Source organism: Schistocerca gregaria, chromosome 7 (genome assembly GCF_023897955.1).
Source record: "Schistocerca gregaria isolate iqSchGreg1 chromosome 7, iqSchGreg1.2, whole genome shotgun sequence".
Lineage (NCBI taxonomy): Eukaryota > Metazoa > Arthropoda > Insecta > Orthoptera > Acrididae > Schistocerca > Schistocerca gregaria.
In genome coordinates, this window is record NC_064926.1 from 413,631,020 (window position 1) to 414,207,735 (window position 576,716).

The window sequence follows — 576,716 nt, forward strand, 5'->3', positions numbered from 1 at the left end:
TGGTAACTGCTGTCGACTGACACGTCTTTTAGAGGGCTGAAATTCGCGGTGGTCACCACATGATCACGAAGAAACTGATCTTCAAATTTTTTTGAGGCTTGCGTGCTTCTCCACGTAGATATCTAATTTATTTCAATTTTGTGTCTAAGGACGTATAGTTACAGTTACAATATTTCGCTATTGATGGCCACAACAAGTTATAGACTGTTGTATTGCCTATGAATTCATTTGATTCAACAAGTTGTGCTTCATTTTTTACAAGCATTTAGTACTATGGGTTACATGACTCCATCTGAAAACAGTTCTGCCATGACGGTCCGAAATAATGATACATATGACGCCATAAAACCAATTGATATCGTGTTTAACATACTACGACAGTGATTGCTGCGAGGACGTGGGTTCCGTTATTAGAACTCTTGTTGAAATATTGTTGGGAAATGTGTCCTGGAGAATACGTAATTTTTTGTACAATATTTCATATTGTTTCGCTGATACTTAAGGAGACATACACTCGCCACTTGCTGACAACTGTGAGCAAAACCGTGAAAAAGGGATATTTTAAATATGGGACTCAGTGTCCCTCAGAGGTTATAGGTTAGGCCAATAGGCAGTTTCAGCTGTGGCCACACTGAAGATTCTCTTTTGAATGAAGTGTTTGTGGCTGAGCTTCCGGAACAGTGGTTCCAACTCTTCCACCGCAATCGTTATGTATTCCTTTATTTAACAACCAGTCTTAAGTCCACAGTAAAATTTCAGGGTAATTCTAATCTTTTAATGATTTTATACCTTCATACTTCGACTGCAGTTTTGCTGATTCTGTAGAAAGATGTTGGGAAAGGCAACTCGCACATGTAATTGACGTACTGTGTCGAAATGCAAATACGGGGTCACACTTACAAGGTGGTCCTAATCTGTTGTGGTAACTTTGCTATTCCTTGTTTCCTGCACTTCAGAAAGTAACTTGTTTATAACACATGTATGCAGAATAACCGCCTGCATAGTGTAGGCCACTGTAACCCAATAGTGCTCCAGCGTTTTACTGACTCTCACCAGAGAGTACGCCATTGCTATAGCGTATATCGACAACCTCTTCAGGGTGAATCTCATCATGAGGTCATCCGATATAATAGGTTTTAAAGCTTTCACGTACGATCAGTTCCTACGTAACAGTTCGGCTAACCAGTAAATTATTTTTTTCGGAGAGTAATTAACCAACATGTTCTAGACAGCTTATGTGGAAAGATGGAAATTTAAATATTGAAGCTGCATTCGACCACAAGCCCCCATCCAATTACATTTCTTCTCACTCAGAATCATTAGATCGTACGACCCACAACCGAGATCTACTGTTCAGGACGACCCGTTCAGCTGATACAGACATTAATATCCCAGGACTTATTGGAGAGCCTGTGTTGGAAAACGCGTTTGTACCTTCACACTCATCAAGACAACAAAAAAATAAGGAAAATGTAATAGTATTTATCACCGTCATTGACATTTAAAAATTTCTTTAAACTGTAACTTCAGTGTAACCCATTAGAAGGGCTCATTACACTATATTTCAGTCGAACGACTGTTTATAGGCATAATTACCATAGTCATTTACTACAGTAGTCAACGTTCAACAACTATTTTAGAAATCATAGTTAAGGTGGGCCATTCTTTGATAACACCCTTGATCATGAAGTAATATATTATGCAGCTGCACCACATCTCGTTGGTCATGACCTGTACCTCATAGTGAAACACCCCCATAAAACATGACGTTTTAATTTATTACTTCTTTACTGCTAACTGCAATCGTGGCACATTCTGCAGAAGGAATTGACATATACCATAGAATATGCCAGCAAAATTAGATCACTGTACAACATATTATGACGCAAAATACTGAGATGCTTAAAAAAATTTGGCATCATGGATGACGTTTTCATTTATTACTCATTTACTAATGACTCTATTTTGAACATATTTCGGAGACTGTCCACATACGCTGCTGAATGTGTCTACAAAAATAAACATTATGCAAAACATTGCTCAGGAGATATGACGTAATGAAATATGAGAATCGTGAAAAACTGCTCCACTATGCGTAACGTCTAAATTTATTATGTCCTCACTATTTATTCTGTTCGCAAACCATTCCGTCGTCACTAACCTCATATAGCACAGGATGGACGTGCAAAATCATATAATTGTATGGCACATATTAAAGGACATAAGACGTCATAAACATTGAACTGGGTGAAAATGAAACCACAGGACGAAATTCGCTGCAAATACAAGTGAAATATATGTACAAAGACGTGTGAAAAATGTTAAATATATATATAATGGTTATTTCAAATGTGCGTGTGCGGGCAAATCCATGGGTGAAAAGCTCATTCTAAACCCCTGGAACGATTTCCCGCGAATCTGGAATCTAATGTAATGGGGGGGGTTAATAACCATCAGCCTCTTAAATTTGACTGAGGGCGAAAACATGGAGAAAAAATGGGGAAGAAGTAGTGGGCACAGATAACAGGAAAGACGAGGACAGGAAGAGGGGAGGGGCCAGAGGAAGGAAAGACGAGGGAACAGACTGAGGCAGGTAGACAGGTCAAGGAGGGGCGGTGGAGGACAGGGACAGAGAGAGGAGGGAGAAGGAGATGGACAGACAAAGAAAGAGAATAAGATTGAGTGATTGAGGGAAAGAGGAGATGGACAATGAGCAGGTGCAATGTAATCAGACGGGAATGCAGGCGATGGACAGATGGAGAATGAGCCGTGGACACAAGATAGTGCAGCACATGGAGAGTAAGAGGAGGGAGAAGCAAATGAACAGGGAGAAGGAAATGAGGAGATTCACAAAGTGAGAGGTGGGAGGTGATGGAAAGAGAGTGGGAGTGGAGGCGTTGGGCAAGGGGTAGAGGAGACGACAGTGAGGGGGTGGGGTAGGAGATGGAGAGAGAGAGAGTGGGAATGAGGAGGTGTAGTAACAGAAGACAGGAATGCGTACAATTACATGCCAAGACAACGCCAGCTACTCAGCTACTGCAGAAAATGCACACTCCATTAATCTGCACAACAACTGCATTTCCCATAATTTTTCGAGACAAGATTAATATTCACTAATTACAGTTTGTGGACTGTCGTAGACTATGTATCAATCGTGTCTAATCACACTGTATCTTATTTATTAATGTGAAACTGTTCTTGAGTGTGCATTAATGTGTGTGAACCCTCTTTTTATCTCGAAATATGCCCTCAAACATTGAGCATGAATCATTAATAGGACGGTCTCACTTGAGTATTTTAAGATTCAGATATGTCAGGATTTAAGCAAGGCGAAAGCAAGAGAGGGCACGTTCCTCAGATGTAATGAAAATGAGTTCCGAACTTCGGCTGCGTACATCACACTATACTGCATCAAAATGGAAAAGCTAGGTCTTATTGTCTCAGTTTATGTAGGACGAAAGTGTTTGTCATCCGTGCACTTCATTACCAGATAATCAGACAACGGAGAATTTTTCGGTGAAATGACGCTGTCTCTATAGACCTATACAGGAAAATACTGTATGTACTACGCCGTACCTTAATTGCTGAAAAGTTCTTAGTGAAGGTAAGTGCCCCTAGAATAAAAATAAATGCAGCACGTCTTCCATGAAGCAACTCATAAATAATCACATATGGAGATAAATGGAGATAAATGTACATATGATAGAATTTGTGAACAAAGAAAAAGGTGTAAGATGATGGATCTGTAAAGGACAAACATATCATAAAGCCTGTATAATGTGTGAGTAATGTACATAAATTAACCGTCATAAACAAACACAAACATCTGGCTGAAGATGCCCTTCGAATGCCATAGACCAATAATCCATAAAATTAGAATTTATAGATGGTCAAATCAGAAACGGATACCGGTCACCACATTTTGCAATGAGATTAAAAGTGAGAACAAAGGTACACTATATTCCACGAGAGCTCCGAATGGCAATTCAGCGAGACAATAGCACAATTTTACTAAATTTAAACACTCCCATGATTTCTAATCATGCGAATAAAACGTGAATAGTCACAGCTTGCTCACCATTGTGCTGAATTTCTCTGGACGAATATATCCATATCAAAACAAGAAGACAAGAGTGTAATTCACATCCGCTCGATGTGCTGACAAGAAAAAGGGCACTCTTGGTTAAAAATGCACAGGCCTCCAACAGACTTTAATTTACTAGCACTCGTCGAAGATTTGGCATTTACACTAGTGAAATGTGCTCTTTCCTACTAGCAAAGATGTAATACTCTGACGGACAATTCTGGTTAGTGAGAGATCAGCTTGACTGTGAGTTCGTTTATTTTGTTTTAGGGCGCCAAAACAGCTAGGGTCACACGCCCCCAAGTCAAAGCTATAGAATGGAAAAAGGGCTACAAAAGACCCCATACAGGAACGGAGGTCCAAAACTAAAATTTAAGTGGCATTCGCCATATTGCTTTGAAGGATAATAAGTAACACACGGTCGACAACCAACGTGTCATTTGCTAAAACGGCCGATTATTCAGACGGAAAATCTAAACGGAAAAGTAAACGGTAAAAAAATTAGTATTCCGGCAGTAAGTGGTGGACAGTTAAAACTAGGGCCCAATGCGTACAAAGTGGCGCAGGAGGGCCACTTAAAACGAATGATGATGGCTAAGAACGCAGTGCCCAGTGCGCAACATCGTTAAAATGACCTCCTCCTGGCGGTAGGGCTGAGAGGGTGTCGTCCAAGCTGCTGGGAGAGGCTTAGTAATCCTGAACTTATTCCAACTAAGGGAGGACCAATGGCGACCCCAAAAGGGCACCACGTTCTGACAGAAGGCAACACAGAGATCATCGGAGGGAATAGAAGAACTAGTGGGCTGAGGTATGAGGCCTGCAGCCTCCATTATCGATGCTCCAGGAATAAAGACGATCAAGACGTCACTGAAGACGCCGCTTAGGGAGACAGGTCCATGAAGAACAGCAATAGGTGGCAGAATCTTCAACAGGAAGGGAGCCAGAGATGCCAAGAGGAAGACAGGCCACTATAGGGTAGGCGACGGTAGCATAGAGAACGATGCTCACGACAGAATTCTGAGCACATCGGTATACTGGATAAAGGTGTCCGAGAAGACAGAACCCACACGCACCATGAAAACTCGGTCTTTTAAAAGTTACTGAAGGAAACTAGGCAGGTGGCCACAGAAGCCCCACGTCTAAAGAGTAAAGAGGATACCAATTTTCCAGCAGGTGTCGTAGGCCTTCTCCAAAGGGAAAAATATGGCCACAGTCTAGGATATCCGCTGGAAACCACTGACATGGGTGGTAATCGTCACAAGATGGTTAAAGGCACAACGGCGCGCTCCAAATTCGCACTGTGCAGTCGTTAGTAAATTGCGAGTCACTATACCAGCCGGGCCTGAACCATATGCTCCATCAGGTTGCGAAGACAGTGGGTGAGAGAGATGGGGCGTTAGCTAAAAGGAAGATTTTTGTTCTTACCGGACTTAGGTATGGGTATGACGGTGGCTTCATGCCAATGTCCAGGAAATGTGCCCCCTGCCCAGGTGTGATTATACATATTAAACAGAAAGTGCTTGCCCGCAAGAGAAAGTGGCTGTATCATCTGAATGTGGACAGCATCTGGTCAGGGAGCGGAGGATCGTGATGAACTGAGAGAATGATCGAGCTTCTCATAGTACAGTCGGCATTGTAGCACTCACATTCTGAGAAGAGAAGGGTATCGCCCAAGGCTCCTCCGCTCTCTGCCGATGGAGGAAGGCAGGGTGATAGTGCAAAGACCTCGAAGTATCTACAAAATGCCGGCCCAAGGTGTTTGAGATAGGAATAGTATCCACGATCACATCATCTGCTATTGTCAGGCCGGAAATTAGTGAATGGATCTAGGTCCCAGAGAGCCTTCGCAGACTGGCCCAAACGATAGATGAAGGAGGATGGAACTTAAAAAAGAAAACTACTTAATGAAATGTATCCAGATTTTTTGCTATACCGAAGAACGCGACGACGCTTTGCACGCATCTGTTTATAATGAAAGAAGTTTGCCATTGTAGGATGACCGTTCAACAAGCAGAAAGCACGTGTCGACGCACGCCTCAGTCTATCAAGGGACAGGGACATGGCATGGCAAAGAGGAAGTGCGAGGTATGGAACGGTCTGCAACAGTAAGGATTTGTGAGAAACCCCTCCTGGTGATCACAACTAAGGAAATATTGTTTCTCGAAGGCCGCCGTGGAGGTTTAAAGCTGCCAGTCAGTCTTAGTAAACTGCCATTTGGATGTGCATGAAGGTAGGGGTAGGATCAGAAAACGGATAGCACGTGGGAAATGGAAGCTCGAGTAGGAGTCAGAAAGAATGGACAACTCAAAGCAATGGGCAAGCTGAGCAGCGCAGAAGGATAGGTCCAGATGGGAATAGCTGCGCGAGGGATCGGAAAGGAATGTGGGTGCTACAGTGTTAAGGCAGAAATTGTTGAAATGATTAAGAAAATCAGCCAAGAGGGCACCTCTCTGACAGGTTCTGTGAGAACCCCAAAGGGCTTTGACGCACATTAAAGTCACCAAGTAGCAGAAATTGTGGAGGTACCTGCCCAGTAAGCTGAAGGAGAGCTGCCCTGGTGGCATCGAATGACAGAGGGACATAAATGGTACAGAGGGAATAAGTCAGGTGAGGAAGGAAAAGACGAATTGCAACTACATGAAGATGGGTAGTCAGGGAGATGGGTACTCAGAGTATGTTTACTATGAACATCATACCGTATAAGCTTCATGACACCCCCATGAGATGGAATGCCGTCCTCAGGGGGAAGGTCAAAACGAACTGCGAAGAAATGCAGAAGCTCAAAGCGGCCGTGAGGACGCAATTTTGTTTGCTGAAGGCACAGAGCAGGGGGCACTGCATTGCTAAAAGGAGCCATAAATCCTCTTGGTGGGACCAAAGGCCACGAACGTACCATTGCAGGAGAGTCATGACGAGGAAGAAACGAAGGGGTGTCTCATCGAATTCGGCCTGCTACAGGGCACAGAAACAGGACGACCTGCTCCATGAGATTCACAGAAACATCAATTTGCTTATTCTGTCAGTCTCTGGAGTCCAACGCAGAAAATCGGTTGGTGGTGCGCACAGACAACATGGAGACTGGCTGGGCTAAGGTATTACGTGGCAACACCGTCGAAGAGGATCTTCTAGTCGGCGAAGAAGAGGACCGTTCACCTTTTCTGGACTCCGTCCAGCCTTTCTGGTTAGCAGAGGAAGACTCAGGCGTTGTTTCGCTGGAGGGACGTAAGAAGTATTCACAGGAGTTCTCCTTCCGTCCTTTCCGGCCTACCAGTTGTGTGGCTGGTGACTTGCCCCTTGAGGTGAGGGTTTTATGGCTTGTTGCAAAGCTGGATTGGGAAATGGCGATAAAGTCATTACACTGGGCGATTTCACAATCGCAGAGCTGAATTTGAGGTCGCATTTCTGCGTGGCCATATCCTTCACGGAGCGAGATGTAACAAGAAATGAACTATAAGTGCCAAATGGGAGACTGGGTGAGGCACTTTCTCCATTACCCATATCTCCTGGACAGCCTGCTCATCAAGATACACGGGACAATCTCGAGAGGAACCGACATGACCGCCGTTGCTGTTTATACAGTGGAGTGAAAGAGGCGGACAATCGTCCTCATGCACATCCCTACCACAGGTCGTACATTTGGCTGGGTGTCGACATGACGTTCTAGTGGGGTTGAAACAATAACACTGGTAGCGCGTATCAGGTTAGGTACGAATGGTCGGACTGTGGTAATTTCATAGCCTGCTTTGATCTTGGACGGAAGCACCACTCTGTCAAAGGTGAGGAAAAAAAGTGCATGTGGGCTCTAAGGAGGAATTTTCCTTTTTCATAGCATGATGGGCGTCAATGGCACGCTGATCAGGGGGATAAGATTGGATCTCGGCCTCGGTCAGAACGTCGGGCAGCCTAGTGTAAATAACACCACGGGAAGAATTAAGAGTTCTGTGGGCTGCGACACGAACAGGATACCTATGCAGAAGCGAGGCGGCAAGTAGTTGTGCTTGAGAATCAGGAGTAGTCTCAGAAAGCAAAGTGCCATTCCGTAAACGAGGGCACGATTTCACAGGGCCGGCAATGGGATCAACTACTTTCTGAATGATAAACGGATGTACCGTTGTGAAGGTCTTCATTATGTGAAACCATGAGGAACTGTAATGCATTGGAAGGGTATTTGAACCATTAGCCTCATGCCGTTTTCGTTTCGTAGACGCTGATTGTGAATATGATTGGCTCATTGCGAGAAAATCGCCCAAGATTGACAGTGTCTCTGATGGCGTGCTCCTTCCAACTGGTGGCCCCTCTTCAAAATGAGATGCACCCCCCTTAGGTGATTGTTCTCACCTCAGGTCACGCCTTCCGAACTCTTGACAGAGGGACCAATTGGGGAAGGTAGCAGTTCAGATAATCACCCCTCCCTGGGCCTGGCCTGTACCAGAAGGGCTCATGCAAAGACTACCTGTCGACCCGGCATTGGGAATTACGCGTTACGAAGTCACCTGTTACGCGTCAGACTCGGGGGCCGGCCGTCAGGAGCGTACAGGAAGGAACCCCAAACGCCGAAGCGAAGGAACGAGAGGAGAAGGGAAACCAAGGAAGGAAAATGGAACAAAAACAATGGTGAGACTGTTCTTATGTCAGCGATCAGACAATGCGAAACATTCCCAATAACACCCCAGATGTGTTCTCCAAGGGAGGGAAGAAGAATAGTAAGAAGACAGACATGAAGCACGGAAGAGAAAATATGCTGAAAAGGCTGGGGTTCCGTGCTAGCCAAGTACGAAACCGTTAGAGTGGCGGGGGATAGATCGTCTTGAGTTCAGAAATGACTTTTGCATCGAACATGGCTTGCAATTTACACAAAGACGCTTTTCGTACAGTGGCCGTCTCTCGTTTTCCACTGAGCCTGGCTATGATTCCAAATCCTATCCGGTAAATAACATCAAAGCTTATAAAGACCTTAACAGAGGTAGACTCATCAAAGATAAATATGTACAATGAGTTATAGAAATTTCCATAATCAATAACTAAACGTTGAAAACTGTTCACCATTTGCATTTATTTTATTTGGTTAAGACATCCGCGCTTTTCCAAAATATACAAGTACGAAATTTTAATGTATTAGGAAAATTTAAATATAATCGTTTTTTGAAGTGAAATTGTTTTGTTAATGGATCTTCTGGTTTCTAATTCAGTGCCGAGTAGGCCTATTTCTATATGTGGTGCCTCTTCCTTCGGACATGTCTGAAAGAGAAGATATCATTCTTGAATCTGCAACCGTACATATACGTGTTGAAATGAAAAAAAATCTGACATCACCCGCATCTGAGCACTGAAATGAATTTGGTGGCGACAAGTAAAACTTAATGCCGGAGCCGGCTCAAAACGAAATTTAACCCTCTGCACGAGTGGTTAACTTAACCGCTTCGGCTATTCATGCATGTTTTCTGTCTGACTCAAGTTCGCAACTTGTCACACACTGCTTCCGTAAAGCCCCTGTCCGTAATATTCATTGCTCGCCGTGTCACGCTGGATAGCCACAACAATTCAGGAGAGAGAGTGCACCTGCACTGAAATAATTTTGATGGCTGTCAAGACTTGTCTCACCTAACTCTGCCACCTCAAATATCTTTGGAACAACTATAGACATTCAAAAACGGTTTTCACCAACTAGAACGTACGGCAGGGGCCCAGGAAACCAAATACTATTCGAAATTTTAAAACGTAAACAAATACCATTTTCATCACAAACTTGTGTATTTTTAAATGGACACCCCCTATTATTTCGCTTGCAATCTATAGGATGAAAAATCACAAATACAATGGTTTGGTAGCATCACAATACGTCAGTTTAATCCAGAGAAACAGCGAAGCGAAGTCGACGCTTCAAATAAATGAAGCGCACGGCTAGCTCTCGTCCTGAGGCTCAAGCGTGAACCTCACGCTATGTCAGGGACTCACACATTGGGAAAGAATGCACAATCCACAAAAATAAACAAGTAACACGTCCAACGCAAAGCTACGTTTTTCAAATTGTAAATGTATGTTTATTCTAGCGAAATGACAACTAGAGCTACAATTAGAGAGAACACAATTAAATTCACTTTGCTAAACGCATTTAATAGTGCCCTGTTGCCTACACCTAGCATAGAAAATACACCCACAATTGACGAAAGAAAGTGTATCGCTTCAACATATGTTCGAAATGCCCTCCGTTTCTGTCAATAAACGTTCGCCGACTGGTAACGAGAGAGTGTTGCACAGACTGTAGGGCTTCTACAGATATAGCTGCACACTCCGCAGTAATACGATACTGCATATCCTCTACTGTCGTTGGGGGTTCTTGATACACTCTGCCCTTGAGGAGGAAGTCTGATGGCGTCAAGTCAGGGGACCGTGCTGGCCATCGCACAGTACCTTCCCGCCCCACCTACCTATTTGGAAATGTCGCATCTAGAACGTATCTGGCAACTTTTGCATTATGTGTAGGAAATCCATCATGTTAGAACTACGTTGATAGTCGAGTTTACAATCCTAGATCCTCCATGAGGAGCGCTATTGTGTGTTGAAGAAATGATGCATATCGCTGTCCATTCAATGTTCCACGGCAAAAATAGAGACGTACAATACAATTGTCAATGATACCGCGCCTAAAAATGACACTTCACTGACGTTGATGAGCAACTTGGCGAATCCAGTGGCGACTTTGCACGGGCCAATAGTGAATGTTCCGCAGATTCACATTACCATTATTTGAACCATTTGAAGCCTCGTCCGTAAACGTATTGTTAAGGAATACTGGATTACCTTGCAACTGCTGAAGTGCAAAACGGTAGAATGCAAATCGGGACTCAGAGTCATTCCCGTACAGTAATTGGTGCAGTGAAATATGGAACAGATGAAACAGATGCCGATGAAAGATTCTGCACATGCTACTGTGGCTTATTTCTGCGCCTCGTACAATTTCTCATACACGTACCTGAGGACTGTGCTCTACAGCAGCCAAAACAGCAATTTCGTTTCCATTGCCAATCGCTGGATTGTACGTCGACGTTTCGTGGGAGCTCAGCTTTACAATTTCTCGTACACGTACCTGAGGACTGTGTTCTACAGCAGCCAAAACAGCAATTTCGTTTCCATTGCCAATCGCTGGGTTGTACGTCGACGTTTCGTGGGAGCTCAGCTTTCTGTTTCCGTGTCTTGCAGATATGGCCAATGGTTCGATGCGACGGACTCCGCCGATCTGGGTAGCGTTCAGCATACAGTGTCACGACTGCGGTTACATTTCTGTGACATTCGCCATAAATTAAAATAATGTCTAATTTACCTTCTCACTGAAGGCCAGCTTATCGACTAGATGACGACAAACGTAACAAGCCACAAGAAAACAGTTTTAACGTGCCAACGTATGTGAATTACGTTACAGTGTGACAGCAGTTCAGCAGAAGAGATCAGGTGACACTTGTACAGTGAAGGTAGAGCTTTCCGTGGTGATACTGATATGTTTATGGAGGAATACATGCGCCAGTGCATGCAACCCCTGCTTTGAGTACAGTACTACGTGCGATGCATTACGTTAGAAACTGTGACGCCGTTGCTGTCCTTTACAAACCACATATTTCTGAACTTATGAGGTTTAGAACGTAAAAAAAGTGTGTTACCACTAATTGTACCTCTAGTTGTCATTTCGCAACAGTAAGCATTATGCCCAGGACATCCATCATTCTGATACCGCATTATTGGACACAAAACAAGAGGTGGACCGATTCAAGTAAGGTAGAGCTCAAGAAGAGGCAAAACTCTCCCCCTTTAGGAGTGCAATCAGTGAAATATGGGCCAATGAAGTTTTGTCATACATTAATACTCCACTGACGTACTACGTCAATCACATCACGATTACCAGCAGCGTGAGGTACACACCTGTGTCTCAGGACGTGAGCTAGCTGTGCCTTTATTTATTTCAAGTATGAGCTTCGCTTCGCAATTTATCGTATGTAATTGACGTATTTCGATGCAACCAACGTCATTATTTTTGTGGTTTTTCATGCTGTTGAGTGCATACGATATAAAAAGGGGTTCCTTTTAAAAATACATAAATTTGTGTTGAAAATAGTATTACTTTACGTTATAAAATTTCAAATAGCATTTGGTTTCCTAAGCCCCTGCCGTACATACACGCTGGTGAAAACAGTTTTTTAATAACTATTGTTGTTTCATAGATATTTGAAATGGCAGAGTTAGGTTAAACATTAGGGTATCCAATTTATCTTGACCACCCTAAATATCTCTATGTCCAGATGCAAATTACAAAATGTTTCAATTACAAAATGTTCTTCAGCCATCAGGGGGACACCAGTCAGCATGATTGCCTTCGTTGCAGCTTTTTTTTTTTACGAAGATATAAATTGTGATATGACTTTTTTTAAATGGCATCCTCTATTTTTTACTCTGTAATTCATTTTCTCTTATAAAGTCCTATTCTAAAATCTATCACAGTGAACCATTAACTGAAACGCAACGTTATTAACTACATAACACAACACTGACGTTGACGCTCCCAGTGCTTAGCGCAGGTACTCAGGATAATGGAACACATCGACGTGCTGACGTTGACAGAGGACAAACGTAAACATAAGAAGAATTTATACCCGTCAATCCGTCACCCATCGTCAGTTGAAGACGTGTGAGTAGAATGTACAGCAACGCAGAGAATGCCGAAATGCAACTCATCTGTCGGGAATATAAGTTAACAGAACAGTAACTGCAATACTGTTTTCTTATGCACGGGTACATTTAATAGAGTAGTTTATTCCTTTTAAATACTGTTGAGTATAGTAGGCATCGACATAACGATTGTTGTATTGTTGTTGTTGAAGGTAGTCGAAATGATCGCAGGCAGCGTAACTGTACATAGAGCGATATCCTGACAAGAACCCACCTTCCCGGCGGATGTTTTGTTGCGGCGCTTCAGGAAACGGGAAGTTTCAACCCACTGCAACGCAATCGTGGTAGCACTCGCACAGACGAAGCTACTGTTCTCGCTTCCGTTGCTATGAATCCACATGTGAGCTCCCGACAGCTTGAACACGAGATTGGCATCCCTAAAACCAGCGTACATCGTATTACACGTCACCGGTTCCATTCTTACCATGTACACCTACATCAAGAATTGCAGTGGTCTGATTTCCAGAATCGTGTACACTTCTGTCAGTGGGCACAGCAGCAAACCCTTGCCAACCCAAGCTTCTTCTCCTGTGTTACGTTTACCGATGAATGTTCCTTCTCAAACAAAGGACAGGTAAATGCAAGGAGAATGCATTACTGGTCCAGCGACAACCCACCATGGTTTAGACAGGTGGAACATCAGAGGCAATGGAAAGTTAACGTCTGGTGTGGGATGCTTGGTACTACAATTATTGGCCCTTATTTCATCAGTGGTTGTCTAAATGGCACACCGAATGACAACTTCCCAGACGAATTCTTCCTCCTTTTCTGGATTAAGTGCGGGCCTAGAACGAGAGTGCTTATGTGGTATCAACACGATGGATGGCCAGCACATCAAGCCTTTCGTGCACGTCGTGTTCTGACTCGAAGGTAGCCTGCCAGATAGATTGGTCGAGGAGGAATAGGCACTTGGCTTGCTATGTTTAATGATTTAAATTTTCTGGACTTTTTTCTTTGGGGATGCATTAAAGACGTTGTCCATCGCGATATTCCAATAACTCCAGAGGACATGCAGGTACGTCTCCTACTTGCTTATAATCCTCTTCAGCAGACAACACTGGAAGCAGAAGATAACTATTTCATTCAACGAGTGCACAAGTGTACAGCTGTCTAGGGTCACCACTTTTTCATTTGTTTTCTGAGAGCTCCAGCAAGTGGGCGAGTTTGCATTGCCAGGCTCAAAGTCAGTGTTGTGTTAATAATTAACAGCTTTGTGTATCAGTGAATGGTATACAGTGATATATATTTGAATAGGCCTTTAGGAGAGGAAATGAATTACCGAATAAGAAATACAGAGAGACATTTAAAAAAGTCAACCCTTGTTCATATCAATGTAGAAAACAATTATTTCAAGTGGTATATATATATATATATATATATATATATATGTGTGTGTGTGTGTGTGTGTGTGTGTGTGTGTGTGTACTGAAATATACTTCCAGATAATAAACATGATCCATTCTTAACGCTCCCTGAAATCAAAATGCCAAAACTAGCATTAACCACAATCAAAGGGGGAGAAGGAGGTACACGTAAGAATCCTAGCTGCATTTTGAAGAAGGACCTAAAATGCAAACATTGTACTGTACAGCGTTAAGTGTGTTAAAAATGTGCTTATAGACTCAGTGTGTCCAGGAAGACTTTGTGTGTCATCAGGCCCCACTCTTCCTAATAATCACAAAACTGAGAGCTTGTTTGTTGGAAGCAACAATGTACGAGGACACTGTGTCTGCTGCTATGTATTTTGAGGTGCTGAATTGCTGGAAGATAAGTGGAAAGCTGGAATATAAGTGCTTTAAGCACATTTTGCATGAAGCAAATTTTAAATACTGATGCGTGGAGACAAGGGGAAGGTGGTGGAGTTTTCAAACAAAGGATGAAGTTTAACATAGCGTATTCTTCAACTTGTAATGAGTGCAAATGTAAAATGTGTGAATAATTAATAATATACCAAATTAACAGTAATGAGTAAAAACAGACAGTGGTACCTTTAACATCCCCTCTTAACTACATACCAAAAGAATGTGTGAAGATAAATTAAAAAATTTTTGGAAAACTAGACTTCGAATGAGAAAATCACTTCGTCACTTGAATTAGGAACTTTTACCTCATAAACGGATACCGATCACCACATATTTTGACGATATCAAAAATGAGAACAAAGACATAACACATTTCAACAGAAACCCGGAAAGGACATGATTTAAATTTGATTTTAACTTTAGACTCGTGAACAATCTCCAAACGGTCGCACTTTATAGCAGACCACTCATAATGCTGAAAGTTGCTAATCGAATGTGCTGGACTCGAGCAGAATGCTTTTGCTTGAAGCTTCAAGAGGAGCCAAACCAAAATAAAATACATGAAAATTACCAAATTGAAGATATAATGTCTTGATGCGAGCGACACATCCCTCAAACCACCTAACAACAAACAGGAAGAGGGCAGAACAACAACAGTATGGTGAACGGAGACCGATAGAGAAGCAGCACGACACAAACATGCACAAGAAGTGAACCAGTCAGAATTATCATGCCCACAGAGGGAAGCAAGATCCATCTTGGCACCACATGGTCTTGCCACTTGAAAAGACACAAATTACGAGTCACCAGTCTGTACTGCATGCATCTCGTCACCTACGATTAAACTTGTGTGTTGTTTGGACAACTGAAAAGGAATAGATTCACGTGCAACTATGATTAAGAAGCTTTTTGTAAAGTATATGACTCCTGACACTCATTCTCTGCATTTCCCAATGATCATAGCGAAATTGGACACAAATGCATTCACTGACAGCACAAAACGATTGTCATTGACAAGGCAAGATATTCTTCTTTGTACAGGATCTGGAACTACAGTTCTCACGTCTTTGAACATGGCTATTATTGGTGACATGTTGGACATTCCACACTGATACATCAGTACGTCAGCTAACTGCATGAACGGGGTTGTCACAACCACTTTAAATGGCGACATGTAGTATATCCTTATTTCTAGATACGTAACACGATCTGCACTGATATTCCATTAAATCTGTAACTGCAATGACACTGTTGTCATAACTGCGCATAAACCCACTGGTTCGTCCCTGCAATTCTGTAGCATCTCCATGTATATCAATCTTACGCTGCTGATGTAATTCAAGTGACTGGCATATACATACCGTCTCACTCCCACGACTTATTCCCAAGTGGGTGGTCATAGGAGTGCCTCGTATCGCATCTACAATTCTGGAATATGACCAGTCTGCTCATTTAAGAAGGGAAAAGTAAAGGTAGGCTGACCCTGGACCTGTTGGTCGCGGTCAGCTGACTGCTGTGTCTTTGGCCAATGCCGCCATTTGATGTGGTACGGAGGGTCATGTGGTCAAGAGATCGTTCTCCCAGTTATTGTAGGGTTTCTTGACCTTGCAGTCACATTCATCGGTCGATCTACTCCTGAGTTGGCCTCATGCCGGTAAGTGTACCCAATAAAGTCCTACCACCAAGAAAAAACAGCTGGCAATATTGGGAAATTGTGAGTCGAACACAGATCCCTATGCACATGACAGCACATACATAAATACATACATTAATACTTGTTCCATAGATCAGGAATACGACATTTCATAATGATGTGGAACATTTCACTTTAACTTACGTTTTCTTTACACAAATTAATTAATTAACTAATTCTTTTAATTTGCTTTAAAATGTTGGTTGGCTATCTGTCAGGCTTTCAATACGATTTTGCAAATGACCTAAGATTTTTGTGGCAGCATAATAATTTGTGCTCCAATGTGAGATTTCATCCAGAATAGTGAATATCACCTTTTCTTCTAGTGTTGCACTTCGCTGTTAGTTTTGAATTGGCATGGGTTATTAATGACAAATTTCGTAAGTGAATATATGTATTTCGAAGGTACTGTGAATAACAGGAGTTCCTTAAATTAATGTCTGCACGGTGACCTTCGGTGAACTCCGGCTATTATTTTGATTACACGCTTTTGTACAATGTATACTTCCTCCCTTAACGAATAATTGCCCCAAAATGTGATCCACAGAAAGCAGTGAATGAAAATAGACATAGTCAGCTGATATGTTGATCACCAAAATTTGTAGTAACCCTAATAGCAAAAATAGCTGAACTTAACCGTTTCAGCATATCATGGATGTGTTTCTTCCAATTCAATTTCTCATCAACGCACACACCCAGACATTTTGAGCATTCTACCTTAGCAACAGACTTCGGTCCACAGACTATATTTATCAACGGTGTTATGCCTTTTACTGTACGGAGTTGCATAAACTGTGTTTTTTCAAAATTTAGTAAGAGTCCATTTGCTGAGAACTACTTAATAATTTTCAGAAAGGCATTATTTCAATTTCCTGAGCTGAATCTTGCTTCTTGGGTGTGATTACTATACTTGTATCATCAGCAAAAGAAGTAACTTTGCATCTTCATGAATATAGAGTGGCAAGTTATTAATATACACTCCTGGAAATGGAAAAAAGAACACATTGACACCGGTGTGTCAGACCCACCGCACTTGCTCCGGACACTGCGAGAGGGCTGTACAAGCAATGATCACATGCACGGCACAGCGGACACACCAGGAACCGCCGTGTTGGCCGTCGAATGGCGCTAGCTGCGCAGCATTTGTGCACCGCCGCCGTCACTGTCAGCCAGTTTACCGTGGCTTACGGAGCTCCATCGCAGTCTTTAACACTGGTAGCATGCCGCGACAGCGTGGACGTGAACCGTATGTGCAGTTGACGGACTTTGAGCAAGGGCATATAGTGGGCATGTGGGAGGCCGGGTGGACGTACCGCCGAATTGCTCAAGACGTGGGGCGTGAGGTCTCCACAGTACATCGATGTTGTCGCCAGTGGTCGGCGGAAGGTGCACGTGCCCGTCGACCTGGGACCGCACCACAGCGACGCATGGATGCACGCCAAGACCGTAGGATCCTACGCAGTGCCGTAGGGGACCGCACCGCCACTTCCCAGCAAATTAGGGACACTGTTGCTCCTGGGGTATCGGCGAGGACCATTCGCAACCGTCTCCATGAAGCTGGGCTACGGTCCCGCACACCGTTAGGCCGTCTTCCGCTCACGCCCCAACATCGTGCAGACCGCCTCCAGTGGTGTCGCGACAGGAGTGAATGGAGGGACGAATGGAGACGTATCGTCTTCAGCGATGAGAGTCCCTTCTGCCTTGGTGCCAATGATGGTCGTATGCGTGTTTGGCGCCGTGCAGGTGAGCGCCACAATCAGGACTGCATACGAACGAGGCACACAGGGCCAACACCCGGCATCATGGTGTGGGGAGCGATCTCCTACACTGGCCGTACACCTCTGGTGATCGTCGAGGGGGACACTGAATAGTGCATGGTACATCCAAACCATCATCGAACCCATCGTTCTACCATTCCTAGACCGGCAAGGGAGCTTGCTGTTCCAACAGGACAATGCACGTCCGCATGTATCCCGTGCCACCCAACGTGCTCTAGAAGGTGTAAGTCAACTACCCTGGCCAGCAAGATCTCCGGATCTGTCCCCCATTGAGCATGTTTGGGACTGGATGAAGCGTCGTCTCACGCGGTCTGCACGTCCAGCACGAACGCTGGTCCAACTGAGGCGCCAGGTGGAAATGGCATGGCAAGCCGTTCCACAGGACTACATCCAGCATCTCTACGATCGTCTCCATGGGAGAATAGCAGCCTGCATTGCTGCGAAAGGTGGATATACACTGTACTAGTGCCGACATTGTGCATGCTCTGTTGCCTGTGTCTATGTGCCTGTGGTTCTGTCAGTGTGATCATGTGATGTATCTGACCCCAGGAATGTGTCAATAAAGTTTCCCCTTCCTGGGACAATGAATTCACGGTGTTCTTATTTCAATTTCCAGGAGTGTATATTAAGAACAAGAAAGGACCCAACACTGAAACCTGTGGAACACCATACTTGATACCTCTCCTGTTAGAGGACTCGCTGGTTTTTGCAGACTATCTGTACTGTTAATTTCAACCTTCTGCATTCTTCCAGTGAAGTATGAATTAAACCATTTGAGCACTGTCCCATTCATACCACAATTCTGAAGCTTGTTTCGAAGAATTTGATGTTCACACAATCAAAACCCTTTGAGAGATCACAAAATATCTCAATGGGTGATGTTTGGTGATTCATATCATGTAATATTTGATCAGTGACAGTATTATAGTTTTTCCTGTTGAAAAGCCTTCCTGAAAACCAGCAATCCTATTCTTGTGTACGTTACTTGTTGAAGAATTTTGGATAAAGCTGTCAGAAGTGCGATTGGGCGGTAGTTGTTAGCATCAGATCTATCGCCTTTTTAATATAATGGTTTAACATTACCATCTGTCAGTCTATTTGGAAAAATTACCTGTTTCAGTGAGCTACTACATATGTGGCTGACAATCCTACTTATCCGAGGGAAATAAGCTTTTAGTACTCTATTGGAAATGCCATCAATTGCATGTGAGCTTGTACTTTTGAGTGAATTTATTATTTTCCTAATTTCATTAGGAGAGTTGGGTTGAATTTCAATTTTATCAAATAGCTTAGGTACTCCTTCTTCTGTGTACTGCCTTGCCTTTTCTAATGAACAGCTGGAACCTATTTCCTCTGCAACACTTAATAAATGTTGATGGTATTGGGACAGAAACCAGCCACAAATTTACTTTCGGTTCCTTTATTCAAAAGGCATCGTTACTGGTTTCCAGTCGTTGTGATTCATCTTCAGACGGTTTACACGCTTTCCTTATGACATGTGGTGTGTTTTTTATTGATTAATTGTCGTGAATGTCTTGAAATGTCGGTTTAGAGTGTTTGTTTTCATAACATTCGTCCAACAGAGGTGAATACATTCCCACTGCATTATTATGGGTGACCACATAAATTTTTCTCACTGAACACTTTAGATTTGTCACTGAGAATATTTCTACCACGCACCACATGTTTTGATACATTCACTGCTGTCCCAACACCATAAACATTTGTCTTCAAATAACAGCCACGGTCTCCTCATGTCATCATATGACAAAACTGCATTTGACTTAAAAATGATTATTAAAAGTGTTTTCTACTTATGACTTCTTGTTAACTAATTTTTCATTACGTCTGATAGAAATACAGTCTTCCTGTGCTCTCGATTGCCCTGCTTCCCTTTTCACAATATTCCAAATTGTTTTAATTGTATTATCAGATAAGCAAATCTCAGACCTAATGCACATACTTCTGGGCTTTTTAATAACTTATCTTAATACAGTGCAGCAGTTTTTATAATATTTCATTGTCCCAGGATCATTACTCCTCCTAGCTACAAGATACATTTCCCTTTTCTGTTTACAAGATGTTTTTATTACTTTAGTAAGCCATGTCTTTTTACATGGTTTCTTACAATTATATTTAACTGTTTTCTTGGGGAAACTGTCTTCAAATGCATTCACAAACGTATCAATTAATAGGTTAAACTTTAAATTAGCATCATGTTCCCTGTACATCTCATTCCAGTCTAACTGTTGCATGCTTTCCCTAATATTTGTAAGTGTAGAATCATTAATGGAACGCACTATTTTCGACGACTGTTTTGCGTTACTGTTTGGAGCTATATCATATACTTTAAGGAGCTGTGCATCAGACCACTCATAACAGGAAATGTTTTTATTTGATTAAATTTAACTTGGTCTATGAAAACGTTATCTATCAGTGTGCTGCTTTCCTGTACCACCTGGGTAGGAAAACCAATAACTGACATCAAGTTGAAAGAACAAAGTATTAGTTAAGTGGCAAGCTTTCTATCTGACTCTTTCAGAAAATCTACGTTGTAATCTCGGCAGACAATAATTTGCTTTCCTTTGTCTGACATTTAGCACAACAGAGAGTGTAAAGTTTTCAAAAATAGTTGAAAATTTCACAATCGGGACCTATACATGGCTACAATTATAAAGGTACCTTCATTTAGTTTAAGCTCACAAGCACATGCTTCTACGTGTTGCTCTAAGCAAAATTTTGTATTTTCCAAATTTTTCATACTATGACGGATTTTAACATATATGGCAATTCCTCTCTCTCAACAGTGTCTCTGCCTACAATGCTGAAAGCTTATATCCACCTACATTTGCCATTTCCATACCTGCGACTATATGATGTTAAGGCAGGCATAGTACATCTCTTCCACCCTCAGTTTCTGAATCTTCTATACAAACAAGAAGCTCATCTACTTTATTTTTTAATCCCCTGATATTGTGATGCGATATATTAACATTACTTTTTAGTGTGCTTTTATATGAACCTTGTGACATACTAATATTATTTTTCGCTGTACTGTTATGAGGATCTTGTTATATTTTCACATCTCTAGTTCCTGCCTGTCTGAACATTTCATTAAGCTTAATTTTAATCAATGTAGGATGATTGGATACTGATATTAGCTTAAAAAAGTACTCCCATGAGTTTCAGTGCCCCCCTTAAATATTTTGGTATCATCCCAGCCAGATTCCTTCCTTTTCCTATTGAGATGTGGGCCATGTCTTGTGAAGCCCCACCTACCAATACCATCAACTGGAACCAAACCTATACCTGACAAAGCAGCTCATCTAGCTCCATATTGACCCTCCTCACAGAGCTGTTCAATTAGGGCCGGTCACACTGCATGAAAGCAGGAACCAAGCTAACATTTGTATGGTTCGTTGCAGATACTATTTTTAGCAAATCACACTCAATATTGTAGCCCTGATCCCTATCAACACTGTTTCCCGCCTCACCCACTACCACAACATGATCCCGCTTTGTAAATCCTTTACTCAATGACCTACATCCTATATCACTTGGCTAAGACATGCACTGGGCTTGGAAATACTTGTGACGTGGTACCTGTTACCTAATTTTTCCTGCAAAATGTGGCCCCACCTCTTTCATGGCTATTACCTAACAACAGAACTTTCCTCCTACTTTCTACTTTTTTTGCAACAGTTGCTTTCCTAGTGAAAGTCTGTTGAGTGCTGACTACACTTACATCTACTAGTGCAGTCAGAAGTGCTGACTGTACAGCAAGAAAGTTGGGCACTTAAAAGAGTGGGAAAAGTAATATTCTGTTTAGTCTGTGACACATACTGTCAGGTATATGTTTTCTTGACAGTGAACTGTAGAATCTCTAACAATTACAAATAAAAAAATTCATGCAGATGTATTTCATCTTTGTAGCTACACACTAGGTGAAAGGTTCGTTTTTTCCATACACATTTCGCTCTCTCTATTTGCGGAGTGTCTTCAGTGGCCTTTAATACTTATTTCTTGTTTAAATATAATTACGTAGTAGTCAGAAATGTGTTATTGCATAACATTTTTCTCTGATTTTTATTGTTAGAAACAACTTTTACAAGACAGGGTTCGTGAGTATACCTATCGTTTGGTGTCATTAACGATTTATGATGTAATGAATACATGTGTGTAGGCCTGAAATTATATTTACGTGCTCAGCGTACTAAAAATGCACGATTTTCAGCGTTTTTCGACCACATCCACTTGAACATTTAACTTCCACCTTTAACTCTTTACTGAGTGTATGTGTTTACTTCATGCAGTGCTGCCAACTGTCGTTGTGTGTTTATTTCTCATCGTTTGTTCACGTTATGGTGAGTATGGGTGCTTTGGTATTTATTCATTTGTTATTTGTGTGCATGTGTTGCTATGCCTGAGTATGTTACCCTTTGTCACAATATTTGAATATCGTATATTTAGAACCAGCAAGAGACAAACCAGGTAAATGTTATGAAGCAGGAATACCTCAGTTAGAATAATGTGAATGCAAGTCAGTGTATTATGGAATGATAGGCAGAAACTTAAAAACTAGTCTTAATAAACGCATACGAAGTTTGGAAGGTGGGAGGCGAGGTACTGGCGGACGTCAGGCTATGAGAACAGGTCGTCGGTCGTGCTTGGGTTGATCAGTTGGTAGAGCACTTGCCGGCAAAAGGTAAGGGTCTCGAGTTCGAGTCTCCGTCAGCACACAGTTATAAACTGTTGGGAAGATTCAGCACATAGAAAGTTGGAAGTACCAATGTAGCCAATCTACGTTCACTGAATACCTCATAAAACACGGAAATGAACCGTCTAACATGGAAAAGGATATGCAAATTATTAGAATGAACAAACGTCTCGTGCAGTGAACCAGAAAAACGTTAATGGCTAAGTCATTACAAACAATAGTGAGTTACAAAAAGGTAAGTCCAAGCTTTCAGGAAACTTTCCTCACACACAAAAAAAGAAAATATGTTATGTGGACGCTTGCTTTCCATGTCAGAGCTCATTTTATTGCTTCTCTTCAAATCACATTAATCATGAAATGGAAACACACAGCAACAGAACGTACCAGCGTGACTTCAAACACTTTGTTACAGGAAATGTTCAGAATTTTCTCTGTTAGCGAGGATACATGCATCCACCCTCCGTCGCACGGACTCTCTGATGCGCCGATGCAGCCCTGGAGAATGGCGTATTGTATGGCAGCCATCCACAATACCAGCACGAAGAGTCTCTACATTTGGTACTGGGGTTGCGTGGACAAGAGCTTTCAAATGCCCCCATAAATGAAAGTCAAGAGGGTTGAGGTCAGGAGAGCGTGGAGGCCATGGAATTGTTCCGCCTCTATCAATCCATCGGTCACCGAATCTGTTGTTGAGAGGTGTACGAACACTTCGACTGAAATGTACAGAGCTCAATCGGGCATGAACCACATGTGTCGTACTTGTAAAGGCACATGTTTTAGCAAAATGGGTCAAATGGCTCTGAGCACTATGGGACTTAACATCTATGGTCATCTGTCCCCTAGAACTTAGAACTACTTAAATCTAACTAGCCTACAGACATCACACAACACCCAGCCATCACGAGGCAGAGAAAATCCATGACTCCGCCGGGAATCGAACCCGGGAACCCGGGCGTGGGAAGCAATAACGCTACCGCACGACCACGAGATGAGGGCATTCCATGTTCTAGCAGCACAGGTAGAGTATACAGTATGAAATCATGATAACGTGCTCCATTGAGCGTAGGTGGAAGAACATGGGGCCCAACCAAGACATCACCAACAATGCGTGCCCAAACGTTCACAGAAAATCTGTGTTGATGACATGATTGCACAATTGCGTGTGGATTCTCGTCAGCCCACACATGTTGATTGTGAAAATCTACTATTTGATCAAGTTGGAATGAAGCCTCATTCGTAAAGAGAACGTTTGCAGGATTGACACATTGTTGGATGAACCCTTCGCAGAAGTGTACCCCTAGAGGCCAATCAGCTGCTGATAACGCCTGCACACGCGGTACATGGTACGGAGACAACTGGTTCTCCTGTAGCACTCTTCATACAGTGACGTGGTCAACGTTACCTTGTACAGCAGCAACTTCTCTGACGCTGACATTAGGGTTATTGTAAACTGCACGATGAATTGCCTCGTCCATTGCACGTGTCCTCGTCTTTCTAGGTCTTCCCCAGTCGCTAGTCATAGGCTGGAAATGTTCTGTGCTCCCTAAGACGTCAATCAATTGCTTCGAACGTCTTCCTGTAGGGACAGCTTCGTTCTGGAAATCGGTCTCGATACAAACGGACCGCGCCACGGCTATTGGCTCTTGCTAATCCATACATCAAATGGGCATCTGCCAACTCCGCATTTGTAAACATTGCACTGACTGCAAAACCACGTTCGTGATGAGCACTAACCTGCTGATTCTGCGTACTGATGTGCTTGATGCTAGTACTGTAGAGCAATTAATCGCATGTCAACACAAGCACCGAAGTCAACATTACCTTCCTTCAATTGGGCCAACTGGCGGTGAATCGAAGAAGTACAGCACATACTGACGAAATTAAAATGAGCTCTAACATGGAAATTTAGCGTTTCCGGACATATATCCACATAACATCTTTTCTTAATTTGTGTGTGAGGAATATATCCTGAGAGTTTGGCCATTCCTTTTTGTAACACAATTTTGTATGACTTGTCCAAAGCATTTTACTGTGTTAACCACAAGTTTAAAAACGATAGCGATATTCATGATTATAATACCAGAAAAAGAATGACTTACACTATCCTTTGCTCAACCTATCTTTGGAACCGAAAGGGGTAAAGTATACTGCTATAAAATTTTTCGACAAATTACCACATGGAATAAGGTGTCTGACAGACAGCAGTAATAGTTTCACAAGTAACCTGAAACACACTCCTGGAAATGGAAAAAAGAACACATTGACAGCGGTGTGTCAGGCCCACCATACTTGCTCCGGACACTGCGAGAGGGCTGTACAAGCAATGATCACAGGAACCGCGGTGTTGGCTGTCGAATGGCGCTAGCTGCGCAGCATTTGTGCACCGCTGCCGTCAGTGTCAGCCAGTTTGCCGTGGCATACGGAGCTCCATCGCAGTCTTTAACACTGGTAGCATGCCGCGACAGCGTGGACATGAACCGTATGTGCAGTTGACGGACTTTCAGCGAGGGCGTATAGTGGGCATGCGGGAGGCCGGGTGGGCGTACCGCCGAATTGCTCAACACGTGGGGCGTGAGGTCTCCACAGTACATCGATGTTGTCGCCAGTGGTCGGCGGAACGTGCACGTGCCCGTCGACCTGGGACCGGACCGCAGCGACGCACGGATGCACGCCAAGACCGTAGGATCCTACGCAGTGCCGTAGGGGACCGCACAGCCACTTCCCAGCAAATTAGGGACACTGTTGCTCCTGGGGTCTCCATCAAGCTGGGCTAAGGTCCCGCACACCGTTAGGCCGTCTTCCACTCACGCCCCAACAAGGTGTAGCCCGCCTCCAGTGGTGTCGCGACAGGCGTGAATGGAGTCACGAATGGAGACGTGTCGTATTCAGCGATGAGAGTCGCTTCTGCCTTGGTGCCAATGACGGTCGTATGCGTGTTTGGCGCCATGCAGGTGAGCGCCACAATCAGGACTGCATACGACCGAGGCACACAGGGCCAACACCCAGCATCATGGTGTGGGGAGCAATCTCCTACACTGGCCGTACACCTCTGGTGATCGTCGAGGGGACACTGAATAGTGCACGGTACATCCAAACCGTCATCGAACCCATCGTTCTACCATTCCTAGACCGGCAAGGGAACTTGCTGTTCCAACAGGACAATGCACGTCCGCATGTACCCCGTGCCACCCAACGTGCTCTAGAAGGTGTAAGTCAACTACCCTGGCCAGCAAGATCTCCGGATCTGTCCCCCATTGAGCACGTTTGGGACTGGATGAAGCGTCGTCTCACGCGGTCTGCACGTCCAGCACGAACGCTGGTCCAACTGAGGTGCCAGGTGGAAATGGCATGGCAAGCCGTTCCACAGGACTACATCCAGCATCTCTACAATCGTCTCTATGGGAGAATAGCAGCCTGCATTGCTGCGAAAGGTGGATATACACTGTACTAGTGCCGACATTGTGCATGCTCTGTTGCCTGTATCTATGTGCCTGTGGTTCTGTCAGTGTGATCATGTGATGTATCTGACCTCAGGAATGTGTCAATAAAGTTTCCCCTTCCTGGGACAATGAATTCACGGTGTTCTTATTTCAATTTCCAGGAGTGTATATCTCCTTGCCATTTAAAGGAATGGGGTAAATGATAGAAATATTAAACTTTAACTCTGTAATGTAATATATATATATGTATGTATATATTTTTAAAAAAGTTGTTTCATATGTGCATTTGTTGTGCACTTGAAATGTTCCACATCACATTCGTCTACCATACTGTATGTTTGATTAATGGCACAAATGCAAAGAAATAACTGACTAACTATTGCATTTAAAAATGTATTTTTTAATAGAGAAATTGCATATTTCCATTTTTGACTGTGAAATTATTCAGTCCACGTAACATTTCTCATTGTGTTGCTAATTTTTAATTTTGTGATTGTTTTAACCCTACATGTGTCATGTTGTGATTTGCTGTTGACTTACTGTCGATGTCAGAATGTGCTTATTGGTGTCTCACTGTGTGGTCTTTTTCTTGGTGAATTTAATATATTTTGGTATACTATTTATATCTCTAGGGACGTTATCTATTTTCGCTGTTGTCTCATCTACCATATAGATTGTATCATCCCCAAATTTGTGTCAGTAAATAATTTTCTATTTTCCCTTTGCTGTAATTGAAACAAATATTGTAATTTCTATTTGGATGATGAATATGTTTGCCATCGTTCCTTTTATTGCTGGTGCCATTTGTAGGCCATCTTTTTTAAGTAACGTTTCTTATCAAATTGGAGGTAATTTTGGTATTTGATTATTTTAAAAGTTTGATTATTACTCTGATATTATCTGCAGGTGTTTCATTGTACCTAAGTGGATTTTATTTAGTTGGTTTCATTGCCTATGTTGCGATTATTGAGTTCTACATCTTCTCTGTGCCAAAAGAAAAGATCGATCCTGTTTGTGGAATGAGTAAGTCCTTTACTTGTATTATAAGTTAATTTATGATTTTGACTGTTCTACAGCTCTTCATATCACAGTGTAACGTTATGATTTTATTTCAGTATTTTGCTACATGGTATTGTGGTTCATTCTACAATTAATAACCCTCATCACTGGAATATGTGATTTGTGAATTTTCGTTTGGTTTTGGAGTGTTCATGCTTTTCTTTTCTTCTGTGTGAGTTGTTCTTTTTGTCATCTGTGAATATATGTTTGAGTCTTTGAGGTAGTTCCTGATATGCAACTGGAAACATGGTACTAGATCAGATTTCAGTTTTTTGATAGTGTTAAGGTGACGAATTCTTTGGTATTTTTCGGTATATTGATCTCTACTAATCACCCTTGTGTTGATCCATTTATCATATCTGGTGACTATGATGTTATTACGGTGAATGATTTCCTTTTAATTTCTTAACGGTAGTGTTATCTGATTGTGATACCTTGTTTTGCTCTTTTTGACAATGTGACTACGTTCTTTATTCGCTTATTAACTAGTTCCGTCAATAGCCCAAAATTTGAAGTGTTATTTTCTCCTTTCTCTTCTTCTATAAGAATGCTTTTTGTTTTTACAGTTCGATTTTCTATGTAGTGGTTATGTATCTCTGTGCTAATGTTGCGTTTGAGCCAGTTTTTAATTGCTATGTTTGTTTTTCTGCTACTTTGGCATGTGGAAGATTTAGTAGTTTTAAGTTGAATTAGTGGTGATGGATCTAGTTTCAGATGTTGTGCTTTTCTTTCTAGCTGTACATTTAGTAAGTGTTTAAATATTTTGCATTAGTTTGTTTGAAATGTACTGGAGTCTTCTTGCTGTGGTGTGTTGAATTTTCTGAATTATGTTACTTATCACCTTTTGGTTGTTGATAAACTCATGTAAAGTGAAAGGTACACGCTATAACTCTTTATTAGTCATGAATTTCTTGTAGAAAATCAGTTTGATTTCACTTTCTAAGCAAGCTTTTTCTGTAAATTATTTCATTTTTTTGTGCTACCAACATAACATAACATTACATTATTTCTTTTGCACACTTGATTGAATCTGATGTGTTGGGTGGTGCTTTGGAGTCTGATATGAATGTTCTTAAAACATTTGTATAACGTTAAGAGAAATGCCTCATATAGATGTACATTGTCATTTGATATATTTCTCGTCGTTTCTCAGCTGAAACGTTATATATAGAGCTGTGTTCGTTCTATGGCACCAAGTGAAACGCAATTTGTTTTCCTCATATGTGTTTTAAAACCATAAAATGGCTGTGGGGCAGCAACGGTGTAAATCTGCAGAAACTGAAAAATCAGCCAGCCAGTTGCAAATAAAGGTTTATTAGCCTTTGACCATGGTTTCGATTTATGTAAAAATATATTCTTCAAAAGTGATGTAATAAGGTCACCACTTCTGAAGAACATATTTTTACAAGTACCATAATCATGGTGAAGGGCTAATAAACCCTTATTTGCAGCTGGTTGGCTGATTTTCCAATCTCTTCATAAGTGTTTACTTTTTTTTTATTTGTGAGTCATCTTGTCTGGCTTTACTGTATTTCTGTAGTTTGTATGTAATAAAGAAATTATGTAGTATTTATTGCTACCATTTCACATTTTGTATTTTTTTATCTTGTTTTTAATGTTGGAAACAATGTTTGCAACACACACTTTGTGAGGTTAAATTACAGTATTCATCAAAACCACTCAGTTCACCATATAAGAAAATACCCGAAAGAAGTATAGTTGTTTAATATACAATAAAGAGAGGCACCAATAAGCACATATTTGACATCTTCAAAAAGCTAACGGCAACAGACCAATTTACACAAGCCATGTCGAAGCAATTACAAATTCCAAAAGATGTGGCCCTTGACAAATCTCACACAGACTAAATGATGTCCCACTCAGTGATGGAAACTATGAAAAATGCTTACAAAAATATAATTATGATCCAAAAACAATGATTTAACACCCATATAGTACAAAGACTCAGCCACAAATTCACAACACAATTAAAACAATTAGAGAATACAAAAATCATTATACAGTACCCATAGAAACATAAAACAGTAACACTATTGACATGCCAGAAAGACAGACAAATGGTGTCCTTTAGCAAATTAACACACAGAATACTAAATATACTGAAGAAACAAGGACTACACATACCTTACACAAAAGAAAATACACTGCAATCACACATACAACCAGAGTAGACAAACAAGATAAATATCAAGGAGCAGGCAAACCGCTGTCAGATAGTGGAGATTGAGAGTCGGGGATAAAATTCTGAACTAGGTGCAGACCATATAAGAAGCTGGATGTATGAAAATAACATGATGAAACGTGAACCTCAACTATCCAACACGGAATGGGGCATGGAATTACTAGTGTGAACAATGATAGTAAAAATCTACAGACATTACACTAAAACGTACATGTACAAAGAGCCATTGCAATGAGCAACAAAATAATTAATGATCAAATTGATATATAAATACTCAACACCACTAAAAATCTGATAAACAGAGATGTAGATTTAATGAGACAAAATAATAAATTTTCATTCTCTCCCTCTCTCTCAGGCACACACATACACACACACACACACACACAAACACACACACACACACACAAAATCAGTCCATTCACACGATGAATAACAGACTCACATATCATATCAAATAGACACAGACATATACACAACAACAAATGTCAAACCAAATATAAATAGCACAACACCAAATCAAAAGCTGGAAAGTAAATGCACTACGACTGTTGGCAACACTGCAGGCTGTAATCACATACATTCAGTACACATTGGAAGGTGGAAGTGAAGTGTTAAAGTATATGTGCTCCAGAAAACGCCGAAAATGGGCCGTTGAGAACTTGCAGAGTAATTATATACATCTTCAGGACAGCATACATACAGTGACATCTGAAGTCGTAGGTAACAACAAATGACAATTTAACCTCACTATACTTGTGCTGAAAAAGTTGTTTCTAATCTAAAAATGAGGAAAATACCTAGAGAACATATAGTATACTATCACAGTGGTAATAACTGTATTAAGTATTTGTGATGTATATAAAGCAAATATACGTCTTGGGCCAATGAAATGCTTTACAAATAAAAGAAGCGAAAGGCGTATGGCCAATAACCAACTGTCATTCATTTAGATGCAAGGAAGGAATTCAACGAATTGTGAAGCAGCTGATGAGCAACGGAAAATCGATAAAGTTGCGAAACTACTAAATTTTTTGTGAAGAACACGTTTCGTGTAAAAAAATTGCAAATCCCTATAATGATTCAATATTTTCAGCCATGTGTAGATTAACTATCTGCTAGATAATGACTGTAGGTGACCTATTACATGATTAAAGAACCTGACGTTTGATAAAAGTTTATGTAGTAGCTTTGGCATTTAGTCGACGCCATTCAGGAAATTATACGCTCGTAACATCTCCCAAGAAATAAACGTCCGTAGCTCATTTCATTGTTCGTTGCACATCAGACGTAAATGTGGATATCCCCCTCCACAGTTCTGCCTTTAATTAAATGAGAGAGTGCTACTGGCTATTCTGATTAACCACATCCACACACACTCTCTGCAGAGCACGGGGCAGGGCAGGAAAGAGGGGCCGCTTGCGACACCATGTTGCTCCAGTGGACACTTTTGCAGCTGGCCTCGCTGGTATGTTGAAGTGTAGAAGTGATTTAGCAGCACAATCCTTTATAATAACATGTCTTTTTAATTTCTACAGATAAAGAAAGAAATACGTCTTTGGCACACACCGTTTCATTGTCTCTCTTAATTATACTCGTAAGCCGTTAAAATTTATTCACTCTTGCCGTTGCTCGAAACATCTCTGGAACATTTATTTCCACTCATGTTACGTTGGTAAGAGGGTCACTCCAAAAGAAATGCACGCTATTATTTTTAAATTCATCTTTTATTCTACATGTTTTAAAGTTTTACAGTCTGTAGATACATCTCTTAGGAACAATATTTTCATTTCTCCACACAATTGCCATCCCTATCAATTTCCTTACGCCATCTTGGAACCAGCGCCTGTATACCCGCACGGTAAAATCCTGGACCAACATCATGGAGCCACTGTTTGGCAGCGTGCACAAGGGAGTCATCATCTTCAAACCGTGTTCCACGAAGAGAGTCTTCCAGTTTCCCAAAGAGATGGTAGTCACATTGAGCCAGGTCAGGAATGAAAGGCGGGTGTTCCAGTGTAGTCTATCAGAGTTTTGTGATAGCTTCCATGGGTTTTTGACTGACATGGGGCCGTGCATTGTCGTGCAACAGCAAAACATCCTGCTTTTGCCGACGTAGTCGAACACGACACAGTCGAGCTTGATGTTTCTCCAGTGTCGTCACATATGGATTATAATTTATGGTGGTTCCACTTGGCATGATGCCCACAAGCAAGAGTCCTTCGGAATCGAAAAACACCGTAGCCATAAGTTTTCCAGCAGAAGGTGAGGTTTTGAATTTTTTTTTCTTGGGTGAATTTGCATGATGCCACTCCACTGATTGCCACTTCGTCTCTGGTGAAAAATGATGGACTCATGTTTCATCACCTGTCACAATTCATTCAAGAAATTCATCTCCACCATTCTCGAACTCTAGCAAAAGTTCGCTGCATGCCATTTTTCTTGTTTCTTTGTACGCCACTGTCAACATCCTGGGAACCAACCTGGCACAGACCTTTTGTAATGCCAACACTGTCTGTATTGTGCAAACACTTCGTTCCTGTATCCCAAAGTAGCGTGACAATTCGTTCACTGTGATGCGTCTGTCTGCAATCACCAATTCGTTAACTCTCTGCCCATTGTCTGGAGTGTGTGCAGTACGTGGCCTGCTGCTGCGAGGGCACTCATCAATATTGCTGTGCCCGCTTTCATCAAGTAACCTGCTTGCCCTCCGAGTACCTGTACTGCGATCAACATCTTTTTCAATTTCTTATGGATGTTTCCCACTGTCTCGTTCTCACAGCACAGGAATTTTATGACAGCACGTTGCTTATGACGTACGTCAAGTGTAGCAGTCATCTTGGGGACATGCCGTGACGACACCAATCACGGGAAAAGGTTGAAATGAGATAGGAAACAAGCGGGAAAGATTTATCTACACACTGTAAAACTTTCACACATGCAGAATGAAAACTGTATTTTTGCAAAAATAGTGTGTTTTCTTTACGAGTGTCTCTCTAAGTTCGAACTTCACTTACTTTTATCACGGGTATCAAAAAATCCGTCTTTTGGAACTCTTTGTTTATTTTGTTTCACACAATCGTTTCCGATTATTCGTAATAGGTTGAAAATGCCGGTTGGAATGGTTATCTGAATCGTGTGTGCGTATGTGCAATGCCGCACAGATCCACTCAGGTTGAACGTCTGATAAAGCCGTGCAGGCAACTGAAAAACAACATCTAAAGGAATTATTTGACCCTGTGACAGTTAAGGCCTGGTGTTTGACACAAACTACTCTTGCTCCTGTCTGTAATCTCATGTGACTTATGTCACTTGAAATTGTTTCCTCCTTCAACTGCATTCATAACATACAGACGTCAGGAATTAATGGTGGTGCTTCTTGAAACAAAATGTTGCGTTAAATGAATACCGTTTATACTCACTACATAAAAATGGACACTGAACATTACTTCAACAACTGTTGATCACGCTCTACACGAAGCGTAAGCTAGATTAGAAAAATAAGAATCAATTTAGAGGCATTAGCTGACTTGTGTTTGGACTAGGAAGAAGGGGAGGAGTATAAACGAATAAAAATGTTCAAATCTTATGGAACTTAACTGCTCAGGTCATCAGTCCCTAAGCTTACACGCTACTTAACCTAAATTATCCTAAGGACAAACAACAAACACACACACCCATGCCCGAGGGAGGACTCGAACCTCCGCCGGGAGGAAACCAATAGATTTCATACCTCTCGTTCACGAGATTAATTGTCAATCATGAATAACAAGGAATGTGCATTACAGACGTTAATGAAGTGGTTCGTGCATTGAAGTGAAAAGAAAACTATTTACCGGGGAGAAATTTTCAAGAATATTTTTTCATGAATTCTCTACCATGCCGGAGTTGAGCGGTACTTTATCGCAGCGAGAGGCTGCACAGCGGCGTCATGGCCGCGACGACTGGCTATTCATATCGGTCTAGGCTTACAGATTCGTCTGGCGGTGTCTGAACCACGGTTATACCTGCCCTGCTCTTGAAAAAATTTCCAAAAAGAAAAAAATCCTATGTCAACATAAGTTCAAGAGAACAACGGTGAACTTGTACAAAAGTCAACAGAAAATGAAGAATAATTTCTAACGGAAGAGTAAAACATAGGTACCTGAGTTAAGTTCTTGAATAAAAACGCATTTAAAGCCAAAGCTCACCTAACATGGATCAGTAAATGACCGTTTTCCCGAGGTCTCTTCACTTCCCGCGATCACGACCAGGCGGCTGTCAAATCTTGCACTTATGAACAGAGCTTTTTTTTGTATTGAAACGAGGACCTAGAAACGACGGAACAAGCTGCGTCCCGCCATAGCCCTCTGTGGTTCACAACCCCACAACAGTCCACAGCAGTCTACCCACGCCACCGCCACCCCACGCTGAACCCATGGTGGTAGACTACGCTTACGTGAAGACAGTGTTTGTGCAGCAATCGCGGACATAGTATAACTGAGGCGGAATAAGGGTAACCAGTTACATTCAACGAGGTTGATGGGATACCGCTTTAAAAACCATCCACAGGATGGACCAAGACACCAGTATGCCGGGCGGATTTGTGCCGGGGACAGGCACCCCTTCCCGCTCCGGAAGCAGGGCGTTAGATTACATAGCAAGCCGGGAGGGGTTGACAGAGCTTAGTCTGCCACAATTCAAGTTTAAACAGAGAACTATCTGCTTAGCTGTGTACTGAGGCAGATGGCCGGCCTTTACTTGCTAATTTCCAAGCAAAAGTACGTCTTGTACTTTACCAGGGCAGCCAGACAAAGAGATGCCTATTAATCTCGTAAAGCAGGGTGGCCGGGCGCGGTGGCCGAGGGGTTCTAGGCACTACAGTCTGGAACCGCGCTACCGCAGGTTCGAATCCTGCCTCGGGCATGGATGTTTGTGATGCCTGTAGGTTAGTTAGGTTTACGTAGTTCTATGTTCTAGGGAACTGATGACCTCATAAGTTAAGTCCCATAGCGCTCAGATCCATTTGAACCATTTTTGAAAGCAGTGTGTCTGACTCAGAAAATAGGAGACGGCTGAATGGTGTAAAAGGAAGGAAATGAGTAAAGGACACTAAACACATTTGTGTCCATTACTGAGTGTTGTTACATTATATGCTTGCCAAGGAAGCGTCTCCTACCGCCCTTTTGACGTCGCTGCGTTCAGGACAATGGACATTTCTCTTTCTACACGTTAATGTAGTCACAGCGTTCTCACGCCCCATTCTGAATTTCTCTGTAAGTAAAGTAAAACAAAACAGCACTGGTCGTGGGGAGGAATTCCTCTGTCCCTATGCCGAAAATTTTAAGGTTTGACTTTCAACAGAACCCCCTCCCCAGCGTGGGTTGCGTAAAGCCGTCGGCACACGGACCGTGCATTCGAACGTTGAGCGTTCACCGAGTTTCTGACGTCACAGCGGGGGTAGCACGTTGTAAAGTCTTTCCTGACGTGCAGAGCTATATCCACCATGTCAGATATTCCGAACGTGCGATTGAACGTTGTTCAATGAGATGGGAGAACGCCAATTACGTCACTTGCACGCCATCTCACTTCGGCGCAGTGTTGTGAGGCGCCATATTGGCTTCCAGTTAAAGCCCGTATGAATACATGCCGTTTCTGAATACCAGTAAACTGGGGAGCTCTTGTAAACCCGCCGTTAACTGTTCGATTCATGTTCATGAAAAAAAATTATTGTAACTTACGTATTATGAGAGTAGGCCACTTATTAAAAACGCATTGTTCTTGGTAAAACTTGTTGTATTTGTCTTTCAATTAGTGATATAGCTGCAGTTAAGGCTTCCAGGTCATGTAACAAGATAGATACATTGTTAACATATGTAATAGAGCGTTAGCGTATTTAATAATGTTCCTATTTGATGGTGAAAATTTGAAGGTTTGGTGATTCGCATACTACTTATCTCAAATATTCTTTCTTCTAACCTTCGCTTTTTTAATAGGTTCTAATACTTTCTTATTGGTGTAATATAATTATATATTATAATATTCGATTTTATGCAAGTATAAGGGCCCTCTTTTTCAGGGGTCAGTTTGTTCTAAAGGTTTAATGTACGTGGCATTTTGCTCTACTTGCAGTAAGATATTTTGCCCTTTTTTCTTTTAAGTATTGTAATTCACATTTAGAAATTCTGCTACTGAGTAGGAACAGTGATCAAATATGAATGATCTGAGGGTTTTACTAAAATGTGAGAACGATTAAGTACATTTTACCTGATGTGGAGAAGTACTGTAAATTTGTATCGAACTATTTGTAATGCAACTTGTATAAATTGATGTCCTTACTGACTGAACGTGGTACTGTTCTTTTGACTTATAATATTTTCACGGATTGTGAAGTTTTATTTATGTATGCTGCAGACAGTACAACCTGACTAGCATACGGGCAAGGGAGGAAAGTACGTTTTGACAAGGTTACTATAAGAATTTTACGCCCCCAATTCGTAAACAGTGTGATTTACTAGCCAGATACAGGTGACGACTGCCGCTCGGGCGCTGTGCCATCGCGCATACCTCGTTCAGGCACACGTATCGTATGCACAAGTCGCATCTTTCCTGAGCGTTCAGCGGCACGTTGAACTCGGTACGCTTAACGTCGACGTTCGACAGCATGGTCCTTGCGCCAACAGCTTAACACTCTGTCCCCTTGTAGTGAAGTGAAACGGCGACGACAGTACTTCTTCAGAGTCTTCCCCGTACCTGGAGCTTGAGGGCAAAAACTGCCCTCAGTACGCTACCGACCACGATCCGCGTGGCCTCTTGTGGAACGGCACCCTTTGTCTCTTCAGGGAGTCTCTCCCTCACAGTCCTCTCTCAAACCTGCTTTCTTGCTCAGTCCTCTCATAGTCTGCTCTGCTACGATCTAACTCATTGTACTATAAGCTGAACTACAACTGTCATAAGAAGTACAAAGAAGGTTATTGGCTTAAAGGTGGAGAAGAGTCAGAAGGAGAAAATGTGTGCAAACTCATCGACTACTATTACCATAAAAAATTTGCACATCCTCCCGTTTTCCTTCTCGGCAAGGCACTAAAAAAATGTAGATTTAAATGAATAACTAGGTGAAAAACATTGCCGATATATGCGCCGTTTTTCATAGGCAGAAAGTGTGGTCTATAATATAAAGATAATTCTTCAACTACACGTATTTTGTTAGGTGATCCATAGTAATTCCTGTCAGCAATTTTAACTGTCAAATTATGTACTAATATATGATAATGATTTATCACTTACTCACTCTTTAATGAAAGTAAAGAACGACCTTTTTTTTAAATAACTAGATATTTTAAAAGGGCTGCCAAGTAACACTACAGATTGCTGAAGAAAATAAATATACATAAATAATGTTCTTTGTATTATAGACCACCAACAATGACTAGTGGGAATATGCAAAACGTGATCGGTTCAAAAAAATCAGTTGCAAACGACAGAATTTGAAAACAAAGAATAACTTGTATCCGTATCATAAATATAATTATGCCAAAATGTGTTTGTAAAAGAAATCAACGTTCCTTACACCTGTATCTTTTTTGCTTCACGTAAAGAAAAAGAAAAATAAATCATTAGGCAGTTAACAGGGAAAATACGACATAAATTAAATGTTTATCATCACCAGATAATTATCTGTGTGGAATGCAGTGTTACACCTGGCATTGTTATCTTGAAGAATGATTCTAAGTCTTCAGTTATTTTTTCTAATATCATCGACGATTTTAAGATAACTAATAGTTCTCAACCAGTCAGCAAACTCCATCCCTCACGCGCCTAAAGCATTTGCCAAATAGCCAATACTAACATAGTGGGGTGGCATCTCAGGCCGCATACGTACCCATCTTATTATTAATAGGTAATCTACATAAATTAACATGTTACGAGCCCGGAATAGACTAACTATAGTAATTCGACATAAGCCGGAACACTTGTTGTAGAGTATTCTCTGTTTTGTAATTCTGCCACCCTCTGCGACCACAAAGCTGTGTTTGTCGTTGAGTGACAAAGTGTCTGAGCCTTGCGCCGAGTTCGATAGCTCACGCCCCACCAGCTGAGCACGTTCTATGCGGGCAAGACGGTCTTTGGTTGTCTCCCTGGTGGCTCACCTTAAAACAAAATCTAATATTAAATTTGAGGTTTCACTCTTATGAAAAGCCATAAGACGTGAAATTCCAGAAGCGACCTCCAAGAACCATGGACCTTGCCGTTGGTGGGAGGCTTCCGTGCCTCAGCGATTCAGATAACCGTACCTTAGGTGCAACAGGTTCCTGAAGAGGGGCGGCAGCGTTTTCAGTAGTGTCAGAGGCAACACTCTGGATGGTTGACTGACCTAGCCTTACTGTCCTGGTTTTGCGAACGGCTGGGAACAAGGGGAAACTACAGACGTAATTTTTTCCAAGGACTTACAGCTTTACTGTACGGTTAAATGATGATGGCGTGCTCTTGGCTAAAATAACCCAGAGGTGAAATAGTCCCCCTTTCGGATCTCCGGGCAAGAATTACTCAAGAGTACGTCGTAATCAGAAGAAAGAAACATGGTGTTCTGTGGATCGGAGCGTGGAATGTCAGATCCCTTAATCGGGCAAGGAGGTTAGAAAATTTGAAAACGGAATTCTATAGATTAAAGTTAGATTTAGTGGAAATTTGTGTAATTCAGTGCCACGAGGAACAAGACTTCTGGTCAGGTAAATACAGGGCTATTAATTCAAAATCAAACAGGGGTAGGTATAATAATGAATAAGAAAACAGGTACGCAGGTGAGCTACTACGAAAAGCATAGTGAAAGCATTATTCTAGCCAAGATAGACATACAGACCAGGCCTACTATAATAGTACAAGTTTCAAGTTTATATGCCAACCAACTCCACAGATGGTGAAGTGATTGAAGAAATGTATGATTTGATAAAAGAAGTTATTCAGATGGTGAAGGGAGACGAAAATTTAATATTCATGATGGACTGGAATTCTATAGTAAGAAATCGAAGAGAAGAAAAAGTAGTAGGTGAATGTGGAATGCGATGCATAACTTAATTATAGCTAACACCTGGTTTAAGAATCGTGAAAGAAGGTTGTATATGTGGAACAGGCCTTCAGACACTGGGATATTTCAGACAGATTATGTAATGATAAGACAGAGATTTAGGAACCATGTTTTTAATTGTAAGCCGTCTCCAGGCCCGTATGTGGACTCTGTCCACAATTTATTGGTTATTAACTATAGACGCAAACTGATGAAAATGCAAAAGGTGGGATTTAATGTGATGGGACCTGGATAAACCCAAAACTCTAGAGGTTGTAGAGAGTTTTAGAGAGAGCAATAGGGAACGATTGAGAAGAACGGGGGAAAGACATGCAGTAGAAGAAGAATAGGTAGCTTTCAGATATGAAATAATGAAGGCAGCAGAGGACCAAGTAGATAAAAAGACGATGGTTAGTACAATTCCTTGGGTAACAGAAGAGATATAAAATTTAATCGCTGTAAGAATAATATACAAAAATTAAATAAATGAAGCAGGCGAAAAGGAATACAATCCTCTCAAAAATTCGATCGACAGGAAGCACAAGATGGGTAAGCAGGGATGGATAGAGGACAAATGTAAGGATGTAGACGCATATATCACTAAGAGTAAGATAGATACCACCTACAGGAAAATTAAAGATACCTTTGGAGAAAAGAGTATGAATTTCAAGAGCTCAGATGAAAAAGCAGTTCTAAGGAAAAAGGGGAAATCAGTAGGTGGGAGGAGTATACAAAGCGATGTGCTTGAGGGCAATATTATGGAAATGGAAGAGGACGTAGATGAAGATGATATGGGAGATATGGTACTGCGTGAAGAACTTGACAGAGCTCTGAAAGACCTAAATCGAAACAAGGCCCGGGGAGTATACAACATTCCATTAGAAGTGCTGGTAGCCTTGGGTGAGTCAGCCATGACAAAACGGTACCATCTGGTGAGCGAGAGGTATGAGACAGGTGAAATAACCTCAGTCTTCAAGAACAATATACTAATTCCAATCTCAAATAAAGCAGGTGTTCACAGGTGTGAAAATTACCCAACTATTAGTTGAATAAGTCACGGCTGCAAAACAGTAACACTGATTCTTTGCAGACGAATGGAAAAACAGGTAGAAGCCGATATCCGGGAAGATTAGCCTTGATGCTGTAGAAATGTTCGAACACGCTAAGCAACACTGACCCTACGACGTACCTGAGACGATAGATTAAGGAAACGCAAACCTACGTTTCTAGCATTTGTAGACTTAGAGAAAGCTTTTTACATTGTGGCTGGAACACTCCCCTTCAAATTCTGAAGGTGACAGGGGTCAAATACAGGGGGCGAATGGCTACTTACAATTTTTACAGAAATCGGATGGCAGCTCTTATAGAGCCTAGGGGCATGAAAGGGAGGCTGTAGTTGAGAAGGGAGTGAGACAGAGGTGTAGCCTATCCCCAACGCTGTTCTATCTTATATTGAGCAAGTAGTAAAGGAGACAAAAGAAAGATGTCGAGTTGGAATTAAGACTCATGGAGAAGATATACAAGCTTTGAGGTTTGCGGATAATATTGTAATTGTGTCAGAGACAATGAAGGACCTCTGAAGTGCAACTGTACGGAACGGACGATGGTGTGAAAGGAGGATATAAGATGAACGTCTACAAAACCAAAACCAGGATTATGGAATGCAGACGTATTAAATCAGGTGATGCTGAGCGAATTAGATTAGGAAATGAGACACTTAAAGTAGCACACGAGTTTTGCTAAGTAGTAGACGAGTTTTGATATTTGACGACCAAAATAACTGATGATGGTTGAAGACGAGAGGATATAAAATGTTGACTGGCACTGGATATGAAAGCGTTTCTGAAGAAGAGAAATTTGTTAACACCGAGTATAGATTTGTCAGAAAGTCCTTTCTGAAAGTATTTGTATGGAGTGTAGCCCTGTACGGAAGTGAAACATGGATAATAGATAGTTTAGACAAGAAGAGAATAGAAGTTTTCGGAATGTACTGCCACATGACAACAAGCCGCGAAATAACTAATATTAAATTAAGTTTTAAGCGCATTAGAATCTGGCTTTTCTTGCGGCGCTACTTAAAGTTAATAGTTCAAGCGAGGTACACACTTAAACCCGGAATTGCTGCCGGCCGAGGATCTACATTATTAGTATCTTAAGTGCGGAACTAATATGACCACAAACTTTATAAATGCGGAATCCACCTTCAAACTATTTTCCACCACCCAGGGTATACAAAGGGCCTCTTAGCTTGCTGATAAAATCAAAGGTTCTCAAGAACCTCAGTTGTCTTCATGGAGTTGTTTTCGTACAGTCTTAGATATAATTTAACAGCGGCAAGCGTTCTGGTATCCAAGGCGGAAAAGAACTTATTGGCTGCAAGAAACAAGTCATTTCCACTGATTTAAGAGGATCACTTTTCTTAAGACCAACATTGAGACAAAATGTGATTTGTAATCCGGCACAGGTCTTTAGGCCTCAAAATTAAATAACCAAAACAATAGGATGTACTTTAGTTAAAATTGGCAGCCCAAAAATCTTTTCGAAAATATTTACTCTAGACGTAACCCACAATTCATCACAAGAGAGAGTTGAGCAGATGTCACAAACCCTTTCAAAATACATTAAATGGAAATCATTTGAACATGACGCAATCAAAAAGATTGTAAAACCAAGTGGGACGCCGGCACCAAGCTTCTTCAAACACTAACAACAGCAGGGAAAGGAGGCAAGTCTCTGGAGAACATGGAAATAATGTCCAGCATCAACATAAGGAAGCGGAACGGGGCTCTCGTCGACCAAGGAACCCGAAGAAGGCGCATACTTGGTGCCCGGCAACATCCTGTGGTGAAGGCGTTCCGTCAGTGCAGAAGGGGTAAGACTAGGGGGCTTTGCCGAATTGCACCAAATTCTCCGAGAGGACTGCGCGCACGGCGCGATCGAGTACAGCCAGGGCAGGACTAGGCTGGCGCAGCACGGCACGCCAGCAGTGTCACCGCCCTGAACGGAGAACGCCGACCGCCAACGCTCACACACACAAAAAAAAAATGGTGTGCCAGCCACGATCGCCATAGCCGCTCAGGCCCGATTACCCTCCCGCCTTTCTCCTCTTCCATCAGGGACAACACAAAAGACTCTCTAACCGGCAAAAACTTGTCCAGCTCACCGGACGCAAGCTATCAAACTACGTACATGGCTTAGAGCGGGTTGTGTTGTATGTGTGAGCAGATGGTTATGTTTTAAATGTCATTTTTCCTCTACTCGTTGCACTTTATTGCAACACCCTTAATTCAGTTTCATATTCCTTGCTACCAATATTTACCGCATTTGACGATGACTGCCTCTAAATTGCGTTTTCACGAAGCGGCGTTTGCTTCCACAAAAAAAATTTACACCGTATTGGCTGATCGGTACTTATGGCGCATGCCTGTGAATTGTCAGTATTGGAAGACAAACAATAAAACTTTCCCCTTCTTAGATCCTCTAATCCCCACAGTGGCCGAGCTACTTTCTCCTGTTCCCCTGTGGTAAGCCGTCAACTGTACTTAGCTCACGGTCCAGTCCAGAAATGTCATTTAAAATGAAGCACATCTTAAAATATTAATATTCGGCGACCCTTGCCCTAAAGCAATGGTCGCGGTCGAAGGAATAAATCTTCATTTTATAGAAATAGGTTCGGGAACGATCCACTTTTATTGCTTTCCTTTTACCTTCTGAAAATCAAAACAGTTAACTACAGATAGGCTTCCGCCTCGTATGAATATACCCAAGATTCTGTTGATGTTAAGGTGTTATAGGAGAACTTAACATTTCCACAGTAGAATGTTTTGACCAATAGCTTACATCGCTTGAGACGAGCCTCTTCTCGAGCTCCGGTGCAGTTGTATGAAATCTATAGCGAACAGATATTTCTCATAGATAAATAAGTAAAATCAAAAGTAGCGTTGTTGGTTCCAACTTGTCTCAGGATACATCGCGGTGAACCACCCCCTAATGCTTTTAACCCGTTACTCCCTGTCTCCTCCTGCGCCCTCCAATCACGCCACTGACCAGTCCTAGATTTTTTTGAGCGTCCATCTCTCATATGCAGAGCAGCTTTAAATGCCTGATTACTTCACGAATGGATAAAAAAATTAGAACTATTAGCATTTTTTCCTGGAAGTCTTGCATTCCCTCTAATCTGTGTGTCGAGCATTGATATATTATTGCAAGTATGTTAAGTGTCTTCACAATGGGAGACGAATAGAGTTAATAGTCATGCTTGATGCTGAAGGTTCACCGCAGTATCAACTAACATTTAGTAACCGATAAGCTGTTTCTCTTTCAAATGATTGTTTAGCTCTAAGGGAGAAAAAGCTTAGTAAGGTTTCCACCTTTTGTTCGGAGTTTGCTAGAAGTCGTAATGTACTGTCTTTATCAAACACCGGATCAGTTTAGTCCTACAAATTTGAAAGCTCATTTTTATGGTGTCGTATTTCCTGAACTGTGAGTCGTGCAGTGATACAGTTTTACAGGTGCATACAGTAGTTTATATTGGTGCCTTCTGCAAAATGTGATGTGAATAGAGCTGGTATTAATGAACTAATAAATTAGGTCATTACTGTTTCTGAAGTTTTACTGTGTTGTTGTTGTTGTGGTCTTTAGTCCTGAGACTGGTTTGGTGCAGGTCTCCATACCAGTCTATCCTGTGCAAGCTTCCGGAATATTTTAGCCAAGAGGACGCCATCATCATTAACCATATAGTAAAGCTGTATGCCCACGGGAAAAATAACGGCCGTAGTTTCCTTTTGCATTCAGCCGTTCGCAGTACCAGCACAGCAAGGCCGTTTGGGTTAGTGTTACAAGGTCAGAAGAGTCAATCATCCAGACTGCTGCACCTGCAACTACTGAAAAGGCTGCTGCCCCTCTTCAGGAACGACAAGTTTGTCTGGCGTCTCAACAGATACCCCTCCGCTATAGTTGCACCTACGGTTCGGCTATCTGTATCGCTGAGGCACGCAAGCCTCCCCACCAACGGCAAGGTCCATGGTTCATGGTGTGTGTGTGTGTGGGGGGGATGGGGGCGGTTGAGGGGGGGGGGGAGAATTTTACTGTATGAACAGCAAGAAATTAGTAGGCGATATTTTTTTTCGGCCATTACACTGTGGGGGCTGTCAGCGAAAACGAAGTTTGAAATTTTTTTAAAATTATATATAAACTTTGTTTCAGGACTCTGATCACCTGAGTACAAATGACTGCTCCGCCAATGCACTAGCCCTTATAAATTATGTACGGGATACTACCGCCATTTGTACAAGTGCGTATCGCTATCCAATGTGTTTTGTCACCTGAGCGTAGTCTGGGTAATATGAGCTCCCTACCGCAAAGAATCGAAGTTTATCCCTCAAATGAGAAGATCAAGACTTTTTTCAATTTTTAAAACTAGGTCTACAATTATATGAAATACTGAAAATAAAATTTTTTTCGCTTCTGGAAGCTGTTACGTAGGCAACCTCTTCAGCTGTCTATTATTAACTCTAACTTTGCGTGCAGCAACGATGTCTTTCGGGACAATAACCAACTTTTCTCCACGTTGATAAAATTCCTCGATGACACAATGACGATCATGAAAGAATTGTGCAGACAAATCTCATGAAGGTAACTGATCAACATATTTTTTACCGTGCTAGAGTCATTGGTGTCGAGATATCCCTTTACGGAAGATTAAAGACATTTAGTTAAAACCCTCACTGGAAATTTTCAGTTTCGTCGCAATGTAGTTCGGTTAGCTTAGAAGGGATTGTGAAAGCACCGTAAGAGTATTACACATGTTAGCGTATTCCCTACCACCACATTCAAGTTACCTCACTTGATAATCTCCCGCTCTATGAATATTTATGTCACCAGGATTTTATTTTCGTCTTGCAGCGATTGAGATTGGCTGTTACAGTTAACTGATTTTTGTAGGGAAGAGGGGGAGACTACAGGTGAATAAGAGTCAGGCTCAAGAAATAACGATACGAGGTCCAGTCCCAAAAAAGAATACTGATGCGATAAATTAGAGACGGAACTCCGGGAACAGAATTAAAAACTAAGATAATGAGCCATGAGTAAAGACGTGCTCCGAGCACGCAGACGGAGACAGAGAGGCAAAAATAACCGCTCTAGCATTGCAGATGCAGCGAAGCTAATTCATAGCTTTCCAAATCGCGTATTTGCAGCTTAAATACGGACGTAAGTTCTACGAGCTTTGTGCCTCAAACGACTCAGCTAAAGGTGAACGTAACAGTACACTGATGTATCCAACGAGACGGACACAAGCACATCTACCATGAATACGGCATCGGATGTCAGCTGGCCACAAGGTAAAGAACTGCCACGTACCGAGGCTGAGAGGGCGCCTCTCGGCATTTCTGTTACTTCACATCCACGCACACTGTGTGTTTCCTCCGACAGCAGGAAATCCTCCGCTGCCAAGTTAGTTGGAAGCGGGCATGTCGACAGCCACTCAGTCTTTTCTCTGAGGGTTAGTTCTCCCCGCAGGTGCGCAGGTTGGCGTTCGTGCAAGCGGCGCCAACACTGCCTGGGGGACAGGTTTCTGTCCCTCCACCCAATCATCGTCTCGGCTTGAATTTGAACTAACGGTCACTGAATCTTCTGCAGACTTATGCCACCTTCAGTGATTTAAAATGACTGGTAATCACGAAAATATGCTATGCAAACTTAGAACGCTATTGATGGCTTTAGTTGGCTTGGGAAAATTACACTTAATGTACGAGATAAACAAGCAAATTAGGTTCACCGTCCTTTTTATTGAAGTGCTTACAACACCGTGATTCCTACCATGAATTCGTAACGGCATAGGTATCTCGATTTCGTAATTGGGAACGCAGTTTTAATTTTCTTTTACTCTCACTCTCTCTCCTTTTCTTACTGCGTAATGATTTTAGGCTGCACAGTTAGGGACCACAGTCTTCGCTAGATGTTCTAAATGTCTCCGAAATTCTCTGTGTCACAACAACTCTGTTTTAAATAAATTACTAGCCCATTACTGAGCTGCTATTATTTGAACTGTACCAAAAATAAATAAAATATTTGGGATGACACACTTCTGTAGCGACATATAAGAGGCTGTTTGTCAACAACTCTTCTCATATTCATCCCTTCCCAGTTTCAATCATATTAAAGTTCTTACAAGTGATTCAAACCCGTCCACCAAAAGAATCTATATCTTTAGCTGTTGACATTTTTGGGTGCTACAATCCCACTCCATTCACCGTCGCCCTATACAATCATGATATGAAGTTATGAAGATGGTAAAAACTGACCGAATCCGGTTACCGTCGGAATAAATTTTTTGCGACAAGAACTGTTTGTGTCCATTTATAGAGTAGTTTAAACCAAACCGTGGTTTCACCACGAGGTATGTTCTTAAAAATTACCTTTATAACAACTGGGAAGAAAAGTATTTCTCATTATTACCTTCTACAGACGTATGTGTAGACTAGAATAAAATTAGTTCATAATTACCTCTCCTTACCCTGAATGACGCTTGCTTCACGCTTGTCCAGATATTAACATTCAAGCCCATTCCGATCTATACAAGTTAAACACAAAACTTGTATCAAATGATTGTTTGTTTCTTTTTCCTTGCTATTGACGTTTGCAATCCTGAAGCCTCTACAGTCGAAATTCACAGAAGTCATTCGGACGACAACCACCTTATTACCATTTACAATGACGTTTTCAGTGGTTTCTGTCTATTGGCCCCTTACTTTTTTCCATGACCATCAGAGTATTATCGGCGTAACTGTATCAGTTTAAAATTTTAGAATGTAAATATCCCAGCAATTTTGAAGAGTAAACTATTGCACACGTGCATTGAGTGTTGAACCTATTATCAATATTATCATTTCGTATGGATTCTTAGTTCATGAAAAACGGATATCGTCTTACAGATTCCGAGAACTCGCTTTACTCTCCCTGCAAATTGCAGTCATCTAGAAATTACTTCATTTATCTGCCGAAAGGTACGAGAGTGATCTGAAAAGTAATGCCTCAGATTCTTTATGTGAAAGCTCTTAATACTTTTTAAATAACACATCTATATCTTGAAGAATAAAGATGTTTACATATTTGCGACTCTCAGCCGCTAGAGGGCGCCGAATTGTAGCGGGTAACATACGGGTGTGTAAGGCAAATACTCCGATACGGGGAAAGCACTGTTCTCTAATTTAATTTCGAAATCAAAGAGTTTGTGGATACATGGAACACCATCTCCTTCATCATGGCAATGTCATACCACACACCAGCGCTGCGACATCTGAAACAGTCTTACGCCTTCTTGGGTTCACTGTCATCGATCATCCTCCATACAGTCCCGACTTCGCCCCAGCCGATTAACATTTGTTTTCAGTCCTCAAATAACAGCTTTGAGGGTCTTACTTTGATAGTGATGAAGCGGCCCAAGCCGATGTGATTTTGTGACCGCGCCAACAAAGTCAAACATTCCACTGTGACGGTGTGAACAAACTGGTATCTCGTTGCCAGAAATGTGTTAATCACCAGGTTAACTATGTTGAGCAATAAATATGCAGACATCAAGAACAAATATGCAGAAAATTAATAAATTTGTTGAGAAATAAATATGTAGACATCAAGAATAAATACGCAGAATGTTAACAACGTTTGCTTTATTTAAAAAAAAATTAGAAAGTTTTCACACATAATATCGAAGTCATTACATTTCAGCACGGCCTCACATTTTTCATCAAAGTTTAGCGTGTGTGCTCATTCTTTATGTTATTAGAATACAGTTTTGCATGCTTAGATTTGGTACTGCACTTCTATTTCGATCGTCGTGTATCTGATACAATAGATCGTATGGTGTTCCTTGCATAAACCTTATTTCGCGTTGTCGTTCAAAAATGGCTCTGAGCACTATGGAACGTAACAGCTATGGCCATCAGTCCCCTAGAACTTAGAACTACTTAAACCTAACTAACCTAAGGACATCATACAACGCCCAGTCATCACGAGGCAGAAAAAATCCCTGACCCCGCCGGGAATCGCGTTGTCGTATCACATCAATTCAAGTCCTTCCATTATATATCTGAAATCATTCGCACAGTTCATACTTAATTTAAAGTCTAATCAAAATAAAGCTTAAACTTTATCGGTGTACAGTATATTTGTTCACTGTTCAGTGTTGTGATTAAGAGTTTCTTCTCATGTTTCAAGTTTCATGATGCGAGTTGTAAGCATGATTTTGTTTACAGTTTGATATTAATAAAGAGAGTTATACGTTTATAATCCTGAACAACTGAGTTCACCCAGTTTTGACGTTATACCTCTTGTTTATGACAAAAAATTCTCATCAAAATCAATGAAGAAAAGACAGATGTCAAGTATACGCAATATTAATTTCGCAATTTTCGAAGAACCCTACGTTTTTCTACTGTACCCATTCAACTATCATGTGCTAATATGTCGTAATTAACACCAAATTTTTATAGTCTCCTACGTTTTTATTTCTTTTTAATAACGACAAGAACACCGCAAACTACATAATATGTATCTGTGCAATGATTGTTTAAGCATATGACAGTTTTCCTAACAATTAAATTTCTATTGGACTTCATGAAACAAGTATAATCTGACAGGTGTGGTTTTCTGTTTCAGGGGATCGACGACAGCAAGTTAAATAAGAACGGCACAGGTAAATACTAAAATACTGCTTACGATGACACTATGAATTATTGTAAAAGCTTTACTCACGACTGAGTAGAGGTATAGTAGTATCTTGGAATGGTTAGCATCGTACCAAGGGCTTAAAGTGATCCAGGAAGTATTGAATTCGTTTCTTTAATGCCAGTCGTTGAACTCTATATGCTGTCGATTTCGGTCCATAATGAGCATCTTCAGATGTGATTAATTGGGCGCGAACCTTACATTATCCTAATCTGCTTAAACCAAATTTTAATCACCGAAGATGAAAAGTTAATTAATTTCGTTTACATGTTTTGATGACGTCACTGTGTCTATATTATATCAGAAAAATATACAGCTTCTGCTGTTTTGATCTGATCATGAAATCGGCTATAATGCACGGAAATAGGTAGTCTGGCGACAATTTATTGGGGACACTGGCTGGAATGAAAGAAACAAATCTGCACCAAACACTGCAAGAAAGAGATTTTCTTCAAACCATATCAGTAACTTCTTACTTTCTCGTTAATGGCGCCATGAAAAAACGTATTGGCACGCATGTGACAGCCTAAGCTACCTAATACGTTCCCAAACGCTACGCATATAAATGTTTTCCCTGGGCTCATATGCCGGGTTCTGTTGGTTATATAATAATGGGTTGAAGTATTCTGGTAACCCTTGGGCTATAGATCCTTTGTATACATAACAGAATGTGCGTTCTACCGTAACTATCCTACAGTACAGGAGTAAAGCTAAATTATTGCACCCTTCTTCCAGCGTATGCAAATGGTGTAAGTCGATTGGTCTCTTTCCATTACATGTGGTGCACAGTGAGCTTTAATGAGCTTATCAAGGCACCATTTAGTTCATGGGCGATTTCTGAGAAACCTATTTTTTGGTTACCAAAACCGAGCCTTGGATTCCAACACCGTTATGAATTCCCAATGGCTAATTTTTCACGATATGTACCTAATATCCCCATCTCGAACAACCTTGAAGGTTTCCTTGATATCTGTATCCGTTTTCTAGTTACAGGGGTTCAAAGTTACCATGCTTCTAAACGTAAAGAACGCACTGAAAATCTGGTTCAGGCGAAATCTACACAATAAATAACAGTGGAAAACTGCTCAAAATTTAACCATTCTCTGTGCATTTCTATAGAAGCACCGTCTTCTTGCTTTCAAAAATCGTTATCCATTGTCGAGAAACACCCAAAAAAGAGGATTTTTGAGTCCAAAATCGAGTGCTGATTCTAAGAGGACAATGCACAGAAAAAGGCTGTAATTTTTATCATATATTTCCAACATCACAATCACAAAGAAGGTTGAAAAATTTCTTCCTGTTCCTATACGTTCCCGAGTTACAGAGGTTGACAATTACCCTACTTACACGCGCAAATGTGTCCGGCGTTTTGTAACACACTAGTAGCGAATGCTGTTGCATACGTATCTATACCTTCTCTTACAATGGTAAACGTTGTTTGTGAGGTGATGTAGCACGGAGGAATGTGATGCAAAGATTTTCCATTATCACCAATAGCGGTTTTGGGAATCCCAACTTGTTGCCCTACTCAAGGACACGAAAACGTTTTGTGGACAGGAAACCTGATCTCAGATGTAAAATTATATAGTTTTACGTTATTTAAATTTCACATACACAAAGTACCAAAATTTTTCTGATTAATGAAGATCTTTTCGTATGAGTGACATACCTCGCTGTAGCAGGGGACAGGAAGGAAACCGGAGGAAAAAACGTTCCTATAGAAACATAGAAACAGCGAATATGCTTCTGTTTATTAAAAGACTCTGACTGAAAAGTGGAGCATAAGATGCATCATTCGAAGTGCCTCAACACCTTCAATAATTTTCCCAAAGCTTTGTCATGCCAACGTATTCGCACATATTAATGCCGAGAGAGAAAGAGGCAGTGGCAGTAGGAAAGTGACGGAAGAGTTATAAAAAATGGCAGATGCTACAAAAAGGCTGCCGTATAGAAAGAGCAAAGAAGACAAAGGCAGCAAAACAGAAAGGATTGGGGAGGGGGGGTGGCAGTAGAAGTAGACAAAAGAACAGAGTTGACAGTGACAGAGCGGTGTTAAGAAAAGGCTGAAGAAAGTAGTGCCATTTGGAGAGGAATAAAGAGAACGAGACAGTGGAACTGGGTGAGAGCCTGTGATAATGAGAGACCGATTCTATGCCGGTAACAGCGAGGAAGAGGGAGATAGTGACACTGAGAAGACACCAGCTGTGAGAAGGTCTAAATGAGACAGAGCAAGAGGGAGGCAGTAACAGCGAGAGGAGACAATAGTAGTAGGACAGTACGAAGAAGACTGTGGCCATGAGGTGTGAGAGAGGGTTATAAGATATAATGACAGTGAGATCAGGTGAATGAGTGAGTGAGGATGGGAAAGTCACAGTGGGTGGGTATGAGAGACTTACACCATTGACCCAGTTATTGTGGGCGGGTAACAGTTAGCGGAGCTTGTGGGAGTGAGAGGTGAGTTGAAGGGTAGAAAGAGTGCATATGAAGGCTTTTTGTAAATTTTTAAAGCAGCTCAGAAAGGCAAAAAGAAGCAGCTGATGCCACATTTTCAGTCAGATACTTTTAACGAAAAGGAATATATCCCTCTCAGACATGGTACCCATATATATGCCGGCTGTTGTGACCCAGAGGTTCCGGAACCACACGGCTGCTATGGTCACATAGTCCTCAGAGCCATTTGAAATATTCTTGGAGGAAGGAAAAGTTTTATTGATGTGGTAATGCTCATACAGTCAGTTCCACAACAAACTATATGATGATATCTATATGAAATAAAAGACACTATTATAAATATATCGTTACATGAAAGTACATGTTATTCCTAATTCCACAATCACCTAACAGTTGATCCAATAGCCGCCATTTTCGGTTGGCACCTTAGCCCTCTTCCGATCCCCCCCTGCCTGGGAGCAGCTTAGTATGCTGCTCTGAAGCCTACAGAATTTTGAAAATATAAGAAGACGAAACAATAAAAGCAGGCGATAAAACGGTGACTAGAATTGTAAAAATTGCGGAAAGTTAAAATATAAAACAAACGGTTGGCGATGGTAATAAAATACACAGGAAGCAGACAGGTAAAATAGTAGACAGACAATTAAAAAACACGGAGACAGTCTAGTTTCTGTTCACAAGAGATATAAAATCACACCCAGCGACAGTATGATTTCCGTTCACAACACTTCGGAAAAGTCGCACAACACTTAACACTCACTGGAAACACTGCACTAAAAAGTCGGCATGAAGATGACAGACAACAGCCAAGGGCAGGCTGGGGAGGGGGGGAGGTCTGGACAGATGAGGGGAGAAGGGGGTGGAAATGAAAAACGAAGGGGTGGGGCAGGGCAGATGCAAGAGGGAATGGTGAAAGGTAGAGGAGGGAAATGCAAAAGGACTCGGGGGAGAGAAGGGAGGCAAAGAGAGGATAGCCTGAAAAAAAAACAGGAGGTGGGTGAGGGAGCTCACGAAAAGGACAGAGGAAGGAAGGGGGAGGTAAGGATCAGAGTTGATAGGAGGGATAAATGGAGGGAGAGACGGCATCATCTGGGTGGGGGAGTCGACGGAAGTCACCTTGGGAAAGGAGACGAAGGGTGTCGAGACAGACGGTAGGAGAGACACAATGGTGAAGGCGCGGCAGAGGGCGGGGGTTAGGGAAATTATCCGCGTTTTAACCTCTAAATATGTCCTCGACTTTCTAAGAATTTTAGCAGCAGTTCCATTAGAAAACTTTGGTCACCTTGGAAGATTTACATGGAACACTGCGCATCAGATATTTCGCACTCATTTTAAACTGCAACCAACAACACAAGAGCTTCAGCACTCGCTCTCTTTATATTTACACTGTGCAAAAGAGCATTGGTTACGGATTTGAGACCACTACAAGAGATGTCACTGCGAACGTCAGATTTAAAATTGCCGGCCGGAGTGGCAGATTTGTTCGAGGCGCTACAGTCTGGAACTGCATGATCGCTTCGGTGGCAGGTTAGAATCCTGCCTCGGGCATGGTTGTCTGTGATGTCCTTAGGTAGGTTGGGTTTAAGTAGTTCTAAGTTCTAGGGGACTGATGACGTCAGATGTTAAGTCTCACAGTGCTCAGAGCCATTTGAACCATTTTCTACATATTGACATGTACTTGGAGACTGAAATCTGCTTCGTCTGGCCACAGAATGTCCCATGCGGTTTCATTGTCATCTTTCATTAAAGCAAGAAAGTGTAGTGCCGACGTTTGCCGTGCAGGCAGGTCACAAAATATCAACTCCTGAACATGGCGATTTTATATCGAAATAATCAGCAACGAGTTGCAGAAAAGAAATGTAATTCTTAATAGTCGTCAGGTATTTAGTGCCATTGTCCAGAACGTTATATCTGTAGTACTATTTACGAGTGTCAACAATAAGATGCATTGTGATCATGTGGTTACAGTGCCTGTACAACAATCGTGTAAGAAGCAAAACAACCATAGCAGATATCACACCTGAATTGGAACTAAACAGCTAATGGCTGATTTTGTATGGATAGGAATTCAGGATGTTTCGTAGTATATTATGCACCGTGCTCACAGCCGTGTCCTACATTCGGGCAATTTCCCGTGCACTGCACGCGTGTACGTTAGCTCGACCCCTCCTGCAATGCTGTCACTACCTCTTCAACAGGCATCCGATCAAATGCTTTTCTCCTGTGCCACGTTTCACTTCAAAAGAACCTGTCTTTTAGAATTTTGTAATCATTTCCTTCAGATCTTAAGCAAACATGTGATCAATGGCTTTCTTCATACCCTTGGGTGCCCGGACTTCTGCAGGAATGACCAGCAGTCAGCGTTCTTGTATGACAGTTTTACGAGTAGCGCGCGGTCCCTGAATGAGACAACGTGCTGAGGATCCTGAACACAAACTTAGGAATAGCCGTATGACGCACATCTGTTGGAGGCCATATACTGACATTTAAAGCGCCATCTATTGGTGAAATTTTCTTTAATCTTTATGCCAAGACGTTTCTCCCTGCGTAGAAATGTGCTGTTCAAATGTTACGTCATTCTCAGCAGTGGACCTCTTTCTATAGCGTTCTTAAACTGGAACTTTAGCTGAAGCCTGTGTTTTACTCCAGTATTTACCATGTTGTTCATTTATGCAATAATGCCTTCACTGCAGTTCCATATTTCAGCCGACTGGTAACATGTGATTTTATGTTCAGATGTGTCTTCATGCTTGCTGTCTTGACACATTTTAGGAGCGGATAAGATAATGGCTTTCATAAAACCCATCAAATTTCAGTTGTATTCGCATCCTATAAGTCACGACCTTTCTGTACATTTTTTGTTTTCCTTTTCCTTTTTAAGTATACTCGGTAAAGGACATCATATAGATCTGAAATTGGTAACTGACATTGTTCACATGAATAGTGGGGGTCTCATTAATTAGGAATTTAGTGTTTTTATAACCTAGGTCATCATATTCCTAGGAGGTTTCCTTTATTTTTTGGTTAAGTTTCAAGTTTTCATTTCGTATTCGTATATCGCATTTCTTTCGTGGAAGTTTCAACGTAATTAACGTGTCCTTAAAGTTTGTCTTTTCCTGAGGAATGCTACGTTTGCCGTGTTAATATCCCTACTGATGTCAAAGGCTAATGACGTACGGTGAAGTAATAAAGTTTCCTTAATTATGTATGTTCATAAACGTAGTTTCCTGCACGACGTCCAAACTTCTGTTACGGTGTCTCTGTGTTCTTCTATCGTATTCTGTAGAGCTGGACGTTCTCTCTTCGAATCCCTATGGATATTTCCGCTTCCTTCGGTCCAGTCTGTCAACTACATCGAACATTTTGCATTCAGTTAGTTTTATTTTCGTTGCAATGTATTTGGAAAGAAAAGATCTGCAATCTCTATTTCCTCGATTCTGTGAGCATGACCTCTACGTCACCGAGGCTATTTCTGTAGACAATCCTCGGTGGCCTAATATTGATCACCTAAACGTCGAGATTAAATCATCATAATTTTACCCCACTCCAACGGGGGTTCGCCCATGTGACTACGGAATTTGGAGATGTTAGTGGCAGAGGGTGGTCAGATGCCCCTTCTGACATCGGCCCGAACCCCAGAGATGAAACTACTGTACCCCAACTGTCTGCGTCTAGGGTAAGCCATGAAATACTGCGAACGTTTTCAAATGTCTGCGTGTCGTGTAACTGAGGCAGGACGTGGAGACCAACCAGATACTCACCTAGGGGTATGTGGAAAACCGCCTAGAAAATAAGCGTTAAAATTAAATAAAAACCAAACTAAGACTTGTAGCTGCATTCGTAAGAGGCAGTCATATGTTGCACTTGTGCATCTGTATTACCTTTTCGTGTTAATGTAACAGTACTAACCGTTTTTCAGAAAATATGGAAAAATTCTTCTGTATAGCGTTTGTTTATTATTGTTGTCAAAATATAACTGCGTTTTGCTGAAAGGAATGCACTTTCTAGATCCTAAACTGTTAATTATTTTTATAAGCCTTTGTTTGCAATACTGATGTCCCATGCAATGCATGATTCTAATGGGTTTCTAGCACATTCATTTGCAGATTCTTCTGGTTAATTTGTAGGAGGTAGCACTGAGGAGTGAGAAAGTTCTCATACTGATTAACTTAAGTCTTATAGTTTAATCACCCCTTCCTCTGGCCAGGTCTTCCGTTTGCATACTTCAAGGTTCTCAGCAATGCACAAACCAAGAGGAAGGTACGCCTACGTGCAACCGATTTGGCATAGTGGTGAAACATCTGGGTTCGCGTTTGGCATAACGGCCCTTCAAATGCCAGTCCGATCGTCTAGAATTAGGATTCTCGTAGTTTCCAAAAATTGCCTAGCTCTACTTGTTAAACGGTTTCAACGGAAACGACACATCGTTATCAACAGGGCATTAAATGACAACCTTCCCCGCTTTGTAAACAGTTGCCTTTAGGTTTTCCAAGTGGCTTAGCTGCGTAGTTCAGGCGAATGAGCCACTCTCCGAGGAAGATAACACTCCATATTCGAGTCTCAGTCTGGCACTCAATTGCAATCTGTAAGAGAGTTTTAAATTTCTGTTAGAAATCGCAACACACATAGTAGCTATCTGTTGTTTGTTGGTATTTAATTGGAAAGTGCGTCAAACATAGTATATAAATCACGTACATTCACATGAACTCTATAAACATACAGCGAGGAAAGAGGAAGTTAATTGGAAACAAGAACCCACACAGTACGGCTCCTACTTGGAGTATTATATACGATGGTGTGAAAAACTTAAGAACGCTGTTAATTTTTCATGTGTGTCACTACCAAGTAACATAGCTCAGTTAATCTGGGACCACACCCAGAGAGAATTACAACACTATAGTACTGAAAGTAACAGAAATAAATATGGAATGAGACGAACAAAAACCACACTTCTATTCAAAGGCAATAATTACCCTGAACTCACGGCGGTTTTTAACGGTGTCCTTGACAATGCAGCTGCCAAGAAACGGTTGTTAAAAGTGTATATGATCAGTAGGGTCGACAATACGTGTTCTGTCTGAAATGTGCATCAATACTGGCCTCGAGTTTAAAAAATTCTTGTGACAGACCTTTCTACTCCCCCATAAGCTCCACTGACAGCTGCCGGATGGCCTTTAATCCATACATATTATAAAAACCGATAGATATATGTATTTGTGTATGTATTTTCCACATCTCCTCCTGAATCCCAGGATCGATTTCAACCAGACTGGTCGCACTTATCCCTTACTGTCAGACAATAATGGCTGTGAGGATACGAATCCTCTATCTTTCATAGTTCGAGAAACAAGATCTTATAAACACGGAGCTGTTTGAAGGACTGCAGCATTGTGGGTGACGTTTAAATGTATTACTTCTTTTCTGTTATCTCTATTCGTCACAAATTTTGCTGACAGTATTTACGTATGGCACTGAACGTAAGTACAAAATTCTATCGTATGATACGTAGATCGGGATATATGACGTTATAAGCACTGAGACGCGTGATAAACGCCATGTTATGCATGAAGTCTTTAATGTACTTGTTCTTCAGTGGTAAGACACTCGTACAGTCGAATCAACTTAAGGAAATCTCGGAAACCTGACAGTGTTTTTGACTATTTTCAGCTGCAAAGCGCAAACGGCTGTCGGCGAAAGCGATAGCCATCGATAGAGCTATGAAGAGACGCTACTATAGAGACGATTACAAAACTGGACTAAAGACAGTAACACGTTTATACGATATACATATTTCTTTGTACGACTGTTTCATAATTTCAAATGTATTTTCGCGGATACATAGGATTGACATTTTTTCAATACTTCAGTGCAAACACAGTTAATTTTTGCTTTCATTTCTACTTATAAAATTTGGAAAATAGATACGCGGCCAATGCCAACTTAAAAAATTTTGAAAAAAACAGTCTTCATCTTGAAAATATATTTGTTTACAAATGGTGACCTCTTCCAATCTATTTCAGAACAACATCGGGCCGTGTACTGCAATGAGAGTAAATTTAGGGACTTACAGGGATGTCCAAACGCGAACTGAATTTAAGACTAAATGAACGGCAATAATTAATTGTTGATATACCAAAATCGAGCAGGCTGAGACGTTGACAAGGAGCAGGAATCGTATGTGTGAAACATGGATGTTAGCTTCTGGACAACGTGAAGAAGCTACGGGCTAAGCAGGGCTAACCAGAGGAGGCTCCGGCTCCGTCTACCGTCTGACGTCAGCAGTAGCCAATCAGGTGCAACGTGAAGTGTAGCGTGACAAAAGAGCAGCACATACCTCTTTGCAGTATGGAATATGAGTGCAAGACGTATAAAGCTTAGTATAATTACAATGGAATTTACTGCTGTATAAAGTAGCTCATCAAAAACGTTATGAATAACAATATAAACAGCTAAATAATGGCAACAGGTTCCACAAACACTAGCTGCTGTCTATGGGAACTTGATGTTATTGAGTCAGAAGACCAGGAAACATAGTCGAGAAGGTTTGTCGATAACCGGCACAACATGGGCACTCAATACCTATCATTCTGTGTCAACGAAATGCAGCTCTTAGTCAATGCTCTACAAGCCGTCGCCTTATCTAAAGTCAGCGTCTCCTCGTGTATCTTTGGTGGTCTCACAACACATGTAACAACATCAAGGACCTATGGAGGGGAGCTATTGATGGTACAATCTGTTGCCATTGGTTCACTTTAAATAATGTCAGTCATAACCTTTTCAGCAAACTCCTTTATACTGCAGTACATTCTATTGTAATTTTACTAGCAGTTATATTTTTGTTCTACAATCTTTTGTCATGCTTCTCTTCACATTGTACCTGACTGGCTACTGTCTTACTGTCTCCAACATGTGGAAGATTGTGGCACGGGGGAGGGAGTTGCGGAACTCCCTCTACTTCTTAACCCGTAGCTATCTCACGCTATCCAGCAGTTGACATCCATGCGTCGTGTATACAATTCCTGCTCCGTGTCACCGTCTTCGTCTGCTATCTTTGGGTATGTCACCAGTTAATTACTGTTAATACACTACTGGACATTACAACTGCCACACAGCGAAGATGACGTGCTACAGACGCGAAATTTAACCGACAGGAAGAAGATGCTCTGATATGCAAATGATTAGCTTTTCAGAGCATTCAAACAAGGTTGGCGCCGGTGGCGACACCTACAACGTGCTGACATGAGGAAAGTTTCCAACCGATTTCTCATAACCAAACAGCAGTTGAGAGGCGTTGCCTGGTGAAACGTTGTTGTGATGCCTCGTGCAAGGAGGCGAAACGCGTACCATCACGTTCCCGACTTTGATAAAGGTCGGATTATAGCCTATTGCGATTGCGGTTTATCGTATCGCGACATTTCTGCTCGCGTTGGTCGAGATCCAATGACTGTTAGCAGCATAGGGAATCGGTGTTCAGGAGGGTAATATGGAACGCCGTACTCGATATCAACTGCCTCATAACACCAGCAGTCAGGATGACAGGCATCTTATCCGCATGGCGCTAACGGATTGTGCAATCACGTCTCGATCCCTGAGTCAACAGAAGGGGACGTTTGCAAGACAACAACCATCTGCACGAACAGTTCGACAACGTTTGCAGCAGCATGGACTATCAGCTCGGAGACCGTGGCTGCGGTTACCCTTGACGCTGCATCACAGACAGGAGCACCTCCGATGGTCTACTCAATGACGAACCAGGGTGCACGAATGGCAAAACGTCATTTTTTCGGATGAATCCAGGTTCTGTTTACAGCATCATGGTCGTCGCATCCGTGTTTGGCGACATCGCGCTGAACGCACATTGAAGTGTGTATTCGTCATCGCCATACTGGCGTATCACCCGGCGTGATGGTACGGGGTGACACTGGTTACAGTTCTCGGTCACCTCTTGTTCGCATTGACGGCACTTTCAGATGAGTAACGACACATGGCTCCACCCTACATTTGATCCCTGCGATCCCTACATTTCAGCAGGATAAAGCACGACCGCATGTTGCAGGTCCTGTACGGGCCTTTCTGGATGCAGAAAATGTTCGACTGCTGCCCTGGCCAGCACATTCTCCAGATCTCTCTCCAAGTGAAAACGTCTGGTCAGTGGTGGCCAAGCAACTAGCTTGTCACAATACGCCAGTCACTACTCTTCATGAACTGTGATATCGTGTTGAAGCTTCATGGGCAACTGTACCTGTACACACCACCCAAGCTCTGTTTGACTTAATGACCAGGCGTATCAAGGCCGTTATTACAGCCAGAGTTGGTTGTTCTGGGTACTGATTTCTCAGGATCTATGCACCAAAACTGCATGAAAATGTAATCACATGTCAGCTCTAGTATAATATATTTGTCCAATGAATACCCTTTTATCATCTGTATTTCTTCTTGGTGTAGCAATTTTAATGGTCAGTAGTGTATTTTTAGACTTGCAGTTCTTGTTTAGACGTCGGTAAACTGCTTTATACTGCAGTACACTCCATTGTAATTGGTCTAGTAATTATACTTTTGTTCCACAATCGCATAGGTGTAGATCTTTTGTGATGCTTCTCTTCACCTTGTACCTGATTGGCTGCTGTCTACATCGTGTGGAAAATGGTGGAGCGGTGTAGAGGGGGGGGCGGGAAGTGGGGAAGGGGGGGGCGAGCTGCCTCTTCTTCACCCGTAGCTGCCTCATGCTATCCAGCAGTTGACATACATGCCTCGTACTTACTTTCATGCTGCGTTTCACCTTTGGGTAAGTCACCAGAGAGTTGCAGTTCTGGTTTTGACTTCCTACAGTGATCCTGCTATGTCTCTAAATATACTCTTACTGCAGAATATGATCTTAAAATTTTCTTAACGTATAGAAACGCATAGCCAGTTTTAAATAAATGGGTTTACCCAATTAAGATTGCTTTTTAATTTTTATTAAAGAATATCCAACAGCTGTCAACCATGCCGTGGAGGATAGGAAAATTCTATCATAAGAACCCCTTACCAACGGTGTGGCCAGGATGGGAGAAAGCTGCATTTCGTAAAGCGCAGAGAACCCTCATAAACCCTAGGCACTTCATTATAATTGTTGCCTTTGAATAAAAGTGTCATTTGTGTTTCGTCTCACCACGTATTTTCTTTGAGCTAGCTTCTCTATTCTGCGGTGACAGTTCTTTCTATGTTCAAGTCTCAATGAGGTATGTTACTTCGCAATGACACATCACGCGAAAATTACTTTTTTCCTTAGGTTTTGCAGGACAGTATAATTTATAACTAAATGATGAATGTGAGCCCATTTAAAACAGGTCAACTCTAAAAAGTTAATTTTGTAAATTTGATGGAAGAAAGTGATGTTTAAGAACCACCAAGAGCTACTGCCTCCTAATGACGACACTTTCTAATAATTTTATCATACCCCATGTAGGTAGGTACTGAGAGTGAGGTTCTTCCGTGAGCAGTTTTCTTGATTGTTTTTAATTATGGCTTTCTCCAAATATTTATGAACTTTGCGGCACCGTATGCGCTAAGTGTATTGAAACCGTAACTCTAACTTTTCTATGTACTTTCATTTGCCTCATTAACATTTATTTATACCTCCAGGTGTTCTCCCAAATCTGAGACCATTGATTGGAGCCAGTCCAATAATAAATCCGCCAGCATTACTGAGTCAACTGCTGTTACCTAATGCGCCTGCAGAGATATCACCGCCAGCACAAGCGGGATGTCCGAACCGCACGTCAGAAGCAACTGCAGCACCAGAACCACCGCCCACAACGTCCTCAGGTACTTCATTCACAAGTCTGTACCATATTCACCAACGACGCTCTTCTAATGTGTGATATTAAAGACATCAGTTTAGTAATGTCAAGCCTGAAACTTCCTGGCAGACTAAATATGTGGGATGCACATTGTAAATCACTCACTGGACAAATATATGTCGAAAAAGAGGGTTACGGCCGGAAAAGGCTCACCGTCATTTAACAGCGCAATTCGGAGAATGCTCAGGAAGCAAAGACAGTTGCACTCGCGGTTCAAGAAAGATCGGGAGAATGAGGACAGGCAGATGTTAGTAGGGATTCGTGCTGCAGTAAAAAGAGCGATGCGCCAATGATACAACCACCACCACCGTCATACCTTAGCAAAAGATCTTACTGAAAACCCAAGGAAATACTGGTCTTACGTAAAATCGGTAACCGGGTCGAACGCTTCCATCCTGTCACTGATCAGTCTGACCTGGCAACGGAAGACAGCAAAACGAAAGCTGAAATATTAAATTTAGCATTTAAGAAATATTTCATGCAGGAGGATCGTAGAAACATGCCGCGGTTTAAATCTCGTACAGATTCCCGTATGGAGGACACAGTGATAGACATCCCTGGGATTGTGAAGCAGCTGAATGGGTTGAAAATAAATAAATCGCCAGCTCCTGATGGGACTCCAATTCGGTTTTACAGAGAGTACTCTACTGCATTGATTCCTTACTTAGATTGCATTTATCGCGAATTTCTTGTCCAACGTAAAGTCCCGAGAAACTGGAAAAAAGCGCAGGTGACGCCTGTATATAGGAAGGGTAGAAGAACGGATCCTCAAAATTACAGGCCACTGTCCTTAACATCAGATCGTTGAAGGATTCTCGAACATATTCTCAGTTCGAATATAATGAATTTCCTTGAGACAGGGAAGTTGCTGTCCATACATCAGCACGGTTTTAGAAAGCATCGCTACTGCGAAATGCAACTCGCCCTTTTTTCACATGATATCTTGCGAACCATGGATGAAGGGTATCAGAAGGGTGCGAAGTTCCTTGACTTCCGGAAAGCGTATGACTCGGTGCCCCACTGCAGACTCCTCACTAAGATACGAGCATATGGGATTGGTTCCCAAACATGTGAGTGGCTCGAAGAATGTTTAAGTAATAGAACCCAGTACATTGTCCTCGATGGTGAGTGTTCATTGGAAGTGAGGGTATCATCTGGAGTGCCCCAGGGAAATGTGGTATGTCCGCTGCTGTTTTCTATCTACATAAATGATCTTTTGGATAGGGTGGATAGCAATGTGCGGCTGTTTGCTGATTATACTGTGGTGCACGGGAAGATGTCGTCTTTGAGTGACTGTAGGAGGATACAAGCTGACTTGGACAGGATGTGTGAGTGGTGTAAAGAATGGCAGCTAACTCTAAATATAGATAAATGTAAATCAATGCAGATGAATAGGAGAAAGAATCTCGTAATGTTTGAATACTACATTAGTAGTGTAGCGCTTGACACAGTCACGTCGATTAAATATTTGGACGTAACATTGCAGAGCCATATGAAGTGAGACAAGCATGTAATGGCAGTTGTGGCGAAGGCAGATAGTCGTCTTCGGTTCATGGGCAGAATTCAGGGAAGATGTGGTTCATCTGTAAAGGAGACCGCTTATTAAACACTAATACGACCAATTCTAGAGTACCGCTCGACCGTTTGGGATCCCTATCAGGTCGGATTGAATGAGGACATAGAAGCAATTCAGAGGCGGGCTGCTATGTTTGTTACTGGTAGGTTTGATCATCACGCAAGTGTTACGGAAATGCTTCAGGAACTTGGGCGGGAGTCTCTAGAGGAGAGGAGGCGTTCTTTTCGTGAATCGCTACTAAGGAATTTGGAGAATCAGCGTCTGAGGCTGACTGCATTACAATTTTACTGCCGCCAACTTATATTTCGTGAGAAGACCACAAAGATAATATAAGAGAGATTAGGGCTCGTACAGAGGTATATAGGCAGTCATTTTTCCCTCGTTCTCTTGGGAGTGGAACAGGAAGGGAAAATGCTAGTTGTGGTACGAGATATCTCCTCCACTCACCGTATGGTGGATTGCGGAGTATGTATGTAGATGTAGATGTAGATGTAAATATGTGTACGGATCAGTTTCTAGAGTCGCGGGGCTCCTGCCTCTCCGGAGCGGAAATTCATTCTGTAAAGCCAAGAATAGTCTACAGGCAGTCCAGACATACAAAAAGGAACCGGTTTAATGGTGACCGTATCTTTTTATCTTGTGGATTCTACGAATAAGTGACGACTGGCTAATAATTTATTACACGCACCTGAGAACGCTAAGTGAAGTTAATTACATATAAAGAATGCTGTATAACAGTTGCCATAGATAATGCACAGACAGTTCCACAAGAAAATGTACCACGTTATTTGTATGAAATAAAACACACAATTATAAGTAAAAGTTTACTTGAAAATACATGTTATTACCAATTGCACAATTACCTAATAGTTAATCCAACAGCCGCCAATTTCGAATGTAGCTTGGGACCTTAGCCCTGTCTCCGGTAAACCATCCACGTTTCCAACCTCTAAATATCGTTTGACCCAATTCACAAAGATTGTATTTGACTTTCTAAGAAATTTTAGCAGCAGCTCGATATGAAAGCTTTGGTTCATTTGGATGATCTACATGGAACACTGCCTCGTGACGCTTCGGATATTTTGCTCCCATTTTAAACTGCACCTGACAAAACAAAACAGTCAACTCTCACATTGTTTGTCTGTACACTGTGCAAAAGCGCATTGATTATAGATTTGTCCCCACTACCAGAGATGTCGCTTCGTTACATTTATAATTACGGCTTACACTCTCTTGTGGAACTGACTGCATATGCACTGCAGTAGCTATTCCCTTATATGTTTTATGGCTCTCAGAAACAGATTGTACAAATTTTCAAATATCTTCCTATCCAAAGTCTGCTCTAAGACTAGAGAAGCACGATGATACAAAATGTGGAACCCATTTCTATCACTCACTGCTTTTTACATGTAGCTTCCCTCAGTACTATTTCACTATAACAGTTGTTGTTACATGTGGTACCATTGAACACGGCATTAGCTAAGCAAATCGTAAGACTGAGTTACATCACACACATCTATTAAAAGATAAAATCCACAGACACGGTAGAAATTTCCTTAAGCTGGGATACTTTTCGTTTGAATTTATTTGCTGTGGTCTTGAGTTTGTGCGCAGCATTTGGCATGTCACTCAGAACTGTGCAGCAGAAGTCAGCTAACATTGGTACACTCCATCAACCGTCCGCACCCGGTAGCTGAGTGGGCAGTCTGCCGCCGGCAGCGCTGCGAGGCGGTCACGCGCCAGAGCGCTGCGGGCGAACCGCGCACGGTGTGTTTGTGTTTACTTCGGCCGCTGTAAGTGCCGTTTTCCCCTCTAGACCATCATGGCGCACAATTTTCGGAAGAAAACATTACGTTTCTACTTTTGTTCCGACTTCGCCCGACCCAAGGTCCTGGAGGTACAACGATTTATTCGCGATGAAGTTAAAATACCGCCAACGGATCTAATTGGTTATCCACTTGTCGATAGTTAGCAGTACCGTCTACTTCAAAATGATCAACGATGCGGCGTGCGACAAGGTGCTTCGAGAGGCAAAACGTGGACTGCGCTTCTGTCATTCCGACGGCAACGTCGGACCCGTTACCGTCGATCACGCAGGTCTCGGCACACGGACGATAAGGATCTTCAAACTGCCGTTCGAACTACCTGCAGACGTCGTCATCGAGGCGCTCCGTCCCTATGGCAACGTTCTGGAACATGTTGCCGAACGATGGGTACAATTTCAAACCTATCCCGTTTTAAACGGTGTTAGACAGGTCCGCATCGAGTTGCAGAAACACGTGCCTTCCTATCTACGTATCGGAGGCTGCCGTGCCATTATAGTGTACGACGGTCAACCTCGAACCTGTCCCGGTTCCGGGAAAGAAGGTCACCTACGGTCTGAATGCATTCAACGACGTGTCGCGCAGCTCCCGTTGTCGGAAGCGTCCGTCACGCCCACGATGACCGCCCTACCGGTCACTTACGCTGCGGCTCTTGCCACGTCTACAGTTTCGTCCAGTCCGTTGCTCGGTCCTTCCGATCGGCACGTCCCACCGTCCCAGTCACCTATGGACGGTGCGGACGTCCCACTTGACGACCTTGCCGCCGAACAGGCTCCCGCACCGGACGCTGAGGAGAACAGCACTTCTTCACAACATCTGTTTGACAATTTCATTGTACCCACCGACGCCTTCGAACCAGGTCGACGCTCTTCCTTGCCGTCGTCCGACACTGAGGAACACGTGCGCAAACAACGCTCGCCACGTAGGCGCAAACGCCGTCGCCGTTCACCCACGGGCTCTCAAAGCGTCGCCACCCGCGACGACGAAGACGACACCCAACCAGCCGACATTTCCACGCAGAGGTCGGCGGACAACTTTCACGATGAACAAGACGTTTCGCAGGACGGGACCACTATGGAGGTCGCCACGCACAATGTAACGATCGGTGCGCCGGTTGAGACGCTTGTCTCCACGCCGACAACTCCAGATCTCACTCACCACGACGCAAGTCCTATGGACACTGGACAGACCCACGGCACAGGAGCACGGGCCGACGAGATTGAGGAAGATACGCGCCCTCCTCCGGATGAGTTGCCTCCACCGGACAAGGCTGCCTGTTAACATCAAAAGCAGGGAACTGCAGCTGATGGGACGGGACTTCCTGTCGGTGCCCTCCTCTTACTTTCCTTGGTGATGGTAGATGCGCGTCCACCACTGCTGAAACAAACGAACCGGTTAGCAACACTGAACATCAACATGATCGGAACTGCACCCAAGCTGCTACTCCTATGTAACTAGCTTCGGGCCTCTGACGTCGACGTCGCCCTTCTTCAGGAAGTACGCGTTGCCACACTACCACCAGTCTACGGCTACGACTCACACACGTCCACATGTGATCAATCAGGGCGTGGAGTGGCTTTCTACATACGCGAAGGAATCCCACTCAAGGACACGACAACCCTTCCCTGTGGAAGAGGCATGGCTGTTACCATCTTCGACACGCGCGTCATCAATATCTACGCTCCGTCTGGCTCCTCGAACGGTCGGCAGCGGTCCACTTTCTTCGGACATGACGTGGCGCCCCTGTTTTCTGGACGCTATGATCGCCTTATCACGGAAGGCGATTTCAACTGTGTTCTCCACCCGCAGGATCAAATGCCTGGTTATTCGCCACGTCTAGTGGACGTTTCGGGAAAAATTCATGGCAATACCCCCGGTTTTACCCATTATATAGCACATTCTGCGAGCAGACTGGACCGGTTTTATGTCTCTGCCCACCTTGGCAATGACGTCGCCCAAGCTGAACGGTGGCCCCTTGCATTTTCGGACCACTGTGCCGTCATTTGCTCCCTGGCTCTGCCACCTCAGTCAGTGTGGCGCAGCAGAGGTTACTGGAAGCTTAATACCTCCCTCCTTAATGATCCACAATGCCGACAATGTATTGCCACTACATGGGCGTCTTGCGAAAGACGCCTTCCGCAGTACACATCCACGTTCCATTGGTGGCTCAACTGTGCCAAACCTGCGATCAGAAAGGCCTTCATACAATGTGGCAAGCAAGCAGCAGCATGGCATTGAGACACCACAAATTTTCACTACGCCGTCCTCCGTGAGCTCGTTGCGCTCCCTCCATCACCTGACACCCATAGGGAACGACAACGTACCAAAGCTCGTCTCCTCTCTCTTCAACGTGCACGACTGCATGGTGTCGTGGTGCGTTCCCGACGACAAGACCTCCTCCACGACGAAACCCCATCCACAATCCATGCCGCATCCAACCATAGTCGTCGACGTCGATTTTTCGTCCCCAACATCACGACCTCCGATGGTGTTCACGACACAACACAGGCGGCGGTGGTATCTGCCTTTGCTGAACATTATCGCCAATTTTATGATGACGAACCGATGGCGACGCCCGTTCCTGATGATCTCCGTATTTCCCCTGATCGGACCCTCACTGTAGCGGAGGCAACGTCCATGATGTCTGCAATCACCGCAGAAGTGGTAGATGCGATCAACAAAGGGGCCAAGAACAAATCACCCGGACCAGATGGTCTCCCAGTGGAGTTTTGCCGGGCGTTCGCCACGTTAATGCTTCCTCGCTGGACGGAAATGATTCAGGAACTCTTTACTCCATCCTTCCCAATTCCACCTGATTTCGTCACTGGCATTCTTCTACCTGTGCCTAAACCGAAGGGAGGGTCTCATGTCTCTGCATATCGCCCCCTTACACTTCTGAATGCAGACTATAAAATCTATGCACGCCTCTTAGCAGCGAGCATACGCACCGTCTTACCTACGGTCCTTTCACCTGAGCAGACTGCACGTGGTTGTGGGGCCACCTTACAAACAGCCCTAGGAGAATGCCGTGACCTCATTGCACTGGTGTCGGTTTGTCGCCTTCGTGCAGCACTGGTATCCGTCGATTTCACGAGTGCCTTTGATCGCATTCGACACCCATTCCTCCTCATGGTGGCGACACGTGTGAGGTTCTCATTACATTTTGTCGATGCCATTCGCTGGTTACTACTTCCCGCGGTCTCGATGGTACAAGTCAATGGGAGGCTTGTAGGACCGATTCCTATACGCCGCTCTGTACGTCAAGGATGCCCTATGTCTACTTTACTATATACCATTGCACTTGCGCCCCTCATCACTGGCCTTACCTCTAGACTGCAGGGTCTCACTTTGCGTGACTACACCTTTCACTGTCGGGCTTATGCGGACGATCTCCTCTTTCTCACCTGCTCCTCCACGGAACTCAATGGCACCATCCAATGGATCCACCAGTATGGACGTCTTTCTGGTAGCATTCTTAATGTCCGTAAATCGACTATGATGCACATTGGGCGCAGCATCCCGGCTATGGTGCCGTACCCACTCCCAGTCAGTACCACCCTTCGTTACTTGGGTATCGAATTTACGAGCTCCACACACCGCACAGTGGCCCTGGCATACCGGCGGCTGTTGCAGTCGATTCGGCACTATGTCCGCGGTCAAGTGCAACGTAACTTAAACCAACTCCAACGTGTGTCCCGTGTCAACAAGTATGTAGCCCCTAAACTGGTACACGTCGCCCAGATCCTCCCAATGCCGTTACTCCTTGGCCGCCGCATCCAATCAGCCTTAGGACATTTCGTGTAAGCAGGGGAACTTTTCAAAGTCCGCTACAATACTCTAACATTGCCTCCTGCAAAAGGTGGCCTCGGACTCATCAACGTGCGGGCACGATCTTCTGCACTCTTTGTCCACACCCTGTTGCGGCACTGGCAGGAGAGGATTCCGTCCTTAACACGCAGTCTCTTAGATATCCTCCGACCAGCTACTCTCGATCCACCGATCAATATTGCACCTATTTCTCCATTATTGTACCACGTCGCCAATTGTTTCATAGAACTCAGCTATGTTCGGGCCGATCTTCCAGTCGCCCGTCCTCCCCGTACAAAAGATTATTATCGTTTGTTTAAGCTGTCCAACCCCTGCGACCCCATGTTGCTACAGCATCCTGACATTAACTGGCGCACGGTTTGGGGGTGAGTGCATGCACCCTTTTTACCGTCGTCTGTGTCTGCACTCTGGTATGTTTTAGTCTATGGAAACTTGCCGACTAATAGTAGACTTTATCGCATAGGACTGGCCACCTCCCCACTCTGCCCTGACTGTCAGCTCGAAGACACCGACGAGCACCGTCTTACGTGCCCCCTGAAACAAAACGTCTGGCTCCTCATCGTGGGCTTTTACCTCCGTGCCCCGCCAACGACGGTAACCCCAGATTTCCTGTTGCTGCCCCAGACATTTCACTACCCTCTTGCTAAGCACCATACCCTCATCTGGTTTCGAGGACAGGCTTTAGAATACCCCTTTCAAAGTGGTCCGCATACAGTCCTTGACTTCTGGTACAAAGTTGTGACCGCGCATAGCACCCTCATCCGAAAACCATCTTACCGACAAACTTTTGCCGGTTATCTCCGCAGCGTCTTCCTTGAACCCCCTCAACGTTGGGGTATACCATGACTACCTGTCACATGATGCAACACCCTTACCCACGTTCCCATGCATCAACCCAAAAAGAGGAAGAAGACTGAATATGTTATATTTTGTTGTATTTAATGTTTTTCTCTTTAATTGATTAGCCGTCCGCTGTGGTCTCGCGGTTCTAGGCGCGCAATCCGGAACCGTGAGACTGCTACGGTCGCAGGGTCGAATCCGGCCTCGGGCATGGATGTGTGTGATGTCCTTAGGTTAGTTAGGTTTAAGTAGTTGTAAGATCTAGGGGCCTGATGACCACAGCAGTTGAGTCCCATAGTGCTCAGAGCCATTTTTAATTAATTAATTTTTTTTGCTTACCTAACAGTCATTTGTATATGTTTAAATGGTATTGTACCTTGAAGAACTCTTGCATAGTGAATATATGTGTACTTTTAGTTTGTTCAGTACAAATTATTAAAAAAAATGATATGTTATATTTTGTTGTATTTAATGTTATTCTAATAAATTGTTTACCTAACACTCATTTGTATATGTTTAACTGGTACCTTGAAGAACTGTTGCTTTGTGTATATATACATATGTACTATCCGGGTGATCAATAAAAAAATTAAAAATTTGGGAGAGCACTCGCCCGTGAGGAAAAAAAAAGTGGTCAGTGCGACAGAATGTCAATCCTAAATAGCCGTCTTCGATTCCCGACTGGTTCGGAAATTTTCTCCGTTCAGTGACTGGGCGTTGTGTTGTCCTAACCATCATCATTTCATCCCCATCGACGCGCAAGTCACCGAAGTAGCGTCACGAAAGACTTGCACCCTGCGAACGGTCTACCCGACGGGAGGCCCTAGTCACACGACATTTACATTTACTCCATCGACATTTGAAACGTAACTCTATTACCGAGAAGTCCTCGTGAAAACGTCCATTATCTTCGTCAGTGACTGAACCTACATTTTCGGGGTGGACTTGTGAACGAGGAGATGAATTTTAGATACAGCTTAATGTGAAGCGGTGGCATGATAACTTTGTCATAATCGATCAACCACACACGAAGGATATTATCTTTCCTGGGTGCCTTGTGCTTTAGATTGACCAATTAATTCACTAGCACATAAGCAACTAGAAGTGTTTATGAATATTTCTTGAATGTCAATTTACTTCTCTTATTTGTAAGGAAATTGACAAAGCATTTTTTTTCTTGATAAAATATACACGAAAATTCTTGCGGAATTACTTTGTGATGGCGATAAGGACGAATCTGTGGGATGTTTGAGCTTAAACATGATAAAATTTTCAAGAGTGAATGCGATATTTATACAGATATTACTACCACTACTCATGTCGAAACGGTCACTGTGGATAAAATATAAAATAATTGTAGCAGATATTACGTCTTTTAGCATTGACCATGAACTGCCTTACTCTAGCTCGCACACACACACACACACACACACACACACACACACATACACACACACTGGGGCCTTTGTCCCACATGTCGCAGGGACGGCTGTGTTACAATTGATTTGACAGTTATAGTTGCAGAGGGTGGCCGGATGCCCCCCACCCCACCCCCGGGACGGAATCTGGGTACCCCAGCTTTCTGTGGCTACTGGAAGCCATGGGAGAGTGTGAACATATTCGCATGTCTACGAGTCGTGTAACTGAGGCGGAACGTGGGGAACAGACCAGTATTCGTCTAGGGCGATGTGGAAAGCCACCTAAAAACCATATCCATGCAGGCCGGCATACGGGTCCTCATTGTTAATCCACCAGGCGGATTCGATCTGTGACAGGCGCGCCTGCCTAGGTCCAGGAAGCAGTGCATTAGCGCTCTCGGCTACCCTGGCGAGTATACAGGGTGGTCCATTGTTCGTGACTGGGCCCAATATCTCACGAAATAAGGTTCAAACGAAAAAACTAGAAAGACCGAAACTCGTATTGCTTGAAGGGGGAAACCAGATGGCGCTATGGCTGGCCCGCTAGATGGCGCTGCCATAGGTCAAACAGATATCAATTGTGGTTTTTTTTTAATAGGAACCCACATTTTTTATTACATATTCGTGTAGTACGTCAAGAAATATGAATGTTTTAGTCGGACCACTTTTATCGCTTTGTGATAGATGACGCTGTAATAGTCACAATTATATGGCTCATAATTTCAGATGAGCAGTTGGTAATAGCTAGTTTTTTAAATTAGAATGCAGAACGTAGGTACGTTTGAACATTTTATTTCAGTTGTTCCAATGTGACACATAAACCTTGGTGACCTCATAATTTCTTAGAACGCATGCTGTTACAGCGTGATTACCTGTAAATACCACATTAATGCAATAAACGCTCAAAATGATGATTTCCGCATAACTCTGCAAGTGCTGCTCACTTCCCTACATCTCTGTACCGCTTTTTCCTACCAAAGTGGACATTAGTGTTTCTAATTTGAATTCTATTATGATTCTTTTGATAATTGTTGCCCTTTGACCCAAACACTCCGAAATCCATTCACACCTCCTCTGAATTTTTTTCTATTATTTTTATCATTAGGTGGGTTTTTGCCTTCAACAGTCTAGATCGCAGCCGATGTTAAGTTCTGGCCAGTTTCGGGCTTTCAATTACATAGCTTAACAGAAGGCACGAATTCCGCAACGTAATCTGAACGTCACGCGTCAGATATTTCGATATATTGTGGAACATGCTGATTCTCGATTTCAACTTGTGGCAGAAAACAGTAGACAGCGCATTGAAAATGTCTTCCGAGAGCTAAGACAGGAAATTGAAATAAGAGCACCGTGAATTCATTGTCCCAGGAAGGGAAAACTTTATTGACACATTCCTGAGGTCAGATACATCACATGATCACACTGACAGAACCACAGGCACATAGACACAGGCAACAAAGCATGCACAATGTCGGCACTAGTACAGTGTATATCCACCTTTCGCAGCAATGCAGGCTGCTATTCTCCCATGGAGACGATCGTAGAGATGCTGGATGTAGTCCTGTGGAACAGCTTGCCATGCCATTTCCACCTGGTGCCTCAGATGGACCAGCGTTCGTGCTGGACGTGCAGACCGCGTGAGACGACGCTTCATCCAGTCCCAAACATGCTCAATGGGGGACAGATACGGAGATCGTGCTGGCCAGGGTAGTTGACTTACACCTTCTAGAGCACGTTGGGTGGCATGGGATACATGCGGACGTGCATTGTCCTGTTGGAACAGCAAGTTCCCTTGCCGGTCTAGGAATGGTACAACGATGGGTTTGATGACGGTTTGGATGTACCGTGCACTATTCAGTGTCCCCTCGACGATCACCAGAGGTGTACGGCCAGTGTATGAGATCGCTCCCCGCACCATGATGCCGGGTGTTGGCCCTGTGTGCCTCGGTCGTATGCTGTCCTTATTGTGGCGCTCACCTGCACGGCGCCAAACACGCATACGACCATCATTGGCACCAAGGCAGAAGCGACCCTCATCGCTGAAGACGACACGTCTCCATTCGTCCCTCCATTCACGCCTGTCGCGACACCACTGGAGGTGGGCTGCACGATGTTGGGGCGTGAGCGGAAAACGGCGAAACGGTGTGCGGGACCGTAGCCCAGCTTCATGGAGACGGTTGCGAATGGTCCTCGCCGATACCCCAGGAGCAACAGTGTCCCTAATTTTCTGGGAAGTGGCGGTGCAGTCCCCTACGGCACTGCGTAGGATCCTACGGTCTTAGCGTGCATCCGTGCGTCGCTGCGATCCGGTCCCAGGTCGACGGGCACGTGCACCTTCCGCCGACCACTGGCGACAACATCGATGTACTGTGGAGACCTCACGCCCCAAGTGTTGAGCAATTCGGCGGTACGTCCACCCGGCCTCCCACATGCCTACTATACGCCCTCGCTCAAAGTCCGTCAACTGCACATACGGTTCACGTCCACGCTGTCGCGGCATGCTACCACTGTTAAAGACTGCGATGGAGCTCCGTATGCCACGGCAAACTGGCTGACACTGACGGCGACGGTGCACAAATGCTGCGCAGCTAGCGCCATTCGACAGCCAACACCGCGGTTCCTGGTTTGTCCGCTGTGCCGTGCGTGTAATCATTGCTTGTACAGCCCTCTCGCAGTGTCCGGAGCAAGTATGGTGGGTCTGACACACCGGTGTCAATGTGTTCTTTTTTCCATTTCCAGGAGTGTATATCAATTTCATAGCGGTTTTTTATTGGTTTTAGCATGTGGGACAGTTAAAACTGTTTCTTTCCATCTGATGTAGTACGACATTGATGCGGTGTATGGGTTTACCTACCAAACAGTGCCGCAGCTGCTGAATCTGAAACTTGGGTGGTTATGCACCTTCCACAGACGAATGGTGTAATGTGCAGCTCACACCGTATTCGTCGTACTGGTATGCAACTGCCATTTGTAGCGGAACCCATTTAAGTTATGGCGCTTACGATGAATTTGTTTTGCTTACATTACGTTTCTCTCTTCTTCCACAAATTCCAGTCACATTAGGCGTCATACTGAACGGCGGTTCTTTATTTACATCGTTTTGAAGCTGCTACTTATGGATCTATGCAGATCTGACGACTTACAAGGAACGATTCCAAAGTGTCAATAAACGATCGTTATGAAACGTGCTCCCCCCCCCCCCCCCCCCCCCAACCTTACCGAACCATGAACCTTGCCGTTGGTGTGAGGCTTGCGTGCCTCAGCGATACAGATAGCCGTACTGTAGGTGCAAGCACAACGGAGAGGTATCTATTGTGAGACCAGACAAAGGCGTGGTTCCTGATGAGGGGCAGCAGCTTTTTCAGTAGTTGCAGGGGCAACAGTCTGGATGACTGACAGATCTGGCCTTGAGACACTAACCAAAACGGCCTTCTTGTTCTGGTACTGCGAACGGCTGTAAGCAAGGGGAAACTACAGACGTAATTTTTCCCGAGGGCATGCAGCTTTACTGTATGATTAAATGATGATGGGATCCTGTTGGATAAAATATTCCGGGGGTAAAATATTCCCCCATTCAGATCTCCGGGAGGAGACTACTCAAGAGGACGTCGTTACCAGGAGAAAGAAAACTGGCGTTCTGCGGATCGAAGAGTGGAATGTCAGATCTCTTAATCGGCCAGGTATGTTAGAAAATTTAAAAAGGGGAATGGATAGGTTAAGGTTAGATATTGTGGGAATTAGTGAAATTCGGTGGCAGGAGGAACAAGTCTTTTGGCCAGGCGAATACAGGATTATAAATACAAAATCAAATAGGGGCTGTGCAGAAGTAGCTTTAATAAGTAATAAAAAGTAGCAGTGCGGGTAAGCTACTACAAACAGCATAGTGAACGCATTATTGTGGCCAAGGTAGACCCGAGCCCACCCCTACTACAGTAGTGCAAGTTTATATGCTAACTAGCTCTGCAGATGAAGAATAAATTGAAGAAATGTATGATGAAATAAAAAAAAATTATTATTCAGATAGGGAAAGGAAAATTTAATAGTCATGCGTGACAGGAATTCGGTAGTAGGAAAAGGGAGAGAAGGTAACGTAGTAGGCGAATATGGAATGGGGTTAAGGAATGAAAGAGAAAGCCCCCTGGCAGAATTTTGCAGAGAGCACAGCTTAATCATAGCTAACACTTGGTTCAAGAATCATGAAAGCAGGCTGTATACATGGGAGAAGCCAGGAGATACTGACAGGTTTCAGATAGATTATACAATGGTAAGACAGAGATTTAAGAACCAGGTTGTAAATTGTAAGACATTTCCAAGGTCAGATGTGGACTCTGACCACAATCTATTAATTATGAACTGTTGGTTAAAACAGAAGAAACTGCAAAAAGGTGGGAGTTTAAGAAGATGGGACTTGGATAAACTGAGTAAACCAGAGATTGTACAGAGTTTCAGAGAGAGCATAAGGGAACAATTAACAGGAATTGGGGAAAGAAATACAGTGTCAGTAGAATGGGTAGCTTCGAGGGATGAAGTAGTGAAGGCAGCAGAGGATCAAGTAGGTAAAAAGACGAGGGCTGGTAGAAATCCTTGGGTAGCAGTAGAAATATTGAATTTAATTGATGAAAGGAGAAAACATAAAATTGCAGTAAATGAAGCAGGCAGAAAGGAATACACACGTCTCAAAAATGATATCGATAGGAAGTGCAAAATGGCAAAGCAAGGATGGGTAGAGGTCAAATGTAAGGATGTGGAGGCTCATCTCACTAGGGGTAAGATACACTCCTGGAAATTGAAATAAGAACACAGTGAATTCATTGTCCCAGGAAGGGGAAACTTTATTGACACATTCCTGGGGTCAGATACATAACATGATCACACTGACAGAACCACAGGCACATAGACACAGGCAACAGAGCATGCACAATGTCGGCACTAGTAAAGTGTATATCCACCTTTCGCAGCAATGCAGGCTGCTATTCTCCCATGGAGACGATCGTAGAGATGCTGGATGTAGTTCTGTGGAACGGCTTGCCATGCCATTTCCACCTGGCGCCTCAGTTGGACCAGCGTTCGTGCTGGACGAGCAGACCGCGTGAGACGACGCTTCATCCAGTCCCAAACATGCTCAATGGGGGACAGATCCGGAGATCTTGCTGGCCAGGGTAGTTGACTTACACCTTCTAGAGCACGTTGGGTGGCACGGGATACATGCGGACGTGCATTGTCCTGTTGGAACAGCAAGTTCCCTTGCCGGTCTAGGAATGGTAGAACGATGGGTTCGATGACGGTTTGAATGTACCGTGCACTATTCAGTGTCCCCTCGACGATCACCAGAGGTGTACGGCCAGTGTAGGAGATCGCTCCCCACACCATGATGCCGGGTGTTGGCCCTGTGTGCCTCGGTCGTATGCAGTCCTGATTGTGGCGCTCACCTGCACGGCGCCAAACACGCATACGACCATCATTGGCACCAAGGCAGAAGCGACTCTCATCGCTGAAGACGACACGTCTCCATTCGTCCCTCCATTCACGTCTGTCGCGACACCACTGGAGGCGGGCTGCACGATGTTGGGGCGTGAGCGGAAGACGGCCTAACGGTGTGCGGGACCGTAACCCAGCTTCATGGAGACGGTTGAGAATGGTCCTCGCCGATACCCCAGGAGCAACAGTGTCCATAATTTGCTGGGAAGTGGCGGTGCGGCCCCGTACGGCACTGCGTAGGATCCTAGGGTCTTGGCGTGCATCCGTACGTCGCTGCGCTCCGGTCCCAGGTCGACGGGCACGTGCACCTTCCGCCGACCACTGGCGACAACATCAATGTACTGCGGAGACCTCACGCCCCACGTGTTGAGCAATTCGGCGGTACGTCCACCCGGCCTCGTGCATGCCCAGTATACGCCCTCGCTCAAAGTCCGTCAACTGCACATACGGTTCACGTCCACGCTGTCGCGGCATGCTACCACTGTTAAAGACTGCGATGGAGCTCCGTATGCCACGGCAAACTGGCTGACACTGACGGCGGCGGTGCACAAATGCTGCGCAGCTAGCGCCATTCGACGGCCAACACCGCGGTTCCTGGTGTGTCCGCTGTGCCGTGCGTGTGATCATTGCTTGTACAGCCCTCTCGCAGTGTCCGGAGCAAGTATGGTGAGTCTGACACACCGGTGTCAATGTGTTCTTTTTTCCATTTCCAGGAGTGTATATACAGCCTAGAGGAATATTAAAGAGATCTTTGGAGAAAAGAGAGCCACTTGTATGAATATATAGAGATCAGATGGAAACCCGGTTCTAAGCAAAGAGGGAAAAGCAGTAAGGTGAAAGGAGTATATAGAGGGTCTATACAAGGGCGATGTGGTTGAGGACAATATTATGGAAGTTGAAGAGGATATAGATGAAGATGAACTGGGAGATACGATACTGCGTGATGAGTTTGACAGAGCACTGAAATACCTGAGTCGAAACAAGGCCCCGGGAGTAGACAACATTCCATTAGAGCTACTGATGGCCTTGGGAGAGCCACTCCTGACAAAACTCTACAATCTGTTGAGCAAGATGTATAAGACAGGAGAAATTCTCTCAGACTTCAAGAAGAATATAATAATTCCAATACCAAGGAAAGCAGATGTTGACAGATGTGAAAATTACCGAACAATGAGTTTAATAAGCCACAGCTGCAAAATACTAACGCGAATTCTTTACAGAAGAATGGAAAAACTAGTTGAAGCCGACCTCGGGGAAGATGAGTTTGGATTCCGTAGAAATGTTGGAACTCGTGAGGCAATACTGACCCTACGACTTACCTTAGAAAAAAAAAGGTTGAGGAAAGGCAAACCCACGTTTCTAGCATTTGTAGACTTCGAGAAAGCTTTTCACAATGTTGAGTGGAATACTCTCATTCAAGTTCTGAAGGTGGCAGGGGTAAAATACAGGGAGCGAAAGGCTATTTACAATTTGTACAGAAACCAGATGGCAGTTATAAGAGTCGAGGGACATGAAAGGGAAGCAGTGGTTGGGAAGGGATTGAGACAGGGTTGTAGCCTGTCCCCGATGCTATTCGATCTGTATGTTGAGCAAGTAGTGAAGGAAACAGAGGAAAAGTTCGGAGTAGGCATTAAAATCCAGGGAGAAGAAATAAAATCTTTGAGGATAAATTCTTCTCGGGTTGAGTGAAGAGTCAATGCGTTGTTCTCCAGCAACGTTTCAGCAAGTTTCTTACTTGCCATCTTCAGGCGAAGTGTCTGGTTCACGTCTCGTCCGTGTCTTGAGACGTGAACCCGACATACCGCCTGAAGATGGCAAGTAAGAAACTTGCTGAAACGTTGCTGGAAAACAACGCATTGACTCGGCTGTCAACCCGAGAAGAATTTATCTTCAAGATTCCCCGAGAAAGCCTGCATTCTCAAAAAATCTTTGAGGTTTGTCGATGACATTATAATACTGTCACAGACAGCAAAGGACTTCGAAGAGCGGTTGAACGTAATGGATAGTGTCTTGAAAGGTGGATATAAGATGAACATCAACAAAAGCGAAACGAGGATAATGGAATGTAGTCGAATTATGTCGGGTGATGCTGAGGGATTTAGTTTCAGAAGTGAGACCCTTAAAGTAGTAAAGGAGTTTTGCTATTTGGGGAGGAAAATAACTGATGATGGTCGAAGTAGAGAGGATATAAAATAGAGATATAAATTAGAGAGGATATAAAATGTAGACTGGCAATGGTAAGGAAAGCGTTTCTGAAGTAGAGAAATATGTTAGCATCGAGTATAGATTTAAGTGCCAGGAAGTTGTTTCTGAAAGTATTTGTATGGAGTGTAGCCATGTTTGTAAGTGAAACATGAATGATAAATAGTTTGGACAAGATGAGAATAGAAGCTTTCGAAATGTGGTGCCTCAGAAGAATGCTGATGATTCGATGGGTAGATCACATAACTAATGAGGTTGTATTGAATAGGATTGGGGAGAACAGAAATTTGTGGCACTACTTGACTATAAGAAGGGATCGGCTGGTAGGACATGTTCTCAGGCATCAAGGCATCACCAATTTAGAATTGGAGGGCTGCGTTGAGGGTAAAAATCGTAGAGGGACACCAAGAGATGGATACACTGTGCAGTTTCAAAAGCATGTAGGTTGCAGTAGGTACTGGGAGATGATGAAGCTTGCACAGGATAGAGTGGCATGGAGAGAGCTGCATCAAAACAATCCCATTACTGAAGACCACAACAACAACAATGAAACGTGGCGAATATGTAGAGGGGTCAAAATATTGAGAAATGTATATTTTTTTACTCAGTTTAACATTTATGGGGAAAAATATATCCCAAAAGCCGATTTGTCATTTTGTGTTTAGAGAGAATATCTTCCAAACGATGATACCTAAAAAAATGTTTGTTTTGAAAACCGTTTATGAACCGTTTTGAGAGTCGTATCCGAAGAGAAGAAACATTAAGTGATCCCAAAGGGCGCGATGGCACAGGTATAGTTGTGGTGTGTAAATGCCTTTCGATGTTGGAAGTACTTTGTGAGAATTTTTTCAGATCTGGTTCTGCTGAATGATAATGAAGTCAAACTCCACTTGAGGAACAATATAATGAAGGTGCAGTCACTGGCTCATAATCAGTTCTCTTTGAGAAGGCTTACCATTATATCGAAGTACGCCAAATACAAATGAGGATATTTAGAGAACCACCTGTCACAGTTTAAAATCCTATTGAATTTCGATTTATGTTTTCTATGTCGTGTATATTACGTGAAGAAGTTAGTTCATTTTTCTTGTATGGTATAAAACATAATGTTATGTTTTAAGCATTTCCTTACAGATTATTATTGTTGTTATTATTATCGTAACAGTAACTTACTGAACCTTTCCAACTAACAAAATTCATATATGTGAAACGGTAAAACATTTTCTCTCCTATGTCAACCACTTCATCTCAGAGTAGCAACTTTCGTCCTCAATTATTTACTGAGTATATCCTAATCACTGTTTCCCTCTCCAGATTTTACACTCTGTAGCTCCCTCTAGTTCCATGAAAGTTATACCCAGATGTCTTAACAGATCTCCTACCATAGTGTCCCTCTTTGTTGTCAGTGTTTTCCATTTATTCCTTTTTTCGCTAATTCTGCGGAGAACTACCTCATACCTTGCCCTATCAGTTCACCTAACTTCATTTCTGTGGCACCTCATCTTAAATACTTTGATTTTCTTCTTTTCCATTTTTTCCAAATTCCACATTTCACTATCATAGAATGCTGAGCATATTTTAATAAATTTCTTACCCAGATTAAGGTCTACGTTTGATACTAATTGACTTCTTTTGCTAGGAATGCCCTTGTCGCTAGTGCTAGTGTGTTTTTTTTATGTTCTTATTCTATCCATTACGGAATATTTTGCTACCTAGGTTTGATGTTGAGATTCTTGCTGTTCTCACTTCTGGTACTTCTCATTACTTTCGCCTTTCTTTGATTTAGTCCCACATCATATTCGATGCCTAATAGACTGTTCTATCGGTTCAACGTATTCTTTAATACCTCTTGACTTTCACTAATAATAGCTAGATTATGAGTGAATCTTATCATTGATATCCTTACATACTGGATTTTAACTCCACTTTTCAATCATTGGTTGTTCAATGTATAGATTAGACCGTAAGTGGGAAAGATTACGACCCTGTCCTACACCCTTTTTAATCTAAGCGTTTCGATCTTGGTCTTCCTGCCTTATTGTTATTTCTTGGCTCTTGTACATTTATTACACTCGTCTTCACCTTTACATTAAACCTATTTACCTCATAATTTCGAACATCTCCCATCGTTTTATGTGGTCGAACGTTTCTCCAGGTCGACAAATGATACTAACATGTCTTGATTTTTCTTTAGTCTTGCTTCCATCATCAACTGTAGTCTCAAAACTGGCTCTCTGGTGCCCTTACCTTTCCTCTCTACAACTTGAATGCATGAGCTGTTAAGGTGATTATGCGATAATTCTTGGAACTTGTCAGGTCTTGCAATCTTCGGAAATGTGTCGATGATATAGTACCAAAAGCTGGATAGTATATCGCCGGACACATAATTCTACACACCATGGTGAATAACTGTTTTGTTGCTAATTCAACCAATGATATTTTTAGAAATTGTGAGGGACTGTTATCTATTCTTGCTGTCTCACTTGATTTTAAGTGCTGCTTTATTTGATTCTAATTCTTCCTTACCTTTTTTAATTGTGATTCTAATCCTGTATCCCCAATGTCTTCTATAATGTCTCCTATCTCTTTTTCTATCATCTCGTCTGAGTAGTCTTCTCTCTCATAGAGTCCTTCCGCACACTCATTCCACCTATACACCCTCTCCGCTGAATCAAACATTGGAATTTGCCATTACACTCATAATTTTATCATCTTTGATTTTAATTTCACGAAATATTATTTTGACTTTTATGTATATTGAGTTAGTCTTTCTGCCAATTATTTCTTTCTCGATTTCTTCACATTTTTTGTTCGGCCATTTTGCCTTACCTTCCCTGCACTTCCGGTTTATTTCATTCCTAAGTGATTTGTACATCTGTGTCCCTTAATCTCCCTAAACTTCCTTCTTTCATTGATAAGCTGTTACCCTTGTTTTCTTTTCAGTTAAATGCTTTTTACCTATATTTTTCTATCCAGCAAGCATGATTGCCCGTTTTATACTTGGCAATTTCTATTCAACTGCACTGCCTTGTGAGCTATTCCTTATTGTGTAACTGTATCCTCAGAGAACTTCAAGCGTATCTCTTCGTTCCTTAGTACTTCCGTATCTCGCTTCTTTGCGTACTAGTTCTTCTTGACTAGTCTCTTAAACTTCAGCCTGCTCTTCATCACTATTAAATTAGGAGCCGAGTGTGTATCTACTCCTCGGTACGCCTTACAATCCAGTATCTGGTAAGCAATCTCTGCTTGACCAATATGTAATCTCACAGAAATCTTCCTGTACTTCACGGGATTTTCCAATTATCCCTCCTCGTCTCTCGATTCCTGAATAGCGGATTCGCTATTACTAGCTGAAATTTATTGCGGTATTCAGTTTCTCTTTCTCCTCACTTATTCCCAGTATCAATCCCACATTCTCCTGTAACTATTTCTTCTACTCCTTTTCCCACAACCAAATTCCAGTCCCCCATGACTATAAGATTTTTATCTCCCTTTACGTGATGCATTATCCGTCCAGTATCATCATAAACTTTCTATATGTGATAACTTCTCCTTCCGCTGTCGGTATGTATACCTAAACTTGCATTGTTGGTATTGGTTTGCTATGGATTCTGATTTGAACTGAACTGTTCACAGTAACTCTCTGCCCTGCTTTCCTACTCCTAATGAATCCTACTCCCGTTATAGCATTTTCTGCCGCTGTTGATATTACCCTATACCCATCTGAACAGAAATCTTCGCCTTCTTTCCTTTTCACTTTACTGACCACAACTACATCTAGACTAAGATTCAGCATTACTCTTTTCTAATATTCTAGCTTCCCTACCACATTCAAATTTCCGAAATTTCACACCCCAACTCGTAGAACACTATTCTTTCGTTGGTTATTCAGTCTCTTTTTCATGACCATCACCTCCTTGGCAGTCGATTCCGAGAGATTTGAATGGTGGACTAGTCCTGATTCCTTTCCAACGGAGAGATCCTCATGACACTTTTAGAATTGCAGGCAACATGTCCTGTGGACACACATTATGTTTCTTTAATTCCGTGGTTTCCATTGCATTTTGCAAGCTAGAAAGAAAACGTGAATGTAAAATGCAAAATTAAATTTTAAAAGTAATACAAATGTTAGTAAAACAAATAATTGGGTTAGTAATGAATGTTCAGATAATTTTATTAGATATCTCGAAAATACTCCCACATCACATGGTTTATGCCTATTCTACAAAAATAGTATTTCAGGATTCAGCTTAATTACTCAGAGATTTACGTGGCTTGAAATTTTGTTTAACTAACGTTAAAACATAAGTCCCATTTCTCAAAATTAAAAATTTTGGTGGAATACTTTGGAAAACTTAAAATTATTACAGAAGTTGATTTTACAGTTTTCCAGAACATTAATAATATATGAAATCCTGTATAAAAAACATTTTTTGGGTATCACTGTTTCAAAGATATTCCCTGTAAACGTAAAATGCCAAATTACATTTTGCGGAGTATTTCACCTCTTTAAAAAAATCGTTTGAAACGAAGAGATACTTATTGCACAATTTCGTTAGCTCTGTATACCTGACAGTTCAATTAGGGCTTCTCCTCTCTTATTCCTAGAACGAAACCCATCTCCTCTTGCAATCCTTTCTTCTCCTCCTTCCCCTACGACAGTCCCGTCCCCCGTGACTATTAGGTTTTCATGCTGAATCATCCCTTTAGTATTTTCGCTTACTTTCTGTATCTCGTTATTCTTTATTGGCGCTTCGGACTGCCCCCTTGTTAGTGGCCTCATAAGGCCACTGACAACGGTCAGTACTATGTTTTGCACCAAAATATATAGTTTCAACTTGGAACTTCCTGGCAGATTAAAACTGTGTGCCGGACCCAGAATCGAACTCGGGACCTTTGGCTTTCGCGGGCAGGTGCTCTACCATCTGAGCTATATACGCACGACTCACACCCCATCCTCATAGCCGTACCTCTTCCAGTATGTCGTCTCTTACCTTCAAACTTTACAGAAGCTCTCCTGCGAAATCAGGGTGAAAATTTCTTTCTGCTAACATCCCCTAGGCCGTGGCAGAGTCATGTCTCCCCAATGTCCTTTCTTCCAGGAGTGCTACTTCTGCTAGGTTCACAGAAGAGCTTTTGTGAAGTTTTGAAGGTAGGAGACGAGGTACTGGCAGAAGTAGAGCTGTGAGGACGGGGCGTGAGTCATACTTTGGTAGCTCAGTTGGTAGAGCACTTGCCAGCGAAAGGCAAAGGTCCAGAGTTCGAGTCTCGGTCTGGCACACAGGTTTAATCTGCCAGGAAGTTTCATATCAGCGCACACTCCGCTGCAGAGTGAAAATCTGATTCGAGATTTTCAATTTGTCTGTTACTTGATTTGCTTCATTGTTTAGTGCTGTCGTCGTCCTCATATTTAATGTAGTAGTAACTGGATATTGCACAGGTTTTGCTAAATAAATCATCCAAATAGATAAATATGTTATTTAAGAAACTTTGGAAATCTCAACTTACACTTTCGGCTAACAAATTTTGGAACAACGTGTAAAGCAGTTGTTTTACTACACGACGATCAAACACATTTCACATCCGTATCTTTGTTTCCTACAGCTCTGCTCAGGACAGGAAGTTAAACCATAATGATTTTTTTTCGATTCCTTGGCTGTACCTGATATGATATCCCCAATGGCATGTTGCATACTTTCCACACTACATCTCCACGTACATGTGCAGTTGGTTCCTGTGTACAGAACATATAACGTAAAGGGTGCTGTGTGTTTCTCATTTGTTCCCTGCTTCTTTAAAGCTGTTCAAGGTTTGTGTTTATAGACTGTTTGTTGGTCAGTAATTGAGACTATTATTACACTGATTTACAAGTGCTAAGCCCTGAATTCAGGCATCCTTTAAACTGAAAATATACTATATGCGTTAAAGTTCGTTATTCTGTATAGAAAACACAGCAACTATGTAACAACAAAGCATACCTAAATTATTGATGATAACTATTTACAAATCATTGGATTCCTTCAACAGAACATCTGATTTCTTACTCCACCTGTAACATGTCTATGCAACTCTGCATTACATAAGAAACACATTTACACACGTAATTGCTCAGACATATGTATATAAAACATTATTGGAACATTTTTAACGATCCTGGTGAGGGTACAGACCACTGATTCCACTAGTTTCAGGATAGATTAGTAAATAAGCCCGTATTTCATTTATTCTTATTATGCATTAAGATCTTAGAATGGTCCCTGACTAAGACCATCTCTTCTACATTGTATTTCTGTACTCTTAGAAACTTTCTGTCAAAATAATTTTCTTTGAATAGCTTTGTCTATCAGCATTACCATCACTCGTCTTACCTTTCCTTTCAAGGAAATGATATTTTCAGGAAGTCTTGGCAATAGATCAAACAATCCATTCCCATGTCGCCTGTGGAGTAGCAATTCATCCTGTGTACAGTTATTAGTGTATACTGTTTTTCTCATTTCTCTAGTGACTGCAGATATTGTGACCACGGGACTGGATTAAGCCGAATGACAGAATGTGTCATAACAGATGACACTGAGGTGACATTTACAACTTCGGATTATAACGGATCTTTCTTGAAACATTCCTTGACATCTTAGCAAAAGTCTTGCTAAGTCGGAGCCCTAATAACTGCTTCGACTTGTTAATTTATTTATATTGTTAAACGTTTGTTCCTTAAAACATGTAACATTAGTTATCTAAGTTAGTCTCACTATTTTTTGGCGTTATTTTAAGATCTTGGCTATATTTTCCATGTCAGACAAGTGATTTCCTTGATTATGCATTCACTTTTACACCACCAAATAATAAACTACTAAGAATGTGCAGGGAGTTACAACACGTCCCAGATTAGTAAGTACAAGTATGTGGACCCACCATTATACGCGCAGTAGCTTGCAGCTTCTTCATACACTCAAACACGCGTTTAAAGAAACCAATGGACAATACATTAACTACAGCACCTGTATCTACCATTATACTTCTCGGAATGTTGTCTACATATGCACTGATTGTTGACTTTGGCACGCTAATGTGCTACTCATTACATAAGAGATGAGGACAGGTGATTGTCATTACACACTACATTTCTGTTAGGAGCCTGATTGTAAAAGACTTGATCAATTTGATGATCTCGGTGTTGGGTATGTCGCTGAATGTGACTGTTACCATTCACATAGTTTAGACTGTACCTATGGTCATGGGGTATTTACTAGTATTTGCTTGAGTAAATATTGTGATTGTGATTGTTACTATTAATGTCACTGCACTATTCTTCGTTCCATTATGCTGCACAGTATGATTTACACAATAATTTCGATTCGTAACTATAATCGTCGCATCGTCGCCATTGCTGTTAGTAAATCGTACGTGTTTTGTTGCTGTTTTTGCATCTTAAGAAATCATATCAATGGATTCAAGAATTCATGAAGCCATCAGATTACATTCTGATGATTTTCTCTTATGTAGATAGGCAAAACCTCCTTCAGTATTTTTAACACATCATCGCGGGGAAGGGGGTTATCCAGTACGTTGTTTTATCGATGAACTTTTTCAAATACTTTCTCAATCTTCCCAAATGCTCATGCAATTACTCTTGATTGAAACCTCATTGCAGAGTGTTCCTAGATTTGCGTAAACGAGTATTCGCCTAAGCAAGACTCAAGCCTGTATGAAGCTCCTCACAAGGTTTATGTTCTGAGCCTCTGACCACGAATGTGGCAGTGTTCTGTGATGTGCCCTAATTATTTAGCTGGGCGGGTTTTTCTTTTGTCAGGTATAAACACTGGAAACTGGGTGCTTCTCACCAAATTCTCCTCAAGTAACACAGAAGTGAAAATAGTGCAGCCTTCATATTATACAACGAATCGTGCAATTTCTGAACGAACGGCTCACACTGTGGTCACTACTACATTGGTTCAGATGCCTAATTGTCTTCTGGACTTCTTTCAACTGATTGGCTGTCATATTCTACGGTTCTTACCTCGGCTAACTCTTCCTTCACATTTTGTATTTGCTAACTGTGAGGAGTGCAAGACGGTGAGAAATCATGCTCAGACTTTTGCGTTAAATTTCAAAATTCTGTTTCTACCCGACTGTTAGAAATATCGATTGTGATTCTGTCGATACCTTCTTGAAATTTTGTGTGTGTTACACTAAAGGTCTGTGTGAGGCTGCCTGACATCCTAGTAGCTAATTCATCTGTAAACACTTTTAGTTGTAATTCAAATTGTTGAGCAGCAACCCTATTCACCCTGTCTGATAACGGTTGAGTTATTCCAGTAAGTGTAGACTGGGCTTGTTTGGTTCCGATGACTTCGTCCATTAATTCCTGCGTAGCCTCTCGTAGATCTCCCTGTGAAGAATTCAATGCTAAAATTTCAGCAGGTAATTCTTTCGATAGGGCATCTTCTTTCGTTGAAATTTCGGAAAACATAGCATCTTGCTTTTTAGAGACCGAAGGCTACAGATTTCTGACGACATACCATCTTTTATTGTGAAATTTCAGCAGACAGCACATCATCCTCGTCTGAAATTTCCGAAGTCACAACTCCCTGTCTTTCAAAATTTGTGTAGACTAAGTATTCTGTTTTTGTCGGATTTTAATGTGGGCTGCTGACATAGCCACGTGTGCTTCTGAAATTTCATAATAACCCTTTAACAGACGTTAATTGTAATTTCTTAAAAAGTTCAATTAATTGACCAGCCGATTGGCTTCCACGAGCTGTTAATTTTACCACTGCATAGTACAGTGTGATTGCGACTTTTCTGATCTCAGTGGGACACATCTTTGGCATTTTCGCAATTTTCACTATAACATCAAATCAGACAAAATCATACTACTACGCCGAATGACTACCAGCAGTGGTAGCAGCACCGTAATAACCTTGTAAGAACAAATCTAGCAGCGCCAGGCGCTATTGTTGACACAGCACACATATTTACAAGTGTAAATACATGAAAATACAAAATATAGCATCTGAAAGGCCAACTTGTTATCAAGAAAGGCAGTACAATAATCCCCTAAAAAGTTTCGCACTTCCAGTATAGCACCTCCGACGAAAATTCTTTTCTCGGTGTTCCAACAAATTTTACCTTTTATGATTCTCCCACTACAGAAATTAATAATGAAATCACGAAACAGACAAATTCACTCTCATTTACTTACAAAATAAATCTAAAACCCACAACATTTATAATATCCTAAAATTAGTGCTATCAGTCTGGCGACAGTTAAAATGTTCGATTCACATAAAGGCAGAATATGTGTTTGAATATTTGTTTTTTCCATCTTCCAACTTGGCACTGAAATATGTACTGAAGTTATAAGTCATAATGAATTAAAAAATGGTTCCAATGGCTCTGAGCACTAAGGGACTTAACATCTATGGTCATCAGTCCCCTAGAACTTAGAACTACTTACACCTAACTAACCTAAGGACATCACAAAACACCCAGCCATCACGAGGCAGAGAAAATCCCTGATCCCGCCGGGAATCGAAACCGGGAGCCCGGGCGTGGGAAGCGAGAACGCTACCGCACGACCACGGGATGCGGGCCATAATGAATTAATCTCTGAAACAAATCATGAAGTTGCAGCATGGAAATTATGCCAAAATAAATTGAGCGGAATGCATCTCAGTTAACTAATAGCCAGACAAAAGAATGAACACATCAGACCTTAAATGTTATCACTTATCGTACTAATTTCAATGAATGCACAGATTGCTCATATCTGTTCATTGAAGTATTGTTAATAAGTTTCCTTTTCAAATAAAGACGAGCAAAGGTCACTGATACCGCAGATCCCAAATTTTATATATGACGTACTGCCGAGATGGCAAAATTCTTCTGTAGTAACACTACGTATCGTACAAGTATACCACTCGGTCCCATTGAGTTTTATGTTGTGTGATCACTTATCTCAATATTTGTCAAATGGACATTCATGCTGTTATTGTAACAAGAACCATACTACATTCTACCGTAAGTAAAATTTTTTTGGGACACAGAATTCAATACTTCGTTATTCTCTCTCGCATCACATGGATGATATTAAACAGTTTACTTAGTTTCCGTAAGGTTTTATTTAGATGTTATCACTGACATCTCCATCGTAAACCCGAAATATTTTTGCAGAATAGCATATTTGTTTTTCCTTCTGGCTTATCATACAATCATTGTGTTCTTTGTGAAAGCAAATGTGGATAAATAATTAGAAATCCCTCTGGTCAGCAATATTTTTGGTGGATGGAGGCTTATTTTCATTTACAATGTGAGAGGTGTCATACCAGGTGCTGAAAGGCCATGCCTCCAAATTACTTGTGTGAAGACTCTTACACCTTTAGAAATTAAACCGTTAGTGTTAACAGTTTACATCTTTACGTTTTTTGCAATTTTTTTCTCAGTACAGTCGCCTTAGTGACAAACAAATTTCTCCCAATGAGAGACCAGCTTGTTGAGACGGACACTTTAGAAAGTTTGAGTATTTTCTGCGGAGCCATAACCGTATTTCAGCTTGTACCAACTCAACATTATCAAAATGTAATCTTCGAAAGTGTTCTTAATGCATTGGAAGCAGATGAAAACCGGATGCTGACAAGTCGGGTCGCTATGTATAACGATCTATGACAGTGGACACATGGCGTCGAATTGTTGAAGACGTCACAGCACTGTCATACTGAAGGGCAGGGTCCGCCATGTGTGGATGAACTCTTCCAATTCGTGATCAGCAAGATATAAATACTTGTGGCTCAAAGTGAATCAAATTTGCCACCATTATTTAAACCACAAATTAACCCCCATGATTATGGCATTGTGAACCAACAAAGCAGTCCAGGTTTCTGAGCCTGTTTAAGTCAGAAATGACTATCTGAGTCTACTTAGTCACTGATGATGTTTTAAGAATTATGAGACAGAACAATATTCACTGAAACAAGGTGTGCATAATGGCATAAAGTTCCTTAAACAAAATATCTGAGTATACTTTTGTGTATTGCAGCTATGGCCTACCGATCAGTTATCTCTACTCTGCACTACTCGAAGTGTGTATTCCATGGTTAACTAACCTGGTGCCGAATAATTCTATATCGCATAATATCAGATCCTCAAACATTAGTGCTACGATCCTTAGCAAGCTGTCTGTCGCTTGAAGGCTTTAATTTACTCTTTGTGATATGATACTTAATTATCCTGGCTTATTAAAAATATGACCGTGAACATCGGACTACTTCAACGCTGTGTTGCAACGAAGTATCACGTACATGTGGTAATCATACACGTTCCACTCACATTAATGTTTCCACTGCTACGTACGGCGTCAGTATTCAGTAGCCACTTACAGGCGGAAGGTGGCATCGCTACTAGCGAAAGTGGGTACATAAACTCTTTTGGCAGAAGTAGTAAACAGTGCCGTCGTCGTTGTAATGCGGAAACGGAGCAGTTTTTCTATCGACCAAAAGGGCAGAATCGTTGGTTTCAGGCCAACAATGGAAACACTTCCAAAGTGGGTAAGTTCTTAAACTGTTATCGTGCCGCCTTGGTTAAAGTAGGTTGTGCATCGCAAAATGGCGATATCAGAAACTGCAGCCGAGGCAACTGTGGTTTACCACGGGCCTTAGATGGCAGGGCTGAACGACGGCTGCAGAGATGTGTTAAGCGTCAATAGACATGCAAGTGTTGAGCCAGAGTCAGACAAGGGCTAGCAACAGTGTCTTTTTCAGAACCTTTCAGGAAACGTTGCTGCGTGTAGCCCTCCATATTAAATGCTTGGATCAAGTACCCATGCTGACTACTGTTCATCGCCGACCATGCTGGAATTCGCACACCAAAGACGCCTTTGGACGTCCACTGAGTGGCGACAGGTGCCCTTTTGAGCTGGATCACGCTATATGCTACATCAGTCAGACGACCGTTAATGTGTATAGTCTAGAAAACGCGAAAAAGTGATCGGAATATTATAACGGATAACATAGCTTTATGGTAAGGATAATGTTTTCATGACATTTCTTGGGTGATCTCGTACTTCTAGAAGGCACATTGCGTTAACACAAGTAAGTATATATCCTTGGGGACTATATTCAGCCCTCTGACAGGTGATCACATTTTTGTGACTGGAAATTGTATTTCACTTTTTTTTACTTGTACACTAACTTATAAACTGAAATTAGAGATAAAGTAAATACTTACGATAGTTGGAGGCTGGTGTAAGTTTGCTAATGATAATTGTAGGTCGAAATGATATGGTAACGTAGAGTCTTATCGAATATCGTAATCAATCAAACAACCGTACATGCAAAATATACAACTAATCCTGAATCTCAGTAGTTGCACACACACGGTAACCTTCACATTTTTGGGTCTGAGGAAGAGAGACTGTATATATTCCTATTTAATCCAATGTGACCAATTAACACAAACATTTAAACAGATGGTACTGTGCGGTTAGTAAATTTGCTCATTTACTGCCATGGTGAAACAGTATTTTCATACATTAACTTTGTACTTCATTGCCGAATTTTTATTGTGTCGGATATGGTGCTTATGGGTGCTGGTGTGCAACAGAAAGCCACCTCTTCCCCCGTCGATGTAGTTGGAGGAGGGGGATCCTGGACGGTATGGACTACTTTAGGTGCTGGGTACAAATGTTACAACAAATGAAGCGTACTTAGAGAATCAGGACAGATAAGAAATTTAGTACTGGAAGAACGAATCATCTGCTCCAATGCGCGCAACATCGCAGGTATTTCTGCATCAAAGACAGTAAGCGCTTGAGGCAGTCAGACCTTGAGGACACAACAGAACCACCAAAAGAATCCCACTGTTTCTGTCACCTGTAAAACAGCAACATAGTAGTGGTGCTCAGATAAAATTTCAGAAAACGTCGCTTTAAAAACGGAAGTAGGAGTGCTACCAATCCTGTGCAGCAACAAATCTAAGATCACTCTGCTCCTCTTCAGTAACTAGGATCGCAGACGTTTAAAACCCTGGACTTGGGGCCATACTGTCTCCATACCAAGGGATTCCTGCACACTCTGAATGCGGATCCCAAACAGAATTGTGGTTCGTGGGCAGTTGGCAAAAAAGGAACCCGACCGGCAACGTATGCTGCGCGAGTAAAGGCGGACCTGCGAGGAACTTACACCCCTGATGCACCGTGGGAAGGGGAGAGGGGGCGGGTGCTCCGCGGGAAACGGCGGTTCGCCGATTGCAGCACAGGGCTAGGTATGGGACTGCTCTTATAAGCACCTGTGGCCAACTTTTTCATGGTGGATAGCGTCAATGATCTTCAAGTACGAAGACGTCCATGATCCATACATCATGCACCCTAGTACAGCCGTCAACGCACGTAAGCCCTATAAAACTGACGGTGACGTGTCCGCTCCCCAACACCTGTAGCTAACGGACTTCAAGATATCCAGCGGTTTCCCGGTTTCTGGCATTTTAACCATTTGAACCATATTTCCACTATTTTTTCCCTCCTTTGTTTCACTCAATACCAGGAGGCCTGCTCTCTTTAATGTCAAGGGGACAGAACCCCATTAATATTAGCAATGTCTCCCGCCCCCCCCCCCCCCCCCGTTCCTCCAAGGAGATGTTCTGTATGCCCCTACCGAGCGCAGAAGTATGTTTTACTGTAACTTTCTCACGGCCATGGCAGGCATGACCCTCGTGAGCCTGTGTACCCAGACCCCTGACCCGTATCTTACGATTGATGTTAGGACGCTGTTATGGTATAGTTTAATTAGGTCGAGTAGGAGATGGAAACGTTTGTAACCATTTCCAGTTAGGTTGTTTAACGTTTCCTGTGATCTTTGTGTCAATGTGCGATGCATAGTTCTACCTCTTGTTGACGACTACACCTAGATAACGGGTGTCCCGGTGCCGAAGAGCTGGTGAGCCGTTAATTCTGACAGTTGGATTCCCAACAAGTTGTCCTTTTAGCAACAAATATGTGGGCTTGAATGGTGCTATTGTCATTTTAACTTTGTGGCACCATGTAGTCAAAATAGATATACACTACTGGATATTAAAATTGCTACACCACGAAGATGACGTGCAACAGTCGCGAAATTTAACCGGCAGGATGAAGACGCTGTGATATGCAAATGATTAGCTTTTCAGAACATTCACACAAAGTTGGCGCCGGTGGCGACACGTACAACGTCCTACTATGAGGAAAGTTTCCAACCGATTTCTCATACACAAACAGCGTTGCCTGCTGAAACGTTGTTGTGCACTATGGGACTTACCATCTGAGGTCATCAGTCCCCTAGAACTTAGAACTACTTAAACCTGCCATGCTCAAGGCAGGAATCGAACCTACGAGAGTAGCGGTCGTGCGGTTCCAGACTGAAGCGCCTAGAACCGCTCGGTTACACGGGCGGGCGGAAATAACGGTGCTTTAGCTCAGGGATAAGTCTGGAATTAAAATAAGAGGAGAATAATTATGGCAAGAGCAATGGAACAATTAGAATTTTTTGGACTGTTTGGGGGAAGAGACCAAACAGCGAAGTCATCGGTCTCATTGGATTAGGCAAGGACAGGGAACAAAGTCGGCAGTGCCCTTTCAAAGGAACCATACCGGGATTTGCCTGGAGTGATTTAGCGAAATCACGGAAAACCTAAATGAGCATGGCCGGACGCGAGATTGAGCCATCACCCTCCTGAATGCGAGTCCAGTGTGCTAATCACCGCGCCACCTCGCTCGGTGCAATGGAACAATGATGAAACAGGGCGAAGAGCCATAAAACTGGTGGATATGTGTCCTGTCCGCTGCTCAACACCTGTGGCTAATGGTCTTTAGTGGTTTCAGGTTTCTGGCATACAGGACTCTTAGTTGTGGCAATGACGTCACTCTCCATCCAGTCGATAATTCTCCATCCAAAATGAAGCTCAGCGTCATCCCTATCAAGAGATTCTCAGTCTAATCACCTATTTCTCGAATTCATTTCTGCGCTTCGGAATGCTCCTGTGTTTCAGAAACTATATAGCACACGATACGTCAAATGATACTAGTACTGACAGTAGTCACTTCCATTAAGTTCCTCATTATGGAAGCCATAACTGCCCACAACGTTTGTGGATTAAAGTAAATTTATGTAGGAGATCCTTCGAGTGGCTTGATTTCGAAACAGTTTATAATGTTCTTGTAATTGTCTTGTAGTTCCTACGCCGTTGATTACCTTTTGTTTGATAACTGCACTCTTTATCCTCTGTTGCAGAACCAACAACACCAACACCACCAGTAGTTACCACAGATTCATCCACGAATGGATCAGAATTGAAACCTGAAGTGACGACAGCTGCAGCAGCACCGACAACTCCCGCACCAGGTACACATTTTGTTTTCTTTTGCCACTTTTACTGTTGCAGCAACAACTCCAATTTACATACCTTGCATATCTCAACAGATGATACCCCATCAGTTATAAAAAACATTAAATAACTACAGTTGTCAGGAAAATAACAATACCTTACTTGTCGTCTTGTATGACATATCAGTTAACCATTTATACAAATAGTTTACTTCATTTTGCAAATATCACATCCGAGTTAACATTAAAATATGAATCCACTGTGAGTGTGAATCGACGTTTTAAACGGTCAATTGTAACATCGTATGAAGATATCCTGCAACTTCGTTTCTGTCCCTATTAGTTTAACCAGTGACAAACGTTGATAATTTCGCTCCACCTATTCGTGGCTAGTATTTTGTGTAGTTCTGTGATAACTCATGCGATTTTAAAGTAATATGTGCATGAGAAGGTAACTTACAACGTATCTCGCATTAGCCAACATGGAGTTCCCATTAATAGAGGTGGTGCATCCTGGGGAACACAACGTACCCTGAAAAAATGTGCTCTCATTGACTATACATGGGAGTGGATAATCGTTATGCACCTTCTTTCCAAATAATTGACTTTCTCAAACACTTTTCGGTGCATATACCGGGTGATTCCGTAATGATGTTACAAACTCTCATGGGTGATGGAGTAGGGTATATGTATCAGTTTGAGGCAGTGCTTCCCCAACCATGCGACTACCGAGTCGTAAATTTATGACGATAATTGTTCTGATACCTCTGACAGTAGAATACAAGACGAATTGGTATTGTTTTAGCTAAGATTGTAGGGTAGACAATTTTCAGAAATGACTGTACGGATGACGATAAGGAAAAATGTTTAGAAAATGTGGGTTCTACAACGCATACCTAAAGATCAATGTTCACTTGTACATCTTCGGTACGGTAAAACATATTTCATCTATTCAATAAGTGCTCGTCACCCTTGTTGTGTACGTTTTACAGCCAATGTTTAGGAGATAAATTTTTTCTTGCTTTGTCTATATTATATTCTCCCAAAACACGGAGAGCAAAGAGCTTGTAGCTTAAGAGAGCTGAAGGTGGACAAGTGCTCAAAACTCACGTTTACCAGTCATTTCTTTATGTTCTGGTACATACTAACATCTTTAGAAGTTGACAATCCGAAAACTGTATAAACAATAGTACCAGTATAAGTTTCCCACTATCAGAGGTAGCACTGATTGTTTTTTGTAACTTTCGACTGGTTTGTTTCCTGACAAGATTCCCTTACCTCACATAGGTACTTTCACCCCTATCCTCCGCCCCTGAGAGCTAGTAACAATATCACGGAAATATTTAGTGTAAGTACTGTACTGCACTTTGTACCTTACACGTGACGTCACAAGCCACATCCCCTTCTATGACCTCACCATGTACCTCGCCGCTCCTTGCTTCAAAATGACCAATAGGAGAGCTTTTAAGGAAAAAGCAACACTCATATTTAGAGGATCGTTCGCAGTGTACTCTCCTATCACGAGGAAAATTTTATCTCAGTAATATTGTGGACATAAATAAGAGCAGCCCTCCGCTTTGGAATTTCTCTCTTTAGTGCACCTATAGCCACGTTTCCCTTTCCTGGCTGTGTAGGTTAATTACAGAAAAGATGAATGTGGGTGAGAGGGCTGGCGGTAGCGTCTAAGCCTAGTAATCGAAACTTTCAGGGTCCGGGTTAGAACCCAGCCACTGGTCTAGTTTTGAATAAAAACCATCAACAATGGTTTCTGTAGGCACTGGACATAAGATGTCTCCATCATCAGTCAACGGCCTTGTCAAAGATGGTGGATGAGCGGACAGAGATTCAGGGATCTCTTGCCCCTGGTGCATAAAGATGCGCCTAAAAGACGGAACAGGCAGCAGTGATTAACACAATGACGATGCAAAAAATGGGAACAACCGTTTTAAAGCCACATAATGTATATCTATAAGACAAGTGGCTTTAGCAGCAAAAATATCATGATGATCTCTCCATAGGTGAAAGAATCCTGATTAGGCCCCAGTTTGCATATCCAGGAGGGAACTGACAAAATGGAAGTGAGCATGAGAAAAAAGCAAAGGCTCAGTCTACATACAATAGGGATCAGTAAAGTGAAATGGAGAGAATGTAAGGCTTGCTGCTGAGATGAATGCAGGTTAATGTCAACAGCAGCTGAAAATAACATAACGTAAGGGTAGGACAAGCAGGAGCTACAGTGAGCTACAGTGAGCTGCTCATTGATGGGGTTGGTCTCATCAGATTCGACACCAACAAATGAAAGCCACACAAATGAAAGTCGTGCAAGCTGCATATGAAGATATAGTGGAAGTACATGAGGATATTATACGGATATCGCAGTACGTAAACAGAAATGAAAATATAATGATGAAATGCGGATGCAGAGAATGCATCAGACGAAAAAGTTAAGGAAAAATATACGATTAACACTAGCAATGACAGAGGAGGAAATTTTGCACTAAATTTCAAATTGTAATAGTGAATAATAGTGGTTCATCTGTAAAGGACACCGCTTATAAAATTCTAAAACGACCTATTCTTGAGTACTGCTCGAGCGTTTGGGATCCCTATCAGGTCGGATTGAGGGAAGACATAGAAGCAATTCCGAGGCGGGCTGCTAGATTTGTTACTGGTAGGTTTGGTCATCACGTGAGTGTTACAGAAATGTTTCAGGGACTCGGGTGGGAGTCTCTAGAGGAAAGGAGGCGTTCTTTTCGTGAATCGCTACTGAGGAGATTTAGAGAACCAGCATTTGAGGCTGACTGCAGTACAATTTTACTGCCGCCAACTTTCGTTTCGCGGAAAGACCACAAAGATAAGATAAGAGAGATTAGGACGCGTACAGAGGCATATAGGCAGTCATATTTCCCTCGTTCTGTTTGACAGTGGAAAAGGGAGACGAGATGATTGTTGTGGTACGAGGTACCTTCCGCCGCGCACCGTATGGTGGATTGCGGAGTATGTATGTAGATGTAGATGAATCAGTTCGAGAATCAGAGGGAGTATCAGCTAAACCACAAGTTAGCCCCCATTATAATGGCACTGAGAACTAACTAAACAGTTCAGGTTTCTGAACCAGTTCAAGTCACAAATGACTATCTCAGTCTACATAGTGGCTGAAGACGTTTCAAGCATACGGAGACAGATGAATATTCACAAAAAAACATGCTGTGCATCATGGCCTAATGCTTCTTAAACAAAATATCCGAGCATGCCATTGCGTATTGTTTTCAATTTATAATTAGATAGGCAGCTAGGACTTTGAGATCAGTTATCTCTACTGTGCATTCTTCGATGTGTGTATTACATGGTTAACTAAAATGGCACCGATTAATTCTATATCGCATTATGTCGATGTTTTAATTTTAGTGCTACCGTAGTTAGGAAGATTTCTGTAACTTGAAGGGTTCAACGCAGTGTTTGGGTTTATTAAAAATGTGACAGTGAACATCGGACAAATCAACGCTGTGTTGCAACTAAGTTTCAAGTACATACAGTAATAATACACGTTCCACTCACGGCGAGAGAAAGCCAGTCCAAGAGATCCTTCCAGTGGCTTGATTTCGAAACAGTTTATAATGTACTTGAAATTACCTTATACTCTCAATGCAGTTCAATATCTTTCGTTTGCTAAGTACACACTTTATCCCCTGTTGCAGAACCAACAACACCAACACCAACAGTAGTCACCACAGTTTCATCCACGAATGGGTCAGAATTGAAACCTTCTGCCCCAGAAGTAACGACGGCTGCAGCAGCCACGACAACTTCCGCACCAGGTACACATTTTGTTTTCTTTTGCCACTTTTACTGATGCAGCAGTAACTCCAATTTACGTACCTTACATATGTTAACAGATGATACCAAGTCAGTTCTAATAAACATTAAAAGGACTACAATGGTAACGAAAATAACGACCACAACTGTTGTTAATGTTTTACGCAAATGGTTCACTTCCTGGTGTAAATATCAAATCAGTGATAATATTAAATTATGAATCCATCTTGAGTGTGACACGACGTTTTAACTGGTCAAATGCAGCACCGTATTAAGATATCCTGCAACTTCATTTCTGTCCGTATTAATTTAACCAGCGGTAGAGGTTGATAATGTCGCTCCACCTATTCATGGAGTTGTGCAGCTCTGAGCTAACTCATGCGATTTTACAGTAATATGTGGTTGAGAAGTTAATTTACAACCTTTCTCCTATTAGTCAACATCGCGTTCGCTCCTACCAGTCCTATTCATAGAGGTGATGTATCCTGGGGAACAAAGAGTATCTTGAAGAAGGTACTGTCTTTGAATATACATGAGAGTGGATACACGGTAGACATATGCATTTGAAGTAATTCAGATTCTAATACAGAATTCGGCGCCTTTACCGGGTGATTCCTTGATGATGTCACAAACTTTCATGTGTGATGGAGTAGGGTATATGTATCAGTTTCCCGGCGGTTGTGACCGAGTGGTTGTTCTAGGCGCTTCGGGCTGGAACCACGCGACCGCTACGGTCGCTGTTTTGAATCCTGCCTCGGGTATGGTTGTGTGTGGTGTCCTTAAGTTAGTTAGGTTAAACTAGTTCTAAGATCTTAGGTTTTCCCACCTTTTTCCAGTTTCTTCAGTTTTACAAGGTGGGAATTTAAGGAGATGGGACCTTGATAAACTGAAAGAACCAGAGGTCGTACAGAGTTTCAGGGAGAGCATAAGGTAACAACTGACAGGAATGGGGGAACGAAATACAGTAAAAGAGGAATGGGTAGCTTTTAGGGATGAAGTAGTGAAGGCAGCAGAGGATCGGGTAGGTAAAAAGACGAGGGCTAATAGAAATCCTTGGGTAACAGAAGAAATATTGAATGTAACTGATGAAAGGAGAAAATACAAAAATGCAGCAAATGAAGCTGGCAAAAAGGAATACAAACGTCTCGAAAATGAGATCGACAGGAAGTACAAAATGACTAAGCAGGGATGGCTAGAGGACAAATGTAAGGATGTAGAGGCTTATCTCACTAGGGGCAAGATAGATATTGCCTACAGGAAATTTAAAGAGACCTTTGGAGAAAAGAGAGCCACTTGTATGAATATCAAGAGCGTTGATGGAAACCAAGTTCTAAGCAACGAGGGGATAGCAGAGAGGTGGAAGGAGTATATAGAGGTTCTATACAAGGGCGATGTACTTGAGGACAATATTATGGAAATGGAAGAGGATGTAGATGAAGATAGAATGGGAGATACGATAGTGCGTAAAGAGTTTGACAAAGCACTGAAAGTCCTGAGTCGAAACAAGGCCCCAGGAGTAGACAACATTCCATTAGAACTACTGACGGCCTTGGGAGAGCCAGTTCTGACAAAACTCTACCATCTGGTGAGTAAGATGTATGAGAGAGGCGAAATACCCTCAGACTTCCAGAAGAATACAATAACTCCAATCCCAAAGAAAGCAGGTGTTGACAGATATGAAAATTACCGAACTATCAGTTTAATAAGTCACACCTGCAAAATACCAACGCGAATTCTTTACAGACGAGTCGAAAAACTGATAGAAGCCGATGTCGGGGAAGATCAGTTTGGCTTCCGTAGAAATATTGGAACACGTTGGGCAATACTCACCCGACGACTTACCTTAGAAAAAAGATTAAGGCAAGGCAAACCTACATTTCTAGTATTTGTAGACTTACAGAAATCATTTGACAGTGTTTACTGGAATACTCTATTACAAATTCTAAAGATAGCAGGGGTAAAATACAGGGAGCGAAAGTGCTATTTACAATTTGTACAGAAACTAGATGGCAGTTATAAGATTCGAGGGACATGAAAGGGAAGCAGCGGTTGGGAAGGGGGTGAGACAGGGCTGTAGCCTCTCCTCGATGTTATTCAATCTGTATATTGAGCAAGCAGTAAAGGAAACAAAAGAAAAATTCGGAGTAGGTATTAAAATCCATGGAGAAGAAATAAAAACTTTGAGGTTCGCCGATGACATTATAAATCTGTCAGAGACAGCAAAGGACTTGGAAGAGCAGTTGAACGGAATGGACAGTGTCTTGAAAGGAGGATATAAGATGAACATCAACAAAAGCAAAATGAGGATAATGGAATGTAGTCGAAATAAGTCGGGTGATGTTGAGGGTATTAGATTATGAAATAAAACACTTAAAGTAGTAAAGCTGTTTTGCTATTTGGGGAGCAAAATAACTGATGATGGTCGAAGTAGAGAGGATATTAAATGTAGACTGGCAATGGGAAGGAAAGCGTTTCTGGAGAAGAGAAATTTGTTAACATCGAGTATAGATTTAAGTATCAGGAAGACATTTCCGAAAGTATTTGTACGGAGTGTAGCCATGTATGGAAGTGAAACATGGACAATAAATAGTTTGGACAAGAAGAGAATAGAAGCTTTGGAAATGTGGTGCTACAGAAGAATGCTGAAGATTAGATGGGTAGATCACATAACTAATGAGGAAGTGTAGAATAGGATTGGGGAGAAGAGAAGTTTGTGGCACAACTTGACCAGAAGAAGGGATCGGTTGGTAGGACATGTTCTGAGGCATCAAGGGATCATTAATTTAGCATTGGAGGGAAGCGTGGAGGGTAAAAATCTTAGAGTGAGACCAAGAGATGAATACAACTAAGCAGATTCAGAAGGATGTAGGTTGCAGTAAGTACTGGGAGATGAAGAACCTTGCACAGGATAGAGTAGCATGGAGAGCTGCATCAAACCAGTCTCAGATCTGAAGACAACAACAACAACAGTTTGAAGTTCTAGGGTACTGATGACCTCAGAAGTCTAGTCCCATAGTGCTCTGAGCCATTTGAACCCTTTTTATGATTCAGTGTGAGGTAAGGAATTCCCGTCGAAGAACGACAATGTCGAAAATTATCGGCGACAGTTGATCTGATACCCTTGACAGTGGAGTGCAAGGCCTGTTGGTACTACTATAACTACGACCCTTGAGTAGAAAACTTTCAGAGGTCTGACTTGGCCCACATTTGGAAATCCGTCATAGTACTGACAAAAGGGAAGTGAGCATGAGAAAAAGGCAAAGGCTCAGTGAACATATGGCGCGGATCATTAAAGTGAAATGGAAAGAACGTAAAGATTTAGGGTAATATCAACACCCGCCGAAAAGTAAACGAGAGAGTAGGACAAGAGGGAAATACTGTGAGCTCTTGAGTGATACGGTTGTTTGGACAACAAACCAGAACCACAGTCCAGGTAAGAATGACAGCAGTGCGAGCTGTATGTGAATAGATAGTGGCAGTACATCAGGATATTGAACGGATATTCGAGTACATAAAGAGAAATGAAAAAGTAATAACCATAGTCGATTGGAATGTGGTAGCAGGTAACAGAATAGATGAGAAGGTTTTTAAAAAAAATATTCGCTTAACAGTAGTAATGACAGAGGAAATTCTGCAGTAAATTTCAAATTATAATTGCAAATAATCAGTTAAAGAGTCAGAGGTGGTAGTATACGGGAAGACTACAGCTGGAACACACCAGAGCGAAAGTAAACGCGGTATTGTAAGGCGAAACCATGCACAGATGTAGACTCAGAAAAGTATTAAATTCCGATTAATAGTAGACTTAAGTTTAAGAGAATCGTCCAAAAATATCTGTTTGGAAGCATGTGGGACACTGAAGTGCTCAGGTGCAATAAGATGCGTTTGAATTTTGCTAAAGGCGTGCATATAAAGATGAGAAATTCCACTGCAGGCTCTTGAATTGAAGAGGAGTCCACATTTCTGAAGTGGGCAGTCACAGACTTTGGAAAGTCGTAGGTACAAGGAAAGATAATGCGAAGAAACCTTGGGCAACAGAAGAAAAATTTTAATTCACCGAAATAAGACGGAGGTACAATAGTGTTCAGGGAAATACAAGTATAAATCAATGCAAACACATTAACAATAGCTGCAGGGGCGAAGTAATGAGATTAGAAACGATATCATCGTCGGGAGAATTGTCTCAGCATATAGAGAAGTCAAATCAAACTTCATAAAAAGTAAGAGCAATGTTGACAACATTAAGTACGCAATGGGACTCCTATCGTTAAATGTAGAGGAGCGAGAAGATAGATGGAAAGAGTCCAATGGAGCCCTTTACGACGGGAGGAGTTGTGTGAAGATGTGATAGAGGTAGAAATTGTCGTCTGTGTGGAGGACAAAAGCGATCCTGTATTACAGTGAGAACTTAACTCTTCTCTGTCACCCCTGAATGTCGGTATCATCCTCACAGACACACTCTGTGTAAGTACTGTACTGCGCTTTGTACCTTACACATGATGTCACAAGCCAACCCCTTTCTATGACGTCATCACTTACCTTCAGTCTCGTAATCAGTATCCCTTTCATGAAGATGACCAATCAGAGGGCTTTTAAGGAAAACGCTGCACACATATTTAAAGTGTCGATCTCAGTGTACTCTCCTACTATGAGGAAAAGTTTCTCATCTCAGTAATATTGTGGACATAAATAAGAGGAATTCATCGCTTTCCAGTGTTTCTCTATAGTGCACATATAGACCCCTTTCCCTTTTCTGATTGTATTGGTTAATTTTGGATAAGATGATAGTGGGCTGCAGTTCTGGCAGTAGGGTGTTTGCCTAGTAATGGAAACATCCAGAGTCCGAGTTAAAACCCAGCCACAGCTTCAGTTAATAAAATTCATCACCAATGGTGGCCGTAGACACTGGACATAAGATGTCTCCATCGCCTGTTAACGGTCTTGTCAAAGATGGCGGACGAGCGGACAGACATTCAGGGAAATTTCTTGCCACTGGGACATGAAATTTCTCCTAAAAGACGGAAGTCAGCAGCGATCGACACCATGACAATTCAGAAACCAATGCGACTAACTCTATTAGAGCCACATAATGTGTATCTATATAACGTGTGACCTTTAACAGAGAAAATATCCTGTAATACAGGCAGAATTTAACCGTCGTAAGATGTTGATACTATTTTGACTTACAAGTATCCTTGCTCGTTAACCACGTTTAAAATGTAGTGTTTTAATAAAGACTATCTGCAGCCTGTTGCAATATATTGGTAGAGAAACAGAATTACAGTAAGGAAGGTGTAAAGAAATGCTGTCAACATTGTTTTGAACAATAGAGTGTCTATTACCGTAGAAAGAAGGGATGGAGTACGGCAGTCACTTTGTTTTTGCTGTAACCACATCACTTTAAAATGTCATTCACTTCTACTCAGGCCCCCTCCTCCCTCCCTTTCGAATTCATATATTTTACGCTTTTTCTCAACATAATAGCCTCTTCGCAAGATCATGAAACCTCTGACACACTACTGGCATATCTGATATTCATGAAGTAGTTCTGGAGAATTAACATCATGTTTCGCATTGTAACACCATATCTTCACCAGAAGACGCAGTTGATACTCCTAAACAGCAAATACCTACTCAAACGGTAGCGGTATACAGAACTTACAAGGAAGTGGTGAAAAGGCCTCAGCGTTTCTTATGTGAAAGCCTTGCAGGTTTTTACATATAATTAGTGTTATTAACAATTTATATCTTCATTCTTCGTGTTTGCATATTTGCACTCCCCTTGCATCTATAGGATACCGAATTGTAGCGTGTAACATGGTGGTGGGTGACGTAAGTGTGTGGGTGCGTGAGAAACACCATGCTGCCATCTAGTTTGGAATTCGAAGAATTCATCCACACCTAGAACAGAGTCTCCTTCAGCATGACAGTGTCAGGCAACACAGCAGCGCTATGACGTTTGCAAGAATCCAGAGCCATAGCTTCAGTGTCATTGATTACTCTCCTTAGAGAGCACACTTGGCTCCATCTTTCTTTCATCTATTTCCAAACCTTCAGGAACACCTTCGAGAAATTCGCATTCATACTGTAGAATCGGTTTTAGTAAGTAAGTGGTTATGGGACGGTATCAACAAACTGGTCTCTCGTTGGTAGAAGAGTATTCGTCGCCACGGTGACAAGAATAAAGAAGTAAAACGTTAATACTGATTCTTCTGTTTACCAAACAGCACAAGTGTTCCCTTTCAGCAGCCGGAATCATACTTCCCTCATTTAAAATGAAAAGAACCCTTACATCACTCTAAAATAAACGCTTATCAACAATTGCTTTCACTACTGGCACAATGCTTGAAACATACCTCAGAAAGGTAAAAAATATGTTATTCTGTATAGCACTTTGCTTTCAGTGGAAAATGTCAGTGATAACACCAAATGTGAGCTTAAATTAACACTGCAATGCTACGAAAGGAGTTACCGACACACTAGATAAATGGTGTTCCCAGATATCATCAATGTATTTGCATATAACTCTTTCTTGCTACTCAAGGCTACTTACGCCCCGTCCCTTGCCCACCAGCCTTCAACGAAAAGCAAACAAGCCAAAGCGAAGAAAACTGTTCCCAGAAAATCTTGGCGAGCAACAGATTTATTGGGCAATGAGGAGTCCAGGACCTTTTCCCAGAGCAAATGTTGGTAAACTCACTGCAGAAATAAGAAATTGATGCTACGAGTAAGAAGTCTAGTGACATTTTATCCGCTTTTTTTTAAGTAAAATTATTTTGCATTTATTTCTGATGGATTTGGAAGAAACTGTATTGAACCTAGCTACAACGACCTTGTGATCACTAATCCCTGTATCAGTCATGATGCTCTCTATCAGCTCTGGATTGTTTGTGGCTAAGAGGTCAAGTGTGTTTTCGCAACCATTTACAAGCTACATGGGGCTAAATTGTTAGTGTAGGATGTAAGTTTTTACGTAGATAACTTAACATGGCAGATTTTATTTCATAACATCGGAGACGCATGATGGAGGTTCGAGCTCATAATGCACTAAGTCGTCTTACTTTGTTTCTGTGATCACTGTTAGCTCACCTCCATCATGCGTCTCCGATGTTATGAAATAAAATCTGCCATGTTAAGTTATTTACGTAAAAAACTTACATCCTACAGCAACAATTTAGCCCCATGTAACTTTTCGTGCAGACAACCGCTAGACTCAGTACATATATTTCAACTGTGCATAAAATTCTTCAACATTCTTTAATGTAGTCTTCTTGTTGTTGTTGAAAGAAACCCCAAGGGACGATCCCTACTAACAGTTTTATCTTGTGTTGGTGCTGAGGCCTCGACATCACCGCATTCCTTTAACCCTGCAAGGGGAATAATCCTTTACTTCGTCATGGAAGCTTTTATATTACATAACGCAAGGGTTCATGGCCAATATTGGCGACCTTGGGGACATTTGCTGTATCAGCAGTAGACCCTAGTGAAAACCATGTCTCTGTTCCTAAGGTTGTGTTACCTAACTTTTGACCATCATTAGTGGCTTTAAAACAACAAGGGGGGCGTTAGTACTGGAAAACTGCAAGGGAATTAATAAGTGTCTCAAACAGAAAATATGATATCCCATGTATATAATGATTAAGTGCAACTTGTATCGACAAAAACATCAAACATACAGAACAACGCATAACAGTTGCCCACTGAGCAATGCGAATAAATCAACAGACATAGCAGTCTACGCTTTGGGACCAGGCAACCGCCAAAATCGTGTCTAAAATATACAGGTTTCACCAAGGTAAAGACATTAGTATGCGAGGACGTACAAAAAGATCATAGAAGTAGAAATTTTCATAACAATTGTATCAGAGAAATTTTGGGCTATACCAGTAAATGAAGCAAAAAAAAAAAACCTCACCCTCTACAAGCTCCGTAACAAAAATTCGGCGGGTCCGTCTAATTTTAAACAGCTGTCTATAGATGTCATGACCCTGGAATATCAGTAATACCTCTCGTATTAAAAATTAATTAGAATAAGCATTACTTGGTTCACATGGGTCTGAGCAGTATGGGACTTAACATGTGATGTCGTCAGTCCCCTAGAACATAGAACTACTTAAACCTAACTAACCAAAGGACATCACACACATCCATGCCCGAGGCACGATTCAAACCTGCGATCGTAGAGGTCACATGGTTCCAGACTGAAGCGCCTAGAAAAAGCTCGGCCACGACGGTAGGATTAGCACTACTCGGAAAAATATACATTGCCTTGCTTCGAAAAATGTTAACTGCCCAAATCCCATTCAGTACAGCAGTATGGGAGATACTACCTTTACCTTGAAGAATAAGTCTAACAGGGCTGCATGACTCACGTGCAAGGCAGATTTGTGTGTTGGTACTGCATCTTCTAAGTCCATCCATATATCCTCGACCTGTTATACTTACTTGCCCTAACCCGCAGTGCTGCTGCAGTACGCTGCACTGTAACGTATTAGCTCCGCCGATAAATTATCCTAAGACAACAATACTCTGGCACCTGTTAATGAATAGGAAATAAATATGGTGATATATTATCGCCGGCCGCGGTGGTCTCGCGATTCTAGGCGCGCAGTCCGGAACCGTGCGACTGCTACGGTCGCAGGTTCGAATCCTGCCTCGGGCATGGATGTGTGTGATGTCCTTAGGTTAGTTAGGTTTAAGTAGTTCTAAGTTCTAGGGGACTAATGACCGCAGCAGTTGAGTCCCATAGTGCTCAGAGCCATTTGACCCATATATTATCAAACTGTTGAGGTCCAGAGTTATTTAATTTTTTTGCGTGATTCATTCGTTACATCAATTACAAAAGTTACTAATGTGTAGAATTTGTAGTTCACACATGTGCAAAACGAAGTTCCAATCAACACAGCGCAACCACAACATCTATGTATTCTTGTATTTATAATTATTAGCTGCCACAACACTTCTGTATTCTTTGAAGTATCATCTGCGCACTCTTTCATGTGGGACTTTAACACCAAAACACCAGGAAAGTTTAGGATGCAAGGAATAAGTAACATGAAATTCTTCAGAAAACAAAGAAGAACTTAATCTGCCGTTATCACCAAGGCTATCCATGACAACACATTCGCTACACTGAGGTATTAAGAAACCAGTCTACATAGTCTTTGTGGAAAAAATAACTGAAAATTAAAGTTCAGTGAAGTCAAATAAGTGCAAAAAATATATGACTTTCAAGGAACGTCTTAGGTACCCGTGTAAAAACTCTTGGTAAAAGGAATAATGAAGAAAAACAGAAACGCAAATCATTGTAGTGTACGGTTATGACACTGTACTATTCTATTATACGGTTTGAAGAAGTAATACACTAAACTATCTACGTAAGAACTTAATTTATGATTTGAATACACAAATGTGTAGAAGCGCATCTATCTGAAAATAAGTGGGGCCTGATTGCATGTACATAATAAACACCGTAGTAGGGTTAGAAGAGCTCTTCATAACTTGAGATCAAATGAGGCACAATAGAAAGTTAACATTCAATCAGAATTTCTAACACTGTTTTCAGAAATATCAAACAATCATCTACTCAAGTTGCTGAGTAGATTTTATGATTCTGGCGTTTTACCATGAGACTTTAGGAAAAAGTATCATACACACAATTACTGGCAGGAAAGTGCAAAAGTATTGTAGAATCAGCTGAACAGCTCACACATCCCAGCTGCTGCCAAGTGTAGTATTCAGAATAGTGAAAAAGAAAACAGACATCAGTTAAGTGACGATAAATTCGGCTTTAGGAAAGGTAAGGGCACCAAGGTGACTATTCACACATTCTGTTTGATAACCGAAGCAACGCTGAAGAAAAATTAAGAGACGCTCATTTTATGTATCGAAGTAGAAAAAGCATTCACCAAAGTAAATTGGTGTTAGATATTCTAAATTGCAAGAGAGTATAAATAGGACGTAAGGTTTAAACGATACTCTGAGAAGAATAGTTTAGCGGTGGAGAAGTATTCGTGATGGGCCACATCAAACTAGACGGTGACAGATAACATATAAACTAAAAAAGCAATATATCTATAAAAATTCCAATGGTTCTTAGTAACTCGCGTTCACCTACAGAAAATTGTAGGATACTGTCTGTGGAACATAGGGTTGCAGGTTCATCTACATCTACATCTACATGACTACTCTGCAATTCACATTTAAGTGCTTGGCAGAGGGTTCATCGAACCACAATCATACTATCTCTCTACTATTCCACTCCCGAACAGCGAGCGGGAAAAACCAACTCCTAAACCTTTCTGTTCGAGCTCTGATTTCTCTTATTTTATTTTGATGATCATTCCTACCTATGTAGGTTGGGCTCAACAAAATATTTTCGCATTCGGAAGAGAAAGTTGGTGACTGAAATTTTCGTAAAAAGGCCTCGCCGCGACGAAAAACGTCTTTGCTGTAATGACTTCCATCCCAACTTGTGTATCATATCTGCCACACTCTCCCCCCTATTACGTGATAATACAAAACGAGCTGCCCTTTTTTGTACCCTTTCGATGTCCTCCGTCAATCCCACCTGGTAAGGGTCCCACACCGCGCAGCAATATTCTAACAGAGGACGAACGAGTGTAGTGTAAGCTGTCTCTTTAGTGGACTTGTTGCATCTTCTAAGTGTCCTGCCAATGAAACGCAACCTTTGGCTCGCCTTCCCCACAATATTGTCTATGTGGTCCTTCCAACTGAAGTTGTTCGTAATTTTAACACCCAGGTACTTAGTTGAATTGACAGCCTTGAGAATTGTACTATTTATCGAGTAATTGAATTCCAACGGATTTATTTTCGAACTCATGTGGATCATCTCACACTTTTCGTTATTTAGCGTCAACTGCCACCTGACACACCGAACAGCAATCTTTTCTAAATCGCTTTGCAACTGATACTGGTCTTTGGATGATCTTACTAGACGGTAACTTACAGCATCATCTGCGAACTATCTAAGAGAACTGCTCAGACTGTCACCCAGGTCATTTATATAGATCAGGAACAGCAGAGGTCCCAGAACGCTTCCCTGGGGAACACCTGATATCACTTCCGTTTTACTCGATGATTTGCCGTCTATTACTACGAACTGTTACCTTCCTGGCAGGAAATCACGAATCCAGTCGCACGACTGAGACGATACCCCATAGGTCCGCAGCTTGATTAGAAGTCGCTTGTGAGGAACGGTGTCAAAAGCTTTCCGGAAATCTAGAAATACGGAATGAACTTGAGATCCCCTGTCGATAGCGGCCATTACTTCATGCGAATAAAGACCTAGCTGCGTTGCACAAGAGCGATGTTTTCTGAAGCCATGCTGATTACGTGTCAATAGATCGTTCCCTTTGAGGTGATTCATAATGTTTCAATACAGTATATGCTCCAAAACCCCACTGCAAACCGACGTCAATGATATAGGTCTGTAGTTAAATGGATTATTCCTACTACCCTTCTTAAACACTGGTGCGACCTGCGCAATTTTCCAGTCTGTAGGTACAGATCTATCGGTGAGCGAGCGGTTGTATATGAGTGCTAAGTAGGGAGCTGTAGTATCAGCGTAATCTGAAAGGAACCTAATCGGTATACAATCTGGACCTGAAGACTTGCCCGTATCAAGCGATTTCAGTTGCTTCGCAACCACTACGGTATCTACTTCTAAGAAACTCTTGCTAGCAGATGTTTGTGTTTCAAATTCTGGAATATTCCATTCGTCTTCCCTGGTGAAGGAATTTCGGAAAACTGCGTTCAATAACTCCGCTTTAGCGGCACAGTCGTCGATAACAGTACCATCGGCACTGCGCAGCGATGGTATTTACTGCGTCTTGCCGCTTGTGTACTTTACATACGACCAGAATTTCTTCGGATTTTCTATCAGATTTCGAGACAATGTTTCGTTGTGGAACCTATTAAAGGCATCTCGCATCGAAGTCCGTGCCAAATTTCGAGCGTCTGTAAATTTTTGCCCATCTTCGGGATTTCGCGCTCTTCTGAACTTCGCATGCTCTTTCCGTTGCCTCTGCAACAGCGTTCGGAACTTTTTTGTGTACCACGGAGGATCCGTTCCATCTCTTACCAATTTTTGAAGTATGAATCTCTCAATTGCTGTTGCTACTATATCTTTGAATTTGAGCTACATCTCATCTACATTTGCATAGTCAGTTCGGAAGGAATGGAAATTGTCTTTTAGGAAGCCTTCTAGTGACACTTTATCCGCTTTTTTTTTAAGTAAAATTATTTTGCGTTTGTTTCTGATGGATTTGGAAGAAACTGTATTGAACCTAGCTACAACGACCTTGTGATCACTAATCCCTGTATCAGTCATGATGCTCTCTATCAGCTCTGGATTGTTTGTGGCTAAGAGGTCAAGTGTGTTTTCGCAACCATTTACAAGCTACATGGGGCTAAATTGTTAGTGTAGGATGTAAGTTTTTACGTAGATAACTTAACATGGCAGATTTTATTTCATAACATCGGAGACGCATGATGGAGGTTCGAGCTCATAATGCAGTAAGTCGTCTTACTTTGTTTCTGTGATCACTGTTAGCTCACCTCCATCATTCGACTCCGATGTTATGAAATAAAATCTGCCATGTTAAGTTATTTACGTAAAAACTTACATCCTACAGTAACAACTTAGCCCCATGTAACTTTTCGTGCAGACAACCGCTAGACTCAGTACATATATTTCAACTGTGCATAAAATTCTTCCATATTCTTTAATGTAGTCTTCTTGTTGTTGTTGAAAGAAACCCCAAGGGACGATCCCTACTAACAGTTTTATCTTGTATTGCTGCTGAGGCCTCGACATCAGCGCATTCCTTTAACCCTGCAAGGGGAATAATCCTTTACTTCGTCATGGAAGCTTTTATATTACATAACGCAAGGGTTCATGGCCAATATTGGCGTCCTTGGGGACATTTGCTGTATCAGCAGTAGACCCTAGTGCAAACCATGTCTCTGTTCCTAAGGTTGTGTTACCTAACTTTTGACCATCATTAGTGGCTTTAAAACAACAAGGGGGGCGTTAGTACTGGAAAACTGCAAGGGAATTAATAAGTGTCTCAAACAGAAAATATGATATCCCATGTATATAGTGATTAAGTGCAACTTGTATCGACAAAAACATCAAACTTACAGAACAACGCATAACAGTTGGCCACTGAGCAATGCGAATAAATCAACAGACATAGCAGTTTACGCTTTGGGACGGGGCAACCGCCAAAATCGTGTCTAAAATATATAGGTTTCACCAAGGTAAAGACATTAGTATGCGAGGACGTACAAAAAGATCATGGAAGTAGAAATTTTCATAACAATTTTATCAGAGAAATTTTGGGGTATACCAGTAAATGAAGCAAAAAAAAAAAAAAAAAAAAAAAACCTCACCCTCTACAAGCTCCGTAACAAAAATTCTGCGGGTCCGTCTAATTTTAAACAGCTGTCTATAGATGTCATGACCCTGGAATATCAGTAATACCTCTCGTATTAAAAATTAATTAGAATAAGCATTTCTTGGTTCAAATGGCTCTGAGCAGTATGGGACTTAACATGTGATGTCGTCAGTTCCCTAGAACTTAGAACTACTTAAACCTAACTAACCAAAGGACATCACACACATCCATGCCCGAGGCACGATTCAAACCTGCGATCGTAGAGGTCACATGGTTCCAGACTGAAGCGCCTAGAAAACGCTCGGCCACGACGGTAGGATTAGCACTACTCGGAAAAATATACATTGCCTTGCTTCGAAAAATGTTAACTGCCCAAATCCCAATCAATACAGAAGTATGGGAGATACTATCTTTACCTTGAAGAATAAGTCTAACAGGGCTGCATGACTCACGTGCAAGGCAGATTTGTGTGTTGGTACTGCATCTTCTAAGTCCACCCTTATATCCTCGACCTGTTATACTTACTTGCCCTAACCCGCAGTGCTGCTGCACTACGCTGCACTGTAACGTATTAGCTCCGCCGATAAATTATCCTAAGACAACAATACTCTGTCACCTGTTAATGAATAGGAAATAAATATGGTGATATATTATCAAATTGTTGAGATCCAGAGTTATTTAATTTTTTTGCGTGATTCATTCGTTACATCAATTACAAAAGTTACTAATGTGTAGAATTTGTAGTTCACACATGTGCAAAACGAAGTTCCAATCAACACAGCGCAACCACAACATCTATGTATTCTTGTACTTATAATTATTAGCTGCCACAACACTTCTGCATTCTTTGAAGTATCAGTTGCGCACTCTTTCATGTGGGACTTTAACACCAAAACACCAGGAAAGTTTAGGATGCAAGGAATAAGTAACATGAAATTCTTCAGAAGACGAAGAAGAACTTAATCTGCCGTTATCACCAAGGCTATCCATGACAACACATTCGCAACACTGAGGCATTAAGAAACCAGTCTACATAGTCTCACTTATACACAGGAGCTGGAATGATGGAACATCAAACGATCCAAAAGATTCATATGGCTCTGAGCACTTTGAGACTTAACATCTGAGGTCATCAGTCCCCTACAACTTAGAACTACTTAGACCTAACTAACCCAATGACATCACACACATCCTTGCCCAAGGCAGGATTCGAGCCTGCGACCGTAGTGGTCTCGCAGTTCCAGACTGTAGCGCCTAGAACCGATCGGCCACACCGGCCTGAAACTTCAGTCTACTCTTCATCCTTATATAATACTGTTCTGAGTCCTCATCTGTGCATGGGTCCGTCAAAAATATAGTACCTCTGGGACTCAAACTTGGATTGCGATGCAATTTTCACCATCCTCACTTTAATAAAGATTCAAAACTTCTTATGTAGGTAGTTTTGAATCTTTATGTAGTCTCAACTCTACCATAGGTGATACACCCGTCTTCTTACTACGTCCTAATGGATCTTTCGAGCTGGAGAGCGCCAGACGAGGGGGGGTGGGGGGGGGGGGGGGCGTTTGGTGACTTTGGAACCAAGAATCTCTGTGTACTTAATCCCAAAACATGGTTCAGATTCAAGGAGAATGGTGCAGAGGAAGGAATGAAATCCACTACAGTTAAGTATTACTGATGTTACACATGGTTTCACTTTCCAACAGCTATGGCACACACAGATACTGTATTGTTACACTGCTAATGTCGAGAGCAGCAGGATATAAATACTTCTAGCAGAAAGTGAATCAAATTTTGCCACCAGTGGCTGAAGCACAAGTTAGCCCCCACGTTTATGGCATTGTGAACTGACTAAACAGTTCAGGTTTCTTAACCTGTTTAAGTCCGAAATGACTATTGAAACGTCCCCTTAGAACAATTATACAAGAAGAACAATCGTACAAGACTGTGCTTAAACTGGCACACAATATTTTTTTAGCGCAACGCAATCTGACTTTCAGTAATCCCTACAAGAGAAAGGCCCTGACTAACATTAACCTATACGTTTCACAAATCACTTACCTCATAAAAATTTTCGTTACTCAAGCTACTGCAATACAGCGAGCGCCACTACTGCCAGCTAAATAAAAGATTCAAACTACGGAACTCACTAACTACTGATAGGCACAGTTAGCAAATGAAAGATTTTAATAGAGAACAAACAATGTATTTACCTTAGTTGTCATAATATATATATATATATATATATATATATATATATATATATATATATATATATATATATATATCACATCATGACACCAATTCTTACAAATTTCAAAACTCCGCCATCTCTCTACCCATGTCCACCACTGCTGGCGGCTCACCTCCAAGTGCGCAACGCTACGCGCTGTTAGCATCCAGCTGCCGCTGCTCAACACTACAATGGCAGATAACAATGCAAACTAACCACAGACTGTGCACAGCACAGCCAGTGATTTTTCATACCGAGCGCTATGTCGCGTTACCAATAAGAAAACCTAAACAGCCTACTTACATAGCCCCCATGCTCCCCACAAAAAATTTTTACAAATTGTTTTGGGCAGTGGCCAATAATGATTTGATAAAATTGTTCATAATTACTATAACAAAGATATCAAATGCACACACTTATTGATACAATGTTGGCCAGAAGCTACAATTTTCTCACAGTCTATAAAGACAGTCCTGATCGTTCATCACAGTAAAATTGCAGTGTTTTTTTTTTTCAAAGTCTGAGCAATAAAAGAAATTGCACTTGGAAGTAGTGGATTTCTAAGCAGTCTTGAAGAAGTAGAGTTGTCCTTCCAACGAAAGACAGTGCTGACTCTAGAGATGCAGACAGGTAATGGGACACAGCAGTCAGTCGACATTGAAGACTATCGATAGGTAGGTAATCACAGAGCAGACCCACTGTAGTCCTTGTAGAGATTACTATTGGTGGGCCACCAGAGGTGCAGACCCACTGCAGTCCTTGTAGAAATAATGGTATTGGTGGGTCATCAAAAGTGTAGACCCACTGTAGTCCTTCTAGAGATGGCCAGCAGCCATCTGTTTGACTGTGCAGGCGCACAATCACTATTGAAGAGTTTTGCGGATAATATAGCAAGTCTATAACCACCGCTTGTGCCCTCACAAAAATTGTTTTTGAAATGTCCTTAGAACCAGCAATGCTGTTATCCAGTCCCTTACTGAATTATTAACACACGTGCAAACACTATCAGTCCCTACTTCTCACATATTTTCCATATACTATGACCAACAGAAATGTGTGCAGTGAAATGTAACTTACAAGTTACTTAATTTGATGAACAGGTGTCAATTACAATTTTATAACATGAGAATACAATAACAAAGGTACAAAATATATCATTAAGGAACAAAATAGTACAGATAACATTTGCAGTAATACAGGCTTTACAAAAGAATTGAAATAACAAATACATCAGTGTTACAGGAGTTATGACATAAGTAAATATATAAAAGATCAGAATAACTTTTGACACATCAACTTCACACATGAGCATTAAAACAAAACACAATAAATAATGTTTGAACATATTTACAAAGAAAATAACATAGTATTAGAAAAAGTCTACAACATAAATCTTATTAGCTAAACACTTAAAGACAGGAAAAAGACAAATACACAAGGGTACATAAACACATAGAGGGATAATACGAAAGGAAAGGACAGGGTTTGTTTTACTGCAGTATTTTGCACAGAGATCTCCCGTAATTCATCATTAATCCCAAAAAGTCCTATCTAAACCAGCTTTCTGTATTCTGTTCACATCCTCTTTCAAAAATAGTTTTTCTCCACTGTACGCAACTTTTATGGCCAAACCATTTTCTTAAAGCTTCTCAATGATTTTCTTCCAATTCATCATAGTTAGTTTCTTATATAGTCTACCCCCTCTTAAGCTAACTTAAATCTACTGAGCTCAGATGCTAAACTAAGGGACGAGGCAATGCAGCAGCACAAAACAATTAACACAAACAGCAATGATAAAAAAAATGGAAATAGGCAAAAAAAGGCACCAATATTACAACTAATATAAGGCAATGCGCAGCAAACAAGAAAAATAAATCAGTAATAAAATTGGCTTAACCTAGTAATACAAAGTGACATTCAGTAGCACTATGAATGGCAAACAGCAGCAGCAAATGCTATAACTTATACCTAAACATGACAAAGCTCAATCAGCAAAAATGTTACACTAAAGACAACAATGCAGATAAGGACAATGTCTATTCGCATCTTAATGTCTATGCAATTAAAGTGGTGCAACACAAAAACTAATGCTACAACAAATTACCAAGTACTTGAAAAGAAAATTATATATACAGTTACTGTTATTAGTCGCTTTTTATTGCTCTTTCCATTCCAAGACCTCCTTTTTCGAAGAATGTGGATCATAAAATAATTATTTAATAGACCTGTCGACAGAAAGTGTTCACATTAGCAAATACTTTTAATTTTATAAAACCAATGCTGCAACACAGCTGGAAAACAGATATCAAATGAAATAAGCAACTATGGACAAAGCATAAAAATATCATTCAATAGTCATGTGACATTTCATGAGTTAGTACAAATTCTCTCAACTCTCGTAGAAAGACGTTTGTCATTATCAGGTGTACAGAAGTAAGTAAGTATATTTTCCAAGTAATGAGCGTGTTGTTTTTGCGACGCTTTCTACAAAGGAATGTCAATAGATAATGGCCTCCTTTTTTTTCACCTGTGCCTCTGAAAGGCACACACTAATGGCTTTCTTTTGTCAGGTGGTTGTCGCGCAGCTGGGTGCCCACGACGCATTACGTGCAGGTGGTCACTTAACTGTCTTACCGAAATATTTACGACACCAGTTTCCGCTACAGTGACAATCTCATATAAAAAATTTCACAGGTCAAGAATTTGCGTTACAAATCTGCAGAAACAAAATCCTATAAATATAACAGTGTCCAAAAAATTTTCGTCGGCATTGTAATAAATTCACGCATTTACATACATTTCATAACTCTTAAAGTACGATTCTTTGTTTCCAACAACCTTTTTCACAAACCAGAGTCCCTAACCTCTACTCATTATTTCTTACCTTATTCGTCGACACTTCTTCAATATTCCATCATAACAGATAAATAGCATAATCAAATAACTCATATATCATCAGCTTATTGATCATAAACATACCGCAACAGCATAATACATATAGTCATCGTAATAATAACATCATAACACCTCAGTCAACTCTCTAAATCGTCGTAGATTCCTCCAATAATTTCAAAACCTAAAAAAATTCTCTGCTCATGTCAAAAGTGTCAACTACTTCAAACGTACTTTAAAAATCATAATCCCATACCAAATACATCATTCAAAGCTCTCATAGTATAACAATGGTTCCGAAAAAATATGAACAGTTCACAAAGTACAGACAAATACAATTTCATAAGTGTGACGTTATCCAACGGTGTAATTACGTAAACATCTGTCACTGATGAAGTAAAATAAATGTTTGTCTCTCTCAGTTAAATGACCAGATAGCTGTGTAATTTATGTTTTAGAGAAATATGGTACCGATGTGTAAAGTTGTATAAGTAAATACGATATCAGCTAGGGCTCCTTGTGCTTGTTAAAAACATGGTACACAAAGTAAGCGTGTACCCCCTGAGGATTAATGTAATTATGTCCTCAGGTGTTACAGATTACAGCAATGGAATGAAATGTATCACGGAAAACCTTTGTATCATTGTACTTCAAATATCTTTAAAAATAAATGTTTTAAGTACAAAATTAGTCACTCAAATACGCGTACTGTAGCGCTAAACTGTGCGTCGTGTTGTAAGATAATCTCTGTGGAAGTGTCGTAGTTATCGTCCTCCGAAAGCTAAGTTCTGCAGAAGTCAATGTACTTACCTCATGATAAACGAAAGTGAAATGCTTTGGGTATAGGTATCTTAGTTATTACGTGCCTTACAGTTATCAAGAAAGTGCTATAATGTAACGTATTGTTGTGCTACGATAAAGGCTGTCTCATTGTAGCTATACCACAAAGTTACTACTAAAACATGTTTTCCTTTCCGGTAGAATTCAGAAATACTGTGCAGATATAAAACAGATACACCGCAAAAGCAACAATGTAAATCGTGTCACATATTAGTAGCGTCGTGATACAATCGTGTAGCTATCAGAGAAACCAAATGCTAAGTCATCTTTAATCTCACAGAATGTACTTTAAATCCAGAATGTATTTTCAAGTAAACCAAAATGTTGCATTAAAATCTCATTAGCAGCACCAGTATTAGTCTCTGACGATGTTTCAAGCATTATCAGACAGAAGAATGTTCGCTGAAACATTCTGTGCATCATGAACCTAGTGCTCCTTAAACAAAATATCTGAGCAAGGGTTTGTGTATTATTTTCCATTTATAATTAGAGAGGCACTTAGGGCTTACCGATCAGTTATCCCACTGTGCATACTTCGAGGTCTGTATTTCATCGTTAACTAAACTGGTACCGATTAATGCTATATCGCGTAATGTCAGATCCTCATACTTTCGTGCTACGATCCTTAGCAAGTTGTCTGTTGCTTATAAGTTTTTATGCAGTCTTTGGAATTTGATACTTCATTATCCATATACATGCGGTAATAATACATGTTCCCTTCATATTAATGTACCCACTGCTATGTGAGGGTCCGCAGCTCGTGATCGTGCGGTAGCGTTCGGGCTCCCCGCGCCCGGTTTCCCGGGTTCGATTCCCGGTGGGGTCAGGGATTTTCTCTGCCTCGTGAAGACTGGGTGTTGTGTGATGTCCTTAGGTTAGTTAGGTTTAAGTAGTTCAAAGTTCTAGGGGACTGATGGCCATAGATGTTAAGTCCCATAGTGCTCAGAGCCATTCGAACCACCATTTTGCTATGTAAAGCGTCAGTGTGCCAAGCCACTTATAGGTGGCGGAATGAAGTTTCACGTACATTTCGTAATAATACAATCTTCGCTCACACTAATGTTACCACTGCTATGTACGGCGCGGCGTCAGTGTGCACTACTCATTTGCAGGCGGCAGGTGGCAAGCTATCCGTGGAGGTTACATAAACTGCGTTTGCAGATGCAGTAAACAATGCAGTCGTTGTCGTAATGCGGAAACTGATCAGGTTATCTGACGTCCAAAAGGGCAAAATAGTTGATTTGGGGCTAAAAGTGGAAACACTTCGAAACGGCTAAGTTATTAAACCTTTCTCGTTAAGCCGTGGTTAAAGTACATCGTGTATGGCAAAATGTCGATATCCGAAATTGCCACCGAGGCAAATGTAGGTGTATCACTGGTCTTAGATGACAGGGATGGACGACGGCTGCAGAGTTGTGTTAAGCGAGAATAAACGTGCATATGTTGAGCAACTGACGGCCAGAGTGAGTCAACGGCTATCAACAGTGTCTCTTCCAGGACCGTTCAGGAAACGTTGATGCGTGTCCAGACGGATAAGGGACGTTATTGGGGGGGGGGGGGGGGGGAAATGTTTTCGTGACAATTCTTGGGTGATCTCGTACTTGTGGAAGGCACATAAGGTTAACACAAGTAAGCATGTATCCTTGGGGAGTATATTCATCCTTTTGATGGGTAATTATGTTTCTGTGACTATAAATTTTATTTCACATTTGTATGTACAAACTGATAAACTGAAACGGGATGAAAAGGGAACATTTACTTTACATGGAGGCTGGTGCATGTTAGCTAAATAGTTCAAATGGCTCTGAGCACTTAACTTCTGAGGTCATCAGCCTCCAAGAACTACTTAGAACTACTTAAACCTAACTAACCTAATCACATCACAGACATCCATGCCCCAGGCAGGACTCGAACCTGCAACCGTAGCGGTCGCGTGGTTCCAGACTGTGGTGCCTAAAACCGCTCGGCCACTACGGCCGGCGTAGGTTAGCTCATGATAGCTGTAGGTCGGAATCATAAGGTGAAGTTGATTCTTAATGACTATCGTAATGGACCAAACAACAATACTAGCAAGCTATACACCCAATCATGAATCTGTGTCATTGCAAGCCCACGAGAACCATCACATATTTGGGTATACGCAACGAAGACTGGATCTAATCTAATCTAATACAATGTAACAATTGAGCACAAACATTTATACAGATGGTACTGTGCGGTTATTAAATTTATTAATTTACTGCGATGGTGACACAATATTCTCATATAGAAACATTTTTTACTTTATTGCCGAACTTCTGTTGTGTGTGAATTGGTGCTTATGGGTGCTCAATGCCGATGTTTCCTGGTGTCCAGCACAATGCCAGAAAATTCCCCAGTTGATATAGTGGGAGGAGTGGATCCTACAAGGTCTGGACTGCTTTATTTGCTGCGTACCAACGTTACAACGAGTGGAGTATACATATAGAATCCGAACGGACATGAAATTTAGTACTCGAAGAATATCTCATCTGCTCCACTGCACGCAAGACCACAGACAATTCTGCATTAACCAGAGTAAACGCTTGTACAGTTGGACCTTGAGGACACTCTCTGGGAGAACAACTAACAGAAACCCAGTGTTTCGACTCATCTGCAAAAAACAGTTATATAGTCGGTGTTGCTCAGATAAAACGTGAGAAAATATCGCTTTAAAAACGGAAGTAAGAGTGGTATCCGTCCTGTGCCGCACAAATTCTAACATCACTCAGGACTTCTCCAGTAACCAGGGCGGCAGACTGTTAAAATTCTGGATTTCGGGCCGTACTGGCCAATCATCGAAGGACCGCAGCGCACGCTGCTTGCGGATCCCAAACGGCACTGTGGCTCGTGGACGGTTGGAAGATAGGCGCTCCAAAGGCAGACAAGCAACGTATGCTGCGCCTAGTGAGGTCTGTGCTGCAAGTAACTTACACTCCCGATGAACCAGGAGTACCCGCCGCCAGTTGGTAAACGGCTGTTCCACGGCCTCAGCACAGGGCTGGGTATGGGTCTGGTCCTATAAGCGCACATGTCGCCAGCAACAACACATCGTGGTGGAGAGCGTCAATGATCTTCAGATAGCAAGACCTCGATGATCCGTACATCATGCACCGTAGTCCAGCTGCGAACTCACGTAACCCCAATAAAAATGGCGGGATGCGCCCTGTCCGCTCCCCAAGACCTGTAGCTAAGGGTCTTTGAGATATTCAGTGGTTTCACGGTTCTGGTATTCAGGACTCTCAGGTGTGGCAAACACGACACCTCCATCCAATAGGTAATTCTCAATCGAAAATAAAGCTCAGCATCATCCCTAAAAAGAAATCCTCAATCTAATCTCTTATTTCTCGAATTTCGTCTCTATGTTTCGGAATACTCCTGTGTTTCAGAAAATATACAGCACCATGAAACGTCAAATGAAACTGCTTCTGAGAGTAGTCCCTTCCAGGAACCTCATCATTATGGAAGCCATAACTAACCACCTTTCTTCTGGGTTAAAATAATTTTATGCAAGTGATCCCTCGATTGGCTTGATTTCGAAACAATTTATAACGTAATTACCTTGAAGTTCCAACACAGTTCATTGTCTTTCGTTTGCTAAGTACAAACTTTATCCCCTGTTGCAGAACCAACAACACCAACACCAACAGTAGTCACCACAGTTTCATCCACGAATGGGTCACAATTGAAACCTTCTACCTCAGAAGTAACGACGGCTGCAGCAGCACAGACAACTCCCGCACAAGGTACACATATTGTTTTCTTTTACCACTTTTACTGATGGAGCTCCTACTGACATACCTTGCATATCTCAACAGATGATACCACTTCTTATCTAACAAACATTACAAGGGCTACAATGGTCAGCAATATATGAGTAACAACACCACTGTTGTTGTGTAGTGTAACATTCAGTTAACCATTTACACAAATAGTTCACTTCATTGTGCAAATATAAAATCAGTGATAATATGAACTTACGAATTCACCGTGACTGGCACATCGTTGTAAATAGTCGATTGCAATATCAAATGAAGGAATTATGAAACTACATTTCTGTCCCTACTGGTTTAACCAGCGGTAGAGAGTGATAAAATCGCTACACGTATTTGTATATTGTACTTTGTGCAGTTCCAAGGCAACTCATACGATTTTACAGTGTAGTGTAGTTGAGAAGTTAACTACCAACATATCTCCCATTAGTCAACATTGAGATGGACCTCACCAGTCCCAGAGTCCCAGGGTGGTGTGTCCTGGTGAACACAGCGTATCCTGAAAAATGTACTGTCATTGACCATACATGAGGGTGTATAATCGGTATCCATCTGCATTCCAAGCAACTTGCACTCTCGAAAACTTGATGTGACAAACTTTCGAGGGTGATGGTGGTCAGTAAATGTATCAGTTTGAGATAAGTTATCCCGATCCAGAAACTACCGTCTCGAAAATAATAGGCGATAATTCTTCTGATACCTCTGACAGTTGAGTCTAAGACATAATGCTACTATTTTAGCTATGATTGTAGGATAGAAAACTTTCAGAGATGACAGTACGCACCAAGACAAAAGACAATTTCCAGGAAACGTGGGTTCTAAAATGTGAGCTTTAAGAGCATTTACCACTTGTTCATCTTCGCAACTATGAAACACATCTCGTCTTTTGAATAAGTGCTCATCACCCTTGACGTGTAGATTTTAGTGTCAAAGATTAGTAGGTTATTTTTTTCTACTTGTAGCAAATGTGATTAACAGTACTGAGGATGAACAGTTGCTCAAAACTGTTGAGGTATGCATTCAGAACTCACATTTACCAGACTTTTTATCTTTTCTTGGTCCATACGATCATCTTTGGACGTTTTCTATCCTAAAATTGTAGCAACAACTGTACCAGTGCATTATTTCCACAGTCAGAGGTAGCAGTGATTATCGCTCGTACCTTTTGAGTTATTTGTTTCCATACCAGACTCCCTTACGGCAAATAAGTACTTTCGCTCTTCCCTGTCACCCCTTAGTGTTGGTAACATCTTCACGGAGACATTCTGCGTCAGTACTGTACTGGACTTTGTACCTTAAACATGACGTCACCAGTCACACCAGTTTCTATCAGCTCCCCTAATCAATATCCCTTTCTTGAAAATGAACAGTCTAAGAGCTTTTAAGGAAAACGCGAACCACATATTTAGTGTGTTGACCTCACTGAACTCTCCTATCATTACCAAAACTTCTCATCTCAGTAATGTTGTGGACATAAATAATGGGAACTCACCGCTTTGGAATATTTCTCTATAGTCCACCTATAGCCTCCTTTAACTTTTTCTGGCTGTGTAGGTTTATTATAGATAAGATGAAAGTTGGCTGGAAGTCCGGCAGTTGAGTCTATCCGTAGTATCGAAACATCCTGTGTCCGCGTTAAATCTAGCCATGGCTTCCGTTTTGAATAAAATTCAACAGGATTGGTTGCCGTAGACACTGGACATATGAAGTTTCCATCGTCTGTCGTGCAATCTCTTGCGACTGGGGCATTAAATTGCTCCTAAAAGATGGAACAGTCAGCAATGATCAGTACCATGACGACGCAGAAACCAACGGTAGCAACTGTGTTAGAACCACACAATGTGTATCTATCTGACATACGGCATTTAACAGATAAAATATCATGATGATCTCTCCACTGGTGAAAGATTCTTGATTAGGCCCCCATTTGGATATCTAGGAGGGGGGAGGAAACTGACAAAAGGGAACTGAGCATGAGAAAAACACAAAGACTCAATCTACATATGGCGGTATCAGTAAAGTAAAATGGTAAGAACGTAAGATTTTCTGGTGAGACGAAAGTAGGGTAAAGTCAACAGCAGCAATAAATAGTGAATGTGAGGGTAGGACAAGAGGCAACTACCGTGAGATGTTTAGTGATAGGGCTGTTCTCATCGGATTTGACAGCAAACCAGAACGACAGTTCAGGTAAAAATGGCAGTACTGCAAGCTTCATAACAAGAGATAGTGGAAGTACGTGAGGATGTTTAAAGGGTGTTTCAGTACGTAAAGGAAAATGAAAATATAATAAACGTAGTGGATTGGAATGTGGTTGTAGAGGATGCAATAGGAAAAAAGGTTATGGAGAAGTAGGGGCTTAACAGTAGTAATGACAGAGAAGGAAATTCTGCACAAGATTTCAAATTGTAGTATCGAATAGTCAGTTCAAGAATCAGAGGGAGTAGTATAGTTGGTACATACCCGGTGACAGGCGAAGACTGCAGCTGAAACACATCAGAGAGAAATCAGATACAGTATAGTAAGGTGAGCCCACAGTATTAATTAATGATGAAGAGTAGTCTAAAGTTTAAGAGAATCGGCCAAAAAAATCTGTTTGGAAGTATGTGGGATACTGAAGTGTTGAGGAGTAATGAGACGCATTTGAAATTCGCTAAAGGCATGAATTTTTCGATGAGGAATACCAACATACGTCGATCAATTGAAGAGGCGAGGACTCCTCAGAAATGGGCAGTCACAGATGTTGTACATCCATAGCTACAAGGAAATTAGTTGTGAAGGAACCTCGACAATAGAAGAAAGATTTCATTTGACCGAAAAAAGAAGGGATAATCAATGACAGTGCTATGGCGCTGGATTGTTGCAAACGTCACAGCGGTTGTGTGTGGTCTGACATTGGCATGCTGAAGGAGAGTGTGTTCGATGTGTTGATGAACTCGTTGAAAAATTCACTTACAGGAAAATCTTGGATGTACATATAAAACCTCTAGGTAAAAGACATTTGGTAGTAAAACAAACACGCATATCATTGTAATATATGGTTATGTTATTGTAATATTCTATTATGTAGTTTGAAGGATAATATACTAAACTACTCAGTAACTTCATTTATGATATCAATAGACAAATGTGTAGAAGTGGAGCTACCTGAAACAAATTGGGTCCTTTTTAACACCAAGGTTTAGAGTGAATGTGCAAAATAAACATGGTCGTAGGATTAGAAGAGCTCTTGATAACTTGAGATAAAATGAGGCAGAAGGGAAAGTCAACATTCCATCGGAATTTCTAAAATAGTTTGCGGTAATAGCAAGCAAACGACTACTCAAGTCGATCTACACCTACGTGATTACTCTGCTATTCACAATAAAGTGCCTAGCACAGGGTTCAATGAAGTACATTCAAGCTGTCTGTCTGCCATTCCACTCTCGAACGGCGCGCGGGAAAAAAAAACACTTGAAATTTTTCTGTTTGAGCCCTGATTTATTTTATCGTGATGATCAGTTCTTCCGATGTACGTGGGTGCCAACAGAATGGTTTTGCAATCGGAGGAGAAAACTAGTGATTGAAATATCATGAGAAAATCCTGTCACCACGAAAAACGCCCTTGTTTAATGATTGCCACGAAAATTCACGAATCATGTCTGTATCACTGTCTCCCCTACTTCGCGATAGCACAAAAGAGCTGCCCTTTTTGTGCTTTTTCGATGTCATACGTCAGCCCCATCTGATACGGATCCCACGCCGTACAACAATACTCCAGAACAGGGCGGACAAGTGTTGTTTAGGCAGTCTCTTTAGTAGACCTGTTGCACCTTCTAAGTGTTTTGCCAATGAATCTCAGACTTTAGTTGGCTCTACTTACAACATTACCTATGTGATCTTTCCAACTTGGGGCACTTGCAACTGCAATACCTAAGTATTAAATTGAATTTACTACCTTCAGATTTCTGTGACTTACCGCGTAATGGAAATTTAGAGCATCTCTTTTAATACTCATGTGAATAACTTCACACTTTTCTTTGCTCAGAATAAATTGTCAATTTACGCACCATACAGATATCTTATTTAAATCATAATGCAAGTCGTTTTGGTCATTTGATTACTTTACAAGACGGTAAACGATCATCTGCAAACAATCTAAGATAGCTACTGAGATAGTCTTGGATGTCGTTACTATAGATCAGGAAGAATACAAGGCCTATAACACTTCCTTGGGGAACACTGGATATTATTTCTGTTTTACTCTATGAATATCCGTTTATTACTACGAACTGTGACCTTTCTGACAGGAAATCACGGATCCAGTCGCACAATTGAAGCGATATTCCACAGGCACGATGTTTGGTTAGAAGACGCTTCTGGGGAACGGTATCGAAAGCCTTCTATAAATCTAAAAATACACAATCAATTTGACATCCCCTGTCAATAGCACTTATTACTTCATGAGTATTAAGAGCTATTTGATTTTCGCAAGAACGATATTTTCTGAATCCGTCGTGACTGCATGTCAATAAATCTTTTTCTAAAAATGGCTCTGAGCACTATGGGACTAAACATCTGTGGTCATCAGTCCCCTAGAACTTAGAACTACTTAAACCTAACTAACTTAAGGACAGCACACAACACCCAGTCACCACGAGGCAGAGAAAATCCCTGACCCCGCCGGGAATGGAACCCATGAACCCGGGCGTGGGAAGCGAGAACGCTACCGAACGACCACGAGCTGCGGACGAATCGTTTTCTTCGAGATACTTCATAATATTGGAGGTATGAATAAAACAACGCCTTCAGTCACAACTTTTTCGTGTTTTGTTAACTACACGATGCAATTCGGACCCTGTGGGTCTATCTTCAGGTGTAATTTGTTTTAATACATGTTTTATATCTTCTCTTGAATGAGGTGAAATGCATATTCCTGTAGCGAAGAAGTTTAATGTTAGGTTATGAATTTCCTAAATCTAACGCGGAAAATGTGTGCGAAATAGTGGAAAATGAACAGTGTTAATTTACCACATAATCCATGGAAACCATTTTTAACGTTTTAGCATAATGCTCGAATACAGTATATGTTCCAATACCCTATTGCAAATCGACGATAGTGATATGGGCCTGTAATTCAACGGACCACTCCTAATTCCCTCTTTGGGTATTGGTTTGACATGAGCAATTTTCCAGTCTTTAGGTACGGATCTTTCTGTGAGCGAGCGGTTGTACATAACTGCTAAACATGGAGCTGTTGTATCAGCATACTCTGAGAGGAAGCTGACTGGTATACAATCTGGACCGGAATCCTTGCTTTTATTAAGGGATGTAAGGTGCTTTGCGGCCATGAGGATATCTATTTCTATGTTTCTCATCTTGTCAGTGGCTCTTCATTCGAATTCAGGAATATTTACTTATCACCTTTGCTGAAGGAGTTTCGGACAATCGTGTTTAATACCTCTGCCTTAGTGGCACTGTCATCAATGACTTCAGCGTTGTTATCGTGCAGTGAAGGCACTGATTGCGTCTTGCCACTGGTGTGCTTTATGTATGATCTGAGTCTCTTTGGGTTTTCTGCCACATTTCGAGACAGAGTTTCGTTGTGGAAATTATTGATAGCATCTCGCATTGAAGTACGCTGTATATTTCGAACGTCTGCAAAACTTTGCAGTCTTTAGAATTTTGCGTTCTTTTAAATTGGGCATGCTTTTTTCGCTGCATCTGCAACAGCAATCTGACACCTTTTGTGTAGCATGGGGGATCAGTACCATCACATATTAAATTATGTGGAATATATCTCTCAATTGCTGTCGGTGCTGTATCTTTGAATTCATTCCACCACTTCTCTACTCGGAGTGGCCGAGTGTTTCTAGGCGCTACCGTTTGGAACCGCGCGACCGCCACGGTCGCGGGTTCGAAAACTGCCCCGGGCATGGACGTGTGTGATGCCCTTAAGTTAGTTAGGTTGAAGTAGTTCTACGTTCTAGCGAACGAATGACCTCAGAAGTCAATTCCCATAGTACTCAAAGCCATTTCAACCATTTTATAACTTTTCTACTCTTACGTGATCAGATAGGATGGAGGTAACCTCTATTTTAGAATGGCGTTAAGAGCATTTTTATCAGCTTCTTCAAACAGACACACTATTTTCGTTTCTTTTTTATGGTTGTAGGAGTTACGGTATTCAGCCTGGCAGCTACTGCCTTGTGGTCGCTAATCCCTGTATTCGTCACGATGCTGTTTATTTATCAAGGATTATTTTTTGCTAAGAGGTCAGATATGCTTTCGCAACCATTTATGCATCGAGTGAGCTCATGTACTAATTGTTTAAAATAATTTTCTGAGAAAGCATTTTAGGATGACTTTTTGTGCCTGCCGCCGGCTTTAAACGTATAATTTTTCCAGCATATCGAGCCGTATAAGTGGGGTACCTATTTGAAATAAGACTCAAGTTTTCTTTGAACTGTTCAGTAACTATACCTTCTGAGTCGGGGGGTTCGGTAAAACGACCCAATTAATAGTTTAGTTCTATTGTCAAGTATAACCTCTTCCTCTACTATTTCGCAGGAACTATCTACTTAAATTTCTGTACCAGGCGAACTACTTCTGACAGCAATAAGTACTCCACCACCAATTGCATTTAATCTATCCTTTCTGAACACTGTTAGATCGTTAGAGAAAATTTCGGCTGAACTTGTTTCCGGCTATAGCCAGCTTTCTTTACCTATAACTATTTGAGCTTCAGTGCTTCATATTATGACTCGGAGCTCTAGTTCTTTCCCAACACAGCTACGACAACTTACAGCTACAATACCGATCGTTTCTACAACTAATTTGCTGTGATTTACCTGCCCCATTTTAGATGGACGCCATTTGGGTGGTTACCCGTGGCAGTGTAACTTAAAAAACCGCCCACTTCTTTCCACACAGCCCCCGCTACCAGTTTAGCCGCTTCCTGTGTGTAGTGGACTCCTGACCTATTAAGCGGAACCGGAAAATCCTACACCCGATAACGAAGTCAAGGAATCTGAAGCCTACACGGTCACAGAACCGCCTAAGCCTATGGTTCAAACCCTCAATTCGCCTGTGCACCAAAGGACCACAGTCGGTTCTATCGACGATGCTGCAGATAGTGAGCTGCAACTTAATCTCGGAAGAAAGACTTGCAGCCTTTAGCATTCCTGCTAGCCGCTCGAAACCAGAGAGAATCTCCTCCAATCCAAAGCAACATACGTCATTGGTACCGGCATGAGCCACCATATGCAGTTGGCTGCACCCAGTACTCTTCATGGCATCCGGAAGGAGCCTTTCCACATCCGGAATGACTTCCCCCAGTATGCACATGGAGCGCACACTGCCCTCCTTCCCCTCCTTGGCAGCCCTGTTCCTAAGGGGCCCCATTACGCGCCTAACAGTGGAGCTCCCAACTACCAGCATCCGGCCGCGGTGGTCTCGTGGTTCTAAGCGCGCAGTCCGGAACCGTGCGACTGCTACGGCCGCAGGTTCGAATCCTGCCTCGGGCATGGATGTGTGTGATGTCCTTAGGTTAGTTAGGTTTAAGTAGTTCTAAGTTCTAGGGGACTAATGACCACAGGAGTCCCATAGTGCTCACATCCATTTGAACTACCAGCAAACCCACCCTCTGTGAACGCCTCTGGAAGAGGTTGGACGACGGAATCGAGCTCAGAGACATCGTCGGCTACAAATAACGCCTGCAACCTCTTAGTCAAACTAACCGGAGAATCCATACGATCGGCCCCTCACAAAGTATTTCACTGCGTGCCAGACTTTGAAATTATCTCCCAGTCGACCACGGGTGAGGGCTGAACCTCGGTGCAGGCAGAACCCAGGAGGGTCACAGCAGTGGACTGAATGGGGGACACGTGGGACGTGCTCGAAGTCTCTCACGTACCAGCATCCGCCCGCCCATAGTGATGTCCCTTGGCAGCAGCCTCAAGCTGTGTGATGGAAGCCAATGCAGCCTGGAGCTGTGAGCAAAGGATCGCCAATTCTGTTAGCATATGTTGACTGCAATGACAGTTCCTGTTACTGCAGTCGCTCCCGCTTGAAGCTCGTAAAAGTATGCAACAAGCGAACGGTGTACTCGCCTTCTTAGCAGCAGTTGTTCTGTCCCTGGTGGTCGATCCGACACTGAGCTATACTAACCAAAACAAACAAAAGGCTGTATGATGCAATGTGTAAAATGTATGATTCTGGCAACTTACCATAAGGCTTTAGGAAAATATCATCCACGCAATTAAGGGCACATAAGTGCGAAAAATCTTGTACAATAAACTGAAAAGGTCAAGCATCCAAGCTGCAGACGAGACTAATATTCAGAAAATTGAAAAAGAAAACTGAGAATCTGTTAGGTGACGTTAAGTTTGGGGTTAGAAAAAGTAAGGGCACCACAGTGTCATTTTGCATGTTGTATTTGATAATGGAAGCAAGACTGAAGAAAAATGAAGACACGCTCAAAGGATTTGTCGACATAAGCGAAGCATACAGCAATGAAAGTGGGTGTAACATATTCGAATTTACTGAAAAATTAAAAAAAAAGGCGATAATCTGAGAAGAATAATCTAGCGCTGGAGAAGCATTTGTGACTGCCCGCATCACAAGACGAATGACTTATAATTTAAAAAAGAAATATATGCAGATAATTCCACTAGTGTTCACCTGCAGGAAATGTAGGATACTGCCTGTGAAACGTAGGGTTCCAGGTTCCAGTCCACAACGCAATAAATCATGTTACTTTGTCTCCGTGATCAATGGTAGCTCAACTCCATCATGTGGCAAAAATCGTATGCAATAAAAACTACCAGATTAAGTTATTTACGTAATAACTTACATCTTACAGTAACAATTTAATGCCGTACTTTTCGTGATGACAACCGCTGAACTCAGTAAATGTATTACAACCGTGCATAAAATTTTCTCGTATTCGCTCACACAGCCGCATTGTCTGTTGAAGAAGTAAACTAGAAGGAATGATCCATATGAACATGTTCAACTTGTGTTGCTACAAAGGTATTAGTATCAACGTTCTCATGTAATCCTGCAAGGGTATAAATCCTCTACTTCATAACAGACGCTTTTGTACTACAGAACGCAAGGGTTTATGGCCAAATTTGCATCCTTGCTAACATTTGCTTTAAGAAAATCAGATCCCGGCGCAAATCATATTTCTGTCCCTAAGGTTGCCTCACCTAATGCTTGAGACTCAACAGTGCCTTTACAACAACGGGTGCGTTAGTATCTGAACACTGCAAAAGCAATTAACACCTGACACAGACAGAAAATGTGATATCCATTGCACGTAGTGATTAAGTGCACATAGCATCTACAAAAACATCAACCTTAAGGAACAACAAGAAACCAGTAGTCTACTGAGGAAATCGGATAAATCAGCAAAAGTAGCGGATTGCGCTTTGGTGCCAGGCAACTACTAAAATCGTTTCTCCAATTCACAGGTTTTATCAAGGTCCATTCATTTGTACGCTATGATGTAGAACGAGATCATAGAAATACAAATGCTAAGAAACAATTTTAATATAGAAACTCTACACAGTTTGGACTTTATGGACGAATGGCAATGATACGTCAAATGAAACTCATAGTGAAAGTAGTCCCTTCCAGGAACCTCCTCATTATGGAAGCCATAGCTGACCATCCTTTTTCTGGATTAAAATAAATCCTACAAATGGCTTGATTTACAAACAATTCATAATGTACTTGTAATTACCTACTACTTCCAACACAGTTCATTGACTTCTGTTTGCTAAGTACACACTTTATCCCCTGTTGCAGAACCAACAACACCAACGCCAACATTAGTCACCACAGTTTCATCCACGAATGGGTCACAATTGAAACCTTCTGCCCCAGAAGTAACGACAGCCGCTGCAGCACCGACAACTCCCGCACCAGGTACACATTTTGTTTTCTTTTGCCGCTTTTACTCATACAAAGACAGCTCCGATTTATATACCTTGCATATCTCAACGGTTCATACCCCATAACATCTAACAAAAATTAAAACGACTATAATGGTCAGCAAAATACGAGAAACAAGACCACTGTTGTTGTGTTGTATGACATATCAGTTAACCATGTACACAAATACACTCCTGGAAATGGAAAAAAGAACACATGGACACCGGTGTGTCAGGCCCACCATACTTGCTCCGGACAGTGCGAGAGGGCTGTACAAGCAATGATCACACGCACGGCACAGCGGACACACCAGGAACCGCGGTGTTGGCCGTCGAATGGCGCTAGCTGCGCAGCATTTGTGCACCGCCGCCGTCAGTGTCAACCAGTTTGCCGTGGCATACGGAGCTCCATCGCAGTCTTTAACACTGGTAGCATGCCGCGACAGCGTGGACGTGAACCGTATGTGCAGTTGACGGACTTTAACCGAGGGCGTATAGTGGGCATGCGGGAGGCCGGGCGACGTACCGCCGAATTGCTCAACACGTGGGGCGTCAGGTCTCCACAGTACACTGATGTTGTCGCCAGTGGTCGGCGGAAGGTGCACGTCCCCGGCGACCTGGGACCGGACCGCAGCGACGCACGGATGCACGCCAAGACCGTAGGATCGTACGCAGTGCCGTAGGGGACCGCACCGCCACTTCCCAGCAAATTAGGGACACTGTTGCTCCTGGGGTATCGGCGAGGACCATTCGCAACCGTCTCCATGAAGCTGGGCTACGGTCCCGCACACCGTTAGGCCGTCTTCCGCTCACGCCCCAACATCGTGCAGCCCGCCTCCAGTGGTGTCGCGACAGGCGTGAATGGAGGGACGAATGGAGACGTGTCGTCTTCAGCGATGAGAGTCCCTTCTGCCTTGGTGCCAATGATGGTCGTATGCGTGTTTGGCGCCGTGCAGGTGAGCGCCACAATCAGGACTGCATACGACCGAGGCACACAGGGCCAACACCCGGCATCATGGTGTGGGGAGCGATCTCCTACACTGGCCGTACACCTCTGGTGATCGCCGAGGGGACACTGAATAGTGCACGGTACATCCAAACCGTCATCGAACCCATCGTTCTACAATTCCTAGACCGGTAAGGGAACTTGCTCTTCCAACAGGACAATGCACGTCCGCATGTATCCCGTGCCACCCAACGTGCTCTAGAAGGTGTAAGTCGACTACCCTGACCAGCAAGATCTCCGGATCTGTCCCCCATTGAGCATGTTTGGGACTGGATGAGGCGTCGTCTCACGCGGTCTGCACGTCCTGCACGAACGCTGGTCCAACTGAGGCGCCAGGAGGAAATGGCATGGCAAGCCGTTCCACAGGACTACATCCAGCATCTCTACGATTGTCTCCATGGGAGAATAGCAGCCTGCATTGCTGCGAAAGGTGGATATACACTGTACTAGTGCCGACATTGTGCATGCTCTGTTGCCTGTGTCTATGTGCCTGTGGTTCTGTCAGTGTGATCATGTGATGTATCTGACCCCAGGAATGTGTCAATAAAGTTTCCCATTCCTTGGACAATGAATTCACGGTGTTCTTATTTCAATTTCCAGGAGTGTAGTTCACTTCATTATACAAATATCAAATCAGTGATAACATTAAATTATGAATTCACCGTGACTGTGACACAGCGATTTAAACAGTCATTGCATTATGGTATGAAGATATCCGGCAACTACATTTCTGTCCCTATTGATTTAACCAGCCGTAGAGTGTGATAAAATCGCTCCACCTATCGTGGGTAGTATTTTGCGCACTTCTGAGCCAACTCGTATGATTTTACACTAATCTGTGCTTGGGAAGTTAACTTACAATCTGTCTCCCATTAGGCAATATCGAGTAAGCTCCCACCAGTCCCGTTCATAGAGGTGGTGTGTCCTGGGGAAAGCAACGTATTTTGAAGAAGGTTCTGTCATTGACAATACATGAGAGTGGATAATCGGTATCCTTCTTCATTCCAAGTAATTGGCAACCTTGAACACTTTTCCGTGCGTATACCGGGTGATTCCGTGAATACGTTACAAAATTTCATGGTCTATGGTGGTGGATAAATGCATCAGTTTGAGAGAAGGGATTCCCGTGCAGCAACGACCGACTCGATAATTACAGGCGATAATTGTTGTGATACCTCTGGCAATGGAGTCCAACACGTTTTCGTACAGTTTTAGCTAGTAATCGAAACAGTGTAGTCCAAGACGTATTCTTTCTGTCTTAGCTAGTAATCGAAACAGCCTAGGTCCGGATTAAAACCCAGCCACAGCTTCAGTTTTGAATAAATTTCAGCAGGAATGTCTCCATTCTCTGTCAAAGGCCTTGTTAAAGATGGTGGATGGACGGACAGAGATTCAGGACAAACTCTTTCCACTGGGCATGACATTGCTCCTAAAAGCCGAAACAGTCAGCAAAGATCACCATGACGATGCAGAAACCAACAGTAACAACTGTTTTAGAACCACATAATGGGTATCTGCACGACACGTGGCATTTAACGGAAAAACTATCATGATGATCTCTCCATTCGTGAAAGATTCCTGATTAGACCCAATTTGGATATCCAGGTGGGAACTGACAAAAGAGAGTAAAAGGCAAAGTGTGAGTCTTGACATAGTGGGGGTGAGTAAAGTGGAATGGAAAGACCTTAAGAATGTCTGGTGAATCGACTGTAGGATAATGTCAACAACAGTAGAAAATAATAAAACGTGAGGGTAAGACAAGGGGGAGTAACTGTGAGTTGTTCAGTAATAGATTCGACAGCAAACCAGAACCACAGTTCAGGTGAAATTTCTACCAGTTAAATCTGTACATGAATAGAATTTGGAAGTTAGTGAGAATATTGAAGGCATATTGCAGTACGTAAAGAGACGTGTAAGTATAATAATCGTTGTCGATTCGAATGTGGTTTTTAGAGACTGGAGTAGATGAAAAGGATACGAAAAAATATGAGCTGGACAGTAGTAATAACAGAGGAGCAAATTTTGCACTAAATTTCAAATTCTGATAGCGAATAATCAGTTCAAGAATCAGAAGGGGTAGTATACTTCGATAATACAGGGGAAGATTACAGCTGGAATACACCAGAGCGAAATCAGATTGTGTATTGTAAGGCGAACCCATGCACAGACGTAGACTCAGAACAGTCTTAAATAATGATGAGCAGTAGAGTGAAGCTTAAGAGCAATGTCCAAAAGAATCTGTTTTGCAGCCTGTCCGATACTGAAGTTTTGAGGAGTAATGAGACGCGTTCGAAGTTCGCTAAAGACGTGGATATTGTGATGAGGAATAGCACAGTAGGCTGTTCAATTGAAGAGGAGTTGGCATCTTTGAAATGGACAGTCAGAAATGTTGGACAGTCATAGGTACAAGGGAAGTAACTGTAAAGAAACCTTGGGCAACGGAAGAAAAATTCCAGGTGACCGAAAAGAGAAGGAAGTACAAAAATGTTCAGGGAGATACAGGTATAAAGCAATGCAAACACCTTAAGAGTGTCTGAAGGAACGAAGTATTATAATCAGAAAAGAAATGACCATCGGGTGGATTGTCTCAGTATATAGAAAATCAAACCAACGTTCTGTGACTTTAAAGACAAAGGTGATAATATTCTGAATGCAATGGCTTTCCCACCGTTAAATGTAGAGGAGCGAGCAGATCGGTGGAAAGACTCCACTGAAGCTCTCTTCGAGGGGAGGGATTGTCTGATGATGTGATAGAGGAAGTAATTGTCGTCTATGTAGAGGACGAAAGCGATCCAGTATTAAAGTTAGAATTTAACCGTCGTAAGATACTGATTATATCTTGACTCACAAGGGTTCTTGCTCGTTAACAACGTTTAAAATATAATGTTTTAATCATTACTATTTACCCCTTATTGGAGTATATTATAGAGAAATAAATTACATTAAGGCAGGTGTAAAGAAATGCCGTCAACGTTGTTTTGAACAATCGAATGTCTGTTTCCGTGGAAAGAAGGGATGGGAGAACCCAACCCCTGTGTTTTTGCTCTAACCACATCACTTTAAACTGTCATTCAGTTCTTCTCAGAGTTCTTATACTTTATGTTTTTTCTCAACATAATAGCCTCTTTGCAAGATTATGAAATCTCAGACACAGTACTGAGAATATCTGATGTTGATGAAGTAGTTCTGGAGAATTAACATCGTGTTTCGGATTGTAACACTATATCTTCACCAAAAGACGCAGGTGCTACACCAAATCAGCAAATATTAAACAGTGCAATCATTCTGATTTCGGACCATAAATCAGCTGAGATGTGGACAAAATACCCACCTGAAATGCAAACGGCATGCAGAATGCACAAGGGAGCTGTGATAAGGCCTCAGAATTTTTTATGTGAAACTCTTGCAGCTTTTTATACATAACCAATGTTATTAAAATGTATATCTTCATTTCCCGTGTCTGGATATCTGCACTCCCCTGATGCTAGAGGATACGGAATTGTAGCGTGTAACATGGTGGTGTGTAACGTAACTGCGTGAGTGCGTGAGAAACACCATGCTGCAATCGAGTTTCGAATTCGCAGAGTTCATCCTTACATCGAACGCTATCTCCTTCAGCATGACAATGTCAGAACACACACAAGCGCTGTGAATTTTGCAACAAGCTAGCGCCTTAGGTTCTCTGTCACTGATTATCCTCCTCAGAGCACGTTTGGCCTATTGTCAGTGGTTTAAGAACCTCTTCGAGTACTTATTTTCAGTTTGTTGAATCAATACGAGCAAAGGTATGGTTATGCTCCGACAATAATATTAAAACACTGTGAACTGACGGTGTCAGAAAACTCGTTTCTCGTTGGGAAAAGCTAATTTATCGCCAGAGTGACTATGTTGAAAAACAAATATGGCTTTCTGATCTCTCAGGTGTGGCAAACACGACAATCTGGGGTAAAAAATAAGGCCCTGAAATTGCACTGAGTCTCTAAAATGTAGCATGAAGTCCCTCACATGCATTACAGGTAAAGTAAAAATACGATTAAAATGAACACACACACACTTACCCGCAGAAAATTTAAAACTTTTCTTTGTAGTCCACTCATCTAATTACCGAAGCGTAAGTCGCAACTGGCAGGTCGCTGTTGCAACACCGAGGAGGAACAGCAAACAGAAAAACCGTTTACATGTAAGGAAGACTGTACAGAACTCCATATCATAAACTTGATACGGTTGATGACTACAGCTTAGAGGGTAACACTTAAAAAATGCCCTGAGGGACACATTTCTCAATTGATCTGACAGTGAGGCACCAACTCTGGTCCTAGAACACCAGTGAGACAGGAAAGATCGCATGAGAATGGGGAGGTGGCCACGAAGCTGTCACTGACGCAGTTGTGCGAGAATACAGTGCCTCCACTGATATAAAAGAATATACTGATACGATACAGTGATGCTTGCTTAGGAAAGACTGCCGAATACCAGCCTCTAGCAGAGCCAGGTTGTCGACTGTGGAGCGAAATCTCCGGAATCCACACTGAGAGCGGCTAAGGAGATGTCTGGTCTTGAACAACCAGACCAGATGACGATTGACCATTTGTTCCAGGATCTTTCTTACATACCTCGTTAAGGCGATATTCCAATAGCTACTGGGACACGCGCGGGCCTTTCCTGGTTTGAGGAGAGGTATCAAAATTGTCCCTTTACATGAATTGGGGAAGGTACCCATCTGCCATATAAGATTAAAATATTCAAGGGTGATATCTTTCGATGTTGCTGGCAAATTTCTAAGCTTGCCGTACCGGATATGATCTTGACTGGATGTAGTATCACGAGTATTGGACATGGCTGACTCCAGCTACCACATGGAGAAAGGGTAGTTGTAAGTTTCGGAATGGTTGGCTCTAAAATAAAACCTTCTCCTCTCTGCTGTAGCATAGTAGCTACAACACACCGGATCCTAGGTGTCATTTGCAGTAGTAAGTGCAAATTTTCCACCAGCGTCTAAGAGAAGTCTTTGGGCTCTGTTTGGAGACATCCCCATGTCGGAATTGCTGGTTTTTGTGAACGACTGTGTTTACCACAAATACTATTCATTTCTTCCCATTATTTCGTAGGACAAGTGGAACGTTTGATGGAGTCCAGAAACGCTTATCATGAACCTTTCTTGTTCTCCTTAACCATACGTCGGGCTTTTGTTCTCGCCACTCGAAAGGCTATAAGATTACCTGCCGAAGGGTGGCTTTGAAATCATTGAAGAGCCACATGACTGTCCCGAATGGCTAAACGGCCATCTTCCGTGCACCAAGGCACAGGTTGCGTCCTAAGATGACCTGAGGACTGCGGAACTGATTGTTCACCGGCATGATGAACCACTCGTGTGATGCGGTCCACCCATTACTGGACGATGGCGCAGGGTTCAAACACAGCCAGCTGTCGGAAGAGCCTCCAATTAGCCATGCTGAACCATCATGTCAGTGGCTTCTCTGCAGGTGGGACTCCATCCAGTAGGGGGATGCGGTGTGGAAAGTGTCGACGAAATAAAGGTCGTCAGTGACCTACCACAGACCAGAAAGAGAGATTAATGGCTGATAATGACCCATTAACTGAACAGAAATAAGTGGGAGTAAAAATGGTTCAAATGGCTCTGAGCACTATGCGACTTAAATTCTGAGGTCAACAGTCGCCTAGAACTTAGAACTAATGAAACCTAACTACCATAAGGTCATCACACACATCTATGCCCGAGGCAGGATTCGAACCTGCGACCGTAGCGGTCGCTCGGTTCCAGACTGTAGCGTCTAGAACCGCACGGCCACTCCGGCCGGCTAGTGGGAGTAACTGTGCTGAGAATGCACATCACGTGAGACATCACGAGGCTCTCCAAAACACGACCTCGAGGGCACGTAGAAGTCGAGCCATACAAGACATGATTGGCACTGAAGTCGCCCACGAGGAGAAATGGTTGGGTGAGCTGTTTCACAATAGCTGTAAGATCTTCAGAGGCTACAGTATCACTAGTTACATACAACGAGCAAACTGTAAACCTCTAATGGAAATGAATTACAACCGTAACTACCTTCTACATCTACATCTACATCTACATGACTACTCTGCAATTCACATTTAAGTGCTTGGCAGAGGGTTCATCGAACCACAATCGTACTATATCTCTACTATTCCAATCCAGAACAGCGAGCGAGAAAAACGAACACCTAAACCTTTCTGTTAGAGCTCTGATTTCTCTTATTTTATTTTGATGATCATTCCTACCTATGTAGGTTGGGCTCAACAAAATATTTTCGCATTCGGAAGAGAAAGTTGGTGACTGAAATTTCGTAAAAAGGTCTCGCCGCGACGAAAAACGTCTATGCTGTAATGACTTCCATCCCAACTAATGTATCATATCTGCCACACTCTCTCCCCTATAACGTGATAATACAAAACGAGCTGCCCTTTTTTGCACCCTTTCGATGTCCTCCGTCAATCCCACCTGGTAAGGATTCCACACCGCGCAGCAATATTCTAACAGAGGACGAACGAGTGTAGTGTAAGCTGTCTCTTTAGTGGACTTGTTGCATCTTCTAAGTGTCCTGCCAATGAAACGCAACCTTTGGCTCGTCTTCCCGACAATATTATCTATGTGGTCCTTCCAACTGAAGTTGTTCGTAATTTTAACACCCAGGTACTTAGTTGAATTGACAGCCTTGAGAATTGTACTATTTATCGAGTAATCGAATTCCAAAGGATTTCTTTTGGAACTCATGTGGATCATCACACACTTTTCATTATTTAGCCTCAACTGCCACCTGACACACCATACAGCAATCTTTTCTAAATCGCTTTGCAACTGATACTGGTCTTCGGATGACCTTAATAGACGGTAAATTACAGCATCATCTGCGAACTATCTAAGAGAACTGCTCAGATTGTCACCCAGGTCATTTATATAGATCAGGGATAGCAGAGGTCCCAGGACGCTTCCATGGGGAACACCTGATATCACTTCAGTTTTACTCGGTGATTTGCCGTCTATTACTACGAACTGCAACCTGCCTGACAGGAAATCACGAATCCAGTCGCACAACTGAGACAATACCCCATAGGTCCGCAGCTTGATTAGAAGTCGCTTGTGAGGAACGGTGTCAAAAGCTTTCCGGAAATCTAGAAATACGGAATCAACTTGAGATCCCCTGTCGATAGCGGCCATTACTTCGTGCGAATAAAGAGCTAGCTGCGTTGCACAAGAGCGATGTTTTCTGAAGCCATGCTGATTACGTGTCAATAGATCGTTCCCTTCGAGGTGATTCATAATGTTTGAATACAGTATATGCTACAAAACCCTACTGCAAACCGACGTCAATGATATAGGTCTGTAGTTAAATGGATTACTCCTACTACCCTTCTTGAACACTGGTGCGACCTGCGCAATTTTCCAATCTGTAGGTACAGATCTATTGGTGAGCGAGCGGTTGTATATGAGTGCTAAGTAGGGAGCTATTGTATCAGCGTAATCTGAAAGGAACCTAATCGGTATACAATCTGGACCTGACGACTTGCCCGTATCAAACGATTTGAGTTGCTTCGCAGCCCCTAAGGTATCTACTTCTAAGAAACTCATGCTAGCAGATGTTCGTGTTTCAAATTCTGGAATATTCCATTCGTCTTCCCTGGTGAATGAATTTCGGAAAACTGCGTTCAATAACTCCGTTTTAGCGGAACAGTCGTCGATAACAGTACCATCGGCACTGCGTAGCGAAGGTATTGACTGCGTCTTGCCGCTTGTGTACTTTACATAAGACCAGAATTTCTTCGGATTTTCTACCAAATTTCGAGACAATGTTTCGTTGTGGAGCCTATTAAAGGCATCTCGCATCGAAGTACGTTCCAAATTTTGCGCGTCTGTAAATTTTAGCCCATCTTCGGGATTTCGCGTTCTTCTGAACTTCGCATGCTTTTTCCGTTGCCTCTGCAACAGCGTTCGGACCTGATTGGTGTACCATGGGGGATTCCTTCTCTTACCAATTTATGAGGTATGAATATCTCAATTGCTGTTGCTACTATACTTTGAATTTGAGCCACATCTCGTCTACATTCGCATAGTCAGTTCGGAAGGAATGGAAATTGTCTTTTAGGAAGGCTTCTAGTGACACTTTATCCGCTTTTTTAAATAAAATTATTTTGCGATTGTTTCTGATGGATTTGGAAGAAATGGTATTGAGCCTAGCTACAACGACCTTGTGATCACTAATCCCTGTGTCAGTCATGATGCTCTCTATCAGCTCTGGATTGTTTGTGGCTAAGAGGTCAAGTGTGTTTTCGCAACCATTTACAATTTGCGTGGATTCGTGGACTAACTGCTCGAAATAAGTTTCGGAGAAAGCATTTAGGACAATCTCGGAAGACGTTTTCTGCCTACCACCGGTTTTGAACAAGTATTTTTGCCAACAAACCGAGGGTAGGTTGAAGTCCCTACCAACTATAACCGTATGAGTGGTGTATTTATTTGTTACGAGACTCAAACTTTCTCTGTACTGTTCCGCAGCTGTATCATCGGAGTCTGGGGGTCGCTAGAAGGAGCCAATTATTAACTTAATTCGGCTGTTAAGTATAACCTCCACCCATACCAATTCGCACGGAATATCTACTTCGATATCACTACAAGATAAACCACTACTGACAGACACAAACACTCCACCACCAATTCTGCCTAATCTATCTTTCCTGAACGCCGTCTGAGACTTCGTAAAAATTTCTGCTGAACTTATTTCACTCTTTAGCCAGCTTTCTGTACCTATAACGATATCAGCTTCTGTGCTTTCTATTAGCGCTTGAAGCTCAGGGACTTTTCCAGCGCAACTACAACAATTTACAACTATAATTCCGACTGTTCCTTGATCCAAGCACGTCCTGTAATTGCCAAGCACCCTTTGACATTGAAGCCCATCCCGCACTTTCCCGAGGCCTTCTAACCTAAAAAACCGCCCAGTCAACGCCACACAACCTCCGCTACCCGTATAGCCGCCAGCTGAGTGTAGTGAACTCCTGACCTATTCAGCGGTACACGAAACCCCACCACCCTATGGCGCAAGTCAAGGAGCTTGCAGCCAATACGGTCGCAAAACCGTCTGAGCCTCTGATTCAGACCCTCCACTCGGCTCTGCACCAAAGGTCCGCAGTCGGTTCTGTCAACGATGCTGCAGATGGTGAGCTCTGCCTTCATCTCGTAAGCGAGACCGGCAGCCTTCACCAAATCAGATAGCCGCTGGAATCCAGAGAGAATTTCCTCAGATCCAAAGCGACACACGTCATTAGTGCCGACATGTGCCACCACCTGCAGCTGGCTGCACCCTGTGCTCTTCATGGCATCCGTAAGGACCCTTTCCACATCAGGAATGACTCCTCCCGGAATGCACACGGAGTGCACACTGGATTTCTTCCCCTCCTTAGCCGCCGTATCCCTAAGAAGCCCTATTACGCGCCTAACATTGGAACTCCCAACTACCAGTAAGCCCACCCTCTGCGATTGCCCGGACCTTGAAGGCTGAGAATGATCCTCTGAAACAGGGCAGGCAGCTGCATCTGGCTCAGCCAGAGACAGTGCCTGAAACCGGTTTGTCAGACGCACCGGGGAGGCTTTCTGGGCAGCTTCCGGGGACGCCTTTCGCTGCCTGCCACGCCTTGGAACGACCTCCCAATCAACCACAGGCGAGGGCTCAGCTCCACTGCGGGCAGCAACCGGGGCAACCACAGCGGCAGACCGATCTGGGGACAGACGGGATGAGGTTGACATCCCCGTGATACCCGAGTCCGGCTCCCCACAGTGGTGCCCATTGGCAACAGCCTCAAGCTGCGCGACCGAAGTCAGCGCCGATTGCAGCTGTGAGCGAAGGGATGCCAAGTCAGCCCTCATCCGAACACAGCAATCGCAGTCCCTGTCCATTCTAATCGATGTTGAACAACAGTTACTGAAACACGAGTCCGTGCCTGGATAACGTAAGCGAAACACGCAAAGAATGTATCAACTAACCTGTACAAATGCCTAACGACTGCGCTACAATCTGCTGAATTTACGATTACAGTAACTAAAACTCGAAATTGCACCTCCTATACGAAACTCACACGCAATTTAAATAAGAATCTACCAAGTAAACACTAAAGCGCGATGCTACAACTGTCAAATACTGTAATACGCCCGAAATATATGAATTAAACAATGCAAGTACCCAAAAACACGCAAAGAAATTAATGAAACTATCTAACAAATAAGTAAGCTAGGGTTATACGACTTGCTGCAGCAGCTGCTTATCCAACGGTGGCAAGGAGCACAATGGCTGTGACCAACCGACACTGGCTGTTCAAAACAAAAACAGAAGACAGACGACTACGCGAATTTACACTATTCAGGTACTGAGGCGCGATGCTACAACCCTCAAATACTATAATACGCCCGAAATATATTAATTAAACAATGCAAGCACCCAAAAACACGCAAAGATATTAATTAAACTATCTAACAAATAAGTAAGCTAGGGTTATACGACTTGCTGCTGCATCTGCTTGTCCAACGGCGGCAGGGAGCACAATCAGATCAGTAGCCAGGGAGAGAACATAGGATGAACATGGTGACCCTTCCCTTGGCTCCAGTAGTTCATCCTTGATGTACAGCATATAACACTGTATCACAGGGACGTCTTTATCTTTAGAATGAGTTTCTTCAAAACACAAGAACAAGGGGCGCACCTGTGCAAGGAGTTTCAGTTCCTCCACATGAGTCCTGAACCCTTTGATATTCCACTGCAGTATGAAAGCCATTTTAACGGTGAGGATTTACCTTGTCTTTCCCCTTCTTGATCTATCACGGGGATAAAGGAGGATCACCTGAGGGACTCGCTGGTACACCTGGGTAAACTTCAAGGTCCATAACAGCGATGGGATGATCTCTGTCAGATACATCAGACGACAGCAAGGTCGCATGGTCTGTTGGCTTAGGAGCGAACCGCTCTGATCATTTGGCCTTCGACCCCAGCTTATGGTTTTGGGACGTTGAAAGGCTGATGGTAGAGAAACACCATGTGGAACCTCATCCAATGTCTGCTGTGAGGGTTTTCTGTCAATGATGGGGCAATGTTCGGCAACATCCAATACTGTAGCGATTGGGACCAGCAGTACAGGCTGGTAACTACATTTACAGTTAGATGTGCCCTACTTAAGGGTCCCAATCTTGGTGATAACACTGACCTGGACAGGTTGCAGCAACATGGAGGCGAAAGACGTGACGAAAATTCGTGTCTGAGTGGTCTTAAATTCCTCCTTTGCATCAGAGTACAGGTGACTTTAAGTCCCTGAATCTTCTTTTCTTCAGAGCAGACAGGAAAATCCGTACTCCAAACTAGATAGACCTGGGAGCAGATAACACAATTGGGTGGTGCAGTGCACTGGAGAACATGTTTGTATGCTATGCTGCCACATCAGCCACATGTAACCCAACGGTTACAATCTGTATTGGTGTGACAGAAGCATTGGCACTTGAAGCAGTGTATTGAGTGGGGATACACGGTCTGACCTAAGGGCAGAGAAATCCTGCTGCAGTATAGTCTGGCAATCTGAGATGATTGAATGTCAGAATAAATGATGCTGACGTATATAGCTTCCATCACCAGTGCAACTGCCCACTCCTCTTGCACTTCTCTCCTATAGATATCCATAATGCCCTGGGAAGTAACAACACCTTTAACACTATTTAACCCAGTGTGAAGCTCATTAGAGATGGGATATTTTCCAAGTACCTTGGCATTCATTTGGTTCTGTACTTGGGTAAGCGTTATACAACTGAACTGAGTCAGGTTCCGCAGGGGTCGCCCGCTAAGTAATGTTCCACCGTTACAGCCATGTCCGGATGGTAAGGCCAAGATCCCTATTCCCGGAGACACACAACGTTCTACTACCACCACGCCCTGCGGTGGTCGCTGACTCATGCTCAGGGATTATGGTGAAAGGGAAATGGTAGCGCATACCAGTCCCCAGCTGAAGAATCCCGGGATAGCCAAGCCCGTACATAGCAAACAAATGCTAAAGCCCTGCAGGCCCGAACTTCCATTAGGATTCGCACGTCTCACGAGAATGCGTTATAAAAAAAATCTGTAAAAGAGGCAAGTAGTCTGCGAGGAATTTAATTCATAAATTTCAAAACGTAAGTAAAAAGAGTTACCGAAACCCACCACTTTATGAACAAGTACAACGCAACACGTTTAATGTTGCTCTATTGACTTCGCTGTGTCACTACAAGGGCACCCATCAGTAGGAGAAAATTTCTCAGTATATTAGGTTTTATTTCGTAATAATACGTTCTACTGAACCAAATACTTCATTAATTCAGAATGAGTTTTTCACTCTGCAGCGGAGTGTGCGCTGATGTTAAACTTCTTGGCAGATTAAAACTGTGTGCCGGACCGAGACTCGAACTCGTGAACTTAGTCCTTTCGCGGGCAAGTTCTCTACCAACTGAGCTACTCAAGCACGACCCACGCCCCATCCTCACAGCTTTACTTCTGCCAGTATCTCGTCTCCTACCTTCCAAACTTTACAGAAGCTCTTCTGCGAACCTTGCAGAACTAGCACTCCTGAAAGAAAAGATATTGCTGAAACATGGCTTAGCCACAGCCTGGGGGATGTTTCCAGAATGAGATTTTCACTCTGCAGCGGAGTGTGCGCTGATATGAAACTTCCTGGCAGATTAAAACTGAGTGCCGGACCGAGAGTCGAACTCGGGACCCTTGCCTTTCGCGGGCAAGTGCTCTACTAACTGAGCAACCCAAGCACGACCCACGCCCCGTTCTTATAGCTTTACTTCTGCCAGTACCTCGTCTCCTACCTTCCAGAAGAGCTTCTGTAAAGCTTGACGAGGTACTGGCACAAGTAAAGCTGTAAGGACGGGTCGTGGGTCGTGCTTGGGCACTCAGTAGAGCACTTGCCCGCTAAAGGCAAAGTTCTTGAGTTCTAGTCTCGGTCCGGCACACAGTTTTAATCTGCCAGGAAGTTTCATACTTAATTAATGTCCTTATGTTTGTGTAACAAGTAATACTGCATCTTGGACAAAGAGAAAAGAGCTACGGCCAATGGTAAAAACCACGGACACTGAGAGTGGAGAAGTGAGTCTTTCACTTGTTCTCATATACAACACTCTTTTTTAATTTTGATAATGCGCTGTAATATAGATATATTTTTTTGAGACATTTCTGGCTTGGAAGCCATGTGCAGCTGTTAGGGAGACGAACACCTGAAAGCACTTACCAGGGATAGAATGCTGGTCCCAAGAATTTCTCGCAACGATGTGCAGAGAATGCTTCTGTCCGAAGAGGCGAAAAACTTCGGACCAAGGTCTTCCTGTTAGGCGTTTCTGGCCACGTCAGGGGCGGGTTTGCCGGAGAGAAGTGTGGCCCCTTGACAAGGCATTTTGCCAGTGTCGTTAATTCCAATTTGTGTGAAGAGTTAACAAACACAAAAATTCACGTGTTTCCATGTTCACCGCGGATATGACGCTATCTATGAAGCTATCAGGCGGCATCGTCCCTCTACCTCCAGAGTTTTTTACAAAGCCTCAGGCCTTCAGAATAGTTTTAGGATGGACCGCAACATTTATGGTGAAATTTAAATGAGCTGTTTTGGGAAACAAAAGCATTTCTCACAGTTTACACGAGGTCTGTGGGAGGACATGTGTAGCGTACAGCGCATCAAGGTAACGATCTCTGCAATAAATATGTTCATCACTTGAAACCTATGAGAAAACTAAAAACACACTGAAATGGCTGCGGGAAAACAATTCGGGAGCGCAACATCTTCTCCTCCCTGTACTGAAATTTGTCAGAGACTGGCTGCCTCTCCAGCATGGAAAACAATATCATTAACTTTGCTTCGGATTGACTGGAAGGTAGAGCAAATGAGCTAGAGAGGAGCCATGGTAACTGTGGAGTCTTGTGATTGGCATAAAACCATTGTGGGGGAAACTGCTTGGTTGCACTTTTTAAATTTACTGAGGTTTGATGGAAAAGGACAAATGAAGAAATGGTGTTTCTGATTCAGACTCCAGTCTGGAGAGCAAATGCTGGTCTTGACTGTTGTTGTGAATGGCTTGTAGTTAGGACACAGGTGCTGTGCGTGACTTCACATTGTCACTCAACTTCACTGGGGAGCATGTGGTGACGTCTTATGAGCACCATTTAGACCTCAGTCACCTTGGACAACTCGCTGTGCCGAGGATGATCTTATTCCCATCAGGTCTACCACCTTGATGTTTGATCCCTTTGTATGCACTGCTATATCAGTGAGTCAAATTGGCCAATGGTATGACTAGCGAATAGGTGTGTCACATGCTGGAAGGTTTCAGGACGCCATCAGATAGTAATTCCCAACAACGTTGCATATTTCGTGCCAGTGGTGACGGACTGCAGCGCCTCACATCGGTACTCTGCAGACGCTTGCGTCACAACCGTAACATGAGACCGCTAAGCATCGAGGAGGAGGTATGATATTGCTGCTCCAGCTTGTTAAGGCAAAAAGAACCACAGTCTCGACACTTGTTCTCAGCTGCACTAACACAGAATAACTTCTGGATAGAATAAACTCCTCAAAGTCTACTAAGTGTTAGATAATTTTAAATTGCGTTATACATGTTTTGAGCGAGAGTAAATAGGTTAAACAGGTGAACGATACTCTTTCCCAACCAAACTCCACCCAGTGGAATGCTAATGATTTGTGGTTTCTATTTGTGTTGACATTCGTGAACGATTTATTCATCATCTTCCATTACTTGTGATTTATGATCAATAAACTCTTGCCATTTTTATACAAGAAAAGTTCTGCGTCGATATTTTAATCAGCCATCAGTAATTTACTTAGCAACCATTTCATAACATTATTTCAGTATTCTAATTTTACTTAAGATTCTCACAAAAGTGATAACCTACAGTGCAGGCTAGGAACAGCAACTACCGTCAGAGGGCATGATTAAGTTTGCGGATGCATAGCCAGATAGACAAATTTTCGTGTTGTAAGTTAAAGGATTGCTGTGAGGGTGTAAACTTACAACCACCTGTAGTCTTTCAAATCAAGCCGCTAAACCAGTGTAGTCTTGCAACACATCACTGTTGATCGACTGTGTATTCCTGTTCAAGGTAGTGCAACGAATGTCGAACGGGGTGGAAGTAGTCAGTCGAGATAAATAAGTAACTGATTAACACTAGCACGATTAACTTATTCGTAAACCTGTTACTCCTGAAATATTCATTTCTTAACATTAAATTCTCGTATCCTCAACCATCTGAATACTGTTTAGAGTGTCACAAATCCCGAAATTGAAGAAGAGACAATACGTCAAAGCAAAGCCGGATTGTGGGCAATCACTGGCACCTTCCCATTTGTTTTTGGAAGCCATAGGTGAACCTTCCTCGGCAGAAAAAAAATTTCGCCTGATGGTTTTAGGTAACATGGTTTCTACAAGCATCTAGTATCTTGTAACGTCTTTTATTCATTATTGCTCAATTCCAATATTATTCATTTTATTTGGTAGAATAACTACTCTCTTAATCGTCAGTTCCAGAAACTACAAGCACGTCGGAGTTCGAAACATACACACCAATAGTGACAACGCAGCCTTCTGATGGATCAACAATGGTGGTTCAAGGAGGTGTTTATGACTCGCCAGAAGCAACAACGGCTTCTGCACTACAGACGACTCCGGCTTCAGGTATGAACTGTTTACATTTCTACCATTTTCACTATTGCTGCATAAATTCGATTTACGTACTTGCATCATTCATAGGATCAAGACCGTCAAGCTCCAGCGATCGTTAGATACCCACGCTTTGCTGTACTTGTGGTAGTGTAAACTGTCTTAATTACGTCCTGGTGGCCCCTGTAGTAAAGAAACGTGGGAGCTGTAATACATTCCTAAATTACATGCTTAAATCTGGTTACTTCTACTGAAGTAGGCCTTCGTGCTATAGCTGACGCCAATCAACAAACGCCTACCAGTAAGGGATTATTAGCATTTCCCTAAGGCTCAAGCCGTGGTTCATGCCAAACTACAATTCCAGGAAAGATGCAACATCTTCAAGGACTTTGTTCAGTGACACCAGATTATAACATGTGCATACTTGTAGCGTTAGTGATTTATTTGTAACGGTCATCAGTAATCAGTTGGTGCTGACGACAGCATCCTGGGCCCCCTGTACTTTAGCTATGAATTTGGTAACAGTGCTGGATATAAGGGCGGACAGTGTTTGGAACACTCATTCAGGAACACAAGCATGCGCCGCAGGTAAGTACCTACGCCTGTTGAACAAAGGCACTTGTATGGCATCGCATTGTGTATCTGTAGGAACTGGACGGACGAATCGACGGATGCTGCCCATGTTGGGCATAGTGTATCAATGGTGCGTCTCTGCTTTCAGCACTGGTCTGTTAAATCTTGTTGAACTTTTAGACCAGATCATGGAAGTCCACACAGTACAGACACTCTTCAGTTAAAACGCACATATCGAGCAGCAGTGGCCGGCCGAAATTCATCCAGGGGAGACTCCTGGGCCCATATTCTACCTTATGCGTCACCAAGGACCGCTGGGAAGTGTTTGGTTGCAGCAGGACCAGTACGACGTGTGCCTCTTGCTTCTGACACTATGACACAGAGAAGCACGGCTTCTCTGGAGTCTTGAAACAGTCGACTGGAAGACGTCTTCAGTGATCAGAGTAGGTTCTTAATTCTACCCTGGTCTGCTACCATAGTCAGGCAAAACTTTTACAATGGGAGTTTCGCCATTTGATTTTGCCCACGGCCCTGTCGTAGTGGTAACACCGGTTCCTGTCATGACGCGGGAGTAAGTGCTATCCAGCTTGGATACCATCTGGACGGATGATCGTGAAGCTCTGTCAAGCGCTGTTGGCAAGCGGGATACGCTCAGCCCTTCTGAGGCCAATTGAGGAGCTACTTCATTGAATGGAGCGACTTGGGCTGGGACAGTGGTATGTTGACCACGTGCCCCGCCGTATCCACATCCACTGACGCCTTCGTCTGATGGTGGCACGGCTGTCGGTCGGTAATGTTCACCCTTCTGAGACCTGTTCTGACGGAGAGAGTTAACAACCATGATTTTGGCCTTTGACCATTTTCAGGTACCACAAATTCTTCAAAGTCTTAATCGAAATATGTGAAATTTGCTTATATAATGCAGGAACAAAAACACTTTCACCAAGTATCTGGCAGTAACAAGCAAATATTTGTGATACACATATATTTACATGGTAACTTCTTTCACTGAAATTTCATTATGCCCAACATCGTGGTATTTCAAAACGGCCAAAGGCGGATCTTGATTGTTCACTAAAATAAACGACTGTACAGTTAAATGGTGGAACTTTCGTTTCAAATTGTTGCTTGTGCCTGCATGAGAGTGATGGAGGTTAAATGGCGGAACTTTCGTTTCAGATTGTTGTTTCTGTCTGTATGAGAGTTATGGACGAACGCCTATAAGGCACAGACCTGGTGAGCGGTCTGTTATGAAATGCATTCGCCAACAACACACAGGACATATCCCAGGCTTCGTGATTTAGGGGAATACCAGTTACAACACTTTCAGTGTTTATGGAGGGTAAAGTACCCAGTACCTCTAACACTATATATGTGCGACTGCTCTTTCTTCGAGAGTGAGGTGATACGCTTCTTCAGCAGGATTATGCACGTCCACATAACTGCTGTTGCGACGCCACGTGCTCTTCCTGCCAATTGAACAGGTTCGGGACCTAATGAAGCAGGAACTTATTCGTTCTCCTGAGCTTCAAAAATTGGTGAAATGCAACAAAATGTGTAAGAAGCCTGAGGCGGTCAACCGTAAGATGACATTTGGCACCCTCATGACCGTTCGCGTGCGGGAATACCCGCCTGTGTATCAGGCACAGGGGAAAGCACTGTGCATTCATGGGACGGTTTGAGAATCCTTTACTGTGACATGTCTGCTTCATTTAGTCTGACTTCGTTATCACATGTTTCTACAATAGTGTATTACAGCGCCATCGCTTGTCAATAAAATGACCTTGTTCTTGAAGATGCTGCATTTTCTTATGGTAAAAGGACAGTTCGTGCTGCACATTTTTGCGTAAGCTCTATGCCAACTCTTAACCCTGTTTTGTTTGAGATCCATACAATTCAGTAATATTCTAGACTGCGTCACCGGAGAGTTTCAAAGTGATGCCCTTTTTAAGCTTGTTGTGTATTTCCATTAACATATCAATAGCCAGCCCCTTTGACGGAGCGGTTCTACGCGCTTCAGTCCGGAACCGCAAGCCTGCTACGGTCGCAGGTTCGAATCCTGCCTCGGGCATGGATGTGTGTGGTTTCCATAGGTTAGTTAGGTTTAAGTAGTTCTAAGTCTATGGGACTGATGACCGCAGATGTTGAGTTCCATAGTGCTTAGAGCCTTCAATATTTTTCTTCTGGAATTTAAATTTAAAAACCTCTCTCACACCGGTCTGATTTAGCTTCAGTGATCAGGATAGTAAAAAACATGCGTATGTTAAGGGAATTTTCATTCACATAGCAGGCTTATCACTTCACACAGTTCCATACTGTTCTATCCTGATTAAACTGAGCTTAACTTAAATTCCATAAGTCAGTGAAGCAATTTCGAAGTCTCGGTGCGACGAAAATTGCCAGTAGATCTCCTGGAAACATTTGTAAAAATTATTCACTTTCGGTGAGCACATGGGGAAGACCGGAGATCTGCTGGTAAGACCGTGTTAGCCTATTTATTTGAAGTAACTGGATATCTTGCGCATACAAAACGGCAGGTTTGTACAGTGTAAATCAGACGTTCCCCACTGATCCCGTGCAACACAGCGTAGTAAGCAGACAATGTCAATAATAATCAGTTAAATAATACGCGAACACACTTAGTTTAGTTCAGGTATTAAATTCCTTCTCATACAGAATCTCATCAAGATGGCGACTAGCTCAACAATACATACATATACATCCTCCTTCTTTCACGACTAATCGGCAAGAATTCCTTCATTCTTTTCATAAGAGAAAACATAGATAGCAGAGAAACTATTCCACGGAGTAAATGGACGCTCCAAGGAATAATTTATAAAATTTCTGAAAATATCGCGGAGAGACCACTGCAACAGACATTACAAGCCATTTGAACCATATCAATGAAGCGGAGTATAGCACTTGCTACACCAACCCAGTCACTAGACTAACGTGATCATTACATTCCTTGGGTCCACACACTTGTAATCGAAGGTATTTGTATGAGTTGATATCGCGCTCATTGCTAGCAAAACGATTTTGGGATTCGCGAGTTATAATTTTACCCTTCAGAACATAAAACGCAAGTTGCCAATCTGCACTCCTTTCAATTCTTTACAAGTTCTTATTGGATGTTTCTAGAAACTACTTCAGCACACGTAATTGTAAATCTCAAAATAGGCCGATGTTGCTGTTAGTAATATTTGCTACATCATTAATAACAAGCTTGAACAGGTGGTGCAAGGCTCTTCTCCAAGGCATGCATCAGTCAGTGTCCATTATTCTGCATCAAAAATAAAGTTCAGCGCCATCCCTATCAAGAAATCCTTAGTATAATCACCTGTTTATCGAATTTCATTTGTGCGGTATAGAATGCATCTGTGTTTCAGAAAATATGTAGCACATGACACGTTAAAAGAAACTGGTACAGGCAGTAGTCAGTTCCTGGAACCTCCTGATTATGGAAGCCGTAACTGAGGACAGTTTTCCTCGATAAAAATTAATTTATGAAAGATATCCTTCGAGTGGCTTGATTTCTAAAAAGTTACTTGTAGTTACCTTGCAGCTCCAACACAGTTCATTATCTTTTGTTTGCTTATTGCTCTCTTTATCCTCTATTCCAGAACCGATAACGCCAACGCCAACATTACTTACCACAGTTTCATCTATGCATGTGTCAGAACTGAAACCTTCTGCACCTGAACTAACGACAGCTGCAGTAGCACCGACAACTTCGGCACCAGGTACCCATTTTCTTTTCTTTTGCCACTTTTACTGATGCAGTAACAGTTCCGAATTACGTGCCTTGCATATCTCAACAGATGATATACAGTCAGTTCTAACAAACTTTAAAAGGACTAATATAGTCAGAAAAATAACAAGACCTCAGTTGTTGTCTTGTGTAACATAACAGTTAAACATTTACTCAAATAGTTAACATTATTATGCCAATATCACATCAGTGATAGCATTAAATTATGAATCTACTGTGACTGTGACACAGCATTTTAAATAGTCAATTGCAAAAACGTATGAAGGTATCCTGCAACTACATTTCTGTCCCTAATGGTTTAATCAGGGTAGAAATTGATTAAATCGCTGCACCTATTTGTGGGTTGTATTTTGTGCGGTTCCAAGCTAACTCATGCGATTTTACAGTAATCTGTGCTTGAGAAGATAACCCGTTAGTTAACATCGTGTTCGCTCTCAGTAGTCCCATTGACAGAGATTTGTGTCCTGGGGAATATAGCGTATCCTGAAGAAGGTACTGTCATTGATTATACATGAGGGTGGATAATCGGTAGCCATCTTCATTCCAAGAAATTGGCATTGTCGAACAGTTTTCGGTGCGTATAGTGGGTGATGCCGTGAAGATGTTACAATCTTCCGTGGGTGATAGAAAAGGGTAAATGTATCAGTTTAAAAAATATATCGGCTCAACCACTTGTTTGTAGTGTAAAACACTAAGATTGACGCGTTTCGAAAGTCAAGCTTCCATCATCAGAATAATAAAAAGTAAAAGAACGTGTTAAAATTGCCTAAATTGGGACATGCACCAGGCACAATAAAATTGACAATAAAATTAAAACATCCTGGCTACTTCCCTTGTTGCAGCCGTGTCTTCCAAGGTGCATCTCCACGTACTCGTCAAAAAATAAAAAACTCTAAAATGGTGTCGGCTATAGTGTTCAACATCTAACCACATGGTTCTCTCCTCTATCGTCGTAAACCGCCCGTGCGTCTTCGTTGATACCACACACCACGCAGCCAAACACGACACTGAAACGCGATTGAGCTCACGCGCAAGTAAACAAGGAAGTCACAGAGATGCCTATACAAACAGATAACTTATGCATGTCCCAAGGACCTCATGAAATGATGGTGGTATCCTGCCAATTGCTAAAAATATAGTTACTAAAAGAAACCAGTGAAATGTTTGAAAATGATATTTGTATCACCAGTTAGCTGTTCATTCATTGTGTTCTGATAATCCATGTATCTTAACTTCCAACTGTTCTAGTAGATCCAGGTTTTTGCCTTTGTCCTGTCTATGTAAAATAACGAGATCCTGATCTATTCCCAAAATGGGGTGTCCCGTTTCCCAAATATGGGTGGCTACAACTGACGTTTCGAAATTATTAAGCCGGAAAGCATCGCTATGTTCTTTCTAACGTACTTTAAAGGACCTACCAGTTTGGCTTACATAGCTTGCCTTGCACGCGTTGCACTGAAATTTATAGACCCCAGCTCTCTCATATTTATCGCTTTCCTGCCGTAAATTATTTCTTAGTTTAAACCGCAGCGTATTTTTGGTCTGAAAAGCGGTATCCAACTTTAAAAGGTTTGAAAATGTTAGCCACTTTTTGCGAAATATCACCGAAGTATGGCATTGTGACTCTCGTAATACTATTTGCCATTTTCTTCCTTGCATTCGCGCGCTGTTTCTGTTGTATTATTTTTATTGACAACGTTTTGGTGATATCCGTTAGTTCTGGCTAGTTGTTTCACAATGTTCAGCTCAGTCATTCTGTCTTCTTCATTGAAGGGGACTCTAAGGGCACTGTCTATCAAAGATCTAAAAGCAGAAAGTTTCTGGGTATTAGGGTGGCAGGAATTATTTTGTGTCAACACATCAGTTGTGGTTGGTTTCCTAAATATTTTATAAACATGCCTAATATTTTGTTTCCTAATACCTAGGTCGAGAAATTGCAGTTCACCATATTTTTTCTTCTTCCACAGTGAATTTAATTTTACCGTGTAACTCGTTAAACTTATTTACTATTTCTGCAACTTCTTTTTCTTGTCCATCGAAAAGAAGCAGCGTCTCATCTACATAGCGTTTGTAATATACAACTTTATCCACGGGATGTTGAGGGTTAACGAGGAGACTTTTTTTCCAAATGATTTATAAAGATGTCTGCTATGGTTCCAGATATACAGCTTTTTGCATATAAAATTTATTGTTAAAAGAAAAATAATTATATTTCAGAACGAATTCTAACAGTTCGATGAATTCGACTATTTCTTGCTGAGACAGTGTTTTGTACTTAAGCAAATTTTCTTTGATGACCTAAGCGACCTCATTTACCGGCACATTCGCGTAAAGGTTTTTAATGTCTAGAGATACTAGGCGGGCCGTGTCAGCGATAGGCTTATCCTTAATGTCATTATCAAAGCTGAATTATTACTGATTGAAAACTTATCCTCGAATACGAAAGATTCGTTTCAAATTTTATCGCGCATTATAGTAATTTTGCATAAATGACTGTTTCTAGAATTCACAATTACTCTAGCAGGACAGTTTTCCTTATGTACCTTAAAATGGGATGTAGGTCGTGGAGCTTTCGGATTCATGACGGAGCAGCGTATTTTTTCCTTTTCTGTGAAGGGGCAGAAATTCCTCTTCAATAACTTTTTTTAATTCGGCTTGTACCTTTTTTGTTAAATCTTTGGCGATTTCTGTAATATTGTTTTCGAAAAGAACTGAAATGTTTTATTAATGTACTGCTCTTCACTAACAATAGCAATAAAATTTGATTTGTCCACTTTGGTAGCGATTGCGTTATTTGAATCAAGCTTTCCGTTAATAGATGTTACAGTTTTGTAATCTTTACTATGACTGTAAGCTTTATTCGAAATTTTATTTTGTTCACTTTTAATTGCTTTTTCTATTTTATGCCCCACATGCCTTTATTAATTTGTATTTACTTTAATAACATCTGTTGCGATTTTTGTTGCCACAACCAAATCTTTTATTACTTTTTTATTTAAAGCCGGTTGTGCATTAAATTTTAGCACCTTTCTACGTAAATTTAGCTCGTCATCGTTGAAAACGATACCAGTTTCGTTAACAACCCTGGGGTAAAACTGGAACCTATCTATTTGTTTCGTTCTCTCTATTCTACCAATACTGTACTGTTATCGTAATCTCTCTAATTAAATATCTTGCCTGCTTTAATTTTTACGAATTCTTTCTGTAGCCCCTTGTCTATTTTGGCTATAACATTCTCCCATGTCGCACTGGATACTGCATTCGCCGCTTCTAAGTGGGCCCTAAGTAGCTGTTCTTGAATTACATCTTTTTTCTTATGGAGGAATTTTATTTCCGCTGCCAGCCAAACTTTCTATGCTTTATCGATCACTATATTACGTACATTGGTCTTGGAAATACATAATTTGACTTTGATGTAATTGGGGATACATTTATAAGTCACGCACGCTTTGTTAAAATTTAAATTAGCTGTTGTTTTACCCACTTTCGCTTTAGGTTCTTGTACTTATAAATACACCTCAATGCTTCGCCTGGCAACTGGAAATTACGATACATAGCGTGGATAATCAGAACACACTGAATGATCAGCTAATTGGTGATACAAGTAACTTTTTCAATCATTTCACTGGTTTCTTTTAGTAACTATATTTTTAGTAATTGGCAGGATACCACCATCATTTCATGAGGTCCTTGGGACATGCATAAGTTATCCCGTTTGTATAGACATCTCTGTGACTTCCTTGTTTAGTTGCGCGTGAGCTCACTTGCGTTTCAGTGTCGTGTTTGGCTACGTGGTGTGTGGTATCAACGAAGACGCACGGGCGGTTTACGACGATAAAGGAGAGACCCTTGTGGTTAGATGTTGAACACCATAGCCGACACCATTTAGAGTTTTTTATTTTTTGACGAGCACGTGGAGATGCACCTTGGAAGACACGGCTGCAACAAGGGAAGTAGCCATGATGTTTTAATTTTATTGTCAATTTTATTGTGCCTGGTGCACGTCCCAATTTAGCGAATTTTAACACGTTCTTTTACTTTTTATTATTCTGATGATGGAAGCTTGACTTCCGAAACTCGTTATTCTTAGTGTTTTACGCTATAAACGAATGGTTGAGCCGATATATTTTTTAACTTTGACATTCACAACCACGACATCTCATCCAGTATGGATAAAATCAATGGCGATAATTGTTCTGAAACCTCTCACAGTGGAGTCCTAGACGTATTGGTACTGTTTTAGCTAAGATTGTGGTGTAGACAATTTTCAGAGATGACAGTACGGACCAAGAGAAGAGAAAATGTCCAGTGAACTTGGGTTTTAAAGTGCTTGCTTTATTACCAATGACTACTTATTCATCTTCGCTACTGTGAAACACATCTCGTGTATTGACCAAGTGTTCATCACCCTTGAGGGTTACATTTTAGAGTTCATGGTTCGTAGATAATTGTTTTTTTTGTTTTGTCTATAATATGTTCTCACAAAACACAGAGAGCAAATTCAGAACTCACGTTTACCACACATTTTATTTTATTTTGCATCTATAAAAATGGCTCTGAGCACTATAGGACTTAACTGCTGTGGTCATCAGTCCCCTACACCTTGTTGTTGTTGTTGTCTTCAGTCCTGAGACTGGTTTGATGCAGCTCTCCATGCTACTCTATCCTGTGCTAGCTTCTTCATCTCCCAGTACCTACTGCAACCTACATCCTTCTGAATCCTGCTTAGTGTACTCATCTCTCGGTCTCCCTCTACGATTTTTACCCTCCACACTGCCCTCCAATGCTAAATTTGTGATCCCTTGATGCCTCAAAACATGTCCTACCAACCGATCCCTTCTTCTAGTCAAGCTGTGCCACAAACTTCTCTTCTCCCCAATCCTATTCAATACCTCCTCATTAGTTGCGTGATCTATCCACTTTATCTTCAGTATTCTTCTGTAGCACCACATTTCGAAAGCTTCTATTCTCTTCTTGTCCAAACTAGTTATCGTCCATGTTTCACTTCCATACATGGCTACACTCCAAACAAATATTTTCAGAAATGACTTCCTGACACTTAAATCTATATTCGATGTTAACAAATTTCTCTTCTTCAGAAACGCTTTCCTTGCCATTGCCAGTCTACATTTTATATCCTCTCTACTTCGACCATCATCAGTTATTTTACTTCCTAAATAGCAAAACTCCTTTACTACTTTAAGTGTCTCATTTCCACCTTAGAACTACTTAAACCTAACTAAACTAAGGACAGCACACAACACCCAGTTACCACGAGGCAGTGAAAATCCCTTACCCTGCCGGGAATCGAACCCGGGAACCCGGTCGCTGGAAGCGAGAACGCTACCACACGACCACGTGCTGCCGGGCTTTTGGATCTATACTAACATGTTTATAAGCTATCGATCCTAAAATTGTAGCAACAACAGTACCAGTACTCGTTTTCCACAGTCACATGTAGCAATGATTATCGCTTGTAGGTTTTGTGTTGTTTCTTTACTGACCAGACTCCTTTACCTCAAATAGGTAGTTTCACCCTTCTCTATCACCCCTGGGAGTTGGTAAAATCACAGAATCACTCAGTACTGTATTGTACTTTGTAACTTACAGATGACGCAATGAGTCACACCAATTTCTATTACGTCATCATGTAACTCCCCTGTCCTAATCTACACTCTTGGAAATTGAAATAAGAACACCGTGCATTCATTGTCCAAGGAAGGGGAAACTTTATTGACACATTTCTGGGGTCAGATATATCACATGATCACACTGACAGAACCACAGGCACATAGACACAGGCACCAGAGCATGCACAATGTCGGCACTAGTACAGTGTATATCCACCTTTCGCAGCAATGCAGGCTGCTATTCTCCCATGGAGACGATCGTAGAGATGCTGGATGTAGTCCTGTGGAACGGCTTGCCATGCCATTTCCACCTGGCGCCTCAGTTGGACAAGCGTTCGTGCTGGACGTGCACACCGCGCGAGACGACGCTTCATCCAGTCCCAAACATGCTCAATGGGGGACAGATCCGGAGATCTTGTTGGCCAGGGTAGTTGACTTACACCTACTAGAGCACGTTGGGTGGCACTGGATACATGCGGACGTGCATTGTCCTGTTGGAACAGCAAGTTCCCTTGCCGGTCTAGGAATGGTAGAACGATGGGTTCGATGACGGTTTGGATGTACCGTGCACTATTCAGTGTACCCTCGACGATCACCAGAGGTGTACGGCCAGTGTAGGAGATCGCTCCCCACACCATGATGCCGGGTGTTGGCCCTGTGTGCCTCGGTCGTATGCAGTCCTGATTGTGGCGCTCACCTGCACGGCGCCAAACACGCATACGACCATCATTGGCACCAAGGCAGAAGCGACTCTCATCGCTGAAGACGACACGACTCCATTCGTCCCTCCATTCACGCCTGTCGCGACACCACTGGAGGCGGGCTGCACGATGTTGGGGCGTGAGCGGAAGACGGCCTAACGGTGTGCGGGACCGTAGCCCAACTTCATGGAGACGGTTGCGAATGGTCCTCGCCGATACCCCAGGAGCAACAGTGTCCCTAATTTGCTGGGAAGTGGCGGTGCGGTCCCCTACGGCACTGCGTACGATCCTACGCTCTTGGCGTGTATCCGTGCGTCGCTGCGGTCCGGTCCCAGGTCGACGGGGACGTGCACCTTCCGCCGACCACTGGCGACAACATCGATGTACTGTGGAGATCTCACGCCCCACGTGTTGAGCAATTCGGCGGTACGTCCACCCGGCCTCCCGCATGCCCACTATACGCCCTCGCTCAAAGTCCGTCAACTGCACATACGGTTCATGTCCACGCTGTCGCGGCATGCTACCAGTGTTAAAGACTGCGATGGAGCTCCGTATGCCACGGCAAACTGGCTGACACTGACGGCAGCGGTGCACAAATGCTGCGCAGCTAGCGCCATTCGACGGCCAACACTGCGGTTCCTGGTGTGTCCGCTGTGCAGTGCGTGTGATCATTGCTTGTACAGCCCTCTCGCAGTGTCCGGAGCAAGTATGGTGGGTCTGACACACCGGTGTCAATGTGTTCATTTTTCCATTTCCAGGAGTGTATATCCGTTTCTTGAAAATGACGAATCAGAGAGCTTTTAAGGGAAACGCAAGACACATATTTGTAGCTCCCAATCACAACCCAGCAGTTTAGGTGTCAATTATATTGTTTTCAAATCTATTTTATGCTACGCCACGTTGCCAGTCAGAGAGCTCGCTAACACTTATTTTGCTCTCGCGCTTACTGAAAAGAATTTTACCAGTCATTACATTGAAACAGCCAGTTCCATTCCAGTAATTAGTTAGCCATTTTAAACAAATAGCCAGTTCACTTCTTTGTTATCTGTACCTACCACCTGACAAAGAGCAAATGTTTTTACTTGTACCACACTAGGTGCAGGCAAAATTCAATATATCCGCATCTATATAATCTATAATCAAAGTTCGGTCTTTGTACCACACTTGTGTAAGGAACAATGGACCCTCAGACTTAGCATCACCGTCTTTTGTTGTGTCTCAATTGTTCTATATCGGAACAAAGTAAACGTGATTCGGTTGTTGGAGGTACTGATGCACAGTTGGCGTCAAAATGTTATTTCCACCTCTTAAAGTCTGTGAAAAATACACATAGGTTGTAACACACGGCGTCTCTATATTTATTACCCTCTGACGTTACATTTTCCGACACTGCATAACAGTAAACCATACTGAAAGTGGTGCTGAACGTTATTTTAATAAAAACAATATTATTTTTCTTATATAGTAGAAGTATTGCTTGCTGGCAGTGTAAGCTGTCTGTAAGCTAACGTGAACTTTCAATACAGCAATCGTAATCTTTCAACATTAGAATTCGACTGCGAGAATGTGTTGCAAAACATGACTGTCAGAAAGTACCTTTTAAGTATCTATCTGGTTCCCTGTCTCTTTAAAAATTCGTAATGACAAGTATACTGTCTGAATCGAACACTGTGAATGATGAAATTGTTAAACTGATATAATGGCCCTAGAAAAACTGAAAGTTCCCTTACTTGTTGCGCAATGGAAACACCGTGACACTGCTCTTATAGTGAAAGCGCTCTCTTAAAGAAAAAGACAAAGCCTGTTTGGCTCCTAACAGATCTGAGTAGCTAAACATGATAACTCATACTCTGGCATGGACTTTGGATGTGGACAAGAACTTGAGATAAATTATAACATCAAATTTGATTAGTTTTCTACACTGAAAAAGTATCCCTTTCTTTGCTTCATAAACAGTAATACACAAAAAACTACAGTTCATTGTTGGACGAACGTAAGTACTCTTGAAGATCAAATAAGATCATTTCAAAAGAGTGCCTCGTGAAACGACGTTCAAAATTCTACAAGGATTCCTTCACCCAAATTTAAATTGAAAATTATGCGTGGCTGTCAATCTTCCCCAAATCTCTAGTCTCAAAATGTCTAAACCATGAATGTGTAACTACCAGCTGCCGTAATAAAGTACTAAAGCTGACATCAATTGCCTCAAAATAAATCATCTTCTATTACTCATCGAAATAATCATAATAAAATATTCTTCTCAAAATGCTTAGATCTCTTCTTTTATTCAAATACTTAAGCAGCAAATCAACAAACTTCTTTCCCCACTATATAATAGTAACCGTACCACTCTGCCTATGCAGCACTACCGCTCATCACCCAACACTGCAGACTACTGTGTCGCCTCATCTCACGATTAACAGTGCTCACTATCTCCCATACATCTTGCAGAGATGGTCCAAGCAACCCTTCAGGGAGCAGAGATTGTTTGATGATACCGCGCTTATAATTTCAAACAGTACAAAGGCTCTTATGCGTTCAAACCTTGTGTTTGAGCAATGCCAAATCATAGAGAATTCCCCATGAAATTATATACAGCTATCCCCCTACCATGAAATTATCTACAAATCGCTGTCAATGCCTTTTGGTTTTGTTTTTAACGTTTTGTATCAGTTAAACCGTATATTTTCGTAATACCAATGCTTTTGTATTACGAAAATAAACCGTTTTACTCAAAAAAGCATTAAAACATCCTCAAAATTCATTTATGGGGGTCTGCAGATAATTTCATGATGTTTTTGGTGGGGGGGGGGGGGGCTGTAGATAATTTCATGGAGAATTCTCTATTATTTGGCATTGCTCAAATACAGGGCTTGAACACATAAGAGCCTTTGTTGTAACTTAACTGTTTTATAACACCAATAATACACACAGCTCAAATATTTGTACTATTGCTGATCTAACTTTCAGGTTAACCTTCAACTGGTGACCGTTTAAAGAAATCAAAGCTACGTTATTAGTTTCGACAATGTATAAAAGTTATTTTCTGTAGCATTACAAAACACGCATGGCTCTACTGATATAACCCACAGGTGAAGAAGTAGTTGTCGGTGAACAAAGGTCTATCAGTGTGCCACACTTTAAAGAACCCAAAAATGTTGTGTAAAATTTATCGAAATTCGGTCTATAATAGTACAAACAAAAATAACACTACTGATCTGATTTAAAGGACAAGGCTAATTGGGTGCAAAATGACTTACACTGTGGCACACTGACAGCTATATGATTCTTAAGTCAAACACAATACTGAACTAGCAGTTTTTATGGCTGAACTTGATACACATTCATGTGAGAAAGAACGAGCGTTAGTATGGTTTCAACTAACGACTACCAACTACTTCCCAAAGTCCCCAACACACTGTAGTGGCCCTATAATTTGGTACAGTCGCAGTACTTTCAACTGCCTACTTCCAGCTCCCTTCAAAGTCAGACAGATATTATAGAGACACAATGCTTGGGTAAAAAATATACCGTGTAGTACAGAACAACTGTCATCCTCTGCTAATGACGTCAACTTGGACCATCTCTGCAAGATGTATGGGAATTAGTGAGCACTGTTAAACGTGAGAAGAGGCGACACAGTAGTCGTCAGTGGTGGCTCATGAGCGGCAGTCCGGCATAGGCCGACTGGTACGGTTATATCCAGGGGAAGGAGACATGTTGATTTACTGATTAATTATTTGAATAAAAGAAGAGATCTAAGCATTTTGAGAAGAATATTTTACTACGATTATTTCGATGAGTAATAGAAGTGCTTTAATTTTGCTATAACTGATGTCTTTTGTACTTTATTGTGACAGATTTTAGTTACACATTCTTTGTTTAGACATTCAGAGACTTGAGTACCCGGGAAGATTAACAGCCATGCATACTGTCCACTTTGAATTTGCATGAAGGAGTAACTAATGAATTTTTAACGTCATTTCACGAGCCGCTTGTTTGTTAAAAGATCTCATTTGATGTTAAAAACTACTTTCGTTCGCCCATTAACGAACTATAGTTCATTAGAAAGCTAATCACATTTGATGTTATAATTTATTCCAAGTTCGTGTCCACATCCAAAATCCATGTCGGAGTATGAGTTATCATGTTTACTTACTCAAATTTGTTATGAACCAAGCAGGCCTGGTCGTTTTTAAAGATAATGCATTGCAGCAGACTCATCTCAGTTGGTGGATGGTAAAGAGATGGCGAGTCCAGGTGAGGTGGCGGTCGAGTGTGTGGCCAAAGTATTTGAGGGTCGGAGTGAGGTGGATAGGACTGCCATAAATGTCGAGGTAGAAATCATGAAGGCGGAAGGAGCGGGTGGTGCGGTCTATGATGATCGCCTGGGTCTTCAACGGTTTGATACTGGTTGCACCAATAGGTGAATTTTTCCATTTCGCGACCGATGGGATCTTACTTTCAGAATAGCCCTCGTATGTGATGAGGTATGCTATAAAGAGTGGTTGTAGTTTATGAAGCATCGAGAGTATGGATACTTGGGAGGAGCAGACTGACGCTATACACTATACAACCAATTTAAAACCGAAAAGGAGTTGAAGATTAATCTAACTTAATGAATAGCTTCTACAGAGTTAAGGCAGAGAGGCTAATTTACTTGCGTTCACTTCGTACCAAATGCCACAGACTGCCGCTAGATAACTCTGAGGTCGCAAATCACTTTGAGCAGCACGTTTCATAACATGTGGCAGGTCGTTTCAGAAACATACAGCAACCGTGGACACTACGTATGGATCTCTTGTCTGTAAGAAATACGTCCCGTGCCAGGACGGTTTAAGGGAAAGAGCAAACGTATAGCCTCTCGAAGTTCAAAGAACAAAGGCGTAACCTGATACTCTGTTATTCACTGTAAGCGTATATTGCCAGCGGCGACTACAAGCTACGTCCAAACGAAATTTAACGTCTACACACAACGAAATTATGTTTATAACGCGATTGACAGTCTTGAGCATCCATGCTGACTGGTATGCTCTCACAGAACCATACTATCAAACAACAGACGATCCAGAGAGTCTAGCATCTTGTTTGTGCCATTACCTGTGAAAAATGGAATTCCTGTCGGTTAGGAAGGAATACAGCCATTATGTCGTTCAACCGCCAACATAATGTGGCTATACGTTTACCTATTCCCATATGTGTTCTATTCATTATGTTACCACAAAATTGTCAGTAATTAACTTTGTTCCAGTATGATTACGTAAGGGCTCTACATATATACTCCTATCGCCTGTTACCTTATGTTCAACTGAAATCTCTATTTGGATTTTATTCTGATGATTGAAGTACTAATTTAATTTATAAAAACAGTTTCAGAAACAACTCCTGGGGAACCAACAGTAGACACGGATGTAGTGCAGGTACACACTGAAGCGACAAGCCTCTCGCCACCTACAGTATCAACAGAAGCGGCGGACAGTACAACAGAAACACCGAACGAACTAATTCAGGACACCGTCGGAGGTGAACACTTACCTGAAAAAGGTACGTGTGGAATAATATATCTAATCAGTTAACGATGTCAGCCACTGTAACACATCACTTTCACCCAGCCCGGCATGCTAGTTAGGAATCCACTAGGATGACACACTATGATAAAAAATATCTAGACACAAATCGTGACGAAGGAAACGTTTCGGACCAGTTGAAAATGCTAGAGCACTAGAAAAATAATAAAATCTTATTTAGGTACATGAAGCTAATACCTTCCAATGAAGCGAAGAATTAGTAGTATATTAGGAGAAAAATCCTTACGACACGGGGTTGTGGGCAAGTGGTATTAGGACTGCGTTTGCAGCACAGCGTACTGTCTTGTACACGGGTTCGAACCACACATAACGCAATGTTATTACTTCAAATTTCTCAGTTTTCTATTGAAAATGTAAAAATATATATATGTACGTTTCTACCGCTTTAACTATGTGTCTTTACCAATGACTGCTTCCCATCGCATATTCGAAGGGTTATATGTCAGCGATGGAAAAACGTTTTCTTCAAATGAACTATTCTCTGTTTTCCTGATTATCTATAGCCCTGAGTAGGTTCCCCGCTATAGGAGGAAAATGAAGTATTCTTTTAGAAAGGAAAAGAAAGAAAGAGAAAGAGATGCCGGCAACAACTGTGTGTCAGTTTTAGACACTTTTTAAATTTCACAGCTCAGAAAAAGAGAATATTGTATAGTGAGACGGAAGACAATGAAAACAGACAGTTGGCACCACCGAGCAATCAATTTTCTTCAAACCCAAAGGTATGTTAGTTGATCATAATATATTCCCTTGCTGAAGAGCCGTAGTTTTTGCAAGAAATGTGATTGAATCTCTCGCGTGCAGTAGGTGACACTAATCGGAATGCAGCCATTATGTCACTTAAACTCCGACTCAAGTGACGCAGGCTTTATATTATGTCTACAACCGATCGAGATCATTAATTATTTGATCTCTTGGTAAGTGTAGCCCACGGCCCTGATATGTGCAAATATTTTTTTGTTTTAATTTTTAACTTCTGTACTACTTTCACTTGGTACGACACGATTCTTTGTCATATCCATTCATCTCAGTTGTTTTGGTGAAATCTGTCATGGGTACTGTTGCCCAGCAGTCTGTGACAGAAACAGTAAAGCTCGTTGAAATCGCTGGGTCGGAGGATCCGACTTTTCCAAGTAAGACTTAAACTATTCACAAGGGCACAAACAGCAAGCAATTCCAAAAGACTCGTGCTTCCCTTCAAAACAACCAACGAAGACCACAAAAATAAAGATAATTCACTGCAACATATTTGAGCACACCAAAATCGTTCAACACCCCACTAATGCTAACTATTCAGTTACTTTCTCCATTTGAGAATCTACGGATTCGCGTAAAAAAGCTTTCTGACAAAATGCAACAACGAAATCAGTTCAAATTTTACGACATCAGTTAGATTCCTTCGCTAAATAAGTCTGTGAGAAATCTCATTACCCACTGCGAGCTAATATCCCAAAGATTTTCGGGGTCACATTCGGTTCCTCTTCGTCAAAATGTCTTTTGCCCAAATTCGCCTTGGGGTTGAACCATACGTGTTGCATTACACGCCCTAAACTAAACACTTGTAATATTTTGCTTAAATTGTTTGGCTGAAGGAAAATTTGTGAAATTGTACAAACATACAACGTTAATATAAGATGCGCGCCTCTGTTCACCACACATAGACTAATCCCGCGATACCACACAACGCGAAATTTTCTAAGTCGTTTCACTTCCTAGCTGCCTAAAGACGAACTGTCCGCTTTCGGGTCTCCGCCAACACTGTCCCTCTGCCCGTCTCCGGCCGCGTTTCCACCGCACTGAACATCTTCTCTCAATTTACTACGACAGTTCCCTTTCCTGAAGCCGTCCATGAAATTGACTACAGCTTAGTCTACACTATTTTGCATTTTAACATATTTAAATATTCAAAGCTTGACCACCTTCACGTTCTAAATAAAGTAACAATCATATCCATTACATAATGAAAGCTGAATTCTTTTACGTAAAACCAATACAATGTCCTTCTTAGCTTTGAATGCCACCACCTCTGGCCTTGCATCAACGTGCTTTCTGATAAATAAATAAAGAACAAAAGTGACTATTATGCACTAAACTGTATAACAAATACAAATATTCTGTTACCTAATGATTCAATAAGGTGTCATGCTGTCATCGTTCAATGCGTTTTGTGTGGAGCAAATGATATTCTGATGCTTAACTGAAAATACCGATAATTTAAATTTATTATATTTTTTAGCAAATAAAATATACAGAGCTGATATTTACGACTTTTGTCATCTTAATGATGCGGTTCTATATGAAATGACGATAGTTATTATCGACCAAAGCGTTCAGATTTTAGCATTCAGGTCTCTGTTACAAAACTCGTTAATTTCACTTTAACAGTAAATCGTAAACTATAATAGATATGACCAATATTCAAGTTTTATTGGGATCACCATGAAAATTTATGAAGGATGGTAGATTAAAATACTGTGGCTTCATTCTCTGGATTACTACAGAATTAAATAGTTTTCATAAATGTTTCCCTTTATGGCCAATCTTAGGTCCACAATATTTAACAGTGTCACGTCTCCCTTGCTACGAACGGCGTCTACGGTGTTTCCCTATGACGTAGGTTCTCGTCTCTCTCACTCGCAAAGTACAGCGTTTAAGTCTCATTCAGGGTAATAGACCTCTGCGAATTTCCCCATCCCATGGCGAATCTGCGCTCTTTATGGCGACAGGGTTCGTTTCACAATTCCTGAACGCTGATTCTTGCGGCCATATATTTAAATGAGAACGAAATGCTCATTAACTCACACCATCTTTGCACACATGCTCGATGCATCTTTGAGTGGAAGCTGATATGGGTGCTGTGCACTTGAGCAGGGCTGATTTGTGGAACCTTTAACAATTCTGTTCGGGTTTCTGTTTGTAAACAATTTGCACATTCCTCATTTTTTTAATGAATCGTTGCGTGACGCAGAGTTTGCCTACTAACGTACTGTATGGTATAGATTCTGTACACCTGAGCGGTATCGAAGTGTGGAACCTATAAGATTTCTGTTCGGGAGTCCGTATGTAAATAGTTTTCACTTTCCTCGCTTTCTACTAATGAATCGTAGAGTCACACGTGGTTTGCCTACTGACATACAGTAGTTGAATTCCATTTTATATTTCTACATCCCCCGCCCCATGAACCACGGACCTTAGGTAGGTGGGGAGACTAGGGCGCCTCAGGGATACAGATAACCGTACAGTAGGTGTAGCCAGAATGTATGGGTGTCTGATGAGAGTCCAGACAACCGTGTGGTTGCTGAAGAGGGGCAGCAGCCTTTTCAATAGTTGCAGGGGCGACAGCCTCGGTGATGGACGGATCTGGCCTTGTAACACAAACCAGAACGGCCTTGCTGTACTGGTACTGCGAATGGCTGAAAGTAAATGGAAACTACAGCCGTAATATTTCCCAAGGGCATCCAGCTTTACCGTAGGGTTAAATGATATTGGCGTCCTCTTGGGTAAACTATTCCGGGGGTAAAATAGTCCCCCCTTCGGATCTCTGGAAGGGAACTACTCAGGAGGACTTTGTTATCAGTCGGAAGAAAACAGGCATTCTAACAAATCGCAACGTGGAATGTCAGATCACGTAATCCTGCAGGTAGGAAATTTATAAATGGAAATGAGAAGGTCGAAGTTAGATATAGTTGGAATTAGTGAAGTTCGGTCCCAGGAATAACACGACTTCTGCTCAGGTGTATACGAGGTTATAAATACAAAATCAAATAGGGGAAATAAGGGAGTAGGTTTAATAACGAATAAAAAAAAAGTAGGAGAGCAGATAAGCTACTACGAAAATATCCGACCCAGCATGGATTGACATTCTGTCGCGCTGACCACTCAGCTACAGGGGGAGGACAATATATTAAATGGAGAAACGAGATTGGTAGCCCGAGGACGAAGAGCTCGGATTAATAGGGATGTAAAACAAGGATGCAGTTTTTGCCTTCTACTATTCAGTCTATACATCAAAGAAACAATGTTGTTGTTGTGGTCTTCACTCCAGAGACTGCTTTCAAGCAGCTCTCCATTCTACTCTATCATGTGCAAGCCTCTTCACCTCCCACTACCTGCTGCAACCTACATCCTTCTGAATCTGTTTAGTGTATTCATCTCTTGGTCTCCCTCTACGATTTTTACCCTCCACGTTGCCCTCCAATACTAAATTGGTGATCCTTTGATGCCCTCTACCATTTATACCCTCCACGCTGCCCTCCAATACTAAATTGGTGATCCCCTGATGCCCAAGAATATGCCCTACCAACCGACCCCTTCTTCTAGTCAAGGTGTGCCACAAACGTATATACGTACAATGTCCACTAGAAACACAAATGACTTACAGATCGCAGTGTGTCACTGATCACTACTTCCTTATGCTGACGCAGAGGCAGTGGGCACGCGGTTCAGCACATGACTCGACCGCTGCGCCATCTGTAATGGCTTGACGATTCTTCTGTCTGCGTGCACTATGGTGACTAATTATTTTTTCCGTTGAGATTACTTGGAATAGACGTGAAGACAGGGGAAGATGGTACGACACAAATTGCGAAATCGGATATTGGATTTAAGGCTCATCTATGAGCAGATACTATATGTGATCAAAAGAATCCAGACACCTGACTGATAATTACTTACAAGTCCGTGGCGCCTTCCATCGGTAAGCTGGAATTCACTATGGTGTTGGCCCAGCCTTATCCTTGATGACAGGTTCCACTCTCGCAGGCATACGTTCTGTCAGGTGCTGGAAGGTTCCTTGCGGAATGGCAGCCCATAATTCACGGAGTGCTGCACTGAGGAAATGTATCGATGTCGGTCGGTGACACCTGGCACGAAGTCGGCGTTCAAAAATATACCAAAGGTGTTCTATAGGATTCAGGTCAGGACTGTGTGTAGGCCAGTCTTTAAAGGGATGTTATTGTCGTATAACCACTCCGCCGCAGGCCGTGCATTACGAACAGGTATTCGATCGTGTTGAAAAATGCAGTCGCCCTCCCCAAATTGCTCTTCACCAGTGGGAACCAAGAAGGTGCCTAAAACTTGAATGTAGGCCTGCGCTGTGATAGTGCTACGCAAAACAACAACGGGTGCAAGCCCCCTCGATGAAAAACACGACCACACCATAACACCACCGCCTCCGAATTTTATAGTTGGCAAAACACACGCTGGTAGTTGACGTTCTCTGGGGATTCGGCACACAGAAACCCAGACACCGGATGGCCACATTGTGTACTGTGATTCGTCACTCTACACAACGTTTGTCCACTGTTCAGTCGTCCAGTGTTTACGTTCCGTACACCAAGCGAGGCGTCGTTTGGCATTTACTGGTGTGATGTGTGGCTTTTGAGCAGCCGCTCGATCATGAAAACCAAGTTTTCCCACCTCCCACCGAACTGTCATAATACATGCAGTGGATCCTTACGCAGTTTGGAGTTCCTGTATCTGCTTATTACACATTACGATATTCTTCAACTGTCGGTGGTCTCTGTCAGTCAACAGACGAAGTCGGCCTGTTCGCTTTTGTGCTGTTTGTGTCCCTTCACGTTTCCACCTCACTATCAAATCGGAAACAGTGGATCTAGGAATGTTTAGGGGTGTGGAAATCTAGCGTATAGGCATATGACACAAGTTACACCCAATCTTCTGACCACATTTGAAGTTAGTGATTTCCACGGAGCGCCCCATTTGGCTCTCTCACGATGTCTAATGGCTACTGAGATTGCTGCTAAGGAGTACGTGGCAGTAGGTGGTAGCACAGTGCATACAATATAAAAACGTACCTTTCTTGTGATGTCCGGATACTTTTGATCACACAGTATATTATCTCAGATCGCAAGTGAGTATGCATGGATGGTAGACTTCAGTTTAAGAGAATAATCTGGAAGAATCAATGTGGTATAAAGTTGATACGGAAGTGCTTGAATTCTGCAATAGTGTGGGTACGGTGGACAAACAGAATAGCGTGGAAACTTCGAGTAACGGAATAAATACCTCGAATGAGCTACGGAAGAAGGTAATACAAATATATATACAAACAAACGGGGGTATAACAAAATTAGTCACTTAGGAATGGAATACACAGGAAGTTTTATGGCGGCCAAAGCGTAAAAGAAATTCTCGGTGAATCTACCGCTTCAGCATATAGAAAAATAAAACCGCCTTCGGTGAATTTAGAAATCAAGGGCATCAACAATAATAGTACTGTTAAACCCAGAGGAGATATCGGATAGGTGTAAATTGTACACTGAAGGTCTGTACAAGGTGATGAATGTGTCTCATCACTAGACACAAGAAGAAAATGGTGTCTATATGCGAAGCACGGAGGATCAGGTATTAATGTCTAAGAGTGACAAATCACAGGAAATTTTGCGATGAAATAAAGCGGAATCCGTAGTTAACCTTCCTTCTGGATTTCTAAAATCGCTGGAAGAAGTGACAACAAACTGTAATGGGGACATGCCACCAAACATTCGGAAAAATATCATCTCGAAGGAAAAAAGGGTAGTAAGTACGACAACTATCACGCAGTCTGCTTAACAGCTCCTTCATTCATGTTTTGACAGGAGTAATATTGAGAAGACTCTATGAAGAGTTGAGGATTTACTAGATGACCATGAGCTTACTTGAGGAAAGGTAGAAGCACTAGAGCGTCAGTTCTGATTGGCGCTAGATACTGGAGGCGAGGTTTTAGAAAAAACAAGACACGTTCATGTCAACCTGGAGAAACCGTCCTAACCCAACAACATCTCAGTTACTAATAATAAGGCATAGACACGTGACACAAGACAAAACGCAAGACCCGAAAAACGTACAAATAACATTATGGGGGCAGAGACTCAAACCGACAATGACAGCGAAGTACCTTGGCCTAGAAATAGACAACCCATTCAACTGGGAGAGAAACACCACACAAAAAATTGGAATTGCGAATGCAAAACTAACAAGGATTCGTTTACTCCAACATGGAAATGGAGGATCTTCAACATCTGTGGCACTACACATATATGTACGACCGATCCTAGAATATGGCGCAATAGCATGGTGCGGAACCACAACCCAATGCAACAAAATCAAATCTGCAGACAGCAGAATGCTGAGGACGGTAGGAATAATCCCTCATGAACGGATAGCGACACTACACACCACGCTCAGGACTGACTTTATGGAGAAAAGACTCATAAAAGAAATAGCCACTTACGGAAACAACAGGTTACAAACAAATGAAACCATAAAACAACTCCTACAGAGAATTCCTTATCACCTGAATATACCAAGATGCAAATACCCGTATCCGCCACTTATCACTGTATCAGCGACAGAAAAAATCTGCCCAGGGAAGCATACAGACACAGGAATTATCACCGAAGGCAAAGAATTACCGCAACAACTACACCATAAAGTACAAAAAGGAAGACACAAAAGCAATAAATACAACCCAACTCCAGCTGAGGTTTTAGGGGGTTTCCCTCAGTCGTAAGGTAAATACCGGACTTGTGTATATCCCCCAGCTCAAAAAAGTGCAAAAAGATAGCAAAATCAAAAAAGGTAAAGAGCAAAAATTTCAGATAAAAACCTACAACCAAAATAGAACCAAAACCCAATGTAACAAAATAAACGGTGCCACCACAGCAAAAAGTAAGAATAAGCTAAGGCACTAAGCCCTCCATGAGCCCGCCCCACCCTTCCGGTGGAGGAATGAAAGTTAAAAAAAAAAGTAGTAGACACACGCTAGCCACTATAAAGCAGCGTTGATGAAACCACTACCTAATACCTTCCGCACAGAGGCAGCGTTACTCAAGTTCCAAATCAGTTCATGTAAATTTATTTTCACAAATTACGGTGATAGGAAAACGCAATTTAATTGCAGTAAGCATTTGAAAATTATATAAAAACGGCTTTTTATTCATTACGAATCCTATGATATGGCTATAAAGTCCGTATGTAATATGATAACTACTCTATCATTCCATGTTCGCTGTCTGTAGAACTTATTTCACACGAAAAAACAGCGAGAATTTCGGCGAATCCGACCCGACTAATTTTGCGATCTAACGTCACTGACCCATCACTATTAGCGAGTAGAACATTCGATCATTTCAGTGGTCATCTGTGTCAGAAGCGCTCGCCAAATTATTTCATTAAGAATATAGAATATGCCATGCGGAATTTTCTGTACGACCAAACGATCTCACGGTTATAAAACTTCAAATAATTAATTCCGGAACATCACACGTCCCTCAAAATGTTCGTAACTTAAACCTCTTTAGTCACGACACGTTTTATCTGAAATGATCTCACTAGCTCTTCATTTTACATACTACTTTGGCTAAGGCATCTATCATGGTGATGCTCGGAAGCACGTTAGGGAGAGATTCTCTCGATGCTCCTCTCCTATTATCTGCACGCAGGAACCGCTTAATTGTGATTCGCTATTGATCTGAATGACCAGTGAGAATGATCCTTCCAGATCATTCTCACGGCAGAACTTGCCTTAGCCAACCACTAATCAGATACTCATTACTATTTCAGTTTCTAATATATTGTTTAATAAAATAGAACTAAATGTAAAATATTCTTTAAATTAATGTGCAAAATTTTTCCTTTTGGATCTTTTGTTCTGACTGATCTCTTACAAAAGCAATCACACATCGACAAACGTCGTCAGCATCGTGGTTGGAATACCATTTTCCTACGGTTCAGTTTTTTAAGGTTTCACATAAAATGACATTAAGTTTTAACGTATGTCCCGCATATATTCTCTCATTCATTCCATGTATTCACACACAAAAAAATAATAAGCGAATAATAATTTGAATGAATTTTCTTATACTACATAACATAGAGTAATTAAAGTTTTCAAAAGAAAATTCCACTTAAGTGATTTCATATACTGTGAGCTTTGTTATGACTTCAGATGATAATAAAAGACATTTGGTTATTGTACATAACGTAAGTGTGGGTTTTAGGAGATTTAAGTAATTTTCTCAATCTCTACAACAATAACAGATAAAAACCTGGAATTTTGACAGAATCCCTTCCTTGACAACAAAAGACTGCGTATCCAAAATGAGATTTTCACTCTGCAGTGAAGTGTGCGTTGATATGAAACTTCCTGGCAGACTAAAACTGCGTGCTGGACCGAGACTCGAACTCGGGATCTCTGCCTTTCGTGGGAAAACGCTCTACTATCTGAGCTACCCAAGCACGACTCACGCCCCCTCCTCACAGCTCTACTTCCGCCAGTACCTTGTCTCCTACCTTCCAAACTTCACAGAAGCTCACCTGCGATGCTGCAGAACTAGCACTCATGAACGAAAGGATACTCCAGAGACTTGCGTACAAAGTTTAGACAAAATCGGATGATTTACTATGGTTTAGGTAGATTCGTAAGAGGTATGAATTTGCGTACCGACTGAATGTTACTTGAGAACGTTCTCACGGCTTGTACCGTCAGCTGCACTGTGAGAGTGAAGAAAAAACGTAGCCATCCTGAAGCCACCGTACTACATGGCTGCCTGCCTTACTGCATCGAATGCTATCTCGTAATAACTTGCTACGATACCCAAGGTGTTCGAAATTCTCACCTAACTACAAGTAGTCAAAACTACAGGTTAAGATGGTAATATACAATACGTATAAGTATAAAGAGCGCAGAATACGAATGAGACCCCAAGAACTAAGTTACCAGGTTAGAAAGTGTATTTGGAAGTAGCCTTTCCCCATCTGTTCTGTCTAAACATCGAACAAGCAAGGAATAAAATGACGAAAGATTCAATAGTGTGGGTAAAATTCAGGATGTAAGGGTATGTTGATTTGAACCGCTGTTGACATGGCTGTCCTCAGTGGAACCGAGGAAAAAAGGGATGACCTCTTAAATGTAACGAACAGCCTAACGAGAAGAAGCTCTGGACCCAGAGTAAGCCGAAGAAAGTCGAAGGGAATGAGAAGCAGAAATGAGAGTAGTGAGAAACTTAACATCGGAACTGAGGACCACGAAGTAGGTAAAATGAAAATATTCTGCTCCCTTGGAAGCAAAATAGCACCTGACGAACGAAATAAGGACATAAAAAGGAGACTAGCACTGGCATATAGTGCATTGCTTGCCAAAAGATGTCAACTACTATCAAACATCAGTCTTAATTTGAGGAAAATGGTTCTGAGAACGTAATTTTCGAGCACAGTGTTGTGCGGAAGTGGGTCATTAGCTGTGGGAAAAACGATGAATATAATTGTGCTGTATAAGGGTGTTGAAAATTAGATAGTCTGATAAGATAGGAAATGAGAAGGTTCGCTGTAGTGTCGTGGAAGTGGGAAACAGGTGGAAAACAGTGCCACGAAGAGGTGAGAGGATGAAAAGATATGTTTTAAGGCACCAAGAAATGTCTTCTACAGTTATCAAAGCTTCCGCTGTCGCACGGCTAAGGACTAATTCTGAAGAGGATTGTATTCAATTAGATTAAAGGGGTCCTCTTTGTCAGTCTTCATTTCGGAGTAGCACTTAGTTCTAACGCCCTCAATTGAGCAAATAGGTGCAGTACCTTTGAAGTTTATCTTATCCTCTGGTAGTTTTTCAGCTCTACATGGCTGGAATTAGAGCGTGACTAAACTACTACATCTCTAAGACATCTCAATCCAGTCGTATTACTATCACGAACAAATGTATACGACACACAAGGGCTATTTTTTGTGAAGAAACGTTTAAGGAATTTTAAATAAAACAACGTTACTAACATTCTACGTTATTATTCTTCACATTACATATCTGCAGCTCTCTTCCTCTATTGGGCTACGAACTGTAGAGCGTAACATGACAGTATATAACATAGCTATGTCGATGCTCCAAAAATGTAGTGCCATAATTACTCCTTCAGCTGCAATAATCCGACGTCTAGTTTTCACTGACATAGGTCATCCACCAGATAATACCGACGTGGTACAAACTCATTTTCATTTTTTTTCCAAAACTTAAGGAATACTTTTGAGTACTTCACTTTGATCATAATGAAGCTGCAGAAGCAGAGGTGAGACTGTAGCTCCGTCAGCATAGTATAACTTTCTACACTCATGGTATCAGAAAGTGGTCTCTCATTAGGAGAAATGTCATCGTCACCACGGTAGCTAAATAAATTTGTAGAAATAAATAAGAAAGATGGAAAGTGTTAATAAACTTCTTTTATTTATAACGGTTTAAGAGTTTTCACATTAAAAATGCTGAGACATTGCTTTTCAACACTGCCTCGTACCAAGATCGCTGAAAATGCCTCGTGGCCGGATTACTTATTTTGTCAACTTTGTAGCTGTTTATTAGTATGACAACAACAAGATTAAAAACATTTTGCTTCCGTTCTTTCCGGCTTATCGTATCTACTCTTTGTGTTTGCCAAAGTACAAAGCGAGGTGGCTTACGTCTTCCTGGTAACATCGGAAGTTACTCACCTTTGAGAGCTCTTCAGAAATAGTCTGTGCTGGAGTGTACAGTGCTACTAACTGATGAAAACTGTAAAAAAATATCAGCGAAGCAGGTGTAAACAACGTGCGTATAGTTACTTCAAATGGATCTGAGCACTATGGGACTTAACATCGGAGGTCATCAGTCCCCTAGAACTTAGAACTACTTAAACCTAACTAATCTAAGGACGTGACACATATCCATGCACAAGGTACGATTCAAACCTGCGACAGTAGCACTCACGCTGTTCCGGACTGAGCTCCTAGAACCTCTCGGCTACCGCGGCCGGCTCTTATAGTTACTACCACACCTAATTTCATTAGGTGAGAGAAACTACCAAATGAAGAAATATCGTTCCATAAAATATATGTTCTGTGTTGTCAGTCTGAGTACTCAATTGTTGATACCAAGTTCACTTTACCACGAAGTTCCAGAAATGGTCGTTCGGCAACAAGTTTAATTTGTACTAATCTTTTAACCCTTAACGCGCTCGAGCTTTCTTTAGAAGCCATCCGAAGTTTTGGACTCCTAACCTGAAAGAATCGCCCTTGTTAACACTTAACAACGAGTTTCTAAAGAGACACATGGCCTTTAATGCTTGTGATTCCTCATCACATTTGTTACTCAGAAAAGTGATAGTTACAGCTACATAGTAATATACGATGAATGTAATACCCTCCGAAATAAAAGTTCAGTTCTCATTCAAAAACTCGAAATTTCCGTGGACTTTATTCACGTCTGTAAAGAAATACTTAGCTTGTTAATCTAGTGCTTCATAAAACAATAACTACACAAGGTCCACAAAAATGTTTAGGACTCTGTGACCTCTCAGTTCGAAGGCTGACCACAGACCCCTCAAAACCAGCGCACTAAATACCTGTCCACTACAAAATTACGAGAAAGAGATTTTCTATAATTGACTGAAAACATAGTGGCCGTTCAGCTTCCAATTTCAGCCTTACTCTCCCTCTTAGGACCTGTCCCAGTTCCAAAAACAGTTTTTCAAGAAAATTTTTTGTACCGTCGTAGTTGAAAACGTTTAATTAGATTCCATGTTTTGATCGCTCAGGATCATCTTCAGATCTAAACATGTGCTTCAGGTACCCAGCTTGTCTACTCGGAACGACATATCACAGTACTATGATTCACGACACGTTTTAAATTCTTATTTAACACAATGATTATGCACCTCTGTCCCTTGAAAACGCTGAAGACTAAGACTTATAGCTTTCCCCACTCGCTAAAGATCATAAAAAAATGAATAGATTTGTAACCTAAAAACCTGCAATCGTCCAGGTTATTTCCTCATGTGTTTCAAATTGTATCATTTATATTTCTAATTATTTAATTTTATCTAAGTTCCATCTTACGTTTAAACCTTCAGATATTGTAAATATTGTAATGTGTCATAAATAGTTTTGAGTGTACAACACACAAGCATTAAGAAGTATTCGTTGGGTTTTTTAAAAAAGCTCTGTGGTTTACCAGTCAGCTTCAGGTAATACAGAAAAGCAAATGAACAGTGATGAAACGAAGGTAAATTTAGCGAACACTCACGTTTAAAGGAAGCTGAAAAGAGTGTTGGTTACAGCATAAAAAAAAAAATACTTACATCTAGTAAAACTTGGAGCCAAGACAATAAAACTAAGAAAGAAATGTTGATGGATTTTCAGAAAGAAGATAAGAAATCTTTTATACGATAAATAAATGCAACGAAAGCAATAAATCAAATGACGTACGTCCCTACTGGACTGACTGAGGAGTTACCTGGTTTCGATTCCTATCTACAGATTAGTTAGACAATATTTCCCCCTCTAGGTGCGTGCTTATCGACAGGCGACAGTACACCCAGAACATCGCACAAAGGTTACATGAAGAAACACAGCTGCCGACCAAAAAAGGCTGAATTTCTTCAACTAATTTATTAGAAACCTTTCAAATGGATAAATTTAGGGGTAAGAAGACCTACACAAGAGTTACTCAGTTTGTAAATATAAGGGTGTCACAAGGTTTATGATCATTTTAGTCGCCTAATAACACTGGAGTCAAACGTCAAAACTGGTATATTTTAGGGCTTCTCGACGACAAATAAAGTATCTCAAGATGGTGTGGTGTTTTTACAAAATGCATCGGTTATAACTGATAACAGCGACTGCGACCAACTTGTCTTGTAACTTTACAAAACAGAAACAATAGGCACCATGTATCCATGTACTACCTGCCATTTCACGTATCAGTTTATTATACTCGTATGATACCTGGAACATATCGAACGGCGACTATGGCCAACTGGTATTGAAACTTGCAATACAGAAACATCGCCCTGCCACTTCGACGATCAGTCGGTTATACACTGATGACCCCCGCGAGCACGCAGAAGTGCCGCAACACGACGTGGCAAGCACTCGGCTAATGTCCGAAGTAGTGATGGAGGGAACTGACACCATGAATCCTGCAGGGCTGCCCATAAATACGTAACAGTAGAAGGCGATGGGGAACTTTTCTGAACAGCAGCTTGCAAGGCATCCCAAATATGCTCGATAATGTTCATTTCTGGGTAGTTTGGTGCCGGCCGCCGTGGTCTAGCGGTTCTAGGCGCACAGACCGGAACCGCGCGACTGCTACGGTCGCATGTGCGAATACTGCCTCGGGCATGGATGTGTGTGATGTCCTTAGGTTAGTTAGGTTTAAGTAGTTCTAAGTTCTAGGGGACTGATGACCACAGATGTTAATTCCCATAGTGTTCAGAGCCATTTGAACAATTTTTTTTTAGTTTGGTGGCCAGCGGAAGCGTTTAAACTCAGAAGAGTTTTCCAGAAGCAACTCTGTACCAATTCTGGTCGTGTGGGGGAGTCGTATTGCCCTGCTGGTATTGTCCGACTGCATCGGAATGCACAATGGACATGAATGGATGCAGGTCATCTGACAGGATTTATGTGTCACTTATCAGAGTCGTATCTACACGTATCAGATGTCCCATATCACTCCAATTGCACTCGGCCTACTATTACAAAGCCTCCACCGGCTTGTGCAATCCGCTGCTGACATGCAGGGTCCATGGATTGACTCCATACCCGTTCACGTCAATCCGTTCGATACAATTTGAAACGAGACTCGTCCGAACAGGCAGCATGTATCCACTCATCAACAGTCCATTGTCTGTGTTGAAGGACCCAGGCGAGGCGTAAAGCTTTGTGTCGTACAGTCATCAAGGGCACACGAGTGAGCTTTCTCTCCGTAAGCCCACATAGATGTTCCGTTGAATGGCCCAACATTGAAACTTGCAGCAGTTTTAAGTGTTGCATATATGTCACGTTGAACGATTCTCTTCAGTCGTCGTTGGAGCAATTCTTCGGCAGCCGCCATGTCAGGGATTTAATATTTACCGTACTTCTAATATTCACGGTACACTGGGAAAATAGTCGTACGGGAAAATCCCCACTTCATCGCTGCCTCGGAGATGCAGTGTCCCATCGCTCGTCCGCCGACTATAACACGACGTTTAAACTTATTTACATCTTTATAATCTGCCATTGTATCAGCCGTAACCGAACGAACATCTGCGCCGAGCACTTGTCTTATATAGGAGTTGCCGACCACAGCGCCGTATGCTGCCTGTTTAAAGAACTCTATATTTGAATACGCATGCCTATACCAGTTTCTGTGGCGCTTCAGTGTATGTTGACTTAAACGCCTTTCAAAACCTGCTCCCCCCAACCATTTTGCTACTTTAGAAGCAGTGCCCCGAGATAATGTTCTTCACGCCATTGAAAGCTGCACATCGTATACAGAGAGAGTGGCTCTAATCACGAGTCTCAGATTTTCCAGCTATATTCTCAACTTCAGCACACAGATCGAACCTTGAGATGATGGTTGGATACACAAACCAGTTAGTCCACATGGATCATGGTTAGTGTCAACCATATCGACCACAAATCAGTAATTTTCTGTTATTGGTCAATGTCGTAACAAGACATAATAGTGAAACCTCAACAAAGATGGCAAGTAGCTCTCCAACTTTACTTTCCAGATCATTTTCTTAATGAAATTTTTTAGCAGAGTTTGATAACATTGGAAACAAACTTTTCAAAATATAATCCCAATAACGCCTATCCTAACGTTCTAATCACGTTTACCAGCTGGAATCAAAAGCATCTTCCGGAGAAGATCCCAGTTCGGCATTGAACAAATAGTACAGTCTACGTTTCTCCATATAATGTGACAAGCCAACACACTGAGGCCTTGAAAGGCTTACCGTACTGAAAATTTATTTAAAGGAATGAGATATATTTTGATTCATTATATCATCTGTAAATAAATATGGAGAAACGACTGAATGTAATAAACAGGTACAGTGACAGTATGAATACAGTCATACTGCTCATTGTTATAGAATACCGTAAAATGAAGTGACTTCGAACATTAAAGAAAATTGCAGAAGTACACCAACACTACATACGTATCTGATGACGAGCGTTTCTCAAGACTACTCAGGATATCACAGACTATGGAAAACATATTAAATATTTTTGTATCTTCTATTCTTTTCTACTTTTTTTCATATTGTCAGTCTTAAAAGTCAAACAATGGTCGACATCACTTCGAACATGGATTTGTTACTTCACTTGCTGGAAGTTGTTATCCTGTTAATCAACGACAACCCCTCCCACAAGCAAGAACGTTTTTTTTGCATTAAAGCAGTTTTTAAAGGATTATATCAATATGTTTAACTTACTATTGTTTCTTACATCTTTAGAGAGTACAAAAATTAGTTCTCATCTTAAGCACAAAATTCTTAATATTATAGAAACAACATTTATTCTTCATTAACAGTAAGAACTTTTTGTCTGCCAGGTATTTTTTTCAAAATTTTATTTGTAATTTCGTTAAGCAGCAATCCTCTTCGTAATTTAAAAGTTTGTGAGGCCTTTGTTAGTGACACATCTTCTTGAAGAATTACTTTTGGGCCGATTTCAAGGTTGGCTGTCGCTCATTTTTCATAAGCTACAGAACCAGGTTGCTTACCTACTCTTACACAATATCTGCAAAAATGAGACAATAAATGTTACCTATTATTAGTTATTAAAATATACCATAATTATATACCAATTGATAAATAAGTATATAAGTGTTATTAAACCAACCTGTTGAAATAACAAGATTGGGACAACAACGCATACCACATGTAATAATCTTCCATAACTGATCAGTTGATCTGTAAGAGAGAACAGATACTGTCAGGATACCAATGTTAAAAATTGTTTCAGGAAAACAGACCTTTCCGTCCCACTTAATTACAACAAGAACGAACACATTAAATTTCTGAGGTTTTCAGTACATTTAAATTTAGATATGTACATTGTATGAGAATGCTAACATACTATTTTTTAACCTGAATGCTTCATATTATGCAGATATCTGCGGGGATCCAAATAACGATGGTTTGGGAATTTTGGTAGACAGGGTGATATCATTTTTACAGCTACATAATTTAGAATAATGTATTGCTCGTTAATTGGAAACCTTATACTGGTAATTTGTTATCCGACACCAGAGGGCAACAGTGAATTTAAACATTCAAAATCCACTCACCGTTCAAAGGCAACTCATATTAGGCTACTTCTTTGTAATGCACACATTTATATAAAACCGCGTGATCAAATGAATACGAATTAAGAAGATTTGTTACTGACACAATAAAATAAACATTTTGTAGATTATGCACAGAAGTTGAAGCATGAGCAGCATTTTCCCCATTTCTGACACCTGAAATCGTCTACATTTAATTTAAACATCAATACAATTTCAAATAAATTACAACCGCCGTCAGCCTTCACAGCTCTGCCAACCCGGCACAACCCCTGCTATCTGATCCAGCATTAGGTGTCTTGATAGAAATAGAAACCAGTGCACCTGCCTTCACGCTAGGAGACATCGGAACAGGTATGTCAGCACTTTCTAGTAGCATATTCTTTAAATCTGATAGATTCCTGACATTTGTAGCAACTTCTAACATTCCGACCTAGACCACGAAGTTTGGGTAGGGGCCCTAGAATTTTCCACTGTCAGGATCTAGAAGCCAGTCATCAACAGGATCACAGCTTTAATTATAGAAATTATTGTTTTCAAATTTGTGTCATTGAAGTCGAATAATTATCTAATCACGCTCATTACTTTGTTGAGAAATCATTAACCAACAACAGTGCTGGGACTCATTAGTCAACGATTTTCCCGCGGTTATGCCAGATCGCGCAGAAACACATGTAATTAAATTACAGGGAACGAATTAAAAAGAAAAAGACTAAAAATCCACACTCCAGTGAGCTAATGCATCTCCTGAGTACTTCACATTTTACCTTTGCGTGTGCTATGTACGATAGCAACGAGAAAAGTTCTCATAGCGACGATAGAACTTGTCCTGTGTCCTATGTGGACCTAGTTTTCTACGTAGTATTCTTTTGAAGTACATAAATTACACCCCGGAAGCATGATTCTGGAGGGTGTGTACTACAAGCATCTGCGATTAATACATCGACTTCGTTGGAGTCACACTATGCTCTCTGCACAAGTTAATTTAATTGTTGAAATAGTTGGACGTCGGAAGTTGTGAAATCTCATGAACTGTATTATTGTACAGCGGCTTCCTTCACCATGTCGCTCAATTTTTTCATTCCTAATCAACCTTTCTAGAAGTGTTCACTGCCTTGATAAACGATAACGTTCTTTGTTAACAATACTGGCGTCCACTCACATACTTCTTATTGCAGTTGATTCTGAAAACTCTCTTGGTATTCACCAGTTACTGGTTAAGCCTCTACAATGTAATAAATAAACTCCACGACAAATAACAACTGCTTTGATATTTTTTGTTCTGCTTCCCAAACCTGCTTTGGTTGCTTTCTTCGTTCTTGACACGAAATATTGGCCCGACGATGTATCTACGAGAATCAATTGACTATATAGTCAGTTACACTAATTTCAATTTTGATCATACATCGTACTGTTCATCATCATTCAATAAATGTGGCACCAAACTAACACAAAACTTCCTCATATCTGATCATTCATCTTCATTGCGTTACAACTCATGAAAATTATATAACTTAAGATACATTTATTCACCAATCATCCAACACCGTGCCGCACACTTTATTGATGTTTTCGCAAGTGGTTGCAAATGTATGATACTTTTCACGAGGACCAACTCAGGACGAAACTCCATCACTTTTCAGTTCATCTACCATTCCTTTACTGTTGAAACTGTGTGAACCGTCCACCTTATTTCTCAACGAATTTCAGGGAACCAAGGAGAACAAAAGGTACTATCACTTTCACGATATTTCAGACCATCCATTCGCACGCGCAATACGACCACTTTAAAATGTCGGAAAGACTAAACAGTTCTTCAGATAAACTTTCACTCGACTTGAGTTGAAGTATAGGACCTATAGACAGTAAAACATTCTAATTTAACTTGCATAACTGACCAGGGCAACATTATTTATGTCTCTTTGCTACGTTATAATTATATGTCTATGTATCTCTTTTTGAAAAGATACTGGTTTGTTTTTCAGACGCAGCGACAGTAACTCCGACGCAAAGTACAACAGTGTCAGAGTTGCCAACAACGACTACACAGATTCCACCATCTCAAACCGCAGTGCCAACTGAAGTACCAACCGAAACGGAGAACAACGAAGCAACTGAATTTCTAGGAAATGAGGAAACAGGTATGAAAGAATTCTGAATTTTTATGTGCTACTTCCTCATATGTAACGAGTACCAGTCAACTACTAAACTCCACAGTAAATTCTTCGTGAAAATGTTGGATAGGAATAGCAGCTGGGATTACAAATAAATTTGGCATTTACGGGAGCTATATTTTCTACGTCAAACACGAACGTACTGGATTTCGCTAAGAGGCTGCGGCTCGATAGCAACAAAACCGAAGCTACAGACGTCGGGACGTCGATGTCCACCCTTGGTTATCCAAACTTGTAGGTCGAATTTTCGCTGACATTTACCACGATTTTTCTGGTGTGCATTGATAGTAAAGCAGAAGATAACACTATTGGTATTGACTGAGTATACTTCAGACGGTCAGTCTTCCCATTCCGTAGTATGGTTAGAACCGAGGCAGTATCAGGAGGCAGGAGTAGTGTAGCGTTGTCCTGCTGAAAGTGACCACTTGCTTGTACATTCACGAACAGTGGAAAAAATCTTGTAATATTTTGTGGTCTTTTAATTTCTCGTAGAGCAGGGCACAAAAGTCAGTGTAAGGCTGTGTTTACACAAGCCTCGGGCAGTGTATATATGTGACGGTAAAGCAACCACAACAGCGTTGCTGACATCAACACAATGAATAATCACTCAAGACAAGTGATAACGCTGACTGTTGCACATACTTTCGTGAGTGGATGCTTCACTGTAGCTCTTCCAAAACATAGGCCATATGTTCGCACATAACCATAACGGTCAAACACAAACACGGATTACGTTTTCAGAACACGGTATTTCCTTAGTATGACCGTATGCATATGGGCAGAACATTAAACTATAGACAATATACAACACATATCGCTCCGAAATTTCGTATGCGGTGCATAGTTGTGTAAAATACCTTGTAGAATAATAAAGGGACCCTCTTTCACTACGAATACCACCTATGAGTGAGGTACAGTCTGCTGCAGAATATAGTGCCCCATTGTGGCTCAATAATGTTCAAATAAAAAAAAGGTCGAATATATGAGGAAAACATTGTTTTGTACGGAGTGCCCTCCTGGTTGTTGCTGTAGCGAACACAACGAGGAAGAAAGATGGACCAAGGCTGTAGACTTTTGAGATGTGTACTTCATGGGGAACAGAATGTATAAGCTGGATGTATTCGGTGAAAACAGAATAAATGCTATGAAGAGTTAAACGTGAGAAAGAATATCTCAGCGTTGTAAAGAGAAGTGAAATGAACGGGATAAGACGTAAAGCAACAAAAAAGTTGCGGACAAAAAGTCCTAAGGTTGTGTATGGGAAGGGAGATGAACCGAGGGATGAAGAGATTTCAGGTCATGGACAACGTGCTTGACGGCAGCAGATACTGCATCCTTGAGAAGAAAGTGGTGGAAAGGCTGAAATGGAGACGCCGGCCTGTTAACACAACAGAATCGTGATGACGACGACGGAACAAGTGAAAGTATAACTGAAACGTACCAAGCGGATAGTACTTGAAACTAAAATGCCTCCCTATGTCTGTTGGCTCCTGAACGTCACCTGTATTCATTCATTCCTAATACGGGGGAGGAAATAAACTAAAGTGCAATGGTGGCATATTTACGTAATATTCAGTAGCTACTTTGAGGAACATACACATATTACAATTTTAATACACAATGTAAATGTGCTAGAATAAAATTAAATTACAATTCATATGCTTGTTCACGAGTTTTTAGGCCATCCTTTTGCAACTCAAGACCAAGGAATAGTCGTAAACAGTTTGGTGTTTTAAAGGTGTATAACCTTTAACGACTCTACATATATACGGAAAAATTCATTATGAAGTACACAGAGATGTTATAAATATATAATTATTACATTGCTACATTTTACGTAAAAATTGAAAGTACATAAGAATGTGCAATCCAAACCACCCAACACAAGTGAATACTGACACATACTGCTATGTTATACTGATAAAATTACTGGTGAATGTTGAGGACAAGTAAATGGGGTAGTGGAAGGCGGCAGGAAACGTGGCGGACTTTATACTGTTTACGAGTGGATTGGATTGTTTGGGGGGAAGAGACCAAACAGAAAGGTCATGGGTCTCATCGGATTAGGACAGAGAAGGAAGTCGGGCGTGCCCTTTCAAAGGAACGATACCGGTATTTGCCTGGAGCGATTTAGGTAAATAACGGAAAACCTAAATCAGGATGGCCCGACGCGGGATTATACCGTCGTTCTCCCAAATGGGAGTCCAGTGTGCTAACCACTGCGCCACCTCGCTCGGTGCTGTTTACAACAAGCGCATTATCTTACAATCAGTAAAATGTTAATTGGCTGCTGCTACAGCAGAAAATATCAATAACAGACGGTATCTGATGACAGCGGATTAAGTCAGGATTAGTGAGTAATGATTATTGGTAGCCACAATTTCAAGTAGTGTCACTTTTCTGCCTTTATTTTCTCTATGGAGGACCCAACATTTGATATCCTAAGACAGAGATTCCCTCACAGCACGTTCAGAAACAGTGGAATTTTTCATTTATGGCCTCCCACTTCTTTCACGTTCATTCAGCCTACTAGTTACAGTCCTGCCTGATTGATCTACGTATAATTTGCAACATAAATCCAGAATATCGTATAAATTTCACTCTAAGGTACGTGTGCCAAATAAGGCCTACCTAACGTTTAAGATTTTCGTATTCAGTATGTGTAAGTGGTAAGATCCCGAAATCGTAAGTGCAACATCCTGCAACTGTATTGAGTTCAAAAATGAATCAACTTTGAAAGTTTATTTAAATAATATCATCATTTTAAAGAAAATGTTTAACCCTTGCAAGTGGGCCTTGTTAGGAGACTTTGTTCCTAATATGGCCTGTAGGCACAACCTATTCATATTAACATTCTGGGGTATGTAAATGGCAGGAACGCTGTTTGAATACACTACAAGAGTTGTAATGTAAGTTTATTTTAGAAATAAGTGAAATAAGATGATACGTACCTTTATAATTACTTGTTTTTAGAAACACTTCATACAGAACTGTAGGTACTTACTGCTTATTAGCTCTTCAGATTATTAAATTCAGTCGGCAATCAAAATTGTTCTGACAGCAGTAAATTTCCTTATCGTAATAGGAACAATCATTATAATCATTACATTTTCAATGAACACATGAATAATGACTTGTGAAACTGGTTTGGCTCATTTAAACAATTTTTTACAGGTGGAGTACAGGAAATGTAGCACTTTGTCTTTTCGTGTCAACTCTACACAATCTTCATGCACATATTTCATACATTTTCTGCAAAGTTGCATGTCGAATATCCTGTCTTCATAGCATACGTGACAAAACTAGCTAACCTCTTGCAACACATTCTTTGAGGCAGAACTGCTGCTTTCTTCAGTGGAGTCTTTATTTTTGTATTTTTTCTTCTGAATATTCATTACTGAGGGTGAAATTCTTTGGCGACGTGAATCTGTTCTTAGACCCAGTGCTTTCGTTGGTACCATTTTTCTTTTGAGTCTGCATGAATAGTGCCTTAGATACGACTAGCGCCTTGTAATGTAATCCCTTCTTCCGTGGTGTTTGGTTTTTATTCTTCAGCTTTTGGATTTGCGAAACTTCCTTGAAAGAACACTCGAGATCTTCAGGTGCGTCACTATCTTCAAGACTGAAGTCACGTGAACTGTCTTTTCCTGAATATGCCTCGCTTTCTGATGAACTGGATTCAATGGACTGGGGCCCCTTTTTGCGGGAATCTTTTGGGAATGATTGAATCTCTGGTAGTTTCCCTGTTTCAGGGGCAATTGTCATGTCCTCTTCTAGGTCAGGACGCTCTGATGAACGAGAGGGAGCAAATGCAGTGTCTGGAATAGCTTCTGAGTCAAAAGGATAAATCCCTGTTGATGACATTTACCGGGGGTGCTGCTTTTAGCCACACCTTGCTGAAGATTTTTCCAAACACACGTCTATTTATTGCTCTGTTTTCTTTCCTTTCATCTGTAGACCAATACAGCTGAGCTTCGTCATCCCAGTAAGACTCTAACGGCTTCAATACTGATTCATTCATGCGTTGCAGCTCACGTGTTGTGTTTCTGGGCAAGCAGTAAAGTCTGATATTGTGCTCTTCAGCAACGTCACAAATTTTTAGGTCAAAATGTGACGATGCTCCATCAAATATCAAAATAACATCTTTTGCAGGCTTGCATTTGGCAAAAGATGTATCCATTTGATGAATCTCGCAGTATTCATTGAGCCCTTATCCAATTTTATTCCCACATGAGACTATGGTAACATTTTCCCCATGTTCTGGGGCCACAAAAGTGCAAGCGTTTCCCTCCTTTCTTGGCTAAAATATCAGGAGACTTGTGGAGGGCGAAGCGACATCCCATTTCGTCCATATTGTAGATAAGGTGGGGTTCGTCAAATAACTCCAATTCAGACAAGACCGTTTTCAGTTTCTGAAAATGATCATTTACAATAATCTTGTTCAGCTTTGCAGCTCTTCCTGGATTCAAGTGTTGTGCCTTCCTCCTTGCAATATCTGGGTGTCTTTGTAGGAAGAGCTTGAGCCGCTTGCGTCCAGCCAATCTCTTCGTCTCATTAAAAGGATTCTGCACACTATTCTTTTCACAATATACATACACGCATTTTCTGAGCACTTTTGCTGTAATTGGATACTCAACTTCAGCGAGTCGAAAAATTCTTTGACAAAGTTCTCTCTCCTGAGGTTCGTCCAAACAAGTTTCTCGCCCCAACCGTTTGGTTGTTAGTCCAGAACGTATGTGGTTGCGTAACGTACGTCGAAGAATCCCATATGTTTTCGAAGCGGCTCCGACAGGCATCCCTTCAGCAACAGCTTCTACGGCTCGTCTAAAATTATCTGCATCCCATGCTCCTCGTTTTTTCTGTGGCTCCATCTAAAAACAAACATTACCAGTAAGCCTGATATTCCTGAATTAAAACTTGATTATATATATTTTTAAAGTACCGTACTTCAATTAGCTACGAAGCGTTATTGATATAAATGCAGATCGCCCTATCACAAAGATTACGAAGAACAAATTTTAAATGTTTTCTTTTGACATTTCTTGCAACGACCAAGTAATAGCTCGGTAAAAATGTATGAAATAATTTAGATTTAATTTACAGATAGTAAATACGTGTTACATGAGTTTTCCCAGGATACACTGAACTTAAATATGCATTGGACTTATGTATTGCTCCATACAACAGGGTGCCTAATAAGGTCCGCCCGGGCCTTGTTTGGAGCGCCACGGATTGACCTTATTGGGAACAACCAGTTTAAAACGCGTGTGAGTTAATTGTTTAAAAAGGAACTTATTGTTAGGAAGATAATGCAACTATCTTAATACAGCACAATTTTCTGTTCATAAATACATATTTACTAGTACAAATGTTTCATAACTGAAACGATTGCATTAGATGAAACGTACGGTGCAAGTTATAAGCAGCCCTCCTTTACTGAACTCCGTAGCACAACTGAAAGTAAAATGGCCGGCACGAGAGCGAGTGCGGCAATAGTTGTTGCCTTGGCCACTAGATGCCACAAGCTGTCACTACCGAAGACATTTCGCGCTGTTTTCAAAGTTTCTATGCAAGAAAATGAGAGTGGGCTTTATTAGGAACCGGGCCTTATTTGGCACATGTACCTTAATCTAAAGGTGGGTTATTATCTTTACTGTTGAACGGAACATGGGTACGTCTGCACCTTGTGTAGAAAGATAGTGTATATTTCCTGGATTTTAGTTTGCTGGCAAATAACTATGATGTCCAGTCTAGGTAGAGTATTTGAGTCTTGTTTATCGTCTATGTTTTTTTTTTTTTTTTTTTTTTTTTTTGTCTTCTGCGGAGAATACTGGGTTGCTGTTGGCCTCTGTCTCTCTTTCTTAGTATGTTACCTATTAAGCTTAGACCTATAATCATCGCTCTAAGACATTTCTTCAATTACTTTTAATTTGTTTTCGAAGTAGTTCTTTGATAAATAGTCAAAAACCGTTTGTATTTTTTGAAACGGACAGTTAATGTTGCAGAACCTCTCTGTACTACAACTCCAGGAAACTGCTTCAAGATAATTGCACACTGTCCAGTCACATTAATGTGACCACCTTTAAAAAGCCTGGACTGCCGCATTTTGCTGACTGCTGCAAGATATGCAGGACGACAGTCACTGACGTTCTGAAAAGTGTCAGTAGGGATGTGGAGCCAAACCGACTCTTATGGCTGAGGCCAGCTGCTCTTGGTCTCTCGACTGAGTATCCTTGGCTCGAACAACCCAATTGTGATGATCCAACAGATTCTTGATTGGTTTTAAATACGGGGAGTGTAGTGGTCAGGCGATTACACTAAACTCGACCTTGTGCTCTTACAAGGGAACCTCCCCATCGCTGCCCCCTCATATTTAGTTATAGGTTGGCACAGTGGATAGGCCTTGAAAAATTTAACACAGATCAATCGAGAAAACAGGAAAAAGTTGTGTGGAACTATGAAGAAAATAAGCAAAATATTCAAACTGAGTAGTCTATGCGAAACATACCTAACGTCAAGGATATAGTGAGTTCAGGAGCGCCGTCGTCCCGTGGTAAGCGTGAGAAGCTGTGGAACGAGAGGTCCTTGGTTCAAGTCTTCCCTCGAATGAAAAGTTTGCTATCTTTATTTTCACTAAGTTATGATCTGTCCGTTGGTTCATTGACGTCTCTGTTCACATAACGATACAAATGTTTGACAATCGTTCGATCCCTTAAGGAACTTTCAGATTCCTTACAGTTCGGAAAATATTCATTGACCTTGTTATTGAAGTCGCGAGCTATATTTGCTGGATTCATATGGGCCACGGAATACATCTCACGTATTTAATGCACTCTCGTCCAAAATAGCGAACAGTCAACTGCCAGCCAGGGAACCTCGTTAGCACGAATATTCTCTCTTCCGTGCGCTGCAGTCGACTGACGTCGCGTGTTTCGATGTTTGTTTAGGTGTAGCGTCCCCATACTACGGCACAGTTACCTCGCATCGCACGGACGGAAGAACAGATAATAATGGTCTGAAAATTAATATTTAAACTTTTCACTCAGGGAAAGACTTGATCCAAAGTCCTCTCGTTGTGCAGCTGCTCACGCTATCCACGAGACCACGGCGCTCCTGAGCCCACTTTATCCTTGCACATGGACTACTCAGTTTCTATATTTTGCTTAATTTTATAGTTCCACACAACTTCTTCTGTTTTCTCGATTGATCTGTGTTTAATTTTTCAAGGCCTATCCACTGTGCCAACTTATAACTAAATCTGAGGGGGGTGTGATTTGTAGGTTCCCTTGTTAGAAACACGCCTGCACACTGCATGGTGTGTGATACCTTGCATTGTCCTACTGGTAGAGGCCATCGTTCTGAGGAAAACAGACTACATTTAGGGACGCTTATGGTCCGCAAGGATAGATGCATTTTTCTGTTGATCCAATGTGACTTCGAAAATAACGAGATCACCCTGAGAACGTCGAGGAAACGTTCCTCAGACCATAACGCTGCCTCATCCGACTTGGACGCCTCCGACAATTGTTGCAGGGGTTTTCTTTCAGACGTTTCACCCCGATGGGAGATAACATCTAATTTTCCTAAGAAAAATGTAAAAAAAGACCTGTTGCGACTCATTGGAGGAGTATTTCCGGTATTGTCTTGCAAATTTCTGTCTTTGTCGACGATGAACGGCAGTCAGCACGGGTGCAAGAACTGGGCGCCATCTGCAGAAGCCCATGCGCAGTAACGTTCGCTGAAAGCTCGTAGCCCCTCGATTCATCTCAGGCGTACGTTGCTCAACATCTCCACGTCTATTCACTTGTATACATCTCGGCAGCCGTCGTTCACCGCTGTTATCTGTTTCCTATAAAGCACAAACACTACGTAAACGCCAGAGCCACTTTGCCGTTTATGGACATGAAGAGTTTACAAATACTTTGCCGCATACTTCCACCATACCGGGACATGAAGAGTTTACAAACACTTTGCCGTTTACGGCATATTTCTACCATAGCGGGCATGAAGATTTCACAGACTTAGCCGTTTTAGATTCCACCTTTGTCCCTCAGACGAATGATTATGCCCTTTGGGACGTCAGATTAATTGCTCCGTTTCCGCACTACAACGAGGGCTGCAATGTGCTCCGCATCCCCACCCTTCCCCCCTCAGACTCATCTCATATACCTTCATCTGCTGGTGCTGCCACCCTTACACAAAAAGAAAAACTATGCAACACTCTGAAGTCGTCTATACAACCAAATAGTTTACGGATAATGCTTCTTCATTCGTGACGTTTGTAATTTATATCATTTTAGGTCTTCTACAAATGTTGTACCTTGTTCCATAAGTACTCTTTGTACTTTACCTACATGACTGTAAGTGACTTTCTACATAAATGACGATAAGTAATTTACGTAAATTATTATGCTCCCGCTAAGATTCCTTGTTTCCTATCTGTGATTTGCCTTGTATCCTATAAATTTTCTACGCGTATACTAAATTTCAGATTCAACGCCAGAACTGTTACCAGAAACCGAATCACCCCCTGTATCATCACTGACACCGGCGCCAGCACCGGAAAACCTGCAAGAAATTCCACCTGCATCTGTCACAAAACCACCGCCATCAAAACCGGTAACACCATATCCACATGCTCTCCTTGAAGCAGCTATTGCTGGAGTCCTCGAACTGTTGTTAAAACAACGAGGTATGTATAACAACCATTTCATAATACGAAGCAAATAGCACAGAAAACTAGATTTTCGCAACAGTTGTGCATATTTACGTGATGACAACAACATTTCTCATATTGTTCACACTATCACAGTATATATGACATTCAACAAATTCCTACCCACTAGCCAACTAAGCAAGCTCTTTAGCTATTTTCTAATAACAGAAAACGACATTCAAAGTGAATTGTTGTAAACTTTTTATTTGCTGGATGTATTCTCATCTGCCTTCCTCTACAGTTTTGACCCTCTACATCTCCCACTAGTACCGAGTAAGTCATTCTTACATGTCTTAACAGATGTCTTATCATCCTGTCTCCTCTCCTAACCATTGTTTTCCACATATTCCTTTCCTCTCCGATTCTGCGCAGAACCTCATCTTTCCTTACCTTATCAGTCCACCTAATTTTCAACATTCGTCTGTAAAACCACATCTCAGATGCCTCGATTCTCTTTTTTCCGATTTTCTGGCAGAACATGTTACACTACCTTACAACGCTGTACTACAGACATATGTTCTCAGAATGTTCTTCCTCAAATTAAGGTCTATGTTTGATACTAGTATACTTCTCGCTCCGTCGGTCAAGGTTATTTTACTGCCTAGGTAGCTGAATTCCTTAACTTCCTCTACTTCGTGACCATCAATCTTGATGTTAACTTTCTCGCTCTTCTCATTTCTGCTACTTCTCATTACCTTCGTCTTTCTTCGATTTACTCTCAATCCATTCTGTGTACTCATTATACCGTTCATTCTGTTCAGCAGATCATGTAAATCTTCTTCATTTTCACTCAAGATATTAACGTCATCAGGGAATTGTAACACTGATCTCCTTTCACTTTGAATTTTAATCCCGCTCCTTACGCTTTCTTTTATTTCCATCATTGCTTCCTCGATGTACAGCTGAACATTGTCGAACGTTTTTTCCAGGTTTACAAATTCTATGAACGTGTCTTGATTTTGCTTTAATCTTGCTTCCATTATTAGTCACAACGTCCGAATTCACTCTCTCGTGCCCTTTTTTTTACCTAAAGGCAAACTAATCGTCATCTAGCGCATAATCAATATTTTTTATTATTCTTCGGTTTATTATTATTGTAAGCAACTTGGATGTAATAGTTGTGAGGTTGATCGAGTGATATTTCTTGCACTTGTCAGATCTTGCCGTCTTCGGAATTGTGTGGATGATGATTTTCAGAAAGTCAGATGATATGTCGCCAGACTCATACATTCTACACACCAACATGAAAAGTCGTTAGGTTGCCACTTCCCCTAATGATTTTAGAAATTCTGATGGGATGTTATCTGTCCCTTTCGCCTTATTTGGCATTAAGTCCTCCTAAGCTCTTTTAAATTCTGGTTCTAATTCTGGATCTCCTATCCCTTCTAAGTCCACTCTTGTTTCCTCCTATATAATACCATACAAATATTACCTCTCATAGAGGCTTTCAATGTATTCTTTCCTCCTACCCGCTCTCTCCTCTGCATTTAGCGGTGGGATTCCCACTGCACTCTTAGTGTTACAACCCTAGCATTTAGTCACCGCTGTTTTGACTGCTGTATGCTATAGTCTGTCTTGATGACAACCATTTCTTTTTCGATTTCTTCACATTTTTCATACAGCCATGTAGTCTCAGCTTCCCTGCATTATTTGTTTCATTTCTCAGCGACTTGAATTTCTGTATTCCTAAATTTGCCGTAACATTTTTGTACTTGCTCCTTTGATCGATCAACTGAAGTATTTCTTCTGCTACCCATGGTTTCTTCGCATTTACCTTCTTTCTACTTATTTGTTTCTTTGCGATTTGGTAATGGCCTTATTTTGAGATGTCCATTCCTCTTCAACTGTACTGCCTACTGAGTTATTCCATATTGCTGTATATGTAGCCTTAGAGAACTTCAAGCGTATCTCGTCATATCCCACTTCTTTACCTATTGATTCTTCCTGACGAATGTCTGAAACCTCGTCCTATTCTTCTTTATTTTTAAATTGTGATCAGAGTCTATATCTGCTCCAGGTTACAGCTTACAATTCAATATCTGATTTCAGAATCTCTGTCGGACCCTGATGAAATATAACTGAAATCTTCACGTATAAAAAGGCCAACATGCGTTTTCGGAGTTTTCCATGTATTTCTCCTCCTCTTGTGGTTCTTGAACAGAATATTCACTATTACTAGCTGAAAATTATTATTATTATGTAGTATTCTGCCTAGTGGCAGGTCCATGTCTTCGTACGGAGAATTTCTGATTCCACTGTTCCCTGTCTTCAGCTTCTTCCTTCAATCTGTTGTATCTCCTTCCATCTTTCATGTCGTCCAAATGTTGAATTTTTCTTCATTCTCGTCCTGAGTTCCCTCTGAGTTTCCCTTCGATGACATCATGTATGAGTCCCTCGTGCCTAAGTACATGTCCAATCCAGTTGGCCTTTCTCTGAAGAATTGTCCGCAGAATTGTCTCCTACTCTTCGCACTACATCGTCATTTTTTATGCGATCTGTCACCCTGATCTTTTCCATTCTCCTCCAGCACCAAATTTCAAAGCTGTCTAAGTATTTTTTCTCCTTCTTTCTCATGGTCCATGTCTCTGCTACATACAGTGCAATGCTTAAAATGTAGCACTTTATCAGTTTTTTTCCTCAATGCCAAACTCAACTTGCTGGCCAGCAGAGCCCACCTCTTGTTGAAAGCTGCTTTGGCCATGGCGATTCCTGCTCGGATTTCGTTGGTGCAGTGCGCATCTTTTGTGATAAAACTTCCCAGGTACTTGAACTGATTCACATTTTCCAGTTCCCGATTGTGAACAGTTATCTAACGTTTTGATATGCGCACCACTTTTGATTTTTCGATGTTGATTTCCATGCCGTATTTTCTTCCCGTTTCCACCAAATTGTTCATCATGTGTTGCATCTGTGTCTGATTTTTGGTGAGCACTACCAGCTCGTCTGATTTCTTCATTGTGTTGATGAGACGGCCTCCTACTTTGAAGTTTCCGCATCCTTTCAGCGCTTCTCTCGCCAGCATTTCTCCATACAGGTTGAAGAGACTTGGCGGCAGACAGCATCCTTGTCTCGCTCCCTTTCCTATTTTTACACTGTTCGTGTCTCCATAGTTCAGTCGTTCCTTTACCCTTTGTCCCATGTACAAGTTCCTTATAAGTCTCCGATCTCTCCAGTTGATTCCTATTTCCTTAAGGATGTTCAGCAATATATTCCAATTGATTCTGTCCAAGGCCTTCTGCCACTCTATGAAACAAGCTCAAACTTCTTCGTTAACGGCCACAACTCTCTGACAATATCCTCATTTATGTAATTTGTCACGATACTCAATTTGCGTTTCTCTTCCCTCATCCACGACGGAAGTCCATATCCTCCTGCAGCCTTTCCTCCTCCTCCTTCTCTTACAACTACATTCCACTCTCCAATGACTATTAGATTTTTATCTCCCTTACGTACAACATTACCTTTTCAAAACCCTCGTATACTTTCTCTATCTCTTCATCTTCTGCTAGCGACATCGGCACTTACACCTAAACTATCTTCGTTGGTTATGGTCTGCTGTCGATTCTGATAAGACCAACCATGTTACATAACCGTTGACAGTAACACACTCTCTGGCCTGCCTTCCTATTCATAAAGAATCATACTCACTTTACACCATTTTCTGCTACTGCTGATGTTACCCTATTCTCATCTGACCAGAAATCCTTGTCTTCTTTCCATTTCACTTCACTGACCAATACTATATCTAGGTGGAGCCTTTGCATATCACATTTTAGATTTTTTAGCTTCCCTACCACGTTTATGCATCTGACATTCCACGCCCCGATTTGTAGAACGTTACCCTTCCATAGATTATTCAATCTACACTCCTGGAAATTGAAATAAGGACACCGTGAATTCATTGTCCCAGGAAGGGGAAACTTTATTGACACATTCCTTGGGTCAGATACATCACATGATCACACTGACAGAACCACAGGCACATAGACACAGGCAACAGAGCATGCACAATGTCGGCACTAGTACAGTGTATATCCACCTTTCGCAGCAATGCAGGCTGCTATTCTCCCATGGAGACGATCCTAGAGATGGTGGATGTAGTCCTGTGGGACGGCTTTCCATGCCATTTCCACCTGGCGCCTCAGTTGGACCAGCATTCCTGCTGGACGTGCAGACCGCGCGAGACGACGCTTCATCCAGTCCCAAACATTGCTCAATGGGGGACAGATCCGGAGATCTTGCTGGCCAGGGTAGTTGACTTACACCTTCTAGAGCACGTTGGGTGGCACGGGATACACGCGGACGTGCATTGTCCTGTTGGAACAGCAAGTTCCCTTGCCGGTCTAGGAATGGTAGAACGATGGGTTCGATGACGGTTTGGATGTACCGTGCACTATTCAGTGTCCCCTCGACGATCACCAGAGGTGTACGGCCAGTGTAGGAGATCGCGCCCCGCACCATGATGCCGGGTGTTGGCCCTGTGTGCCTCGGTCGTATGCAGTCCTGATTGTGGCGCTCACCTGCACGGCGCCAAACTTGCATACGACCATCATGGGCACCAAGGCAGAAGCGACTCTCATCGCTGAAGACGACACGTCTCCATTCGTCCCTCCATTCACGCCTGTCGCGACACCACTGGAGGCGGGCTGCACGATGTTGGGGCGTGAGCGGAAGACGGCCTAACGGTGTGCGGGACCGTAGCCAAGCTTCATGGAGACGGTTGTGAATGGTCCTCGCCGATACCCCAGGAGCAACAGTGTCCCTAATTTGCTGGGAAGTGGCGGTGCGGTCTCCTACGGCACTGCGTAGGATCCTACGGTCTTGGCGTGCATCCGTGCGTCGCTGCGGTCCGGTCCCAGGTCGACGGGCCCGTGCACCTTCCGCCGACCACCGGTGACAACATCGATGTACTGTGGAAACCTCACGCCCCACGTGTTGAGCAATTCGGCGGTACGTCCACCCGGCCTCCCGCATGCCCACTATACGCCCTCGCTCAAAGTCCGTCAACTGCACATACGGTTCACGTCCACGCTGTCGCGGCATGCTACCAGTGTTAAAGACTGCGATGGAGCTCCGTATGCCACGGCAAACTGGCTGACACTGACGGCGGCGGTACACAAATGCTGCGCAGCTAGCGCCATTCGACGGCCAACACCGCGGTTCCTGGTGTGTCCGCTGTGCCGTGCGTGTGATCATTGCTTGTACAGCCCTCTCGCAGTGTCCGGAGCAAGTATGGTGGGTCTGACACACCGGTGTCAATGTGTTCTTTTTTCCATTTCCAGGAGTGTATTTCTCATGGCAACCCCCCCGTTGTCAGTCCCCACCCGGAGACCTAAATGGCTGACTGTTCCGGAAGCTTTTGCGATGGAAAGTTCATCATGGTACTTCAATTACACGTCACATGTCCTGTGGATACACGTTACGTGTCTGTAATGCAGTGGTTTTCCATTGCCTTCTGCATACTCCTGCAGTTGCTCACTACTTTCCCTAGGACAAGAGAGTGTCCTGATCATTCGTCCGCTCCTCCGCCTTCTTTGACAAAGCCGTTTGCAGAACGAGGGTAACTTCTTATGCCGGAAGTCTTCGGCAGCCAATGCTGGCTGGATTCAAACCCGGTACCGAGGACGTTTTGCTTATTAAATCAAAGACGCTACCTCTTAACCATGGGTAGGTGGCGGAAACATTAAGGGGAAAGTTTTATTTCCAGGTTATAAAAAAGTTACATCCTTCGTACACCTTCTTAATAAGTAGTCAGCACCACTGTAAATTATTATTTATTGTTTGGATGTACAACACCGTTGTGCTTCTTTTGTACAGGTTTAGTTTCAATTTAAAAAATGTATCAGTAACAAAAACATCAAAAAAATGTTTGGGTAGCTAAAACCCTTCAGATTGTCAGAAGGAATTGCTCTTGAACGCTGTCCAACTGGGAGTTTCTCTGGACTGTACACTTCTATATAACACACACTGTCTAAATATGAATCAGAAAGTGTCTGCCATAATCAACACAGGTCGGAAATATACAGGTACCAAACGGCGGAGCGCATCCATGCCCTTTGAACTACAGCGCACGGAGTGACGTGTTACTCCATTGCTGAATGTTCATGTTCGTCATAGTACAAATCCAGCCATGTCAGGAACATAGAAGTGGCATTTAACGTGACCTGTTGCAATATTACCCGTTGTTTAAGACTTACACACCTAAAGAAACTCCAGTGTCTTTCTGGCATAGCCCTCAAATAGCTGTACGCGTGACAGCTGCTAGATGCAGGGAGAAACAAGGACATGATTATTTTTTATTCTTTTATTATTGTGTTCCATGAGCTTGGCGTCCAGCTGAGCCGGATAATCTATAACCCTCAATTTAGTAATTAGATGAACAACGTTGATGACATCTTCATTTCCATGTCACTGTGAAGTCCACCCCTGGTAGCTGAGTGGTCAGCGCGACGGAATGTCATACCTAACGGCCCGGGTTCGATTCCCGGCTGGTTCCCAGATTTTCTCCGCTCAGGGACTGGGTGCTGTGTTATCATCATTTCATCCTCATCGACACGAAAGTCGCCGAAGTGGCGTCAACTCGAAAGCGTTGCACCAGGCGAACGGTCTGCCCGAAGGGGGGCCCTAGCCACAGGGCATTTCTATGTCACTGTGAAGAATCTATCTGAGGGAAAATGTCACTCAAATCAAGTCTGTCTATAGGTACTGTAATTTTGGTAGCGAGGAACTCTTCAGTCATGTTAGTCATAATTTTGAACTTAATTGATTCCTACTTGTTATAAGGATCCATTATAAGGATAAACTTTCGTCTGTTGGTCCTGCTTAACCATTCAGTGCAGTGAACGTCACTACATATATTCGGATTTAGGTTATGAATATTCGAAATGCCTGCCATCATTGGCGACGATGTGGCACAGACGAATAGCGAAATTCTGCATGACCCACTGAAGAGTCGGAACATGGATGCTGTCGATGACCTCCTGAACGGCTGCTTTCATTTCAGCGATGGTTTTGGGTCTATTGCAGTACATATTATCTGTAATACATCCCCACAGAAAGGAGTCTCATTCAGATCCGAAGCATATGTCGGCTAATAGCGGCCGATACCAATGGTCTCTTGCTACCATAGAGACAGAATGAGGTCCCCAAAGTGCTCCTCCGGGACATCAACACTTTCCTGCTTTGAAGGGATCGAGACCGTCTTGCATGAACCACAACTTGCATAAGTCAGGCTCACTTTGTATAATGTGGATCAAATCATCATGGAAATCCTCCACGTATCGTTCGGTAGTCACCGTACCATCAAGGAATATCGCACCGATTACTGCGTGTCTGCACAATGCACACCACACTGTCACCTGTTGAAAGCGAAGAGACTTCTCGATAGCGAAATGAGCATTCTCAGTCCCTCAGATGGCACAATTTTGATTACTGAGGAACCCATCCAAATGAAAATGGGCTTCGTCGCTAAGCGAAACCATCCAGAGGATACTAGTTCTCATCACGACCCACGGCCAACCGAGAAGTTTGAACGTTCTAACACAACCCGGTCAGGAGTTATGATGATTTTAATTCATTTTCACACACCAAAAAAGTTTGGCAACACCTAGGTTCCGAGAGTTCCGGAACCTCAAAAGAAAATGGGATAGAGATCAACATAAACAATATTTCTTCCCTTTTTATTACTCATGAAAACCACACATGGCATGTTGCACCACCATGCAGCGAGACTTTGAGAGGTGTCGATCCAGATTGCTGTACACACCGGTTCCTCTAAAATACAATAGCACGTCCTCTTGCATTGATGCAGGCCTTATTTGTCGTGGTATACTATCCACAAGTTCTTCAAGGCATTGTTGGACCCGATTGTCCCACTCCTCAACGGCGATTCGGCGTAGACCCCTCAGAGTTGTTGGTGGGGCACGTCGTCCATAAAAGCCCTTTTCAATCTATTCTAGGCATGTTCGATAGGGTTCATGTCTGAAGAACATTCTGGCCACTCTATTCGAGCGATGTCGTTATTCTGAACGAAATCATTCACTATGTGCGAAAGATGGGGGCACGAATTGTGCTCCATGAAGACGTAACGTCTCGCCATTATGCTGCTGACATGATTGCATTGTCGGTCGGAGGATGGCATTCATGTATAGTACAGCTGTTACGGTGCCTTCAATGGCCACCAGCGGCGTACGTCGGCCCCACATAATGCAACCCCAAAACAGCACAGAACCTCCAGATTTGCTGCACTCGCTGGACGGTGTGTCTAAGGCTTTCAGCCTAACCAGGTTGCCTTCATACACGTCTTCAACGATTTTCTTGTTCAAAATGCTTCAAATGGCTCTAAGCACTATGGGACTTAACATCTGAGGTCATCATTCCCCTAGACATAGAACTACTTAAACATAAATAACCTAAGGACATCACACACATCCATGCCCCAGGGCAGGATTCGAACCTGCGGCCGAAGCAACAGCGCGGTTTCGGACTGAAGCACCTTGATTCTTAGATTGAAGGCATATGCGACACTCTGGCACTGTGTCAATCTTGTTTCGCCTTAACAGTCTACCTATTTTTGACGACACGTTGTCAGCAACGGCCAGAGCTTGCTTCTATTCTTGGTGCTGTTCTTCATCTCGGTTCTTGCTCCACTTCTGTTGTCGGAAGACCCTTTGGATTTGGCGGTTGCCATACCCATTCTTGCGGAACACTGGCTCCAGGTGTTTGAGTTCCGTTGGCAAGTTCTGTTCATCAGAGATCGGGTGTGCTCTATGTACCAAGGTGTTGAGCATTCCATTAAGCTGCGCCGGATGGTGGCAGCTGGAGGCATGTAGGTACAGGTCAGTGTGTGTGGGTTTGTGGTACACACTGTGAACCAGTGAGCCATCAGACCTACGTTCCACTAGGACATCAAGAACGGGTAGTTTTCCATCTTTCTCAGTCTCCAAGGTGAACCGAATGTTACTGTGGACCAAATTTAGATGTTGTAGAAAAATCTGTATCTGTTCCTGCCCATGTGGCCAGATGACAAACGTGTCGTCCACGTAGTGAAAGAAGCATACAGGTTTCAGTTCGGCGTCTTCCAGTGCTTCCTTTTCGAAACTCTCCAGGTCCAGGTTGGCCACCACTGAGGAGAGCGGCCTCCCCATGGCTACTCCGTCGGTCTGCTCGTGTATTGACCATTGAAAACAAAGTACGTAGATGTTAGCACGTGTCTGAACAGTTGTGCCAGTTGAGCGGAACACGTGTGGATAATGAGATGACGTCGAAGCTGACCATGATGTCGGATTCTTGTAGTGTCATCTCCTTCAGGCGGTTAATGAAGTCCATCGAGTTCCGGTTATGGTGTTCACATTTCCCCACATCAGGTCTTAGCATGACCGCTAAGTGCTGCGCCAAAAGCTACGTCGGTGTCCCTATGTTGCTGACTATGGGTCGCATCCCTTCTGTGTGCGTTCTTGGGAGACCATATATCCTCGGAGCTACCGCCGAACGTTGGCGAAGCCTTTTGATGTCGTTGTCCTCGAGCGTGCCATTTTCCAGCAATGTGGCGGTGCTTTGGTGTGTCTTCCTGGTCGGGTCTGTGTTGATTTTCCGATATGCTGTAGCGTCTAGCAATTGCAGCATCTTCTGTTCGTAGTCGCGTCTCTCAAGGATGACTGTGGCATTTCCTTTGTCGGCAGGAAGAACGACTATCTCCTAATTGTCTCTGAGGGCTCTTAGTGCTGCTCTCTCTGCTCCCGAGACGTTGCTTCTGGCCGGTGTTGGCCTTGAAACAATCCGGCATGTTTCGCTTTTGATTTCTTCTGTTTTGTCACCTGGTAATCCACGGACTGTCTGTTCTACTGAAAAGATTATTTCATTGAACGGCAGAGATGCAGGTGTCGGTGCTAAAGTGAGTCCTTTTTCAAGTACAGCTGTAGCTGTGTCGTCGAGACTGGTTTACCCGTGAGGTTAACCACGGTCCTCCTAGTAGGCACTATCTCATTTTTCGGTTTGCCACGTAGTCGTGCAAACTCGGTGATCTGCTTCTCCGTGGATTTTCGGTGGGTCTAGTCTGCTTGGGCCCAGGTAACACCGTCCACCCATTCCCTGGAGTGATCTTCTTGGAGTACGGAGAATAATCGTAGGTGAAGAAGCAGCAGCTCCTGGGCGCTCTTGTCGAGTTGTAACGGGTGTAGCGGATCCTCTAACTGACCAGGGTCAGACTGGCTCGTCGCTTAAAACGATTCGCTGCAGGCTTTGGCGAAAGTAGGTATGGTGTTTTCAGCCCTACACCTTAGTGAAAAGGCGAGAGAGCTCAGGAGACGTCCTTTCTGCTTCCGAAGCTTATCCAGTTTCTTCACCAGTTGGTATATATCATCCTCGTAGAGGTTGGTAATATGTGATGTGAGGCTTCCCTGGCGAATGTGCTGTATCCAAGGTTCTCTGGTGTCCATCCGGATTCGACGATCGGATTCGGCTGGCCACCCGAGAACCTTGGATACAGCACATTCGCCGGGAAAGCCTCAGATCACATATCATGAAAATTCGTGTTGAAGTTTTGGAGATTAGAGTGTTCAAACTGTAATACAGAAAGCCAAGTTGCACTTCGATAAAATTTTAAATCGCTATACCTTTTTTTCGGTCATCCATTTTAATGAATTCAGTGGTTTGCCTATGTGTTGCCCAAAACTATGCTTTAGGTACCTGTGAAAATTCTGCTTGTAGTTCCGGAGACCAGCGTGTTCAAAGAGGCTAACAAACAGAGACGATGGTCTTAGATAAAAATTTAAAACATGATATCTTTTTCTTTTCTGGATCCATATACGTTGCCCAGAGGTGCTCTCAAATTACCCTTAGAAATCCGAAGATAATTTGCCTAGTAGTATGTGAGATTAGCATGCTGAGACAGACAAAAATACATACGACGATAACTCTCCTGTCCCGATTCTGAAGATTTTTATATCTATCAAAAAGGCAAAACCATCAAAACCAAATACAAGGGGCAAACAGGATGGAAAAAGCGGTAAAGATAAATACACTTCTACATCCAACTTAAACACTTAAGGATGCATTACTCCTAATGTTGAAAATAATGTTACGATTTTGCTTAATATGGAGAAAGGTATCCCTATGGTCGTCCTGAAAGAGAGATAAATTTATAACTTGAGCTCCAATACAGGAACAAATATCTCAATTAAATGAAGATTTAAAAAAAACATTGTTTTTCTTCATGTTCTTCAAAAATGTTATGGATATCTTGCAATGTAAATGAATCTATAGCCGTCAGTCATCGATAGACAGTATTTGCACCTCACGTAATGTGAAAAATAGGCCTCCCTCAGTACTTCATATTATGGAAACATCTTATTTGCATACAGAGAAGCGCTTCTAGTTTCCGACACTGCTTTGACTTCTTGTAGCGTTGTCTACTCTCTTTACTTTTTTTCGTATTACTGGTTTCTACGATACTTTTTTTCTGGTTGAGTAAAATTTTTAAAGCTGTATACTTTTGTTCCTTGTTTCGTTTTTAAAGCATTCTATTTTATTTATTTACTTCAGCGTGTCCATCTGACCACGCCTCCAAAGGCCCTCCCCATTACCTAGCTGTCTCCTGTGAAGGCAGCGCCTCTTCTCTTTTCTTAGTAGTTTCCCATACAAACGAGAACAGTTTGCAGACACGTGGTTGACGACATATGGAACCTTGGGTTTGCCCGTGAGACGTGCTCAGATAGCCAAATGCAATGGTGACGTCACGCACCAGGCGGGAAACCCTGATTCGATTCCCAGTCCCTCACAAATTTTCGTTTTCGTCATTCAGTTATACAGTTGATGGTTGTGTATAGCTGCCAATGCGAATACATTTTCTGTATTTCATGTATGAGATTCCATCTTGGCCCACATCGCCTGCAGTTTTTCCCCATTCTCTGTCAACACTGCCATTTCTAGACTCTAACCTTGAATTGTAATTCCTCCCATAGCTCCATAACTTCTTCTAATGACCTCTCAGTGTATCCATGGAACAAGACAAGAGAGAGTAAGCTAGTCTGTCGTACCCACTCCTTAATAGTAGCTTCTTGTTCATGTTCTCCATATCATATCTCCGCCACTTCTTTTTGATACAGTTTCTGCTCTAAGCTACTGTCCATATACTTTGTGGAACCCTGATATTCTCAAAAATCTGTCGACCACCTACCCTGTCAAATGTTTTTTTCTGTGTCGACCGAAGCAATATACGTGTCTTGAGTTTTCCTTAGCTTTATCTCAAGAATTCATCGTAAGCCGAGTACTGTTTATCACTGGGTGCACCTCTTATGAAGCCAAATTTCTCGTCCTCGATCACTGCATCTGTCCTGCCTGCGATCCGCCATAAAGTGACAAAGGTGACGGTCTTGTACGAATGTTACCAAAGTGAGGCTCCTGTATTTTTCACATCTTTCTGCAGATGCTTTCCTTGGCAATGCCACTGAAGCACAATTTTAATGTCTGTTGCGATCTCCCAGGTTTCTTCCGTAACTAGTAGAGAGTGAAACTGTTCCTCATGTAGTTGCACTGGAATAGCTTTGATGAGTGCTGCTGGATTCACCGTGATTTTATTCACTGCCAGGTCTATATACGCATTCTGCAAGCGTCTATGAATACCTGCGACGCAGTGGTTTCCTTCCAAAGGAAACATGTTGACATTTCTCTGCAACCGTGAGTATTCAAAGTTTTCATTTAATTTATTATCCTTTAGCCACCTTCTGCTCTACTCCAAGATCATAATCACATGGTATTTATGCGTTAATGATTACAGCTGCTAGCCGGATCGGTATTCCATTTAAATGACGTCCTAGAACATGATACGAAATGCACTGTACTAGTATCACTTTTCATCAGCGAAAAGATAAAATGCTTAGGTAGCGTTGTCCCACACAGAGCCTACAATCAATTAACACATCACCAGTGCCTAGCTACGTATGATGAACCAAGTAAACAATAATATCTACCATCCGATGATGAAAATGCTTGAGTCGCTAGGGGGCTGGTTGGGGGGGGGGGGGGTGTTACAGTAGCCAATTTACAAACTGTATGTACTTAAACTGTAGTATATTATGAAAAACAATAGTGCAATCACCTTCTTGCGTGCTGGCGTGATCGGGAGTCAACCAGTAACGGGACATAGACACACACAAAGGGCAACAACTGGGCACCATTGATGTCACGAGCACACGGCATAATCGCCTCCCCCAGATGTTAAGCTGGAACCGATGGGGCAAGCAGCGGCAAGGTATGAGAAGACATCCCCAGTAGCGACATTCACCAAGCTGACACGACGCTGTTTAATTGGTCACTGGTAGGTTCTGGGTTAGGAAGCTCACTGGGCAAGTGATTTGGACCATTTTGTACAGGCCCACAAACCGTGGAACCGTATGTGACCATCTGTCCCTCTTTTCTTTTCGTCCAGAAGTTCATAAAGTAGACTCAGTCCTCGGCGTTATAACGAGGTCTGACGCCTACCCTTGTTTTACCAGGCAACCTTCCGGTGGAGTGCAGGCCTGATGATATTTCTTGCATATTCCCAGACCTTCTTGATGACCTTACAATCATTGTCTTCATGAATGAGATCACTGATGGACCACAGACTGAGAAATGGTGACCTAAAATAGAATGCGTACAAAACTTTATAGAGAACGTTCTCAAGAGATTCATCACAACCCCGTTGAAAACAAATTAAGCTTCCCAGTTCATTAATCCCACACTGTCTGCAACTTCCCGTGCTAAACGATGAAGGATGACTTAGAACTGCGGTTCACACACCTCAAAGAAGAGTAGTGGGTGGAAAGAAGTGATGATTAAGTGAAAAATAGCGCTGTTAGAGCAAATTCCTTTAAGTTCACAGGACGCATTAGATGCCGTACAGACGCTAACTGAAAGTTTCTGGGTTCCAAAGATACAGATAATGACGTGGAGATGTGACTGATAGTCTTCCTCTCTCCCTTCTTCTCTTGGAGGAGGGCAGCCAAAGCACCTGATTATCAAGCATCGATCTTCAAGATAAACTCTCTGTCGACATCTGGTACAGCTAGGCTGGGCGCACTTGCCTGTGCCTCCTTAAATGTATCCAAAGATGGCTGTGGATTCTCATGCCACTGAAAATGGTCACTCTTCCTCCACACGTTACGAGGGCCATCCGCCTACGCAAAGTTGGGAAAGAATTAGCGGAAAAAATTCACCATCTCTACGAATCGTCCTATATCATTATCATCCTTAGGCTTGGGGATCAGATGAACATCCTTAGTTTGATGAAGGTCCTATCCCACACTTTCACGAGACACAAGGTGACCTAGGAAGGAGATCTCTTTTCGGCCCATGTTGACTTTAGCAGGTTTTACCGTCAGTACAACTACCCAGAAACTTTGAAAGATATGGCCTATAAGACCGTGGTGTTCACTGAAGATATTAATACAAACTACCACATTATGTAGACACAATTTTAACTTGCCCAGCATACATTCCAGCAGGTAAGATAACACAGATGTTTTGATAGCCAACCTGAATAGACTCGATTATATTCAAAGATGTTCCAACCCATATAAGTAGGTGTAAGTGGCTATACGATTCTTTTGCAGAAGGCGGCTGATGGTCAAGAATGGTAAAATACTATGCGCTGGTAAAACACGTAAAAAATTATGAGTATTTTACAGTGGTACGAATTCCTCACTCACCTTCTGTTTGAATACCTTCTAATTCATTACTGGCTGGTACCCCTCTCCAATGCATTTGGGGGATGAAAACCGTTAGTGATGCACACGGCAAGACCTATGGCCGACTTTTACCATCATCCAAAAACTGGTCACAAGTTTCTCTTAACTCCCTCATCTTCGGTGATGATGAATGGTACCTGACTGCTGAATCAGTATCTGATCCGTTAGCAAGGGTTAGCTGGGTTTGGTCAGTGTCCTGTAGTCTATCAGTGATTAATTCTGGATACAGTCCCATTATCTCCAGCGAGCCACATCCCGTATCTTCATTCAAATTGTATCAAACGGTGACACCTTTCATCTGACCAACGCACCTCATGTTTGTTCAAGAGTTTTCACAAAAAATACGTTTTGTCTGGTATAAATTAGAAAATGATGCCTCTTCCAACTTGGTTTAATACGGATCCGATGTGCTCAAGCATATTGCACTCTACCAGCCCATCAATATTTAACCCAGCAAGAATGGTGAATCCAGTAAGCCAAGAGAGCCCATGAATGCCAAGTTAAATCTCACCTTGCCAACCATCGGTAACTGCCTCCCATTCAGAGTGTGATACACTACACTCAGATTCTGAATATCAAGTAACTCAACTAAAACAAAAAAGTTTAATGTTCCATGGCCAGTTCGCCAGTGACACGTTTCTATCAGAATCTAACAGCTCAAAAATTGGCTCATGATCCATATTTACGGACATGAATGGTAAGTCGGCCTCTGCAAGAGCCCTGATCTTTTGTTGACCAATGAGCAACCCATATAGGGGCGATGATTTAGATTTTGTGTTCTACTAGTAAATGGTGTCAAAACATGATTCTCATGATTGAAGAGGGCATTTCCAATCCTGAAAAACCAACCTATCAAATTCATAGAAGTCTTAAGACTAACTAGAAAACAATAGCCCCAACATGTTCTCTGGATGCATCTCTTCGAATGAGCTACTGATTCAGTGACATCATGCCTCAAAGCTGTCATCGCAGTGTAGACATCATTGACATACTACACTAAAATTGCGTCATGTCTCCCAACCTGAAAAAAAATATTCACTCGTTAGGTCATTGCGAATGAGACTAGACAACTCTAACAGTCTCCGTCAGAGCGCATTTAATGGATCAGCCACTCCAAGAGCTTCTGGAAGTGTTCTACATAGCCTCCCACAAGTCAAGGGATAGATAGCCTGATAAAAATACCGACTCAGTAATGGTCGATGGGCGCTTGAACTTAACACGTCTTCCACTTGTTTATTAGTGTCAGTTTGTATATTCGTTATCCCCTTCACCATAAAACCATGGTGGTTTGAGTAATTTGTTAAATAATTTCCACGACTCTTTATAGCCTTACCCAGTTGATTCGATCATTCAGTGTTGATTGGCCTGCCCATGAATCAATATTGGTGAATGCAGTAGGCCTAGAGAGCAAGCTAGTCTTTAGCTCCAAACGAATTACTTTAGCATGATATTCTTCAATTGCTACCTCCTGTTTTGGGCCTTTATTCTGTATTATGAGGTCTGGCACTAGATAACCTAGATGTCTGAGCTGAATCTGCATTCTAAACACTGGAGTGTGGATGGGTACACTCGTCTGCTACTTTCCAATGTTGGAATCCATTCCAGAAGGCGGCTGTCACAAACTGAACAATCATCAACAACCTTGTTCATAGTGTTAGCCATAATGATAAAGCAACAGCCCAGCACACCTCACAAGCATTGTCAAAGCTGTGTAGTGACGTCCTCCCTTTCCTCCCCCCATATCCAGGTGGCACGCACTTCTTGTAACTGCACTTTTGTAGGATACGGCCATACACTTCTGTGATCCATGACTGTTCACCTTTTGATCATAATCTGGAACCAGAACTCACAGCATGCAAGAAAAAATAATATATCCTACTACTACACAGCTTCAGAAGTCTGCTACTAATATGCAACCACACTGTGGTACCAATGAGGCGGTTATTATAATTATGGCACAATTTGACTTTGGGAGCAATGATGAATAGTGAATCAACAAACATGAATAAACACAAATCTTAGAACTAAAAAAATTCAACATATTTGAAAAGGTAAAGTACAGTAGAATGAAAGGCCAGTGGCAGTAGCAATGTAAACAAGTTTTACACTTGGTGAAGCTTCTTTAGGATGACACGAAGTTTAATTAAGAATACAAGATGCCTATTAGTAATTACTGTAGTGGACCTAAAGGTCGTGTCCAAACCAAGCTGGCTATGTGACTAATAAGCACAATGAACCTTATGGTGCAAAGGTTGAACAAACATAACTGGTACAAGCAATGAAGTTTGTGAGACTTTAAATGATGTGGTAAATGAATTATTAATATTAGGCCACATGGACAGTGTCATATCTATGAAATATACAACACAAAGGTAGCTCTACACTTAAATGTCAAGGGGTTACATGGAAGCAAACAATGGCAATACCCAGTAAGAAGTATAGAACGAGTTAGTTAAGTGTAGAAGACAAAAAGGGTAAGGAAAGTAAATAACAATAAAACTATTACACAGGTCACAGTGAACAGCTAATAACAAGTGACGCAGATTCAGTAGAATCAGCTGGCCAAATGTCTTACAAAAACCTATTTCCAAATATGTATGATTAATTCATGTTATCAAAAATGATCTGATGAGAGCAACAAGACCAACTAATGGATGTTGTGAGGCCCCTTCTCAGGGTCAATCTTGATTTCAATAAACAATGTATTTAATAACGACTGTCCTGTAAAACACACACACACACAAGCAGCATTAAACACAATTTTAAAAAAGCAGAAAACAACAACAAACAAAACAAGTTTCCACCAACGGGCCAGAGACACACTTAGTGCATTTATAACTAAGGCCATCAGCATTTGGGACATGGCAGCTAACTGTGACGTGCACGCGGAAGTGATTAGATTACATTAGAGTATATTCAGTTTTCTTTCCATAGACCCAAAAAGGAGTTGGTTCTCTTGGGGGTGCAACATGTCAGAAAGTATAACGTAAAAAAGAGAAAACATTTGAATGCAATAGTTACTACCCAGATCATTTGCCAGGTGATTGTGCTAATTGGAAATACATTACACTAAACTGCAACTGATAATATTTACATAAATAATACACTGTCAGGATGAAACATTGCTATGCATTTTTAATACATATGTCATCAAAATTGCAAATCTTAACTGTTGTGACGAAGTTTTGTCGAAACTGAAATGAAACAGACATTTTTACATAAACATGTACAACAGTCTCATTTAAGATTTTTATCTACAGAGTAGAAGGAATTGCCTCTCAAAAAGTCTTTCATACTTCATTTATGCCGTGCTTTATCGGAAACCAGATTCTTAATGATTGCTGACAATTTATATAAAATGTGTGTTCCTGAATATTGGACACCATTTTGGACCAAGGAAAGTGATTTTAGGTCATTATCTACATTGATCTTGTTCCTGGTAATGATACTGTGTGTTGAGCCATTGTTTGTAAATACAGATATATTACTTGCAACAAATTTTATTGGGAAGCAGTAATTGGATAAAAAAATTCCACGAATAGGTTTCAAAATGATGTTCTTTCATTTACACCATAAATGATTCTTCCTACACGCTTTCACACGTTAAAATCTTTTTCTTTATGTGATTGGTTACCCCATAATTTGATCCTGTGTGATGTACTAGAGTGAAAGTAAGTAAAGTATGCAAGTTCTTCATATGTTGTAAATCTGACATCATTCTTATTGCAAATACAGATTTCTTTAGCAGCTTCAGTAATTCTATTGTATGCCCTTCCAAACTGAATCTATTATCGGGTTATAATCCCAGAAATTTAACATTGTTAACCGGCATGTCTTAATATGTTATACACATGCCGGAAGAAAACCTCTTTACAGGTTCTGAAACTCCTATGGAGGGTCTATTCAAAGTTTATTGGGAGTGGTATCCAGAGTTACGAGCAACAGAGCCATCGCCACACGGGACGATCTCGTTAACGTGATTTTGCGCTGTCAGCTCTCTCAGATGGCAGTTGTCCACTTCATTTTGACACGCAAACGATACAGTTAGTTTACGAAAACTGACGGAAGTATATTTCCTACATTAGCTCCATTAAGAAGCACATTTCCTCCCTTGTACATGTGCAAGTCATGTTTTTCTGTCTGTGGTATACATAAATATAAACTCCGGTATTGGTGGACATATAATAGGATAGAAAGGAAAGATACGAGTTCAACCACTATGGACAACAGCTTATGAACGTTCACCAACTAGACAAACCCACTCCACACAGAAAACGCAGTTATATTTACGTAACATTATGTATTACAGAAATTATTTCTGTTAATTTCGTAACAAACTTTAACAACATTTTCGAGAATGTTGCGTTTAATTAAATCACATCCTAGAGAGAATGAGAAGTTTTTATTGCGGATTTTTAATGTCCCATTGCATTAAAACGGCTTGTTGTAATGAGACGCGAGTAACAATTCGGTAACAGCTAAATACGAAAATTTTTATGGCATTAACGATGTTTCCTTCTTTTTCTTACAAAAGATAGTATCAATAGAGATTCGCTCTCACTTTCAGTGTTCTGTGCTTAGAAACAACGTATATTCATGGGGTGTAACATAAAGCCTATCGAATACGGGCTTCTTCCAAACACGACACTTATAATGCGACGTCTTGCTATATGCGGGCCTCAAGCTTCCTGATTATGACGTAGGGAACGTTCTTGATACCTACTGGTTCTACTTTACATGACACGTCACCGAAATATCGCAGAACTTATTTTGTGTTTCAGGTCACGAAAAGGCTCCTCACCGTGACATAGCAGGAAGTGACGTCACGAAACTCGTAGACTGCCTCGTCCACGTTAGCTAACTCGTCCCATCATAATCTCGTAAACTTACCTCCTCTTTCACATAAAAGTTTAAGTTTAAGAATTGTAAACAAAATAGAACGACAATAACCTAAAATGCTAAAGTATGTAACTTCGCAGTACCGGATAAATTCGCAACCTCTCTCAGCCTATAACACTATAGTTGAAATTGTGTGAGACAATATAAAGAGAGAATAGAATGTCACGACCTATTTCTCCTCAAATAGCATCGTCGAATTTAGCACAATGAAATAACTTAGAACAGTTTCACCGCTAATCTTGCGCTGTGGATAAAATATTCTACATCACAGCTTTACAGCAGGGTATGATAATTTCATTAGAACAGTACGTTCTACCAAACGTAAATTGAAAACTAGCCGTGCCTTAACGCTCCTAACACTGTACGCGGGAGATGCAGCTAGAACCAGAATTAACAGTTAATAAAAAAAAAAAATTCCACGCTGTTATAACGTGGTCGATTGGATTACTCTTTTGTAGCCCCACATTTCGTTCCCATGTGCGTTGTCGGTTGCCGTCATCCAGTGTTGCTGTCACCCCAGGTTGGGACACTAGTGCATGTCTTAATGTGCTCCGATATGCAGTCTGATATGCAGATGCCTTTCAGTTCCTCGCCATCCTCCATCTTCCCAAAATACGTGAGGTGTTTAATAATTTCTTTACAGCCTTGCATGGTATCGACTTCTAGCTACCAGTACTTGAGTGTGATGATCAGCTGATGGTCACTTCTGTTGAGATCACCTAAAGGAATGTGAGCTCCTGCTGTGAAACCAACCGACAAAACATATGCCTTGACCAATAACCATGGTCACATGAGCAGTGACGCAAAAGAAATCATTAGAAGTGGAAGACTTTTAGAAAGTCACAGAGGCGACAACCGTATAAATCTCAAATTGTCACATATATATATATATATATATATATATATATATATATATATATATATATATATATATATATATATATATATATAGGGTGGTCCATTGACAGTGACCGGGCCAAATATCTCACGAAATATGCATCAAACGAAAAAACTACAAAGAACGAAACTCTTTTCGCTTGAAGGGGGAAACCAGATGGCGCTATGGTTGGCCCGCTTGATGTCACTGCCAAAGGTAAAACGGATATCAACTGCGTTTTTTTAAAAAATAGGAATCCCCATTTTTATTACATATTCGTGTAGTACGTAAAGAAATAGAAAAGTTTTAGTTGGAACACTTTCTTCGCTTTGTGCTAGATGGCGCAGCGATAGTCACAAACGTTTAAGTACATTGTATCACGTAACATTCCTCCAGTGCGGACGGTATTTGCTTCGTGATGTATTACCCGTGTTAAAATGGACCGTTTACCAATTGCGGAAATGGTCGATATCGTGTTGATGTATGGCTGTTGTGATCAAAATGTACAACGGACGTGTGCTATGTATGCTGCTCGGTATCCTGGACGACATCATCCAAGTGTCCGTACCATTCCTCGGATAGTTACGTTATTTAAGGAAACAGTTAAGTGTTCAGCCACATGTGAAACGCCCACCACGACCTGAAACAAATGATGATGCCCAAGTAGGTGCTTTAGCTGCTGTTGCCGCTAATCCGCACATCAGTAGCAGACAAATTGCGGAGAATCGGGAATCTCAAAAACGTCGCTGTTGAGAATGCTACATCAACATCGGTTGCACCCGTACCACATTTCTGCGCAGCAGGAATTGCATGGCAATGACTTTGAAAGTCGTGTATAATTCTGCCACTGGGCACAAGAGAGATACCGGAATGATGACAGATTTTTTGGACGCGTTCTACACTCCTGGAAATTGAAATAAGAACACCGTGAATTCATTGTCCCAGAAAGGGGAAACTTTATTGACACATTCCTGGGGTCAGATACAGCACATGATCACACTGACAGAATCACAGCCACATAGACACAGGCAACAGAGCATGCACAATGTCGGCACTAGTACAGTGTATATCCACATTTCACAGCAATGCAGGCTGCTATTCTCCCATGGAGACGATCGTAGAGATGCTGGATGTAGTCCTGTGGAACGGCTTGAGATGCCATTTCCACCTGGCGCCTCAGTTGGACCAGCGTTCGTGCTGGACGTGCAGACCGCGTGAGACGACGCTTCATCCAGTCCCAAACATGCTCAATTGGGGACAGATCCGGAGATCTTGCTGGCCAGGGTAGTTGACTTACACCTTCTAGAGCACGTTGGGTGGCACGGGATACATGCGGACGTGCATTGTCCTGTTGGAACAGCAAGTTCCCTTGCCGGTCTAGGAATGGTAGAACGATGGGTTCGATGATGGTTTGGATGTACCGTGCACTATTCAATGTCCCATCGACGATCACCAGAGGTGTACGGCCAGTGTAGGAGATCGCTCCCCACACCATGATGCCGGGTGTTGGCCCTGTGTGCCTCGGTCGTATGCAGTCCTGATTGTGGCGCTCACCTGCACTGCAGAAGCGACTCTCATCGCTGAAGACGACACGTCTCCATTCGTCCCTCCATTCACGCCTGTCGCGACACCACTGGAGGCGGGCTGCACGATGTTGGGGCGTGAGCGGAAGACGGCCTAACGGTGTGCGGGACCGTAGCCCTGCTTCATGGAGACGGTTGCGAATGGTCCTCGCCGATACCCCAGGAGCAACAGTGTCCCTAATTTGCTGGGAAGTGGCGGTGCGGTCCCCTACGGCACTGCATAGGATCCTACGGTCTTGGCGTGCATCCGTGCGTCGCTGCGGTCCGGTCCCAGGTCGACGGGCACGTGCCCCTTCCTCCGACCACTGGCGACAACATCGATGTACTGTGAAGACCTCACGCCCTACGTGTTGAGCAATTCGGCGGTACGTCCTCCCGGCCTCCCGCATGCCCACTATACGCCCTCGCTCAAAGTCCGTCAACTGCACATACGGTTCAAGTCCACGCTGTCACGGCATGTTACCAGTGTTAAAGACTGCGATGGAGCTCCGTATGCCACGGTAAACTGGCTGACACTGACGGCGGCGGTGCACAAATGCTGCGCAGCTAGCGCCATTCGACGGCCAACACTGTGGTTCCTGGTGTGTCCGCTGTGCCGTGCGTGTGATCATTGCTTGTACAGCCCTCTCGCAGTGTCCGGAGCAAGTATGGTGGGTCTGACACACCGGTGTCAATGTCTTGTTTTTTCCATTTCCAGGAGTGTATTTTAAACGTTATAAAAAGACTGCTGACAGGTTCTAGTGTTTTAATGCTAAAGTTTTCTTTAGAATACTATTATGTTCCGCTTTTACGTTCAGGTCAAACCTTAGCAGGTGACTCGCTGTCGTCTGTAACGCATGATTCACTGATAGCTCATGTGGAGGCACTACAGCGTGTTCCACAAGTAAACATCAAAGGAAAAACGGAGGAAAATGATGTATCGCCTGCTCCCCAACAGGTACTTCCAGTTGCAGGGAATGCCTCAGTGGCAGGAGCGGCACTGGAATCACGTAATTCTTTCTGCCATTCGGACCATGCAACTGCAGTAGCGATTTCATTCCAGGGTTTCCGGAACGTTTGAATGTTACCAAAGTATCTTTCAAAAGTCATGGTTGTGAAACACCAAAAAAAAAAATATCTCTGGAAGAATGGCAACGATAATAGAAGTTGAACTCGGTGAAGATCAATTTAGTTTTCGGAGAGTTGTAGTTAAACACGAGGAAATTAGTGAATTTGTGATTTATATTAAACGATTCTTTGAAGAAAACCGTACATTTATAGCTTAAGGATAAAATACAGGCCATTAGAAGATTTCCTCAACTGGCACAGAAATTACTATGCATTTATGAGACATGAAAAGAACACTGAGTTGCACAGTGGTACGAATTCCAGACTCACCTTCTGACTGGATACCTCATACTCCACTACTGGCTGGTACCAAAACTGTTGGCGATGCATACGGCGAAACCTGTGGCCCACGTATACCATCATCCAAGAGATGATCAACAGGTTTTCTTAATTACCTCATGTTTGGTGTTGGTAAATGGTAACTGGCTGTTGATCAGGCATCTAATCCATTAGCAAGATCTTACACTGGATTTTATCAGTGGCCCACAGCCTATTAGTGGGAGGTACTGGGTAACGCTCCATCACCTACAAATAGCAACATCCCGCATCATTATTCTAACTGGATGTATCAAACGGTGACAGCACCCGTCTGAAGAACGCACCCCACGCTGGGACCAGAAACTGCGCAATAAATGCGTTTCGTAGATCTACATTTGAAAATAATCACTTTTCCGACGTATGCAACCGATGTTCTCAAGGCAATCACACTCTAGTAGCCAATCAGTATTTAACCCATCAATAATGGTGATCCCAGTGAGCCAAGAGAGCCCGTGAATGCCGAGTTACAATCTCACCTTAACAACCATCGGTAATTGCCTCCCATTCAGAATGTAGAACACCATACCCGATTTCTGAATATTAGGTAACTTAACAAATACAAGATAATTTTGTGTACCATTGCTAGTTCGCAAGTGACACATTACTATCAGAATCTAACAGCACACAAAATGGTTCACGAATCACGGTTACGCATATGAATCCTAAGTCAGTCTGTGCAAAAGGCCTGGTCTTACCCCAATGTTTTGTCAATTTGTGCAGGCGCAAACAATGACCTACATCCACGCGCCACCAACACTGCCGTTACTTTTGTCGTAGTACCTGACAGGGTGACTGGAATTCGAGTGTAGGAAAAGGGACAGAAGGAAACATAGTAGGTGAATATGGATTGGGGCTAAGAAATGAAAGAGGAAGCCGCCTAGAAGAATTTTGCACAGAGCACAACTTAATCATAACTAACACTTGGTTTAAGAATCATGAAAGAAGGTTGTATACGTGGAAGAACCCTGGAGATACTAAAAGGTATCAGATAGATTATATAATGGTAAGACAGAGATTTAGGAACCAGGTTTTAAGTTGTAAGACATTTCCAGGGGCAGATGTGGACTCTGACCACAATCTATTGGTTATGACCTGTAGATTAAAACTGAAGAAACTGCAAAAATGTGGGAAATTAAGGAGATGGGACCTGGATAAACTGAAAGAACCAGAGGTTGTACAGACTTTCAGAGAGAGCATAAGGGAACAATTGACAGGAATAGGGGAAAGAAATACAGTAGAAGAAGAATGGGTAGCTCTGAGGGATGTAGTAGTGAAGGCAGCAGAGGATAAAGTAGGTACAAAGACGAGGGCTGCTAGAAATCCTTGGGTAACAGAAGAAATATTGAATTTAATTGATGAAAGGAGAAAATATAAAAATGCAGTAAATGAAGCAGGCAAAAAGGAATACAAACGTCTCAAAAATGAGATCGACAGAAAGTGCAAAATGGCTAAACAGGGATGGCTAGAGGACAAATGTAAGGATGTAGAAGCTTATCTCACTTGGGGTAAGATAGATACTGCCTACAGGAAAATTAAAGAGACCTTTGGAGAGAAGAGAACCACATGTATGAATATCAAGAGCTCAGATGGCAGCCCAGTTCCAAGCAAAGAAGGGAAGGCAGAAAGGTGGAAGGAGTATATAGAAGGTTTATACAAGGGCGATGTACTTGAGGACAATATTATGGAAATAGAAGAGGATGTAGATGAAGACGAAATGGGAGATACGATACTGCGTGAAGAGTTTGACAGAGCACTGAAAGACCTGAGTCAAAACAAGGCCCCCGGAGTAGACAACATTCCATTAGAACTAATGACGGCCTTGGGAGAGCCAGTCCTGACAAAACTCTACCAGCTGGTGAGCAAGATGTATGAGACAGGCGAAATACCCTCAGACTTCAAGAAGAATATAATAATTCCAATCCCAAAGAAAGCAGATGCGGACAGATGTGAAAATTACCGAACTATCAGTTTAATAAGCCACGGCTGCAAAATACTAACGCGAATTCTTTACAGACAAATGGAAAAACTGGTAGATGCAGACCTCGGGGAAGATCTGTTTGGATTCCGTCGAAATGTTGGAACACGTGAGGCAATACTGACCTTACGACTTATCTTAGAAGAAAGATTAAGAAAAGGCAAACCTACGTTTCTAGCATTTGTAGACTTAGAGAAAGCTTTTGACAATGTTGTCTGGAATACTCTTTTTCAAATTCTAAAGGTGGCAGGGGTAAAATACAGGGAGCGAAAGGCTATTTATAATTTGTACAGAAACCAGATGGCAGTAATAAGAGTCGAGGGGCATGAAAGGGAAGCAGTGGTTGGGAAAGGAGTGAGACAGGGTTGTAGCCTCTCCCCGATGTTATTCAATCTGTATATTGAGCAAGCAGTAAAGGAAACAAAAGAAAAATTTGGAGTAGGTATTAAAATTCATGGAGACGAAGTAAAAACTTTGAGGTTCGCCGATGACATTGTAATTCTGTCAGAGACGGCAAAGGACTTGGAAGAGCAGTTGAACGGAATGGACAGTGTCTTGAAAGGAGGATATAAGACGAACATCAACAAAAGCAAAACGAGGATAATGGAATGTAGTCAAAATAAATCGGGTGATGCTGAGGGAATTAGATTAGGAAATGAGACACTTAAAGTAGTAAAGGAGTTTTGCTATTTAGGAAGTAAAATAACTGATGATGGTCGAAGTAGAGAGGATATAAAATGTAGACTGGCAATGGCAAGGAAAGCGTTTCTGAAGAAGAGAAATTTGTTAACATCGAATATAGATTTATGTATCAGGAAGTCGTTTCTGAAAGTATTTGTTTGGAGTGTAGCCATGTATGGAAGTGAAACATGGACGATAACTAGTTTGGACAAGAAGAGAATAGAAGCTTTCGAAATGTGGTGCTATAGAAGAATACTGAAGATAAGGTGGATAGATCACGTAACTAATGAGGAGGTATTGAATAGGATTGGGGAGAACAGAAGTTTGTGGCACAACTTGACTAGAAGAAGGGATCGGTTGGTAGGACATGTTTTGAGGTATCAAGGGATCACAAATTTAGCATTGGAGGGCAGCGTGGAGGGTAAAAAACGTAGAGGGAGACCGAGAGATGAGTACACTAAGCAGATTCAGAATAATGTAGGTTGCAGTAGGTACTGGGAGATGAAGCAGCTTGCACAGGATAGAGTAGCATGGAGAGCTGCATCAAACCAGTCTCAGGACTGAAGACAACAACAACACCTGACAGTCCCACACCAAGTGCCCTATTTGGTGGCACAGAAAACATGCTGTTGAATTTGGTTAATCATTGAGCTGACCATACAGGACCGCTGACCTTCGCTTTTGTGTTCTAGGAGTAGAAGGTGCCAAAACATGATTCTCATCATGGGTGAGATCATTTACAATACTGGAAACCAACCAATCGAACACACAAGAAGTTTAGGGATAACTAGAAAGTAATAGCGCGACCCGTTCTCTGGACGCATCTCTCCCAATAAGCTACTGATTCGGTGACGTCAGGCCTCAAAGCTGTCATCAGAATGTAGACATCATCGTTATACAGCACCAAAATTGCGTCACGTCCCCTTATCTGATAAAATTAGTCACTCGTTAAATCATTCCGACTCCGAGTAGACAACTCTAACAACCTCCATCGGAACGCATTTAATGGATCAGCCACTCTAAAAGCTTCTTTAAGAATTCTATTTAATTCTACTTAGCCTCCCACGAGCCAGGGGGTAGATAAGCTGAAAAAAATACAGAATCAGTAATGGTCAATGGTCGCTTGGTCTTGCAAGTACGATGTTAAGCATAACACACCTTCCACTTGTTCATTTGTGTCAATAGACAATTACATAACCACCTCACCATACACCTTAAGGGTTTGACTAATCTGTTTTATAATTTCCACTACTCTGTTTAGTCTTACCCAGTTAACTCGGTCTGTGAGTGATGATCGGAATGTCTAAGAATCAATAATGGTGAAGCAGTAGTGCAAGAGAGCAAGCTAGTCTCGAGTTTCAAATGCATTACTTGAGCACGAAATTATTCAGTTGCTACCTTCTGTTTAGGGCCTGTATTTATAATTTTGAAGTCTGGCACTAGATAACCTAGTTGACAGAGATTAACCTGGATTCTGAACAGTGGAGTGTGGATGGGTACAATCCGCTGCTGCATGTCAGCGATGAGCTCCAGACCAGGAAGGAGGCTGTCACAAACTGAACAAGCAACACTAACCTCACCCATGATGTTAGCTGTAATGATAAGACCACCTCTTAGGTAGCCTCACAAGCATTGTCCCACCTGTGCACTGCCGTTTCCCATTTCCTCTCACCCCTCCCCCCCCCCCCCCCCACTCACTCCTCCATATACAGTTGGCATTTAGTTCTTGTGCCTGCGCTTTTGTAAGATGAGATTTGGCCATACACATCTGTGATCAATGACTGCCCACCTCTTGATCATTATCTGGAACATAAAAACGAAAACACACAGCATGCAATAAAATTAACATATCCTACAACTACACAGCATGAGAAATCTGCCACTAATATCTAACCACGCTCCAGTACCGCAGAGGTGGTAGGGAGCTAGTAAAGGAGTGATAGGCTGCTGGGTTATCAAATTTATGTATACATAAGCAGTAGTTGAGTAACAAAAGCAAATTTATTCCTTAAAATTACTGAAATTAGGAGTTTAACAGTGGGAGCAGTGATGAATAGTAAATAATCCATTATGCCCAAGGTTCACAATATCAATTAATACAGATCTTAGAAAAAAAATTAAGAACATTTGAAACAGGTAGAGGATAGCAGAATAAATGGCCAGTGGTCATGCAAACAAGTTTTACAATGGGCGAAGCTGCTTTAGGATTGACACAAAATTTGGTTAAGAATACAAAATGACCATTGTAATTATTGTAATGGAACTTAAGGTTATACCCCTACCCACTTAAGGCGGCTGGCTGGCTATGTGACTGATAAGCACAATGAACCTTATGGCGCAATGGTCGAACAAACATATCAAGTACAAGCAGTGAAGTTTGTGAGACTTTAAATCATAAGGTAAACTAATTATAAATATAAAGCCCACATGGACAGTATCACATATTTGAAATATAGAACGAAAAAGGTAGGTCGACACTTAAATGTCAAGGGTCACATGGAAGGAAACAGTAGCAATAGCCAGTGACAAGTAGAGAATGAGTTAGTTAACCCTAGAAGGCAAAACGGGTACAAAAGTAAATAACAATAACATTATTAGACAGGTCGTTAGTATAGTGAACAGCTATTAACGAGCGATGCAGATTCAGTAGATTCAGATGGCCAGATTTCTTACAAAAATCTAAAGTGGATATCTTTTCCTTATATGTATGAGGAAATTATGTTACCAAAAATGATCTGATGAAAGCCACAAGACAAACTAATGCATTCGGTGAGGACAGTTCTCAGGTTGACTCTTGATTTCAATAAACAATGTATTAAATAACAAGTGACCAGGAAAACACACACGCACACAAGCAGCATTAAACACTAATCAAAAGGAGCATAAAACACCAATAAATGGAACAACGCCAGCGCCCTCCAGTTTCCGAGCAACGCTCCAGAGAAACACTCAGGGCATTTATAATTAAAGCCATCAGTAATCGGGACAAGTCAGATAACTCTGACGTGCACGCGGAAGGGTTTAGATTACGTTAGACTAGATTCACTTTTCGTTCCATAGACTCAAAAATTAGATGATTCTCGTCGTTGTGCAGCATGTCAGAAGGTATAACGTAAAAAAAAAAACCGAAAACATTTGAATACGACGGTTACCACCCAGATCATTTTCCAGGAGATTGTGATAATTGTCGAATATATTACACTAAGCTGGAACTGATAACATTTATAGAAATAATACACTGTCAGGGTGAAATATTGGTATGCACTTTTAGTAAATCTATCATACAAAAAAATAGTTACTCTTAAGTGTTGTGACGAAGTTCTGTCGAAACTGAAATGTAACAGCCATTTTTACATTATCTTGTACCACAGTCTCAGTTAAGATTTTCATCTATAGAGCAGAAGGATTTGCCTATGAAAAAGATCTTTCATACTCTGCTTACGACGTGTTTTATGTGAAAACAAGTTTTTAATGGTTGCTGCCAGTTTATTGAAAATGTGTGTCCCTGAATATTGAACCCCTTTTTGGTCAAGGAAAGTGATTTTAAGTATTATGTAATAGAATCAAAGTTAGTAAAGTATGGAAGTTTTTTTATATGTCCTAAATCTCACATCAATCGCAGTGCAAATACAGATTGGTTTAGGTGCTTCAGCAATTCTGTTGTAGGCTCTTCCCAGCTGAATTTATTATTGAGTTGTAATCCCAGAAATGTTAGCTGTCAACCTCTTCGACCTGCTAGTCTTCATATGTTATACACTTGCTGGAAGGAAAACTCTTACAGGTTCTGAAATTTCGATAATGGGTCTTTTCAAGGTTTCGTGAGAGTGGTTTACCGAGTCAAAAGAAACTGCGCCATCGCCACACGGGACGACCTCGTTAACGTGATTTTACGATGTCACCTCTCTCCGGCGGCAGTTGTTCATTTCATTTGACTCGCAAACGATAAAGTTTGTTTACGGAAAAGGACGCACGTATAATTCCTACATTAGCTCCACTAACAAGTACATTTCCTCCCTTTTCCAAGTGCAATTCATGTTTTTCTGTCTGTGGTATACATAAGTATAAACTTCAGTATTCATGGACAAGTAATATGACAGAATGGTTAGATACGAGTCCAGTCAGTAAGGACACCAGTTTATAAACGTTCACCAGATCAAACAAACACACTCCTCACAGAGGGGCATTTATATTTACATAACATCAAATATTACAGAAATCCTTTCTGTTAGCTTCATAAGAAAGTCTAACAACGTTTTGGAGAACGTGAAGTTTTAAAAAAATTGCATATAACACGCCTAGCGTGCTGTATCGATCTAACTTCTGCTCTGAAAGTTGGTGGCTCTGCTCACTATGCTATGCTGTACCTCCGTTACAGGCGACTTTTATTTTGACTTTTCGTGTTCTACAGGACTTAATCGCCGAAATATTATGAATTTACATTTGATTATATTAAATCCTAAAAAGAACGACACGCTTTTTTGCGGATCTTCAATGTGCCGTTCCGTTAAAACGTCTTATTCTAATTAGACGCGAGTAATTACAAGGTAACAGGTAAATACGAAACTTTTTAAATCATTAACACGCCATCTTTTTGTCACAAAACATCACTTTCAATGTGCTGTGCATACAAACAACATATATTCATGGGGTGTAACATAAAACGTATCTAATACGGGCTCCTTCCAAACGTGACAATTATAATACGGCTTCTTGCTTTAAGCGGGCCTCAAGCTCCTTGCTTGAGACGTAGGGAACGTTATTGATACCTACTGGTTGTACTTTACGTGACACGTCGCCGAAACATCGCAGAACTTTTGTCTTTCACCTCACGAAAAGGCTCCTCACCGTGATATAGCAGGAAATGACGTCACGAAACTCGTAGACTGACTCGTCCATGTTAGCTAACACGTCCCATTTGCCGACAGCTTAAGCGCCAAGAAAGCCACGAGTGCACAGCACATACTGATCTACTGACAACGTTATAAGATGACTACCTGCAGATTCTTGTGTTTTGATGTCAAGTTTTTCTTTAGATTTGAATTATGTTGTTTCGTTTTTATGTCCAGGTGCAACCTCTCTGAGAGACTCGCCACCGTCAGAAAGGTTTGATTCACTGGCAGTTGACTCGGTAGCTCATTAGCATGAATGACAGTATCATCGGCAAAATTTCGAAGAGGGCTTCTCAGATTTTCTCCTAAATCATTTACGTAGATTAGGAATATCAGAGGGGCCTATAGCGCTTCCATGGAGAAGGCAAGCTATCATGTGTGTTTTACTGTATGATTTTCCGTCGTTTACTGCGTACAGCTACATTTACGATGACAAAGCACGAATCCAGTGGCAGAACTTAGCAGTTCGCAGTAGGCAGGCTATTAGATTACACGTGTCTCGAGACGAACGGTGTTAAAATCCTTCTTGAAATCTATAAATGTGGAATCGATATGAGATCTCCTATCTATGGCATTCATTGTATAACGTGAATTAAGAGGTAGTGGTCTACGTGTCAACAGACCGAGGTAATTCACTATCTTCGAATACATTATTTGTTCCGGAACTCTACAGCAATACGACGTCTCTTATATGGGTCTGCAATTCTCGGACTTTTATTATTTCCTTTGTTCAGCATTGCTGTGATATGTGCAAGTTTCTTTCCTTTGGTACGGATTTTTCGTGGAGTGCGCGATTGTATAAGATTGCTAAGTATGAGCTATTGTGTCAGCACACTATGATTGGAACCTACTTAGTATACTGTTTGGACCAGAAGACTTGCCATTATTAACTGAGTTAAGCTGCTTCCCTACACCGAGGACATCTGCATCTAAGTTGCTCATTGACAGTTTCTTTTTTTATTAGAATTGTGGAATATTTATTTATCTGCTTTGGTGAAGATATTTCGGAAAACTTTGTTCAATAACTCCGCTCTAGTGGCGCTGTCATCGGTTATATTACAGTTGGTATCACGAAGTAAAGGTGCTGACTGTGTCTTGCCACTGGTGTACTTTACATAGGACCGAAACCTCTAGGAATGTTCTGTCATATTTTGTTGTAGTGCAAGCATTGTGCGTGGAAGTTCGCGCTTAATATCGAGTCTCAGTAAAACATCGATAGTCTTGGAGAATTTGTGTTCTTTTAAAATTTGCAGGCTTGTTTCGTTGTTGTGCCCTGCTCTGAGTACCATTAGGATCAGTACAACTTTTTATAAACTTATTTGGTACAAATCTCTCTTAACAGATATTACGAACGAATATGTTAGTAAGTCTTTTCTGGACGTATTTGTCTGGAATGTAGCTGCTTGACAAAGCGAAATGTGGATGGCAGACTTTTAAAAAAAGATGAGAATTCTAATGTTTTGAAATCTTGTGCTACAGAGTAATTCTGAAGATGACATAGGTGCATCGAAAAATAAATGAGCTGGAACTGAGTGAAAGTTGGGGTAAAGCAAATTTTGGTCACAGTTCAATTACAATAAGTGCTCAGTTAGTACTGAAGCGTCAAGGAGTAGCTAGTTATGTAAAATGAGTTAACTGATAAAAATTGGATAGAGAGAAGAAGGCTTTGAGTGCTACTTCAGATAGTTGCAAGCAGCAATAGTTCTGTGGAGATGAAAGATCTAGCACGGGATAGTTAGCCAGTAGAAAAGGAGGTGGTGTGTTGTGTTGTCAGTAGAGAACCCTTAACACCAGAGTAGTAAAGTCGTTCCGTCAGGAAAACTCAGTCCTCTGCAACGTGGACGGCTAGTCATTCTGTGTCACCTGAGCAACAAATCCATCACGAAAATTTCTGCGCTAATAAGTTCAATTGTAAACACACCTTGTTACTTTTATTTCAAAACATATTTAAGATCTTTTGCAATTATTTAACAGCAACAGTGATTGTTAGATTTTCGTCATGTAATTTCAAATTCTAAAATGGTTTTTTAAATGTTACATTTTATTGTACTAAATTAGAGTTAACAAGTGCCGGAGGCTGTGTTATCTCTAACAATGTGTTTCCTTATAGCTGCAGAGTGCTCTTATTGATTTGCATAGGGACTGATAACCATTCAGAGCAATTGTCTCCGGTGCCTCTTGTAACTGTTTGTATAGTCAAACGATTGTGCCGAAAAAAGAGAGGAGAACCTACAAGAAGTTATGTTATGTGGGTTGGATACACACCGGTACACTGAAACTCGTCTCGTTCGGATACGTTTGAGCATCCACTACAAAAAATTCACGTTAAATGCAGGGCTGATGTTTCACTATTCCAGAAAGTCCTAACAGAAGATAAAATTAACACTAACAAAAATTAAGACCTGCCTTGTTTCTTGCAAAAAACTAATTAAAAAAAATGGATACTCCCTTCTGACGGCGATGAATGAAAGCTATAGGCTTCTAAACCCTACCATCTGCTTCAGTTTGAAGAACGTGGTTTTTGAATCTCACTTTCCATCGGTTCCACATCATCCAACGGAGCTAAGGTACCACCTCAAAAATATTATTCAAGCCGGGCACAAGTTCACAATCCGATGGACCAGTTACAATCATCTTCGTGTCCTGAGTCATCACCATCGTCATTGCACTGATCATTTCTTCATTTACCAACACCATTCTCCGTATGTCCTGTCCTCTGCTCTACCTGTGCGAGACGCTCATGTAAAGCACGTGCTACTCCACACTGACACATGTTAAATTCGTATTGTCCTTACTTGAATTTTAGCAGAGACTTTACCTCTTCAGATTCCACTACCGAAACAAATAAGACCTCATCACTGGTGTTCTCTGCGTTTGATAGGTAACTTTTAAATGAAATTAAAGGAGTTCAGAAGGTAGGACATAAAGTTCTGGCAGAAGTAGAGCAATGGGGAACGGTTGTGAATCGAGCTTGGGTAGCTCAGTCGGTAGACCACATCACGGCGAAGGGCAAAGTTCCTGGGCCCAGGTCCAGATCCATCACAGAGTTGCGACTTGTGAAGTTTCGGTTATTTAGGCATCTTATAATTTTACGCATTCCACTTCTCAAATTTAAATTTTCATCCGTCGACGCTAACAGTAACACTTCGAATTTACCTTCCAAACATGGCGTCGCTGAATCATGTTCTGTAACTGGCTCATTAAGGCTCCCAGTGTTCCCTGCGGTTTCAATGTTACCATGAACAACCATTTTTCCGCTACATTTTTTAAAGTTCATATATACCGCTGCAACCCCTGTTCTCATTTCAGTTCCTTCCACAGCTGTGTAGAAAGAATTTGCTTCACTTCTTACCAATTAAAATCGAGAGCCTTATTTTAATTACCCAAATATTTCACCTTGTTTCTACATATTTTTACTGAAAAACTAATAAACTATGCATCGAGAAGTAATGACGGAAATAAAAGAATCGTTCGAGAGTGAGATGAACATTCTTTTTGAAAGGCATCAGAGATAAAATTCCTTGCGCACGTTGCTACCTTCAGTGAAAGCGAAGAAGTATAGAATGAATAATTCAGTGGGTGAAGATTATACTGAGAGTAGTCGGGGGAAGACCAGAGTAACTAAAAATTTGAGAAATGAAAATAACGATAATCTTAAGATCAAAATTGGTAGCCACAAAGTAGACGAAGTAAAACTGCTTCTGCTATCTTGCAATCAAAAGTGCCATGACGGATGGAGGAATAATGTCAAAGGAACCAGACTAACATAGGAAAAGAGTATACTAGCAACCAATAGGTGTCTACCGATATCAAACATGGGTCTTAAATCCTGGAAGACTTTTCTGCGATGTACGTGTGTTTGATACACAGCATTCTATGGTAACCAGTCATGGACAATGGAAACAGAAGAGCTTCGAAAAATTTGAGATGTAGTACTAAAGAAGAAAATTGAAAATCATAACGATGACAAGAATTGAAGTTGTTCTCCGCAATGTCGGCAATCCCACGAGGAGCAGAAGATATCTGCTTCCAAAAGGTGAGAACTTACTGCCATTCGGAAGATTGTGCAGGACACGCAAATAAAAGATTGCTGCCACACATACAATACCGAAACGTTGCAGCGGAAGCCAGAGGAAAATATATGAATTACTTGGTAGATCGAATGAAAAAAATCTATTCTACGGGAGCTTGAGAAATAAAACGTAACCGACAAGTATGATTGGCTTACTTGTGAGATCTCATAAAAGAGAAAATATTTTTTTGAAAATGCTTGACCGTTATGGCCGAAATGCAAATGCACTTCTACTGTAGTAGACCTCGCCAGTTCAGTGACTGCAGTTTAATGAATCTGAAAGAGGGAAAGGATAATGACTTACATACTGACTTCTAGACCAGCTAGTAGTCTCTGAATTGACATTCTTTTCAAACTACACAACTACTGGTACCATGTAGGTTGTTAAACGTACTTTGGTGGACATGTTTACCGCAAAACTACGTTAAAACCGGATTGGCACACACTCAGTTCACATACGCAAAAATACGGCCACTTGTTGCTGATTTTAAGATCAAACCACATGACCTCTGATATTCTGAAATGAAAAATGGATTGGCACCAAGTCCTAGTCTTCCAAGTTCCCCAATAACCTAAAATACCATGGATTAAGGTACCATGTTAAGAGCAATAATTTCTTTTAAATTCCATCGTACAATCACTGTGAAGATATTTTGAAAATCATTAATCAAAGGCATGATAACTTTATACTAAAAGGGAACGTAGTTGAAAATAATTTCCCACAGAAATTCCTATAATTAGTACCTACATACTCAAATGTGCTCAAGCTGACAAATAAAGTTGATGCTACGATACTAAAGCTGAAATGAAATCGTTAATCAGAGTAATGAATATATTAAATAACATTTCATTTCCTTCGTGGTATCATTACATGGTGAACTGCAGCCCCACTTGCTTTACTTTCCATTCGTAAGAAGACTTGACACGGTAAACTGCCTTCCGTTAGATGCTAAGCTGAAGAAGATGGATGGGTTCACTTAAGGAGAATCTTCCCACCGTCGGCAACTTCACACAATATACTTGACCAAAGAAAATTGCCCTGTGGGTGCAGTTAAGCTTCTATGCGTATTCACTACATCACAAAAAATTGGTAATCCTGCTCAACCAATGCGAGAGTCGGATTCAACTAAAATTTATGAGGCCTCAACCAACCCACATCAGGTTAGGATTCAGCAGAAAAGCTGGAACTCTCCAGCGGAAGGTAGAAAAAAAAAGAAGATTCATTTCTATCCTCAAAACTAGCTACAGCCTCAAACAGCAAAATGCAGATAAATTCTTCGAAAACTAGACGAATTCTATTAAAGAAATCTGATAGATGTATTTAAAATATTTAAATGATTTCTCCAGAAAAAGAGTAACTGAAGTTCACTCATTACGTCCAAGTTTCAGTGATGTTGCAAGAATTATTCTTCATGATTAAGCAATTTTATTGGCACCACTTGAAAATCATTAAAGAATTTGCTGTAATGTATTCTCAGGAATTGATCTCACATTCGAAAAGATTATTAATGAACTTTTTGATTATCTGCTACCAGAGCTCACCAATGATGGTTCAACTATATTAGTTTCAACTACTGCATGAAAATCTTACGAAACTGGCAATCCGGACCTATTAGATCCGACGACGTACCAAAAACTAGTGCAGATCCGACGCAGCGTTTCAAACGGTATTAATCAAGGCGTCTTCTCTGCCGACTGACACATAGAGAAACCTGCGCAATACAGAAGCCCTACCACCTCGACTCTATGGATTACCCAAGATCCATACGAACAACGTTCCACTAAGGCCAGTTGTTAGCGCTCCTGGCTCACCGACAAATAAACTGGCAAAACTCTTTAACTCTCTGCTCGAGCCACACGTGGGGAAGACATACATAAAGGACTCAGGACATTTCATTGACGAGCTTAAGAAAGTGAAACTTGCACCAAACGAAATAGATTTTCATGTTGTTCCTTTGATTACCACTCAATGCCACTCAGTGACGCACTGGAACATATCGGTTCCAGTTTCTCGCAAGACATCACAAAGCTCTTCCATGCATGTCTCAGCACGAGCTACTTCACGTGGAATGGTGATTTTTACGAGGAGCAGGAAGGTATCGCCATGGGTAGTCCTCTTAATCCAGTGGTGGCCAACTTCTTCGTGGGACAATTCGAAGCACAGGCACTGGAATGGGCGACTTGCAAACCAAAGGTGTGGTACAGATATGTCGATGAAACTTTCGTTGTGTGGAGCCATGTTGAAGAACAGCTCGCTGACTTCCTAAGACACTTGAACAGCCTCCATACAAACATAAAATTTACCAGGGAAGTAGAAAAGGACAAAAACGGTCATTTCTAGAAGTGCTGGTCACAAGGGATGGTGAAAACCTGGGACAAAGCGTGTATAGAAAACCGAAACACACGGACCGATACATGCACCAACTAGCAAACCCCCTGAGCCAGAAAAGAGGCATGATTAATGCGCTCGAAACGCGAGCAGGACGAATATGTGGGTCGCAGCACCAAAGACTCGAAATGAAACACCTGGAGAGTGTTCTGAGGAGCAATGGGTACTCCATCAATTATATTAGAAGTGTAACAGAGTCAAACAGTCAGCGAAGTAAGGAATCTGATAAAGAAATGTCGGGTACGGCCTTTCTGCCATACATTCCCATTGTGACGGACAGAATCGGCCGTATATTGCGCGAACATGGCGTAAAGACGATTTACAAACCGACAAGGAAGATCAAATAGTGGCTTGGATCGGCAAAGCAGAGAAGGGGCCCACTTGCAATGTCGGGAATATACCGTATACCACGCACATGCGGAAAAGTTTATGTCGGAATGATTGGACGGTCAGTCAACACCAGGATCAAAGAACATAAGCGACATGGCCGGTTGGGGCAGGTGGAGAAATCGGCTGTAGCATAGCATGCACTGAGTGAGACCGACCACGTAATAAAATTCGCCGACACGGAAGTTCTGGCTGTAGAGAAGCACTATCACTCGCGCTTGTTCAGATAAGCTATAGAAATAAAAGAACACGCGAACAGCTTCAACAAGAAAGAGGAAAGCCTTAAGGTTAACGGATCCTGGCTTCCCGTACTGCAGCGAACGACCGTCGCAGGTAGCAAGAGGAGAACCGCACTGTAAATGACCGCGGAGGAGCCGTCGGACGTTGGCGCGCCAGCTACATATAGTCTGCGGCCGCGAGCTCGGCTCCAGTTCACCACCAGCAATGAAGGGCGAAGCTCGACAATGCCAGCCACTCGTGATGACGAAACGTCAGTAATATCATCATTAGATGAACGTTGGCCGAAGAATCTGAGACAGAAGCCAATAGGCAGTTTGTCATCAAGTGGCCACAAAGCTTTAACAATTATGTTCTATTGGTATATTTAAATTACTCAACACTATATAAAAATTTTCTGACCCCCTGTTATTCCAGTTTGTCATATAGAATTAGGCGCTATCCTTCACCGTGTTCGTTGTCCTACAACGAATAAAGAGGTTAAGCTTCTCAGTAAAGGTTACCGGCGTTTCGTACAAATTTCAGTAAAAATAAATATTTGGATCTTATAACGACAATTGACTGATTAAGTGTAGTAAAATTTTAGACATTTAAAGAAAAAAGTAATCGAAAGTGTCTGTTCAACGTATATCGAGAAATAAAATTAAAGCAGTTAACAGCGGCTGTGCAGATGTTGATTGAGTGGTTGCATCTGGACCTCTAATCTTGGCAGCTATGATATCAAGCGAATTTACCACAATGCTCCATCCTGTTCATATGCTTAATCCTGAGTTCATGGATTCAGTTTTTAAGATTTATTATTGCGTGTATCAGATGCAATCGTTCCGTAATCTGCAAATGTACCTAATTTAACACCCTGAGTTATGGAACAGTATTCTACGTACAGACATTAATCAATTTAGATGAGAGAAGTAAACAAACTTGAAGCAACCGGGTAGGTAATGGTGCACTGAAATCAGAAGTATTTATCACAGTACTTCGCCTCGTCGATACGCATAATTTTAGGTCCATAGATTCAGTAAAGTTGATGATTATAGTTCTTATTTCAGATGCAGCTACACCGTCAGCCGCTAATGTGCCTGAATCTACTCTTGGAGTTGCGGCAGCACCTTCACCAGCGCTGACTGGAGATACTACACCAGGACTTGCAGAACAAGGCATACTTGGACTAGAGCCAGGATCAGGTACCTTATAAGATAGTTTGAAACTCATTCAGCAGCTATGAGCAACCCTCGCTTTCTCAATGATTAATGTCATTGCGTTTGGCTCGCTTTTCAGTATCTGTATCCGTTCTTCCTGTGCAAATATTTCACAATGACATGCTTATGTATTTATGCCCACTGGAGTTATACAGATCTAGATCATTGTTGAAACAGTCACTTTCGACCCGATTACAATGAGGATGAGCGAAAATGCAGATATTGTGAACATGATATTTCTTTATCTGCTAATACTGGAACAGTTAGATCAGCGACAGGATCTGCGCCTATCACTCTTTGACATACAAATATCTTCACGTAAATGACGTTGCGTACCTAGCGAGGATAAGCAGAAACGTTATGTTCAGTGTTTCGTATACGTTTCTACCAAATTACTCCGTTATTTCTCTGTAGATATAGTTCACGGCCGAATTCTTAGCGTGCACATTTTATATTCCACATAATGCAAGGTCTACTCACATTAATCCGTTTCTTTTTTTGTTTTTGTTACTTGAGTCATCAGTATTCTGACTGGTTTGATGGTTCACGATACCAGTTACTCTCCAGTGCCAACCTCCTCCATCCAGCGTAGCACTTGCATCCTATGTCCTTAGTTATTTGCTTCATGTATTCCAGTCTCTTTCTTCTTCTACTGTTTTTTCCTGTTGTAGTTCCATCTAGTATCATGGATGTCACACTCATAACAGATGCCACATCTTCCTGTCCCTTCTCCTTGTCAGTGTTTTCCATGTATCCGTTTCCTCTCCGATTCTGCGCAGAACCTCCACATTCGTCCCCTAACCAGTGCACGTAACTTTCTGCATCCGCCTATGGCACCACATCTCAGACGCTCCCATTCTCTTCTGTTCCGGTTCTCCAACAGTCAATGTTTCACGACCGTACCAGGCTATGCTCTAAACGCAGACTCTAAGAAATTTCTTCCTTAAAATGAAGCCCTATGTTTCACACTGGTTGATTATTCTTGGCCAGGAATTTCCTATTTGACAGTGCTAGTCGGCTTTGGTTGTCCTCCTTGCTCCGTCCGTCATTGGTTATTTTTCTACCTAGGTAGTACAATTCCTTCACGTAATCTACTTCGTGACCATCAATATTAATGTTAACTTTCTCGCTCTTCTCTTTTCTGCTACTTCTCATTAATTTCGTCTTTCTTCGATTTACTCTAATTGTGTTGTATACTCATTAGACTGTTCATTCCATTCAGGAGATCATGTAATTCTTCTCCACTCTCATTATCATCAGCGAATCGTATCACTGATATCATTTCATCTAGAATTTCAGTTCCAGTGCTTTACCTTTCTTTTATTCCCGTTATTGCTTTTTCGATGTACAGACTAAATCCTTGTCGTACACCCTTTTTAATCAGAGCACTGCATTCTTGTTCATCCAGTCTTATTATTACCTCTTGGCTCGTGTACAGATTGTGTATTGTACGTCCCTCCCTATAGCTTACCCCCACTTTTACATAATTTCTAACATATTGCACCATTTTACATTGTCGAACACTTTTTCCAGTCGGAAAATCCTATGAACGTGTCTTGACATTTCTTTAGTGTTGCTTCCATTATCAAACCCAATGTCTGAATTGCCTCTCCTGTGCCTTTGCCTTCCCTAAAGCCAAACTGACCATTATCTATCACACTCTTTGATGAAAAAAAAAAGATATAAAATATTTATTTTGTAAAAATGTAAGTGGGTAAAAAATGGGAAGAAATGGCTTTAAATATTTATGTTGTTTACTCTTTCAGTACGAACTTTGTTGTAGAACCCCTTATTTACTTGTGGTAATAAAATTTATTTAGACTGAATTAAGCACATTTAAAATTACGTGAACCTTAGCAAACCTCTCATGCTGAAAATTTCAAACTAACTGATTAATAACATTTATTTGAAACTTATTTAAATTAATTTTTTTTACTTATTTCGGTTATTTCGGCCTTGGCACACATTTTCTAGATGCAGTGGGTTTTTAAATATTTACTGAATTCTTTTCCGGCGTTAGCTATGGAACACAAGACTGTCTCTGTTAGCACAAAATGGTTAAATATTGCCAAGCCGACCTGAACGTTTAATTATCATTGACAAAACACACTTCACAATACGTTTAAGTTATTTGCTTTAGAAATGGAAAGAACCAACAGGTTAAAACCTTCAACGTTAATTATCCGCCTGTGAATGAATGCACAAATGTAAAACCAGTAATAAATTCAGTCAGCCTCAGGATTGCTGTAAAAGAAAAATATTTCGTAAGTCACTGCTAATTTTACCTGCTCCCGATTTACGGGTTTGGTTAATTTTATAGCAGAAACTTTTTTTAAATGTGCCGCCGCTGAAAATCGTTCGGTCGCGGCACAGCCCAGCAACACCAACGATAATCGCTCAAAGTGCTGAAAATTCTTTAAAGAAATATTATAGATGACATGGGCAAGCTAATTTACATTAGTAATACACACTTTTGATAAATTATAATGTATTTAGACCATAACAATAACTGTAATAACACACCTTTGTAATTCCTCCTCTAATAGCGGCTAAAGATAGATACAGACAAACGAAGTCTACTCATTCGTATAATGCTACGTCACAGGTTCCTCTGTCTCTCAGCTCCCAAGGAAGACGACAAAGAATACACATTGTGTTGCGCTATTTATATTATTACTCATTGTGAATGTCTCTTTGTAATCTTACAACATTATTTTCCTCTGTGGCTATATTTTACATTTTTTCATCGCAGTAATTACATTATGAGTATAGATATATTACAATCGTAAATACATAGAGAATATTATTACAGAAAATATTACAATAATAACCAACGTCCTTTACACAAAATTAAATAACATTTTTTTTGTTAAACAATTACAGTTAATACGAATTGCTTCATAGCGGAGTACGTAGTACAATTAAATGTCATTTAATTTTATTAATAGTGTGTGTGCTGCCAGGGAACGTTACACAACTCCCAGTTTTGTTTTCCATTCTTCTTTATATTATTCTTGTAAGCAACTTGGATGCGTGAGCTTTTAAGCTAATTGTGCCATAATTCTCGTAGTGGTCAACTTTTGCAGTCTTCGGAATTGTGTGGATGATATTTTTCAGAAAGTCAGATGGTACGTCACCGGACTCATACATTCTACACAACAACGTGAATATTCAATTTGTTGTCACTTCTCCGACGATATTAGTAATTATGATGGAATGTTATCTATCCTTTCTGCTTTACTTGACCTTAAGTCTTCCAAAGTTCTTTTACGTTCTAATTCTAATTCAGGATCCCCTATCTCTTCTATACCGACACCTGTTTCTTCTCCTATCACATCATCAGACAAGTGTTCCCCCTCAGGGAGGACTTCAGTGTACTCTCTTCACCTCTCCTCTCACCTCTGGATTTAAGAGTGGCATTTTAGTTTTATGTTAACCATCCATGATTTTAATTTCTTTCGAGGGTCGTTTTAACTTTTTCTTATGCTAAGGCAGTCCTTCGGACAATTATTTCTTCACTTTTCTCACAACAATTTCGCTTTTGCTTCCTACGTCAATCACATTTATGTATTCTTCAATTTTACTGAACATTTTTGTGCTCCCTCCTTTTATCGATCAACTGAGATGTTTCTTCTGTTGTCCATTATTTCTTTGCATTTACCTTCTTTGTATCTGTAATAACTTTTTTTGGAGGTGTTCATTCCTCTTTAACTACATTGCCTGCTGAGCTATTCCTTACTGTTGTATCTGTAGCCACACAGAACTTCAAACGTATTTCGTCATTCCTTAGTACTTCCGTATCCCACTTTTCTGCGTACTGATTCCTCTTCACTAATTTCTCTAACTTCAGCCTCCTCCTTCGAAACAGCTACATAGTGATTTGAGGTTATACCAGCTCCAGGTTACGCCTTATAATCCAGTATCTGATTCTTGAATCTTTGTCTGACCATGGCGTAACGTATATGAAACCTTCCCGTGCAACCCTATCTTTCCAAAGTATGCCGCCTCCTCTCGTGATTCTTGAATAGAGTATTCGCTATTACCTGCTGAAATTTATTACTGAACTCAATTAGTCTTTCCCCTCTCATTTTTCTTGTCCCAAACCCATATTCATCTGTAACCTGTTTTCTTCTACTCCTTCCCCTACTCTGCACTCCTGCCCCCCCCCCCCCCCCCGTCCCATAAATATTAAATTTTCATCTCCCCTTACGTAATGTATGACCCTTTCAGTAACCTCATATACTATCAGTACCTCTTTATCTTCAGCTTACGACGTCGTCATGTATACCTGAACTATTGTTGTCGGTGTTGGTTTGCTGTCAATTGTGGTGAGAACAACTCTATCACTAAACTCTTAACAATAACACACTCTCTGCTCTACCTTCCCATTCATAACGAATTCCCCTGCCGTTATACCACATTCCGCTGCTGTTGATAATAATTTACACTCATCTGACCAGAAATCCTGGTCTTCATTCCATTTCAGTTCACCGACCCCTGCTATGTCCACATCGAGCCTTTGCATCTCTCTTTTCAAATTTTATAGTTTCGCTATCATTTTTAAGCTTCTGACATTCCACGCTGCGACTCATACAACGCAATCCTTATGTAGGTAATTCAATATTTTTCACATGGTCACCTCCACCTTATCAGTAGCATGGCCTGTGTGGCGTGAACTGGGCGTTTATTTAGGTTAGAGGATCTCGGAAAACACAAGAAGGGCTTCAGTCACAAAGAGTTCAGGCTGAACGCAGGAAGAAAGTAGATACAGAAACCATTGGTATAACAGTTGTAAATTATCGTAACTGTGTTGGGAAAGTTGTAGAGCTCCAAGGGCTACTAGAAGGCACAGATGCTCAAATCGTTACAGGCACTGAAAACTTGATCAAACCGGATATAAGCTCAGCGAAAATTTTTGTGAAGAGCCTACGGTGTTCCGAAAGGATAGGCTAAACACGGGTGGCGGTGGCGTTTGTTGCTGTCAGAAGTAGTCTACCTTGTCGAGAAGTTGAAGTAGATACTTCCTGCAAGTAAGTATGGGCAGACGTCATTGTTGGCAACCGGAATAAATTAATAATCGTATCCTTTTACCAACCTCCCAATTCAGATGATACAGTTGCTGAAATTTTCAAAGAAAACTTGAGTTTGATTTCAAACACGACTTTAATTTACCCTCTATATGTTGGCGAAAATACACTTTTAAATCCGGAGGTACGCATAAATTTTCATCCGAAATTGGGTTCAACGCATTCTCTGAAAATTATTGCAAGCGGTTAATTCAAGAGCCCACGCAAATAGTAGACGGCTGTGAAAACACAGTTGACCTCTTAGTAACAAATAATCCTGAGTTAATAACAAGCATGAAAACCTATACAAGGATTAGTGAACACAGGGTTGTCGTAGCGAGATTGAATATAGTAATACCCAAACTATCCAAAAATAAGCGAAAAATATACCTGTTAAAAAAATCAGATCAAAATTCACTTGACGCCTTTCTGAGGGACAATCTCCACTCGTTCCAAATTAATAGTATAAGTGTAGACCAGATACAGATTGAATTCAAAGACTTAGTATCGGCAGCAAAAAAAAATTAACAAAAGACGGAGCTGATCCTCATTGGTACACAAAACGGGCTAGAAAACTGTTGCAGAAACGAGGAAACAAACATGCCAAATTTAAAAAGACGCAAAATACCTGAGATTGGCGATTTTTTACAGAAGCTCGAAATTTAACGCGGACTTCAATGCCAGATGCTTGTAACAGTTTCCACAACGAAACTTTTTGTCGAAACCTGGCAGGAAAGAGATTCGGTCTTTGTGAAGTATGTTAGCGGAAAGAAACAATCGGTGTCTTATCTGGGCGACAGCAATGGAGATACTATCGAAGACAGTGCTGCCAAAGCGGAGTTATTACACACAGCCTTCCGAAATGCCTTCACAAAAGAAGACGAAGTGAATATTCCAAAATTCGAACCGTATCAGCTGCCAACATGAGTAATGTAGAAGTGAATATCCTCGGAGTAGAAGAAGAAAGAGACTGGAATACATGCAGCAAATAAATGAGGTCGTTGGTTGCAAATGCTACGCTGGGAGGATAGACGCAAGTGTCTTTATACTGTGGTTTCCGTACTGTAGGGAAGCAGCCTACTCACGCCGTATGAAATTCACATCAGTCTTTCCATTGTGCTCCAGCCAGTCCACTGTAACTAGCTCTGACGTCATAAATGTTGCGCAATACTTTAAAAATAAAGAGTAATACTATATCATTATGTGTTGAATATCAGTTCAATAACTTTAACCACTTTCGAAATTTAGACGTTTTTCTGTAAAAGTCATTGCCGCAACAGAAAAGAGCTAGAAACTTAAAAATTCATATTTAGATTCCGTTTGCATAATAATTTTGTAGAAACAGTGTTCTGGATCCCACAAATTAAAATTTTAGTTGAAATTGATAATTTTCTGGTTTTTGTCTTAAAAATTAAGGAAGCAAGATAGATTAAGTAGGTGAATAAATAAAGCTAGGTTGTTTAAATTTAAGTAGAAGGGAGATACACTACAATCATAAAGATGGGAGAAATTGCAACTGAATAACTATAAAACTTTAGCGATAGCGTATCTCCAAAGGGCAAGTTCAGAGCTCGTCTACTGCGTATAGTGTAATGAAATTAATTCTCTCGCACAAAATATTGGACTTATCCACGTCAGACTTTTATTATGATTACTTACCTGTGTGCTGATTGCACATTTAAATTGGGAGCTTCATTGGCCACCAGCAAAGGAAGCAATGATTTATTTAATAACTTAAAGTGGTGCATTACTAGAAGAGCGGCTAGTCGGGACAGCGAATTTAATCAAGCGTTCAGTTAGCCGTCCGCACCGCGGCTTTATATATAAGAACGCTTCGCGAGGAAAAGAAGGCCCCAGTTCTCTCCAGACGCTGGTCAGCGCACCATCTGTGCCGGGAGTACCGTCGCGTCGGTATCATTGCTATGAACAGCCTCGGATGACGTAATAAGTTACTCGGGATACGGGTAACCATGAAATCATTTTCGAGTGAAGTGTTAATTCTGGGATGACTTTAATGATCCATATTCAGTTTGCGTATGTCGTATTTTCACGTGCCGCCGCGGGACAAACATTCTACCATTATTTAGCGTGGCGTTTGATGAACATTATCATCAAATTATGGCGAGCATTCACTTAAGCATTTAACTTGAACAGTTATAGTCGCCTCAGCGCATTAGACTCTGAACTGCTCTAGTAGTTGGATTGTGTGGATTCTTTTTGGTCTGACTTTCAAAATATAGTGAACATTTTTGAAAGAATCGTTTTTGATTATGAATCTTAGACAATCTTCTAATTCCTCAGAGTTATAAGCTGTGGCTATAAGTGTATTTCTCAGTTGAAGTGGGCACTAGGAATTCTAATTACAGGCTACACGTTTTGTTAATCACTTTCTGGTTGCCAATATTGTAGTTAGAGAGCCAGTGTTGAGAACGGAAAACAACAGCATTAAATAAATCATAGGAACATTTTCATAAGAACCAAATTTCCACCCGCCGCAACACATATGTTGCTACTCGGCCGGGAAATGCGTCTTTTCTACATTAAAATACATTTATTATTCAACAGATAATTTCCGTACTCCGCCCCACAGTACCCTTCTGAATCGACTTCCCCTTGATCATTGTTGACTCCTCCGAGTGTAGGGGCAGTTTTCCAACCCAAGGAGAAAAGAGTGCCCAGAAACCCGGATGGCTCCTTCGCCCTCATTGACGAGGCCGTTGGCAGAAAGATGGTAACTTCTGTGCCGGAGTTCTCGGTCTTGCAGATGCGCCGCCAAAGCTGATTATTAATCAAAAATTAAGCGTTTTGAATACTTATCAAAGACGCCCCCCCCCCCCCCCTGAGCTGTTCGCTGGCTTGTTAACGTAAAATTGTGCCACCCTCTCATAACGGATACGTTAATTATATGACCCACATTCATTTCTCCGATTGTGTCACGTAGTTTTGTTTGTCTTTTAGCACAGACAGCTCCACTCATACGTACCCGAGGGTTTACTCAACCCCTACTTCAACGCCTACAATCTCTTCCTCATCCTCATCTGTTACTCTCCTACAGCTGCTCTTTAACCTATGATGAAAGGCCATCTCAAACAATTTAGTCACAGAAAAAGAAAAAAATTGTAAGACCTCAACTAGTTCTCTAAGAGAAAAAAGCTGTCGAAGCCATTTCCTCAGAATTATCCTTACCACATTTTTATCAATTCCAAAATTCACCACACATATAATTCCCCTCTCAGTTACACAAAATCCATTAAATTCTAGCTACATATACGCCAAGACACATAAAACCACATCAAAACATTGGAAAAATAAACAACGCTAATATTCGTCTGAAATTGAATCTATTAGCTATACATTGTTCACATATAGATACGTCTGTGTCTGGCTGCTTATCAGTAGGACTGAATAATGTAACCGTATATTCCTGACTGAGTGTCCAAGAAAACATAACTAGTGATTTCATTCTGGTAGGTATAATACGTCTTGGCACGTCTCGATAAATGTTAGATAGCCAACATTTGAAGAGTAAAAGATACCTGTTTCCTAACGATGAGGACCGTCTACCTTACGGAAGAACCTGGCAGGACACGCAAATAAAAGATTGCTGCCACATAAACAGTACGAAACGTTACAGGGTAAAGCAAAGTCAAAAACAGGAATCAATTGGTAGATTGTATGAAAAAAGTCTATCCAAAAACGTAACCGACAATTATGATTAACTTATTTGTGAGAACTCATAAAGGAGGAAAGATATTTTCGAAACAGCTTGACTGTTACGACCGAAATTCAAATGCAGCCCAACTGTAATAGGACTCGCTAGTTCAGTTAGTGAGAATACATTGTAATGCATCGAAAAGAGTCAGAGGATAACGACTTACACACTGACCTCATGTAGGCAAGAAGTAGTCCTGAAAAATTTGCTTTACGTCTCTATTCGGTCAGAACCAATAACTTACAAGAAGGGGACAATATGTGCAGCAACGTGAAATTAGGATATCTAGACTTACAAGAAATTTCACACTATATTTATTATGCAATTAATGAGTTGGTTCCATCAAACAAAAAGCAGTAGTTAGACATGTAATTCATTCTGTTCGCAATGTGGAAATAAACAATGAATTAGCCAGTAAAATTTGCAGAATCTACCTCTAAATTAAGCGCAATAATTCAGAGTACCACGTTGCATCTTGTGTTCTAGGATAGCCATGTGATAACATACGGGTATATTGACGTCGAAAAGCAGCAAACAGTCATACATACATACGTTCAAGAAACTCAACTGCAAGGGCATTTTCCCTTCTTCAGATCGGAATAGAAGAACACTAAAGTACTTTCGCCAATAAACTGACCTGTGTTCCCTGACAAGTGACAGGATGCAAAAGAATTCATTAATTCAAAATTCAGTAAACGAATGAAATTGTTCTTAGATAAACGTATTAGATATATTGAGTAAGTTGAGATATATTCATTTAGCAACACTATTGTTGGTTACATGAGCTTGGATGAACATGTGCGAAAATTTGAGCAAAACTGGGTGAAAACAGTCTTAATTTCGTATGTCGGAGGTCAATAAAAAATGTAAGGAATACAGGTATTAGATATGCTCAGAATGTCGTGATCTAATTATCTGACGCCACTATTGATGGTTACACGAACTTTGTTGGACATGTGGGAACACATCAGCATCTTAGAAATACAGCAAATAACTTATTCACCACAACATTACGTTAAAAACGGATACGCAAACGCTCAACTGACAAACGTAAAAAATAGACCACTTCTTACTGATTTTGAAATCACACCCCATGACCTCTAATATTCTGAGTGAAAATCGGATAGAACAAAACCCTAGTCTCCCAAGCTCCCCAGTGAGCGAAAATATCGTGGATCAAGATAATGTGGTAACAGCAGTTATTTCTTTTAGATTCCTCCGTGCACTAATAGTGAAATTAGTTTGAAAATTAGTAATCAAAGGCATGGTAACTTTATACTGGAAGGGAAGTAGGTTGGAAGCAGTCTGCCACAGAGATTCCAATAATTCGTAATTACACACTCAAATGTGCTCCAACTGACAAATAAAGCTGATGATACGATACTAACACTGAAATGAAATCAATAATAAGAGCAACGAACCACTTCAACAAAATTAATTTACCTTCAAAATACCATCCCATGGTGAACTGAAAACTCACTTACTTTCGTAAGAAGACTGAAGGCAGCCAACAACCTGTCGTTAGATGCTGGTCTGAAGAAGATGGAGGGGTTCACTTTAGGAGAATCTTTGCGGCGTCGGCAACATAACACGATACTTGTCCAAAGAAAATTGCTCTGTAGGGACATTAAACTTCTATGCTTATTCACTACATCCGAAATATTGGCGAGCCAGCGCTAGCAGTGGAGAATCACAATCAATTACAACTGATCAGGCATCTAGTAACCTACATAAGATTAGGATTCAGCTAAAATGCCGATACTCTCAAACAGAAAGTAGAAATAAAGAAACAAGACTCTTTTCTCAAGGCTAGCTGCAGTCTCGAACAATTAGCAAAAGGCAGAGAAACTTTCTGATAAAGATACGAATTCTGTCATAAAGAAATGATAACTTGCTTCAGATATTGCAGTGCTTTTTCCAAAATAAAAGTACGAGCAGTTCACTTATTTCAAGTTTCAGTGATTCATAAAAAATTAGCCTTCATCATGAAGCTGTTTTCTTGGCACCATTGGAAAATCGGTAATGAATATGCTTTAATGTATTTTCAGAAATTGATCTCACACGCGAAAAGATGATACTTATTAAAGTACCTTTGGATTATCAACTACAATTTCTCAGGGAGGATGGTTCAGCTGTATTACTTTCGCATGATAATCTTACAAAACTAGTTTGTATAGCGTCAGCTTCATCTGATGTACAAGCCTGTCAAGAAATTTAATTGCAATTTGAACATTCTTTGAGCTTCTCCTCTTGAAATCGTAGATTTATTTCTGATTTAAAATGCTATATTAAATAAAAAGTTATTGAAACAGAAATGGTAAAGATTGGTTGTCATTATTGACATGTGTCGTCATACCACAACAAAATTCCAGAGTGCACGAATGCTAAGAAACTTCGTCTGGTTTACGTAATTAACTCAATAATGTATAAAATTAGTCTGAACCCATCTTTTTCTAGTTTCAGTGTGTTTCCAGTTTCAAGGGGATAGAACTAGGCGCTACCCTTCCTCATGTGTATTATCCTACGACGAATAGAATATTGTCATGCTCCTCAATGAAGGTTAACAACGTTTGGTACAAGCTACAATAGAAATCAAAATAAATATTTGAATCATATAACGACAATTGATTTAATAAATGTAGTAAAAAATTACTCATTGAAAGAAACAAAGCATATTAAGATATCCCATATTATAATCGAAAGTGTCTATTCTATGTACATAGCACTGGAACCATATAATGAAACATGAAAATTTAGCTAAGAGAAAAAAATTTCAGTAGTTAACAGAAGCTGTACAGATGTTGACCGAGTGCATGTTTCTGGCCCTCGAATGTTAGCAGCTGTGATATAAAGCGAATTTATCACATATATACAATCACAGCGGACTCGACAGCGTCATTCGATACTGAATGACTAGATAATCTTTTATTTTCACCACCGAGGGCAGCACGTACAACTCGGCTATGCCGCGCATGTCAACACCTCACGCATGCGCTGTAGGATGCCATTACATTTCGCATGCGCGAGATTCGGCATAAATACCGCGACGGCACCTGGTCTCTTCCCACCGTATTTTTTTTTTTTTTTTTACATTGTCGTCATTTGTATCTTGTATGTTTCTCTGCGGCCGAAGAGCGGCGTAGTGTGCTGCTGCTGGTCTGCCTGTAAACAGGTTTGAAAATAACAATAAAAAAAACATGTTCACTGTACTTTTTTTCTCACATTGTCAAAAAAACTAGGCTCCTCGGTAGTTGTGTACTCACCTGATGATGGACGGACGTCTCTGGGCCGAAATATGGTGGCAGAATGTCGACGGGATCCGGCTGCATACCCGGAAATTATTACAAGATCAATTATTAATATTTATTATTGCGTGTATCAGATACAATCATGGCGGAATCTGCAAATCTAATTTAAGACCTTGAGGTACACTTGCAGACATTAACCAATTTAGGTGAAAGAAGTAAAGAAACTTGAAGCAATCGAGCAAGTAATGGCGCGTGGAGTTCGGAAGGACTGATCACAGTACTTCGCCTTACGGACACACATAATTCTAGGTCCATGTATACAGTAAGGTTAATGATTATAGTCTTTATTTCAGATGCAGCTACACCATCACCCGCTAATGTACCTGAATCTACTCCTGGAGCTGTGGTAGCACCGTCCCCCGTACTGACTGGAGACACTACACCAGGACTTGCACAACCAGGCACACTTGGACTCGAACCAGGCTCAGGTACCTCATAGTATAGTTTCAGACTCATTCAGCACCCATAAGCAACCCTCGTTTCCTCAAGGATTAATATGACTGCGTTTTGTTCGCTTTTCAGTAACAGTATCTGACTTACATAAGTAATCTCGAGCAGTATGTATTTATGACCATTGGAATAATACAAATCTATATTTACGTTGAAACACTCACTTTCGTCCCGATGGCAATGAGGACGTGACATAATGAGACACCTAAAGCCAATGTATAGATATTCTAATCCATGATATCTCAATATCTGCTAATATGGGACACATTAGATCGACGATAGGATCTCGGCCTATCACTCGATGACATACAAATATGTCAATGTAAATTACGTTACGTTCCTAATGAGGACAAGACGAAACGTTATATTCGGTGTTTCGGATACGTTTCTACCAAATTAGTGCGCTGTCTCTCGCTTTGCTCTCTCTGTAGATACAGCTCGCGGCAGGGTGCTGCTGAGGACGACAGCTTGCTCCTCTTTGAATGCCCTCACTGTTCTGTGGTGACATTCAACGGAAAACGTAACAGAAACCCTAATTCATAGTATGCACATATTATATTCCACATAATACATGGTCTAGTCACATGAATGTCACCGCCGCAAATGCTCGACGGCTCGTGGTAGCACTAGCAGTGTGTGTGTGTGTGTGTGTGTGTGTGTGTGTGTGTGTGTGTGAGGGGGAGGGAGGGGGGGGGAGGGGGTGGTACGCTGCAGTCGTTTTTGCAATGAGGTCCTGAACATTGGCTTTCTGCACAAGGGTACAACAATTTCCAAAATCTGAGTTTGTAAAGTGTTCGCATGCTGCTGTGGTTGAGGTATACCGCGGATGGCAATATGGCGCTATCCTATACCGGTGACGAGGTAACAATAGTTCTGTCTGGACCATAAATGAGAGATTATCATAAAGGAGCTTGAAGCAGCTGGGTATCACTGCATGTCTCACCTATGGAGCCCCAAGTGTACAGAACGAACGCACTTCTCAATGTTCGACCGTGAATTCAAGAGTGCAAGGTTCAGTGTGGCGTACTCCTTTGCCTACCAAACTCCTCGGATTTGAAGCCTGTTGAGACTGTCTTGGACCAGCTCGATCGGGCTGTTCGCAATAGTGATCCTCAACCAATAAGCATAGTACACCTGGCAGTAGCACTGGAGCCACAATGGCTCTACATCCATTTCCGTACCTTCCAGAACCCATGGATTCTTTTCCTGCTCGTCCAAACTCCAAAAGGTGAACAATCTAGCTGTTTGGCAGGTGGCCGCATTAATGTGACATCCTCCACCTTTCAGCAAATGGGTTTGGATCATGTCATAAGACTCGCTTTTACACGTGCCGTGCCCTGCTATGGGCGGGGATGGAAAGACAACTGAGACCCTAGAAATCTCACAGCCTGGGCATAGCCTATGAAACGGTGACAGGGATGTGGCAGATCAAGTGGCTATCACATGCACACAATGATCGCAATAGGGTCCATCTGGAGGATAACCACTCCAACCAGAGCTTGCATGTAGGCGATTTTACGAGAATCCGTAAACGCCTGCGTTTTAGAGTGCAGTGTTGTGAATTGCGTGCCAAAAGGTTTCCTAGGGTATCGTAACGTGCCATCATCTTGTACCATCTCCGAACACTGCACCAATGGGAAGCACATTTGCCTTTGTCTAATCTTCCAGCGTCCTATGGTAGTGTTCGTTCACCCATGTTATCTTCGCGGTATGTGCAAGATGGTCTGAACCCTCTATATATTTATGGGTACATGATGTTAGGATTACTCATATGTTGAAGTGGTGTGTGATTAGGAACAATGTGGGCCGTCTGTCTAGAATAATTACCTAAGACAGCTATCGGCGACCACTATAAGCTAAAATTATATATCACGGCACGTCACTCAAACAGCTACAATTTTCCTCGAACGGAGGTACTCATGACCCATTTGATGGAGTAGAACGTAGAAACCCCAGTACCAGAGGAATTCCTCAAATGGAGTTAGGCCGTTGTTGGGCATGCAGAATCAAGTGGACTGATTAAACTTCCTCGCAGACTGAAACTCTCTGTCGAATCGGAACTGTAACCTCGGGCCTTACTGTTGTCCAGTTAAATTCTCACCCACTAGACCAGACACACAACCTGCCAATACGGATCCACGAGTACGTGATAGACAGCAAGTGGTGCAAGAGAACTTAGGTGAATTTTGGAGCATATGGTAGAGGTTTGGATGGAAATAAAGCTGTGACAACGGATGGTGAACCGTGTGTGGATGAATCATTCGGTTATAGCACTATCAACGAATGGCAAGATTATTTCTTTGAGTTGCAGTCGGGCACGCAGTTTTAATCTGTCAGAAAGTTCAGAAAACAGCGCGCAGTGTACAGGAAAGTGATTCATTCTTGAACTGGGTAGCTTTCGGGCCTCTTGGGTAATATGTGCTCGATCTTCTTTCAGAGTCAAATTATAAACTTCAGGATATCCCGTTTACATTACTGATTTCTCGGTTGCTAACGCAACTGGTTACGGCCAAAAAAGAGGCCTTGATACAGAAAGTCGTTCCCCATTGAAGAAGGGATGTAAATAACGAACGTGTCTCTGCTTAGAATACGTGATTTCTGCATTCAAGACAATAAGAATGCTTCACAAGTGCTTAACGTTCTAAAATAAATTAGTCGTTGAATCTGGGGTAGTAGCTTTTGAGTTAGCGTATATGAGTGGAAATCAGGAGACAGCGTGCTCCATTATAACCAATTATAATTAAACTCTTTTGTGGCCGTCAAATAGTTTTTATGTAACTAATACTGCTCCTAAATGAGGACGGTGCATCAATGATCTAGGGCGTTGGAGACCAGTATTATGAGAGCAAAATAACGCTATCAAATTCACAAGCAGGTACTTTGAATTTCATGGAAGACTAAACCGAATCAAGGAAACAAACATTATGCCAATAATAAAAAGATTTATGGTCTCTACGTCTTTCGTATAAGGACCAGTTCCTTCATAAAACCTTCATGAAGTAAGCTAGTGTCTCGCTGAAATCTTTTTGTAAGCGTAGTCCACGATGTGGTTTGTTAAGAGACTCAACAATTTCTGGGAAAAATATGTGGACTACATAGCCCATGTAAAGATCGCTAAAATATATTTATAATTTGTTTCAGGTCACTGACAATCCATCTTCAGATCTAAAATTAATTAACTTTCATATAAGAGTGTAATAATAGCAACACATGTTTATTGTATGAAAGTGTACCATACGAAAAAATATAAAATGAAATTATTGTTTGATGCTTTGTGTATTAGCAAGCATGCATTACACGTAGTCAAAAACTGTTGCCGCTGCCAGTTCCTCTTACTAAACTGACGTCTCTTATGGGTATGAAGATAGTGAATAATATACACTCCTGGAAATTGAAATAAGAACACCGTTAATTCATTGTCCCAGGAAGGGGAAACTTTATTGACACATTCCTGGGTTCAGATACATCACATGATCACACTGACAGGACCACAGGCACATAGACACAGGCAACAGAGCATGCACAATGTCGGCACTAGTGCACTGTATATCCACCTTTCGCAGCAATGCAGGCTGCTATTCCCCCATGGAGATGATCGTAGAGATGCTGGATGTAGTCCTGTGGAACGGCTTGCCATGCCATTTCCACCTGGCGCCTCAGTTGGACCAGCGTTCGTGGTGGACGTGCAGACCGCGTGAGACGACGCTTCATCCAGTCCCAAACACGCTCAATGGGGACAGATCCGGAGATCTTGTTGGCCAGGGTAGTTGACTTACGTCTTCTAGAGCACGTTGGGTGGCACGGGATACATGCGGACGTGCATTGTCCTGTTGGAACAGCAAGTTCCCTTGCCGGTCTAGGAATGGTAGAACGATGGGTTCGATGACGGTTTGGATGTACCGTGCACTATTCAGTGTCCCCTCGACGATCACCAGAGGTGTACGGCCAGTGTAGGAGATCGCTCCCCTCACCATGATGCCGGGTGTTGGCCCTGTGTGCCTCGGTCGTATGCAGTCCTGATTGTGGCGCGCACCTGCACGGCGCCAAACACGCATACGGCCATCACTGGCACCAAGGCAGAAGCGACTCTCATCGCTGAAGACGACACGTCTCCATTCGTCCCTCCATTCACGCCTGTCGCGACACCACTGGAGGCGGGCTGCACGATGTTGGGGCTTGAGCGGAAGACGGCCTAACTGTGTGCGGGACCGTAGCCCTGCTTCATGGAGACGGTTGCGAATGGTGATCGCCGATACCCCAGGAGGAACAGTGTCCCTAATTTGCTGGGAAGTGGCGGTGCGGTCCCCTACTGCACTGCGTAGAATCCTACGGTCTTGGCGTGCATCCCTGCGTCGCTGCGGTCCGGTCCCAGGTCGTCGGGCACGTGCACCTTCAGCCGACCACTGGCGACAACATCGATGTACTGTGGAGACCTCACGCCCCACGTGTTGAGCAATTCGGCGGTACGTCCACCCGGCCTCCCGCATGCCCACTATACGTCCTCGCTCAAAGTCCGTCAACTGCACATATGGTTCACGTCCACGCTGTCGCGGCATGCTACCAGTGTTAAAGACTGCGATGGAGCTCCGTATGCCACGGCAAACTGGCTGACACTGACGGCGGCGGTGCACAAATGCTGCGCAGCTAGCGCCATTCGACGGCCAACACCGCGGTTCCTGGTGTGTCCGCAGTGCCGTGCGTGTGATCATTGCTTGTACAGCCCTCTCGCAGTGTCCGGAGCAAGTATGGTGGGTCTGACACACCGGTGTCAATGTGTTCTTTTTTCCATTTCCAGGAGTGTATTACATCGAGACAAAAACGAATACATACTGCATTATAATATTATAGCATATAGTAGCAAGCTGTTACTTACTTAAAGTAAAAAGTTGTCACTATGTAAAATATTAAATAAAAATGTGTGAGAGAGAAAAAGTACGATGTTGGCCATTTACCATGAATACATCCAGTCTCCATATTGCCACACGTGTGTGTTAATACACAAACAGTGTCAGATAGCCCTAACAGTTACGTGCTCCAATAGGTCTGTAAAAGAGACATTTCTCTCGCAACGCCAGCTACAGGAAACTTTTAGTACTTGTTGTAGCTAACACTGCGAATGATACGTCTTCTTTACAGCCCCATACGGGATATGTAACTGTTACCGCTGTCAGTTACCGTGTGTTAACGAACAATTTTGGCAGTAAGAGTTATGGATCTATATATGACAAATGGCAAACGTCGTAAAAAACCAATGACAACCTTTTACAATAGATAAGAAAGTAGTTTCTCACAATTTACCTAATATAAGTCTGTATTTCTTCACTTTTGTCACGATTTAATATATATTTCTGTATGTAAAAATCCATACGGCTTTCAGTTCAAAAGAGTGATCTAGCTCAACAGATTATGACGATATGTAATGCCTACTGGCTAATACGCACATTGAACAAAATAATTATTTTATATTCATATTTATTGTACAATACAAGTGCAATTATCAAATGAATTTTATTATTGCTAATCTCTTATAGGCATGTTTCTGTTTTTTGGATTTCACGAAGGTTCGTCATTGAGATGGAACTAGTTATTGATATAGATATTCTAGCGATCTTGACCAAGGATTTTTAATCCGTGCTTTTTAAGTTGCCTGTCGATTGTTTCCATATTTAACGATGTCAAATAACAACAAAATACGCAAATTTCTCACGAAACCGATCATGTAAAGTAGGAAAATGGCTCTTGTGGGAAATATGGAGCATATCAGAAAAAACGAGGAATTTGTACGAGGAACGGATGACTGGAAAGGAAAGCTAGTGAACATAAATAACTGCTCATATAATAATCGGGTAATACTTACAGTGTGAATGAATGGTAAATTTTGATGATCAGCAATTTTGTTAACAGTATGAGTTATTATGAGCTAAAGAGAGTTCAAATTATTAATTTGACAGCTAAAAGTAAGGTAACACTAAGGACCATTTAACAAGTTCAGCTGCCAAAATCCGGATCTGGTAATAAGCAACGAGATTATATGAAAAAATAGTTCAAACGTATGAACATTATTTCACTAAGTGAGTATATGGACTGTGAGGAAATAAAATGAGAGGGAAGAAAAGCTTTCTTTGCGCGTGTAAATTATTTTCATAAGATAATGACTACTAGCAAAACCCGGTGGATATTGTTGTACCCGTGTTTCGTTGTTCACTTCTACGTATACACTGAATAGACAAAAGATGTGGAATATTCTTAATACAGCGCGTGATCTCCTTCTTCACGGTGTACTACAGCAAGTCGATGTGGCATGGACTTAAAAAGTCGCTGGAGGTACCCTACGCAAATATTGAGCCATACTACCTCTGTATTTTTTCCACAATTGTGAAAATTTAGGCGGTGCAGCATTTTCTGCTGGGACTGACCTCTGTTGTGTCCTGTAATAGTCGATGGGATTCATGTCAGATATTCCGGATGACTGTATCACTATCTCAAAGTGTCCAAAATGTTCTTCAAACCAATTGCGAACAATTGTGGCCCGGTACATCTACATCTACATCTACATCCGTACTCCGCAAGCCACCTGACGGTGTGTGGCGGAGGGTACCCTGAGTACCTCTATCGGTTCTCCCTTCTATTCCAGTCTCGTATTGTACGTGGAAAGAAGGATTGTCGGTATGCTTCTGTGTGGGCTCTAATCTCTCTGATTTTATCCTCATGGTCTCTTCGCGAGATATACGTAGGAGGGAGCAATATACTGCTTGACTCTTCGGTGAAGGTATGTTCTCGAAACTTCAACAAAAGCCCGTACCGAGCTACTGAGCGTCTCTCCTGCAGAGTCTTCCACTGGAGTTTATCTATCATCTCCGTAACGCTTTCGCAATTACTAAATGATCCTGTAACGAAGCGCGCTGCTCTCCGTTGGATCTTCTCTATCTCTTCTATCAACCCTACCTGGTACGGATCCCACACTGCTGAGCAGTATTCAAGCATTGGGCGAACAAGCGTACTGTAACCTACTTCCTTTGTTGTCGGATTGCATTTCCTTAGGATTCTTCCAATGAATCTCAGTCTGGCATCTGCTTTACCGACGATCAACTTTATATGATCATTCCATTTTAAATCACTCCTAATGCGTACTCCCAGATAATTTATGGATTTAACTGCTTCCAGTTGCTGACCTGCTATTTTGTAGCTAAATGATAAGGGACCTATCTTTCTATGTATTCGCATCACATTACACTTCGCTACATTGAGATTCAATTGCCATTCCGTGCACCATGCGTCAATTCGCTGCAGATCTCCCTGCATTTCAGTACAATTTTCCATTGTTGCAACCTCTCGATACACCACAGCATCATCTGCAAAAAGCCTCAGTGAACTTCCGATGTCATCCACCAGGTCATTTATGTATATTGTGAATAGCAACGGTCCTATGACACTCCCCTGCGGCACACCTGAAATCACTCTTACTTCGGAAGACTTCTCTCCATTGAGAATGACGTGCTGCGTTCTGTTATCTAGGAACTCCTCAATCCAATCACACAATTGATCTGATAGTCCGTATGCTCTTACTTTGTTCATTAAACGACTATGGGGAACTGTGTCAAACGCCTTGCGGAAGTCAAGAAACACGGCATCTACCTGTGAACCCGTGTCTAAGGCCCTCTGAGTCTCGTGGACGAATAGCGCGAGCTGGGTTTCACACGATCGTCTTTTTCGAAACCCATGCTGATTCCTACAGAGTAGATTTCTAGTCTCCAGAAAAGACATTATACTCGAACATAATACGTGTTCCAAAATTCTACAACTGATCGACGTTAGAGATATAGGTCTATAGTTCTGCACATCTGTTCGACGTCTTTTCTTGAGAACGGGGATGACCTGTGCCCTTTTCCAATCCTTTGGAACGCTTCGCTCTTCTAGAGACCTACGGTACACCGCTGCAAGAAGGGGGGCAAGTTCCTTCGCGTACTCTGTGTAAAATCGAACTGGTATCCCATCAGGACCAGCGGCCTTTCCTCTTTTGAGCGATTTTAATTGTTTCTCTATCCCTCTGTCGTCTACTTCGATATCTACCATTTTGTCAACTGTGCGACAATCTAGAGAAGGAAGCACAGTGCAGTCTTCCTCTGTGAAACAGCTTTGGAAGAAGACATTTAGTAATTCGGCCTTTAGTCTGTCATCCTCTGTTTCAGTACCATTTTGGTCACAGAGTGTCTGGACATTTTGTTTTGATCCACCTACCGCTTTGACATAGGACCAAAATTTCTTAGGATTTTCTGCCAAGTCAGTACATAGAACGTTACTTTCGAATTCATTGAAAGCCTCTCGCATAGCCCTCCTCACACTACATTTCGCTTCGCGTAATTTTTGTTTGTCTGCAAGGCTTTGGCTATGTTTATGTTTGCTGTGAAGTTCCCTTTGCTTCCGCAGCAGTTTTCTAACTCGGTTGTTGTACCACGGTGGCTCTTTTCCATCTCTTACGATCTTGCTTGGCACATACTCATCTAACGCATATTGTACCATGGTTTTGAACTTTGTCCACTGATCCTCAACACTATCTGCACTTGAGACAAAACTTTTGTGTTGAGCCGTCAGGTACTCTGTAATCTGCTTTTTGTCACTTTTGCTAAACAGAAAAATCTTCCTACCTTTTTTAATATTTCTATTTACGGCTGAAATCATCGACGCAGTAACCGCTTTATGATCGCTGATTCCCTGTTCTGCATTAACTGATTCAAATAGTTCGGGTCTGTTTGTCACCAGAAGGTCTAATATATTATCGCCACGAGTCGGTTTTCTGTTTAACTGCTCAAGGTAGTTTTCAGATAAAGCACTTAAAAATATTTCACTGGATTCTTTGTCCCTGCCACCCGTTATGAACGTTTGAGTCTCCCAGTCTATATCCGGCAAATTAAAATCTCCACCCAGAACTATAACATGGTGGGGAAATCTACTCGAAATATTTTCCAAATTATTCTTCAGGTGCTGAGCCACAACAGCTGCTGAGCCCGGGGGCCTATAGAGACATCCAATTACCATGTCTGAGCCTGCTTTAACCGTGACCTTCACCCAAATCATTTCACAATTCGAATCTCCGTCAATTTCCTTCGATACTATTGCACTTCTTATCGCTATAAACACGCCTCCCCCTTCACTGTCCAGCCTATCTCTGCGGTATACATTCCAATCAGAGTTTAGGATTTCATTACTGTTTACGTCTGGTTTCAGCCAACTTTCTGTTCCTAGTACTATATGGGCGTTGTGACCGTTTATTAATGAGAGCAGTTCTGGGACCTTTCTATAGACGCTTCTGCAGTTTACTATTAGCACATTAATATTGTAAATATTGTAAAATGGCACATTGGCATCCCACAAAATTCCATTATTGTTTAACAGCGTGAAATCCATGAATGGTTGCAATTGGTCTCCAAGTACCCCAAAATAAACGTTTCATGTCAGTGATCGGTTCAGATGAACTAGAGGACTGAGTCTACTACACGTAAACACAGTTCTCTCCGTTATGGAACCACCACCAAATTCCGCAAGATTTGAGGCGCCATGTCACGAACTACGCGGCCACTTCCGCCGGTTGTTCGAGTCCTCTCTCGGGCATGGGTGTGTGAACTGTTCTTAGTTAAGTTAGTTCCATTAATGTGTAAGTCTAGGGACCGATGACCTCAGCAGTTTGGTCCCATAGGAATTTACACACATCTGAACTACCAAATTTCATGGTGCTCTGTTGACGACTTGGGTACACGGCTTCGTGAGGTCTGCTCAAACTCGAAACCTAGCATCACCTCCTACCATCTGAAATCGGGGCTCATCTGACCAGGACACGGCTTTTCAGCCTTCCAGGCTGCAACCGATTGGAGCGTAGCCAGGAGATGCGCATCAAGTGTTGTCGTGCTGTTTGTTAGCTGAGGTACTCATGCCTGTCATCTGCTGCCTTATTCCTTTTCTTTTGTTTTCAGTCATCAGTGTTCTGAATGGTTTCAAGCAGCTCGCCATGAATTCCTCTTCTGTGCCAACCTCTCACCCCAGAGTAGCAATTAAAGCCAAAGTACTCAATTGTTTGCTGGATGTATTGCAATAGCTGTCTTCCTCTATAGTTTTTTCCATCTGTAGCCCCCTCTAGTACCATGGAGGGCAGTCCTTGTCTTAACATATGTCTCGTCATCCCGCGCCTTCCCCTTGTGTTTTACACATATTGTTTCCCTCTCCGATTCTGCACAGAATCTCCTCATTAGTCACGTTATTGGTTCACCTAATTTTCAGTACTCGGCTATAGCAGTAAATCTCAAACGCTTCGATTCTCTTCTGTTGTCAGTGATTTGGACATATTATTTCCCTTTCCGATTCTGAGCAAAACCTAATTTTCAACATTCTGATATAGCACTAAATGGCAAACGCTTCGATTCTCTTCTATTTCTGTTTTTTCATAGTCCACATCTCACTACCATACAATGCTGTGCTCCAAACGCACAGTGTCAGAACTATCTTCCTCAAATTAAGGCGTATGTTTGGTACTAGTACTTCTCTTTGCCAGTGCTAATCTGCTTTTGATGTTCTTGGTCTGTCCATAGCTGGGTACTTTGCTACCTAGACAATAGAATTCTTTAACTCCATTTACTTGATGGCAATCAATACTGGTGTTAAGTTTCTCGCTGTTGGCATTTCTGCTACTCATTCCTTTCTTCTTTCTGCGATTTACCATCAATTCGTATTCTGTACTCCTTAGACTGTTAATTCCATTCAGCACATCATGTAATTCTGCTTCACTTTCACTCAAGATAACAATGTCGTCAGCGATCCATATCAGAGATATCCATTCACCGTAATTTTTAGTTCCACTCATGCACTTTTCCTATTTCCATCGTTGCTTCTACGATGTACTGATTGCACAATAGAAGCAAAAGACTATATAAATTTCTTGCACCCTTTTTAATCATAGGGCTTCGTTCACCATTTTACTCGGACATTCGCTTTTTCCAGTTCTACAAACCCTAACAACGTGTCTTGATTTTTCTTTAGTCTTGCTTCCATTATCGACCTCCAAGTCACAGTTGCCCCGCCGGCCGGAGTGGCCATCGGGTTCTAGGCGCCACAGTCTGGAACTGCGAGACCGCTGCGGTCGCAGGTTCGAATCCTGCCTTGGGCATGAATGTGTGTGGTGTCCTTAGGTTAGTTAGGTTTAAGTAGTTCTAAGTGCTAGGGGACTGATGACCTCTGAAGTTAAGTCCCACAGTGCTCAGAACCATTTGAACCATTTTTGCACAGTGGCCTCTCTGGTGCCTTTTCTTTTCCTAAAGCCAAACTGATCATCATCTAACGCGTGAGTTGAAAAGGTGATTGTGCTATAATTATCAGACTTGTCATATCTTGCAGCCTTCGGAATTAAACGATAATGAAGTGGTCACCCAAGCTGCAAACAGGCGTTGATGTACTTCATTAGGAACATGTTGAAAATGTGTGCCCCGACCGGTACTCGAACCCGGGATCTCCTGCTGACATGGGAGGCGCTCTATCCATCTGAGACACCGAGGGCACAGAGGATAGCGCGACTGCAGGGACTTATCCCTTGCACGCTCCCTGTGAGACCCACATTCCCAACATGTCCACACCCCTACATTCGTAGTGCGCCTAAGAGATGTCTGCCCATCAAACTCATTACTCGTGGCAGATTAATCTACCAAGTCCCGTACGAGTTCAAGCATAGTGTGTGCGTTTGCACAAGAAGGTCAATGGCTGGGAAGCCATATTTTAACTATACATGACGATAGTATCTGTTCCTGAAAGAACAGTTACCGTAGATGACCATGCAGCTTTGCTAGAAATGAAACGACAATTAAATGGACACCCTAGCTGCAAGCAGGCGTTGATGTACTTCATTAGGGACATGTTGAAAATGTGTGCCCCGACCGGGACTCGAACCCGGGATCTCCTGCTTACATGACAGACGCTGTATCCATCTGAGCCACCGAGGGCACAGAGGATAGGTGGATGACATTTTTCTGAAAGTTAGACAGGGTGTCACCCGGCCATACCTCCAACACACTAACGGAACAGTCGTTTTTTGCTACATCCTCCAATTATTTTAGAAATTCCGATGAAATCTTATGTATCCCTTCTGTCTTATTAGAACTTAAGTCCTTCAAAGCTCTCATAAATATTGATTTTAATACGGGATCCCCTATCTCTTCTAAATCGACTCCTTTTGCTTCTTCTATGACATCATACAAATCTTTCCCCTCGCAGAGGCTTTCAATGTACTTTTTCCACCTAACCGCTCTCTCCTCTGCGTTTAGTTGTGGGGTTATCGTTCCAGTCTTAGTGTTGCCACCCTTGCATTCAATTTCACCGAAGGTTGTTTTGAGTTTCCCATATACTGAATCAGTTCTTCCAACAACCATTTCGTTTTCGATTTCGGCACAGTTTTCATGCTGGCATCTCATCTTACTTCACTGCACATCCTATTTATTTCATTCCTCCGCGACTTGTATTCCTACATTCCGGAATTTCCCTGGCTCCTTCATCTATCAACTGAAGTATTTCTTCTGCTAGCCAGTGTTTCTTCGCAGTTACCTTCATTGTACCTATGTTTTTCTTTTCAAGTTCTGGGATTGCCCTTTTTAGAGATGTCCACTTGTCTTCATCCACACTGCCTACTGAGCTATTCATTATTGCTGTATGTACAGCATTAGAAATCTTCAAGTGTATCTCGTCATTCATTAGTACTTGTGTATCCCACTCCCTTGCGAATTGATTCTTCCTGAATAATCTCTTGAACTTTATTGTACTCTTCATCACTACTACATTGTGATCTGAGGGTACATCTGCTCCTGGGTACGCCTTACAATCTAGTATTCAATTTCAGAACCCTGTGTGACAACGATGTAACCTAACTGAAATCTTCCCGTAACACTCGGTCTTTTCCAACCATACATCCTTTACTTTTAATTATTGACCGACCTTTGCTATAACTGTAATTCTTGACCGACGTTTGGCTATAACTAGTTGGAATTTATTACAGAACGCAGTTAATCTTTCTCCTCTCTCATCCCTTGTCCCAAACTCATATCCTCCTGCAACCTTTGCTCCTACTCCTTCCCCTACAACTGCATTCCAGTCCTACATGACTATTAGATTTTCATGTCCCTTTTCGTACTGTATTGCCCTTTCAATATCCTTCCTCTATCTCTTCATCTTCAGCTTGTGTCGTCGGTATGTGTATCTGAACTATCGTTGTTGGTGTTCGTTTCGCTGTCGATTCTGATAAGAACAATCCTGTCACTGAGATGTTCAGAGTAACATACTACGTCGCCTATCGTCCTGTTCATAACCATTCTTACTTTCGATACACCATTTACAGCTGCTGTTGATATTACCATATACTCACCAGAAATTCTTGCCTTCTTTCCATTTCACTTCACTGACCCCCACTATATCTAGTTCGAACATTTTAAAAAGCTCTAGGACCCCTGCCATGTTCAACCTTAAGACATTCCACGCCCCGACTAGTGGAGCGTTATCCTTTCGATGGTTATTCAGTGTTTTTCTCACTGTCACGCCCACCTTCGCAGTCTGCTGCTGGACATCTGAATGGGGAATATTACGGAATCTTTTTCCAAGGGAGAGATCGTCATAGCACTTTTTCAACTACTGATCGCATGTTCTACGGATACACGATATGTGTCTTTAAAGCAGTGGTTCGCATTGACCTCTGCATCCTCATGCCGTTGATCATGGTTGATTCTTCCGCCATTAGGGGCAGTTTCCCACCCCAAAGACAAGAGAGGGCATTTAACCTCTGCCCACTCCTCCTCCATCTTTGAAAAGACCTTCGGCCGAGTAAGTAACTTCTTGCTATAAGTCTTCGGCCACCAAAGCTCATCACTAATCAGAATTTAAACGGTGGCGGGTTTTGAACCCACGGGCGAGAATGTTTTGATTGCAAATCAAAGACGCTACGCCTAGAACACGCCTCTAGCTTATTAACGCAAATCTTGCAACACCGTCATTACGAATGCGTTTACCACAAGTCCCACATGGATTTCTGCTATTGTTTCACGTACTGTTGCTTGTCTTTTAGGACTGAAAACTCTGTGTAAACGTCCCTGTTCTCGGTCGTTATGGGACGGTTCTCAGCCACTGCGTTGTCCGTAGTGACCGGTAATGACTTAAATTTTATATTCCACTTACGCTCTGGACACTGTGGAACTCGGGATAATAGATTCCCTAAGTATTTCCGATTAGGAATTTTCCATGCGTTTATATCCAACTATCATTCCTCAAAAATATATGTTCAAATGTGTGAGAAATCTTATGGGACTTAACTGCTAAGGGCATCAGTCCGTAAGCTTACACACTACTTAACCCAAATTATCCGAAGGACAAACACACACACCCATGGTCGAGGGAGAACTCAAACCTCCACCGGGACCAGCCGCACAGTTCATGACTGTAGCGCCCTACACCGCTCGGCTAATCCCGCGCGGCTCTCATTCCTCATTCAAAGTCTGGTAATTCCCGCAGAGTGGCCTAAACCACGTTGTAAATATTTTTCACTTCTACGATCTGAGTACAAATTACAGTTCCGCTAATACACTGCCCTTTTATACCTTTTGTACGAAATACTACTTCTATTTGTGTAAGTGGATATCGCTATCAAATGACGTTTTTCTTCCGAGTATGTAAAAAAGATGATCTCTGTGTGATCTACAACCTACAATTCGTTGTAGAAAAATTTCGGAAAATGAATAATAATTGAAATTGATGAAATTAAAATACTTGCATTGGAAAAAAATAGAATTTTTGGGTGTCATTGCAAATAATTTCCATTACTACAGGCTTGGTGACAACTGAGTCGTCCAAAGGAAGTCAAGTTGTGTGTGAAACCAGTTTCTTTCCCTTGTAAGCAAAGAAGAATGGAATGTCATTCGCCTACAAACAAAAGTAAAATCGTTATTCATATCGACGTCCAGCACTCAACAAAATGAAAATTGTGTTTCATTTCAAACTCAGTGACAACGTTTGAATCACAGTTACAATCAATATTTGTTAGTATGGAGGACTGACGGATCGATATGATTTTTCGAATCGATTGAACGGTGTAGAGGTTGAAGAGCTGCTGTGACATCTAGTGGCTAGTTCGACAAAGGAGGATAGCATACATTCTGTAAAATAATTCATACATTTACCAACTTTTATTGTAATCAGTCAAACCATGTCGTAGTCTCTAATCTCCAAAAATAAAAAAAAATCATTCATTTGCTAACTTTTATTGTGATCAGTCAAACGATGCCGAAATTTTTAATCTCAAACGGAAACCATGTGATTGAAATTAAACTGACGGGTTGCGAGTGCTGACGTGCGTGCTGTATGCATCCTAAGAAGCTGAAACATCGCAAGTACGTTCCTTAGTCGGTTCGCTCGGGAAGTATCCCGAAAAATAAATAGTTCCCATTATTGCTACCAGGTTAAAATGCCGAAATCAACAGTTAGGAATGTGATGTATGTACAGGAAAAGTGGAGGAACAATCAAACATATGATAATGGTAATTCTAGCAAGTTTATTAGGATATGGTGACAAGATACAACATTCGTACAATATGGTCTACCGACTCAGAAAAACGCTACATCACTAAGACGGCATGTTCGACTGCATATCCGGAGTGATCAGAGCGATATATCGTCGTATCATATACTTTATACTAGTAAGAGTCCCTTGATAACACGATCTTCCAAGTTTCCACACAAGCGCCATGGATTTCGGTTGGTGGATCTGGAATCATTGTTAATCAAGAAGAACGCTTAACAGTCTTCAGCACTCTTTGTAATCAGCTCAGTGAATAATTTTATGTGAGTCAGGTTCTGAGCAAGTAATCAGCCTTTTTCGCGTCTTTTAGTACGTCTTCAACAAATTATTGTAATCATCTCTCTTGATAAATTTAGTAACTTTAAATTATTGTAACAAACCGAATATATTTTTGCTATTTCCCAATTACTTTGTGTCCCGCTCTTTACGAAAGTATTGGGTGAGCTAAAGATAAAAATCCGATATTACTTTGGCAGTAAAGGTATTGAAAATATGAAAGTGAAAACCAGTTCCCTAATTTAGGAACGAAATTTAACTTTCCTATCAACCTTCTTAGACAACTATAAAAGGAAGGGAATGGATCTCAAATCCTCAGTTATCATACAAAATCTAGGAAAAATGCTGTAATAAGAGTTAATGTATCTTTCTTATATGAATAAATAAACTTTATGATCGGCTTCCTTACAATTGAAAATTTAGTCAGTTTTTTTGCTATTAGATGGAGATATCTTAAATGATACGTTTAAAAATTACGCGCGGCAATAAAGAAGTAATGAAAGACAACAATTAGATATTCGGAGTTTACAGATTGTCCGTAAAACAATTTGTGGTATGTAAACATTACCTGTTACTGCTTTCTTTCCATCTACAACGACACCGACCGACCACCGTGTTATCCTCAGCCGACAGGCGTGACTGGATGCAGGTACGGAGAGGAATACGGTTGGCGCAATGCTCTCTCGGCCATTGTCAATTTTCCTAGCCAGAGACGCCATTTCTCAGTCAAGTAGGTCCTCAATAAGTCTCAGAAGGGCTGAGTGCACCCCACTTGCTAACAGTGCTCGATAGACCCAGACGGTCACTAATCCAAGTTTTAGACAAGCCCGAGAGTGCTTAATTTCGCTGATCTGACGGGAAACGGTGACACCATTGCGGCAAGGCCGTTAGCTAGGACATAATTGTATTAAGACTGCGTAGGCTTTTGCGGCCGGAGTCAGTCGACGTAAAAGTTTTCAGGGTATGATACCACGTCATAATGTATGAAACTACTGCTGTTGGAGAAAAAACAGCGTTTCGGCCTTCTACTGGGTCTCACAGGGGCTGTTGTATTTATCACAGATACAAACAAATACAACAGGTTAAAACATTATGTCCTGACCAGCGATATAACTCTCAAACGAGGGAGAATATCTTAAAAAATTCAACTGGTAATGTGATTTTCTTCAGCTATTATTTAAGAGCCTCCTAAAACTTTTAAAAATAGTTACGGTGCATTGAAATATTAACAGTCTTGCCACTCATTTCGTGCATCCTCTTTTAAATTTCGCATCTTTCATCTGATGTCTGATCTCTGGCGTCAGTAGCCATGGAATATATCATTCGGATACCACTGGAATTGAATCGGTCGATGGAGAAAGGAACTATATCACTTTTCCTTACTTTTCATGAGAGACAAGAAACTGTCTCCTTGTTAAACTAAATGAGAGACATATTGAAATTTTCGACATTTTGTAGCACGCTAACCATACATGCTGTGAATGAAAATAATTTTCACGTATTCTAAAAAGTGTCTTCCGAAAAAAATTGAAACTTTATGACTTAGTTCCTTTCTCCAGTTAACAACGGGATCTAGCACTTTTCGTGGGTATAACACATTGAAAATTACATATTTCTGCCCTAAATCTGACATTTATTGATTAACTAATGGAAAATGATCTACTCAACAGGAAAACAACTACATAGAATTCAAAGTTCTGCATAGTCCATAATTTATCAGAGTGAGCTATAAATCGTAGTTGGCCATTGCAATATCTCCTCATAAAAATATCTCACAGTCTTCATGGATGTATTTAACCAGTTTCTGGATCTCTTCAATTTTTTAAATTCATTCTAACCTTTTTCCCTTCACATAGGCTTTGCATCCCAATTTGAAACGAAGCAAGTTTAGTTTTACCCACATTAAAGGAGATACTGACACGCGGTTTATGAAAGAGTTGGCAGTCACGACTCAGTTTCATTATTTCATAACAAAATTCTTTGAACATTGCCACAGAAAAATTTTGTTATCCTTAATGAGGCGTCTTGAGATGTGCACTTTCCCTATTCCCTAGACTGCGTTTTTTGTTGTAATGACGTTACCACCACATGTCAAAGACCATTATGTCTTCACTAGCCACCATAACGACAGTAACTTCATAAATACTGTTTGCTATGATTTCCATCTATTCTTTCCGAGTGAAAACTCGGTCACATTTCCGTAGTTGTCTCGTAAGTGTTCCAAATACACTGTCACAAAGGAGAAACGAGTGACCTTTCTCGGGAAATCTGTGACTTATTTTTTAAAATTTTTCAGTGTCTGTCAATGCAAGGCACATCCTCACTAGGGTATTTTTTATTTATTTTGACCAGTTGCTCCGTCTGAGAACAGGTGTACTTTTCTAACATAATTCGATACATAGTTTTCAATGTAGTGGTACAGGTATGAAGAGACCTCATTTTTTCCCTTCACCTTCATGACGCAGTCACACCGTGGAACGCCAGGAGTTTATATCATAAACGCAGAAATAGTTAACCACAGCTGACGTAACTAGAATGTTTCCAGCACTGGTATGTTTGGCAGAGGCAAGTTTTGCATGGAGTCGAAAGCTAGTCCAACAATGTCATCCCTGCCCATACATTTTTGCCCAGTTATATTAATGAATTTGTAAAATCTTCTACTGCACCGCTTGTGAATATCGAACTCAATTTGTGCAGCTCTTTTACTACTGTCAGTGATGTACAGACTTTTTAACTTAGCCTGAAGATCCTTACATTTCCCACGTACATTAATTGGGGGACGACTGAAGGGGAATTTATAATTTTCATGAAAATGTTTGGCGTAGAAGTCGTATTTCACATTTCCTCCTGGATACTTCGTAAGGAATATTTCGTGGGTAGTTTTCAGATGCAAGCGTGCATCTAGGTGTTTCATTTAATTCCCAGCGCAGCGATTTTCTTTGAGTGAGTATCTAGTAAATTTATTACATTTTCCCAAATTCTGGTTGTGCATGGATTTGTTTCACGCATGTCCTTTGGAGTTTTACCTTTAAGTAAAACTAAAACACGTTTATGTGATACAGCACGAAGATTGAGAAGAGCACATTTGTAGACACGAACTCTTCTACCACAAAAAATGGCATGGTAAATAGGCCAATGTTGTTTCTTGATGCTATAGGTGTACTGACCCCTTTTCTTGCGCATTTTTTCTTAGTGTCACCCGCCATCATTAACGCTTGTAGATAAATAACTTCACTATTGTTTTTTTCCATGTTTAAAAAGTTTGAAAGTATCTCGATGCGTTTATCCTCACTGATACGTTGGAAACATTCCATTCGGCATATGTAATTTATTAAGTAATCGCAAAGCATGTAGCACATGCTATGGAATTTGTATGACACTGAGCCTGTTGAATGGGTAAGCGTCAGTAATGATACCTTACCTGCAATCACCACCGATAGATTTCCCAAGAGCTGCTTTCCCACTGTAGTCATTATATGGCAACCCGTTAACTCTAGCCTCCTTTGTTCTCCTCTTCTTGTACTCACTTTTATTTCGCTTTCGTTTGGGAGACATTTCGAAAGACTGCGTTCAATAACTTACAACAACAATCAACAATAACAATGACAAACCACGAAGCTGGCGTCGAGCTAGTGCTTCGATACGCTTTCTGCACCTGTGCGATACAAGCCAACGCCATTTAGTTCGAATGTGGCGTAGTACAAGCTTACCGACAGCACAGTCTGTTGGTAGGACGCTACGTGTTGCGGAGAAAGGAAGAAAGTCATTGACTTCATTCGCTTCTCTTGAGGACGTAACAAATTGACCTCGTGTTATTCCCACAGGAAGAAGCCCAACATATTTCCTTTTATGATAGTAAGGTGTGTCTTGGACTCTTCAATATATTTATGTGAAAAATAACTTAGTTCCTTTCTCCACCAAATGATTCAAGTTTCTTTCAGCTTCACTTATTCCCTAAGAATATTTTATTGCTTTCTTTATATCATCTGACTTGGGCATAATTATATTTATCACTAAATACAGCACAATAAAAAATTGGGCTCCAGTCTGACACCAACACTCTCAGGGTTTCAGAGGAGCTTCACACTTACTAACGACTGCTACAAGTTCTTTCGCCACATTTTACAAGAATTCAGCTACAAAAAGGAAACGGTTGGTAATTCCTTCCTCCTATCCGAGGCATTTGTTTGTGTGAATCACAATCTCTCCCTTAACCAACTTAGGTTTTATGGAAATAGTAGTATAGCTTAAAATGGATAATGTGATACTGATCAGAAGAAGGTAGAAAATTTTGCTTCATAATTCCACCAATGAAAACAGGAGAGATTCTCCTTATTGAAGAGTTTTTACCCACGAGTTTCCACAGACCTCCATCTTAGGTCCATTTTTCTTTCTTAAATATGTAAACAATCCTCTACGTAGTATACAACAACCGTGATTTCTTATTTTAGCAGAGGAAACAAATATTCTAATCAACTTTAACATGCAGACACTAACAGAAGGAATGGTAAATAATGTTCTTAAAGTTACGTTAAGTATTTTTCTGCAAATAATCTCACTATAACATCGTAAAGGACATGACATATTCAGTTCTACATATACAGAAGTACTATACCAAAGATAAATATTACACATGGTTAAATAATGACGGTGCAAATTTCAAATGTTTTGGGCATTCATAGTGGTGAGACTTGCAACTTAAAGAAATTACAGTTTTCGGCTCCTAAGATAAAACGCTTCAGCCATTAATTTACTTAGATTCATTGCAAAACTTAGAGAGAGACAAATATCAAAGTTAACATATTTTCCGCATTTTCATTCAGCAACATCTTATGGAATAATGCTATGCGATAACTCATCTTAAGAAAAGGATATTTTTATTGCAACTATTGTTCAAGGCTTTTGGCATTTTTGATACTGCTGCACACTATATTTTTTTCTCATAATCTTTATTCCATATATACCACTACAGTTCAAACGCATCAGTGATATACATGGTGACAACACCAGAAGGAAAATAACATTCATTATTCCATATTATTGTTGTCTGTAGTACAAATATAGGTGCAGAACACTGAGACCAAATTGTTATATACTTTTTGATATAACAATTCTTATAGAGAGCAAAGGTGAATTTGAAGAGAAACTGTAAAGTCACTGATTGGTGATTTCTTATCCTCCTCAGTCCTGAGGTTACACTTTGTGAATGAAAAGTTTATATTGGTAGCCAATGCGAAATTCTGGAATTAAGTAAGACTAAAATACTATATTTAAAGTTGTAGCGGTTCATCAAAATATTAGGGCTAGTAGCACCCATGCCACATTTGAACCTTAACAGATTTTAAGTCCTACTAATGACTTGTTTTCAGGGACCACTTTGATGGATTTTATTTATGAGCTGATACCTGAACCACATTAATATATTTATGTAAGCACCACAAAATATTATTTTAATTTCGATATCGAATTCCAGTCACTAAATGTTTTATTCGAGATTATTTCAGAAAGGAAGTTACTTTACATTTTGACAGGCTGGATGAGTTTAATTGGATTCAGCTCTACGCTTCTAACTCACGCAGACACTTCCCACAAAATGTCGATACAGTCGCGAGGTCCCTGTAAGATAACAGTTGAAACATTTTGCCTATTGTTCAATTTCTCGACACTACAGATCCGCACCTTGACATTGGAGCCATTCGAAAATCCCGGTGCGAAAGTTCTGATCGAAGAATAATCCCCTTTTGATACGAATCGACTCCTTGGTTGGCTGAATATTGTCGTATGTGGCAGAAGTCGATGTCGGTGTCCTAATCAGCGCACTGTAATCAAGTATATATCACATTTAAAGCAATCATTGTGGAAAATCGACATCCCCAGGTTGCCTCAGGCTACGAACGAGGAGGATCTGGATAGTCACCTCCAACTTTATGAATGGATTTGTAGTAATGAACTGTTTGGTCCTATGAGACGACGTTCAAATTGAATGGAACTATGAATAGTCGTAACTGTGTGTACTGGGAAACAGATAATTCTCTTTTCAAGGAACACAGACAGGTGTGAAGTACCTTACCATGTTGCAGAACGAATGATAGTAGTTCATCACCAACTTTACCAAGATGAAAATGATTTGTTCCATCAAGATGGTGCACCGTCGCATTATCATCCAAACGTGCGTCAGTTCCTAGATGAAACATTTGTTGAGATCAGGACAGGCCGACGAGGAAGCGCCCTCGCCTAACCACCATCAGGTTTCCTTCTGCGCGGACATCATCTACGCCATGAGGCCACATACGACGAGTGATAGGAGACGGACGATTGTGACTACCTGCAAATGGCAACCATCACACATACGCATCAACCTGTTCCGCAGTTTTTAGAATATGTTTTTCTGCCGAAGGCGAACATTTTGCACATCTTCAGTAGTAAAACAGCATTAGTAATATCGTGACCCCAACGAGACAAAAAATTCTCAGTTCTTTATTTTTTCTCGTGTTATTAAAGTTAAAACAGTGTAAAATCCTTTGTGAGACACCCTACCCATTCATTAGATTCCAAGTGAGTACAGTGTTGCTCCAGACTCACACCGAGGAGGCAGAAAAGGGTCCTTCGTGGAGGTATGTTGAAGCAGTCCCGGCAACGCTTGTAAACAACACACTGTGACTACGAGCGTGATGCGCTTACCGTGCAGGCAGCCTCGGCAGCAGTCTAAACGCTGCCCCATCGTATTGTGATCGAGAGGCGATGCTACTCTGGACCATAGCGAGGGTCAGTCGGTTTCCAGGTAGGCCGGCTTTGTTTATTGTTTATACGTATCCCCTTTTTTTTCTCATCAGTTTTCTGACTGGTTTCATGTCGCCCGCAACGAATTCCTCTCCTGTGCTAACCTCTTCATCTCGCAACCTACGTCCTCTATTATTTGCAGGATGCATTCCAATCTCTGTCTGCCTCTACCATTTTTGCCTTCAACAGCTCCCTCTAGTACCATGGAAGTTATTCCCTCATGGCTTAACAGATGTCCTGTCATCCCGACCCTTCTCTTTATCAGTGTTTTCCACATATTCCTTTCCCCTCCGTTTCTGCCTAGAACCTCCTGATTCCTTACCTTATCAGTCCACGTAATTTCCAACAGATGTCTTTAGCTCCTCATCTCAAATGCTTAGATTCTTTCTGTTCCGGTTTTCACGCAGTCCATAGAATGATATATTCCAGATCTATATTCTGAGAAATTTCTTCCTCAAATTAATGCCGATGTTTGATATCAGTTGACTTCTCTCGGCCAGGAACGCCTTTTTTTCCCATTGCTCGCCTGCTTTTGATGCCCTCCTTGCTCCGTCCATCATTGGTTATTTTACTGCCTAGGTAGCAGAATACCTTAACTTCGTTTGCTTCGTGACCATCCATTCTGATATGAAGTTTCTCGCTTTTTCCATATCTACTACTTCTCATTGCCTTCGTCTATCTTCGATTTACTCTCAGTCCATACTGTGTACTCGTTAGACTGTACATTCCGTTCAGCAGATCATGTAATTCTTCTTTATTTTTACTCAGGTCAGCAATGTCATCAGCGAATCGTATCACTGATGTCCTTTCACTTGGAATTTTAATTCCACTCCTGAACATTTCTTTTATATCCATCAATGCTTCCTCGATGTACAGATTGAACAGGTGGCGAAAGGCTACATTCCTGTCTTATACCGCCTTTAATATTAGCACTTCGTTCTTGGTCGTCCACTCTTATTATTCTCTCTTGACTGTTAGACATATTATAAATGACCCATATCTCCCTATAGATTTCTCTAACGTTTTTCAGAATTTCGAACATCTAGCACCATTTTACATTGTCGAACGCTTTTTCCAGGTTGACAAATCCTACGAACATGTGCTGATTTCTCTTCAGGCTTGCTTCCATTATTAACCGCTAAGTCTGAATTGCCTCCCTCGTATCTTTACTTTTCCTAAATCCAAACTGATCCTCAACTAGCGCATCCTCAATTTTCTTTACCATTCCTCTGTAAATTATTCCTTATAGCTGTATCTATAGCATTAGAAAACTTCAAGCGTATCTCGTGATTCCTTAGACTTCCATATACCACGTCTTTGTGTATTGATCCTTCCAGACTAATGTAAACTTCAGCCTTCTCTTCATCACTACTATATTGTGATCTGAGTCTATATCTGCTCCTGGGTACGCCTTACTATCTAGTATCTGATTTGGGTATCTCTGTTTAACCACTGTTTAATCGAACTGGAATCTTCCCGTATCACCCGGCCCTTTCCAAGTATATCTCCTCCTCTTTTGATTCTTGATCAGGGTATTCGCTATTACTAGTTGAAACTTGTTACAGAACTCAATTAGACATTCTCCTCTCTCATTCCTGGTCCCATTCCCATATTCTCCTGTAACCTTTTCTTCTACTCCTTCCCCTACAACTACATTACAGTCCTCCATAACTATTAGATTTCCATCCCCCTTTACATACTGTATTACCCTTTCAATATCCTCATACATTCTCGCTATCTTTTCATCTCTAGCTTGCGACTTCGTCATGTATACCTGGACTATCGTTGTCGGTGTTGGTTTGCTGTCGATTCTGATAAGAACGACCCTGTCTCTGAACTGTTCACATTAACACACTTTTTGCCCTACCTTCCTATTCATAACGAATCCTACTCCTGTTATGCCATTTTCTGCTGCTGTTGATATCACACTATATCCATCTGACCAGAAATCCTTGTCTTCTTTCCACTTAACTGACCTATACTATATCTAGATTGAGCCGTTGCATTTCCCTTTGCCGATTTTTTAGTTTCCCTACCACGTTCAAGCTTCTGACATTCCACAACCCGGCTCGTAGAACGTTATCTTTCCGTTGATTATTAAATCTTTTTTTCTTGGTCACCTCCCACTTGGCAGTCCCCTACCAGTGATCCGAATGGGGGACTATTCTGGGATCTTCTGCCAGTGGAGAGGTCATAATGATATTTTTCAGTTACAAGCCTCATATTCTGTGGATACAAGTTACGTTTCTTTAATGCAGTGGTTTCCATTGCCATCTGCATCCTCATGTCGTTGGTTACTACTGATTCTTCCACCTTTAGGGGCAGTTTCCCACCCCTAAGACAAGAGAGTGCCATGATCCTCTGTGTGCTCCTCCACCCTCTTTGACAAGGGCGTTGGCAGAACGAGGGTGACTTGTCATGCCGGAAGACTTTGGCCGACAATGCTGATTATTAATACACAGTTAAGCAGTGGCGGAATTCGAACCCGGGACCGAAAAAGTTTCGATTATGGATCAAACACGCTAAATCTAGTAGGAGTATTCTTTTGTAGACCATCTCAGCATTCGCATTGCCACCCTGTCGTAATATTGAAGTGGCAGCCCAAATATCCGCTGGTTGTCCAGTGGTGGTTGTACAAGCGTTCTGTGTGCTGATAAGTGACGTAAAGTTGAAACATCTACTTGCAGTGATTGCACCGGATATGCTCTCATCAGGCGGTGTCCTGCATGATCTGGCTAGCGGTGTTAGAGTTTAAATTAATTCACATTTACTATAGTGTCATTTTTATGGGAATCTGCGTGTCAGAATAGAGAGAATTTTTTTTTTACTTTTTTTCTTCGAATAACGAGAGTTCTTGTTGCCATTGCAGCCTTCTAATCCTCAAGAAATCTCTTCAAGATTTTTTTACCGTTCTTCTAGTTACTTTTCGCCTCTCTTTTTGTAGCCTTGTCCACGAATCTGCTCATCAGCATTAGTGTTCCAAAGGCTGTGAGATTTATTATGTTTTCTTATGTTAAGTTCAAGTCTAATAACTCTTTCTTAGCTTTTACTAACCAGCCAATTTTGAGCAGAAGTTATAAATTTACTTTTAGTGGTGAACTCCACTCCTTATCATCAAAATTCCATTTCCCAAACAATGTTTCCATACTTTTTTTCCAAGTTTCCTTCCTTTTCTCCAATGCCAGTAATTGTATACTGACCTCCAGCAACTATGGACTGTGACGCATGTAGTGCTTCAGTTAAAACAACTACACTCCTGGAAATGGAAAAAAGAACACATTGACACCAGTGTGTCAGACCCACCATACTTGCTCCGGACACTGCGAGAGGGCTGTACAAGCAATGATCACACGCACGGCACAGCGGACACACCAGGAACCGCGGTGTTGGCCGTCGAATGGCGCTAGCTGCGCAGCATTTGTGCACCGCCGCCGTCAGTGTCAGCCAGTTTGCCGTGGCATACGGAGCTCCATCGCAGTCTTTAACACTGGTAGCATGCCGCGACAGCGTGGACGTGAACCGTATGTGCAGTTGACAAACTTTGAGCGAGGGCGTATAGTGGGCATGCAGTAGGCCGGGTGGTCGTACCGCCGAATTGCTCAACACGTGGGGCGTGAGGTCTCCACAGTACATCGACGTTGTCGCCAGTGGTCGGCGGAAGGTGCACGTGCCCGTCGACCTGGGACCGGACCGCAGCGACGTACGGATGCACGCCAAGACCGTAGGATCCTACGCAGTGCCGTAGGGGACCGAACCGCCACTTCCCAGCAAATTAGGGACACTGTTGCTCCTGGGGTATCGGCGAGGACCATTCGCAACCGTCTCCATGAAGCAGGGCTACGGTCCCGCACACCGTTAGGCCGTCTTCCGCTCACGCCCCAACATCGTGCAGCCCGCCTCCTGTGGTGTCGCGACAGGCGTGAATGGAGGGACGAATGGAGACGTGTCGTCTTCAGCGATGAGAGTCGCTTCTGCCTTGGTGCCAATGATGGTCGTATGCGTGTTTGGCGCCGTGCAGGTGAGCGCCACAATCAGGACTGCATACGACCGAGGCACACAGGGCCAACACCCGGCATCATGGTGTGGGGAGCGATCTCCTACACTGGCCGTACACCTCTGGTGATCGTCGAGGGGACACTGAATAGTGCACGGTACATCCAAACCGTCATCGAACCCATCGTTCTACCATTCCTAGACCGGCAAGGGAACTTTCTGTTCCAACAGGACAATGCACGTCCGCATGTATCCCGTGCCACCCAACGTGCTCTAGAATGTGTAAGTCAACCACCCTGGCCAGCAAGATCTCCGGATCTGTCCCCCATTGAGTATGTTTGGGACTGGATGAAGCGTCGTCTCACGCGGTCTGCACGTCCGGCACGAACGCTGGTCCAACTGAGGCGCCAGGTGGAAATGGCATGGCAAGCCGTTCCACAGGACTACATCCAGCATCTCTACGATCGTCTCCATGGGAGAATAGCAGCCTGCATTGCTGCGAAAGGTGGATATACACTGTACTAGTGCCGACATTGTGCATGCTCTGTTGCCTGTGTCTATGTGCCTGTGGTTCTGTCAGTGTGACCATGTGATGTATCTGACCCCAGGAATGTGTCAATAAAGTTTCCCCTTCATGGGACAATGAATTCACGGTGTTCTTATTTCAATTTCCAGGAGTGTATATTGTTGAGTAGCTGGTAACTGAATGGTTATACCGGTAATTTGTCCAAAGTTTTTAGTGTAACATCACCAAGGAAAATTACATCAGATGTTATTATAACAGCTTAGCAGATTAGTTCGAGTGTGTTGTTGTGGTCTTCAGTCCTGAGACTGGTTTGATGCAGCTCTCCATGCTAGTCTATCCTGTGCCAGCCTCTTCTTCTCCCAGTACCCACTGCAACCTACATTCTTCTGAATTTGCGTAGTGTAGTCACCTCTTGGTCTCCCTCTACGATTTTTACCCTCCACGCTGCCCTCCAATACTAAATTGGTGATCCGTTGATGCCTCCGAACATGTCCTACCAACCGATCCCTTCTTCTGGTCAAGTTGTGCCACAAACCTCTCTTCTCCCCAATCCTACCGATCAATTCTGCTGGTCAAGTTGTGCCACAAACTTCTCTTCTCCCCAACCCTATTCAATACTTCCTCATTAGTTATGTGATCTACCCATCTAATCTTCAGCATTCTTCTGTAGCACCACATTTCGAAAGCTTCTATTCTCTTCTTGTCCAAACTATTTATTGTCCATGTTTCACTTCCATACATGGCTACACTCCATACAAATACCTTCGGAAACGTCTTCCTGACACTTAAATCTATACTCGATGTTAACAAATTACTCTTCTTCAGAAACGCTTCCCTTCCCATTGCCAGTCTACATTTAATATCCTCTCTACTTCGACCATCATCAGTTATTTTGCTCCCCAGATAGCAAAACAACTTTACTACTTTAAATGTTTCATTTCATAATCTAATACTCTCAACATCACCCGACTTAATTCGACTACATTCCATTAACCTGGTTTTGCTTTGGTGATGTTCATCTTATATCCTCCTCTAAAGACACTATCCATTCCGTCCAACTGCTCTTACAAGTCCTTTGCTGTCTCTGACTGAATTACAATGTCATCGGCGAACCTCAAAGTTTTTATTTCTTCTCCATGGATTTTAATACCTACTCCGAATTTTTCTTTTGTTTCCTTCACTGCTTGCTCCATATACAGATTGAATAACATCGGGGAGAGGCTACAACCCTGTCTCACTCCCTTCCCATCCACTGCTTCCCTTTCATGTCCATCGACTCTTATAACTGCCATCTGGTTTCTGTACAATGTGTAAATAGCCTTTCGCTCCCTGTATTTTACCCCTGCTACCTTCAGTATTTGAAACAGAGTATTCCGGTCAACATTATCAAACTCTTTCTCTAAGTCTACAAATGCTAGAAACGTAGGTTTGCCCTTCCTTAATCTAGCTTCTAAGGTAAGTCGTAGGGTCAGTATTGCCTCACGTGTTCCAACATTTCCACGGAATCCAAACTGACCTTCACCGAGGTCGGATTCTACTAGTTCTTACATTCGTCTGTAAAGAATTCGCGTTAGTATTTTGCAGCTGTGACTTATTAAACTGAAAGTTCGGTGATTTTCACATCTGTCAACACCTGCTTTCTTTGGGATTGGAGTTATTATATTCTTCTTGAAGTCTGAGGGTATTTCGCCTGTCTCATACATCTCGCTCACCAGATGGTAGAGTTTTGTCAGGACTGGCTCTCCCAAGGCCGTCAGTAGTTCCAATGGAATGTTGTCCACTCCCGGGGCCTTTTTCGACTCAGGTCTTTCAGTGCTCTGTCAAACTCTTCACGCAGTATCGTATCTCCCATTTCATCTTCATCTACATCCTCTTCCATTTCCATAATATTGTCCTCAAGTACATCGCCCTTGTATAGACCCTCTATATACTCCTTCCACCTTTCTCTTTTCCCTTCTTTGCTTAGAACTGGGTTTCCATCTGAGTTCTTGATGTTCACACAAGTGGTTCTCTTACCTACAAAGGTCTCTTTAATTCTCCTGTTTGCAGTATCTATCGTACCCCTAGTGAGATAAGCTTCTACATCCTTACATTTGTCCTCTAGCCATCCCTGATTAGCCATTTTGCACTTCCTGTCGATCTCATTTTTGAGACGTTTGTATTCCTTTTTGCCTGCTTCATTTACTGCATTTTTATATTTTCTCCTTTCATCAATTTAATTCAATATTTCTTGTGTTACCCAAGGATTTCTACTACCCCTCGTCTTTTTACCTACTTGATCCTCTGCTGCCTTCACTACCCATTCCTCTTGTACTGTATTTCTTTCCCGAGTTCCTGTCAATTGTTCCCTTATGCTCCCCCTGAAACTCTGTACAACCTCTGGTTTAGTCAGATTATCCAGGTCCCATCTCCTTAAATTACCACCTTTTTGCAGTTTCTTCAGTTTCAACCTACAGTTCATAACCAATACATTGTGGGTAGAGTCCACATCTGCCCCTGGAAATGTTTTACAATTTAAAACCGGGTTCCTAAATCTCTGTCTTACCCTTATATAACCTATCTGAAACCTGTCAGTATCTCCAGGCTTCTTCCATGTATACAGCCTTCATTTATGATTCTTCAACCAAGTGTTAGCTATGATTAAGTTGTGCTCTGTGTAAAATTCTACAAGGAGTGTTCGTCTTTCAATTCTTAGCCCCAATCCATATTCACCTACTACGTTTCCTTCTCTCCCTTTTCCTACTACCGAATTCCAGTCACCCATGACTATTAAATTTTGGTCACCCTTCACTATCTGAATTTTTTTTTTTATCTCATCATATTTTTCTTTAATTTCTTCGTCATCTGCAGAGCTAGTTGGCATATTAATATAAACTTGTACTACTGTAGTGGTTGTGGACTTCGTATCTATCTTGGCCACAATAAAGCGTCTACTATGCTGATTGTAGTAGCTTACTCGCCTTCCTATTTTCCTATTCATTATTAAACCTACTCCTGCATTACCCCTATTTGATTTTGTGTTTATAACCCAGTAATCCCCTGACCAGAAGGCTTGTTCCTCCAGCCACCGAACTTCACCAATTCCCTCTGTATCTAACTTTAACCTATCTATTTCCCTTTTTAAATTTTGTAACCTACCTGCCCGATTAAGGGATCTGACATTCCACTCTCCGATCCGTAGAAAACCAGTTATCTTTCTCCTGATAACGACATTCTCTTGAGTAGTCCCCGCCTGGAGGTCCGAATGGGGGACTATTTTACCTCCGGAATATTTTACCCAAGAGGACGCCATCATAATTTAATCATACAGTAATGATGCATGCCCTCGGGAAAAATTACGGCCGTAGTTTCCCGTTGCTTTCAGCCGTCCGCAGTACGAGCAGAGCCAGGCCGCTTTGGTTATTGTTACAAAGCCAGATCAGTCAATCAACCAGACTGTTGCCCTTACAACTACTGGCCTGTGGTTGCACCTACGATACGTCTATCTGTATCGCTGACGCATGCAAGCCTCCCCACCAATGGATATATATATATATATATATATATATATATATATATATATATATATATATATATATATATAACTTTGGTTTGTGCACGAGCTGCGTCTCGCGATTGTTGCACAACAGTTGAGTATTTACGCTAAATATCTGTACATTGCCGTATATAGCACACACTTTATGCCGCGAGACACTTAATCACAATCAGATTAACACCCATCCCAATTCACAAAACTAGCTTGGCGATTGAACCATGGCTTGCCGCAAGGTGGCACTCCCATTTCTCAGTTCGATTTAAACCAGGCGACGAGGAAGCCTCTATAACGAACGTCGTACGCAAGAACTGTTTCTCAACCAATTGTAACACAAAATTAAAAGTGCAGGGTGTTGCACTAACTTTTGAAAAGTACACATTTATCTGCTGGACGATTCTAAAGAAAATTGGTAGCCCATTGTTTCGTAAAAATGCGGGGCTTGAGCGCGTTCCTGACATATCAGAGACCCTGATTCCTAATCATGTGCGTATCTTCGACATGAGAGCACCCTAAGAAAAATTACAGCGGAGGAAAAGATACTCCCCATGTCTAACACTCCCATACATGCAAAAAGACTTAGACATTTCGCAATAAATTGTGTTTACAGGAGTGTAACACATTATTTGTCTGATCTCTCTCTCCAGGCTCACGTCTAGAATGTTAAAAACCGTGGACATGTTGACGAAGTCATAAGCGCAGCCTTAATGTCTTCTTAAGGTTCCATATCTGTTTTGTGCGCGATCGACTTATTCTGAATTAGATAGTAGTCATCGAACACGATGTCTGCCTGTTACTGAAAATGGTTTTACAGGAGAAAAAGAAACGTAAGTGATCCTAAATGTGTGATCAACATTGAAAAAATTAAGTCGGCTCGCTTTCTTAGTGTTAACTACAGATGTGTGAATTACTGTGCCCTCATATTTGCGATGTTAATATTTAAACTTACAGTGGCCGAATAAAATAAACTAGTCATTCAGTGGTGCTTGGATTACACTGAAATTACCTTTAACTTTCTATAACTTACAGAAATAAATCATTCTATCCTAAACGAACACTTCCTTAATGAGTAGCACGGGTCGATCGTTTACAATTATTTGAGAAGGCCTCAGTTAGGAGTAATGCCGATTAATACCTCATAAATATTCATAAACGTCAATACGCAAACCTTATTCACTACCGTGCATTTTCATACTTTCGAGAAAAATAAATAAATAATTTCGTATGGCATGATTGGCAAGTAGACTCCGAAATAAAGTACAGTCGACTAAATGGAAAGAGTTTCCCTATCCTTCGAACCCACAGTCGTCATTGTAAGTAACTGGGATTAGTTCTCCAGTCTTCCTGTGGCATTTAAGCTTTAAATTGTGTCACAAATGGTGTGTCGATCGATTGACTCAGGGGCACTCTTCAAGGTGGAAATGCTGCCGATACATCCATGGATCGTTAACATCGTCTTCTTGTTCCATCCCTATGTCTTATGTATGACTCCATACACATTGGTAAAGTTATGTTAGCCACAGAGTTGTACCTCACCTGTCGTAGAAAACCTAGTCAGGAGGAGCAATGATTAGTGCAGACGTTAAAATAACAAATAGATGATATACTTAACTTGTATTTCTCCGAGTGTAAGAAGGCAAATTTAAATGCTGCAATAAGACATTAAAGTGTAGCTACCTCACTGTCAACTAGGATGAAACATGAACGAAGTGGTCTTAGTGTAGTGACTACTAGCGCAAGTGGGCTGAGCAGATACTACAGGCCACCCTATACTATGCCGGCAAAGGGCGCCTACAGTAAAGAGCTGTTGGCAGTATGGCTCAGTGGATGTGCACCCCTTGTTCCACCAGCATCCAAGAAACTCCTACTGGCATCAGACAGACTTGCCATTCTGTTACCAACCTTCCTACACTGAAGGTTGGTATCGATTACGTGATATGACTGACTGTTCATGAATCGTGCGTGTCACCACTCAGCTCCTATGTCGGTATTTGAAACGCTTTAAAAGTACTTAAGAAGTAGGAATTTATGTCAGTGGCAAAAGAGATAAGTGACAGTGGTAGTTGTTAGGGTTAGCTTTCCTATGCAACGACACTATCTACTTACTTTCCCAGTCTTGTGTCGGTATTCACGTTCCCCAGCTTTTATATATATACAGAGTGGTCCATTCATCCTAACCGGGCCAGATATCTCACGAAATTAGCGTCACACGAAAAAACTACAAAGAACGAAACTCATCTAGCTTGAAGCGGGAAACCAGATGGCGCTATTGTTGGCCCTTTAGATGACGCTGTAGTAGGTCAAACGGATATCAACTGCGTTTCGTTTTTTTTTTTTTTTTTTAATGGGAACTCCCATTTTTATTACATATTTGTGTAGTACGTAAATAAAAATGTTTTAGTTGGATCAATTTTTTCGCTTTGTGATACAAGGCGCTGTAAAAGTCACCAACATATGGCTCACAATTTTAGACGAACAATTGGTAACAGATAGGTATCTTAAATTAAAATACAAAACGTAGGTGTGCTTGAACATTTTATTTCGGTTGTTCCAATGTTATAAATGTACCTCTGTGAACTTATCATTTCTGAGAACGCATTAATGCAATAAATGCTCAAAATAATATCCGTCAACTTCAATGCATTTGGCACTACGTGTGACGAAATTCCTCTCAACAGCGAATAGTTCGCCTTCCGTAATGTTCGGACATTTATTGATAATCTGCTGACGCATCTTGTCAGACGTTGTCGATGGATCACGACAGCAAATATCTTTCATCTTTACCCTCAGAAAGAAATACGGGGACGTCAGCTACGGCGAACGTGCGGGTCATGGTATGGTGCTTCGACGACCAATCCACCTGTCATGAAATGTGCTATTCAATACTGCTTCAACAGCACGCGAGCTGTGTGCCAGACATCCATCATGTTAGAAGTACTTCGCCATTCTGTCATGCAGTGAAACATCTTGTATTAACATTGGTAGAACATTTCGTAGGAAATCAGCACCATTTAGATTGCCATCGATAAAATGGGGGCCAATTATCGTTCCTCCCATAATGCAGCACTATACATTAACCCGCCATGGCCGCTGATGTTTCACTTGTCGCAGCCATCGTGGATTTTCCGTTGCCCAGTTGCGCATATTATGGCGGTTTACGTTACCCCTGTTGATGAATCACACTTCGTCGCTAAATAGAACGCGTGCAAAAAATCTGTCATCATCCCGTTATCTCTCTTGTGCCCAGTGGCAGAACTATACACGACGCTCAAAGTCGTCGCCATGCAATTCCTGCTACACAGAAATGTGGTACGGGTGCAATCGATGCTGATGTAGCATTCTCAACAGCGACGTTTTTGAGATTCCCGATTCTCCGCAATTTGTCTGCTACTGATGTGCGGATTAGCGGCAACAGCAGCTAAAGCACCTAATTGGGCATCATCATTTGTGGCAGGTCGTGGTTGGCGTTTCACATGTGGCTGAACACTTAACTGTTACCTTAAATAACGTAACTATCCGAGGAATGGTACGGACACTTGGATGATGTCGTCCAGGATACCGAGCAGCATACATAGCACACGTCCGTTGAACATTTTGATCACAACATCCATACATCAACACGATATCGGCCATTCCCGCAATTGGTAAACGGTCCATTTTAACACGGGTAATACACTCCTGGAAATTGAAATAAGAACACCGTGAATTCATTGTCCCAGGAAGGCGAAAGTTTATTGACACATTCCTGGGGACAGATACATCACGTGAGCACACTGACAGAACCATAGGCACATAGACACAAGCAACAGAACATGCACAATGTCGGCCCTAGTACAGTGTATATCCACCTTTCGCAGCAATGTAGGCTGCTATTCTCCCATGGAGACGATCGTAGAGATGCTGGATGTAGTCCTGTGGAACGGCTTGCCATGCCATCTCCACCTGGCGCCTCAGTGGGACCAGCGTTCGTGCTGGACGTGCAGACCGCGTGAGACGACGCTTCATCCAGTCCCAAACATGCTCAATGGGGGACAGATCCGGAGATCTTGCTGGCTAGGGTAGATGACTTACACATTCTAGAGCACGTTGGGTGGCACGGGATACATGCGGACGTGCATTGTCCTGTTGGAACAGCAAGTTCCCTTGCCGGTCTAGGAATGGTAGAACGATGGGTTCGATGACGGTTTGGATGTACCGTGCACTACTCAGTGTACCCTCGACGATCACCAGAGGTGTTCGGCCAGTGTAGGAGATCGCTCCCCACACCATGATGCCGGGTGTTGGCCCTGTGTGCCTCGGTCGTATGCAGTCCTGATTGTGGCGCTCACCTGCACGGCGCCAAACACGCATACGACCATCATTGGCACCAAGGCAGAAGCGACTCTCATCGCTGAAGACGACACGTCTCCATTCGTCCCTCCATTCACGCCTGTCGCGACACCACTGGAGGCGGGCTGCACGATGTTGGGGCGTGAGCGGAAGACGGCCTAACTGTGTGTGGGACCGTAGCCCAGCTTCATGGAGACGGTTGCGAATGGTCCTCGCCGATACCCCAGGAGCAACAGTGTCCCTAATTTGCTGGGAAGTGGCGGTGCGGTCCCCTACTGCACTGCGTAGAATCCTACGGTCTTGGCGTGCATCCGTGCGTCGCTGCGGTCCGGTCCCAGGTCGTCATGCACGTGCACCTTCAGCCGACCACTGGCGACAACATCAATATACTGTGGAGACGTCACGCCCCACGTGTTGAGCAATTCGGCGGTACGTCCACCCAGCCTCCCGCATGACCACTATACGCCCTCGCTCAAAGTCCGTCAACTGCACATACGGTTCACGTCCACGCTATCCACGCAGTGTTAAAGACTGCGATGGAGCTCCGTATGCCACGGCAAACTGGCTGACACTGACGGCGGCGGTGCACAAATGCTGCGCAGCTAGCGCCATTCGACGGCCAACACCGCGGTTCCTGGTATGTCCGCTGTGCCGTGCGTGTGATCATTGCTTGTACAGCCCTCTCGCAGTGTCCGGAGCAAGTATGGTGGGTCTGACACACCGGTGTCAATCTGTTCTTTTTTCCATTTCCAGGAGTGTACATTAAGAAGCAAATACCGTCCGCACTGGAGGAATGCTACGTGATACAATGTACTTAAGCGTTTGTGACTATTGCAGCGCCATCTATCACAAAGCGAAGATAGTGTTCCAACTAAAACATTTCTATTTCTTTACGTACTACACGACTATGTAATAAAAATGGGGATTCCTATTTAAAAAATCGCAGTTGATATCCGTTTTACCTTTGGCAGTGACATCTAGCGGGCCAACCATAGCGCCATCTGGTTTCCCCCTTCAAGCAAGACGAGTTTCGTTCTTTGTAGTTTTTTCGTTTGATGCATATTTCGTGAGATATTTGGCCCGGTCACTATCAATGGACCACCCTGTATATATATATGTGACAATTTGAGATTTATACGGTTGCCGCCTCTGTGACTTTCTAAAAGTCTTCCACCTCTAATGGTTTCTTTTGCGTCACTGCTCATATGACCATGGTTATTGATCAAGGCATATGTTTTGTCGGTTGGTTTCACAGGAGGAGCTCATATTCCTTTAGCTGATCTCAACACAAGTGACGATCAGCTGATCATCACACTCAAGTACTGGCAGCTAGAAGTCGATACCATGCAAGGCAGTAATGAAATTATTAAACACCCCAAGTATTTAGGGAGGATGGAGGATGGCGAGGAACTGAAAGGCATCTGCATATCAGACTGCATATCGGAGCACATAAGAGTCGAGGGGCATGAAAGGGAAGCAGTGGTTGGGAAAGGAGTGAGACAACGTTGTAGCCTCTCCCCGATGTTATTCAATCTGTATATTGATCAACCAGTATAGGAAACAAAAGAAAAATTCGGAGTAGGTGTTAAAATTCATGGAGAAGAAGTAAAAACTTTGAGGTTCGCCGATCACATTGTAATTCTGTCAGAGACGGCAAACGACTTGGAAGAGCAATTGAACGGAATGGATAGTGTCTTGAAAGGAGGATATAAGATGAACATCAACAAAAGCAAAACGAGGATAATGGAATGTAGTCAAATTAAATCGGGTGATGCCGAGGGAATTAGATTAGGAAATGACACTTAAAGTAGTAAAGGAATTTTGCTATTTAGGAAGTAAATTAACTGATGATGGTCGAAATAGAGAGGATATAAAATGTAGACTGGCAATGGCAAGAAAAGCGTTTCTGAAGAAGAGAAATTTGTTAACGTCAAATATAGATTTATGTATCAGGAAGTCGTTTCTGAAAGTATATGTTTGGAGTGTAGCCATGTATGGAAGTGAAACATGGACGATAACTAGTTTGGACAAGAAGAGAATAGATCCTTTCGAAATGTGGTGCTACAGAAGAATACTGAAGATAAGGTGGATAGATCACGTAACTAATGTGGAGGTATTGAATAGGATTGGGGAGAAGAGAAGTTTGTGGCACAACTTGACTAGATGAAGGGATCGGTTGGTAGGACATGTTTTGAGGCATCAAGGGATCACAAATTTAGCATTGGAGGGCAGCGTGGAGGGTAAAAATCGTAGAGGGAGACCAAGAGATGAGTACACTAAGCAGATTCAGAAGGATGTAGGTTGAAGTAGGTACTGGGTGATGAAGAAGCTTGCACAGGATAGAGTAGCATGGAGAGCAGCATCAAACCAGTCTCAGGACTGAAGACAACAATAACAACATCGGAGCACATTAAGACATGCCCGAGTGTCCCACCCTGGGATGACAGCAACACTGGATGACGGCAACCGACAACGCACATGGGAACGAAACGTGGGGCTTTCAAGAGTAATCCAATCGACCACGTTCTAACAGCGTGGAATTTTTTTATTAACTGTTAATTCTGGTTCTAGCTGCAGCTCCCGCGTACAGTGTTAGGAGCGTTAAGGCACGGCTAGTTTTCAATTTACGTTTTGTATAACGTACTGTTCTAATGAATTTATCATACCCTGCTGTAAAGCTGTGATGTAGAATATTTTATCCATAGCGCAAGATTAGCGGTGAAACTGTTCTAAGTTATTTCATTGTGCTAAATTCGACGATGCTATTTGAGGTGAAATAGGTCGTGACATTCTATTCTCACTTAATATTGTCTCACACAATTTCAACTATAGTGTTATAGGCTGAGAGAGGTTGCGAATTTATCCGGTACTGCGAAGTCACATACTTTAGCATTTTAAGTTATTGTCGTTCTATTTTGTTTACAATTCTTACACTTTAACATTTATGTGAAAGAGGAGGTAAGTTTACGAGATTATATTGGACTGTGGCTCCGATGACGTAAGTTTGTTTAGTGGGACAGAATATGCACATAGTTTTCGTAGCAAATATGTAACTTGTGTCTATGTTTATGAAGAGCCATACTCTCGCCTTTAACAGCGCGTGTTGGAGAATTATTTCGAGACAGATGATTTTGTATTTCCATATTGTGTTTAAATTGTCTGAAAATACGGCGCTGCTATCCTGTTGAAGTAAGGTTGGACTATTTCTGGTCAAAAAGAATGATTCTCTGTTCAAACTACATACTAAGAATCCAAGAAAATTACAAATGATAGGTATTGGGGCACCATCTCTGGAAAGCAGTTAATTATTTTCAGCCCTTAAATAAGGTAAGGTAACGAGGGTTTCCGCTGCTACATATGTTGCTGCATGTAGTGAGTTAGGTATTTAAGTGTAGTGACACAGCTTCAGGGAATTCTAATCACCTACCGCCAGAGATATCTGGAAAGGTATTGGAATGGTTTTAATGCTGATGCTTAACTATTGCCATTTCTGTGAATAGAAGGCATGTTTACGGATGAGGCTCAGTTGAACGGAAGATTGCTGTAACCGTGAAGCTAACACAAATTTGTGGCACCCGGATGCTTTCATGAATCTCTTGACATACATATACTGTGAATGAGAATATACATGCAGGCATCTTATTATCTGTTGTACGCAATAGATTGAAAGTGTGGGCTATGTGTATAGGTTGGTAATTCTTTCATGGCCGTTATAATTTTCTTTTGCATATCACTATAAAATCAAGATTCGCTCACCAATTTCTCTGATAGTCATTGATACACACTTACGTACTGTCAAGACCATGTAACCTTTTCTTTATCTACATCTACATCTACATGATTACTCTGCAATTCACATTTAAGTGCTTGGCAGAGGGTTCATCGAACCACAATCATACTATCTCCCTACCATTCCACTCCCGAACAGCGTGCGGGAAAAACGAACACCTAAACCTTTCTGTTCGAGCTCTGATTTCTCTTATTTTATTTTGATGAACATTCCTACCTATGTAGGTTGGGCTCACCAAAATATTCTCGCATTCGGAAAAGAAAGTTGGTGACTGAAATTTCATAAATAAATCTCGCCGCGACGAAAAACGTCTTCGCTTTAATGACTTCCATCCCAACTCGCGTAACATATCTGCCACACTCTCTCCCCTATTACGTGATAATACAAAACGAGCAGCCATTTTTTGCAACCTTCCGAGGTAAGGATTCCACACCGCGCAGCAATATTCTAACAGAAGACGAGGAGTGTAGTGTAAGCTGTCTCTTTAGTGGACTTGTTGCATCTTCTAAGTGTCCTGCCAATGAAACGAAACCTTTTGCTCGCCTTATCCACAATATTGTCTATGTGGTCTTTCCTAATGAAGCTGTTCGTAATTTTTACACCTAGGTACTTAGTTGAATTGACAGCCTTGAGAATTGTACTAATAATCGAATTCCAATAGATTTCTTTTGGAACTCATGTGGATCACCTCACACTTTTCGTTATTTAGCGTCAACTGCCACCTGCCACACTGTTCAGCAATCTTTTCTAAATCTCTTTTCAATTGATACTGGTCTTCGGATGACCTTACTAGACGGTAAATAACAGAATCATCTGCGAACAACCTAAGAGAACTGCTCAGATTGTCACCCAGGTCATTTATATGGATCAGGATCAGCAGAGGTCCCAGGACGCTTCCCTGGGGAACACCTGATATCACTTCAGTTTCACTCGACGATTTTCCGTCTATTACTACGAATTGCGACCTTCCTGACAGAAAATCACGAATCCAGTCGCACAACTGAGACGATACCCCATATGCCCACAGCTTGATCAGAAGTCGCTTGTGAGGAACGGTGTCAAAAGCTTTCTGGAAATCTGGAAATACGGAATCAACTTGAGATCCCCTGTCGACAGCGGCTATTACTTCGTGCGAATAAAGAGCTAGCTGCGTTGCACAAGTGCGATGTTTTCTGAAGCCATGCTGATTACGTGTCAATAGATCGTTCCCTTCGAGGTGATTCATAATGTTTGAATACAGTATATGCTCCTAAACCCTACTGCAAACCGACGTCAATGATATAGGTCTGTAGTTCGATGGATTACTCCTACTACCCTTCTTAAACACTGGTACGACCTGCGCAATTTTCCAATCTGCAGGTACAGATCTATCGGTGAGCGAGCGGTTGTATATGATTGCTAAGTAGGGAGCTATTGTATCAGCGTAATCTGAAAGGAATCTAATCAGTATACAATCTGGACCTGAAGACTTGCATGTATCAAGCAATTTGAGTTGCTTCGCAACCCCTAAGGTATCTACTTCTAAGAAACTCATGCTAGCAGCTGTTCGTGTTTAAAATTCTGGAATATTCCATCCGTCTTCCGTGGTGAAGGAATTTCGGAAAATTGCATTCAATTGAAGGAATTTCTGAAACAGTATGAAAACCTACATTAAGTTTATTAACTTAATTTTCTCTCGGTGCTTTGCAGAACATGATAACATTTAATTATACTCATTTGTCTTTCATGCCGTCTTCAGATGACAACATGTGACATTTTGCGTCACGTGCTTGTTTATTTTCAATATATCCTGTAGGTTCATCTTTCTGTTTTTCTTGATAGAATGTAAAACTTCACATTCTACATCATTACCCTGTTGGAATTACTGGAAGTCAACGAAAACCGTACTAATGATCAGCTACAATCTACATTTTTCCTAGTGTTCAATTAATTTTTCATTACGAATAGTAGATTGAACTTACGTCTTATCAGTTATAAATACACCTCCACATAATAAGTTTCTTTACTTAATTTTCATTAATGTATTTAAATTTATGTGACAAAGACTTTAACGTTTTTCAGCGTAAACACCCTGTCATTTTTGTATCTCCTGTACTAGTAATATCTGCCTTACAACGCACATCATATTTATCGAGGTTTTCGACATTCAGTTGTCACCTGAAGGTGGCCTGAGAAGCCGAAAGATGGTTCGTGAGCAAATAAACGCAGTTTTGCTCAACATTAATAATAGTTTCTTCCCATTTTTAATGAAATTAAAATTATTATTTAATTTTTCTTATTTCAGGTGCCACAGGACTGTTATCTGCCAAGATCCCTGTATTAACTCCTGTACTTACGGTCGGAAAACCACAGGTTCTGACAGAAAACCTAAATGCAGGGGATTCACAACAAGATACACTGGGACAAAAACCAGCACTGGGTACGGCGTGTAACAGCTTGCTACTCATTTGTAGATCTATTAGTATACTTTATATTTTACCAAGGTTAATGTGATGACATAGATATAACTTTAGTTTCTGTACGAGCTCCGTCTCATGATTGTAGCACACCAGCGCCTTATGACCACTACGGTTTCTATGCAATTGAGGATTTACATTAATTATTTGCACACTTTACTATGTAGCACACACTTTACGCCACGAGACACTTAACCACAGTCACATAAACGTCCATCCCAATTCAAAAAACTAGCTTGGCGATTAAACCATGGCTTGCCACATGGTGGCATTTCAATTTCCCAACTGTGTTTACGCCAGGCGACGAGGAAGGCTCTAGAACGAACCTCGTAAAAAGAACTATTTCGCAACCAAAGAAATGTCTCAAATGGCTCTGAGCACTATGGGACTTAACATCTGTGGTCATCAGTCCCCTAGAACTTAGAACTGCGGAAACCTAACTAACCTAAGGACATCACACACATCCGTGCCCGAGGCAGGATTCGAACATGGGACCGTAGCGGTCATGCGGTTCCAGACTGTGATGCCTAGAACCGCCCGGCCACCCTGGCCGGCGTTTCTCAACCAATTCCAACACAAAGTTAAAAGTGCAAGGTTATGCACTAACTTTCGAAAGGCACACACGTATCAGCTGGGCTATTGTAGAGGAAATTGGTATCCCATTGTTGTGTAAAAATTTCTGGGCTGAGCGAGTGCCTGACGTATCAGAGAACCTGATTCCTAATCATGTGCATATCTACATGAGAGCACTGGAAGAAAAACTAGATACTCTCCATGTCTAACATTCCCACACATTTAAAAAGGCTCAGAGTTTCTTCAATAAATGATGTTTACAAAGAGTGTAACACGATATTTGTCTGGTCTTTTTCTCCAGGCTCTCTTCTAGAATGTTAAAAACCGTGGACACTTTGATGGAGTCATAGGCGGAGGCTTCATGTCTTCTTTTAGTACCATATCTCTTTTGCGCGATATCGACCCATCCTGAATTAGTTAGTAGTCATCGATCATGATGTCTGTCTGTTACTGAAAATGGTTTTAAAAGATAAAAAGAAATGAATAATAAATGTGTGATGAACTATGAAAAACTTAACTAGGCTCGCTTCCTTATAGTCAACTACAGATATGCGAAATATTGTGACCTCTTATTTGCTACGTTAATATGTAAACCTGCAGTGGCCGAATAAAGTAAATTGAGTCATTCAGTGGTGCTCGGTTTACAATGAGATTAGCTTTCACTTTCTATAATTTGCAGAAAGCAGTAGGTGCGTCTTACCTTAGGTCACTATTTATTCATTTGTAATATTCACTAGATAACCCCTAGCATTTTCCTGTAGGTCACTGTCTTATTCTTTAGTAATCACTAAAGAGCTCCTTGCAGAAAAATAAGGACCAGATCTCCTTTCTACCATAAATTTTTATTTTGATTATTTAGCGTTCTTTGTGGCAACTAGAGTGTAGCCTTTAACCTTGTGTGACAGTAGGTTTTCTTACATTTTTTAATAGTAAATCAGTTAGTAGCTAGATGGATAGGGACTGTGTCTGTTGTGTGCGGATGCAGGAGGGGTTGGCCAAAGTCCTAACGCAGCTGGAAGCTTTGTTGGCCACAGTCAACAAGCTCCTGAGTGCCATCTTGAGGTTGGTGGCGATGGAGTGCCTGGGGCTTACTCTGCTGTACTTGATGTGCAGAAGAGGGAGGTGGGGGGGGGGGGGGGGTGTCAGAGCGCTCTTTCACTGAGCCGACATGAGATGCGACTGAACCGGCTGGCCCACTCTCACCTCAAAGTGGGTGGCGGACTGTGTCGAGGTCACGAGCCTCAAGGCGAATGCTGCATGGGGGAAGCAGGCTCCTGCCAAATCCCATGTAGCTTGCTAATAGATTCAGTGTGCTATCTGCTGCTGGGGGAGGGGGGGGGGGCGAGGATGAGTCTGATCAGACTGCACCTTCGCCCAGGATAGCTGCTGCTTCTTCAGCAAGGTCCGGACAGGCATTTGGGGGTAGGGGTTTGTTAGTTATTGGGAGCTCCAATGTAAGGAAGGTCGTGGAGCCCCTTAGGAACATAGCGCTAGGGAGGGGAAGAAGTCCAACGTTCACTCGGTCTCTGTGCCGGGAAGCCTTGTCCAGGAGGTGGAAGAGGTTCTTCCGTCGGCTATCGAGCGTATGGGATGCAGCCAGCTGCTGATTGTTGCGCATGTCGGCAGCTACGATGCCTATCTTCGGGGTTCCGAGGAAATCCTTGGGTTCTTTCGACGGCAGGCTAAATTGGTGAAGGCGGCCTCCATCTTTCGAGGAGTGGAAGCCAAGCTGACGATCTGCAGCATCGTACCAGGGTGGACTGGGCTCCTCTGGTTTGGATTGGAGTGGAGAATCTAAACCAGAGGTTACGTCGTCTCCGTGAGGAAACTGGTTGTAGATTCCTTGACCTACGCTGTGAGGTGGAAGCTTGTAGGACGCCCCTCGATAGATCAGGGGTGCACAACACACAGGAAGAGCTTCATGTGTAGCACAGTACTTGTGGCGTGCACATGTTTTTATGGTTCCTCCCCATTGGAAACAAACTGCTGGCCCGAAAAAATTCCAGTTCATGTCACTGATGTGGGTGTGTCAATTGTAAAAATTATTAGTTCGCCTCAACAGGTCACTCCCAAGCATTTAAATATGCTTAATCACGTGTAAGTAAATTGTTGAACTGTCTGTAGCAAGATCCCCAAGTTAATCTCCGAAATAAACAGTAGCAATGCCAATATTGTATTAGGTACCAAAAGCTGGTTGAAAACAGACATGAAAAGCAGTAAAATTTTTAACTCTGACTGAAGAATGTTCAGGAGGGATAGGGCTGATGCTATAGGTGGTGGTGTGTTCATGGCAGTTAAAAGACGTTTAAACACAGTTGAGATCTATACTGGGTCGGACTGTGAAATAGTCTGGGTAAAGCTGTCAGTCAGACAAGGATTGACCATTGTATTAAGACGTTTTATAGACCACCAGCATCCGCAAGAAACGTCGCACAACGTTTCAAGTAAGGTCTTCAGTACATAGGAAGTAAATATCCAAATTATCGATTATTTATAGGAGGAAACTTAAATCTAGCATCGATTGACTGGGAAAATGACACGTTTATCACAGGGGAAAGAAGTAAGGATTCGTGTGAAGTTATTCTAGGAGCGCTCTCAACATACAACCTTCAGCAATTCGTTAGAAAATTAACTCGAAATTGGAACATATTAGATATCTTGGCGACAAACAGACCTGATATTTTTGAGGAAGTTAACCTAGTGGCGACACCTACAACGTGCTGACATGAGGAAGGTTTCCTACCGATTTCTCATACACAAACAGCAGTTGACCGGCGTTGCCTGATGAAACGTTGTAGTGATGCCTCGTGTAAGGAGGAGAAATTCGTACCATCACGTTTCCAACTTTGATAAACGTCGGAATGTAGCCTATCGCGATTGCTGTTTATCGTATCGCGACATTGCTGTTCGCGTTGGTCGAGATCCAATGACTGTTAGCAGAACATGGAATCGGTGGGTTCAGGAGGGTAATACGGAACGCCGTGCAGGATCCCAACGGCCTTGTATCACTAGAAGTCGAGATGACAGGCATCTTATCCGCATAGCTGTAACGGATCGTGCAGCCACGCCTCGATCCCTGAGTCAACAGATGGGGACGTTTGCAAGACAACAACCATCTGCACGAACAGTCCGACGATGTTTGCAGCAGCTCGGAGACCATCACGCTCCATCACAAACAGGAGCGCCTGCGATGGCGTACTCAACGACGAACATGGGTGCACGAACGGCATCATCTTTCGGATGAATCCAGGTTCTGTTCACAGCATCATGATTGTCGCATCCATGTTTGGCTACATCGCGGTGAACGCCATACTGGCATATCACCCGGCTTGATGGTATGGGGTGCCATTGGTTACACATTTCGGTCTTTTCTTGTTCGCACTGACAGCACTTTGAACAGTGGACGTTACATTTCAGATGTTTTACGACCCGTGGCTCTACCCTTCATTCGATCCCTGCGAAACCCTACATTTCAGCAGGATAACGCACGACCGCATGTCGCAGAACCTGTTCGGGCCTTTCTGGATACAGAAAATGTTCGACTGCTGCCATGGTCAGCAAATTCTCCAGATCTCTCACCAATTGAAAACGACTGGTCAGTGGTGGCCGAGCAACTGGCTCGTCACAACACGCCAGTCACTACTCTTGATGAACTGTGGTATCGTGTTGAAGCTGCATGGGCAGCTGTACCTGTACACGCCATCCAAGCTCTGTTTGACTCAATGCCCAGTCGTATCAAGGCCGTTATTACGGCCAGAGTTGGTTGTTCTGGGTACTGATTTCTCAGGATCTATGCACCCAAACTGCGTGAAAACATAATCACACATCAGTTCTAGTATAATATATTTGTGCAATGAATACCCGTTTATCATCTGCATTTCTTCTTGGTGTAGCAATTTTAATGGCCAGTAGTGTAGTTTAGGGAATCTTATACCTTTCTCTCTGCCAAATACCGCCAAGTTCAAGTGACGATGATCTATGTGTACATCCATCACTCACCCTTCTCAAAAGTCACCAGATCTCAATATTACAGCGCTCCTGTGGGGTGTGGTGAAATGTGAAGAGCTGTGTGAACCGGGTCGCTGTCGTCTTAGACCAAAGATTCGCCACTGAGGAACAGAGGTTGTATCATTGATGCCCTTGGTCAGACTACATAGTCACACAATCCTTGGCAGTTATGTGACCTTTGAGAATAACCACAGGGTCTAAGAAATAAGACGATATGCCTGCCTAATTCATCACCGAACTCCCGCATGTTGGGACGTAAACACGGCCAGATGTGTGAAAAATATGAAACAATACTGGTACAACCAAGTTACCGCCATTCATTGCTCCTTAGTTCAGATTTTATACCTTCGACAGTCAGTCTTCCTATTGGGGGCATTTGCAGTACCATGAGTAGTTTTCGAATCACAGCTCGCCCACCAGTTCCGTGCTTCTGGAACTCCCTTTGCCGTTACTTTATTTAATATTAACAGAAAAAACAGGTTTCGGGAGAGCAAAATAGAATTCCGCAGTGACTCTTGCAGCTGTCGTCCCCTTGTTTTTCGTCGTAATTCAATTCAATGACACTGTGTCACTGTCTCTCAGCTCATACTTTCGTCCGCTTTTTCACCAGGCGGATGATGCAGTTCCGCTTTCACTGAATGCGGTACAGATCCATAGTACGGTGTCTCTTGAAACACAAAACACTTTCGCGACCCTGTTTACGGGAGCACCCACCGTACAACCCCCAACAATTTGCCCGTGTTCGACTTCATTTAAAACTGACATAATACACTCTCAACTGCAGACATCAGTGTTCTGTACACGACTGACACAATTGCAACGTGTTGAGAATATTGCACAAGTGTGGTTCGTAGTGGAATCTTCAGGCTCGGTTTATACCTGCATTTATGGTGAAGTATATATTTCTAGCAGTGTTTCCATATTTGGAAGCAACTCCTGTAGCTATACATACAGTACCTAGCACCAGAAAACAAGCAGTGTATATGTCTTCCACAAGAGCACAGTAACCTCAGCTGCCTTTTCTTCAAGTGATGAAGTTTTCGGTGCCCTAGTGTCCTACCAACAATGTGTACCGGTATTCAATGCAGTGACATTTTTCCTGGGTTCGAGGACCACTAGAAATGGTCATGCACTCTTACTTACCTTTGAGCTGTGAGGAGAGCGGTGAGTGGCGTCTACACCTGCTAGCGCGATGTTTCTGCACGGTACGGTTACCCATTACTATTGTCTTCAAACAATGAAATGCCATCACTGTGGCAAGTATCCCCGCAGTCAGAGGTTGGGATGTCTGGCAGTGACTCGTTGCGTTTTACGGCATTTTAAGCTGATGGTGTCAGTTTCCTTCGAATCGAAAAGTCACAGTACAGTCTTAACATAGCGGCACGTAAAAATCCTAGAACCTGCACCTGAAGCATGGATAACTAATTTAATGCTTGACTCGTCGATATCCAGTGTACTTTAAGACGACAGATGAACAGTACAATGAAGGATTTTTTTTTTTTCAAAGATGATCAGATTTATGACGAGTATTGAGGTAAAGTGGACAAGGAAGAAACGGAAAGAACGTCATGCCGCACAGGTGTTTCTCAGTCGATCCTAACACAGCTTTCGACTTACCTGAATCTGCAGTGAAAACAAAGTCTTCCGCGACGGCACTGTTGTGTAAAACACTCTCGGAATACTTGCTGCTTCAGTTCAGGGTAAAAATTTGGGCTTTCAACGATTACCGTCATCGAATTCGTCAGGAGCCATTGACTGTCTAAACTGCTACTGTGGTAGCCTCATATAGTCCATAGACGGCTTGTGATTGGTTGACAATTACGTAGTGTTGTCGCAGACGGCGTCTACGACTGATTTGGTAGCACCACCTCTCCGGTAGTAGTTTAAACATTGCGACAGATGTCTGTGCCTCTTCTCTTACGTCGACAGATCGCTTGCATGCACCGATAAGGCTTCATCCGCTGGTCACAGTTGAGGTTCTTCTTACACATCCTTATTTCTGCAGTCCGTTCCATTACCGTATTTCAGTATCTAGCCGCCTGGAACAAAACTTTCGTTTATTCGAACAATATTGTATGCATGTTTATAAGGCTGCTCTCAGCACTTTGCGCTTTTCTTAATGCTCTGCACAGCTGTCTGAAATAGTACAGGTGGGCTGATTTATGTACTTTCTTCCGCACTCACAAGGAATGTTACCAATATCAGAGATACTGAAGCCAAGACTGTCGTTTACAGCTCGTAGCATATCCTTTATCATCTTAAGAGGTCGGAGAATAAATCTCGTCTTCGGAGGACTCTACCCCGTGCTAGATGTAGCAAGGAAGGAATACAGTCGGTGGCTCATCACACAAATATTCTACATTTTTACATTTCCCTTTCTTGGACAACGCCGAATTCGCATCACGAGAACCATAGCCGTTCTTTCGGAACGTACACTGTGGTTAATTTCGGAATTCAAGTGCTTCCTGTCAGCATCAATTTTTAAGACTGCTCTCTTCTGGACTGTAAGATGAGAACTCTGTGAGCTAATATGTAATTCAGTCTGCATAGGCTTGCGGTAAACTGTGTGGCCAAGATTGCTCCACGAGAAAATCTACAAATTGACAGCCCTCCTTTTTCCTCAGTCTCGGGAATGAATTTGATATTTACATGCATGGTGTTCATATGTTACTGGAAGTGCTCAAGAGCTGCTACGCCGTGTGGTCTGATTGTTGTCAGCGTACCGATAAAGTGATGAAGGACGAAGGGGAGCCATATTGAATCCACGCTCATAAAAATGTTCAATAAAAATGTTGACCATTGCTGAAGACTACGGAGAACTCATAGATTAGACCCGTCGTTTCCTAGAATTAGCCACTACACAATAAATACGTGGTCGTCATCATATTTCGGTACTACCTTATCGTTTCAGGAGGAAAATGCTCTGCCAATAGTTTTGTGAATATTGAGTCAACATCCAGGCTGACTAAAAGTCGTTTGGGCCAACTTTGATCTGTACAATTTTCTCAATGAATGCCTGAGAGTTTTTCATGTGAAGCTCGCACCGGCCAACTATCGGAGTCATCAAAGTAGTTAAATATTTGGCTAGCCTGTTGGTAGGACCATCAATAGCGCAATGTAATATTTCCCTCGTACACTTCTGGTATTCCGTACTGCCTGGGAACACTAGAAGCTTGTCCTCTAATGTTTTTCATGACATCCACTGTGGTATACCAGAATAACTCATGGAATATTAATTATAATATTGCATTAATGAATAAAAGATTTACTTAACTTTGACGCACATCTTGGCCGCTGGAGCACTGTTACTGGATAGCAAAATATCACTTGATTCAAACAGTAACAAACTGTTCTCTTGAGGTACACTGTTCAATATTAATAAAGCGTAAGTTCAACAGAAACTTTAACATCTCGTTGGTTCTATACCATAATGCTGATTCAATTCTCTTGAATGCTCGACAGTATGTTGGTCTCAGGCCGAAGTTGCTGAGAGGGAGGGCGTGTCTTCTACATCTACATCTACATCTACGTACATACTCCGCAATCCACCATATGGTGCGTGGCGGAGGGTACCTCATACCACAACTAGCATTTTCTCTCCCTGTTCCACTCCCAAACAGAACGATGGAAAAATAACCGCCTATATACCTCTGTACGAGCTCTAATCTCTCTTATCTGATCTTTGTGGTCTTTCCGCGAAATATAAGTTGGCGGCAGCAAACGTGTACTGCAGTCAGCCTCAAATGCTGGAACTCTAAATTTCCTCAGTAGCGAATCACGAAATGAACGCCTCCTTTCCTTCAGAGACTCCCACCCGAGTTCCTCAAGCATTTCCGTAACACTACCAGTAACAATCCCGCCTGTGAATTGCTTCTATGTCTTCCCTCAGTCCGACCTGATAGGGATTCCAAACGCTCGAGCGTTACTCAAGAACCGATCGTATTACTATTTTATAAGCGGTCTCCTTTACAGATGAACCACATCTTCCCAAAATTCTACCAATGAACCGAAGACGACTATCCGCCTTCCCCACAACTGCCATTATATGCTTGTTCCACCTCATATCGCTCTGCAGTGTTACGCTCAAATATTTGATCGAAGTGACAATGTCAAGCGCTACACTACTAATGGAGTATTCAAACATTGCGGGATTCTTTTTCCTATTCATCTGCATTAATTTACATTTATCTCTATTTACAGTTAGCTGACATTCTTCACACCAATCACAAATCCTGTCCAAGTCATCTTGTACCCTCCTACAGTCACTCAACGACGACACCTACCAGTGCACCACAGCTTCATCAGCAAACAGCTGCACATTGCTATCCACCCTATCCAAAAGATCATTTATGTAGATAGAAAACAACAGCGGACCTACAACACTTTCCTGGGTCACTCCAGATGATACCGTCACCTCCAGTGAACACTCACCATCGAGGACAACGTACTGCGTTCTATTACTTAACAAGTCTTCCAGCCACTCACGTATTTCGGAACCAATCCCATATGCTCGTACCTTAGTTAGGAGTCTGCAGTGGGGCACCGAGTCAAACGCTTTCCGGAAGTCAGTGAATATGGTATCCGTCTGATACCCTTCATCCACGGTTCGCAAGATATCATGTTGAAAAAGGGCGAGTTGCGTTTCGCAAGGGCGATGCTTTCTAAAGCCGTGCTGATGCATGGACAGCAACTTCTCTGTCTGAAGGAAATTAATTATATTCGAACTGAGAATATGTTGGAGAATCCTGCAACAAAACGATGTTAAGGATATTGGTTTGTAGTTTTGAGGATCCGTCCTTTTACCATTCTTATATATAGGCGTCACCTGCTCTTTTTTCCAGTCACTCGGGACTTTACGTTGGGCAAGAGATTCGCGATAAATGGAAGCTAAGTAAGGAGCCAATGCTGTAGAATACTCTCTGTAAAACCGAATTGGAATCCAATTAGGACCAGGCGATTTATTTATTTTCAACCCGTTCAGCTGCTTCACAACCCCAGGGATGTCTATCACTATGTCCTCCATACAGGAATCTGTACGAGACTCAAACGGTGGTATGTTTGTACGATCCTCCTGCGTGAAAGATTTCTCAAATGCTAAATTTAAAATTTCAGCTTTCGTTTTGCTTTCTTCCGTTGCCAGGCCAGACTGATCAGTGAGTGAGTGGATGGAAGTTTTCTGAAGTGCCTCCTGTTGGTTGTTGCGGAATGTGGCGAGCCCCCGCTAAAGTCTGTGGTATTAATTCCCTTTGCCAAGTTTGGCTTAGCACCACGACTCTGGAGGATACCAGACATATCTAACGAAACAGTGCAGTAAGAAATTATCTTCCGCCACCATCCGCCATCGTGGTGCCTACTGTTTGAAGATGGTCTAAATTATAGACTCAAGCCTTCTGTCAACTAAAGTAAACATCGGTGGCAATGAAAACGGTTTCACTAAATTCTTAAAATATTTTACACCGATCGCTGTCTATTCTCCAGTGAAAGAATGATTTCTACAATTATTTGTGGGAAACTAGGTGAAAAATTGTGGAACCTCCAACTTTTGCTTTGACTGATGTATGTCAATTACTTCAATAAGCTCATTCTAGTGATGGTCTAAGTCCAAGTTTGCGTAATTTCATGTCAAGCATTATGACGTTAGCTCCGAAGAGCTGCATTCTACCTAATAACGAATACCTCACTGTTGTCGCTTTCAACAAATGTAGGGAACGTAACCATAGTTTCTAAAAGGACACTGTAAGTAAAAACAGTATTCTCCATGTGACTATTACGGGATTAAATACATTTACATGGACTACTGTCGAAAACGATGAAATGTCGAGACATTCATTTTTCCTAACATGCTATCGGTATTATAATGTTGGAGAAGCGGTGGATACGTAATAATTTGGCATTCCGCGAAATTTCGGTGTGTTTAATCCCGTATTCAAGTATTCATTTTTAATATTTGTTATGCATTATTTCAGATATCACCATCCCTACATCTGCGAACATCCCTGAAATTATTCCAGGATTTATGGCAAAGCCATCACGACTGACGAGTGCAGACATTATACTGGGTCCATCAAAGCAAGGAAAACACATACAAAAACCTCGTCCAGGTATGAATATTATTATACTCATCCACCATCAAAGCAAGGAAAACGTATATAAAAACCACGTCCAGGTATAACATTGAATAGTTTTATATTCATCCACCATCGTATAATAATGTGATTCTTCGTCTCAGGATTAATGTAATCACCGTTAAATACGATGGATCGCAGAACTCAGGGATTAAAGTAATTTTCACTTGATGTGTCGCTGTCAAGTAACATATCTCGATGAACCATGGAGAGACCAGTCATATTATAGCACAGGAGAACGAGACGAACACAAATGATACTTTTATTCGGAGACATTAATGATACTAAAGTCACTGCGATTGATAATGATCCCCTGTACACTACAGAAGGGGGGACATAGTGCTTAACAGAGTATGTGAGCACCACGCCACCCCAGTCCTCTCTGGTCCAGTCCCCAAGCACATTGCACCATCACATCCGGTGCCACCAATAGGCGGGTATCAACGGAGCACAACCTACAGGTCAACGGGTATCGATACCGATCGCCGCAATCACCGCTTCGGGCACCAGTGCTTTCAGTTTGGGACGCTGCTCATGCACGTGAAACAATTATAATCTGAGCAATACCTGCCTTCTGGGTCACACTAGTAACACTTCGTCCGTCCTTCCTCTAGCTTCGTGATGATTCTTCCACATGTTAGGTCAGCCAAATGCTGTCTCCGGACCGTTTTGTAATGAACACCACTGCAGTACAGCGCATCGGCTCGCTGATGACACACATTGCCTTTCCCTGTTCCTTCTACTGCCTTGTGTTGTGGGGCCAGCACGGTTTGGCACTATTTTAGTATGACCTCACGTCATGAGTAATCCAGTTTGCTGTGAGAGAGTGGGAGACCTCTGGCTACGTTCTGCCGCAGTGTCATTAATTTATGTCTAGTTGTTCATAACTTACGTTACTTTATCTATTTAGACCCCAAGCTATGTATAGCAGTGCTGCTAATCTTCCTCTGTTGAACTTCGTCTCGTCTGAAAACTGCGAAAAGTATAGACTCAGCAGTATTTGAAGGTTTCAGCAACTAATTTCTATGTTCTTCGTTACAGGTAAAGTCACACACACTTCTCATAATCGGCCTGGATTGTCTGCTGGAGTTGGGAGGCCATCATCGTTAGTGTCGGCTGAAGGTGCAACATTAGGACTTCCACTACGACCACAGGGGCGTAAACCAGGTACCACATGAAATAGTTAAAGGCTCACTCACTGATCACAATAAGTATCATTTCTTGCAATGATTAATGTCATTACGTATTAATCTTAAAATAAGTTCTAATTCAGCTTCGTCTCTTACCTCCCACTACCAATGTAGGAGGATACAAAATCAGATTTTAATTGGTTTTATGTACATTCTACAGCGTAGCACTTACTTTCCTCTTCTTGGTGTCAATGATGCGCCATGGCATGATACCCACATCACAAACTGCACTTCAGGAATACACAAAGCAACAAAAGTTTGGCATCTTTCCTATATTTCGATATTCATGGCACAGGAAACTAAAACTGACTGTGAGGCTTGCGTATATATTCATTTGACATGTGTGAAATTGAAGAATCAGGGGGCAAGACAGGGGTTTCACAGCACTCCCAAGAAACGTCAATACGTGATTGAACGTCCCCTTGCTCGGATGTTGACTTGAATCTCTCGTGGTATATCGTCCTTGAGATCGTCAAGTTAGAGCCCTGCGACAAATCGTCCACTCTTCATTGTCAGTTCTGCGTGAGTAGCGCAGTGTACATGGTCGCTGTTGACTTCCAAAACATCTCGTCTCAATCGAACCCACATGTGGTTGATTGGGGTCTTGTCTGGAGAATACGCAAGCACTCCGTTCTTGTAATCCTAGATAAGTTTTACGAGATCACGATGAAGACGAAGCAAGTTACCATCCATCAAGGTTAAGGTGTCAGCAAAATGTTGGTGCTTCGATGGCACTATTGGATACACAGACTCGTCCCTGTATTCTCGAGCAGTAAAATTTCCTTCAACAACGACCCCGAACATCAGTACAGTACCAGCTTGTAGCGCATGTGAAACACATAGTTGTACGTGCCAGAAATTACCAGGTTGTCTCCAAACACATTGTCTCCCATAATCAGGGTACAAAAACTTCCGAGTGTCAGACGTGAACAAAACAGAACGCCAGTATTGGGGCGTATATTCTGCATGATTTCTTGTTCATCTCTGTGTCCATGGTGGTGTGGTGCACGACAAGGTGCTCTCCATAGTCCTGAGGAATGGAAATTTTCACCGTCGTATCGTCTAACACTTTGATAAGACATATGACGTCACATAGTCTCACAGAATGCCGAAAGCCGTTCTTGAGCGATCAGCCCAGGCTTACCGTGAAACAAAAGTTGTAGATATCGATCATTTTGTGCACCAGTCGAATGTGGACGAACTAGAACGAACTGTGACGTTTAAGTGTTCAACAGCACCTGTCAATTGCTACCATTCCATGTCTGCAATACATCACTTTGATTCCCATGCATACCTCGTTCAAATTTAGTGGTTGACAAGCGTACTACGCATTACTTGATGAGGTGGACGCTGTCATTGTTCGGAACTGTCCTTCGTGGCATTATTGATCTTCATTATATTGTTTCCACAGGTATCTATAATGCGTTCCTCTTGGTGCTTTACGTTCAACTGGCGTACTGCAATACATTCGAGGGCAGCGTTCTACGCGAACTAGGCCTTTAAGGACACAAACACCCGACATAATGCCAATGCAAAATCTTTGTTGATTTGTACAGTATACACGAGATAGAGGAGGTTAGCGCAGTGGTTAGCTCATTGGACACGCATTCGGGAAGACGGTGGTTCAAACAAGCAGTTGGCCATGTTAATTTAGGTCTACTGTGATTTCCACAAATCGCTTAAGTCAAATGCCAGAGTGAATCCTCCGGTAGGATACGGCCGCTTACCGTCTCCACTCTTCCCTAATCCGAACTTGAGATCCGTCTCTAATGACATCGTTATACTCCTCTCTACCCCCAGTACCCACGGGAGAACAGAGAAAACTTAATAACAATAATTCGCCAAAAATGATGGAACTCGTAACAAACAAGTGAGTTAATGGCACAATGTTTAATGAATGTAGGCAGGCTTCAGGGAAATAAATGAGATGACACGCTTCTCGAGAACTGTGACAAATTCCATCTGGTTGCGCGAATCATCTATTGATATTACTCGTGATGAAGAATACTACGAGTTGCGATAAGATCTAGCCTCCATTACATCATCATTAGGTAAAGAAATATATACTCGGTTGCTTAGCTTACAAAGACAGGTATAAACTGTAGCGCCAAAGAAACTAGTACAGATATGTGCATTCAAATACAGAGACAAGTGAACAGGAAGAATTCGGCGCTGCAGTTGGCAACGCCTATGTAAGACGAAATGTGTCTGGCGCATTTGTTACATCGGTTACTGCTGCTACAATAACAGGTTATCAAGACTGAAGTGCGTTTTAACTTGCACAAGCGATGGCACACGGCATTTCGAGGTAGCGACGAAGTAGGGATTTTCCCGTACGACCATTTCACGAGTGTGCCGTTAATATCAGATCTCCGACATCGCTGCAGCCTGAAAAAGATACGGCAAGAACGGGACCAAAGACGATTAAAGAGAATCGTTCAACGTGATAAAAACGCAAACTGCTGCATACTTCAATGATGGCCCATCAGAAAGTATCAGCGTGCAACTGTTCAACGAAACATCATCGATATGGGCTTTCGGAGCCAAAGGCCCAGTCGTGTACCATTGTTCACTGCACGACACGAATCTTTACGCCTCGCCTGGGTCCGTCAACACCAACACTGTACTGTTGGTGACTGGATACGTATTGCCTGGTCGGACGAGTCTTCTTTAAAATTCTATCGAGCGGATTGACGTGTGTGGGTATGGAGACAGCCTCTTGAATCCCTGGACCCTGCATGTCAGCAGAGGACTTTTCAAGTAGGTGGAGGCTTTGTAATGGTGTACGCAAGAATCCTGTGACATCACCTGCATCCATTCATGTCCGTTGTGCATTCAAACGGACGTGGGCAATTTCAGCAGAACAGTGCGACACCCCACACGTCCAAAGTTGCTACAGAGTGGCTCCAGGAACACTCTTCTGAGTTTAAACACTTCCGCTCGCCACCGAACTCCCCAGACTCAACATTATTGAAAATACCTGCGATGCCTTGCAACGTGCTGTTCAGAAGAGACCTCCAATCTCTCGTTCTCTTAGGGATTTATGGACAGCCCTGCAGCACTACTGCAGACGTTAGTCGAGTCCATGCCACGTCGAGTTGCGGCATTTCTGAGTACTCGCTTAGGCCCTGCACAATATGAGGCAGGTGTACCAATTTGTTTGACTCTTCAGTGTATGATGAGGCCCTATACTAATAATGATCACAGATATTTACTAAGCTAAAGGAAGATAGGTGATTTTGGAAGTGATGCGAGTTTCTGGGAATCTTGTTTCAGAGAGCTGCGGGTGAAATGGAGAAATAGGTGAAGAAAGTTTTAGTGCAGGTGTGGCCAAGAACTTCTCTCGCAGGCTCTATCCTGGCACGAGAGTAGCACTCAGCCAGCTTGACACATTTGTCCCACTGTCACCCCAGTCTGTCTGAGCATGATGAGTGTGTACAAGGGGGGGGGGGGGGGGGGACTCCGAACGCGCCACGTTTAAATGTCAATGCAATCGCATTGTATAAGACTTGATTTTATATTTCAAGCTAATAAAAAGCATGGAACACAAACAAAACTTCTTTTCAGTATTATTTCATATCTTTTGGTGCCCTGCAGACACATAATTTCGATCTGGTGCGTATTGTAGGGACACGGACAGACACAGGAAATTTGACACATTTTCTCCCTCAGGTTGCCACATAATTGTTTCTTATTTAGTTTCATAATCGCTGAAACTTCTACCGCACACATAAATCGCTCAAAATTATGTAGCACCTTTGCAACGTCATTATTACGACGTGGAAAGTGTATTTGAGGAAAGCTACGTAGACAACCTTGACAGTTTTATCTTTAAAGGGATTTGTCTTTTTTAAAGATAAGGAATGACGTGTGCCTTGCCGACCGGTCAATTACATCTGCACATGTACAGGGATGCTTTCAACTGAAACCGCAGAAATGTCTCGAAAACAACTAGGAAAATCATATAACACTGGCAGTGTCCTCAAAACGTTCACTAAACTATCCTTGTAATAATTTGAGGCCACAATGAATTATTCAAATCTTGTATTTCCTTTAACGCCAGTGAACTTAGGGAACTGAACTATGTGTCACAATGTGTTTCTTCCACATCACGATCTCCATCAAATCAGAAATTTTTTGTTCCTCTCCTTGAAGTATGTTGCGTGGGTACGGTGTGGTCAAGTCCACCTCAGGGCGAGGCTGGCAATCGATTTGGGATGTTCTCATTTCCATTCCTGCATTCCTTTTTCCTTAATAAAATCAACAGTAGCGTGTTTTAACTTGAAAAATCACTCCAGGCATGCCACTTGACTTAACAAACATACTTTGCAGCAGTATATGGTCTCCATACCCTATATTTTGTTCCATCGAAAACTATTACCACTGGTAGTGGAATAATGGGCGCGTCGTTAGAAATTTAACTGTGTGTAACACAAAATTGTTTACGTCCCCTATGCCTGCGGATTTAGCACATATTGCTTCTTGATGCATAAAACAATTATTTCCGTCTGTCAACCTCTGTAAAGGTTTGCCCTTTCACTGGCAATTAAACCTTTAAATTCAGTCTACATGGTATTGTAATGTCATTTTATAGCAAATCTGGAATATCCGTCACTTATGCAACTACATAACATAGAGAGTGATTTTTTCCACCGCGTACAAACTTAAGGAATTGATCGATAAGAGAATACGGATCAATATGTTGTTACAGAGACCGTGGCCTAATACGCGCTGTACCATGCAGGCACAGTTACAGTATGTGTCCAAAATGGTTTGCATATGCCTCAACGGATGTCGGTATCCGCCATGGCACGCTCTATCTCACACGTTCACATCGGCCAGGCTGCATCCGAACAGTGTCAAACTGGTTGAGATCCAGTGAACGAGCATGCCTTGCAACTGGACCCTCTCGTCCGATTCATCGACCAGGGAAGACACGATTTACATGCGTCCGGGCATTAAGGGCGAAGTGGACAGGAGCACCGTCAGGTGGCAGCCCCATAACCCTTCGAATCATCAATGGCACTTCTTCCATCAGGGGACGCAAAGTCACCCACAAGGAACGTCGATAGTCTCGGCCTGATATGCTACGTAGCTGGTCCCAAAATATGGTCGCCAGTTATCCCGGTCCACACAGTCCGACTGCACCTTACCATGGGGGATCTGCTTACTATACCACAGATGACGGTTATGAATGTTGAAGATAGCACTCCGTGAATCTGTGAATACGATGGGCGGCACCGACACCCAATCGTAGTCGCCTGGTGGAGAAACCACTGACAAAACTACTTCCGATGAGGAAAGTCTCTCGCTAGTAAGCCCTCACGGTGTAAGTGATAATGGTAGTAACAATTGTCACGGAGAATGTTCCACACGGTCGCCTGGTTTGCCTTGTACTGGCGGACCAACTTCCTGGTACTGACGCGATGGTCGCCTTCCTCAGTGTTAATCACGTTTTCCTCCAGGTCTGGTGTCCGACCATTTCGGGTATTCCCTTCATGATTTCCTGCTTCCTGAAACGACCCTGACTCTGACAGACGGCGAAACCAAATAGCTAACGGGGAATGCTGCAGTTGATATCAGCTGCGATAGGTCGCCTGATACAATCTTGTTACATACCATCCATTGCCATTTGCTCTTCCGCATGTTAATATTATGGCAGCAAGCTCTCTATTCTAATACGAAACGAACTTACTATGTACAATGCTAAATCACATCCACTACAGGGTGCGTTAGCCAGAGAACTGAAACGGACACAACATTGCCAATTACCATGGCACGAGAGGACGATAGGCATAACGCATGAGTAGTACGACCCTCCAGGAGGAAATCCGCGTACTGTAACTGTGGCTGCGTAGTGCAGCGCGTGTTAACCGGTAGTCTCTGTAACAAATTATGATTGGACAAATGGTCTCTAGCATGGAAATCATGCATTTGGGGACATAACTTCATTGACCTGTTTTGTTGCGTATCCTCTCATCGATCAATTTTTAGAGTTGGCACACGGTGGAAAAATCACCCTGTTTATTGAGAATCTCATCTCTCTTTTCTGTCATAGCTATAAATTTTTAAGGCTTGTTCCGACAGATTACTACAAGGCTTGTTTTTTGCAAAGTGGAACTGTGATTGTCCTCCATATCACTAAGAAATATCGAAGGGTAAACATCGTTCATACCACGATTCTGCCGAGCTGCAGAGAGTTGTGGCGACGCGAAAATGCTACACCGCAATACTTCCGGATGAATCGAACAAAATGGAGACACCGACGGCCAACACACGCTGCACGCGTTATGTTTGGCGCGCCGTGGCCGACCCTGGTTTAGGGTCACGTAGAAGAACAGCCATGGTGCTGGATGTGTCAGATATGGCATTACACTTCTGAAATGGTGACAAATATAGGATTAACTTACGGAAACATCAAGGGCAACTATGAATAGGATAACGGGGAAAATAGGTCTCGGAAACAATTCGCGTACAAGCACACTGAGCATAACATGATGGTTGGTTGTGGCAAGACCTAAATAGGACCAAACTGCTGAGGTCGTCAGTCCCAAAGCTAACACACTACTTAATCTAATGTACGATAAGGACAACACATCCACTCATGCCCGAGGGAGGACTCGAACTTCCGACGGGATAGCCGCGGCTACACAGCGCGGTTAACATGATGGTACTACGCAGTACTAAATAGATATCTTCTCCAAGGTACCACGAGTCGTCGTAGGTACTACGTTAGCATTTAGCAATAATGAATTATGCTTAATGGAGCCTACATCTCTGAATTATCGCACAATCAGCTTAACAGCTAAGTTATCCAAGTTCCTGAAAAGAAAAGTATAAAGAAGAATGAAAATGAAAATTAAGGATCTGCTAGATAACGATCAGTTTTGGTTTAGAAAATGAAGAGGCACTAGAGAGGCAGTCCCGATGTTGTGCTTGATAATGGAAACAAGACTGGAGCAAAGTATAAGTTTCTGACCTAGAAGAAGCTCTCGATAGTGTAAAGTAGTGCAACATGTTTGAAACTCTGAGAATAATAGGAGTGGGCTACGGAGAAGATGGATAACGTACAACATTTACGAGAACCAAGAGGAAACATTAAGATTGGAAGACCAAGCTCGAAGACCTCCCTCGCCCCCACTGTTAAATCTATACATCGAAGAAATAATAACGTAAATAAAGGAAAAGTAAGAGAGGGATAGGAATTGTAGGTGATATTATATCAATGATGATATTCATTGATGATTCTGACATTGTCACTGAAGGTGAAGAGGAATTACAGGTTCTTTTGAACGGTATGAACAGTACAAAATTGTTAAGACTTTCGTGGCCACTTGTTGACAAACTGCTTATTTGCTTCTGTCTCGGGTTCTTCGGCCGACGTTCGTGTGATGATTTTGCTGACGTTTCGCCAGCACGAGTGGCTGGCATTGTCAAAGCTTCACCCTCCATTGCCGGAGGTGAACTGGAGCCGGGCTCGCGGCCGCAGACTATATGTACCTTGCGCGCCAACGTCCGAGGGCTTCTCCGCGGTCATTTCCGCGGTCATTTCCGGTGCGTTTCTCCTCTTGCTACCTGCTACGGTCGTTCTCTGCAGTACGGGAAGCCAGGAGCCGTTTACCTTAAGGCTTTCTTCTTTCTTGTTGAAGCTGTTCCCGTGTTTGTGTATTTCTACAGCTTCTCTGTACAAGCGGGTGTGATAGTGCTTCTCTACAGCCAGAACTTCCGTGTCGGTGAATTTTATTACATGTACCTGGTCGGTCTCACTCAGTGCGTGTTCTGCCACGGCCGATTTTTCCACCTGTCCCAACCTGCAATGTCGCTTATGTTCTTTGATCCTGGTGTTGATTGATCTTCCAGTCATTCCGACATAAACTTTCCCGCATGTGCATGGTAAGCGGTATATTCCTGACATTGCAAGTGGGTCCCTTTTATCCTTTGCCGATCTAAGACATTCTTTGATCTTCCTTGTCGGTTTGAAAATTGTCTTTACGCCGTGCTTGTGTAATATACGGCCGATTCTGTCCGTCACTCTGGGAATGTATGGCAGAAAGGCCGTACCCGACATTTCTTTTTCTGGTTTCTTACTTCGCCGGTGGTTTGGCTCTGTTACACTTCTAATATCATTTGTGGAGTACCCATTGCTCCTCAGAACACTTTCCAGGTGTTGCATTTCGCGTTTAAGGTGCTGCGGCTCACATATTCGTGCTGCTCGCGTTACGAGCGTCTGAATCATGCCTCTTTTCTGGCTCGGGTGGTGGTTTGACAGTTTGTGCAGATATCGGTCCGTGTGCGTCGGTTTTCGGTACACGCTATGTCCCAGGCCAAGTTCTGGCTGTAGAGAAGCACTATCACACCCGCTTGTGCAGAGAAGCTGTAGAAATACACAAACACGGGAACAGCTTCAACAAGAAAGAAGAAAGCCTTAAGGTAAACGGCTCCTGGCTTCCCGTACTGCAGAGAACGACCGTAGCAGGTAGCAAGAAGAGAAACGCACCGGAAATGACCGCGGAAATGACCGCGGAGAAGCCCTCGGACGTTGGCGCGCAAGGTACATATAGTCTGCGGCCGCGAGCCCGGCTCCAGTTCACCTCCGGCAATGGAGGGTGAAGCTTTGACAATGCCAGCCACTCGTGCTGGCGAAACGTCAGCAAAATCATCACACGAACGTCGGCCGAAGAACCCGAGACAGAAGCAAATAAGCGGTATGAACAGTCTAATACCGTGGATTTTCGTGCTTTGCGGTAACACGGTCCGCCTGTTTATTCGGAAAGTGATCTGCGGATCTCCTTGCAATGCTGTCCAAAATTTCACGTGGCATTGAAAATGTACTTATTAGAATCACCAGTGACAACAGCATCAAGAACAATAACGCGATAAGTAATTTATACAAAAGTTACATGATTGTTGCCTACTGAATGAAATTTCAATTGAAAATGTAGTTACTTACAGTAATGGAGTAACAGTGTACTAACACAGGAAATACAGTGATGCAACACAGTAAGTACAGTAACTGGAAATCGATATATATTTTTTAAAGATATTTACTTGATAAACAATGTTCTGATTTGTGGGCTCACTCTTGTCAGGAACGAAATTCTTTTTGATTTACCACGATTCCATTGAAATTTGGAATAATTTTTGTCACAATCAATATTAGGCTTGATTCCACATCAAGACGATTTCACTTTAATGTTTTAATACTGAAAAGGGCAGAAAAGGTCTCAAGTAACTAAGTTGTAGGCAAAATCATCAAATGTTACAACACTTCTATGGACAATTCTTCATCCTGTCGCAACGCACGCGCAATCCGAGCTATGAAGTTCATTTTCCTTGAAAGCATTTTTCCATGAAGTATTTCGGGATAGTACCAGTAGCGGTTGTTGTCCTGTGTCAGTCCTGTATCAGAAAGATTTCTCCATTAGTGAAAGCATCATAAGTCTAACGATTACCAGTTTGTGGGATATATATATATATATATATATATATATATATATATATATATATATATATATATATATATATATATATATTCCACAATATGATGCACCTAATTTTATTTACATTTTTGTCACTAATCGTACTGTAGGCAGGAAAATAAAGCAGTGAGTAACGAAAAATGTGTTGTTTAGTATACAAAATGCATGTACGACCATCAGCTACTTGTTTAATTAAAACCCAAATGTCGACTGGTTTCAGTTACGGACCTTCTTCAACGGTTCTATCCACGGATACAAAAAATACATGTAGTGTACAGGAAATGTTACAAATTCTTTTCTAAGGAAATGCAAAATATAAATGGATACCTACAGGGTTAAAGCAGTTTAAACTACAACATCACATCAGTCATACTTAAATAATGGCCACGTCTCATATGTCCAGCATGGCACCAGTTCCAGTATACAACACAGGAGTTTTAAAGGTAAACATACCAATAACATTAGTAAACAGACTAGTACCGAAGACCAGATCAGAGGTGTAAGTGTTACAATTGTACAAAATATCGAGGAGTTGGCCAAAGATCTTTAGAAAGTATATTCGTCATGTGACACAAAAATATCTCGATGAAACGTTTTTTATTAAATGTAGGAGACTGGACTACCTTTGGTGAACTCCTTTCATATAGTTTCACATGTAAACATTAAAACGAAGTTTCTGTCCACAAACATAGAATAACACCGATCTTACAAGATAAAGCAGAAACCGTTATAAAACGCTAATGTTAAACAATAGTTTAATCATTGTCAGTACTCGATTACGATATAATCGACTTTTGTTTGCATACATTTCATCGAGTATATCGAGTATATGCAATGATTGTCGTGCTGCTAACATTGGGACATTGTAATAGTTTCTACCTTATTTTGTAAGATATATGTTATTGTATGTTAGCACAAAGTATCTTTGTTTTTCTGTTTACATGGGAAACTATACCAAAGATGTTCACCAAACATAGTCCAGTCCCCTGCATTTAGCAAGAAACAACTCATAGTCAAGTTTGACTAAAATACATTAAATACATTCTTAGGATCTTTGCACAATTTTAAGAATTATGCCTCTGATCTTCTCTTATGTACTACTCTGTTTACACATGTTACTAGTGTATTTGTCTTTGAAAGTCTCATGTGGTACACTGGAACTCATGATGTGCTCTCCATATGAGACGTGGTCATTATTAAAGTAATGGAAGATGTGATGTTGTGACTCAGTTTTTATCTGTTAAGTATGCATGTATATATTGCACTTCCTTCGAAAATAATTTGTAACATTTCTTGTATGCACATGTATTTCTTTTCTTTTTTGTTGGTATCTTTGGGTAGAATCTGTGGATATAGTCTTGACAGTCCGCAGGTCGTGGTCTCGCGGTCGCGTTCTCGCTTCCCGACCACAAGGTCGTGGGTTCGATTCCCGACAGGATCAGAGATTTTCACTTACCTCGTGATGATTGGGTTTGTTGTCTTCATCATCATCATGAAAGTGGGCAAATTGGTCTTAGCAAAGGTTCAGATTTTTTACGGGCGCTAATAACCTCGCAGTTGAGCGCCCCACAAACCATACATCATCATCATCATCATGTGACAGAAAACAGTCTACAATTTGCTTTAAAAAAGCAGGTGATGGTCAACTACGCCTATCTGTGACAGAAATTTTGTTACACACACACACACACACACACATATATATATATATATATATATATATATATATATATATATATATATATATATATATATATATATAGCAGTTTGGTCCCCTCCACCCTTTTTTTTTAAACCTACCATATTTCACCATCAGCTGCTTTTTTAAATAAAACCCAGTTATAGACCGGCTTCAGTCACAGACCATCTCAAATGTTCAAATGTGTGTGAAATTTTATGGGACTTAACTGCTAAGGTCATCAGTCCCTAAGCTTACACACGACTTAACCTACATAATCCTAAGGACAAACACACACACCCATGCCCGAGGAAGGATTCGAACCTCCGCCAGGACCAGCCGCACAGTCCAGAGCGCTCGGCTAATCCGGCTCGGCTCAGACCATCTCCACAGCTTCTATACAAACATATAGAAATATACATGTAGCATACAGGAAATATTACGAATTATTTTCGAAGGAAGTGCACAATATACATGCATATTTACCAGGTTAATACAGTCTAGGCCACAACATCACATCGTCCATTACTTTAATAATGGCCACGTCTCATACGTAGAGCACATCATGAATTCCAGTGTACCACATGGGACTTTAAAAGACAAATACACTAGTAACATGTGCAAACAGAGGAGTACAGGAAAGAAGATCAGAGGCATTATTCTTACAATTGTGCAAAGATCCTAAGAATGTATTTAATGTATCTTAGTCATATGGCCGGAAAACATGACTGTGAGTTGTTTCTTGCTAAATGCAGGGGACTGGACTATTTTGGTGAACATCTTTGGTATAGTTTCGCATTTGAAAAGAAAGACAAAGTTGCTATCCGTCAACATAGAATAACATAGATCGTACTATATAAAGAAGAAACAATTATATATATATATATATATATATATATATATATATATATATATATGTGTGTGTGTGTGTGTGTGTGTGTGTGTGTGTGTGTGTGTGTGTGTAAAATTGAAGAAATATCCCCAATGAACAAAAAGTTATTTATTTATTTATTGACAATCTGGTATCTGGCACACTTTCCCATGCCCATTAGAGCGATATGTGCCAGGCAGGCAAACATAAAAGACTGAAGCCGCAAAAGTAGAGAAGTAAACGAAATGAAGCGTCATGGGTTGAGAGTCTACGTGATGTCCTTTCAGTCAATTCAACATCGAATCATATCTGCAAAAAATGTGGCAATCTGAACCCACTTCTTTGTACGACATTGCACCCTTTTCTGTACTGGATGCATGTACTAATTCCAATGGGTAGGTTTACTCCTTGTGAGGTACGCTGGCCTAAAACTGTTGTAACAGGCCTGTAATATCCTGGTTACTGGTGATGGAATTGTGGAGACGTCCACACTTGTCCCACAAGTATTCTATCGGGGACAGGTCTGAAGATCTGGTCACGATATTACATCAACATCAGGAGAGTGTTCATATGGAAACATGTCATGAGAGGACAACCATGGTCGAATTGAAAAATGGCACCACAATAGTCTCCCATGAGAGGTAATTCAAGGGGTTGCAGGATGTCCTTGGCGTACCATTGTGATGTGTGAGTTACCTCAGATCCTGATAGCCGTAACCTGAAGTCATAGTTGCCCACACTGCGAGAAGTAACACGCCTGTGTCTTTATACATCATATGGACACTGGGACTTCTCCCCAGATTACCACTATACACGTCGATTCTAGTCATCTGGGACAGTTCAGAATCGCGATAAATCGTTGAACACAATTAGTAATCCATTTTTCCCGGTCACAGCAGCACCACTCCGAACGCAGGCGTTTGCTTTAGGGTGTTACCAACAGCCTACGCGTTGTTACCAACAACGATGTGGAGCGGCAAAAAGTATTGCACAAAGGCCTTCACCTGTTCTCGGATTAAAGCACCAGTATGAAGGGCTTACGATATGCTCGCGCACAGTAAGGCTATCTTTCCTTGTCGTGATCATATGTGGTCGACTGGAGCTTTGGTTGCTTCCTTGGCTAATTTGGGGGAGCGGACCAAACAGCTAGGTCATCGGTCCCATCGGATGAGGGAATGATGGAGATGGGAGTCGGCCGTCTCCTTTGAAAGGAAACATCGCAGCATTTGACTGTGCAGTTTAGAGAAATCACGGAAAAACTAATTAAGGATGGCCCGACGCAGATCTGAACCATTGTCCTCCCGAATGGGAATCCAGTGTGCTGATCACTGGGCCACCACGATCGGTAGCCCGCAATTTTGATTCACGTTCCCACGCAGTCGAAAATCGGACAACTGTCACATCCGAACGCTTCATACTGGACGAGCCGGCCAATTGGAGATTCCCAACCAGGTCACTTTCAAACATTGTCAGTTGTTGGTAGTATTGCCTCAAACGAGTACGCAGCTCCTACCCATTCTTCACAATGGCCACTTAACATCTGACGCGGATCACGCCCTGTATAACACACCCTGGCAGGCTTAGTATCAACAGTAAACGCGAACAAGACATACGGACACCGCGGCAGTTTTAGGCGTAGAGAGTTTTGAACTACGGTTGGATAAGATAAAGGTAGACCTTGGTCCTAAACTACCAATGCCAACCGCACCAAATAGCTGCACTATAGCTGCTTTCAAATATGTTGTTACTCAAATTTTATTTGAACTACAGACTACTTTTTTTCTTATTTTGAAGTGAGTGGAGAGACTAATTCTGGAGAATAAAGGGATTCGAATGTGACTCTCGCCACAACATAACGAATCACCTCTCCCAATGACAGTTATGTCAGTTTAGCTTTTGTGGAACCTCAGAACGCGGACGTACTATGGCAGCCCTTCATGAGGGAGGCGGGATTTGTTTACGATTGCGGCCGACTTACACCGCGTACAGTCCTTTTAATAAATATACCTCTAACAAAGGTTGACAAATCTATAATAATTTACACAACTGTCTATGGTGTGTGCGTATACGGAGTTTCATTGAAATCTGACCATGTCTTCTGTCTGCTTCACTTTTTTTGTCAGTCACCGAAGATTCAAGCAGTATATTGCTCCCTCCTACGTATATCTCGCGAAGAGACCATGAGGATAAAATCAGAGAGATTAGAGCCCACACAGAAGCATACCGACAATCCTTCTTTCCACGTACAATACGAGACTGGAATAGAAGGGAGAACCGATAGAGGTACTCAGGGTACCCTCCGCCACACACCGTCAGGTGGCTTGCGGAGTATGGATGTAGATGTAGATGAATGTATAACTTTTCGCTGATGGACATGTGCACCCGATACTAACTGAACAAGCAATAGAAAGAGATTCTGTCAACTAGGTAGCTTACGTAAACTTACATATTTTCAATTAGAGCCAAGACAGGAAGAAGGGCACCGTTTGTCATAAACTTTAATGCAGATCGATTTCACCTATTTGCAGGTATCTTCAGTGCAATTACATCCAAGTCAAGGCCACTCATCGTAAAAATAAAAATCACTCGTGGTACCACATTCCCGTTATAGACAGCAAACAATTAAAGTCATTGAGATTAACAGTTTATTGCCCGTAACGGCAAAGTGGTACCATGTGCGACTTTATTTGCGATCAGTCATCATGATTTGGGTATGACTGCTCTGAAGATACCTACACAGTAACTGGAATCGATCTCCATTAAACAGCTAAAAAATCTGCTACTCATCCTCCTATCGTGGATAACATTAATACGGTCGTGGAGTACACAGTTACTGATGCAATGAAACCTGAATATATTTTCAGTTGTTGTAAAGCTGCTGAGCACCTATGTAGAAGACTGTCGCCACATTTCTCCTCGAAAGTCATTCATTTCTCATTACTGTCGTAGCTCTCCAAACCAGTTTCATTGATCGTTAACTCTTAAATGTTAAGGAGGAATATTAAACCATAATCCTTGTTTCCAATTTAATTTCATCCCATAGCGACATTAGGAGATGCTAAAGCGGTTCTTTTCTTTACAGATTTTGTTCCTATATTACCACGTTTCCTACCGAGCGTTCCTCAGGATAAGTACCTCGCACCCGCCACCAGCTCTTTATTGCTCAATGGATTACAAAATAAACCACAGTATCGGTTCAATTCTGCAAGACGCTTTGACACGGGAAGAAATACTGAACCTCTCACTAAAGATACTGATTATCCTTCACTTGGTGAGTAAATGCACTGTTATCTGTGTTTAGAACTCTATTATAATTTGCATTGTTGCCGATGATGTGTACGTATACGAAGCTTCATTGAAATCCGACCATGTCTTCTCGCTGCTTCATTCTTTTGATCAGTAAATGTATAATTTGTCACTGATGTTGGACCTGTGCGCCCGATACTAGCTGAACAACCAATAGAAAAAATTCTGTGAACTGGGCAGCTTACGTAATCTTATATATTTTAATGGGATCCAAGACAGAAGGAAGGGAATAGACTTTAACGCAGATCGATTTCAGCTGTCCGCAGCTACCTTCAGCGCAATTATATCTAAGTCAAGATGACTCGTCTTAAAAGAAAAATCGCACGTGGCACCACATTGCCGTTAAAGATAACAAACAGTTAAGCTCATCGAGTTTGTTATCTGTAATGGCAACGTGGTGCCACGTGCGATTTTATTTACGATCAGTCGGAATGACTTGGATATGATTGCAGTGAAGATAGCTATACATTAACTGGAATCGATAATCACTAATCACATTACAAATTTACTGTTTATGATGCTCTTTCCTCTGTCTTGGATCTCATTAATTCGGTCGTGAAATTCGCAGTTACTTATGGGACAAAACCTGAAGATATTGTCAGTTGTTACAAGCTGCTGAGCAACTATGTAGAAGATTGTCGCCATATGTCGCCTCGAACGTCATTCATTTCTCATTTCTGTCATGTCTCTCCAAATTGGCTTCTACGATCGTTAACTCGCACATGTTACGCAATACAGGATATTAAACTAGATGCTTTGTTTGCAATTTCATTTCGCCTCACAGCGACATCAGGAGATGCTAAAGCGGTGTTGCTTTTTTTACAGATCTCATTCAAACGTTGTCACATATACCACCGGGCATTCCTATGGACCAGTACCTCGCACCCATCAGCGCTTTATTGCTGAATAAATTACAATACAAACCGAAGTATCTATTCGGTTCTGGTAGAAGCTTCCACACGGAAGATAACACCGAACCTCTCACTGAAGATGTGAATTACCCCTCAGCTGGTGAGTAAAAGCGTTGTTATAGGTGTTTCACTGATGAGAACTTTACACTTTAATCGTTACCGTAGTCACTAATAACACGATCGTTTGAACTAGAGGGCCTACAACATTTGGATGACCCGCATCCGCGAAGTCGGAGGAGTGTCGAGGATCTCATAGCAAAGTACCAGCTTGTGAAGTCCGTCATCGACAAATATCTGAACATGTCACCGAGGACGCAAGACTTCATGGTGCGACAAGGAGTGAAATTGACTGCGAAGATGGTGAACGAGATATTGAAGAACTACGGGACTCATGTGAATAGCTGGGTCAGTGAAAAACTTTCGTACACAGGCCTGGGTAGCTTCAGCTCATTGGTGGGTGGCGAAGTGGAGATGTTAATAAGACAGTTAGCAGACGGCTTACAAAATTACATAGAGACTCTCCCACACTGAGCAATGTTTCAGTCAACGACGACTGTTACTGACAACACACAGTTTTCAAAAAGTTATACAAAATAAAAATGTTTTAGCATTCTACGACTTCCTTTCATTTACCTGCGATGTAAAACTGATAGAGTACAAATCCCCACGAATTACTCTCATTTTACCTATTCAACTGTATTTTTATTTGAGTTCCTTGACCACTGTTTCAATCGTAAGAACAATATGAAACATCTCTGTTGATGCCGAGGAATTGGCGTCAGCAGCACCATTGTCAATCGATTGGAGGAAGCTGGAGGTTGTGAATATATAATGACGGTTTCGCAGTGTTGCCGTTTATTCAGACGCTACTATTGACCACAGTCACTCTCCGAGTACATAAGATTTTTTAGAAACAATTACTTTGAAAGATCACAAGAACAGAAGCAATATCTTACTGGTTCAAAATAAGTAAAAAGAAATCCCAAAACAATAATAAAAATAATGTTCATTGGCCGAAATAGTATTACCAGTAGTTCACTAGCCATAGAAACTAAAATCTCAGTACATACGTCACAGTCTCATAATTCGTAATGAGTTCTAACTCAATACTACCCGAAACTCTCAGTCAGAAAATGATCAAGAAGGTAACACTAAAATCTTAAAGTAAGAAGCGTAGAATAATGTTAAAATTACAATGTTAATCTAACAGATTAACAACGGAGTAATCAACGATTCACACTGCGCATCTGGCTTAAATCAAAATACTAGACTAATTAAAATTGTCCCTTTCATACACCCATGTTACCTGAAAATATGAATAACGTCAAGCCAATAACATTGTAACTGCATCCTTTTCTCTGTCACCGCACTCACCTCATGATGTATTCGAAAACTTTAGAGAAAATCCTACTTTATTATCGCATATGTTCCCCAATGAAACACAGGTTTTCGGACGAGGCTTTAATCATCCAACTACCAAGAGGCGTGACAACACTCTTGTCGGTTGTGGGCGTGTGAAGATAACCTGTGAAACATTACTAAATAGCTTCTCTAAAACATACCTAGAACAGATAATTCGTAAACCCACTCATGATTGAAATGTATAAAATCTAAGGGCAACAAGTATATGGTTTGGAAGCCCACTCCAGACTGAGACATATTAGATGTAATAGCAACCACTATACAGGATATCTTTGAGGATGTCGACATCGAAAGTGGTATCAGTGACCACGAGGCAGCTGTAGTAACAGTGACTGCCAAACTGCAAAACTCAACGAATACAATTAGAAATATTTATATGTTCAATAAAACAGACGATAAACCAGTAGTGTCGCGTGTCACTGAGCAACCTGTAACTCTTAAATCAGGGAAGAAGCACGTAGAGCAACTATCGCTCCAGTTTAAAAGAACAGTTGACTATTCAATGGACAGGTGTGTACATGTAGAACAATTAGTGAACCTCCATGGTATACACTCACTGTAAATAAACACCTAAGGAAACAAAGACAACTGCATTATAGGTTGAAACGAAGCTGGTGGCCATGTTCTTTTACAAAACTCAAATAAATTCTAGTCACATATAAAGGCTGTACGTGATACAAAAGTTAGTGTGCAGTCCCTCACGGACGATAAAGGGACTGAAATACTGGGTAGAAAAGTAAAAGTTGGAAAGCTTAACTCCGTTTTCAGATGTCTCTTTAGAAAGGAAAACCCAGGAGAAATGATCCACTGTAACCCTAGTACCAATGAAAAGATGAATGAAGTAGACACCAGTGCTAATGTTGTTGAGGAACAGTGGAAATCGCTAAAGCCAAATAAATCTCCAGTGCTCGATGAAACCCTGTCAGATTCCATACACAATTTTCGTCTGAAAAACCCTTGTAATTAATAATCTACCTTAGATCTCTCGGAAAGAGCTTAGCCCGGTAGTTTGGAAGAACGCACAGACCACATGCGAATACAAAAGAGTATTATTACTGATCTGCAGAACTAGCGTCCATTATCCATATCGTCTATTTTCGTAGAATCTTAGAACATATTGAGCTCTAACGTCATGACGTATCTCGAATAGAATCTAACTAACACAGTACCAAGATTTCGACTGACACTCTCAACAAATAATGGGTTTAGATAATACCAAGTCGTGATATACTAACTTACCCCTAATCCAAAATAATGTCAGCACTGTTTGAAAAACCTAGAAGTGAAAACCGTAGCAGAACATGAGACGACTAAACGTCCCAGACAAGCGTTTCATACTGCCAACTCCCCTCTGACCATGATTGCACAGGTGGGAAACAGCCAAGAAAACCTCGGAAACGCATTCGTGTAAACAAATGCGTAATTGATTCCCACATACAACCGAAAATAAACGGCCCAAAACACTTCGTATAAATATTTTCCAGTTGGTTCTCTCTGGGATGCGTGGCTAACACCCATTGTTTAGTGTTCTGTGGCATTTTACTAATCGAAAACATTTCGCAAGGCTTTACTGTTGTCCAAATGCTGCAGTCCATGTCCTTGAAACTAAACTCCTCACGCAAACTGGCTCGAGTTTGATACATATCCGCCGTCTGGCCACCAGCGACTCATGACAGTAGACAAAAAGTATCAAGATACGTTTGGCGAAACCCACGATACTAGGGGATGATCGGTTCTGACCCTGCAGTACACGTTGCAGCTAATACTGTAGAAGCTGTAGAAGACGTACCCCACTCACTAGCGGCTTCCTGTGTGCCTTACGGAATTAATGCGTGGCATCTACTGATATCTTTAAAACGAGCAGGAACCTGTCCCAAAATGCCGATAGCATTTTGAGAATTGGTGAGCCATTCGAATATTCCGCCACACGCATTGCTCTGAGTTTAACTCTGAGACATTCAGCTTAATCTCTATAAACTTTTTACACAATCTTCTCATGCTCTTCACATCTGGCAGATTTCGGCCTTTTCTCCTGCATAGAAACCAACGCGACACCAGCACTCCGAAACAACAGAGAGCGAGGAAAACCGGATGCTGTCCTACCACACACAGAAGTGTGTTCATAAAAATTACATGAGTTAAGCTGCCATTTGCAACAAACCGCACAGCTGGATCTATCATATTTTACTAGAAATATATTTCTGTACTTTCGGGAAGGAATTCACATAATTGTTCAGTGGTCAAAAGAAAGTTACCAAACGGAGTATCAGTCAACATTAGAAGAAAATTTGAGCTCTAATGCTGGAGTAATCTGTGTCCCTACAGCACGCATATAATCCTTAACTTAGGCTGAAAAGGGAACGGTGCGTCATTGGCTCTGGACAGGGTCTCCTCAGGAATTGTTCGAAGTACACAAGCTGCATCTATAAATCTAGTTACAGGTAAGAGTAACACTGAAGAATTTACTACACTTTTTCAAGCCAGTACCTTGTAAAAGTGACATTCAGTGTGTGTCAAAGGCTACTGAAGCCATCCAAATTCAGATACTCCTTTACATATAATCATTTTCCAGGGAGATACGCAATATTGGAATGAGCACATAATAAAAAGTTGAATGAAATAGTACAAATTTTAAACAGAGGACAATTTCAACATCCCTTTTAGGCTGTATTATTCTTCCGTGAGAGTTACTTCCAGTAAGCCCACATTAACTATTGCAAATTTCTGCCGTACACATTTTGTTTCCCATTTTGCTTCGCTTCAGGTGAATTCAAACGAAAATTCGTGTCAGATGAGTCTTAACAGCAAGAAACAACTTGCAGTTACTTCAGTCCTCGTATCCATGTGCTTTCAAAACAAAGCAAATTAATTGATGTTCTGTTATTTTACATGTGGGTATCGTGATCACTATACTGGCATACGTCATGGCCGTTGGAATTCATGCTACGGAAGGCGCTCGCCAGAAGTCGACTGCTAGCAAAAGGGTTAATATCGCTCTGCATTCTGTATCCCGCGAACGAAGTAGTACGCCTGTCTGACTGTTTAACAACGATTTACAGTCAGCTTACAGCCACCTTAAGATTTTCAATGCATCCAAGCTGTTAGAAGTAGACAAACGGAAAAACAGTCGAGAATTGTTACACTATTCCCGTGAAGAATATCAACCATTAAGTTGACACCGAGATGTTTGAAACTCCTGACACAGGGCACACAGCGTAAGGACATAACGATCGGTCTGCCTTCAGCGAGGCGTCATATTTTAATGAGCTTAATGGAGATGCTTCTGCAGTGGGCTCGACTTACCACTGGTCGCTCTGGATGTCATTACTGCAGTCAATGTCTGAAATGAAATCACTACTAAAGGATAATTTGAAGGAGCGGTCTCTGCAAGAAACACAGTTGAAAGCTGGAAACTTTACAGCGGCTTATTTCCCTAAAACAGCACTTCCCAACTGTGTCATTCGCAGAGTTCCACTAACACACGCCACAGAGGCATATGGACATCTACTACAAGCGCAGAAACCTATGGTTGTTTATCAGTTACTGCAAGAAGTGTGTCTCATTTATAAACCCCGACAAAAGAATTTCTGGGAGTTACATGACATACCAGGTTTGTTACAACACTGACACGTGTTGTGCCTACAGGCAGCTTGCTGTAAGAAATGCTTCGGAATCACGGGTGCAACCGGAGTTCCAGTGACCCACAGACGTCGACCATGTTGGAGTGGAAGGACGTGGATCAAAACGCGACACGTTTGCACAATGACAGTTTTGATTCGATGATTCAATTTAGTTCATCTTGCAACTGAACTAAATACATTTTTCAGCTATCTCTTCAGAAGCCAGTAACACTCCTTCCATGTTATGTCCCCTGTTCACGGACTGGAGGTAAGCTCAAACGCAACACTGGCGAATTAAAGTTCTATAACTGATCCGTTTTACACTTTGATACACTTTCTGGGTGCGAATTATGCACTTTCACCCTGCTCGTAGGATGAAAGATATGTAGTAAGTGTCCCTCATTCACAGAATTATGTGTTCTGCATACAAGAAACACTAGGACATTATCAGTCGCAACTTTGTCCAGAAAATTATTGTAGAGAGGAGAGTGACACGAATAAACGTATGAGGGCCTGTTGTGTTTCATACAAACAGTTATCTTTCACAATGTTTTAGTGTGCCTATTCCCTTTTAGCTACCTGATCATATTAGACTTATTATTACACTAGAATGTTCTGTACACTGGCCTGTAGCTATAATTTATATCTTATACAGAATGTTATATCGTAAATGTTAGGGATCGTTACATCCGTAAAATTTGTAGAAACCTGTCCTTCCATACTATTCCATAACACGTTCATATTTACATTTTTATGTTCTACCTTTCAGTAGAGATTCTCGAGAGGCACCAACACCTAACCTTCAGGTGCAGTACAGTGATTTCATTCATATCTTACACCTCGTCAACATTGTGTAGTGACTGACACAAAACGTTGCAGTGGAAGGATGTAGCATCACTGGTACCTCAAGAATCAGTATTGGGCCATTCTATGTTAAATGATGTGTCAACTATTCTCTCTTACTGTAGATATCACCAACACTCTGATGGCATTCAGTTGTATCTAAGAGCAAGTCCAAAAACCTATGCATAGGAAACGAGCATGTAAGTGCCGATTTATTTACCCTATCAGTTTGGGCGCAGAGCATAGGTTTGCAACTTGATCCACCTAAAATGTAGGCAGCCTTGTTCATTCACAGTAGATACATTAACCCCCCCCCCCCTCCCCGTCTTCTTCCCTCATTAACCCTAAACACAATCCGGCCGGGGTGGCCGAGAGGTTCTAGTTGCTACAGTCTGGAACCGCACTACCGCTACGGTCGCAGGTTCTAATGCTGCATCGGGCATTGATGTGTGTGATGTCCTTATGTTAGTTAGGTTTAAGTAGTTTTAAGTTCTTAGGGGACTGATGACCTCAGAAGTTAAGTCCAATAGTGCTCAGAGCCATTTTAACCTTAACACCGTATAATAAAGTTCTGCAAAGAACTTGGGGATAATTCTGGACTGAACACACAACTGCAGTCTGTAAAAAGGTGCCAGGGTCACTTAATTCACCACACCAATACAAAAAATATCTCCTTAAAAAGAAGCCTGTGGAGACATTAATACTCCCCACACTTGACTACGGTGATTCCATTATTCAAGGACTTTCTTACGAAACATTACGTATTTACAAAGGACGATGAATGCTTCAGTGCGATACACTTGTGGCGTACGATTTTTTGACGATATCACACAACAGCAAAATACCACGGACCTTTGGAGGTCTCTAACTGACAAACCGGGGACTCCTTAGATTCGACATGGCAAACAAATGGTAATGAGATAGAGAGCTATTAATATATATGGCGGCTACTCTGGGAAGAAAGTAGAGCGGGCAGAGGCTGCACGTAAGATGGGACTGGAAGTTTTAGCTGTTAGTGACATTTGGGTAAGGGGTGAGAAAGAAGAGGAAGTGGGAGAATATAAGGTCTACCTGTCAGGAGTCAAAGCAGGAATAGCACAATGGGGTGTAGGGCTTTACAAGAGGAAAGAGATGGAACCCAGCGTAGTTGCAGTAAGGTATGTAAACGAACGACTGATGTGGATAGATTTGACAGAGTCTAGCAAGAAAATTAGGATTTTGTCAGTATATTCGCATTGTGAAGGGACAGATCAAGATAAGATGGATAGTTTTTAAGAGGCACTCAGTGATGTAGTTGTTAGAGTAAAGGACAAGGACAGTGTTCTGCTCATGGGTGATTTTAGCGCCAGGATTGGAAATCGAACAGAAGGGTATGAAAAGGTTATGGGTAAATTTGGAGAGGATATGGAGGCCAACAGGAACGGGAAACAACTCTGTGCCAGTATGAGCTTAGTAGTCACAAATTCCTTTTTTAAACATAAGAACATTCACCGGTGTACTTGAGAAAGCAGGGGAACCAGATCTGTCATTTACTATATAATAACAGATCAGGAATTCAGGAAGGCTGTGGGGGACACACGTGTATTCAGGGGATTCTTTGATGACATTGATCATTATTTAATCTGCAGTGAAATTGGGATTGTGAGGCCGAAAGTGCAGGAGGTCAGATCCATATGTAGTAGGACAAGAGTGGAGAAACTTCAGGATAAGGAAATCACTCACAAGTACATAACAGCGATCTCAGAAAGGTACCAGTTAGTTGAATGTAGTCAGTTACAGTCATTGGAAAAGGAATGGACAAGGTACAGGGACACAGTACTAGAAGTGGCTAAAGAATGTCTGGGAACGATAGTCTTTAAAAGTAGGATGAAGCAAACTACTTGGTGGACTGACACAGTCAAGGCAGCCTCTAAAAGGAGAAAGAAGGCGTATCAAAAATGGCTACATACTAGAACTCACGTAGACAGAGAAAGTTATGTTGAAGAAAGAAACAAAGCCAAACAGATAATTGCAGCATCCAAGAGGAAATCTTGGGAAGACTTTGGAACGGGTTGGAGAATATGGGTCAAGCTGCTGGAAAACAATTCTGGAGTGTAATTAGCAGTCTTCGAAATGGAGGTAAGAAGGAAATGACAAGTATTTTGGACAGATCAGGAAAACTGCTGGTGAATCCTGTGGATGCCTTGGGCAGATGGAGGGAATATTTTGAAGAGTTGTCAATGTAAGTGAAAATACCATCAGTAACGTTTCAGATTTCGATGTACAATGGGATAGGAATGATGATGGAAATACGATCACATTTGAGGAAGTGGAGAAAATGGTCAATAGATTGCAGTGCAATAAATCAGCTGGGGTGGATGAAATTAAGCCGGAACTCATCAAATACAGTGGAATGTCAGGTCTTAAATGGCTACACAGGATAACTGAAATGGCCTGGGAGTCGAGACATGTTCCATCCGACTGGGCAAAAGCAATAATCACACCAATCTTTAAACATGGAAACAGAAAAGATTGTAACAGCTTTGTGGGTAAAATCTTCTCAGGTATTGTTGAAAGGAAAGTGCGAGTATTAGTTGAGGACCAATTGGATGAAAATCAGTGTGGGTTTAGGCCTCTCAGAGGTTGTCAGGACCAGATCTTTAGCTTACGGTAAAAATGGAGAAGTGTTACCAGTGGAACAGGGAATTCTGTCTATGCTTTATAGATCAAGAAAAGGCATATGACCGGGTTCCTAGGAGGAAGTTATTGTCTGTTCTACGAGATTATGGAATAGGAGGCAAACTTTTGCAAGCAATTAAAGGTCTTTACATGGATAGTCAGGCAGCAGTTAGAGTTGACGGTAAATTGAGTTCATGGTTCAGAGTAGTTTCAGGGGTAAGACAAGGCTGTAACCTATCTCCACTGTTGTTCATATTATTTATGGATGATATGTTGAAAACAATACACTGGCCGGGTGAGATTAAGATATGTGAACACAAAATAAGCATTCTTGCATATGCGGATGACTTAGTTGTGATGGCAGATTTGATTGAATGCTTGTAAAGTAATATTTCAGAGCTAGATCAGAAATGTAACGACTGTGGTATGAAGATTAGCATCTCCAAAACGAAAGTAATGTCAGTGGGAAAGAAATATAAACGGATTGAGTGGCAATTAGGAGGAACAAAGTTAGATCAGGTGGACGGTTTCAAGTACTTAGGATGCATATTCTCACAGGATGGCAACATATTGAAAGAACTGGAGGCGAGGTGTAGCAAAGCTAATGCAGTGAGCGCTCAGCTACGATCTACTCTCTTCTGAAAGAATGAAGTCAGTACCAAGACTAAGTCATCTCTGCACCGTTAAATTTTGGACCAACATTGTTGTATGGGAGCGAAAGCTGGGTGGGTTCAGGTTACCTTATCAACAAGGTTGAGGTTACGGATATGAAAGTAGCTAGGATGATTGCAGGTACTAGTAAATGGGAACAATGGCAGGAGGGTGTCCACAATGAGGAAATCAAAGAAAAGCTGGGAATGAACTCTATAGATGTAGCAGTCTGGACGAACAGGCTTAGATGGTGGGGGCGTGTTACACGCATGGGAGAAGCAAGGTTACCCGAGAGACTCATGGGTTCAGCAGTAGAGGGTAGGAGGAGTGGGAGCAGACCAAGGAGAAGGCACCTGGATTCGGTTAAGAATGATTTTGAAGTAATAGGTTTAACATCAGAAGAGGCACCAATGTTTGCACTGAATAGGGGACCGTGGTGGAATTTTATAAGGGGGCTATGATCAAGACTGAACGCTGAAAGGCATAATCAGTCTTAAATGATGATAATGATGATGATGATGATTCAAGCAGTGCTCCTTTCTGTTAGAACTGACGACTCTAGGCCTATTCTGATGCTCTCGGTCTTTAAATGACCGTTGTGTTGTCTGTGGTGAGAGACAACGCCTTGTGTTCTCAGTACACTCTTGATACAGTGTCTCAGAACATTGAATTCTTCAATGTCCCATACATCTAGCTGCAACTACCATTCCTCATTCTAAGTCTGTACGGAAAACATTTCGCACGAATCACCTGATTACAAATAACAGCATCGCCAATGGATTGCCCTTTTTATCTTGTGTACGAACCGCCATCTATATAAGTGCATTTCACGATCCCATGACTTTCGTCATTTCTGTTTAAGCCACTGTGCAGTATATTCTGCGCGTTACACCACACCATTATTATCAGTTCTTGATCCGTAATGTCCTAGCAGAGGTCCTGTCATCCTGTCCCTTCGTATTCTCGCAGTTATCTTCCTTATCTGTTCCAAGAATATGGAAATCCCATGGCGATGTTGAGGACTGTGTGGATGATGTGTAAGGGTTTCCCAGTGAAACCTCTGCAGCGTTATCTAAACAACCTTGCAACATGTGGGCAGGTATTATCCTGCCACAGAAAGATTCCATCTGTCAACATTGCTGACTCTGACGCTTCTTCTCCGGCTTAAAATGATGACGCCCCATGTATCACCTCCCGCGACAGTACAGGACTGGAATCGATGTTCTTCATGGTGATAGCGTTACAGGTGGCACAATGATGTCGACATTTTTTCACCTTCTGCTCCTCCGTCAGGCTGAGGCGATGGCTGCGCCTTCCTGCGATTGCTTGAAACTAAACAACTATACTACGAAATAGTGAATAGCGATCCCTAAACGAGACTGCCGGCTGTCCAAATGCGGCGTCAATCGGTCGTAGGTCTATTAGCAGCACCACCGTTGGTGTGTGAAGACCGCTGTTAGAAGACACGTTCCGTAGTGGCGTTTCAGTGCCACCTGCTGTGATAGTCCGACACTGTGATCCACAGAAGCGTGGAGGCACTCCGCGTCAGAAAGAGTTCATTTAATGAAATGACTGGGCAGTGGAAGTTCTCTTTATGAGTAAATCTAACTCTGTGTGTGCAGGACTATCACCACATGGGTTTTCCACGCGAGGTACTGCGTACGGCACCATGATGGATTTAAAGTTGATCTCACGCCAAGTTTTCATACGGATGTAAACCAGCAAATTGTAAACGTTTTGTTGTAAATAAAATATTTCAAAACAGAAAGAACCTTACGCAAATGGTCATGAGCTTATATATATATATATATATATATATATATATATATATATATATATATACCTTACGCAAATGGTCATGAGCATATATATATATATATATATATATATATATATATATATATATAATAAGTGGTCTAACAAATAACACATCCCACATTGAATTCCTGAAACAATTCGGTATGTCACGCGATATAGTTACGTGAAAATGTACGAGTTGTTAATAGACAAAGCAAATAAACCTGCCAGCACTTCATGAATATAAACCAAAAACACACACACTAGCAACTGCACCTATGTAGTTTCCCAGGTCCAAGTTGCGAGACTCGGTTCTGAGGGAAGCAGACATTTATGACGGCAATGCCCCTCCCATGTAGGCTGGAAACCTCTCACAGGAGGACACCCAGTGGACACAATGAGATGCCTGGGACATTGCTTAGGCCATCCTTTTAAGGGCGATCCTTCAGAAAGCCTTTCTACAAGAACATGACAGGAGATGCCAGGTAAAACGTCCAGAGAAACCAAACTCAAAACATTGTTGACTCACTGTGGCCACCTGTGTTAAGACTCACGTGAAAGAAAAAGCTTTTTTATCTCAGTAGTACGTAGCAGAAGTTAAACCGCTTCCTGTGATCGGCAGCAAAATCTCTAATGGGTTATAACAAGTACGAATGCTTTGATTAGCCCGAAAGAAAATGAGTAGCCACCAGCTTTGATATAGGCAAATTGCAGACAGAGTAATTCGCTTCTACTCTTGGAAAAAATTGTCAAGTATTTGAGCAAGACTACTCGCACTGTGCTGGGATGATTACGAGAGCGATTATGTGAACACTTGTTCACAGGCCTGTCTTAACTCGTAAGGAGTTAACTTAACTAGGGAATAACTAGTACTCGTGGTCGCCGTAGGCAAAGGAAATATATCCAACAGGTATTTAACAGTCGAGAGAGATTGAAAATAGATTCTAAGGTGCAAAGCTCGCACCGACAGCAGCCACTGCCTCCGCCAACGGAGGATACACATGCGCGCTTGTGCTACTCCGGCAAGTGATATTGAATTGACACTTATAACTGTAGTTGTCTACATCTCTCCTATATTTTAGCACATACAACAATGACCTGTAGTTAAAAATGTTCATGACTGTCAGGCTTAATTCAAACAGAAACGCGAGTTATCCGATTTAATGAAAAGAACTGATCAGCCGCTGTAGAGAGCTGTGTACTTTTTGTTTGCTTTTTACTGACCCCTATTCAGCTCCGGGTATTTTCATTTCATTGTGCATTTTAGTGTAATTGATATATCTGGTCCCAATTGTATTCCATTTATTTGTATTTTTTCCGACCCCAGACATGGTCGCGAAGCATCTTGCCACTGAAGAACCTTATACTAGTTGGGAATTTCGCTTCACAGTTGTGAACACCCAATATCAATATTTTAATACCCTGTACGCAATTTTGTTAACATTGCTTTGTCATAAAGTCGTACCTAGAGTTAAAAAAATCTTAATAACCAAAATCTAAGATTTTTATTTTCTGCTAACATATAGTGACACCTGAACTGGAAAACTAATTTCTCTTAATGGTAAAATGTCCTTCATAAGAAGTGTAGTGGAACTGACATTGAGATCATTATCTGATTACAATATTGTCCGTACTGCTTCATTCTTCTGAACTCTGCAAGTCTGAGATGGTATTTTCCTACCTCACAGGCTAGGTTCAACACCAAATTCCTAAAACACTCACAGAGCATCCTTGTGCAACTTTGGTAGGAAGATAGATCAGAACCAGTCTCACAATTGTCAGATAATGGCGACCCTGGCAAGTTGGTAAAATATCATAATAAGGTGGTCAACCACATGTAACTACTGGGACAGAAAAGGAATATCCTGTTGAAAAATTTTCACAACAAATTTTCGTGTTGTATCAACCAATGGTAAACATTAGGGGTTACTGACAATCCAATAGGGAGAGAGAGGCACGAAATGCATTGAGAGACGTATGCAGCACCCCATACTATAGTTGTAACGCCATTGTTAGGTTTAGGCTTTTATTGCAAGCCACAGGTGGCTGAAGTAGTATTGATAGGTTGGTACTGTCCCAGCTGGTAAGTGACGGTCGTGCAGTCTTGTTATTGTGTTAATTGAATCAGCAACAGTAGAGAAAGGGTGAAGGTTATAATGCGAATGAAGTTGTATGATCACATGATTATGTGAAGTAGGGCGTGTCATTTAGAATTGCAAAGACGGGATTCAGAGGGATTAGCAACGCCAGATCGAGACCTTGACCAAAGTGAGATTGACACTCAGCAAGGTAACGTATGAGAAACTAAGGACAGAACAACAGACGACGCAGTGCCGGGAGAAACAGGTCAGGGGGTGCAGCAGGACGTAAATAACTAGCAGCAAGGCGCCGTAAGTGGCGACCAACATATTGATGAGGTGCAAGAAGATGGGGAACATTTTGAATACGTAGAACGCATAGTACATGTAATAATACCTCCCTCACAATCTACTAAAGTCATAACAACTCTAAATGTGTCACAGCATGGTTCACTGCAGTCAGTTGCGGACACACATGAGAATGTAAACGCGGAATGAAGCACGTTGGAAGAAGAGGTAGTAGGACCCATTAATTTGTCAGAAATTATCCAGCAATTAACGTGCACCATAATTATACAAAACAGGGAGATCAAACTTGAGCAGACTGAGCAGAATGCAGAAACAGCGAAACAACTGCATGAGATCAGACTACAGTTAAGCCACATTGCAGAAGAGAAAAATGAATCCGGAGATATGATCGGAAATTTAATAGCTGGTCACACACAGTTAAGAACAGATATTAGCAAAGTCCCATGGGCCATACAGACATTGCGAGATGATACCCACAGTGAAATTCTAAAGATAACCAAACAGGTTCATGTAATCACATGCTAAGCAGTGGGCACAGCACAACAAATAGTTCAACACAATGTGTTGTAAGAACGCAACACGAAAGCGGTTCTCAGGAGGTATGACACACGCATCGTGGAAATAGAGTCGAAAGCAAAGACTCAATTTGAAAAACTCAGAGAAGAATTGTGGCGGACTGTACAAGAGCGAAGTATTCAAGATCACACTCACACTAGTAATTGCAGCCAAGTACATTCCCAGACTCAAGCTATGTGACACAGTTCTGAGGGTAGCTGAATTTCACAATGGCAACGACCCTCCAATGTAGGCTGAAAAACACCCACAGCCGGACGCCTAGCGGACACAATGACACGATCGAGATACTGCATAGGCCACTGGAAAAAGCAGCCCCTGTCCCTGCTTTTAAGAACGACCCTTCGGAATGCCTTTCTACTGGAACATGGCGGGAGATGCCAGATAAAACGTCCAGAGAAACGAAACTCATAACAGTGGTGACTCACTGTCGCCACTTACGTTAAAACTCACGTTAAAAAGAAAGCTGATTATCTCAATAATACGTATCAGAAGGAAAACTCTGCCCTTCAAAAGTACCGATGCCTGTGACAGGATACTAAATCTGTAATGGGTGGAGTTATAACAAGTATGAATCCTCTGAATGGCCAGAAAGAAAACGCAAGGCTACCGGCTTTGATATAGAGAAATTTCAGACAGAGTAATTCGCTTCTTCTCTTGCAGAGAGTGTTTGACAAAGGCGACTCGTGCCGCATTGACATGATTGCGAGAGTGATTATGTGAACACTTGCTCACGGGCTCGTATTAACTCGTAAGGAGTCTCGTAGTATGGAGAAGCACACTGAGCACAGACAGTTAATGCTTGCGAGCGATATGAGGTCAATGGCGTACATGCTATACCAGCTAAATAGTGTGTACCATGCCAGTTAACTAGTCTAGGGAATAATGAGGAGTTGCAGCTTCACCGAAGATGTAGGAAGTGTAACTGACTGGTGTTTAACAGTCGAGAGAGATTTAGAATAGATTATCAGGTTCCAAGCTCGCACCGACAGCAGCCCCTGCCGCCGCCGACGGAAGGTGAACAAACTCGCTTTCGCTGCGCCAACAAGTGAAATTCAATTGACGCTCAGAACTGCAGCCGTTTGCATCTCTCCTATTTTATCGAACATGCAACCATGACCTGTAGCTAAACATATTCACGATTGTCGGGCTTAATTGAAGCCGACCGGATTTAAAAGAATGAAATGATCAGCCACTGTAGAGTGCTTTATACTATAAAGTTATGGGATCGTTTTAAGAGTATATAACTTTTTCATTGCTCTTTATCGACCCCCAACCAACTATCGTATTTTCATTGTTCATTTTAGCGTAACTGATATCTCTGGCCCCAATATATTTATTTGTATTTTTATGGACCCCAGACGTGGTCATCAACCAACTTACTGTTAAAGATCTTTATACTAGTTAGAAATTTCGATTCGTAGTTGTGAACACGCAGTATCAATATTTTACCATCCTGTACGCAATTTTCATGTAATTGCTATGTCATGCAGTCATACCTAGAGTTAAATTAAACTTTAATAATGAAAATGGAAGATTTTAGTTTTGGTAACATATAGTTACACCTGAACCCGTACACTAATTTCTGTTAGCGCTAACATTTCCATCATAGGGAGTGTAGTTGAACCGACACAGATATCATTGCCTGATTATATCACTTTCTGTACTGCTGCACTCTTCTGAAGTCTGCACGTGTGTGATGGTACCTCCCTACCTTGCAGGGCGTAAGTTCTAAAGCAAATTCCTAAAACACCCACAGAACATCCTTTTGCACCTGTGGTAGTAAGATAGATCATTATGTGTTAGCAGAAGAGCCAACACCGTGTTACAAGTGGAGGCCGAAATGCGAGCGTTTTAGCTCACGCAGGCTGGCGTGAGGAGGGAAGAACTATATTCACGTGAAGTCTGGAACATGACAAGGAATGAGAATTCAGAAAGCGGACGTAATTAGTTTGATACTTAACTTTAATCCATTAATGATGAACGTCGCTCTTGGCGGTACATGATTCACAATATTATCTGTTCAGAATGCATTCTTGAAGAAGGTTAGGTTAGGTTTAGTTAGGTTAGGTTAGGTTAGGTTAGGTTGTAGTAACTGAATAGGGCGCCATGCTAGGTTGTAGCAAATGACGTACTGAAGGCTATGCTAAACTGTAGTCTCTGCAAATGAGAGCGTATGTAAACAGTTAACCATCGCTAGCAAAGTCGGCTGTACAACTGTGGCGATTGCCAGGGAGTCTCTCTATACTAGACCAGCCGTTTGGCGGCGCTCGGTCTGCAATCACTGATAGTGGCGATACGCGGGTCCGACGTATACTAACGGACCGCGGCCGATTTAAAGGCTACCACCTAGCAAGTGTGGTGTCGGGCGGTGACACCACAGATCAGAAATAGTCTCACACATATTTGAATATGTTTGTATGTATCAGAAATGCTTGTTATACCAACAAAAACACAGCACACGGTAACAAATCTGTTTACGAATGTTGGACGTATTCTAAACATTGAAACTCCACTTTAAATGATGTACAAGGTACGACTCGCTGGTACCATTGCAAAGAAAAAATAACACCTTTAGGGCGTGTTACAGCTCCTACATCGTTGCCGTGTAAGAGAAGGTAAATACACTCCTGGAAATGGAAAAAAGAACACATTGACACCGGTGTGTCAAACCCACCATACTTGCTCCGGACACTGCGAGAGGGCTGTACAAGCAATGATCACACGCACGGCACAGCGGACACACCAGGAACCGCGGTGTTTGCCGTCGAATGGCGCTAGCTGCGCAGCATTTGTGCACCGCCGCTGTCAGTGTCAGCCAGTTTGCCGTGGCATACGGAGCTCCATCGCAGTCTTTAACACTGGTAGCATGCCGCGACAGCGTCGACGTGAACCGTATGTGCAGTTAACGGACTTTGAGCGAGGGCGTATAGTGGGCATGCGGGAGGCCGGGTGGACGTACCGCCGAATTGCTCAACACGTGAGGCGTGAGGTCTCCACAGTACATCGATGTTGTCGCCAGTGGTCGGCGGAAGGTGCACGTGCCCGTCGACCTGGGACCGGACTGCAGCGACGCACGGATGCACGCCAAGACCGTAGGATCCTACGCAGTGCCGTAGGGGACCGCACCGCCACTTCCCAGCAAATTAGGGACACTGTTACTCCTGGGGTATCGGTGAGGACCATTCGCAACCGTCTCCATGAAGCTGGGCTACGCTCCCACACACCGTTAGGCCGTCTTCCGCTCACGCCCCAATATCGTGCAGCCCGCCCCCAGTGGTGTCGCGACAGGCGTGAATGGAGGGACGAATGGAGACGTGTCGTCTTCAGCGATGAGAGTCGCTTCTGCCTTGGTGCCAATGATGGTCGTAAGCGTGTTTGGCGCCGTGCAGGTGAGCGCCACAATCAGGACTGCATACGACCGAGGCACACAGGGCCAACACCCGGCATCATGGTGTGGGGAGCGATCTCCTACACTGGCCGTACACCTCTGGTGATCGTCGAGGGGACACTGAATAGTGCACGGTACATCCAAACCGTCATCGAACCCATCGTTCTACCTTTTCTAGAGCGGCAAGGGAACTTGATGTTCCAACAGGACAATGCACGTCCGCATGTATCCCGTGCCACTCAACGTGCTCTAGAAGGTGTAAGTCAAATAACCTTGTCAGCAAGATCTCCGGATCTGTCCCCCATTGAGCATGTTTGGGACTGGATGAAGCGTCGTCTCACGCGGTCTGTACGTCCAGCACGAACGCTGGTCCAACTGAGGCGCCAGGTGGAAATGGCATGGCAAGCCGTTCCACATGACTACATCCAGCATCTCTACGATCGTCTCCATGGGAGAATAGCAGCCTGCATTGCTGCGAAAGGTGGAAATACACTGTACTAGTGCCGACATTGTGCATGCTCTGTTGCCTGTGTCTATGTGCCTGTGGTTCTGTCAGTGTGATCATGTGATGTATCTGACCCCAGGAATGTGTCAATCTAGTTTCCCCTTCCTGGGACAATGAATTCACGGTGTTCTTATTTCAATTTCCAGGAGTGCAAGTCTCAAGTTTAAAATTAACTGCTTTAGTGAGTGGCCTTTAAGAATAGTAATGATTACAAAGCTGTGCTTTATTTGCATCTGAAACACGTTTCTAATTCTCATAATCCCCTTCACACATTCTTATTACCACATGCATGATATGAAAGTTAAGGTATTTACTCTGCACATTGTGACTTGTGCATGCTGCAATTGTGACACGTGCTCAAGTGCACAGGCTCACTGCGGTATGGATGAAGATTAATAGGAGTAGGAGTAGGATTAGGCTGAGGGGTCGGTAGGGAGGGATTGGTAATGTGAAACAAGGAAATTTATACTGTAGAACTTGTAGTTCATACATTCCGACACTAGAAAACTACAGAGCATTCTTTGAGGAATAATTATTCATAAGCTGCTCTGTACTGTAGAATGCGAATATTCTATAGTGAGCTTCTTGAGACACAACTGCTGTTCACCTGACAAGTATAGTGCTGTCCCTTAGATGGGCCGAGTCTTACCTCATAAAGCATGCTACACATAGGTTCAAGTCATACTATGCTACGTTGGGCTGTGAGTCCAGAGTTGTGAACCAAGTGCTACTACAGCATAGAACACTGTATAGATATGCATGACAGAGTAATTGTCACACAAATAGGAGTATGTACCTTATTACAACAAAATGTGTATTACATATTATCTATGTTATGAAGGCAGCAACAAGGCTGCCTTCTAAGGTTTAAGTAGACCGAGTCAGAAATGTTTCTTAGGATAAAGGTCTCAGCAAAGGGACAATTTGGAGTGTAAATTGTTTCTGCGATGGTAACTGTAGGAGTGCATCTGAAGATCCAACATAGAAGTACCATCATTTTTGTGTTAAAAGGCTCAAACATGAAAAAAACAAGAAAGAACAATCATTTAAGAGAAAAAAATTATGCTAGATCTTTACACTGGGAGAATATGGGGTAATTGTAATATCATAATGTTTATAGTAAGGTTTCTGTCACTCAGCAATTGCGAATTACGTTTGTAACGTATACATTTATAACATCGTGGGTTGTCTGGTGTTCTGCCGGATATCAGCGTCGTACTTGTAAGTAGGACGCTGATATCCTGCAGAACACCCGACAACCCAAGATGTCATTAGATAGCCGGGAAAGGCTGAAGAATTATAAATTTATAAATGAAAGATTGCAATTAAATAAAATATGAAGTTATTATCTTAACGACTTTAAATGATGAGTACGATAGTTAAAGTACTTTCGATAATGTGGTATATTTCTGCAAAACACTTATTGGTGTCGATGGTCCAGCAATTAATAAAATGTAAGTTGAATAAAAAGGAAACAATAGATTTCTACTGCACGTAATTAGTTATGAACAACATCACAGCTCGCGCGATATCCACTTCTAAACGCACACAACGTCTTCACTGTAGAAACCTCGGAAATCTCACACGCTCACAAGTCCGCACTCAGAAGTATTTCTATCTCTCACGACCACGCGCAAACCGCTCCACACACTCCAAGTCTCTCCGCGACTCCACGTCCAGCACCCTCCCGTGTCCTGTCCCGTACTGTCCAGAACTCCCTCGTGTCCTCTCTGGAAACGATGCTCCTCCCCAATCCCCATACATCTCTGTTAGTAACGAGCGCTGTGATTGGCTAGAGCGCTCCCTCCGTGTCTCCAAGCCAACGTGCACTCACAAATATATTGGAATAAATATCAAATACTGGATTTTCATTTAAATAACATGAAATTAAATAAATATTACTACGGCTGGACCATATACACGCTCTAACACATATTATTAAATACATAAACATAATAAATAAACATATCAAAGGAATAGCAACAATAGGTAGGCGAGTAGCCTACGCTTTATAAAACACAGTATATAATTGGCCAATTTCTTCGTGAATAGCATATTGTTCTTGCTGTCGTCTTCAGTCCTGAGACTGGTTTGATGCAGCTCTCCATACTACTCTATCCTGTGCAAACCTCTTCAACTCCCAGTACCTACTGCAACCTACAACCTTCTGAATCTGCGTAGTGTAGTCATCTCTTGGTCTCCCTCTACGATTTTTACCCTCCACGCTGCCCTCCAATACTGAAGTGGTGATCCCTTGATGCCTCAGAACATGTCCTACCAACCGATCCCTTCTTCTGGTCAAGTTGTGCCACAAACTTCTCTTCAACCCAATCCTATTCAATACTTCCTCATTAGTTATGTGATCTACACATCTAATCTTCAGCATTCTTCTGTAGCACCACATTACGAAAGCTTCTATTCTATTCTTGTCCAAACTATTTATCGTCCATGTTGCACTTCCATATATGGCTACACTCCATAAAAATACTTTCAGAAATGTTTTCCTGACACTTAAATCTATAGTCGATGATAACAAATTTCTCTTCTTCAGAAACGATTTCCTTGCCATTGCCAGTCTACATTTTATATCCTCTCTACTTCCACCATCATCAGTTATTTGGCTCCCCAAATAGCAAAACTCCTTTACTACTTTAAGTGTCTCATTTCCTAATCTAATACCCTCAACATCACCCGAATTATTTCGACTACATTCCATTATCCTCATTTTGCTTTTGTTGATGTTCATCTTGTATCCTCCTTTCAAGACACTGTCCATTCCGTTCAACTGCTCTTCCAAGTCCTTTGCTGTCTCTGACAGATTTATAATGTCATCGGCGAACCTCAAAGTTTTTTTTCTTCTCCATGAATTTTAATACCTACTCCGAAATTGTCTTTTGTTTCCTTCACTGCATGCTCAATATACAGATTGAATAACATCGGGGAGAGGCTACAACCATCTCTCACTCCCTTCCCAACCACTGCTTCCCTTTCATGTCCCTTGACTCTTATAACTGCCATCTGGTTTCTGTACAAATTGTAAATAGCCTTTAGCTCCCTGTATTTTACCCCTGCCACCTTCTGAATTTGAAAGAGAGTATTCAAGTCTACATTGTCAAAAGCTTTCTCTAAGTCTACAAATGCTAGAAAGGTAGGTTTGCCCTTCCTTAATCTAGCTTCTAAGATAATTCTTAGGGTCAGTATTGCCTCACGTGTTCCCACATTTCTACGGAATCCAAACTGATCTTCCCCGAGGTCGGATTCTACTAGTTTGTCCATTCGTCTGTAAAGAATTCGCGTTAGTATTTTGCAGCTGTGACTTATTAAACTGATAGTTCAGTAATTTTCATGTCTGTCAACACCTGCTTTCTTTGGGATTGGAATTATTATGTTCTTCTTGAAGTCTGATGCTATTTCACCTGTCTCATACATCTTTCTCACCAGATGGTAGAGTTTTGTCTGGACTGTCTCTCCCAAGGCCGTCAGTATTTTAAATGGATTTTTGTCTACTCCGGGGGCCTTGTTTCCACTCAGGTCTTTCAGTGCTCTGTCAAATTCTTCACGCAGTATCGTATGTCCCATTTCATCTTCATTTACATCCTCTTCCATTTCCATAATATTGTCCTCAAGTACATCGCCCTTGTATAGACCCTCTATATACTCCTCCCCCTTTCTGCTTTCCCTTCTTTGCTTAGAACTGGGTTTCCATCTGAGCTCTTGATGTTCATACAAGAGGTTCTCTTATCTGCAAAGGTTTCTTTGATTTTCCTGTAGGCAGTATCTATCTTACCCCTAGTGAGATAAGCCTTTACATCCTTACATTTGTCCTCTAGCCATCCCTGTTTAGCCATTTTGCACTTTCTGTCCATCTCATTTTTTAGACGTCTGTATTCCTTTTTGCATGCTTCATTTACTGCGTTTTTATATTTTCTCCTTTCATCAATTAAATTCAATATTTCTTCTGTTACCCAAGGATGTCTACTAGCCCTCGTCTTCTTACCTACTTGATCCTCTGCTGCCTTCACTACTTCAACCCTCAAATCTACCCATTCTTCTTCTACTGTATTTCTTTCCCCCATTCCTGTCAATTGCTCCTTTATGCTCTCCCTTAATTCTGTACAACCTCTGGTTCTTTCAGTTTATCCAGGTCCCATCTCCTTAAATTTGCACCTGTTTGCAGTTTCTTCAGTTTTAATGTACAGGTCATAACCCACAGATTGTGGACAGAGTCCACATCTGCCCCTGGAAATGTCTTACAGTTTAAATCCTGGTTCCTAAATCTCTGTCTAACCATTATATAATCTATCTGAAACCCGTCAATATCTCCAGGCTTCTTCCATGTATACAGCCTTCTTTTATGATTCTTGAACCAAGTGTTAGCTATGATTGAGTTGTGCTCTGTGCAAAATTCTACCAGGCGGCTTCCTCTTTCATTTCCTTGCCCCAGTCCATATTCACCTACTATGTTTCCTTCTCTCCATTTTCCTACTACCGAATCCAAGTCACCCATGACTATTAAATTTTCGTCTCCCTTCACTATCTGAATAATTTCTTTGATTTGATCATGCATTTCATCATCAGCATAGAGTTGGCATATAAACTTGTACTACTGTAGCAGGTGTGGGCTTCGTATCTATCTTGTCCACAATAATGGGTTCACTATGCTGTTTGTAGTAGCTTACCCACATTCCTATTTTCCTATGCATTATTAAACCTACTCCTGCATTACCCCTATTTGATTTTGTGGTTATAACCCTGTAGTCACCTGAACAGAAGTCTTGTTCCTCCTGCCACCGAACTTCTCTAATTCCCACTACATCTAAGTTTCACCTATCCATGTCCCTTTTTTAATTTTCTAACCTACCTGCCCGATTAAGGGATCTGACATTCCACGCTCCGATCCGTATAATGCCAGTTTTCTTTCTCCTGATAACGACATCCTCTTGAGTAGTCCCCGCCCGGAGATCCGAATGGGGGACTATTTTACCTCCGGAATATTTTACCCAAGAGGATGCCATCATCATTTAATTATACAGTAAGAATAGCATAGACCGGATATAAATAAAGACATAGATGAATAAATGTATTTATAAGCATGCTGCTGCCGTTTTTTCGTGTAACTGTGGAGTGTTTATGGCATGACGCGATCGATAGTAATGGGCCACTTTGACGTCCAATAACACATGTACTATTTAATTTCCTGTAAGTGACACCAATTTTGGTTTACGCTAATAGCTTTCTACAGACACGGCAATCGACAGAATCGGATGAAGCGTTTATTTTCTGGAAATTCGTTGCTGGGTGTTACTTGTATAATTTACCGTCAGATACTAAACTTCAAGCTGATGAAGATATTGAAAATCTGATTACACCATCAGAATCGTCGTGCAAATAAGAGTAATGTACATGTCTATTTTTGAGGCATGATAATTCATCTGGCTACCTCCACTACCTGGTGAGCAAGATATATCAGACATTCTTTACAGACGAATGGAAAAACTGATAGAAGCCGACCTCAAGGAAGATCAGTTTGTGATTCCATAGAAATATTGGAACACGTGAGGCAATAATGACCGTATGGCTTATCTTAGAAGAAAGATTAAGGAAAGGCAAACCTACCTTTTTAGCATTTGTAGACTTAGAGAAAGCTTTTGACAATGTTGACGGGAATACTCTCTTTCAAATTCAGAAGGTGGCAGGGGTAAAATACAGTGAGCGAAATGCTATTTACAATTTGTAGAGAAACCAGATGGCAGTTATAAGAATCGAGGGCCATGAAAGGGAAGTAGTGGTTGGGAAGGGAGTGAGAGAGGCTTGTAGCCTATCCCTGATGTTACTCAATCTGCATATTGCGCATGCAGTGAAGGAAACAAAAGAAAAGTTCGGAGAAGGTATTAAAATCCATGGAGAAGAAATAAAAACTTTGAGGTTCGCCGATGACATTCTAATTCTGTCAGAGACAGAAAAGGACTTAGAAGAGCAGTTGTCTTGAAAGGAGGATATAAGATGAACATGAACAAAAGCAAAACGAGGATAATGGAATGTAGTCGAATTAAGTCGGGTGATGCTGACTGAGATAGATTAGGAAATGAGACACTTAAAGTAATAAAGGAGTCTGGCTATTTGGGGAGCAAAATAACTGTGATGGTCGAAGTAGAGAGAATATAAAATGTAGCCTGGCAATGGCAAGGAAAGACTTTTTGAAGAAGAGAAATTTGTTAACATCGAGTATAGATTTAAGTGTGAGGAAGTCGTTTCTGAAAGTATTTGTATGGAGTGTAGGCATGTATGGAAGTGAAACATTGAGGATAACTACACTCCTGGAAATGGAAAAAAGAACACATTGACACCGGTGTGTCAGACCCACCATAATTGCTCCGGACACTGCGAGAGGGCTGTACAAGCAATGAACCCACGCACGGCACAGCGGACACACCAGGAACCGCGGCGTTGGCCGTCGAATGGCGCTAGCTGCGCAGCATTTGTGCACCGCCGCCGTCAGTGTCAGCCAGTTTGCCGTGGTATACGCAGCTCCATCGCAGTCTTTAACACTGGTAGCATGCCGCGACAGCGTGGACGTGAACCGTATGTGCAGTTGACAGACTGGGCGTATAGTGGGCATGCGGGAGGCCGGGTGGACGTACCGCCGAATTGCTCAACACGTGGGGCGTGAGGTCTCCACAGTACATCGATGTTGTCGCCAGTGGTCGGCGGAAGGTGCACGTGCCCGTCGACCTGCGACAGGACCGCAGCGACGCACGGATGCACGCCAAGACCGTAGGATCCTACGCAGTGCCGTAGGGGACCGCACCGCCACTTCCCAGCAAATTAGGGACACTGTTGCTCCTGGAGTATCGGCGAGGACCATTCGCAACCGTCTCCATGAAGCTGGGCTACGGTCCCGCACACCGTTAGGCCGTCTTCCGCTCACGCCCCAACATCGTGCAGCCCACCTCCAGTGGTGTCGCGACAGGCGTGAATGGAGGGACGAATGGAGACGTGTCGTCTTCAGCGATAAGAGTCGCTTCTGCCTTGGTGCCAATGATGGTCGTATGCGTGTTTGGCGCCGTGCAGGTGAGCGCCACAATCAGGACTTCATACGACCGAGGCACACAGGGCCAACACCCGGCATCATGGTGTGGGGAGTGATTTCCTACAATGGCCGTACACCTCTGGTGATCGTCGAGGGGACACTGAATAGTGCACGGTACATCCAAACCGTCATCGAACCCATCGTTCTACCATTCCTAGACCGGCAAGGGAACTTGCTGTTCCAACAGGACAATGCACGTCAGCATGTATCCCATGCCACCCAACGTGTTCTAGAAGGTGTAAGTCAACTACCCTGACCAGCAAGATCTCCAGATCTGTCCCCCATTGAGCATGTTTGGGACTGGATGAAGCGTCGTCTCACGCGGGCTGCACGTCCAGCACGAACGCTGGTCCAACTGAGGCGCCAGGTGGAAATGGCATGGCAAGCCGTTCCACAGGACTACATCCAGCATCTCTACGATCGTCTCCATGGGAGAATAGCAGCATGCATTGCTGCGAAAGGTGGATGTGCACTGTACTAGAGCCGACATTGTGCATGCTCTGTTGTCTGTGTCTATGTGCCTGTGGTTCTGTGAGTGTGATCATGTGATGTATCTGAGCCCAGGAATGTGTCAATAAAGTTTCCCCTTCCTGGGACAATGAATTCACGGTGTTCTTATTTAAATTTCCAGGAGTGTAGTTGGGACAAGAAAATAATAGAAGCTTTCGAAATGTGGTGCTACAGAAGAATGCTGAAGATTACATGGTACATCATATAACTAATGAGGAGGTATTGCAGGGGATTGGGGAGAAGAGAAGTTTGTGGCACAACTTGACTACAAAAAGTGATCGGTTGGTAGGACATGTTCTGAGGCATCACTGGATCACCAATTTACCATTGGAGGGTAGCGTGGAGGGTGAAAATCATAGAGGGAGACCAAGAAATGAATACGCTAAACAGATACAGAAGGATGTAGGTTGCAGTAGGTACTGGGATATGATGGAGCTTGCACAGGATAGAGTAACATGGAGAGCTGCATCAAACCAGTCTCTGGACTGAGGACCACAACAACAACTACATCAAACGAATAGCAGCTATAGGTGGGCCAGTAGCCTAATGGCTCTAGGCTTTCTAAAACACAGTAAATAATTGACCAATTCTTTCATGAATAGCATACATCGGATATAAATAAAGTCATGGGTGAATAAATACACTCCTGGAAATTGAAATAAGAACACCGTGAATTCATCGTCCATGGAAGAGGAAATTTTATTGACACATTCCTGGGGTCAGATACATCACATGATCACACTGACAGAACCACAGGCACATAGACACAGGCAACAGAGCATGCACAATGTCGGCACTAGTACAGTGTACATCCACCTTTCGCAGCAATGCAGGCTGCTATTCTCCCATGGAGACGATCGTATAGATGCTGGATGTAGTCCTGTGGAACGGCTTGCCATGCCATTTCCACCTGGCGCCTCAGTTGGACTAGCGTTCGTGCTGGACGTGCAGACCGCGTGAGACGACGCTTCATCCAGTCCCAAACATGCTCAATGGGGGACAGATCCGGAGATCTTGCTGGCCAGGGTAGTTGACTTACACCTTCTAGAGCACGTTGGGTGGCACGGGATACATGCGGACGTGCATTGTCCTGTTGGAACAGCACGTTCCCTTGCCGGTCTAGGAATGGTAGAACGATGGGTTCGATGACGGTTTGGACGTACCGTGCACTATTCAGTGTCCCCTCGACGATCACCAGAGGTGTATGGCCAGTGTAGGAGATCGCTCCCCACACCATGATGCCGGGTGTTGGCCCTGTGTGCCTCGGTCGTATGCAGTCCTGATTGTGGCGCTCACCTGCACGGCGCCAAACACGCATACGACCATCATTGGCACCAAGGGAGAAGCGACTCTCATCGCTGAAGACGACACGTCTCCATTCGTCCCTCCATTCACGCCTGTCGCGACACCACTGGAGGCGGGCTGCACGATGTTGGGGCGTGAGCGGAAGACGGCCTAACGGTGTGCGGGACCGTAACTCAGCTTCATGGAGACGGTTGCGAATGGTCCTTGCCGATACCCCAGGAGCAACAGTGTCCCTAATTTGCTGGGAAGTGGCGGTGCAGTCCCGTACGGCACTGCGTAGGATCCTACGGTCTTGGCGTGCACCCGTGCGTCGCTGAGGTCCGGTCCCAGGTCGACGGGCACGTGCACCTTCCGCCGACCACTGGCGACAACATCGATGTACTGTGGAGACCTCACGCCCCACGTGTTGAGCAATTCGGCAGTACGTCCACCCGGCCTCCCGCATGCCCACTATACGCCCTCGCTCAAAGTCCGCCAACTGCACATACGGTTTACGTCCACGCTGTCGCGGCATGCTACCAGTGTTAAAGACTGCAATGGAGCTCCGTATGCCACGGCAAACTGGCTGACACTGACGGCGGCGGTGCAAAAATGCTGCGCAGCTAGCGCCATTCGACGGCCAACACCGCGGTTCCTGGTGTGTCCGCTGTGCCGTGCGTGTGATCATTGCTTGTACAGCCCTCTCGCAGTGTCCGGAGCAAGTATGGTGGGTCTGACACACCGGTGTCAATGTGTTCTTTTTTCCATTTCCAGGAGTGTATTTTACAATTACTATCCCCTGTATATTTTCTAAATGATCATATATTTATCATTGTGGGAAGTTTTAAAATATAAACTTTATAGGAATAAATCAATTTTTTACAGTGGTCGCTAGTTTCTATTGTAGATAAATGAGCTGTTTCGTTACTGCCAAAGACATTGACACACCTGGCTCACATCGTGTAGAGCCCCAGATACCACACAGAAGTGCCTGGACACAACCTGGGCTGGGCTTCACTGATATCTGAAGTAGTGATGGAGGCAACTGACTCTACGAATCGTGCAGCGCTATCAATAAATCCACAAGAATGCGAGAGAATGGAGATCTCTCCTGAACAGCACGTTGCAAGGCCTCCCAGATACGCTCAATAATGTGCATGTCTTGGAAGTTTGGTGGTCGGTGGAAGCGTTCAAACTTAGAAGAGTGTTGCAGTAGCCACTCTGTAGCACTTCCGCTCGTGTGCAGTATCGCCTTATCCTGCTTTAACTGCCCAAGCCCGTCGGAAAGCACAATGGACGTGGATGGATGCAGGTGATCAGACCGTATGCTAACGTAATTGTCACCTGTCAGAGTCGTATGTAGACGTATTACGGGTCCCATATCACTCCAACTGCACACGTCCCATACCATTACAGTACCTGCACCAGCTTAAACATTCCCCTGCTGACACCATGCAGGGTCCATGTATTCAAGGAGTTGTCTCCGCACCCGTACACGTCAATCCTCTAGTTACAATTTTAAACGAGACCAGACCGACCAGGCAACATGATTCCAAACATCAACACTCCAACGTCAGTGTTAATGGGCCCAAGCGAGGCGTAAAGCTGTGTGTCGTGCAGTCATCAAGGGTACATGAGTGGACCCTCGGCTCCAAAAACCCACATGGATGATGTCGAATGGTTCGCACGCTGTCACTTGGTAATGGCCGACTATTGAGATCTGCAGCAATTTGCTGAAGGGTTGCAATTCTGTCACGATGAAGGATTCTCTTTAGTCGTCATTTGTCTCATTCTTGTAGGAACTTTTTGCGGTCGCAACGATGTCGGGGATTTAACGTTTTACCGGACTGCTGATATTCACGGTACACTCGTGAAATGGTCGTACGGGAAAATCTCCACTTCATCGCTACCTTGGAGATGCTGTGTTCCATCGTTCGTTCACCGACTATAACACAGCGTTTATTTAAATCATGATAACCTGCCAATCTAGCAGCAGTAACTGTTCTAACAACTGCGCCTGACAATTGATGTCTTCGTGAGGCTTTGCCGATCGCAGCACTGTATTCTTGCTATTTACATCCCATCGCATTTGGATACTAGTAACCGATCTAACAATTGCGTCAGACACTTATCGTCTTATATAGGCGTTGCCAACCGCAGCGCTGCGTTCTGCCTGTTTACATTTCTCTGTATTTGAATACGCATATTTCTATTGGTCTTTTCTTTTTTTTTTTTTTTTTGGTGCTTCAGTTATAACCAAGTTTGGTGACATATTCATCCTTACAATAATCATTAAAGAAGACGTTTCCATTGGGCAATATATTATTCTTTCTGTAATTGGCTCTTTCACATATTTTCCCTTACCCAACTTTCCTTCTGGCTCACACTTGTTTTTCTTCAGAATTTAGACCATTTTACACGGTTTCAGCCGGCCGGAGTGCCCGAGCGGTTCTAGGCGCTACAGTCTGGAACCGCGCCAGCGCTATAGTCGCAGGTTCGAATCCTGCCCCGGGCATGGATGTTTGTGATGTCCTTAGGTTAGTTAGGTTGAAGTGGTTCTAAGTTCTAGGGGACTGATGACCAAAGCAGTTAATTCCCATAGTGCTCAGAGCCATTTGAACCATTTTTACACTGTTTCAACTTGTCCAAAACTGTCACTAGGTTGACAAACCCTACGAACATGTCCTGATTTATCGATTTTCTATAACTCTTTCTGTCATTATCAAGCTGAACGTCACAACTACCTCTTGTACCATTGTTCAAGGCACCCCCAAACCAATAGTATTGCTAGGGCCGGGTACTATATGGCAATTCTCGTTCCTCTGCATGGTAAAGAGGTTAGCGACAGGCTGTGCACAGAAGACATGGGCACCTCCTTGTCTGACACAATGTGCTCAAAGTAATGTTGTTAATAAAACAGTTCTATACATCTGCTGGAGTATTATTATCTGGATACTGGCCAGCACGCCTCAGTTAGAATGCAAAACGACTTTCTGGTGAACAGCTACGCCATCCTTAAACACGGAAGAACTGTTTCAGTGGTGTTCGTATGAAAGTTGAATACCACAACAAGATTTCAATAACACAAGCATGTATATTCGACATCTGTTTTGAGACACTGAGCAGACATAAAGTTATCGACTGCAATGGTTTTCGAGGCAAAGATGTACAAACCAATCAACACATCGTACTTCGATTGGGTTATATTTTGCTGGGGACCAAGGTAAATCAGAGTTTGAAGCAATGAACTGGTAGACTCAGCAGCGAACTGAGCATGTTTTAGATGCTCTTGCTTTGTACAGGGAAGGACACCATATATATATTTTCTGTCGCTCTACAATCTGTCCTTTCTGTTCTTTTTGACCCAGAAGTCCCTCTCTGTGGACATCGGCCGCTTAATAAATATCTGAAAAGTTTCACAGTGAAAGTAGTTTATGGGTTGTATCTCTATGGAACTATACTGCTGCATAGAATCCCGGAAATCATTGTATTGCTATGTAATTTGGAAAGTAGGCTCCAGAACCACGGAACTTAGCCTGGAGGCTTGCTTTCAGAGCTTTTAAAGAAAGGTAAGGACTGAGAAGGTAGTGTACATACAGTGTATCCCAGTAATGTTATGACAAACTTCGAGGTGTAAATGGTGTCTTGAGGAACAAATTTAAGATCGAGTCGAGAAACATCATCCAATGACGCTGCAGAGATCGAAGTTATAGGCGTCGACACCTGTCATTCGGTCACTTCATTAGTAGCAAACGTGACTCGCAGTGTTGTTTGATATTTAGCGACCGTGACTGCCACGATCGCCTGTGGAGAAGCTGGAGCTATTTGCTGTATAGACAGGCCTTTTCTACTATGAATGCGGAGCTCTGTGGCTTCAGTGGATGACTGCTTCTGAAACGGGTTTCAGTTTTATTTTCCTCCTTCAGTCGTCTAAAATCTCCCGTGTTTTTGGCATATAGGAGAAAAATAAACTGCGTCAGTGTATAGGGTCCCGTTTGTTGTCGAAGGGGCTGGCCTAGCAGAAGGCGCAGGCACCTAGAATTTCGACGCTCCTTAGCGTCGTTGGATGAAGTTTGCGGACGCGGGTTCCTGTCCGTAGCTTGTCCCTCAAGCCAGCCTCTACAGGTCCTTCCAAGATTGTCACGATATTTCTGGGACATACTGTGAACAGAGTACTAGCAAAAAAATTCAAAAATCTTCTACACTGCGAGATACCAATACAATGACTAATTTCCAGACAGTCTCAAAAGTAAAGCCCACCTTCAGTACCACTGTCATGGCATCAAATTGAACAACACACTGGCCAGCTAAAAAGCAACAGAGAGCCAGGTGATGACCGGATACTAGCTGAGATATTTGACCTGGGGGGAGGGGGGGATAGGACATTTGAAACCATTTACGAGGATATCAAAGATAGTTGGGAGTAAGGGAGAATGCAGTAAGGCTGAAAACAAACTTTAATCCAACCGCACCATAAGAAGGAGACAGGACAGACACCAACAATTAGTGAGGCACATCTCTATTTACAGTCACCTACAAAGTTGTATTTATAGCTCTGTTAAGTAAAACAGAAGAGTAAGTGGGTTTCCGGAAAATAGATGGTGTCGATAGCAAATTTTTGACTTGAAAATTATCATCAGGATGAGAACACTGTGGAATCTTAAAACAGTCGTTACAGTCATTGATTTCCAAACCGCCTACGATTCTCCAGACAGACGGTAGTATTCACAAGATTGGAAGAAGACACGTACAGGCACTCACAGCTACAACTTCACAAGTTAAATTCCTAGAAGAAGTTTCTAAATCCTTCAAAGATTACATGGAAGTTTCTGAGAACGATGGGCTGCCACCCAGTCTCTTGAATCTGACCTTGTATCTCTCCTCAGAGAGTGGAATAATGATCCAGAAGAGAAAAATATCGAATAAACCTATCTAGGACAAGGAAGAGAAAGATTTAACGTGAAATATGTCGCTTTTGCTGACGATACTGAAATAATTTCTAAGGACAAAACATATGCGAATATAACTATAGATACGAATCAGAGAGCCTAACATTGAATAAACGAGATCAACGCGTGACAATGGAAAGGAAAAAAAGGAAAATACAGAGAAAAAAATTTAGGACTACAAAAGACTAAAGATAGGAACTGTTCAAGCAAGAGAAATGAAGATCTATACGTGAACATGGGAATAATCACAGAGACAGTAAGGAAGAGATTAAAGTTTTACGATCACATTTGCAAAATGAACGACAGTAGGCCAATGAAAAAAATTTTTCATTTCCTCATGTGAATGCGCGGTTTGTGTCCTTCCGGACATGTCGGACAGGACAGACACCCACGCATTCATATAATCGATTAGCCTCGATGGGCAATGAATCCGTAGCCTTCACTGCGGGTGCACACTTCGTTCGACTTCCAGTGGGAATCTAAAATTAGTGAGCATGGAAGACGTGGATGCAGTCACTGGATAGGTGGTGCTCGATGGCAATGTTGATCAGCCAGGCAGCGTGCTGAGACAGTCTGCATATTTTCAATAAACAACGTGTCTCGATGGCGCAGTGGTTAACGCAGCTGCCTAGAAAGCAGCAGATCTCGAGTCCTAGTTCGGCAAAAATTTTCACTCTTCGGCCCTGATTCAGCATAAAGTCGATATCCTTAGTTCCTTCCCTTTCCTCTCGTTGCTTCCGCTTCCACCTTCAATTATACAATCAAAAAAATAACACCGCGGAATATCTGGAAGAGACACGTAGGTATTTAAGAAAAGTTTACGTCACAGAAGACACAAAAAAGGCAAGGAGAATTTTGGGCTGATCGGTACTGCAGAATTTCCTGTCCCAAAACAAAAATCCCAACCCACAAAGGTTACGTTAAATGAGCAGATGCAGACCATCAGACAACGCATCCAGAAGTTGTAAGATGTAAGGATAAGATTTTCTCGTAGACGTAGCTTCAAAGAGGTCTATAATTGAAAAAAACTGTAATATACAGGGATTTTTGGAACAGTTTGAGAAGCTTATAAGAGTGTTACAGCGAAATTTGTGTTGAGAAATAATTGTTGGTAAAACGAAATTCTATAAGTCGTGCCGTTTCCGAATTACTTGCCGGATGGAGTGAACGAGCGGCTCTGGGCGCTACAGTCTGGAACCGCGCGACCACTATGGTCGCAGGTTAGAATCTTGCCTCGGGCATTGATGTGTGTGATGTCATTAGGCTAGTTAGGTTTAAGTAGTTCCAAGTTCTTGGGGACTGATGACCTCAGAAGTTAAGTCCCTTAGTGCTCAGAGCCATTTGAACCATTTGAACTAAATTACTTAGCTTTGAACTTCAATAGTCACGTCGTCGCACGTGCAAATTCAGAGACAGTGTCGCCACACTTATTCTTTGATTTCTTCAAACCGAAGAAACATAGCTTTTACTAACCTAGCTTAAATTTATCACTTTCGAAAAAGGCATATTTTAACTACTAATGATCATTTAAACAAGGGATAACTCACGGACTCACAGATGTCTGTGAATTACCGAGTTTTAGAGCTTGCTAGTCCTTGAATTTGGGCGCGCAACGTCAAAATTACTACATTTGTTTCACTCAAGAACATTTGAACAACAGAATCAACCGTTACAACACAATGATCTGTATTTGCATCTCAAATGTAATGTAGATAGAAATGAGTCTGTTCTTAATAGCAAAAACAGGCATATTTAGCAATGACAACGCCATCTACCACAAATGTAAAACAAGGATTTCGGCAAACCGTTCGTATTTTTGAGCGCAGAATCCGATATGAAATAAAAATGGAGTGGAATCCCATTAAAGAAGACACGACATTGACTCCACCCTCGCTGCAGGTATGATTAGGAGGAAGTGGTCATTCTTAACGGAGACAATTATCTCCTTCACTAACATTAACTTTTCACCCAGACACTTTTTTTTCGTAGGATGTAACGTTTTGGTATATTTAGTTGCGTCAAGTAAAATCAAATTAGCTGCATATATGTGGGTTGTCTCTCCTAAGATTCGCCAGGTGAATTTTCTCTAGTATGTCATTATATATTTGAAATTTAAGTTTTGCATTGTGTAACTACTGTCAGCCCAATCAAATACTGCCCATGAACTCTTCATGCGACGCCCAGCATCGACGGGAAGCAGCGGTTCGTTTCGTATTACAAACAAAATTGCTTTCAATTCTTAATTTTTACGTGTCCGCTCGACAGAGCGGTCCAAATTTAGTCGATACGTATTAACAGGGAAAGAAAAATTCGAAGAATAACCAGTACCCCATCGGCGACAGCACTGCTCTGGTGTGCCCTGGTTGCTACCTATCATGCTGTGCCGCTGAGTCGCTGCCGGATTGCTGTTTGTTCTTCGTATTTTACTGTCCCTCTTAACGCATGTTGACAAAACTAACACCGGAATAAATTAGGGAGTCTTCTACCGAAAGGGCACGTAAAATTCCGAATTAAAAATAATTTTGTTTGTAAAGGCAAACAAACTGACGCTTTTCGTTGGCACTGAGCGTCACATGGTACACGAGACAAGCAGTAATTGTTTAGGTTAACTCCAACTACACAATGCAAAACCGAAACTGTGAATATCTGCTGAAACACCAGAGAAAATGCGCCTGGCGACTCTTAGGAGAGACTCTCGGGCTTCATTTAAGAGTTTCTATGCTTCCGAGAGGCTGCAGCACGTAGGCACTTGGAAGGGGTTTCTTTCAGTAATGTGATGATTAGGGACCCTAGGCGGGTCAGCTAAATGTCGGGGGAGGGGTTAACAAGAAAGCTTTCATTTCTTCACTTTGCATACTGGTTCGGGTCGTTGGCTCTGGCAGATGGCCTGTTATGTGAACCAACCTGTTAATTAAAACTGCCCCTTCCCTAATTTTGATCAATATTTAATAACTAAATAGTGTTCATTGAACTACTAAACAAACAAAAATAGCGTTGAACACATTTATTGAACACCAACCTTCCTAACATCAAACTAAACAACGACATACATTTAGAAGTGATAAAATGAAGCTAAAATGGCAATGGCCTTTAAATTCCAACACTAACTCTTAAGGTCGGATAACGCATCTGTACTTGTTCTTTTCTACTCTCTCCCCTTGTCAGACGGTTTAAAATACGTCAGACAAAAAATTCTCAATAAGAGCGTGGCTGGAAAACTGAGCCCTGGCAATCACAGGCGTGCGTAATATCGGATTAATTGCCGAAACTGAGCACCACGTTACCAAATGCAGCATCGTGGACAGGTCAGCAAGCTGTCGCTGGCGTCTGCGTCGTCGAGAAGCCTCAATTGCAACAAAGATGAATTTATTTTCGCGAACAGGCTTCCTGTTCATAAACACCTATTCAAAAGCTAATTCTGCTTTCTTTCCAATAGTCTCGCACTCGTTAAGATGGGGTCACTAGCCCAAAGGCGGGATCCAGTAACGTCTTTAATAAAGTGTGGCTCAAGGAAATGGCTCTGCTCCTGTATGCTTCCTGTGAGGCAGTATTCCCAACCGTAATTACTGGAATCAGCCTGTCTCTAACAGTAAAACATGACAGTACCCCTAACTGAACACTAGTTTCAGTTGCAGATGCCAGACTTATTCCATGTTCTGCACAGCACACTGAAAAGAATTTACTCTTCTACAGCAGAGCCGAAAGCACGACGTCCGCTCGCTACAGGAGCTAAGACGCTTCCCTCGGTAACAGCTCCACAGCTCCACAAGCTTCCCTCTGCAAAAATCAGCACCCCCAAGCTATTTTTCAAGCTGGCCAATCCCGTGACTCTAGACCAGCACAGTTCGCTCCCACTATTATTTCCTGGCTTCTTCTAGCCAATTAAAACAATCTGCGCCTTACTGCGCCTAGAATGTTGTGGAACAAACTGAAACTCCGTTCAAAATTGAACCCACCGATCATGTCTCTCTGTTCGCCCTCGCGCGGGAAAAGGTCATTGCACTAGGTTAACCGTGTTTCTTAGAAAGTCCCAGAAAACATTAATATTCGCGGGAAGGCTCCCTTAGGCGCCAGCTCATCTCGACATAGTGGCGTCGGCGTAACGCCCTGCCCCTCGAAGGCCTGCCTCTGTTTTCCGCGCAATGGGTGCCTACCTGCTCCGGTGGCGCGTCTCCCACAGTGGGATGCTTTCGCACGCCGACTCGTAATGGTAGCTTGTAAACTTCCGCACCCCTCTGCCCTGCCTTTGAGCAGTGCCGCTCGTCCGCTCCAGCCAAACTCAGTGAAAATATCACCTGAACCCCGACTTCCATGCAACATGCGAATTTCTTAAAGTTAATATGCGTCTTATGCCGTCTGATACTCCCTATAATAATTTCAATAGGCTGATTGCCTGTTAGATAACGTAACAACTGATATCTAGCTCGTCTTTGCAACAATTATTATATTACAGTAAAGGGCAAAGTACTGCTACCTTACACACTCTGCAGCGTTTGAATGCAGTAAGCTACGTGTTTCCTATCATCAGATAATGGGATCCGTGTAGAGAACAGTAGACCAAGTAAAATTAGTCGTGATTTCCTTCCCTCTCTTCTTAGAGACTCTTATTCAAGTGCTTTTGTTGTTGAAAATTACTCCCTCGCTTCACCGGGGTAATGAGTATGCTTCAAAACTGCTTATTCCAGTGAAATCTTGTCGTCCCAGGGCCGTACTGTCGACCCAAAGCATTACGACCACTGCCACAGTAGCACGTTGGCCCTCCTTTGGAGGACAACACATCAATGCTATTGTGTAGGCTGGGTTCAAGAAGGACTTCACAGGTTTCTGTAAGTTTTCGTCACCAGATGTCGACGGACAGGTCATATAGTTACAGTAATTATAGGTCTTTGGTTCGAGACTGCAGAACTGGCACCCAGTAACGGCCCTGTTGAGTTATTGTGTTCACATGAGGCGAATTTAGTAGCCAAGAGATATATGTGAGATGACTACCTAGCTCTTCAAACCATTGTACCCCGATTCTATCATTGTGACGTGGACAGTTATCTAGTTGAAGATGGCGTCGTCATCTGAAAGGTATTCCACAACAGTGACACGTTAAAGAAAAAAAATGCGAAAGCTTAGAATGAACAAAACATTTGTTTGTTTAAGACAACTGGTTTCGACAGACTTTGCTGACATCTTTAGGTATCAAAAATCTACCATATATCTTGTGAGACGAGTTCATTTCTCTTTGAACATTACAAGAAGTTCTCATGTGGATGGAAACCAGCATATTACAAAAGTTTTGTCGTAACAAAAATATTGTAAACACAAAGCACCTTGTGCAAAAGGCCATGTTTTATCAGTTCAGATATGCTGGACTTATTATAACAGTGAGAAACCACTTAAAACAGTGGTGTACATTATACGCCGTTTCAAGTGAATTTTCCCTGTTTCGAATGTCCAGCTTATCTAAAGAATTATGCTCCTGTGTGCAGCGTTTCTGTGAAGCAACAAGCATCTGTAAACGGTATATACACTGAAGAAACCGGTACACCGGCCTAATATCTTGTAGGGCCACCGCGAGCAGACACAAGTTCCTCAACAAGATGTGGGATAGAAATAGTGCTGTAGGAAACTGAAACCATGATTCCTGTAGCGCTGTCAATAAATTCGTAACAGTGTGAGGGAATGGAGATCTCTTCTGAACAGCACGTTGCAAGGCACACAGATTTTGTCAATAATGTTCATGTCTGGGAAGTTTGGTGGCCGGTGGAAGTGTTTAAACTCAGAATAGTGTTCCTGGAGACACTCTGCTGGAATTCTGGACGAGTCTGGTCTCGCATTGTCCTGCTGGAGTTGCCCAAGTCCATCACAATACGCAATGGACATGAACGGATGCATGTGAGCATACATAGTACTGACGTACGTATCACCCGTCAGAGTCGTATCTAGACGTATCAGGGTCCCATATCACTCCAACTCCACACGCCCCACACCTTTACAGAGCCTCCACCAGCTTGGGCAGTCCCATGCTGACACGCAGGGTCAATGGATTCATGAGGTAGACTCCATACCCGTACACGTCCATCCGCTAGATAAAATTTGAAATGAGACTCGTCCGACCAGGCAACATGTTTCCATTCATCAACAGTCCAATGTCGGTGTCATCAAGGGTACACGAGTGGGTCTTCGGCTCCGAAAGCTAATATCGATGATGTTTCTTTGAATGGTTCGCACGCTGACACTCGATGATCCAGCACTGAAATATGCGGCAATTTGCGGAACCATTGCATATCTGTCGCGTTCAACGGCTCTCTTCAGTCGTCGTTGGTCCCGTCCTTGAAGGATACTTTTCCAGCCGCAGTGATGTCGGTCATTTGATATTTACCCCTTATTCCTAATATTTACGGTACACTCGTGAAATGGTCGTATGGGAAAATCACCATTTCATCGCTAGTTCGGAGATGCTGGGTCCGATCGCTCGCGCTTCGACTATAACACCACGTTCATCCGCACTTAAATCTTGATGATCTGCCACTATAGCACTAGCAATCGATCTAACAACTGCGCCAGAAACTTGCCGTTTTATATAGGCGTTGCCGACAGCAGCGCCGCATTCTGCCTGTTTGCATTTCTCTGTATTTGAATACGCATGCCTGTACCAGTTTCTTTGGCGCTTCTGTGTGTGTGGACGTGGCGTTTTAGACAATGTTCTTTACATTTTAAATATTTTATGTACGACAAACCTCTTACAATGTGCCCCACGTGACTTAAAATTCAAAGTAAAATGAATCTGTTGCAGGACAAAAAGGTTTTTAAGATCTAAAGATGACATAAAAGCCTGTCGAAACTGCTTGTTTTAAATAAAGAAGCATTTTATGCGTTCTAGGCTGTTGAATGGTTTTAGCCATCAACCTTCACGCAGTCTAGAGATATGACGGTTGCCTCGATTATTACCGCAGGCATAAGTAAAGGTCTCTCATAGCATTTTAGTATCGAGACGACCATGCGGTGTAATAGGAAATGTGATTCATCCTACTAGGATCGAGCGAGCTGGCGCAGTGGCTAGCACACTGGACTCGCATTCGGGAGGACGACGGTCCAATTCCGCGTCCGGCCATCCCGAGTAAGGTTTTCCATGATTTCTCTAAGTCACTCCAACAAAATGCCGGGATGGTTCCTTTGAAACGGCACGACCGACTTCCTTCCTCGTCCTTCCTTAATCCGATGAGACCGATGACCACGCTGTCTGCTCTCCTCCCTCTAACAACCTAGCCCATCCGACTGGGTGGTACGTTTCCGCTGGTCTCGATGATCCCATTCCCGCAGTAAGTATAATATTGGAACAAAGGAGACCCACGTACAACAATACCTGCTGCGACACTAGCGCCCGTGTCGCAGGTCGACGTATGTCCTGCCTTACAGAACAGTGAAGCCCCCCCCCAACGTGCATGTTCGGTGATGAGGCAATCGCCTTTGTGCTCTTCCGGAGCTCTAGTTCCCTTTTAACGAAGTTACCGGTTTCGGTCTGTTTTAGACTATCTTCAGACCTACCACTATGATGTTCGACAGTGGCAGTGAACGGAGCAGGCGCTACGACTCTACGAATGGTAACTTGAGCATTTAGCGCTAGTGGCGTCATGCTCCATCCGGGTATATACGCGCACAAGTAAAAAAATTTCCCGGATTTCTCCCGGATTTCCCGGTTAAAAATATACTTTCTCCCGGGTGAAAACTCTTTTTCCCTGTTAACTGACAGTATATTTTCTCTCGAAACTGTATAACTTATCATACCTTTGAATGGTTATAGTTTTATACACTGGCGTAGAATTTCCCCGCACTTTTGAAAACTTTAGAAAACGAAACTCAGGGAAAAAGACACGTTTTGGAAAGATCTTTGATATACTGCAACATGTATGCTGCACATTTTCGTATTACGAAAGTATAAATTAGAATTCCACCAAACACCGTATTTTACATTGCGAAGCATTGAAATCGAGTTTGCGACGCGCCTTTGTAACCTAGTCGTAACTCACGCCACGTGATCTCGCCAGCCGATGACAGCGGATATTCAGAGCTTAGGACACGTGATGTAGTCAACCAACAGCGACATCACTGTTGCCAGCCACGGTCGCCGATCGGTTCTAGGCGCTTCAGTCCGGCACTACGGGGCTGCTACGGTCGCAGTTTCGAATCCTGCCTCGGGCATGGATGTGTGTGATGTCCTTAGATTAGTTAGGTTTAAGTAGCTCTAAGTTCTAGGGGACTGATGACCTCAGATGTTAAGTCCGATAGTGCTCAGAACCATTTGAACCATCTTAACCAACATCACTGTTAAGTAGCGCAAACACACAAATAGGAAATGTTAATGGTTTAAATTAATATACATAGACTTGCTACAAGAAAAAGCAAGCTTCTACATATAATATTGGTTTCTAAAGGTCTATACGTTTAAAATGTATCACATAAATGCGCCAGTAAAATTTCAATAACGACATAAACGTGCGGTATTCTGGACTCGAAAATACTGTAAATGGCTAGTCATCAGAGTTGATTTTTAAATCAGATTCAAACGCTGTCTGATTTACGAAATTCATCGTACATTCTCGCTTAAAGTTCAACTTGCGTAAAATGAAATTTACTTTGAAAGTAAAGCTTTTCAAACCATCATCCGCAATATTTTCCCCTACCTGTTGGAAATAGGTTCGTTTCTGCACTTGCCGGAGAGCGCCAGATGACAGGCGTCACCGAGCCTGAGCAGCTACGATGGCGTAGGAGGCCAGTATGTTCGTACGCGGTAAACATTAAAAGATCTTACATGATGTCATAAAAGAAACAAGACATCAGAGGATACTCCAAGAGCATCTGAATTTCTTGGCCCATACTGAAATGTGCACATTTAAAGTGTATATTTGAACTGCACATTCGTATGTCAAGATTCCCAGTGCAGTAGGCCTCGAACTTATATTAAGAAATTCAGTGAGGTTTTCGGGATGTAAATTTTCTTGGAGTACCAGTACCGTATTATGTTTGGTTCTTTATTATGGCATACGTGCTAGAAGATGAAAACGTGTACTTGAAATGCAGCGAACAGTTGTAACTAGCCAATAGTGTGCAATTAAACACTTAGTTTCAAATATATTGATTCCTCAGCGGAAAAAAATAATAAAAGGAAATTTCTTTCAAATCGACAAAAATAACTTCACTATTCTGCAAAGGAATTAATGCTTGACTGTGAGGAAGATGGAAATAAAATAAAATCTGAAACTAATAATATATTAAAGCCTTCAGTAATTATGTGAATGTATTTTATTTCACTTGATAGGGGCCCACACACATTTCTCGAGCATTTGAGATAGTATGTCAAAATTTTAAAAAATCGAATTTTCAAAAAGACGTTCATTTTGTAGCGCACATCTTTCTGAAAAGTCTGATGCATAAAACATAAGTTGTCGAGGAAATGTAAGACATGTTATTTGGCCTTACAGTGTGCCAAAGTGCAGGGTCACGCCTCTTCACACAGCATTCTTCTATCGCACGTCACTATATTTCACTTTGTGGAATGGACACATGTATATTTTGTAATGAATGCCATCAAACTATATTCAGGACAGTGAAAATTAAAATGTCCTGTGGTACCTCTCCTGATCCCAGTCGACCGGTTTGATTTTCTCCCCCTCTTTCTGTTAAAACAAGAACTATCGAGAAAATTTGCACTCCCTATTCCCTATTACCTAACAACTTGCTGCTTTGAGTCGCAAAATTAAATATTGGATACATAAAACCAGTAAAGAAAAGGAAGACAGCAGACATATCCTCAATCCTTAGCTCCTAGAATTCTTTTTTCTCGATTCTTGTTACAACTTTACATAGCATGCTTTCCTTTCTGCGAAAGGATCTATTACTTTTTCAAGGTTCATTAAACGTTTTGCTACATGACAAATCGAAATTTCGTTCTCTAATACAGAAAAAGCTCTTAATACAAATAGGACCAAGATTGGTGTGGTTTCTCGATCTGATTACGTCTACAGGGTACGTTCCGAAAGTAATGCAATTGAATTTCCCGCGCCGCTCCTAGTAGTCGGAGTGGGAGCGGACCACATGGAGTAGGTGGGGGGGACGCTAAGCTTTGCCGCGAAACCGGTTTCAGTGCTCTCCGAGCTGTGGAAGCGGCAGGACGTCTGTTATTGTAAACCTCTGCGCGCCGACCGTGTCACGGAAAAAATGGAATCGACGATCGAGCAACGTTACGCGATTAAGTTTTGTGCTAAACTGAACAAATCTTTTGAGGAGACTAACAAAATGATTCGTGAGGCTTACGGGGACTCTGCTCTGTCCTACTCACAAGTTTCTAGGTGGTTAAAGGCCTTTAAGGAAGGCCGGGAAGAGGTTCACGACGAACAACGCTCTGGGTGGCCGTCAACCAGCTCATTGTCTTTTTCGACAGCAAAGGAGTGGTCCATAAGGAGTTTGTTCCTCAAGGACAGACAGTTAACGCTGCCTACTACGTGGATGTGCTGGAAAGACTCCGCAAAAGGGTCGTCAGGACGAGAAAGGACATCTCCGCTACCTGGCAACTCCATCACGACAACGCGCCTTGCCACAACGCGCTACGAGTCCGCGAGTTCCTGGCCAAACACCAGGTGCCAACGCTGCCCCCCCCCCCCCCCCCCCCTATAGTCCTGACCTCGCCCCAGCTGACTTCTTTTTGTTTCCTAGGATTAAGTCAGCCCTGAAAGGAACCCGTTTTTCGTCCATAGACGAGATCCAATCCGCCGTGACGAAGACCTTGCGAGAGGTCCCAGAAGACGCCTTCCAGGGCGCGTACCGGTCATGGCAGAGTCGCTGGAAAAAATGTGTAGAGGCCCAAGGACAGTACTTTGAAGAATTTTAAGTGTTTGTGCAAATCTGTTCAATAAATTACTTTAAAAAAATAATTGCATTACTTTCGGAACGCACCCTGTATTTTGTCACTGTCTGCTGTATAAAACAAAATAAGCCTTTCTAATAATGCATCTATTGTATCAAACACTAAATAAACGAGACCGTTTTGCCACAATTGGTCATTTTTATAACACGACAGAATATAATTCACGATGTACCAATATCAAATGCCTATTAGGCCTACTACAAGCAAAAAGCTTGACTTAGGAAATAGTTTCACAATTCATTCACACGCTCCATTTTCTCAAGCATGAGATCCAAAAAAAAAGTAGCACCAAATTTGTATACAAATTTGGAATCGTCATATTCTTCCATAATTTCTGTAATGTTCCCGTTTCTTCTCCTTCCTCGTTCTAACAAACAGTCTTGTCATCACTAATTCTGTAACTATTCCTGCCAGTGTGAAAACGTATTCTCCGGTTAACATGACTAACTCTGCCAGAGTAATCGGTTTAGTTATCCCGCGATTATTCTCCGGTTAGGCGTTGTAACATATTCGTTCAACGCGTTTTCCGCTCCACTTCAGAATAGAACTTATAGCGGCTCCTAGTAGGGGGCCTTACAATTGGCTCTTACTAGTCAGCGACCTGCCCAAAAATTTTGTGTCAAAATTTCATTTTCTGGGGTACCCCGAGAAGGTAACACGTAATCTTTCTTACCTGTTATTCCCGTTAGTCGTTTATTTGCACTCTGGTAGTCTGAATCTATGGATTTCGCTAGTAATTACAACCACGTTGATCATTCGTAAACCCAATCAACCACATAATGAGACGGCACTTGGCATTCATCTGTTCGGCTTTACTCCGCTCAGCTCGTATAGCCCCTTTGTGTGCAGGAAAGTTTGTTTCTAGATTCCCCTGACAGAGACATCACATACACGATGTACGAATTCAGATATCAACTTATGATTCATTAAGAACTAGGAATGTGTTTAAAAATCGACATTGATGCGTTTTGCTTTGCAAAACAGTTTTCCCGGTAGCATCTACCTGCTTGCTGCGAATGCTGTGAGAACCAACTGCCACAATTCTGAAGCCAGAAGCGGGAGCAGGTACTACTCAACTGTGTATGCGTAAGATCCCGCTCGTCACTGTTGAGACCCATCTAATGTTAACAATTGTGACGACACGTACATCGAAGGCAATTTGTTGTTACGAAGCATTGCATAATCTTCCTAAAGCCTTGACACATTTTTCTGTTGGCAGACGCTTGTTTGAGCACTGTTTTTGTTCGTTGAGTATGGTGCATTTCCCTTGCAATTTAAGTTTTATTTTCGTGTTTCCTGTCGTTAATGTTTTATTGCTGCATTATTATTCTGCAGTAGCGGGATACAGTAATATACTTTGTTAAGATATCGGTTCTTACCAGTCAAAATTACAAAAAATTAACTGAAAAAAAACATTGAAAAATTCCCGGAATTCAAAAAAAGTTCCCAGGTTTTTACCGGTTTTCTCCTGGACGAAAAAATTCACGGGTTTCTCCCTGATCTCCCGGTTGTCCCCGGTCATATACACCCTGTCCATTCACTGCCACCGTCTGCCATCATGATGGTAGGCCTGAATATAGTCTAAAAACTGTATCCTCATAAAAAAAGATATTTTCGTGGTTGTGACTGTACCTGTCCATTTTAAATCTGCTTTACGTCAACGTCTCTTATTCAGTGTATTTCCCTATCTGCGACTTGCATTGTCGATAAAATGATTCCGCATTCGTCTCTGCTCCATTTACATTCATTTACTGACATGGTACATGCTCTCATTGTTATCGCGCAGCATTCAGTCTCTCGGTAGGCAGTGCTCAGATTCATAAAGGAATTAAAGGCATTAGCAGCCAGTGGGCGCTGATTTATTTCAATGGAGCAATAGAACGTTTGTGCCCGACCGTGATTCGCTTCCACGTCCCCTGGCTACAATGCAGAAGTGATGACAATACATCCGGACGCAGTGGTGACCACAGCGACGCCTACTACCCTAGCACGCCTTTCATCGTACCCAAATCCTCAACTTGTACCATAATAACTGATGTAGTACTCTTCCTCATTATTCGTGGCTCATGGCGTGAAGTGCTTGGAGCAATTTTAATTAGACTTCGTACACATTATTTAGTGCTTGGAGACAATTAAAAGGGTGTCACGTCAACAGTCGTCTCCAATTAAATTACGTGTGTACAAATATATGGGCGTCATGAGCACTAAATTATCTGTGGTGAGGGGGGAGGTGGGAGGGTGGACTGCTCAGTAGATGCGGTATAGATCACAATGAAGTCCAGAGGGGATATTCACTTAAAATAATTGAAAAATTAGGACCTAAATGCACTTTTTGAGCATTCTGTTTTTCTCAGACCATTTCTTTGAATGGCACTTAAAACTCCTACAGCCAGCCATTTCAAGCCTGCATTAAAACGTGATACCTATTAGCGAGTATAAAAGAAAAGTTTCATGAAAATAAAATTTAATTTTATCAACAGTTTGTGTATGATTATTACGCCCCATTTTTCAAACTAAATTATGCTTAATCTTCTTGATAAAGTAACTGGTAAAGAGTATTACATCCACAAGTTTATTAAGTGAATTTTTCAAATATTACAAACTGATTTAAAGACACAAACCGAATACTATGAAAAGTAGGAATAAATAGAAGTAATTTAAAAGTCAGGAACGATAAATAAATGCGACATCGGGAGCATAAGGTAAACTAATCTTACGAAGTTCATACTTTAGTGATAAAAATACATTTGTCCTGTTGTCAAATTTGGATGTAAATGCTCTAGCAAAATTTCTTAAGCCTTTACGGCCCACCAGCAGCTTGTGCACCCTGCAGTTTGCCATGTGGCGGAGGCTATGCTGTTTCACTATTGAACGCAGAGAGCTCTGCAGTCGTCGTGTAACAGTAAATCTGCTTTATGCTCCGCAGATTGAAGCTGGGCACACATGCACCGGTCTTACCAGAGCTCAAGACTAGAATTCTTGAAATTCTTTTTTCATAAAAAACAAAACGTCTTGTGTGTCTCTCAGGCATTTTACGTTGATTCCAACAAGAAAATGTTCAAGTTCTGTTTTCAAAGTCTGAACGGCGTTTTTTCTCCAAGTAAACCTCTTTCTTCATATCTAAGCCCTTGGACAGCCATATCAGTCACATCAAAGTATTTCTGCCAGTAAAGTTCTTGAAGTGATAGACTTTCCTGTGGAACATGAATGCTTAGCTACTTCGTTTCTCCTTGGAAGTTGTCACATGGAGTTCGATTGTTAGCCGTCTGACTCCTGGTCACCCCTCCTATGAGCATGCAAATAAATCAAGCAGATTCGTGTTTTGTCACAAATTGTTTTACTTTATATTATGGCACATAATTTAATATACTTTTACGAATTTTACGAGTTGACTACTTAACATTTGTTATTATTTTATAATTAACACTATAATTGATAACTCTTTTTAAATAGAATGGTTGCGTTTTATGTTATTTACTGTCACTTTAAATTATGTTAAACCAAAGTGACTAGTAATTATATACAATATACTGTATTAACTGCCGTTGATCGACGCTGGGCCGTGTTGCCGTCTATTCACGTGAACTCTGAACACTATTTAAGCCCATACGAAGGGTTAGTCTCGCATAGTTTCCTGCCGTTATGTAGACAGGAGTGACACAACCAGCTGTCGACCAGTGGGTAACATATTTTAAATTTACGTAATTTTAGCTCTTATATAATGGAATCTTTGTGATGAATATCTGTATTTTCACAGTATAAACGTCCAGAAGATGACCCCTACCTCAGGTTGAAACAGGTTGGCGGTATAACAATAATAAATGCGATTAAGACTATTTTTGAATAATTGAAAAGACGAAGAAATAAAGAAAGAATAAGATAATACTGAAAGTGTAAATCTGAGCGTAACGAGAGCTAAATGTTCAGTAATAATGGGCGATTCAAAATCTATACGTTGAGAAAGAATACAAAACCCAGGTTCTGTAGTAGGAATGAAAGAAGAGAAAGCGTAATTGAATTCTATAACACATTTCCGTTATTAATAGCTAATACACTGTTCCAAAATTCCAAGATAAGGATGCACGCTTGCAAGAGGCCAAAAAGATACTGGAGGATTCCATCCGAATTATATTATGGCTTGACAGGAATTCTGAAATTAGATGTTGGGTTCTATGTTGTACCTAGAAGCAGATCACAGTTTAGTAAAGATGAGGAATAGAGTACAGTTTAAAAAAATTATCAGGAAGAATTTTTTGGACATGAGGTGTAATTTTCTAAGGTTATGTACACTGAAATCTTCAATACCATAAGAGGTAGTTCAGTTGAAGAGAAGTGGAAGTCTGTAATAAAAGGTACAGTCACTTGTTGGAGAGGTAAGTATAAGTAACTGCGAAGAAACCTAGGATAACAAAACCATTATGTCAACTGATCGTCGAAAGAAGGAGGTACAATAATGCAAAAACAGACAAGTATACAGCAGTATAAGCACTTAGAAATCAATTAAAATTTTATGCAAGCCAAGGTGAAAAGGCTGCAAGAAAAATGCGTAGAAACTGAAAAAGACACAATCGTCCGAAGGACTGAATCAGTGTACACAAAAGTCTAATAAAAGCACAAACATCAACTTCAGCAGTGCTAGAGGAGGTAGGATTTCCACTATAATCGCTAGGGAGAGAACAGTCTTCTGATGACAAAACGTAGATTTAGAAAAAATCGCAACACACGAAAGTAAACACCTGTAGCAGAATAACAGAAAAAATTAACATAAAAGCTGGGGTCCTAGGAGAAGACGAAGTGAGCGAATTCTGTTACTATGTTTGCAAAAAATGCATGACGTTCGAGGCTAGGGGGATATTAGAAGCGAAACGTACAGGCAAAGTGGATTTTTTCTCAGAAAATATAAATTAAGAACACTTTTTTGTAAGGATAAGAAGGGTGAACTGTTGGTGAACTGGAAATGACGAGATTCGAAGCGACTGAGGTTTGCGTCGCAGAAGGTTGTTGAAAAGTAACTAGACTGACCTGACAATAAACGATGAAGTTCTCCACACAATCGGCGAGGAAAAGAGTATGCGGAAAACATTATCCTGAAGAAGGATCAAGAAGATAGCACATGTGTAGAGACATCAGGGAATAACTTCTATGGTACTAGAGGTATCAGTAGAGGGTAAATATTGTCGGAAAAGAGAGAGTTTCAAACATCCAGTAAATAATGCAAGACGTTGGATGACGGTGCAAAGCCGAGATTAAGAGGTTGGTCTAGGAGACTAATTCGGGTAGGTCGCATCAAACCAATTGCAATGCCAATGATGACAAAAGAGCAACTGGATATGGAAGCAGCAATTAGCTTCATTTCGTCTTTTCCTGTGTGCCCCAGCCTGAGTGTTTATTTCGACACTGAGTAGCCTTTTCTGTAGAATATGCAAGAAAATATGCTATTTTTGCCGAAGTTGTTTACTGATGGATTGCTTTAATGTTTGGAAGAAAATGTAATGTTATTCCTCCGACGCCTGTGGATATATTATATGGCACACAGAAACGGAAAGACGTCGACAGTTAAATTCTCATCTCACATGTTCGCATATACGCAACAACGAACTTGTAATGTACAGCGATAAAGGACTTAATAATTTTCGTCCAATTCTAACACATTTCTGTATACGTCTGCAAAATGAAAGTGTTGCGGGAAGTTCCATTTCTTTAACTCCGTTTATTTCTGTTACTTACAGAAATATTGTCCAACATTGTACCGTGTAAGTGCCTTTTTCCCGAAGAACAGACGATCCCACGTACAACCACCCAGCTGTATATAGAATACGCGTAGCGTCTTGGACTGTGGCGCCGCAGGTGTGATTCTGCAGAAGCACTTTGTGGAGCAGCTTCTGTTGTCGGCCGCTAGATTGCATTACCCTGTCCGAAAGCCTTCAGCCCAAAGCGCTCAAGTGAGGAAATAATAATATTTGTGAAAATACATTCGTACACTGGCGCTCCTGCCAAGCCTTATTTGTTCCATAGAATATACAAATTTTAATGAACCACATCTGATATGCTTGTACAACTGTTACACGGAAATAATTCTGACGAATGTCATATCAATGTTTACCTATTGTAGACGTAACTCGGCATAAAACTTACTGAATTTCCTAAATAAATTAAAAATAAAAAACCCAAAAATTATTAGATAATTTCTTTATTTTACCTGCTGAATTATCACTAATGTATGGATAATACGTTAGAGGTATATAACAGTCTAATAATAAATATTTTAAATTGTGTTTTAGAAACGTCGGTCATGTTGTAATTTTAAGAAACTCTTTATTATAGTCTTGTCGGATATGAGTAACGGCATCTAATAGAAAAATGATGGCAGCATAAAAATACTATAGACGGCATAAAACCTCGACCTCAGGTCAGAAGAAGACCGATGAAGAGGTTAATATTAGCGCAAGGAAAGAACTCAGTTACTGTAATATTCAGAGAAATACTGCTCGCTGTTGGACACAAGGAAAAAAGTAAGACATATCTACAATGTTTGTGCAAAGGTACATCAAAGATCTCAATATATTTCATGTTTTACTGCAGTTACGGGATGATAGAGATTTATGTGTGAGCCCAACTACGCAAGAAACCAGACTATGAAAGTGCTGGAGCAAACGAAGTCAGAAAAAAATGAAAAAGAAAAGTCGACCATCTGGTCACATCCACCGTAAGTTAACCTTGAAAGAATAGACATCATTAACTAGCCGAAATTGCACCCAAATCTTACTCAAGCGTTCAGATCTAGCTCGAGTCATCTGGAGTCTGCTTGGTAAATATCAAGTCGCTAGTACTGATTTCGTAGAACTAAAAACTGTCGTGATTTTTGTTTTATCTTAAGTAAAAATGTTTAAAAGAATTTTTTAATTGCTTGTAGGCAAGAGAGAATACCTCCATGCAGCGATATCCAACTCGCACCAGTTGATAATAGCGTACTTTCAAGTGTTCAGTTATTTTGATTCCACTTAATGCATAAAATGCAATCGGATGAAGAAGTAATGGACTGTGATGAGAAAGCCACGTAAAGTGTTAACAGTGTGGCAATGTGGTGCTGCGATGACCGTTGAACCCTTAGCTTCAACTTATGAGGACAATAAGTGCCAGAAGATTATATCGTTTTGGGAGTGGAAATAGTAATAAGATCGAGTAATACGCAAGCTGTGGTGCCTAATCCGTAGGCAAATTTCCGATCGTTTGCTGTTCAGGAATATCAACAAAACTGAACTCATCTGGAACCTTTAGAATTTCAATACAACCTAAAATCTTACATTCAAATAAAGTTTTTAAAAATCTACACTCTTCGTGGTTTAGCTGCGTTTGCTCTATGTCACAGATCGTTTTCAGAATAATTCTCTCATTTCTACAATGTGGCTAAAAAGTGTGTCAAAATAATTGCTAAGCAGTGGGCTTAATCAAGCAAAATTAAAAAGAAATATCTAAATCAAGTGGAGTCCTGAACAGTTTCCACTCAAGTTACGAGTGAAAGTTCTGAAACTGATAGAGCAGGTTAAAAATTCCTAGACAATGTTTAAGCCATTACTCCATCCGGGTATCTCATTCAACATCTAGGCCAGTAGTGTAGGTATTCGTTGAAACTAGAGACAGTATGAAGCACTCTTCCGGGGGTGAAGTACCAACATTTCCTTAACTTAGCCATAGTTGACGTTATGGCTATGACTGGTTAAAATGCCCGATGCTTTTTTATATACACTGCGTTCACAGAGCGACAGTTCGCATCTTTCACTCAGATTTTGCACTAACGAACATTCACACTGCGATTATATGCCTCTATAAGTCTATCGGACAATGTACTGCGTACAGTAATCTCACCGTTATAATAATTACGTATTACCCCGTTGTAATCCAGTTTCTGGTCAAGGATACTCTCTTCATGCAAATAAATCGCTGCTTCTTGGATTGCTATCTTTGAGACTAGTTGTGAAACGTTCAGTAAATGTTTATTATCGAATCCTTCTGATGAATACCTGATACGTAGTATTGTGAGATGTATCCTTACACCACAAAGGAATGGTTTAAGACTGTTTGTCGCGTGTCAAAATAACACGCTTTTGTTTGGTCACTTTATTTTCTCTTTGTCCGTTCGGTACCAATATTGCAACTGATATGAAGCTAACTTCCCAATGAGCTAGAAACTTGAAACTTTCAACATATCTCACATTGACATGGCGATACAATATTAACCCGCTTTCCTCTCTGGTGTGTGATGGAGGTACTTCTATTTGCTGTCTGTTTGTCTATTAGATTCAGATTTCGTGAACGAGGCTTGTAACCTTCGTCGTAGATCAAAACTAAACAACAGCTGAATATTAATTCGCTTTCTTGTCTGATTTGTGGCGGGGGATACTTTGTGTACCAAGTGGTGGATACAGAAAAACACCAAGGAGGGGGCGCTAAAGATTTCTTGACCTACCTTTACTTTTACCGTAATGAAAAATTAATAAGTCACAAGCAAAGTTTAAGAAAGTTTTATTTAAACAGATTATACACATATCCAAGACAATGGCATCTTATGATATAAAAAGTTACAATTGTGTTTCTCTTCCTTAAATGAGGAATTCTATGTGTCTGCTCTTCCTGGCAAGTTGGGTTAATTACATCGTCAACAGGACAATCAATGTCAGGGTGAGTGTTTACCGAGCTAAGCCATTAAGCCGATCCTCCATTTTCGACCTAAATCATGTCTTTGTAAGCCGCAAGTTTGAGAAACGTCTTTCTACTGTAGCAATAGATGCTGGTGTACAAGCAGACATTTTGTATAGTGTATGCAGAGTAGGATAGTCAGATCTCGGACGAACGCACAACGCTTGTACAACAGAATCACGATCATTAAGGGCGTTTATACTCGTTTACTTATATTGACGAATCTCTCCCGTTAGTCTCTTTTTAATAACAAAGAGTGATTCTTCAAGGAACGCTAGTTCAGTTAATCACTGATTCAATTGATGTGACAGATCGTTACTGTCATGTTTCAGTAGTTCTGAGGGCGAAAGTATGTTGAATTTTAAGTGATCAATATTTTCGTCGGCAAACTGGTTTCTCATGTCAATTGTAACATAATCCATTGTCGGAATGAAAACAGTTATTTTCCAATATGTCGTACCATCAGCATTCTGCTCTAAGTTTTCCTGTGTCTTTGCCTACCTATAAGACACGGCGAAGGGGGGGAGGGGATCGAATATCCCGCCCCCCATTCACTATGTGATCGATAGTATCCGGACACCTGGCTGAAAATTACTTCCATACGTAATGATGGAATTCAATATGGTTTGACCCATTCTTAGCGTTCATGACAGCTCCCACTCTCGCAGGCATACGTTCAGTCAGGTGCTGGAAGGGTTCTTAGGGAATGGCAGCCCATTCTTCACGGATTGCTGCACTGAGGAGAGGTATCGCTGTCGGTCGGTGAGACATGGCACGAAGTCGGCATTCCAAAACATCCGAAAGGTGTTCTGCAGGATTCAGGTCAGGATCCTGTGCAGGACTGTTCATTACAGGGAGGTTATTGTCGTGTAACCACTCCACCACAGGCTGTGCTTTATTAATAGGTGCTGGATCGTATTGAAAGATGCAATCTCCATCCCCGAGTTGCTCTTCAACAGTGGGAATCCAGAAGGTGCTTGAAACATAAATGTAGGCCTGTCCTGCGATAGTGCCCCGCAAATCAACAAGCGGTGCAAAACCCCTCCATGAAAAACACGACCACACCATAACACTACCGCCTGCGAATTTTACTGTTGGCTCTACACTCGCTGGCAGATGACGTTCACTGGGAATTCGTCATATCCATACCCTGCCGTCCACTCGCCACATTATGTACCGTGATTCGCCACTCCACACGATGTTTTTCCACCGTTCGATCGTCCAGTGTTTACGCTCCTTATACCAAGCGAAGCGCCGTCTGGCATTTACCTGCGTGATGTGTGGATTATGAGCATCCACTCAATTCTGAAATAGAAGTTTTCTCACCTCCTGTATAACTGTCATGGTACATCCAGTGGGTTCTGATCCACTTTGGAATTCCTACCTGATGGTCAGGATAGATGTCTGCCTAGTACACATTACGGCCCTCTTCAACTGTGGGCGGTCTCTGTCACCCAACAGACGTGGTCGGCCTGTACGCTTTTGTTGTGTACGTGTCCCTTCACATTTCCACTTCACTATTACATCGTAGACAGTGGACCTCGGAACGTTTAGAAGTGTTGAAATCACGCGTACAGACGTATGACACAAGTGCCACCCAGTCACCTTAAACGTACGAAGTCCGTGTGTTCCCCTGAGCACCCCGTTCTGCTCTCTTGATATCTAATGACTACTGTTGTCGCTGATGCCGCTGATATGGAGTATCTGGCAGTAGGTGGCAGCACAATGCACATAATATGAAAAAAAATAAGTTTTTGCGGATGTCCGGATACTTTTGAACACACAATGTGTGTTTCCGCCACTGTGTGTGTACCACGAGTATTTCCCCCTCTTCCTGTTCCAATCACGAATTTTTCCCATTAAGAACGACTACAGCTTCCCTCCTGCGTGTGATTGAATCTCTGTAATTTTCACCATCATTCACTTTCCACAACGTACAGATATGGGGAAGCAATATACTGACTGATTTAGGTGGAGAAATACTGAAACAAATATGAAATTTACCGGGTATGTGTTATGCAGGCTCATCAAAGTATTTGAAACCGATGGAAAAACTTCACATATTAAGAATCAAACAGCAGAAAATAATTATTTAAATAAAATGTTTCTAATATAACAAGATTTTAAAACAGACTAAAAAGTTTAAACTAATTTGTCCTAGCCCAATACAAATTCCTGACCCCAACAGTTAGTTCTGAAAATTTGTGCTTATTCATTTTTAATCGCTATGACAGTACATGTAAAATTTAAGTAGCAAAAACGTATAGCGCATACAACAGTAATAGTAAGGAGTGTACAGTGTAGCTGTCGTTCAGAAAAATCACGCAACAGTTCATATCAATTAAAGTGCAATGTAATTTTCATTGACTTATGAACTCTTCATGCAACAATTATCTGTTGCATGTGCCCTACAGCTTCGTTTAAATTTTAAAAGTGTTGTCATAACTAACAAATTCACATGCACAAATTTTCAGGACTATCTGTATGGGATGTTAGGAACTGTGACCCGGCTGGGAGAAATTATTTTATACAATTACGAGTGTTCTCAAAAGTTGTTACATTAAAAAACTTTTTGTTTAATAATAATTTTTATAGGATTAATTTTAGATCCTGATTTTCATGGTGGTCCTTGTCCTCTATACCATTTTGCAGAACTAAAAGATAATGCGATAAAAACAAATAGTAACAAGAACATTGGAGTGAAAAGGACGTTAACTGTTATGGAAACGTTAAGTCATGGTTTCCTGCCACAGACATTATTGTGCTTGCGGAGACACACATACGCGCATCACCTGGCCAGCGGTTGTGTTAATATGGACAAACTGGTTTTCAAACTTCCTAATCGTAAAAGCATTTTCAGTTATTCCTTTCGAGATAAGTGAACGTGAGTTTAACGTAGCTTTAATCCGTGATGGAGTATCGCATCTTGTGCGAACTGCAGAAACGAGACAGTGAGGCAGTATTTAGTACATAGGGGATATTTTGCAGTGCTTGAAATCTTCTCAAGAGAAATGTTGACATACAGATCGACTGAGACAATTTCACACGTCGCAGTTACGTTCTCACTTGATCGTGACTGGCTTTCACAAACATTCTTGTCGAAATATTTTATCTCTTGGAGGTATGTACCGTCTATGCAACCAGTTGATGGCAGTTTGTTTGTTACCATAAGCGTTTCGCTTCATTTATTTGGGAAGCGTCGTTAGTGGTCTGTAATACATGTTTCCTTTCTTTTACACAGAATAAACGTATTATGTGGTAGGTGTAATATACTGCTATACTACATTTTGTCGTGTCTTTCTCTTGTTTTTTAGGTTAAAATCTACTTTTGTGGCACAAAGTTCGTAATGTGAGCCTATCCTTAGGTGTTACGATTTCCTGCCGGCCGGTGTGGCCGAACGGTTCTGGGCGCTTCAGTCTGGAACCACGCTACCGCTGCGGTCTCAGGTTGGAATCCTGCCTCGGGAATGGATGTGTGTGATATCCTTTGGTTTGTTAGGTTTAAGTAGTTCTAAGTTCTAGGGGACTGATGACCTCAGATGTTATGTCCCATAGCGCTCAGAGCCATTTGAAACATTGTTACGACTTCCAGCGCTGTTAACTCATGTGTGTGCTCCTTTAAATGTATTCTTTATTTTCCATACACCAGCTGGACGATTTCGGGCGTCCTTTCACCCACATTTGTCATATAGCATATACCACTTGCACTTTCGATTTTTTGACCAACATATGTGTGTTTCCGGTATGTACTGTTGTCAACTGTTGTTGTGCGTTTGTCTTTCTTTTGTTTGTGTTATGGTTTCATATTACTTATTTATTTGTCGTAAGCGTGTGTGTCATTCCAATGTGTAATTGTGTAATTCTTTCCTGAGAAGGTGATTTTTTTGTTGGTGCGCGTATTTATTTTTTTGCGTGTAAATGTTTTTATTTAATTTAATTTAATTAATTAATTTTTAATGTATATAAATATGAGTTTATGTGTGGGATGAAAGAGAGAGAGAAAGGGAGGGGGGGATTCATTAATTCTTTATCCTGGTTACATTTCGGTTTGTTATTGTCTGGGTTACTAGCATGACCAGAGAGTTACTGCTTTATGGGTTTGGTCTTTCAGTACCTTCTTTCCTATTGCAATGACTCTTTGTGTGTGAAAGATTTTTTGCAATATCAGGAGCTTTCTGTCGTGATTATTCACTCTGATAACTGTCAAGTCACATTCCATGTTGGCTGGATCATGTCCATATTTTATCAGGTGTTCGGCGAAGGTAGACTGGATATTTTGATATTTACAACTTTTATATGTTCTTTATATCTAGTTTTAAGGTTCCTGTTTGTCGTATCCACTTATACTGATTTACATTCTCGTCACTCTATGTACTATAGGCCAGCTCACTGTTATTTATTTCGTTTGTGTGTTATTTGCAAATGTGATTGGAGTGTGTTTCTTGTTCTGTAAGCTGTGCTTAATCTCTGTTTCTTTAGTATATTTACTATCTTGTGTGTTTCCTTTGTTTTCATGTAAGAGTATACTATCTTTTTTCTGTTATTCATGTCATCAGTGATATGTTTTGTGTTTCCGAGTGTGCTGTAGAGTCTGTGGGGTTCTTTGGTGTTTGTGATCTCTCCTTGCTTTGATTTTTCTTCTGTTTTGTTGTGTTTTGATTGAGTTTTTTTACTATATGGGTGTTGTAGCCATTGTTTGTGGTTATAAGTTGTATTGGTTGTATTTCTTATTCATAGTTTTTCTTGTTCAGTGGGATGTTATCTAATCTGTGTAACATGTGTCGTACGGCAGCTAATTTTTTTGTTTGGCAAGTGGTTGGATGAAGCATGTATATGTATGTATGTGGCTGTTGGCTTCCTGAAGATGACAAACGTGTCTTTATTGTTGTCTCTTTATTGTTATATACTAGAAATGTATTTTCTTTCGTTTTTATTTTTCCGTGGTGAAGTGAATATTTTTATGTTGTTGTTGTTGTGGTCTTTAGTCCTGAGACTGGTTTGATGCAGCTCTCCATGCCACTCTATCCTGTGCAAGCATCTTCATCTCCAAGTACCTACTGCAACCTACATCCTTCTGAATATGCATAGTGTATTCATCTCTTGGTCTCCCTCTACGATTTTTACCCTCCACGCTGCCCTTCAGTACTAAATTGGTGATCCTTTGATGCCTCAGAACATGTCCAACAAAACGATCCCTTCTTCTAGTCAAGCTGTGACACAAACTTCTCTTCTCCCCAATCCTATTCAATACCTCCTCGTTAGTTATGTGATCTACCCATCTAATCTTCAGCATTCTTCTGTAGCACCACATTTCTAAAGCTTCTATTCTCTTCTTCTCCAAACTCTTTATTGTCCATGTTTCACTTCCATACATGGCTACACTCCATACTAATACTTTCACAAATGACTTCCTGACACTTAAATCTATGCTCGATGTTAACAAATTTCTCTTCTTCAGAAACGCTTTCCTTGCCATTGCCAGTCTACATTTTATATCTTCTCTACTTCGACCATCATCAATTACTTTGCTCCCTAAATAGCAAAACTCCTTTACTACTTTAAGTGTCTCATTTCCTAATCTAATTCCCTTAGCATCGCCCGACTTAATTTGACTACATTCCATTATCCTCGTTTTGCTTTTGTTGATGTTCATCTTATACCCTCCTTTCAAGACACTGTCCATTCCGTTCAACTGCTCTTCCAAGTCCTTTGCTGTCTCTGACAGAATTACAATGTCATCGGCGAACCTCAAAGTTTTTATTTCTTCTCCATGGATTTTAATACCTACTCCGAATTTTTCTTTTGTTTCCTTTACTGTTTGCTCAATATACAGATTGGATAACATCGGGGAGAGGCTGCAACCCTGTCTTACTCCCTTCCCAACCACTGCTTCCCTTTCATGTCCCTCGACTCTTATAACTGCCATCTGGTTTCTGTACAAATTGTAAGTAGCCTTTCGCTCCCTGTATTTTACCCCTGCCACCTTTCAGAATTTGAAAGAGAGTATTCCAGTCAACATTGTCAAAAGCTTTCTCTAAGTCTACAAATGCTAGAAACGTAGGTTTACCCTTCCTTAATCTTTCTTCTAAGATAAGTCGTAAGGTCAGTAATGCCTCACGTGTTCCAGTATTTCTACAGAATCCAAACTGATCTTCCCCGAGGTCAGCTTCTACTAGTTTTTCCATTCGTCTGTAAAGAATTCGTGTTGGTATTTTGCAGCAGTGGCTTATTAGACTGTAGTTTATATCTGTATGATGTTTATGAATTCTGTCTGTTAGTTGGTCTACCAATTAGATCACGTTGTCCACATCTCTGTACCAGTAAACTATTTTTTTTCCTTTCTTTGTGATGACTGTATCAACGATTGTGTTTTCTATGTGGTTGACGAATGAGTTTGCCAATGTTCCTGAAGTTTTGGATCCCATTGGAAGCCCATCTCCTTGTAAGTAAAATTCCTTTTCTAATCGGAAGTGATTTTGGGATGTGATTGCTTTGAGGGTTTTAGTTATTACATTAATATTGTCTGCAGGTAGTTTTTTGGATGTTCATAAGTTTTCTTTAATTAGTTTTATTGTGTCTGCAGTCGCCGTTGAGGTGTATATGTTCTCTATGTCGAAAGGGATGAGTGGTGCCGTTTGTGGGATGTGTTAGTTTTTAATTTGTGTTATGATATTATTTGTGTTTTCCACTGTTTTGCTGTTTTTCCATTTCACAATGTTGCATTATGCCTTTGTTCATGTGTTTAGCAACATGGTCTGATGGTGCACTCATGAAATTAATAACAGGTCTCAGTGGAATGTGGGGTTAGTGGACCTTGGTGCTGACTGTTGGTGCTTTTGGGTACTTCTGTGTGATGTGTCGTTTTTGTTTATCTGTGAGCCTGTGTCTGATATCTTTGAGGTTGTTTTTAATGTATGTCTGGAAGCGTGCTGCTGGATCAGATTTCAGTTTTGTGATATTGTTAGAGAAGATGAAATCTTTAGAGATTTTCTAAATGTTGTTCTTTACTGATCAGTTATGTGTTTGACCTTGGGTTGGCTTCTGAGTGTTGGTGCTTTGGGTTCTTCTGTGTGATATGTTGTTTTTGTTTATCTGTGAGCATGTGTGTGATACCTCTGAAGGTGTTTTTTATGAGTGTCTGGAAACGTGCTGTTGGATCAGATTTCAGTTTTGTGATATTGTTAGAGGAGGTGAAATCTTTAGTGTTTGTCTACACATTGGTTCCAATGGCTCTGAGCACTATGGGACTTAACATCTGTGGTCATCAGTCCCCTAGAACTTAGAACTACTTAAACCTAAGTAACCTAACTACATCACACGCATCCATGCCCGAGGCAGGATTCGAACCTGCGACCGTAACAGTCACGCGGCCGGCTGTCTAAACATTGTTTTAATCTGCCAGGAAGTTTAAACATTGCTCTTTACTAATCAGTACTGTGCTGTCCCCTGTATCATAGACGGTACATACCTCAAATAATTTACATCAACTAAATAAAAGACGGAAAACAGAAAAATGACAATATCGTTTGAAAACTCGTTATGGCGACTTCGCTACTCTTCCTGAGAAAAACGATGTAGACATCCAGGACAGTTTTATCGTAATACATCTCCACATGCGCTGAGGCGCTTTCAAGTTACACTGCAAAATGTTTTGAAAATAAATCGTAAAGAAATATAAGACTAGCAGCATCCTCAAAAACGTTTAGAAAAGCATCGTTTCAATTCTTTCAAGGCCACGATGAATTCTTCAGACCCCGCGTATTCTTTAAGCCTATTTCAGCGGTATTTATCTCTTCTACAATGAGATTACCTTTTCAAGTAAGTGGGCATCAAATCAGAAATACTGTAAGTAGAACACTGGCCGCGAAAGGCAAAGGTCCCGAGTTCGAGTCGCGGCCCTGCACACAGTTTTAATGTGTCAGGAAGTTTCATATCAGCGCTGCAGAGTGAAAATTTCATTCTGGACGCATCCCCCAGGCATTCACCAACGTAGTTTCCAGTAGTATATGTCTCTATGCACTTCGTTCGGTTCTATAGGAAACTGTTGCAATAGATCGGGGAATAACGCGTGCTCAAGAAATTCATTTCAGTTTCTTTGCGTGCTCCATGCCTGCAAATTTAGCATAAAGTATTTCTTGGCATACAAACAATAAACCCGTCTGTCTATCGTTGTTAAGTTTTTGCTGTTTCGTTTTCAAATATTTGGATTCTTTCTGTGTGATGTTGTAATGTCGTTGCACAGCAGATCTACAGTGCACGCCGACTATGCATCTGCATAGTAGATACTGAGAATTCTCATCCCTCTCTTCTGTTATTCACATTCGTTCTTAGAGGTTATGGCGATTGGTTGCCAGTCTGCCTCTTTTTGTCCAAAGACTCACTGTACCTATGTACGTCTATCATACTATGAAAAAACAGCGAGGGTTTAACAGCATTGTCACCACGATTCGGCTCAGTTAAATAGAGTCATGGTGGCCGAAATATACCTCACCCCGATGCTAACTGAAATGTCGCTCTGTACCGAGTATTTACATGAAGGAACGAACGAAGCTGAGAGAGGTTAGACCTTACGTCGCCCCCGGCCCGCAGACGACGCCCGCATCCGGTTTGGAACGCAGTGCCGGTTCTGATCTGCGGGAACGGTGAGTTCATATGATACTACGACTCCATTTTACATACCCAGAAACGTTTACCTTTAAACGAAATATGACTATCAAAGTGATCAACAACGCAGATCTATTACTCTTCTTATACGCTGTAGTGACCAGGGCTTTATCATAGTGCAGCACAACAATGAAACCTAGATAACTTGAAACCATTACCTTTTCAACAACTCACACATAGCTACGTGCTATTAATGTATGGAAATTGCTTCTAATAAGGGCCATTCGTAATGGCTAGTGCTCTTAAGGTAGAAAAAAGGTCCTCTTTACAGTAAACACGTGCCTTGAAATGGTTCTAGGAAGGAAGAAAGATTGGGTTTAACATCTCGTCGACATCGATGTCATTAGCGACAAGCTCGGATTGTGTGAAGGACGGGGAAGGAAATGCCCTTTGAAGGGAACCATGCGGGCATTTGCCTGGACTGATTTAGGGAACTCAGGAAGAACCTAAATCTAGATAGCGTTACACAGGTTTTAACCGTCGTTTCACTTTACTCGGTGAAGTGTGCGGTAATTCTTGCCACAGCTGGACAAGCCCTCTATGGAGATCCCTAGTAAGGTGGCAGCGTTGGTGGATAATTATACAATTGTCATGACTATTAAGGGCTCGTCCATTGGACTTTATTGGTAAACCTAAAATTTCGTGAGAGGTTGGAGTGTGATGGGTGGGAGGCGTGGAACAGAAAGAGAGAAAGCTTCACTTCCATAGACAAAACGTGCACCAGTATATCTGCGGCCTATGGCAGAGCGGAATTTCTAGAAACATGATGACTTTTTTGGGGGTGAGGTGGAGGTGGGTCTTGTAGGTAGGATGTGCGTTCAATAAGGGATGCAACATATTTATTTTCTCGGTCATTTCCCATTGAGAAAATGCACAAATTGTTTTGGGACGTGGTGGAATGTTCCCACTTCAGCCTCTATAGTTTCATGTAGTTGCGATAAGCGGAAGCGCTATACTTAGCCTTCAAAATGTTATCTCCAACAGAGGTGCAATCCAAGCAGAAAGCTGTTACTTAGTTTCTTTTTCTGGAAATCTTGAGCGTCGCACATATTCATAGTTGCTTGTAGAGCGTATACGACGACTTGGCAGTGAACAAAATCACTGTCAGTCCTTGGGCGAGGCGTCTGTCATCATCACAACAAGGTCACGCAAATCTGTCCAATCTCTCGCGTGCCGCCGGGCCCTCACAGCTGTCACATCTGCAGTTTTGGATCGTGCAGACACTCTAATTCGAGGTGATCGACGGATCACTATCAAATACCTCGCTGTACAAATGAACGACTCTTTTGGTCCTTTTTAAAAAGAACCTTCATCCGATTGTTAAATCCTACACCCCAAATCTAGCACCTTCCACCTTCCATCTCTTCGAGCCAATGAAGGATGCAATACTTTGGAAGCAGTATGTGAATGATGGGGACGTAATTGATGCAGTAAACTGCTGGCTTCGACGTCGTCCAACAGGCATTGCAGGCGTCCCAGTAAAGTGAGGTAATGCCGTCAGACTGAACGGAGATTATGTTGAGGACATGGGTTTTTTAGCCAAAAGAGCGGGGAACGTTATGGTGTATTAGAATCCTGAATAAAACCAACCAGCTTCCAGAAAAAAAGTGGTATTACGTATTTAGTGATCGGCCCTTGTATTTGTGTTTCGGCTGGTTTTTATGCCCCCCGCAATTTCCTCCCAAGATCTATCTTGGAAAGTAGTATTTAATCCCGTTTCTGAAGTTGTTTGTTAGTAATATTCCTGTCCTCGTTTTGCCGTAGCACTATGAAAGCTAATTTGCAATTTTTTAAGACATATCCTAATGCTGCAGGAAATGACCCGCTAGTGCATTCTTCAGGAATCGAGTTTTATGATTTAGGAAATGTAACTCACTTGTCAGCTCATGTGCACAACGAAAAAGGCAGACTAGCCACGGGAGTATGCGAAACGAAGGTGGAGATATTACAGCATCCAACATTGAACCTGCAACTAATACGAAGTGGCTCAGGACGAAAACTCTGTCGCCACCATGTCGGTCTCTTTACATAATGTTGGTCTAAGTGTGCGCCACAGGTACAGACCATGGGTATAACTGTCCAGTCTAAACAGCGGCTGAACAAGGACACACGAAGTTACTGTCTACGCTACCGACAGGCGAAACAATAATGACTTACAGATAGCCTGCAGAGGGCAACAGACGATTTAACAGTTTCGTAAGACCGATCGATTAGTTCCCATTCCGTTCGCTGTTGAGTAAGGGTGGAAAACATATAAACGACACAACTTCATTTCTATTACATATTTCCAGCTGTGTGAACAGCTCCCATATGGCAATCAGGATTACACTGATGCGGCATGGAAGAATTACGCGGCTCTTCGGTTCATGCGAACTTTCCCAAGCTTTCAGCAACCCGTGGTGATCTTCCTGCATCCATAAGAACCTTTGTGCTCTATCATTCGAGTTGAGCTAAGGTGCACGTGGATCCCATGGCGAGGAAGTTTTTCTGCACTTTATGACGGTTTACTGAGGTGTAAAATTAAACTGGCAGGTGGTTTCCTTCCGTTCACTTCAAGTTACCGTCTGATTCTGACAGTCTAATACGAAATGTAGCCAACGTATCGAAGAAAAGCTGGGGATTTAGTCTCATTCTAACTTCCAAATCCAATTGAGGTGGAATTTCTTTGAGTTATTTTTTCTGTCTTTTGTGTCTCTTATTTATGTTACATAAAGCATGTACCTATATTGTACTAAGTTTTCTGTCGTATGAGTGCTATGCCCAGAAGAATTAATATCAATGTAAACACAGAGTACCAGGGATATGAAGACATTTGGAAGACAGTGTGTTCCAAGAAGGGAAGTAAATGTGTTTGTTGGTCTGGTTGGGTGCACGAAAAGTTAATTAGAGGACGCTAAGAATTAATTGTCGGTGTGGACGGCGGTGCAAATAGAACTCGGACAGTCGAGGCAAAAAGGGCTATGCTTGTTAAATGCTACCGAGAGCACGTAAGTTCTCCTTCGCGTATTCCGAGGAAGAGCATTACGACGTGGAATATGCTTTGTAGAAATAGTGCTAAGAAAGTAAAAAAGAAATTGCTGGGTATGGCATTGTGAAGGAATAGTGCATATTACTCATTGTGGATCATGTTCTGTAAACGATCGCGCCTTTTATCAGACACAAGATGCATTTTCAAAATACATTTCGCTTGTACAGCTATACATAAAGTGTCCTGCATATTTTTCATTTCGAAAAACTGCTTTATAATAATGATGTGTCTGCTATTAACATCATCACGAGTTTCGAGAAATTCGAGAACGAATTTACCAGGCTGGATGCAGCTACAGCCATTCCGAAGCCATGAGGTAGGAGCAGCTTCCATACACACGTCTGGTCTCTGAAAAGTAATGATACGAGAAACCGGCGTGAACCAAATAAACAGCATCTTGAATCAATTCAGAGAAATGGAAGCAGTTCCATCTTGAATTCGTACAGTTACTGGGTGAAAACAGCTATTTAATCAAAAACTTTCTCGTAGGCGAAATAAAAAGAACATTTCTTGATATTTACTTGGTCAGGTGCAGTGTTTGTGTGACCACACTTTCCCATTCGGCTCTGCACTGCTCCCAGCCTGCCCGGATATTCCAACCAAGTTTTATAACCTCATAGCCTGTTTAGACCAGCTGTGAAAATGAAATATTCTGATCTCAGATGCACCGTCAGCCACAATTCTACAATGTCCCTCGTTTATTTATCAGATGGAACATAGCTTTTGGAAGATATTCAATTCATGCTGCACACTCCACACGAATAAACCTGGGCTACTGATCCTTCTACTGTGTTCATTCCACTTTGTTTTGTTTTCAAAGATTTTATTTCCGCATTTACAAATGTTCATTTCATTCCTAAAAGCATCTTCCTTAACCCTTCGGTGGGCGCGTCTGTGGGAGATAGCCCCAAGATTTAGTTTTCTGTTAGCATCACAGATAGCGTTACAGTTGCGTCAACGTCCAGATACTTATTTGTTTTTCTCAACAGATGTCGCCACTTACTACATTTGCATTATTCATGCTTTCAGCAGTTTGGTCGCTATTGTTTGAAACGTGAGTGTTGCGTTTGTTGTGTGTTTGCCGCTACGCGCCTAGTGATGTATTTTCTATATTTGTGTTTTTCTTTCGCCTGAAGGCAATCTTTCCTTTATATTAGTACGTAAAGAATATTCGAATCAAATCTAAGTTTCCATATGCAATATTCATTACCTTTTACAGTCTTGGATACTGATTTGCTACAATATATAACTTACACAAAAACATATGTTTCACCAGGTCTCATAAAAACGTGGAAATGGAGAAAACGAAAGCATTTGACAGGCATCGTCAAAATGTACGTCCTGAAGACTATAAGAAAGTACTGCGAGAATTGTCAGAAGAAGAATTACAAGAATTGTCGGATTCATGTGAATCTGGGACGTAAGAGGAAGTTATTGTAGAAGAAAACCACAGACGTGACTCCGAATAATCAACAGAGTGAACAGATGACCACCTGGTGGAAGAGGGGAGACAATAAACAGAGGATTACCGATTTTACATAAGAAAAGGTAAAGCAACTATTTCGATAAATGAAACACTTCCTTCTTTTCCTAAAACCAAAGCCAAGAATATCCTAAAAGTTTTACCAAGTCCAAAAGTAAGTGTTGAAATAACGGGAAACGAAACTGATGCATTTTACCTTTTTGTTACTGATGGGATGATTATTTTTCCTTAGGTTGAAAATGGAAAACTGAAATGATCGTATGGCATTGTTGGCCGGGAAGCCCCATACGGGGAAGTTCGGCCGCCGTTTTGCAAGTTCATTTTAGTTGACGCCACTTCGGCGACTCGCGAGTCAATGATGATGAAATAATAATGAACACACAACACCCAGTCATCACGAGGTGGAGAAAATCCCTGACTCCCCCGGGAATCGAACCCGGGACCCCGTGCGCAGGAAGCGAGAACGCTACCGCAAGACCACCAGCTACGGACGATGTAAAACTAATTGCGGTGCAAAAGCCACAATGCGCCTACTCATGGAAGTATGAAAGGCGCGCCCACCGAAGGGTTAATCCTGTGTAATCTACTATATCTTTTCACTGCACTAAGACATCTTCTTACTGCTCCCTGAATCCTACTTTCATACAGTGAAGTAGGAATACATATAATCTGCTCACCGACGCATAGAAAATTCTGTACCATTCCTCATTTTAGACGGATCTTTGACTGTGTGCTAAAATGGCACTCTGTCAGCTGTGCATTAGATATCGTTTTAGGGATATTAGAGATAAATTACACTACCCAAGAAATATTTGAGTTAGTGTGCAAAACATTGTACTGGAATAGCAATCACATTTTACCAAACTGAGTAAACAGTGTACGGATTGTTTTGGACGTCTCATTACAACTCTGTACATTCGGTCTCCTAAAATACTCAATAGCACATTCGTTTGAGTGACGGCGACGTGAAAATGGGAATGACGTATAAATACCCCTTCTATGAAGACTACTATTTTTTATTGTCGTTGTGTTAATTGGCTCCCGACGGATTTTGATCAATCTCTTAAAATCAGAACAGGACAATTAAAATAGCTCGCTCTCGTGTACTCAATTTTTGCACTAGCCTGACTAATTACAAAAAATATTCTCCTCTAACCCACAAAACGGAATTTAATATGTGTGGAACGTAGGCTGCGCGCCGTTTTCAACTACCATCGGAACAAATTGACGGTGTCATCCACTCTGAACTGTAGCGATTAATTTTCAGTATCTCGCAGAGATAAAGTGGTCGCGTTCAGGCATGGTGTAATTGACTCACCGACCTCTACCGGCAAAATTCCGGTTTATCCGCGATGTATGACCTTGCTGGTAAAATACAGGAGTAATTAACGGTAACGCAGTATTGATTCAGTGCGAACAGATGAAGCCCTACGTTAAGTTTTCGACAGTGCGTTTGAGCATGAAACATGACAAACACTCCTTCTGTACGTATATACTGATTTGAGTTATCAATATCATCTCTTTCTAATTAAGCATCTCCTAACAGACCTATGTAATAATTCGTTTAATTTCTGTGTGTGGAAGCTCACTAAAATTTCATTTGATGCGCATTTTAGGTAAATAAACGGGTTCTTTCATTCTGCAACGGTATATTTGGAGGACTGAGTAAAAGTTATTGTTTAACGTACGGAATAGCAAGTCGAAAGTGAGCATACGTCAATACAGATAAAACACTAGGTTTTAAACATAAATGTTTAACAAATGGAATTAAACAAATACGTACATGGATCACAAAAATCTAAATGAAATAGTCAGATGTTTTACATATTCGATGGCCATTTTGTCTCGGGGAGAGGTCAGATAGCTGACCACACTTAAGAAAAAATGTTCAAATGTGTGTGAAATCTTATGGCACTTAACTGCTAAGGTCATCAGTCCCCAAGCTTACACACTACTTATTCTGAATTATCCTAAGGGCAAACACACACACCCAGGCCTGAGGGAGGACTCGAACCTCCGCCGGAACCAGCCGCACAGGCCATGACTGCAGCGCCTAGACCGCTCGGCTAATCCCGCGAGGCCACGCTTAAGACCACAGGGGGAATGATACTGCGTTTGTATCCTATAAAACTTTGATATTCTTGTGAGTGTGCTTCTCTCCACGTGTAGACGAGGCCTCACATATACCTTTGTTTTCATTCAGTTGAGGGTTTCTCATATTTTGTTGTGTAAATCGAAACCCGTTTTTTTTTGGGAAACAGAAAGAGTCGCTGGTGCATTCTGGCTGGTACTCTTTTTATTGTTTTTGCCACACTTTGGTGATATCAGGATTAGGGGCTAGTAGTTTTCTGGCTTTTAAATAATGAGGAGCTACGAATTCCTCTTCTGTAGCTTCCCACACCATCGGTCAGTTGCTGATATGAATGCATTGGATTACTTTTTATTTTAGTATATTTTCTGTCTTATTAAGTGTGGGTGGGTGTAGCTGAGTGTAAGCTGTCTGTGATCAAGCGGTTCTAGGTGCTTCAGTCGGGATCCACGCGCCTGCTACTGTCGCAGGTTCGAATCCAGCCTCGGTGATGGATGTGTATGGTGTCCTTAGGTTAGTTAGATTTAGGTAATTCTAAGTCTAGGGGACTGATGACCTCAGGTGTTTAGTCCCATGGTGGTTAGAGCCATTTCAACCATTTTTGTAAGCAATCATTAGACAGGAGTAATCCTTTTTGTTTCCAATAGTAGTCGTGTGATACAGTACTACACCGTCCTTCTATATTGGCGCACTACTGACTCACACAGGTGCACCTTATTCCGCTTGGTTGTGACCCTGGACGTGGTATGATAAGGGAGGAGGAGGCGGTCGCGCAATATACTGCTGCCGTGCTGCGATCGCTGGAGAGGATCTGTAACTTCGGGAACCATGCAAGGTGTTTCGTCACACACACTTCTCACGGCGGGAAGGCTGAAGTGTATGGTTACGTATTGTCAGCTTCACATCACACTTGTAACTCCAACGAAATCAGTTCGTTGCTGAATCACCATGGACTTTACCCGAATACGCAACATATCGACAGTACTTGCAAGGAACACCTGGAGTGCGATGTTTACGGCATTCGACGCCCCACATACTGTTTACCAAGCAACCACATTATGAGTACTAATGGCAACAATGGGAGTGGCTGAAGACATCCAATTGTGAGCACAGTATGAGGCTACGTAGCGTTGTTCAGCTGCTTAGTCGACAAGTAATTCACAACAGTGCTGTCGTGCTAGTGGTGTTGATATAAAGTAGAACAGTGGTAACGGTAAACAAAGGAGACGTAGCCTTATATCTACAACAAAAGCTGACGAATTTGACATTTCCTCAGAGAGCAACCCAAATAATTTCGCTGAGTGAGAAAGAAGTACCATACGAAACGGCTGCGTTCCTGCAAGATGAGTCAGTGGAATGTGTACCGTCGTGTACGATCGACTGTGCGAACAACGTACGTACCGATTATAGTGATGACGACAAGTGCTTAACAAGTTACAACTATACTGTAACAGGTGTAGAGCCAAGTAGCCTATTAGCGTTATTGCAAAGGGAGCCACAAATCTCGTCCGCAGTAAAACGACCTAATGAAGGACGACTGTTGTCCACGGAGCGGGTACATCGAAGATCATCCACAGCATAGTTAAAAAACAATTATGAACATACTTGGATTAAGTCTGCGGCAATATGACCGCGTAGTGCATACGAAAAACTGCACATATTCAATGAAGGAAGATCATCCACAGCATAGTTAAAAAAACAATTATGAACATACTTGGATTAAGTCTGCGGCAATATGACCGCGTAGTGCATACGAAAAACTGCACATATTCAATGAAGGAAAAGGAGCACTTGTTACAAAAAGCGGTGTTTGCTCGTTTCAAAGATGCTCAATTCAATTAACCGGATGCGCATGGCAGTGACCTACTACGCCCATTTTGCCACCATTGCTTGCTGTGACGTAGATATTCTCAGTTGCCTTTGCAAGATCACACAGGCTAGACAGAATCGTAGGGGCAAAACACTTCCAATTTCTCTACCTACACATCAAGTTTTGCGCGACTAAGATTACAGTGTTGTTAAAGGAAGCAGTGAATGGTTGCACAACTTAAAACTATGTTACAGAACTGGAAGACGAAAAATAACGAAATTCCAAACAGTATGACAACTAGACGGTGCAAAGCAAACTGTGGAATCAGCCAGCAAATTTGTAAATGAGAGAAACAAATATATCCCGTCGTTCAGAAAGGAATCTGTTTTCAGCTCCGACCAGTCAGAATTTGAAGAAGAAATGCATATGAAAGAAATCCTAGATATTAGAGGTACCAAGAGAGTTGTATCAAGATCTGCTGACAGCAGTGTCTTAGCGCATTCATATGCAATTATGCCGACTGGTATTCTGGATGGTAAATTTGCTCGTAAGATATTTATAGTACTGGTGAGGAGTTGGAGGTGCTCTGCCCCCTACTATGATTTCTCATGTGCGCGATTTTGCAATGTCAGTTGAGAATATTTCCGTCACAGCAATCAAAAGGGGGAAAATTGGCTTATGAGAACTACAATATGGTATGAGTACCGCTTTCGGCCAATAGCAGAATAGCTTGCTTGCTGCGTATAAGAATCATACTCCCTTAGAGCAAACTATTCCTCTTCAAAGGTGTGTGATGCTGAAATTCATACTGAGTTGAATCACTAGAGAAAGTCATCCGCTCGATCTTTGTGTTTTCCATGCATATACAACTTATTATCGCACTATCTGGAACAGTGCCTTAAAAGATAGACTGTTTCATGATACGTTTCACGAGAGACTTGCAACACCATAGCTCTAATACTCAACTGATGTATTTTGCCTTTGTTTCATTTAATGTTACATCATTGAGATTCTGTAAAAGTGTTTCATTGAATCGATAACACTGAATTGTATACTCCTTTCTTTGTAAAAACTTTGATGTCGTGGCTTTATTCTTTGCAATGTAGTATATCTGTCATTTAAATTCTTTGTCCCATTTGGAGGGAAACTAAACTTACCGTATATAATTGTAATTTCTGTGTTACTTAATTTTTTGTACAAATGTTAATATGTGCAAATGTTCTGTGTTATTTAATGCGTTTGGTTGCTGTTATGTAAATTGCTGACCTTCACTTAGGATTCTTAGTTAGTTTGTATATAAAAGGTGTAGTGGTTCCCCTCGGGAACGGAACTGTGTAGCGAGCTCAATTTGTGGCTGGCCTAGGTAGAAAAGGTGGAGCCAAGAGTCAGTCGGGAACGAGCTACTAAACTGTGAACTGCCGTTTAAAAGTTGCTTATTGTGCTGGTTCCGAGAGAGGCATTTTCTGCCATTGTCTAATGCCTCGGATGAATGGATAAATAGCTGGAAGGATTCTGGAATTAGTATTCATCATCGCCACCTAGAAGGAGCAGAGTCCAGTAGTTCTGTCTGCAAATCCGCCTACCAACATGCAGTTGCCACAACATTGCGCAATCACTGTAAAGGAGTACTATAACAATGTACAATGAAGTATCAGCTTATTGGGAGTTTCAGTGTGCACAAATATAAGGTAACTTATAAGTGAATTTATGAACCTACCTTGATTTTTTTCCCTATCACAACACCTCTCAGGTTCGTCTCCATTTGAACTATGGTTACCGAGTGCCCTATTTTGTGGAAAATATGAAAGCCTCAAAGTTAGACAGTTAATTACATAATGTTGTTTGATCTTTGATGAGAAGGGAATATTCAGATTTATTGTGGAATTTGTGAAATTGTGGGAGGCAGTAAATGTAGTTGTGTAAAGTTTCAAAGTCACTTATATAATCATTTACTTGAAAGGAGAAGACTGTGGTAATAAAGACAATTTGCTGTTTCTTTTAATATATTAAAGTTCTTCAAACTGACGCTTATAAATTTTTGCTTAGACAATGATCATAGTGCTGCCTGTAGTAAGTTTTAAAAGGTGAGTCAGTTTCTTGTAAATTTGTCAACATTGTGTCTCACGGTAGTAAAAGTAGTGAACTGCATTTATGGAAATTTATATACTCATGCTTGCTAAGCACTTGTTTCTTTTGGGTATTGTAAGTGCATACTAATAGTGTAATAAAATCCACAGGTTATCCTTTACCACTATTTATGAAAACAATAATTTCTTTCTCCAAAAGATAATGAGAAGCAACCTGTTAGTGGATTCCAATTAACTCTCATTTTAAATAGTAAAGTATTTAACTGACAGAGACTTAACCTATGTCCAATTTATGATCCTGCAGTGAATGTTAATAGTAATGGTATAAAGACCATTCAGTTTGAACAAGCCCTGAAGGTAATAGTGTGTTTCGGTATCTGTTATATCTTTGCCAATTGTTTGTGCTGCTCTAGCTGTTAGCTCCAATCTTACCGTAAACATATGAATGTGTCAGAGTTCATTGCACTCGCGTGTGGCCAAGAATAGGTTGTGTTTGTCCGTTAAAGTTACTCATACCTACTATCTTAAACGAGAACGTTAATCTTTCTCTTGCCTAATTAGGGTGGCGACCGTTTTCCTTATTCCTTAAACAGTATAGCTAGGCAAAAGTATTGTTTGTTACTGTTCGAATATTTACGTAATTCTGACTTTTATTTCCGATAAGCCACCCCGTTAGGTACAACAAGGTCAACATAACAAAATTCCTCTCAGAGGGCAACACTGCCCTGTTGCTTTATACCATAATTGTTTTAACTAGATAGTTTTATTTCACGACCTGCACCTACTTTAAGGTTATGGTACAGCAGTAGCATAGATTAGTGTTATAGACTGTTTCGCGCTCGGTTACATGCCATGAGATTCCACCAATTCTCATCATTCTGTAAGAGTGGATACCTTGGTGAACTTCTTGCATGTTTGTAACTCCTAAAGAGTTCGCGTTCGATCTTGATGGAGCAAACCTTTGAGTTTACTGTTATGCGCCATTTCCCGTTCGGACTTTAATGGTGTTTTGAAAATTTATTGAATGTTGACGACGTCCATTTTGAGAAGTATAATACTGCCGCTCGACCACACAGCTAATTTTTGTAATGTTTTACTTATTCTAAACCTCCATTACCACCTTGTCGCTAGAGTACTGTGCGATATGCACCTGCTTTGCTTTTTCCAAAAGCGATATGAATAAGTACACAGACTGTGGCGACATTAAGGGTAGTGGGTCAGGCATAGAGAATATAGAAAGCTGGCAGAAGGTGCAACGACGTACATCCCATTGAAGGTTCTCTATGCAGATCATGTATACTCATTTTCTGTCGTCTTCCTGATGCACTGACAGCTAATATTTTTCCTGTCATAACTGCTAACACAACACTTTCGAATGAACCTTACTAGAGACTGAACTTGCGACTTCGCACTCAAAAGGTTCTCTGCTGGTTTGTATACAAACATATACACTGCTAAAGCTAACGGCAAAGTTTTATACACGACAACCTCAAGCGCTGGAATCCTTTGCATATTAGTATAGCTGTCTATAAAGTGTTTATCGGCACAAACGGCAGCAACATTAATCCGGTTCTGACATCTATAGATATCCAGACTGTTCAACACAAAATCAAACATCGGTCCTGTAGCAATTCAGGGCCTTTAAAGAACTATTTGTATTTCACAGCAGAATAGAGCTGTTGTCATTCAATCTGACGTCGAATGCAGCTTGTGGCGCAGATTTGGATGGGAGTGTTAATTGGTTGAGTGTCATGCACTCGCGGGATCATAAATAATCAATACTTCATTAAATAATATGTTACAACAGTAGAGCACGTAAGAGTACCAAAGCGTTTGCTGTCAGCCACTTCCAAAAAACAATTCATTAATCTGATAACAATAAAATTCAGAAGTATATTTCGCCTCAGTAAAAATAGAAAATTTTATATTCAAATTGGGCAAAAGTAATACATCTCAATAGTTTAAGAGACAGCTCTGCATCACGTACGAAAAATAAATTTTGCTTGAGTGCCTAAAGAATTAAGTGCGGGAAAATAAAATGACAACTTGCCTGTGCCCGTAATTAAGATTATAGGAGGGCATCGAAATAACTTGACAATTTCCTTCTGTCTGTAAGAGGGTGGGGTGGGGAGGGGGAACACTAGAGCAAAATATGTCAACCAGAGTCAACCATTGTAATAAATTCAATCCACTAATGACCATATTTCACTATATCCTACAAAACCCCGACAGCAAAACTACATCTACAACGCTACTATACCACTCGAAACACAAAAAAAGGGAAAATACAGTAAGTTTTCTCTAATACACTTTGTACAACAGTCTCACCGTGCTCTCAAAGTAACAGTTACAATGGTCTAGTATATGGCACTACAGCCGGACCAGCGTGGCCGAGCGGTTCTAGGCGCTTCAATCTGGAACCACGCGACCAGTAAGGTCGCAGGTTCGAATCCTGCCTCTGGCATGGGTGTGTGTAATGTACTAAGGTTAGTTAGGTTAAAGTAGTTCTATGTCTAGGGGACTGATGACCTCAGATGTAAAGTTCCATAGTGCTGAGAGTCATTTGAACCATTTAGGCACTACAGCCCCGCCATGCAAATACACTCGATAACAGTTTTCGCGCAACTGTGCCGCGCTTTTTTAAGCACAAACTGAATCAGGATAACGTCACCTGTCTTGACGCACAAAACTACACCATAATCTGGTCAGCCGAACTCTGTTCCTACCAATGCTTGTCATTAGAAAATATCCTGCTAGCTGAGTGGTCAGCACGATGAATGTCATCCCTAACGGTCCTGGTTCGATTCGCGGCTGGGTCGGAGAATTTCTCCGCATCAGGAATTTGGTGATGTGTTGCCCTTATCATCATCATTTCATCTCCATCGACACGCAAGTCGCCGAAGTGGTGTCAACTGGAAAGACGTGCACCAGGCAAACGGTGAACCCGACGGGAGGTCCTAACCACATGGCATTTCCATTAGAAAATATGGCACACGAAAAACACTTCATTTCATGCTCTCCTCTGTCTCGCCTTACCCAAACTCTGAGCCATATTTTACTGCTTCACCAACAAGTTGACAAAACCTCCTCAGGATGCCGGACGGACGACAGCATCCGTTACCGCGTGTCGATAGTGTTTGCACTGCAGCTGCCCGCTCCCCACGCAGACCGTTGTAGGAGGGTAAGTCAAAATTGTCCCCAATGTTAACGTTAATCTTTTAACATAGTTCATACTGACCTCGGGCTTCAAATATTTCATTGTATACTGTTGTGGTCCTGATATGAAAATTTGTTTATAATTCATCGACTTCTCTTACTTTTGTCGGAGACAAGCCATGGCTGCCCCATTAGAAATTTCCAGCGAAGGGAAATAACGAGCAGTGATACGGTTTATATGGTCAGAAGATGTATCAGGAACCATAGTCGATAAAAGAATTTCGGCACAGTACGGGAATGGTGTCTTGCCACAAAGAGTCTCTACGAATGGGTTTGAAAATTCGGAAATGGTCGCACAAGTGTTACGCATGAGAAACGAGAAGGACGACCATCCACGGCCACAAATGATGACAACACTGTGCGTGCATTCGAGATGATTCTGCTAGACGAGTGAGTATTGATGAAATTGCACATTCGTCAGCAAATTAGTCATAGTTCTGCCTACGAAATCACCCACAAAAGACTCGGGTTTGTTTCATAAAGTTTGTGCAAGATGGGTGCCAAAACAACTCGCAATGTTGAATAACAAATGCACTTGGACATCTGCCAAAACTACTTCGATTGCTATGGTAACGAAAGTGACGGCTTCGTAGGCATGGTGACGAAACATGGATCCACCATTAAGAGCCGGAGAGTAAACGGCAAATTATGCAAAAGAAACATCCGCAATCGCCCAGCAGGAGAAAGTTCAAAATCCGAACATCCGCAATAAAACTTACTCTTACCGTTGTCGGGATGCACAGGGTGCACTACTGGGACATTATCAGGAGAGTGCAACAACATTAAGCTGTGCGTGTTACTGTGAGCTGCTTATCGACACGCTGAAGCCTGTAGTTCGAAGAAACGCCGAGGTCTACTGTCAAGAGATGTGTTGTTGGACGCAATTTCCAGTCCATAAACCGCTGCCCACACAGCTGAAACGCTGCGGAAACTCAAGTTTGAAGTAACAGACCATCCTCCGTAAACTCAAAGAGGCATCAAGGGCCCGTAGATTCACTTCGGTCCAAGAAGTAAAGAACGCAGTGCACGCGTCGCAAGCAGCTAAGCAGAAGACCTTCTTTCCAGGGGGCGTCAGCAAGCTTGCATATCAATAGACCAAGTGCGTAGAAAAGCAAGGCGTCCACACTGAAAAATGATGTTAACGAGTATGCCCTATTTGAATTGCGCTAGTTCATTTCTGCTTTCCACGTTGCTTGTAGCTCTAGGGCGCTATCTCACCGAGGGTTTGCTATGCTTTGCTCAGTCGCCGTCAGTGAACTACAAACCTGCTCTGCTAATTTCAGAGGACGACTGCGGCCGGTCTTACGGCCAGCCTTCCAGAGGAGAAGACAAGTCCGGCCAACTCACCAACAAGAGCCCATCGGGGCCCCGTGGCTATTGCGCCGTTGACCACAACATCCTCGTGCCCTGGCACGAGATGACGTCCGCGCTTCCTCTCCGTACTGTAGACTACAAACCACGCTCGCAAGAATCAGCTTGGACTACCTCACTGACGTACTTGATCTCTGGTAAAAACGGTGCTCCTGATTGAAATTAACATCGACAAACAGAAAAACATTCAACCACATGTAGACGTGCCAAAGAAGTTTCCAGCTGCCACTAGTGCAACAAAAACGCACCAAATCGCAATGTTACATGCTAGTGTGGGAAACGAGTCGAGCGTTTGTGCTCTTAGAGCCAGAACTGCCAGGGCAGCACAAGATCTACGGCGAGCACGGAAAAGTCTACTCTGCACAGACTGAGGCACTGCTAGTGATATTAGGCTTTCTACCTCTAGACCAAGTCGTAAGAAGGAGACGAAAACAATACTGACTCAAAAAGAATGAATATGGTAACGTAAAGGAGTACTGGGCATTAGAACCGTATCGAATAAGGAAATGAAGGCATATGTTGATAGAGAATTGCAACAAATCTGGGGAAAAGCAGAAACAAGAAGGTGAACCTACCAGTTCCTTCCCAACTTAAAATAAAAAACGAGAATGATGTATTTCCTTCCGACCAAGGGAGCTATATACTCTCTGTCAGGAAATGGTTCGTATCTAGGTACGAAAAATATGATAGATCACCACAGACACTTGTGAATATGGAGCAATCGGCACTCGGGATCACATCGTCTAGGATCCGGCCATTACACAAGTCAATACAGACAAGGACAGGAACGCATTTAGTCATGCAACAGTCTCTAATGCAATTAGGAATGAGGAACTGTGGCATAAGATGAACTCGCTGACAGCTAAAATACCAGCTTATGAAAGACAAGAGGCAATACATCAAAATAATCAAATGCTTCACTGCAGAATACTATCTATAATGACATTCTGAGAGCACTGAGCAACCTCTGGGAGGACCTGGAAGTATTTCCTGAAACCCTGACAGCCATCTCCCAATCCCCACACCTTGAGTTGAACAGCAGCGGAGTCCCCATGAATCCTGAGTAGCATCTCAACAGGGTTGATTCATTCGGGATGAAAATATATCAGTGTTGTAGTTGGCAGGAGAGCTAACACCGTTTTATTAAAGGAGGCCGAAATGCACGCGTTTTAGTTGACGCAGGCTGGCGTGAGATCTGGAACATGACAAGGGAATTAGAATTGAGAAAAACGGACGTAGCTGGCGAAATAGTTTAATCCATTAATGAAGAACGTCGCTCTTTATGGTACATGATTCACAATATCAATAGTACGGATACTGGCGCCTTGCTAGGTCGTAACAAATAACGTGGCTGAAGTCTATGCTAACTATCGTCTCGGCAAATGAGAGCGTAGAAGTCAGTGAACCATCGCTAGCAAAGTCGGCTGCACAACTGGGGAGTGCTAGGAAGTCTCTCTAGACCTGTCGTGTGGCGGCGCTCGGTCTGCAATCACTGACAGTGGTGACACGCGGGTCCGACGTATACTACCGGACCGCGGCCGATTTAAAGGCTACCACCTAGCAAGTGTGATGTCTGGCGGTGACACCACAATCTGTGCGCCAGATTGCGAAATGGTGGTATGTAATTTTTTAATTTTTTTAACTCATTACTTCCAATTTTCGTTTTATGCTGACATTTTATGTAGATTTCTACCGTTGAATAGCATAATGCTTAGTTACTTCGAACACATGTGATATTATGTTGAAATGCTGTCTGCTACATATATGTCAGTGTTAAACTTTCGGTCTGTTCATTGATATAGATAAAAATTAGCAATTGAATAAACCAGTAGGTAATACAGTTGTACTGTGAAATTTCATTTCATGGCAAAATGTGTACTCTGGAAACCCTGATAACCACTATCGTTACACAAGAGGGAGTGATGGAATGGTGCTACACAACCAATACAAGTACTAGCAGATGCACGGGAAGGTTAGCAACCTGTACCAGCCACTGAGACACTAATTAACATACTGCTTGCCAGAAAACAACGCTAGAAAACAAGTTAGTTCCAATTTCAGCAGCAGGGCGCAACTCCCACTCCGCAAAACGACACGCCATGACGTGAGTGACAGTATGAAAATCGAGAAGAGAGATTGTGAGCTCTTGGTGAAACAGTTTTATGTCTAAGGCAGAAATTACACTGCTGCACTGAAAGGTCAGAGAAGAGGGTCTTTGTAATGGTTTGAGGAAGATGAAAAGGAAATTCGAAAACACTGGTTGTAACGCCGGAAATGTATATCTTCCTATTTCCATCTATTGTACTATAATTTTTTTTCCTTGTTTTGTTACCTCAAGATATGACATTTCTGTGTCTTTATATATTTCAATTGTTTTACTATTTGTACATATGTATTTATGCATTAATGTCGATGTATAATTGGTTTGTTTTGTAAATATTATTTGTATTTTTACGCTGGGCCTTGCCTAGGGAAAACTATGCTATCGAACGGTTACATCGATAGGTCGTGTGGAGAACCAAAGTGTTTGGGACCTTTAGTAGTGTTAACTCTGCCACGTGGAGCGCGGGCAGAGGAGAGTCTGGCCTGGGTAGGGCGGTGGAGCTGGTGTGTCGTGTGACGTTCCCGCGAGTTGCCGCGCTTTCGGGGTTTGGCAGCATGTAATTGCTCTCGATCCTTCTGTGATAGTTTCTGACACGGTGTCGCGGACGGGAAGCATTAGCTGGCGCACTTCAAGAGCCCGTTTCGCCTGGTGACTGTGTCGAGAAGAAGGCGCGCCAACATCCAGCTTCTGCAACAGCGACGGCCGACAATGTGTGACTGTCGCCACCTCCTCGACCGACGAGTTCAAACCTTCAATCAACTAACAGGGAAGACCGGAAGCACGTATAGTTTTAGAACTGTATGGCGCACCTCAGTTTTGAAAACTGTTGCATCACAAAAATACAGCAACTTAGCATGAACCTTTGTTGCTCATTGTCCCAATTGCATTACCAAGCAGAGTCCCTTCCTTTTCTGGAATGAACCCGAGTGTCGTTGAAATTCAAACGCCAGCATTAAAGTAATATCATTCCATTTCACTGCTTTAATTTCAAAGTTCGGTTAAAGTATTCATAGCTGGATACAATATTTAGATTGCACAAGCACAAATTAAGAGTGCGAGTTTTGTTAGCATATTTTAGCTTAACTGTGACTGCAGCTCAGCTTGGTATGTACTAAATGTTACTCTTGTTAATTGTCCATAATCATTTAATTCAAGTTCAAAGTTAAATCTCTTATTTCTAAATTGCTTAGATTCAAGTAGCATTTGAAATGATTGTTGAGGTAGTTCAAGACTAACTTTATTTTACTGAATTTCGTAGTGCTTCAGAAACAAATTTCACTATAAATTTCAGTCACTAAATTAACTATCAATTTTCCGGTTTTATTAATTCTTTTGCTAAATTAAGTCAGAGTGTAGCGAAATTTATTACTTCTGACAAACTTTCAGTTTTCACACAACTCGTGTAAACCTTCAGTTGCTACACATTTAGTGCTAAATATATGTGCATTAATCTGTCATTTTCAGTTATTATAGTAGTTGTCCATAGTACTGGTGACCGTAATTTTCCCCAAATCTCAAATATCTAATTAACGCCAATTAATTGTTAACGTAACGACGGCACATTTACTTTCTTTATTAATTTTACCCTTTCCTCAAAATTAATTTCCACCAATTTCATTTGCAATTTTCGTTTGAGTTAGATGTAACCCTTTGCTCCCTCTTTACCGACAAATTAACTTCGGTGACGATTGCTTTTCCCAAGTTTCCATTAGGAGCACGTCGTTTAATTTTTCACTGTCATCAAGGTCGAAAAGTGAGGGGGAGGTTACAAGGTGAGCTTGCTGTGGCACCTGGATTAGGAAGGCGTTCTGTACCGGTGAAAGTTATTTACGAGGTTGCTGTTGTTCTAACTGACACGGTCTCTGGCACTGATCGAAGCAGATAACATGTGGCCGGGCAATATTGTGTGGATTGACCATGTACATTTTACACTACAGAGTGTAGTGAATACACAGCACTGCCGAATTTGCGGTGCTGCTGAACTGCGTGTATTGAACGAACAGCCTTTGCACTCGCCGTAGGTGACTGTGTGGTGTGGATTCATAAGCAGCTTTATTCTCGGCTCGTTCTTCTTTGAAGAGAGTGCACCCAGAGGGCCTGTCAAGTGTACCTTGGCGTCTGTATGTTATCGAGGCGTCCTTGCACAGCAAATGATTCCTGACTTGAAAGTGGGCAGTTGTGTGAAAATCGACGTTTTCCTACAAGATGGGACAACACGTTGCTCACCCAATGAAAGAACTGATAATGCAACCTTACACGAATGCGTTATCTGCAGAGGTTTTCCAATTTCATGGCCACGAAGGTAACTTGTTATGAATCCATGTACCTTTTGGCTCTTGGGATATCTAAGAGAAAACGTTTACCAGAACACTTTCGGTCTCAACCTAATCTGGAGGCCAGTATACATTAGGATGTCGCTCATATTCCACCGGAACTGCTGAGAGCAGCTGTTAGTCACGTCGTATTAGGTATGCAGCAGCTCGTCAACGTCTCCGGTGCTCACATTTAAAAAATTGTGTAATTGGCGGTAAATAACAAAACCAACATTACTTCTTTTACACTTGCTTGACCTTCCCTGGCCAAATCCCGTTCTTCACGCATTACACATGGTGACTTTTTAATTCGTCTTTCTTGTATTTACAGCTCCATATTTGCACATGGTGGAGAACCAGTTTTTTCCAGCATAAATCGGTTCCGCATTCATGCATCAGAATATCTACCAGGTTTCGCTGCTATACGACAATTACAGCGCACACAAGACCTCTGTGAATAGCTGCTCTTCAATTATAACCATCTAGTGTAAATACTTTTAAGACAATTTTATTAATTCAAAGGTTATATTTAAAAAAGCATGATTTTGGAATTAAACTCGTGTCTTTTTAAAGATACACAGCTTCGTCTCATTCTACGCGATGTGTATTTGTAATACAATTCTTATTCGAAATTTGCGCAGGGTCCACAGACAATAGCAGAATGTTCCGAGCTTACACGTTTTGCGGTTTTATGTAACGTGGTGTGACTTTTTCTGTCTTTCGTCTCTACACAATAAGCACTTATTGCCCTTTTCTTAGCTGGGGGGTTCGCTGCCCTTCTTCTACATCTACATCTACATCCGTACTCCGCAAGCCACCTGACGGTGTGTGGCGGAGGGTACCCTGAGTACCTCTATCGGTTCTCCCTTCTATTCCAGTCTCGTATTGTACGTGGAAAGAAGGATTGTCGGTATGCTTCTGTGTGGGCTCTAATCTCTCTGATTTTATCCTCATGGTCTCTTCGCGAGATATACGTAGGAGGGAGCAATATACTGCTTGACTCTTCGGTGAAGGTATGTTCTCGAAACTTTAACAAAAGCCCGTACCGAGCTACTGAGCGTCTCTCCTGCAGAGTCTTCCACTGGAGTTTATCTATCATCTCCGTAACGCTTTCGCAATTACTAAATGATCCTGTAACGAAGCGCGCTGCTCTCCGTTGGATCTTCTCTATCTCTTCTATCAACCCTACCTGGTGCGGATCCCACACTGCTGAGCAGTATTCAAGCATTGGGCGAACAAGCGTACTGTAACCTACTTCCTTTGTTGTCGGATTGCATTTCCTTAGGATTCTTCCAATGAATCTCAGTCTGGCATCTGCTTTACCGACGATCAACTTCATATGATCATTCCATTTTAAATCACTCCTAATGCGTACTCCCAGATAATTTATGGAATTAACTGCTTCCAGTTGCTGACCTGCTATTTTGTAGCTAACAGATAAGGGACCTATCTTTCTATGTATTCGCATCACATTACACTTCGCTACATTGAGATTCAATTGCCATTCCGTGCACCATGCGTCAATTCGCTGCAGATCCTCCTGCATTTCAGTACAATTTTCCATTGTTGCAACCTTTCGATACACCACAGCATCATCTGCAAAAAGCCTCAGTGAACTTCCGATGTCATCCACCAGGTCATTTATGTATATTGTGAACAGCAACGGTCCTATGACACTCCCCTGCGGCACACCTGAAATCACTCTTACTTCGGAAGACTTCTCTCCATTGAGAATGACGTGCTGCGTTCTGTTATCTAGGAACTCCTCAATCCAATCACACAATTGATCTGATAGTCCATATGCTCTTACTTTGTTCATTAAACGACTGTGGGGAACTGTGTCAAACGCCTTGCGGAAGTCAAGAAACACGGCATCTACCTGTGAACCCGTGTCTAAGGCCCTCTGAGTCTCGTGGACGAATAGCGCGAGCTGGGTTTCACACGATCGTCTTTTTCGAAACCCATGCTGATTCCTACAGAGTAGATTTCTAGTCTCCAGAAAAGACATTATACTCGAACATAATACGTGTTCCAAAATTCTACAACTGATCGACGTTAGAGATATAGGTATATAGTTCTGACCATCTGTTCGACGTCCATTCTTGAGAACGGGGATGACCTGTGCCCTTTTCCAATCCTTTGGAACGCTTCGCTCTTCTAGAGACCTACGGTACACCGCTGCAAGAAGGGGGGCAAGTTCCTTCGCGTACTCTGTGTAAAATCGAACTGGTATCCCATCAGTACCAGCGGCCTTTCCTCTTTTGAGCGATTTTAATTGTTTCTCTATCCCTCTGTCGTCTACTTCGATATCTACCATTTTGTCAACTGTGCGACAATCTAGAGAAGGAAGCACAGTGCAGTCTTCCTCTGTGAAACAGCTTTGGAAGAAGACATTTAGTAATTCGGCCTTTAGTCTGTCATCCTCTGTTTCAGTACCATTTTGGTCACAGAGTGTCTGGACATTTTGTTTTGATCCACCTACCGCTTTAACATAGGACCAAAATTTCTTAGGATTTTCTGCCAAGTCAGTACATAGAACTTTACTTTCGAATTCATTGAAAGCCTCTCGCATAGCCCTCCTCACACTACATTTCGCTTCGCGTAATTTTTGTTTGTCTGCAAGGCTTTGGCTATGTTTATGTTTGCTGTGAAGTTCCCTTTGCTTCCGCAGCAGTTTTCTAACTCGGTTGTTGTACCACGGTGGCTCTTTTCCATCTCTTACGATCTTGCTTGGCACATACTCATCTAACGCATATTGTACCATGGTTTTGAACTTTGTCCACTGATCCTCAACACTATCTGCACTTGAGACAAAACTTTTGTGTTGAGCCGTCAGGTACTCTGTAATCTGCTTTTTGTCACTTTTGCTAAACAGAAAAATCTTCCTACCTTTTTTAATATTTCTTGGATCTGGTGCTACTAATAAATTCATACACTTGTTCACTCCTGCTAGATACTTTGCCAAACTGATGATAGAAGTCCGACGTCTCATTTTTTTATTTGTAGCCAGCAGCACCCAAAACATCTATGCATGCATTACACATACATCGATCATGCTGAAGAAAACCACAAACGACCATGGCCTTGATTTTCTCTTTTTTCTCTTCAGACTGTAGCATCGCGTCTTCTGGTCGTCGGTTTTTTATCGAGAAGGGGCCATTCCACGCCCGCACCAACGTGGTGACCAAACTAAAAGTTCTACTGTCACCTCCGTATACAAGTTATTTATCTAGTAAGTGGATCACAGGATGCTGGGCTGCGATGTTATCGGTGCCTCTGGATAAGACTACGCATTAACAAGGTCCATCAGGTGGTAGTTAGTGGACGAAACGCGAGTGAGGGTAGCGATTTGAAGAGCAGAGGGAAAAAAGTGCCATGGCTTGTGCCGTGGGAAAAAAAAACCCTCTGCGACAGTAGGATGGTTCGCTTGTGGCTTACTAGCTGCGATAGTTCTTGCAAGGTTTGATTTGTTAGTATGGGTATCATGCATCATTACCGTGGCAAGCGATGGCGATGTTTCCCAGTTGCTGCAGCCGCTACATTCCTGGAACAATCAAGATCGTTATACAGTAGTGGGAGATCGGCCATAGATCATCTCACTCTGTGGGGGATGGGTGGAGCGTGTCTGCATGCTGTGTACGGTACGGCTTCCTTGTGTGGTGCCAGTTATTCGGCAGTGTATTCCAGCTGGATATCCAGTAATGGGGTCTGATTAACAGGGGCTCACCTGTACCGTCATGTTTGCGTATGCTTGGCCATAGATGTTAGGTCCTTATAAGTATGTCTTTTGGTCTTTTATGTTACCATTTATGGTGGTGGTCGTAGTTCCCCAGATTCATAATAAACTGGTTCTGCTAATGTCTGGAGTTTCTGTGTAGTCTTATGGTGAGTTTGTGGATTACCTCCATGAGAGTCTCAAGTCGGTATTGCCGGTGAAGGTCCCGGATGCGTGTGTATCGTGGAGCATTGCTTATGATTTTGAGTACTATGTTTTGTATGAGCTGCAGACGGCGCAGGCGTGTAGGCGCAGCGTATCCTCAGACAGGAGCTGCGTACGTCATCAGGGGTCGGATAAGTGTCATGTACATGGACCTCGACACCCTTCTGTTCAGTGCGCTACGCCTGTTGAGCATAGGGTAGAGCTGTTTGAGCCTCGCGCTAGCTCGGTTGGTCATGTGTTGTATGTGATCCCCCCAGAGTAATTTACGGTCCAGCCAGACACCGAGGTATTTGAGTTTCTCACGGAAACGTATTAGGCGTGCATGTAGAGTTATTGGTCTGCAGTATCGGTGTTTGTGTACTTCCTTCGGTCTTCTAGTGAACAGAACGGCTTCGCACTTGACGACGTTTACTCTAACACGCCATTTTGCCAACCAATTCTCATCCACTCTGAGTGCAGTCCGTAGGCGTGACGTAGTGTTTGATGGTTTCCAATCTTGCGCGAGGATGGCTGTGTCATGCGCGTAGATTGTCATCGTTCTGTTGTGTGCGGTTGAGAGATCGTTTATGTAGAGGTTAAACAGTAGGGGCCTTAGGATGCTTCCCTGGGGTACTCCGGCGTGTATACCGTGCGTGTTGATTGTTTTCCCTGCACATCAGTGTTGAAACTCCTGTCTGTGCGGTATGAGTGCATTAGACGCCCCAGCCCGTCGGGGAATCCCGCGTCGCTGAGTTTGCGAATGAGGTCGTTGTGCCATAGACGGTCGAAACCCTTTTCGATGTCCAAGAACACTGCCCCTGTAGCTTTGTTTATGTTGAAGCCATATGTTATATGTTCGACGACCCGTAACAGGTGTTGTGGAGTGGTGATTCCTGAAGCTGGATTGCTCCTGTCTCAGGATATCATTTGTTATGTAGTGCCTAGTGATGCGGTTGAGTATCACCTTCTCAACAATCTTACTGAGCGAGCTCAGAAGGCTGATGGGTCGGTAATTTTGTGGGAGGCTGTGGTCTTTCCCCGGCTTCCTGAACATCAGGACCTCGGTCGTCTTCCAAAAGTTGGGGAAGTGTTGGTGTTTTAGTATGGCATTCGTTATGTGTGTTAGGTACTCAGTTGCTTTATCCGTGAAATCCTAGAGGACATGGTTTTGAATGCCATCGTGACCAGGGGCTTTCCTAGCAGCGGAATGCATAATAGCCCATAAGGCTTCGGCTGTGCTAGCATGTCGAATGTCGGCGCGCGATGGTTGGGCTAGAATGCGTGTAATCTCTTGGTCAGTAGCAAGTGTGAACACTGGATCTGATGGTACCAGGTTCGGTGTGAATGACGCTGCGAGTGTGCGGGCCATTACTTCTGCTTTCTCTTCCGCTCAATATGCAGGTCCGTCAGGCCCTTGAAGCGTTGGGGTGTATATTTTCTCCCTATGTGTTCTATGTGTTTGTATTTTATCGTGTATGATGCCCTGTAGTCCGTTAATGTGCCGTTTGAAGTACTGACGCCTGGTGCGCTGCCATTGTCTCCTGAGGCGATTCTTCATTGAGATTAGGCCCAGGATTTCCTGGGACAGGGCCACAATGTGTTGTTATGAGGTATGATCAGGTAGTATGGTGCCTGCCACTGCGTCCTGGACGGCGTTAGTGAGGGTTTCTACTGCCTCGTCAATTTGTGCTGTTTCATTAATTTCGTGTATGGGTGGGATGTGACTATCGAGCGTTTCCTTGAACAATGTCCAATTCGCACGCTCGTAGTCCAACATCTTGCGTTGCTCCATGTGACGCAGTGTTTCCTCAATGTATAGTATTACACAGGTTGGTGGTTTGAGGGCAGATCGTTTTCTACGGCAACGTTGAGTGTCGATGTAATGCCCTTGATGAGGACCATGTCTATCACGTCTGGCCTGTGTCCCCTGGTCCTTGGTGTCAATGCCACCTTTGTAGCAAAATACGTCGCCATAACTTCAGGCTTCAATACGTCCGTTGGTAACCCCGTTGTTTGATCATAAAGAGACTTAAGGGCGGGAACGAATTCGTTCTTCCTAGGTAAATAAGTGGCTGTTATCACATTTCGTTGAAAGCCTAATAATGTAGAGTGCACTGCACGTTCGTTCACGTGTAATAAAATCAGCAGACGGTTCACCTTTGTTATTTGGGACAGTACCGGCTAGTGTCAGAATTTTGAACAATAAATAACTTGCTAAATCTCCAGACGTCAAACAAACTATCACCAGCGCTTTCGCAACGCTCACTCCAAGTCGCACTGCTCCTATTTCTTCCTCTTTAAACTTCAGTAGCTTCCAGCGCTAGCCTGTTGCATTGTTACAAATTGCTCAGAATCTCAATTCCGTGTCTGCCCAGTACTGAAAACATATATTGTCAAAATGGACAGCGACCTCGAGATGCGACCAGTCGTTCAGCCACTGTCAGGCACTCCTCAGGTTCGTTTCTCGCATTTCAGAAACGTCTCTGTTTCCAGTTTGTACGCTGATCTACGAGGGTTAGAACTTAAATAATGGCAACTATTTATTCACAACCGTTACAAAAGATTTTTAATTTGCACCTGTTACTGCCCTTCAAAGTAGTCACCAGCGTTGTGCAGAACCCGTTGCCAGCGATTTGGAAGGCGTAGTATACCGTTAGCAAAGCCTGTTTTCTTGATGGTGCGAATGGAGCGGTCTACTGCTTGTGGAATTTCTGGAACAGTTTTGAAGCGAATGCAGTGAAGTGGTTCCTTCATCTTCGGAATCACATCAAAGTCACAAGGACATCCGGAGAGTATGGTGGATGGTACAGTACTTCCCAGTCCCACCAACCGAACAGAGCAGCCACAGATTGCGCTGTATGCGCCCGCGCATTGTCGTGCAAAATGATGGGTGGGTTGCGCAGAAAGCGTCGCCGCTTCTTTAGCAAAGCTGGTCGCAGGGGATGCTCGTAGAAATAACAGTAATACTGTGCACTGACTGTCTGCCGTGGAGGAACGTAATGGGATAGGATAACACCATCATGAGAATCACCATAACTTTCACCATACTTTCGACTTTTGCGGTGAGCCATAATGACACCATTCGTTGGACTGGAGTTTCAGTTTTGGCGCGTACGATGTGGCCCAAGTCTCATGCAGTGTTACGATAAGGCGTAAGAAAGCCTCTCCTCCGCGCTCATAGCGCTCCAAGGGCGTCTGATGAGCGTCGTAACGCACCCATTTCCGTCAAGTCATGCGGAACCCATCGTCATGCAATTTTTCGCATGCCCACGCGTTCCTTCAATATGCGAAGCACAGCCGTATGCGCTGATCCGGTTTCACGAATCGTATCACAGTCCACTAACGCGGCAACAGCATGCACTACTTCTTCAGAGACGTTAGGACGACTTGCCCGATGTGTTTATGCCACAGTTGGCAGACCTTCGTTGAAGGCTTTTACCCAACGTGCCACTGTTCTGTATGTCAATACCGATTCCCCGCACACCTCTTGAAGACCTTGATGACACTGTCATGCTGTACGACCTCCGGCACATTCAATCTTGATCCAACTTCATTGTTCCTGTTTCAGAAACATGGGGACACCGTTAACTTAGACCGCTCGCTGAGTAGTGACTGTTTTTCCCTCGATTGTGCGCATGCAGGTGACGTGGGACGGGCGAGTCCTTTTTTCTCGGAGGTAAGTTAGATATGTCAACAAAATGTGCTGTCAGCGACAATAGTAGATTACATTGCATAGTGTCTCCACAGCAGTGCTGCCCCCATTTGGGTTCCAACCTACGTATGTTCACATCTGGTTGCTAAATAGTCAAAACGAAACACGTTTAGAATAGAATGGAAGAGGCTGCGAGACAAAATATCATTGTCCAGTGGTCGACCATTACCAGCAGTCCAAAGCTGACTATTATCTTCGTTAATTGACTTGTAAACATCAGATAGGATCTGAAAACGAAGAAAATTTTGCATTTCATGCAAACCTGTATTCACTCAATGCTTTTGCACGGTTTGATCTTCCTTGTTGGTCCACATAATCACTTTCTAAATGAAGGTTACACGAAAGAACAGCATAAAATTATGAAATATGCACCAAAATAAACATATGCTCATAGGAAGGAGGACTGTTGAGGGATGAAAAATTAACAGGGGGAGTCAACAACAGACGCACGGGCTGTCGAGGTCCGTACGGGAGGAAACGTCAACCAAAACTTTAATACACAGCCATGGGTAACTTTTTATATTTACCCCAAATTATGATTAACAAGGTAAATGAAGAGGAGTTCTAAAAATTCATTAAAATGAAATGTGTTGTTACTAACAGAGTAGACAGAGTAGACAGTAAAACTATACTAGAGTGCCCAGCATGTTCTCCAGACATTAACCCTATCGAACATGCCTGTGATAGATTGAAAAGGGCTTCGTTGAGGAGTGAGATTATCTGGTGCCTTCATGAAATTCTAGATAGTATGCCACGATGAATGTAGGCATGCATTAATGCAAGAGGACCTGCTATTGGGTATTAGTGGTACCGATGTGTACTCTGGACCACCACCTCTGAATGGCTCTCTGTATGGTGATACTACAATGTCTGGTTTTCATGAGCAATAAAAAGGACGGACATGACATTTATGTTGATCTCTATTCCAACTTTCTGTACAGGTTCCAGAACTCTCGGAACCGAGGTGATGGAAAACTTTCTTTGATGTCTGTAGTTCCGAATAACCTGAAATGCGTTTTGTATGCATCCTAATTAACGTAATTGTCTAACTGATAATTCCATGTTTTTGGGTTACGGCAGTTCTCCAATACAAAATGGACGCCAATGGAGACCGTTAGAGAACACTGTTCTTTATAGCAATCAATCCAGATGTAAAACAGCACCACAATATCTTCAGGTACGAAAAGAATTATATTATTAGTGTTGAGACAGTTCATAAACTTGAAAACTCAACTTTATTAGTGTGTGATACTTCAAAAGCTTTACCATATTCATTAAAATGAGAGAAAACTAGCTTTGTCACACAACTCATTGAGTAATCCTTCGAAAAAATTAAACGTGTTTATGAATTAAATGTTCTGAAGCAATATCTGGACTCCTAAAAATTTATGACAGATCGAAGTAGTGTTGCTCTTTAAGCTAACTGTCGTTCCTTTGGAGCTGACTGTTCAAGTAACCAGTTCAGAAATAAGGTGATTAACGGTGGCAATCATCGCTGGAAATCTCAACATTAACAGAATATCACCAGTAAGTTCACTCTACTCATGATTATGAACGAATATTCGCGCACGTATATCTTACTTTGAAGAACTTCGTTCTATATATGGTTGTAGCCACCCACCTACTGTCATTGCAAGGTAAGCAGATCTTGAGAGTCTGTCACAACAACGGTCTGCACTGTTTAAAATAGCGCGTTTAAAACTACTAGCCACTTTTGACGTTTGGCTCATCGGAGGGGACATGACGTCGTCGCCAAGTAACACCAACGACAAGCCGACTTTCCCTACCGCGCCTCCAGCAGACCGACTGGTAAAGCGCCCCTGTTGCCACTACGTGGATAAACATCAAGTGTTCTGCAGAAATCACATACTGTGAACAAGTGCTTTACGTTGGCGTCGCGTTAATAATAACAGTGTAGCACGTCTGAACACGAGATTCGCAATAAAAGTGGTCGTCCGTACACATTTAGTGGTTGTCAACATAATGTTGTGCATCAGATTATTCCTCTAAATACGACAACAGCAATGATCAAGGCCTCATATCACCTCGTTGTTGTGGATAAAGCTCTAACAATGTATGGAGGTTCGTTGATTTTGGGGAGATGACAAAACAGCGAGTCACCGGTCCCATCGGGTTAGGGAAAGATGGGTAGGGAAGTCGACCGTTGAAAGGAATCATCCCGCGCTGGCCTGAAGCAACTTAGGGAAATCACAATGCTTGGAGGAAATCATATATTTTTATGGTACAAATAAATGTTCCGTTGGTTGTCTAGAGGTAACCTAGATTGTGTAAGGTGAAGTTAATGGAACTTTTGTACAAGCCAAAAACTTCACGTTACCAGATCGACGAACTGGCTAACGCTAAAGGATAGATTTTTACCAGACATTCTCGGTATCGTGCTCATTTAAATCGTACTGAGAATATATGGGCTTCGTGAAAAGTAATGTGGCAAAAAACAACAAGTAATTTACAGTCAGTGGGGTTGAACTGCTGACGAAAGAAGCAATAGCAAATGCTGCACTACAGCCATACCAAGAAGGTAGCTGAGGAGACATGTGTTCATGAAGGACTGTGACAGGTTTTGAGTAATACATAACTTCTGTTGTGCCATGCCTAAACATGGAAGAGTTTAGAAATTTTCACCCTACTAGCATTCTAATGCTGCTGAAATTGTGACAAAATCCTGAAACAATGTGTTAACAAACTGGCAACTGAGGTTGACACCGGTCTATAGTTATGAAAAAGCCTATTCTTAGTACAAAAATAAACGCGTAACTTTTTCAATTACATTGCTGCAAACCCACAGAAAATATCGTTTCACCAGCTATTGGTGGTCCTAAAAAAATGGTTCAAATGGCTCTGAGCACTTTGGGACTTGACTTCCCAGGTCATCAGTCCCCTAGAACCTATAGCTACTTAAACCTAATTAGCCCAAGGACATAACACACATCCATGCCCGAGGAAGGATTCGAATCTGCGACCGTAGCGGTCGTGCGTTTCCACACAGTAACGCCTAGAACCACACGGCCACCTTGGCCGGCAGTGGTCCTTATATATTGCATTATTTCTTCTACAATCCTGTATTGCTTTAATATCACGGTAGATATGTATTTTTGCATATCACTGGTATTGCAAAATACTCTCCTTTTTGCGTGTTATCACTTGCTGAAAACTTGTTTCCGTATTTCAGACCTTTTATGAGATAAGAGAGATTTATAAATATTTCATCCTGCCTTTCTCACTGGCGCATGCGTTCGTGGCGAAGCCCTTTATATACGTTCCATTTCACCACACTGGAGACAGACAGCGACCTCCTCCCAAGGTTAAAGGATATGTCATCTAAATTTCACGCAACTACATATGACCTAGTACCTACAAACGCAAATTCATGGCGTCCCATGTTTTTCAATGCAGTAGTTTACCTAATGTCAAAATATTACATAAAATATGACCATTAACGGAATGATAGGCACTTCACTACTGAAGCTAACGAATGAAGCTATAAGAAGGGCCAGAATCAGAGTTTATTACCGAATAGTTTCTTTACAGTCGTTTGAGGAAGATTGCAGATCGGCCGGCTTGCGCGGCTTGCTGAACACTCGGTGAAGCGAACTTGATAGGTTCTGCTTTCAGCACACGCTGGTAAATACGCTACCCATCACTCGCCCCATACTGAACTGTCAAAAGTGGCAACTAATTTTAAACGCACTATAAACATAAAGAGACGTGAAATACGAGACGTTTTCACCAGTATCAATTAGCGAATCTGAAACTGAAGAAATGACGAAAGTTTTTGAGCTAAATCGGAAATCGTATGAAGATTACACAGTCAACATGGCTTTAGCAAACATCGTTCCTGTGAAACACAACTTTATTAACATGAAGTGTTGAGTGCTATTGACAATGTATTTCAGATCGATTCCGTAGTTCTGGATTTCCGGAAGGCTTTTGACACGGTACCACATAAGCGGCTCATAGTGGAAATTCGTGCTTATGGACTATCGTCTCAGTCATGACTGGATTTGTGATTTCCTGTCAGAGAGGTCACAGTTCGTAGTAATTGACGGAAAGTCATCGACTAAAACAGAAGTGATTTCTGACCCTCCCCAAGGTAGTATTATTGGCCCTTTACTGTTCCTTATCTACATAAATGATTTGGGAGACAATCTGAGCAGCCGTCTTCGCTTCTTTGCAGATGACGCTGTCGTTTATCGACTAATAAAGTCATCAGAAGATCAAAACAAATTGCAAAACTATTTAACAAAGATATCTGATTGGTGCGAAAAGTGGCAGTTCAACCTAAATAACAAAAAGTGTGAGGTCATCCACATAAGTGCTAAAAGGAACCCGTTAAACTTCGATCATACAATGTAAGCTTTCACGGCCGGTATTGTCTTCACTTAAAAACTTCCGGGCTGATAGGCTGTGGTCGAAGTAGAAAGCTATCCCCTGACGTTTCGTCTCCGACTGTGGGAGACATCGTCGGAGGTACAGCGGCGAACTGATGCTGTACCTCAAAGGATGTCTCCCACAGTCGTAGACGAAACGTCAGGGGAGAGTTTTATACTTCGTCCACGGCCTATCAGCCCGGAAGGTTTAAATGAAGCCGTTAAACTTCGGTCACATGATTAATCACTCTAATCTAAAAGCCGTAAATTCAACTAAGTACCTAGGTATTACGATTACGAACAACTTAAATTGGAAGGAACACATAGAAAATGTTGTGGAGAAGGCTAACCAAAGACTGTGTTTTATTGGCAGGACACTTAGAAAATGTACTAGACCTTCTAAGGAGACTGCCTACACTACGTTTGTCCGTCCTCTTTTAGAATACTGCCGCGCGGTGTGGTTGATTACCAGATAGGACTGAAGGAGTACATCGAAAAAGTTCAAGGAAAGGCAGCACGTTTTGTGTCATTGCGAAGTATGGGAGAGAGTGTCACAGAAATGGTACAGGATTTGGGCAGGATATCATTAAAAGAAAGGCGTTTTTCGTTGCGACGCAATCTTCTCACGAAATTCCCAATCACGAACTTTCTCCTCCGAATGCAAAAATATTTTGTTGACACCGACCTACATAGGGCGGAACGATCACCATGATAAAATATGAGATGTCAAGGCTCGTACGGAAATATACAGGTGTTCATTCGTTGCGCGCGCTGTACGAGATTGGAATAATAGAGAATTGTGAATGTAGTTCGATGAACCCTCTGCCAGGCACTTAAACGTGATTTGCAGAGTATCCACGTAGATGGAGATGTAGAACTTTATCTTCAGTTTAAGTAACCATAAAAGACGTTTAATATAGTGACTCAGAAGTAACTAAGTGTGCATGTGGTGGTTAGTGTTTAACGTCTCGTCGACAACGAGGTCATTAGAGACGGAGCGCAAGCTCGGGTTAGGGAAGGATTGGAAAGGAAATCGGCCGTGCCCTTTCAAAGGAACCATCCCGGCATTTGCCTGAAACGATTTAGGGAAATCACGGAAAACCTAAATCAGGATGGCCGGAGACCGGATTGAACCGTCGTCCTCCCGAATGCGAGTCCAGTGTGCTAACCACAGCGCCAACTCGCTCGGTAAAGTGTGCATGTCCTCAACACCGAAATGACTTGACGTAAGGCATTATGACGAGGATTAGTACCCAATATGTAAACGGAATGTTAACTATGTAACATCATATGCTAGATTTAGAATTCAGCTGATATGTTGTTACTGTTCAATTAACTGCCACGCTTTTACTACACGACCAATTGTATGACTGCCGTTAAGAAATCTCAACAGGTGCGCGACAGGTCACCATAGAATTATGACAAAATATTTGATCAGGTGAACATCAGAAACAGAGGAACACATTCATAGAATAAAAATGTGCTTCAGTTGCCAGTAAATTTTTTAAATTTAATCCACGACCAGCTTCTAAGCTTAAAGATTCATCTTCTAAAGATACACCTACATAAATGCTCCGCAAGCCCCGTGTGGTGCGTGGCGGAGGGTATCATGCACCACTATTAATCATTGTCGTTTCTGTTATTGTGTTCCACTCACAAATAAGGCCAAGGAAAACCGGCAGTGTATATGCCTCAGTACGAGCCCTAATCTCTCTAGTCTTACCTTCATGGTCCTTAGCGAAACGCACGTTCGCGGAAGTAGAACCGCTCTGCAGTCAGCCCCAAATGACGCTGCCCTAAATTTTTCGATAAATCTCCTCGAAAAGAACGTCGAATTTCCCTCAGTGATTCCCTTTTTTAGTTCCCGAAGCATCTCCACAATACTTGCAGTTTTTCGAGCATGGCGGTAATAAATCTAGCAGCCCGCCTCCGAAATTCTTCTATTTCTTCCTGGCGCCGATCCCAAACATTCGAACAATATTCAACAATGGGTCGCGCTACTAACCTATAAACGGCGTCCTTTACGTACGAACCACTCTGCCCTAGAATCCTCCAAATGAACCCAAGTCGACCATTCTCCTTCCCTACTACTGTCCTTACGTGCTCATTACATTTCATATTGCTTTGCAACGTTACGCCTAGTTATGCCACCAAATAATTATAGGAATATTAACGTTGCTGGACGTGCCAGTCAGACATGGGGCATCATACTCATATCAAACAACAGCAATGGATCGAAGGACCAACAACACAGCGCCCGACCGCCGCACATTTTCCCGGCGTGTAAAGTCACTCTCGATGTGTCAGCGGCCTTGGCAACGAGGGCGGAGGTGGTGGGAATCTACCCCTCGGGGTGGGAATCTACCCCTACCAAACTGAAGAATCATTAATGATCAACAGCAGTAGGATGTAGTACGCAATGGAAACCACTCCATTCTCCACAGGACATATAGCCCGTAACTGATAAAGTGTTGGATGTTCTCGCCATTGGCAAAGGATTCCGGACTGCCAAGAGGAAGGTGGGTATGAGAAAAAGACACAGTAATCAACGAAAGAATAATACGAGTCAGTGCGTATGATATAATTTTAAACGAGGCAGGTATAACATTCTTAGGAGTTGTTTTACGCATCGTATCTGGCAATCTGTCGCAGCATAAGCCCTGGAACAGTAACTGTAAGAAAACATCTATAAATCTATTTTTTAAATAATCAATACTGTTTTTTGTTTCCACTGAACATTTATTATAATCTCAAATTAATTAAAAGCATCTTGACAAATCGGAAAAAGTTGTAATACACTTACAATAATGAAATAAATCATGCATAACAAGCTAAATGCTTTCTGTCTAAACTCCAAAACCAGACTGACTCCTATGCTAATGTGGCTACTCATATATATATATACATATATATATATATATATATATATATATATATATATATATATATATATATATATATTCTAAACAATCCCGAACAATCCTCACCCATATCTAGAACATTTTTCGATTAATTAACAATTAAAACACTCACCCTAAAACAAATGTCACATTTTCAAGATTACCTAGATTCTCATACAGGGTGTCAAAAAAAGGTACTCTCTCCTGACCTCAAGCCTCTTGACCTTTATTTAAGGGAGCATTTGAAAGCTCTTGTCTACGAAACCCCGGTACCAAATGTAGAGACTCTTCGTGCTCGTATTGTGGACGGCTGTGAAACAATACGCCATTCTCCAGGGCTGCATCAGCGCATCAGGGATTCCATGCGACGGAGAGTGGCTCGCTAACGGAGGACATTTTGAACATTTCCTGTAACAAAGTGTTTGAAGTCACGCTGGTACGATCTGTTGCTTTGTGTTTCCATTCCATGATTAATGTGATTTGAAGAGAAGTAATAAAATGAGCTCTAACATGGACAGTAAGCGTTTCCAGACACATGTCCACACAACATATTTTCTTTCTTTGTGTGTGAGGAATGTTTCCTGAAAGTTTGGCCGTACCTTTTTGTAACACCCTGTATAACTTGAAGCAAGTATAAACGCTTAGGTATCAAATGTTAACAATACACTTGTTATATTTTCAAATTACAGGAGATTCATATTATATAAAATGTTCCTACCAATTAACAGACTTCTGCACATTAGTGTAATTAAGATTCCGTAATCATTTCCTTCGTAATTTTTTCACAAGTATATATTTCCACACACCTGTATGTCAGAAACTACTGTTTATGGTTAAAATCTATGCGCCTATATTAGTTTTAATTGGACTGTTACGTTTCACAGGGAAACTATAAAATCTGAAAAGAGAAATTCTAAGACTCAATCTAGATATAGTAGGGGTCAGTGAAGTTAAATGGAAAGGAGACAAGGATTTCTGTTCAGATAAGTACGGGTTATATCAACGGCCGCAGAAAATGCTTTGGCGGTAGTAGGATTCGCTATGAATAGGAAGGTTGGACAGAGAGTGGATTACTGTGAACCGTTCAATGATAGGGTTGTTCTCATCAGGATCGTCAGTTCAGGTATACATGCCGATGTGGCAAGCGAAAGAAGGAGATCTGGAGAAAGTATGAGGTTACTGAACAGGAATCGGTACGTAAAGGGACACAACATCTAACACTTAATCTTGGGAGACTTGGAATGAAGTTGTAGGACAATGAGTGGGAGAGACGGTTACGGGAGGGTATGGACCTGGTACTGAGAAAGACTAATTGAGTTCTGCAATAAGTAGCGAATACTCTTTTCAATAATCACAGAAGGAGGAGATATACTTGGAAAAGTCTTAGAGATACGGGAATATTTCATCATAGTCAGTCGGAGATTCCGAAATCAGATAATGGACTGTAAAGCGTACCCAGGAGCAGGTACAGACGCAAATCACAATTTAAAAGTGATAAAGACTAGGCCGAAGTATAACGGACAAGTTGTGAGAATCATTGTGGAAAGAAGTGGGATACGAAAACACCAAGGATTGAAGAGATACGCTGTAAGTTCTCCAAGGTTATAAATATTGCGATAAGGAATAGCTCAGTAGGCAGTTTAGTTGAAAAAAGTTGATATTTCTGGAAAGAGTAAGCACGGAACTTGGGAAGAAAAACATAGATACAAAGAAAGTAACTGCGAAGAGGTCATTGGTAGCCGAAGAAATACTAGCTGAGCGATGAAAGAAGGGAAGTACGAAAATATTAAGTGAAATTCAAGGATACAGAAATACAATCCATTTAGGAACGAAATAAATATTAGGTACAGGGAAGATAAGACGAAATGACTCCATGAAAAAATGTGAAGACATCAAAAATGAAATATTTGCTAGATCAGTGTATAGAGACGTTCAAACAACACTCGGTAAAATTAAAAGCAAAGGTGGTAACATTAAGAGAACATTTAAACGCAGAGGATAGCGTGGATATGTGGAAAGAGTACTTCGAAGACCTTATTAGGGGGAAGACCTGTGCGCTGACGTGACAGAGGAAGAAACAGGAGTCGAAATACGTAGAAGAGATAGGGGATCCAGCATTAGAGTAAGATTTTATGAGAGCTTTGGATGACTTGGGATAGAACAAGTCATGAGGATAATCATTATGTTGCAGCTTCCCCCAATGGTTTTTGATATTCGATCTAACACCTTTGGGGGAAGTAGTAACAAAACGATTACCCATGTTGATGTGTACAGAGATTGTACAAGTATAGCGACATACCACGTAAGTTTCGGAAAACATCATCCACGCAATTACGAAAATTGCAGGAGCTGACAAATGAGAGAATTAGTGCGCAATCAACTTAGCAACTGATGCAACCAAGTAACTGACAAGAAAGATACAGAAAAGAATGAATAAGAAAACTGAGCATCTGTAACTGGCGATCAGTTTGGCTTCAGAAAGGTTTGGGTACGAGACAAGCAGTTCTAACGTTGAGATTGATATGGAAACAAGACGAAAGAAAAATCGGCAAACGTTCATAGTATTTGTCGACATGGAAGAAGCATTTGATAATGTAAAATGGTGTATGACGTTCGAAATTCTGAGAAAATATGTGTAAGCTGTAGGAAAAGAGGATTAATGTACTACATATAAAGAGCCAAGTGGGAACAATGAGAGTGGACGACCAAGAACGAAGCACTCAGATTAACGAAGGTGTAAGACAGGGATGAAGTCTTTCACGCCTACTGTTCAATCTATACATTCAAGAACCAATGATGGAAACAGAAGAAAGATTCAGGAATGGAATTAAAATTCAAAGTGACGTGATTTGAATAACATTGCTATCCCCAGTGAACGTGAAGAAGAATTCGAGGAACTTTTAAATGTAGTGAACAGTTTAACGAGTATAGAATATGAATTAAGAGAAAATCGAAGAAAGATGAAAGTTGTGAGATGTATCAGAGATGAGAACAGCGAGAAGCTTAACAGCAAGACCTGGGTTCTCGAAGTAGAAGAAGTTAGGGAATTCTGTTTCCTAGGCAGCAAAATAATCCGTGACGTACGGAGCAAGGAGGCCATGAAAAGCAGACTAGCACTTGAAGAAGGAGCATTCCTCTGGTAGAGAAGTTTTCAAGTGTCAAACACTGACCTTATTTTGAGGAATGTACGTTTAGATTACAGCATAGTATAATAGTGGAACATGGACTGTCGGACAAGAGGACCAGAAGAGAGTCAAAGCATTTTAGAAGTGATGCTACAAGTGAATGTGGAAAATTAGGTAGACTGACAAGGTAAGGAATGAGTAGTCTCTCCGCAGAATCGGCGAGGAAATGAGAATATGGGAAAAACTGATAAGAAGAAGGGACAGGGTGGTAGAGGAAGACAGAGATTGGAATACATCCAGCAAATAACTGAAGACATTTATTGTTACTTTGGCACATAAGAGGAATTCGTGTCGAGCTGCACAAAATTATACACAGGACTGATGACGAAAATAAAAATCCTGGCGCCTAAGATGAAGCTTTAAGCTGGGAAACCAGTCATGGAATAAATTTAGAAAATTAGTGGCAACTGACAAAAGAATGATGAGCTGGAGTATTCTGAACGTTGCACACCACAAAATTAAATACCACGTGGTGGTGTTTCGGGCATGTGACTCGTTAAGAAAGTCATATAAGTGCAGCCGAAACGCATGGAGAACCATTCTAGCGACGATACTGGGTACTAAAGGTGAAAGCCGCTGACGTAAGCGACTTTTGCCAAGGACAGAAAGTGAGCAATGCCTGGGAACGAGTAACTCGGATACAGTGAAGCTGATCGAGTGCCCTCGTGCTATTGTTTCATCAGTGGTAATTAGAGGAAGGACGGTGAAAGTGTTGGACGTCCACGCTTCAACACAAATGTACTTTGTCAAGCAGGAGCGGCTTCGATAGGTGTCGAATCTGACGACTGAGCACAGTGCTCGGCGAGGAAAATTTTTCTGACGAAATTGTTCAGCAGATGACCCATAAGTGTTCCAACGTTGACCGAACGACATTGCCAGTTTCGATTACGGCTCGTACAGAATCATCTAGATTGGGCCGTGGATCAATGGCTACATGCCACATCGACGGATAACGACGTTCTTCGTTAAACAAGATCGAATTTCGTGTCATAATAGACCATCAGCGAGGTGAATGGCTGCTCACATACCCTGGTGGAGCGTACAGTATTATGTTATGCGGAATATTCGTATTCGCTTTCATGGGACCTGTGGTAGTAATTGAAAGTACCATGACAGCAGCAGGGTTGATGAACACTATTGCACACCCGACGGCGATGGGTTCTCCCCAAGCTACAACTTGTCCGTGACAATAGACAGGATCGTGCTACGATGGTCTGAGGAAATTTGCAATTGCAGAGAGCGTGGGAGTAGGAGATTGGAATTTTCTGGTGGTTTCAATGGACCAATTTAACTTCGTCATCTATCAGTAGAAACGAAAACCAAGTTTTACACATTGCGATGAAAGCGAATTCACGCTGACTGATAGCAATAATTGGATATCGAAATATATTTATTACATTTGACTTTAACCTTTAATCGTGTAACTGATGGCTCTTATCTCTCACAAGTAACTCACTCAGAAATACGCATATCATCCAGGCCCAATGATACAGGAAAGGCGATAACTGAGTGATAATGTCTAATATTAAAAGTCAAAATATTAAGAAAAATGTTTCAGCACACTCTTTGAAGTGAATGTTCAAACAGAGGTTTACGCAAGAGCACACAAGTGTACATTAACTCATTTGGACACGTGGAAACGCTTGCTTACTTCCGCGTGTATGAGGCAGTTAACGTGTTCACAGTACGTGTAGACATCGAAATTCTTCCGTACTTCTGTGAAACTGGGGCATTAAACCTCACGCATTCACAGAAAACTACAGAGAGCAACGTATGTGTCATGTACACCAGTGAACTTGAGGCTCGTGGAATTCTTTACTACCCAGTGAAGCATGACTGTTCTTTGCAGCACTTAAAAGTGTGATTGTAGACATAAATACACTACAATCGACAACTCTATTTGCAACAAACAGAAGTGAACTAGAACATAACTTGACTACGATAAAATCCCACTGATGTACCAGGGGCCAAAGAACTGACACAAAGCTTATCGCCGGCAGAAGTGGCCGTGCGGTTCTAGGCCCTGCAGACTGGAACCCCGAGACCGCTATGGTCGCAGGTTGGAATCCTGCCTCGGGCATGGATGTGTGTGATGTCCTTAGGTTAGTTAGGTTTAACTATTTCGTAGTTCTACGGGACTAATGACCTCAGAAGTTGAGCCCCATAGTGCTCAGAGCCATTTGAACAAAGCTTATCTAGACACTAACTCACGTGCGGTATCCAGCACCAGTGCAACACCACGAAAAACGCCAACGTAACACGGAAGACAACTATGTCCACAAGGAAGACACGACGTCGTACGAAGCGTAGTGACCGATAAAACAACGTCGCTCACACACATGATCGAAGAGTACCATTTTAATATCCCCAGGAGCCTTAATCCGGACATACATCAACGAAAAATACAAGCCGACAGCTTGTAACCGTTGCTGGTGAATCCCAGCATCCACCTAGGCGCCGTATTCAGGACACGGCATCGAGGTAACGACCGGCCGAAAGCCTCTCCCTATGTCTGATATTCCACAACATCCATGCGTCCCCCGTCCTCCTTGCTTGACACCGAGAAGTGACCGACAAACAAATAGCCTGCACCTTGTGAGCACTAATACTGTTGATAAAATGTCGATATATCGACATTTTCCAAAAATTATCGATATATAATGGCGATATATTTTTCCCTGGTATGACAATACTAAAATGGCAATATCTAGTTCCGACACTATATATATATATATATATATATATATATATATATATATTGCAATTTTCGGTAAATATGTGAAACTGTCATTTTGAAATTGTAGTAGAACATTATTTTACCTTCACTGTGTGAAGGAGTCTTACTACTTTTTGTGCTCCCATCAAGTTCAAATGATTCAAATTGCTCTGAGCGCTATTGGACTTAACATCTGAGGTCATCAGTCCCCTAGAAATTAGAACTTCTTAAGCCAAACTAACCTAAGGACTTCACACACATCCAACCCCGAGGCAAGATTCAAGCCTGCGACCGTTTCTGTCGGCGGTTCCAGACTGAAGCGCCTAGAACCGTTCGGGCATTATTGCCGGCTCCCATCAAGTCTAGTCTTTCTCTTTGACTGTGCGAAACAAGTATAGGTGGCGCAAAGGAGAAGTTCGATCGCACTGGGGCCGGTGGTGTGAATGGAATAACAACATTTCCGATGTGGAGAAACAGCACTCTAGTAGCGTTAAAAAACCGTTCTTAACGCAATTGATACGCTATTTCTTCACATCGGCATTCTTCAAAAACAGATGCTAGAATTGATGACCATGCTCCTGATGATATGATGGGTTTCTGCCGTGGGCGGAGACGTGTGAGGGATATCCTGACGTATTCTGACTCGGCGCTACCAACAGAAACTGCAACGTTTAACTTCACCATGCAATTTTTACACTACAACCCTAGGTCACTAGCATCGTCAGAAACGAAAAAACGATTAAGACGACATGAAGCGTTTCACACGAATCCGCTATGAACGAAACCGAAGGACGAACCCATCGCACCTTTTATTGCGCCACTTATATGCAGTTACCATCGTTAGGAAAGCGGTTATCGCCAAGCGTACACTTGCATCGTTTTCCTTTCAAGCCTTGCTCTAAAGGGAATAAGCAGGTCTAAAACCGCCAGTGTATCTACAATATGCAACTGACACGTTTATGGACCGGTAAGTCGATACGGTCTTCGTCGACGTATCGATAAATTATTTTCGATTTATCGAGGGCCGACAATGATATGTTTTTAAATATCGATATACCGGATTCTCGAGAGTTTTAAAAATAGGAGTAGTCCTAGTGCGCAGACCTCAGTATTGGCCTCCGTACTAAGCGGTCGCCATACGCCGGCTGGCCATTAGCCGAGGCACTGCAGCGGACCATGTGTTTCCTTCCCTGTTCGTAGCCGGACTAGGATCGGAGACTGCATACCATCCAAAGCCCTGTCCTCTGCCTTGACCACAGATTACCAGCACCACAGCGTACTCGCGGCAAACCTCTCTCATGCCTACTGCTTGAAACGTGTTGGCACTAGAGATCACAAATTAACTCCGCTTGCTCGCTTTATACTCACCATGAAGTCCTGTGACGTTGACTCCGAACTTACTGTTTCTGTGTGTCTATAGACACACGTTGTGAGCCTCCGCCGCAGACCAATCGTCACCTGAGTCTGTTGTCGGGTACACGTGGACACGACTCGCACCGAAGAGCGAGCGGGTACACGACTTCACAAGCAAAACCGTGGACTTGCGACATTGCCGCTAACTACGGAACGGTTATGAAAGAAAATTTCAGCCAATGATCACCAAATTACTATTTATTTACGCATTTTAAAACAAATTATGATTTATAGCAATTCTCAAGTGCAAGCTGAAATGTCATAAAATACCGACTTGCCAAAATAACGGCAGGAAGTTATATAACAATATGACACGGCTGATACGTTAGCTCTGAATGTTATTGCGTCTACACATGCGTGAAATAGATAATGCTTCTCCGAAGGATCCTGTGAATAATTTGAATACTTCATATACCGGGCTATTCAAGCAGATGGAACAGACTTCACGCATTTATTGCTTCAAAACTACACAACACAGAAACACAATACCAACGTTCCTCGAAAGAGTAAAGTTCAAATTTTATGCATTCAGTGTGAGTACCATGTGTTACACGACAAACAGCAGAACGGTGGCTTATTCACGGCCACACGCGATGTAGCTGGCCTCTCGTTACTGAATTCGAAGTTTCAGTAATACGATAACGCAAACGTTCAAGAGTGCCAGGGATGGGGAGGATAAAAACGCGGTCTCTTACGTAAGTACACAGATAAAAGTCGTAAGGTGCGACGTCCGGAGATTTGGGAAGCCACCAGCTATGATGTTCACCTTCTGCTTGTCCTCTTCCAATAGAGAAATTCTCTAACCACGTCATACGTAACCTGAATGACTCCAATCCAGGACTTTGGATTGGAAGAGGAGGAGCAGAAGATAACGAGAGACCAACTGCTTCACGTTTGGCAGGGAATGAGCCACCTCTTAGATACTTGTCGTGTAACACATGGTGGCCCTATTGAATGCATAAATATTTGAACTCTCCTCTTTCCAGGTACGTTGGATTTGTGTTTGCTCCTAGTGGCTGTGGATTAAACAAGAACATAATCCACATGTTTTTGGATGGCGTCCGACTTTAGCAAAATACAATTCTGTTTTTTATCCCGAACATATTTAACTGCAGTTGCAGCATCATCAGCGACCTTTTATTTTATGCCTGTTAAGATACAAAAATGTTCTTTACTGTTTGTATACATCTAAATATTAGTTTTTAAATCGTAGTTGCAGATTATAGAAGAAACCTATCAAATTATGAATTCATGCCTTTTTGCCACGTGCTATGGTTTTCCTGCTGTATTGTGTTTTTACAGTGACAGTTTTCTTTCGTAGTAAGTCATCTGCAACCATATACACCTTAATGTAGACAAATTATTTAAGCAAAAATTTCCATTTGGAAACTGTTATGGCTATGCCAGAAATTCCGGTAATTACTTATATGTGGACGGTTGTGTGTGTGTGTGTGTGTGTGTGTGTGTGTGTGTGTGTGTGTGTGTGTGTGTGTGAGTGTGTGTGTGTGTGTGTTTGTGTGTGAAAATGGAGAGAGAGTAAGTTTGAGAATTTTCATTATTTACTTATTAATTTTGTGTGTGTGTGCTTGTGTGTGTGTGTGTGTGTGTGTGTGGGTGGGTGGGTGGGTGGGTGTGGGTGGGTGTTGTGTAAGTGTGTATAAATAATGAAACATCCCCAAACCTACTCTTTCTCTCTTTCTCTCTCTTTATCTCTCTCTCTCTCTCTCTCTCTCGCTATACTTTAACCTAAGACACGATGGTAAATTTCAAAAGGGAAGCTACTCCAGGAAGTAAACAATCTTCCATCGCTATTCATGGCAGTGCAACTAAGCCTTTAGATTCTGGAGAGCCTAGAACCTCATGTAAGGAAGAGTGAGGAAGGGCCTAAACATAGACGCAGACCGTTATCTCAATGAAATAAAGACCATGTTCCAACCGAAAAAACCTAAACCAAAGCCAAACATATTTCCAAGAGTAAACACTAAATTTCTCGCGCAAAATCAGGACAAATTCTGTGATATAGTAAACACAAGAAAAATCCATAACTGGGTAGAAATTAAAGAAATAAAACTAGAGTCAGTTAAAGAACTGGGACAACCACGAAGAATACCAAGACACAGATGGTGGAACGAGCTGCGAGATGAAGCAATTGACAGTCGACGAAAGGCATGGAAAAAATAGAACGACAATAAGAAATAAGAATACTTGGAAGAGTTTAAAGAACAAAGGAGAAAGACAGCAACAACCATGATATCAGTGAAAAGAAAATATGGGAAACACAAAATGGCTCTGAGCACTATGGGACTTAACTTCTGAGGGCATCAGTCCCCTGGAACTTAGAACTACTTAAATCTAACTAACCTATGGACATCACACACATCCATGCCCTAGGCGGGATTCGAACCTGCGACCGTAGCGTCTAGAACCGCTCGGCCTCAGCGGCCCGCTGAGAAAGACAGATTAGAAGAAATGGATTCAGACTTTAAAAGGAACATCATTAGAGACTTCTATAAGACTTCCAAAGAAATTTTAACAGGATTCCAGTCACCAAGTTTACATTTTAAAGATAAAAATGGAAAAATAGTTTTAAGCAATAAAGAGCGCTGCCAAACTTTAGCTGAATACCTTGAAAATCTATTAAATTGTGAAGAGTCTAATGGCAGATTGCAATTTCAAAACTACAACATGAAAATCAACCGATGGAATCACCTACAGTAGAAGAAATAGAAAAGATTATCAAAGCATTGAAGAATAACAAAGCACCAGGAGAGGATGGGATAGTAGCAGACATGTGGTTACTAGGGGGCTTATCCGCATGGCAGAAAACTCACAAAGTAATTAAAGAGATTTGGACAAAAGGAATCATACCGAGTGATTGGAAACAAGCATTGCTCCATCCTGTCCATAAAAAAGAAGATAAAACAGACACCAATAACTACAGGGGTGTATCCTTGTTACCAGTAACATACAAAATACTACCTAAGCAGTTTTAAATAGAATAGAGGAACGAGGTGGATCAAATATAGGAGATTATCGAGCAGAATTTAGTAAAGGTAGATCATGTGCAGAACAGATTCTTAAGTTAAAAACAATTCTGAGAGAGAGCTATACAAAATAAAAATACAGTCGTTACTTTCGTAGACGTCAAGAAGGCCCACGACTCAGTTGACAGACAAACACTATTACAGATACTTAAGGAATCAGGCATAGACGAAAACACCAGAAGACTTGTTGAACAAACGCTCACAGATAAAACATCGAGGACTACGTTTCAAGGTGAAATTTCTGAACCATTGACATGGACTGTCCCCAATCACTTTTAACTTGGTTTTAGATAAAATAATAAAAAAGTGATAAAGCAAATTAAAAAACACAGGCACAAAGGTTACAAGCATGGGCCAACGGTAGAACACATTCGAAGTGAAATGTATAGCCTTGGTTCGTGATGTGGCATTGATAACGGAAAACCGAAGAGACGGAAAACAGTTACGCTTGATCTGTTACACGAGACTGCTGAAAAGACTGGGCTACAAATGTCCTATAAAAAAACCGAGTATATGAGAACAAAGTATGGAAAAAATAAATGAGTTGATAAATTCAAATACCTTAGGGACTCGATCCAAGCCAGTGGACTGGATAACGCAGCAAATAAAGAACGAATAAAAAAGTTAGAAGTTGCACATAAATTAACACAAAACTATTACAATAAGAAATAAATATCCATGCAAGCGAAGGTTAGACATTATATTTCAGTTATAAAGACACAGGCAACATATGGATGAGAGTGGCTAACATTGAATAAAAAGGCGAATTAAGAGACGGAAGAAAAAGAGAGTGAAAGGTACTAAGAAAAATTCTAGTCCTCAGAAAAACAATGAAAATATGTGGATTAACATGAGAAATTAAAATTTATACAAAATTACAGAAAGATCATAGATACAGTGAGGAACAAATGGCTAAAATTTTATACATATTTTAAAAAGAATGGAAGAAACACGGATTACACGGTAAATTATCAATTACGTTAGTAAGCTGAAAAAAAATTGTTAAGTCTTAAGTTGTATACGGTCCATAGACACACACACACACACACACACACACACACACACACAACGCACACTACAGGCATACAAGAACCAAAATAGTAATTACAACAATGAAAAATTCACAAATCTACTCTCTCTCTCTCTCTCTCTCTCTCTCTCTCTCTCTCTCTCTCTCTCTCTCTCTCCCTTTTCCACACACACACACACACACACAAACACACACACACGCTCGCACACATGCACACAGAATGCACAGTCACCTCTGAAAGATTCAGAATATCCGCCAGGAACACCTTCAACTGTTCGATTGTCAGTAAGTGAAAAATAATGTAAACATACACACACACACACACATACAAACTTCCACATAGAATCAATTAATTTCAGGCATAGCCATAAGAGTTTTCTAATCGTAATTTTGCTTAAATAATTTCTCTACATTAGGGTTTATATGGTTGCAAACTGTGAAAGAAAACAGTCACTGTAAAAATATAATACATCAGGAAAACCACATCATGTGGTAAAAAGATATGAAGTCATAATTGTATGTGTTTTTTCCGAAATGTGTAATCACGATTTAAAAACTAATATTTACATGTATGCAAACAGCAAAGAACATTCCTGATCTTTAATAGCCATAAAATAATAAGCCAGTGATGACGTTGCAACTATAGTGAAACATGTTCTGGATAAAAAACAACATTTTGTTTTGCTAAAGACGGACCTCATCTGAAAAGATATATATTGTTAAAGCAAACACGGAAATGAGAGCTTCAAACCCAAGATGAAGAATACAACCATTTTGTTTGCTGTGGCGAAATTTGTGCGTTTTTCCTCCGAATCCTGAAGCACAGCATAAAACTTATTCCATATGTCTCTCCTTCATAATGAAAAACATTTACATTGGTACAATTTGCGTCACTTCATTTTCGAATTACAGTCTCCACAAACTCACAAAACTTAGCTTCGTTAAAGACCACCTGATTCTGACAATCAGTCATTTAACGCTTTCAGCGCTACTTTGCAGTAGCAGGATCGTGTACCCACTTCCCGTACTAACAATACGTCCCCACTAGCCTTACACTCCTGTATTCTGCAGTAAGAGCCGATGAGTCGACAAGTATGAGGCAGCCGCAACGCCACCAGTTGTCAGACTCGTCATACTCGCGAAACTAAAGCAGGAACGGAGGAAGCGCTTTAGCACTGATATGACATCGGCTCCTTGATTTTTGGGGTATACAACCCGTATATTAGACTCGTACTCGCTTCGTTTCTGACCTCTAGCTGGTGGCAAACTCAAGTGAATGGCTACCAAATTGTCTACGAAATTGGTCTTAACTGAACCCAATGGAACACGTCTGATGTCGCCATCTCCGCGCACACAAACAACCGACCAGCAATTCGTGTGTATTGTATGACTGTGCCCCATACCTTCACAAACATTCCAAGGACTTCCCTAATGCATGCCATGTAGAATCTCAGCTCTTCTGCATTCAGAGGTAGACCAATACTGTATTATGCAGGTCGTGATAATGTTTTGCACAGACAGATTATATTTAAATAACTGTCGCAGCACTTAATTAAATTTAAAACACATGTGCAGTCACGTCGGTGCGAAGTGGAACGCCCTTAGTGCGATTTGTATACAATTAATTTCGTTTGGGATGGCATTTAGGCGTGAACTCAGTAATAGCAAAAGTGCTTAACAAGCAACAGAATATCACAAACCTCTTAATCATACCTACCTTGTTACTGTAGCAGACCTTGTTCCGTGTCCAATCTTTAATCACTTACGTTCCCCTTGATGTCAGAACATGTACTTCCCTCCAAGCTGGGGGATAACCCCTGTAGAAAGTCTCTGACAAATCACTTCCCGTCTGTGCAAGGGGAGCTCCAGTCTCGTAAGGTTGCAGCCTCCCCCACCACTCCTGCCACTGTTCATCAAGTGACATCTGTCTGGAATGTCAGACCGTGTTTCCTGACACACTTGCTTCTTATTTGCGATGTAATTCACATGCAACCGTCACTTTCTACATCAAACAATCAATGGCATTCGCACGATCAGTCGCTGATAGAGTGTCTCCAGCCGCAACTGATCGATTTTGCCGCAATTCATTACGATGTAGCATACGAGACACTTCTTTCTGCAGCGTTGATTGGCTCTTTCATTTAATACTGAGCAGTTTATGTATATCTACTCAACATCTTGCCAGTATACGAAAACAGCTTCCACTTTAAGATTCCTACTTTGAGATCAGGCCTCAATTTGGTGCCCTATGTTATCCGTATCTTTTCACAAGGAGATCGTGCGTTATGTAGGATACATCTCGTGGTCGCAATCCTGATAAATAAGAAGTACGAAAAGGTTAGAAAAACATAGTTTCATTCACTTATTTTCAGCACACTTCATTAATAGCGGAGCTATACTTGTCGAAGCAGTAGGTCGAAAGACCGGAGTGACTTTAGTACATACTACCACTTGTGTTTCGCGGGAAGGGTATAAGGGCTCCGCGAAATACTATTAATAAAACGGTTCTCTTACCGACATTTTGAAGGTGCTCACTATATTTAAATTTTGCAAGGATTTTTGCGTTATCAGTTACGATTTAAAATTGAAATAATCACCGAATGAAACAAGTTTTCAAGTTTAATAACTTTCAAAATAAGCAAGGTGTTCCGTGAAAGTACTACGATTCTCAAAGTGTTTCCTCAGAGGAAAAATTCTGAATCACCTGATCAACACAAAAAATTACACGCTTTTGAAATCAAATGCTAAGGGGAGAATTACTTGCCTTTTCCATGTAATTTGAAATTTCTCAAACTACTCGTGAATTTAGCTTACAAATGTGGACTAATAATCACGCAATAGAAATAATTCAACTATTACTGTTCTGAAGGGTTTTGCATGCCCACATAAACCGATTTCCTTTGCTAAGCTTCGGTAGTGCGTTATACAGTAAATTGCATTTTAGCCTAAATTACTACTAAACGAAGTGCTGTTAGAAGAATGAGTTGTATCGTCATTACGATAACACTCTCCTTGCTCAAGACTGGTGACGAAACACACGACATTTTAAAAGATCTTCCTCAAACGTGAATTGGAGGAGGTATAGAGGGTGGGGGTGGGGGGAAGGTGGAGGTCTCTATGTGATATGTACAAGATTTTAAATTCGAGAAGCTATCAGTTTGCGTGATGAAATCCTCCTCGTTCCTGACATCAAATATATATTTGTACGAAGTATGTCATTGGTAGTGTCTGTTATGATGTCGTGAATAAAGTTGTATACAGCAATAGGGCAACTATATGAGGTTCAAGAAGCTATCTAGAGCTTAAGATGACCACGAAAGTGAAAGATAAGTTCTGTTTCATTTGTAGGTTCATTCGAATTGAGGCACTGTTGATTATAAGTTATCAATAAAAACAAGTCCCAGTTTAACTTCGTGCTATTTTTCGCCTGACGTCTTTGATACAGTACCACTTATTTACATCATATCTTGCCGCCTTCTTGTCTTCTGACGGAGCCCCCCTGACTCTTTTGAATTCTTCACCCAGCTTAAAACCTCGTTAGTTGCTCAACATTTGTTTGAATAAATTCCTATCCGTGATTTTGTCCATTGGAATACCGTTTTCTTTAATATCTTTACAACATTGTTGAAACCATCCTAGACCATTTTTCCTTTGGGCTTATGATGTTTCAGATATGCCCATTGAATAATATTTTCCTTATTATCTATAACATTCTAGTTCCTCGCTTCATCTCGAACATAAGTGCCCGTTGATCGGCCAGTAGCCCTAAATCATCTTTAACATCCTGCTTTCTCTTTTCAGTCATATACTGTCTCCTTCTATTCGTAGTCAGAGTCTCCGAAGCACACAGAATGTTTCCGTTATGATGTTACAAAATTTCAGGCATAGTTGATAAGGGTAAACGTATAGGTATGAAGAAAATATACGGAAACGACCGAATCGAAAGGTGTAAGCGAAAATCTACTCGGCTTCCGACTTACCGTCGCGCAGCAGTCAGACAAAGGGCTCAAACATTCAAATCCTGATCGTACCGTAAAGAATTCGCGTTGAACGCTACTCAACAACCTTTTGGTACACAAATACCGGCGCACGTAAATTGGTGTGAGAGAGAACCAAAAGTTTAAATTAACGGTGTAGTAATAACGAATTCCATTTACTTGCACGAGTTTCACATGCTTCTACACTTACAACAGCTGTTGAAAATGGCGTCCCTCAACGTCAATGCAAGCATGGAAGCGTAGCAAAAACTTCTTTCGCACCTATTCTAACACTCCCGGTGCCGCCTGAATTGGGACGCAGGCAGCGACCGTCTTTGTCCGGATATCCCTTCAGTCTCGACGGGCATCTCGTACACAAAACCTTTCTTGTGGCCGCACGAGAAGAAATCAAGTAAGGTGAGGTGTCGTGCTGGACACGAAACAGAATACCCATTGCCCATCCACTTTTTAGGGAATATCTAATAGAGATGTTCACGAACCATAAGTCCATAATGAGATGTGGCTCCATCGTGTTGGAACCACATCCACTGACGAATAACAAGTGGCATATGTTCGAGGCATCTGGACAGTTTGTCTTTCATAAACATTGTGTACAGTGGCGCCTTAACGCAGGAGGGCAGAAGAACTAGGCCTAGTACATAAACATTGATTTAAAAAAATGGTTCAAATGTCTCTGAGCACTATGCGACTTAACTTCTGAGGTCATCAGTCGCCTAGAACTTAGAACTACTTAAACCCAACTAACCTAAGGACATCACACACATCCATGCCCGAGGCAGGATTCGAACCTGCGACCGTATTGGTCGCGCGGTTCCAGACTGTAGCGCCTAGAACCGCTTGGCCACTCCGGCCGGCAAACATTGATTTAGCCTGCCCTCATGCTGACTGATAATTTTTTTTGATAGCTTAGCTTGGGTATTCTTATCGCCCCAAATATTACTATTGCGATTACGTACCATGCTTCGTAGGTGAAAAGTAGATACGCAGGAAAGTGAGGATCGGTAGTAATTAGCTCCAAGAACCATTGACTGAACACGACACGAGGTCCAAAGTCAGTAGGAGCCATAGCTGGCACTTTCTGTGGTCGGCGTGTAGCTACATTTACCGCAATACTCACATACAGTACTCTGCGAAACATAAATTTGACGTGCAGCTAATCGAGAGCTGATTGCTGGCGCCTCATCGACTCGAGCAAGTACTGTATGTAAGTCAGGTATCCGTGTAGTTCGTCCCCCTCCACGGTCTTTGTATTGCGGTTCCAATTGCTCTGTTCACTCAACCGTTGAAACGGTCTTGGAATCGCGGCTGGATATCTTCTATGCTGATATTTGACCCTATACGACCTATGTGCTTCTCTAGCCTCTCCTTTTGCTTGCATGCACAGGAAAATCATGTCTGCAAGTTCAGTCACCTTATATAACTCCATTTCATTAGAGCTGATCGAGGTTAAGAATTCAGACTACCCATAGTGGAGATACTGCACCCATTTTCTCACGTCGCTGCAGCGTACGACATCAGCATTGAATTAGCTGACTTATTATCCCAACCTCTACACCTAAGTGCTCGTCAGGATTGCCTGTCCTACTAGTTTAACAACAGCAGTGCCGTTACTTGTATTCTACCGTCGAAGGTATCAGAAGGACTGTCGGATTGTCGCCTGAGACTTTCGGCTAATTAATATATTTTCTCTTCTCCAGCGAAGTTTGTAACATCATCACGGAATCACACTTTATAGTCCCGATTTGTCTGCCTACCAAATTGTCTCTACTTTTTTCCAATGTCAAGCCAAGTTTTAGTATAGAAGGTTTTCGTCGGTTGATATTCGGTCCAGTCTGAAGATCCTATGATTGATCACTTCATACTCAAGGTCATTCTGTTGGGTTACCTCGCGAACGTATCTAACTTTCTTCAGACAAACTCTCCTTGGCTTAAAAACATCCGTACTTGTTGATCAGTGATACTTGTCACATATTTTGGGCTCCCCAAAATATTGTTGTAATTCTACTTCCTCAGCCAACACTGTCAATAGATCAAACTTCATAGCTAAATAATTGTTGTTGACAAAGATGGTTAGTTTATCGGCACAGGCCAAACAGTCAACAGTTTCTCTTTGGTTCCTAATTTGAATTATTTCCATTCCCCTTTCCCTGGTTCAGTGTCTTCTTCCATTCTCGAAAGACAATATTCTAGACTCAATTAAGAATCAGTGAGGAGAGTGCATCAGCTAGTCTAACACCAACTTTGATTTCACAATCATCTAAAATCTCGCCAACGAATTTCATTGTGTCGTTCGGAGTCTGTTTAATCAGACTTTTGGGTATATCATCCACCTCAAGCTCTTCCTGAACATTCACGGGCAGCTGAGATGTACGCTGTTTTACAGCCAATGAATATGGCCACGGAGTTGTACCTAAAGTTTAGTTCCCATGATGTTTTTCAGGTTGAAAATCTACTCTACGGATGGGTAGTCCTTTCCTGAAACTAGCCTGGTGCTCACCTACCTGTTCATGAAGATGATATATAATTCTTTTCTGGAGTGAATCTTTTTTGCATCAGATACTAATCAAATAACTCTGTTTTTTATGTATTATCTTGTTTTAACCGTGTGAAGAAACTTTAATAAAAGGTGAGGTAATCAGATACAATAGGAAGAGGCCAATCATTTTGATGTAATTTATTCAGAAAATACGTGGTAGTCAAATAGTTTATCGGAAACTTAGCGTACATGTCATTGGAAACAGAGACACATTGTAATAGAGGCCAGAGCAGGGAAGCTCCGAGTGACATGTAACAACTGCAAGATGCTACCGATTATCAAAGTTAATGCTGACCTGAAACTACACGACTAAACAATAAACAAGGATAATCCCAAATATGCATGTCTTTAGAGGAAACAAGTATATACTCTACTGAATAAAAAAACGTGGTTCATGCCACGCTTGAAAGTCACCGCAATCCTTACAAGTTACTGTCCGCCAACTGACAATCTATTTACAAAATTGCACTAGAAATGCAATTTATTTCGTATCATTTGTTTTCAATTCACTATTGGGTATAATCGTCAATGTTCTTTCCCTGTTTACGTTTTCATTAACGTTTTCCGTGATTACGGATCGTATTTTCTGGAGACACAAAACACTGGCATAGGTCCTAAAGATCAACACTTTTCAGTGCCACCGTGTGTGCGATAACTTGTTCCTCGATCTCTTCATTTTCCTTTCCTTCTTGACATTGTACACTATATTCGCGTCACAGTGATGCTCAAATCTCCATTCATAGGCGTCGCTGTTTAAACATTTGCAGATATTTCCGTCATCTGTGTCTTCGCATACTGAAATTAGTTTCACGAGATCGTTCAGACGAATAGCAGTATCACATTCCTCAAATATATAATAGTACGTTCTGAACGAAGACAAACGTTCCGATTATAACAGAATATATTTACCTTTTTCTTTTCGAATAGCGCCGGACTCTGCACGTATAATTAGCAAACCAGGTAATTAGCAACATGATGATTTAAAGCTCCCGTAATTATTGAGGCTGGATTCCACTGGAAACCATGTGCAAAAATACCGCAAAAAATAGTATCATAAACAGGAAGAACGGAAGCATCGGTCGTAAGAGGTATGAAATGGAATCGATTTCAGTCACTGTGTGGCAATCTTTAGTGCAAATATGTAAGTCTCGAAGACTCATCTAATAAAAGTTTGAAGTTTGTTCGTTAGTTACTATGTTCTTTTGTATTGACGCCATCTTGAAGTTGTAATACGTACTTATCTTATATGAGGCTCCAATACTTTAATATTTCCACTGAAGGTTGACACACAGTGCTTTATCACATAACACGCGATCTAGTGTGAACGATGCTATCATTTTTCCTGTTCACAACCCTTAACTACTTGTAGTTGAAGGAATGTTACATTATGTAATTGATCAAAACTATATTTTGACTGTATTATAAATACTTGCCAATTTTTTTCTTAAGTGCTCAAGTGCTCTTCATCTTTAACATAACAATAAATACTACATTTCCAAAATATGTTTTATTTTTTCTCTTTAATCAATTCATTTTCCTCCATTGGTCTTGTTATTGGTTTATTTAATTTGCGCTCTTCGATCTTTTTCTATAACGGTACTATATCGACTAGAGTGCCAACTGCACCGTGAGGTGGACTTCCGTTGCGCTTTGTCGTTTCGAAAATGCGAGTATTTTGAGCTAATCGTGCTGGAGTTTTCAGATTTTCAACACTGGAACAGGTGTTACAACCCAGTGGTCGAGCAGGGAGGCATGGTGTGATGGGAAATAGAATGCGTCGTAAGTATATAAACATTGCTATCCAACAACACATTATTTTTCATCACTTGACGTTCCACAGTTCCACTCTGTGACCCGTCATCATAAATTGGGCAACACACTAAGAAAATAAAGCAGAAAGTGCAGGGTGGAGTAAATCCGTCAATAATCTATTGAACAACTACACAAAATGTAATCCTGTTGAAATCCACTCAGCAATGTCACGATAGTACGATGTTGTATAGAGACTTAAGCACAGCACTATTTCTAGAATTTTGTTATTTATTGTAAAGATATTCAATTCTTGTTTAATTTTTTCCATAGGAATCACGTACTACTTAGTTAACTCGTAAAAATTTCATTTCAGCCGCCTGAAGATAATACAATAAAGCAAAACTATTTACTCAGCCCCGATAGCTGAGTAGTCAGCGTGACGGATTGCTGTCCTGCGGGCCCGGGTTCAATTCCCGGCTAGGTTGGGGATTTTCTCCGCTCAGGGATTGAGTGTTATGCTGTCTTCATCATTTCATCCCCATCCGGCGGGCAAGTCACCCAATGTGGCGTCGAATGTACTAAGACCTTCACCAATATCCATTTAGTTATAGCGAAAGCGATACGGACATGATAGATACACTCCAGTGGAAGACTCTGCAAGAGAGAGACGCTCAGTAGCTCGGTACTGGCTTTTGTTGAAGTTTGGAGAACATACCTTCACCGATGAGTCAAGCAGTATGTTGTTCCCACTTACGTATATCTCTCGAAGAGGCCATGGAGATAGAACCCACACAGAGCATACCGACAATCTTTCTTTCCATGAACAATACGAGATTGGAATATAAGGGAGAACCGATAGAGGTACTAAAGGTACCCTCCACCACACACGGCCAGATGGCTTGCGGAGTATGGATGCAGATGTGGATGTAGAAGAGATCACTTTCTATCGATATACATGGAGCTACATCAACGAATCGTGCACTGAAAACACAACAAATAATCTGACCAGTTTGATTCCAATGAAGCTGTGGATCAACATTTTCTTGTGCCGATTTCTTCGGGTTTTCTCTACGTAAAAAGGCAGCAGCAGGGTGAAGACACTTACAGTCAACACAAAAGTATTTAAACGCTGTAGTTTTTGCAGAACAACTTTATTTATGCCAACTACAGAAAACAACCACAGTCGTTAGTTGATAAACTAACAGGATGGGGGTTTCTTCCGAAACCGTTTATATAAAAAGCTTAACTAAATTAGCCTTCTGCAAAGACTAAATAAAATTTCTGTACCAGCTGCCTTCATGCATTCATACATACAAAAAAATTGCACTATACGTAAATATATGACAACTTACAACTTTGTAGGCATTCCTCTTCATGTATCACTTCCGTTAACTTACCTGTCACGGAATCAGCTACTTTTTTGGTAGTCTTTATGGTATTACGTTGCCATTCTTGTTGCAGACATTGTTTCAGAGCAGTCGTACTTTGCTTTCTTTTTTCTCACCATACTTTCAATCGAACTAATAAGATGTGTAGCTCGATTGAGTTCTGCGCTCTCTGCTGGAAACTTGAGAACGTGGAGAGTGTGGGACGACAATCAAAGACAAACATTTCCCCCTTTTATGCTTAAGGACAGTCTTGATGAAAGTAGTAATCTGTGCCTAAAGCTAAGTTACTAACAAGTTTGCAAATTTTCCTTAGAATATTTAAATACTGAAATCTATCCATGTTACCTTGAACAAAAACAGGTTGCTCAACACCAGATGTAGCCATACATCCCGTCACCATAATTCCTCCATTACTGTGCCTTAACGCTAGGTGAATGTGTTTGGGATGCAGCTCAGTATTTGGTCGCCTCAACATAACATTTTGCCATCTTTTAAAAACAGTTAAATTAGCTTCATCTGTGAACCGTACATTGTCCGTGAAACTTGTATTGTTGCTTATACACTCTCGAACAAATTCTTGTAACTATTTCCTGTTCTTCTACTTATATAGCCAGCAGTACTAAAAATATAGGAAACAGTCCTTGGTGTGATTTCTCTTAGAACTGATCCTTAACACGTGGAGATAATGTAGAACCTGTCAGTTTTGGATCTCTTTTGACCAGCCTTATTAACGTGTTTCGTTCTCTTTGAGTTAACTACTATGGTCGATTTCTTCTTTCGCTGTTAATGAGTGTACTTGTGACTTGTAGATTGCCATTTATGGACCGCAGAGTTGTGCAGCTTACTCCAATGAGATCGACTTTTTCTGAAAAAAATTTCCCTCATCATATTGGGAAATAAGCAGTAGGGACGTCCAATAAATAATGCAACACATTTTTTTCCTGAAAACAGGTTTGTTTTACTCAACATTTCAGTACTCCATATTATCCCTCATTCTTTTGGCTACAAAACTCAATTTATCAACATTTTTTTTTTCAGTGTGACGGCTTTACGAGACCTCATTGGGAGTTCCAGTATGCCCGCATGGTACCACTCTACCAGTCGACGGAAAAGCCAACGTCTTGCTGCAACGGTAACCTCCCCATCCTCCACGCACTGCTTCCTGCTGAGTGCATCCTTCATTGGACCAAATAGATGGAAGGTGCGAGAACCGGGCTGTAGAGTAGAAGAAGAAAAACAATCCCATGACGTTTTGTGAACTCCTCTGGTCCACAGACTTATTGAAGGCCTTGCGTTGTCAGTGATAAGATAAAGTTAGATTGAATTTTTGTGGCAACGACAACCCTGAAATCGTTTATTCAGTTTCCTGAGGGGAGCAAATTCCACTTCAGATATGGTCGTTACACCATGTGGGATGACGTGTGTGTAAGCACTACCAACATAGATGCCCAGCTAAGCTGCGAGGTGTTTCATTGTGATACGTCGATCATCTCTAATGAGAATATCCATGCGTTCCAACAATGCACAGGTCACACCTGTGGCCGGGAGATCGGCCAGGTTTTCACGAGCTTGTTACTATGATGACGTGGCACGTAATGACTCATCGTGCTTTTGTTGACTGCCAGGTTTCCATAGACATTCTGCAAGCGCCTATGATTACCTGCGGTGCTCTGGTTTTCCATCAAAAGAAACTCAATGACAGCTCTCTGCTTTTTGCAGAAGGGTAATACAGATAATCCTTTTGTACACAACTGGCCATTAAAATTATTACATCACGAAGATGACGAGCTACAGATGCTAAATTTAACCAACAGGAAAAAGATACTGTGATATGCAAATGATTAGCTTTTCAGAGCATTCACACAAATATGGCGCAGGTGGCGACACCTACAACGTGTTGACATGAGGAAAGTTTCCAACCGATTTCTCATACACAAACAGCAGTTGACCGGCGTTGCCTCTTGAAACGTTGTTGTGGTGCCTCATGTAAGGAGGAGAAATGCGTACCATCACGTTTCCGACTTTGATAAAGGTTGGATTGTAACCTTTAGCGATTGCGGTTTATCACATCGCACATTGATGCTCACGTTGGTCCAGATGAAATGACTGATAGCAGAATATGGAATCGGTGGGTTCAGGAGGGTAATAGGGAACGCCGTACTGGATCCCAACGGCCTCGTATCGCTAGCAGTCGAGATGACAGACATCTTATCCGCATGGCTGTAGCGGATCGTGCAGCCACGTCTCGAGCCCTGAGTCAACAGATGGGGACCTTCTCAAGACAACAACCATCTGTACGAACAGTTCGATGACGTTTGTAGCAGCATGGATTATCAGCTCGGAGACCAAGGCTGCGGTTACCCTTGACACTGCATCACAGACAGGAGCGCCTGCGATTGTGTACTCAACGACGAACCTGGGCGCACGAATGGCAAAACGTCATGTTTTCGGATGAATCCAGGTTCTCTTTACAGCATAATGATGGTCGCATCCGTAGTTGTCGACGTCGCGGTGAACGCACATTGGATGCGTGTATTCGTCATCGCCATACTGGCGTATCACCTGGCGTGATGGCATGGGGTGCCATTGGTTACACTTCTCGGTTACCTCTTGTTCGAATTGACTGCATTTTGAACAGTGGACGTAAAATTTCAGATGTGTTACGACCCGTGCGTCTACCGTTGATTCGATTCCTGCGAAACCCTACATTTCAGCAGGATAATGCACGACCGCATGGTGCGGGTCCTGTGCGAGCCTTCCTGGATACAGAAAATGTTCAGCTGTTGCCCTGGCCAGCACATTCTCCAGATCTCTCACCAATTGAAAACGTCTGGTCAATGGTGGCCGAGCAACTGAGTTGTCAGAATACGCCAGTCACTACTCTTGATGAACTGTGGTATTGTGTTGAAGCTGCATGCGCCGCTGTACCTGTTTACGCCATCCAAGCTCTGCTTGACTCAATGCCCAGGCGTATCATGGCCGTTATTACGGCCAAAGGTTGTTGTTCTGGGTACTGATTTCTCATTATGTATGCACCCAAATTGCGTGAAAATGTAATCACATGTCAGTTCTAGTATAATATATTTGTCCATTGAATACCTGTTTATCATCTGCATTTCTTCTTGGTGTAGCAATTTTAATGGCCAGTAGTGTATGTACTGGCTAGGGTGGAAACCTTGTAGTCTTAATTTACCAAATAATTTCTCTGCTTGTAGTCTTTAGTTCTAATAAATAAACTCCTGCTACGTGAATAACGATATACGAGCACCTTTCTCCGCTGTGAGAGTTCGCCGTCGTGTTTGCTCGGCCTTCACGGCTTGCTCGAGCCGTTTCGCTTTCCGAGAGCGCTGGGCCGGACGTGTGCGGAGAGGACGAGGACCGAGGCGTCCGGCCCATTGTGGCGCCGTCAGCCGCAGCAGCGGCAGCGATTTCCAGGACCGCCTGCGCTACACTCTGCTCCGTCCCGTCCCGTCCCGTCTCGTCCGGCAGGCTGCAGTCAGCCCTGCCGCCGTCTCTCAGCCGACAGCAACCAGGAGATCCCACACCGAGGCCCTGTCAGCCGGCACTTGGCACAACAAGGGCCACAGCCTGTGTGAACAAGCTGTCTTCAAGAGCGTGTCAAGCGGGGGCTCTTCTCCTTCATTTTGCTGAACTTAATTTCTGTTAGCAAGAGCCGTTAGGTCTGTGACGGGAGAGTTTAAGAGGGCTTCTGAAACCGTTTAATAGTGTAACCCTAGAGAGTGGCATTCTTTGCCTCCTCCCCATTTGAAAAAACTGTTTCGACTGACGGTTTAGCGCCGGAGAGGCATTTCTTTACTTCCTGCCCAGCTGGAAAAACTGTTTCCACTGACAAGGAACACCTTGAGTGCGAGGTCTCAAGTTCAGTCTTTAGCAACGACCATTAGAAAGTGTTGTGTTGGCTGCTAATGACTTACCAGGTGCATCAGGAATACAACAGAAAATGAGTGTTCGGGAGGTTCTGACATGACCATTTTATGGGATGTACGCCGGACGGAGTGGCCGTGCAGTTCTAGGCGCTACAGTCTGGAGTCGATCGACCGCTACGATCGCAGGTTGGAATTCTGCCTCGGGCATGGGTGTGTGTGATGTCCTTAGGTTAGTTAGATTTAATTAGTTGTAAGTTCCAGGCGACTGATGACCTAAGAAGTTAAGTCGCGTAGTGCTCAGAGCCATTAGAACCTTTTTTATGGGATGTACCTATTACACTTCAAAAAATGGACATAACTGACTTTCAAGAAATGTTCCAAAGAAACCATTTACTTGCACTGTGAACACCGTACCGAAAATGGGGCGTTAAAGTGATCATAAAAGTTCTCACCATCAAGAACAAATACGAGCTAATTAGGAGTTACCAACCGTGCCGGACGTCCAGCTAGATACCCACTCTTAAACAACGCAAATAGAATCATATTCATGTAACGGGGCGATGAGAACATATGGATGGCGACGGCATTTTACCGAATACGAAAGAGTCTACCATGGAGCTTATCGTGAAACCGGCTATCATTTGAAGTGCTTCTGCAGATAGTGAGCTAATATGTTTTACAGGCACGGAAAAATGAATAGCCAGAGGCTGAACTTGTTCATTGGTTCCAATTGGTGTAATGTACAAAGTCATACACTTTCAAGGAGGATAGTCTGATCTAAAGGAAAACTAATTTTGTACATACGCCAGCAATAAAGAAAATGCAAGTCATTTTGTGCAGCTATTCTTCAAAAGCAGAGCTCATACCATAGTTTTAGTTCTCTTACGACCATTTTCCCACTCTTGGGTGCTGTACCGTAAATATTCGTTATTGCCCTCATACGATCAAGCACTCGAGAAAGAATATTAAGGGAAGAGCACCTCTAACTTCTCGTAGCAGAATAAGTAACTTCGAGCCAATTTACCATCCAGATTAACAGTCTGTATAATTGTATACGAATGCGTTAAGGCACTGATATTACACTACTGGCTATTAAAATTGCTACACCAAGAAGAAATGCAGATGATAAACGGGTATTCATTGGACAAATACACTCCTGGAAATTGAAATAAGAACACCGTGAATTCATTGTCCCAGGAAGGGGAAACTTTATTGACACATTCCTGGGGTCAGATACATCACATGATCACACTGACAGAACCACAGGCACATAGACACAGGCTACAGAGCATGCACAATGTCGGCACTAGTACAGTGTATATCCACCTTTCGCAGCAATGCAGGCTGCTATTCTCCCATGGAGACGATCGTAGAGATGCTGGATGTAGTCCTGTGGAACGGCTTGCTATGCCATTTCCACCTGGCGCCTCAGTTGGACCAGCGTTCGTGCTGGACGTGCAGACCGCGTGAGACGACGCTTCATCCAGTCCCAAACATGCTCAATGGGGGACAGATCCGGAGATCTTGCTGGCCAGGGTAGTTGACTTACACCTTCTAGAGCACGTTGGGTGTCACGGGATACATGCGGACGTGCATTGTCCTGTTGGAACAGCAAGTTCCCTTGCCGGTCTAGGAATGATAGAACGATGGGTTCGATGACAGTTTGGATGTACCGTGCATTATTCAGTGTCCCCTCGACGATCACCAGAGGTGTACGGCAAGTGTAGGAGATCGCTCCCCACACCATGATGCCGGGTGTTGGCCCTGTGTGCCTCGGTCGTATGCAGTCCTGATTGTGGCGCTCACCTGCACGGCGCCAAACACGCATACGACCATCATTGTCACCAAGGCAGAAGCGACTCTCATCGCTGAAGACGACACGTCTCCATTCGTCCCTCCATTCACGCCTGTCGCGACACCACTGGAGGCGGGCTGCACGATGTTGGGGCGTGAGCGGAAGACGGCCTAATGGTGTGCGGGACCGTAGCCCAGCTTTATGGAGACGGTTGCGAATGGTCCTCGCCGATACCCCAGGAGCAACAGTATCCCTAATTTGCTGGGAAGTGGCGGTGCGGTCCCCTACGGCACTGCGTAGGATCCTACGTTCTTGGCGTGCATCCGTGCGTCGCTGCGGTCCGGTCCCAGGTCGACGGGCACGTGCAATTTCCGCTGACCACTGGCGACAACATCGATGTAATGTGGAGACCTCACGCCCCATGTGTTGAGCAATTCGGCGGTACGTCCACCCGGCCTCCCGCATGCCCACTATACGCCCTCGCTCAAAGTCCGTCAACTGACCATATGGTTCACGTCCACGCTGTCGCGGCATGCTACCAGTGTTAAAGACTGCGATGGAGGTCCGTATGCCACGGCAAACTGTCTGACACTGACGGCGGCGGTGCACAAATGCTGCGCAGCTAGCGCCATTCGACGGCCAACACCGTGGTTCCTGGTGTGTCTGCTGTGCCGTGCGTGTGATCATTGCTTGTACAGCCCTCTCGCAGTGTCCGGAGCAAGTGTGGTGGGTCTGACACACCGGTGTTAATGTGTTCTTTTTTCCATTTTCAGGAGTGTATATTGTACTAGAACTAACATTTGCACATGACCTGCAACATGCGGCCGTGTATTATCGAATGTAGGGTAGAGCCACGGGTTGTAACACATCTCAAATGTAACGTCCACTGTTCAAAGTGTAGTCAATGCGAACCAGAGGTGACCGAGACATGTAATCAATAGCCCCCCATACCATCACGCCGGGTACTATGCCAGAGTACTACGACGAGCACACGCTTCCAATGTGCGTTCACCGCGATGTCGCCAAACACGGATGCGACCATTATGATGCTGTATACTGAACCTGGATTTTTCCGAAAAAATGACGTTTTGCCATTTCGTCGTTGAGTACACCATCGCAGGCGCTCCTGTCTGTGATGCAGCGTCAGGGGTAACCGCAGCCGTGGTCTCCGAGCTGATAGACCATGCTGCCGAAAACGTCGCCGAACAGTTCGTGCAGATGGTTGTTGTCTTGTCTATTGACTCAGGGATCGAGACGTGGCTGCACGATCCGTTACAGCTATGCGATTACGATGCCTGTCATCTCGATTGCTAGTGATACGAGGCCGTTGGGATCCGCACAGCGTTCCGTATTACCGTCCTGAACCCACCGATTCCTTATTCTGCTAACAGTCATTTGATCTCGACCAACGCGAACAGCAATATCGCGATACGATAAGCCGCAATCGCGTTGGGCTACAATCCGACCTTTATCAAAGTCGGAAAAGTGATGGTACGCGTCTCTCCTCCTTACATGAGGCAACACAACAACGTTTCACCAGGCAAGGCTGGTCAACTGCTGTTTGTGTATGAGAAATCGGTTGGAAACTTTCCTCATGTTAGCACGTTGTAGGTGTCGCCACCGGCGCCATACTTGTGTGAATGCTCTGAAAAGCTAATCATTTGTATACCACAGCATGTTCTTCTTGTCGGTTTAATTTCGCGTCTGTAGCACGTTATCTTCGTGGTGTAGCAATTTTAATATCCAGCAGTGTGGTTTACATTGTTACAGCTCTTTTGGTACCTCCAATTTCCAGTAATTCTTTCATACGCATTTCCTCTTGAAATACCGGTTGGTGAGAGTTGCAAACAAGTTCCTTATTGAATGATGAGGTAAGTTTGTCTACCGCGTTTACAAATTTTTGGGCCGAGTCCGATATCTGGTAAACATCTTCAAGTTGACACTTATTCGAAACTTCGTTACTTACGTTTCCCAACACTATAGCAGTGCTTGAAGGTATGCAACCATCCACTCCCTAGTTTGAAATCTCTGATATCTATGTCGTGAGCAATTTGATCTAGGTAGCGTAGTAGGTGACTATCATGCTCAATTTGTAAATTGTACCGAGCACCACTGAACACCAGCTTTTCCTTTTTTAAATTTTTTTTAATGTTCTGCGGATGATCTCCCATATACGTAAGTATGTTAGGCACCCGGTCCTTGGACAAGAATCATCCTTCACTATGTTCCATTGGAGACGGGATTTTGGTTACGTGCCCGACGAGGATGTCGAACTACAGGACTCGACACCTGCTTCAGTGTCACTTTCACTTGTTAAGCACTTCTCGTCATCACTGTGCTCCTCAGCCCATCTGGCAGGAACGCTAGTACACTATCTGCTAGCCGGCCGTGGTGGCCGTGCGGTTCTGGCGCTGCAGTCCGGAACCGCGGGACTGCTACGGTCGCAGGTTCGAATCCTGCCTCGGGCATCGATGTTTGTGATGTCCTTAGGTTAGTTAGGTTTAAGTAGTTGTAAGTTCTAGGGGACTTATGACCTAAGATGTTGAGTCCCATAGTGCTCAGAGCCATTTGAACCACTATCTGCTACTTCCTTCTCAGTCTGCGAAATATAAACGTCGGCAACTGTTGTTTAGATATAACGCAATGTTTGCTTTGTTTACTGCTGCTGTTGCTCTGTTTGTATCAACACCATTAACACTACAGCACTGTTGCGAGTTACTCGTTGACTAAGCAGGGGAACTACACTCTTTTGCCTAATGCTGTGCTCGCAGTTGGAAACCTCCTAACCCGCCCTAGTTGCCCTTAGCAGCCAATATTGTCGTTTCATGGTAGACAATGTGTGTGGTGTCGAGATTCGTAAGCATAATTGGTGTATTGCAATTTCGCTCTCAAGTGGTTTCTTGTGAGCCAGAGATTCATCATACGACACTCGCAAAGACATCTACTAGTACACGTTTACAAGCCACCTTAAGCTGTTTGGTTGCAGTAATTTGTGTACCATTGTTCCAGTCTCCCTTCCAGTCGCGAAGAGGGCTAAGGAAGAATAATTGTTCATGGGCATCTCTGTGTTATTTAGTGTGGTGCCGTTCAAACAGCGGCGTGCCAAAGCCAGGTTAGGAAGAGTCGGGTGCCAAAACAAGGTTTGCACCTCGCGACGGAACACAGAAGAGTGCAGTCGCCGCATGTCACAGAGGCAATGAGGAGGGGTGGCTTCGCCACATCTCCTAGAGCTTCTCCACGCCAACGCACCAGCTGATCAGTAGAACGCTCGTCCAGCTCGCAGTCAACGCTCAGGATGACAATACAGAATTTCACTAGCTACCAGTGTGCAGAATACAATAAATATATTCAAAAATGTGAGTATGAACAACCGTGCGCTGTATAATTGAATGATGGCAGTGAAAATTTGTGCCGGACAGAGAGCCGAACCAATATTTCCAGCTTAACGGTCGCCTTACAATTCGGCTGTCCGAGCAAGCTCCTCAGGCAAACCCAGACTTCCATATGTCGTTAACCATGTGTCTACAACCTGTACTTGTACATCCACTATGTACACACTTCAAAAAATGTTTTGCAGCACCTCGGTTCCGAGTGTTCCAGAATCTGTACACAAAATTCGAATAGAGTTCAACATAAACATCCTTTTCGCTCTCTTTATTGTTCATGAAAACCATACATTGCATGTTGTATCACCATACAGCGAGACCTTCAGAGGTGGTGGTCCAGATTGCTGAACACACCGGTACCTGTAATACCCAACACCATGTCCTCTTGCATTGATGCATGCCTGTATTCGTCGTGGCATACTATCCACAATTTCATCTAGGCACTGGTGGCCCAGATTGTCCCACCCCTCAATGGCGGTTCGGCGTAGGTCCCTCAGGGTGTTTGGTGGGTCACGTCGTCCCATTATCCGCCCTATTGAACCTATCCCAGGCTTGTTCAAGCATCTGTGTAGAATATTCTGGCCACTCTAGTCGAGCGATGACGTTATCCGGAAGGAAATCATTCACAAGGTGTGCACGATGGGGGTGCGAATATTCGTCCGTGAAGACGAATGCCTCGCCAATATGCAGCCGATATGGTTGACTATCGTTCGGAGGAAAGCATTCGCATATCGTACAGCCGTTACGAAGCCTTCCATGACCACCTGCTCCGTAAGTCGGTCCCACATAATGCCCCCCCCCCCCCCTCCACAAAAAAAAACCTCGCAGGACAGTGTGTCTACGGCGTTCAGCCTGACTGGGTTGCCTCGAAACACGTCTCCGCTGATTGTCTGGTCGAAGCACATACGACAATCATCGATGAAGGGACCGTCATGACAAACCTGAGCGGTCCATTCGGCATGTTGTTGGCCCATCTTTACCGCGCTGCATGGTGTCGTGGATGCCGAGATGGACCTTGACATGGACGTCGGGAGTGAAGTTGCGCATCATGGAGCCCATTGCGCACAGTTTGAAAAGTAATACGACGTCCTGTGGCTGCACGAAAAGCATTATTCAACATGGTGGCGTTGCTGTCAGCGTTCCTCTTAGCCATAGGTAGCGGTCATCCACAGCAGTAGTAGCCCTAGGGCGGCCTTAGCGAGGTATGTTATCGACAGTTCTTGTCTCTCTGTATTTTTTCCATGCCCGAACATCTATTTGGTTCACTCCGAGACGCCTGGACACTTCCCTTGTTGAGAGCCCTTCCTGGCAGGAAGTAACAATGCGGAGGCGATCGAACCGCGGTATTGGCCGTATAGGCATGGATGAACTATAGACACAGGAGCTGTGTTCTTCCAGGTGTGAAGACTGGAACTAATCTGCTGTCGGACCCGCTCCGTGTAATAGCCGCTGCGCCAGGCATGGTTGTTTACATCTTTGGGTTGGTTTAGTGACATCTCTGAGCAGTCAAAGGGACTGTGTCTGTGATACAATATCCACAGTCAACGTCTATCTTCAGGAGTTCTGGGAACCGGTGTGATGCGAAGCTTTTTTTTACTTGTGTGTATTCCTCGGCAGGCGAGATATTTTACTTGAAAATCGCTTGTCCTGTATCGGCGGATAAATACGATATTACAGTGCCAATGTTATTCAGAATTACGATGCAATTGAAGACATGCGTGAAAAGACGGGCTAACCATGAAATGTAAAATCTTACAGATAAGTGTTGTCATCTGTTGCTGGGTACGGAAACTATGGAAACTAACTTTGGTCTCACCGCTAAATATCACATTAGTATATCACATTAGGATACTTAGGGGTGAGACAAATGTCAGTTTTGATAGTTGCCGTACCCAGCAACAGATGGCAACACTTATCTATTAAGTTTTTACATATGGCGGTTAGCCCGTTTTTCTGCGCATACCTTGAATTTTCCTTTGGACACGTCCGGCAAAAATTTTCACTGTCACCATTCCATTACACAGCAAATTGTTGTTTATACTCGTAATATCATGTATTTTATAACGGCAAAAGTTGCCGATGTGCATGTTCTTTTACATACGCACCCATTTCCAAACGAACGTTGCATCGTAACTTGGAATAACACAGGCACTGCCACATCATAGTGTATTCAATGTCTTAGGCCGAACATTAATGCGTCAGTTAATCTTCAGGTGCTGAGTCTTATAAATTTGTCTGTATCAAGTGATACCATAATATTCAGAGACATTCATAAGTACTCGGAACATTCCTGTGGAAATGAATTGTACAGAGTTACGTAAATCTTGATGTATCGGCAGATACTTGCAATTCCGCTTTTGCAATATGTAAATGGACCAAACAAATGCTGATCATCACATCTTTGTCCGCCCCTAGTAGCTGAATGGTCAGCGCGACGGAACGTAATATCTAACGGCCCGGTTTCCATTCCCGCCTAGGTCGGAGATTTTCGCCGCCCAGGACTAGGTGTTCTGTTGTCCGTATCGTCATCATTTCATCCTCATCGACACGCAAGTCACCGAAGTGGCGTCAACTCGAAAGACTTGCACAAGGCGAACGGTCTACCCGATGGGAGGTCCCAGCCACACGGCATTTCCATTTATCACATCTGTCATGTGACGTCAACTATCGATGAAAAGCGTCGCTTTGTTTCTCATTATAAAAAATATGGTTTTTAAAGCTAAATTTTACGTCCCCATTAGATAGAGCGGTCCCTGTTTATTCTAGAGCGCTAATCATTTTATCGATATGTACTATCGGGGACAGCAAAACACGAGGAAGAACCACCACTCCAGCAGTGACAGCACCACCCTTCTTAGCACAGACTTCTATCGCGGTCAAGCAGCGCTGCCTGTGGCTTCTTGAGTCGTGGTTATCCTTCTTCTTTTAGCGTCCCTATTAATACACACTGAAACTAATTTTGAAGTACTTCACATAGTTTCCATGAATGGATAGTTAAAGCACTTAGTTTACAGAGTATTTTAATTGAAATAAAAGTATTTATACTTCCAAGTGTTATGTTTTGTGTTAGCAGAAGAGCCAACAACGTGTTACGAGTGGAGGCCGAAATGCACGCGTTTTAGCTCAAGCAGGCTAGCGTCAGGGAGGAGGAACTATACTGACGTGAGGTCTGGAACATGACAAGAAATGAGAATTCAGAAAGCGAACGTAATTAGTTTGATACTTAACTTTAATCCGTTAATGATGAACGTCGCTCTTGACGGTACATGAGTCACAATATTATCTGTTCAGAATACATTCTTGAAGATAGTACTTATAGTAACTGAATATGGCAACCTTGCTAGGTCGTAGCAAATGACGTAGCTGAAGGCTATGCTAAACTGTCGTCTCTGCACATGAGAGCGTATGTAGACAGTGAACCATAGCTAGCAAAGTCGGCTGTACAACTAAGGCGAGTGCTAGGGAGTCTCTCTAGACTAGACCTGCCTTGTGGCGGCGCTTGGTCTGCAATCACTGATTGCGGCGACAAGCGGGACCGACGTATACTAACGGACCGCGGCCGATTTAAAGGCTACCACCTAGCAAGTGTGGTGTCTGGCGGTGACACCACATAATGTATTTAACATTGATTCCCATCTTGTGTCCTAATTAAAGTGTTGAGCCATGACCTAAATCTACCGATAAATTAGCTCCTCTGTCCCCATGCTGGCTGGTGGACCAAGTTTAAACGTCGCGTTACAATAACAGATATTAGAAATGAGGAACTGGCTACAATTATCCAAACCATACCAGAGCCAGATGCCACATATTTCATACGAGCTAAATATATGGTTGCGATGTTACTTGACACAAGCAAACAATAATTAGTACAAAATATACTAGCAAAACATAAATATTTCCTTAGTAATACTTTCCTATGTTAAAATGACAAAAGAATTTGTTGTCCACGTCAATAGTGTTCCTCTATTAGTTATCATTTACGAATAATTATCACTATCTTCCTACTGTAATACACAGACAGCAACCGTTATTGAGAGCCAGTTGTTACATACACACGTTACTACTTCTCCAGTGTAGCTGTAGTCGATTTACTGGAACATTACTTGTAAAATGGAGCTATTGACCAATATCTCACCAGCAAAACACAAGTTTAGTATCAACTAAAGAAACTTACACAGTTAATTTCCTTCGTGAAACATACTAGTACCGAGTTGAAGTTTGCTTAAGTAGTCTGGCGACCGTTTCTTTTTACTTAATTACAGTTTGCTTGGTTACTAATAGAACCTTGGTTCGATTCCCTTTTCTTTTTCTATCGTTTCCTCTCAATATCCATCTTTCTAGAATCGAAAAACAGTCCAATGTGTTTCCATCACACACAGACACGATCACAAAAATACTTTTACGAGAATGACATTTTCGAAATAGTACCAATATAATAATAGCCGGTAGTGTTATAATAGATAAGTGCTTACTATATAATAGCTCCAATGTTTCCCGAAGTGTTAGCGGATTTCATGACTGTGTTTTCGCGGAGTAGCGCTGAGACCAGTTTATCGCTGAAAAAAGACACTGTGATTACAATGAAATTAATATTTGTGTAATTAATTATCTACGTAATTCAAGTTAAGAAGGACTGGCAACCTTTTGTTGTCTCTCTTCCTGGTCAGCCATTGTGTGGTAGGGTAAAAAATAAAAAACTATTGCTTGGTCAGTGTTATTTAAAGATTTTGTTATTTGTGCCCATTTTGCACAATAATACGTATTTAATGTCGTTGTGTTTGTACTACTATGGCTAATCATACTTTGTTTCTCAGCTTTTTTCATAAATTTGATAGTTAACTGTGGCTTACTTTTTGTGGGGATGTCTGTTAGTGAATGATTGCATATTAACGGCACCAATCAGTGTCATGCCTTTGGTTTGCTTTCAGAATAGAACCTTCGTCTAAAGTTTCACTTTTCGAAACACGAAGTCCGATAGGTTTTAGGCGTAAATCAAGTGCCAAAATTATATTAGCCAACAGATAATCACGGTAGAGGAGCCTAGCTAAAAAGATATGTATCATGGTGCTGGTAATGAATTTCCAATTTCAATATTTAAAAATTGTTTTACGTGATTTTTAAAGTATATAATTTTTCTTGATTTAATTGAAGATTCAATTAGCCAAAGATAAGTTGAATTTGTTCCTCATTTGTAGTTGAGTTCAAACATTTTAAAAACTAGAATAATATAAAATTAAATAATAATTTCAAAACCCAATAATAAAAAATAATAAAAAAACGCCACAATTAGAAATGGCTCCTGTAACTGGTCCTATTTATGTATGTACGTATGTATTTATATGCATTACTGTAATGTTGATATCTAAAAAATATTGTATATTTCTGTTACATGAGAAACCACTGTAACAAGATGCAAGACAATTTCATCAAGCTGAGTAATACGAGACCGGGAGCACGATCCTTAAAAAAAGGAAAAATACCACGACTCGAAACGTTGCTCAAGCGCAGTAAGAAAGGAGGTGACAGCAGTAATGTTTCCCTTTGCCTTGGTGTGTAAAAGTCAGTTGGGGGGGTTAAATTCCCCCCCCCCCCCAAAAAAAGAAAAAGAACGTGGCTCAAAATAGCTTGCAAATTTTTGGGGGGAATTTTGCAAAACTTAATATCGGCAAGAAGACCGCTTTTTAGAACGTCTGAGAATCGTTGCTAGATTTTTACTATAAATCGGTATACATTAACAGTAATTCTTATTAAATAACATTTTCCGTGTGTAATTTGACGAGAATCATCGGCCAATATTATTAAACTGAGTGAGGTGTATTTCTTTTTTTTTTTTTTTTAATTCATGGCGAAAGTCGGTAGAAATGTTAAACAAAATGCACACTTTATAGAAGTTCAGAAAAATGTTACAGACAGTTTAGTTGCAAAAATAAAGAAAACGTGGCTGACAAATTAGATGCAAAACTGCAAACTGCAACCAATGACATTAAAACTGATATGGCTGTTAGTTTATACGCAAAACTTCAAAATGTGACTGACAGTTTGAATGGAAAACTTCAAACAACGACCACTGAAATTCAAAAGGAAAATTTAAGCGCCATAGCCGATCTGAAACAATAAAATGTGGAAACAAAAATTCATGTCGACCTTGATAGAAAATTCAGTAAAATTGAAACTAACTTCAAAAATATTAGTCATGAATTTGACGAAATGCGGAAGACATACAAGCACTTGCCCGAAACTGTGAGTGATGTAACCAAGCAGCTCGCGCAAGCTTTTGCAGAACAAAATTCAGTAGAAAATTCTGTGCAGCAAATAGCTAGACAGGTAAAGGCACTCGCTATCGAACAGGAGAAATATGTAGAAGCGAAGTTTCTAGAGAAAGGCAGTCAGTTTACTATTGACTTTGTAAACTGGTTGAACATGAAATACAAGCAAATTTCAAAAATGTTTACAGAACAAACTGCCGCTAACCGTAAAGAAAGCGACAAACGAAGCTTTGTCCTTAGCAAACATGTTAGGTGAAAATACAGAACAGGTTTCTGAATGGAAACAGACACACAAGAAGCACACACGTTAAAAAAGGAGCCGGCAGCGATAAAAAACCGCGGAAGGCGGGTCTGATTTACGTGTCAATAAGTTGCCGGAGAGACAGACTGTTACACGTCGAAAAGCGACTCCAATTAACTGTTCGGCAAGAATGCCTAGTCCGCAACCTATTCACGTAGCTTGTGAATAGAGGCGGCCAGTTCTCTTTCTAACATACTTGTGGGAGAGCGTTTGCTAAAATACAGATAATTCTATAGTTTTACACCGGATCGTAAAATACCACACCCTGTTATTTTTATCAAAAGCTTCCGTGGTATACTACCAAAATGATGGAATGATGAACAGAAAATACAGTTTGTCATTACCCATATTCAAGGTGATGGAGCCTTATGGGCGAGTGAAGCGAAAGATTATATTATGATGAATTCGAGAAAGCTTCTCTAAAAAGTATTGGTCAGCAAAAACACAAGAACGTTTAACGCGTTAGGTGTATAATCCAGAGATGTACAATAGTATAGATGACACACTTTGCATAAACAATTTGAGAAGTATACAAGATGAAGTATGGGATGAACCAATGCCCAACTAAGAAGTCATATGGTTTTTAAAATCAGAATTACCAGCCTCAATGAAAGAAAATCTACTTCATGTACCAGATTCAGACGTAGAACGTTTCACGTCAACGCTTGATTTTATTGACCTGTAGCATGAAGAAGCGAAATTAAACTGGGGTAGTAATGCTCAAGTATGGAATAACAACAGTAATAAATATTACCACTATCACAATAAAAACAGTAATGCTAACAAAAATGGGAATAGTCTGCCTCAACCTTACAATGGTAATAATAACCTAGGACAAAGGAATGAAGGAGAGATACCATCCAGGGTACGGTAATTACAATAATAATAACAATAATCAGCAGTACCGCTGCCAACCACTACCACAGCAGTCAAACAGTAATTGGCAACCTAATACAGGAACCACTAAACAATCACCTGACGGTTCTGCACCACCGAACAGTGTCGCTGAACACAAAATTTCTGGACAAAACTGGAGACAACAGCCACCAATAAGAATTATAGAAGTACTGGTCGACACTAAGACCAGCACTTCCGAGGCGTTAAACTAAATGCGACCTCATACAGCCCTCATATGGCAGTCGTGGAAGAAGCGGGCGACAAATGTCGTGAGAGCGTGTATGTAATAAGGTATAATCAGGGCAAAAATCTGAGTGATGAACTTTGCGAAGAAAACCGTTCGTGTAAACTAACAGAGAAGGAAATCATTTCACACAGTACTAGGTGGAATACCAACCACAATTGCTGCTAACACGGACGCGTCTACAAACTGTATGGCTTTAACAGAATGAGATTTTCACTCTGCAGTGGAGTGTGCGCTGATATGAAACTTCCTGGCAGATTGAAACTGTGTGCCCGACCGAGATTCTAACTCGGGACCTTTGCCTTTCGCGGGCACGTGCTCTACCATCTGTGCCACCGAAGCATGATTCACGCCCGGTACTCACAGCTTTACTTTGCCAGTACCTTGTCTCCTACCTTCCAAACTTTACAGAAGCTCTCCTGCGAACCTTGCAGATCTAGCACTCCTGAAAGAAAGGATATTGCGGAGACATGTCTTAGGCACAGCCGGGGGGATGTTTCCAGAATGAGATTTTCTTTCGGTAGCGGAGTGTGCGCTGATATGAAACTTCCTGGCAGATTAAAACTGTGTGCCTGACCGAGACTCGAACTCGGGACATTTGCCTTTCGCGGGCAAGTGCTCTACCATCTGAGCTACCGAAGCACGACTCACGACCGGTACTCACAGCTTTACTTCTGCCAGTACCTCGTCTCCTACCTTCCAAATTTTACAGAAGCTCTCCTGCGAACCTTGCAGATCTAGCACTCCTGAAAGAAAGGATATTGCGGAGACATGTCTTAGGCACAGCCTGGGGGATGTTTCCAGAATGAGATTTTCTCTCTGTAGCGGAGTGTGCGCTGATATGAAACTTCCTGGCAGATTAAAACTATGTGCCCGACCGAGGCAAGGTTCGCAGGAGAGCTTCTGTAAAGTTTGGAAGGTAGGAGACGAGGTACTGGCAGAAGTAAAGCTGTGAGTACCGTGCGTGAGTCGTGCTTCGGTAGCTCAGATGGTAGAGCACTTGCCCGCGAAAGGCAAAGGTCCCGAGCTCGAGTCTCGGTCGGACACACAGTTTTAATCTGCCAGGAAGTTTGTATGGCTTTAGATTACTATAATAAGGTTTTTGAACTTCAGCCACCGCATACGCTGCCAATACACAATTGTAGGTTTATTGGTGCGTTTGCAAATAAGTGAAAAGGAGTACGTATGCAGACTCATGTATTAGTTAAGGCCGGTAATGGAACTAAAGAGTGCACATTCCTGGTTTGTGAAGGTTTATCAGTGAGCTGCATACGGAGAGTAGATTTATTAGAAAAAAGAGATGCAGTAATTGACCTTTCTTGTGGCAAATCCGTATTTAAAGTGAATGAGAAGGGGATATCTCTACCACTCATTAAAAGCAAGACAGTTCACAATAAGTTATGTCAAGGAGTCCGAATCAAATACATAAAATCAGAGGTAATTTTATGTGACAATCAACATAAATTTAATGTACAGCCTTGCTGACATATATTTTTGATGAAAAGTCCGGTATGATTGTCGGATACTTGTGTACAATGCAAGAAGAGCCTCACAAAACATTTTGCCACTCTACTAATTTCGTCCCGTGGGCCAACACAGAGGCTGTATCGAATGAAATCCGACGCATGCTACAACAGGACATAAAGAAATATTTAGCTAAATAAACTTTTCCTAAAGCGGCTTTATCTATGGAAATATTAAGAGAATTTGTGTATGTATTAGTATTTAAGATATTTCACAGTGTACATAGTAGTCTTAGGCAAATTTATTTTCTTTATGTGCATAATTAGATCTTAAGTAACCCTTTTGCTGAACAACATTTTGTAACATTAGTAGTAGAAGTTCAGGAATAATCTTTCAAGTAAAGACATTTTATTAATATTACGAAGAGAAAAGAAATAAGAAACTTATTTTGACGTAATCGTACTAACATTTTCATTGATACAATTTGCCTATGCCGTTTCTTCTGCTATGCAATTCTAAGTGAAGAAAGTAAAGCAGAAGCCGTAAACATGATAAACTTCTTCTATCAGTAGATATTAAGTTTTTTACAGATGATATGATTCGTAATATAAAATAATTTTCTGTTTATGCATAGTATGTAGTTTTCAAACATAAACAGCAAGCTACTGTGGATCGTCTTTCTAAAGTGAAGTGATAGAAGTATTGTTATTTTAGTCCGCTATTAGTGAAATGGCAATATTGTGCCATAAGCAGATTCGTATTGTGCACTAATTGTCGCGACTGATTTCAACGATACAACCAGTTTGTGTGAGGTAAAATAAGTCAGTTATGTCCTCAGCTCCAGTTGTAATGACTAAACTCGCATGACATACTGATAAAAACAGTGTAAATCTAGCCTTCACTACCGCAAACAGCCACACAACGAAATTAATGTCGCGAAGAATTGTAAGAGGAAAAAGGCAGAAAATTATAGAACGTAAACAATATGTAAACCACACAGTTAATTCTTAAAACAGAGTACATAAGCTGTGGGATTCTTCTTTGTGCGCATTCGTAACATGACACGTACCAACAGGGGATGAGTAATAAGTTGTTAATGGCGCCGGCCGTTGTGGCCGAGTGGTTCTAGGCGCTTCAGTCCGGAACCGCGCTGCTGCTACGGTCACAGGTTCGAATCCTGCCTCGGGCATGGATGTGTGTGATGTTAGGTTTACGTAGTTATAAGTCTAGAGGATTGATGACCTCAGATTCTAAGTCCCATAGTGCTTAGAGCCATTTTTTTGTCAATGGCAAACAGAACTGTCAGTGATGAAGTACTGCACGTAAATTTGCATTTTACGGGAGGACTCTTTATACACGAGCAAAGAGAAGTATACGCGTGATAGTACAATTTCACCTGGTGAAATAGATACAAACACTGTGGACTAATGTCGAATATGGAAGGCACTGTTAGTGTCAAGTAAACTTAATTTGTGTACTCACCAAGACGGCAGCATTCAGGTGATATGATGATACGCTGAAGTGGATCGCAGTGAAGTGTTGTTACTTGAAACTTAGATAGTGTGTATCGCGCATAAACTGAGGAACAGACTGTAGCACTGGATCTATATGAATGTGACGTCACGTGTGACTACTACACGCCGACGCGAAGTTAAGGGATTAAGAAAGAAAATTTTTAATAAACACTTTGCAAACATGTGTAACGTACGATATTCTGTGGACACTAATAAATTTGCGGAAACCGGAACTAACATGAACGTGGTTGTGCGGTAACGTTGCAGAAGTCAACAGACAGTAAAGTGCAGGAACTAAAACCATTTGTATCACAACACAAACATGTATACTATGTTACCCACAGCTATCACCGAAAAAACTGAAATAAATTGGTGTTGCAAGTGATTACAACAAAGGTATTAATCAAAATTCTTTTTAGGGAATGTCTATTAAAAATTGTGCTACTGGCTCCAATCTACGAATGTTTCATGTAATCCCTGTATCCTGGCTGACTGGATACCGTCGAGCACAACCGGTTCAGAACTCCGCTATCTTCTTGCTCCATCGCAGATAGTGGTGGCTCACACATATGCAGATTTTGTCAACATCGCGAGCACACCGCAGTGACCGCTCTACACCACATCCACGGCAAATACTGCAGCACAATTGAATTCGCCTACATTGCGTCGCCTTTACAACTGTAGAGCAAGAATGAATAAAGTTGAACTGAGAGATTGTTGTAAACAGTTTCAATAACCACACGTATTTTTGTAAGAAAAAACTCAAACTCGAATCACAAGGAGAAATAACTCGCAAAAATGTAAATTACTAACTTTATAATATTTAGTAACGATGTTATTTGTTCATTCTGATTAATGTACTAAATGATCTGATTTACTAAATGTGTAAAGTTTTTAAATTCTACGAGAAAGCAATGCATTGGAAGAAAGGAACTGGATGCCTATGCCTTTCCTGTCGTTTCGCCAGGTACCAGCAGGATCGCACCCGGTTGGAAAGGCAAATTACATTCCTGGCAAAGCTAAAAGAGGCTCCAGCTAAAGCGAATAAAATTATGAAAAAATTACGAAATTAATATTTCGCAAATTGTATTATCTATGTAATTTAAGCGAAGAGGGACTCACAACCTTTTGCTTTCTCTCTCTCTTTCTGGTCAGCTATTGTCTGGTTCGCTCAAAAATATATATATATATATATATATATATATATATATATATATATATATTGCTTGGTCATTGTTATGAAAATATTGTGTTGTTTGTGCTCAATTTGCACAATAATACCTATTTAATTTCATTGTATTTGTTATTACTACTAATCATACATTTTTCCCTCGGCTTTTTTCATGTATTTCATAATTAAATGTGACTTGCTTCGTATGGGGATCTCTGTTAGTGAATGATCGCGAATTAACGGCAGTAATCAATGTAATACGTTTGGTTTGTTTTCAGGATAGAACTTGCTTCTAAAGTTTCACTTTTCACAAAACGAAGTCCGATAGCTTTTAGGCGTTAATCACATCCCAAAATAATATTCGCCAACAGACAATCCCAGTAGAAGAAGCTAGCTAAATAAAGTGTGAATATTTATGGTGATAATTAAATTCCCATTTCAAGATTTAAAAAATATTGTTATCTGATTTTCCAATTACGTAATTTTTCTTAATTTAATTCAAGATTTTCAATTAGCGAAAGATGATTTTAATTTGATTCATACTTGCATTTGAGGTCAGACATTTTTAAAGCAAGAATAATATAAAATTAATTAATAATTTCTAAACCCAATAACAGAATAGTAATTAAAAAGCCACCAATAGATAAAGCTGTTAGAAATGAGGCATCAGTCAGAATTTTTATTCTTATTAACCACGTTTCAACACTTCTAAGAGTGCCTTCATCAGAATATAAATGCTTAAAGTGGCCAATACCATAATTAAAAAATTATTCAACAGTAGAGTATTTTATATAAAAGAAAAAAAACAGAGACAGTACTTACAGGTCACGTATAAAATAAATAACAGGCCAGAAGGGCTTTAGTCACATTTTTTTATATAAAAGAATGCATGAAGGCGAGCCACTAGGGGCTGCTCATATTTTGTATTGTTAGTCAGCACTTACATTTATATATAAAAAAAATTACTTTTTCCATAAATTTTTAATTACGTTATGGATCACTTTAAACATTAAATCCTGATGAAGGCGCTATTCGAAGTGTCGAAACCTGTTTAATAAGACTAAAAATTGTGACCGAAACCTCATACGTTTCAACTTTGATTTATAAACGGTCACTGAATGATACAGCTATGTTTAAAACTTCACACCATTATACAGTTCCATCACCAGCTACGAATAAGACCGTTAAATTAGACACACAAGTTACCAAGCACGGTCTTATATGCTCCTCCGAGACGGTACACGTCTGAGAGTTACAGATGCTTGTCGGCAGCAAAGAGGTAACCTTACACATCCGCAGCCTGTGGCGAATGCGTAAAGACATTGATTTGCTTATCGAGGTTAGTTCGGCACCGATGACACCATGACGACTTCTCTACAGTTTAATTATCCCAAGAGCCGGATACCATGCTTCCTCCAAATTAAACCCATTGTCTCTATTTACTAAAGTATTAGCTAATCTAATCTCTATAGCTTCCTCGAGGACTGATTCCCAAAAGGAAGAGGTGGATGTTAGAATCTTCTTATCACTGTAGTTCATGGAATGCCCTGTGTTAATATAATGTTTGGGTACAGCTGATTTGTCTGGCTGTGATAAGCGTATTTATCTTCGATTTTCCACACATTACTCATGAATGGTGCTTGTTGTTTGAACATTGTATAACTTCTCTAGATTTCCGCAACGAACCTGATTTACATCCACCTCAAGAAGCAATAAATCGTCCTTTACAGAGCCAAGTAAAGTTGCAATCTCCGTGGGAGGCCGGAAGATAACTTTAACACAATATTTCTGAGGAACATTTTTAAAGCGAATGGATTTTCTCCGCAAAAAATTCCTAGGGCATTCAGTGCAAAACCTAGCCTGCCGGTATGTGATGGGGAAGAAGGTTGTAATTCATTCAGATCAAGTGCTGTTTTGCCGTATCTGGGTTCTCTTTCCTCGAAGATAGGCCGCATTCTCGAGAAACACTGTGTTAAGGCGATCTTCCGGCCTCCCACGAAGATTGCAGCTTTACTCGCCTCTGTAAGGGACGATTTATTTCTTCGTAAAGCGAATGTATATCAGATTCCTTGAGGAAATCGTCAGAGTCATACGTAGGTCAAACAACACGCACCATTCATGAGGGATGTGTGGAACATCGAAGATTCACACGCTTATCACAGTCAGTAAACTTAGCTGAAGCCGGTTAACACAGGGCATTGCATGAACTACAGTGATGTGAAGGTTCTAACATCCACTATTTCCTTTTGGGCAACGGACTTGCAGCAGAGGATACACCGGTTCTCGTTAGATCACCGAATTTAAGCGCTCATCGGGCGTGGTCGGCACTTGGTTGGGTGACCATCTGGGCCGCCATGCACTGTTGCCATTTTTCGGGGTGCACTCAGCCTCGTAATGTCAATTGAGGAGCTAGTCGACCGAATAGTAGCGGCTTCGGTCAAGAATACCATCATAACGACCGGAAAAGCTGTGTGCTGGTCCCACGCCATTCCTATCCACATCCTACACTGAGGATGTCACGGCGGTCGGATTGTCCCGGTAAACCACTCGTGGCCTGAAGACGGAGTGTTTTTTTTTAACCTCTTCCTTTTGGGATTCTGTCTTCAAGGAAGCTAATAATTTAATGTATAGACATAGGTAGGTATTAAAATCCATGGAAAAGAAATAAAAACTCTGAGGTTCACCGATGACATTGCAGTTCTTTCGCAGACAGAAATGACTTGGAAGAGCAGTTGAACGGAATAGACAGTGTCTTGAAAGGAGGATATACGATGAACATCAACAAAAGCAAAACGAGGATAATGGAATGTAGTCGAATTAAGTCGGGTGATTCTGAGGGAATTAGATTAGGAAATGAGACACTTAAAGTAGTGAAGGAGTTTTGCTATTTGGGGAGCAAAATAACTGATGATGGTCGAAGTAGAGAAGATATAAAATGTAGACTGGCAACGGCAAGGAAAGCGTTTCTGAAGAAGAGAAATTTGTTAACATCGAGTATAGATTGAAGTGTCAGGTAGTCGTTTCTGAAAGTATTTGTATGGAGTGTAGCCATGTGTGGAAGTGAAACATGGACAGTAAATAATTTGGACAAGAAGATAATATAAGCTTTAGAAATGTTGTGCTACAGACGAATGCTGAAGATTAGATGGGTAGATCACATGAGGAGGTATTGAATATAATTAGGGAATAAAGGAGTTTGTGGCACAACTTGACAAGAAGGAGGAATCGGGTGGTAAGACATGTTCTGAGGCATCAAGGGATGACCAATTTAGTATTGGAGGGCAGCGTGGAGGGTAAAAATCGTAGAGGAAGACCAAGGGATGAATACATTAAGCAGATTTAGAAGGATGTAAGCTGCAGCAGGTACTGGGAGATGAAGAAGCTTGCACAGGGTAGAGTAGCATAGGGAGCCGCATCAAACCAGTCTCTGGACTGAACAACACAACAACAAGAAGCAAACTCGTTGAATGAGTACTAATTGCAGTTGAAACCGCTCTGTCTAAGTGCTATTGTAATGGACGACATTTTTCTCGACTGCTTTGGTATGCTGAGTGCAATCAGCAGTTTAGTTTTTTCATTTGAAGTTATAGTTTTCCTCATGATTCCTATATAATTATTCGTTGTGGTTCATCACACGTTTTTCGTATAATCGAGTGTAGAATTTATACTGTTTCCTCCGTTATTCTTATGTGTTATTCATTCGTGCTTTAAACAAAGAAAAAAGTTAAACCATGGTGTGATTACATTGTAATTCATGTAACCTTTTATTCTGATAAAGATTCCCTCAGCGAAATCGAAACTGCGGTCAGCTGACAAAATTTTGCTCTACCAAAGTGGCTGTATATACGTCCAGTAATTAAAAATGATAATGTTGTAATAACGTCTAGTAAGCTGCAGCGATCACCCACTGCTGGGCCGGAAATACCTATTGTTAAAAAAAATATTCAAATTTGTGTGAATTCCTAAGGGACCATACTGCTTAGGTCATCGGTCCCTAGACTTACACACTACTTAAACTAACTGATGCTAATAACAACACAAACATCAATTCCCGAAGGAGGACTCTAACTTCCAGTGGGAGGGCCGCGTAGTCCGTGACATGGTGCCTCAAACCGCGCGGCCACTCCGTGCGGCTACTATGGCTACATCAGGATGCACACCAAGGACCTGTGTGGCGTTAAATGCAATACAACAGCATTCAGGCTTATTCCACCGATTTCTCAGAATTCAAGTCGTTGACATATATTCTGTGGTAACTGACGGCTAAATAATCTGGAAAGAGCCGCTGAATCCAACATTGGACTCAAGGCTGCCAATGACACTGCATCAGCTCGGAGTGCAGTCGATGAGAACCGGGTGTGATAGTTTGCTGCCCTCTGGCACGTTAGGCATGCATGCACGAGTTTCGGGGAGTACTGATTCACTCTCATATCACTGCTTGCATTTTCCCATCAGATGGACCACAATGTCAAATGCTGTAATGTTCTGCTAAGTGCTGAACCTGGCGTATCAGTACGGTAGGCTGCGTCACACGATGCTGGAATCTTAGGGCAGCTTCTGCCATGGGCTGGACCTGTGATGAAATGATAATTAAATCAAGACACTAAGCTCTCGACAGGCGTTGATATACATCAACGGGCAGAGTTGAAAATGTGTGCCCTGGCCGGAACTCGAACACTGGATCTCGTGCTTACGTGGCAGACGCTCTATCCATCTGAGCCACCGTGGGCACAGAGCATAGCGCGACTGCAGGGATTTATGCCTTGCACGCTGGCCGTGAGACCCACATTCCCAACTTAATATCCATACACTACATTCGTAGTGCACATGCTCATTACTCTGATTATTCGGTGCAGACAATCTTATCGAGTCCCATAACAGTTCGTTCAATGCGTGTGTATCCAGCACAGAAAGAGAAGGTCAATGGCCGGTTAGCCTTAACTACATGAAGATGGTATCTGTTCTTTCAGACATGTCCTTTCTTCACGTAAGGGAGTAAGACGAACACTAGAGCGCGTAAGATGTTACCTTACCATAAACCCAGAAACGAGTGCAAATACTATAAGGGCTATCGATAGCACTAATCGAGTGCTCTAGGCTAAAGGGGGTGCAACATTTATGTGCGAAGACTCCACTCTAAGACGTCATTCAGAATGACTCAATGGAACCTGTTCCTCCAGAGTCGGCAGCAGTCTCTAGTTTTGCTACATTTCCTTTTTCTATCTGTTGTTTACCTATTTTACACATTTATATAGACTTTGAACCTTTCGTTCCTCTAGGCACAAAGAAAATATTTTCCCTGCTCAAATTTTTTTCTAGATTCCTTCTTTTTACATTTTACTGAAAAATGTCTCATTTATTAGCAAAAATCGTTTCCAAAGCAATTTCTAGGACAGTTGTTCTCTTTGTACTGTTTACTCTCTTACTGAGACGAAAGCAGACTGCATAACTAAAATCTCATATCAGCATGACACTACTGGTTGATACACTGACTGTGATGACATTTTTTATGCTTCTCTTGATGCTTCCACACACCCTGAAACGTCTGATATACGAAATTAGTCCTTTCTCGCGAATTACTAATTCATCTGTTGCCACAGTAAAATATGACCTCATGTATTATTAAGGAATGTTTGGTTCTGCAAGGGTAAAATACTAAAGGGTTTCTTCAACCAGTACAACATTAGTTAAGTTTCTGTTTTCATCGGGGCACATGTAATCGCAGCAGGTAAGTAATTAACTAATGATACACTTTGCTTTATCTCTAACTTTGTATTCCCTGTAAAACCTGTCACTGGCGAAAACACAGAATATAATCAGTGTCTGCCAATCGGCTGAAAATGTATTTGGGGCATTGATACTACCTCTGACGTGTCATACGACGCGAAGGCCGTCACAGCCACTCTTATCCAAATGCCACCTCTTATTTTAACGTCTCTGCGATAGAGGTTAGAACCGTGATGCGCAGCGTTGGCATCACATGGCTTTTTATGAACGGCCAAGGAAAACGTTTTAGGTACACCACAACAAGACCTCAGGGGGTGCCACAAAAGACCTCAACTCCCTTGGGCATTGATTCCCATACCTTCTTGGGTCGAAAACGTCAGCTCAAAATTCATTAAGAGCGTTGTGTTGCTCACTGTCTTCTAAGACTTTGGACAGCTGCTCAGTCAGCATCTGTCGCCTCCTATGTGCTAGCTGCCATTTTTGTGCAGTTCATTTCTCTCCTTTATATGAATCAAACTAGTTACTGCCCACAATAATTCAGCAGCCACAGTTGCAAATAAAAAACAATTACATCTAATTCCTGCATCCAATCGTTAACGAAGGCCACTGTAAACAATCGTCCGCTTGCATTTTCTACAAGTAGTATATGTCGTTGGTACAAATCTCTCACATGGTGTACTATGTTCCGATGAACTACAAGTTTTAGAAAGTATCGGAACAAGGTACTCTTGCTTACTATTACCCTTGAACTGCGAAAAATCTGCCGATGGTCTCGGTCTATACAAGGTAGCTTCAAAGTCGTATCATGGCCGCACCACAAAATTACAATTTTCTTGAGAACAAATAACCATGTGTTGTCTTTGGCTAACCTTGTAAGACTGTTGCTGAGGTTGGTGTGGTAGATCACTGCCCTCAAACTCTTACTGATTCCCAGCTTAAGCACTTCTGATCACCAGTTTGTAGGGGTCGCCCAATGCCAAGCTGGAAACACTTACTGCTTCGTCACGAAGCAGACCCAGGACCTGTGTGGCATCTTTAGATACAATTAACCAGTATTCAAGGTAATTTCATTTATTACCCAGAATACAATTCATTGTTGTGACTTTTGCGACGACAATTGCTGTGTAACCCGGACAGGTATCCGCTGAATCGAATGGGGGACTCAAGGCAGCCGCCGAGGACGTTGCAACAGATCGGAGTGGATGCTAATGACCCCCTATGCACGGAAACGTGTGACCTGCTAACGTTGTAGGCACGCCTCGTAGGTAGCCTTGCTATGAGATGGCGGTGACCGTGACATGTGTTTCTGCCAGATCATCACCCTCATTGTCATGCCAAGTGGGTCGTGATGTGGGACGCTGTGATGTCATGGTAAATGCTGAACCTAGCCGCCTGGCTAGACACGCGGTCTAACATGCTGCTTAACAAGTGGGAAGACATGCCAGTCCTTGGCATGAATCTGCCCGAAGGATTAGTGTTGAGGTCCGGTATGCCGACCAGGCTGTGGATGGTTTTTAAGAGGGTTTTCCATCTGCATCGGCGAATGTGGATTGGCTCCCCCTATTCCACCTCAGTTACCCTATGTCGACGATTACTGCGCAAACGCTGCCTGCATGTACACATTACTCTGCCACGCAAACATTGGGAGCTACATTCTTCTGGTACGAGACATTCCTGAGTGGGAGATGGGAGGGAGGGAGGAGGTGCACTGGAGGCCGAAACGCACAATAGCCCTTGGTTCAGTGTGGGGCGGCGGTGGGGTGGGTGGACTGATGTGGCCTGTTGTGGGGCTACGGCGGGACGAAGCGTCTCCGTCATTTCTAGTTCCCCGGTTGAATACAATACAATACAAATGCTGAAACTTGCCTGCCGGAAAGTTAGATAGTCAGTTTTGTGAGATGCTAAAGTTTTAGAGCACTGTTGCTGTACCCATGGACCACCCATCAGTTCTTGCTGCTGCACTGACTTCAATACTGGACGCTGAAATTCATTACCCATGGCTAAGGATCACTGATTTTCTTGTAAGGCAGTAAGAGTTGTATAATAGAAGAAGAAACGATTCGGAGACATGCAATAAATTGCGAAACGTCCCCTTTGAAAAATGATAAATGACGGTGCTGGTAAACCTCTTCGTTATTTGATTTTCAAACAGCTCAGCAGAACTGAATGTACTCAGACATTTCTCTCTTTTCTTATTCTGATCAACACTAAACGGACACACAATATTTTTAGCGTAACGAAATCTCACTTTCAAAAATCCCTACAAAAGAATGGTCCTAACAATAACCGATACCTTCATGAATCACTTACCCCACAAATATCTTCGTTACTTGAACTACTGCAATACTTTGAGCACCAATACTGCCAGCTAAATAAAAGATTCTAACTACGGAAAGCACTAACTACTGATAAGCATATTCAGCAAATGAAAGATTCAAAAGTTATCGTATATATAATCGTTCCTGGTATACAGTATTACAAATTTAATCTTTCTGATGGATACATCTCCATATCGTCTGCTCTCAAATTTCTGCCATCTCTCTTCCCACATCCACCACTGCTGGCAGCTTACCTCCAACTGCACAAGGCTACGTGCTAATCACATCCAACTGCCCAATACTACAGTAGCAAAAATTCCAATAATGCTAACGAGCCACATATTGCACACTGCACTGCCAGTGATTTACATACGGAGTGGTACGTGACGTTACCAACATAAAAACCTAAACAGCCTGCTTACACAGTCCCCATGCTACCAACAAAAATTTTACAAATTATTTTGGGCAGTGGCCAATACAGATTTGAATTTTTTTTCATAATACACAATAACAAAGATATCAGATGCACACACGTATTGATACACTGTTGGTCAAAAGCCAAAATTGTTCTCATAAAGACAACCCTTATCATTCATCACAGCAGAAATTGCATTGCACAAAGTGTGATCAGAAAACGAAAATGCACATGGAAGTAGTGGATTTCATCCAATCTTGAAGAAGTAGTGTTGTCCTTCCAAATGAAAGACAGTGCTGATTCTTGACATGCAGACAGGTTTTGGGCCACAACAGAGCAAACCCACAGCAGAGTCAGTCGAAATTTTGAGGAATACTGGTAGGTAGGTCATCACAGAGCAGAACCGCTGCAGTCCTGCTAGAGATTATGGTATTGGAGGGCCACCAGAGATTCAGACCCACTGCAGTCCTTGTAGAAATAATGGTATTGGTGGTCCATTAAAGGTGTAGACCCACTGTAGTCCTCGTAGAAATAATGGCATTGGTGGGTCATCAAAGGTGTACACCCATTTTAGTCCTTGTAGAGATGGCCAGAAACGATCCGTTGCGACAGTGCCGGTGCACAACCACTATTAAAGAGTCTTGCAGACAATATAGGAAGTCCATAAACCACCACTTGTGCACACACAAACTTTTTGGTATGTCCTTAGAATAAGCAATGCTGTTAACCAGTTACTTGCTGAATTATCAACACATGTGGGAGCACCAACAGTCCCTTTTTTCACATATTGTGCATGTACTATGGCCAACAGAAACATGTTCAGTGAAATGGAACTTAGTTTGAATAACTGGTGTCCATAGAATTATAAATTTACGACATGAAAATACAATTACAAAGGTACAAAATACATCATTAAAGAACATATCAATATACATAACATTTGTAGTAATATGAGCTTTACAAAAGAATCGAAATAACATATACATCAGTGTTATAGGAATTATGACATATGTAAATACATAAAAGATCAGAATAACTTTCGAAACATCAACTTACCACATGAGCATTGAAAAAAAACAGTATAAATAATTGCTGAACATCTTTGCAAAATAAATAACATATTATTAGAAAAAATTCTACACCACAACTCTTATCAGATAAATACATAAAGACAGGAAGAACACAAATACACAAGGGTACACAAACACATAGCGGAATAACACTAAAGGAAAGGACAGGGTTTGTTTTACTGCACTATTTTGCCAACAAAACTTTCTTTACTTCTTGGAGATCTCCCTTCATTCATCATTATTCCCAACAAGTCCTACCTATACCTACTTTCTGTATTCTATTCATATCCTGTTTCAAAACAATTATTCTTCATTGTACAGTACCTTCCTTTTACAAACTATTTTCCTATAACTTCTCAATGAATTTCTTCCAATTCTTCGCAAACTCATTCTCTTATATAGCCAACCCCATATTAAGCTAACTTAAATCAACTGAGTTCAGATGCATAAACTAATGGACAAGGCATTGCAGCAGGAGAAAACAATTAACACAAACAGAAATGACAAAAAAATGAAAATTGGCAAAGCTAGCAGCAATAAATATAAATTAGCAAAGGAAATGCAGCATTAAAAATAATATGAGCCTGTGGGCAGTAACAAGAAAAATAGATCAGTAGTAAACTGGGTTAATATAATGTAAAATTCAGTAGAACTATGCATGGCAAACATCAGCAGCAAATGCAATTACTTTTATCTAAACATAGTAAAGCTCAAGCAGAAAGAATATTACCCTAAAGCTAAGAAATCTATAATACCTAAGTCAGATCGTCACATAAGAATGATGCATCACGAAAACATACTCTATCCAAAAAGTTACCAAATCGTTAAAAAAATCATGTCTTTAGTTCCTGTGAAGGGAAATGTCTCTTCATGCTCCTCCCATTTTTTTAAAAAGTAGATCATATAATTATTATTTAATGGATCTGTAGGCATAAAATAGTGATATTAGTGCATCTATTACATTTTATTTTAACCAATGCTGCAGTTCAACTGAAAACTAGATATTAAACAAAATAGGCAAGTATATACATAAAGCAAGGCATGAAACGTCATTCACTAGTCATATGGCATCTCCTAGGGCAGTAAAAAATCTCTCATCTATCAAGACAATAGATGTAAAATGTTTCCCATTATTTCATATGGCATTTCAGTGAACATCAGACAAAGTAGGCATGTACCCCCTGAGGATTAATGTAATTACACCCTCAGGTGTTACAGATAACATCAATGGAATGGAATGTATCACCGCAAACTTTCTTTGTATCTTTGTGATTCAAAAATCTTTAAAAATAAATGTTTTAAGTACAAAAATTAATCACACAAATACATGTCCCTACAGGGCTAAATGTGCGTCTTGCTGTAAGAGAATTCTGTTGAAGTGTTGTGGTTATCGTCCTCCGTAAGCAAAGTTCTGCAAAAGCCAGTGTACTTACCTCATCATAAACAAAAGGTAAATGCTTTGCGTATAGATATCGTAGTTATTACGCTTATTGCCGTGATGAAGAAAGTACTGTGCTGTAACGTATTTTTGTGCTGTGGAAAAGGCTGTCTCACTGTAGCTATGCCACAAAGTTTCTACTAAAACATGTTTTACTTTCCATAATATTACAGAAAAACTGTGCAGCTATAGAACAGATACAGTGCAAAAGCAATAATATAAATTGAGTCACTCATTAGTAGCGTCGTAATATAATCGTGTAGCTGTCAAATAAACTAACCACTGTGTCATCTGGTATCTCTCATAAAGTACTTTAAATCCATAATGTATTTTTAATTAAACCAAAATGTTGCATTCAAATCTCATTTGCAGTATATGTTCTAAGTATGTAAGTCGTATATTCGTTACGTAATCGTGCAACTAACAAGCAAGAATGTACAAATAACAACACTGTATCATCTGTTCACTATAACAATGCATTCGTAATTACTGGTTAAATAAGTTCTCTTGGTTCTTCACCGGATAGTTAACTTCAAACATTGTGGCATGTTAACAGTTCCTAAGTCTGACAAAGCGTACTAGGAACGCGAAGTGAAAAACTTTATAGCAAATCCTAAGTTAAAAAGCAGATTATCTCTCAATAAACGGTTTTACATGTGAAATGTCGTGTAATGCTTTGCTCTTCCTAGTTATGCAGTGTTTCAACTTCAACGCAATTGTCATGTAGTTACATCGGTAAAGGATTGTTACACCTGTTGTCGCGCGTCGTTAATGAGATTTGTAGGTCTAACTTCAACAAATTCACCATGTCGAAAGGGCCCAGCCCTGTTTGAAACACGTCAGTTCTGATTGAATTCTGGTATGTTGTTAAGATAATATCGTCTGTCGTCATGTCCGTAGTTTCTGCAATTTTTTTCTGGTGCAGAATTTCTCCATGAGTCGTAACTGCGCGGTGTACCGTTGCGTCTGAAGTTATTCTGTCTCCCTTGATAATAATTATGTTGGTTCCCATATTGTCTGTTTCTCTGATTGTCTCTGTCATAGTCATTACGGCGGATAGATGACCTTCCCCTGTAATTATTACTACTCTGCCAACGGTTGTCATACGGGGGGTGTCTGTTTTGGTCACGATTTACGTTGTAAGAATAGCCTTGTCGTGTCCTGTTATTATTTCTGTCATCGCGGAATTGTGACGGATGTGACCTGTAATTGTTGTGTTCCTGTTTTCGCGTCTCGCGATTGTCAATATCAATTTCTAATTCTTGTAGAAGTCTCTGAAAAGCTTCAATGTCGTCTTTGCAACGTCCTCCCAAAATAATATGTCATAAATGTTCAGGTAGTTTGATTAAGCAAATGCGGATGCGTTCTGAGGGGCTGTATGGGTTTGGAAGACACTGATTCTTATGCAACATGTCTTCAAAATGTTTCACAAGACTGGGAAATTCAGATTGTTCGAAATGTCTTATCATTATGATGCTATGTTTTACTCGGCCTTGTGTAGCTTGAGACCAATATGCTGAGAGGAAGGCATGATAAAATTCTGCTTCACTGTGACAATCGTGAATGACCGATCGCATTCTTACAGCTGCTTCATTCTATAAGTAGCCACACATAAATTCTAATCGTGCTCCAATGACCAGTTGGGAGGAAAACAATGAGAGAATTGATGAAGCCACGCTTGTGGATGAATGTCGTTGCCAGAGTTCTTAAATCTGTTGATTTTACATGTAGTAATGTACAGCTTATAGTCAAAGTTATCGTGTCGGCTAGTCGCATATCGGTCATTGTAACGTCGTGTCGGCGGTTCCATCGCAAAATTCGGTGCACCTTGCCAATTTCTTTCATAATTTTCGAAATGCTCTGTCTTATTATTTTGTGGCTTTTCCGTGTTTCTAAGTTCCTCTTCCCGTATTGGAGCGTGTGTGTCCTCTGAAATATGTAATTCTTGTATTACTTGTGCCAACTGTTCTTGTACTTCCGGATTTCTCTTCTGTGTGGCGTGTTAAATTGATTCTGATTTTGTTTGTATTTCCTAATTTGTTCGTAGTCTTCTGTCTTAGTGAAGGCTACGGGTCTTGCGTCATTCAGATCATCTTCTACCTTTGTAGATAAATTATTTAGCTATTCCGAAAGTTCAGCTACTTTCTCCGATAATGAACTGATTTCCTCAGTGTGTTTTTCTGAACCAAGTTTCAGAGTGTCCATTTGTGTGGAAAGCGTATCTTCAGTGTCCTTTAAGTTTTCCTGAGTTTTTGCAACTTGCGTAACCAAATCGGTAGATGCAACTGAGTCAATTTTAGCTTGCAAGGTGCGTGATTTTCACGAACAATAGTTTGCGGTTCTTTTATGGCTGCTTCGTAATTCTATAATGCATTTTTATGACGCGAAAAAATAGGTTGTAAATGCTCACAAATTTGTGTTTTAACGTCATTACAGATTTTTTGACTTTTCGATTCGGTTTTAAGAAACTCAGCAGTTAAACCTTCACTTGTTTGTTCAAGCGTGGTGTCTAACTTTTGAAGCTGTTGCTGTGTTTGTCTCTGGTGTTGTTCCATTGTGTGTAACTTTTGAAGCTTTTGTCCCATTTGTTACATTAATTGTAATAACAATGCACTGGTGTCTGAAATATGTTCCTCAGTGCTATTCGGCAGTGCATCTAAACCGGCAATATTCGCATTTTGAAAATCAGAAAATGTGTCTTGACTTATTTGAGAAAACGGCGAGGACGCAAAATCTGAGTCTACAGTAATTGCAAGACTGTGTCCTGTCATTTCAGATTCCTGAGGCGAGCTGTTCCTGACCGGGCGATCGATAATGCTTCCCTGTTCACTAATTGTTTCACTGTCTACACCATTATTTGCCGTCCCTCCATTTCCCTACGCTCAATTACCAAATTACTACTTTGAATGTCTGTTAATTCATTACACGGTGGTGCTGAACAACTACGCTCGTTGAATGTATTGGACATATCGAATGGCCTGCGTACTCCCCGGACTTAATCCCTTTTGCGCATGTCTGGGATGCTCTTCTTTCTCGACCAACATCCCCTTCCTGAATAGTGCAAAAAACTCACAACCACCTTAACAGTGGAGTGCTGAAATATACCCAAAGGCTCTTTAACAGTTTGGTAGCTAGAGTAAACAACGCTTGCAATATCTGCATTGGTGCCGAGGAGGGCATATTCCTTACTGGGTGGCCGATATCGACCGATATGTTAAGTGTCTGATCTTTGTCAAACAGGAACGTTAGCTCTGCCTGTTACCACGCTTTCCCATGTGGTGAAATCCGTACCATTTTTCGTTATATACAGGGTGTAAATTTTGTGTTGACAAACCAGAATAACTCGAAAAATAAGCTTCACACGAAAAAATGTGTAGAATACAAAGTTGATTATTTTCAAGGGGGACTTCTGCTGGTGCTAAAATTAGCCCGACACCCGAGCCCCCTCGGGGTGGGGCGGAGGCTAGTTTAAAATTTCAAATGGGAACCCCCATTTTTTATTACAGAATCCGGTTCTACATAAAAAACTATGTACATTTTGTCTTAAACATTTCTTCTGATTCTTAGTAGGTGGCGTTGTAATTCAAGTAAATCCATGTTCTAATTTCTGCCTGGGAATTGGTTACTGATATATAAAAAAACATGTATTTACTTCGTAAATTTTGATTAGCTAAAACTAAGATTCTCCGTCTGTCCCCATAGTGTGGGGTTGTGAGAGAAGAATGGAAAGAGAGGGAGAGTTATACACTCCTGGAAATGGAAAAAAGAACACAATGACACCGGTATGTGAGACCCACCATACTTGCTCCGGACACTGCGAGAGGGCTGTACAAGCAATGATCACACGCACGGCACAGCGAACACACCAGGAACCGCGGTGTTGGCCGTCGAATGGCGCTAGCTGTGCAGCATTTGTCCACCGCCGCCTTCAGTGTCAGCCAGTTTGCCGTGGCATAAGGAGCTCCATCGTAGTCTTTAAAACTGGTAGCATGCCGCGACAGCGTGGACGTGAACCGTATGTGCAGTTGACGGACTTTGAGCGAGGGCGTATAGTGGGCATGCGGGAGGCCGGGTGGACGTACCGCCGAATTTCTCAACACGTGGGGCGTGAGGTCTCCACAGTACATCGATGTTGTCGCCAGTGGTCGGCGGAAGGTGCACGTGCCCGTCGACCTGGGACCGGACCGCAGCGACACACGGATGCACGCCAAGACCGTAGGATCCTACACAGTGCCGTAGGGGACCGCACAGCCACTTCCCAGCAAATTTGGGACACTGTTGCTCCTGGGGTATCGGCGAGGACCATTCGCAACCGTCTCCATGAAGCTGGGCTACGGTCCCGCACACCGTTAGGCCGTCTTCCGCTCACGCCCCAACATCGTGCAGCCCGCCTCCAGTGGTGTCGCGACAGGCGTGAATGGAGGGACGAATGGAGACGTGTCGTCTTCAGCCATGAGAGTCGCTTCTGCCTTGGTGCCAATGATGGTCGTATGCGTGTTTGGCGTCGTGCAGGTGAGCGCCACAATCAGGACTGCATACGACCGACGCACATAGGGCCTACACCCGGCATCATGGTGTGGGGAGCGATCTCCTACACTGGCCGTACACCTCTGGTGATCGTCGAGGGGACACTGAATAGTGCACGGTACATCCAAACCGTCATCGAACCCATCGTTCTACCATTCCTAGACCGGCAAGGGAACTTGCTGTACCAACAGGACAATGCACGTCCGCATGTATCCTGTGCCACCCAACGTGCTCTAGAAGGTGTAAGTCAACTACCCTGACCAGCAGGATCTCCGGATCTGTCCCCCATTGAGCATGTTTGGGACTGGATGAAGCGTCGTCTCACGCGGTCTGCACGTCCAGCACGAACGCTGGTCCAACTGAGGCGCGCAGGTGGAAATGGCATGGCAAGCCGTTCCACAGGACTACATTCAGCATCTCTACGATCGTCTCCATGGGAGAATAGCAGCCTCCATTGCTGCGAAAGTTGGATATACACTGTACTAGTGCCGACATTGTGCATGCTCTGTTGCCTGTGTCTATGTGCCTGTGGTTCTGTCAGTGTGATCATGTGATGTATCTGACCCCAGGAATGTGTCAATAAAGTTTCCCCTTCCTGGGACAATGAATTCACGGTGTTCTTATTTCAATTTCCAGGAGTGTAGTTTAAGCGAATCAAAATTTACGAAGTTAACACATATTTTTTATTTATCCTTAACCATTTTCCATGCAAAGATGAGAACAAGGATTTTCTTGAATTTCAGCGCCAACTACCATGAATCAAAACAAATGTTCAAGACAAAATGTACATAGCTTCTTATGTAGAATCTGACTCTGCAATAAGAAAACGGGTCTGGGGTGTCGGGCTAATTTTAGCACCAGCAGATGTCCACCTTGAAAATAATCAATTTTCGATTCTATACATTTTTTCGTTTGTTGTTGTGGTCTTCAGTCCTGAGACTGGTTTGATGCACCTCTCCATGCTACTATATCCTGTGCAAGCTTCTTCATCTCCCATTTTTCGTGTGAACCTTATTCTTCTAGTTATTCTGTTTTGTCAACTTAAAATTTACACCCTAGATACAGAGTGAAAAGTATTTAAACCGACAAACTCTGGGAGGTTGTAGAGGACATCAAAACAAATATAATGTCATTTTTTCCTATGAGGATTATTTAAACCGGTGGAGGCCGTATTACGCTCTTCAGTTATTAGAGGCCGTATAAGGATCTTCAATTGTTAGAGGGCGTATTAAGCTCTTCAGTGCAAGGCAACTGCTGTCCCCCAGTGCAGAAGTGCATTTTCTCTGTTTACTAATGGAGCGATACACCTGGAGAGAGTACACTGATATGGTTGGTGCGTACTACGTAGCGCACCATAATGGACGAGCTGCACAGCGGGTTTATCAACAACAATATCCTAATCGCCGTATCCCGCATCATACGACGTTTGCTGCTGTGTTCCAACGTCTGCATGAGACCGGGTCATTTAGCAGATTACCTGGACAGGGACGACGTCGCACGGTAAGAACGCTGCAATTTGAGGAAGCTGTCTTGCAGCATGTGGAGCGGGATCCTTCAATCAGCACTCGTGCAAGTGCACGTAACATGGGGACGAATCAGACGAATGTAAGAACAGTCCTTCCAGAGCAATCGTTACGTCCATTTCACTTAGAGCGTGTCCACAACCTGGAACCAGTTGATTGTCCACCCAGAGCACAGTTTTCGCAGTGATACCTGGAACAGAATGAAATGCATCCTACATTTCCATCCTCTGTGTTGTTTACCGATGAAGCAACGTTCGGGCGTGATGGAGTATTCAACATGCACAATTCGCATGTTTGGAGTGAAGATAACCCACATGCCACAGTTACTAGCGCTCATCAAGTACGGTTCTTCGTTAATGTGAGGGTCGGTGTTGTTGAGGACTATTTAATTGGGCCGTACCTGCTACCTAGGCCATTAAATGGCAGGCACTATTACAATTGTTTCGCCAGAGCATTGCCAGAATTACTGGAAGACGTCCCGCTTCCTAGAAGACAACGTATGTGCTTCCAACATGAAGGGTCGCCTGCACATTGCAGTCGTCGTGTGCGTCGATTCCTGGACCGACGGTTCCCTGAAACGTGGATTGGCAGATGTTGTCCAGATATGTCCCCTCTGGACTTTTTTCTGTCGGGAGAGATGCGCAACCTTGTTTACGCAACTCATGTTGCATCAGAAGAGGATCTGGTTGCCCGGATAGTAGCAGCAGCAGGAACAATTCAGGATACTCCTGGAGTATTTGCCCGTGTCAGACAAAACATGATCCGACGGTGTAACCTTTGTTTACATGTCAATGGAGGCATTTTTGAAAATCTACTGTAATTGAAATTGAGTTGTGTAATGTGTTGTCTCTTGGTCATAAAAAATGGAAAAGTATTTGTTGGTTTAATTAATTTGCCACCAGAGAAATCGTCCTCTACCAGTTTAAATACACCACATAGGAAAAAATGATATTAGGGAAAAAATATTTGTTTTGATGTCCTCTACAACCTCCCAAAGTTTGTCGGTTTAAATACTTTTCACCCTGTATACTATTCCACCTCTATGACATTTGTAGTGTGTTAAATAGTCATTCCTGTGCTGTAATGTCTCTGTTCCTTAGCAACTGTCAAGCAGTGCACAACGATTTTGGAACAAATTTTGGTTTAACACATTTAATACCTAAAATAGCCGACAAGATTGCGTGATATCTAAACATCATCAGCGACTTTTGTGATTGTGAGTCGGTGATCGTTCACAATAATTTCTTCCATTTTTCCACGACCTTATCGGTTACTGTTCTACTGTGGCTTACAGTGCAAACGCCGTCTTCAGCATTTTCACAATATCCTTTGAAATGGTTATAAAAGTCGTTAACCCTTTTTATACCCAAGTCGCTAACCGTAATATTAAACACTTCCAAGCTTTGCTCCAATTTTTCCACGACCTTATCGGTTACTGTTGTACTGTGGCTTACAGTGCAAACGCCTTCTTCAGCATTTTCACAATATCCTTTGAAATGGTTATAAAAGTCGGAAACCCTTTTTATACCCAAGTCGCTAACAGTAATATTAAACACTGCCAAGCTTTGCTCCAATTTACTCCATTCTTGCAGCGCTCTTTCGTACAGATTATTTCTGTCTACCGAAACGCATATTATTTTTGTGACAGCTGACAACAGACTATATATACAAGTACTTTCAGGAGTGCTTACCAATTAATAATCGGGATTATCGCCTGAATAGTACTAACACAGCACACGTTGTTGTCAATATCCCGTTTCTTTCTGAGCACATCTTGTTTGTTGCGCTCAGCTTCTATGATCTTATCATGTTCAGCACCACTATAGTGAGACAGCAGAGGGTGCTTGTTGGACTGTGCGTGCATATAACTGGCAAACAACTGTGAACCGGCAACCCGTGACCGGAGGACGTTTTCTCCTCTACGCGTTTTGAACACAGTTCTACGCTTACAAAAAATCTCTTTCATTTGCAGTTATGTTCGAAGTGCTTCGAGCTAAGGAGTGGTGAGAGAATACTCATTGCCTTCGTTTCTCGTCGATACGGATAGACGACAGCTGTTCCGTTACGCGAACTGATCATCCCACGGTCGGCAAAGAAAACATTTTACTCTCGCCCTCTCATCCACCTCATACGTTACTCAAATTGGAAAACTTTTTTATGTCTATTATACGTGCAGGTAGCTTCACTTTGGCACTCGAGACAGCGTTAATTAGTTTCTGCTGCAGCACCAGTAAACTGGTATTATAAAAAAAAACACCTGTTTCCGCTTATGCACTCGGTGGAACCTTTACTGTCCTTCATGAAAGGAGACGGATCTACGTAATTTCACCTTGTTACAGTATTTCCAATTACTAATGATTTAAAATGTCAATAAAAACTCCATGAAAATGTTACACATCACTACTTTCAGCCTAGAATACGGTGGAGTGTATTAAAAAAGTAAATTTTTGTTATCTCTAAAAACAATTGAAAAGAAAAACTAACCCTACAAGAAAGTTTCAAAAAGAATTTTTTATACTTCAATCTATGAAAAAAGTAGAAATACTAATATTGTTGGCCTGAAAAAAAAAATCTATGAACATTCCGAATGAATTACTGTGCTGCTAAGCCCCTACGCCACTTGATTTTCAAACAGCTGAGCAGAACTGAACGTACTCAGACATTTCGATCTTTACCTATACTGATCAACACTAAACTGACACACAATATTTTTAGCGCAACGCAATCTGACTTTCAATAATCCCTACAAAAGAATGGCCCTGACTAACATTAACCGGCCAGCCGGAGTGGCCGTGCGGTTCTAGGCGCTACAGTGTGGAACCAAGCGACCGCTACGGTCGCAGGTTCGAATCCTGCCTCAGACATGGATGTGTGTCATGTCCTTAGGTTAGTTAGGTTTAATTAGTTCAAAGTTCTAGGCGACTGATATCCTCAGAAGTTAAGTCGCATAGTGCTCAGAGCCATTTGAACCATTTGAACTAACATTAACCTATACCTTTCACAAATCACTTACCTCACAAAAATCTTCATTACTCGAACTACTGCAATACAGCGAGTGCCACTACTGCCAGCTACATAAAAGATTCAAACTACTCAAGGCACTAACTACTGATAGGCATAGTTAGCAAGTGAAAGATTTTGATACAGAACAAAAGATGTATTTACCTTAATAGTGTTTAAAAGTTATTGTATATATATATATATATATATATATATATATCACACGTCCAGATCATCCACTCTCAAAACTCTGCCATCACTCTCCCCACATCCACCACTGCTCGCGGCTCACCTTCAACTGCGCAATGCTACGCGCCGTTAACAGTCAACTGCCCAACACTACAATAGCCAACAACAATGCAAACCAGCCACAGACTGCACACAGCACAGCCAGTGATTTTCATACAGAGCGCTACGTGGCGTTACCAATAAAAAAACCTAAACAGTCCACTTACAACGTATGTGATACACATTTTATCTGGGAAACATAAAAGTATTCCGAGGAAAAAAAGTACCACACGTTGTGGGAAACTGTTCCATCTATGTAACGAAAACTATCGTTGTTGACCAGTTCTTGCCAATCGCTACGAAGCCAAAAAAAAATTATTTCAACCTGTCGGAAATAAAAATTACAGAAACATCAATATATTTGGACTGAAGAAACGGAAACTCGGCGTTTCCCTCATGTTTATTTATAGCTGTGTGTCAGCACCGCCGGCCGCGGTGGTCTAACGGTTCTAGGCGCTCAGTCCGGAACCGCGCCACTGCTACGGTCGCATGTTCGAATCCTGCCTCGGGCATGGATGTGTGTGATGTCCTTAGGTTAGTTAGGTTTAAGTAATAACATCATTATATAGGTACATATACCGGCGTATGTGGGTACTTTCAGCAGAATGTGATGAGAATGGAGTTAGTGGCAACGAAGTAATAATTTAAATGTTACGCAGGTTTCGGTAGTTTTTCACGTATCTCACTGTGGATGACGTCACATCCACAGAACTACGGGTAGCACAATAATATAATTTAGCAGTCACATTCAGTGCGGTAAACAGTTACTACTACTTATGTGAGCGGTTCTTTCTCCAGCGTCGATTTTAGCCCACAGTAAGGTATGTGTGTTCCATGTTTGGTTCAAATCGGTCAGAGGTTTTGGAGGAGATGTGGAACGTACCCCAAACACAAACAGACACATATATTATATATGGATCCCTAATTTTATAGAAGCATGCGGTACATACACTGCTGGCCATTAAAATTGCTACACCACGAAGATGAGGCGAAAGTTAACCGACAGGAAGAAAATGCTGTTGTATGCAAACGGTTAGATTTTCAGAGCATTCTCACAAGGTTGGCAGCGGTGGTGAAACCTACGACGTGCTGACATGAGGAAAGTTTCCAACCGATTTCTCATACACAAACAGCAGTTAACCAGCGTTGCCTGGTGAAAATTTGTTGTGATGCTTCGAGTAAGGATGAGAAATGCGTATCATCACATTTCCGTAGCCTATAGCGATTGCGGTTTATTGAATCGCAACATTGCTGCTCGCGTTGGTCGAGATCCCATTACTGTTAGAAGAATATGGAATCGGTGGTTTCAGGAGCGTAATACGGAACGCCATGCTGGATCCCAACGGCCTCGTATCACTAGCAGTCGAGACGGCAGGCATCTTATCCGCATGGTTGTAACGGATAGTGCAGCCACGTCTCGATCCCTGAGTCAACAGATGGGGACGCTGCATCACATACAGGAGAGCCTGCGATGTAGTGAACTCAACGACGAACCTGGGTGCACGAATGGTAGAACGTCATTTTTTCGGATGAATCCAGGTTCTGTTTACAGCATCATGATGGTCGCATCCGTGTTTGGTGACATCACAGTGAACTCACATTGGAAGCGTGTATTCGTCATAGCCATACTGGCATAATCACCCGGCGTGCCATTAGTTACACGTCTCTGTCACCTCTTGTTCGCATTGACGGCACTTCGAACCGTGGACGTTACATTTCAGATGTGTTAAGACCCGTCGCTCTACCCTTCATTCGATCCCTGCGAAACCATACATTTCAGCAGGATAATGCACGTCACCATGTTGCAGGTCCTGTACAGGCCTTTCTGGATAAAGAAAATGATCGATTGCTGTCGTGGCCAGCACATTCTCCAGATCTCTCACCCACTGAATACGTCTGGTGAATGGTGGCCGAGCAACTGGCTTGTCACAATACGCCAGTCACTACTCTTGATGAACTGTGGTATCGTGTTGAAGCTGCATGGGCAGCTGTACCTGTACACGCCATCCAAACTCTGTTTGACTCAATCCCCGGGCGTATCAATGCCTTTATTACGGCCAGAGGTGGTTGTTCTGGGTATTGATTTCTCAGGATCTATGCACCCAAATTGCGTGAAAATATAATCACGTGTCATTTCCAGTATAATATATTCGTCCAATGAATACCCGTTTATCATCTGCATAACTTCTTGGTGTAGCAATTCTAATGGCCAGTAGTGTATTTTATCGTGAAAAGATAGAAGTATTCGGAGATAAAAATGAAATACCGTAAGACGAGTGAAACTCTTTCCTTGTTTTACGAAAAATAACGTTAGAAATTATTTTGCGACACGCTGGACGTCGTAGAATCTTTCAGAGATAAAGTGGTTGATAAAATCATAAAATTAATTTTGGTAATTGATGAGACATCATCATTGTACCGCGTCACCTACGAACGCAATTGATTTTCGAGGGACCCTGTGCGAAGCTGATCACGAGCACTCATATGCCACCACAAGGATTTTTATACAAACATCCCGCCTTAATAGGACCGACAAAATTCCCATTCTCCCGAAATTTTCTTATTTGCAGCTGTCATACAAATGTAACTGTAGATATTGTTGGGCTACTATTTCCGTAGAAGTTGAGCAAATTACTGTTTTTTGTATGGTTTTAACGATGTTTTCTACAACGGTTTTGTCCAAAGAACGCAATAAATGCATTGAACATTGAGCCGTATGGGTTCTTATCAGTTCCGGTCTGTAGATCATTTTCTGGTTCGTTTTCTTTCTGGTCGCCAGGCGGCGCTATTGCGCCGCGCCTTCTGGTCTGAAATGTTTGCGAAATGAACAGTCACTGGGGGAGGAGGAGGTAGGAATTCGAGAGGTAGGAATTTGATTGGAGGAAACGTATGTGCCGGTTGTCGGTCTCTCGACCGATTCGCTCTGAACGAGCCGTTGCAACGGGAACGACCTCGTTTACCATTTGCTGATTTCGGCGCTCTGAAGGGGCACCTCTGTCTTGTTGTTTGGCAGCGTTTGCGGGCTCTGTTGTTACTGTCCTGCCCTACGTGGTTCTTCCAGAATTCTGAATTTGTGCTTTCCGAGAAATTTGCATCTGCCATAGTGTGGCGTGTATCGCTTATAAAAGTTGTTTGAACCTGCCCACCTCCGTGTTCGCTGAGCGCCCTGTGTTGTTTTCCTGAAAAGTAGCGTAGCTGTGATCCCCGGATGGAACGATCGTGGTGATAATTTTCTGTTGTTTCGTTTTAATAGTGTTTCTCCTTGGCAAATGATGTCTGACGTTATTACTGTCACCGTCCGTGCAAGTGGTAGAAATGTGACTGCTGTCGCAGGTTCTACTAGTGCTGTCATGAACATTAATCATTAATGTGCACTTGTAATTAAGTTTTATATTCTGATCTGCCAGATCTATTAGTATGCCGGGTTTACAGCCGGAGAATTGTGAAGTTCCCTGTGCTCACACCCTTGGGTGTTGTAATGAGAAACTCGTTACCTGCTTCTGGTAGCCTGATTTGGTCTGTGGGCCGTCTTGTACTGGTATTTTACCTTCAACCCTGAAGGCAAGTTCAAAACTGTTATTTAAATTATTCTTAAACTATTTTTGTAGCTTGGTTATGTTGATATACATTTTCTTGGTTCTCTCCAGTGTTTGAATTTAACTGCTCTTGAAATTCTTAGTTTAATCGTTTAATCGCTGTAGCCGTGTGCTGTTGAACCTCATTCTGGATTCCTTGTAGTGGCAGGTATTTGCTGAATGAGTGTACTCGTACTAATTGACCTGTCTGTATTTCCAGGCATTTTCTTGTCACATGATGGTTATTTTACGAGCGCCCTGTTACCACCTGATGGGTCAGTTACTGTTTCTGCTGTCTGTGTGTGCAACTGGCCCTGCCTTACAAGGAAGAGCGCACCGGTGGTACGATACTACTGGACAGCGCTTGGGATTCGCCGCTGCCATTAGATAACCACCTCTACGGCACGGCGACTGATTTTTTTTTTTCCTTCTTTCTTCTCTGATTTGCATGGGCATAAATATTTTCAGACTGCGCGTATTTTTCTCTTTTGACTTGGATCCGTTACAATGCCATGGTCTTTCTGTATCAAGTTTTCCCTAGTCAGCTCGGCTATTTCCTGGCCCCTGTATTGTTGAAATTTGTCAGCTTTCTGAAAAGACAGTGTTACATTTTTATTTGTGATTAAAAACATTATGAAAAATTTTTTGAAAGATTTTTCCCATTTGTAAATTTGTGCTAGTCGCCGTTATATTTGACATTTAGAAATTTGCTTTAAATTTGTCAGCTCTTTTAAACTATCTTTAAAATTTTGGTCCGTAATTTAAAAGCATTCTCTCATAGCCATTTAAATTTGCTCAACTATTTTACCTGTTACTAAATTTGTGCAAGTCGTTGTCACATTTGAAGTTCAAAAATTTTGCTTTACATTTGTCGGGTCTTTTAAAAGACCGTGTTCAATCTTAGGTCTGTAATTTAAAGTCATTTGTTAGCCAGTTATCATTTTGGTATCGTGGTTAATTGTTTATGCTATGGTGCTCCTTTGAATTCAAAATATTCCACTCACTGTTCTGAGCACCGCTGATTTCGAAATGATAGTTTCATTGTTTTTTAATTGTTTGATAAATATAAATCACTTGTAAAATAACGAATGATGTCATACCCTCGGGCCTAGGCATTCCACGAATTTCTGTTAATCTGGCCTGCTGGAGCTCATGCACAAATATTTTGCTCTGGCTGCCACAATGACTCTGTATTATATTCAACATTTTCGTCCATCATTACCATTTCTTAAACGAGAAACGAGTGAGAGGAGAAGACGAACGACAGAGATCTCCGGGTCAGACTACTTAATTTTTTTTTCTTTTCTTTTTTTTTTTTTTTGGCGGAAGTCATACTATAGTTTTCTAGCCGTCGGGTACTCTGTCGTAGTAACCAAGCACTGCTTCGCACAGAAAGATTTTGTTAAAATCATCAAATTCCGTTGATCTCCGATTTCGTTTATACCGCTTCCTTAGAAAATCAAAACAAGTGGTGACATCTCGAGATTCTACTGATGATACAGCACTGTTATTACGGTAAACAGTCGATTCGGAAATACCACACAGCAATCAAAAATTGTTCAAATGGCTCTGAGCACTATGGGACTCAACTGCTGTGGTCATCAGTCCCCTAGAACTTAGAACTACTTAAACCTAACTAACCTAAGAACATGACACACATCCATGCCCGAGGCAGGATTCGAACCTACGACCGTAGCAGTCGCACGGTTCCGAACTACGCGCCTAGAACCGCGAGACCACCGCGGCCGGCACACAGCAGTCAATTTATTTATTTGCCCAAAACGTATATTATTCCTGGCGTCTTAGCTGCTGGCCACATAAAAGATAATAATGCAGTACTGTCGATACAACAGTTTTATTTTATTTTCGAATGTCTCGTAGCCCCTTACAAACACCGACCGGTGTAAGCCCTTGCTTCTGCAATAGGGTTACTAAAAAGGCTCAAGACAATGCGTCTTTCAATGGAAGACTGAAAACAAGAGAACACAAGATAACGCAGGGAACACTGGACACATAGTTGGTGATCGCTGCAACGTCTATATGACAACAAAACTATGAAGAGGGCAAATCAGAGCGCTTCGCCTCTGACATCACGTGGCTGGTATAACGTTCAGCCGCCTATTTGGTGACGGCCACTACAATGTAATGAATGGTGCTTTACATTGTTTGACATTGGCAGTTAACTGTCCATTGCTTCTAGTCCAAATCGTAAGGTATCTATAGGTTGTGTTTTCAGAATCGCGTTTAAAGTTACGAGAGAAAACGAACAAATGTCAACTGTGCTGTTTCTACGGGCGGCATAGTTTTTCAAACTTTAATAGATCACATTTAGAAAGATTGCAAGATCACATTACTTCCCCGGAGAGCACTGAACACTACATACTAACATCGAACCGCTAATGGAAAGGGAATCACTGTTCTCTCCTTCCCAATATATAATCTGCAGTAACTGTGTGACACTCTTCGTCCGCAACCTTTGAAAGCTTTTTACATTGTAATTGAAGTGTTTGAATGGTGTTCTTATCTGAGCTAGGCACATTTAAAGCGAAGGGCAAATAACCACGTACTACTGTCTGTCAAGCACAAGATATATATGTGAGTGACTCGAAGACTTCTTAGACAACAGAATCCCACATGTTGTTCTTGATGGCGAGTGTTTGTTAGAGACAAGGGTATCGTCAGGAGTGCCCAAGGGAAGTGTAGTAGAATCGCTCATGATACCGTGGTGTACCGTAAGGTGTCGAAAAAAAATGGTTAAAATGGCTCTGAGCACTATGGGATTCAACTGCTGAGGTCATTAGTCCCCTAGAACTTAGAACTACTTAAACGTAACTAACCTAAGGACATCACACACATCCATGCCCGAGGCAGGATTCGAACCTGCGACTGTAGCGGTCGCGCGGTTCCAGACTGTACCGCCTAGAACCGCTCGGCCACTCCGGCCGGCACGTAAATATTACGCAGGTGTCTCCGGAATTCAGTTTTGAATTCCTGGAGGGAAGGCAATGCCCTTTTCGGCAAACACTACTTAGAAAATTTAGAGAACTGGCATTTGAAGCTCACTCCCGAGCGATTCTACAGCCATCAGCGTACATCGCACGTAGGGACCACGAAGATAAGAAATTAGGGCTCATACTGAGGCGTAAACATAGTCGTTTTTCCAACGCTCTATTTGTGCGAGTGGAACAGGAGTGGAATATCAAGCAGTGGTGCAGGGATCCCTCTGCAACGCACCTTAGGGTGGTTTGTGATCTATGTAGATGTGGATATAAACTATACCCACCGTTTCTTCTCAATGCTGAACTGTTACCTGTAAGTGTTAGCTAATGCAGTAGAGTGAGCTAATGTAGCAGTAAAGGCTTCACACGTGGACCACTACAATGTTCTTGAAATAACAGAAAAAAAACCTAACAAGAGATGTTTTCTATCGTTCGAAAATTTAGGTTTTATCTTGGTTTCCATTGCGATTTATGCCATGACGGAAGACAATATGGCCACTGTGAGGGCCATAACATCAGTGATTTCAAACACTCAGACACGCACTAAACAAACAAACGAGTTGAGCCCACATTAGTTTCAGAATAGCGGTAAGATCTAGATCTGAACGTCTAATGCAGCGCCATCTATTATTGTAAGGAAAAAACACTCACACAGAAATAGCCCTTTCCTTACCATAATTTTAGCGTCGACTCATATCGCCTTCTGCCGTGCGTGCCAGACCCATATTTACAGCTAAGTCAACATTATTGTTAGAGATTGTAGGGACTTCCGTAGGAAAGTTATACTCAGAAGTAAAAGCGATAATATGTATTCCGGATTTTTATACACTGGTAATAGCACAGTATCACTTGAGTTATGACGCAGCATGGGTGTGCATAAAGCGGCCTGGCTTGCTATAGGCGGCAGGGGTGGCTACCGAACAGGTTCTTGCTCCAGCTCAGTTTGTCAATCGGCCATGAGATATCAAATAATACAACTGTACTCAGCCATAGAGGTCGCTACCCTTTTACAGGCCCTGGACAGAAACATACAGTCATCCAAAACACAATGCATCATCATGTATATTATGCCACAGGAAAAAAAGTAGGCATTCAAAACATCTTCTAGTCACCTCAGAATGCATAAATACGTTCTGCACGGTTCTTAACGGAATCTTACACCATTATTCCAGCAAAACAATTGCAAGTTCAGGTAATGATGATGGATGTGGATGGCGATCTCTCAAGATTATCTCCAAACTCGACCACAAAGGCTAAATGATATTGAGATCTGATCTGATGACTGTACTGGGGGAGTTGGACAAGTTGTTTTTCGTTCTCACAAAACGATGCCATGGTGTAAACAGTGAACCTCTGTTCTTCGAACACAGCATTACCATTAGGTAAATAAAATGTAGCCCATCATGCGACAGACCTGTTCGAGCAAAATCGTTTCGAAATCTTCGCAGAGGCAGTACGGGGCGCATGGATTAGCACGATATGGCTACCCAAATCATCACTGAACCACCGCCGTTTTTCACTTTTGGGACGTAAACTTGGCCAGAATGACTGTCTTCCCTTGCTCCACATTCCAACTGCTGTGGCTTCGGCACCACATTTTCCTGTTACAGTCATTTTACTTCTGATATGTTTTGGAATTACAATTCCCCCCGCAGTTCCTAGATTATGGAACTCCTTACGTGTTGATTTGGTTGTGATTGTCTTCGGGGGTGCTACCTTCAGTTGTACAGCGACTATTGCAGATGTCGTACTCCTATTTTTCGTCAGAATCGTTTTCCAAAGTCGGTCGGTTACGGTCGCTCAACACATACTTTCGTTCACGTTGTGATTTTGTCGTTTTACCTGTACGCAGTATAAACCTTCGATACTGTGCTTCTTCAAAGAATTAACGCTTGGGTGACCATGGTTACGGGAGCACTCACCGTAAGAGCAGCAACAGTGTGCCTACTTTCGAATTAAACTAGCTCCCATATAATGTACTCATCACGATTGACACATGCACCGTATTGAGTACATCGTTCGTGGTCACACAGCTCAATCTGCCGGCTTGGGTAACGTCTGCCTTTATGTTGAAGTATGCATTTCTCGCGCTGTTTCCATACTTGGTCCAACTCCTCTACAATCATCGTTTCACTTTCCACTCCTAGCATAGGATCAAGGGTTTGAATAGCATCCTGAGAATTGGCTAAAGTTCATGATCATTGCTTACTGATTCTGGTCATTCTGAGACGAGAGTGCCTCCCTCTTTATTCTCCTTTTGTTTATCAGTATTCCTCTTGGTATTTGTGGCGAACGTACCGTCTGACCCTTTCATATTCTGTTTACCTCAAAGTTAGTATTCCTTCCCACGGTTCGCAGTCGCAGCTTACCAATCTCTGTAGGTACCATTTCGTCTCCTTCCGCATGTCGCACGGCACTGTTGATTTTTAAGTGCACGCTAATACACTGCCCAAAATAATTAGATGACCTTAACTGTAGGCTCCTGCCATACTCCATTGAGTAATAATTGTAGACCGGATATGTTACCAAATCATAACTTTATCTTCCAAAACTTAGAGAAATGTTAAGTTTACATAAAAGGTATTAAAATGTCCGACAGGTGTCGGAAACAGTTTGATAAGGTCATTCATCCCTTCAACCAAGATGCTTTCTATTGGACTTTGAAAGCTTCAGTGGGGTTGTCACCCTCGGGGAGCGTTTAGCACTGCCTCAACCTTCGTGGCCTGATCCATATGTTTACGGAGGTCACTCAGTGCTATCCGGTCACATTCTTCAATAAGAGCTGCTTCAAAGTTGCTGGTGAGTGCGTGGTGAAGTAGGACGATCACGAACGCTTTTTCAAGCATGTCCCATACATGAAGGGTGGGATTTAGGTCGGAACTCACACCTGACCATTCGATTAATTCAATGTCCAGGTTCGAATCCTGCCTCGGGCAAGGATGTGTGTGACGTCCTTAGGTTAGTTAGGTTTAAGTAGTTCTAAGTTCTAGGGGACTGATGACCTCAGCAGTTAAGTCCCATAGTGCTCAGACACAATGTCCAGGCTTCCCAAAACGTCCCTGTTGATGTCCGACACATGGGTCCTAGTAGTAGAAGCAATTCTGAACCGCCAGCGTATGCGCCAGCATCACAGGTCCAACTAGATCTGTTTGCTGTGCTGCGTGGTGGTAAGACGACCATGGGTAACATGACTCGCCACAATATCACAGAACGTAGTACATCTGCCGATTTCCTGGACAGTATTTAGCCGGTACCGCTAAACACGGTTCTCGACACACGAAAACGGCTATCACCTTGTGTCAGAAGGTATCTGGACCCGGCTACGAACACCATGATTTGCCAGCGACGAAGTTCCCAGTTGACATGGGAACGGCTGCACTGAAGGCAAACTGCCAGATGTTGAAGCGTCTAGCGGGGTACTTTAACAGTTCGTCGTGGTGGTAACGTCCTTCATCGTAAGCTGTTCGTTACGGTCTGATGGCTCTTCCGAGATCGTTTTGCGATGCTCTGGCCATATCGCACGACACTGAAACACCGAAATGGCCAGATATAGATCTCCACTTGAGGCTGTCACGCCTTGGTGTCCTTTTTCAATCCGCCTTCTGTATTGCCCTGTCTCCTAGTGAAGGTCGAAGTTATTAGTACAAAGGCGACTGGAAAATCGACGGAGTTAGTTTGAAAACTCAAATTAGTGGTAGTATTATGGAGCCCTTTTTCCATGTGCACTCATGAATGTGTGTTTGCAGAACTCTTTATAATCGTGACAAATGTTGATATATAGATTAAATAATTCGATTCTCTCGTAAAGAATTTAATAAGCTGTAGTATCTATAATTATTGAAGAGAACACCTAGCATCTCGGGAGGAACTTAAGATCTCGTTAAATACTTTTCAGAGTGCAATATTCTCAACTCAACGGCGGTCAGCGCACGCATTCGGTTAGAACAACTAAAATTTTTGCTGCCTAAAAATCTGTTCATTGAGGCGTCTGCTAATACTTCTGCCTGAACCAGTAGTTCACATAATCCACCGTGATCCATAAATTTCCCTATTGCTCTGAATAATGCTATCTGCATTTGGAACCCTCCCAAATTTACGAAAGTATTATTAAACTCAGATTTCCACATCCATTTTGTCCGTCGTCAATGTCACGATACCGATTGTTCTCCTGACATTTCAGCTATGCGTTGGGCTACGAGCAGTGTTCATTTACAATAGCATAAGGCGTCGCAGAAGAGTTTATTAAAGCCAGGTGGCCATGTTTTGAATAGCACTATATTCCATTAAAATCGGGTAGTTGAAGCACAACTACAAGAGAACGGAATCAACTCTTGACGTGGCCATAAGTCGTAACAAATCTGTATCAGTAAATGTTTCTGAAAATACCTTCTCTAAAGACGGTTGTCTTGACTGAAGCACAGCTTTGTGACAGGCTGCCTGAAGGATGAAGGGCGCATGGCGACTGCGCAACCAATACATTACTCTGTTTGGTGCTGAACTGATAGGTGGTAGAGGCGCTACATAAGAACGGCAGCAGAAACCAGCAGCGGTTGAAAATGGCCGAAGAGTACACTGTGGAAACCTCGTGGATTTTAAACCACTTGACGCAGCTGGAAGCCAGGGACAATATAAACACACGTAGACTGTCACGGCCGACTGTAGCTTTCTCCAGTAAAATAGTTGACATAAATACCGAAACCAGACATTGCCTTAGAGATAAGAAACTGTTGCCTGTTGGAAACACCTTGAACACTAGACTGCCTGGCTGTGGAAAGTGCACCACGTGAAACCCGATAGTAATAAACTGAATGTATTGAAAACTAGAACTAATAAAGAATGTAAAAGAAAATAATTACAAAGTTGGAATATGAAACGACTAAGTACTACAAAGATTCACGAGCAATTAAGTCTAAGGAAGACGGTTAGCTAAAAAATGGGAATTTAACGTCACGTGTGCTGGGGTTACTAGGCCCAAGGCGTAACAGAGTTGAAAGTAGTAGCTTCAGTCAAAGGCTATATGAAAACCGTTCATAAATGATGTTGAAGGTAGTAACCACTCAGAGAAGAAAATAAGTGCAATTGCTGTATCTTACGAACTGCAGATATACAGCAGCTACTGTTGTTTCATAAATGTTCCGAAGCCTCCAGAGCAAAAAGGAGTGTCAGATGTCATTATGTGGAACGTGCATATTCTACAAGTTAAACATCTCGCTTTGTATTCAACTCTGACCTGTCAGTATGTTTCTAAGTAACTTGAGATATTATGTGTATCAATAATTCGGTATGGAAAGTATCGACTACAGTCCCAAAACAGTTATTGTGAAGTAAGGGAATAGAGGTTTTTATTAATATAAATAAATCACATCAACAACGTAAACAAATGGCAACTACTCAAAGTGATGGAGACCAACAAGAATACTTGGGTCGCAAGATGATTTGATGAGAGAGCAGAAGCTTGAATTGAAAATCATTCAGCTACGTTGCTTTCATACCTACTCGTATTATAACTGCTGCCCCATGAATACATTCCACACATCATCCTCTTAACTGTGCTTTCAAAGAGCGTTTTGACAGATGCATACTGCTGTCGCTTACCCGCACCACTCATCACTACCATACCACGTTCTCAAATTCTACACCGAAGGCAATTATTTGTCGAAAAAAACGGCCGTTTTTTAACTCTTCAAAAACCTGTAAATTTATATATACGTTTGTAAATGTCTTTCATTTAGGACGAAGCCTGCAGTGAAACTTTTCTATATTTACCGTCAGGCTTTTCTGTCAATATGTAATTACGTTAGGATGACATCTGCATGTAACCGCAACGAATTATCCTTCATCTTTCAGAACGGTACGAACAGTAGTAATTCCTACGTAGAAATGTCAAAGAAGATTTTGTGTCGTCTTTCGGGTGCAAAGTAACGCATATGTATGCGAGGTATTCGGCCGGCTGGAATCGGTGCGAAGTGAGGCGAACACGTTTGTGGGGCTGAGCGCTGTTGGGAGGAGCGGCGCAACTGCCTACCAGAGGCGGCCGCTGCTGGAGAGCCCCGGTACAAAGGGTATACAGGAAGTGGGTAAATCCCGGCATGGGGGATTTGAGCGACGTCGGCAATGCACCAGCAATAGTGGAGTGTCAGACAAGTTGAAGGACAGCCTCTTACAGCAGTGCTATTTTCTACAATAAATCATTCAAATATTGGAGCAACTTTGAACACATTGGTAATCTCAGAAAAACTTGGCGCATCCAATGACACTACTATATTTTCAATATCTTTAAAACCAGCGAACTTAATATTTCACACTGACTAAATATACTCAGAATAAAACTTTGAATCAAAACTTTTCGTTTCATATTACAAATTCAACAAAAGATATTTGAGATGGGAATATTCCACTGCAGCTGTCAACACCTGAGAGATCTGTATCCGAGCCGTGCAAAGGCTCGAGTTCATGCCATCTGTCATCTTATATCAAGGTACTGCCGCCTCGTCTTCTTATTCCATTTACTGGCGTCACTAGCTTCCGCCTCACTTGCCCGTGAGCGGCAGCAGCAATGCTTATCTGTAAGTGCACTGTCGTGCTGTCTCTGGAGCGACCAACAGTACTTTCCGGGTCGTCGTGTGTCTGGAAGGCAGTTGGAGACGGATCAGCAGTGCAGCAGGGACGCAGCAGTAGTGATGTCGGGGACGGAGCGCCGGTGAGGCGCGGACAGCCAGAGCTCGACGGCCGCTGGCGACACACATGAACTGTCCGACGGAGGGAGATTGGAGCGGGACGACCGTTGGCTGGTCGTTCGGTTGGTCGTCTCATCGGCCGACGTATACTTGGTCCTTTCACCGTTTCCTGGCCTGGGCAGTTGGACTGTTGGCGTGGAGCAGCGAGGAAATCTCCGCAGCAAGTAGTTTGGCCAAGGCCGCATGCGGCGTCCACGCGCGGTAGGAGTGTGGTGCTCTTCCCATTGCTACGAGGTCCGTGACTCACCGATCCTCGACACGTAAGTTGATTTTTGACTTAATCTACCACCAAGTCACGAATGTTCACATTGTGTCGTTGGGATTTCGTTGTTGGCTGTTGGGACTTTCTCGCGAGCAACTACGTGTGTTTTCAAGTTGGCAAATTTTAGCTTTCTCCGGTGGAGATTAAATGTACTTGGTTATTTTGAATTGAAGTGCACCAACGGAATCTTCTGCCTTGAGGCCGTTAACGTTCCGGTTATGTGCCCTGGCCGTCGATGTAAATTCAGGCAGTGAATTTTCGTCATCGTGTTGTAGCTGTCCTGCACATTGTGTAGTTTGACAGCTCAATGGATAATTGGTTGCGGTCGACAATACCTTCTACGTTGTTCCGTCGAACTCCCTATTGTGTTCTGGTCAGGTGGAGTGCAAGTTATCTTGTCGGTTGGGCTGTCGTCGCATCGAGAATAGTTGGGCCGACTGCCTGTCTCACCTATGAGAGCGTTAGTGTTTGAATTCCAAGCCGACCCTCGGAAACTTCTGTGCGCCGTTGGGTGTACCACCTTTTCTTATTTCTTCTTGTTGTTAGTATTTGTATGGCTTCTAGCAGAGTTTTTAAATTAACGTTGTTTTGCCCTTAAGGTGTAAGATTGTTTGGGCCTTTAGCGCCATTTAAATAACTGTTTTAACGTAAGGCTTTTGTCCTTTTAAAAATTTATTTTGGTTTGAGTCTTAAGTGATCGACCTTCAGCCGATTTTTAAATGAAAGTGGTTTTGCTCTTGATGTGTCAGATTGTTTGGGCATCCAGCCTAGTTGATAGAACTGATTTAAGATAAGGCCTTCTGCCTTTTACATTTCTGATTTTGGTTTGAATCTTAAGTTATTGGCCTTTAGCCGATTTTAAATTAAAGTGGTCTTGCTCATGAGGCATATTATATGCCGCATTCAGCCAGTAATAAAGTTCCAAAAATATTGCTGTGATTTGTAAAAAAATTTCTCGGCTCTTGTAATGTTTGCTCAAATAAATAAAGTTGTATGTTCGAGTGTAACTGACAGCCACCTATTTTGTCATCTTTTCACAATTTAAACTACCTGTCCCATCCTACTGGTTTAGCAGAAAGCCTCAGTATCGACTTTATTTGTTGATTTATTATATTTTCTATTTCTTTTCATTGTGCAGATGTGTATCAGAACGTTCCACAACAACACAGCAAATGAATGTAGCATGAATACCCCCTGACTTATCTTACTTGTGTAGTTATTTAAGAAATACTTTATTATTTTTCCAGTGACTTTATTTAAATATTGATAACAACTGTGCTATTTTGAATGTGGTCACTCCCATTTGTTAGCTGACACCAACATTAAAAAAGTGTGTCAGAAGACGCTTCTGTCAAGCAAACATAAATAATAATTTAAATAATACCTAGCCACAATCTGTTGTCATTTAACATATCTGTATTGGCACAAGAATTGTGAATTATTTATTTAAGAGCAAATCTTTATGAATATTTCTAATTTCTTTATTTAAATGTTATTTTATTATATTAGTTTGGAATGGAACTTAGGAACGACATATTTTCGATAGTGAAGGCCTTCAACCAATAGAAAATTAGTCAGTGATGGAACAATATTGGAATCAAGTGGGGAACCACATTTTTCAAGAGAAGAGCTGAAGGGAGATATTCTGCACACTCTTATGTTTCCGCTTGATGAAGGCAGACATGCTAGTGAAATAGTTGTTTTTGGGGATGAGTATTCTGGGAGGTGAACGGCCACTACAACATTCTATCTTTTCCCGAACGCATTACGAAAGTGAGATTAGAAAGAGTATGAATTTCTACTCGCTATCTTGTGTGCGTCTTGAGCTGGTGTGCATTTTGTGTAATTTGACCATGATATAGACTTCGTTTTCCCAAGTCTTGTATGACTATTTAGCTTCGGAATTATGCTACCACTCTGGTAAAGCTCTCAACGCAGTTTTACTGAATTTGATGAAGCTATTTTCTGTCGAGATTTTAACTGGATATCGCAGGGCCAAATTCCATTGTTTCGAGGTGTATTTCATTCAATAAACATTATTCCATAAAATTATCTGCGGTCTATATCATTTACAGGCTTCAGAATAGAACCCTTTCACTACATTAACCATTTACTTTTTATTTTATACTTCTTTGTATTTTATTAATTGCCGATTCCAGTCAATGCATGGACTATTTGACTGCAGGATCACAGGTAGAGACTATTATTTGCTGCGCGTTAGCCGCTGGGCATGAAAGCAGACATACACGGCTCGACTCTAAGAATTCATGGAGCTGTTTTTTTTAAAAAGAGCCGAACGTAGTCCATAAGGGCGAGCAATATCAGGTAATGTCGCAACTGGCCTACTCTTGAGGGATGCTCTTTAGAGAGCAACTACACAGAAGAAAACAGTCGACTAACGTTGTGCAAGGGAGAACCAGCACTGTCGATGCTGCACATATGACACAGCACATTGTTCCTAAGGGAACGAAATCGTGAAATGTAAAGGTAATTTTGGGACTACGCTAAGGGAGTGTTACAGCTCCGTCAGTATTTATAATAATCTACTGGATTACTTTGGACGGTGTGTAAGGCTATTCCTAAGTGATGCCGTTGTCTGTAGAGAGGTCGAAACGACAGAGGACCGTAGGGAAATCAGGCTGACCTGATGACAGACAACTGTTCAGGGAGTGGCAGTTGATCCTGATAGAAATATGACTCATACTGAACAGATATACGAGAAATTCCATTGGCCACAAACCAGTGGAAAAAGTAACAACCGTGAAAAAAAGAAGAGGAACAACTGTATACAGCTAACTAAAATGGAATGGCCACAGTCCTCTACGCCACTGATGTTAGATATTACGCACTTTTCGCGCCATAGAAACTACAAACTGCTTCATGTTCACATTCCTGCATCTCAGTTCCGCAATATTTCTGTACAACAGTCTCTGCGACACAATGTTCGTAGAACAGCAAATCTGCACTACAGTCTTTGCACGACCGCTCCATGTAGACAATGCCACGCCGCAGCACAGCAGCGTGCTGCAGTCTATCTGCTGCAGAGTCGATGCTGAATTTTTTCGGCGTCCCAGACTTCGTGCTGGTGCTCATCGATGCCTCAGTGCATTTAAAACGCTGGGCTACCTTCCCTAAACGGGGCCGGAACTCCACGCTGAAACATCTCCTGACTGTGTCAGCTAAAAGCCACAGTAACGACACTCCTCACTACTCCATGATGTAGCATTTCCATGCCACCAGAATTCCGAGCGGCAGCATCTCCGAAAGCTAACTCTGTGCCTGATTTTACCTCCCCACTGAACCTTCTGTGGACAGCAGGGGCTTTCCCAGGCGTCACCTTTGACATTACATCGTGTCCAGTGAGGATTTTTAGTGCACTCGCAGTTGACTAGTGTTTGTGTTTCCGACGATAAGCATTGGGTGAGGAAATCAAAAAAAAATTATGAAGTGACTGTGTATCAGAGGGTACAAATAGTGAGGCAAGGGAGGCCTAGACAGCAAATGGAAGAGCTGAACAAAGAAATTCATTGGATGGTAACGAATAAATGGCATTATTTTGAAATGTATTTCATCAGTTCTAGTGAGTGCTAAAGACACATAGAAGATGACTGGTTATGAGGATCAGAGATGAATTATACTTGGAAAGTTATTGTTGTTGTGGCCTTCAGTTCAAAATAGTCCAAATGGCTCTGAGCACTATGGGACTCAACTACTGTGGTCATTAGTCCCCTAGAACTACTTAAACCTAACTAACCTAAGGACATCACACACATCCATGCCCGAGGCAGGATTCGAACCTGCGACCGTAGCAGTCGCACGGTTCCGGACTGCGCGCCTAGAACCGTCTTCAGTCCTGAGACTGGTTTGATGGTGCTCTCCATGCTGCTCTATCCTGTGCAAGCTTCTTCATGTCCCATTACCTACTGCAACCTACATCCTTCTGAATCTGCTTTGTGTATTCATCTCTTGGTCTCCCTCTACGACTTTTACCCTCCACGCTGCCCTCCAATACTAAATTTGTGATCCCTTGATGCCTCAGAACATGTCCTACCAACCGATCCCTTCTTCTAGTCAAGTTGCGCCACAAACTTCTCTTCTCCCCAATTCCTATTCAACACCTCCTCATTACTTATGGGATCTACCCATCTAATCTTCAGCATTCTTCTGTAGCACCACATCTCGAAAGCTTCTATTCTCTTCTTGTCTAAACTATTTATCGCCCATGTTTCACTTCCATACATGGCTACACTCCATACAAATACTTTCAGAAACGACTTCCTGACAAATCTATACTCGATGTTAACAAATTTATCTTCTTCAGAAACGCTTTCCTTTCTATTGCCAGTCTACATTTTATATCCTCTCTACTTCTACCATCATCAGTTATTTTGCTCCCCAAATAGCAAAACTCATTTACTACTTTAAGTGTCTCATTTCCTAATCTAATACCCCCAGCATCACCCGACGTAATTCGACTACATTCCATTACCCTCGTTTTGCTTTAGTTGATGTTCCTTTCAAGACACTATCCATTCCATTCAACTGCTCTGACAAGTCCTTTGCTGTCTCTGACTGAATTATAATGTCATCAGTGAACCTCAAAGATTTTATTTCATCTCCATGGATTTTAATACCTATTCCGAATTTTTCTTTTGTTTCCTTCACTGCTTGCTCAATATACAGATTGAATAACATCGGAGAGAGGCTACAAACCTGTCTCACTCCAACCCAACCATTGCTTCCCTTTCATGCCCCTCAAATCATATAACTGCCATTTGGTTTCTATACAAATTGTAAATAGTCTTTCGCTCCCTGTATTTTACCCCTGCCACCTTCAGAATTTGAAAGAGAGTATTCCACTCAACATTGCCAAAAGCTTTCTCTAAGTCTACAAATGCTACAAACGTAGGTTTGCCTTTCCTTAACCTAGCTTCTAAGATAAGTCATACCGTCAGTATTGCCTCACGTGTTCCAATATTTCTACGGAATCCAAACTGATCTTCCCCTAGTTCGACTTCTCCTAGTTTTTCAGTTCGTCTGTAAAGCATTTGCGTTAGTATTTTGCAGCCATGACTTATTAAACTGATAGTTTGGTAATTTTCACATCTGTCAACACCTGCTTTCTTTGGGATTGGAATTATTACATTCTTCTCGAAGTCTGAGGGTATTTCGCCTGTCTCATACATCTTGCTCACCAGATGGTAGAGTTTTGTCATGACTGGCTCTCCCAAGGCCGTCGGTGATTCTAATGGAATGTTGTCTACTCCCGGGGCCTTGTTTCAACTCAGTTCTTTGAGTGCTCTGTCAAACTCTTCACGCAGTGTCATATCGCCCATTTCATCTTCATCTACATCCTCCTCCATTTCCATAATATTGTCCTCAAGTACATCGCCCTTGTGTAGACCCTCTAAATACTCCTTGCACATTTCTGCTTTTCCTTCTTTGAAAGTCTCGAAATGAAAAGTGGGGAAATAAAACCTGAATTACTTGGGGAATTGGATTCTATGTTTGGTAATAGTACTGTGGAATTATAGTGAGAGATAGGGGGAAAATAGCTAGATTCGCAGAAATTTAATGTTAATTTTAGATTTATACCAAATTGGTAGAAGGTGTTACTCTAAGGTTTGATGAAACAGACCAGATGAGAAATGGTCTTTCAGGGAAGACTGAGACACAAGAATAGAAAAGTAGACTGTTTGAAAGGGACGCAGCTGCAGGAGTTAAGTCCACAAAGGTAGAGATTTTTGGTTGTAATGAAGAGGTAAAGAGTAATATAGGATAACTAGAAGTCGAAAAGAAATGTTTTCAGGGTGACTGTTAATAGTATAGCAGCAGAACATGGTAAAGTAATGTTAGTCTGTTCTGTTACAAGTGAATTCGATACTAAACCTTTTAGTGGAGAGAACAAATATCGAGCAGTAGACTTCTTGGTGGCTTACAAGAATTGTTTTGCGTCTCACATGAGTAAGACTGCTGAAATGAAACATTTAAAAAGACAATTAGATTGGGGGGGATTCAGAATGCTGAGCAGTTTGTAGATTACAGATCCCTTGAAACAAAGTACTTTACCGATTATTGGGGAGATGCAAAGCAACTGCCAGTGTACTACTATTTTGTGAAACAGCCATGTTACTCAAATAGGGATACAAGAGTGAGGGAGTTTACTGTTAGAGAGTTGAACAACTTAAATCGTTTCCATAGGACACTAGGTGTGATTTTTAACGATGAAAAAAATTAAAAATATTTATTATGTAACAATGAATTAATGGATGAAAAAAATGGGGAGGGGGAAGAAATGGATTTAAATATTTATGTTATTTACACTTTCAGTACGAACTTTGTTGTAGAATCAGCGTGTGGTAAGAAAAATTCATTTAGACAGAATTAAGCACATTTAAAATTACGTGAACCTTAGCAATCATCTCATGCTGATAAATTCAAACTAACTGATTAATAACATTTATTTGAAACTTATTTAAATTAATTTTTTCTTTGTTTCGGCCTTGGCACACATTTTCTAGATGCAGTGGGTTTTTAATTATTTACTGAATTCTTTCGCGGCGTTAGCTATGGAACACAAGACTGTCTCTGTTAGCATAAAATTGTTAAATATTACCAAGCCGACATGAACGTTTGATTATCATTGACAAAATACACTTCACAGTACGTTTAAGTTATTTGCTTTAGAAATGGAAAGAACCAACAGATTAACAACTTCAACGTTAATTATCCGCCTATGAATGCACAAATGTAAAACCAGTAATAAATTGACTCAGCCTCAGGATCGTTGTAAAAGAAAAATATTTCGTAATACACTGCTAATTTTACCTGCTCCCGATTTACAGGTTTGGTTAATTTTATAGTGGAACAATTTTTTTAAAGTGCCAGGGCTGCAAATCGTTCGGTCGCGGCACAGCCCAGCAACACCAACGATAGGCGCTAAAAGCGCTGAAAATTCTTAAAAAAATATTATAGATGACATGGGCAAGCTAATTTACATTAGTAATACACAAGTTTGTTAAATTATAATGTATTTAGACCATAACAGTAATTAAAATTTCACACCTTTTAAATTTATCCTCTAATGGCTGCTACATATACACTCCTGGAAATTGAAATAAGAACATCGTGAATTCATTGTCCCAGGAAGGGGAAACTTTATTGACACATTCCTGGGGTCAGACACATCACATGATCACACTGACAGAACTACAGGCACATAGACACAGGCAACAGAGCATGCACAATATCGGCACTAGTACAGTGTATATCCACCTTTCGTAGAAATGCAGGCTGCTATTCTCCCATGGAGACGATCGTAGAGATGCTGGATGTAGTCCTGTGGAACGGCTTGCCATGCCATTTCCACCTGGCGCCTCAGTTGGACCAGCGTTCGTGCTGGACGTGAAGACCGCGTGAGACGACGCTTCATCCAGTCCCAAACATGCTCAATGGGGGACAGATCCGGAGACCTTGCTGGCCAGGGTAGTTGACTTACACCTTCTAGAGCACGTTGGGTGGCACGGGATACATGCGGACGTGCATTGTCCTGTTGGAACAGCAAGTTCCCTTGCCGGTCTAGGAATGGTAGAACGATGGGTTCGATGACGGTTTGGATGTACCGTGCACTATTCAGTGTCCCCTCGACGATCACCAGAGGAGTACGGCCAGTGTAGGAGATCGCTCCCCACACCATGATGCCGGGTGTTGGCCCTGTGTGCCTCGGTCGTATGCAGTCCTGATTGTGGCGCTCACCTGCACGGCGCCAAACACGCATACGACCATCATTGGCACCAAGGCAGAAGCGACTCTCATCGCTGAAGACGACACGTCTCCATTCGTCCCTCCATTCACGCCTGTCGCGACACCACTGGAGGCGGGCTGCACGATGTTGGGGCGTGAGCGGAAGACGGCCTAACGGTGTGCGGGACCGTAGCCCAGCTTCATGGAGACGGTTGCGAATGGTCCTCGCCGATACCCCAGGAGCAACAGTGTCCCTAATTTGCTGGGAAGTGGCGGTGCGGTCCCCTACGGCACTGTGTAGGATCCTACGGTCTTGGCGTGCATCCGTGCGTCGCTGCGGTCCGGTCCCAGGTCGACGGGCACGTGCACCTTCCACCGACCACTGGCGACAACATCGATGTACTGTGGAGACCTCACGCCCCACGTGTTGAGCAATTTGGCGGTACGTCCACCCGGCCTCCCGCATGCCCACTATACGCCCTCGCTCAAAGTCTGTCAACTGCACATACGGTTCACGTCTTCGCTGTCGCGGCATGCTACCGGTGTTAAAGACTGCCATGGAGCTCCGCGTGCCACGGCAAACTGGCTGACACTGACGGCGGCGGTGCACAAATGCTGCGCAGCTAGCGCCATTCGACGGCCAACACCGCGGTTCCTGGTGTGTCCGCTGTGCCGCGCATGTGATCATTGTTTGTACAGCCCTGTCGCAGTGTCCGGAGCAAGTATGGTGGGTCTGACACACCGGTGTCAATGTGTTCTTTTTTCCATTTCCAGGAGTGTAGATACAGACAAACGAAGTCTACTCATTCATATAATGCTACGTCACAGGTTCCTCTCTCTTTCAGCTCTAGAGGAAGACTACAAGGAACACACATTATCTAGCGCTATTTATATTATTGCTAATTGTGAATGTCTCTTTGTAATCTTACAACACTATTTTCCTCTGTGGCTATATTTTTCATTTTTTCATCGCAGATTTTAACATATTTCGTAATTAGATTATGAGTATAGAAATATTACAATCGTAAATACATAGAGAATATTATTGCAGAAAATATTACAATAATAACCAACGCCCTTTACACAAAATTAAATAACATTTTTGTTAAACAATTACAGTACATACCAAGTGCTTCATAGCGGCGTACATAGTACAATTCAATGTCGTTTAAAACTGAGAAGCGGATTTCCAGAACATTAGGAGTAGGATCTCGTATATCGATTGTGTAGAAAAAATTCTCAGTTTCACTGAAAACACCAGTAGCGCCCTGTGTTACAGATCTGTGTGTTGAATAGAGAAGGAGTAGTATGAATAAGGAAAAGGGAAATAGCAATAATAACAATAGTCTGAATCCGAGAAAAGGTCAGGACAAGTATTCGAGAAAGAGGCCGCAGGGATAAAATTGGTTTTCTGGAGAAGAAGAGACAATTTTGAAAGGAGAAAACAGGGTGAAAGGCAGCGTCCTAGGTATTAATGGCGATCAGGTGGTATCCTTCAGGGTAGGTTGTCGAGAGACTGGTCGCTTGCTGAGGGTTCCTATGAGGCAAATTACTATCAGGAGAGCTACGTTGGAGGCAAATGGATGAGAAGGGATAAGTGGTAGTCACCTGGATGCAATTGTGGGCGATAAGAAACTGTATGTATATGTGTTGGGGTGGGCTCGCGTATGGGTGTACAGTTAAGACAGTAAATGAAGTAAAATTAATTATTGAGGTACACGAAATAAAATTAAGTTTCATGATGATCGATATAATTTTTGTATTGGGGGAATATTGAACAAAAATGGGATGGCTCTGGAAGAAGATATATTAGTTTCAACAGGATTGAGAGCTGATGCTGGTACAAATTGAAAGGGTGACGAAATTGAAGGCAATGAAGGTAAATGAGAGGGGGTGATAGGTGTTAGTGCATTGATGAGTGAAGAGGAAAATCAGTCAAACAGCGAGCGTAAACCTTTCCGAAGTGGAGGAGGTGCTATTATTAACAATGCTTGCAGAAATTAGGTTGTAGGTGTCGAAATGGTTGTTGGCTGTGTTTGGAAAGACGTAAAATAATGTGTGTGAAAGTAGGAAGAGATTAGGGAAGAGATTACAGCAGATCTGTTGGAGGAAACAGAATAAAAAATGGTCACTATTGAAAAGATTCAGACAATAATTATTTGGCAAAAGGAATAAAAGAGACTATTGCATTATTAGATTTTGGATCTAGTTTGTCAGCAGTGTCTGACAAGGGGAACTGTCACATGTCGGCCTTTGATACAGTAGAGTTTTGACAGGGTGGAAGAAGAGTTGAAATGAAGGGGTATATGCTTCGGTTTGCTCAGAGCTCAGAAGTTCCCAAGAAAATTACGCCACAAGCTACGACGCGACTTAATCAGTCCACTACCACATTCTAAAACCAGGTGTATTGGTAGCCCAGGGTTCAAATGGCTCTGAGTACTATGGCAATTAACATCTTAGGTCATCAGTCCCCTAGAACTTAGAACTAATGAAACCTAACTAACCTAAGGACATCACATACATCTATGTCCGAGGCAGGATTCGAACCTGCGACCGTAGCAGTCCCGCGGTTCTGGACTGTGATAGCCCAGGGATTAAGGGCCAAGTTTCGAAAGTTCACACTGCGAGTAAACGAGAATTTCGCTCATCTTTAAATATATGGCCGAAAGAGTCAGCCTACAGGAATTGTGAAATGAACCCTGTCGTCCAGACCGGCGTGCCACAAATTGAGCAGATTCACCACGAGTTGGAGAATTTCACAGGCGTCTATTGTCTATTGAGGCCTACGTGCTGTAGTGAGACAGACGAGGACTTACGTCAAAGGGAAACTCAGTAGAAGCCGTTTATGATCAAGGAGACGTAGCAGTGTTAAATGTGGCCATAAAGGGAAACATTTATGAAAACTATTTAATTCTGTAATAATGCAGGGAATCAAGCCACAGTAATTTTAATCTGCCATCCTCCATGAATTTTCATGCTGATGCCAATAAAACTTGGATATTGATCATATCTATAGTACTTTAGGATTTACTCTTAATGTGCAATTTACAAGGTTTGTAACAAAGACCTGAATGCTAAAATCTGAACACTTTAGTTGACCTTAACGATCGACATTTCATACAGAAGTGCATCACTAAAATGACAAATGTTGTAAATATCAAGTTTAAAGGATATAGTAAATTTTAATGATCAGTATTTCCAGTTAATCATCAGATCTTCATTTGCTTCACACAAAACATGATGAACGATGACAGCATGACACCTTATTGAATCATTCATCATCATCATTATCATCATTTAAGACTGATTATGCCTTTCAGCGTCAGTCTGGAGCATAGCCCCCTTTATAAGATTCCTCCATGATCCCCTATTCAGTGCTACATTGGTGCCTCTTCTGATGTTAAACCTATTACTTCAAAATCATTCTTAACCGAATCCAGGTACCTTCTCCCTCGTCTGCCCCGACTTCTCGTACCCTCTACTGCTGAACCCATGAGTCTCTTGGGTAATCTTCCTTCTCCCATGCGTGTAACATGACCCCACCATCTAAGACTGTTGGCCCTGACTGCTACATCTATAGTGTTCATTCCCAGTTTTTCGTTGATTTCTTCGTTGTGGACACCCTCGTGCCATTGTTCACATCTAATAGTACCTGCAATCATCCTAGATACTTTCATATCCGTAACCTCAACCTTGTTGATAATGTAACCTGAATCCACCCAGCTTTCGCTCCGATACAACAAAGTTGGTCGAAAGACTGAATGGTGCACAGATAACTTGGTCTTGGTACTGACTTCCTTCTTGCAGAAGAGAGTAGATCGTATCTGAGCGCTCACTGCATTAGCTTTGCTACACCTCGCTTCCAGTTCTTTCACTATGTTGCCATCCTGTGAGAATATGCATCCTAAGTACTTGAAACCGTCCACCTGTTCTAACTTTGTCCCTCCTATTTGGCACTCAATCCATTTATATTTCTTTCCCACTGACATTACTTTCGTTTTGGAGGTGCTAATCTTCATACCATAGTCCTTACATTTCTGATCTAGCTCATAAAAATTACTTTGCAAACTTTCAATAGAATCTTCCATCACAACTAAGTCATCCGCATATGCAAAACTGCTTGTTTTGTGTTCACATATCTTAATCTCACCCAGACAGTCTATTGTTTTCAACATATGATCCAAAATAATATTAACAACAATGGAGACAGGTTGCAGCCTTGTCTTACCCCTGAAACTACTCTGAACCATGAACTCAGTTTACTGTCAACTCTAACTGCTGCCTGATATCCATGTAAAGACCTCTCGTAGACTAGACAATAACCCGGTCATATGCCTTTTCTAGATCATCAAAGCATAGACACAACTCCATGTTCCACTCATAACACTTCTCCATTATTTGCCATAAGCTAAAGATCTGGTCCTGACAATCTCTAAGAGGCCTAACCCCACACTGATTTTCATCCAATTGTCCTCAACTAATACTCGCACTTTCCTTTCAACAATATCTGAGAAGATTTTACCCACAACGGTGATTAAAGAGATACCTCTGAAGTTGTTACAATCTTTTTTGTTTCCATGTTTAAAGATTGGTGTGATTACTGCTTTTGTCCAGTCTGATGGAACCTGCCCCGACTCCCAGGCCATTTCAATTATCCTATGTAGCCATTTAAGACCTGACATTCCACTGTATTTGATGAGTTCTGACTTCATTTCATCCACCCCAGCTGCTTTATTGCACTGCAATTTTCTGCATTTTCTCCTCTTCCTCAAATGTGATCCTATTTCCATCATCATTCCCATCCAATTGTACATCGAAATCTGAAATGTTACTGATCGTATTTTCACCTACATTGAACCACTCTTCAAAATATTCCCTCCATCTGACCAAGGCATCCACAGGATTCACCAGCAGTTTTCCTGACCTGTCCAAAATACTTGCCATTTCCTTCTTACCTCCCTTTCGAAGACTGCTAATTACACTCTAGAATGGTTTTCCTTCAGCTTGACCCATAGTCTCCAACCTGTTTCCAAAGTCTTCCCAAGATTTCTTCTTGGATGCTGCAATTATCTTTTTGGCTTTGTTTCTTTCTTCATCACACCTTTCTCTGTCTACCTGAGTTCTAGTATGTAGCCACTGAATCATTACAATAGAATATTTGTTGTAAAGGTTAGTGCATATTAGTTACTTTTCTTCTTTATTTATTTATCAGAAAGCACATTAGTACAAGGCTATTGTCCATGATAAGTTAAGAAGGAAATTGTATTGGTTTTATGTAAAAGAATTTTACGTCTATTACGTAATGGATATTACTGTTACTTTATTTAGAACGAGAAAGTACCCAATCTTTCATTATTTATGTTAAAAAGTAAAATAATGTAGAATAAGGTGTATCCAATCAGATGGGCGGCATCAGGAAAGGGAACTGCTCTAGTCAGTTGAGCGAGGTTGTTTGGCGCGCGGGAAACGCTGCCGGGGACGGGCAGAGGGTCAGTTCTTGTCTAGACACCAAAGCGGACGGTCGGTCTTCAGGTAGCCAGGAAGTGAAAAGACTTAGAAAATTTCACGTTGTATGGTATCGCAGGACTTAGTCTCTGAGCGGTGAGGAGCAGCGCGCCTAGGGTGAACTCTAACTTTTCACGTAGATAACTTGTATTTCAGGGAGAGTTTGTGAATAATTGAACTGCGTCAAATGGATATGCGCTCAAGTAAAGAGTAACTCTAAATACAATCACTTTCGATATTAGTTTTCTTTCGGGATAACATTATTCTAACCAAATCGCAACTGTGTGACCTACATCATTTTTGGGTCGTTCATTTCGTTCCCAATATTACGAGTATTATTACTGTTATTATAGGTGATGTTAACTTTGTATTTATCAAATTTGCCATCAGATAGACAATTTAACCAAAGGGTCACAAACGTTTAATTTTGGGCGAGTAATGCGAGTTGTGCGGTTCGACCCGTAGCCGAGTTTCAGCCGACATTTCGACGACGAAGAACCGCATGTGAGCCCGAGTCTTTGGGATCTTAGCTCGCAACTCTAATCTTATACTTTTTCTATTGTTACTGCGGAAATATGTCACATCAACATTTTTTGTGAAGTCGTTGATTTCAAGGGGATAACTGACGAAAGAAATAAGCATTTCTAGTGTTACTGAGATTTAGATTCTATAATCACAAATATTGCATAACGTTATAAAATTAACATTAGTAGAAAATTTAAAAAATATTTTTCAGTTATTTACTTTTATGCTTCTATACAATCAACACATTCACAAAAGTATTTACAGTATAAACATTCGTAGCACCATAAAAAACGTTCACATTTACCACATTCGCGCTTTTAGTGAAAGTAACATCAAGGGAAAATCTCATGATGTGGCGATAATTTCACAGTAATCTATGCATACGGAAGAGTTTTCTCGGAAGGTGTGTATTTTAACTTCCATTCTTCCACTTGTGACTTACTGTTGCTATGTGATGAGAGTAAGGCACTTCTCTAATCGACGAATGTAGTTCCTCACAGGTCAGTAAAAATTTGCATCACAGGGTCTACGTATTGCAACATACCAGAAGATTTACTTTTAATGAACATGTGGGCATTCCGCTTCCATCGACAAGAAGGCCATCGTATAAGCACGGGCCGTTCTGAGCACCACAGGAGTCAGTAATGTACATTTAACAGCTCTATTTTTAGGTCAGTTGGCCAAATTTTGTAGAGAAAATGTTCATAGGTTAAATTCATGAGCTGCTTCATCAAGCTTCTGATTTCTTTTCGTTAGCTGGTTTTTGTCTTAAGGGCCCTGAATACCAGATTATTAACTAACTTCTTGGAGTCAATTGGAAGGAGTTAATCTGTATAATTTGTGACAATGAAATCTCTTTTAAACGAAATCTTTTTTTACTTTACTATTAATTCCATTGTACGTAACTATATTATAAAAAGTATTGATTTCACATACTTCCTGACTACAAAAGAGAGAAAAACGCAAGGCTCATTTTGAACATGGGGGCGCGAAACTTCGATATTTTGCTCTTAGCCATTTTATTACCAAAGTGTTTGGTTTTACTTCATGTGAGTAGCCTGTTGAAATCACATCGAAACTCTCACAATCATTTTCGTGGAAGCTGTTGCATACTTGCATCTAATCAATACAGTTGCCTCTTTATCTTCATTACTTTATTACTTTTCCGTATTTCGTGTGTATGAGACAGCAAACAATGACGGATTCTCCTTGAGTCACTTTGGCAGTAAATTTGGTGCAAGAGGTTGGTGGAATTACCAATGTTAAAACTAAAAGAGCAACAGGAGCACGTAGTGAGCCAATCGAGAAAGAAATTTTATTATATTTTATAGTAGATGATCATGGTCTTAATGTAAGCAGTTTTATAATGAGCGTTGTGCAGGGGATAGGTTTCCCTTTACAAATAGGAATCTAACAATTGGAATTAAATTTGAGAGGGGACTGCATGTGTGAAGTAAGGGCTCACTAGGAAAGGGAAAGTGGAGTGAGTGGAAAGGTGTGTGCATCAGAGAACCTGTATATGAAGGGGCGGATAAAATGGATCATTTTTGTGAGAAGAAGAAATCACATCTGAGTTGATATGTGGATATTATATATATATATATATATATATATATATATATATATATATATATATATATATATATATTCGAAACAGGTTAGGAACATGGTTAATTTTGAACATTCTTTGAGAGTGATACCCTAGGAAATAATTAGTCCCAAGCCTTAGTCAATGCGCTATAGATTTTAAAGGGCAGTAAGGGACACAATAAAAAAGTTCTAGATGGGAAATTAACAGAGCTAAGTAGAAGTTACTGCTATAACTTTACCATAATTGGCAAGTATAATTGAGTAGTAAGGATTTTGCTGGATGCAAGGGAAATGAACAGAGTAGTAAAGGAGGAGAATCATCCTCAAAACCTGAAAGAATTTTTGCTAAATTATAATAATTCATACCTAATTTCTATTGTGGATTTAAATGTAGGGTATTTGCAAGTGCCTTTAGCTGAGTCAAGTATGAAGCATGCAACATTTCCGTCTCTATGGAGGTCTCGTGTGTTTAGCGTATTAGCTTACAGGTTATCAGCCTCAGTGTCTCTGTTTAACTGAGCTTTGAATCATATTCTTTGTGTGAGTTAACAAGGATGGCATCTGTTCATATTGGAGATATCTTTATTAACTGTAGCACATAGCATAAAATGGCCTGCTCTGTGATGAGGTTTTTAAAGCAATGTACAAGGGGTGAACAGTTTCAGGCTGAACAAATGCGAGTATTTACATGCAAAATTAATATTCTTCAACAAACTTCAGATATCATTCTGCCTGGTAGAGAAATGTGGAAAATCATTGTCGAACGTTATTAATTTATTCGATTTTGCACTTTTTGTAGAAGATTCATTTGTTATTACAACATGAACATGTGCAGTCTGTGGTGGATTTGGAAAGGAATGCCAAACGGAACTGGACACTTGAATGTCACATGGAGTTCGAATCTACTCTGAGCATTTTACGCAGCTGTAAAATATTATCCTATCAAGATATATATTGACATTGTTATATGCAAACTACAGTTCAGATTATAGTGCGGGAGCGTTTCTCTTTAGGGTATGGTAAATGGAGAACCTGAGTGCCGAACCATTTCATTTGCATGCCTCATGATGACCTAACATGAATTGATACAGATCTTTCCAGAAATAAAATAGTTAGTACTAGTATTTACTTTTCAAAATAACAGAATTGTTCTGGAGGACATGGAGGTGACTCTTATAATTAATTACAGAAACTTAAACTATTTCCAAAATTGCAAACTATTGAATGGTAGGTTAATGAGGTACAGTCCTTCAGTAATTTATGTGTGATAACGTATATATCAAGGCGATGTAAACTAGTCCATCAGTTGCCTTGTCACTTCGCCTATAGTGGAGGATAAGATAGAGAAGAAATGGAAGATAAAGGTTTCTAATTCTATATAAAAGGTAGTAGCGGAATAGAGGAAAATGGTATTAATTTGTCAAGATACAAAGATATTGCACAATAGAGATCAGACATTACAATTTATTAAAGCTCCCTATATATGGAAGGGGTATGAAAAAACAGAAAATTATTGTAAAATGTACAGGGAATTGTTGTCTAGGCATGGATGGGGAGATACGCAAATTAATCATCCCTGATGAACATATATAGACTTTGATTATTTCTGTTATCACAGTCAGGATATTATAGTCACAGAAAGTCTTGATAATGTAGGAGGCAGTTTCCTGCTTGTGACAGATGTCAGAAGGGCAACTATACAACAGCTGCAATACAAGGTGAAATGTGAAATGATATTGTAAGGATAACAACTGACCTACTGCTAATTGATGTAATTGTTTCATTTCTGGCAGGTCATGGGGGGATTCCTACTAGTACGAACAAATTTCAATGTGTTAAATTTTCGCTAGTGAATAAGGTTGGCAGGAAGAGGGAGAATAATAAATTACAGATGCATTAACTACAGACTGTAATAGTACCAGATCAGGTATTATCAGTTTGTGCCATAAATTTACTGAAAGAACAAGGATTAATCATACAACAATAATAGTCTATGACTCAGTTAAATATCCAGCTGAGAGGTTCCTCTGATACCTGGGTCGACTGTGTAACACATATTATTTGAGGAATACTATGACGATTTGGACAACAAATTCCACTCCATACGAAATTACGATGGGCAGCGTACCAGAAAACTTTAATACAGAGAATGTAGAATTTTGTGCAATAGAAATGAGGATATCAGGAAAGGGAATTATCGACCAAGCAGCAAAGAGAAATAAAATTACATTCTTGGATATATTAATAATGTTTTTGTTGTTGTATCATAGGTTGTAGGAAATGGGTAATTGCCCTCACCCAAATACCTATAGATTAGTTTGACAGGCATCCCCCATTTGGTCTAAGAAATTGCTCAGAACTGAGGTTACATCTTGAAAAGTAATGAGTGCTGTAGTGTATGAAGAGTATTTATGTACTATGTTGTATGTAGGAGTAAATAGTTTTGGTGGCTTTGTTTGAACATATAGACATAATTATGGAGATATATACCTAAAGATATGGCACCAGAAAGTTAAAGTCTGGTGTGTGATGTTGAATTTGGTAGAATGATGCTTATTCGGTTTAGCTATTAGTGTCACAAACTAATGAAATTTCTTTATTCTTCTTTATACTTAGAACCCGTAATGATTAACAGGGTTTTTGGAAGCCCATGGGATTCTGCACATTTGAATTTTGTTGTGTGTACGTTTTGTTTCTTGTTGCCTGAAGCCTCATACCAGAGCTAAGAAGCATAATGGACACATGATGAACTAGGGAATGGTTTGAGTAGCCTGATCAATTGAGAGTTATTAATAGTTTTATGTATTACTAATTTGTGGCTCATCTGCGTATTTTATAGGATATGACTTTGCTGGTAACATGTTTAGAGGGCTGGTGACTGTACCTGTATGCCATTCAACAGTATTTGTAGCCCCACAAATGTAAGGCTTCACCTGATGTAATCACGGGACAAAGGGCACATGAAGGCAGTGAGTGGTGTAGTGAAAATGTTATGTATATAAATAAGAAGGTAGGAATTGGTTAAAATTCATCATCATTTATACTATAGACTGACAAAAGGACAATTATTACTGCTAATAATATGATTGAATCCTTTGTTTATATATTGTCTATAACACTGGTGAACTCTTCTAACTTTTCTATCAGAAACATTGGTCATCACTATGCTGAAAACAAGATCCAGATTATAAAAATAAAGTGTGTGACGTTATCAGTGGTTTTATGCACATATTTATTATAAATGTTAATAATTTTGTTACTACTTATTTCATATATATGGTAATACTTTTAGTAGGGTTGTATAGTTATCGCAATTTTGATGTGTCTTTTAGATTCTTTGTAAATGTGTGGAGTAGCTTTAGTATTTACACTAAATATTCCTTCATTTTTAACGCAGTCACTTCCAGGCCAAATTGCTTCGTTTCGTCAAGCTTCGCTACAACACATCTCCCCTACTGTCTTGGGTTTCACGAAATGACTAGGCCACTGTGGCCACCTGAATGGCTCCTACCTTTACTCATGGCTCACTGCAATCACTCAGGTGTATTTGGAAAGGCTTACTTGCTTAACTGCCGTGGCCACTATACGACTACTTAACACTTTTCACTCAACCAAACACTGTTTAGCTTGTAATGAATACCCACAATAGTGCCAAACAGCCATATGCAAGTTATTTATGTATCAGTTTCATTGCATGCCTGTTTATTGTGCCAAATATGTATAATAATTTTTACTGGTGGATCAATTAACTTCTAATTATACCATTACTCTGACGTTATTTAATATGCAATAACTGTAACATAAAGTGTGAATGTGACTTGAGTAATTTACGATGCAGTGCTAAGATAAATAAAGTGTGAATGTGACATGAGTAATTTACGATGCAATGCTAAGATAGATAAACTCATCAACAGGACAGGACAGTTCCATTTGCAGTGTATGAAACTTGAATAAACCCAGTCATTTAGCTGTATGTAACACTGGATAATGTAATATCATACTGCAAATCAAGAAAGTGTATGTGTTACATATATTTGAAATTTATACATGTTGTAATATATATACTCTTACCAATAGGGCATGCCAGTACTAAGGTTAAACATGTCTAGGTGTTACATCGAAACAATAATTTATGCCCTTGCAAAAAGGTGGACCAATCATTAATTATTCTTATGAATGTAGGCCATACCACATTGGATCAGTGGGTGGTATTACTAAGTTTTTGCAAAGACAAACATTGCAGGGTTATTGGTCTATGACATTCGTCTGCCGGTTGGAGTGGTGGGTTCCAGTATGATTTATATTGCCAGAGCCTCTTGGGCTTAAGGACATCGAAATATTTCTATGTGCACCAGTTGGTGGCATAGGAATATTTTAATGTATTACGAGTTTGAAAATTTACTAGTTGGCATTGACTCATAATAGAGCTAAGTGTGACATTTCAGTCATATTGAATTGGATACCATGCAAAGTGTTATACACACTTACTGTGCTTTATTCTTCAATGCAGTTTCAATAATTTGCTTCATGGTTCTATGCTATTACTTTATATTCATTCCTACTAGCAAAACCTCTCGCTCTATAAACTCGGTCATTATGATCTTTTGTATCTAAACTGTGATCAGTAACAACTTACATGCTAACATAATTTGGAATAAAGTTCTATACCATTTGAATAATCGATTATTTCAAGTTAATCGTTTGGTTGTAGCTTCATCATGTAAAGGAACTGAAAATATTGTGATTTAATCGCAGAGGTGCTGAAAAATTGTTCCAGTGACACACCAGAGAAATATCTGGTAAACTTTTTATCTTTGAGAGACATAGGAACAATTTCGCCTTTCGTTTTTTATTTCTTGTATGAACGACTTCTTTTTGTTCTGATGGGCTGGTGGGATGTCGTACTGTCTAATTACTAGTGTGTGTGTGTGTGTGTGGTAAATGAATGAGTTAAAAGACGCAAGATGTGTTTTATATTATTTCCATCGCACAACAAGCCTTATTCCCATGCCTATGGAGTATTTATGTTAAGCAGAGAAGGCGAGTTTTAGATGGAACCGAAGATCTTCAAAACGGCGCTGCTCAACAATAGAGGTATGTGATTGTACTCTCTACTTTCCTTTTCGTGGCCGCTAAAATTACTTCCGATTCGTTTTGCCGAGACATTCAGAACCTGCAATCTTCTTTTTCTTATAAAAATATTAGTCCGATGCAAAAGAAATACTCTTAGATTTAAATAATTGCCATTCTTTTACCCAGGCCACGGGGAATGATGGAACGTACGTGCCTCTACTCTGAATGTACGTTCGCAATCTCCGAGTGTGTTACGACGAAATTATTTCACAATGAAAATTTCTCATCAGACCGCAACCACTCGCACGCGAATGTACGTACCCTCTGAATGTATCTAGTCAGTCACGCGCGTTGTTCAAAAGCTTTACTTTTAATATTCAGTGGATTACATTTCCGAAATTAATTTTTGTTTATGCTGCAAGTCGTACTTCACGCGAAGTATTTATTACGTAAGTTTCAGGCTCAATTTAATAAAAAAAAAGATTCCGAATAATAGAAATAAAGAATAACAATCAAACAAATCAAACCCAAATAAACAGAAAGAGGGAACGTTACAATCATTATCCTAAGGAACCATATTATTAATTTTATTCTTTTAATACCATCAATTAACCATTCTTTCTGATAAGTTCCTACTAATTTAAGTTATCCAATTATTTTTACATGCTTCTATAACGGTTCAAAGAAACAGAGTGTGACATAACTCCTCTTGTTCAGATGAGACACATTAACATTTCTGGTCATGTACTCATTATCTTTTGGTTAAGCAGCAACAAACTGTAACTGCATAGTAGTTTATTTACCATCATAAATTGTTACTGAGCACACAACGAAACTGCAAGTAGGAAATCTTAAAACTTGTAAGTCGCTGTCAAAAACAGCTATCGATGCAGAAGCCTCTATTTACGTGTATATTACAGTGAAATGAGGAACCTCTAAGGTACTTTGCCTGAATGTAATGTCAATTCGTAACATTGGTGTTTTGTTGAAATCACAACATAAACTTTGTCTGATTGTTTTGCGTATAGTATAGATGGTGTCATAAATAACGTACGCCCTCGAAAATTCGGTTTAATGGCAAATCAGACTAGACTGAACTGATGTATCAGATGGAGCAATTTTATTGCTTTCAATATCTATGAATATCGTAATTATGCTAATAAGGCTCATTAGATCATTTGAACAAAACTTTCAGTAATCAGTGTTTTTTGCTGTTGTTCTAAAAACAATCAGTTATGATCAAGCGACACACTCAAGGCTGTCAATGAAGCATTAATTTACTTTTTAACAGCTTTATTAGAAATAAAATTTCCCCAAGAGTCATTTAATCCAGGCAGTTTCAGTCTGGCAGCAACATACTCTTTTCTGTAGTTTCGATTGCGTTGTACTACGTTTTCCTCTGACAAACTGAGTCCAAACGTTATTTAATTAAACTCGTAATATTTTAGGACCAGGAATCTATGTCGCATTTTCTGATAATTTTCAACCAAATTTGCGGTTAGAATAATCAAGTAAATATCGGTCATCGGTTAATCGCCTCAAATAAAACTTACCTTTTTTCGGGAATTTAATGAAATTACTCTTGTAAGCCATACAATTAATTTAGAATGGAGCGCATGAGCAATATTTGTTCAGTGTACCTTCGTGATCTTGTGTAATAAAATGAAATGGCCAATGCTCTAGTAAATATCTGTACAATACAAAACACAATTAGACTGAATATAAATTTACAATTTTACTTTGTGTTCAATAGCAGTTCATTTTTCATGTTGTCACATCACAATGGGCAAAGAAGGTTTGACGTTGCTTCAGCTTCTTCTTGCGGGTGACAGCTGTCGAATATCTATGACATTTATGCGGTTACTTTTGATGATCAGACTGTGCAAAGGTCAGCTTTTCCCTGCCACAAGATCTCTGTAACCATAGATGAAATGAGAGATACAGTAAATTAGTAATACATTTTAAACAAATAACTGTTATACATTCAAAAGTCAACAGTGTTAACAACCCAACATTATTAACAACTTACTATCCAATGTGTCATGGGTGCGATTAAATACTTGGTTGTACGGTTTACGCCAGTCGCGGTGGTCCAGCGGTTCTAGGCGCTCAGTCCAGAACCGCGTGACTGCTATGGTCTCAGGTTCGAATCCTGCCTCGGACATGGATGTGTGTGATGTCCTTAGGTTACTTAGGTTTAAGTAGTTCTAAGTTTTAGGGGACTGATGACCACAGATGTTAAGTCGCATAGTGCTCAGAGCCATTTGAACCATTTTTTTGTGCGGTTTAAGCCAAGTCTAATTACTATATGTTATTGCTAGGCATTGCCAACAATTTATGGTGAATCATGTATTTAGTGAGGTACTGTTTTATGTTTTCCCAGGAGAATACACAGTAATTAAAAAAATCTACTTTCCATTGCAAGAGAGGGCTAGCACACAAACAACTCCTAGAAATGGAAAGGAAGCTCTTACGTGGCACAACACTGACAAAGAGGATTCGCTGTCGATAGTTCAATTACGCAGTACCCAGAAATTCTTACGCCATGTGGATGCATCTCATTCTGTTCGTTCGATTTTGTAATGTGATGACGCTTGCCATGTTGATGTTAACAGTTCCTCAGCAAAACATGTTATTAACTTTGTTTCACTTGGAAAACATTCATGGATAAACAGATAAACTCTGGAAACAGGTGTCCACCGGGCATATCTTTTAGATATTTCATTCTTTTTGGGCTAAACAATGGCCAGTTTCGTATCTACAGCACAGATATAGGTAGAATACACATGACACTTTCATTTCTTTTCAAATTAGGTCATCAAAAATATCAGTTATCCCAGTGGATAACTTTACTCACTTCAGCTAAGGAACTTCACTTAAACAAGTTTTAATACTACCTAGAATCAGTTTTCGTTAATGAGGTGTCTTGTGTACCGCTTTTAACGACTGCAGGCGAACAAACAATTTGTAGAGAAAACTTTTAGAAAAGAAATCAAGTTTCATAACTACATGTTAGTGCAGCTGAAATTCAAATGTCGAATATCTTTAAAGTGTACTGGATAAACCAGGAAATATTAATTGCGTAAAATATCCATATGATTCTTTTACGTCCGCCTTCGTCTTAAATTAAGATCCCTTTAATTTCGGATATTGTACCTATTTACAAAACGAGATTTTAGTGTGTGAAATAAGAAATGGGTAATTCATTCTCAACAATGATATATTGTCATAAGTCTACATATTAATTACTTTGCGAAGGTGAAACAGTTATTTAATCATACTTTATAACTGAATTTGCTGTTCTACATATCGATTAAAAATAAATATTTTCTTTTCTTTCAGGGCTCTGGGAGCAAAGGGCGCAGAGTTGTTAACTGATGAAACTTTTTTAGAGACGACATACTTTGTGCATCCTGTGTCAGTCCAACCATATGCTCAATGATTCGAGTTACTTTGAAATTATCTGTCTTGTAACTATCTCGATATGAAAACTGCACTCTTTTAGCTGTGTCGAACCGGAACGCCCCATCAGAAGAACCAGTAAATTCTGTATGGTACCACAAATTTCCACATAACACAGAAATCGATATGGTGTATTGTATATATTTTCCAGGTCGTCTTCAATATAATCAGCAGAGACTGGATTACATGTATTTCTATATTCATTTGCATATTGGGCTCCTTTTCACCGATTATTGCCTATTTTAGCTATAAAATAATGACGATGCATATTTTCGCCCTATGTTTACAATATTTTAAAAATTCTGACAGCTGTCTCTAGCTCGATCTAGTTTTGATGTCTCATACATTGACCGCGACCAGAACTGCGTGCAATCGCTAACCGAGAGGCCACGGTCTAGCGAAATGATTACAGACGAGGAACAGGAACAGGCAGCCAGAGTCAATGCACCAGTTCCCGCGCAGGAGTCAAAACGTACGTCGGGAACAATTACATTAAACTTCGCACGCTTCTAGTAGCACGTCCATTGTTTCAGTTAACCTTCCTATTTACTTGTACGCAACTGAACGTGTTTACGACGTGTAGTGTTTAACGTGCTGTGCGCAATACCGTTCAAAAGAGAAACGTCGTTTTGTGGATAGCTGATCATTCTGGAATATTTACATATGAAGGAATTGTTTTATATTGTCGAGTTGGTGATAAAAACGTTTAATGCAAAAAAAAGTTTCCAACAGACCAGCATGTTAAGAAGAGTCTTTCATCGCAGGAACGCAGAAGAAAGGACCAAGACACCTTCTGACAACAGCAAGTTGAAGTAGCAGGGATTTGTCCAAAGGTAACTGAAAAAGTCGGTTTAACATGGATCTATGTAAAGCATTTATTGCAAGCAATATGCCTCTTCGCAAACTTACAAACCCTATCCTCAAATGTTTCCTACTCAAATATTGCTTAAATCCAAATATACCAGATGGATCAACATCGCGTAAAAATAACATATAGACAATTTACTTAAATGTTCTGGAGGAAATACGCAACCAACTCGAGGACTGCATTATCTGGATTTCAGTTGACGAAACTACAGACACTTATGGCAGTTACATTGCTGATTTAATTGGTGGAGCTCTAAAAGAAGAGCCTTCTTCCTATACAGCGGCCTGCAAAGTATTTGAAAAAGTGACTCATTCTACGATCACCAGATTTGTGATTGAAGATATTAGAAAGATATTTCCAGAATCTTCTGCAGATGAAAGGGTGTTCGACTTTCTTTCAGATGCTGCTCCCTATACGATCAAAGCAGGCAAAGCTCTCCGAGTATTTTATCCTGATTTGATTCATGTGGTGTGCTTTGCTCATGGAATACATCGCAATGCTGAAGAAGTACGTTCCACGATTTTGAATGTAAATAAACTGATTTCACACACAAATAAATTGGTTCTGAAGGCTCGTGCTCGCATCAAGACATACAAAGAAAAATTACCAAATACGCCTTTACCTACCAAGGCAGTGGTAACTCATTGGGGGTTGAAACAGTGTTGTTTTAAAATGAACATTTTGAGGTCACTAGGAGGGTAATAAACGACTTCGATAGTCCTGAGGCGTTGTAGGTTTTGCATTGCAAGTAAACTTTTAATGATTCCGGGATTAAAAGAGACATATCAATCATCTTTTCCATATACCTGCAACTATTAAAAACATTGGAACTCAAGGATTGGCGTTTACTCAAACTACTCTGTTAATGAATAAATTTGTTCTAGTGAACTCCTCATTGCCGGAGGTATTCCCAAGAAAACTTAAAGAAAAGTTTGAAAACATGTTAAACAGTAACCCAGGTTTTGAACCCTCATTCCTAATTGATAGTTTTTTTTACTATATAGGTGAACTTTTAACAGAAATAATAAGCGCCAATATTGAAGCCAAATTAAAATACTGCCCCGTTACCTCAGTTGATGTAGAAAGGTTCTTTCCTGCTTATAAAAATGGTTTGAGTGATCGATCTTAGTACCAAACATTTGAAACGTCACCTGGTCGTTTATGTTTACAATAATAGAAAAATGTAAACTAAATTGTAAATTATCCTTCGGTCCAATAGTATTAATTTAAAGTTAATGCTGTTCAAAACAATTCATTATTTCATAGTTTCTGAGCGTGTCCCTCTGCGTGCTATATACCTCGAAGTTGGTCCTGCACATATCAATTGTTCCGCTGTGACTCACTCGGCCCGCACCCGTTTGTTACCGGCAACAATAGCAAAGAGGAAACAATTCTTAAAATTGTGAATGTGTTTCCATTTAGGATATTATTAGAAAATAATCCCAGAAAGACTCCCTTCCGAACCTCTGCCAGAAAGTATTCAGAAACTGATATTAATGTACTCAATGTACCGATTTTTCACGTGGCCACCGCTCTTCCTATTAACTGATATGTTCAGGTTTGACTTTTAGATATAATTCACACAGTAACTACTATGTTTTTTTATTATTTGGTCTTGCATATTCTGACACTTTTCATGCATTTCCAAGAATTCTTCATACATGTTTCCATGCATATTTTAAGGTTTTTATGAGGCATATAATCCGGTCTCTACTAATCACATATCTACTCCAATATGTCATTCACAGCGAGTTCTTTCACATTGTGACGGCATAGAACCGTACTGAAGGTATTAGAAAGTAAACAATCACTAAAGAAACCTTCACTCATAAGAACACGTCCTAATTTGCACGGGAGTTGCTGCATATGAGCGCTAGCTGGTCCTTAAGGAAGAAGAATAGCTATTAAGTTATCTACCAGCTTCTGCCACAAAAAACTACGAAAAATGATTAACAGTGAATATGAGAAACATGACAAACTGTCATTCCACGAGCTGTTAAGTTATTATGATACTGTTGTTCACTAGGTATACTAAACCGTGAGAAGCTAACAATTGTTTTTAAATGATTGCTACTATCAGTCCAAATAGGTTAAAAATCTATTCACATTTTCGTCTGCATGGTAGAACTAGTACCACTTCCTGTGAAAGTGAAACTAATTACAACAGTTTTGGAGCAGTTAATAGTATTTCAGCAAAAATTAAGAAAAAGCTAAAACTCTTATAAGTGCAATCAGCCGCTTGTAAGCACTCTCGACAGTTATTTTGAGACTTCATTAAGAATTGAGACAGGATATGCTATTCGTTACATTCTCTTGAATCGTATCAATAGATAATGAACAACATTATGTTTCTTATTGTTGGAGTTATAGTTAATGTGAAGAACTAGGTTACGAACTTATTACACAATTAAAATCGAAAAAAATGTGTTATAGGTTGCTGCTGGTTAACTGAGTTAGCTAAACAGTTGAAACTAAACCATTTATGCTAAAAAACTGTTAAAACATTTCACCGTGGAAAACAAATGAAAAAAATTATAGTTGAGAGTAGGTAGCAGAAATGTTGTGATAAGCGTGAACAGACAAAAGGAAGTCAGTTAGTATATTGTTGTATATTAAAACAAAGTTCTAATACTGTGAATCGTCAAAATCAGAGTATATTAAATTTACCAACCACCGATGAAAACATGATTTCATCGGTTTATGACATCACCTGCGAAACTCTGATAATGAATGAATATCTTCACATGTTGTCATCAATTTCGCAGTGTACAATTCCAGAAACGGTCGATAGTAGGAGTAGGGTTATGTACCCTACCGATACTTATAATCTTCTATACCTGTGAGTCAAAAATTTAGACAGGAGAACCATTCTTCGTCATCAGAGGGTTCGTTGCAGCGAAACAGGCATTTAGCTACCGAAGCGGCTGAGTTAAATAGAATACTAGTAACTGGTTCAATTGATATCTCAATCACGATGTTCAGAGATGATAAGAACCGTAGAGGAAAAAAATACCGATTATTCTTTGTATAGTTACTGAAAAGGTAGAAACATATCTGTCAAGAAAATCTTGCAGAGTCGTGTTTAAGAGACTAGGGATACTAACAGCTACTTGCCAGTGTATTTATTCCTTAACAGCATTTTCGTTAAAGATATATCTCTCTTCAACTTGCCAGCAGCCATAAAGACTTTAGCTACCAATAAGTTTCGGATTAAGGCAATCTTAAAGGATTTATTACTGGTCAACTCCTGCTATTACACTAGTTGAAGTTCTTTGTAGTACAAATTAATATGTGAAACTTCCTGGCAAATTAAAACTGTGTGTCCGACCGAGACTAGAACTCGGGATCTTTGCCTTTCGCGGGCAAGTGCTCTACCATCTGAGCACGAAGTACGACTCACGCCCGGTCCTCACAGCTATACTTCTGCCAGTATCTCGTCTCCTACCTTCCAAACTTTACACAAGGTCTCCTGCGAACCTTGCAGAACTGGCACTCCTGGAAGAAAGGATACTGCGGAGACATGGCTTAGCCACAGCCTGGAGAATATTTCCAGAATGAGATTTTCACTCTGCAGCGGAGTGTGCGCTGATATGAAACTTCCTGGCAGATTAAAACTGAAAGGCAAAGGTCCCGAGTTCGAGTCTCATTGTATATTACTTAATATCAAATATATTACGTGTGTTTGTCCAATATGGGTTCTGAAATAGTCAGTGAGGCAAGACGATCATTGCAAATAACTGTTGTACAATAATTTTTCCATCTCGTAAGTCATGGCTACCATAGCCAAAGAATTACCACATGCACATCAAACAATTACGTATTTTGTAACAAGGTACTACCTCTCTTTTAAATGAAAATATGCTTCAGATTTTCTAAACTTATTCCACATCTATGACGAACCCTTTCATTAATAATCTGTGGAAGATACATCGGCGTGTTCGTTTTCGGTCATCAGCCTTTGTTGTGTATTCTGTTTTTGCTGACATGATTTACGTCCTGGAAGATCTTGTCACGGCAGCTGTATTGGGACGAATAGTACATCTGATCTTTCGTACTGGAATCAAATCTTCTCTTTAGACCAAAATTTACATGGCAAGGGAGTGGCTAAGTAAAAATACAGCTCGTTTCTCACAATAAAGTAAATACAACAACCAACCACTTTAACAAGGCCATTCGTAATGAATAAACAGCGTCGTCTTTGATTTCGAACCAATAGGTTTAAGTTGTGGCGAAAGTTCCATTGGGTGTTATTAAAAAGAACAAAAAGGAATGAACGCATTAACGAGATCAGTAACCAAAGGTTACCTCCCAAAATCAAATGATATATATGAGGAAAAGACTCGTTTCATATCTGACAAATTCCTAATTCCTGAAGTGTAGAACTAGAAAAAGATGACGATGATGAAGAAAAAGATCTCAGGATTGTGTGTAATATATACGACATGATTTTCATATCTTACGAATGCCATGTTCCAGCTGTTAAAACAACGTAGTGTATCGTACAATGATGGGAGTGATGGTGCAACTGAAAATGGATATGGTGTAAACTTTTTTTATTTAATGATGTATCGAGTTGCCAATAACTAGTCACTCACTTTGAAACACAGTTTTCCAAGTAGTGACCTGCCAGAATTCTCGAAGACTGGTTTGCATATCCCACGACAGACATTCCAGTTTTGTGGGCACGTTTTAATCGCTACTTACCAGAAAGTCCATAAAACCAGAAAAATTAGACATAAAAACAGTTTATGGCTACTGTGATTATAGCCCCGTTTACATTACTGTAAATAGGATGTTTGTCATGGACATCTATATTATATTTTTAACAGTTTGGTAGGGGACTGAGAAAATCATTTTATCTACGAATCCTTTTGTTCAGAAACAATATTTCGTCACTATATTTCCTGATGCCCCGACGAGTGCCTTCTCAACAGTGTTTTCCATTTTTTCCTTTCTTCGATGATGATACGAATATAATCATCATTCCACATCTTATCATCTCCAATACTTCGATTGTTTCCTGTTCCGGTTTTCCCACAGCACATGTTTCACTGACATACCGTGCTGTGCTCTAAGCGCATCATTCTCAGATAATTATGGCCTAGGTTAAGGCCAATATTTGACAGTACGAGGCTTCTCTTGGCCGGGAATTTCTTATTTGCTGTCGCTAATTTACTTCGTGTATTTTCCATCTTTCGTCCCCCATACGGTATTTTATCCCAAGGTTGCAAAATTGCTTAACCTCGTCTAATCAGAGATCCCCAGTTTTGATCTCCTCCTCAATATTTTTTTTTTCGACTGACGCTCAATCTATATTTTTGTCCTGTTAGACTGTTTCTTCCATTCAGCACGTCCTGTAATCCTCCTTCACTTTCAGTGAGGACAGCGGTGTCATCGACTGATCTTATTATTGAAATAATTTCATTAGAAATAAACCTCAATCTTGAATCTTTCATTTATTACGTATCGTTGCTTCTTCGAAGTACGGAACGAACAGTAATTAGCTATCTTACATAACTTTTAATCCGAACATTTATTTCTGTGTGTTCGTACCCTTTTGTTGCGTGTACGTTCTTGTACGAATTGTATATTATCCGTCTTTCCCTAGAGCTTACTCCTATTTCTCTCAGAAATTCAAACATATTACACCGTTTAGCGTTATCCAACTTTTTTATCCTAGTCAATAAATCGTAGGGGTGTGGAGTGATGTTTCTTAAGTCTAGCCATCATTATAAATTGCTATTCCAGAAGTGCCTCCCTTACGGAGTTACCCTCCCAAAAGGCAAACTAATCTTCATCTAACAGATCCTCAATATTTCTTTCAATTTTATGTATACTATTTTTGTTATCGGCTCGGATGGACGAGCCTTTAAGGTGATTGCGCGGTAGCCTCTGCACTTATCTAGCCTCACTATCTCCGAGATTGTGTATGACACTTTTCAGAAAATTGGTTGGTATGTATTCAAACTCGCAGGCTCTACACACAAACATGAATAGACGATTGATTGCCATTCGCTCCCATCACCATAATAATTTCCTAGATGAATGGAATGATATCTAGCCCCACTGATTTATTTGATCGCAGATCTTCTGAAGCTCTGTTAAACTCTGGTACTGTGTTACCTTCGTCTTCTATGTCGAATAAAAATTTTCTTTCTGTCGGGTAATAAGACGCTACCTCCTCCGTAAGAACCTTCAATGTATTTGTATCAAGCTGGTTTAACAGTGGACTTCCCATGCCAGTATTTATGATGCCGCACTTCCTTTTAATTTCACGGAAAGTTGTTTCATTTTTCTATATGTTGAATCAATCCTAACGAAAGAATTCGAAAGTAAAATTCTATGTACCGACTTCACAGATAATCCTAGGAAGTTCTGGTCCTACGTTTAATCAGTAAGTGGCTCGAAACAGCATATCCAGACACTCCGGGATGATGATGACATTGAAACAGAGGATGACACGTGTAAAGCTGAAATACTAAACACCATTTTCCAAAGCTGTTTCACAGAGGAAGACCGCACTGCAGTTCCTTCTCTAAATCCTCGCGCAAACGAAAAAATGGCTGACATCGAAATAAGTGTCCAAGGAATAGAAAAACAACTGCAATCACTCAACAGAGGAAAGTAAACTGGACCTAACGGGATACGAATTCGATTCTACACAGAGTACGCGAAATAACTTGGGCCCCCCTTCTAACAGCCGTGTACCGCAAGCCTCTGGAGGAACGGAGGATTCCAAATGATTGGATAAGAGCACAGGTAGTCCCAGTCTTCAAGAAAGCTCGTCGAGCAGATGTGCAAAACTATAGACCTATATCTCTAACGTCGATCTGTTGTAGAATTTTTGCTCGAGTATCATGTCGTTTTGGGAAACCCAGAATCTACTCTGTAGGAATCAACATGGATTCCGGAAACAGCGATCGTGTGAGACCTAACTCGCTTTATTTGTTCATGAGACCCAGAAAATATTAGATACATGCTCCCAGATAGATGCTATTTTCCTTGACTTCCGGAAGGCGTTCGTTACAGTTCCGCACTGTCGCTTGATAAAGAAAGTAAGAGCCTACGGAATATCAGACCAGCTGTGTGGATGGATTGAAGAATTTTTAGCTAACAGAACACAGCATGTTGTTATCAATGGAGAGACGTCTACAGACGTTAAAGTAACCTCTGGCGTGCCACAGAGGGGTATTAAGGGACCACTGCTTCTCACAATACATATAAATGGCCTAGTAGATAGTGTAGGAAGTTCCATGCGGCTTTTCGTGGATGATGCTGTAGTATACAGAAAAGTTGCAGCATTAGAAAATTGTAGCGAAATGCAGGAAGATCTGCAGCGGATAGGCAGTTGGTGCAGGGAGTAGAAACTGACCCTTAACATAGACAAATGTAATGTATTGCCAATACATAGAAAGAAGGATCCTTTATTGTATGATTATATGATAGCAGAACAAACACTGGTAGCAGTTACTTCTGTATAACATCTGGGAGTATGCGTACGGAACGATTTGAAGTTGAATGCTCATATAAAAATAATTGTTGGTAAGGCGGGTACCACGTTGAGATTCATTGGGAGAGTCCTTAGAAAATGTAGTCCATCAGTAAAGGAGGTGGATTACTAAACATTCGTTCGACCTATACTTGAGTATTGCTCATCAGTGTGGGATCCGTACCAGATTGGGTTGACGGAGGAGATAGAGAAGATCCAAAGAAGAGCGGCGCGTTTCGTCACAGGGTTATTTTGTAACCGTGATAGCGTTACGAAGATGTTTAGCAAACTCAGGTGGCAGAGTGTGCAAGAGAGGCGCTCTGCATCGCGGTGTAGCTTGCTCGCCAGGTTTCGAGAGGATGCGTTTCTGGATGAGGTATCGAATATATTGCTTCTCCTACTTATACCTCCCGAGGAGATCACGAATGTAAAATTAGAGAGATTCGAGCGCGCACGGAGGCTTTCAGACAGTCGTTCTTCCCGCGAACCATACTCGCCTCGAACAGAAAAGGGAGGTAAAGACAGTGGCACGTAAAGTGCTTTCCGCTACACGCCGTTGGGTGGCTTGCGGAGTATAAATGTAGATGTAGATGCAGATGTGGAAACAGAAGATACAACATAAAAAAGTAAGGGAGAATCTACTTACGACTGGGCCTGCTGCTGCCGTCAAGATATTTCAAAGTTATGGTTACAGTCTTATTAGTTTAACGAAACATGCAATACAACAACGTTTATGAATTTAATAACGATATATAATAGTCAAGATAATAACTATACAACTGTAAATTTCGCAGCACCAGTGGCTGTTGGTAAAACAGGGTGATTCAAAAAGAATACCACGACTTTAAAAATGTGTAGTCAATGAAAGAAACATAATATAACCTTCTGTTATACATCATTACAAATAGTATTTAAAAAGGTTTTTTTTTTCACTCAAAAACAAGTTCAGAGATGTTCAATATGGCCCCCTCCAGACACTCGAGCAATATCAACCCGATAATCCAACTCGTTCCACACTCTCTGTAGCATATCAGGCGTAACAGTTTGGATAGCTGCTGTTATTTCTCGTTTCCAATCATCAATGGTGGCTGGGAGAGGTGGCCGAAACACCATATCCTTAACATACCCCCATAAGAAAAAATCGCAGGGGGTAAGATCAGGGCTTCTTGGAGGCCAGTGATGAAGTGCTCTGTCACGCGCTTCCTGGCGGCCGATCCATCGCCTCGGGTAGTTGACGTTCAGGTAGAGAAGTACCAATGTGGTGGCGCTCCATCCTGCTGAAATATTAATTGTTGTGCTTCTTGTTCGAGCTGAGGGAACAGCCAATTGTCTAACATCTCCAGATACTGTAGTCCAGTTACAGTAGCACCTTCGAAGAAAAAGGGACCAAAAACTTTATTGGCTGAAATGGCACAGAAAACGTTCACCTTAGGCGAGTCACGTTCATACTGAGTTGTTTCCCCCGGATTATCAGTGCCCCATATACAGACATTGTGACGGTTGACTTTCCCGTTAGTGTGGAAAGTTGCTTCATCACTAAACCCAATCTTATAAACGAAAGATTCATCTGTTTCCATTTGAGCAAGGATAAAGTCACAGAAAGCGATTCTTTTAATCTTATCAGCTGCAGACAGTGCTTGAACCAATTTCAGACGATAAGGTTTCATAACTAACCTTTTTCGTAGAACTCTCCATACAGTTGATTGTGGAATCTGCAGCTCTCTGCTAGCTCTGCGAGTCGATTTTCCTGGGCTGCGAACAAATGCTTGCTGGATGCGTGTTACATTTTCATCACTCGTTCTCGGCCGTCCAGAACTTTTCCCTTTGCACAAACACCCATTCTCTGTAAACTGTTTATACCAACGTTTAATACACCACCTATCAGGAGGTTTAACACCATACTTCGTTCGAAATGCACGCTGAACAACTGTCGTCGATTCACTTCTGCCGTACTCAATTTAAAAAAAAAAAAAACTTTCTGTTGAGCGGTCGCCATCTTAGCATCAACTGACGCTGACGCCTAGTCAACAGCGCCTCAAGCGAACAAATGTACAACTAAATGAAACTTTATAGCTCCCATAATTCGCCGACAGATAGTGCTTAGCTCTGCCTTTTGTCGTTGCAGAGTTTTAAATTCCTAAAGTTGTGGTATTCTTTTTGAATCACCCTGTATAATGGATAGCCGTATATACAATTAGAATTATTAATTAAGAGTAAGTAAGAGTAATGTCACAACCACATTTGACGACTATTAAAATAGCTTTGTAATGGAAATTTGTCAATATCTTTGGGAATGCAAATACAAAATTGCCGGCTACGGTCGCAGGTTCGAATCATGCCTCGGGCATGGATGTGTGTTATGTCCTTAGGATAGTTAGGTTTAAGTAGTTCTAAGTTCTAGGGGACTGATGACCTCAGAAGTTAAGCCCCATAGTGCTCAGGGCCCAAATACTAAATTTTAGGTACTATTTCCTAAACAGAGGTAGCGTGAATGAATAAATGAATATGTACCGAAGTAAATCCGAAACATAGAGGTATTGTTGGCTACAGATGCTCACAAAGCGCTTTAGTACATAGGAAGCAACAGAAAGCGCCTGTCAAGTTCTACTAAAAGTATTTTTTATAGGTTTCCGCCTTCTACATCTACATCCATACTCCGCAAGCCACCTGCCGGTGTGTGGCGGAGGTTACCCTGAGTACCTCTATCGGTTCTCTCTTCTATTCCAGTCTCGTATTGTTCGTGGAAAGAAGGATTGTCGGTATGATTCTGTGTGGGCTCTAATCTCTCTGATTTTATCCTCATGGTCTCTTCGCGAGATATACGTAGGAGGGAGCAATATACTGCTTGACTCTTCGGTGCAGGTATGTTCTCGAAACTTTAACAAAAGCCCGTACAGAGCTACTGAGAGTCTTTCCTGCAGAGTCTTCCACTGGAGCTTATATATCATTTCCGTAACGCTTTGGCGATTACTAAATGACCCTGTAACGAAGCGCGCTGCTCTCCGTTGGATCTTCTCTATCTCTTCTATCAACCCTATCTGGTACGGGTCCCACACTCATGAACAGTATTCAAGCAGTGGGCGAACAAGCGTACTGTAACGTACTTCCTTTGTTTTCGGATTGAATTTCCTTAGGATTCTTCCAATGAATCTCAGTCTAGCATCTGCTTAACCGACGATAAACTTTATATGATCATTCCATTTTAAATCACTCCTAATGCCTACTCCCAGATAATTTATGGAATTAACTACTTCCAGTTGCTGACCTGCTATTTTGTAGCTAAATGATAAGGGATCTATCTTTCTATGTATTAGCACCACATTACACTTGGCTACACAGAGATTGAATTGCCATTCCCTGCTCCATGGGTCAATTCGCTGCAGATCCTCCTGCATTTCAGTACAATTTTCCATTGTTACAACCTCTCGATACACCACAGCATCATCTGCAAAAAGCCTCAGTGAACTTCCGATGTCATCCACCTGGTCATTTACGTATATTGTGAATAGCAACGGTCCTATGGCACTACCCTGCGGCACACCTGAAATCACTCTTACTTCGGAAGACTTCTCTCCATTGAGAATGACATGCTGCGTTCTGTTATCTAGGAACTCCTCAATCCAATCACACAATTGGTCTGATAGTCCATATGCTCTTACTTTGTTCATTAAACGACTGTGGGGAACTGTATCGAATGCCTTGCGGAAATCAAGAAAGACGGCATCTACCTGTGAACCCGTGTCTATGGCCCTCTGAGTCTCGTGGACGAATAGCGCGAGCTGTGTTTCAAAAGACCGTCTTTTTCGAAACCCATGCTGATTGCTACAGACTAGATTTCTAGTCTGCAGAAAAGTCATTATACTTGAACATAATACGTGTTCCAAAATTCTACAACTAATCGACGTTAGTGATATAGGTCTATAGTTGTGCACATCTGTTCGACGTCCCTTTTTGAAAACGGGGACGACCTGTGCCCTTTTGCAATCCTTTGGAACGCTACGCTCTTCTAGAGACCTACGGTACACCGCTGCAAGAAGGGGGGCAAGTTCCTTCGCGTACTCTGTGCAAAATCGAACTGGTATCCCATCAGGTCCAGCGGCCTTTTCTCTTTGAAGCGATTTTAATTGTTTCTCTATCCCTCGGTCGTCTATTTCGATATCTACCATTTTGTCATCTGTGCGACAATCTAGAGAAGGAACTACAGTGCAGTCTTCCTCTGTGAAACAGCTTTGGAAAAAGAAATTTAGTATTTCGGCCTTTAGTCATCCTCTGTTTCAGTACCATTTTGGTCACAGAGTGTCTGGATATTTTGTTTTGACCCACCTACCGCTTTGAAATAAGCCCAAAATGTCTTAGGATTTTCTACCAAGTCAGTACACAGAACTTTACTTTCGAATTCATAGAACGCCTCTCGCATAGCCCTCCTCACACTACATTTCGCTTCGCGTAATTTTTGTTTGTCTGCTAGGCTTTGGCTATGTTTATGTTTGCTGTGAAGTTCCCTTTGCTTCCGCATAAGTTTTCTATTGGAGGCCACACGGTATCGTTTAGTTGGCTTGGTTGCGGTTGTTTGTGTTCTTCTCACGTTGACTGGCGCCACTCGGTTTCGCAAGCGTTGCCTGTCCGCTAGTGACAGCATCAGCGGTTATCGATTTGTAGTAACTGTTGCCCTGTCTTTGGGGCGAAGTCATTGTTTTTACGGGTCGTGCGAGTGGGTCATTTCGGTTGGGGACTCAGGAGGAACCAGGTCCGCAGAGTGCCGAAACACGCTGGCACCGCTGGCGGCGTCCAAAGGACTGCCAGACAGATTGGCTGGCTGTGATCACCATGGTGGACGACTTCGTCGTAAACCGGATCCAGCAAGCTTTCTGTGCATTTCAATTCAAGTAGAGAAACCTCCACCATTGTGATATCTCGCGATTCTCCAGTGACTTGGGTTCGTGTTGCTGCTTGTAGTGTCGGCGAGGCGAAGAGCAGCGAGTGGAGTGCTTGGGGAAGGCGGATCTGTTTAGGTTTCCTCGACTTCTTGTTGCTATTTACTGCGTTCAACTTGTTACAATTAGTTAAGTTCAACCAATGTAATTTTTCTAGCCTGGTGGCCGCTAACGCCGAAGTTACCTACCCTGGGGGACGTGGTGGGGGGGGGGGGGGGAGGTGGTTGGTGATTCTTCTACTGTGGTGGTAGTGATCCCTTTCTCATTCTGGGCGCTCTTACACAGTATTCTGGGGAATAGTGCAGACAGCCGGTTACAGCTTTGGCGTAATGTTCCATCGTTGCATTTGGTTTATCGGACATCAGGTAGCTTCAGCAAGATTATTATTTATCATTCGTTCGACTGCCACTAGTCCGAGCTACCATCTCGTGAAGTGAATGCAACTCCTGCCTGCTCATCTCATCGCTCGCAAAAGTGTTTGTTGCCAGACATTTTCAGAGGTCGATTCCTGGAGCACCGTCTGGATCAGTTGCTTGTTTCTTTAATTAACTTCTGCTACTGTATTTGCTGTTTTACAGCAGGTTTCAAACGTGTTTTATATTATTGCCGTTCCTGGCGTGCAAGGCCTTGAGCATTGATTTTGGTCGTTTGCTTTAAAATTCTAATTCGATATTTGTATTTTAGCAGTAAGTCTTAAAACATTAGTTACTGCCATTCCTGTCGTCTGATGCCTGCTGCTGTGTTTGTGGCGACTTCCCTTTAATACTTTAATGCCTGTAAACTGTAAGTTGCTGCGAGTTTTAAACAACTTTCAATTTACTGCCGTTCCTGGCGTGTAAGTCCTTCTGCCCAGCTGAAAGCGGGTTGCCGTTAAAAGATTATTTCTTTTATTTATATTTAATGATGATTTGCTAAATCATAACTCACTGAAACACTATTATTTGCACTGTTGTTTATTCCTTCATTAATAACGCGTGGTATTTTTAATTAGTGTGAGTCTGGAATTACTGGTTTAACATAAATTGTGTGTAATTGTGAAAGGAAACCAACAGTAACTTATTACGGCCCCATCCACAATGGTAACCGAATCCTGCCTTCCCTTGACTACCAGGTCTCAACTGGTTGGTTTGATTTGTTAAGGTTTGTTAGTGTTGTACGATTTCTGCCTTTGAGGTTGCCTTTTGTTTTCGTGATCAACTCTGTAATGGCGGTTAGGCAGTTCCCCGTTATCGGCTTATTGAGGAAGGACTATCTCACTTATGAGCTAGCGATAAGACGCCAGCCTATTGAGGGTAGTGTTCTGGACTTAGCAGCCCCCCTGCGTGCTACCGTTCTTCAGCCGGTTGACGGCACGCTGGATGTTGTGAGTGAGACAAAGGCAGCCTCTGAATTTTTGTTTAAAGCTGTAAGGAGTCTTTAGGACCACATCAGCTTTTTAGAGGGAACTAACTAGTGGCAGTCAGTTAGACAGGGTGCGCTCACAGTAGTTACATTCAACCAACCGGATATCTTATTTAAAGGTATTAAAGTTAGAGGATCGTGATAAGGAACAAACCGCTAAATTGTGGTCCTTGGTTAGTAAATTTCAGTTTAAGGTTACATGTTTAGAGGCTGATGGGAAGAGGACAGGGGAACAGGATTTGTTATCATCCGGGCGGAAGATGCCCTTATGTCCTCCGAGGAGTTAGCTGGGGCTTTTGCTAAATTGCCTAATCTCCTCTTGCATCTGTTTCGAGACATAACAGAATTAGATATAGACCGACTCGAGAAAGTTGAGAGGTTGTTATTGTTGTTGGTTCTCTTTGAGCAACACACTGATGTGTTTGATGTTTCACTTGAGGTAATTTGGTCTCTATTGTATCCTTCAACAAGAAGCGAATTGAGGACTCAGGTATCCAGGGCCATGGCAGAAGGGTTTTGGTTCAAATGGTTCAAATGGCTCTGAGCACTATGGGACTTAACATCTATGGTCATCAGTACCCTAGAACTTAGAACTACTTAAACCTAATTAACCTAAAGATATCACACAACACCCAGCCATCACGAGGCAGAGAAAATCTCTGACCTCGCCGGGAATCGAACCCGGGAACCCGGGCGTGGGAAGCGAGAACGCTACCGCACGACCACGAGATGCGCAGAAGGGTTTTCACTGCAGCAGTTGAAGGAGCTTGTGATCAGCGAAAGATTGACCTTGGGACTTCGTAAAGAGCTCGAGTGTCGCCATGTTTGGCAGATGAAGCAAGATAGGAAAAAGTTTCATCAGTACGTGGAAAGAGTTAAGATGGCCTGTTTGCCCTTATTAGTCGACTTGCCAGAACGAGAGTTAGTTTCAATTGTCTTGAGGGGTATGCGAACGGCGAATAAGTCAAATATTGTTTTTCGTGGTCGTCCCTCCACTTGAGAAGAACTTTGTTTAGTCGTTGAAGCGATATCCGCGTTGCCGCTCTCAGATAATAGACACTGTGAAGTAAAAATTCAGTCAGTGGGCGTCACTGAGGGGAACTCCAGATTACCAACATCAGCTGAGTCGGCTAAAGGGGAATAGCGGCGTTGTTTCTGGTGTGGTCGAACAGAGCATTTAGTTCGTAATTGCGTTCAACCGCGGACACCCAGAGTGAATAAATGACGCCTGTCTGGGCAGCGACCCCGGGGTCGAACCTTTGGTGTGCCAATGTCACTGCTCGATGATCACCCCCACTGTCTTCGTTCTCGAGTAGGGGCGAACCTGTTGGTAACTCTTTGGATTCTGGTAGATCCTTTTCATTGTTGAGATTGGAATGGTTTCTTGAATTTTGTCATCTTGCGAGACTTAGGCTGGTCCCTTCTTCGGTGCAGAGATGTCGGGTAGCCAATGGGCAGGTGTTACCTCTGCATGGCTGGGTCTGAGAGATTATCTTGTTTGGAGATTTCTTGACTTCGCTTAAGGAGCTTTGGGTCGATTTGTGTTTGGGATGTGATTTTATCGGTAAAATGGTCTTGTCTTGTATTATTCGGGGCACTCCCTTTTGTTCATGTTCGCTTCTGGACAGAAATTTGGTTTCTGTGAGTGTGCTAGACGTAAGATACACCGAGAAGCGGGAATGCTGGCTGTTGATTCTAAGGTTAGTGAGTTTGATCTCACTCTTTTTTCTTCCCAGCAGGCCCCTGAACTAGGTTTTTTTGGAGAGGTTCCCAGAGCTTCTCTCTGATAGACTGAGGGTTACTAATGTTCTTGACTACCATATCCGTATGTCTGACCATTTTCCCGTCAGACAGTCCCCGTGTCATCTGTTACCGCCTCAGATGAAGATATTAAGGGGAACGATCTCGAAAATGCTTGATCAGGGTGTTATTAGGCCTTCTACATCCGCTATCTTCCTCGTCCCTAAGGATCAGGGGCGGGATTTTCGGCCTGTTGTTGACTACAGTCTCCTAAATAAGAAGGTTGTTCTCGAATCGGTTCCTTTACCTGATCTTCATAACTCTTACTTGGCTTGCCGGGGCTAATTGGTTCAAGTGGCTCTGAGCACTATGGGACTTAACATCTGAGGTTACCAGTCCAATAGAACTTAGAACTACTTAAACCTAACTAACCTAAGGACAGTACACACATCCATGCCCGTGGCAGGATTCGAACCTGCCACCGTAGCAGTCGCGCAGTTCCGGACTGAGTCGCCTAGAACCGCTCGGTCACACCGGCCGGCGCTTGGGGCTAATTGGTTTACTGTGCTCGACCTGAATCAAGCCTATCATCAGATTCCCTTAGCCAGATAATGTAAACACGTTACATGATTTTGTACTGATTGGAATCTGTTTGAGTTTAATATGGTTTAGCTACTGGCGCAGCCGTCCTTAGTCGTTTGCTGTATGATATTCTTGGAGATTTAAATTAGTCTGTGTTTAAAACTACCTAGATGATATGGTAATGTATAGTCGTCCGTTTCAAGAACATTTGGAATATATCCAGCAAGTTTTTGCTAGGTACCAGGGCATCGGTTTGATTGTTAACCCAATAACGTGACATTAGTCAGGCAGCAGGTATATTTCTTAGGTCACCTAGTAGCAGGTGAGAGTATTCACATTGATCAGGAGCGGAATAAGGCCTGGAGAGCCCGTCCGTCGCCCACTGATAAGCGAGGGATTGCCAAGGTTATAGGGAAGGCAAGTAATAGTAACTGATTACGGCCCCGTCCACAATCGTAACCGAATATTGTCTTCCCTTGACTACCAGGTCACAAAGGGTTTGAAAATGGACGCAAGTGCTCGGTATTAGTCACCGTCAAAACAAAATCAACTCTTATGGAAACCTTAACAAATAATAATTAAATAAATAATGTCGCTAGGCGTTTATTCCAATACAGTGCTGGAATTTGTCAGTTTCCCATTACTTTCATTACTAAGTGAAGTACGTTGCTGTATGAATGTGTTTCTTCCAGTACTGTTTTTCTTTAAGTGACATACAGTGTTGTATACACATCTTTCCCTATTATTCATCTTTGTTCTTTCGTCGAATATATGAGCTCCTTTCTTCTGTTACGCAATGTTTCTCTGCTTTTACTCTTTCTGTACATATATGGGTCTGTCTAATTTCTATAATTCTTACAGCCGTGTATTCCTCTTCAACTGAACTACCAAACGTGGCTAGCGCATTGTCTGCAGCCTTAGAGAACTTCAAATAAATCTCATTATTCCTCAGTATTTCATTACTCCACTTCTTTTCACGCTAATTTTTCAGGACGATTCTCTTAAACTTCAGTGTACTCTTAATCACTGTTAAACTGTGGTCGGCGTAGTGTCTGCTAAATATCTTTCACCATGGTGGAATCCAGCTGGAATGTACCCCTGTCTCTAGGCCTTTACGAAGTATGCCTAGTCATCTTGTCATTTGTACGTTTTGAGCGGTGCATTCGCTTTTACTATCTGAAATTAACGGCAGAGGTCAATTACTCTTTTTCTTCTCTCATTCACACTGCCAAGCCCATATCCTTTTTCCAAATATTCTTCTGTTCCTTCCCTACTACAGCGTACCAAACGACAACGATTACCGGATCTTCCTCTCTGTTTACATACTGAACTAACTATTCATTGTCGTCCACATGCTTTCTCAACCACTTTATCTTCCGTTTGTGACGTCGGAATACATACGTGAACTATCGTTGGTGGCGCTGATCTGCTGTCGGTTCTGATGAGAATAACCCTATCACTGAACTGTTCACAGTGACTCATTCTCTGCGCTCCCTTCCTATTCGTGTCAAATCCTTATCCTGTTACACCGTTTTCTGTTGCTTTTGATTTTACGGTGTATCCGTCTGACGAGAAATCGTTAGCTTCTTCCCATTTCACTTCGCAGCCCTTCAGTATACCTGAATTTAGAACTGAAGTTCCATTTGCCCTTTTATTATTGAAAACGTCTTACATTCTGCGCTCCGACACAGTGTGTTACAGTTTCATCGGTTATTTATACTTCTCCTCATGGATACCTCCCCTCACGGAGATCCGCCTGGGGGACTAATATGAAATCTTTTGCCAATTTAGAGGTCATCATGATACTTTTCCTATTACAGACTCCATGTCCTGTTTATAAGCATTACGTGGCTTTACAGAATGTTTTGAATTGCCTTAAGCATCCTCCTGCCGTTGATCATAGCTGACGCTTCCGCCTCTTAGGAGTGTTTCTGCTCCTCATGGGCAAGTGATTACCTCTAAACTCTGCGCCCTCCCTCATCGTCATCGACGAAGGTGTTAGCAGAAAGAGGGTGACTCCTTACGCGGGAAGTCTTTGGACCCCATTGCTGATGTTTTATATTCAAAATTTAATCAATGGTTGAGTTAGAACACAGTGCTTTTTGATTACTTGTCAATGACGCCTCACCTGGACCACGAGTCCCACCGCGTGCATAGTGTTACAGAATCGAAACTACGTCGCAGATTTCTGAAGAAGTACAGCAAAGTGAGTATCTGAAATCCCATCAAATTATATACTTACCAGTATCATAGCAACGCATTTGCTACGAACTACTGTTAACGGGGTTAACGGGCTCCCGGGTTCGACTCCCGGCCGGGTTGTTGTCCTCATCATTTCCTCCTCATCAGCTAAAATGTTTCAAATGGCTCTGAGCACTATGGGACTTAACATCTGAGGTCATCAGTCCCCTAGGGCTTAGAACTACTTAAACCTACCTAACCTAAGGACGTCACACACACCCATGCCCGACAATTTGAACCTGCGATCGTAGCGGTCCCGCGGATACAGACTGAAGAGCCTAGAACCGCTCGGCCACACTGGCCGGATCCTCATCATCATCATTCGTGACAGTGGCTCGGATGGATTTCTTAAAAATTGGACTGTGTAAAAATTGAGTCTTTGTACGGGCCCCCCACAAACCAAACATCATCATCGTCGTCAACAACCACTGTTGAAGCCTTGTCTACCAGCATGCAACACGCGAACGACGTTTAGGGCATCTTAGTACCTACTTATATTACTCCCTGTGATTCGAAGTGTACATTCCTGTTATTCTAGCCATTCGTGTCCTTTTATTTAATGTGTTGTATTAAGTTCATCTCAGTCGTATCATTATACTGTATATACTACACTTTGTCTCCTTTAAGAACACTGTTCACTGTTGGAGTAATTAATCATCTGCTCAGTACATTTACTAATAATAAAACTATGTAGGACAGGTGCCAATGATGGAAAATCTACTAAAATAGGGAGGCAATCGTCTTAGTGCAAAAGCATACACAGGTGGACCGATACATTACAACCACGCTATTAACGTGCTGATAAACTTTTGGAATGCATGTCTGCAGCGATTCTATGTGGCACACAGGATTCATTGGTAGGTCTCCGACAGTTCCTATAAATTATGGACCAGTAGTCTCTGAGCGCGGATCTGGTGCGCTATACCGCCTCTGAAGTGCTCTATCGGGCTCCAATCAGGCAAATTTTGTGGTCGAGACATCAACGAGGACTGTCTATCATGCTCCTGAATCCACTTTAGCATGGTTCTGAGTTCCTGACATGAACAGCTGCCCAGCTTTCGCCTTCGAGATGACATCAGCCAAAATGTGTACAGTCATCATGGTGCTTTTTATTACTATCTTAGCTAACATGGATAACATAGAAACATCTCTTACGTTACCTTAAGGTCCCGACTGGCTGATGCCCGTAGAATGGTGAATGTTTGGGACAGCCATTTTCCGGAATCTCGGACTTTCAGGGCACGACTAGTGACCTTTTGTAATACGAAACGTCATTCATCTGACGAGGTGACGCCTTAACATTGAACTAAGGTCCACCCTCGATGATCCCGTTCCCTTTCAAACCGCAAATGGCTCCAGATCAATGTAGAAACACATAATGGTTTTCTACTGTGCAGCTGCATTTTCAACAATAGATACCTTGTATCTGTAGCAACATCGTACATTCACGTCAGATCTGCCTTAGACAGCCACCTACCACCTGCACTGAACGGACAAGGCTATGACCTCCACGCTCCCTGTGCCTGGACGTCAACGCCTTATCATCTACTCGTGGTTTCACTGTGCTTCACCCACGTTCCATAAATGCTCTCGACACTAGGATAGCCGGCCGTTGTCGCCGAGTGGTTCTGGCGCTTGTCTGGAACCACGCGACCGCTACGGTCGCAGGTTCGAATGCTGCCTTGGGCATGGATGTGTGTGATGTCCTTAGGTTAGTTGGGTTTAAGTAGTTCTAAGTTCTAGGGGACTGACGACCTCAGATGTTGAGTCCCTTAGTGCTCCAAACCATTTGAACCATTTTTTGACATTAGGATGCAAACAGCCGACCAGCTTCGGCATACCCGTAATGGTTAATCAGTGGATTTCCCCATTTGCGCTCCGTATCGTCGCTACAATGATTCCACATTCTTATCCTCTACTCTTATATGCTAGGTCTGTCCGTTTATTTAGGTCCGATCGGTCGCGAAATTGACAGATTCCAGCTTATCTACACTTAGACATTTGTCGTAGTTTCCTACACGCTCGTCACAGGAGGCAGCCCCTGTAGTCTACACCAAATTTTTACGCTGGTCTGTAGCTGTTTGCCTGTGCCAAAATCTCCCCTTCGTAGCCACCAGTCCATGTCAGCAATGAGAGCCAAATCTGGTCCATATGGTGGCTGATCAAACACTGCCCATTGAAAACGGTACCCCTACAGTGTGCGACCGAGAACTGTTATGGAGAACGAAATGGCAGCTATGTTATGTGGGATGCACGTAACCGGGTGAAAAGTCTCAGTAGGCACTCACATTTGGCGGGAGGCACTATTTTCTAGGCATCTTGAAGTGCTTACAGTGCACTCAGAACTTAGAAGAGCAACGTGACGGGTTCAACTGACATATTAGAGACACTGCCCAACTCATTTCTGCAAAGATTCATCATATTTTTACTGTGGTTTCCATTTCGCAACCGATCGGACCTTAAGAAACGAATAGCCCTCGCACTTACGTTACCTCGTCATATCCCCGTAAATTATCTAGGCATCATTCAAACTTACTGTAGTCAGTGTGCTACGTCGTGGAAGAAGAAACAGTCTGTGTTACAAGAGGCGAGCAAAATGTTTCCCTTTCAGGGCTTTGCAGCAGCGCATATAAACTCTGGTATAGGTATATAAACACCGCCATTTCCAAGAGGGATTATTGTGGCATTCGTATCTTTCAAACGTGCTTGTGTGAATTGCCAAAATGTGAACGACGGCGACGTTAATACCAAATACGTTCAAACAGGACCACAATACTGTGATTCTTTTCTTGTCTGCTGGAGGACAACACCCGGTAGACATCATTCGGAAAATGATGAACGTGTATGGGATAGCCTGCCAGTCCAGAATCTCCGTTGTGTAATGGTGCAAAAATTCCTTGCCAGTCGTGATTCGACACAAGACGCCGGTCGATCTGGGAGGTAAGCTTCATCCATTACCCCTACTCTAGTGAGGGACATTCGAATACCCGCCGTATAGTACTGTTCTGTACCATGCGATTATCTCGCTGTCATTCGCCTTAATAAAGGCCTTCAAGGAATTAGGATTCATGTCGACCAAGAATGAACAGCAGGCAGGAGAAGGTGTCTTACCAACCCGGGTATTTTCAACCTGACGCGCTAGGGGGCTGATTGCCTCATCGGTCACGGCGGTTTTGCTTGATCGGCATACCGATTCTTGTCTGTATGGTGTTCGGACTTACGATTACCACTCGTTCAAAGTAACTGTAACCGCGTAACTGTTGCACAGATCTCCCGTAAACTCTCACAGAGTGCAGCGCAGCAGGCGCGCCTTTGTGGACCCAGCAGCCAGCAAATACAGGCAGCGCGCCGGATCCTGCTGAGATCGTTAGGCGGCTCCGTGTTTGAACTCTCGTGCGGAACGAGAACTGGTCGCGCCGCTGAGTCCACGGACAGTACGTAGTTTAACCTGTCGCATTGAGGGGGCCAGAAGGGTGGTACTGCGTCCTACTGACAATCTGACTATCTGCCGAGTGGTTTTCACAAGTCATTCACAAAACGTGAATAAATTCAAAGAATTTAAATATCAGCCCTGCTTTGTGCCATGTCACGTAAAACTTCCAACTCAGTGATTAAACGTTGTAATTGAGATATTTGAAAGGAACCTTCAAAGTTTACCATCTACCTCCTTGCCTAGGGACGCCAGATGAAAGTTGATGTCGTCTATCCCTGAATCAAAATTGCGCAACGGGTAACTGTGGAGGGAAGCTTGAGAGCGCTACCTAGAGAGCGTGCCCTTTCTGTACGATCCTAGGCCAGGGGCTGGCGGGCTCACACGCTGATGTGTGGGTCCCTGCATTCTATATCTTTTATTTTAAATGAATTCCTTTAACTTGACTTCTTTGTGATTTTTAAGGTATGTTAAAGTTTGATGACAATTGATTACGTATTTATTTCAAATATTACCACTCGATTTTACAGCGATTGCAGCAATTGTTCCAGCATACAGATATTACAATGTTACAACTTATAGCTCGGGTATATTATATACTAATCTGCACGCACATTTCTACGGGCAAGACGGAATTGCGTTAGCCAAATGTATACAACCAAGGTCTCCGAAAATTTTACATAGGATATCCACTATGTGACGAGGATAACGGGCAAACTGGGGCCCAGATACGTTAACACAGGGGGTAAAATTTCCTAAATTAACGAGATCATTCATCTTCTTACTCAATCCGAAGCTGGAAATAAAAGAATTAGTACAAATATTCAAATACCTCTCTTCCATGCGTGAACATTGAGACAGACGCACTGAGGTCACGTCTGCTCACTTACCCATCTCCTGTAACACTCCCCTGAATATGGCGGGCCCCCGGAGGTCTTCCTGGGCGCCGGTGGAGGGGGTGGTCGAACCACTTGTCCGTGACCAACCTCTCCAACCCAAATCTTGTGACACTGGAAAGTCTTTGACTTTAACCTGCCTGTGCTGTCTCTCTGATCCCCTACCCTGGATTAAGGTTGGCACTACTATACTACAGCACTACTTCCCAGCTATGTGAAACGTCCCCTTTGAACCATTATACACGACTGTGCTTAAACTGACACACAATATTTTTAGCGCAACGCAATCTGACTTCCAAAAATTCCTACAAACGAATGGCCCTGACTAACATTAATCTATACCTTTCACAAATCACTTACCTCAGAAAAATCTTCGTTACTCGAAGTACTGCAATAAAGCGAGCGCCACTACTGCCAGATAACTAAAAGAATCAAACTACGGAAGTCACTAACTACTGATAGGCACAGTTAGCAAATGAAAGATTTTAATAGAGAACAAACAATGTATTTACCTTAATAGTCATAATATATATAGCAGTTCATGACACCAATTCTTACAAATTTCAAAATTCCGCCATGTCTCTCCCCACGTCCACCACCGCTGGCGGCTCACCTCCAACTGCGCAAGGCTACGCGCTGTTAGCATCCAGCTGCCGCTGCCCAACACTACAATGGCAGACAACAGTGCAAACCAGCCACAGACTGCACACGGCACAGCCAGTGATTTTCATACAGAGCGCTACGTGGCGGCGGCGTTACCAATAAAAAAACCTAAACATCCTACTTAAATATGATTTGGCCACGCTTCACGGAAAGGTGTGAGGAGTATTAGGAAAGTTCATGTGCAGATTCACATTCATGTACAAGAAATGCATTATACACGACACATATTAGTACGTATTATGAAGCCTGACATATTTCTTTCCACCCGTCCACATGGGTTCTGCTGCACCCGCGGCCGGCCGCGTCGTGTAATAAAATTGGCTGCGGAGCCGCCTCTGTTTCTATTTCCCGGTGCGAGCGAGCAGCGAAACCTGCTGCTTATAGAGCGGAAACTTCTGTACCGTTTCAACCTGTACTAGTTTTACCCTCTTTTTCATATTATCAGAATTGTACAGTACGCAGTTACGAGGTGTGAGCATTTGGAGACTGCAGCCAGAATAAAACATACTGCTAAACGAAACAAATAGGTCACACCAGGTATAGTGTGGACGAATAGGAGACATTTCTTTTGAGCGTTCTGGAATGAATGAAGAGCGCTTTTGTAACGTATTGTAGACTCTGGGATCCCGACAAGAGAAACTGAAGCAACTCACACGGTGTTTGGGAACAGGACGTACAAAGTCCGTTCAGTCACCAATAGGTATGCCAAGACGTCGAAATCGCCTTGAGCGCTGAGGCAATCATTCCACCGATGCACACGGTTAAAGATATCCGTTTGGTAAAAAACAGTGTCCCGCAGCATGAAGGTCCGTATCTGCCTGCTGCACATCCTCGCGCCGCAGAAACCGTCTAGGCTTCAAGGCCTTTTTTAAGGAACCGAAGGCGTGAAATTGCATGGGAAGAGGTCACGCCTATAGAGCCGGCCCTCGAGTGATTCCCGCTTGAGTTGGTGTACCCCACTTGAGTTGGCATTCCACAGATAGCGGTTTTCGAGAGACGTGCTTCCCGATTTACATTCTTCGTTTTCCGATAGACGCCCACCGGTATTTGCCCTTCAGCAGACAAGAAAAGAATAACAATACGGTGGCCCTGTTGAGACGCATTTAGGAAAAAAATTCACCTTAGTTCTCTTTCCTCGTTTACTGCACGCACATCGGAAACACCCTAATGCCACACTAATCCCCATGTTGGTACTTACATACCCGCATCAGAATCGAGCCAAGTTACATATAAGCAGCAGCAACTCCCTGGGACGGAAACTTTTTGGTCGTCTCTTACGGATCACAGATGTAGAAACAGCATTAAGGATAAATGATTTAAATGTAACAGGGTCCACAGCCATTACACAGATCTTGAAAGATATATGTTTCCTGTTTTAATGGTTTTTCACGTCAATTTTACTTTTATGTTGGATACCCCCAAGTATCGACGGACTAGTGATTAAGTTACATGAACTACACTATGTGATCCAAAAGATATGGACATCTGGCTGAAAATGACTTACAAGTTCGTGGCGCCCTCCATCGGTAATGCTGGAATTCAATATGGTATTGGCCCAACCTTAGCCATGACAGTTTCCACTCTCGCTCGCATACGTTTCATCAGGCGCTGGAAGGTTTCTTGGGGAATGGCTGCCCATTCTTCACGGAGTGCTGCACTGAGGAGAGAGGTATCGATGGCGGCCAGTGAGGTGTTCCATAACGTCCCAAAGGTGTTCTATAGGATTCAGGTCAGGACTCTGTGCAGGCCAGTCCAATACAGGGATGTTGTTGTCTTATAACCACTCCGCCACAGGCCGTGCATAATGAACAAGTGCTGGATCCCGTTGCAAGATGCAGTCCCCATCCCTGCATTGCTCTTCATCAGTGGGAAGCAAGAAGGTGCTTAAAACATCAAGGTAGGCCTGTGCTGTAATAGTGCCACGCAAAACAACAAGGGGTGCAAGCTCCCTCCATGAAAAACACGGACAAACCATAACCCCACCACCTCCGAATATTACTGTTAGCTCTGCACACTCTGGCAGATGACGTTCACCGAGCAATCGCCATGGGATCGCCGCATTGTTTACCGTGATGCGTCAATCCACACAACGTTTTTCCACTGTTCAATCGTTCAATGTTTACGCTCCTTATACCAAGCGAGGCGTCGTTTGGCATCTACTGGCGTGATCTGTGGCTTATGAGCATAGTGTCCTACTTACGCATAGTCATCAAGGTCAAAGATAGGTCGGAACTCGTTGACACACGGGAAGTTGGATGTGTCTTATTCCTCTTACTGCAGAGACGCCGGCTACACAAGTGCTTCCTTCCAGTCACTCGTTGACCAGTCTCGTTTGGCCGTAGAAGACTGTAAAGGGATGGCAAAATTTTAAATTCCATAATTAAGAAATCGTTCATGCAGCAAAATCTTATAAACCCTACCGTCATTTGACTACCGAAAGAGTCGAAAAGAAAAGTTCCCAGAACTGAAGGAAATCCCAATTCAGTTTTACAAAGTTTTTAACATGGCTGTCTCTCAGTAATGGTATATACGTTTCAACCGACAAATACCACAACCAGCCTGTTGCAAATAATATTTAATACTTTCACCTACGTTACTACACCTCTAAGGATGTCTTCATTACAGTGAAATTGTAACAACCATAAAGTTACATTGTGAGCAAGCATTAGTTGTGAAAATTTCCTTCTTATGAATACATGCTTAGAGGGTTCGAAATCTAATTCAGTGTATTAAGAATTATTTGCACTCGGTTGGCTGTGGTGTATGTCCGATGGGCTTTACAAAGAATACCACATTGGCCTTTTACTTATTTAGCATTTAACGCGAATCGCTTGACCAGCTCAAACTGCCAAGCGACAAAAAGAAAGAGCAGGTGAATCCTGTACATAAAAAGGGTAAAAGAACGGACCCGCAAAATTTCAGAGCAACATCCTTAACATCGGTTTGCTTCAGAATGCTAGAGCTTATTCTGAGTTCGAATGTGAAACATTTCATAGAGACCGAAAAGCTCATGTGCACAAATCAGCACGGCTTTAGAAAGAATCGCTCGTGCGAAACCTAGATTCCTCTTTTCTCACATGATGTACTGCGACCTATGGATGAAGGAAAGCAGCCAGTGTCCATATTTCTAGATTTCCGAAAACCATTCGCCACAGTACCCCAATGCAGAATGCCAACGAAGGTACGTGCACACAATGGACTCCCAGTTATGGACTGGCTCGAAGACTTCATAAGTAATAGAACCCTGAATGTTGTCCTCGACGGCGATTGTACATTGGAGACAGGGTTAACATCAGGAGTGAGCCAAGGAATCGAAGTTAACGCGGATCAGCAGGAAAAACAAGCCCCAAATGTTCGTATACAGCATTAGTAGTGACCTGCTTGACAGAAACAATCGATTAACTATCTGGGGATATTGCTGTGAAGCAATACGAAATGGAGCGAACGTGTAAAGTATTATGGTAGGGAAGGGGATTGGTCGACTTCGGTTTATGGGGAGAATTTTAAGAAAGTGTAGTTCATCTATGAAGGTTACCGCTTTTGCGACGCTAGTACGCCCTATTATTGAGTACTGCTTGGTTATTTGGCGTCCGCACCAGGTTGGATTGAAAGAAGACATCGAAACAGTTCAGATGCGAGCTGCTAAATATGTTACCGGTAGGTTTCGTCAGCAAGCAAGTGTTACAGATATGCTTCAGGATCTCTTCTAGCGGGAAGAAGAAACTCCCGTAACACCTGCATGCTGACTATACCTACTGTGACAACACTACTGAGAAAGTTTACAGAATCGGCATTTTGAAGCTAACTGCAACACAGTCCTACTGCCATCAACATACATTTCGCGTAGGGACCAAAAAGATACAAGGAAGTATGGCTCATACGGAGACACATATACACTCCTGGAAATGGAAAAAAGAACACATTGACACCGGTGTGTCAGACCCACCATACTTGCTCCGGACACTGCGAGAGGGCTGTACAAGCAATGATCACACGCACGGCACAGCGGACACACAAGGAACCGCGGTGTTGGCCGTCGAATGGCGCTAGCTGCGCAGCATTTGTGCACCGCCGTCGTCAGTCTCAGCCAGTTTGCAGTGGCATACGGAGCTCCATTGCAGTCTTTAACACTGGCAGCATGCCGCGACAGCGTGGACGTGAACCGTATGTGCAGTTGACGGCCTTTGAGCGAGGGCGTATAGTGGGCATGCGGGAGGCCGGGTGGACGTACCGCCGAATTGCTCAACACGTGGGGCGTGAGGTCTACACAGTACATCGATGTTGTCGCCAGTGGTCGGCGGAAGGTGCACGTGCCCGTCGACCTGGGACCGGACCGCAGCGACGCACGGATGCACGCCAAGACCGTAGGATCCTACGCAGTGCCGTAGGGGACCGCACCGCCACTTCCCAGCAAATTAGGGACACTGTTGCTCCTGAGGTATCGGCGAGGACCATTCGCAACCGTCTCCATGAAGCTGGGCTACGGTCCCGCACACCGTTAGGCCGTCTTCCGCTCACGCCCCAACATCGTGCAGCCCGCCTCCAGTGGTGTCGCGACAGGCGTGAATGGAGGGACGAATGGAGACGTGTCGTCTTCAGCGATGAGAGTCCCTTCTGCCTTGGTGCCAATGATGGTCGTATGCGTGTTTGGCGCCGTGCACGTGAGCGCCGCAATCAGGACTGCATACGACCGAGGCACAAAGGGCCAACACCCGGCATCATGGTGTGGGGAGCGATCTCCTACACTGGCCGTACACCTCTGGTGATCGTCGAGGGGACACTGAATAGTGCACGGTACATCCAAACCGTCATCGAACCCATCGTTCTACCATTCCTAGACCGGCAAGGGAACTTACTGTTCCAACAGGACAATGCACGTCCGCATGTATCCCGTGCCACCCAACGTGCTCTACAAGGTGTAAGTCAACTACCCTGGCCAGCAAGATCTCCGGATCTGTCCCCCATTGAGCATGTTTGGGACTGGATGAAGCGTCGTCTCACGCGGTCTGCACGTCCAGCACGAACGCTGGTCCAACTGAGGCGCCAGGTGGAAATGGCATGGCAAGCCGTTCCACAGGACTACATCCAGCATCTCTACGATCGTCTCCATGGGAGAATAGCAGGCTGCATTGCTGCGAAAGGTGGATATACACTGTACTAGTGCCGACATTGTGCATGCTCTGTTGCCTGTGTCTATGTGCCTGTGGTTCTGTCAATGTGATCATGTGATGTATCTGACCCCAGGAATGTGTCAATAAAGTTTCCCCTTCCTGGGACAATGAATTCACGGTGATATTATTTCAATTTCCACGAGTGTAGATAGCTGGCATTCCCTCCACCACACACCGTGCGGTGGCTTGTGGAGTACGTATGTAGATGTCGAATTAGATGAACACCTTATTAATGGGTACCAGTCCTATTTCGGAAATATCTGTATTTGACGATATTCTAGAGAACAGTGCCCAGATAAAAAGTATATTTCTCCCCCTCTGCTATAAGACTGATGTTGCACTGATACCCTTTTTCAGCTTATGACACACACACACGCGCGCGCGCGCGCGTGCGCTACAAGCTTCTGTTGCTAGAAAGTCATTTAGTTGACTTCTGAAAGCGTATTCCCCGGTAGTAGCTGTATTGACGGCTATTTGAGAGACAGCACTGTGCATGTAATTGAAGTTTCCATTAGAAATAAATCATTAGAGCCCTGAACACAACTATCCCATACTTTCATTACACGAAGGATTCCTTGTTGGCAGAATTAATGTGGCTGTGACTGGCGCCAGCCCTCCATTGTGTTCTTCAGCTCATGGCCTGAGGTGAAGATCTTTCCTCGAAATGGTCTTCTAATGGACCCAACGTATGGAAGTCATAGGGCAGTACGTCCGGGTTCTATGCTTGATGCTCAAGCTGCGCAGCACTGCAGCTTGGCCATTACATTAAGTGTGACCTTGGCGACATCGTTTTTCCCGTTATCATGAAGCAGAATCATTCCCTCCGCGAACAGTCCAGACCATTTTCTGTTGAAGGACTTGCACAGGCGCCGCCCTCAGTGGCCGAGCGGTCCTAGGCGCTACAGTCGGGAACCGCACGACCGCTACGGCGCAGGTTCGAATCCTATCTTGGGCATGGATATGTTTGATGTCCTTAGGTTAGTTAGTTTTAAGTAGTTCCAAGTTCTAGGGGACTGATGACCTCAGAAGTTGAGTCCCATAGTGCTCAGAGCTATTTTTGAACTTGCACAGGCTTTGGAGTGCTTCACACTATATCTCACTGTTAACTGTTTTTCCCTACTCTATTAATTCGAAGATTGTCGGACCTCGGACGTCGAAAAACATCACTTTGACTGCTGAGGGCACAGCACTGAATGTTTTAGGGGATGTGACGATGCATGCTTCCCCTTCATGCACCTATCGCTACGTCACTCCTGAGCGGAATATGAACATTCCTTATACTGAACTGTGATTAATTGTTTTATTTAAATGGTTGGTAAGATGCTGGACTAAGATTGGGCGTTCTGCCACACAACGTTGGTAAGTTGTGCCCTCTGCTACGCACAATTGGTTTCAAGCTCCCTCCGGCACACAGCATGCGTATGTAGCAGGATCTGCCACAGAACATCGGTATGAAGCACCCACAGCCACACAACATGAGTATGGAGCACCGTCTGCCACGCAACATTGGTACGAAACACCCTGCGCCAAGTTTGTGTTAAGCGGCTTCTGTTGCACAACATTGCTAAAAATCACGCTCTGCCAAATATCATTGATAGGAAAGCACTCTCTGCCGTGCAACTTTAGTACGATGCACGCTACACACTTTATCACGTCATCCTGCAGCCGCTGCAACTCACGTCCTGCCTTTGTCTCTACCTGACACAGTCGAAGGTAATGGGTCAGTGTGCACATTTGCCCCAGAAAGTAAATTGCTGTCCTAGACATGCTCTTGGACTTCCAGTATGTCACTTTGTGTCAGAGCATGCAATCGAAAACTATTGCTTCTATCTGTCGTCCATCTGTTACACAGCATATAAATATCGGTTTTAGAGTGATGCGGATCATTTAATTAATGAAAAATAATATTATCGTAACGTGTCCCCAGACTGAGGCAGTATGACCCATTCAAGAAACCAGAGAATGAGTCTTATGTGAAGGACGGATAAAATTAAAGAAGATAATTAAAATACCGCAGTTGTGTGGTAGTTTCTACTGTACGTCCTGTCTGACTATAGAATAAACAGGTAAATTGAACCTACTCTTGTGCCTGTAACTAACTGATAAAAATTCAACTCATTTGTTACATTCATACATTAAAATCTGAATTTTATATAAGTAGTAACATGGCTAAATCAGAAAGTAAACCACTTCAGTTAAAGTAGTTTTATTGGTGGAAGCTGAGATAAGTATCCGGCTGAACTTGCGGCTGTCACCCGCCAATAGCATGGCGTTCAGTGTGAGGCTGCAACGCGCCTCACAGCACCTGTACATCTGAAGTTGGGCTTATAAGCAAACGAAACCGGCCGTGATTGAACTAAGAAAACTGTTTACAACGGAAGCAGTTTATTATCTGATCCTATCATGAAACTCTGTTGCGGAAGTCATTTTAACCAAATCTTAAAATTGGTTTCAGTTTTGAATACGTAGCTATGATAGAACACCTGTGCCAACTGGGGCTCCAAACCGGTTTTCTGCTTATCTTAACTTCCAGGCTGTCTGGCTATGCATCCAGATCTGACTTAAATTTTTGTACCTCTGACGTTTACACCTTTCATTTTCGTTTACCATTACACGTTATCCTATGGGATATCTGGGAATAACACTACAGAGATGGAATGCCGTGACTTATTCAGCACGTTTAATATATATGTAATTAATCAAGTGCGTTTAATTCATCTAATTTGGCTGTAAGGTAGGATATTCTTTTTCATTTGTTTCCGTGGGGTACTATGAATCCATTGTTTCGCAAACAAAGTGTTACATTTTCATTTATGGTTTTCTTGCATTTGCGTTGTTTCGCATTCTGTTAATGCTAATATTATTGCCGTATGCAGTACTGCAGTAATTGTAATAACAAATTTGTTTTACAACAAAACGCAGACATGCTGCAACTAATTTCATTAAATAAACAGTCAAAGGCCATGAGTGAACACAAGTGTCTTAAGATTCTGTTCAATAGAGAACCTCATTGGATGCTTAATGTAGACTCTGTAATGTGTCTTTTAACTACAATCATTCAATATTAACTCAAAATGACACATGCGTTTATATCTTGGGCAGTCCACGTATTTGTTCAATTAACTGTTTGTTATAAATACTTGTGTGTTCAAACTGTTATAGCATTATATATGTTGCTAAACTGTCATAATAAACCACTGTAAGATTTAAAAGCCTTGCAACAAACAAATGACTACGTTTCGTATGAGTAACTGTTGTTTTAATATTACATTACATAAAGAGAATTATTGTTTGTCTATATTTGCTCCTATAGAAAAGTCACTCTGGCTAGTTTTCAAAAATTCTGATAATCGAGTACAATGGAGAACAACAAAAGCAGAGAAGGCTCAAGAAGAAAAGAGTAGTCACCCCGTAGAATTGAGACGGTTGTTCCTCCTTAAGCCATCCGCTCGTAGGCAAGAAAAGAGTATTGATCTCCTTCGTCGAACACCAATAAGAAAAATCGGATGAAGTCTTCAATAACCTTGCCTAGGAATATTGCAGAAATCCGAAAAATGCCGTATCGTAATTGAAGGCTGCTGGCGCAGGGAAGAAAAGAGACCGAATTCGTCGGTAATCAAATATCTGACTGCACGGAGCTCGTATCACTGGAGAGCGTTGGTGAAGAAGGCTCCTTCGAAGATAATAGTAGCTTTTCTGACTGTGTAATTTCGTGGATCCAAAATAGGGGACTCGGGACTAAAGCTTCATTGTATTTTATATGTAAATTAACTCCAACTAAGATGCAATACAATCACCATTCTTTGAATTGCCTCACTTGAGCGAAAACGGACGGTGTTTATCTGCAGATTGACGATATTTGCAGCCAAGGAAACAATAGAATTTTGTGTATCCATTCTGAGAAAAGATGGTGTTACGTAACGTTACGAATGTTGAAAACTTCCTTCTAGAGAATGAACGACGTACTGGCAAATTACCCTTGTTGCTTCATCTTCAAAACATGAAATACATATATGAACACGGTGACGTTTAGATATTAGGAAGCTTTTACATTCACTTTACTGAAATAATAAGCATACTATGTTATGAGTATTGCAAGCCACAGCTATTTAGCCACATACTATGAATAACTGTGATAGTCACACGACTTACTCCTCGATAAAAACGGTTTGTTAGCCCTCAACGAACAGTAGTTACAGAATTGGTGTCCAATAACGGTGGGAAATCACAAGTCGTTGGTCATAACGAACTGCCTAATACTACGAAAAGGATGCCTTCATTCCCCTTACAATTGAAAGTCGTATGTATATAAAGATAGCTAGTGGACTTAAACGTAAGAGAATCACAGATATTTCTGACAACACGACTGGTCAAGACACAAATTAATAGGAACAAAGGACAGTCAGTAATTCGACCTTGGAATTTACCTCTCAGCTACTGGTTGAAGCAGACGTATAAGTTATGTAACATGAAGACACTAGTTGGGACACACTAAAGAAACAGGTAAATAACTAAAACCAAGCCAAGAAACGTTACCTGATTACTAGCTGCATTTTACGGTGGCCAAAAATAAAGTTCAAATGGCTCTAAGCACTATGGGACATAACATATGAGGTCATGAGTCCACTAGACTTAGAACTACTTAAAACTAACAAAGCTAAGGACATAACACACATCAATGCCTGAGGCAGGATTCCTACCTGCAATCGTAGCAGCAACGCGGTTCCGGACTGAAGCGCCTAGAACCGCTCGACATCAGCGGCTGCCACAGTGACAAAAGATTTTGGAATAAGATACTACGTGTAAATGGAGTCACAAAACCTGTAGGACAGGTGAAAGTTCATCTTCAAGCAAATGCTTGTACTACACTTGCAGATAATGGGAACAAAAATCTTTGGATGCTATTGAGTGTTCATGTCATTTGTTACGTAGTTTGTTCGTCTTTCATGAAATTCTTCCATTTGAGTTTTTATTAAATGTCATACCCGTGGGTTCTTTCCTTCGTTTTTAAAAACCAAAGTTTAACGATATTCATTTTACGTTCCACCTTAGACTGCAAATGTATAGAGAAAGAAGCAGTATGTCTCTCAAAGAGTTTAATGCTGACATTGTTTCGTATTTGCATCTACTTTGAGAATCTCATCACAACGTTTCGGCATCTGACCCTGTCATCTTCAAGTGGTTTCGTTGTACTTGCGCTCCTCCAATGGTCTCCAGCACTTTTTGCCTGTTGCTGGTGCCGTCCATTATACATCAACAACTGCTGTGAGATAGATTCATCGACAGCCTTGCCGTCACTTGTACGGCAATGTGCTATCTGGCACACTTTGTTTACACCTCTCGCGTCATGTGACCTACGTCATGGACCTAAAAACTCCAACATCCTTGCCAGAGTTTGTAGTTCCAAATTAATGTCAGCAGCTTGAGTCAATACCTCGGAAAATAGCTTGGCTTCAGTACAGTCCGCGGTGATATATGGGTGGCACTCCAGAAGACCCTATCTCCTTCTCGGCAACCACATCGTCCTCATGCTGGGGTCAATATAGTGTTAATCATGTAAGAGTTATGGCCCAGTTAGATAGCTCAGCTACAACAGTCAAAGTGATCGTCTAGAACCAATGAGTGGTTAACGATTCGGATGAACTTGTATTGTTGTAAATGTTGAACATAGTACAATAGGAGATCAGTTAAGTAGTGCGTCAAATAATAATAGTCCACGACAGTCGTGAATTATCCAGTACTCTTGATGCAAAGAAGTGTTTTAAAGTTAAGTAAATCTTTTATTCACTTTGAAACATTACCTTAGAAAAATTAATGAATTACTGTGCTGATAAACTTCTTACGTTATTTGATTTTCAAGCAGCTGAGCAGAACTGAACGTACTCAGACATTTCTCTCTTTACTTATTTTGATCAACACTAAACTGACACACAATATTTTTAGCGCAACGCAATCTGACATTCAATAATCCCTATACTTTTCATGAATCACTTACCTCACAAAAATCTTCGTTACTCGAACTACTGCAATACACCGAGTGCCAATACTGCCAGCTAAACAAAGGACTCTAACTACTGAAGGCACTAACTACTGATAGGCATAGTTAGCAAATGAAAGATTTTGTTAGAGAACAAACAATGTATTTACTTCAGTAATATGTGCATGATATACAGTGTTACAAATTTACTCTTTTTGATGGACACACGTCCAGATCGTCTGCTCTCTCTCTCTCTCTCTCTCCACTTTTACCACTGCTGGTGGCTCACTTCCAACTGCCCAATGCTACAATAGCAAAAATTCCAAAAATGCAAACCAGCCACAGACTGCACTCAGCACAGTCAGTGATTTTCGTACAGAGCGCTACGTGGCGTTACCAACATAAAAACCTAAACAGCCTACCTACAACTTGTGTAATAAAAGGCACTAATATTTGATGTGTTCTCATTTGATGTGCTACCCCACCGAGCAATGAAAGACCCCACGCTGTGGCCAGACGAAAGACGTTTCCCCTGGTCACCACTATTTAAGAAATCAAGATTGCGGAAGAAATCCAACTGCGTTAGGGGAAAACTGATATCTGTATCCCCCTCCCCAATATCTCCAAACAGTTTTCAGTGCTGTACTTATCTCCAGCCTATCACACTGCAGAATTAAAAAACCAAGATGGGGGCTATAAAGCGACTGTTTTCACTGAAAATATAAACCTCTTCCCCCTTATCAAGTTACATTATTTACACACAGAGCAATTTTCAGCGAGCGGATAGACATTCATAACACTAGTTTGTCCTAGGGCTGAAGTATCAGCAGTTATCAATGGCATTAGGATCCAGAAGACAGTTGAAATCATTGTAATAAAGACATCAAATGTGTATTAAAGACATATATAATGTACCTACAGGAAATGTGACCTGTAATTGAAAACGTGTCATGATGAGTTCTCTATTGGCGAAAGATTCCGGAATAGTCTCGCAATTGGATCTCCGAGAGGTGACTGTCAAGGGGCATGGAAAAAGACTAAATAATCAACGACAGTTCAACGTGGTACGAGTCGGTGCGTGAAATTTCAGAAGCCTGAATGCGTTGGGAAGCTAGAAAATCTGAAAAGGGAAATGCAAAGGATCAATCTACATATAGTAGGGGTCAGAAAAGTGAAATGGAAAGAACACAAGGATTTCTAGTCAGATGAATACAGGGTAATATCAACAGAAAATGGGATAATGGCAGTGGGATTTGTTATCAGTAGGATGGTAGGGCAGAGTGTGTGTTACTGTTGACACATCAGTGAGAGTATCGTTCGTATCAGAATCAACAGCAAACCAAAACCGACAATGATATCTCAGGTATACATGGAACGTCATAATCTGAAACTGTAGAGATAGTGACAGTACATGAGGATAATGAAAGGGAAGTACAGTACGAAAAGATAGATTAAAATCTAACAGTGATGAGGGACTAAAGAGCAATCGTAGGGGAAGGAATAGCAGAGAATATTACAAGAGAGTATGGTCTTGGGACAACGAATGAGACAGACGAATGACCCATTCAGTTCTGCAATAAATGTCAACTACTAATAGCGAATACTCCGTTCAAAAATTACAAGAAGAGGAGGTGTATTTGGAAAATGCTGGGTTATATGGGAAGACATCAGTCAGATTACATCATGGTCAGGCAGAGATTCCGAAATCAGATACTGGATTGCAAGGCGCACCTAAGAGCAGATATAGTCTCAGATCAAAATGTAGTAGTGATGAAGAGTAGGCTGAAGTCAGGAACAATCAATAAGCAAGAAAGTGGAATACGGTAGTACTAATGATGATAAGGTACTCATGATATTCTTTATAGTTACAGCAATAAGTAGTAGCTCAGCGGCAGTACAGTTGAAAAGGAACGGTTATCTCTAAAAAGGGCAATCACGGAAGTTGGAAAGATAAGATAGGAACAATGAAGCTAACTGTGAAGAAACCATGGGTAACAGAAGAAATACTTCAGCTGATCGATTGAAGCAAGGACGTACAAAAATGTTGAGGAAAATTCAAGAATACAGCAATACAAGGACGTGCAGGGAAGCTAAAACGAAATGGCTGCAAGAATAATGTGAAGAAATCGGAAAAGAAAAGTGTATTGGAAGGACTGGTTCAGAATATAGGAAAATCAAAAGAACCTTTGGTGCATTTTAAAGCAAGAGTGGTAACATTAAGAGTGCAACAGAAATTCCTCTGTTAAATGCAGAGAAGGGAGCTGATCGGTGAAAATAGTGCACAGAAGGCCTCTATCAAGGGGAATACCTGTCTTATGTGGTGGAAAGAAGAATCAGGAGTCGACTTGGAAGAGATAGCTGATCCAGTATTAGAATCCACATTTAAGAGAGATTTTGAGGACTTAAGATCAAATAAGGAAGAAGGGATGGGCAGCATCCCATCAAAATTTCTAAAATCATTGGAGGAAGTGGCAAAAAACAAATCTTGAAGTTGGTGTGTAGAATGTATCATCTGACGACATACCATCTCCCTTCGGATACATGTCATCCATGCAATTCCAAAGACTATAAAATCTGACAAGAGTGAGAATTATCTCCAATCAGCTTGACAGCTCATACATCCAAGATGCTGACGAGATAAATATGCAGAAAAGACGAAAAAGAAAATTGAGGAGGTGTTAGATGACTATCAGTTTGGCGTTAGGACAGGTAAAGCCACCGGAGAGGCTATTATGACGTTGTGGTTGATAATTGAAGCAAGACTGAAGAAAAAATCGAGATACTTTCACAGGATATGTCGACCTGGAAAAGTGTTCGAAAATGTAAAATGGTGTAAGATGTTCGAGATTTTGAATTAAATAGGGGTTAGCTACAGGGAGATACGCGTAACATAAAATATGTACGAGAACCAAGGCGGAATGAAAGTGTGGACGACCACAAACGAAGTGCTTGGATTAAAAATAGTGTAAGAGGATGTAGCATTTCAACCCTGTAAATCTAAGAAGAAATAATGGAAATAAAAAAGGGTTCAGGAGTGGATTTACAATTCAAGGTGAAATGATACTATTTGCTGAAGGCATTGCTATCCTGAGTGAAAGTGAAGAGCCGGACGATGTGGCCGTGCGGTTCTAGGCGATTGAGTCTGGAACCGCGCTACTTCTACGGTCACAGGTTCTAATCCTGCCTCGGGCATGTATGTGTGTGACATCGTTAGGTAAGATAGGTTTAAGTAGTTCTAAGTTCTAGGGGACTGATGACCTCAGATATTAAGTCCAATAGTGCTCAGAGTCATTTGAATCAATCGAAAGTGAAGAAGAATTACATGATCTGCTGAATGGAATGAACAGTCTAATGACTACAGAGTATGGACTGACAGTAAATCGAAGGAAAACGAATGTAATGAGAAATAGCAGAAATGATAAAAGCGAGAAACTTAACATCGGGATTGATGGTCACGAAGTAGATGAGTCTATGTAATTCTGCTACCTAGGCAGCAAAGTAACGAATGGTGGACGGAGCAAGGAGGATATAAAAAGCAGACTAGCATTGGCAAAAAGTACATTCTTGACCAAGAGAAGTCTAATAGTAACAAACATAGGCCTTAATTTAAGAAAGAAATTTCTCAGAATGTATGTTTTGAGTGCAGCATTCTATGGTAATGAAACATGGACTGTGGGAAAACCAGAATAGAAGACAATCTAAACGTCTGAAACGTGGTGTTACAATCGAATGTTGAAAATTAGGTAAACTGATTAAGTAAGGCTTGAGGAGGTTCTGCGCAAAGTCGGAGAGGGAAGGAACATGTGGGAAACATTGACTAGAAGTGACAGGATGATAGGACATACGATAAGACATCAGGTGTTAGGGGGAGCTGTAGAGAGGAAAAGCTGTAGAGGACGGAGATGGGAATAAATCCATCAGATAACTGAAGACATAGGTTGCAAGTGCTACTCTTAGAAGAAGAGGTTAGCACAGGAGAGGACTGCGTGGCGGTCCGCATCAAACCAGTCAGAAGACTGGTGACCAAAAAACCGCATTTCCACACTCTTTCAAATGAATGAAAGTGTAGTGTAGAAATGGAATGAAGTTACATTACTCACAAATAGACCAATTGCGTGCTTAATAATCCCCCCTGCTCTTTCTTCCAGCAGTCGAATCGGCCGATATTCGGTCGACCACATCACACTTTCAAATGTGCCTGCCACCAGTCACGCCACCACGTTTATTACAGGCACCGCCGTCGCACGAGGGCGCTGTCACGAACGATTACGTCGTTTCCAGTGAGGTGCAAGAATCCCCTCTCCAGGGGTCTAACGGAGGGCGTACTTTGACTATTCATGTACTCAATCCATTTTTTGCATGAGCTATCTGAATAATATTTACAGACTTTCATAGTGGCCATAACCTGACATCTTTTGGATAGATTTATAAATATTTTGTAGTTACATATATTTCTACAAACAGATCTACTGTTATTTTTTACTATTTGATAATTCCTATTCCTCGAACATATCCGCATACTCTACACATCCCGCCGCCTTGATCCCCCTCACCCCCAGGTTGCTCCTCTCCTGTCCCATCCCCGCGCCCTGCCACGTCTTCACTGTTGTGTCCCCCCTACCCTTCATCTCTACACCCTTCATCTCCTTTCCTAAGGTGGCTTCCATCAAATCCCCCATCCCAGATGATGCCCTTTCTCCCTCCGTTTTACCTCCCTATCAACTCTGATCCTCACCCCCCCCTCCTTTCCTCTGTCCTTTTCCTGGGCTTCCTCTCCCCCCTACCATCCTCCTTTTTCCCCACCTACCCCCTCTCTGGCCCCCTTCTCTTCCCCAAGTCCTTTTGCATTTCCCCCTCTGCCTTTTCCCATTTCCTCTCTCGTCTGCCCTGCCCATCCCCCCCCTTATGAGCCCTCTCCCTATTTTGGTTCTTCCCCCCCTTTCGTTTTTTCCTCTCCTACCTCCTTGTTTTCCCCCTCATCTGTCCTGGTCCCCCCCCCCCCCCCCCTTCATCTGCCCTTGGCTAGGGAGTGTCATCTTTGTGCCTTTAGTTTCATGCAGTGTTTATAGTTAGTGTTCAGTGTTGGGTGTTTTTTCGGACGTGTTGCAAATGGACATCATAGTGTCACTGGGTGTGATTTTCTTTTATCTCTTGTGAACAGAAACAAGACTGTCACCATGTTTCTTAATTGTGTGTCTACTATGTTACTTGTCTGATTCCTGTGTATTTTATTAGCATAGCCAAACCTTTGCTTTATGTTTTAACTTAACACAATTTTGCGCCGTCTTCCAAATTAAGTCACCGTTTTATCGCCTACAATAATTGTTTCTTCTCTTCTTCTTACGTTTTAAAAAGTCTGTAGGCTATAGAGCAGCGTACTAAGCTGACAGCCCGCCCCTTTGGCGGCGGGTGGGGGAACCGAAATTCAATAAAGGAGAAAAAGAAAAACAGCATCTGTTCCTTGTTCCTGTATCCACTAAAGAACCACACAACTTGCACAGGAAGTTATAGCATTAGCTAGTTATATAGCGCAGTACCGAAAATCCAAGAGATGGAAGTAGACCAATGGTGTATTGTATGCTTTGTCTTGCCGCTTTCCTTTCCTAACCACTCAGAGAGTAGTATTAGAAATCGGTGTCAGATATACTCTAAAATTTTTCTAACCTCAAATAGATATTTCCTTGAAAAAGATAAGCATCATTTCGAGCATAAAATGGTGTCAGGAATGATTATTTATTTGCAGCCGGCCGTAGTGGCCTTGCGGTTCTAGGCTCTACAGTCTGGAACCGAGCGACCGCTACGATCGCCGGTTCCAATCCTGCCTCGGGCATGGATGTGTGTGATGTCCTTAGGTTAGTTAGGTTTAATTAGTTCTAAGTTCTAGGCGACTGATAACCTCAGACGTTAAGTCGCACAGTGCTCAGAGCCATTTATTTGCACGCACAAGTCTCTCACGTGATATTTAAGTGATTACAATGTCAAAGTTACGTATTATTTACCAGCAAATACATAGCACTGGCTTAGAATTGAAGTGATTCTATTGTCGCACACATATTTCATATTTACACACACACACACACACACACACACACACACACACACAAACACACACACACGAACGCACGAACACCCCCCCCCCCCCCCTCTCTCCCTCTCTCTCTCTCTTTCTGTGTGTATGTTCTCACAACATTTACAAAATACCTTAATTTCTTGCATTTAAAAGAAATGTAAACTCTCCCCATCCCTCAAGCATTTTTTCATTAGACCAGAAGACGATACACAGGTCAGTGCAATGTACCCTTCTGCTGGGAGGCACGTAAAACCAAGTGGGGAGAGAGAGAGAGAGAAAGAGAGAGAGAGATAGAGAGAGAGAGAGAGAGAGAGAGTGAGAGAAAGAGAGAGAGAGGGGGGGGAGGAGAGGGATTTATCTCGACACATCTCCTACTTAGTTAAGGGGCTGAACAGCTGAGAGACATTCCCTAAACTTGGTGAAAACAAACTACAGAGATGGTCCACTCTAAACCCATAAAAATTAGCGCTGTGCAAAATTTATTGTAAAGCAGTTGATTTACTCATACTCTTTTTATGCAGTTCCATTACATATCTCTTTATACCACTTACATTACATTTCTTAAGGCTGCCGCTGTGGTCGAGCGGTTCTAGGCGCTTCAACCCGCAACCGCGCTGCTGCTACGGTCGCAGGTTAGAATCCTGCCTCGGGCATGGTTGTGTGCGACCATGAGTTAGTTAGGTTTAAGTAGTTAAGTTTAGGGGACTGATGACCCGATATGTTAAGTCCCATAGTGCTTAGAGCCATTTTTTTACATGACATTACTTAAAGTACTTACATTTTTACAATAAAACCAATCAGGTATTTGCAATACTTTTTTCAAGTAATTACATTAATTGTACATTTTTCAAGTATTTACCATCTTACAATAAAAAACAATAAGGTCTTTTATATTATATGCAGTCATCATGTTTCCCCAAACACGAGTATTTGTATTTTTTACGATAACAAAGAGATAATTACTTACAAACATGACCATCACCTTACTTCAAGTGGTTGTGTCTCTAAGCCACTTTACTTGTCAGGAAGTACAGTATATACCGTTTGTCATCCTTAACAAGTGGATCTTAAGTCATTTATGGTCGAAACAACATACTATTTCGAGTGAATGACAAACTACACTTCTGAATTCAGGACGCACTGTTTGTAATCGTAAGTGTGGAACCTATTTGCAGACGGTTGACCTACATACAGTTCTCTGCATATTATGCTCCCATACTTGGTCTCAAGCGCATAGATGTTTGTGCACAAGCCCACATTCAGTTTGTCTTTCATCAACCAACAATTTTTTATTCACGAGCGGAATATTTCACTTGCTATTCGCTGGCAATCACGAAGTATCAACATAACTCCTTTTAACCTCATAAATACTGGTAATCTTGATTAAGTATACAAGCCTACCACCGTCTGTGTATCATAGTTTTACACAGTTTGGGAGGAATTTGTTCGGTATACATCCATAACGGAAAACGAAAACGAGCGTGTTCTAAACTCCTAAAATCACCATTCCATCTACCAGTTGTTTATCGAAAACGACTATTAGTTGGCGAAGTTCAATCGCGACAAGATTTTCTGTAAATATAACGCTCTTTTGAAAACTAGAGTTTTCACTTAATGCAGCTGTCTTCCCATGATGTCACTATGGTGACAAAAGTCAAGACATACTTCCTAATATCGTCTTGGACCTCCATTTGCTCGGCTTAGTGCAGCTTCTCGACAAGTCGTTGGAAATCCCTCTGCATAAATATCAATCCATGCTTCCTATATAGCTGTTCATAGACGCGAAAGTGTTGTCGGTGCCTACTGTTGGGCAGGAGCATAAATATTCGATGGGACTCATGTCGGGCGATCTGTGGGGCCAAATCACTCACCGCAATTGTCCGGGATGTTCTTAAAACAGGTCAGTAACAACTGTGGCCCCATGACATGACATTGTTGGTTGAGAATATGAAGTTCGCGTATGGGAGAAAATGGTCTCAGAGTTGCCGTACGTACCCATTTCCAGTGAGTGTTCGGTTCAGTTGGACCAGAGGATCCAGTCAGTTCCACTAAACAAAGCCCACACATTTATAGAGCCACGACCAGCCTGCACAGTGCCTTGTTGACAACTTGCTCCATGGCTACTAGGGCTCTGTGCCTCAATCTAACCCTACAATCACCTTTGGTCAGGTGTAATCGGGACTCTTCTGACCAAGCCTCGGATTTCCACTCGTCTAGAGTCGAACCGATATGGCGACGACGCACGGAGACACGCTTCAGGCGATTTCGTGGTGTCATGAAAGAGACTCGCGTCGATTGTCTACTGCCATACCCCATCAACGTAAAATTTCGCCACGATGCCTTAACGGACACGTTCGTTGTACGCCATACATTGATTTCTGCGATTATTTCACTCAGGGTTGCTTGTCTGTTAGCACTGATAACTGTACACTAACGACGCTGCTTTCGGTACTTAAATAAATGGAATGGAAGTATAAGGATGGAAGAGAGGAAGAGAAGTTTATTTGATATCTGTAATAATGTGTAAGATCTCCAACACGTTTAATTTTTGCACAGTTGCCACCACCTTTGACATAAACACATGCTGACTCCCTTTCTGATATCTTCCGATGACTATTGTGAGTGAAGACATTGCTGTAGAAGCCATATAACACGTCTTTGCTTTTGTTCTGTCATAAAATTCAGCAACTTGGAAAGTGCGAATGGCCATAATGTCCCTCTCATTAAAGCTCTCCTGTCCTCCAACTGAAGAAATTCTGTCTCCTGGGTGACGTACTATTGCAACAGTCACCCAACCATTGCCGTGGTTATACTCCGTGGTAAAAGGTAATGTTTGAAATTTGGTACACTGCGTACGGTCTTGACAGTGTGGGTCTCGCAATAATGAATTTCCAAAATGGAATGTCCATGAGTCTAGCTACAACTACCATTCCGCGTTCAAAATCTGTTAATTTCCGTCATGTGACCGTAATCACGTCGGAAAACTTTTTCACTTGAATCACTTGCGTACAAATTACGGCTCCGCCAGTGCACTATCCTTCCATATCTTTATATGTTCATATTCCTATGCCATGATATTTATCACCACAGTGTAAAACTCATAACATACGACATTTAGATCTCCACAAGGTCTCAAACTACATATGTTACCTATGCGGGTGCAATAACGTTACTTTATCTGAATAACAGTGAGAGACTGATTTGCCGGGAACAAGCAGCCGTTACATATGGCGAGCTGCTTACCTCTATAAAAAAATTCTGTTTAAAGCAGACAGTAGTAAGTGCGTTACTTCTGTGATCTCACTGTTTAGAATCCCCCATATTTTGCATATTTTGTACGGTTTTTCTAAAGACTGCGTTGTTCATGAGTTTGAACAATTTTTTTCTCAGACTCATTCCGTGCACTCTGCTGTTTTCTGCATTAATGTCTGCTATGGCTTAATCCAGTCAGCTTCCGTTAGCGATATCTTTCGATGAACCTTTTTCAACAACAATCCTTTTTTTCAAATATTGTATAAATGTACTAACTTTTCTTGTCTTTCAAGGCCGAAAACATTTTGTTTAGTTTTTAACTAGTTGATGGTGGTGCCATTTTTTGCGGACGTAAGCGTAAACCTGACTGTAAATCGTGAATACTTTCAGGGTATTTAAGATATAATTTAGCATAATCCTTAATCGAATCGCCTGGTACCTCTCCCATATCAAAAATTTTTATGCTCTCTGAAGGAAGCTCTCTGAAGTAGATACCGTGACATGTATCCCCCAGTTACATAAGCTGTTCACATCAAGGCATGTGATATAAGATTCATCGACTTTTTCAACAGTCTCATATGTATCTGTCGTTGGCAAATGCATTTCGGCAAGAAAAGTGCCTCGCTCTACAGAATATAGATGTTCAATATCAGTTATTTGGAGCAGCTGCTTTTTGGCAACCCTCTGAGAGGAGTCCATGCTAAACCACGTGTAGTAATATAATGTGCGGGGTCCATTTCATAAGTCTTATTTCAAGGCACGTGAATGTTTTCAGACACGTCAGCATTGAACGGCACATAAGTTTTGAAACACAAGTCAGAGGATTCTCCTAGTGCTTTGTCCATGAAAGTGTTCCACATACTGCATATATTTGGTACTCAGCCTCTGTTATTATTCCGCCTGTTAATAGACTTTTAAATTTTTCGAGTGATGACAGACAGTCTTCCAGAGGAATCTATTCATTGATTATATATTTGTCTGTGAATATTCCCTTCCGGTTAACTAAATTTAAGTCACGATAGTAGCGAAAATATAATCTCAGTAGCTCGAGCTCTTCTGGTTTCGAATCAGATGCACACTTTACGAGGAAAAACGACAGAAAACTTAATGACTCAACAAATCGGATATATATTATATGTTGTATCTCTTTTCCTGATGCATCACTGGAACACTTCTCGTGAAAGCTTACTAACTAAAGCGCGACTCTTGTTTAGTGTAATTTCTTCTTCACCATCTATTGCGTTTCCTTCACACAGTTTTGTGATCGGCGTGTGGCTCTGGAGCTTCCTATTCCATGTACAGCAGCAATTTCAACAGCAGGTGGCACGGCACCTCAGTGACACAATGGCTACAAATCAATTATTTCAATGACAACTCCGAGGCGGACCCCATGTAACGAGTATTGCAATGACCCCAATCCACTACCATTTGCGAGTTCAATGGTCTCAAGTGAGAGCTGATTGGAGGGCTGGGTGGAGTACTGTTTCATTTTCTTACCAAAGCTGATTCTGCCTCCATGCCGTCTGCTGGTTAGAAGGAGGTCAGTTGTGGGGTTTGCAACAAACTGTCTACGTTGTCGACACACTAGATCTATATCTGTTGGTGTGGTCTGGGGTTGTAAGTCAGTATGTTCTACAGAATGTCGACATGTCGATTTGAGCTGGTCGATCACTATATTGGCCACCAGTCAAGCACATGTGGGACATCATCGGACGACAAATCAAGCGTCATTCACAAATAGTACTAACCGTCCCTTTATTGACAGACTCAGTGTAACCGGCATGGAACCCCATCTCACAAACTGACATACACAGAATTCAGCTTACATTTCTGCATTTCACAGTCGCGCGTTTTCCGCCCCTGGTAGCTGAGAAGTCAGTGCGACGGAATGTCATTACCAACGGCCCGGGTTCGATTCCGGGTGGGTCAGAGATTTTCTCCACTGAGAGACTGGGTGTTCTGTTGTCCTTATCATCATAATTTCATTCCCATCGACACGCAAGTCGCTGAAATGGCGTCAGCTCGAAAGAATGCACCAGTCGAGCGGTCTACCTGAAGGGAGGCCCTAGCCACACGGCATTTCCATTCGGGCGTTACATCGGTTATTAATGCACGAGCATTTTTACGTTTGGAATTGCTTATCTCGCACTTACGTTAACCAGTGTTCTTGCAATTTTAATCACTTAAATACTCTATATCAAATAGAGAAATGTATTCCCTTAAGCCTGCCGGAGTGTCCGAGCGGTTCTAGGCGCTACAGTCTGGAACCGCGCTACCGCTACGGTCGCAGGTTCGAATCCTGCCTCGGGCATGGGTGTGTGTGATATACTTAGGTTAGTTAGGTTTAAGTAGTTCTAAACTCTAGGGGACTGATGACCACAGCAGTTAAGTCCCATAGTGCTCAGTGCCATTAGAACCACTATTCCCTGAATTTCATTACTCTACATTAATTATTTTATTGGGTTTGCTATTTTTTCCGTCATTGTTAACACCAGCACATGTTCCTCATCTGAATGCAGTCTCGGCATTAAGCCATTCGAAATTATCATCTAAATTAATACGTGTGGCATACGGTTCAGCCATGGTAATAACAGTACCATTACGTTAGTCAATGAAAGTAGCATTCTAATGAGGTAATGATCTGGTTCTTCTTCTTCTGTGGGTTCTTTCTTGCCACTGCTTCCTGTACATTCTTTTTCCCATCGGTTGTTATTCTTCCAGTCAGGTGCTTGGCCTGACCAGTACTATGTTTTGAGGGCTGCAGATTCTCTTCTCTGATCGATCAGGAGGACTGCACATCCTGTAACATTACATGAGAAGGAAACGTGTATCGATAGATAGGACAAACTGAATATTTGAATAATAGTGTGCATAACTGTTCAAATCTTCAAATGTGTGGGAAATCTAATGGAACTTAACTGCTAAGGTCATCAGTCCGTAAGCTTACACACTGCTTCACCTAAATTATCATAAGGACGAACACACACATCCATGCCCGTGGGAGGACTCGAACCTCCGCCGGGACCAGCCGCACAGTCCATGACTGCAGCGACTGAGACGGCTCGACTAATTTCGCGCGGTTTGTCTACAGCTCCGAAGCTTCTGATGAAATGACTCCTGCAAGATGAAGGTGGGGTTTTTATGCTGTGCAAGAAATCGGATGTCTCGGATTCCCCAGGAAATTTCTTTGCCGAATCAGAGCCTGTGTATACAGGAGAAACCTCACATACTCAGTATCATACTACAGGTTCTGTACCGTTATATGAGGAATTCATAGATAAGGGAAACAGAATGGTTGAAAGATAGTACATACAATAAGAAAAATTAGATGAATAATAAATTTTTTCTCCAATTTCCACCCGTAGCTGCCTTTAAAGTGCCAAAAATCTGTATCTCATTTTTATCCAAGCTGTTGCAGGAGCTCAAAAAGGAAAATGTTCACAACTCCAGTGCAGTAACGACTTCTGCATTCTCGGCTATTTATAGTGGTCAGGTCTCCGTTGCTAAAATAGTTATAAATATTTCCCAATACTTCCAAGTAAACCTGCCTGCTATTGCAGGATTTTATGAGCGTTCTATCAGGAGGACCATATAACCTGTAATATTAAATGACGAAGAAATATCTATCGGTGAACATCACAAAAAAGTGTTTCAATGACAGAGTGGATAAGCAGAAGTGTACTTATGATTTTTGTGTTGAGTTTCCGACACTGCGATTAAATCTTGGTTGTCTAATGGAGTTGTTTCAAAGACGTTCTCGAATTGCAAGAAACTACTGTCTGCAATAGACAATGCTGGCAAAAGTATGGAGAATGATTCAGAATGTGCATTAGATTCTTACGGTTCCACTGTGTATGCTTCTCCATGTGCTGCTAGCATGTATCCTAATATTAGAGTTACATCTTCAAGTAATTTCTATATCTTAAGTTACTTAAATTTAAAATTTTAAGCTGTACACTTTCTACGTAAGAGGAGGGACCGTTATCTACACTCCTGGAAATTGAAATAAGAACACCGTGAATTCATTGTCCCAGGAAGGGGAAACTTTATTGACACATTCCTGGGGTGAGATGCATCACATGATCACACTGACAGACCCACAGGCACATAGACACAGGCAACAGAGCATGCACAATGTCGGCACTAGTACAGTGTATATCCACCTTTCGCAGCAATGCAGGCTGCTATTCTCCCATGGAGACGATTGTAGAGATGCTGGATGTAGTCCTGTGGAACGGCTTGCCATGCCATTTCCACCTGGCGCCTCAGTTGGACCAGCGTTCGTGCTGGACGTGCAGACCGCGTGAGACGACGCTTCATCCAGTCCCAAACATGCTCAATGGGGGACAGATCCGGAGATCTTGCTGGCCAGGGTAGTTGACCTACACCTTCTAGAGCACGTTGGGTGGCACGGGATACATGCGGACGTGCATTGTCCTGTTGGAACAGCAAGTTCCCTTGCCGGTCTAGGAATGGTAGAACGATGGGTTCGATGACGGTTTGGATGTACCGTGCACTATTCAGTGTCCCCTCGACGATCACCAGAGGTGTACGGCCAGTGTAGGAGATCGCTCCCCACACCATGATGCCGGGTGTTGGCCCTGTGTGCCTCGGTCGTATGCAGTCCTGATTGTGGCGCTCACCTGCACGGCGCCAAACACGCATACGACCATCATTGGCACCAAGGCAGAAGCGACTCTCATCGCTGAAGACGACACGTCTCCATTCGTCCCTCCATTCACGCCTGTCGCGACACCACTGGAGGCGGGCTGCACGATGTTGGGGCGTGAGCGGAAGACGGCCTAACGGTGTGCGGGACCGTAGCCCAGCTTCATGGAGACGGTTGCGAATGGTCCTCGCCGATACCCCAGGAGCAACAGTGTCCCTAATTTGTTGGGAAGTGGCGGTGCGGTCCCCTACGGCACTGCGTAGGATCCTACGTTCTTGGCGTGCATCCGTGCGTCGCTGCGGTCCGGTACCAGGTCGACGGGCACGTGCACCTTCCGCCGACCACTGGCGACAACACCGATGTACTGTGTAGACCTCACGCCCCACGTGTTGAGCAATTCGGCGGTACGTCCACCCGGCCTCCCGCATGCCCTCGCTCAAAGTCCGTCAACTGCAGATACGGTTCACGTCCACGCTGTCGCGGCATGCTACCAGTGTGAAAGACTGCGATGGAGCTCCGTATGCGACGGCAAACTGGCTGACACTGACGGCGGCGGTGCACAAATGCTGCGCAGCTAGCGCCATTCGACGGCCAACACCGCAGTTCCTGGTGTGTCCGCTGTGCCGTGCGTGTGATCATTGCTTGTACAGCCCTCTCGCAGTGTCCGGAGCAAGTATGGTGGGTCTGACACACCGGTGTCAATGTGTTCTTTTTTCCATTTCCAGGAGTGTATTTCAAGATATATTTTCTACGAAATAACAACACCAATTATATTCGGTAGTACAATTGCTCATGTATATTTTTCTATGCAGGTATAATGTGCGACTTGTATATGCTGAGTTCCATAACTCACTTAGCCACTGCTAGTGCCATTATGGACGTCTTGCAAACTGTATAGCTCTCCTTGTTCATTGTAATCTACGCCCGTGGGAAAATTTTACTGTATGTGTTCGTAAGGGGGAACTACGGCGTCCTTTGTGCACGCAGGTAGTTCTGAGCGACTACAGCATGCGGTAGCACCAGGTAGAGTGGAGACTCTGCCGCTAACAAACGTATATCTTGACCAGCCAGCGGCCACAGCCTTAGGGAATCTTGTACAATTTGTAAAACATTAGGAAATAAAAGCGTTATAATGCAACAAGTTGTGTTCCACCTTAGTATTGTCCGCAGCTCGTGATCTAGTGGCTAGCTTTGGTGCCTCTTGCTCACGGGGTCTCAGGTTCGATTCCCAGCACTGTTGGGGATTTTCTCTGCCCGGGAACTGGGTGTTTGTCTGGTCCTTATCATTTCGTCATCATCATCATCATTTGTGAGAGTGGCTAGATTGGATTGCATAGAAATTGGATTTGTAAGAACTGATCTGGACTACCTTAAGAGGTTGTTCTACGGAGATGCCTCATTAAGAATAATCACGTAATATGCTAGCTTACAAAGTTAAATTCTTAAATCCATGGCGTATTTTAGTATTTGAGAATAACACTAACATGTACATATGTGCAGTCGTCATTTGTTTGTTTCTTTTGGGACAGCCACTAACCTTTGCCTACACAGCTCTGTCAGCTGTCAGCCTGAAGCATCAGGGGACTAGCGAGTCACGTATTTAGCTTTTTCTGTTTGTTTTCCTGGTTTAATTCTCAAGTTAAGAGGTTCGGTAGAGTTTGTGCATGCAGTACCACACGCAGGAATAGTCAGCGAACAGCAGAAGACGCTTAAGGCCATGGTCACCCGTTTGCAGGCTGTTGCCACAATGTGTGATGGCAGCGGAGAAACTGGAACGTCGCATAGGACAGCTCACGTTGTAATATCGAACATACAAATAAATAGTTGCTACACCCTCCAAAAATGTTCGTCTTGTAAAATCCGTTGATAACCCGTACTTTGTTTCTGATTCTGAATATGTAAGCTGTACTACAGAAACTGTAGTTAAAATATAATGGATTTAATAGTGTATTTCTTTCTGTCTGTATATAACTGATTGTAATAATAATGTCAATATTGTAAATTGCTGGGTAATAGTCAAGGGAACTTTATTGAAAGGCTTCGATAGTAGTAGCCGTGCCGTTGTTTATCTTTGCGTATTCTGTTGTGCTGCGATCAGAGAGGAAGCAGCACAGCTTGAGTAATGAAAGAGTGCGGAAGTGTCTGTTGGTCGCTGTAGCAGACGCGACGTGCAACTATGACCGCGCTAGCCAGTGTACCCGCATCTCATTCGTTATCCCGCGAGTATGAGTGCACGGTAGGAGAGAACAGGTGGAGGAAGTTGCATTTCTAACTGTCCCATAACTATCCGTGGCTCTGGAGATAACTCGTGGCTATCAACCGGCAGCGGCAACAGCGGCAGCTCAGAATTGTCGTCTGCTACATCCCTTCTCGTCCGCACAGTTACAACATCGTAGGACTGTTAACTAATGTTGTACGGGCGTTGCCTAATGGCATTTCTTCAACAAAGTTTAACTTTCATCAATAACAAGCTGCAACAGTTAAAACTTGTAGGGTACCTGTGTTGCCATTGTCCTCAGACCAAGCAGGCTACCTTTCCTTGTCATGTAATCACCGTGCGTCGCAACAAATGTGACAACGGATTAACTACTTACTGCCAGGTTTGTTTGTTTGCTAATGATCAGTTTCAGTCTAAATTTTGATGCCTCAGTAACATCAGTCTTGTGTTCAGTAACATATGCTTAATTAGTTTGCAGGTTTGAGTATTATCTTCAGTCACATAAAATAAAATAAAATTTCGCTTGCAAAACTAGTAACTAAAGGTGTAGCACAGAATAAGAGTGAGCAATTTCATTTATTCTGTATTTAGCTTATCTAGTGATTTCTGTTGGCTTAGTATGAGTTTTATTGTTGCTACGTATATTAAAAGTAAAATCAGTTGCTCGTTTGCTTGAAGAAAATTCAGTTTAACCTTTCAATAATAAAAAGCAAATTGCTAGCCTTTCTCTAAATATTGCATTACGTTACGCTGAGGTTACTGAAAGTACTTTTTTACGTAATGAAGTTTCTGTTACAGCCCGTCATTTATTTAATAAGCAACATCATTTAACTTTACTTACAAAATGTACTATTTCACATTTAGTAAGTGCAAATTCAGTGCTATCTGATTCATTAATTTTGTCGTGAGATATTGTGTTGCGGAAAAGCGTGACATAGTTTAGTCGACACGCCATTGATTACTTGCTTAAATTACTTCGCCATTAATTCTTTTAAGGTTCTAGAGATTCATTGTCCTAGTCGGCAGGCGACCGATTAATTATCCCGTTTTTGCTAGACAGTTTTTTTTTGTATTATCAGTTTCTTCTGAATTAAAATTATTACGTGCTACCATTTTCCGTCTTTGTGGTTCGTGAGCGACTGTACTACATTCTACTCTTTTTACAATACGTTCTTCCTTCAGAAGGGTACATTACACACTTTCTTCTTTCTAACCAGTATTATTTTCCTTTAGTCACTATGGAATTTCATAGGCATACGCGATCACGGTCAATTATATCGCAATCCCATAGGCAGATTAGTAAGGGGGAGATGACAAACGTTCGACTTTTTTCGTCCACGAGCTCTGCTGTCGAGGCACTTTGCAGCGTACTCGACGCGGGGGATCCCGCCCATTCACCCTGTGAGTGGAGAGGGCAAGGGTCCAAGTAAGCACGTGGAGGGAGCTCCTACGTCAGTCTTGTCATGGAGCCTCTCGGGGAAATCCAGTCCAGGACTGGAAAGAATACCCATGTACACTCTCTGTTTCTGCCCTGAGGTTCATCCGAAATGTGGAAGAGTCCCTGACTATGATAATCGGAAGTGCGGGATGCTGTAGTCTGGAAGTTCTCGCTCATGTCACACCAATGCCGCCTCTCGCTCAGGTTCAGAGAACATCCCCAGTTCTTACTGACAGCTGGCGAAAGTGGTTAAGACGGATGGCCTCGTTCGCGGGGAGTAAACAGCGTTCAGAATTTGCGATATGGTACCCAGAGTAGATCGGCGTACTGTGGTTTTGAGCAGAGAGGAGGGTCACAGCCAGAGGCTCCGTAGATTTTGGTATGATCATGCATGCGTATTTTTGGACCTGCGTTATAAGGTGCAAAATTGTAGGGCTCCGCTAGATATGTTAGGGGTGCACCATGCAAAGGAAGCAGAGTACTTGTGGAGTACATATGTGCTTCCGTAAAAAAAAAAAGGAAAAAAAAAGGCTAGGTGGAAGTATGGGGTCCTCCAATGAACGCTCGGCAGTTCATAAGCAGAGAGCAATATCAGATCACACTTCAGCTGGCACTAGTAATAAAGTTCATAAATTTACTCCCTCTAGGAAATTTCGTGCCTCAAGCCATTCTCGGGACCGAGAGCTGATAGAAATCTGAAACAAAAGCTCTGAGATATTTAGCGACTCAAGGAAGGTGTATCGAAAACACAAATTACACGCCATTCGAGGAGAATGTTCATTACAATCGAGAAAAGTATTATCTCTGCTGAGATTGAATTTAGGTGTGACAGTGCAGTTATCTGGACACTTATGAGATGTCTAGGTGAAGTCAAGTTCGTTGTTGAATCGTTTTACCGGCCATCCGAATCCGCTGCGGCAGTTTTAAACTAATTCAAGGAACGGTCAGTATCGCGGTAATACTCAGTTTCAGCAATATTAGTTAGAGGTAAGCTCAACCTATCGGTTATAGACCGGAACATCTATGGATTCATTGCAGTTGATGTGGACAGATAATCTTGTGAAACACATCTGAACACGTTTTCCAAAAGTTGCTTTGAGCAACTAGTTAAACGACCCACACGCAGTGGAAATACTTCAATCTATGTAGGTAACCGAAGGAATACAGAAGATGACTTCCTCAAAGTCTAGTTGGTGTGATAAAAGGCAGCTTGCTCTAAATGCAGAACATTATAAGTTAATGCAGATGAGTAAAAAAAGAAAAAAAAAACAACTTGTAGCCGCTCGAATACATCAGTAGTTGGTTGCTGCGTGACACACCCACTTCGATTCGAGATCAAGGGGCAATGTTTCGCGGCGACATGAAATGGAATGAGCGCGTCAGGTTTACAGTAGGGAAGGCGAATGCCAGCTTCACTTTATTGGGAGAATTTTGGATAACTGCAGCTCATGTATAAGAAACGGTGTATGGAAAGCTAGTGTGACATATTTTTAAGTACTATTCGAGTGCTTGGGATCCTCAAAAGAGAAGTCATCGAATAAATGCAGAAACGGGCTGCTAGGTTTGTTGCCAGTAGGTTCGATGAGCACACATGCGTTACGGAGATAATTCCTAGACTCAAACAGGTAGCCATGGAGGGACGAGATGCACCTTTCGCAAGGTGCTATTACTCAGATTTAGAGAACCGCATTTGAGGACGACAGAAGCATAGTTCTCAAAGGAGAGAATTCACATTTTTTCCTATAACAATATGATATATTTTTCTTTGTTACGCGATGGTCGTCAAAGAAAACCAAACAGCTCTTAGGCTAGTACAGGTCCAACGCACTGGTTCAAGATTTTGGACATACTAATCAATATGCAGAAGACTGCTAACACTACCAACTGTCAAGGAGAAAATGTAAGTAACAACATAGGCGGGCATACGGGAGCACCGAGACGACCACTCACCTGTGTCACGTTTCCGATACTCCCCTCCAAGGCCTTCCACCAACACACATATCAGGTCAACGCAGGGGCCTGAAGTCTGTCGCAGCTACGGAATTCAATGCTTTTGCCCTCGTTTACGTTACCCGATACGTAACCATAAATGTTTATAGTCGATGCAATGAAGGGAATTAAACTGCTTATTCAATGCTATCAAGTCAGGCATGGTAATAAAATATAGAGACATGTAAACAAGAAGAATAAGGCGCTGCGATCGGCTACACCTATATAAGACAACAAGGGCCTGGCGCAGTTGCTAGATCAGTTACTGTTGCTACAATGGGAGGATATCAAGATTTAAGTTAGTCTGAATGTGGTGTTATAGTCGGCGGACAAGGGGTGGGACACAGCATCTCCGAGGTACCGATAAAGTGGAGATTCTCCCGTACGACCAATTCACGAGTGTACCGTGAATGTCAGGAATCCGGTAAAACTTCAAATCTTCGACATGGCTACGGCTGTGAAAAAAACCTGCATGAGCGATACCAACGACGAATGAAGAGAATCGTTCAACGTGATAGAGGTGCAATTCTTCCGCAAAATGCTGCAGATTACAACGCTGGGCATCTACATGTGTCATCGTGCGAACCATTCACCTAAACATAATCGATATGGGCTTCCAGAGCTGAAGGCCCATTAGTGTACCCTTGATGACCGCACGGCACAGAGCTTGTAAGTAGGCTGTTTAGGTATTTTTAATGGTAACGCCACATTGCGCTCTGTATGAAAACTCACTGGCTGTGCTGTGTGCAGTCAGTGGCTGGTTGGCATTGTTGTAATACTCGCCATTGTAGTGTTGGGCAGCTGGATGCCAACAGCGCGTAGCGTTGCGGAGTTGGAGGTGAGCCACCAGCAGTGGTGTGGATGTGGGGAGAGAGATGGCGGAGTTTTGAAATTTGTAAGACTGGATGTCATGAACAATTCCGCGATGAAAGAAATAATAACTGGACACGAGAAGGCTATTCGTACAACGCAAATCGTGACCAAAACAGACAACACCCATATGACAACCACTGGCAGAGTAATAGTTACAGAGAAAGATCGCATTTCCGTAGTTATGAATATTACACAGACAATCATAGAAACAGACAATATGGCAACCAGAACTATAATTATCAAGGGAGACAGAATAATTTAAGACGCAGTGGTCCAGCGCGCAGTTACGATTCTGGGAGAAATTCTCCAACATGTGACCGACAAGAAAGAAACTATGGAATCTACCGACATGATGACAGACGATATGATCGTAACGACAGACCTGAATTTCGTCAGAATTGGTGGGATTCATACAGAGCTGGGCCCTCTCGGCAAGGTGAATTTGTAAAGATAGGTGTCCTAATCCCAATAACGGCGCGCGCCAGCAAAGAGACAATGACTCGCACCGCAGGCAGCAGCGTGCGCCGGATGGCTCAGGGAAAAATAACATTAGCTAACCTGAAAAAAATTCCAGTACTCTTTACCGACGTGCACAACATGATAATTGCTTTGAAGTTGAAACTCTGCGCACTAGAAATGGTTAAAGATTGCACCACATTTCACATATAAAACCATTTCTTAAGAAGTAATCAGCTTTTTAACTTTGTCTTTGCCATAAAACATTTCACTTCACATTTCTAGTATGCTTTGTCACACTGAGAAACTGTTAACATGCAAGAATGTTTTGAAGTTAACTATCCAGTCAAGAACCAAGAGAACATTTTTAAACAGAAATTACGAATGCTTAGAACATTTACCAATACTGTTAATGAAATTTTAATGTAAGATTTTGGTTTAGTTGAAAAGACATTCTTTATTTTAAGTACTTTCAGTGAGGTTAAAGATGACTTAGCATTTGGTTTCTTTGATAGCTACACGATTATATCACGTCACTACTAATGTGTGACACAATTTACATTGTGCTTTTGTGGTGTATCTGTTTTATATCTGCACAGTTTTTCTGAATTCTTCTGGAAAGGAAAACATGTTTTAGTAGTAACTTTGTGGTACAGCGACAATGAGACAGCCTTTTCTGTAGCACAATAATACGTTACAGTACAGTAGTTACTTCATCACGGCAATAAGCGTAGTAACTACGATATTTATACGCAAAGCATTTCACTTTGGTTTGTAAGGTGTCAGGCAAATCCAACACCTTACATGAAAACCCTGACATGATAAGGAAATCCAGTAGTATGTCACTTAGCTCCGAATAAATCGTGACAAGAAATTAACCAAAGCAATACAAGTAACGAGTGAGCAAATGGAATACCACAGACTGACACAAGAATGCCTAAATGCATGTCGTACCTTCCCACCGTGAGGCAGACGCAGTTCCGAGGGGAGAAACGAGGACAGAAGCCGAGAGCAGAACCGTGTTAAGCTAGATAAGGGAGGGGCTGGGCACCCACGCCACGAGCCTACCTGTACAACTATATAAACCGCACGTTTTAGCTTGAGGCTTTTTCGCGTCTCAGGTATGTCAAGGACAACCCCAAGCCCATGTTAAAAGCTAGAGCCCTCCAGAAAAGCAGTATAGGTCTCACGATAACGCTAAAAGGACCACACCAGCTGCAGGTTTTAGCGTGAGACTTTTTAGTGTCTCTGTTACGTTGCAAACTTTAAATACATTGCCCCACCACGAAAAGTATAACGTTTCTCATTGGATAGACTGAATTTTTGTAGGCGGAGCTTAAGGTTAACATTGAGACCCTGATTGGTCAGATGAAAATATAGCCAGATAGTTTTTTTAAACTAACTTCGGTAAATTGTAGTAAGGAGAAGTTAGACGAGAGTTAGTTCCGAGACGGCGGGCTGGATAGCTGCTGCGCCGGCCGCTGTCGCCTTGACGCTGCTTAACACCGACAAGGTAATGAACGCACGCGATGCCGCATTTCTGAGCGCATAAGGCTTCACTCAGAACTGCAGAAGTCTCATCTGTTACACCCCCTTTTTGCGTAATACTAGTGTCGATCGTTAATTAAAACTCATGGTGTTCACATTTGCCACTTGAAGAAAAGATCTCAAACGCGATGATTTTTCTTTTATATAGTTATTGAGAAGCCACATCAGCCACTGTAATTTACGACAAGTTAAATAAGTAATTAAAGATAATTGAGGGTCACTGTAGACCATTTTGATAGTTTTCTATTTTGTGAAACTTAATTTAAACCTAGATTATAGATGTGATATGGCATAGGTCATCCTTCGATCCATTGTAGAACTTGGAAACCCATTTAGGGAATATTCGTTCACATTTTTGTTGAACGCAGTTGTTTTTTACCATCCTGTATTAAAACATTTCCTTTTATCAATAGTGCAATTTATAAACGATGTTTTGCGATTAGAATAAATTTCCAATGGTAAACTTAACTGCTTTTTCGACGTTATTTTACCAGCTAACTAAAAATAGGAAAGCCTTGAACCCTTTCCACTATATTTAGTTAGAATTAAGATTCTTTTACAGGGAGTGCAGTGGAGCTGACGCTGAGATCATTTAGTATTTGGTTATATCATCGCTAGTCTCACTGAACTCTTCTGAATTCTACATGTCATGTGTGGTCTGGCGTCTCCTTACCAGCAACAGGTCCCAGGTTCAAACTAGTTAATTCCCTAAAAAACACGCTCAGAGCGTCGTTGCGCGAAAGTGGTAGGGAGACACGATATAGAACAATCAGACACCACCATGAATGTTTAGAGGTTAATCATGAGGTAAGTACATTGACTTCTGCAGAACTTAGCTTTCGGAGGGCGATAACTACGACACTTCCACAGAGATTATCTTACAACAAGACGCACAGTTTAGCGCTACCGTACACGTATTTGAGTGATTAATTTTGTACTTAAAACATTTATTTTTAAATATATTTTAAGTACAATGATACAAAGGTTTTCTGTGAGACATTTCATTCCATTGCTGTAATCTGTAACACCTGAGGATATAATTACATTAATCCTCAGGGGGTACACGCTTACTTTGTGTACCATGTGTTTGGCAAACACAAGGAGCCCTAGCTAATACGGTATTTGCTTATACAACTTTACACATCGGTACCATATTTCTCTAACACAGAATTACACAGCTATCTGATTATTTATCAGAGAAACAAATTTTTTTTTGCTATGTCAGTGACAGATGTTTACGTAATCAAATGGTTGGATAACTTCACACTTATGAAATTGTATTTCGTCTGTACTTTGTGAAATGTTCATAAATTTTTGGAACCGTTGTGATACTATGAGAGCTTTGAATGATGTATTTGGTATGGGATCATGATTTTTAAAGTACGTTTGAGGTAGATGACAGTTTTGACATGAGCTGAGAATTTTTTTTAGGTTTTGAATTGATTGAAGAAAGCTACGACGTATTTGAGATTTGACTGAGGTGTTATGATGTTATTACTGCGACGACGATGTGTATTATGCTGTTGCAGTATGTTTATGATCAATAAGCTGATGCTATATGAGTTATTTGATTATGCTACGGATCTGTTACGATGAAATATTGAAGAAGTGTCGGCGAATAAGGTAAGGAATAATGAGTAGCAGTTAGGGACTCTGGTTTGTGAAAAAGTTTGTTGGAAACCAAGAATCGTACTTTAAGAGTTATGAAATATATGTAAATGCGTGAATGTATTACAATGCCGACGAAAATTTTCTTAACACTGTTATATTTATAGGATTTTATTTTCTACACATTTGTAACGCAAATTCTCAACCTGTGAAAATATTTTTATATGAGACTGCCACTGTAGTGGAAACTGGTGCCGTACATATTTCGGTAAGAAAGTTAAGTGACCACATGCACGTAATGCGTCGTGGACACACAGGTGCGCGACAGCCACCTGGAAGCAAGCCATTAGTGTGTGCCTTTCAGAGGCACAAGAAAAAAAGGAGGCCATTATCCTCGCTATTGACATTACTTTCTAGAAAGCATTGCAAAAACGACACGCTCATTACTTGAAAAAGATACTTATTTACATCTGCTCACTTGATAATGACAAGCGTCTTTCTACGAGAGTTGAGAGAATTTGTACTAACTTATGAAATGTCACATGACTATTGAATGATATTTTTATGCTTTGCCTTTCATAGTTGCTTATTTCATTTTATATCTGGTTTCCAGCTGTGTTACAGCATTGGTTTTATAAAATAAAATTAAATGCACTTTCTGTCAACACATCTATTAAATAATCATTTTATGATCCACGTTCTTCGAAAAAGGAGCACTTCGAAAGGAAGTAACAATAAGAAGGGATTAATAACAGTCACTGCATACTTAATTTTCTTTTCAACTACTTGTTAATTTTTTGTAGAATTAGCTTTTGTGGTGCACCACTTTAATGACATAGACAATAAGACGTGAATATACATTTCCCTTATCTGCATTGTTGTCTTTACTGTAATATTTTTTCTGCTTGAGCTTTGTCATGTTTAGATATAAGTTATTGCATTTGCTGCTGCTGTTTGCCAGGCGTTGTGCTTCCAAATTTCACTTTGTATTACTCTGTTAAGCTAGTTTTACTACTGATTTATTTTTCTTTTTTTGCTGCTCATTGCCTTATATTAGTTGTAATATTGCTGCTTGCTTTGACAATTTCCATTTTTTTTTATTGGTGTTTGTATTACATGTTTTGTGCTGCTACATTGAGTCGTCCCTTAGTTTAGCATCTGAGCTCAGAAGGATTAAGTTAGCTTAAGAGGGGGTAGACTACATAAGAAACTAACTATGATGAGTTCGAAGAAAAGCATTGAGAAGCTATAAGAAAATAGTTTCGCCAAAAAAGTAGTGTACAGTGGAGAAAAACTATTTTTGAAAGAGGATGTGAACAAAATACAGAAAGTATGCTTGGATAGAATTTTTTTTGGGTGGAGCAAATGGTGAAATGAGAGGGACGATCTATGGAATGAAGTTTTGGGTTGGACTGCAGTACCAAATGTTACCCTGAAAACAAACCCTGTCCTTTCCTTTTGTGTAATCCCACTATGTGTTTGTGTACACTTGTGTATTTATTTTCTTCCTGTCTCTGTGTACTGTTTCATAGAATTTTTTCTCTTCTAATACTAAGCTACATTCACTATGATGAGGAATACTGTTATCCTCAAATATAATTTGCATTAATAACATGTTATTTACTCTGTAAAGATGTTTACATATTATTTATTCTGTTTTGTTCTAATGCTCATGTGTGAAGTTGAGGTTTCAAAAGTTATTCTGATCTTTAATGTATGTATTTATGTCATAATTCTTGTAACAAAGATGTATATGTATATTTCTATTCTTTTGTAAAGCCTGTACCGTTACAAATTTATCTGTATTGTTATGTTCTTTAATAATGTATTTTGTACCTTTGTTATTGTATTCTTATGTTACAAAATTGTAATTGACACCAGTTCATCAAATTAAGTAACTTGTAAATTACATTTCTCTGCACACGTTTCTGTTGGTCATAGTATATGGGCAATATGTGAGAAGTAAGGACTGATAGTGTTTGCACATGTGTTAATAATTCAGCAAAGAACTGGATAACAGCATTGCTGGTTCTAAGGACATTTCAAACAAATTCATTGTGAGTGGACAAGTGGTGGTTTATGGACTTGCTATATTGTCCACAAGACTCTTCGATGCTGATTGTGCACCTGCACAGTCGCAACAGTTGGCTGCTAGCCATCTCTACAAGGACTACAGTCGGTCTACACCTTTGATGAGTCACCAATACCATTATTTCTACAAGGACTGCAGTGGGTCTGCACCTCTGGTGGCCCACCAATACCATAATCTCTACTAGGACTACAGTGGGTCTGCTGTGTGTTGACCAACCTACCAATATTCTTCAAAACTTGGACTGACTCTGCTGTGGGTTTGCTCTGTTGTAGCCCATTACCTGTCAGCATGTCAAGAGTCAGCTATGTCTTTCCCTTGGAAGGACAACACTACTCCTTCAAGATTGCATGAAAATCCACTACTTCGTTGTGAATTTTCTTTTACTGCTCCGACTTTGAGAAAAACTCTGCTATTTTACTGTGATGAATGATCAGGACTGTCTTTATGGACTGTGAGAAAATTTTAGGTTTTGACCAACATTGTATTAATAAGTGTGTGCATTTGATATCTTTCTTAACGTAATTATGAAAAAATTTTCAAATCTGTATTGGCCAGTGCCCAAAACAATTTGTAAATTTTTTTGTGGGGAGCATGGGGGCTATGTAAGTAGACTGTTTAGGTTTTCTTATTGGTAACGCCACATTGCGCTCTGTATGAAAAATCACTGGCTGTGCTGTGTGCAGTCAGTGGCTGGTTGGCATTGTTGTAATACTCGCCATTGTAGTGTTGGGCAGCTGGATGTTAACAGCACGTAGCGTTGCGCAGTTGGAGGTGAGCCGCCAGCAGTGGTGGATGTGGGGAGAGAGATGGCGGAGTTTTGAATTTTGTAAGACTGGATGTCATGAACTGCTATATATATTATGACTATTAAGGTAAATACATTGTTTGTTCTCCATTAAAATCTTTCATTTGCTAACTATCCCTATCAGTAGTTAGTGACTTCCGTAGTTTGAATCTTTTAGATAGCTCGTAGTAGTGGCGCTCGCTGTATCGCAGTAGTTCGAGTAACGAAGATTTTTGGTGAGGTAAGTTATTTGTGAAAGGTATAGGTTAATGTTAGTCAGGGCCATTCTTTTGTAGGGATTATTGAAAGTCAGATTACGTTGCGCAAAAAATATTGTGTGTCAGTTTAAGCACATTCGTGTATAATTGTGCAAAGGGGACGTTTCATATGTCGATCCTTAGCCGAGGATACCTCACTGGAATCTTCTGATTTTTTCTTGTAGTTTGTGTAATTAGTGTAGCCTTTGTTTATTGCTAGCGCCTAATTGTAGAGAGAATTTCCTCTGTAGTTGTAGTTTTTCATTGTTGTACAGTAAAACAGTTGTGGCATGCATGTAGGTTTGCACCAAGTATTTCGCAGTTGCGCTTGCAATTAACTAGATATTATTTTAAGTGCTACGTTAATGTGTTCTCTTATTTTTGCTCTTTAAATTGTGCTTTTCTGTGTTATCGTGTGAAATATTGTGACAATAATGGCGTGTGAAAAACGTAATACTAGGCTCCTAAGACGAAAGCAGTGTGTTAGCTCTCCATGTAATGAATTAACTAATGTTCTAAGTAGTACTTTGGTAATTGTGCATAGAGAAATGGAGCGCGCTGCAAATAATGGGCATGAAAATGCAGTACAGAATCAGGAAGCAGCCATAAAAGAACTGCAAATTATTCTTCATGAAAATCATGAGACCTTGCTAGCTAAAACTGACTCAGTTGCATCTACCTATTCGGTTACGCAACTTGCATAAACTCAGGAAAATTTAAAGGACACAGTGGATACGATTTCAACACAAATGGACACTCTGAAACTTGGTTCATAAAAACACACACAGGAAATAATTTCAGTATTGGATAAAGTAGCAGAACTTTCAGAACAGTTCACTAACTTATCTACAAAGGTAGATGATGATCTGAATGACACAAAACCTGTAGCCTTCACTGACACTGAAGAGTATGAACAAATTAGAAAATTCAAACAGAATCAAAATGAAATCAACACACAGAACAAAAGAGAAATACGGGAACTACAAGATCAGTTGGCTCACGTAATACAAGAATTACATATTTCAGAGGACACTCGCGCTCCAATACGGGAAGAGGGACATAGAAATACAGAACAACCACAAAACAATAACACAGGGCATTTCGGAAATTATGAAAGAAATTGGCAAGGTGCACCGAATTTTGAGATTGAACCGCCGACACGACGTAACAATGACCGATATGCTACCCGCCGACACGATGATTTTGGCTATAAGCTGTTCAATACTGCACGTAAATTCAAAACATTTAAGAATTCTGGCAACGACATTCATCGACAAGCGTGGCTCCATCAATTCTCTCATTGTTTTCCTCCCAACTGGTCATTTGAGCACAGATTAGAATTTATGTGTGGCTACTTGGAGAATGAACCAGCTGTAAGAATGCGATCGGTCATTCGCGATTGTCACAGTGAAGGAGAATTTTATCATGCCCTCCTCTCAGCATATTGGTCTCAAGCTACACAAGACCGAGTAAAACATAGCATCATTATGATGAAACATTTTGAACAATCTGAATTTTCCAGCCTCGTCAAATATTTTGAAGACATGTTACATAAGAATCAGTATCTTTCAAACCCATACAACCATTCAGAACTCATCCGCATTTGCTTAATCAAATTGCCTGAAAATTTACGACATATTATTTTGGCGGGACGTTGCAAAGACGACATTGAAGATCTTCAGGGACTGTTACAAGACTTGGAAATTGACACTGACAATCGTTGGACGCGAAAACAGGTACACAAGAATTATAGGTCACATCCGTCACAATTCCGCGATGAAAGAAATAGTAACCGGACACGACAAGGCTATTCGTACAACGCAAATCGTGACTAATACAGACAACGCCTGTATGACAACCGTTGGCAGAATAATAGTTACAGAGAAAGAGCGCATTTCCGTAGTAATGAATATGACAGAGATAACCAAAGAAACAGACAGTATGGGAACCAAAACAATTCCAAAAAAATTTTTTGTGGAGCATGGGGGCTACATAAGTAGGCTGTTTAGATTTTTATGTTGGTGACGCCACGTAGCGCTCTATATGAAAATCACTGACTGCGCTGTGTGAAGGCTGTGGTTGGTTTGCATTGTTAGAGTATATGCTATTGTAGTGTTGGGCAGTTGGCTGTTAACAGCGCGTAACGTTGTGCAGTTGGAGGTGAGCCGCCAGCAGTGGTGGATGTGGGAAGAGATATGGCAGAATTTTAAGAGCGGATGATCTCGACGTGTGTTCGCCAGGAAGAGTAAATTTGTAATACTGGATATCATGAACTGATATATATATATATATATATATATATATATATATAATAACTTTTGAACACTATTAAGATAAATACATTGTTTGGTCTCTATCAAAATCTTTCATTTGCTAACTATGCCTCTCAGTAGTTAGAGACTTCAGTAGTTGTAATCCATGATCAGACGGAGCTTAAGACTGAACGCACAGTCCACATTACTTGAAGAAAAATGAATAAAAGTGAGATAATTTTAATACTTTTCATCCTTGTTTACCTCCTCTGCATTACTGCAGATGACGTGTCACTGAGCAGATTTGTTCTGTGCGTGCAGTACACGTGCAGTGCCTAGTTGTTTCCACTGCCCTGTGAGGAATACATAAGTTCTTGTACGCTTCATTAACCTGATGTCTTCACGATGATGATGTCCCCAGCGTAGAAAGCAGCACGCAGGTTGTGGATTCTTTTTCTTGAGACTGAAATTAATTTCGGAAGGAACTACTGCTACAAATAAACTATAACTCATTTGGGATGCCACTCGCGTTTTTATTGATATAGACACGAGAAAGTATTCTTGATCACAACGTATTGAACATATCTTTCCACAGTCATGATATCTGGCTAAAATAACATGAAATACATCCTGCCACCGACAACGTGTCTCTCTACTGGAATCGTCAGAACTGGAGAATAAAATTACATGAATCAAATACTACCATTACAGACAACATGTCTGTACCTAGCGGCGGTCGGAACTGCAGTAAATAAAATTGCATGAAACAAATACTGCTATGTACAACATGTCTCTCATCTGGATCGGTCAGAACTGGAGAGCCAGACTGCCCGAGACACTTCGCGCGCCAAGCCAGCAGGGTGTGACCCGAACGCCACCGAAGTGCATCGGCAATAATATCGTCAGTCTTTTGTTTTAGTAATACTTTGATTTTAATTATTTTGAAATGACTGATTGATAGTAGGCTGTTGAGAGATGCTTATTTAGAAAATTAAGTAATTTGGATGACAGGCTTAATTAATAATAGCTACTAAAGTTTAACGTTTTGGAACCATACAGCCGAACACAGCAACCAATCACAGAGCAGCAGCATCAGGCAGGCGGTCTTTCTCATGGGAATGGTACCGAATCTAACATCTGTCACCGGTACCTCATCCCACATTGCGTCTCCTCTATGCTTCTTGCATCTCCACTGCCCTGGGAATAGCTTCCTGGACCCTAATATAAAGGCTGAATAAGCTGACAATATTACACATCCCTTTCCTTCTGAGAGTTCCAAAAATTGTGGTGTTCTCGAAAAAACACTCACTTTTGGAATATACGCGAAAATATAACCGAATTTTGATAAAACTGTGAACCAAAACGTAATCTGTCAAGAGCCAAGCTATACACTGTCCCTACTTTAAAAATCAACCTTTAAACAAGAAGCTTGCTTTAACCAATCTACCCTAAAATCATTATTAAAATTCCAAAATCTGAGAAGAAACAACTTATGTGATGCCTGCCATAAATTACAAAACAGTAACACTCTACACCGCAAACATTGTCAACATAAACTTACATATTCAGCTACTAACACAATAATATGAAGAATAAGTAAATATTTTACAAATAATATATCATCAATTGATTACACAAAACATGTGAGAAATAAACGAATTTTCAAAGTAAATCACATAGTTATCTGAAACATAAGAAAAAGTCAGCTTATAGGTGTCTCTTAAATTTAGCCAAAAAGATAATGAAGTTATCTAAAAAACATTAACAGCACACAAATGTTCAAATTATTATCGGCTCATTGGCGTCAATTGAAACTCAAAAGAAATTACAGCATTACATAAATTGTATTAAAACAGAGACACCTTGTAGGCTCATTGCCCTCTTTTTCAAAATCACTATTCACATTTTCGAAAATAAATGACTGAAAACCACTCTTTTAAATACACTTTCACTATTACAGGAACAAACGCATGTGACTCACAACAGCAACAGGGGCTTCCGTTGTCCATTAAGTGGTCTAGCAATGTGTAGTTCATCTTAATTGGTGCTGGGTTTGGCACGTGACTGCCCATTCTCAGTTTCCAACTCCAGCATATAGGACCGGTGCATCTCATGTAACAATACAAAATGCCCTATATTACATTTCTATTAAAACTTAACTAATCCCTGAAACAAACTTTTGATTATACAATACAATGAATTTGTACATGAGTAGACCTAAAAAGTAAACTTCGTTCTGTTTGAATGCAGTGCCACTGTTTATAAACAGTGCCTGCTATCATATGGCTAGGTCGTCGCCCGCAGCGTATGATGGGTCGATGTCCATTCACAACGCGTGACGTGCAGTACTAGTGCAGTGACTCATTCACGCAGACGTCAGCTGTTTCCGTACGCTTTAACTCTGACAGACAGCTCTGCGCCATATAACTGTTTCATTACGCAGACTTATATGAGTGCACCTCCAACTCATTATCATACGTTAGTTCTACATTTTTCAATATAGTATCATTTTAGATATTACGTAAACAGTTTTCTTAATCATTAATAGGCACACAGTCGCGAGTCTTAGATATTGAGAGAACACTTCAGAATAAATCTTTTCAACATCTACATCTACATCTACATCCATACTCCGTAAGCCACCTGACGGTGTGTGGCGGAGGGTACCCTGAGTACCTCTATCGGTTCTCCCTTCTATTCCAGTCTTGTATTGTTCGTGGAAAGATGGGTTGTCGGTGTGCTTCTGTGTGGGCTCTAATCTCTCTGATTTTATCCTCATGGTCTCTTCGCGAGATTTACGTAGGAGGGAGCAATATACTGCTTGACTCTTCGGTGACGGTATGTTCTCGAAACTTTAACAAAAGCTCGTACCGAGCTAGTGAGCGTCTCTCCTGCAGTCTTCCACTTGGGTTTATCTATCATCTCCGTAAAGCTTTCGCGATTACTAAATGATACGGTGACGAAGCGTGCTGCTCTCCTTTGGATCTTCTCTATCTGTTCTATCAACCTTATTTGGTACGGATCCCACACTGCTGAGCAGTATTCAAGCAGTGGGCGAACAAGCGTACTGTAACCTACTTCGTTTGTTTTCGGATTACATTTCCTTAGGATTCTTCCAATGAATCTCAGTCCGGCATCTGCTTTACCAATGATCATTCTATTTTAAATCACTCCTAATACGTACTCCAAGATAATTTATGGAATTAAATGGTTTCAGTTGCTGACCTGCTCTATTATACCTAAATGATAAGGGATCTATCTATGTATTCGCAGCACATTACACTTTTCTACATTTAGATTCAATTGCCATTCCCTGCACCATGCGTCAATTCACTGCACATCCTCCTGCGTTTCAGTACAATTTCCCATTGTTACAACCTCTCGATACACCACAGCATCATCTGCAAAAAGCCTCAGCGAACTTCTGATGTCATCCACAAGGTCATTTATGTATATTGTGAATAGCAACGGTCCTATGACACTCCCTTGCGGCACACCTGAAATCACTCTTACTTCGGAAGACTTCTCTCCATTGAGAATGACATGCTGCGTTCTGTTATCTAGGAACTCCTCAATCCAAACACACAATTGGTCTGATAGTCCATATGCTCTTACTTTGTTCATTAAACAGCTGTGGGGAACTGTATCGAACGCCTTGCGGATGTCAAGAAAGACGGCATCTACCCGTGAACCCGTGTCTATGGCCCTCTGAGTCTCGTGGACGAAATGAATGAACATTTTGGCTGTCAGAAATATTGCATCACTCAACAGTAAAAGCTACCATACCTTTCTCTACTCGTGTAAGTGTTGTTAGTATTTCTATAACCAGTGGAACTGTATTAATGTGTTCGTATGTGTACACTTCTGTAATCACTCCTGTGTCAAAAGTCGTATGTAAATGTTATGTGACTTCATCCAGGGGCTGTCTGAACTATTCATTGCTAGCATTGTAGTTTTCATACGTCTTATTATAAACCAGTGAGCTATTCTCCATATCTTACATAATGTGACCTTATCTTTAAATCTTAATTGTATTTTGACTGTGTCCCTTGAGATGTTCGTGCTGGTGTTGTGTCTTGATCATGTCAATAACAATACATCTATTCTCTCGTACTTCATAACCAGTTGGTGGAACCAGTTCGCCAATGAATACCTCCTTAATAATGGGCCGACTCACACGTCGCTTGTACCTCCACTTCCTCATACTTCATATGTAATGGGAAAACTTACACGTCGCCGAATAATTGTCATTTCCTCACTTCTTCATTTACAACTGGCCGACTTACCTGTCGCCTAGTAATATTTCTCCATAACATAAATCTCTTTGGCAGGACCATCCCTTGCCTAGAAATACATACTCTCTTGCCTCAGCGGAAATTGCGCTGCTGGCAATTCATAATTATGAATATAATTTATTTATTTCCACAAAACTTAACCCAACTTTTGCACTAATAATCTCCTGACATCGTTTTCTGCCACCAAATCTCATTCTTTCGTCATGTTCACTTACCTGGTTTAGCGTCGTCCTCTTCTTCGGCAACTACTAGCTTAGTTCTGTAATAAGAGCCCATATTTCACTTATTTCCTACTTTTTCCAGAGTTTTCAAACATAATGCGTGATGTGAACTACTTACTAGTTCTTAAAATTCAAAAATAAATCGTTCCACTGTATATTTTGTGATAGATGTAAAGTCATTAAAAGCTTATACTGATGTTTCTTAAGGCAACGTTATACTATGTTCTCTAGCTTGTGTATTTGTGATGCTATACTGTGGTGTTATAAAACTCGCTGTCAGACATATTTTCCGACAGTTCCTGTTATTCACCCACGCAATGCAGATGTTTATACTGTTGTGTTACTATGCTGTAACTAATTATGTTTGTTGTCACAAATCGAGTAAAAAATTGTCATAGACATGGATAGAGAAGAATGTAAAAAAGACAGAATATAGCTCAGAATGAAAGAAGAGGAAGAACGAACAGCATGAAAGAAAATGAAGTAATGCTCTTAATTAACTCAGGTACCTGTTAATCATCATCTACCTAGCAATGCAAAGAACGCTATTGCCCCTGAGGGTTACTAATGCTCATAGTATTTTTTTTATGTCTGCGATATTGTGGAGTCCTTTGCTTACTCCCGTTTATGTGTTAGCTACTTCCACGGCATTGGGGTGTGGTATGCTAATTATTTCTTATGGCCCTTCATACAATTCATGAAACTTCTTAGTTTCTGAATTTATCTTAGAAGACCTGTTTCTTGCCTTGATCAATACCAATTCGTCAATTTGACACTTCCTTCTCTTAGCCTGCTTGTTGTATTTACTCTGTCTTTTATCAGCTTTCTCTTTAATCCTGCTTAAAGCTAATCCCTTTTTTCATTAGTTGGGAGATCATCTCTCGGTGGAAAACTTAACTGTTGTTCAATAATACTTGGTACTTTTTCACCTGTCAATAGTTCTTGT

At 41.9% G+C, this 576,716-nt stretch overlaps 1 protein-coding gene across 3 annotated transcripts; it reads left to right on the top strand.

Moving 5' to 3' along the window:
* The first annotated feature begins 30,872 nt into the window (after nt 1-30,872).
* LOC126281591 (proteoglycan 4-like) lies at nt 30,873-312,835 on the top strand. 3 transcript variants are annotated; one of them, XM_049980676.1, is made up of 19 exons: nt 30,873-30,962; nt 48,195-48,231; nt 60,339-60,521; nt 92,979-93,089; nt 96,770-96,889; nt 129,854-129,973; nt 146,568-146,720; nt 150,902-151,021; nt 162,752-162,925; nt 182,026-182,181; nt 190,706-190,906; nt 230,120-230,254; nt 242,649-242,783; nt 283,908-284,042; nt 294,627-294,761; nt 295,827-295,952; nt 311,086-311,274; nt 312,135-312,320; nt 312,414-312,835. In XM_049980676.1, exons 1-19 carry the CDS (start codon nt 30,924-30,926, stop codon nt 312,749-312,751), a joined length of 2,793 nt encoding a protein of 930 aa, XP_049836633.1. In that variant the 5' UTR covers nt 30,873-30,923; the 3' UTR covers nt 312,752-312,835. The 3 variants fall into 3 exon arrangements, with proteins under 3 accessions (XP_049836633.1, XP_049836634.1, XP_049836635.1); XM_049980677.1 differs by lacking the exon at nt 92,979-93,089; XM_049980678.1 differs by lacking the exons at nt 92,979-93,089; nt 96,770-96,889.
* The last annotated feature ends 263,881 nt before the right edge of the window (nt 312,836-576,716 follow it).

What these genes read in the sequence shown, in the direction of transcription:
- LOC126281591 (XM_049980676.1), top strand. Translation starts at nt 30,924, where the DNA reads ATGTTGCTCCAGTGGACACTTTTGCAGCTGGCCTCGCTG. An exon ending in ACCGACAACTCCCGCACCAG is followed by an intron (nt 93,090 to 96,769) that starts GTACACATTTTG and finishes CCCCTGTTGCAG; the next exon opens with AACCAACAACACCAACACCA. An exon ending in ACCGACAACTCCCGCACCAG is followed by an intron (nt 129,974 to 146,567) that starts GTACACATTTTG and finishes CTTAATCGTCAG; the next exon opens with TTCCAGAAACTACAAGCACG.